At 42.3% G+C, this 576,716-nt stretch overlaps 7 protein-coding genes and 6 long non-coding RNA genes across 57 annotated transcripts in view; 6 read left to right on the top strand and 7 right to left on the bottom strand.

The window, feature by feature from the left end:
* The first annotated feature begins 50,078 nt into the window (after nucleotides 1–50,078).
* Nucleotides 50,079–82,853, top strand: EDNRB (endothelin receptor type B). 2 transcript variants are annotated; one of them, XR_014563392.1, is made up of 9 exons: nucleotides 50,079–50,219; nucleotides 51,664–52,181; nucleotides 61,889–62,001; nucleotides 63,725–63,929; nucleotides 67,276–67,425; nucleotides 72,533–72,666; nucleotides 74,732–74,840; nucleotides 76,229–77,669; nucleotides 78,041–82,853. XR_014563392.1 is itself a non-coding variant. In XM_083735320.1 (8 exons), exons 1-8 carry the CDS (start codon nucleotides 50,084–50,086, stop codon nucleotides 76,358–76,360), a joined length of 1,497 nt encoding a protein of 498 aa, XP_083591446.1. In that variant the 5' UTR covers nucleotides 50,079–50,083; the 3' UTR covers nucleotides 76,361–82,853. The 2 variants fall into 2 exon arrangements, 1 of the variants encoding a protein (XP_083591446.1); XM_083735320.1 differs by having other exon boundaries at nucleotides 76,229–82,853.
* Nucleotides 82,854–105,901: 23,048 nt separating this feature from the next.
* On the top strand, nucleotides 105,902–113,186 carry LOC310842979 (single-stranded DNA cytosine deaminase-like). The gene is made up of 4 exons (XM_083735356.1): nucleotides 105,902–106,071; nucleotides 107,609–108,187; nucleotides 110,020–110,062; nucleotides 110,528–113,186. Exons 1-4 carry the CDS (start codon nucleotides 106,012–106,014, stop codon nucleotides 110,716–110,718), a joined length of 873 nt encoding a protein of 290 aa, XP_083591482.1. The 5' UTR covers nucleotides 105,902–106,011; the 3' UTR covers nucleotides 110,719–113,186.
* Nucleotides 113,187–116,730: 3,544 nt separating this feature from the next.
* On the top strand, nucleotides 116,731–152,769 carry IPO5 (importin 5). Its single transcript, XM_083735231.1, has 26 exons — nucleotides 116,731–117,123; nucleotides 120,647–120,727; nucleotides 122,478–122,670; nucleotides 123,200–123,302; nucleotides 123,685–123,781; nucleotides 125,245–125,349; nucleotides 126,016–126,138; nucleotides 126,231–126,351; nucleotides 127,161–127,248; nucleotides 132,848–132,954; nucleotides 133,934–134,058; nucleotides 134,139–134,228; nucleotides 134,309–134,482; nucleotides 134,597–134,815; nucleotides 136,893–136,976; nucleotides 138,030–138,162; nucleotides 138,243–138,364; nucleotides 138,864–138,960; nucleotides 141,435–141,607; nucleotides 142,647–142,758; nucleotides 143,324–143,379; nucleotides 146,365–146,487; nucleotides 147,085–147,304; nucleotides 147,483–147,711; nucleotides 150,063–150,204; nucleotides 152,040–152,769. The coding sequence occupies exons 1-26, from the start codon at nucleotides 116,746–116,748 to the stop codon at nucleotides 152,124–152,126; spliced, it is 3,582 nt and encodes a 1,193-aa protein (XP_083591357.1). The 5' UTR covers nucleotides 116,731–116,745; the 3' UTR covers nucleotides 152,127–152,769.
* Nucleotides 152,770–158,377: 5,608 nt separating this feature from the next.
* LOC310843039 lies at nucleotides 158,378–161,684 on the bottom strand. The gene is made up of 2 exons (XR_014563483.1): nucleotides 161,612–161,684; nucleotides 158,378–159,839 (listed from the first exon to the last, which is right to left on the bottom strand). It is a non-coding gene; the product is annotated as an uncharacterized lncRNA (long non-coding RNA).
* FARP1 (FERM, ARH/RhoGEF and pleckstrin domain protein 1) lies at nucleotides 161,598–345,888 on the top strand. Of its 15 annotated transcripts, none has more exons than XM_083735241.1 (27): nucleotides 161,598–161,850; nucleotides 198,418–198,612; nucleotides 269,132–269,236; nucleotides 272,623–272,665; nucleotides 275,202–275,280; nucleotides 277,280–277,377; nucleotides 278,721–278,835; nucleotides 279,842–279,989; nucleotides 280,497–280,592; nucleotides 282,919–283,082; nucleotides 289,102–289,170; nucleotides 290,111–290,174; nucleotides 292,697–292,940; nucleotides 306,316–306,503; nucleotides 309,792–309,881; nucleotides 310,541–310,674; nucleotides 326,688–326,769; nucleotides 328,951–329,188; nucleotides 331,640–331,770; nucleotides 333,072–333,140; nucleotides 334,253–334,342; nucleotides 335,311–335,393; nucleotides 335,798–335,910; nucleotides 337,027–337,190; nucleotides 340,010–340,117; nucleotides 341,795–341,946; nucleotides 345,012–345,888. In XM_083735241.1, exons 2-27 carry the CDS (start codon nucleotides 198,442–198,444, stop codon nucleotides 345,091–345,093), a joined length of 3,120 nt encoding a protein of 1,039 aa, XP_083591367.1. In that variant the 5' UTR covers nucleotides 161,598–161,850; nucleotides 198,418–198,441; the 3' UTR covers nucleotides 345,094–345,888. The 15 variants fall into 15 exon arrangements, with proteins under 15 accessions (XP_083591367.1, XP_083591370.1, XP_083591374.1 ...); XM_083735244.1 differs by having other exon boundaries at nucleotides 161,618–161,850; nucleotides 290,111–290,186; nucleotides 306,313–306,503; XM_083735248.1 differs by having other exon boundaries at nucleotides 161,618–161,850; nucleotides 290,111–290,186.
* LOC310843013 lies at nucleotides 298,717–303,827 on the bottom strand. Its single transcript, XR_014563455.1, has 2 exons — nucleotides 302,432–303,827; nucleotides 298,717–302,268 (listed from the first exon to the last, which is right to left on the bottom strand). It is a non-coding gene; the product is annotated as an uncharacterized lncRNA (long non-coding RNA).
* A 1,198-nt stretch (nucleotides 345,889–347,086) lies between the features above and the next one.
* STK24 (serine/threonine kinase 24) lies at nucleotides 347,087–388,069 on the bottom strand. Its single transcript, XM_083735324.1, has 11 exons — nucleotides 387,147–388,069; nucleotides 379,830–380,060; nucleotides 365,142–365,198; nucleotides 363,428–363,536; nucleotides 363,083–363,240; nucleotides 361,856–362,041; nucleotides 360,063–360,208; nucleotides 358,417–358,540; nucleotides 356,655–356,723; nucleotides 353,679–353,815; nucleotides 347,087–352,830 (listed from the first exon to the last, which is right to left on the bottom strand). Exons 1-11 carry the CDS (start codon nucleotides 387,189–387,191, stop codon nucleotides 352,791–352,793), a joined length of 1,302 nt encoding a protein of 433 aa, XP_083591450.1. The 5' UTR covers nucleotides 387,192–388,069; the 3' UTR covers nucleotides 347,087–352,790.
* Nucleotides 388,070–388,773: 704 nt separating this feature from the next.
* On the top strand, nucleotides 388,774–392,205 carry LOC310843043. The gene is made up of 2 exons (XR_014563488.1): nucleotides 388,774–389,867; nucleotides 389,901–392,205. It is a non-coding gene; the product is annotated as an uncharacterized lncRNA (long non-coding RNA).
* SLC15A1 (solute carrier family 15 member 1) lies at nucleotides 391,868–421,953 on the bottom strand. The gene is made up of 21 exons (XM_083735295.1): nucleotides 421,844–421,953; nucleotides 421,598–421,739; nucleotides 417,687–417,806; nucleotides 416,377–416,476; nucleotides 415,105–415,195; nucleotides 413,532–413,615; nucleotides 411,115–411,197; nucleotides 409,552–409,638; nucleotides 406,980–407,069; nucleotides 406,401–406,445; nucleotides 406,156–406,188; nucleotides 405,957–406,045; nucleotides 405,093–405,174; nucleotides 402,389–402,514; nucleotides 400,954–401,100; nucleotides 399,689–399,738; nucleotides 398,593–398,700; nucleotides 396,606–396,705; nucleotides 394,775–394,921; nucleotides 393,747–393,854; nucleotides 391,868–392,658 (listed from the first exon to the last, which is right to left on the bottom strand). The coding sequence occupies exons 1-21, from the start codon at nucleotides 421,848–421,850 to the stop codon at nucleotides 392,467–392,469; spliced, it is 2,031 nt and encodes a 676-aa protein (XP_083591421.1). The 5' UTR covers nucleotides 421,851–421,953; the 3' UTR covers nucleotides 391,868–392,466.
* Nucleotides 421,954–443,675: 21,722 nt separating this feature from the next.
* Nucleotides 443,676–448,929, bottom strand: LOC310843027. The gene is made up of 3 exons (XR_014563471.1): nucleotides 447,810–448,929; nucleotides 446,267–447,572; nucleotides 443,676–445,891 (listed from the first exon to the last, which is right to left on the bottom strand). It is a non-coding gene; the product is annotated as an uncharacterized lncRNA (long non-coding RNA).
* Nucleotides 448,930–451,830: 2,901 nt separating this feature from the next.
* Nucleotides 451,831–576,716, bottom strand: part of DOCK9 (dedicator of cytokinesis 9) — a 132,542-nt gene continuing 7,656 nt past the window's right edge. For 2 of the 30 annotated variants that reach the window (XM_083735175.1, XM_083735174.1), the window contains 54 exons: nucleotides 515,503–515,619; nucleotides 511,353–511,442; nucleotides 510,399–510,481; nucleotides 509,141–509,210; nucleotides 507,957–508,052; nucleotides 507,456–507,590; nucleotides 505,151–505,325; nucleotides 504,264–504,331; nucleotides 501,562–501,636; nucleotides 501,324–501,464; nucleotides 500,570–500,773; nucleotides 500,353–500,475; nucleotides 498,778–498,860; nucleotides 497,897–498,019; nucleotides 496,867–496,946; nucleotides 496,598–496,785; nucleotides 496,390–496,455; nucleotides 495,024–495,116; nucleotides 492,617–492,740; nucleotides 492,107–492,228; nucleotides 491,448–491,534; nucleotides 490,906–490,995; nucleotides 489,831–489,946; nucleotides 489,624–489,693; nucleotides 489,395–489,520; nucleotides 488,482–488,553; nucleotides 487,773–487,919; nucleotides 486,397–486,480; nucleotides 485,283–485,394; nucleotides 484,923–484,964; nucleotides 482,610–482,788; nucleotides 481,512–481,628; nucleotides 481,281–481,401; nucleotides 480,099–480,232; nucleotides 477,626–477,740; nucleotides 476,269–476,335; nucleotides 475,007–475,054; nucleotides 472,440–472,576; nucleotides 468,905–469,020; nucleotides 467,824–467,961; nucleotides 466,680–466,862; nucleotides 465,539–465,652; nucleotides 464,914–465,129; nucleotides 464,451–464,508; nucleotides 462,975–463,081; nucleotides 462,323–462,445; nucleotides 460,915–461,028; nucleotides 460,237–460,272; nucleotides 459,394–459,540; nucleotides 458,861–459,071; nucleotides 457,029–457,219; nucleotides 455,548–455,648; nucleotides 455,312–455,450; nucleotides 451,831–452,996 (listed from right to left, as the gene is read on the bottom strand). In XM_083735175.1, coding sequence (XP_083591301.1) covers nucleotides 452,874–452,996; nucleotides 455,312–455,450; nucleotides 455,548–455,648; nucleotides 457,029–457,219; nucleotides 458,861–459,071; nucleotides 459,394–459,540; nucleotides 460,237–460,272; nucleotides 460,915–461,028; nucleotides 462,323–462,445; nucleotides 462,975–463,081; nucleotides 464,451–464,508; nucleotides 464,914–465,129; nucleotides 465,539–465,652; nucleotides 466,680–466,862; nucleotides 467,824–467,961; nucleotides 468,905–469,020; nucleotides 472,440–472,576; nucleotides 475,007–475,054; nucleotides 476,269–476,335; nucleotides 477,626–477,740; nucleotides 480,099–480,232; nucleotides 481,281–481,401; nucleotides 481,512–481,628; nucleotides 482,610–482,788; nucleotides 484,923–484,964; nucleotides 485,283–485,394; nucleotides 486,397–486,480; nucleotides 487,773–487,919; nucleotides 488,482–488,553; nucleotides 489,395–489,520; nucleotides 489,624–489,693; nucleotides 489,831–489,946; nucleotides 490,906–490,995; nucleotides 491,448–491,534; nucleotides 492,107–492,228; nucleotides 492,617–492,740; nucleotides 495,024–495,116; nucleotides 496,390–496,455; nucleotides 496,598–496,785; nucleotides 496,867–496,946; nucleotides 497,897–498,019; nucleotides 498,778–498,860; nucleotides 500,353–500,475; nucleotides 500,570–500,773; nucleotides 501,324–501,464; nucleotides 501,562–501,636; nucleotides 504,264–504,331; nucleotides 505,151–505,325; nucleotides 507,456–507,590; nucleotides 507,957–508,052; nucleotides 509,141–509,210; nucleotides 510,399–510,481; nucleotides 511,353–511,442; nucleotides 515,503–515,532 — 6,150 coding nt within the window. In that variant the 5' untranslated portion in view covers nucleotides 515,533–515,619 and the 3' untranslated portion in view covers nucleotides 451,831–452,873. Of the gene's footprint in view, nucleotides 452,997–455,311; nucleotides 455,451–455,547; nucleotides 455,649–457,028; nucleotides 457,220–458,860; nucleotides 459,072–459,393; nucleotides 459,541–460,236; nucleotides 460,273–460,914; nucleotides 461,029–462,322; nucleotides 462,446–462,974; nucleotides 463,082–464,450; nucleotides 464,509–464,913; nucleotides 465,130–465,538; nucleotides 465,653–466,679; nucleotides 466,863–467,823; nucleotides 467,962–468,904; nucleotides 469,021–469,442; nucleotides 469,998–470,819; nucleotides 472,577–473,189; nucleotides 473,228–474,999; nucleotides 475,055–476,268; nucleotides 476,336–477,625; nucleotides 477,741–480,098; nucleotides 480,233–481,280; nucleotides 481,402–481,511; nucleotides 481,629–482,609; nucleotides 482,789–484,922; nucleotides 484,965–485,282; nucleotides 485,395–486,396; nucleotides 486,481–487,772; nucleotides 487,920–488,481; nucleotides 488,554–489,394; nucleotides 489,521–489,623; nucleotides 489,694–489,830; nucleotides 489,947–490,905; nucleotides 490,996–491,447; nucleotides 491,535–492,106; nucleotides 492,229–492,616; nucleotides 492,741–495,023; nucleotides 495,117–496,389; nucleotides 496,456–496,597; nucleotides 496,786–496,866; nucleotides 496,947–497,896; nucleotides 498,020–498,777; nucleotides 498,861–500,352; nucleotides 500,476–500,569; nucleotides 500,774–501,323; nucleotides 501,465–501,561; nucleotides 501,637–504,263; nucleotides 504,332–505,150; nucleotides 505,326–507,455; nucleotides 507,591–507,956; nucleotides 508,053–509,140; nucleotides 509,211–510,398; nucleotides 510,482–511,352; nucleotides 511,443–515,502; nucleotides 515,620–525,650; nucleotides 525,948–533,070; nucleotides 533,579–546,612; nucleotides 547,120–576,716 lie in introns of those variants that run through there. The other 28 variants (XM_083735177.1, XM_083735182.1, XM_083735179.1 and 25 more) reach the window with 28 other exon arrangements.
* Nucleotides 477,747–480,088, bottom strand: LOC310843022. The gene is made up of 3 exons (XR_014563466.1): nucleotides 479,864–480,088; nucleotides 478,394–479,779; nucleotides 477,747–478,218 (listed from the first exon to the last, which is right to left on the bottom strand). It is a non-coding gene; the product is annotated as an uncharacterized lncRNA (long non-coding RNA).
* On the top strand, nucleotides 558,939–559,932 carry LOC310843010. Its single transcript, XR_014563450.1, has 2 exons — nucleotides 558,939–559,697; nucleotides 559,773–559,932. It is a non-coding gene; the product is annotated as an uncharacterized lncRNA (long non-coding RNA).

Raw genomic sequence — 576,716 nt, forward strand, 5'->3', positions numbered from 1 at the left:
ACACTTGCCACCTGAGGTGGTTGGCTGCCTCACTTTGCCTAGTGATAGGGCTGGCCCTGGAATCAGGTATACTTCCTGGTGAGAATTTGAGGTCAGCGCTGCCTTTTCCTCTTTGAAAGTGTAAAAATTAGTCACTTAAAAAAAGAATAGAAATTTAAAATGATAGCTGAACATTCAGGAAGATGGCTTGGAAGGACTGGTTAGGGCCACAACCAATTATGTCAATAAACATTTATCGACAACCTAGAGATTGATTCTGTCCCCACTCCTTTCCATAAGACTGGAAGGGGGGAAAGTAGGCAAGGGGCGGAGGGAAACAATTGCTTGATTTATCTTCACTGTTCAAATGACTAAGCTTCAAACTCTTAGAGCAGAAAACACTTCCTGGATTTTAGGAGACATGCTGTGTTGCAAAATTCAATGTCTTTCATGCTGTCATAGCAATTCGTTGCAAATTAATGGTCATCACAGGAGACTTCCCCTTCCAAAATTAAACAGTTACTCACTACAAATCATACAAATGTGTTACTTTGATCCCAAACACACAAGTCATTCTCATGCTCCCCACCCCCAGAGTTGGTCCTCTATGTTTTTCAACTTGAATATATATCTTGATTTTACCAGCAACCATGTTACCAACCGTACCAACAGAATAATTAACTCAGTTTAGAGCCATAAACATGTTCCCTGAATTTCACATAGCTATGTCATATGGCCATGACACCACACAACTGTCTTTTTGCTAGGCCCCTGGACAACCATTTTTAAGTGGGGAGCAGACAATGAAATCATAGCCGAAGCTGGCTTTCAGATCTTGCACTAACCATGGTTTCTCATTACACCCAAACCCATTGTCTTACAAAAGTACCACGCAAAAGTGATTAGAAAACAAAACCAACATAAGGCAGGCAAAACAAGCCACAGTTCCTTTACAAGGCTTACCCTGGTTTGTTTAGCAAGTTAAGGTAAAGCAAACCATAGGTAAACATTAAGAGAAAACACAGCCACAGTGAAATTTATTTGGGTCTCAGCTTTCAAGAAGCATTTTACTACTGCCGTTTTTCTTAGGAATGCAGGTTTCAGGCTATTCATACCTCTTTCTCACAGGTTGTCTGAGGATGCTATTTGATAGCCCTTTGCTAGATTCTCAACACAGGGGAGAGAAAAAGCCTGATGAAAGTTTGTTTACCTTTTCTCACCACAGGCTAAGGGGAAGGTTTTAAAGGAAGCAGCTGTACAAGCTTAGATAATAACATAGCATGGCCCATCTCTCCCTACGAAGTGCTTTAATCCTCTGTATTTACTTAGCAAGGAAAACAGTACTTTCTACAATGGAGTTTCGTTCCTCACCTTTGACAGAGGAAATGAACTACCTCAACTACAGAACGTTTCCCCTGCTATTGGCTTCATTTCAGTTGTGTCCCTTCTCTAAGTCCCTGGGAAAGTCAGCAACAGCTGACCAACCTAGTGACTTCAAGGAATTTTGTCCCACAGTCTTTTGTGTGTCTTCTGCTTAAGGGAAGCTACTAACAAGAACAACTTTTAGATGTTTCTAGAATAGCGGTTTGGGCAGGGGAGCATTAATAGATCTAGGAGTACTGCTGCAGGCTGCCTTCCTTGTCTTAATAAAGTTGCCATATATCTCCATTGTCATGGAAATTAAAGGTAATTGGCCCACAATGGTGAAGAACAGGGGCCCTCCTCCATTCTGCAGCCAAGGATGTCCTTTCTAGGTACCTGTGAAGGACAGAAGGCAGTTTTGAGTTGAAGGGAGGCTAAATACATAGGGCTTATCTACATTGGAGTTTATTGCGTATTGATAGCTGTTTGTATTAGGGCTGCCATTCGTCCGGAATTTCCCAGAAATAGCCAGGATTCATCCATTGGAAGCTGGTTAAAATGTCCAAGAAACTGGGGTGTAGGGTAGCCCATATCAAAAGTGTTGGATTTTTTGCAGTTTTCTGGAACAAATAACTTTAACGTTCATCTCACTTTCAGGCTGAGGGATCCAGCGTTTGTTTACAGACAGCTTTCCGGGTCATGTGGCCAGCATGACTGAACCGTTTCTGGTGCAACGCTACACCGTGACAAAAACCAGAGCGCAGAGAAATGCCGTTTACCTTCCCGCTGCAGCCGTACCTATTTATCTACTTGCACTGGTATGCTTTCGAACTGCTAGGTTGACAGAAGCTGGGACAGAGCAACGGGAGCTCGCCCTGTCACAGGGATTCTAACCGCCGACCTTCCCAAGAGGCTCAGTGGTTCAGACCATTTGCCAAGTGGTAAATTGCAACAATGTGTGTGCAACCACTTGGTAAGCTAGTCCTCTGTAATGTTCTGCCAACTGGTGAGAAGGTTACTAACACGCCGCTGACACACTGGTTCAGGCATGAGCTAACAGGCCCCTCTCTGCTTAGCAGGATGTCAGCTGCGGACACATCACTTTGCCATTGGTCATCTGCATTTTTACTGAAATGGTTGTTAAGATGCACATAACTGTGAGTCTGGCTCAAACCGACCTAACAAGAAGGACCACAAAATAGCAACTGAATAAACCCCACTCTTTATAGCTGAGATAAGCTGAGTACAATGAACAGACTTTGACATCGTTGACCCTACATTGGCGAAAGTGGACTAGACAACTGTGTGTAGCTTGCTGGAGTCCTAACAAAGAGGCAGCTTCATTCCCTGTGAAATTATTAGATGGTTGCTTAAGGGTAAATTCTCCCATCACATGATATACAGTGTCCCCTGTCTATTGACAAAGATTTTGTCTCTCCCGAGTCCAGTAGTATAACATTGAGCCATGAATGATAGTTTTCTGATTCTCCTCACCACTACAGGCTGTGTACACACCAGGCATTTCGATCACATTTGAGGTATATGGCTTCCCCCAGAGCATCCCGGGAACTTGCATATTTTCCAACATTTCTCCGATGAAACTAAGGATATCCTATTCTACTAGTACTACTACTACTACTATAAAAACATAGTAAAACAGTTTTTTTAATAAAAAAAACACCTTTCCTATACAGGGCTGCCTTCAGATGTCTTCTAAAGGTTGTGTAGTTACTAATCTCCTTGGCTGTTGTTGTTTAGTCGTTTAGTCGTGTCCGACCTGATGGACCAGAGCACGCCAGACACTTCTGTCCTCCACTGCCTCCCTCAGTTTGGTCAAACTCATGCTGGTAGCTTTGAGAACACTATCCAACCATCTCGTCCTCTGTCGTCCCCTTCTCCTTGTGCCCTCCATCTTTCCCAACATCAGGGTCTTTTCCAGGGAGTCTTCTCTTCTCATGAGGTGGCCAAAGTATTGGAGCATCAGCTTCAGGATCTGTCCTTCCAGTGAGCACTCAGGGCTGATTTCCTTAAGAATGGATAGGTTTGTTGTTCTTGCAGTCCATGGGACTCTCAAGAGTCTCCTCCAGCACCATAATTCAAAAGCATCAATTCTTCGGCGATCAGCCTTCTTTATGGTCCAGCTCTCACTTCCATACATCACTACTGGGAAAACCACAGCTTTTACTATACGGACCTTTATTGGCAAGGTGATGTCTCTGCTTTTTGAGATGCTGTCTAGGTTTGATCTCCTTGGCTAGGGGGTTGCTAACTCCATACCCTCCAATAGTAATTGTAATAGTAATTTATTATTTGTACCCCGCCCATCTGGCTGGGTTTCCCCAGCCACTCTGGGTGGCTTCCAACAAAGATTAAAAATACATTAAAATGTCACTCATTAAAAGCTTCCCTGAACATTCCCTCCAACATTTCTCCAATGAAAATTGGGATGTCCTATCATACCAGCCAACATTTCTCCAGTGAAAATGGGGATGTCCTAAGGAAGACCGAGACATTCCTGGTTCAAATGAGAAACCAGGATGGTTTCTGTTAATCCAGAACTGTCCCTGGGAAATAGGGACACTTGGAGGGTCTGAACTTAATACAGTAGTTTGTTAAGGGTACTGCGAATTGCAGATCCCAGTAGGCAACAGTGACCCACCTGGTGGGATGCTAGAATAGCATCTCTTCCCCACTTTGTACTACATACACTGTGGTCCTACAGTAGTTCCAGAAGACAGATGTGAGCACCAACTTTATGGAGCATCGTATCTGACCAGAGCCAAATTTAGGGTAGTGCAGGCAGTTAGTTCCCCCTCACAGGATGTCAAGCTGAGGAAACGCAAAATTGTTGTTGTGAGAATAAGAAGTATTTAGGGGGAAACAGCAAATTTTGTCCTCGCTCAGGTGCCATATTACCAAAGTCCACCCCTGTATCTGACAGTTAAAACTGGCATAAATGCATAAGAACAGCCCTGCCCTGCTGAATCAAACCAAAGATTCATCTAACCAGAGTTCCCAAACTGTTTTCCCCACAAACCATTCCATGTTGATTGGACGCGGGTGGCGCTGTGGGTTAAACCACTGACTTGCCGATCAGAAGGTCAGCGGTTCAAATCCCCGCGACGGGGTGAGCTCCCGCTGCTCGGTCCCTGCTCCTGCCAACCTAGCAGTTCGAAAGCACGTCAAAGTGCAAGTAGATAAATAGGTACCACTCTGGCCGGAAGGTAAACGGCGTTTCCGTGCGCTGCTCTGGTTCGCCAGAAGTGGCTTAGTCATGCTGGCCATGTGACCCGGAAGCTGTACGCTGGCTCCCTCGGCCAATAAAGCAAGATGAGCGCCGCAACCCCAGAGTCGGCCACGACTGGACCTGATGGTCAGGGGTCCTTTTACCTTTATTCCTAGGATGTCTTTCCTTAACAGGCACACCATTCTTCAACAACAGCCTTTATGTTTTCATTCTGACAGTCCAGTTTTTCACAGAGGTCGCCATGATGTAATCGCAAAACTTCTGTGGTTTATCCCCAAGTGAGCAAAACCGTTTTGCATTCTGTTTTATTTGACAGGATTTTCTTGGCACACCCTATTAAATATTCTCAACAGCACAGAAGGAAGGAAGGAAGGAAGGAAGGAAGGAAGGAAGGAAGGAAGGAAGGAAGGAGTTTACAATATTGTTTCTTTGCTGGCATTGGTATTTTAACAGGCAAGATAGGACAAGAGAGTAACATGTGAAGCAGACCAAATTCTAACTCTCAGTGTAGTAGAAAATGCCCAGGCTCTGATGGCAGCATGAGATCATTGTAATAACTTGAGTTATTTAGTAGGGTTGCAAGCTTTAATCTGCTTAAATTACTAGATACAACTAAAGCTGTGCAGCCATCACCTTTATTCATGAGTCTACATCTTTGCATCAATTTCTAATTCATAGAATCACCTCCATTGTCTAGCTCAGGGGTCCCCAAAATATGAGCCACCAGTGGTCCCTGATCTTTATTCAGATGGTCTGTGGTGCATCTATGCATTTGAGGTTGAAGAAGATGCATCCATTGCATTAAATGTTCATATGAAGAAGAAGAAGAAGAGTTTGGATTTGATATCCCGCCTTTCACTCCCTTTAAGGAGTCTCAAAGCAGCTAACATTCTCGTTTCCCTTCCTCCCCCACAACAAACACTCTGTGAGGTGAGTGGGGCTGAGAGACTTCAAGGAAGTGTGACTGGCCCAAGGTCACCCAGCAGCTGCATGTGGAGGAGCGGAGACGCGAACCCGGTTACCCAGGATTACGAGACTACCGCTCTTAACCACTACACCACACTACACCGATAAATTTATCGCTTCTTTAATTTATTATATTGTGTTTTATTGTGCTACATTTTGAATTCTACGCAATTCAAACTGTGATACAACAAAATACAATATGTATGGAATTCAAACTGCAATATAGGGAGAGTGTGCCAGTGTGTTCCCACTATCAAACAGTATATACCGGCAGAAAGTCTTTCCTGATGTAACCCTGTTTATTATAATTTGAACCTATTGATTAAGATCCTACGCTTTGGTGCAACAGAAAACAAACTTGCTCCATCATCTATGTAACATCTCTTCAAATATTTTGAAATGGTCATCATATCACCTCTTAAATGTCTACACATTCTCTGCAACACTGCAAAGCAACTAGCGCTAAACCTACTTAGATCACAGAATACAGCTTTTTGTAGAACAAAAGGCTGCATCCAATGTTAGTCATATTCAGAGCAGACCCACTCAAATTAACAGACATTACTAACTCAGGTCCATTAATTCCAATGGGTCAACGGTGAGTATAACTTGGCTGGATGCCACCAAAACTGTCTCAGGTCAGTCTGTGATGGGCTCAGAAATATCAGATTCCTCTTCCCAGAATATTCTTGCAGTCAAGGTCTCAGCGTCTGAGAAGGAAGCTGGGAAGATGGTCTATGATCATGTCCCCAAAATTATTACACTATAGTTTTGAGTGAGAACTGGAGTCAAGGAAACTGGAGTTGGCGAAATTTTCTCCAACATTCAAGATTGTGTTTGAATAGAGACTTCAGCAGCTGCATCCAGTCTGGGTTCTTGACAGACTTTTGACCTCATAAATCACGAAGTTGGGCCCTCCATCCTGTGGATCAATCGCTGAACTTTGTCTCACGACCCCCAATCTCCGAACAGCCAGGCCTCTTGTCCTCCTGCTGAACAAGGAGTAAAATTGGACTTTGTTCAGAGAACAGTAAGCAATTAAACATCTCAGTCATAGGATGCAATGCTGGGGGAGGATAGGATCAGAGTTGTCAAGACTTCTTTTTTATTTATTTGGAAGGCAACTCTGCACCGAAACAGAACAAAGAAGAACTTTTATAAAGGAGTGTGCATTGTCCAAAATATTGAGAGCACTTTCAGCAGCACATCAGTGTAAAGCATATAAAGCATGAGGTTTTGGTTCAAAAGCACTATTGGTAGTTAGAACAAGGAAACATCACCTCCAAGTTCATATCATTGGAGGGTGTTCTGAATGTGGTGCTAAAGTTGTGACCTGTAATGACAGGAAAGGTATTTTTCAGCATGTGTGTACTAATGTCATCCAAAACACATTCAATTCCTTTTAGGACCATCTTGGTTGTGAGTCCTGGAAGTCCTGTTCCCTCCTTTGCAGGATTCCCCTCACCTGGCCTGGGAAGAGGGACCTGGACTGACTCCAGCTACAAAAGACTGCTGAAAAGACTCTTGGGTAGTGGCGTTGTTTAGAGGGCTAATACAGAGTTTACCAACAAGCCAGTGAACAGCAAGTCTTGTAATACAACAATCTGTGGCCAACTGTGTTTATAATTCAGTGCCAGCTTACCCATTCCCCAAGAAATGGGGAAATCAGAGGCTGCCAATCCAGTCACCATCACACAATAAGCTTGTACACATAGGCAAGCACATGAAATGATTTATGGGACTCATCACATTTCTGGAAAGGTAACATGAGACTCACTCCTAAATCCCAGAGATTCAGACATTTAGGGGATTAGTCTGCTTTCCCTCTCAGCAAAATCTATTATACAATCATCTAATTACATGGGTTTAACATACTTAATTTATTGTAGCAGTTTGGCACTCTAAACTGCAGGAGTTCAGTCTGGCAGAAGATGGAATGTGGGTTTCCAACCCCCACCTTCACCCATCCCCGGGTATTCCTTCTAAATAACAAAATTAGTTTTTCGTGTTGCAGCCAAATCGGCCGTCGGTGGCTCAGATGGGGTAGATAATGCTGGTTCTTTGTGTGTTTATGCAGCAGTGTGCATAAGTTGGGTTCTGTGGCGTTGTGGCATTGTTGGAGAGACATTCATCTACGTGAAAAGTCCTGATCAATGGGTGGCAGCAGGGTTGTTGGCCATGCTGAGAGCATGCCTGTCAGTGTCACGACACTATTTCTTGTTTCTGCTGGTTGTTGGCATCCGTGTGTGTCTTGACAGCGTTCTCCCCACTTGTGATCCTTGGCAAGGGGTATTCAGAGGCAAACTGTCGTCGACACAGGCAGGGTAATGGCCATCATGACAAGCAGACACTGGTGGTCTCTTCTTCCATGAAAGGCGATGCCAAAACTTTGGTATGGGGCAATTGATCCTTCACATACCCCCCCCCCCATCATTCCTGATATGGAAATAGGGAAATTTCTCACTCTCCCACAACTGACCCTCCTCAATGCCCTCCTTTTTTTTGTCCTCCCACAGCCTGCAGAGCATTTTCTATCAGAAGAAGGGTGAGTGCCACACACCAGTAAATTTTAGAAATATTTTAGAAATATTTTAGAAATATTTTAGAAATATTTTAGAAATATTTTAGAAATATTTTAGAAATATTTTAGAAATATTTTAGAAATGGGCAAGATTAGACACACAAAGCATTTAAAAAATATATCGACTCCTGGCGCTCCGCTCCCCCTTTCTTCCTGCCCTCTGCCTGACCTTCATAAGCCAACACATTACATGTGGCTGGGCCTCCTTGTCGCCTGCCCACCCGCCCTCCAGCAGCTGCCCAAGGGAGGAGGACGGTAGGAGCGGTCATGGAGAAGCAACAGAATGCTTCCTCACCGCCATCGTTACTCAGGGCAAGCGCTAGCTCATCCTTGTCCCTGAGCTTGGTGGCGGGATCAAATCAAAAGCTGGGATGGCTATCATCATTCCAGGACTGTCCCTGGAAAATTGGTACACTTGGAGGGTATGCCTTCACGACTGATGGGTTGATGGGTTCCCTCACTACAAGACTTGAAGCTACAGGGAACCTGGCAGAGGGCCTTCTCGGTAGTGGCACCCACCCTGTGGAACACCCTCCTATCAGTTGTCCAACAGATAAACAACTATTTGACTTTTAGAAGACATCTGAAGGCAGCCCTGTTCAGGTTTTTATGGTTTGATGTTTCACTGTGTTCTTAATATTTTGTTGGGAGCCGGCCAGAGTGGCTGGGGCAACCCATTCAGATAGGAGACATATAAATATTAAAATTACAGTATGGTGATGATGACGTTAAGGATGATGATGATGGGTTCTGTTAGTGTGCCTATACAGCCCCAGCTTCACTGATACCCAGACCCAGCCAGGACCAGTGCTGCAGCAACTTGGGTGTCTAGAGGACAACCTCTATTCCATGCATGTGTGAAATAGCCAAAATTGTCCTCCACAGGCAGTTTCCACAGTGTGCTATCTTTTCAGGAAGCTCCCTTCCAGAGGCCACAGCTTCGCTATAGCAAGCGTATTTATCTTTGGTTTCCACATAAACGGCTCTGCAAAGCACGGGATTAAGCTAAAGCACACATCTGCCTTAAACTTTTCCATACCAATGAAGTAATATAAACAGAGTAATGTAAAGCAAAAAAACCAGACAATGGCCTTTGCCTTGCAGACTGAAAAGCAGCCACAGAACTACCCCTATTTGGTTATGGAATTGGTTCTCTCTTAGTGCGCGAACCCAAACTACTGCAATGCTAATCTTCTGCTTGGCAAGACTCTGCTAAAAATGGAGAATTTCAGTCTGACATTCAAAGGTACATAAAGGGTCAGCTTCTAGCAATTCGGGAGGGGAGGAAGTACCTTGTATAGTAGTTTGTCCAGTGTGATTACCATAAGCAATGGGGGGGAAATCACATTCCTGTGCATCACAGGCCATAGCGGCTGTGTCTGTACTTTGCAGGTTTGTGTATTGTCATGTAGTATGAATAGGAAGAATAAGAGGCAGACATCTGTGCCATCTTGTCTGCTTGGATTTCATGGTCTGTCAGACTCAAAGAACTTAATTGTATATCATTTGTTCCCCGTGCCTGCCAGCCCCAGGGTTTGAGATCAGAGTGTACGATTTATTTCATATACTTTCAAAATAAGTAAACGTTAATGTTGTCCCAGGTGCTGTAGAGATTTGGCTTTATTCTTTTCTGGCAAATTAGGATCAGGTCCTTTTTACCCATCACTGCAGTCCTTCAAAAGCAAACAGAGTTTGCTGCATATAACATACAACATTTCCAATATTTGTTATGGTCTTCGATTCCTGAATAGATTTCTTGTGTGTATGTTTTTCAATAGGCAAAGCAGATATTTGCTTTCTAACTGCATAGAAAGTCAAGTGTGACTGATGGAGGGTGAAATAAAGGACTTGATTGTGACTTGTCGTATCATGGCTGAACCAATTTGGGGAATACCAACCAGGGCATGTCGGACGATCATTGAACATGTCACAACCTTTCATAGAATAAACTAGATGTGCCAGAGTGAAATGAAAGTGAACTCTTGTTGAAAGCATCATGTTATGGTGGTGTAAATCACCTCTCAGTGCTTGCTGGCAGAAGCCTCAGGTTTCAAGGTTTGAGGTCTTTTCAGGAGTTACCTAGAGTAGACATTTTCTAACAGGCATTGTAAAGGCACTGCAAGCTCACAGGTCTGCCACCCTTAGTCATGAAAGTCAAAGCCTTGTGAATGTTATATGCTTATAATCTTTTGCAAAACAACTATACTGTAGAATGGAAACATTAACAGATAATCAATATATTCAGGTGAAACACTTCAGAATAAGTGGTTTGTTTGGATGATTATCCACATCAAAAATATTTGTGCTTGTACCCTCCAGTTATAACATTTATCAATGAGGGTCCTTTGCTGTGCAGTAGTCAACTCACCTTTTGGACTGCGACCTTTAATAGTTCTTGCCTTTTTGGAAAAAAATACTTAATCTGCTTCAGGATCTTCTTTTGCTCTATAACCTGGAACTGTTCTTAACCTGAGGTACCACTTTAGCCAATGGGGCCTCCCACTGCTGCTGCCATGCAATTTCTGTTCTCATCCTGAAGCAAAATTCTTAACCTGAGGTACTATTTCTGGGTTAGCAGAGTTTGTAACCTGAAGTGTCTGTAACCCGAGGTACCACTGTACTGCACTCTGCTAAATGCTACATTATTTCTAATTGCATTTAATCAGTTCTTTAAGCTCTTAGGTTGTATTTTATTGCGTTACAATTTGCATTCCATTGTATTCAAATCAAAAATGATAAAATACAAGAAACGAAAGCAATAAAATACAGTAGAAAGGCATTATGTATATAAATTATAATAATGATTTGTAATAATAATAATTTATTATTTGTTTGCATTCCATTGTATTCAAATCATAAAATCATAGAAAACAATGTAAGAAATAAAAGAAATAAAATGAAGTTTAAAATTCATTAGGTATATAATTTATTATAATAATGTTATTATTTATCTGGCTGACATGTGGAGCATCTGAATAAAGCATGTGGACTACTGGTGGTCCACAGACCACAATTTGAGAACACCTGCTTTATAGAACTGCTTTATTTAGCTCCCAACAAAGTATTAACTGTTGTTAATACTACGTTGGAAGCCGCCCAGAGTGGCTGGGGCAATCAAGTCAGATGGGTGGCATACAAATACAATATTAATGATGCTGATGTTGTTGCAGTTCTCTCTCTCTCTCTCTCTCTCTCTCTCTCTCTCCCTCTCTTTCTCTCTCTCTCTCTCTCTCTCACACACACACACACTTGAGAACTTGGATGCGTTCAGATTCTCAAATGAGCTGAGGAATGTTTCTCAGAATGTTTTTGATTAATAATTGGGAGAGGTTTCCTAAGAAGTTCAAACACATCATATATTTGTTCTGAAGAAACCCAAAAGATTTTACCCTGGCGCTCTCAACAGAAAACGTCATTGCTCCTGCACTGGGGGGAAAAGTCATAGAGCTGTGTTGCCCTGCAGTTCACCTCCACTAAAGTGTGGGTGCCACAAAATACTCTGGTACTTATCAGTTCCATTGTGAAAGGGAGATTGAAGCATTCTGGTCAATGCCAACTAGTAAATGCTACATCTGTGGTCCTCAGGACCAGGGAGGAGGCCAAGCACATGATAGCTGAGCGTTCAGAAGGAGGGCAGTTGCCACCTAGGTGACTTCTCTTCTACCCTAAGAAGTCCAAAAGTCCCTGCTGCAGCGTCTTGAATTCCAGCTGCAGGACTATCAAGAAACAACGGGCAATTGTTGGCTTCTTTTCTTAGAGTCGCCCCAGAATTCAGAGCTACCACACAGAACAAGTAACCTTTAGTTCCAGAGGGTCAGGAGGAGGTAACTAACTAATTGATGGAACCATTCATTTGACAAGTGCTGACTGCACCGTATTGGTCCTGGGGTGAAATAAAGCTTTCCTGTGTTGTCTCTCTCTATGGCCCCAATTGTGTTCAGAAGGCATTGCCCTGCTTTGGGGTTGGATGATATAGAGCTTTACTATCATATCAGTTCTGCCTGAGGGCTGCTTCGTGCCTCTTTCTTGCTCCCCATCCACATCTTCTTGGGTCATAAGGGGGAAGCTTCTGTCTTTCCTGCTACGCACCAAGGGTTTTGAGTGTATCAGAATGACAGTTTCAGCAATCAACTTACAGCATCCTTGAAGACCTCTCTGCAACCCTACTGGTAGGCCAAGCAGCAAACTTGGGGAATCACACAGATCCAGCGTCGATGAAGGAACCATTCTGATAAAATCATGTTGTTGTTCTTGTTTAGTCGTTTAGTCGTGTCCGACTCTTCGAGACTCCATGGACCAGAGCACGCCAGGCACTCCTGTCTTCCAATGCCACCCGCAGTTTAGTCAAACTCATGCTGGTAGCTTTGAGAACACTATCCAACCATCTCATCCTCTGTCGTCCCCTTCTCCTTGTGCCCTCCATCTTTCCCAACATCAGGGTCTTTTCCAGGGAGTCTTCTCTTCTCATGAGGTGGCCAAAGTATTGGAGCCTCAGCTTCAGGATCTGTCCTTCCAGTGAGCACTCAGGGCTGATTTCCTTAAGAATGGACATGTTTGATCTTCTTGCAGTCCACGGGACTCTCAAGAGTCTCCTCCAGCACCATAATTCAAAAGCATCAATTCTTCGGCGATCAGCCTTCTTGATGGTCCAGCTCTCACTTCTGTACATCACTACTGGGAAAACTATAGCTTTAACTATACAGACCTTTGTTGGCAAGGTGATGTCTCTGCTTTTTAAGATGCTTTTTTAAGATAAAAGCATAAATATGCCTAACATAAAGGAGCATCTCTTTTCCAACCTGTGCCCAGGGCTAGCCAATGTGGCGCCCTCCAGATATTATGGACTACAATTCCTATTAGCCTTGACCATTGCTGGCTCAGGATGATAGGAACTGTAGTCCTAAACATCACCATGTTGCTTAGGTCAAAATTTGTTTTATTCAGCAGCCTTAAACACACAAAGTGGTGGCCACACCACTAGACAAGAATGCCCCAAATATCTCAAACCTGACACACTCTTTACAATATGTGCTTGGTTATCCCTGTGGATACACTCTGGAAGTATCCAGATCGGTGATTTGCAGGTGTTTGTTTTCTGTCTCTCCACAGACCACCTGAAAATTGCTGGGGGTATTTGTGGACCACTTTTTTAAAAAAAAAAAGTTATACAAATCAAAGAAAATGAGGGCAAAAAGACATGTTGCTTTCAGTGAAAATAAACCTCTGACTTTGGAGATTTGCCTAGCACAAGGGATGGTTTTACATCGTCATCTGTGCCACCTGCATACAACTCCTGTTTTGGCATGTGTGCCGCAGGGGCTCACTCCGGTTAGTATGGAGAAGAGAGGCTCTAAACTGATTAGAGTTAAACTTTTGTAAACACCAGGTTTCGCTGAGATTACTTCCTCAAAGAGTTGCAGGCTCAGACTCATTCACAGATCTTGAATGCGGTTCAGAACTCCAATTTCATGCTCACATCTGCCATCCATCATTTCCTATAGCTGATTCATTGGGGCGCTGTCAAGGCCCCCCAAACCCACTCCGATCATTCATCTATAATGTGTTCCCTGCGGCAACCCAGCACAGGAGCACCAAAATAAATGCAGGTACTAGGTAAAAGGTAAAGGACCCCTGACAGTTAAGGCTAGTCACGAAAGACTCTGGGGTTGCGGCACTCATCTCGCTTTACGGGTCGAGGGCGCTGACGTTTGTCCACAGACAGTTTTTCCGGGTCGTGTGGCCAGCATGACTAAACCATTTCTAGCGAAACCAGAGCAGCACACAGAAACGCCGTTTACCTTCCCACCAGAGTGGTACCTATTTATCTACTTGCACTCTGATGTGCCTTTGAACTGCTAGGTTAGCAGGAGCAAGTACTAAGAGGGCCTTCAAATTAGCTGATCTTAGCCATAGTCACATACCCTCCAACATTTCTCCGATGCAAATAGGGGCGTGTTTAATTGTTGTTGTTGTTGTTAATATTATTGTTGTTATTATATTTATACCCCACCCATCTGACTGGGTTGTCTCAGCCTCTTGGGGGGGGGGGCTTTCAACATTTATTAAAATATAATAAAACATTAAACATTTTAAAACTTTCCTATGCAGGGCAGCCTTCGGGTTTCTTAAAAAGGTCATATAGTTACTTATCTCCTTGGCTTGGGGGTCGCATAACTCCATACTCTCCAATATTGCTCCGATGAAAATAGGGACATCCTATCATATTTTTTCAACAGTTCTCCAGTGTTTTCTCCAATAGGTGTGTCCTAAGGAAAAGTGGGACATTCCCAGATCAAATTAGAAACCAAGGTGGCTTCTGTAAATCCAGGACTGTCCCTGGAAAATAGAGACACCTGGAGGGTCTGTAGTCAAAATAATCCAGCCTGCACCATACATACAAAGTCCCTTAGACTTACACATAGCTTGAGGAGTATTTTATGTGAATAATCTTCTTGCTATTAACTCAATAAAATGCACTGGACTTCCATGTTCCCCAGTGCCGTATGTGGGGCACAGGGGCGTGCCATTCCGTTTTCACCACAGAGGCACTGCCCCACAAAATTCTGCCACCTGAGGCAGCTGCTTCAGCCTGCCTCATGGGTGGGCCGACCCTGTGGGGGATATACAGGAACCAAGTGCCTGAACTATTCCGTATCTAGAAAAGCTGCATTCTGCAACCTGGATGTGAGATACAAATTATTCACATGCACATTGTTTCTCTTATTAGATGAATGTGTTCAGTTTTTGCTACTGTTGACGCTCTGCAGGCAGTTGTGTAGAGAGAAAGACTCCTCCCTTTATTGTCAGTGTGTTTTGAGAGTACCGTATTTTTTGCTCGTAAGGCTCACTTTTTCCCTCCTAAAAAGTAAGGGGAAATGTGTGTGTGTGTGTTATGGAGCGAATGTAGGTTGTGCAGCTATCCCAGAAGCCAGAACAGTGAGAGGGATCACTGCTTTCACTGCGCAGTGATCCCTCTTGCTATTCTGGCTTCTGGGACTCAGAATATTTTTTTCTTGTTTTCCTTCTCCAAGAACTAGGTGCGTCTTATGGTCTAGTGCATCTTATAGAGCGAAAAATACGGTAACTCTTTCTTCAAGGGATGAAACTTTCTCAATAAATCAAAGCCGTTGGAAACTCATCTCCAAGATCACACTCATGAATCCATCAGTTGTCCTGGTTTGCAAAAACATATTTATGCATGAAAGACTGCCTATTTGACTCACACAGCTTTTAGCCGTAATCTCTGAATTGATGTTACACAGAGCAGTCGCCAACTGCCTTAAATTATTTGCATTAAGTTTTATCCCTAGAGCGTTAACCTCAAACATGATTGAAATAAAGGGCATAAACTCTTTTCTGCAAAGCCGACTTCCAGAGTGTGGCTGGGCACTTGCTGAGGTTGTTTGATCCTTCTTGAGCTGTAATCTTACAAGGAAAACTTGGTGGGATCCCTAAAAATCTTATTCAACACAAACGTTGAGCTTTTGGCACAATCCTAAGCTCACTCAGTAAAGAGCAAGCCTCACTGAGCTCTTGGGGGACTTACTAACGGCACAAACATGCATAGGAGTTCACTGTTGTGTATCGCTCTAACCTGTGCAATTTTTACTTGGCAGTAAGCTGCATTGGAGCTTGCTCCCCAATACAGTGGTACCTCGGGTTACAGATGTTTCAGGTTACATACGCTTCAGGTTACAGACTCCACTAACCCAGAAATATTACCTCAGGTTAAGAACTTTGCTTCAGGATGAGAACAGAAATCGTGCTCCAGCGGTGCGGCAGCAGCAGGAGGCCCAATGAGCTAAAGTGGTGCTTCAGGTTAAGAACAGTTTCAGGTTAAGAACAGACCTCCGGAAGGAATTAAGTTCGGTACCACTGTAAGTGAATTTAGGATTGAAATGTGTATTTGCAAATATGAGACCTAGAAATGTGCTTAGGGAAAAAACAAAAATGGGGATTTGCATCTGTATCCTCTGTGATTCCCCCCCCAACACACACACACACACACACACACACACACACACACACTGTGAATGTTCAGAATCTCAGTAATCCAGATATGGGGAACCTTTGAACAGTCAGGTGTTGCTGAACTAAAACGCCCATTTCTTCTTCTTTCTTCTTTGGCGAATTAGTATAATAATAATTTATTATTTATACCCCGCCCATCTGGCTGGGTTTCCCAAGCCACTCCAGCCAGCTCCCAACAGAATATTAAAAACACGATAAAACATCAAATATTAAAAACTTCCCTAAACAGGGCTGCCTTCAGATGTCTTATAAAAGATAGATAGTTATTTCTTTCCTGGGAGGGCATTCTACAGCATGGGTCCCACTACCGAGAAGGCCCTCTGCCCGGTTCCCTGCAACCTCACTTCTCACAATGAGGGAACCTGCCAGAAGGCCCTCGGCGCTGGATCTCAGTGTCTGGGCTGAACGATGGAGGTGGAGATGCTCATTCAGGTATACTGGACCGAGGCCGTTTAGGGCTTTAAAGGTCAGTTATATGGTCTTGGCGGCCACTCCCAGTCAGCAGTCTAGCTGCCACATTCTGGATTAGTTGTAGTTTCCAGGTCACCTTCAAAGGTAGCCCCACGTAGAGCGTGTTGCTGTAGTCCAAGCGGGAGATAACTAGAGCACACACCACTCTGGCGAGACAGTCTGTGGGCAGGTAGGGTCTCAGCTGGCGTACCAGATGGAGCTGGTTAAGAAAGCAAAGCGAAATTTCCTTTGCACATAGCTAACGGACAGCAATCCACAGCAATCCAAATCTTTGCTTTCTTTTTAACAAACGAATTTTAAGCAGGCTCCTGTGGGAAGAGGGCATCTCTACCAAACAGGAAGATAAAGGATATACTGATGCCTACCGGCTCACAGATTTCCCTCCCAGATAAAAGTACTCCCAACTCAAGCGGGTCGTGTAAAATGGCTAATCTCTGTTCCCCAGATACTCTGGGTGGAGTAGCCCAGAGGTTTGCATAAACAGTACAAAAGTGCCGGTGTGAACTTGCTTTGCAGCCATCAGGACATTAGTAAACCAAGCACTCTGCCCTTTGACTTTCTTTTCCTATCAGAAACGGAATATACAGGATATAAATCCTGGTGGCTGCTTTGTTCTTAATCCTGCCATGCCAACGATATCTCCTGCATCTCCCCGCACCCCGGCGTGACGAAGGAGGAAAGAAATTGCATTCAAAAATTATCAAAGGGAAATTGTGAAATTGTCGTGAGTGGGGTGGAGCGTTTTTCGTTGGGTTTATCTCAATTTGGTGAAGGATGTGTGTCCTCTCTTTCATGCTACCTTGGAAGTCAAACGGAATCTGTTCCGGAAGTCCGTTCGACTTCCAAGACATTCGAAAACCAAATTGTGGCTTCTGATTGGCTGCAGGAAGCTTCTGCAGCCAATTGGAAGCTGCGGAAGCTCCGTTGGACATTTGAGTTCCTCAGGCAGTAGGTTGCGGGGTCGGCAGCTGGGCGTTGGCAGATCAGGACCTCAAGAAGCATGCCTCTCTTCTTCTGCCTTTGTAGCCCTCCCCACTTCACATTTTTGTACAGTGCATTTTTAAATATAAAATATATTTTTCAAAGAAATTGCAGACATGCAGATCACAAACACACAAATCACATCCAATACACATATATGTTTTTGACTCCCCTCCTCTTTTTGTGGTTTCTTTTTAATTTTAATTTTTTTATGCTGCACTTTCCACATAAATCCATTTTAAAGTTATTCTTTAGTTTCTCTTGATAATACGTTTAACTGCTTATGTTAACCCTGCTAAGGAACTTATTTGCATACAAAATTTTTCAAATATTCCACAAATTTCCCCCAATCTTTCATAATTTCTTCTTCTTCTTGGTTTCTTATTACACCTGTTATCCTTGCCATTTCAGCATAATCCATTAATTTTATTGGCCACTCTTCCTTGGTTGGTACTAAATTTCTTTCTATCTCTGGGCAAAAAACCATTCTAGCTGCAGTTGTAGCATACAGAAACAATTTTTTAAAAATCTTCTGGTATCTCTGTATCTACTATCCCTAAAAGAAAAGCTTCTGGTGTTTTTTACTAAAAGTTATCTTAAATATTTTCTTCAATTCATTATAAATAATTTCCCAGTGTACTTTAAGTGCGCTACATCCACTCTTACAACCAATGGTTTTTTTCAGCTGGAACTCACCAGAACTCAGTTCTGGCACCTCTCAGGTGGGCGCCATTGCCATTATAATAAATAAAGGAAGATTCATTGTGAGTTCCAGTACCTCTTTTTATAGAAAAATAGCACTCCTTACAATGGACCTGTATGGTAGGCTACAGTTATTTTCGCCATCCTCATATTGTAGAGAATAGACTGATGTTGATAGAACATTTCCGAGCACAATTCAAAGTGTTGGTGCTGACCTTTAAAGCCCTAAACGGCCTCGGTCCAGTATATCTGAAGGAGCGTCTCCTCCCCCATCGTTCTGCCCGGACGCTGAGGTCCAGCTCCGAGGGCCTTCTGGCGGTTCCCTCACTGCGAGAGGCCAAGTTACAGGGAACCAGGCAGAGGGCCTTCTCGGTAGTGGCGCCCGCCCTGTGGAATGCCCTCCCATCAGATGTCAAAGCGATAAACATCTACCTGACATTCAGAAGACATCTGAAGGCAGCCCTGTTCAGGGAAGTTTTTAATATGTGACATTTCAGTGTATCTTTTATCTTTGTTGGAAGCCGCCCAGAGTGGCTGGGGAAGCCCAACCAGATGGGCGGGGTACAAATAATAAATTATTATTATTATTATTATAGAAGAGTGTCTTATTTATTCATTTAGTTGCGTTGATAGAAGAGTGTCTTATTTATTCATTTAGTTGCTATTTATTATTGTCATCACCATCATTATTGAAGGAGGAAGATGTGGAAGGGGGACAGCAATATGTGGATGAAGGCAAATCAGGAAAGAGGCAAGCAGCCTTTCTCAGCCTTGCATAACCCCCATCATTCAGCCCGGACACTGACTTCCAGCTTCGAGGGCCTTCTGGCACTGCAGGAAGTGAAGCTACAGAGAACCAGGCAGAGGGCCTTCTCGGCAGTGGTGCCCTCCCTGTGTAACGCCCTCCCATCAGATGTCAAGGAGATAAAGAACCACACAAATTTAGAAGACATCTGAAGGCAGCTCTGTATCAGGAAGTTTTTAATGTTAGACATTTTATTATGTTTTTATATGTGTTGGAAGCAGCCCAGAGTGGCTGCAGCAACTCAGCCAGATGGGTGGAGTATAAATAATAAAGTAGTAGTAGTAGTAGTAGTAGTAGTAGTAGTAGTAGTAGTTATATGCAGCAATGTGTAATCAAGTAATTGGTTTGATCAATGGATTAACACTCTGCATATTGATTTAAAAGTCACAGGTGATTAACTGTTTTTAATACAAGTGCTTACAAAAATTAACCTCCCCTAACCCAGCTGTTGGGATGCGGGTGGTGCTGTGGGTTAAACCACAGAGCCTAGGACTTGCCGATCGGAAGGTCGGCGGTTCGAATCCCCGCGACGGGGTGAGCTCCCGTTGCTCGATTCCTGCTCCTGCCAACCTAGCAGTTCGAAAGCACATCAAAGTGCAAGTAGATAAATAGGTACCGCTCCGGCGGGAAGGTTAACGGCGTTTCCATGCGCTGCTCTGGTTCGCCAGAAGCACCATAGTCAGGCTGGCCACATGACCCGGAAGCTGTACGCTGGCTCCCTCGGCCAATAAAGCAAGATGAGCAACACAACCCCAGAGTCGGTCACGACTGGACCTAATGGTCAGGAGTCCCTTCACCTTTACCTTTAACCCAGCTGTTAAATATAGACAAGCTCCTTGCCTCTATTAATTTGGTCTCCCTAGAGAGCAGAAAGATGGATTAGACATATAAAGTCAACATTAAAAAGGGATTTCATGTTGCAGGCTGGAGATAAAGTGAATGCCCTTCCACCTGAAAAGGCTGGAGTTTAAACCCACCTCTTCTTGCTCTCAAAGGATGCAGTCGTGCAATTGCCATTTTGAACCCTGTCTGCTGGGAATTGGCTGGGAACCCTGAGAGAGCATCCTTTAAAAGTCCACCCATGAGAAGCTACGCTTTGACGTGAAAGCCAAAATTTAATAGGCTCCTGCATGCTCATTAATGGCATCTGATAAAGATTGTTGCTATAGGCTTGATTCCCTTAATGTCTTTCCCAAAGAAACATGATACGGCAGTGCACTTCTGGTTCACAAATAATATTTAACAACTCCTGGTTCATAAACAATCCTTGAAAAAGGTTGTAATTTTCCTGTGTTCAAGCAGCATCTTCCTCTTGCAATAAAAGCATACAAGGACAAACACTCCACTCCTAAGTAACAGTTTAGATTCCGCTCCTCAAGGCAACATTTCATTTCACTTTTAATTTATACCACCTTTCTATATTAGTATACAGAAGGTGGTCTGCAGCAACAAAATATACAACAAAGAACACACACCTTATAATGATCTGATCCAATACAGAAAGTCATAATAAGACTTATATCAAATAAAGTAATGTTTAATAATCTATTAGAATATAATATTACTACAATATAATAATATAATATTACAATAAAATTAACACCAGTAAATAATTAAACAGAAATTCACTCTTAACAATTACAATATAGGGAAATTTTTAATGTTTGACGTTTTATTAAGTTTTTATATGTGCTGCGGCAACCCAGCCAGATGTGTGGGATAATAATAATAATAATAATAATAATAATAATAATAATAATACAATAAATAATTACTAAACTATGATCAATACAAATAACTGCAAGTCACAATGCATAAACTACCACGATACATACAGAACCATGTGAAAGGATCAAACTGAGAAACAAAGACGCACAACTTTTTAAAAAATCCTTCCACAAGTGAACAACATTCAGCTTTATGCTGAATTTTGTAAGTCAGTTGCATTTAGATACAGTCATACCTCGGGTTGAAGTTGCTTCAGGTTGAGAGCTTTCGGGTTGCGCTCCACGGTGACCCGGAAGTAACGGAATGCATTACTTCCAGGTTTTGCCACTCGCGCATGCACGGAAGTGGAGAATTGTGACCCGTGCATGCGCAGACGCACAAACGCAGCTTGCATTCACTTCAGAATGCGAACGGGGCTCCGGAATGGATCCCGTTTGTATCCAAAGGTACCACTGTACAGTGTAGCGCTCAAAGATTGCATAGTACAGTGGTATCTTGGTTTAAGAACAATCCTATTTAAGAATGATTTGGTTTACAAACTCCGCAAAACTGGAAATAGTGTCCTGGTTTGAGAACTTTACCTCGGTCTAAGCACGGAATCCGAATGGTAGAAGGGCACTGGCAGCAGGAGGCCTCATTAGGGAAAGCGCGCCTCAGTTTAAGAATAGTTTCGGTTTAAGAACGGACTTCCAGAACGGATTAAGTTCATAAACCGTGGTACCACTGTACAGTAACTAAGATTGTCACACTAGGGCAAGGTAGCTACTGTGGTTGCTGGACTACAACTTCCATCATCCCTAACAATTAGCCATGCTGGCTCAGGCTGTTGGGAGTTGTGGTCCAAGAACATCTGGTGGACCCCATGTTGGCCGCTAGGGAAGCTGGGATTCAAATTCCTGTTAAGCCAAGTGCGTCAAGGCTCCAGATATTTCGCTGAACTACAACTCCCATCATCCCTGGCAATTGGCCAGCTTCGTTAAAGCTGATGGGAGCTGTAGTTCAACAGCATATGGAGGCGCCAAACGTTGCTCACCACCACCTGTGTTGAGCCATGAAGACAAATGAGTAAGTCACTATCTCGGACCCTAACTTCTCTCACAAAGCTATTTTAGAAACAGGAACATAGGAAGGCACCTTATCCTTGGTCAGATCCTTGGTCCAACTATCTTGGTATTGTCCACCCTAACTGGCAGTCCCATTCCAGGGTTTCAGGAATAATATTTATTTATTTATTTATTTATTTATTTATTTATTTATACCCCGCCCATCTGGCTGGGCTTCCCCAGCCACTCTGGGCGGCTTCCAAAAAAAATATTAAAATACTGTAATGCATCAAACATTAAAAGCTTCCCTAAACAGGGCTGCCTTCAGATGTCTTCTAAAAGTCTGGTAGTTGTTGTTCTCTTTGACATCTGGTGGGAGGGTGTTCCACAGGGCGGGCACCACTGCCGAGAAGCCCTCTGCCTGGTTCCCTGTAACTTGGCTTCTCGCAGTGAGGGAACCGCCAGAAGGCCCTCGGTGCTGGACCTCAGTGTCCAGGCAGAACGATGGGGGTGGAGACACTCCTTCAGATATACTGGACCGAGGCCGTTTAGGGCTTTAAAGGCCAGCACCAACACTTTGAATTGTGCTCGGAAACGTACTGTGAGCCAATGTAGGTCTTTCAAGACCGGTGTTATATGGTCTCGGTGGCCACTCCCAGTCACCAGTCTAGCTGCCGCATTCTGGATTAGTTGTAGTTTCCGGGTCACCTTCAAAGATAGCCCCACGTAGAGCACATTGCAGTAGTCCAAGCGAGAGATAACTGGAGCATGCACCACTCTGGCAAGACAATGTGCAGGCAGGTAGGATCTTAGCCTGTGTACCAGATGGAGCTGGTAGACAGCTGCCCTGGACACAGAATTGACCTGCACCTCCATGGACAGCTGTGAGTCCAAAATGACTCCCAGGCTGCGCACCTGGTCCTTCAGGGGCACAGTTACCCCATTTGGGACCAGGGAGTCCTCCACACCAGCCTGCTCCCTGTCCCCCAAAAACAGTACTTCTGTCTTGTCAGGATTCAACCTCAATCCATTAGCCACCATCCATCCTCCAACCGCCTCCAGGCACTCACACAGGACCTTCACTGCCTTCACTGGTTCTGACATTTTTTTAAAAGGGCATGGAAAGGTTAAAACAAAAAGTTCGCAGGTGAAATTCTATTTGAAGGTTTGTTAGCTGTGCTGGCAGGACATTCAGCTATGCTGCCAGTGACAGATGGGAGTGATAACCGGAAGATAACTTCAGACCTCAGATAACAATGCAGTTTGGACGGAGGGCTCCTCAGATAGCCTCCATTCATGGGAAGGGTCACCCACATGCAAATACATCCAAAGCGCTCCTCCCATTCTCTAGGGATGAGAGAGAAATTCATTTCAGTTCACATTTAAGGCAAATCTACCTAAATCGCATTCTCTGAAACAATGTGCGAACTGAGACGCAGACATCCTTCGAAACGGGGACTTCCCTGAATTTGGCAAGGCCAACCCAACCAAGTAATGCATGCAAAAAAAAAATGCATATAAGAAGAGTTTGGATTTGATATCCTGCTTTATCACTACCCGAAGGAGTCTCAAAGTGGCTAACATTCTCCTTTTCCTTCCTCCCCCACAACAAACACTCTGTGAGGTGATTGGGGCTGAGAGACTTCAGAGAAGTATGACTGGCCCAAGGTCACCCAGCAGCTGCATGTGGAAGAGCGTGGACGTGAACCCGGTTCACCAGATTACGAGTCTACCGCTCTTAACCACTATACCACACTGGCAAAGGGTGCACAACATAAGCAAAGTGTACACAACAATGTATTTATTAGTGAAAACAATATATAAGAATGCATTAGAGAAAATACAAATATTGTGGGAAATCTGCTTTGCAAAAATGCTGGTGAATGTTCATGAGACCTTTACAAAATGTTTCGTTGGAGAACTGAAAAATGGAGGGGGGGGAGGACTTTTCGCTGCTGAGTGGAGATGCACATCACCTTCTGCTTGTGGCTGGGACTGCACAGCTCCATTCTCTGCCTCAGGGATTCAGTTGTGAACTGTCTGGGTGACTTTAAGCAAGTCATTTCTCCTCACTCCAGATAAACACAAGAAGAAGAAGAAGAAGAAGAAGAAGAAGAAGAAGAAGAAGAAGAAGAAGAAGAAGAACAACAACAACAACAACAACAACAACAACAACAACAACATTGTGTGTGTCAGACTCAGGTATGAACCGGGTTCTGTGACGTCATGATGGTGTCTCAGCCCTCATTACGCTACTTGTTGGCCTTCCATACACGGCTAAAGACTAAAATGGAGCTGTTGTCATTAACCATCATTGTGAGCAATGGTGAAGTTGCCAGACTGTTGTTGCTGCTTTGCTGGTATTTACTTTTACTGGAACTACTGACTGCTTTGCTGCTGGGAGCGCAGGTGATTGTTGTGACAGCACCAAGCCAGAACAGTGCTTACACAGGTTTTGTCTAATATAGCAGGACGATAGCATTAGCCTGTCCCTCTTACACCTCTCTGTGGTATTTTCAGAAATCTTTTTAATGCTATTTTTTTCTTTGTGAACTGTTTTTATGCGGTTTAAAGGTTTATTGCAGTATTAGCAAACTACCTCGACAACCGGGATTGGGAAAGAAATTTCAAAATAAATAAATTAGAAGCATGGAAACAAGGTCCTGACTTCTACCAGACATGTTCCAGATAGCCCTCATTCACACACTGAGCAGAAGCAGCGATGAACACACTTCATATATCTTGGGCCAAAGAGAGAACAGCAAAAAGGGAGAATGGGAGGATGAGCCTTTTCATATATATATATATATATATATATATATATATATATATATATGCTTTCGTAGATTTTCACGGGTACAGGAATGCAGGTTTTGGTGTCCTCGGGTGTCTTCCCGTGTAAAAGTTGGGGTGTCTAGGCGACGTTTCGACGAGGTCTCACTCGTCATCTTCAGGCTGGTGCTTTCGGCTTCTTGTTACTGGAACAGAGTGGGATCTCAATGTTTGAGTTCCTATAAATACTGTAGAGGGGGTGTGGTGTCTAGCCTCCAATGTTCTGGGCAGAGAGGAAGTTCCCAGGCTAGTGTGCCTTTTCTTCTTTTGTTCCTTAATTACTTGAGAGATACCTTGAGTGATTTCTTGAGTGATATCCTGAGTACCACTTAGGTGGGTCATTAGGTGTGGATTAGTTGCTAAAGTCTTTGTGTCTTGACCTCTTGAACTTTGTGAAGAGTTTTCCTGAGAAGATGGCTGTATTGCACTTAGTTGTGCTTTGGCTTGGCTTCGTGTATAGGGGCGAGCTGTGGTTTTGTGGCTTGTGTCAGCCAGATCTGTGTAGGGATTGCAGGGGGGTGCAGCATCCGGAGGTGCCACCATGGATTGGCTACTGGATGGTGTCAGTAATTCATCTGCAATACAGCCATCTTCTCAGGAAAACTCTTCACAAAGTTCAAGAGGTCAAGACACAAAGACTTTAGCAACTAATCCACACCTAATGACCCACCTAAGTGGTACTCAGGATATCACTCAAGAAATCACTCAAGGTATCTCTCAAGTAATTAAGGAACAAAAGAAGAAAAGGCACACTAGCCTGGGAACTTCCTCTCTGCCCAGAACATTGGAGGCTAGACACCACACCCCCTCTACAGTATTTATAGGAACTCAAACATTGAGATCCCACTCTGTTCCAGTAACAAGAAGCCGAAAGCACCAGCCTGAAGATGACGAGTGAGACCTCGTCGAAACGTCGCCTAGACACCCCAACTTTTACACGGGAAGACACCCGAGGACACCAAAACCTGCATATATATATATATATATATATATATATATATATATGACTGTCCAGAAGTGCCTCCAAATCCACACAGGATTCCCACTGCGTATGTCTGAATCCTGCTCCAGAACCAATATTTGAGTAACAGCTACAGAGGAACTTGCAGAGTGCATCCACACTAATATCTTTTCCTTTTCACAAATGTGAGTCCTGGAGAGGATGCGAAGGGATCCCCTACAAAGCTCTCAGCATCATCACATAGAAGCAACAAATGCCAAACCACAGTAGGTGTTTGGGCTTGGGGGAGGTTGCAGAAGAAGAGGTACAGTGTCTCAGATTCTCCTGCATCCTGCCGCTTAGTCCAAACAGATGCACCCTAAAGGACTGTGTTACAAATGAGTGCTGTTTGTTTGGCTCACGTTCAGAGAAAGCATACTGGGGGTGGGGTATGTCTCTGTTTGGCTCATTATTTAACTTCTGGAAGACAACACACGTTTTGACTGCTTGGTAGCCGCAACAGTATTTAGCACAGAAGAAGAGCCATAATCCAGTCCACCTATTGGCCAAAGAAACAAAAACAACCCAGTTTAGCTCGTTCAATGTATAAAGTGAGATATCTGGCAACACAGCTTGCCAAATACAACACACCAAGTTAGTCAGTCTTGTGAGGTCTGTGATTGTTGGCACAGGAGATGGCTCAGGGCTCGGGGCTTGGCCATGAAGGTACTAATTGACTCAAGCTCATTAAAATCAACAAGAGGTGTGAGTTCAGATGCTGTGAAGCCGAGGGGTTATTCATGCTGTGAAGATATATTCAGAAAAGCCATATTTTGGCACCTTAGAGAATAACACATTTTATTATAGCATATGCTTTCATAGACAACTGTTCGTGTCCAATGCAATGTAGACATCCAATGCAGTGTCTATTATTATTTTTATTATTAATAACTTCATTTATTAATTGCTTACTGCAAGAAATATCTTTAAGTGACATACAAAAAAGAGCCAAAAAGACTAAGCATAAATACAAAGCAATGTATTTTATTTATTTTTAAATATATATATAATTTTTATTAAATTTTTACAATTTAAAATACTCATTTTACATCCTTAAGATATCAGTGACTTTCCTTCTTCTCTTTCCATGGTCCAATTTACAGATCATAAATCCCTGCATATTTTACAGAAACTATACCATTCAGTATTCCATTATTGCATCCATCAAAACTTGTTTACACTGTTGAATTTATCTTAATGCTGCCAACATTTTCAGCTGTACATTTTCAGCTGTTTATTTCTCATATATTCAATAAACGTTTTCCAATCTTCTTTAAATGTATGTTCTTCTTGTTCTCTTATTCCTCGAGCTGTGCATATTCTGTCAACTTAAGTTGCCATTCTTCATTAGTTGGGACCTTGCTCGTTTTCAGTTTTGGGGCTAACAAAACACGGGCCACAGTAGTAATGTATTTTAATAAAAACCATTTCAATAACCGATAAAGAGACCCTGTAGAAAGGAGCAAACCATCATCATCATCATCATCATCATCCTGCAGAAATGGCTTTTAATCAAACAGACCATCAGCCAACTAGCCATTAAGGGTTGTAGCTGACTGACTCTTACTCAGAGATGATGGGGAATAGACTGGCTAAGGGCAACAGAAGAAGAAGAAGAAAGTCATGGGTTCTGGAAGAAGCCAGGGCATTCAGAGAGGCACTGCTCTAATCTGCCGTCCCTCCTTTTCCTTTTGAGAGAATGACTGGGAAGCAGGACATAATTCAGAGAAGGGATAAATGAGCACGCCTGACCCAGCAAATTAAAGCCATGCCAATGGACCTATCATGCATGTCATATGACCCACTGCAGGGCGGCTGCAGCAGGCCCCAGCTCCCCCAAAGTCTGCTGCTCTTCCCAATGCCTGCATTGTTCCAGGACCTTTGAAGGAGGATGCTGACATGGGGAAGAGCCATTGTGAGCTCCTCTCGCACAGCAGGGGTTTCTTACCCTCTCAGCATCTTCACTCACACGCAACATTTTGGACTCTCTTGTGTGTCAGGCTGGACTCCGATCCAGGCAGCTCATAACTTCAAAAGTCTGACTGTGATTTTCAGCTGATCTGCTGTGTCTGGTGACATTTGTTAATTTCATTTATTGTCAATGGACACTGCTTTTAAATACAGTGGTACCTTGGGTTACGCTACCTTCGGGTAACGTGATTTCAAGTTACAAATGCGGCAAACCCAGAAGTTTATACTTCCAGGTTCCGTCATACGCGTATGCGCAAAAGTGCTCTATCGCACCATGCGCATAACAGAAGCGGCACGTCGGGACATGGACTTTTCAGGGTAAGTACGGACCCCCAGGACAAATTAAGTTCGTATCCAGAGGACCCACTGTAACTATGATGATGATGATGATGATGATGCCCATCTGAATGGTTTCCCCAGCCACTCTGGGTGGCTCCCAACAGAACATTAAAAACATGATAAAATATCAAACATTAAAAGCTTCCCTAAACAGGGCTGCCTTCAGATGTCTTCTAAAAGTCAGATAGTTGTTTCTTTCCTTGACATCTGGTGGGAGGGTGTTCCACAGGGCGGGTGCCACTACCGAGAAGGCCCTCTGCCTGGTTCCCTGTAACCTCACTTTGTGCAAGGAGGGAACCGCCAAAAGGCCCTCAGAGCTGGATCTCAGTGGATGGGGGCTATGCAAGGCTGAGAGATGCCTCCTGCTTCTTTTACAGTGTTGAAGCCATTTCGGATTTTAAAGGTTAGACCAACTTTTGAATTGCGCTCGAAAACATAGTGGGATCGCTCCCAGACTCTCCCAGTGTCCCTATTTTCCTCAATTTACAGAAGCCGTCCCAGTTTCTGATTTGAACCCAGAATGTCCTGCTTTTCCTTAGGATGTCCCTGTTGGAGAAAACATTGGAGAACTGTCGAAAAGTATGGTAGGATGTCCCTATTTTCATTGGAGAAATGTTGGCGAGTATGGAGTTACCCAACCCCCTGAGCCGTCTGAAGGCAGCTCTGTACAGGGAAGTTTTTTAAAAAAAATCTAATGCTTTATTATGTTTTATGTATGTTGGGACGCTGGTGAAGTTAATATGCCGCTCAAGACACACCTCAAAGGAGCTACCCTGTAGCAGGATCAGCCCAAACGGATGGGGTGAGGATCTAGCAGATCTCCAGCTGATCCAGCAGGAGGTTCCCAGTGCAACTGGGATACATTGGCTGAACTCCCTCAAACTTGGCTCAGTCACATATTGCACTGGTATGTCTCCTCCATCTGGCTAAGCTGGACTCAGCAAATCTTAAACCGGCATAAGTCCTGAAAAGGGGACATTGAGTGAATAGGAGATGAGGAAGGGCCTAATTAGGCTGGATCCTAAACTCAGTTGCATGACCTGGCAACCCAATGTAATGGGTTATACAACTTAAATCATGAGTAGGTAAATTCATCCGACCTGAGGGCCGGATCTGGCCCAACTGCCTTCTAAATCCAGCCCACAGATGGCCCGGGAATCAGAGCTTGCACCACCTTGGCAAGACAATGTGTAGGAAGGTAGGGTCTCAGCCTGCGTACCAAATGGAGCTGGTAGACACATGAGTAGAATGTGTCCTTTTATTTAAAATGCATCTCTGGGTTATTTGTGGGGCATAGGAATTCATTCATCCCCCCCAAAAAAAAAAATACAGTGGTACCTCGGGTTACATACGCTTCAGGTTACATACGCTTCAGGTTATAGACTCCGCTAACCCAGAAATATTACCTTGGGTTAAGAACTTTGCTTCAGGATGAGAACAGAAATCACACGGTGGCGGTGCGGCAGCAGCAGGAGGCCCCATTAGCTAAAGTGGTGCTTCAGGTTAAGAACAGTTTCGGGTTAAGAACAGACCTCCAGAACGAATTAAGTTCTTAACCCGAGGTACCACTGTATAGTCCAGCCCCCCACAAGGTCTTTGGAACAGTGGACCAGCCCCCTGCTGAAAAAGTTTGCTGACTCCCTGACTTAAATACTATTTTGATGGCTTGTTTCCCCTCTGCCAAACGAATGGAGGTTGGATCCGGCTTCCTTTACGCCAGGCTTGCTTTACTCCACCTTCTTTTGTACAGGATTGATCCCTAATACAGTGGTACCTCAGGTTAAGTACTTAATTCGTTCTTGAGGTCTGTTCTTAACCTGAAACTGTTCTTAACCTGAAGCACCACTTTAGCTAATGGGGCCTCCTGCTGCCGCCGCGCCGCCGGAGCCCAATTTCTGGGAAGCACTGTTTCTGGGTTAGCGGAGTCTGTAACCTAAAGCGTATGTAACCTGAAGCGTATGTAACCTGAGGTACCACTGTACTTCGCATATCACATATGCCCAGTCCTCTAAAAATCTAAACCCATTAGCCCAAAGAAATTTGCACAAATGAGGGTGGGACTTTATTTTCATAGATCCCCAAGCTGGTCATTCACACCCACTGACCGATTTTAGGATGTACTTAAGGTGGGTTTTTGAATCGTAAAAGAGTAACAGAGCTTCAAACAATGCAGATGAGGGTGGGACTCCCAGCAGTTATAAATACATCATAGAGAACGTCACTGCGCTTCCCATGCTATTCCCATGTGTATCTCTGGGGAAATAAAAGGCTCTGTTCTTTACTAGCTTAATTCCTGTCATTGTACTTTGGGGCTGTATCGCTGCAGCTTGCAATCTATGAGAGAAGCCCGAGGTTATCATCTTTGGGGTCATTCACAAGCCCTGAAATTACAGGCATTTATTTTTACAGGGCGAAACCACTCATAAATCAGGGCGGACAAGCTCAGCGGCTGGCAGGAACACGGTGAGAACGCGAGCGCTTTTTCACCGGAAGATGGATTGGATATGAAGCCCTTACTGTACTTTGATAAATGCCATTGTTTCCCGACAGTTCTCGTCTCACTCGACGTGATGACAGGCCAGGATTTGCCAGGAGGCAAACTTCATTCCCGTCCCCCAGCCTGTCATGACACACCAACTCTTTGTTTTCGAAATACCGGCCTCCTGTCTTTCTTTCTTTTTAAAAATTATTTTTATTCAATTTCCAATACAAGATTTAAACATACATTTTCAATATTATCACAGATACGTAATTTTGACTTCCTTCAGCTCATCCGCGAATCTTCCGTTTTCTAATCTTCTATCTGCAATTCTAAATTTAACATTGCCTTTTATTTTAAATAAACATATTCCCTTATTCCCTTTTTTACAGTGTTTCTAATATTAGTTCTTCACAAAGCTTCCTGTAAACCCACAAACATTATTTGCGTACCACAAATGCTTTTCATATAGTCCACAAATTTGCTCCAGTCCTTGGTAAACTTGTGATCTTGTCGGTTTCAGATCCTTCCTGTTAATTTATCTAATTCTGCGTAGTCCATTAATTTCATTCTCCATTCTTCTATCGGCTGTAATTCTTCCTGCTTCCATTTTTGGGCCAGTAGTATTCTTGCTGCTGACACTGCATATAAAAATAATTTATGGTCCTTTCCATTTATTTCATTTCTAACCATTCCTAACAAAAAAGCTTCTGGTTTTTTAACAAATGTATATTTCAACATTTTTTTTAATTCATTATATATCAGTTCCCAGAAGACTCTCACCTTTTTACACTCCCACCACACCGGCCTCCTGTCTTTCTTGGGACTCAGGGAGCAGAGCCACAACAGGGTCTGTACCAGACCCTCCCTATTTTGCGGGAGGGATTCAGTCACATAGTCGAAAATCCTCCCAGTTTACTGCCCTTAGTGACACAAGACCCCCATAAAAGTGTGTGGTCCAAAACTGTGCACCAAAAATTCCTCTCCTGCAGACTCCACCCACATCAGCTTCTCACGATGGGCTTTATTAAAGCAAAAAGGCTAATTGAACAGCGTCTGAAGGACTTAGAGCAACAGAAGAATCTGACCATTATAAAGAAACTCTGTCCTTGGTATGCCTCTCCCCCCCCCCCCAGTTTGATTCCCTGGCACCATATTTGTATAAATTAACTATCCCAAAATACAGACATGCCTTCACACTTGCCACATTGGATGTGATGCCCTCTGCCGTACTTGAAGAAGAGTTTGGATTGGATATCCCACTTTATCACTACTCAAAGCGGCTAACATTCTCCTTTCCCTTCCTCCCCCACAACAAACACTCTGTGAGGTGAGTGGGGCTGAGAGACTTCAGAGAAGTGTGACTGGCCCAAGGTCACCCAGCAGCTGCATGTGGAGGAGCGGAGACGCGAACCTGGTTCCCCAGATTACGAGACTACCGCTCTTAACCACTACACCACACTTGAGGGCAGATACCAAAAGATTCCAACTGAGAAACGACTCTGCCCCTGTGGAGATGGCAATCTGGAAACAGTGGCTCACGTTCTCCTGTCCTGTCCCCTTTATAAAGACCTGAGGAATGAGATCATCACCCCATTCATACTCACCATCCCAGGCCGCCCATCTACGGCCACATTGTTCTTTCTCTTATTAGATCAAAATGATCAGACAACAGCAAAGGTTGCTAGGTTTATCGAGGGTGCAATGAGATTAAGGGCCACTATCTGAGCGATAGTCTTGATTGTCCTTTTTATCCATTGTTGTCTTTTTAATTGTATATATTGCTTGTTTTATGTTGCTATGGCCATTGGCTAATGCAAATAAAGTTTATCTATCTATCTAGTCGAAAATTAGGGTTGTGCAATGTAAAGTGCATGAAAGTGCTCTGACACAACAAACCCACTTGAAAAAAATAAATAAATTTAAAAGACTTTCTGCAATACCATACTCTCCCAAGTGCCCCAAATTTTCAGGGACAGTCCTGGAATTATGAAGGCCATCCAGTTTGTGATCCGACCCTGGAATGTCCCTATTTCCCTTACCAGTGCTGTTACCTCTGAGCTCAGGGAAGGAAGAGCCTGAGATTGTCCCAAGCAATGGTGATGGAGGCAGCGGCCGCCGTGAGGGAGCATCTCATTACCTTTCCAAGGCCACTGCTGCTGGACTCTTCCTTTGGGCAACTCATAGCTACTGCTATGAGTGGGGATGAGGAGAGGCTGCCCCTGCCGCTGAGACCCAGCCCCATGCGGCACTGGGTCTGGGGGGCAGGCAGAGGGGAGGGCTGCCATGGACAGAAAGAAAGGGAGAGCAGAGTGGAGCTCAAGGGAAACTTAATTTGTTCTGGAGGTCTGTTCTTAACCTGAAACTGTTCTTAACCTGAAGTAGAATCATAGAATCATAAGAGTTGGAAGAGACCACAAGGGCCATCGAGTCCAACCCCATCAGAGGAAACACCATCAGAGCACTCCTGACATATGGTTGTCAAGCCTCTGCTTAAAGACCTCCAAAGAAGGAGACTCCACCACACTCCTTGGCAGCAAATTCCACTGTCAAACAGCTCTTACTGTCAGGAAGTTCTTCCTAATGTTTAGGTGGAATCTTCTTTCTTGTACTTTGGATCCATTGCTCCGTGTCCGCTTCTCTGGAGCAGCAGAAAACAACCTTTCTTCCTCCTCTATGTGACATCCTTTTATATATTTGAACATGGCTATCATATCACCCCTTAACCTCCTCTTCTCCTCTTCTCTTACCCCTTAACCTCCTTACCCCTTAACCTCTCTCACCCCTTAACCTCCTCTTCTCCTCTTCTCCAGGCTAAACATGCCCAGCTCCCTTAGCCATTACTCATAAGGCATTGTTTCCAGGCCTTTGACCATTTTGGTTGCCCTCCTCTGGACACGTTCTAGTTTGTCAGTGTCCTTCTTGTACCACGTCAATACTTAATAGCCTTAGTTTGATTGGTTGACCAGGAATGTGCTGGCTGGCTGGCAGCCGTATGCACCAATCTTCCTGTCTGCCTTACTCAATATATAGGATTTACCTTTTGTTCTTGAGAAGTTCCTTCCTATGCAAACAAACATGTGGTTGATCTCATCCTGATCCTTTCTGATCCAGCTACAACCTGCCCTTTGTTTTAAAATTGCCTGTTTTTGTTTAGGCAAAGCTACGTCAATCTAATTGTCGGACTACGTGAAACAAATATTTGTGACTTTATGGATGTGAACAGGCCTTTGTCGCTTGGGAAAATCCACGTCTAAGAGCACTGCTGGGAGATGAGAGTGCCAAAGGCAAACAAGGGATGGGCAGTTCTGTTCAGACAAAATAAGGGCACAGAAAACAGCCAGTCTATATTTAGGAGTTCTCTTAGGACAGACGGACTATCTTTAGGAGTAACGTCGAGCAAAGTCGTTTCCGTTAAAATTGTCACCGAAATCAATTTTGGGGGCAATGTAAACAAGTGAGCAAACGTGTTCAAGGACAAGTACACAAGTACAAAGGGACAAGGTTATTTATTTCCCATTGCTTTCCTGAGAAAATCTTGAGGTGCTCTGTTAATAGCTGGTTTGATGGCAAATGTCCAACTCCTTGAAGGACATTAACTTCTCGTATTGTCTCACTAACCATTCTAGAAGTAGTGCCACAGAGGAGGGTCAGGAGGGAGTTACCACCACCAGGCTCCTTTTTACCTCTTCTTCTTCTATCATTTTGTGGAAGTGTGTTCCTGACAAACTTTTTAATATTCAGATCCTTTAGGTCAGGTGCCACCATGGACTTCAGCTCCTTTATCAATCATTCCCTCTCCCTAGGATAGGTCTGCCATATTTCAAAAAGTAAAAACCAGGACATCCCGAGATTTATTTTAGGAAGACCCCAGAAAGTTATTGGGATTTATTTTTTATGCAAAGAGCAAAAAACCATGATTTTTGGGTTTACTTGCCGAACATCCAGGACAAATGTCACTTCCGCCTTGGAAATCCCAGTAATGTCTAGGAAAACCCAGACGTATGGCAGCCCTACCCTAGGGAACCGTGGGAAATGTAATTCTGTGAGAGGAGTCCCAGCACCCACCCCAAACAACAATTCCCAGGATTCTTTGGGGGAAGCCATGACAGTTAAGATATTAGAAAACCAATATAGATTTGCAGTGTTGATGTAAATTTGTTGTGTAGATGTGTTTTAGCGGAGTAAAAGCTGACCAGCCTGTTCATCTTTAATTATTATTATTATTATTATTATTATTATTATTATTATTATTACTTATACCCCATCCATCGGGCTGGGTTTCCCCAGCCACTCTGGGCATCTCCCAACAGAATATTAAAAGCACGATAAAACATCGAACATTAAAAACTTCCCTAAACAGGACTGCCTTCATATCTCATACCAGAGATTTTGTTTGTAAGTGTGCTATGGTCAATTACAAAATAGAATATTTACAGTCTCTACATTAAAGCTGGGTTGAGAAGGGTAATAACAGTCAGAAATGTTGGGATCTAATACAGGCCCCTCTAGGTTCCTATATATGATGATTCGTGATCATAATGCTATCAGGGTGGTCATACACAATCCAGCTTTCAATACGATTTGTGCCTGCGAAATATTTAGGGCAAACATTCTGTTTCAACTCCAATCAGAGCATTTCCTGGTAGCTCCTGATGAAATCCTATAATGTTCGTTTTCGCCTTTGAGTGCCCAGGTCGAGCTCTGGAGGTTCCCTTTCTAATTAGGCAGAGGCTCTTGTAACTGAACCTTAAGAAATAAATTCACACCTGCAGTGGTGTAGCGTGGGTTGCCAGTGCCCGGGGCTGCACGGAGAGGTGGGATGAAGGGTAATGGATGGAGTACGCATGCGCATTCAACTGCCTACTGGTGTCTGCATCGCCCAAGAGATCGCAGCCGCAGAGAAAAGAAAAGAAGAGTTGTTCCATTGTCTGCAGAAGTCACCTCCTGGTTTGCATGGAGAAGCCATTTTCAATGGAGCCCAGAGACGGAAGTGTGCAGTTGTATTGAAATTTTGCACCCCTAACAATTTTGCATCTGGGGCTACATACTACACCACAGTGTGCCTGAAGACTTCTTCCCCCCACCTCCCAAACACCCATGCTCTGCGCATGTGTGTCTCAATAGCACTTGGCCAGTTCACACTGGAAAGATTTTGCATGACCGTCACATTTATATTAAAAACAAAAAATAAGAGTTGTCATATGTGGATGCTCCACACACAGAGAAAGCAAGTGTACAAAAGATGGCAACTGAAAACCAAAAGGGGTGAGGGGAAACCACTGGACTGGAAGCAACCACCGTTATGTTGAACCAATGTTTCTTTCTGAAATCATTTGGAGACATCAATTTCATGCCTGTATATCTCTCCCAATACCTACTAGCCACAATGGCTATGTTCCAGATCCGCTCTTAAAGGCAGCATGGCTTTGAATACCAGTTGCTGACCATTGCAGGTGGGAAGAGTGCTTTAAGTTCTCTTTGTGACCTTCCCAGAGCCATCTGGTTGGCCACTGTGAAAAGAAGATGGTGGATTGGATGAGGCTTTGGCCTGATTCAGCAGAACTGCTCTTATGTCCTTATTTTCATATATCAGATGCCTCTATATATCTCCATAGGACTCTAAAAGTGTTAGAAGCTGACTTCAGGTTGGAGTCTAACACTTTGAAAAATCTGCCATGCATGGGCTTTGTCCAGGGACAAATTTTATCCTGGAGAAAGGAGAAAACTATTAGGCTATGAACCAAACATAGGTTCCAACACCAGCCCTGGAAAGTATCCTTCATGAGCCAGATGCCTTAAGCTCCTTCAACACAGCTGTGGTGCTGTTGTTTACGTTCCCAGTTTTCTAAATCTCGCACAACTCCCCAGTTTGAGTTAAAACGTGCATACTTTGATCCTCAGACCAGCAGACATTCCAGACAGCTTGAAATGCCATGGATGTTGCCAGTTCTCAGGCAAGATGCTTGTGCTGGGATGGGATTAATCCTTTTGGCAGTTTGAAAGACAGCAGCCAATAAACCTGGATACGCTCGACGCATTTTCACTTGTTAGGAATTCTTTCATCAGATTGGTTAAAATAAAGCGAAGGGGCTTAAAAGGGAGCCGATTCTACTTAGAATCTATTCTGCATAAAATAGTAAGTAAAAAAAGTAAGTAAAGGACCCCTGGGCAGTTAAGTCCAGTCAAACTTGACTAAGGGGTGTGGCGCTCATCTCCGCTTTCAGGCCGAGTGAGCCGGCGTTTGTCCACAGATAGCTTTCTGGCCAGCATGACTAAACCGCTTGTGGCGCAACAGGACACCATGACGGAAGCCAGAGCGCACAGAAATGCTGTTTACCTTCCCGCCACTGCGGTACCTATTTATCTACTTGCGCTGGTGTGCTTTCGAACTGCTAGGTTGAGAGAAGCTGGGACAGAGCAAAAGGAGCTCACCCCCATTGCAGGGATTCGAACCGCCGACCTTCCAATCGGCAAGCCCAAGAGGCTCAGTGTTTTAGAGCACAGCGCCACTTGCATCCCTATAAAATAGTAAAGATGGTCTCAATGGCTTGAATAGTTCCACTACTACCTGTTTTGCAGCCTTCTTGCACTTGGCTTCAGCAAGTCTCTGCCGCAAGCACCAGGGTGCAAAACTTGAGTCCTAGGCTCACCTGGACTGAAGCCTATACATGCATCTATCTGTAGCACCCAGTGGCGTAGCGTGGGTTGTCAGCACCCGGGGCAAGGCAAGTAATTTGCGCCCCCTAACCCGTGGATTTGCGCCCCCTAACCCTAACCCCCAGATGTTGTGGCCGGTGCGGCCGGCCCCCCCTGCACCCCCCACGCTACACCACTGCCACAAAGTAGTGCGAGGCTTAATCACATGGCGGGGAAGAAGGCAGCAACTGGGTCCCGGGGGCGTCTCTGATGTGGCCTTACGGGCACCATTTGCAAGCGGGGAGCGGCACCCCATCCGCGCGAGCGCGCCCCCAGACGCAGGAGCCGCGCAGGCAGGGCTGGGGGCTGAGGCGCCAATGGAGGGGAGATGAAGGGCCTGCGAAGCCCTCGAGCACCAGAGAGCTGCTCCTGGTTTCGCGGGGGGGGGGGCTCGGCCGGGGGCGGCAGCCCTTTTGTCCGCAGGATGGCAGCGGCGCCACCGGCCAGCCCCATTACCGGCCCGGCCAGCCTCCCGGGGCGCCAGGGCTCCGCCGCAACTAACACCTTCCCTCCAAAACTGGGCTGGTCGGATGTAGTTCTCTCCCGCGCTCAGCTCTGCGCTGGGCGGCCGCTGCATTTTCCCTCCCCCAGATAGTCCCTCCCTCGCTCTCTCTCCGCTCCGCAACGCACGCCTGGCACCCTCCCCCTCCACAGTGGGCGGCGACCCGGCAGCTCGGATCAGATTCGCACAGCCAGCACTGTGAGAGAGAGAGTGAGCCAGGACCAGGTAGGGGCAGAGAGCTCCGAGTGCGCCCCCAAAAATGTTGCGCCCGGTGCGGCTGGCACCCCTTGCACCCCCCACGCTACGCCACTGGTAGCACCCTAAAGACTCACAGTTATTATGGCATACACTGTCAGAAGGAGGCTCCAGCAGGAAACCATTGAATTGGAACTTAATCAAGAAGTTCTATTCTACTCTATCGGGTGTGAATAGAGACTTTCTTTTCCTGTCCCGTTACAGGTATTAATTTACTCTTCGCTGCTGTCTGCATTATCATATATCACTGATGTTGTGGAGCTTCAGTGTGCTTGTTTTGCAGACAAGTTCTAATTGAAGACTGGGTTTTTTTGGTTTTTGCATTCTGTTGTCATTTAACTCCAACTTCTACATTTTTTTCCTTCACACACAGAATTCACACCCAGAGTTGAGAATTGCATCTAGTCTGAAGGGGAAAGACAGTTTGAGGACCTCTGGTAAGAGGGAGATCTCACAGGGTTAAAGGCTGTGAGAAGTGAAAGGATATGAAAGAAGGATTTATATCTAGATGTTAGGACAGAGAGGATAAAGAAAACAGGAAAACAGGAAGGTACAATGAGAGATAAAGGAGGTGCTGTGGGATTGGTGGAAGTCAATGTCTTCTTGTTGTTGTTTTAGTGTTTATAATATTAACTTGTAAGATATGGATTTGTTTGTTTCTTTGTTTTTGTTGTTTTTTTTAGTTTTCGAATGTTGATTTTTGTGTGTTGTGTATTGTTATTTTTTGATATCTTTCGTGTTGTTGTGTGGAAAATACTAATAAAATTCATTTATTAAAAAAATAAATTTCAAAAAAGAGAGAAGAGAGGGGTGAGCCCAGGTGAGAGATGGGAAGCCACATCTTCCTCTAGAGATGAGAGGGGATTTTGTAGTTTCTTTTCCTGTTTCTTCTTTCTTTAGTTTCTTTGTTTCCTATTTATTTCTTGCAGATCAGTTTGTTCTTTTAATTGTATCGAGCAAACTTCACAAGGCAGTGTGAGGGCTGGTGGGGGGCATCAAACATTGCTGACAGTCACCAAAAAAGGTCTTGGGGGGTAGCATGTAACCCTCTGGCTGCGTATTGGACCACCCTGGCAGACATGTTATTTCCCCAAAAAACAAAGTCTGTATCACTGAACCTCAGAAATATTCCAAACATTTGATCCTTCATTATTCTGGTGTCCAAGCTTATCTTCTTCAGCTCATTTCTCGTGCCTTTAGCTGCCTCTGTTTTTTGTATTTTTAAATTCCATCATGGGAAGCATGAGAGATGCTTATTTGGGGCCATGGAACCCTGACAGGGGGCACACAAAAGTGAAAGCTGCAAAGATCATAGTCTGCGTATTCCTTTCTTGGATAACTCAATTAGCTGGGACATTCCCCTCGAAATGAAACATCTGGATGGATAGGAATGAGGAAGCAAAGCATGATGCACACTCAAATCCCACATGAGCATAGAATCATAGAATCATAGAGTTGGAAGAGACCACAAGGGCCATCGAGTCCAACCCCCTGCCAAGCAGGAAACACCATCAGAGCACTCCTGCCATATGGTTGTCAAGCCTCTGCTTAAAGACCTCCAAAGAAGGAGACTCCACCACACTCCTTGGCAGCAAATTCCACTGTCGAACAGCTCTTACTGTCAGGAAGTTCTTCCTAATGTTTAGGTGGAATCTTCTTTCTTGTAGTTTGGAACCATTGCTCCGTGTCCACTTCTCTGGAGCAGCAGAAAACAACCTTTCTCCCTCCTCTATGTGACATCTCTGAGTCCATGTATTAGCAGAGGTGAGGAACATATGTCCCTCCAGATGTTGTTGGATTCCAACTCACATCAGCCCTGGCTATGATCAGGGATGATGGGAATTGAAGTGGTAACATCTGGAGCAGGGACGCAGGTGGCGCTGTGGGTTAAGCCACAGAGCCTAGGACTTGCCGATCAGAAGGTCGGTGGTTGTCCCAGGTGAATCTCCACCCCTTCCCCATGTCCCCCACTTTCTCATTCATCACTTCCTCATCCACCCAGACCATATAACACCAGCCCTGAAATACCTACCGGTACATTGGCTCCCAGTACGTTTCCGAGCACAATTCAAAGTGTTGATGCTGACCTTTAAAGCCCTAAACGGCCTCAGCCCAGTATACTTGAAGGAGCATCTCCACCCCCATCGTTCACTGAGGTCCAGCTCTGAGGGTTTTCTGGCAGTTCCCTCACTGCAAGAAGTGAGGTTCTATAGCCTCTCTCTGTAAAGATTGAAATTAAAAAGGATGGTAAGAATCTTTTCCTTGTCTTTATGCTTTCCTAGGCAACCAGCCAGGAGCCGCTAACAACAGGGTTCTGCAGTAATGGCATTTTAGCCATTAATCCCACTACAACAGGCATTTTTGCTGTCTCCTACTGATGCATTGGACCATAAAGAAGGATGATCGCCGAAGAACTGATGCTTTGAATTATGGTGCTGGAGGAGACTCTTGAGAGTCCCATGGACTGCAAGAAGATCAAACGCATCCATTCTTAAGGAAATTAGCCCTGAGTGCTCACTGGAAGGACAGATCCTGAAGCTGAGGCTCCAGTACTTTGGCCACCTCATGAGAAGAGAAGACTCCCTGGAAAAGACCCTGATGTTGGGAAAGATGGCGGGCACAAGAAGAAGGGGACAACAGAGGACGAGATGGTTGGACAGTGTTCTCGAAGCTACCAACATGAGTTTGACCAAACTGTGGGAAGCAGTGGAAGACAGGAGTGCCTGGCGTGCTCTGGTCCATGGGGTCACGAAGAGTCGGACACGACTAAACAACTAAACAACAACAACAACAACAACTGATGCATACCTAATGATGTTTCCCATGGTTTTTTTCCGTATTGACTTGTAAGCTGCCTTTGAAGTCTAACAACGTAAGCCTTATCTAGTCCAGAATCCTGTTTCTGGCTGTGGTCTTGTCCGATGGGAAATTCGTATATAGGACATGGGAGCTGTTGCCTTCTCCAAATCTTGTACCATAACCTCTGGTACCATTGATAGCAGAGTAGCCATTGATAACTTTATTGTCCATGAATCTGTTTGATGCCCTTATAAGCTATCTAAGTTGATGGTCATTTCTGCCTCTTGTGGAAGCCTAATAAAACTGTGATTGAAAGATAAGGTAGAAATACCTTTAAGCATATAAATAAACAGCATCACTTTTAAAAAAACAAAATCCAGAAAAGTCCAAAGTTCGAGAAGTTCAAATCTGAAATTTTGAAATTATGCAAAATTAGTTTTTCCAGTGAATAATTTCATAAGGAAAAAAATAACTTTATTATTTATATGTCACCCATCTTGACTGGGTTGCCCCAGCCACTCTGGGCGGCTCCCAACAAAATATTTAAAACACAGTAAAACATCATCCATTAAACACTTCCTCGAACAGGGCTGCCTTCAGATGTCTTCTAAAAGTCAGATAGTTGTTTATCTGCTTGACACCTGATGGGAGGACGTTCCACGGGGTGGGCGCCACTACCGAGAAGGCTCTTCTAGTTTCTCGATAAATTTGTTTTCTAGATTCCCCCAACCCCTCTTTTTTAAACAACAAAGTCAGCACATACATGAAAAGTACTTTGCATATGTATCTTGTGTGTGTGTGTGTGTGTGTGTGTGTGTGTTTTAAAGGAAACTATATATGATGTAAAGAGACTCTTTAAATGAGATTCTCTGCATATTTATTATATTCCACAGCAGAGAGGTTGAAGGCATGGCTATGTATGGCTGTTGGCATCAAAGGAGTTTCTAACACAATCTAGCTTCCACCGAGAAAGCAAACACGATAATGGTGTTACACCTCCTTGTCCCCTTGTATGGTAAAGGCTCAAGCTGCAAGTGTGTGCATTGCACACACACACACACACATCTATATTTAGTACAAAAGGGATAACACTTTCTGAGCCAAATTGGAACAGGAATTCTGTCTCCGGGTGATGTTTTTGCATAGAATGATCCCCGAAGGCAAGCTCTAAACCTGCAAGGGAAACGTTTTGTTTTCCATACTGCTCTTTTGCGCGAATGGATCTCTGTGCAAAAGAGATGTTTTAACGGTAAAAATGGAAACACCATAAATGTGCCTTCAGCAGCCGGCTGTGGGAAAAGGCAGACTGCAGCCTTTCCTTTGGGCTGATGGAAACAAAATGGAAGTAGGGGACATGGAGGAAGGGAGAGCACCCAGCAAAACATCACCACAGGGGCTCCTGCTGCCTGAGGCAGCCACTTCATGCCAGTTCATGGGCAGGCTGGCCTTGCTTGAGGTCATTATGGACATGCCCACTGGTATTTGTTTAACTGTAAGCACACACCCAGGGGCGGAGGAAGGGGGGTGCGGTGGGGGCGGACCGCCCCGGGTGTTGCCACTGAGGGGTGTGTGTGACAAAATGCCAGGCGGCACTCACTACGGGCCTGCAGCCATAGGCGCCGACTCCATGGGGCCTGAGGGGGCCCGAGCCCCCTCAAAAATTCGTTTGGGGGGGCTCTGCCCCCCCCCAATAATTTAAGAAAATTATTAGTTATATTATGCTTTGTAAAATCACAAAATTATGTTGGTATTTTTTATTTTCCTTGTTTGACGATAGTTATCTTTTAAAATACATTCAGTAATGAGTTAAAACAAAGCCACTCCCGATCTAGAGAGGGGGTGGGGTTGCGGGCTCTCGACCCATCAACAATCTCGCGGGGCTGGCGTCAGCCCCGCGAGAAGCGGGGATTCCCCCTAGCTCATTAATATTCACCGCCCACGGCGGCAGCCAATTGGCTGCCGCAAAGGGCGGGCCCTCACAGGTTCACTTAAGGTCGGGGCAGCCCGGGGCTCGCCCCTTTCGTTCCCCCAGCAGCAGCGGTTTGGAGGTCTTGGGCCCCCCCAATATTTTTTATAAGTCGGTATGGGCCCCCGCCCCCCCAATATTTTTTATAAGTCGACGCCCCTGCCTGCAGCGCGCCTGAGCCACAAGTCTCTCTGGGAATGACGCGGTGGCTTGGGCGCCTGCAGGCTCTGCGCTGCCCCAAATAGTCTGCCTTCCCCCTCAGCTGTAGGGCAGCTGAGTGGGAAGAGGCAGGCAGACTCCTCGGAGGCCCCATGGAGCGTCCTGCCCTGGCTGGCCCCGCCCCACGGGTGACTGGCCCCACCCCTGGGTGCAGGGTATGCACGCCACCCCAGGCGCCCGATTGACTTGCTCCGCCGCTGCTCACACCTTTATTTATTTATTTTTAAATACAAGTTTCTCAATCTACCAGATTTGCACAAAACAGCAGCCGTCTCTCTCTCTGTGTGTATATGTGTGTATTGCTCCAAGCCAGGAAACCTGAGATTCATGGGTATTTGTTCACCTGAGAGACACGATACTTAAATCATATATAGGTGATCCTATGTGGCGCTGTGGGTTAAACCACAGAGCCTAGGACTTGCTGATCAGAAGGTCAGCGGTTCGAATCCCCGCGACGGGGTGAGCTCCCGTTGCTCAGTCCCTGCTCCTGCCAACCCAGCAGTTCAAAAGCACGTCAAAGTGCAAGTAGATAAATAGGTACCGCTCCGGCGGGAAGGTAAACGGCTTTTGCATGTGCTGCTCTGGTTTGCCAGAAACGGTTTGCCAGAAGCTGTACGCTGGCTCCCTCAGCCAATAAAGCAAGATGAACGCTGCAACCCCAGAGTCGGCCACAACTGGACCTAATGGTCCTTTACCTTTATATGTTGCATTGAGCATAGAAGCATTACATTCAGCCAGACCACTAGTCCATCCAGCTTATTATTGTCTACTCTGACAGGCAGTGGCTTTCCAGGGTTTCAGACCACATCCTGGAGACGCTGGGGACTGAACTGTGGATCTTTTGCATGCAAAACACAAAAAGCACTAGCACTGAGCTAGCCTTCCCACAAATGCTTTCTTCCCAGCGCTTACAGAAGGGCAGATCTTCTGCTTTGCTGTTCACATCTGATGGTTTGCTACACAGATATCATTTCCACGGGCATCTCGCTTCACATGTAAGAGAAGCACATACATCTCTCAGCTTCCCCTTGTGTCTGTCATACATATTACTGCACAGGCAGCGTGCTTATTGTTTTCCTACATGGACGGGATAAATTCCTGCATGCAAAGCAGTGCTATCGAGAAAAATGGAAGCAGATAAGGCACCCTACGTTATCCTGCCAGACCGGCACAAATTGTGACCCACAAAGCCGTCCGTAGCCTGCCAGCCGAATGAGGTAGCCCACCAGGGGATTAAAAAGCATCCGGAAATGGCTACATCCCTGAAGCTATGAAAAGAAAAGCATTGTGATGCATTTGGCAGGCTTCATCAAAGCTGACAGGCTTCATGTAGCTTTGTTGCACAGACTGTGGTCCTATTCAGGCTCTGGGAAGGTCACAAACAGAACCTAAAGCACTCTTCCCACCTGCAATGGTCAGCAACTGGTATTCAAAGCCATAATGCCTTTGAGAGCAGAGCTGGAATGTAGCCATTGTGGCTGGTAGTTATTGGGAGAGATTTCCCCACATTTATACGCCACCCATTCAACCAAGTCCTGTGTGGATGAATCGAGAGCATAGGTACAGATGCTCTCTGAGTACAATAGCATACCATCCAAGTGTCCCTATTTTCCAGGGACAGTCCCGGAATTACAAAAGCCACCCCGGCTTCTGATTTGATCCCGGAATGCCCCTATTTCTCCAGCCAGTGCTGGCGCCGCCAAGCTCAGGGAGGAGATTGAGCCGGCGCTTGTCCTGAGTGAAGTTACAGAGAACCAGGCAGAGGGCCTTCTCGGTGGTAGCGCCCGCCCTATGGAACGCCCAGATGTCAAGGAAATCAACAACTATCTGACTTTTAGAAGACATCTGAAGGCAGCCCTGTTTAGGGACGTTTTTAATGCTTGATGTTTTATCGTGTTTTAAATATTCTGTTGGGAGCCGTCCAGAGGGGCTAGGGAGGCCCGGCCAGATGGGCGGGTATAAATAAATTATTATTATTATTATTATTATTATTATTATTATTATTATTATTATTGACTTCTACAGGTGGTGCTAGGTGCCCTCTGTCTTTGAGCTCTTTGGTCTCCTACTTTTAAGGCTCGCCGGGTTCTGGGAGATGGAGGGTCTGGGAGATGGAGGGTCTGGGATGCTTTCTAATGACAACATGTCAGCTGGCTCTCTCAGGATTTCCCAGCTTTCCCCTCATCTGCCCCTGAGCTGTGACCTCCCTCAAACCCCTGTTGTAAATCTATACTGTCTTCCTCTTCCTCCTCCCTGGAAGGGTCAGGATGGGGAGGCAGTCTCCCCCATTCCTCTTCTGCCCAGTCCCTGACCCCTGTTCATAGAACCTACCTTAGACAAAAGCATTCTGGTGCATTTAGTTCAGTACTGTCTGCACACAGAATGGCAGCAACTCTCTGGGGTTCCCTAGCCATACCTAGAAGGATTGAACCTGGAACCTCTTGCATATGCTCTACCATTGAGCTATGTATAGAGATCATAGCGGTCAAGTGTCCCTTATTTGAAGGGACAGTCCCTTATTCCAGCGCCATGTCCCGCTGCAGTCCCATATTGATGAATGTCCCTTAAATGATGTCCCTTAAATTTCAAAGGAAGCAGCTCCTCTCCCTCCCTCCCTGCTGGCCAGGGAGGAGGGAGGCTCCAACTGTGTTGCTTGGCTGTGCTGCTCACCCAATAAGAAGTCTAAGAACGACTGGGGGGTGCAGTGGCGTAGCGTGGGTTGTCAGCACCCGGGGCAAGCAAGTAATTTGTGCCCCCTAACCCGTGGATTTGCGCCCCCTAACCCTAACCCCCAGATATTGCGCCCGGTGCGGCCGGCCCCCCTGCACCCCCCACGCTATGCCACTGGGGGGTGGAGCTTGCATGCCTTGTGTGTGGCTAGTTAATGCAAGCTGAGGGGGGTTTTGAATGCTGGACGCCATTTTGTTGCACGTGCTGCTGCAAACTTTGCAGTGCAAAGCCAGGCCGGGGAGGCATCTTAAGTTGAGGCTGCATAGGCCTTGTGGTGCATGTGATTCAGATTTTATTCAGTTGAACCTCTGGTTATAAAGTTGGTTGGACAGTGTTCTCGAAGCTACCAGCATGAGTTTGACCAGATTGCAGGAGGACAGGAAGACTGGAGTGCCTGGAACAGGTGAGGCTGCAGGTCCCTTATTTTGGCTGCTGGTCCCTTATTTTCAAATCTGTAAGTTGACAGCTATGATAAAGATAGGGCAGAAATTGGATCCGTTTGCATTTAAAGATGGATCTACCAAATCTGCACTTTCTGGAGCCATATGGGAACAGATACACAGCTAGCCTTCAAAATTCACATAGGATTTTGCCGCAGCTCTTCTCACTTTCTTAATAAAATCTGGTGAAGGGGGCAATGGTAAGAATTGTTGTCGAAGCAATTTGTCAAAACAAATTGTGGTTTCACCAGAAAACTGTTCATCCTTTTCCCCTCTCCTGCTCTTCACATCCTAGGCTCTTTTTGATGCTTTAAATCAGGGTTTCCCCACAGCTGGGTCTCCATCTGTTTTTGGACTACAATTCCCATCTTCCCTGACCACTGGTCCTGCTAGCTAGGGATGATGGGAGTTATAGTCCAACAATGGTGGGAGACCCAAGTTTGGGAAACCTTGCTATAGATGGTTTCAGATTGCAAACTTAAAATGTACAACACCAAGCTCATTTGGGTTGCTTTTCTAGCCTAATCCTCTACATCTTTTTACCTGACCTTACTTCCAAGTAAGACTGCATCTTCAAGAAATCATACGTGACAATAATTACACTGAAATACCTGGGAATGTTTAGGGCTACCACCATTGATGGCCAACCCTCCCAATTAGTCAGCAGCAAATCATCAAGAAAAGCAGCCCTATCTTCCCCTTTGACACATGAAGAAGTTCAAGTATTTGTAATGGTTTTTGTAGACATCTTTGTATATGTAGTGGTGAAGTGGAATAACAAAAGGCTTCCCGCCGCCCCAGTTAAGTTTCTATGCCTGTGCCAGAACAGCTTTGAATCACATTATACATAGCACATAGCTCTCTTCTGCAGCCTTTATAAATCACATATGCTTGGCTCTCGGTCACCGCTCTGCCCAAGTTTTCAAACCAGAGCTTATAATATTTCTTTGAGACGAGAAGTGGCTAAAACAAAATAGTAGCATGCTCAATATCAAATGAAGAGTGACACTTTAAGCACAGAATGCCGCCAAAGCCCTCAAAGAACAAAGCCCACACAGACTGAGGTGGTAATTCACAGATTTCCCACAACCTCACAATACACAGGTTCAATATAACCAGGAAAAAACGAATCATTAATTCAAATTACTTTGTCCACACATCTTTCGTGTCCTACGGGAACTCTCAAAATGATATGCCCCTAATGATGTTCAGAACGGGAATTTTTCAGCTGAGTCCCTGTATGCCTAAACAGGAAATTCTTTGCTGCTCTGACTTTTGAAAAGACACCCGCAGCAGTCTGAACACTTCTGAATTTTTTTAGGAAGTCGTTTCGTGACTGGAATCAGTAAGGAAGGGCACATTCGCTATGCTGTTAGGTGCGACATTAGCACAGAATCTCACCAACCTAGTGCCCTCTGGGAGAGTGGGACTACAGTTTCCATCAGTCCCAGACAACAGAGTCATGTTCACTGGGGGCAGATGAGAACTGCAATCCAAAACAGCTGGAGCACACCAGGTTGGCTATTGCTGCTTTAGCACAACAGCCGCCTCCTCCTCTTCTGCAAAGCAAGAAGTGCTCTCTAGAGGAGGCTATTTCCAGCAAGGAAGTGAGTTAATAACCAGCTGATTTTCTCCTGAAATTCACCTCCACCCTCCCTGCAAAGTGATCTTTCTCTCTGTGGGGTTTGGAACTGCCAGAACTAGAGAAGAGAGATCAGTGGAAATTCAACCACTTAGCAGACAAGTGTTTCAGTACAGTGCTGCTACTCTCCTGAACGGCTATATTTGTAAGGACGTTGTATTATGATAATGGTCCCAATATGCCTATGGATGATAAACCATGAGATTCCTCTAATTCTGATCTTCTTAATGACAATGTGGCATATGAGCAAGCCCAAAGATTTAAGAGCATGGAAGACTTTTACGGATCTCTAGAAAGACAACACACAAACTTAAAACTGTGGACATTTCTGTGGTGGGAATGTAGAGAAGTTTAAAAATTCTGGGAAATGATATATAATGAATTGAAAAAAATGTTCAGAATGACATTTGTAAAAAAAACCAGAAGCATTTTTGTTAGTGATTTTAGGACAAGACCTGCATAAAAAACCAAAGAATTTATTTATGTATGCTGCAACAGCAGCAGCAGCAAGAGTCTTGTTAGCACAAGGATGGAAGAATGAGGAAATCCCAACAAAAGAACAGTGGCAAGAAAAATTGACGAGCTATGCGGAATTGGCTAAATTGGCATACAAACTGCGTGATAAAAACAATTGTGACTTCAAGGAAGAATGGGAACTTTTTACAAATTACCTAAAAAGACAACAAAATGATTTGGACTCCTTGGCAGGTTTTGAATAAACATCCACAAATTTATTGGTTGAACATATGATAGATATGGCAAAGATATGTACAATTTTATAACAAGCAGAGAATAATATGTGCAAAGAAATCAGAGGGGGGAGCTGACAGAAGTCTGGGGGGGGAGTGGGAGGGATGGGGGAAAGGGGGGAAATAATGTAATTGATTATTTGGATTGATAACTTGTTATATTGAAATTGTTTAATAAAAATATTTTCTTTTAAAAAAACTGTGGACATTTCTTATCATCAGTTGTACAGGTGAAACACACAGATAGGAAAACAGATCTTGAAAATATATGCAAATATATAAGTGATCATTAAATCTGATATCATGGGATATCCATTTTCCACATTCTGCTGGGAAAGTTGACTACAGCGCTACCTCAGGTTAAGTACTTACCGTATTTTTCGCTCTATAAGACACACCAGACCACAAGACACACCTAGTTTTTGGAGGAGGAAAACAAGAAAAAAAATATTCTGAAGCTCAGAAGCCAGAACAGCAAGAGGGATCGCTGCGCAGTGAAAGCAGCAATCCCTCTTGCTGTTCTGGCTTCTGGGATAGCTGCACAGCCTGCATTTGCTCCATAAGACGCACACACATTTCCCCTTACTTTTTAGGAGGGAAAAAGTGAGTCTTATAGAGCAAAAAATACGGTAATTCATTCCGGAGGTCTGTACTTAACCTGAAGCTGTTCTTAACCTGAAGCACCACTTTAGCTAATGGGGCCTCCTGCTGCCACTGCGCCGCTGGGGCACGATTTCTGTTCTCATCCTGAAGCAAAGTTCTTAACCTGAAGCACTATTTCTGGGTTAGCAGAGTCTGTAACCTGAAGCGTATGTAACCTGAAGCGTCTGTAACCCCAGGTACCACTGTACGCTAATATGATTTATAGCAGGGATCGACAACTAGAGACCTCAGGACCAAATCCCCAGTTGCCAGTTGAGAGTAAGCGGGGTGTACAGCCTAACCCACTCACCACCTATGAGAGGCAGTGTGGTGTACTGATCCAAGGAGGCCACGTAGCTACCAAACTCACTGGATGACCTTGAGCCAGGCATTGTTTCTGGGAGTTGCAGTCCAAAAGCATCAGGAGGGCAACACCTTAGCTGCCCCCATTTTAACCTCACAAGAAGTCTATGAAGTAAGAGGAAATGGATGCTTTAGCTGAGATTCCTGCATTGCAGGGAGCCCCTTGGGTTCCTTCCAACTAGATCACTCAGTGAGCTTCATGGCTAAATCGGGATTTGAAACTTCGTCTCCCTAATCCTAGTCAGAGGACCTTCTAATCACAACACCATCCTGGCTCTCAATTTTTTAATTCTTTTCATAAGGATGTTAAATCTTACAGCCAGAAGATTCTCTCTGTCTCTCACTTTCCCCTTCCCCATGTTTCAGATTTCCATGGAAGGGCATTGTGACATGTCTCAGCTAACAGGAAACTTTGGGCTGATGTTCTCCAGGCCTTTAGAGCTGACAAGCGGGAAAGGCTGCTGGTCTGGTGGAAGGAGGGGGTGGAGTTTAGCAGTGACTGATGGGAAAGACACAAGTGGGTTTTAAAAAATAAATAAACCGGGGAGACTGCCTTCAGAATGCTCCATTATCAAAACCCTGTACACTGTAGACACCAGACAAGCAGTGGGCAGACAAACTATCTCAAGCAAGAAAGGGTTTTCTACCAGCAGCTGGAACTAAATCAAGGACTCTTCTGCTTGGACAATTTACAAGGTAAAGATCTATTTCAAGTCGGTTTAGAATGAACACAAGCTTTTACTAGATAACCAGAGGATGTCTCTTTTTAATTGATTCTTATTAAAAACGTGTGTTTTTTAAGAAGTCCCTTTGATTTCAATGAAATCTTACTTGGAATTTATTTCGCCTAATGAAATAGGACTTGATTTGATTCTGCATAATGTGTTTCAAGTCAAGGTGAAGTAATTCAGGAACATCCCCGTAAACATGTTTTAGATAGTGCAGTCAAGGGTCTTGCCCCATAGTAAAAACAGTTCTGATTTATTTTTACTTGGGGTTTTCATACTTTTACTGATTATGGGATCCTTTTTGTGAGCCATCTTGAGTGTCTCATAAATTTGCCCAAGAAAGAGCAGCAGTTAGAGATACCCACATGCAATCAATATGCCTTAAGAGGTATTGGGATGTGACTATGTGATGGGAAAGGAGGAATTTAAATGCAAGTCACTCCTGAGCAGACATATGTTCACAAATAACCCATCACACACTGTTTTCCCTGAGTGGGCCACAATCCTATCTGCACATTTGCCAAGGAATGAGTCCTGTTGAGCTCAGTGGGACTTACTTCGGAATAGGCATGTTAATAGGATCACATGCTGTGAATCAACCCACTACCTATACTTAACCAAAATATTATATTCCCAATGTTTGAGTGTCTTGTGATATTTCCCTTTAACAAATATTGTTGGCAGAGATTCCCCAGAAACTGCGCCCATTGTGCATGGGTATAGCCGGCGGTCATTCAATTAAATAAATAAAAATACTAAAAGTAGAAATTGTAGAAATATTTTGATAGATGTTTCTGAGCATTGGGGGGGGGGGCAAAATAAAGTAATTTTAAACAACTCTTGTTGAGACATTTCATTCTGAATCTGCTAGCCAGAGCCAGGCAGAGGATGATGGCAGGTGGGTGTCCAACATAAATCCTGGCTATGCCCATGACGTCGTGGTTCACCCTTGAGTTTAGAATCCCCCCCCCCCCCGATATTAAAATTGGAGAGATTAGTTCAATGGGAACAGCAGATACCCTCGCTTTTACGCAGCTCGCTGTTTTCTTTTGCACCTAACCTGGCTGTGCGCCCGGGAAAAGATCAAAGCCAAGCGTAAAGATAAAGAGGCTTGGCAGGGTTTTTACCCCGCAAATCACGCTTGCTTGGCTCGGGGGCGTGTGTGTGTGTGTGTTGGTTTTTTTCCCTCTTCTCCTTTTCCCCTCCCACTTCTCCCTGGGTTTCCCGACGGCGCACAGCCCTACGCTCAGCAGATGGCCGGGCTGCTTCGCCGCCTGGTGCGCTCAGGGTGGGCGCACGTGTTTGGGGCTGCCTGGGATTGGCCGCGACGGGGATCCGGCGGGCGCTGCCACCTGGCGGGCTTGCTGATCCCGTATCCGGAGGCTTTCTCTCTCTGTCTCCCGTCCTTTTAGACCCAAGGCGGCGGCGTGCGCACCAGTCTCCTCGGGCAGCGGTCATGGGTAGGCGCAGCGCCTGGGAGCTGTGGGTCCTGGCGCTCTTCTTGCTCCGCTACAGCGCAGCGCTGGAGCCCAGCAGCGCCTCTCCGGCGCGCCTCGAGGGGGAGGCCGGGCGCAGCAGCCCCGCCGCTGGCGCTAGGAAGAGCAGCGTCGCCCCGATCGCCGCCGGAGCGCAGCTGGAGGAAGAGGACACCGGTAGCTCCAACCTCTCCAAGGCGCTGGCGCCCGGGAAGGGTGAACGAGGGTCGTACCCGCCGTGCGCCAGGAAGACGGACATCGCCGAGGCGTTCAAGTATGTCAACACGGTGGTGGCTTGCGCCGTCTTCGTGCTGGGCATCATCGGCAACTCCACGCTGCTGCGGATCATCTACAAGAACAAATGCATGAGGAACGGCCCCAACATCCTCATCGCCAGCCTGGCGCTGGGAGACCTGCTGCTCATCATCATCGACATCCCCATCAATTTGTACAAGGTAAGCGGCGGCAGACAGCAAGGCGCGCGGTTGGTGGCGTGGGAACAGCAAAGCGCAGACCTAAGCAGGGGGACTCGGGCGACGTCTTCTTGTTTCCTTTCTCTCTCTCCCCGCCCCCCCGAAATTTTTATTAAAGTTTTGAGGAGACAATAGAATTATATCTAGAACCAGTGCTTTTCCCCCCCTAAAAAAATGTTTAGGGATACTCTCATTTTGACTCAAGAAAACCACCATTTTATAGTTCAAATTGGGAAAAATAAATACAGTGGTACCTCGGGTTATATACGCTTCTGGTTACATACGCTTCAGGTTACAGACTCCGCTAACCCAGAAATAGTGCTTCAGGTTCAGAACTTTGCTTCAGGTTGAGAACAGAAATCATGCTTCGGCAGCACGGCGGCAGCAGGAGGCCCCATTAGCTAAAGTGGTGCTTCAGGTTAAGAACAGTTTCAGGTTAAGAACGGACCTCCGGAAAGAATTAAGTACTTGACCCAAGGTACCACTGTACAGTAAATGGACAAAAGTACAAAGTTTCACAAAATGTTTAGGGGTATGTGTACCCCTGCATGCCCCCCAGAAAAAAGCACTGTCTAGAACAAATGAAGTCAGAAAAAGAAAGAAATGGAAAAGAAGAAGAAAGCAAAGAAAAAAAAGAAAAAAATCGTTCCAGTAGCACCTTAGAGACCAACTATGTTTGTTATTGGTATGAGCTTTCGTGTGCATGCACACTTCTCTAAGGTGCTAGTGGAGAGAAAAGAAAAAAGAGAGGGAAAAGACCATAGATCTATCTCCCTCTCCCTCTATTCTATTTATACTCTAATCTTCAATACAAAGATGTGAGTCTGCCCAACCAGGGACGTTTTTCCTCTTAGCCTCACATCCTCAGAAAAGCACAGTCTTGCCTGTCTCCCACACAGGCGTCTTACCATCACCCCTCTCTCTGTATGTAGCTTCATTTATGCAAAAGACATTAATAAGAGCGTTACCAGAAATTAGCAATCATAAAAAAGTTGTTGATTCCTTTTGAGGATACTGGGCTTTAATTTGAAATCGCTCTGTAATCTAAGTTTGAGGGACTCGGGTGGTAACAAAGGGGTGGCCTCTGAGCATGTGCAGAGTACATCACAGGCCTTGCTCATTAATGGTGGCCGACCCACACGTTTGCCGTTGAAAGGACAGAGCTTCTCGGGCGGAGAATTGTGGAGTGTACGCACAGGATCCTTGCATCCATTAAAACAGAGGAGCGGTTTAAGTAGTATTAACAGTACAGTCCTGTACATGCTTATTCTGAAGAAAGTTCCACCGTATTCACTGAGGCTTACATCCCAGAATTGCAGCCTAAGTCTTCTAAACAGTCTCGGTCGTAAAATGTTTAAGCTCTAAAAAGAAACTACATGGCTACAAAGGGTTGCAAGTTGCTCAAAATTAAAATGAGCAAACAGCCATTTGTGGGGCTTTTCGAACAACTGATTTGTCAAAATTTATCTTCTGTGCCATGAAAATAAATAAAAACAGTATTAATTTTTAAAAAACAAAAATGAGTAGAAAAAAGTGTTTTTTCAGTGAGAGGTGCTACTCAAGAGCACTCAAAAGGTTATACACTCTGCCCTAGAAACTCTTTTGTCTTAATAACAGATATGTTGGGGTTGACAGTACTTAGTAGTGAGAGTAAGGAACTCTGCACATGGTCAGAGGCATTATCTACTTTATCATCTCTTCAGCGGTTCTAGGTCTGAACCCTAGAGTCTTGTCAGCAAGACTGAGTCTTGTCAACAACTGCTTGTCTTGGGCTGCAATCCTGTGCACACTTTCTTTGGTGTAAGTCCCATTAAACTCAGTGGGGCTTACCTCTGAGTAAATGGGCGCTGCTATGAATTGTCATGAGAAATGGGGTGCGCTTCATGAGGTGTGCAGAAACATTCACTTTTTACGCCCCCTTTGACTTTGCTATGAGAAACTCAGCCGGGAGATAGATGAGTGTATAACTCTTTGTAATCACTGGGTCTTAAAGAGTGCTTAACTCTGGTTGGATTTCATTCACATTGTACTGTATTTCACACTATGCAAAACAGAACTGAGGAACTTTCTGCTGTGATACTGAATAACATGAATATTCATATTGAGGATTTATTACAGGGCAAATTTAAGAGCCTTAAATTTAAAAAAGTAGACAAATTCATGAAAGATGGAAATATCACTGAATATTGTCTCAAAAACTCAAATTCCCCTGGAATTTAGATGGCAGTCCTAATCCCATTTACTCTAGAGTAAGCCCCATTGAATTCTGTTAAACTTACTTCTGAGTAGATATGGTTAGGATTACACAGTTAGAGATATACACAGCCTTATCTGATACCCCAGGCAATGAAGGTGATCTGTTGAGACTAGACTGCTCTTGTTAATACCAAGTATTGGAAGATATTTGAATATGAATAATTGGGCAGGGGTCGGCTTCATTTTAGGGTCCCCGGCTGGGGTCTTGGGGAGAGGCAGCAAGCCTTGAGGCATGTGGCTTAGCTCACTCGCTTGAGTCAGTTATGGCCTCCACAATTTTGACAAGGGAGAGAGCTACATTTGGGCAATCCTGGTTTGTGGAAGTTGTGTTTTATCAATCTTTTTATGATGTCCCATTGAGGTTCCGTTTGGCTGATGGTAGGATATATGACGCTGATGCACTGACCCATCATTGCCCCATAGCATTGGGAATCAACTGAGCCACCATGATACTAACCACATTCCTTGACCAACAACTCTTTGGCCATTTCCTTCTGAAGTCCATCCCATTCTCAGCTGGTGGCATTGGACAGTTTGGTTGACTCATGTCTAGCTGGGATAGAACAGATCCTCAGTATGTGTGCAAAGGAAGTGTCACTGACCACAGTGACTATCCTAGCCACAATTCAAAGCTTGCCAGTTTTGTTCCTGCTCCCAGCCCTTCCCACATTTGACAGAGGTTTAATGCACACCCAAAAAAGCCTTAATGGGGGCTTCCTGCACAACAGCATCCTATTTCCTAAACCAATCCTGAAACTATTTCAGTAGTTGCCCTTGTAGTTTCTTTTGCAGTTGTTGAATTCCCAGAAATCAAGTTCGTTTCGCTTGCTAGCTGATGCTTAGTGTTGTTTGTCAAATAAAAACAAACGCTCCCATTGTCACAGATATATGCAGATCTGTTTGACTCCGCATGTTGAATTTCCTGTACAAAAGCAGCAAGAGCTCAGAATTGCTTCGCTCACGAATTCCACCCTCCTTGGCTTCCCATCGCTGCAAAGCTCATTCAGAGCTCTCAGAAAAGCAGCGTCATCATTCGTTCATGCACTTTTCTAGGGCAGTGACTAAGGAGAGGGGACCTGCCACATTGAGAGAGCAAGAAAGAACTTCTCATAGAACAGAGTCGTGGGGTTGAAAGGGACCTCGGGGATTATCTAGTACAACCCCCTGCTGGTGCAGGCCATCTGCTGCCACAGCATCCGTCTCAAATAACCTAGCATCCTTTGACTTCTGGGGTGTCAGCAACACTTTACACCAACTAGGGTGCTCCACATTCCATTCAGTGCAACGTTTTTACAGTCGTACCCATTCTGGAAGTCTGTTACAACTTCCAGAACGTTCGGAAGCCAAAGCATGGCTTCTGGTTGGCTGTAGGAAACTCCTGCAGCCAATCAGAAGCCGTGGAAGCGCCATTGGACGTTCGGTCAGAACACTCACTTCTAGGTTTCCATCGTTCAGGAGCCGAAATGTAGGAGTACCAAAGTGTTCGACAACCAAGGTACAACTGTATTTTTTTAGTACAGTAAGTAAATGTATAGTCAGACGTTGGCGGAATTGGAGGAAAGTGCCACAAAATGCTTTTGTGTTTCTCCTGGATGATGTTTTAGAGGAGCAGAGATCAAATACAGATTACCATTTTTACCACGCTGTAACTTACCAGTAAACCCATTTCCTGCATTATTGCAAAGTGGTGATAATTTTTAACATATTTCTACACAGGAGATGGGAATTCTTTTTATTATTATTATTATTATTATTTAAGCCCAGGGGTTCCCTTATAGACAATTTCCCAAGGGCCACATATTAGTGTTGGGCAGGGAGAGACAGAGGCAGAAGTGGACAGACGGAACAAACATTACAAGAAAGGAGATTCCGGCTGAACATGTTGAAGAACTTTTTGATGGTGTAAGCTGCTAGACATTGGAATGGACTTCCTTGGAAGGAGGTGGACTCTCCTTCATTGGAGGTTTTTAAGCAGAGGTTGGATGGCCATTACTTAACTCAGGCGGCGCAGAGCCAATGAGAGACAGGGCCTTGGAGAAGGAGCAGAGACTGGGAATAATCCCAGGCTGGATAGAAGGGGGGTCCTGAGATTTACATCCCATCTTCTGCAGCATACAATAGGAATGGGGAACCAGTGACCCTTCAGGGGCTGTTAGACTACAACTACCATCATCCCTTCTATTGGCGAAAGCTAATTGAATTTCCATGAGTTTTTATGAGTCTGCTTCTTTTTGATGTTGCCCTCCAGTCTTCATTCACAGACCGATCCGCATCTGAGATTATCATGAGTGCTTTCAGCTGAAATCTCTGTATTAATTGAAACAGTTATCTTGGGGAGACTCGGAATAGATTCACACACACCCCTTTCTTTTTACAGTGGTACCTCTGGTTACAGACGCTTCAGGTTACATACGCTTCAGGTTACAGACTCCGCTAACCCAGAAATAGTACCTCGGGTTAAGAACTTTGCTTCAGGATAAGGACAGAAATTGTGCTCTTGCGGCGCGGGGGCAGTGGGAGGCCCCATTAGCTAAAGTGGTGCTTCAGGTTAAGAACAGTTTCAGGTTAAGAACGGACCTCCGGAACGAATTAAGTACTTAACTTCTGGGCATCCCTATTTCAGAATATGGTAGAGTATTGCAGTGTGTGCAGACCATTCCTGTTACCCTCTCTGACCAGTTCTGAACCGATTTGCTAAATTCCACCTTTTAATCATGATATACATCAAACCTCAGCAATATCTCTTTAAATGACCACTTCACAGCTTTGAAAGGTATACACACAAAATGGATTCAAACAGGATAGTTAGCGTGTGTGAAGCCTATGTTTTTCAAAGCACATCTATCAGGAATGGAAGTTTATTCCAGGCTGGATTCTTATGGCTCCCTGTTAGGTTGGAAATCATGTGTTTGCAGCTACATAAAGTGTGAAGCTATGCTTGTTTGCAGTGGCTTCATGGTTATTATCCAGTGCTCTTAAATCTTTCTGTATCCCTTATCTGCATATCACTCCACACAAGCTTATCCTTTATCAGCCCCTTCTGTCTCCTTCTCCCACTCCTGTCTCCATGCTTTTGCCCTTTGCCTTTTAGCAGCTTCCCACTTCTCTGTGTCCATCAAAACCCTTCCTTCGTCTTCCCAAGTTCTGTATCTTCAGCACAGTATTTCTAACACTGCCTTAGCCTCGTCCTTTCTTCTGTTTCACTGCTGCCAAGCTTCTTCTCTATCCCATCCTCTCTAAGATTTGCCAAGTTTCAGTGCCTGGCTCCTTTTCCAGCTTGAAATAATTTTCTTTTTAAAAAAAATAAAAAAATTATAAGTTTTTCCACAATAATAACATAAACCACAAAGCAGAATAACACACAAAAACAGAAAAAAGAAAAGAAAAATACATCAGTGAACAGAAAAAAAGGAACAGATAAACAATAACAACTAACTTAAATTCTTTACACATCCAACTTTTTAAACATCTTGGTTGACTTCCTCTAGTCCCTCCCTTCTAAGTTTCCTTGTAGTTGAAAGTAACAGATTTCCAATATCTTTCTTTAACTAAAACAATTTCCAATTATAGTCCATCTTATTCACATTTCTTAATATTCTAAATCCCATTTATTTAATTATAACTTCGTTTAATCCTAGGCCTCTTTGTTTCTTTCAAGTAATTTCAAATTTTTTATATTACAGTATTGATTCAAATAGTCCTTAAATTTCCTCCAGTCCTCTTGAAACTCCTTTCTGGTCGCGGATTTTTCCAGTCAGATCAGCTAGCTCCAAAAAGCCCATCACCTTCATCTGCCAATCTTCCACTGTTGGTAATTCTTGTGTTTTCCAATTTTTAGCAAGTAGTATTCGGGCAGCCGTTGTGGCATACAAAAATAATTTAACATCTTGGGCTTCAAATAATTTTCATCATGCCTCTCTAACGTTGATTTTAACATGACCAAACAGTTGCCGTGCATTTCAGATGATAGTGTAAGGCAGTTTTTCCTAGGAAGGTGCAGTTGTTCCCAGCAAATGTGACTGTGAATAATCAGATCTCTTTTTTTCTCCAGGACAAGTTCTATGAAACAATTCTAGGCTAACTGGTTTGATTCTTGCAGTAACCGAGAATCTTAGTAAAGTGGTTGCATTATGTAATTAGTTATGTAATTTCTTCTTCTTCTGTGGATTTGATTTGCATAAATCATAGTATTCAGAGTTTTGCAGCGACAGCTCCCATGCTGCAAGAGCTAGATCTAAGTACCTGTTATCAACCATCTGTCTTCATGAGATGATGGACTTGTAAGCTCCTTGGATGGCTTGGAGTCATGTGGTTACATTTCTTCCGGCGGATGAAGGGTGCCAAACAGGATGAGCCAGACCCACTGCAAGGTGTCACATTTGTAGATTAAATGAGAAGGTTTTGGCTGGCATCCAAATTACATTTGGAAATGTGTCTGGCTGCCTTTACATATACTTGGGCAACGTGGCTGCAGCCTTCTGTACGATTGTTCCCATGTCACTCCCATACATGTATAAAACATTACAGTGGTACCTTAATTCGTTCCGGAGGTCCATTCTTAACCTCAAGCACCACTTTAGCTAATGGGGCCTCCTGCTGCTGCCGCGCCGCCGGAGCACGATTTCTGTTCTCATCCTGAAGCAAAGTTCTTAACCTGAAGTACTACTTCTGGGTTAGCGGAGTCTGTAACCTGAAGCGTCTGTAACCTGAAGCGTATGTAACCCGAGGTACCATTGTATAGCCATGCGCTTGAACTCCCTTGCATCCTTGTAAAGAGTGCACAAAATAGGCTTTCCCAAGGCTATCATGTAAGCGTGCGATAAAGTTCAACCACATGTAGCTATAACATTTTTAGACATTATTGAAAGCATTACTGTTTAGTCGTTTAGTCATGTCTGACTCTTCGTGACCCCATGGACGAGAGCACGCCAGGCACTCCTGTCTTCCACTGCCTCCTGCAGTTTGGTCAGACTCATGTTTGTAGCTTTGAGGACACTGTCCAACCATCTCATCCTCTGTCATCCCCTTCTCCTTGTGCCCTCCATCTTTCCCAACATCAGGGTCTTTTCCAGGGAGTCTTCTCTTCTCATGAGGTGGCCAAAGTATTGGGGCCTCAACCTTCACAATCTGTCCTTCCAGTGAGCACTCAGGGCTAATTTCCTTAAGAATACATAGCCAGAATATTTTTTTACATTCCTGGGAGCAATATAAGAGAAACTGTAGGTCTGTTGAAAAGGGAGCCTTCTATCAAAATACTGAGTGACCTCTAGGATTATTGGCATTGACGATATCACCATATCGAGAGTAAATCCCTCTTGCAGTTTGTATACATACCCAAATCACTGCAGCCATCTCTCTTTGGGGAAAAACCAAGGCACTTGGTAGGTCTGCACATTCCATACTGCTGATATTATCTTGCCAGGAAATGCCAAGATGATAAACTGTGAAGAGCCATCCATTTTGCTCTTCCAGCCTGTACAGTGGTACCTCGGGTTAAGTACTTAATTCGTTTCAGAGGTCCGTACTTAACCTGAAACTGTTCTTAACCTGAAGCACCACTTTAGCTAATGGGGCCTCCTGCTGCTGCCACACCGCCAGATCACGATTTCTGTTCTCATCCTGAAGCAAAGTTCTTAACCTGAAGCACTATTTCTGGGTTAGCGGAGTCTGTAACCTGAAGCGTATGTAACCTGAAGCATATGTAACCCGAGGTACCACTGTAATGGTCAACTGGTTCTAGTTGCTGTTGCTGCCCACACCCTGCTCTCTCCCCAACAATTTGACTCGGGTTTGAGAAATCCAGGTTATTAGTACGCTTTGGGGAGTATCTGTGACAGTATCCACAAGCTGAGTCCTAAAAGTTGAGATTTCTGTTTTAAAGTCATGGCAACGAAATAAATATGGACAAATCTCTAACTTGTTTAACTTGCTTGGCTCACTCAAACCATGAAATTGAGTCTGGAGGATCTGCAAACCCCTCTGAGCTCCAGAGCATTCATGAATCATGTCTCTATCTTATCACCCAGGCAGATAAAGCCATAGTCCTCTTTCTGTGGACTGATTCAGTTCCTAGTTATGCTATGTGGGTGGGAGGATCATATCTTGCCTTCAAATCAGACTATACAGTATTTGTCTTACCGCTTCAGTTTTTCCTGCACCCCACTGCATGAAACAAATTCTTGCTTTTGAATACCTCCATCGCCTCTTCTCATCAGATTAAATATGCATTCATCTACATTTTTTTTCCTTTTAAATCCAGGCTGCAAGCTTTATTTGACTTAATCAGTGCATTAATCAACTAAAGTTTTAATGAAGTCATTAAGCAGTGAGGGCCAGTTTTAATAAGGGAGCTGAGCTTTAAAGCGCTTGTTGGATTTTTGAAATTTTGGTCCTGGCATGAGCTTGACATGAATTACGACGTGGAAATCAAAATATCAAAAGCAGCCTTTCCACCCAACAATGAGTGGTAGTCTTTGTTTAATAATTTTTAAGGTGTCTCACGTTTGCATCAAAATCTCAAAAAAGCATTTATATTGGCGTTTTGGTTTAATGATTATTTTTTTAATCTAATAGGTAGGTTATTAATCAATTTAATAATGCCAGTTGGTTAATCATTGTTAAGTTACATTAAAAATCAGTGGAATAGGGCAGTACAGTGGTACCTCGGGTTAAGTACTTAATTCGTTCCGGAGGTCCGTTCTTAACCTGAAACAGTTCTTAACCTGAAGCACCACTTTAGCTAATGGGGCCTCCTGCTGCCGCCGCACCGCCAGAACACGATTTCTGTTCTCATCCTGAAGCAAAGTTCTTAACCCAAGGTACTATTTCTGGCTTAGCAGAGTCTGTAACCTGAAGCGTATGTAACCTGAGGTACCACTGTACATGTTTACTCAGTCAGATAAGGACCTCGTATGTATGGTGGAAAAAATAATGCAATAGGATTGCATCGACAACTTAACTTACTACAAAAGTGAAACTTTTAGATTTGATACATGTCTTTCAAAAAGGATCAGTTCCCACTTTTTCACCACACATATATCTCTGGCCAATTGAAGTTATACAAGCCAGACTTTATTCATTACTAGCTTAAGTTCTGTTGATTTCCATGTGATTAATTTTTCCTGGATTAGGCCCGATCCATGCGTTCGATGTTTCATTTCAATTTTCCTGAGCATGTTCTAGCAGCTTTATTATTTGGTCTGGTTTCCATGTGCCAGAGTTTAGCTTAGGCTGCAGCCTTATACCTGCTACCTGACTATAGTAATAGTTCAGTATTCGCTGTAAGGACATATTTCCATTTGATTCTCTTAACATATGTTCTACTCTTAAGGTTCTAAATCGCTGGTGGGGGGTTGCAGATATAGCTGCATAGAGGCACAAATTGTGATTGATATAGAATTGTTAACCCTTAGCTGTTTGTTCACTCTTTGCAGCTCCATGCGGAAAACTGGCCTTTTGGGGCTGCCGTGTGTAAACTGGTCCCCTTCATTCAAAAGACATCGTTGGGCATCACCGTGTTAAGTTTATGTGCTCTCAGTATTGATAGGTGAGAAATCAAGATCTTCATTCTATTTTTACCCAGTGTGCACATTTGGTATAAATTTAAATAGTAAGGTAAAGGTAAAGGGACCCCTGACCATTAGGTCCAGTCGTTGCGGCGTTCATCTCGCTTTATTTGCCGAGGGAGCCAGCGTACAGCTTCTGGGTCATGTGGCCAGCATGACTAAGCCACTTCTGGCGAACCAGAGCAGCACACGGAAACGCCGTTTACCTTCCTGCCGGAGTGGTACCTATTTATCTACTTGTACTTTGACGTGCTTTCGAACTGCTAGGTTGGCAGGATCAGGGACCAAGCAACGGGAGCTCACCCCGTCACGGGGATTCAAACCACCGACCTTCTGATCGGCAAGTCCTAGGCTCTGTTGTTTAACCCACAGCGCCACCCGCGTCCCTTTTTAAATAGTAGATCCAGGAAAAAAATAATTCTGTTGCATGTTAGAGAAGAGATACTTAAAGGAACAGATGGGTATGGGCAATATATTTTTTTCTAGAGAAAAGTGTGCTGGAACGTACCTCCCCCAGAAGACCCACCACAGAGCCCAAAGAGGACCTCTTCAGGCTTGTGGGGTAGGGAGTGACTCCTCGCCAGCCAGAGGCCTATTGAGGTTGCTCTGCTGAGGTGCAGAGAAGGTACCTCGCTGCAGCTGAGCAGCTTAACAAAACTACACACCCCACCATCGCCTCTCTGGCTCCTATGAGCTGAAGTAGCGTAGGCGCTTGCTCAGCTGAGGGCATGGCTTTCCTGCATGACAGCTGTTAGCTGGGAGGCTGAAAAGCCTCAGCAAAGCCCCACTTGCCCCTCTGGCTTGCAAGGAGAACCTCTCTGGAGCCCGTAGAGCAGTGGTTCCCAACCTTTTTTGGGCCATGCACCACCTAAGCATCTCTAAAATCCGGATGCCTGTGACATATAATTCTTCTTATTCCAAAAGTGAACTCCTATTCACGTGGAGGAAGCCTAAAAGGCCATTCACTGCTAATAACTCATTGTCGAATTGCCCCCCTTAAAAATCCAATTGCCCCCCCCCCGTAGGGCATGTGCCAGGAACCACGGCTGTTATGTACTGAGTTGAATAGGATCCAAAAGACAGCAGTCTGATTGGTTCTAGAACAATAGGATTCACAATGCAGCAGTCTGATTGGTCATGGAACAGTAGGGTCCAGAATGCAGCAGTATGATTGGTCCTAGAGCAATGCAGCAGTATGATTGGTCGGCAGGAGCCACCCAGTCCAGCTCCAGGTGGAAGTGAATCCACAACCTGATTGGCCTACAGGAGAATCCCAGAATTAGCCAATCACGTGCAGCCCATTGTGTAAATAATGTATATAATGCAGATATTTTGGGGGAACTTTCATTCCTCGCTACTATGAGCCGAATAAAGAGCATGAAATCCACACTCGACTCCCGAGTATATTTCAACGGCCATGGAAGATATCCTCTTCCGACTCTGGAGAAGGTCTCCTCGTGAGCTATCTGCTGACCAGATTCAGATGGAGGCAGGAGCTGCTGTTATTGCTTATTTCCCAACATGTCATGCTTTCAGCTTCCGTGCTGCAGGCGATTCTGCAGTGCTGTACTTGGGACAGAAACAGGGCCTAAATAGTCACCACTTACGCTTAAGTTCACATCAGCAGGAGTGAGGAGGGGATGGGCTTTTAGTCCCAGCATAGTGTATGATCTGATCTAATCAGCACCTCTTTCTTCCATTTAGGTATCGGGCAGTCGCTTCGTGGAGCCGTATCAAGGGAATTGGAGTCCCAATGTGGACAGCGGTCGAAATCGTCCTGATCTGGGCCGTGTCTCTTGTTTTAGCTGTCCCCGAGGCTTTAGGCTTTGATTTGATTACCCTCCCATACCACGGCCAGAAACTTAAAGTGTGTCTACTTAATCCCCGCCAGGAAACTTCTTTCATGCAGGTACGGTGTTCTCTCGTGAACCAGCTGCTTCCGCGTTAAGAGATGTGTTTATTTAATAAAGTCGTACCCTGCCTGTCTCAGAAATACACATCTGAGGAGGGTACAAATGATGCACCTGTCTGTGTACTTGCAGACAAAGAGCAATGGTAAACATAAGACTCACAAAAAAACCTGTGTCTTGACTTAACAGGATTGCATTCAACTAACCTTCATTCAGACTAGGCCAGGGGTCTGCAACCTTTAAGACAAAAAGAGCCACTTGGACCCGTTTCCGAAGAAAAAAAACCTGGGAGCCGCAACGGGCGGGGAGGTGACGTCGGGACGGTGCGTGACTAACGCACGCACCGCCCCCATGCGACGTCACAGCCAGTACAGCGCCCACCACAGTGGGGAGTGTCGGGGCGCACAATGCGCCTCCTCCCCTCACTAGTATCCACCCCAGAGCCGCGGCAAAGGTATAAAAGAGCCACATGCGGCTCCGGAGCCGCGGGTTGCAGACCCCTGGACTAGGCCCATGGAAGTGAATGGGTCTTAGTCATGGACATTAATTTCAGCAGGCCTACTCTTGAGTAAAAGTTCATTGATTACAATCCACTGTGTGTTTTGCAAGTTATTTTCCCTCTCAGTTGTCAGGAAGAGCTATATAACACTTAGGACTCAGCTAGATTGGTAAAGAAAAAGCGTTGTATATGCATTGTATATGCGATATAACACTGTGACACCAGGTGGCGCTGTGGAGTCTCATCTTTCCCAACCGGATTTCCCTGTATGAGTTTACAATGCGTTTAACCGAAACGCTTCTTTGATGCGTCTAGATCCAGCCTTAGTCTTGATACGTGGACCCAGCTGGTATGAGTGTCAAGTGCTCGCTAACTAACCTTGACCTTTTTATTTTATTATTATATTTACATACCCCCCTTCATCAAAAGATCTCAGAGCAGTTCACAGAATAAAATACAAGATAAAACACAGTAAATAAGGCCTGGGTGAAGAGCAACATTTTTGCCTAAAAGTGAAGGCACCAGGCGAACCTCCCTGGAGAGAGTATTCCACAAGCGAGGAACCACTACAGAAAAGGCCCTATTGTTGTATTGCCACCCTCTGGATCTCACATGGAGGAGGCACACGAAGAAGGGCCTCAGAGGATGAACACAGAGTCCAGGGTGGTTTATATGGGGAGAGGCGGTCCTTGAGCTATTGCAGTCCTGAGCCGTTAAAGGCTTTATTGGTCAAAATCAGCACTTTGAATTGCAGAGTTTTGAGAAATTAAAAAACAAAGTGCGAGATTGGCTTCATTATTACCAGATAATGGAGGCATATAATTTGGACAAGAAAATTGGCTTTCAGGTGGAAAAATCAAAATTAGAAACAGAGCTGTTAGAACCTAAAACTAAGAATTTGTCAAGGATGTATAACTTGCTGTTGAAGTGGAACACTCAGGATGAAACGGTGAAATCTGCTATGATTAAATGGGCACAAGATGTTGGACATAACATTATGTTTGCTGACTGGGAACAGTTATGGACCACAGGTATGAAGTTTACGGCATGTAATGCCTTAAGAGAGAATATTATGAAAATGATTTACAGGTGGTACATGACCCCAGTCAAGCTTGCAAAAATTTATCATTTGCCCGATAATAAATGTCGGAAATGTAAAGAAAATGAAGGTACATTCTTTCACCTTTGGTGGACGTGTCCAAGGATTAAGGCTTTCTGGGAGATGATCTATAATGAAATGAAAAAGGTATTTAAATATATCTTCCTGAAGAAACCAGAGGCCTTTCTCCTGGGCATGGTCGGCCAATTGGTGCCAAAGAAGGATAGAACTTTCTTTATGTATGCTACAACAGCAGCAAGAATACTCATTGCAAAGTACTGGAAGACACAAGATCTACCCACTCTGGAAGAATGGCAGATGAAGGTGATAGACTATATGGGACTGGCAGAAATGACTGGCAGAATCCGAGACCAGGGAGAAGAGTCAGCGGAAGAAGATTGGAAGAAATTCAAAGACTATCTACAGAAATACTGCAAAATTAATGAATGTTAGAATGATGTCGGATAGAAATTAAGCGGTTTCCAGCTGTAATGTTTTAAGAGAATATGGGAAAAAAGGTTCAGAAGCAGGTTAAAACTTATTGATAAGGATTTGCTGAATTAACAATTTGAATTGGAATACAAAAAAGGGAGGTATGAGGAGGTCTGGGAAATAAGTTAATGGAAAATAAGTTATGGAAACTGTGTGTGTTTTTAATTATTTTAATTTTTGTATTTTTGTTAATTTTTCTTTTTTCTTTTTGATTTTTTTATTGTATTAATATTGAAACTTTAATAAATATCTTTTAAAAAACAAAACAAAATCAGCACTTTGAATTGGGCCCGGAAGCTGATTTGGCAGCCAGTGCAGTCTCCTTCCCCATCACATTTGTCCCTTCTGGGGAAGAAAGAGCTCCTCCCCCCCCCCCCCCGCCTCCATTGTTTATCTCTCACACAGCTAATCTCCCCTCGCAGTTGGCAAGAAAAGCAGGCGAGATTAGCCAAGGAAGGAAGGTTACTGGCTCCTCCTTCCTTGTGAGTAGAGTTCAGCTGGGGCTCCCACGTCCCTCAGAGCAGAGAGGAAGGCATGGGGCAAGTGAGTGCATTGAGTCCCTTCATTTTTCCTCACCTGTGCGGCAAGGATGGAGAACTTGCGGTCCTCCGAGTGGTGATGGAGTAGGACTCCCATGTCAGGTGGGGTGCTGCTTTTCTCCTGGGCACCAGTTCTTCCGGCCAACCTGCCTGCTGTGGGAGTCCGAGGCTGCACAACGGCATATTCTTATGAGACTCCAGTGGGCCGATTTCTTAATGAAGGTACTCTGAACATGCCAGTCTGTTAGGTTTGGCGTGTGATACTCTGTACATCGTGGACATGCATGTGTCCTTGACTGCCATTATAAAGCAAAGTTATTGTAAGTAATGGCAACTTAAATTGATGGAATATGTACAGCTTGCAGATTTAACATACAGAATAAGAAAACAAGAAGAGCAGGCGTTTAAGGAAGATTGGAAAATGTTTATTGAATATATGGGGGGGGAATTGTGTGTACTTGAAAACGATGGCAGCATTAAGATAAATTCAACAGTGTAAATAAGTTTTAATGGGGTGTAATAATGGAATACTGGATGGTTTGGTTTATGTAAAATATGCAGGGATTTATGGTATGCAAAATCAACTATGGAAAGAGAAGAAGGGAAGTCACTGATATTTTAAGGTTGTTTAAATGAATATTCTAAAATGTAAAGCAGAAAAAAATAATTAAAAAATATAAAGCAAACTTATTTTTTTCATTCCCTCCTCCTCCTAGCTTTACAAGGACGCTAAAGACTGGTGGCTCTTCAGCTTTTATTTCTGCTTGCCGTTGGCAACCACAGGCCTTTTCTACACTTTGATGACCTGCGAGATGCTCAGGAAGAAGAGTGGGATGCAGATCGCTTTAAACGACCACTTAAAACAGGTAAAGATCATACAGAATCATATAATTGTGGAGTTGGAAGGGGCACCAAGGGGCATCTAGTCCAACCCCCCCCCCCTGCGATGCAAGAATCCTGCCTACAGCCGTCGCTGGGTGGCCTCAAATCAGCAACCTTCTGGTTAACAGCCAGACACACTGGCCTATCTCCCTGACATTGTGTACATCCTATTTTGACGAAAATTTCATTCCCAGAAAATTTTTATCTCTATGCCGTCGCTGGGTGGCCTCGAACCAGCAACCTTCTGGTTAACAGCCAGACACACTGGCCTATCTCCCTGACATTGTGTACATCCCATTTTGACGAAAATTTCTTCCCCAGGAAATTTTTCTCTAGATGCCGTCGCTGGGTGGCCTCGAACCAGCAACCTTCTGGTTAACAGCCAAACACACTGGCCTATCTCCCTGACATTGTGTACATCCTATTTTGATGAAAATAACTTTCCCAGGAAAGTTTTCTCTTGATGCTTTTTATAGCACTCAAGCAGGCTAAAGTGCGGTCTTCATCTGTCTCGATGAATGATAACAAGCAGGTTGATAGGCGCAAACAGGCTTTGTTTCCAGGGTTTCGGTAAAGATGCAGATGGTGGACCGTGTGGGGAAATGGGACAGGAGAAGCTATGGCTTTGGCATCTTCACTGGAACATGTTAAAAGTATAGCATCAACCACTAGATTGCACCCACTGTATCCATAACCTTTGCTACATAGCGATAGCTTTTGCATCCTCTGCCTAGTCTTTCCAGTGGTTGCTCCTTAAAAGTGGAGGGTGGTATTCAACGACATAATTCCATGTGTGGAATGGATTTCAGTTGTGCAATGGGATTCCTGCCCCCCTGCACACATCTGGCACTATCCCCAAATCTGCTCTTGGGGGGGGCTGGAGGATCCCACCGGATAGATTTACGGGGTGTGTGGCAGGAGGAGAGGGGTGTGGGGAGTCCGGTTGCACAAGCAGTTGTTGTTCTGCTCCTGCCATTATTTAGATGAAGGCCCCCTGGAATACACAGGAAACAAGGAAAAAAGACACATAATTTCTAAGCTAACCACAGTTTGAAGATGAAATACCACACCCTCTTGGGGTCAAGGAAGGCATAGAGAGGTCTCCCCCCAAACCAGAATACCAATATAACCATAGTTAAGACCTCTCACTTGATCCTGCATAGTCCATGCTACCAATCTCCCGGTGGCACGGTTTTCTCATTGTATATTTTGTAAAGTGGGGACGCAGGTGGCGCTGTGGGTTAAACCACAGAGCCTAGGACTTGCTGATCAGAAGGTTGGCGGTTCGAATCCCCGCAATGGGGTGAGCGCCCATTGCTCGGTCCCTGCTCCTGCCAACCTAGCAGTTTGAAAGCACGTCAAAGTGCAAGTAGATAAATAGGGACCGCTCTGGCGGGAAGGTAAACGGCATTTCCGTGTGCTGCTCTGGTTTGCCAGAAGCGGCTTACTCATGCTGGCCACATGACCTGGAAGCTGTACGCCGGCTCCCTCGGCCAGTAAAGCGAGAGTCGGCCACGAGTGGACTTACCTTTTATATTGTAAAGTCATGTTCCTGGTCAGTAGAAAAATTGTTTTCTTCTGTACAGGAACACATGTTTGAGGTGTGGAGTTCACAGTTGTGGCACACCACCGAGCAAATTATACTTAATACCAAGACAAGAAGTAGTAAAAAACAGGCAGCATGTTAAAACTTGGCCTAAAAAAATATACCAATTTATTACAAACCAGAGAGATGGATTACTTATATCAGGGGGAGCCACAAGGGCAGAAAAGGGATCTGCAAGTGGGTTTCCCACCAAGGTTGATGAATACAAACATATGCGGTGTGTACAAGAAGGCTGGTTATACGTGCATAGGTCTGGTGGAGGGTTCGAAGCCTTGTCATCATTGTTATTTATTTATTAAATTTTTATACCGCCTTGTACCCACAGGTCTCAGGGCGGTTCACAGTCATGCTAATGGATGATCATGTGACTATGTGGTAGCCTCAGGCATAGAGGCTCTGACTAGGCCAGACATGTCCAAAGTCCGTTTCGGGGGCCTAATTTGGCCCGCCAGTTGGTTTAATTCGGGCCCCTGTGGCAGTTCATTTCCTGGGGTAAAATCCTTAAAAAAAAAAAACCCTTAAAAAAACCTCAACAAACCTAAAAAAACTCAAATCCTAAAAAAAGGTTAACAACTTTGGTTGGCCCTCACGGCCCTTCACTTCATCAAATCTGGCCCTCTTTGAAAAAAGTTTGGACACCACTGGACTAGGCCAAATCAATATGGGCCTTGGATGGCTGAATTAGATTAGAGGTTTGGCATTTCCGTTTCCTGGGGCTCTCGCACTACCACAGAGCTGTTTAGAGTCGTGCCTTCTGCTCGATATACTCCATAGGCAAAATGGCGATTTCTAGAGCTGGCGAGGCTGAGCTTCTGAGATAATAGCATGCAACCAAGTAATGCCAGGCATGCGTCAGGGACTGGCAGGGCGCTGAGAAATTGGCACCCGAGGAAGGGAGGCTGGAGTCTTTGACTCAGAAGAGGGGTCCAGTGATTTGTGGGAACCTGTATCAGCCAGGAGGCAAGAGTCAGAGGCAGGGAAACTACAGAGCTGAAGCGTGGAGCACAGGAGGGGTCAGAGGAAGACGCAGGTCAGGTCAAGACCAAATGCCACCACTGTCTCCTAGAACCAGGAGAGGATTGAAGAGGGAAGAGCAGAGGTGGCTTCCACACAGGTGCAGCCTCTGGCTGTGTGTTCGCAGCCCATCGGAATGTACAGTCGTACCTTGGATCCCGAACGCCTTGGTATTTGGACATTTTGGCTCCCGAACGCCACAAACCTGGAAGTGAGTGTTCTGGTTTGCGAACGTTCTTTGGAACCCAAACATCCGACGGGGCTTCCGATTGGCTGCAGGAGCTTCCTGCAGCCGATCAGAAGCCGCGCCTTGGTTTCTGAACGTTTTGGAAGTCGAATGGACTTCTGGAATGGATTCCGTTCAACTTCCAAGGTACGACTGTATATGAAGTGGAGGAAGGGAGGGCCATTGCTTCAACTACTCCATAGAGCACACACCACACTACAGTGGTGCCCCGCAAGACGAATGCCTCGCTAAACGAAAAACCCGCAAGACGAAAGGGTTTTCCGATTTTTTAGCGGCTTCGCAATACGAATTTCCCTATGGGCTTGCTTCGCAAGACGAAAGCCCATAGGGAAATCTCCGGGGACAGTGGGGAAGCGCAGCGCGCCTTCTCCTCTGTTCCCGGACCTGTCCTAAGGCTTGCGGTGGGAGGTCCAGGAACAGAGGACAAGGCGCGAAGGGCTTCTCCTCTGTTCCTGGGGCTTGCGGTGGGAGGAGGGTTTTTCCTCCCCACCGCCAACATTCAGAACAGCATTCTGAATGTTGGCGGTGGGGAGGAAAGCCCTCCTCCCACTGCAAGCCTTCAGGACAGGTCCGGGAACAGAGGGGAAGGTGCGCAGCGCTTCTCCTCTGTTCCCGGGGCTTGCGGTGGGAGGAGGGTTTTTCCTCCCCACCGCCAACATTCAGAACAGCATTCTGAATGTTGGCGGTGGGGAGGAAAGCCCTCCTCCCACTGCAAGCCTTCAGGACAGGTCCGGGAACAGAGGGGAAGGTGCGCAGAGGTCCTGCAGGGCTCCCCAAGCTGCGAATGTCTGCCCCTCACGCGGGGCAGCAGGCTGCTATCCGCAGCTTGGAGAGCCCTCTGGACCTCTTCTGAAGGCGGGTGGGGGGCAAAAGTCTTTGTCCCCCCTGCCTGCCTTCCCGGGGGATTTTAAAATGCTGGCGGGCGGCAGCGCTGCCGCCCGCCAGCATTTTAAGATCGCCCCGGACAGCGGAGAAGTCCTCCGCTGTCCCGGGGTTTTTAAAATGCTGGCGGGCGGCAGCGAAGGCTTCGCTGCCGCCCGCCAGCATTTTAAAATCGCCCCAGGACAGCGGAGAAGTCTCCGCTGTCCCGGGAAGGGGGGGGAAGCAAAGACTTTCGCCCCCCCGTCGGCCTTCAGAAGAGGTCGGGGGACAGACTGTCCCCAAACCTGGTCTGAAGGCGGTTTCCATAGGAACGCATTGATTGATTTTCAATGCATTCCTATGGGAAACCGTGCTTCGCAAGACGAAAAACTCGCAAGACGAAAAGACTTGCGGAACGAATTAATTTCGTCTTGCGAGGCACCACTGTATTTATATATTTATTTTATTTTTATTTATTGAATAGACTGGTGTGGAGCTATTTGGAGCCATAGAAACTACTTTAAGTGTCCGCTTTTGACAATTAATAATAATAATAATAATAATAATAATAATAATTTTTATTTTTACCCCGCCCTCCCCAGCCAAGGCCAGGCTCAGGGCGGCTAACAACCAATAATAAAAATGAGCTGAATGAATACAACTTAAAAACAAGATTAAAATACAACATTAAAACAATTAAAATGCAGCCTCATCACAGGAGGAGAAAGGAAAAAGAAAGAGGGGGGAGGAAATCAAATTGACTCCAAGTGTTAACACTCTGCCGTGTGCATTTTTTTGGCTGGGGAGCATCCACAACAGCATGTCTCGTTTCATTGGTGCTATTTTGGTTATGTAGGTGAGCCCTTGAACTACAGAAAGTCTGTCTAAGTCACAGCTTTCCAAACTGTGTGGCGCAACACATTAGTGTGTCGGCTGCAATGCGTAGGTGTGACCTGCGCTCCTCCTGGGGCTGGAAAGGGGCTAGTTTAACCTCCGGTTTTCTAGTAAAGCTGAATTACTGTGCCGCGCAATGATGCATGTCTAAAAATCGTGTCACCAACGTGAAAAGTTTCGGAAGTAGCAATTGCTGTTCTTTTGCTGGTTTGTTTGTTGGAAGAATTCAAAGTAGATCAAAGAGCAACGGTCAAAAAAACCCCAAAAGCAAAATGCGCAGACTTTTCTTTTGAAGTATCATGCAATATTTTGCCCAGTGCCCTTGTTTTTCTCATAGCCATAATCCAGAAGTGTGCCAGTGTGTGTAGGAGAAATATAGTGCAGAGATTGGTCAGGGATCATGTTCCTTTTGAAATGTTCAGCTTCATTAAGTATGACCCATTTTCAATGGGTGTTTCTTTGCTTTCAGAGACGCGAAGTGGCCAGAACTGTGTTCTTCTTAGTGCTCGTCTTCGCTGTGTGTTGGCTTCCTCTCCACCTTGGTAGGATACTGAAGTTTGCTCTTTACGATGCGAGTGACCCAAACAGATGCGAACTTCTAAGGTAGGGCTCCTCTGATGAAATGCTGAAATAGTGCTGCCATTTTGTTTTACTCTCCCAAAGGTGGCATTTATCCACAACCAATTTATACAGCAAGTGGCTTTCTAAGATCATTGTGAGGAGCGTATATAGCAGCCAACGGACATCCTGGGGTGCAAGCCTGTCTCTTCCAGTGCCCACTAATCACAAATGATTACGGCTGTTTGTAAAACCCCTATGTGGTTCCTATATATGTGTTAAAGGTAAAGGGACCCCTAACCATTAGGTCCAGTTGTGATCGACTCTGGGGTTGCGGCGCTCATCTCGCTTTATTGGCCAAGGGAGCTGGTGTACAGCTTCTGGGTCATGTGGCCAGCATGACTAAGCCGCTTCTGACAGACCAGAGGAGCGCACGGGAATGCCGTTTACCTTCCTGCCAGAGCGGTACCTATTTATCTACTTGCACTTTGACGTGCTTTCGAACTGCTAGGTTGGCAGGAGCAGGGACCGAGCAACGGGATCTCACGCCGTCGCGGGGATTCAAACCGCTGACCTTCTGATTGGCAAGTCCTAGGCTCTGTGGTTTAACCCACAGCACCACCCGCGGTCCTTTATATATGTATTGCATCTACACTATTCAGATTCAGCCATTATACAGGTGGCTCAAAAGTAGGTATACAGTTGAATCAATGAAATACTAATAATAACAATAATTAGTGATAAATTATTTATACCCCGCCCATCTGGCTGGGCTTCCCCAGCCACTCTGGGCGGCTTCCAACAAAAGATTAAAAATACATTAAAACATCAGTCATTAAAAACTTCCCTAAACAGGGCTGCCTTTAGATGTCTTCTAAAAGTCTGGTAGTTGTTGTTCTCTTTGACATCTGATAGGAGGGCGTTCCACAGGCAGGTGCCACTACCGAGAAGCCTCTCTACCTGGTTCCCTGTAACCTTGCTTCTCACAGGGAGGGAACCGCCAGAAGACCCTCGGCGCTGGACCTCAGTGTCAGGGTTGAACGATGGGGTGGAAATTTATCGCATTATATGGGTATGCATAACTGGCATGCAACAAAGTAGCAGTTAAACTTCAGTTGAAGAGAATAGTGCGGCAGTTGGAGGGGGGGAAATAGTGGAGTCAGATAAAAGGATTATTTTTCTTTACTGATACTGTGAACAAGGACAGTGAACCTGAGTCAAGAACAAAGAAAGTGGACTCTAAAGCAGTATACCTAATTTGGGGCCGTCCTATATGCTTGATCTTTAGCCTCTGAGAGCTTCCATGCTGCTTTTCACAATTAAATACGCAGAAAATTTCGCTGATGAAGTGAGACTGAGGTGTGCAGCACAGTCTAGGGTGGAGCCAGAGAGAAATTCCACAGGCCAAAAAGTGATGGCAAGGAAAGCAGTGTAGTCCCGACTGAAAGCATGGGAAGACAATATCCTCCTTTCCACTGTGTTTATTCACCACCAAATGAATTTATCCTTTTTTCCTGTCTTTCATCCTTCCTACCAGACTTCCTTCTTTGTGACCTACCTCCTATTTATGATCTTGATTTCCCCACCAAAACAACCCCAAGAAGTCCAGCAGTGCTACCTGAAATCTTTTCCTAATCTGACTACCTTAAAGCAGTCGTGGGTCCAACGGTCCTCCAACTATTGTCTCCTGCATGAAAGCCCTAAATTCCCCATGAGACACACCCAACCTGTAGAACTATTTGCTCTCTCTTTAAGGGAAGCTCCCATTGCACACTGGAGCAAAATAGCTAGTTTCTTCTGGAAAGACTAGAGCAGTTTCCCCCCTGCTTTCAGAAGACAGTGTGATTAGCAGCCTGCTTTCACAAATGGGAAATTCCTTATTTTGAATTCCTTCAAAACAATTACAGGAGGAAATGTTCTAGGATCACCCACCTAGCTTCATGGGTGAGTGAGGAATTGAACCTATTTCTCCCTGTTCCTAGTCCAGCACTATTTACCTCTATATCACATGGGCTCCCTAGTTGCAGTAGACTGCCTAACATGTTCTGATGCTTAACTATCTTTAAATAAAGAATTGCAACTATTTTTCATATCCTTTTCCCCCATGCAGCTTTTTGCTCATATGGAACTACATTGCTATGAACATGGCATCCCTGAATTCCTGCATTAATCCAATTGCTCTCTATTGGGTGAGCAAAAGATTCAAAAACTGCTTTAAGGTAAGAAGTCTTTGTTGAAATGTGCTTTTCTAAAAATGAAGCCAGGCAGCATCAGGTTAAGGGAGAAATCCAAACCCAAGACCCGCTGGGATGAGACCTTGAGGTGTGTCTGGGATAATGAACTGGGCAGGTTTTGTTTCTGCTTAAAGGCGCTGGCAAACGAAATTATCAAGGTGTCTAGTGCAAATTCACTATATAAAAGTGTTCCTTCTTTGCACAGTTTCCACATGAATAAGCTGCTCTCTAGGGGCATCCCTAAGGACTACAACTGTGGTTGTCCCATTGATTCCTTAGCACTGTCAACTTACAGCCTAGGAGGAGGGGACTCCTAACTCAATAGAGAGCACACATTTTCAAAACCTGGGATAAGAAAATTCAGGGAGAAAGAAGAGCCACAGAAGCAATTGGTTCTAGTTCTCCAGCAAGTCCACCTCCTACTTTGAGGACCAGTGAGGTAGACCATGGACTGGAGAGACCATGGACTGAAGTGGTGTAGTGGTTAAGGGTGTTGGATGAGAACCTGCGATATCTGAGGTCAGGTCCTCACAACTTGGCCTCAGTCCAGTATATCTGAAGGAGCGTTTCCACCCCCATCGTTCTACCCGGACACTGAGATCCAGCGCCGAGGGCCTTCTGGGGGTTCCCTCACTGCGAGAAGTCAAGTTACAGGGAACCAGGCAGAGGGCCTTCTTGGTAGTGGCACCCGCCCTGTGGAACGCCCTCCCACCAGATGTCAAAAAGAACAACTACCAGACTTTTAGAAGACATCTGAAGGCAGCCCTGTTTTGGGAAGCTTTTGATGTTTGATGCATTACAGTATTTTAATATTTTGTTGGAAGCCGCCCAGAGTGGCTGAGGAAGCCCAGCCAGATGGGCGGGGTATAAATAATTATTATTATTGGTGACCTTGGGCCCTGAGCCTAACTCTCCCTCACTGGGTGGATGCAATAAAATGGAGGAGGGGGGAACCATGCAACTTGGAGAAAAGTTAGGATAGAAATGTAAACATACCGTATTTTTTGCTCTATAAGACTCACTTTTTCCCTCCTAAAAAGTAAGGGGAAATGTGTTTGCATCTTATGGAGTGAATGCAGGCTGCGCAGCTATCCCAGAAGCCAGAACAGCAAGAGGGATTGTGCTTTCACTGCGCAGCGATCCCTCTTGCTGTTCTGGCTTCTGAGATTCAGAATATTTTTTTTCTTGTTTTCCACCTCGAAAAACTAGGTGCATCTTGTGGTCTGGTATGTCTTATAGAGCGAAAAATACGGTAAATAAATTGCAACCCCAAAAAAGAGTTCTGAGTTTTTGGTTAGAAATAGGTAGTAGGCATTCTCTATATTGAAGTGTTGCACCAAGCCTTCTAATAAGGGATTCTGCTCTCTTTCAAGTCATGTCTGTGTTGCTGGTGCCATTCGAAAGATATGCTATCCCTGGATGAGAAGCAGTCCTGCTTAAAGTTCAGAGCCAATGATCACGGGTATGACAATTTCCGCTCCAGCAACAAGTACAGCTCATCTTAAGAAAGGGAAGTGTACCCTCAGCTCCTGCGACAAAAGACTGTTAACGTTAAAAACAGCAGATTTCCGGGGAGAAACGAGTTTGGAGTTTGCTCGGGAAACCAAATTGCAAAACTTTGCTTACAGTCTGTACCAGTTGTGATTACGCACGGCGCCCGTAGCTATTTGAACACATGAAAATCACCAGGAGACGCAAAAAAAGAAAACCCCTTGTTGAAAGCACTTAAACTCTTCAGAATGAGCACTTCCAGATCATCCTCAAATCCTGTGAACGAAACAACTCTGTATTCATTGAACTAGCCCTGGGAGTCTGAGTAATAATTCTTTGTATATAGTATACCATGGCTATTGTTTGGGACAAAGCCAGCTTTGTCTATAAATTCCTGTAATCTTTCTTTCTTTCTTTCTTTCTTTCTTTCTTTCTTTCTTTCTTTCTTTCTTTCTTTGGTGGGAGAGATTAAAAGATACAGGCATGTCCAAAACATAATCCCTTATCAAATGTGCAAATTGCATCTTGATGCATTAAGCATGTCGCATTGTGTCGTGGAGTAAAAACCAAACACCACCGCAGCTTAAAAAATATATTGATATTTTACCCACATAGCCAGAAACAAAATTAAAAGAGCATAATCTGGCTCAAAACAATCTGCTGTTAAGTAAGAAAAATGCAAGCGTGTCCATATAAGGAGGATCAGCAGCAGGGAAAAGCAACGCAACTGAATTTTTTTAAACGCCAGCAGAGTCCTGAAGCCATGAGCATGTCAGCAGGAACTCAGCTGCATTCCACTGGTGGAAATGGCAAGTAAAACCAATTTCTCATCAGAGGATCCGATCAGGCCTGCACAGCCTCATGATCTACAAAGCTGCATTCACCCCACCAGGCAGGCAGCAAACCCAAGAAGGCTGATCAGGCTCCTGGTGAGTCCGTTTACATAAGCAGGGATCTGTGTTTGGCCTAGCGAGCCACAAGCTGTAGAGTGATTGAGGTAAGGACGATAGAGGAATTTGCAGGAGCAGAGTGGAATGCGTCTTTGGAGACTGGTCTTCTTTCCATGGGGAATATGTATATTCTTCAACAGCTCTGCCTGAGAACAAACAGTAGGAGTGGCTAACTTCTGGTCAGCATCTGGTACTCCATTTTCTGAAGCCTAAGCAATTCAGGGATCAGGGCGGCACTCCGTGGGCCCATATCGAAGATGCAATTTCTTCTCTTTGCCATAACAACCCCTGTCTGATGCTGGGTTAACCGGTCATCACTGGTTACGACTCTGGAGCTCTTAAAAAGACACTACCATTATTTCTCCCTCACCAAGTATAGTCGTACCTTGGATCTCAAACACCTTGCGACTCGAATGTTTTGACTCCCGAACGCCACAAACCCGGAAGCAAGTGTTCTGGTTTGCGGACGTTCTTTGGAAGCTGAACGTCCAACACGGTTTCCAATTGAGTGCAGGAAACTCCTGCAGCCAATCAGAAGTCGTGCCTTGGTTGTCAAACGTATTTGGAAGTCGAACGGACTCCCGGGATGGATTCCGTTCAACAACCAAGATACGACTGTATCAATGTTTCTCAAACTTGGGTCTCCAGCTGTTGTTGGACTACAACTCCCATCACTCCTAGCTAGCAGGAACAATGGTCATCAATGATGGGCATTGTAGTCCAACAAACAGCTGGAGACCCAAGTTTGAGAAATACCGGTATATGAACAAACTGCCCCAAGCATACGGACGTTAAGTATGTTCTGTGTTCTGTAATTGCATACAGAAAAGGTACAGAATGTGGTAGAGGCCACAGAATTCATTGTCTTCAGAATGTCAACTTTATTCTGAAGATTTGGAGGGTTGGTGTGGGGTTTCAGTGCCCTGCTTACACTTTGCTCCCTCACCCAGGACTGGCCAGCCTAAATGGTGCAAAACAGTAAACATTACTGAATAAATTAAACAAAATAAGGCTATGCAAATTAGCAAATCTGGTTCGCCAGAAACGGCTTAGTCATGTTGGCCACATGACCTGGAAGCTGTCTGTGGACAAACGCCGGCTCCCTCGGCCTATAGAGTGAGATGAGCGTGCAAACCCAGAGTCGTTCACGACTGGACCTAACAGTAAGGGGTACCTTTATCTTTACCTTTACCTTTACTCCCAGCCCTGAGTATACCATCTCAGTTTTAGGTGTTTGTCATCTCTGTTATAGAGAAGAGTATAGCTTAATTTGCAAATGATTTCCTGCATTTGAGAGGTCACTCCTACTATTTCCATGGCAAAAGAAACTACCCACATATTCACAGAGGTCTAGCACCTATCAGTGTCGAAAATGTTGGATCCCTATCTTTACCTATGTTTATCTAAAGAGCACTCAGTTAGCATTTTATAAATCTCAGACATAACCAAGCCTAGAGTAGTAAATAATAAAACGTGGGCAGGTCCCATTAATGCCTGTACGAATGGGGCGCGTGCGAGAGAAAATGTGTTTGTAATAAACATGTTGTGCATTGTCAGGAGCAGATCACTTTTTTTGTGCATTGAAAGATAATACTGCTAGTTAAAATAGGTTTAAAGCTTAGTACAAGGATGAACCTCTACTTACGACCGCCTCTACTTGGGCCCGATCCAAGTCGCGACCGCGGCAAACCCGGAAGTAAATTCGCGCATGCACAGAAGCGGCTGCCGCCGTCTGCACATGCGCGCAACGGCACTTCTATCAGTGACCCGATTCGCCTAAAGGATGGGCCACCGGAATGGATTATGGTGGTAAGTAGAGGTTCCACTGTGTTGTTGTTGTTTAGTCGTTTAGTCGTGTCCGACTCTTCGTGACCCCATGGACCAGAGCACGCCAGGCACTCCTGTCTTCCACTGCCTCCTGCAGTTTGGTCGAACTCATGCTGGTAGCTTCGAGAACACTATCCAACCATCTCATCCTCTGTCGTCCCCTTCTCCTTGTGCCCTCCATCTTTCCCAACATCAGGGTCTTTTCCGGGGAGTCTTCTCTTCTCATGAGGTGGCCAAAGTATTGGAGTCTCAGCTTCAGGATCTGTCCTTCCAGTGAGCACTCAGGGCTGATTTCCTTAAGAATGGAGAGGTTTGATCTTCTTGCAGTCCATGGGACTCTGAAGAGTCTCCTCCAGCACCAGAATTCAAAAGCATCAATTCTTCGGCGATCAGCCTTCTTTATGGTCCAGCTCTCACTTCCATACATCACTACTGGGAAAACCATAATAGAATTTAATAAAATTGTTCTGGGTTATATATAATCTGAGCTAAAAAAGCAGGCACTGCCAATATGATGCCTGTGAGTACCCTTTATGGTGTCTGCAAAGGATCTTAGTAAATATCCCCTCAAAAACCCACATCCTCAATGCTGTTCTTGCTTTCACTGACTTATGCCCTACACCAGCCCCCACAAACACATAAAGATTGAACACCCACCCATTCAAAACAGAGAAGAGGGGCAATGATCTTCTTTCTATGAACAAGAGCAGGCACTGACTGGGGGGCATGTACACCTTTTCCGCATTTCTGTCTCTTTTCTGCTTCTCTAGATGTGGCAACCATTTTATTTTATTTTTTGGTTATGCCCTTCACCCCGTGGCAGCTATTTTGTGACTGGTGCCCACCCATGGCACTTTTCCCAAATTCCAAACATGACCACAGGCCCGCAAAGGCTGGCAGCTTCAAGGCTAGTCAGATCCTTGTCCCTGTGGCGAGACCCACTGTTGTTAAAGCATCCCTAGCTGGCCCTACTAGGAGGTAGAGAGAGAGGTTCACCCCAGATAGCAGATTTGAGGCAAGGTTAAAAAGGATGGCAAATTCCTAGAATATGTAATCTTTTTTACCACAGGTGAGTTCAGAACATGGGGTGTTGTTTCTCAGGCACTAAATGTGCCCCTCTCTGCTGGGGAACATCATTTAGGCAGCAGTTCCTAAACTGTTGAAATAAAAGTAGAGAATAAGCCTCATTGATGGTGGTAGGCAGTAAATATGAATGGACAACTAAAGGACATTCCACCAGGAAGTTTCTCTGCACAAGCACCTACTAAAATGAATGAAAGCTGCAAAAAGAATTGTGCACAATGTTGCCAATGTGTTTTGTTCTCATGGTGTGTCACCATAGATGGGGTTTTTATAAAACTGCCCTCATCACTTTGAGCTCATGACAAACTATATTGGAGCGTTAAACAGAACTATAATGAAACAATTGTGGGTTGTTTTCTATCATCCTCTGAGGCTGTGTACATTTAAAGTTCATGGCTTCCGCCAAAGAGTCCCAAGAACTGGTTTACCCTTCGCAAAGCTACAACTCCCAGCACCCTTAACAAACACTACAGTTCCCATGATTCTTTGGCAATTAGGATGAAAGCAGCTGCGTAAGAAATCAAAGGTCTTGTGTCCTAGGTCTTAAGAGATTGAATAATTCAACCGTAGTGAATATGCTGTACACACTCTTTATTTCTGGTGAAAAATACCACAGAAAAAGTAAAATGCATGGGTGAATGTCCTAGATATGAAATGTATTCAAGTGCTTTAGTATTAGCCATAAACTCTGCGCGCGCGCACATACACACACACTGATTTCACTTTAATCTTGCCATGCTCTTTAGCAGTTAGTTTGAGAGAGGCAAAGTATTAATGTTGGCATGGTCAATCCAACAATGGTTCTGATCGACTGTTTACCACTGACAGTCGACTAGCACTTTTAACCTCTGAAGTCAATGGGAAACCGAATTAATTGTCTATTTGAATCTGCTCAGTATTATTGCTACTGTTTCTAGTATTTCAGCACTGTACGTATATGATATTTGTAATTCTATTTAAAATGTAGTCTTCATTGTATGATGTATGGGGGTATTTTCCCCTTGATGAGTTTATTTTAATGTGTCTTAGAGCTGTTACACTCGATTCTAAATTCCTCTGTGGAAAGCACCTTGGGCACATCCTGACATGCAACAAAATCCACGTGTGGGTTTTTAACAAATTGCCTTCCGTGCAGGAATTTGGTCACCTGTAGAACATGCGTTGGTCATATATTATGGATGCAGAGCATAAATGCTCTCTAATCTTTAAACAATTGTGTATTCTAAATATATTATCCTCACATTTCATTTTGTCCAGTATTTTTGAGAATAGTAACCTTCCAGAAATGGTGGTTTTCCGTACACTGATTGGGGTTGCTAACTTTATATATATATACATTGGTACCTCTAGTTGCAGACGTGATCTGTTCCGGGGTGCCGTTTTCACCCCGAAAAGTCCACAACTAGAGTGGCGCTTCTGCGCATGCACGAAATGCGCAGAACGCTTCTGCACACGTTCGCAAGCTGAAAAGATGCAACATGAACCTAACACAACATGAGGTCTGACTGTACTGATTCCTGATGCTGTGCCTTTAAAAGCAGATTATGCTGCAGACAGTAGCAAGTGATAATGGTTACTTCCATGCTGCCAAAAACGTCACATGTGAATTTCTGCAGATCAAACTGCTGATTTCTGCAGATCAAACTGCTAACATCTGACCAGGATGTTGTTGTTCTTCTGATCAGCTGGCAAACTTAAGGCTGATGTGGAAGAGACGAGCAAGGCAAGCCTAACAGATCTAGCTATAAGCTCTTTTTAAAAATGTAGCCATAATAAGGAACTACCTCTACTATACAAATATTTTCTGAAGCAATAAGATAATTAAACAGACAGGAAAAGGTCTGACTGTTTTTAAATTTCCGCTATTTAGACATCCCAATTGGATACAGAGTTCTTCCCCAACCACTTGGTTTCTTCCTCTCTCTTTGCATCCTTTAACTGAATTGTTTCATGCATTCCATTGCCGCTTGATCCCATGTAAAGTATAAACCTGCCAGCTTATGGAAACAACACTTCATTTATCTGACGAAGTGGACTTTAGCCCACAAAATCTTGATGCCTTAATCAATCAGTTAAGTCTTTAAGGTGACATAGAACCATTTGCTGGTTTTGTCGCAACAGATTAACACAAGTAGACCTCTGGAAACTGTGAAGATCCAGTGAATTTCTCTGTGCTGGATCACGGCCTACATGTGTAACACGAGAAACGCTGGTCATATAAATAGTGTGATGTGCATTGGGTTGTGGCTCTTAATTAAAAGTACAAGGAAACAATATTTTGGCTCTCCAATGAATGATGGACACAAAAGAGGTTTACGTATACAGTATACCATGTGGTTCTTGGTTCAGAATTGCCCTTCACTGCCATTGAAATGTTTCCCCCTTTTTCTCAGCAAAACGGGATACATTCACGGAGAGATCTGTACCGCTTTTCCATAGAGTTTTATCTTCCCTTCGCTGCTCATACCAGAGCAGGTGGATTAGGAGAGGTAAATTAGGCTGCTTGTTGCAGCTAATATTATTTGTTTTAATATAGTTTTATGAACATGTAAAATATTTGTGTATTTTGCTTTTTATGGATACTTAAAAATCAACTGTTACTACAATGTAAGCAAACTGAATTATCAATAAAGATATTTGTACATTGTTTCGTTAGATAAAGTGTTCTTTCTGCCCTCACCTTTCATTGATTTAGCTGATAGATCTGTTTACAGTCACTGTTTACAGCTGTTATTTTTTTATTAAATAACTAAAGAATGGGCTTCACAATCCCTGACAATGTATATGATTGGAAGAGAGTTTTTCCTTTAAAATGATCACTTGCCATCTCTGGCTGCACTTCAAGAGACTAGTTTAACAACCTTATATTTTTCATAAAAGCACCAATTCATACCATTTGTGGACTAATACACAGTGATAAGTTTTCAGATATGGATGCATGTGGCAACATCACATGCCCCATGTAGGAAAAGATTTACCATATATTAGTCTGCAGATCGGGTACATCAGGGTTGTGGATTCGAGTCCCATGTTGGGCGTAAGATACCTTCTTTGCAGGGGGTTGTACTAGATGATCCTTGTGGACCCTTCCAACTCTACAATTCTATTATTTGTTTTACTGTGATATAAGGGGGGGGGGGACTGCTCCTTTTCCTTTATGCGGTATTCCAGAGCCCATATAGAGTCCTTAAGTGGGTTCCCTATCAGTAGGAGAAAATAACAGAGGCCAACCAGAGTATATTGAGAAGCAAAGTGGCTAGTAAGCCTGATTCTTATTAAAGGAACAGTTGCAACAGGGTCCCCATTCACCACACGCAGGAGAGGAGAACCCTGAACAATGGTGCGCAAGCCCTTATATAGACTTTTGAAATTGCCCACCCTGTAGCCCAAGACCACCACCCCTAAAACATATATACATCACAGAAAGAGGTGGTCTACAGCAGAAATCCTGTCTGCCAAGATACCTGATAATGGTCACTGATTGCATTACCTGGGCAGCCTGGCCATTCTTTTGTGATGGTAAATATTTTAGTTCCTGAATCCAGGTCACAGGTTCACCCTATTCATACACAAATACGCCCGTAAGACAGGATTTGCAAGGGAAAAAGACAATGGGAAGGCTTTCCCCATTTGCCTCCCTTACTGCAGAGGAATATTTGAATATATCCTGTATACCTGAAGTAGTGTCTCCACCCCCATCGTTCAGCACGGACACTGAGATCCAGCGCCGAGGGCCTTCTGGCGGTTCCCTCATTGCGAGGTTACAGGGAACCAGACAAGAGGGCCTTCTCGGTAGTGGCGCCCACCCTGTGGAACACCCTTCAGATATGAAGGAAATAAGCAGCTATCTTATCTTTAAAAGACATCTGAAGGCAGCTCTGTTTAAGGAAGTTTTTAATATTTAATGCTGTACTGTTTTTAACACTTGATTGGGAGCCACCCAGAGTGGCTTGGGAGACTCAGCCAGATGGGCGGGGTATAAATATTATTATTATTATTATTATTATTATTATTATTATTATTATTGATCATTGGGAGAGTCAAAATGGCTTCAGGATTGCTCTCCTATACTATTTCAGACACGTAGTTCATATATTTAGATATGTGTGCATTTATGAACATATATTCTGTATCTAAGACCTTAAAATTCTCATAACATTATAAATAAACGAACCCACCCCGCTTCTTCTGTCATTTCATAATTACTGCAGTACACACCCCAGTGCTCTTCCTATTACCTAAGGGAAACAGCCTTTGCTTTTTGCTCTGTGCCCAAACATCCTCTCTGCCTTTAGATGAGCAGGACATTGAAAGAGCCACACCTAGCGGCTGGGTCCAAACATTTAGAAGTTATCAGGACATCCTCAGTGATGCTTTTCCTTCCGCCCAACTATCGGTACAGTTGCTACTGCCACATATACACTGGAGTTTCCTTTGATGGCAGATGGTGCCTTGGAATTACCAGGTTGATGAAAGACCAGTGTATAGTTTACTTAAAAGGGGGGTGGAGAGAATAAAGCTGTAGCGGCAACAACATTCAAGCGATACCTTTCCTTTTCGGCACTTTTGGTCTAGTTCTGAATGAACACGTTGGTCTCAGGCTTGGTCCATGTTGGCAACAGGCATTGGGGATGGAAATCAATTCAGCTCAAACCTGTCGGAGTGACAGTCTCTGAAACAAGAACTCGAAACACAGCTCTCCTTAGAAATTTGTACTTTTGCGAATTTTGCAATACAGTCCTCCAACCAAACAATGTATATACAAATGCATCTGCTAGGTGGAAGTTTGCATAAAAGTGCACACACGCACACACACACACATATATGAACATATGCAAATATATCCTAATCCAGAGAAACTAGATGCAAAAATATGTAGTGGAAACTGTCAAAAAATGTTTATTAGGAGAATTTTGCACTAAAATGCTGAAGTGTTTTCATTATGGGTTTGGGGGTTTTCCGGGGGGGGGGGGGAGGGAATCACAAATTACTGTAGAATGTAGAAAACAGAATTTTAAGACTGGAAAAATTGGAAATTGAAAGAACCAACATTTATAGATCCTAGCATTAGTTTGGCCAGTTCAAGGAAGAACATACTTTATACTTTATAGTATGATCTCCTTGTGTGGAAAAATCAAGAAATTTAAGAGGAAATGCTTAATTCCTGACAGAACAGATTTGAGGTGCAATTATTCTGAAGAGTTTGTCCCTGATGCTTTTATTTGCTGTTTTTATTCTTCTTCTAAATTGCTGCACATTTTATTGCAGTCTTTAAAAAAACAAACTTTGGTGCATCACTTACCACTAGAACCTGTTTTCAGTTGAAGGATTATGTCTTAACACAATAATCAGTGCCTCTGAGCACACACAGAATAATCACAAAGAAAGTACGATCAGCATCTGTGCATCTGGCACTAAGGACAGGCCTACATGGCCTCAGAATATGGTTTCCAGACAGCCTTGAGCTCAGACTCTTCTTCTAGAAATGTAAACATTTACACTGAATGTCATAAACCTAATCTACGTTTAAGAGCCTGTTATTGGGCACTTAAAAATATTCCAAGTCGGGAAATAATGTTTGAAGAGATGTTGAAAGGGGGCAATTAGGATTACAACATCATGTTTCTGCTTTTCTAATATTTCCAGGACAGACGTGACCATTAGAGAGGACACTGCTTATTTTATGCCCTTCAAGAATACCCTGAACACTTCTTAAGATATGTGCCATACTGCTGGTTTAATCCTTGTTCCCATTTCCTCAGGAGCTGTAGTTCTGTGGATGAGGATGAGAATTCCTTTCCCGAATTCTCAGACGCCTTGCAAGTGGTCTGAAATGCAAATATAGTAGACTATGTAGCTGAGCTGTGAATCAAAAGTCCTTGCTTTTATTCTTACCTTTGCTGTGAACTCACTTAGGCAAGGAGCTAGTCTTCATCCTCAATCTCAACCTTCTCCCCACCAGCAATCTGGGATTTACTAATACTGCTGATTTCAACTGCTTAAACAATCAACATATTCTAAAGCAGGTGTAATGCTAGTATTACTGCAGAGACAAAAATAATGACAACTTCTTCTCTTTGTTCTGAATATCGCAGAATAAACAGAGAGCATCTGATTACGTAAGCAAGGCAACTTCCATCTCCTAGATAACTGGTCCCTAAAATTATCCAACCTTATTTTTCCTGCTGAAGTTGCACAGTATTCTCCGGTATGGTGAGACATTTACTGTATTTACAGTAATTACTTCTAAATTTGCATCTATCAGTCTAAAGCAGCGTTTTCCAAACTTGGATCTCCAGCTGTTTTTGGACTACAACTCCCATTATCCCTAGGTGGCAGTACCAATGGTCAGGGATGATGGGAATTGCAGTCCAAAAACAGCAGGCGACGCAAGTTTGGGAAACACTGGTCTAAAGTAACATATGCAAAACTTACGTAAATCAGTGCTCTTTTTTTGTCCTCTAATTCCGGTGATGCTTTCCCCCTTTTTTTGAAATCTGTAAGTGGCCATCCAAATTCAATGGCATAACCACACTTTAGCTGACTTGACTATTCATATAAACAAGTGCCAAACAACTGATTCTTTGCTTTTCCTGTAATGTGGATTAGCCCAGCAGACGAAGTGGAGAATGCTAAATCCCCTTTCCAATGAAACCCCACTAATTTAATTATTCAAGGATCATAACACAGCATTATTGAGATGCGCTTGGAAAGAGACACGGGTTACCTCCAAAAGTCATCTATGAGGAATTTCTCGCGCCGCTTCCAGCAATAGAACAATCCAGTGAAATAATGTAATAAATTGATTGCGTGTCACATAAAACCCAAAACTCATTCAGGTTTAAATAATTTCATTAGCTTTGCTTTGAGGGAATAATGCAAATTTACTGCTGAAGGAAAATTAGAAGTGGGGGCTGGGGAGATACTGGAGCAATTAACACAAGAACTTGGAGCAGATCTCTTCTAGTAGTGTGTTCACATTACTGCCTCAGAGTACAGTGAATTTGTTCCCCTACCATCCAGATTTTACAGCACTTTCCCCCACCCCACCCCACCCCCACCCCAGTTGCTCACATCAACTGTCACAAAACCAGCCAGTCCAGCAAATCAGTTTGAAGTTGGAGTTACCGTATTTTTCGCTCTATAGGACGCACTGTTTCCCCTCCAAAAATTAAGGGGGAATGTGTGTGCGTCCTATGGAGCAAATGCAGGCTCCTTGGCTTCAGCGACAGCAACGCGAAGCCTCCAAAGCGCAGAGGGAGCACGCTCTGGAGGCTTTGCATTGTTTTCGCTGAAGCCTTCGGAGCGCAGCACAAGTTCTTGCTGTGCTCCGCAGGCTTCAGATTCCTTTTGCTGAAGCCAGGAGAGCAAGATTCTCCCGGCTTCAGCAGAGAGGGAGAGCTGCGCAGCGCCCCTTCAGCCAAGCGGGAGGAGAAATGGAAGGGGCTCCGTTTCTCCTGCCACTTCGCTGAAGGGGTGCTGAGCAGAGAGGGGGAGAATTTTTTTTTCTTGTTCTCCCCCTCTAAAACAAGGTGCGTCCTATGGTCGGGTGCGCCCTATAGAGCGAAAAATATGGTAACTCTTTATTAGCAAACCCACTATCTCCACAGACTTGGTGGAGTGTCAGGACTAATGAGCACAGCAGCTCATTCCCCATAGGTCTTACTCCACGAAATCAGTTGCCACACTGAAGGTTCCTGCCTCCCCACAGCAGTCTCTGTCTCCTCCTCTCCAGAGCTTTTTCTAAGCAATCGGAGACTACGCCTGTGTATCTGTCTTTGCTCCTCTCATTTCACGCTGTCAGGAGCCAGAGTCAGGTGAAGGTCCGCAACGGAAAAACCTGGTGTCAGTAAAGTTAACTCTTTATTCAAAGAAACCAAAACAGTGCAGACCTAGTGATCCCAGCAACTCTTCCCAGTAGGTCTTGACCCCAATGAGGCAGCTGTGAGGGCAGAAGTTCCTCTCCTCTTCAGGGTTCTTTCCAGGCAGGCACAGACTGCGCCTGCACACAACAAATCTCTCCTCTGCTCTTTTCATTTCACTGTGTGTTCTGGGAGACCACAGGGAAAGGAGCTGGCCGCAACAGGAGGGGGAGACTCCCTGGACTCTTCAGCAGCCAGCCTCATCTCTGTCTCCTGGCCCTCCTCATCTCCAGCCTCTGAATCAGGACTGCTCTCTGCCCCAGCATATTCCTCCTCACTAAACTCTGTTGTCTCTTCAGCTTCTGACACAGCATCTTCCCCATCTTCTCCCTCTTCTCTCTCTGACCACTCATCGTTGTCCCACCACCACTCCCTGGGGTCTGAGCCTACTTCCTTTGTGGTTGCCCAGATGGTTCCTCCCACTGTTCCATTGTGTCCAACCAGTCCATGACAACACAGCTTAATCAATGTCAAGATTTCTTTCTGTTGGTGCACACACCAGGGGCTGCTGACAGGTGGCGATGTCTTTACCCCATGTGAAAGTGTTCATACCTTGGCTAGAGGTGAATTAGGAATGGTTTAAGGGTATGAAGCTGCTTAGAGAAGCAACACATCAACCAGCAGGGCTTTGCAACATCCCATTGCTCGGTCCCTGCTCCTGCCAACCTAGCAGTTTGAAAGTATGTCAAAGTGCAAGTAGATAAACAGGTACCGCTCCAGCGGGAAGGTAAACGGCATTTCCGTGCACTGCTCTGGTTCGTCATGCTGGCCACATGACCCGGAAGCTGTACACTGGCTCCCTCAGCCAATAAAGAGAGATGAGCGCCGCAACCCCAGAGTCGGTCACAACTGGACCTAATGGTCAGGGGTCCCTTTACCTTTACCTTTTTACAGGACACATATGCATTTTGGATAATGTTTTGTGGACACTGATTAAAAACCCAGCACTGGAAATGCAGTGAGTGCACCGTAAACGTGAGGATATTATTATTATTATTATTATTATTATTATTATTACCCCATCCATCTGGTTGGGTTCCCCCAGCCACTCTGGGTGGCTCCCAAATAATAATAATAATAATACAGTGGTACCTCGGGTTACAAACACTTCGGGTTACAGTCTCCGCTAACCCGGAAGTACCGGTAGTACCTTGGGTTAAGAACCTTACCTCAGGATGAGAACAGAAATCACGCGGCGGCGGCAGGAGGCCCCATTAGCTAAAGTGGTACCTCAGGTTAAGAATGGTTTCAGGTTAAGAACGGACCTCTGGAACAAATTAAGTTTGTAACCAGAGTTACCACTGTAATAATAATAAACTGATAAAACATCAAATATTAAAAACTTCCCTAAGCAGGGCTGCCTACAGATGTCTTCAGATAGTTGTTTATTTTCTTTGACATCTGATGGGAGGGCATTCCATAGGGCGGGCGCCACTACCAAGAAGGCCCTCTGCCTGGTTCCCTGCAGCTTCACTTCTCACAGTGAGGGAACCACCAGAAGGCCCTTGGAGCTGGACTTCAGTGTCCGGGATGAACAATGGGAGTGGAGACGCTCCTTCAGGTATTCTGGGCCGAGGCTGTTTAGGTTAGGTTGCCCACAGGCCTCATACAAGGAGGTTTTTCATAGGACACAACAGAGCCCTGTTTCCCACCTTCACAGCATGTGTGCACAAGGAGATAGTAGAGATTAGCACATCTGCGCACACTTTCCACATCCCCATCTAGCCCTTCCATTGGGATCAGGTGAGAGGGAGAGCTGGATGAAGATTTATTTATTTATTCAAAATATTCATAGCCAGCCCTTCATCTGCACACGGCAAACTGCAGGGAAACATGCACAGGGTATGGGAAGCGTGCACAGACTTCCTGGTTTCTGAAAAGGCCCATCACACTGCATGTGTGTACGCCAAGCGGTGGGAGAGGGGAAATCAGGCTCCAATGAGCCCTACTGTAATCACTCCATGCTGAGGTGCTACTCGTATGCTTGCGCAGGTCACATGCCAAGTTAACGCTGGTCCCAGTAAAAAATATTCACTCAGGTTCTTCCAACTTGACCATGAATCTAACTTTCAAGAACAAAAGGGGTCCTGGCTCAACACAGGAGGAGTCTCACAGTGTCATATTTGTAATGCTACACAGATGCACATTCATCATTCAACAAGTGCTGACAAACACTATGTATTGCTATGTTTCCTGTTTGGACACAGCATGGCAAATTTTGCCGCCAAGCACAAAATATTAATTAATTTTAACACTTGGTCATCTTCTTAAAAAAATGTTTTCTTGACACATTCTGAAAAAGCACAGCAGCGGCACCGTTGAAAAGCTTCCCTCGCTCACAAAGCAAGGTACCGCGCATTGAGATTTTTGGAGAAATGCTTCGTATGCTGTCATTACAATGCTTCCTTTTGTGAGATGCCCATAAATCTCTGAAAGTCACTGGAAAGTCATGCAAGAAAAGACTTCCTCTCCGCCTCGTGGTCGCTTAGCACGGGGCTCCCTCACTAATTGAGTATGTATTAAGGAAAGAATGGCTCCTTTCAAGAAGCGTCCCTCCAAGCTCTTTGACAAAAGAACACTGGAGCCTTTTTCGTTGTTAGCTCTTCACACATTATTAAGCAAGGGTTAATAAAGGGAAAAGGTCCCCATAAGCCCTTGCCATATCTCTCCTCCTCACCCACTCCACGCACCCACACACTCAATTCATTCAGAGATTTGTCAAGATCAGATGACAGGGCAGATGAATCAAAATGCTGGAGCCAGAAAGAAGAGTTTGGAGAGAAGTTAATTCCGGGAAGGATAAATGCAAACGGTTCCTCACAATAAACCAACTCATTCTATCTTATCAAGATGGATCCTCAGGATTTTTTGCAGCGAACCTCCCTGTGACTGGCAAAGATATAACTGGAGAAAGTGTCCCCAGAATTATGTTTTGTTGGAGCAACAACAAAACTCTCTTAGGTAAAGTTTTCCTCAAGCAAGATCAAAGTGAAATGGAAGGAGACGGGAAGAAGAGTCCATGAAACCATCTCAATTAAAGGCTTCAAGAAAATGCCTGGGAAACAGAACTGGGTTGTCCAAAAGGCAAAACGAAGCACATGTTTAGGGCAAACTAGGGACACGAAAAAAGAGAGAGATTCTGACTTTGATCTTTTTTTAAAAAAAAGCATTGAAGGACTCATCATGGGGGAAATCAAAACTTAGTAAGACTTTCCTACAGTCCACAACACACTCTTCCCACATTTTTGGTTCTTTTTTATTATTTATCCCCACGTCAACCAGAGGGCATCCTACTAAAGTGGATTAAAATGAGGAAAGCAAATCATACCCTGTCATTCGACATAATAAATCTTTGCTTTGTTTTATTGTTGTATTTTAAATTTTACATTTTGCTATTGTTTTTATTTGGAACTAGGTATAGGGGGTGCGGGTGGCGCTGTGGGTTAAACTACAGAGCCTAGGACTTGCTGATCAGAAGGTTGGCGGTTCGAATCCCCGCGACGGGGTGAGCTCCGGTTGCTTGGTCCCAGCTCCTGCCAACCTAGCAGTTCGAAAGCACTTCAAAATGCAAGTAGATAAATAGGCACTGCTCCGGCGGGAAGGTAAATGGCGTTTCCGTGCGCTGCTCTGGTTCGCCAGAAGCGGCTTAGTCATGCTGGCCACATGACCCGGAAGCTGTACACCAGCTCCCTTGGCCAGTAAAGCGAGATGAGCTCCGCAACCCCAGAGTCGGTCACGACTGGACCTAATGGTCAGGGGTCCCTTTACCTTTACTTTATAGGGGGCACCGTAGTCTTTTCAGTGCTTAGGAGCTCTAAAGGTCTTATTGCATCCCTCTCAACTGCCCCAATTAAATGGGGACATCCCGAGAGATCTCAGCATGGCGCCCCAAAATGCAAGAGATTGAGGAGCCCCAAAACACACATTTGGGGGCAAAATGCACAAGACCGTGACCTTGCACGAGATCACGGAGCTCTGTGATCTTGCACAGATCACTGGACTCATGCAAGAGTGTGGCTAGGGAGCCATGCATCTCGGTTTTTGGTTTCAACACGTTGGAGGGTGTGCTGTTGGGAAACATACAAAACTGATGCCAAACCTCTCTACCACTGCATGGTGGCTGGTGAGATGTGGAGGCCTTGTTCACATTTACCACCCTCTTTTGGATTGTGAATTAATCACTTCATGCGGAATCCAGTCTTCAACCTCCTCCATCTCTGTCTCTTCCCTTGGACTGGGGGCGGGGGGGAGAGAGATGCTACTGCAGGCCAACATAAAAACTCTGCCAGAGAACTGCATAGAACCCTTTTAATAAACCAGTTAAGTCTGCTAGAGCAGAGAAGCCTGAATTCATCATCATCATCATCATCATCATCATCATCATCATTTATTTATACCCCACCCATCTGGCTGGGTTTCCCCTGCACTCTGGGCACAGCTCCCAACAGAACAAAAAGCACAATAAAACATCAAACATTAAAAACTTCCCTAAACAGGGCTGCCTTCAGATGTCTTCTAAAAGTCAGATAGTTATTTATTTCCTTGACATCTGATGGGAGGGCGTTCCACAGGGTGGGTGCCACTACCGAGAAGGCCCTCTGCTCAATGAGGATTCAACAGTCAACTCCAATTTTCCAATGCAGCAGCCATACGGGCAAGGCCAATTGCACAACTTCCTCTCTTTCCTTCCAGGTAAAAAAAAAGCAAGAAATGCGTACAGTGCCTTTTCTGATGCTGTAAATAAATACTCTGAGTGACTTTTATTGGTTGAAGGAGGACCACAGGCATAGGGAAGGAGCATGTGGCTTGCGTCCCCTGCTGTGCAAATGTGCAGCGGTAAATGATGACAAATTTAACAATTGCAAACGAAAATTCTAATTGTGCAGGGAGTTAATACCGGAAACGTGCTGAATTTGGCAAACCAAGGACAAACGTCTTGTTAGTGTTTAATTAGTGTGATCGGTGGATCCCTAGTTTCCCCCACAGGCCTCATCCACGAGTTCTGAATTTCAGAGGTGATCTGAATATCTACATTGCTGCTACCTTTACTTCTGTTTCCCCCATATAACTTAATTACAATATCTCAGGGTGAAAACTTTGACTCTGCTAGAAGTTTAAGTACCCACATGGGAATTAATTGTGTGGCTAAAACAGAAAGCTCACGGACAAGCTGCATCTGAGCAGCCGGACACTGCACGCAAAGATTCATCTTCTTACCGTATTTTTCCGTGTATAACACAACCCCGTGTATAAGACGACCCCTCTTTTTGGGAGCCCTCAACAGTTGTTGAGCTTCTTCTATAAGTTCTCTGAGCTGTTGAGCAGCTTTTCGGCAATCCCCCGCTCTGGCTGACGGAACTGTTGCCGTAATACACCGTATAATGGCACTCACCAAATACTCTTCCTAAACCGGGAAGGGCAGGTAAGCAGCCTCCTCTCCGATATTTCCCTGCTACCGCCACAGCACCAGCCCTTGCTTACTTAGCATATTAACCCGTGTATAAGATGACCCTCAATTTATCACAGAAAAAAATTCCGGAAAAAAGGTCGTCTTCTACATGGGAAAATACGGTATATGTTTTAAAGGCATTAAAATTATTTTTTCTTGTAGATACTGCAAGCATATCTTCCAGGCACTTCTTCAGTACTAACCTGGTTGAAGTGAAGGGGATCATTTGGGTCGATGAGAAAACCTGAACTACGGGGGAAGGGGTGTAGCTCAGTGATCAAGCATCAGTTTAAGATCCCAGATTAAATCCCTGGCGTTTTCATATAGGATTGGTATCAGAGAGGTATATCGGATTCCTCCTGTCGCCCTTGGGAATGCGCCTTGTACAGTCTCCCAGGCCCAACCTCTATAAATTACTCATAGACAAGGTGGAAGAACATTTAAAGGGGTAAAGAGACCCCTGACCATTAGGTCCAGTCATGACCAACTCTGGGGTTGCGGAGCTCATCTCGCTTTATTGGCTGAGGGAGCCGGCGTACAGTTTCCGGGTCATGTGGCCAGCATGACTAATCCGCTTCTGGCGAACCAGAGCAGTGCACGGAAACGCCGTTTACCTTCCCGACGGAGTGGTACCTATTTATCTACTTGCACTTTGACGTATTTTCGAACTGCTAGGTTGGCAGGAGTTAAAGGACAAAGGAAGCTGCTTGTCATGGCACTGACTGGCAAGGTATGTCCTGAGTAAGGAATCAACTCTTTGTTGTCAGATTTTTCTGTGCTGTGTTCGAAAAACAGAGGACAACACAAACTCAACTAAACGTCATCGTACTCAGAAGCTAAAACCCTGCTTAACCAGTAATATCTTAATAACTCATACAGCCAAAAAAAGTTCTTAGACCCTGCAGATCTCAATAAGTAATGAACTGCATAATATGGAGCTGAAACACGGAACGTTATTCTCAAGGACAATCTAGTCCTACAGAGGCAACACACTCTCTGACATTGAATGACTAGCAAGTCACAGATACCACTGCCACCCACATGTCAAATGCTTTATGACATTCAATTAGCATTTAATATCCCTGTGTACGTTTTGCTTGAGGCAGCAGCCCCCTTTTAAAATTTATTCAACCAAATCTGTACAGCATTCTGCTGTAAATAAAACCTCTCAGTGTGATTTACACTTTACCCTGCTTACAGTACAGAATCAATCTGCTTGCAGATTCCCCACAGGCACTAAACTGGCCAGTATGAGAACAGGATACCTAGCTAGATGACCGGCTGGGATGATCCAATCGGCTGCTATGTTCTTACATCCTTCTAGGCATTGACTCTGGGCTGACTTGTTCAATTCAGGCAAGGATGTGTTATAGCCATGCATTCCTTCACACAGCCCAGTAAAGTAAATGGACAACAAACATCACTTGCAATGGGTGACTGTACCGCTAAACATAAATCTGAAAACACTCTATTCAGGTTTTAGGGCTGTGCATTATTTTGCAATAAAACAACAAAATGTTATAACCCTTTGAAAAGCACTAAGATTTCCTTTGCAGAAATTGGAACATTTCAGGATTCGCATACGGTTCTTTAGGCATTCAGAATTGTTTTTGCCGGTTTCTCTTTGCGGTTCTTATTTTTGTGGCACGAGAGCTACATTTCAGAACGATTAGAGAAGTTCCGATTAGGGCAGAACAGCTCCATCTCCACCGGTGACTCAAAGTAAAAGCCGAAACGGCACTCAGAATACATCTTGAATAAATGTTCAAAAACCATATCCTCGGGGTAATTTCCTGTTTGACTAGCGAAGGTATTTTGTTAGCATCTGATAAAGCTGTTTGAACTCTGGAAGCATAATACTGGGAAAGCGTGTCTGATGAACTCTTTGGACATACTGTTTGAAGCACTGGGAGAAATCCACTTTACTAGCTGAGCAGTTCCTGCGCTCTGAAAAATTCCCTTTCCCGCTGTGTTCTTCCAGCCTGTTAGTGACACGTACAAGGTGCAAGGATAAGTCAGACTCAATAGCATAAGCTTATGCATGTCCACTCTGAAGGGTGTTCAGCTGAATTTATTCCCACGTAACTGTTCATAAGATTACAGCCTTAAACTGGTTTCAGTGTCAAGGGAAGTGTAGGAATTGCATTTCAGTTAAGAGGGACTACCAGGAACCCCTAATTCTTCCCAGTATCCCCATCAGACTGAAGTTCTCAGAGTTTGTGGTGGAAGCCATGTTGGCAGTTATACAAAACTAGTCGGATGGATCCAGTGCTAGCCTATGCATGCCAACTCAGAAGTAAGTCCTGTTGAGGTCAATGGGACTTATTCCCAGGTTGTTGTGTACACACAGGATTGCAGCCTCGGCCAGCAGAACTTTTTCTGTTGAACGGTTGAAAAGTTAGTCATGCCAAAGAAAATGCACCAATGAAATCAATGTGAGCTGAGTTCAGCTGACTAAATCCAAACCCATGAATTGCAGCAGCAGAGCTCGACGGAGCTGCCAAGCTGTTAAAACCCCCACTATGCATGGCAGCCACGGCAGGAGGTGGGGAGAAAAACATGAGACTCTAAATCTCAGGGTTGTGTGGTTCGAACCCCACATTGAGCAAAAGATTCCTGCAGCTATTAAGAGATCAAACAAATCAAAATTTAACAAAAGAATGGGGTTGCGTGAATGAATATACGAAAAAACACTACTCCGGTACAGAAATATTGATATGTAAAGAACAAAGTTTGTAAGGAGAAAAGGTTACAAATGCAAGTAAAATCAGAATATTTGTCAAATACAATGTAACAACACAACTGTAAAGATAAGTTGTAGAATTAAGGTCAAACGACGATGGAAGGAAGTCAGATTTTAACTCACATTTCGAGTTATGTCGAACCAATGGTGGGAGGGGTGAGGTGGGGGGATGTTTTGTGTTACTAACATGTACATATCTGTAAACCTTTTCTTCTTTCTGTTATTTTGTAGAGATAAAAACTTTAATAAAAATTAAATTAAAAAAAAGATTTCTGCAATGTAGGGGGCACAGGAGCCAACTCCTAGTGGATGTGGCGGGCTTCAGCCCCCACAATAAAACATTTGAGGGGGGTGGGGCCACTAAATTGATGGGCATTTCTATTCAAATGGTTTGTGTGCCCTGTGTCGTGTGATTGGTTATGCAGGGCAGGGTTTACCTGGGCCCCCACAATATTTTATTTAAGTTGGCACCCCTGGTAAGGAGTTGGGCAAACTCTACAGTTTATGTCAGCAGCAGGGTCCACACAGAATCTAGTAGACCCTGTGCCCGCTAATCTCTCCCCCTCCCCACAAATGGTTTCTTTTTTTTTTTAACAAATGAATATTTTATTAAGATTTTTGAATAAAAATGCAAAGATAAAGAAACAGAATAACATATATCATAACATACTTTCTTAACATCTTTGGACTCCCTCACACCTCCCGCTCCCATTTGCATCGTTGTCAATTCTTGCCCGCAATTTATCATCTTGTTTACACTCTTGTGTCAGTTCATTTAAATATAATCTGTTAGTTCTCCAATAGGTTTATAATTTTTCCTCAAACTTACTTATCATCTTAATTCCATCTAATTTAGTGGTGCACAATTATTTATGATCTACCATCCTTTCTTAACATTCAACCAAATTACAATGTTTTTTAAATAAGTCTTGAATTTCTTCCAATCTTCTTCGACCCTCTCCTCTCCCAGGTCTCGGATTCTGCCAGTCATCTCAGCTAGTTCCATATAGTCCATCAGTTGCATCTGCCATTCTTCCAGCGTGGGTAGATCTTGAGTTTTCCAATTCTTAGCGATGAGTATCCTTGCTGCCGTTGTTGCGTACATGAAAAATGTTCGGTCCTTCTTTAACACCTTCTGATCGACAATGCCCAAAAGGAAGGCCTCTGGTTTCTTAGAGAAGGTATACTTAAATACCTTTTTCAGCTCATTATATATCATTTCCCAGAAGGCCTTCACCCTAGGGCAGGTCCACCAGAGGTGAAAGAATGTTCCTTCATTTTCTTTACATTTCCAACATTTATTATCAGACAAATGGTATATCTTGGCAAGTTTAACTGGGGTCATGTACCATCTATACATCATTTTCATTACATTTTCCTTCAAAGCATTACATGCAGTGAAGTTCAACCCAGTGGTCCACAACCTTTCCCAGTCCTCGAACATGATGTTATACCCAATGTCCTGTGCCCACTTTATCATAGCTGATTTAACCATTTCATCTTGTGTGTTCCATTTTAACAGCAAGTTATACATTCTTGAGAGTACCTTAGTCTTTGGTTCTAACAATTCTGTTTCCAACTTCGATTTCTCCACCTGGAACCCTAACTTTTTGTCATTTTTAAAGACTTCTTTAATCTGAGCATAATGTAACCAGTCTCGCACTTTATCCTTCATTTTCTCCAAACTCTGCAATTTCCAATTGTCTCCATCTTTTTCTAATATTTCCCAATATTTTGGCCATTTGGCCTCCATATTGGGTCTTTTTCGGGCCTTAGCTTCCAGAGGTGAAAGCCACCTTGGAGTTTTGTTTTCCAATAAGTCTTTGTATTTTGTCCAGACATTAAACACTGCTTTCCTGACAATATGGTTCTTAAAGGCCTCCCCACAAATGGTTTCTACCTGCGGGGTAGCAATTGGGGCACTGCTCACCAATGGCGTTGGCCCAGCAGTGAGAGGCCCCCTAATGGTGGGAGATGGCAGAGCTGGGCAGAGAGATACAATGGATTTGGGGGTTGGATTGCCACTGAGCTTATACTCAGTTGATGTACAAGGCTGCAGTGAATCCCATTGCCCCAGAACTATGTTTTTCGTACCATGTTCTAAGGAGCCTTGTTTCAACTGGGCATCTTCACTGAGAAGGTCAGTAAGAGTTGGCAGCCTACCCTGAAATTCCAATTTCCTCCTGCATTGCACAGGTACTGGATGTGCTGAAGACGTGTGATCAGTTCAGAGGCGGCAGAAGTGAAGCCTGGCAGGTGTGACTGCACAGAAGATGCAGTCTCACATATCTTTTACTCTGAAATCATATTCCACGTGAACAGGGTGTGTGCGCGCTAAACACTCCTCAGAATCTTCTAGCAGAATCTTCTAGTTCCATGGCAAACATGTCGTTGTGGAAAAGCTTCTCTAAAGATTGGAAAATGGACAGCCGTGGCTCTAGAATACTCCCCCATATACTTTGCAATGTGCAAAGATTCAGTAAAGGATTCACAAAGGTTTCTCAGCAGGGCAAAAAATTGATACAGAGAGAAAGGGTTCTCTGAAGGCAGGAAATTTTGAAAATGACTGAGGCCAAGGCCAGAAAAAGACTCAATATGGAGGTCGGATGGCCAAAATATTGTGAAATAATAGAAAAAACTGGAGACAACTGGAGACTGCAGAGTTTTGAAAAACTAAAGAATAGGGTGCAAGATTGGTTTCACTATGCCCAAATTCAAGAAGTTTTTAAGTCGGACAAAAAAATAGGATTCCAGGTGGAAAAATCGAAACTAGAGACAGAACTGCTAGAACCTAAGACCAAGGTACTTTCGAGAATGTACAACTTACTGCTTAAATGGAATACTCAGGATGAGATAGTCAAATCAGCCATGATAAAATGGGCTCAGGATATTGGGTACAACATTATGTTCGAAGACTGGGAAAGGTTATGGACCACCAGAATGAAATTTACGGCATGTAATGCCTTGAAAGAGAATATTATGAAAATGATATACAGGTGGTACATGACCCCAGTCAAACTTGCAAAAATTTACCATCGGTCTGATAATAAATGTTGGAAATGTAAGGAGGCTGAAGGGACATTCTTTCACCTTTGGTGGACTTGTCCAAAAGTGAAGGCCTTCTGGGAAATGATCTATAATGAATTAAAAAAGGTGTTTAGGTACACCTTTCCCAAGAAACCAGAGGCCTTCCTCCTGGGCATTGTGGACCAAAGGGTGTTAAAGAAGGATAGAACATTTTTTATGTACGCAACTACAGCAGCAAGAATACTTATAGCAAAATATTGGAAGATACAAGATCTTCCCGCGCTGGAAGAGTGGCAGACGCAGTTGATGGACTATATGGAACTGGCTGAAATGACTGGCAGAATCCGAGACTTGGGAGAAGAGACAACGGAAGAAGACTGGAAAAAATTTAAGGACTATTTGCAAAAATATTATAAGTTGTATGAATATTAAGAATCTGCATGATTTGGAATTTAGCTCCTGCAACTGGATTGAGAAAATAGGAAGATAAGTTATAATCAAGAAAAAGTTGAAATTTAAAGTTTTTATATTTTTTACTTTAATGTACAAATACTGGACAAAAGGTACTTTAAATTTAGAAGTAAAATATTTTGAAAGATATAAATAAGACGCGAAACAAGGTAATAATTTGCTGATATGTTTTATTGTAAAGAACGCAGGGTGAGGGAGGTGTGGGGAAGTTCAGTTAACAACTTAAAAATGTATTTTGAAAGATGGATTACTATTCTCTTTTCTTTTTTCTTTTCTGTAGACTGAAAATACAATAAAAATGCTTTAAAAAAAAAGGAAATTTTGAAAATGACTGATGCAAAGATCAGAAACTGCTTGTCTCTGCAAATGTTAAATTTAGGCACCATAGGATACTTTGTTATTTCTTTGGCATGTTTGGTACAAATAGATACACTTTTCGCTTAAAAAAAAAACCCATACGGTTTCTCTCCATAGAATTTGGCTGAAGTGTTAGCTTAAACACACAAAGAGTGCCATCTAGTGTTCTAAAACTGCATCAAACTATTTTTTTCTAAAGTGTGTCTTTTTTCCCCTAGTAACGTGGAAGTTGTTGCCAGGAGGGGAGTAGTCATACTGAAACTGCTTTATGTTCATTTATACAATTCAATTGTCTCACTGTGAAGCTGCGATAAAGTGCAATCAAGATCCACAGAGACGCATCATGAATGGTTTGATATACGTTCAAAAAAAAGAAGAGGCAAAGGCAAAGCCTTCAACTGGAGCTTTTAGTTGTAATGATAAATTACTATTTTGGAGCATCACCTTGAAACCTTAAGATATTGTTGCTGTTATTTTCTCCTGCCTTGATGTGTGCTCTGACATCAGGCTTCGTCTTCAAAGAAATAGTACGGGAGAGCAATCCTGAAGCCATTTTGACTCTCCCAATGACCTCAAATATTCCTCTGCAGTAAGGGAGGCAAATGGGGAAAGCATTCCCATTGCCTTTTCCATTTACAAATCCTGTCTTACGGGCGTATTTGTGTATGAATAGGGTAAACCTGTGACCTGAATTCAGGAACTAAAGTATTTACCATCACAAAAGAATGACCAGACTGCCCAGGTAATGCAGTCAGTGAGCATTAGCAGGTATCCTGGCAGACAGGATTTCTGCTGTAGACCATCTCTTTCTGTGATGTATATATGATTATTTTGGGGGGGGGTGTTGGGCTACAGGGTGGGCAATTTCAAAAGTCTACATAAGGGCTTGCGCACCATTGTTCAGGGTTCTCCTCCCTCCTGTGTGTGGTGAGTGGGGACCCTGTTGCAATCGTTCCCTTAATAAAAATCAGGCTTACTAGCCACTTTGCTTCTCAATATACTCTGGTTGGCCTCTGTTATTTTCTCCTTCCGATAGGGAACCTACTTAAGGACTCTAACAGGGTCTGGGAAGGGAAAGGGAGCAGTTTTTCTTACAACATATTCTATGAGATGTCACAGCAGCACATCCAACATGATGCTTCATTTGGGCAGAAGACACTATCAAGTGTGAGGCCTTCATGCCAGTATGTCCAACGTATGTAGAAATGAGCATAAGCTGCCTTATTCTGAGTCTCAGACTATTGTTCCTTCTAGCTCAGTACTCTCTACAACAGGCTTCCTCAACCTCGGCCCCCCAGATGTTTTGAGACTACAATTCCCATCATCCCTGACCACTGGTCCTGCTAGCTAGGGATCATGGGAGTTGTAGGCGAAAAACATCTGGAGGGCCGAGGTTGAGGAAGCCTGGTCTACTGTGACTGGCTGCAGTTCTCCAGGGTTCCAGACCTGAACCAGAGACACCCAAGCTTTGTCCTGCAGCCGGCTGCAGTTAGTGATGCGCTCTCTGTTGCAGCCCCACAGATTTCCTTCTTGCACACCTAGACGGCACACAGATGCTGGACTCAAAGCAGGATGTCACCCCTCAATCAATCCAGCACAGCCACTTTCTCTTAAATCATGGGAACCACTCTTTGCTTCTTTGGGTTTTCAGCAGTTGATGTGTATGTTCCAGCATTTCCCAAGAGGAATTCGGGGCATCCCACAACACCATCCCACCCCCTGCCACCTCTTTCCTGCTCACCCCCCCCCCCAACATTGCCACCACTTGTCCCCGGTACCTTACTTTGGGCATCTCTCTCCCTCTCTCCACCACCCTCTGTGGCCTGTGGTCTGCAGTTGCAGGCAGAGGCTGTGGCGCGGCAGAGGAGGCAAAGGCTTCAGCGCACCGGAGGGGCATCATCGGAAAAGCCAGCAGCCTCGGCCCTGGGCTGCGCCACTGCCTGCAGGGAGGTCATAGCGCAGCAGTGACAGTGTTGGCCAAAACACAGCATCTAGGATAACTTTCAGAAGCCAGGGCGGCTTCTGTAAACCCAGGATGTCCTGGTAAAATCAGGACCGTTAGGTGGCATGGTTGTTGATGACACTTTAGGACAATTTTGCAGTCTGTAACTCTCTCTAGCATCCTCCAATCACTCTCCAACCTCTTCTGATGACTCTCCAAAACTCCTCCACGACTCTCCATCTTCTCCGCAAATCCCTCCAGTCTCCTCCAATGACTCTTCAACCTCCTCCACAACTCTCTCTGGGCTCCCCTGCATTCCTCCAAACTCTCCAAAGAACTCTGATCTCTCTGCAATCTCCTCCACGCTCTCTCCACATTCCATTGACTCTCCAACCGCACCTAAACACTCACCCAATAGCTGGTGGGATTGCAGGATGCTTTTTCTTGCTCTCCCACCCTCGACATTTATTTTATGGCAAACTGCACAAAGCTGCGACCACATAAGTGAAATCCGCATAAGATTAGAAATACATCATCCTTTAAGGAGAAAAAATTTCCCTTGAAAGAAACCAAGTTGTTGTTGTTGTTTGATTATGGCTTGTTTCTTATTAAATTTATATTATTGTATAAAATGTTTAGTATGAGGTTTATACTGTGCTTAGCTGCCTTGTGGTAAATCCTTTATGGAAAGAAAAGCCATATATAAATATTTTAAATAATATTTTTAAAATAATCTCTCCTGGCTTCTAAAAAAGAATTTTACAAATGCAATTTTCTTCATATGTAAACTATTTGAAGCTAACTACATTAAAGCAGGCTATCGTAATCTTGTCCCCCCCCCCCCAACACACACACTGTAATCAGATAGCAACAGACCTTTGCAGGCATTGTTTGGATTTGATATCCCGCCTTTCACTCCCCTTCAGGAGTCTCAAAGCGGCTAACATTCTCCTTTCCCTTCCTCCCCCACAACAAACACTCTGTGAGGTGAGTGGGGCTGAGAGACTTCACAGAAGTGTGACTGGCCCAAGGTGCATGCAGCTGCATGTGGAGGAGCGGAGACACGAACCCGGTTCCCCAGATTATGTGACTGCCGCTCTTAACCACTACACCACACTGGCTCTTGTTGTTATTGTTTAGTCATTTAGTCATGTCCGACTTTTCGTGACCCCATGGACCAGAACACGCCAGGCACTCCTGTCTTCCACTGCCTCCCACACTTTGGTCAAACTCATGCTGGTAGCTTCAAGAACACTATCCAACCATCTCGTCCTTTGTCGTCCCCTTCTCCTTGTGCCCTCCATCTTTCCCAACAGCAGGGTCTTTTCCAGGGAGTCTTCTCTTCTCATGAGGTGGCCAAAGTATTGGAGCCTCAGCTTCACGATCTGTCCTTCCAGTGAGCACTCAGGGCTGATTTCCTTCAGAATGGATAGGTTTGACCTTCTTGCAGTCCATGGGACTCTCAAGAGTCTCCTCCAGCACCATAATTCAAAAGCCAAAAGCGTGGCAAAAGCTGTACTGGGGTGCAATCTCAAAAATGATAGAATGATCTCAATACGAATCCAAGGCAGACCTTTTAACATCACAGTAATCCAAGTTTATGCACCAACTACTGGTGCTGAAGAAACTGAAATTGACCAGTTCTATGAAGACTTAAAACACCTTCTAGAAATGACACCAAAGAAGGATGTTCTTCTCATTATACGGGATTGGAATGCTAAAGCAGGGAATCAAGAGATAAAAGGAGCAACTGGCAAGTTTGGCCTTGGAGATAAAAACGAAGCAGGGCAAAGGCTAATAGAATTCTGTCAAGAGAACAAGCCGGTCATTACAAACACAACAACACAAAAGACGACTCTACACATGGACATCACCAGATGGACAGCATCGAAATCAGATTGATTATATTCTCTGCATCCAAAGATGGAGAAGCTCTATACAGTCAGCAAAAACAAGACTAGGAGCTGACTGGCTCAGATCATCAGCTTCTTATAGCAAAATTCAATCTTAAACTGAAGAAAGTAGGAGAAAGCACTGGGCCAGTAAAATACAATCTAAATCAAATCCCTTATGAATACACAGTTGAAGTGAGGAACAGGTTTAAGGATTTAGATTTGGTGGACAGAGTGCCTGAAGAACTATGGATGCAGGCATTAACACTGTACAAATTGCTCTACAATAACCATAAAATAGAACTAGTGGATCCAATTCTAGCTCTTTGTTTCATACAATAAGTATCAAAAGTGAACAAGTTGTGGCTCCTCAATCATAGTATGAAACAAAGATGATACATATACAAATGGTAATCTTACCTAGGTCTTGCCCAGAATCAACAGAGGGCATTGGCTTAGATGATTCATTAATTACGTCAGTGAGAAAGTACGAGGAAGTTTTTGCTTTCTCATGATTGGGCATTACATATAAATGTGTGCCTTATAAAGCACTGAAAAATCCTTGATACATAGGTGACACAGTGCTAGTTCCATCTATGTCAAAACCAGTTCCATCTTGTTCTGACATTGAGCACACACTGTACAGCGTCATCGTTACCAGGTATTCATCTCCACAAGTCTCCAGCCTGCTCCACCTGAGAAGACACAAGATTGTATCTGCAGTCTCTCCAACTCAGACTGAGGTAATTTTACATTATCGTTTAATTTCTGGAGTTGCAAATGATGATTTCCCCTGCCCCTCCAACCTTTTTTCAGTTGGATTCCAGGGTTGTCGGTATAGTTCTGCCAGGATCGCTCACTGTTGATATTGCCATGAAAACCTATTTGGAGAACTGAAAAATTAATCTGAATAACCCATTTGCTTATCATCAGTGAGTCCTGAATCAATTCATGACTGTGGGGGTGGGAAGGTGAAAGGGAAAGTGTCATAAATGTTCACAGCTGTCTTCTTCTTCGGCGATCACTCGTAGCCGAGTAAGATTGTCTTCCACGAACACGGTTTTAACAGTGAGTCCGTAAGTGACTGTGGAGGCCGATTCTGGATCCACATGTCCTTTCACAGTGGAGACACTGGTTTCCAGGCGGGGTTGATCATGGTGAGGGTTTGCCAAATGTGCCTTCCTCTTAGCTCGTTTCTCCCTTTCGTCCTGAGTTTGAGCATCTTCAAAGCCCATGACACTTTTGTAAAGGCTGTTCTCCAACTGGAGCGCTCACAGGCCAGTGTTTCCCAGTTGTTGGTGTTTATACTACTTTTAGATTTGTCTTCAGAGAGTCTTTAAACCTCTTTCCATTTTTAAGTTCAGAATAGAGCAGTTGCTTTGGAAGACGCTAATCAGGCATCCGCACAACATGACCGGTCCAACAAAGTTGATGTTGAAGAATCATTGCTTTGACACTGGTGATCTTTGCTTCTTCCAGTACACTGGCATTAGTTTGCATGTCTTCCCAAGTGATGTGTAAAAATTTCCAGAAATATCATTGACAGAATATTTTGAGGAGTTGGAGGTGGTTTTTATAAGTGGTATCTACAGTGCACACACTGAACTGAATACACATTAATAGCAAGCAATTACTCTACCGTGATCATTGTCTCCTCTCTCCATTTATTCTCTCTTCCCAAACACTATATATTGTGAGAATACATGTATATTCATGACATGTCCCTGACAGCTGCTTAGAAGGTATCCAGATAGGGAGAGACCAACAGCCTTCATGAGAGAAGCAGCAAGATCTTGACTTGAAATCTCTAGAAGGGGAAAGAGTTAGTTGCTTAACATTACCAGGGCACATGAAGCCCAAGGCTTAGCTAAGTCTGCCCTTATAGCAAATAAACTGCCAAGCCAGTGGAAAAAAAACTTTAACAATTTTTAAAAATGCCACCAGGTGGCATTGTGGACAAAGTTCTACTTCTTTATCTCCTGGAAAACCGAAACTGAAAAACATGGCTATTTCTCAAGAGCTGCTTCTAAAAATGTCATCAAAACCTGGCTTAAATAATAACGTAAGTGCACATATTTTCGTAAGTTTACATGTGGTGGAATATGTAATGTGTAAATAGTATGGCTGGGGATTCAAGTCTGGAATGTGATTTGACTGTCTTCTCAACTTGTTCGCTTGTTTTCTTTTCAGAAGAGCCGACAGAACTTTTATTGTATCTGCTGTCCTCACTCCCAACCAAGCTATTTATAACGTATTTGTGCATTGTTGTTCTGGAAACACAGCTGATGTATTCTAAAATCCATATGAGGGCAATTATTTTATTACGTCAACAAAAATGTCACAGAATAGATGGCAGGCTTTAGAGTTCTCTAGAACTCTTAACCAGACTAGACAGTAATAAACTTGAGTCAAAAAATGGAACGTGGGAAAGAGGAGAGGCAGCCATCATTCAAAACAGATTTCAGTAGAGGGTGCGTGCAGGTTTCAGATTGCACATAAGACTGATGGACTGAAGAAATATAATAGTAGTAGTAGTAGTAGTAGTAGTAGTAGTAGTAGTAGTAGTTCATTTATACCTTGCCCACTCTGGGCAGCTTCCAACAAAGGATCAGTCATTAAAAACTTCCCTATACAGGGCTGCCTTCAGATGTCTTCTAAACGTCAGATAGAAATAGACAATGGTCCATCCCTCCTTTTAAAAAAAGGTAAAATCCACATTTGTCTCCAACCTTAGGCAAAACAAGCAGGTTCCAAAATAGCACAAATAGCATGGAAGCATTTTGGAAGTGATTGTGTGGCTCTGGTGGGAGTGAGCGCTCAATTAACAACAACAACAACAAAACAACAGCAACATGGTCTGCACAAACTAAACTAGCCCCACAGATGACCATAAAAGAGGGTTTTCCTCTCTGCCAGCCAAGCCAATCACATTGCTGCCATTTATATCCCCCCAACTCCCACTTTCTAATGAGCAAGACACAATTTATATGAATATATTGAAGTTAACACATTTAGCATGTCACGTGGCAGCGTTTCTTCTGGTACTCTATAAATTCATTTTGGCTTAATTAAACATTAAGAATTGTGGTTCGAGCAGTACCATTTGAGTCACAAAGAGATACTTTTTAGGGTGGGGCTGCCTCTGTGCTGCTCTCACTTCCCCAAAAGTCTTCTTCTGTTTGGAAAGATAACCAACCAGGTTCAAATCCCCGTGACGGGGTAAGCTCATGTTGTTTGGTCCCTGCTCCTGCCAACCTAGCAGTTTGAAAGCACGTCAAAGTTCAAGTAGATAAATAGGTACCACTCCAGCAGGAAGGTAAACGGCGTTTCCGTGCGCTGCTCTGGTTCGCCAGAAGCGGCTTAGTCATGCTGGCCACATGACTCGGAAGCTGTACGCCGGCTCCCTCGGCCAATAAAGCGAGATGAGCGCCGCAACCCCAGAGTCGGCCACGACTGGACCTAATGGTCAGGGGTCCCTTTGCCTTTACCAATGAAGAACTAATCCCCCCCTACCCAGCCATGTGTTGAGGGTGGTGCCTGTTCTGATGGACAAAAGAAGTGATACATTTCGATTTTAAATGCCCTTTTTATCTTTACAGTCTTTGAAAGTTTCTGGCTTAGGACTGTCAGAGGAAATGCACTTCTTCCTCAAAGAACTATGTCCGAAAGAAGACTTCCAAGAGAATTTTGACAACACAAAAAGACTCAAAAAAACATTACTATTATTTAGTTTTAAAAAGGAAGAAAACCTGATTTGGGAAATATGGGGCTATGCGTACAATGATCCTGGCGGCAAGCATGCTGAAGTTTTAGTTTTAGATTACATTGAAGACCAAATCGCAGAAAACATAACCAAAGAAAATTATGAACTGAACCTTTTTGTGTCATACACCCCTTGCCATGAATGCAGTGTCAGGATAAAGTCTTTTATGGAAAAAACCAGTGGAATATGCATGGAAATAAAAGCTTCGAGGCCATATTATTTTAACAGAGAAGGAGAACAAAAAGGTCTACACCTTCTGAAGAGCTCTGGGGTTTCAATTAAAATGATGAACAAATCTGATTATGAAGAATGCTTTGATCTATTTGTAGACCCATCAGAAAACTTTACGCCATGGCCAAATCTGGATGAACAAAGCAAGGAGAATGCAGATGATCTGGACACACTTTTGAAACAGGTAAAAGGGAGGTGGAGGCATTGCAAACTTTGACCCAGATCATAAATGATAAAATGATACACAAATTTTGTTGGGTTGTAGAAGGACAGAGGGCCTTCCAAATGCTTGTTCTAAGGGAAATCCACCAAGTGGACTTTCACTCAGTTCTAAGAATGATAAAAAACCCTTCTCAACCTTTTGGTTCTGCATTGTCCCCGATACAGTACAGTCGTACCTTGGTTTTCGAACAGCTTAATTCTTGAACATTTTGGCTCCCAAATGCCACAAACCTGGAAGTGACTGTTCTAGTTTGCCAACTATTTTTGGAAGCCGAACGTCCGACAGGGCTTCCGCGGCTTCTGATTGGCTGCAGGAGCTTCCTGCAGCCAATCAGAAGCAGCGCTTTGGTTTCCAAACATTCTGGAAGTCAAACAGACTTCCGGAACAGATTCTGTTCGACTTCCAAGGTATGACTGTACAATATTTCCTGTAGGTGCAGATCTATCATTTGCTTTGCAACACAATTAGAAGCTTGCTAAATTTATTATTAGTTTGCCTTAAATTTCAACCAGGTTTATATGAAACACACACAAACAGAAAATCTATTTCACTTTGAATGTAAATTATTATGTTATCAGTGTTAAACACTGATAAAGTACCTAAAGTTTTCTAAGAACTGGAGAGTGGCATCTATTTATAAATTAAATGCAAGCAGTTCATATAAAGTACAGGAAACATTTTGAGAGTGGCACGTTTCCTTGTATACAGTGTTGCTAAAATGATGCCGAATAAGGTTCCTGGGATTAGAGCTGGAAAGGGAGAGTTCAAATCTGCTAGTTTTACTTTCTCATTTTTCTAAATCTTATCTCAGTTCACCCCATATGTGCATCAGCTTGCTTTTAAAGAATTAAAGTCCACACAATATCCATACATTTCCATGTGCGTTTGTTCTATTTTGCCTAATATAAGCATTTTTGCAAGCCATTTCCCCTAATATAATGCATTTTTGTACTTTCTTTCTACTAATATACTCATTTGTGTGTATTCCCCCCCCCCATGTATGCATTTTTTGTTGGAGAATTGCACTGCAGATTTCAATATGTGGGAATGTTGAAGGAAATCTACATTTAGGTTTGTGTATCAGTTTGCGATGAGCAAAGTGAACCAGATTAATTTCTCCCCCACAATCTGTTTTTCATATGCATGAACAAAACTGGCCAACCCTAAACTGCATGCATGTTCAGAATTGCATGGACAAATGTTAATATGAACCAGGTCCTACAACATGGATTTTGGCACAGCAAATTTAATGACAGCTGGAAACAGAGCTACCACAATTACAGTAATATTATGTTTCAGGAAGTGAGAATTTGATAGATTGGCCTTTAAATGCAAACTGAATAGAATTTCTCTCCCATCCCTAGTCAAGGATGATGGGATTTGTAGTTCAAAACATCTGGAGGGTTTCACGTCAGCTAGCCCTGTGCTACAGTCTTGGCTTATTTATGCTTTTATGTGTGTACTATATCACTCTGTTTAATGTTCAGCAACAAGTCAATTTTATACTGTAAAATTCAGTTGTATGGTAACATACAGAGGAGATTATGGACTCAAAATACAAACTAAAAATAAATGTGTTATAACACAGTGACACCAGATGAAATTGCAACTCAATGATATTTTGAATTGTGAGCTTTACAATGGTTTTTTTGCAGAGCATGTAAATAGTGTTTTTTAATAGCTGTGTAGATCTAGCCTATGCTAGCCATATATCTTCACGAATGCTTCAACTTAACCAGTGGTCTCTTTATAGTCCTCTTCCCCAACTTGTGTTATTGTTTTTTTCACCCCAGGAGGAAGAAAATGACAAAATGATTGATTCAGACAGCATTTCAGGTAATGTCAACAGTATATTAAATTTAATAGAAACTCAGTGTGCTGTATCCAGTGGTGTCCTTAGAGCCGACAACAGTTCTTAGATCCAGTGATGGCTTTCCTCAGAACAATGGGGACGGTGAGAATTTTTGCCAGTTTCCCCTCTCTCCCAGACAGCTCCCCCTGACCCTCTTGAGCTCATGTTAGGGGAACATTGGGTGTTGCCCTCCAGTTGTTTTGGGACTACAACTCCCATCATTCCTAGCTCACAGGACCAGTGGTCAGGGATGATGGGAATTGTAGTCCCAAAACATCTAGAGGGCCAAGTTTGGCCATGCCTGCTCTACTAGATCAAAGAGCTGTTGGTATGGAGGACACCACTGGACACTGGGGTCTGATGAAACTTAAAGAAGCAAGCCTACAGAACATTATATTTCCCAAAGTTCAAAATGTGATTGTAACATGTTGTTTTAAAAATAATTTTAGCTCGTACAATACAACTTGGTGCCCAAGAAAATTCCAAACCAGATCTTCCTTTGGATGGTCACTGTCAATCACCAGCAATGAAAAGAAATCAGCTATCAGAACCAGAGACTCCTCAGAAATTGAACCGTTCTCCTGGAACAAGAGAAGCGGTCTCAGGAATTAAAAGAAAACTTGATTTCCCAGAAGACTAGAGACGTGGATGTAAGATTTCCCTTTCAATATTAGAACCTTTGCGCCTTGTTCTAAGAAAAAAAAAGTTATAGGAATCTATGTTGAGCATTGCCATCATTTTCCCGAATGTACCTATAATGGATGCATGACAGACAAAGGGGTTTAAATTTTCTAGTATTACTGGGCTGAGTGCTGTTTGAATGTTGCCACTGGTAATTGCTATCAATATTTTTTGTTGTTATTTACCATAGTTTTCCGTCTATAGGATGCCCCCATGTATAAGATGCCCCCTATTTTTGGGGACTCCGATTTAAGAAAATGGCAGGAGATAGCACAGAGTAGTTGTTGAGCTTTTTTTGCGGACGATTGCCCAGAGTTATTGAGCTTTTGGGCAGTGGAATTGCCAAAAACCACTCACCCACTGCTGACAATCAAACCCGCTATTGACACAGAGGCAGCCAATCGCTAACAGCCCTTCACACTGCCACCAATCACCTGCACTGTCGCCGCAGAAAATCTCCTGCTCGCGACTGCTACCAATTGCCCAACCGCCCTCTGTACTACCCATGTCTAAGACGAGGGCAAATTTTAAAGCTCTTTTTTTAAAAAAGAAAAAAAACACTATTCTTATAGACGGGTAAATACGGTATGTTGTCCGGTTTTAAATTATTAATCTTTATGCACTTATAAGAACAGAAGAGATCGGCTGGATCAGATCAAGGGCCCATCCAAGCCCAGCATTCTGTTCTCACAGTAGCCAACAAAATGCCTATGGGAAGACCACAAGCAAGACCTAAACGCAACAGCACTTGTGATTCCCAGCAACCGGTATGGTATTTAGAGGTACATGGCATCTGTCACTGCAGACAATACATAGCCATTCTTGTGTACTGTGTGGGGAAGAACCTCCTTTTGTCTGCTGAATCTTCCAGAGTCAGCATCATTGGATATCCCCAGGTACTAGTGTTACTGCAGGGGGGACTTCTATCATCTTTCTGCACACTATGCACAATTCTATATGCCTCTAACATGCCCGTCCTCTCCAAATATTATAACCCATTCGCATAGGGGAGGTGCTTCAGCCCTTTAATAATAACTTTGGTTACCCTCTTCTGAACCTTTTCCAGCTCTACAATTCATATATCAAATTTTAAATACATGAACAGAAAGTGATGGTTATACTTTATATTTGGCTTTGATGTAGAAAAAATAGGGGTGGTTGGCTTTAGCTGCCCAACTCCCCAAGTCCCCTAAGGTGCCCAAACTTTTTTCAAAGTGGGCCAGATTTGATGAAGTGAGGGCCAACCAAAGTTGTTGAGCTTTTTTTAGGATTTTAGGTAAAGGGACCCGTGACCGACTCTGGGGTTGCAGCGCTCATCTCGCTTTATTGGACAAGCGTACAGCTTCCGGGTCATGTGGCCAGCATGGCAAAGCCGCTTCTGGCAAACCAGAGCAGCGCACAGAAACGCCATTTATCTTCCCGCCGGAGCGGTACCTATTTATCTACTTGCACTTTGATGTGCTTTCGAACTGCTAGGTGGGCGGAAGCAGGGACCGAGCAACGGAAGCTCACCCCGTCACAGGAATTCGAACCGCCGACCTTCTGATCAGCAAGCCCTAGGCTCTGTGGTTTAACCCAGCCCAGGACATATACTGCATACTACCACAGGGGCTGGATTAAATCAACTGGCGGGTCGGATTAGGCCCCCAAAACGGACTTTGGACATGCCTGCCCTAAGTCCATGATCGGTCAGAAATGAATGGATGGAGGCAGGATGCAGTGAAAGCAAGGCAGATCTTTATTTTCCTGTTGCAACAGAGTTCCCTCCCCTCCTTGCAAGGAAGCAAGAGAGACCCCGAACCAAGAAGAAACATCTCTTTTTAAGGATTTGCATTTTGGCTTGCAGAAGGACACCCCCCCACACACACACACACAAACAGCCAGAAATTACATCACACATAAGGTGGGGTTACTGTGACTCAGGCACGCCAAGGTGTGATACTCCTGAGGATTTAGCAAGTTTTACATAGTTCCAGACAGTTTACAAAAAACATTAACATTTGATAAGATAATCAGGACGCCCATCAGGCATCCCTCAATGCAGAGCATCTGGGCAGGCAATGACAATTAATACAAAGGAGGTTCATAGATATAGGAGAGGAATCCCTTCAGGAACTTCCCCCGATTGCTATCTGCCTATCTGGTTTCAGGCAAGGGGGATTAAGGAGGCAGAGGAAATACCTTATTTAGAATCTTTAGGAGAACCAAAATGGCTTTTGGATTGCTCCCCTGTACGGTATGTGGTTTATATACTTAGGTATGTGTGTTTACCTTGTGCAATTATCAACATTTGTTCTATATTTAAGACCTTAGAATTCCTATAACAGCTTTATAATACCCTCATATTTTTCTTTGTATGCCTGTATTTTGATATATATTGTAATTTTTGAAAACTTGGGTTTGGAGGAATAAAGCAATTCTGATGGATTTCTTTGTTTTGTAGCAAGACCCAGCTCCTCACCATGTTATCTGTGCTTGTGCATTCATCATAGATTTCTCTGATTATTTTTTATAAAATATTTATCATGTGCTTGATATTTGAAATTAACAAATGAGACCTGAAACTAATTGGTACTGTCTGGAGAGATGCCGCTCTGGAATAATGCCAACCAGCCATGCACTTTTCCATGGCTGCTGGGCATTATTCTCCTGCACTGTTTTTTTCCAGCAGTCCGTCAGCATTCTATATTCACTCAGTCCTCAATTTGCCTTTTTGTGGGGGGCGGGGAGTCCCTCCTTAGGACTTTCCCCCTAAATATATATTTGTACTTCTGCAAACCTTGGGGTTCTCTCAAGCTTGCTAACCCAAATAATATTGAAGGTGCCAAAACATTTCTCCACTTCTTCTTGCCAATTTTCATGGAATTACGAAGCCGGTACCATTCCATTTCAAACAAGTGTGAAGGTTTTATCTTTGACTTTCCCCCCTTTAACCTGATACCTGAGTAGCAGCTATCATGGTAGAAAAATCTTTTTTTAAAAAATACAAAGAAGCCAAAGGTAGAGTTGGAGCAGAATATCTCTAGGGCTAGTTACAAATCTCCTCCCAAGGCTTTTTTTCAATGAGAACTTGGGCAGCATTGCCATTATAAGAGAACAAGGAAGGCGTTCATGGCAAGTTCCGGCACCTCTTTTTCTAGAATAATAGCACTGGAGGTCTTACAGATATGTCACTCTCACTAGCAACAGCAACATGATCAATCTTTACTGCATTTCCAATCATAGGGGTTAACAGGACTGGAAAACCTGTCACCATTGGGACAAAGTGGTGATGCAATAATTATGATGATGCACCTCATATTTAACCCTTAATAAGACAGCCATGGAATAACCTTGATTTTTGAAAACAAAATTTGAAGGGCGTTAAGAATAGCTGGGAGGGGACAGGGAATTACATGGACAGCAACTCTAGATTCAGTGTAACTGGCTAAAGGCTGCAAGCCTACACACACACATACATCCCTGGCAGTAGGTTCCATTTAATTCTATGGCACTTACGCTGGAATAGACAAGCAAAGGGCAGTAATGAAAGGCTTGCTATCTTACACATGGGAACAAGTTGTTTTGATGGCTCAAAAGAAAGTAAAAACTACTTTTGCCATAGAAGTGCTCTAAGATTACTTGCACACAACTAGGACACAACCATACTGTCATCATATGAAATCATGTAAAGGTAAAGGTAAAGGTACCCCTGCCCGTACGGGCCAGTCTTGACAGACTCTGGGGTTGTGCGCCCATCTCACTCAAGAGGCCAGGGGCCAGCGCTGTCCGGAGACACTTCCGGGTCACGTGGCCACCGTGACATCGCTGCTCTGGCGAGCCAGAACCGCACACGGAAACGCCGTTTACCTTCCCGCTGGTAAGCGGTCCCTATTTATCTACTTGCACCCGGAAGTGCTTTCGAACTGCTAGGTTGGCAGGCGCTGGGACCGAGCAGCGGGAGCGCACCCCGCCGCAGGGATTCGAACTGCCGACCTTTCGATCGGCAAGTCCTAGGCGCTGAGGCTTTAACCCACAGCGCCACCTGCGTCCCTGCCATGAAATCATGTACTGTGATTTAATTGACCATGAAATGCTAAGACTAGATCACATAATTTCCATAAAACTCTCAGAACTCTATATTCAATAATGGTCTGGGACTCTACAAAGTTTTGTGGGATACCAATCTTTCTGCGTTCACCAATGTGCATTTCACAGATTATAAAAATAAGGATATTTGTGCAATCATACCAAGTATGTTCTCTGTGGTGTATAATTTTCCTCCCACACACACAAATACCCAATTGCAGAAGGATTTTCTTCATCCGTTATATGTAGCATTCATTTGCCTTATCTTTCATGGGTGAGAAGCTGACTGCAACGACTTCCTTGGAGCAAAAACCTTAAGCATGCTTAACCACACAACAGAACTACTTGACACACATTCGGCCACATTCACTATCTGGCAAGATGGTTATGGGCAGTAAGGAAGGCAGTTTTGACAGCTGTGTTATCATTTAGAGCGAGAGCATAGCAAGATGACATGCAGCAACCTATAATCAAAAAATCACAGTGCAGTCCTACAGATGTCTATTCAGAAGTCCCATTATGTGCAATGGGAGTTACTCTCGGGCACACAGAGGTGCCAACCAGAATAAAATACTGGAGGGCCCAGGTAAGCCCCGCCCTACATAATCAATCATGAGACACGGCACACACACATCATGTGAATGGCAATGCCCATCAACTGGGGGGGGGGCCTGGCCCTCTCACATATTTTTTTTTGGGGGGGAGGGTCAATGGGACCTTGGTGCTGGCTCCTATGCAAGCATGTATGTGAACCATAGTGTTGAAAGTCAAAATGTGGAATCTGCCGCCTTCCAGACATCCCCCATCATTCCTGCCTATTGGCTATTCCAGCTGGCGCTGACACGAGTCCCATAAAAATCACAGGGTCCACAAATCAAGATGGTGGGAAAACATACCTATTAATCTTAATAATATTAATGCCATTTATATATATGATGGCCTATACAGTGGTACCTCGGGTTAAGTACTTAATTCGTTCCGGAGGTCTGTTCTTAACCTGAGGTACCACTTTAGCTAATGGGGCCTCCTGCTGCCGCCGCACGATTTCTATTCTCATCCTGAGGTAAAGTTCTTAACCCAAGGTACTATTTCTGGGTTAGCGGAGTCTGTAACCTGAAGTGTATGTAACCTGAGGTACCACTATAAATAGGCAAAACGGGCACTTTACCAGCGCAGGGTACCCAAAATGGGGCAACATTCTTTCTCACCCCCAGTCAGGGGCTACTTACATACCCTGCAACATTTCTCTGATGAAAATAAGAATGATAATAATTTTTACTATTTATACCCCACCCATCTGACTGGGTGGCCCTAGCCATTCTTGGCGGCTTCCAACATGTATAAAACCGTAATATTAGAAAACTTCAGATGCCTTCTAAAGGTTGTACAGTTACTCGTCTCCTTGGCTAGGGGAGGTCGCATATATTTATCGGATGAAAATACGGGAAATAGGGACGTCGTACCATAACCTCCAGCATCTTTCCGATGAAAACAGGGACGTCCTAAGGAAAAGCGGGGCAAATCAGAAACCGGGGCGGTTTTTGGAAAAACAGGGGCACTTGGAGGGTCTGTGCTTATAGGACACGGTGGTTCCCACTTGGGGCGGTAAGGTCACAACAAAAAGCCGACGCGCTCGCTTCGCACAACGAAGATCAGGAGCAACACGCCGGCCTTTCCCCGCCGGCAAAGTCCCCTCACACTCTCCCGCCTTTTTCCTACTCTGTCCCCCGCCCCCCACTCCCTCCTTATTGGCCGCCCGACTGTTTTCCCGCCCAGTCAGAGAACCTCTGTCAGGGCCTCCCGCCAATGGGCGCCCAGCTCGATGAAGCAAACCGCTTCCCTCCTCCCGCCCCTCCCGCAAGGGAGGGGGAGAGAGAGGGAGACGGACTAAGGGAGGCGAGAGGGAAGTGACTTCACAATGGCGCTCTCCCGCCCAATCACAAAGGCGGCTGGGCCGCGGCCCAATGGGAGCAAGGCCGCGTTTCGCCCTGCACCCAATGGGAGCGCCGCAGCAGCAGCCCGGCGTCGGCAGGAGGCGGGCGGTAGGGGGGGCGTCTGTGTTGCCGGCAGGGGCGGGGAGAAGTTCACCAGAAGCGCGGCGGCGGCGGCGGCTCCGCCTCCCTGTGGTCGGTGCGCGGCCTGGAGACCCCGCCTCCTGCCTCCCTCCTCCCTGCCCGGCTGGCCTCTCTCTCTCTCTCAGGCAGCCATGGCGGCGGCGGAGCAGGAGCAGCAGCAGTTCTACCTTCTCCTAGGCAACCTGCTCAGCCCGGACAATGTCGTCCGGAAACAGGCCGAGGTGACTGGCGGCTTCGCGTTGTTTCGTACCCCCCCGGTTCCCCGCTCTCCCTTTCCCGCCGGCTCCAGCCTCGGCCGACCGCGCTCTCCGGACCCGGCCTTGCCCTGTCAGCCTCCCAGCGCCGTCTGTGTGTGTGTCTCGGCGTGCGCGCGCGGGGCGGCCCTGGCGGGGCCCACGTGCTCCGGCCGGAATCTCCACAGACGGCGCCGGCGGCCGTTAAAGCCGTTGGCTGGGGGGCGTTTCGGCCACCAACCGCCCTTCCCCCCCACAACCCCCCCCCCCGGGCGGCACCTCCGCCTCGCACCGGCTCTTACCTCTTTTCTCCTCTTTCAGCTTGGGAAATCCGGCCCCCGTGTTCCCTCTCTCTAAACATGGGCCTCCCCATCCCATCCACCCTGACCTTTTCCCCTTCCACGTCCCCTGATTTTTATTTTATTTTGTAATGCGCGACCCCACATTTCTAGTTCTGGCCACGATTTCTCACTATTCTCCTTTCTCTCTCTCCCCCCCCCCCAATTCTATTTTCTATTTCCTTTTCCTCGTTCTCCACCTCAAACCTGACCCTGGTCGTGGAGATAAGCGCCCGAGGCTGGAGCCGCCATAGCCTCCTCGACCAAGCCCTTAGATTAATAGGATGGAACTGTTGGGAAGGGACCACGAGGATCATCCATTCCGACCCCCTGCAATGCAGGAGTCTTTTCACCCACCGAGGGGGAGGAGGGTTCGAACCCACAACCCTGAGATGAAGAGTCTCATGCTTTCCTGGCTGAACTACGCCTCGGGACAAATGTAGAATGCAATAGAGCCCGTAGCATTGTAGGGTTGGAAAGGGATTCCCAAGGGCCATCTAGTGTCCCCCCCTTGCAGTGCACGAATCCTGCCCACACTCGTCCCTGGGTGGAAAGGGGTTGGGGGTCGCAGTTCCCTTTTCTATAGGGACAGGCTCAGGAAGTGCAACCCTCCCATTAGATTTACAGGGGATGGTCAGGTGAGGGGTAGTTGGCTGTACCTGAGTAGTTTGTGGTAAGTTGGGCAACATTATATAGCAAACTAATCGGTAGACACAGTAGCTGCAAATGCTGCTTATTCTGGCAACAAAAATGACCTCAGCTGCAATGTTCCTGTGTTGTTCTAAGTTTTGTCATTCGTTTGTTTACATAGGCATGCGCCATTCTGGGCTGTGCTGGAGCACCTGGGGGAGATGGGTCTGTTCTGATTGCCATCTCTTTCCAAGACACTGGGCAGGGATGGGGCCACCCTTGAAGAAGAATGAGTCTTATGTCCACAGTCAGCTAATTTGCTGTGTGGTAATCAAGGAGGGATTCTTAAAATAAGTGTCATGTGTGCTTTCCCTTCCCCCAAATTACTGTGGCCGGAGGGATGTAGATCTCTTGAAAACTTAGAGCTTGTGCGAACCGTGAGATAATGAACCTGTCTCTTAAGCTTTGTGTTTTCTAATCTGTGAAGTGGCTTCAGTGTTCAATAGGGTACTGAATGAAGCTTTCCCCCTTTTCTGTTGTATGTGTCTTATTATTAGAGAAAACTCTGAACTACAGGATTTCTCTGTAATTAGTAAATCAGGATAGTGCTTTATTTCCACCCACAGGAGTGCTTTACATCGTTTATTGTAAAGCCTAGTGGGGAATCTCTGTTCCATTGAAATAAATACCAGCGTCTGGCTTAGCATTTTCTCATTGGATGGCTGGTCTGGGGCTTTTATCATTTACATCACTGGAGCGGTCAGTAGAGTTCAGCACATTCTTTCATTGGGAACAATAGGGTAAAAAAATCTGTTCTTAGTACCCTAATGTAAAACAGATCAGTCTGATTATTTTTCAACATTGTACATACCAACACAAGCAATTTAAATATTGTGAAGCCGCTTGGCATACATGTATGTTTTCTGAAACATAGATGAAAGAAGAGGCAAATGGTGTATTTGAGCAAAAATAAATTCTCTTGTGCTGCTCATAATGTGTCCAGGTTGTAAGGACCATGTGAGAGGAAAACCTTTTGCCTCTGGATGTAGACAGTGGTGGTGTGTGGTCCCTGGAAGGTTACCCAGGATGAAATGCTGAAAAAAGTTAACCCCTGCTGGAAAGCCAACCAGTTGAGGAGAGCTCTTTAAGTGGAAGTCCACATGGGTTAGGGTCCTGAAAGTAGTCTGAACAGCACCAGCCAGTGTGTCAGGTAGGTGAAGCTGCTGGTAGACAGTGTATGGGAGCAGAAAAGGGAACTCCTGCTCTTCTTGGCACTGGGAGATGGGAGTAGGGTGCCACGTTCATCACCAGGCATTTGCATATTGAAGGATGTGTCACTGTCTACCAGCACAAAAAGTGTAAGGAAAGGAAATCACTCTCAGCCCTTTGTCAGAGTGCATGGCAGTTTTTCATGGCGAGTCACCATACCAGCCACTACTGAGTATGAATGAGAATGATGTCACCAAATTAGAAGAGAGGATTGAGATCACTAGTTTTTGGAGTAGGTTTGCATACGGAAATAGGCAGTCCTTAGTCTTGATTTCTTTTACTTCTCCACTGTGCTTACTTTGGAGAGTTAGCAGGATCTAGGCTGAAGAGTTCCATTTTTCTTTGAAAATGTCCACAACGCTACATTGAACCTTTTTTGTGTTTGTTTTCTGGAATCTATGCAAGAGGGATGTCTGTCAACTAGAAGCTCTTTGCATTTTGAATATGCAGTGTGAATACACACAACTTGCGTAGCGGGGTCTGCCTAAAGTCGAACATGACCATCGCTACCTTTTTGAAGCCAGTGTGAGAAGTGGGCTTTGTCTGCCTTCCTTACTGGGCTCTGGGAGGGTCTTGCATGGGCTCTGAGAAGCTCCAGCGAGATCCAGAGCCCATCTGAGACTTTCCCTGAGGCCGGTAAACAAGCCTGAGAGCTTAAAAGCTCTCTCCACACCAAAAGAACTTTTAAGCTTTCCACTTTGTGTGCATTTAATTAATGCTCTGTCGGTTGACCTGCCATCAAGTTTGTAAAACTGCAATAATGCAAATTGCAAGTCAACTGTATACTTAAATACCTGAAGCAAAGAATATTGGGAATTGTTCATTCCAGCCAATTCCACAAAATCCCATTTCTCAGTCATTCTAATGTTAAAAACGGAAAGCACTGAGTGTCTCACAGGGCAAATCAAAGTAAAAGTAAAGAGCTAGATAGAATAATAAGCAGTACTTCATAGGCTAAAGTAACTAGCGCTATTTGGCAGAACAGAGTTAAGAACACAGCAAGCACTAATCTCTTCAGAGATGTTGATAGATATGTTAGTTTTACTTTCTAAAGTAAATGATAAAGTTAATTTTCAAGGTTTTAGTTTAGAATTATACCTTTGTTCAATAGAACTGGAGGATCAAACTTATTCAAATTGAAAGTTAATCTCAACATAGGTGCTTCTGTGATACGCTTTCTAGTAAATTTAAAAATTGAACTTATTGGAGCATATTTGAGGGTCAAACTAATGCCTCATGGTTTTTGTTTTTAATGATTCTCTTTTCTTTCGTAGGAAACATATGAGAACATACCAGGCCAATCTAAAATTACATTCCTTCTACAAGCTGTCAGAAATACTACGGTTGCTGAAGAGGTATTTTCTAAGAAGTAGTCCCTACAAAACATTTATAGTAGCATAATTGAAGCATTGTTTCATGTTGTGGTAAAATAAATTAGCATTGTATTTAATGTTATCAGCTGTAATAGGCACCTGAAAAGAAATATATTGCTATCAATGTCAGTAAGTTAAAGAAGAATTGTTGGAAATTTGTCTCAGTAGCAAACACTACTGCAGTAATGCTAAACCACAGTTCGGTTTTATGGGAAGAAGCAAGAATGATCATACAGTTCCTTCCTGTCTTTGCACCATAGATTAGAAGCTTCAGTTCCTGTTTTAGTGGCAAACCATTGGTTTTTTCAATGGTTTGGTACACGCATTGGCTTGGATCCTAAATTCCCTTCTGTACACGAGTTAAGGCATTCTCCCTTTCCTTTTGACTCCTGGTGCCGTCTGAAATTCTGTTTTCTGAAAGCAGCCTATCTAATATGCACCTCTGGGCTCATAATGCCTTGGAATCTACTCCTTATTGCATTGCTCCTTAACATATTTGCTGCCCAAACCTATTATTGCTTGTGCATTAGGTTTTAATTTCACTTATTGACTTAACAACTGTTGTTGTAGAAGCATTTGCAATCAGTAAGTCATGGCAGCTGAAAATGCTATGTGTATAAGATGCACGTGTGTTGCTATACTATGCAAAATTAAGACCAAATATATCAATATTGCAATAAATCACAGTGAGTATTCTGGCATGTACGCTGGTGGAACCATCACGTCTGACATACATCAAGAAATCTGTACAATGCCTGTGTTGCCTGACACTGCCATAGATGTTCCCACACAACACAAATGGAAGTGGTTCAGTCTTCCACACATTCTATTTCTGTTGTCCTTAGCATACTTGTCTCCACTACAATGTGGCTGCTCATTTGGTAGGATTGCATGTTCGCTGTCTCCCTATTCCCTACAGAAGGTCTGTAGCTCAATAGTAGAACATCAGCTTTGCATTTAGACGTTCCCATGTTCAATCCCCAACATCTCCAGGTCGGGCTGTGAATATCCTGCCTGAAACCCTGGAGGGGACCTGCTAAGCTAGATGAAGCACTGGTCTGACTTTATATAAGGCAAATTGCTGTGGTCCTTTGTCAGTCATCACAGTATTTCAAGTAGAACATGCCACCAGTGTTGATTCAAATGCCTTGTACTAATTAACTGTCAATATCTGAGCTGAAATAACTGATAATTCATATTACTGTGATTAGTGTATACCCATTGACCCCCTTCTGAGGAACTTATTCTGGAATTTTTCTGGTTTGGAGTTTGCAGTTATAACTTGCTTGAAAGAATGAATACTTAAGTATTCAAAGTAACATTTGAATTAATATTTTTCAATAGTCTTTAATATATGCCTAATCTGTACACAATTCACTTTACTCTTTCATGTTAACACAAAGTTCACAAATGATGTTTCCGTATAAATGTTAATATATGGTAGAAAACATTAGATTTAATTTGCTGAAACTATTTACTAAATGCCTCTTAAGTTCTAACATAGAGTCAGTCACCTAGTTTAGTTCTTATACCAACTGTGACATGAAATAGTTGAGTAAAAAATAGCTATGTGACTAAAGATGCCAAAAATAGGTGTGGCAGAGTCAGCACTTTGGCTGAACTTCTAGGTGTTTTGTTTATGCTTTGTAGGAAAACAACAGCAAAGAACAGAAGTGGAATATATTGTGTTGAAATTAATTCTCCCTCATACAATGTATATCTGTCTTAATAGGCTAGACAAATGGCTGCTGTGCTTCTCCGAAGACTTTTGTCAGCTTCTTTTGAGGAAGTTTATCCAACGTTACCCCCTGAAGTTCAAACTGCTATCAAAAGTGAATTGCTGTTGATTATTCAGCTCGAAACACAATCCAGTATGAGGAGAAAAATATGTGATATTGTAGCTGAGCTGGCCAGAAATCTAATAGGTATATTATATTATTATTTATTTGTATTTCTGTGATGCTGGCTGTGTCTGAAAACATTTAAAGGCAATGTAAACTTAAATGAAAAATACAGTAAATCAAACAGGCACTAATAATAATTTTAAAGGGTGAACAGCTAGCAGAATCATCATAGGCTAGAAACATGACCATGTTTGACCAGACAGCATAATCCTTTCATAAACGTTTTCCTAAATAGAAATGTTGTCACTTTCTAGAAAAAATAAAGTGAAGGAAGTGGGTTATTCTAGAGTGTGGGTGCAATTAGCATCTTCTCTAATCTTCCATTGTGCCTGAGCTTTCCCATCTCTCCTCCAAGTGCTGTGGGGCTTTAGAAAATACTCCTGGCAACCATGCACGAATATAATGTCCTCACAGTTCACAGCCTATAAGGAAATGCTGTGCAATTTTGGCAGTTTTTCCCTTTAAGAGAATGAAACAATTTATTACTTTTTGGTTAACTATTGTGGTTTCAAAAATTCCTGTCTTTATGTTCGTATTCTATCTCTTTTAGATGAGGATGGCAATAACCAATGGCCCGAAGGGCTGAAGTTTTTGTTTGACTCTGTCAGCTCTCAAAATGTGGGACTACGTGAAGCTGCACTGCACATCTTCTGGTATACTATTATTTGCAGACAAGTGCATGGTCATGCAAGATTGTCAGGTTGTTTAACATTTCTGTTAGGAACCACATCTTCAAACATAACTTTCTGACTGGGTTGCAAGGTTCCTAGAAGCAATTGGATAATGGTGGGGAATCATCCGCAGGGAAGTTATTGAGTGTATACTGGTGCATGTTCCAATTCACTTGGGGCAACAGTGAGACTTAACTGGCCTTACCATTGCTCTGTGTGAGCTGAGTATGAACTTTAGATCTTGCATCAGAGCTCTGACCTAACTCAGAAGAACTTTGTGGCAGACAGTTTGATGCCTGGTGCTCTGCATAAAGTTTTTAAGGCCTCGGGGATGCTTAAATGCACATTTGTATTGTCCCTTTAGGAACTTTCCTGGTATTTTTGGAAATCAACAGCAACATTATTTGGATGTCATCAAACGGATGTTGGTGCAATGTATGCAAGATCAGGAGAATCCCACGGTAATTCAAAACTCATTTCCTCTTTTGTTTGAAAAACGTTGTTAGTCTTGGAATGTTTTCTACTCTAAAAAAGCAAATGCCCGAAATGAAAACATGCCGCCTTTGTTGAACTGTTGAAATCATTGCAGAGGGATAGACTACCTGGTTGGGATAAACTTGGAAGCATTGTTTTACAGTAGTTTTTGTTCTCCTTGGGATTGTGGTTCTGGCATTTTCTTGTCTTGGTTGTTGGCCTGTGGAGCCCTTTGGGGTCCCATCTTGTGTATCATGCTTACATGAAACCATTGGATGTGGACACCTGAGTTTTTGGGGAATCACAGTGTGCTGATGATGCCCAGCTCTGTCTCTCCTCTGCATCTAAATTCAAGGATTGTGTTCAAAGTCTGAATTAGTGTCCAACACTGGTAATGGGTGAGATGAGAGAGAACAAATGGAAGCTTAATTTCAGCAAAACAGACGTGTTCCTGATCAAATTAGAGAGATTTTGCCTGCTTTTGATAGAGATGCACTTATATTTAAAAGTTGGATTTGTGACTTGGATATTTTTCCCAACTCAGCCCTGAACCTGAATGCTCAGGTTTTTGCAATGGCCAAGAATTATTTTGCACAGCTAATGCTTGTGTGCCAACTTCAGCAAAGTATCAGATCTGGCCAAGGTGATACATGCTTAGGTTTCATCTTAATTATATCTTATAGTACTGCAACATTATTTTTATGTGGCTGCCTTTGGAGAGCATTAGGAAACTGGTTCAGAATGCTGTAGCCAGACTGACTTGGGACACTTATAAGGAGCATGTGACTCCTATCTTCATAACACCTTCATTGGCTACCATTGTTTCTGCACACAATTCAGAGTACTGGTTGTGACCTACAAACCCTTACACAACTAGAGACCAAGCTATCCTTAATCACCATATTTTCCTATATGAGATGTTTCTGAGAGACCCTTCTTTTTATCCTGCCAACATCTGAAGCCTGTTTGGCAAGAACTAAAGAGAGAACATTTCTAACTAGCTAATCTTAGTCTCTGAGGGACCTGTTCAGCCCCTTCGCCTTACACCACAGGCAAGTACATTTTTATTCAGGCAGGCCTTTGACCTAATAAGCTGGTGTATTATAACCACTAAATAAGTTGTATTTGTCCAACATAATTGGACTTAACTGCATCATCTCAACCTGATATAAGAAGAAGGAAGCTAGGGATGAGCATATCCTTTCTTCTGAGGATGTTTTCTAGTTTATTGCTTTAGGAGGACACAGTGTCTTGCTTTTTGAGCATAAAGTTTTAGTACTGATACTATGTATTGGATCTCTGTATGCATACTTGTGGCATGAACAAATAAATGGTGAGGAGGGAGTGGGTGTTAGTGCAAAGGTATCAGTACTTTTGATGTACAAGTATGAATTTAAAAGTTTGAGGAACGCCGTATGTTACTGATGTTGATCTTTTATATTCCTTCTAGATCAGGACACTGTCAGCTAGGGCTGCGGCTGCATTTGTTCTTGCTAATGAGCAAAATCTTCCTCTTCTAAAACATTTTGCAGACTTACTTCCAGGAATCCTGCAGGTAAAAACTCATCCATCAAGTTGACCAAAGTATGTTACCTCCTATAGGCTCTGGCTTGTATTTTAAGAGTGTTGCTGTTTCCATGTCAATAATACATGAATTCTAGTGTGAGCATCAAGTACACTAGGTGTCAGTAGCAAAAGTTTAAATACAAGGCATAGCCTAATAAATAATACACTGTAAATGCCTAAAATACAGATTACGTGCTTCCTGAATTTGAGCTTTACCGGAATGTGTGCAAGGGCAGCTACTGTATCCACTGTGAAGACTACTTCACAGCATAGAGCCATTGAAGTGGTGTACTCAATAAAACCATTATTCACAAGAGGCGGGAGGTGAGAGAGCTAAGGAGCACCCTGTAGGCTTTTAGTCTCCTAATCATAGTTAAGAGATCAGGTGGTGTTGCATCTTCACCAGGCAGGAGATTGAGAGGGAAAAGAGCAATGTGAGCAAATAAAATATGTCTTAGTAGATGAAATTATTTGAAATAACTCAGTGAGACAAGATACATTTTCCACCTTTTGAGCTCTCCAGTATGTCCTCTAGTCTTTGGTTCTGTGTTTTAGTTGCAGTGTCTTGAAGCACTGAATAGTGTCTTCCTAACATAGTGCTTAGGTTTAAATGTGAATTACAGGTGAAAAGGGTATTAACTGAATTCTCTTTTAGGCGGTAAATGACTCCTGTTACCAAAATGATGATTCGGTACTGAAGTCCCTTGTAGAGATTGCAGATACGGTTCCAAAGTATCTACGGCCACACTTAGAACCTACATTGCAACTAAGTTTGAAGGTAAGTTGACTGTCCCATCCCAATTCATGTTTTGGTTGATTAGATAGGTGGCCTGATTTTTAGTACTATACTTAAATATCTTTCTTTTTCAGTTGTGTGCAGATACTAATCTCAGCAACATGCAACGCCAACTGGCTCTTGAAGTAATAGTTACATTATCTGAGACTGCAGCTGCTATGCTTAGAAGGCATATCAATATTGTTGCACAAGCTAGTAAGTAAATTTATTGTCTTTTATTATATTTTTTCTCAGTTAGAATTAAAACAGTTAATGTGGCATAGGTTTGTAGATTAGGTAAAAGACACATACCCTGGTCTTACACAGTAGTCACAGAGCTGTTTTTTAGAAGCCAAAATCCTACTGATCTACTCTAGTCTGCTCCCCAAACAACCAGAAGGACGGTGTTTTGCCTTTTTTATAAGACTCTGTCAAGTATGCAGCCCAGACTGTTGAATCTAAAATGGGGCCAGCATGAAGCAAAAATAAAACACTCATTAACTTTATTAATATGGGCACCACATGCTTATTAAGAAGGTATTCTCAGTGCTGCCTGTGAGCTGTTTTTTGTGACCCAAGAGTGGCTTAATAGGTTGTTCTTGATTTTGTTTTTATTATGTGTTTTGTAATTTTGTATTGTGGTTTTATGTTGTGAATTTCCCTGAGATTTGCTGGTATAGGGTGGTATACAAATTTAAATATTAATACTAATCATATTAATAATAGCCCACTTCCTACCTTGCAACCATTTTTAGGTAGAAATGCCAGGGATTTGGCTTGTCGCCTTCTGCACGCAAAGCATGTGATATAATAATCCTTCCCTGTGGGGCCATTGCACAGATATAATTCGGAACTGGTGCCTCACAATCCAAAATTACTCTATTGGTACACGTTGTGGCAGAGTGAAATATGGACAAGTGCCACATTGCTTCATGAATTCTACTGGGATGTGAGGTGGCTGTTCATGAGCAGTCAGATCTCTGTTAAACCTTTTTCTGTAGATTGAGCAATGTTAATTTCCTTAGTTCCTCAGATGTTAACAATGATGGTTGACCTAGAAGAAGATGAAGACTGGGCAAATTCTGATGAGTTAGAAGATGATGACTTTGACAGGTAAACGAGTTGTTTTAAAAAAGGGGGGGAAATCATATGGTTTGCCATTCTCAAGGGCTCCCTTTCATTGCAAGCTTTTCTTTGGTACCTACTGTGATGTTAACGTTTGAGAGTGCTGGAGGTGAAATAGTTAAACAAGTTACCCAATCAGAACCGGGGGGGGGGGTGGAGTCAGAGGGACTATAAAACCAGCTCTGGGAGGGGCGAAAGAGGAGTTCGTTGGGTGGTTGGTTGGAGTGGGAGTGAATTGGGATAGTCTGGGGGTAGGTTGAGTTAGTGTAGCGAAATAAGCTGAGTCAGGAACAGTTAGGAGCTCGGAAGACAAGTAAATCTCTGAGAGGTGGTCTAGTGAGTGAGAGCAGGTAGCGGAAGTTATAGGTCTGGATAGGCACCCTATGATTGTAATTGACCAATACCGTTTATGAAACCACACGCTTGTTAAACTGCAATAAATAAACAGAAGTTTATGTTTCAGTTTAAACCTGACTGGACTCAGCATTGTACCAGGTACGGCCTGGGTGGTGGCAGCGAGAAATAAAGTGGTGGCACAGGGATCAATAGATGGTGAAACGTCTGGGGACCCTGTGTGATTGCCACACCTACTGCTGGCTTGCATGCTATTACCTGTGTATGCAACATCCCCACGTTGAGCTGCCAGGTTTTAAATGTCACCTTCATGCAAAGGTGTTCAAATGGGAGCTAACGTGATACATAATTAGCCCTTAGGTTGATGCGGGTAAGGAAATAAAGGTGCTTAACTTTTCTCACCTTAAAAACCCCAGATTGCAAAAGAGAATCCTTTCTAACAAAACACACTTTGCTGAGAACAAGTACTGAGGAAGAACTCTCCTACCTGTCTGTAGAGAAGATCTCATATCCTGTAGGGGCCGTAGTGGAGGGGGGGGGGGAACAAAGGCCCCAGTTGTACATGCTGTTCTTAAATCCAAGGCAATGTTGATTACATCTTATAACAGCAATCTGTCTGTCTTACTAGATGCTTCTATAAAAATCATTTGTTATGTGATTTCTAGAAGCAAGCATGGTCCTTCTCAATCATTCCTTTTATTGAAATCAGAGTTTTCAGAAGCATAGAATTTAGTTGTAAAGGGATAACTCTCAGAATACAATAAGGAAGATCGGTATGCATATCAGTAATTTGTTTCATGTTTCCGATTTGTACATCAGGTTTTTATTTAAGTGATTTATTCGCATTTATTGATATAGCCATTAAAGTATAGTTTACAACGTGCCAGGAGCGCTCTGCTATATTTAGAACATATCTTTTGCTTTCTTGGCAACTACTTAGTAAATTATGGGCATGCCAGAAACCAAAAATAAATGGCATATTTACTAGAGCAGTTTGTTCACATGCTGGAGTGTACTCAAGCTTACTTAAAGACTGTAACCGTAAATTTATGTTGAGATTTCAACCATTTAGAATTTGTATAGGAGCAGGAAACTAAATAAAAGATACTTCGTAGGACTGGTTACTTCATGAATACAACAGTCTTTGCAAACAGTAAGACATGGACTGTGTTTGATCTCCTATTAAAGGGCTCAACATTTGTTTAAGTATCATGTGTAACAAAGAAAAAGATTTTATGAAGGGCAGAAAAATAATGCACTAACAATATACTGTCAGTATTCAAAGGCCATTAGTATTTCCCTCTAAAATGAAACATAACTCAATATAAACCCTCCAGATGTTCAAATAGCTATCTGCATGAAATTGGCATTGATTTAAAATACGTTCAAATGTAGCAAGGGCCTTGTAAGTTCTCAGACCGTTGCACAATGGACAGTGAGCATTTATCCTTCCAGGATCAAGGTATATGTCTCTTGACAACCATAAGTGCTCACAATATCCACTTATTGTCCTGCTATTAACGTGCATACCATAGGAATATAGTTTAAAAATACAGCACCTGCAGTAAAAAACAGTAAAAAAACCACCTGCAGATTGATTTTGCAGTACAAAATTTTACATGAAATTTAGCTTTAGACTAAAAAGAATATATCACTGAGGTCTTTCAGCATTGCACCTCCAGCATCTAGCTGTATTAGACAGTGCCTTCCTCTACAAATGTTGTGGAATCTAATATACCTGAAACAACATTTTTGCTGCATCCACCTCAGTTATAAATCTAAAGAAACATTCTGTATAGATTCTGAAGCAATTTCCATTGTTTGGGTTTTGTTTATCTATTTATATCATTACATTTTATATCCCACTTTTCCTCCAAGGAGATCAAAATGGCACATATCCTCTCCCCCTCCCCATATTATCCCAGCAACGACCCTGTGGTGTAGGTTAGACTGAGACTCCAAAGTTTCTGAGCATCTACTTTCAAAGGTCCAATAAGCAACTATAAATAGTAGTCGTGGATTTAACTTTCTGAGAAGATCCAGTAATTCCTTCCAACAATTTAGGAGGTGCCAAAGCACTCAAAGCAGTTGGTTTATAAATAGACACCAACAGGTGTTGTAATTGAAGATATTGTCTCTCAACTGTATAAATTCCTCAGTCAACCTATTTCTTCCACAAAAAAGACTGCCACTATCTTAAAATTAGAATTACCCCATAATTTGTCACGTGCATATGGGTCAAATTGTAACTGACAAGACAATGTATGTTATGTCTCTTTAGTTGCTAAATTTTTAGGTGCTGTAGGTCTTTTTCTTCTTTAATCCTTAGATCCCAAAATTAGCCACATCCTGAGAATTCTTAAAATGGCCACTAGCACACAGTCCCCTAAACCAAAAGATAAGCTTTAAGTTTTTTTAGTTTAGAGGGCACCTGTTCTCTTTTTTTAGGATAACCGAAGTCCTTCACATTCCATGTGCAAAAAATATAGTCATATGATGGTTACATTACTAGTATTATATTTGTCACAAATATGTTTGGAACACTTATTACTCTTCCCCACCACAACATCTGTAAAATCTCCTAATGCTCAGGCATGTAACACTACTAAAAATCCATATAAATCACAAAGACAGTGTATTTGTTGATAAGCTAGGAGGATACTTTCTAGGCATCTATATTACAGTGTAGAAACCACAAGATCCTTATAACGTAAATATCTATAGTATGTATCCATGCTGAGCAAACAGATTAAACAGGCAATTTATGTAAACGTTGACATAGCACCATCTATAAAAACTTGCAAGGCCAGAGGGCAGGGGAAAAAGAAAAATGAATATCCAAAAACCAAGAAAGGGAGGACAAAAAACCCCACTACAACTTTCACATTCGATAACAGCATACCTCATTCGCCGCCCCCGCCTCCCATCCCATTGTCTCCTTAGATTTTTCACACACAAAAATAGAACACACTGGAATCCAATACTGCGATAAAAGTATGGGTTGACTACAGACATAATATGAAAACCACTTAGAATTTTCCTATTAGTCAGTGCTTGTTTGACCATATCGCAGGGCTGCTGATGGAAGGAGTCCTTAGGTTTTTCTTTAAATATTGGTTCAATAAAGTAATCCTCTCATTTCTGAGAAACTGACTCCTAAATTAAGGGTATCTCAGGGTGCAGCTTAACCTATGCATTTGCTGCTCATATGACAGGCCAATCAGAGTGATGGAAGCCCTGAGGAGAGATGGCTTTATTTGGTATTCATAACATTTGTTCTGTATTTTTTCTGTATCAGGTCGGTTTTTGTTGTAGCATCTAATTCATTCTGTAGTCTCTTGAGAATATACTTTGTTTTGAGATAATGGCAGTGAACCTTTTCTTTGTTTACCCAATTTTTTCTCTTATTTATTTTATAATAAAGTATCATTTTTTAAAAAGGAGTGCAAACATTAATAATATGTAACAATCTGTAAGAGCATAATAAAAAGGCCACAGTTCTAAGTTGGAGGAACGTCCTCAGTCACATCACAATTTAATGCCACGTACGCCTTCACAATGAAGATAAGCCGTAATCACTTCAAATTAGTATCTGCAGTCCAGCAGAGATAGCAGAAGAGAAGGCCTTAAAGCACTGGAACATTTCACTCTGCATCCAATGTTGGATTTATTCCAAGGATGTGTTGTTCCTCTGCTTTGTACTGGGATGAAAAATGAATGTTGCTGATCACCTATACAAAAGCAAAAAGTAGCAGGGAAACTTAATGAGTAAATAATTTCCCATGCTTCATTAAAAATCTCTGTTGATTAGAGTCTCTTTTGTGCAATCTGCAAATAGCATAATATTATGCTGTTCCATTCCTCACCAAAGTTCCCCCTTTCTGGCACATTGCAGCAGAAACTCTCTAACTTAAAATGTAAAAAAATTAATGTTTTATCTGTAACTTGTAAAGAGAGGGCTGATATCTGGTGAGCCCGATCTCTACCAAGTTGATAATATTCAGGTAATGCCAATATCTTTCATAAAACATTTTCAATGAACTTAACAGGCTGATCTTACTTTTGGCCAGATTGCCAAGAATCCATATTGCATTTTTGTGTGCAGTTTTCAAGTTGAAGCATTCTAGCCATCATCACATAAGTAGATTTTTGTAGTGCCGCCATTGATGTGTCATTTGCAGCTGCACTGTTGTCCAATTTAGACATTCTGGATTCTGCTTGATCAAGCCTAGCTGCAGTGCTCTACAGAATCCTGAAGCTAATCAACAGAATCTTTAATAGGCTTTTATAGCTTTTATTGTCCAGCCATCTTTTTGAGAGTTGACATTATTGGAATAGGTCAGTCATTAAAGCATGAGAAGCTTGAGTTGTGGGTCCATGCCCCACATTGGGCAAAAGAACTAGATGACCCTTGTGGTCCCCTCCAGCTCTACAATTCTATGATTCTAGAATCTTCAGCAATTCCCACTGTCCCTGCAGCCTGGTGAGAGGCTGGTGCCTGCAAGTTCGTGGCAGATGCACTTGAGTTTTAGATGCCATGATCTCACAGAAAATCACTCTTTGAAAAATAAGCACCTGCTTTCAGTCCACTGGTTCAGTTTGTGTAATTACCAGGCTATGTTTAAGCCCACAATTGCAGGAGTAACTGAAGAGTATATGAGTATGCCATCATTTGAAACCAGAAGTCAATTTTATATATATTGTGTGTGTGTGTGTGTGTGTGTGTGTGTGTATATATATATATATATATATATATATATATATATATATATATGTGCGCTGACTTGGGGGGGGCATAGCCCATCTCCCAGTATGAAATATAAAATTCAGTATATTAAATGTATTGATGAATTTATACTAAGAACAGAAGTGGGTTTAATAAAAAATCTATGCAAATAGATTTCAATTTTAAACTGTGTCATGAAAGCTGTGCCTCTGAATACCTTTTCACCTAATGGATAAAGTACACATTGTTTTCCTGAGAAACCAAAAATACTAGGAAGTCTATCTGAATGAATACAACTGAGTACTTAATATATTGGGTTGAAACCAGTTAAGTCATTCTTGGAGGAGATTGCATTGAAATTGGCAGATTAAAGTCAGTCAAGGCTAAACTGCAAGCCCATTGATTTCATAGGGTCTGTTTTGAGTATGACTAAATTGGATGCAATGCATTGGCTATTATCCTAAATTTTGACTTACAGGTTTTAATTTTTTTACAAACTTACTTTAGCAATGCTGTTGCTGGTGAGAGTGCGTTGGACAGAATGGCTTGTGGCCTTGGTGGAAAACTTGTTCTGCCTATGATAAAAGAACATATTATGCAAATGCTTCAGAATCGTAAGTAATTTAATTTTGGACTCAAGGCAGATGTTACAACATGCTAATCAGAGGGTAATGCTTCTGGTGCTGAGCTGTTAAAACAAGTGAAAAATGTCAGGCTTAAGTAACTTTGAAGCCAGTGGCAAGGTGCAATTTGTTCTTTCAGCAACAGTTCTGAGTGATCTGTAGTAGGCGCTTCTTGTGCAGTTATTGCTTGTAGGAGAAGAGAGCTATTAATTTTTCCTAATATTTAAAGGTTCTGGGAAAGGGATTGATTCTGTTCTGCAATCCAAGATTGTTCTTCATTGTGACTGTAAACCCTTCCTCCAATTCAAGGAGTGTCCCAAGTCTGTGAACAGGAGTATCAATGTGTCATTCTCCTTATTTGTCCAAACAAATAAATGGGTAGTAGGATTTCACTTGCCTGCCTTGCATTCTAACCTTTGCTGTAATGCAGGTGTGGAGAACTAGACCGAGTCAAATCCGTACTTTTCCCGGCCCCTGTGAGCTAACTTTCAGCATGTGAGCTAGACCACCAATCTGTTACCTGATGTCATAATTATGACATGTGATTGACAGCTTTCAAAGTCCAGTGGAAGTTGCTATAACAGCTGATCTTCATTTACAGGAATATACTTTGAAATCTGTGGAGGGGGAAATACTGCTAAAAGCAGAGCACTTAACCTATGGAAAGGGGAAAAAATCTGTTTTTAAACCACTGGAGGAAGCATGTGCTCCACTTTCCCAATTCACATTGCTTGTGGCTTTTGATATGGCAGAGCTTGGTTCCTTAATATCAGCTTACTAACCAGGATCTCAAACCACAATGTGCAGCTTGAGAGAGAAAAGGATAAAGGTTGTATTCACAGCTTAGAGTAAGAGAGAGAGCCACTGAAATTGGCTTGAAGACATTCATGTTATGTGTAAAAATATATTCCTAGTTTCTGTATGCTTTTTACTAAACAATATTGCTTCTATTCGATATATTTCAATGCAGCTGACTGGAAGTGTAGACATGCTGGCTTGATGGCTCTCTCAGCTATTGGCGAAGGCTGTCACCAACAGATGGAGGGGATTCTGAATGAAATAGTTGACTTGGTTTTGCTTTTTCTTCAGGACCCTGTAAGTTTTAAGCACTTGGCTTCTTCAAAGTTTGCATTTGATTCTTTTATGAATTTATTAATCAAAGCTAAATATTTCAGCACCCAAGAGTAAGATATGCAGCTTGCAATGCAATTGGTCAGATGGCTACAGACTTTGCACCAGGCTTCCAGAAAAAATTCCACGAGAAGGCAAGTAGCAAGCTATGTAATTCAATATCAACAAAATTCATTCTGAGACAGTTCACTCACAGTAGCCATCTGTGTTGTAGGTAATTGCAGCTCTTCTGCAGACCATGGAAGACCAAGGCAATCAGCGAGTTCAGGCTCATGCAGCCGCTGCTCTGATCAACTTTACTGAAGACTGTCCCAAATCACTGCTTATTCCTTACTTAGATAACTTAGTGAAGCATCTTCATTCCACTATGGTATTAAAATTGCAGGAGGTAAGACAATCAACTGGAGGATGATTTGAAAGCAGAATTGGTTTGACTAAAATCCTGCTTTGAGATTTCATGAAGTTTTTTTTAAAAAAAATAAATGTTTTTTTCTCCCAACAGCTGATTGAAAAAGGCACTAAGTTGGTTCTGGAACAGGTCGTTACATCCATTGCATCAGTTGCTGATACAGCAGAAGAAAAGTTTGTTCCATACTATGATTTATTTATGCCTTCTCTTAAACACATTGTTGAGAATGCTGTGCAGAAGGAACTTAGACTCTTGAGAGGGAAAACCATAGAATGCATCAGCTTAATTGGCCTTGCAGTAGGTAAAGAAAAGGTAAGTTACTAAGAATTAAATAAGCACCTATGTTTTCATGGGAGATAGCTTTGTGTGCGCAAATACCCCAGAATACCAGCAGCTGGGAATCGCAAGGGGGTAGAGTGCTGTTGCAGTCAGATACTGCTTTTGGGCTTCCCATAGGCATTTGGTTTGTTATTATGAGAGCAGGATACTGTACTCTATGGGCCATTGACCTGATGTAGCAAGCTCTTGTGTTATTAATGTATGCTGACTATTAATACTACTGCTAGTGGTTACAGGGAACCAGGCAGAGGGCATTCTCGGTAATGGTGCCCTCTCAGTTTTTCAGTTGTGTATTGTGACCTCCAGCCCCCAAAAAGTTTTATACCCCTGTCTTAGTACAACATGATCAAGCCTCAGTCAGCCCAAAGCTCACATGCTCCCCTCTTCTCCCACATAGCTAAGAGAAGGTTATTGAAGCTTTTGGTCTGTTTTTGATGTAACCACAGTTTCCTAGGTACTGTAAACCAGTGCATGCGCTTAAAACAATATTATTTAAGAAATCTAGCTTCAGAAACTATGGTTTGCAGTTGTCTTGTTTCAAACTGCCCATAGTTGGTGTTAGCTGCTGATAGTTGATGCAACAAACCACGGTTAACTGAAAAGATGCAAAAGCTCCCAAATTCGTCCTCAGTCACACAGCAGGAGTGGGGAGGGAGGGATTCCATAAGACCAAGTCATCCTCTGGCTCTTTGACTGTGTAGTGAACAGTATTGCATTCAAGCCAGGAGCAGCTGGCATGGTGAGGTGGTACTGTGAAGCCACACTCCCGAAACTGGCATCGCTGTCACGCATCAGAGTAAGGGCTGCGTGGATGCACTGACAGCTCTCTCTATGTGCCTTTTCAGCTAAAAATCTCACCCCTGTCCTAGTGAGCAGCTGCAACACTGGTGTCAGGAGGCTGCCCTGCCCAAGACATCTGAATGACCAGTTCTAATTCTTTATTAAGAAAGTTGTACACCTACAGCTAATCAGCCTGCCAGTTCTCCTACCCTTTGCAGACATGGGATGGAGTCCACAGCAAGGAGATGACTTTTCCGCACCTAAGCAAAAGTGCCCACATTCTTTATAAAGAAAACAACATGTATCATGTTGCCCAGATTCTCCCATTGCTCCCCCTGCCCAGATGAGAGCATAGGTGGCAAGTACCCAACTATTACAGATAGTTCCCCTTTCTGGGCTTAGAGCCCAGGACCCCAAGCCCACCGATATGGATAACATCAAAGCAAGCCAATTAGTTTATATCAAAGCAAGTGAATATAAGCATATATGAGCTCATTGCTACAATTACCAATTAATTGTAGAGTTATCTTGACTACCAAGATGGCATTAGCAGAGCTTCTATAACAGTTCATCTTTGGTTCAACACCCAAACTGAAAATAAATTTGGTTGTTTTATGTGTTTGGCTATTATTTTATGATTTTTGCTTAGAACCTTGTTATCTGCTGTATTTCAGGATGTAGTAGGCTCTCTCTGTAATAACTCATGAACTCACATTTTCTCCCGGGATTTCCAGGGTTTTTAAGATAGCATAAATGACTAATCTAAAGCTGGCATTCTAAATGAAGTAGGTTCTTAGAGGCCAACTAGATAGATCCTGTTTCTTCCCTGTGGTGTCAGATTTCTGTAGCTGATCTGGACTCTCCAGTTTAGTATGGATGGTGAACCCATGTTTATTTGCAACACTACTGTGGTGCTCTCATCTCCTTTCTGGTCTCTTATAAGAAACTATTGTCTTGAAGTGTAATCCATTCAGGCTGCTTTGGTGTGGCGACTGTTGCATTTGTGCAGGTGTTTGGATTGCATAACTGATTCCATCTGGCTCTACAATTCTTTTCTGAAATTTTGAATAAATATATGTTAACAGCAAGCAGCATCTGAATGCGCTTGTTTTCACTGCTTTTGATGTCACTTCAAATGTTCATAACTTCATTGCAGTGTTCTTGCATTGTTTGATTGAAACCAGGTTAAAACCATGAGTATTAAGCTTTTTACTTAGAAAATAACTATTTAGCCGCCCTGACATGATTTCTTGGTTCTTCCTATTTATAGTTCATGCAGGATGCATCAGATGTGATGCAGCTCTTGCTGAAAACACAGACTGACTTCAATGACCTGGAAGATGATGACCCTCAGGTACGTCAAAGCATTACTTTTACCTTTGAAAGCACCTTACTAGAGTATCTCATGCCTGTTGTCAGGGCGGTGGCTGTTTAGAAAGCTGATCCATACTTTGGCCAAAATTTCTGTTGCCACATGCATTTTTAATAGGATCTGTAGATTAAAAGGTTTCTGTGGCAATGTGACTTGTTTTAGTTTTAGCTTGGTTCGAGATTTCACTGTACGTAAGTGGCCCAAATCTGCCTTTTTCCAGTTGGTTGTATTTGGAGAAGGGAAAAGCTGCGGAACTAATGCTAGCTTTATACCAAACTAGCTAAAAGCTCATTGTGTGATAGACAGAGCAGAGATGAGATGGGAAAAAATCTGAGACCTTTCTCCAAGCCCATTCATCATTGTACTGGGTGATTAGTGAGTTCCAATCTTCAGTAGCTTCTGCATTCTGCATTTGTCCCGCTGCTCTCTGGAGTCACTTTTTCCTATAGTCACATTCCTTGCCTATAGGGACAGTTCATATACAGAAAATAGGATTCACTGGGGAAGCCAGATACGGAATGTGCTTTGTTTATAACACTGGTGTGGTGCAGTTCTGTGGTACTTTTCCTATATTTTTATCAATGCAGTATTCAGAAACCACTTTTGACTGGAGTCAAAAGTTTTGACTTTTTAATTTCCTGCTGAGTGTTGTGGCTCCAGTTGATTGCAGTTTTTGTTATCTAATGGGAGAGTGACTTTTGGCTACCGAGATGAAATGTTCCCTTCTCATTGTACCTCTGCCCATGAGCTTATTAGATGGCCTTGGGCAAGCTATTCTTTTTCAGCCTCACCCCTATCTGCAGTATGGGGACTTAGAACGCTCCCCCTAGAAATCTTCAAAACTACAATTTTGAAATGCTAAGGATTACTGCTCAGCTGTTGCCTATAGAAAATAATTCCTAACATCAATGTGAAGCATCTGTACCACTTAATTTTTAAGATGGGTTTGATTTTTGCTCAGCACAGGCAGTAATGCAACTTTTAAGAAAGTATGCTTGCAGAAAAGAAAAGTAAACAAAGGCTCTTAATTTTCAGATATCGTATATGATTTCTGCGTGGGCTAGAATGTGCAAGATCCTTGGAAAGGAATTCCAGCAGTACCTCCCTGTTGTGATGGGTCCTTTAATGAAAACTGCATCAATTAAGCCCGAAGTGGCTCTCCTTGACAGTAAGTTCTGAGACTTATTCCATTCTTAAATTAGCTGTAAGGAAGGGCACAGCTCTCCTAATCATTTTCTCTCTCGATAGCACAAGATATGGAGAACATGAGTGACGATGATGGCTGGGAATTTGTAAATCTGGGTGACCAGCAGAGTTTTGGTATCAAGACTGCAGGCCTTGAAGAAAAAGCAACTGCATGCCAGATGTTGGTGGGTACTATTTTGACCACACGGTTTGAACTGAAATCAGTATTCAGCAGTATGGAGGCCCTGAAGCTGGGGTAGACTGCAGCTCAGGAGCTGAATTTGGCTCATGGGGAATTAAAATTTAGGAGGGTGCAGCAAGAAGGGTGGCTCAGTAGGCTCTTTCGCACTATTAAAGATAGGGAGCATTTGCCCTTGGGAATAGAGAAGAGAAAGTAGGACCAATTTTAGTGAAGGAAGGGTATGGACAGACTAGATAACACTTGTGGAATGTTATTGTTGTTAAAAGATTTAATTGTTCTGTAAAGTCCAAGACTTGTATGAATGAATTAATCAGACAAAGTGCACCAACTTATCACAAGTGACACAAGAGCGTCCCATTTTCTTTTATCTTTGTAGGTATAGTTTTCCTGTTTGCTTAATTGTTTCTCATTATACCTGATGGTCATTTAACAATTGCGCAACAGTATTCCTTTTCTAAATTGCTTACATTTTTTTGTTTTAGGTTTGCTATGCCAAAGAGCTGAAAGAAGGATTTGTGGAGTACACAGAGCAAGTTGTAAAACTGATGGTTCCTTTGTTAAAATTCTATTTCCATGATGATATCCTTTTACAAGAATGTGTCTGTAAATGCCTTGTGAAGTTTTAATATTATAACCTGCAAAATGTTCACAAGTACTTTGATGTCATCCCGTAAGCCAGAGCTTCCCAGTTTGCTAAGTACTGGAACCCCCTGCTTTTCAAAAGCCAAGCCATGGATCCCCCATTTTCAAAAAAATTGATATCTCTGTGGTAGGTTTTGTAACATGAATGGTGCTACGGACCACCACCACCTCCAGCATCCATGGACCAACAGTTGGGAACCATTGCAGCTATTTGGAAGAGCTGCAAGATCTTGTCATTGAGGCAGGATAGAACTACAGAATCAGCATATTAAGAATCTTAAAGGGCTGTTAGAATGGTACCCCTCTTCTTTAAGGCTTTTCCATGGCAAATGTGCATAATTCTGCCTTGCTTTCCATATTTGGGGATGGGGAATCTCCAGCTTACAAGCTGAATGTGACCTATAGGATCTCCCCACCCAGCCCACAGCCTCCAAAATAACTACTTCCATTAATGCCACCAATGGGAACTTTTGTAAGCCTGATTGCCACATGGGGATGATTTTAAGATGGAGCGTCACAGCTGAGAAAGGCAGAGTTAAATCTCCTTTCTCCATGCACTGTAACATACATCACACACACACACACACAAAATGCCTCTCCACATATACTAGTTGGGCTCAAAAACAGCTTGTGCTGGTGGAAACTGATTTTTAAGCCTAATTATTTAGGTCAGGAAGAGGGGGTTGTTTGTAAGAATGAGGGAGTGTGTGAGTGAGTGAGTGGTTCTGAGTCTCGCCCAGTGTTGACATGCAGCCCAAACAAATTTCGCCAAAAGGGTTGTGGTCCTCAAGGGTTGTGGTCCTCCAAACCCTGGTGTAAAGGTAAAGGGACCCCTGACCATTAGGTTCAGTCATGGCCGACTCTGAGGTTGCGGCACTCATCTTGCTTTACTGGCCGAGGGAGCCGGCATTTGTCCACAGACAGCTTCCGGGTCATGTGGCCAGCATGACTTCTGGCAAATCAGAGCAGCACACGGAAACACTGTTTACCTTCCCGCCAGAGCGGTACCTATTTATCTACTTGCACTTTGTGCTTTCGAACTGCTAGGTTGGCAGGAGCAGGGACCGAGCCATGGGAGCTCACCCCGTGGCAGGGATTCGAACCGCCGACCTTCTGATTGGCAAGTCCTAGGCTCAGTGGTTTAACCCACAGCACCACCCGCATCCTTAAAACCCTGGTGTATAGGATTCTAATTTAGCTGTAGTGATGCAAAGGCCTATATTCAGTTAAGGCAACACTGAAGGATCACACCACCAGTTTTGAACATTATGTGGAAGTGTTTTACTAATTTACCTTCATTTTGAAAGGATAGGCAATATTTTTATTTTTTTAAGCGTTTATTAATTTTCCAATAAAAACATCCAATTAACATATCAAATCCAATAAAAATAAAAAGCTAAAATAAAAAAGTCCAATTGTCTTCCAAATTGTAATAATTTTTGTTTTGGCTTCCCACGGTCTGAATTCCGAAGCGCATTCAACATCATAGTCCTGCCTCATCATCCTCAATGTTTTTCATAATTCCATATCCAATTTTTTTCCTCCACGTTTTGACTCTGGTTCTGCGATCCTCATTCATGGCAGAAAACAGATACTTTTTTTTCTATGGAGTGCAGATTTATCCGTATATTGTACTCTTTCAACTGTTTTTGTTTTTTCATCGCACCGCTTCATTTAATTGCATCCAATTTCAAAGTTCTGTCCAGCTCTTTGAGAATTGTTATTTTGGCAGCTCCCAAATCGTTGATCTTTCCCGTCCAGGTGTTATCAAAGAAACGGAGAGAAACCTCCTTCTGAAACCTCCTTGTTGATTTATTCTTAAACAGACTGTTTGCAATGTAGCCATATATCAGACAGTTAGCAATCGGCCTTTGGAATCCAACCAATCCCCCCTCCGGGCCCTAGAGGGGGGCTGCCAGACATCCATTTAGCCCTCTCTCTTGCTCATAATAAAAAAAACATCTTTTTGCAATCAGTTGTATATATAATATTGTTTCCAGTCCTTTATGACCACTTTTTGAAGAGCAATTTAGGTTCTTAATGAGGCTTGGCATGCATTACGGATTGTTGATGTCAGATAGGCAATATTTAAACACCTTTTCAAATGTAAAATTGCTAAGCACTATACTATTTATCCTTCCATGTTGTCCAAAATGTAATCCAGGAATCAATATTGTTTACCCAGATTTTTTAAAATGTGCTCTACTTTGTTTTTTACTTCGTTGAGTGGAATCAAATTGTAGCAGATATATAATGCTCTTTGCTTATTTGTAATTTAAAATCGAGTCCTAGGATTCTGAACTGAGAAAAGTGAGATTCAATCATAGCCTCAAGACGGAAACTATATGGTTGGTGGTTGTCTGACAGTGGTTTAAAAGTGTTTGGCATTCATTTACCTTAATGAATTCAACGTGTTCGTGTGGCAGCTGCAGAATCTATGCCTTTGCTCCTGGAATGTGCAAGAGTTCGTGGCCCAGAATACCTCACGCAGATGTGGCATTTTATGTGTGATGCCCTTATCAAGGCCATAGGGACAGAACCTGACTCAGATGTGCTGTCAGAAATAATGCATTCTTTTGCCAAGGTAATATTTTACTTTGCATGAGCTACCTTTCCTGTCTCTCTGAATAGAAAATGTTATATTTTCAGTAAGGATAAATAAAAGAGAATTTAAATTAATATTTTTAATGTCCTAGTGCTCATGTTTTATCTGAATTTGAGCAAGCAGGTGCAAATAGCTATAAGCCTTAGGCTCACACTCCCCCTCCTTACAAGAAGCAATTAGAAATATTCACCTGTTGTAGCAAAACACTAAGCCCTAACTAAAAGTAAAACGTTCTATTTGGCTCTAACGGAGACGAAGGGAAGAGGGAAAGATGAACCTGGAGATCTTTATATATTCCCAATCTTGTCTAAGAATTTTTGTGCAAAGGCAAAGCAGTGAAACCGAGTATATTTAGCAATCAACTTTAGGTGCCTTGTGATTGAGATTATATTGTTTGTGAATTTCTTTTGAAAGACATAAAATTGTCAAACAAACTTGCTAGTTTTCTTACAAAACTGATGCAACAGCGAAAGGTTGTTAAAGTTTAAATGGTTAGTGTTTTCTTACTGTACAAGAATATACCGGTAAACCTATCTAGCCTTGCATTGAAAACTGGTAATCCGAATTAGGTAGATTTAGATATTTATTTAGTTTGCAATTTAAGTGATTAGATTAGTGCATGGAAAGTCCCTGTTGGGGATTGATTGATTTAAACTTTATTTTTATGCAAGTACTTAAAAAAGACCATAATCATAGTGGGTAATCTTTGAGATGACAATTCTTTCACAAGAAGGAATGACTTTTCTAAGATTGTGTTTGTTCATAATCTAAAAGCAATAAAAGGGAAATTTAATTTAATTAAAGCTCATACTATTAATATTTTACACAAACTTTGTAATATAGCCTATAAAATGAAGTAGAGAGAAGCAAGTACACCAGCTTGAGTTCTTTGGAGGAAAGGTGGGATGTAAACAATATGATTAGTTATTTATATTATTATATATAGAGTGTTTTGGAAAGTGTTACTTGAAATGGTTTGAACATCATTTTTCAAGTTGATGAACTTTTATTTCATTAGTGTATTGAAGTAATGGGAGATGGCTGCCTTAACAATGAACACTTTGAAGAACTTGGGGGAATATTGAAAGGAAAACTAGAAGAGCACTTTAAAAATCAAGAATTAAGGCAAGGTAAGCTTAATTAAGGGTGCTTAATGTCATCCAAATATTTCTCAAGGCACAGCTCCTAAATTTTACTAACAATGGTTCACAAAAAAGAGGTAAATAAGTAATATGTATGGTGGACCACAGCCTATACTATTGATAAACACTGTGGTCAAGTGCCAGCCCACGAAAGCACTAAATTCCTTAAACAATATAATTCTATATCTATCTCAGTAGCTACAGCAATATTTTTTAGTAAAGCTTGATACAGCTTTTTTTTATATACTTAATATATAAACATATATTTAATATGCAGCTGAATATTCAGAATTTCCAAGCTGAATAAGAAAAATTAAAATTCATTCTAGAAACATGAAACTACCTTAACTTGTTTCGGGATAGGTTGCTATTTATTCCTGCACGTCATCATCCAAGGGTCCTTCTATCCTTTTTAGAGCAAATCTCCCATCCCTTGGGTTGATCTACCAAATAATTGCCCTCTGCTCCTTTTCTACAGCTTTCTTCTTGCAGCAAACCTGAACATTTCTGAAAGCAGCCATGCTAATACATTAACAATTTGCTTTTTAATTAGTGAAAAGGCAAGATGAAGATTACGATGAGCAAGTTGAAGAGTCACTGCAAGATGAAGTAAGTCTTCTGTTGGTTGTCTTCACAAATAGAATATTCTTAAAAGCCATTTCATATTACGAAATGGTGCTATCGCTTTTCCTCATGCCCGATTTGCAGATAATTTTCATGTTCTTTGGGAAGCTTCTATCAAGTAAAAACCTAATAGTCTTGGGTAGGCAGTGCAAAGGAGACAAACTTTCTAGATTCTCTGAGGTGCCACTCCACAACATGCCGGAAGAAAGTAGATTGTGGAGTAACTATTGATGGGAGACTGATTTGGGGAACATCACATCCTTCTGGCATGCTTCCAAACATCTTCTATGGCAGTAGATCACAGGCTGTTTCTTTCAATAGGACTCTAGGCCTAGCAACGACCTTGAATCTACAGAAACATCCAGATCATCTTGGAAACAATGTAGGACTGGCCCTGACTTGATGGAGCCAGTGCCTACTGATCTTATGACAGGAAATTGACCATACACAATAACACACATGAATATGGCCATCTCTTCCTGATACTGTTCCTTGGGGCCCAGTTCTGGAGAACTGGTGCCCAGGGTTCCACAATTCTACTTGTCATGGCAAGCATTGAACTATCATCTGGCAAGGGTGATAGGCACCAGACTTCCTCCCAGTTTCAAGAGCTGGAGATTAGGGATGGGGATCATCCCCACTGTTGGCGCAGCACCCTGGAAGCACTCAAAGCACCTCCAAAGTGCTGCACAATTCCAGAGACACAGAAGCAAATTAATAAACCCTCAGAGAGACAGAATAAAGTCCAGCCTTCCTGGGGAGTTGCTGTGTTTCTGATGCACTTTGGAACGCCTCTGCACCAAAATATGGCCCAAGACTCCTCTCTAGCTTTGAACAGATGAATGTCCCTATTTTGGGTTAGGCTAGCAGGGTGCATTGCCTCTCCATCTTGAAATGTAACACTGAGGGAGAGGGGTATTATCCCTCGCCTTGGGATGCATGCCACGGATGAGACTCTGGATCTGGCAACCACAAATTTGCTTGATATCTGCCAGCGGTCACAGCATCCCCATCTTTGTGGCAACTATCTGGTACCCATTAAAATATTACATTTAGATTTTCTTATACATTGCTGTAAGCAGTCTTAGAAACCAAGTTTGTATGACATAGCCTCATCGAGCAAATACTGCCCCTGCCGACCTGCCAACAGCAACTATTTTAGGGGACTTTGTAGTAGGATGTAGGGTTTACTTCTGAGTAAGCATGCATAAGGTTGTGCTGGAAGTCCATGACAAGTTGTTTCAGATCAGATATTGAATTACTTTCCGGTTGTGGATTAATATGACAGAAACGTTGATACCTTTATTATGGTGGATTAAGGCATGCATTGCAGATGCCTAGGACCATGATATTTATTTCCAAGTTTAAGTCTGTGCACAATATCTGCAGGGCTCTCCTTCATAATGCTTGCCTTGGTTTTGTCAAGGTACATTTATTCCCTTCCAAAAAGCACTTGTTGGGTCTTTGTTTTCCGTGGCCCAGGGAGTTGTCGTGAAAGGGTACAGTAATGGCACTGCTTTTGGGTGAGGGGGCAGCTTGTGCTGTTCTGCCTCAATCGGTGGTTCTACAGATTTCTTAGCTGAACTGGGATTGGGTTTATGTAATGGGGGGCAGAGTTAACCCAGTGTTTTCCAGGTGAGTTCTTCCAAAGCAGGTGTTAGATGCAGTCTTGATCAGTTTTTTAGTATTTCAAAATGTTAGCACACTAGTGTGTACACTGGTACCTCGGGTTACATACACTTCAGATTACACACACTCCGCTAACCCAGAAATAGTGCTTCAGGTTAAGAACTTTGCTTCAGGATGAGAACAGAAATCATGCTCCGGCGGCGCGGCAGCAGCAGGAGGCCCCATTAGCTAAAGTGGTGCTTCACGTTAAGAACAGTTTCAGGTTAAGTACGGACCTCCGGGACGAATTAAGTTCTTAACCCGAGGTACCACTAAATGCAAAATAATAAAGAACTTTGATAGGAGTATAACCCATCTTGCAGTGTGGTCTCTGAAAGAAATTCCCAAGCGAATATCCATTTGGCTGTTTCTTTTTCTTCATTTCATTGGTTTCCAATGTAAAGCTACTGGTAGGAGCTGTCCTGGCCTTTTCTTTCTAAGGGCTGTTCCCCTTTCCTCCCTTTTCTTCTGGCTAGTTCATGAGTATGCATATTGTTGGTTACAATAGATGTGTCCTTCACCTCCCAGCCGTGCACTGGGATTGAAAAGAATTGGTGAGATGACCGAGGAAATGGCAGTTATTTTAATGTGAGAGGAGGAAGGGTAAATACAGATGACACTTTTTCACAATTGCACCTGATGTGTAACAAGATCTTCCTTCCCATTTGGCAAGATTATACCAATAACCATTCTTCTTTGGAGTGCAGCTTACTGTATTGCAGTTTAAGCATTTGTAGAAGCTCAGCGACCCCTTGTGGAAGCAAGGAAATCAAACATCTTGGGCTTGGGCTTCAGTGTAGGAAAATGTAGATGGCTGGCTATAGGAAGTAGCTGTGTGAGTGGGGAAAAGGGCTATAGCAAATAGTGCTAACTGAGAAACAGGGTCTGTTGAGGGTGGGAGAGAAGGGGGAAAAACTAACACTGACTTAGATAAAATGAGTGATATAATACCTTTTAGCCTAGAGTATTCTCTTCTCCCTGCCATTTCCATAAGATGTCATTGCTAGGAAAATACCAAGTTAGTTCTAGTCTGATGGTGAGAGCCAACATAGCATGAGCTATGTGGCCATGCAACAGGGCTCCTTCCTCACCTCCCCCTATAGCCCCCTAATCTGCTCCATCAAGTAGATATTTCGGGGAAGGGGGACCTTTTGGAGCTGCAGGGATCTGCAGAAGTCTCATTGTATAAGTGGGCAGACAGCACTGCACACCACCCTGAAACTGTAAAAATGTTAAGATCCATCATTCAACATCATCCAAATGGTAGATACTGATTCCCTTGCTTTTCCCCCCCTTTATCAGCACGACAGTGATGTCTACATTCTGACTAAAGTGTCAGATATTTTGCACTCAATATTCAGCAGCTACAAGTCAAAGGTGTTACCATGGTTTGAACAGCTACTACCACAAATTGTCAACTTAATTGTAAGTATCTTGGAGCTCCTCAAGGCTTATTTGGGATGGCACAGAGGACCCTCAAATTAATATTGTCCACTGTGGGAGGATGGGTCAGGGAAGTCTCCTTGTACAATGATGCTTAGGTACAACATTTATAAGAAATTATTTCAATAGCTTATTGGCTATAATTCTTTGCAGCTTTCCCCTTGACACTAAATGTAATGCTGGTATATGCATTTGCACAGAGACATAAACACTGCAACAAGAGGAATATTGGAGGAATAGCAAAATATTAAGGGTAAAGAGTAACTTGGAGCAGTGAAGATAGGCTTTTGTTTTGTAAATAGTGCTGGCATGTTTACAGTGAGATGGTACTTTAGTTTTTCTCAAGAAACAATTAATTATCTAACTGATGTAGGGTGATGGACCCCGTAATATGTATGTGTAATATGTATATGAAACCTTTTCAAGGCTTTAGGGCTGGGCATATCTTATTGGTAGATTAGGAATCTAGGGCAATCTGGGTTTCTAAAGAAGTTCTAGATGTATTGAGGTGGGAAGATAAGGGACAACCTTCAAATAGGTGGTAGGAATGCTGATTATGTGGTTTTTTTCCCTTTACAGTGCCCACATAGGCCATGGCCAGACAGGCAGTGGGGTTTATGCATTTTTGATGATGTCATAGAACACTGCAGCCCATCCTCATTCAAATATGCAGAATACTTCTTGAGACCAATGCTACAGTCAATATGTGACAACAGCCCAGAGGTTAGACAAGCAGCTGCATATGGTATTGGCGTCATGGCACAATTTGGCGGGGACAATTATCGGCCTTTCTGCACAGGTATCTTACATGCTATTTATCTGGCACATATTTTAACTTTTGCATATGTAAGCTTCTGTTCAGGCCTGTAGGCTGCCAGTTTGACAGCTCTACTTGAAAGTATAATTTTGCAAAAAAAAATCAAGTATTATAATGCAGTGTGTTTTTTCCCCCCTCCAAAAAATATTGGCATTACCAGAGGCCCTTCCATTGCTGGTGAGAGTTATTCAATCAGCAGATGCCAAAACCAAAGAAAATATCAACGCAACAGAAAACTGCATTTCAGCAGTTGGGAAGATCATGAAGTTTAAGCCTGACTGTATAAATGTTGAAGAAGTGCTGCCTCATTGGTTATCATGGCTGCCACTGCATGAAGACAAAGAAGAAGCTGTTCATACTTTCAATTATTTGTGTGACCTAATAGAGAGGTAAGAAGAAAATGCTGCTTGAGCCATAAAGGTTAAGACTGATTTCTACATGTATGTGCGTGAAGTGTAACATTTGGCCATGATTTTTATTTTTAGGCATTACATTTTTAGATTTTATTTCAGTTTCCATATCCAGCAGTACCTTTGTTCTCAAACATAATCCGTTCCAGGAGTCCATTCAACTCCCAAAACGGTTTGAAAACCAAGGCGCAGCTTCCAGTTGGCTGCAGGAGCTTCCTGCACTCAAGCGGAAGCCATGCCAGGCATTCAGCTTCTGGAACTCTTACTTCCAGGTTTGTGGCATTTGGGAGCCGATTTGTTCGGCACCTAAGCCGTTTGAGAACCAAGGTACGACTGTACTCCTCAAATGTGAAAATGAAACAACCCTTGACATAATGTCTGCAGTTTTAACCCTCATGTATTATCTCAAACTTTTTTTAAAAAGAAGTGAACACTCATACTTTTAATCAAACAAGTTGAGGCAACAGAGATTAATAATTATTATTTTTTTAAAATTTTATTTATTTTAACATATAAATTATAAAATGTACCACAAAACGTATCACTTATACAATCTTTTTAGACTTCCATCAGCACCTCTGATGATCCACCGTTTTAACCACTTTTTATGAATTTCTAAACTTTATATTTGCCTTTACATCTCTTCACAAATCATCCTTCCCCTTCTCCATTTTTGCAATACTTCCAATAATACTCCTCACAAAACTTCTTGCAAACCTACAAACGTAGTCTGATCTTCACAAATACTTTTCAAATAGTCCGTAAATTTACTCCACAGAGATTAATAATTATACTGCCCACATCTCTTTCTATTTGGCAAATAGTTGCCATGGTGTACCCATAAGGAAAAGGATTAACATCCTCAGTGCCACAGTTGCAAAATAAAAGGATGAGAGTTCCACTCGTGTCTTTGTTTGGCCCATGATAACACAATAATTGTATGTTAACGTTGACACCTTTTTAAAGTTTAAAAATGCACAGCAGAAAAGAGTTTCCTAGGGGGGCTTCACATAAAGTTACTGTTAAAAAAATAAGAAACAAATAGTTGCCAAGTAACATATTTGACCCTGTTACCAGGTTAATAATTCCACACACAACATATTACATATATCTTACCTTGAGTTTATGTTGTGTGTGTATGTAGTGTAATCAGTATTAGTACAACATGGTAGATCCTTATGGAACATCTATAGAGAGATAGTTTAATGTATTGCTGGATATCAAAGGGAACAAACCTGCCTCAAATGTTTATTGCACATTTATTACACTGTTTTGGTAGTCCTTATAAGGTAGATGAAATTTAGAGTAGTTAACCCAGTTTAGATTAGTTACCGTATTTTTCGCCCTATAGGACGCACTTTTTCCCCTCCAAAAATGAAGGGGAAATCTGTGTGCGTCCTATGGTGCGAATGCAGGCTTTCGCTGAAGCCTGGAGAGCGAGAGGGGCCGGTGCGAACCAACCCCTCTCGCTCTCCAGGCTTCAGGAAGCTATCCGCAAGCCTTGGGAGCTCCGCGGGAGTTCCCGTCGGGCTCCCAAGGCTTGCGGATAGCAGCCTCCAAACCTGACCTGGTTTGGAGGCTGGCGGTGGGGAGAAGCGCTGCTTTCCCCACAGCCAGACCCACAAGCTCAGGGAAAAAGGGGAGGCGGAGCGCGCCTTCCTGCTGTTCCCCGACCTGGTTTGGAGGCTGACGTGGGAGCTGCCTGCATCCCAAAGCCTGGGGCGCGCGGAGCCATGCGCCCCGGGCTTCAGGAAGATATCCGCAAGCCTGGGGAGACCGGTGCGACTTCCCGCCAGGCTCCCTAGGCTTGCGGATAGCAGCCTGTTCTGGGGTTGGGGGAAGCTCGGGCTTCCCCCGCCCCAGCCCTGTGCCGGGGGGGGGGGGGGAGGAATAATTTTTTTTCTTTATCCCCCCCCCCCCCAAAAAAACTAGGTGCACACTAATGGGGCGAAAAATACGGTAATTTCCTTCATCCAGAGATCAAAATCCTGAATATGTTTAGAAAATAACATCCACCTGCACTTACTGCGTTGCAGCATCTACAGAAAATAACTCCTAGGGAGTACCTGATCTCAGATGAGCCCACCACACAAAAGTTGCTTTCTGGTTGCTAGGAAAAAAGGAAGGGCAAATTAGGGAGATTCCAGGGTGTGCTAGAAAATAAGACAGAAGGAGAAAGAGGAGGAGGGAAGAACAGAAAATATTCAGGACACCAATGATGGCAACGTGGAATTTTAATATGATACTCTCCATTAAAGCTGTTGTGTTACCTAGAAACCTGTATAGCGTTAATGCTAGCTAATTTTAATTTTCTTTTGCCTTCCCAACAGTAATCATCCCATTGTTTTGGGCCCCAACAATTCTAATCTGCCCAAAATATTCAGTATAATTGCGGATGGTGAAATGAACGAAGCTATGAAGCGTGGAGATCCATGCACCAAACGACTGGCTAACGTAGTTCGGCAAGTGCAGGTAAATGCAAATTAATATTTTCATGTCTGCATTTTCGCATCTCGCCAATCCAAACCCTGGCTTAGCACAAATGTGTGAGCTCTCAAGGAGACCACAGGTGCTTTGCTCCTCTCCAGTACAGCAAGTGTGCCAGGGTTTCTCCTGTGGTTATAGGTCATGCCTTAAGAGGAGAGATCTTAACAAAGAGCTCTTACGTTTCTGAGCACAATTCAGAGTGTTGGTGCTGACCTTTAAAGCCCTAAACAGCCTTGGCCCAGTATACCTAAAGGAGTGTCTCCACCCCCATCGTCCAGCCCAGACACCGAGGTCCAGCTCCAAGGGCCTTCTTAGTAGTGGCACCCTCCCTGTGGAACACCCATCAGATGTCAAAGAAATAAACAACTATCTGACTTTTAGAAGACATCTGAAGGCAGCCCTGTTTAGGGAAATTTTTAATGTTTGATGTTTTATCGTGTTTTACTATCCTGTTGGGAGCTGCCCAGAGTGGCTGGGGAAACCCAGTCAGATAAGCAGGGTATATTATTATTATTATTATTATTATTATTATTAACACACTTCTTTACCTTGGCATTTGACACTTGAGGGGTGAAATTTTAAAACTCACCTTATTTTTGTGACTAAGTTGTTTTAAACTCTTTTGACTATTGTGTTTTAATGTTGTGACCTTGTCATGGGACCATACGAGTGAAAGGTGGATAATTAATAATAATAATAATAATAATAATAACCACAATTGTAAACTGGGATGATATGCTAAGCCAAACCTTGACTTAGCTGCTGTTTTGCACTAACCAAAAAAGTTGAGAGAGGAGCAAAGCAGATGGCAAGCTGTCATGGTAAGCCATATGCCGGCTTACCATGACATGCAAACCAGGCTGATGTGTAACGTTATTTTGTCACTTGTCAGAATTGTAACATTTCCCTCAAAAGTGGCAGTATCTCTGACTGGAATACATTTAATTTTGAATGATAGCCACCGTCCAGTGGCCCAGAGCTTGCTGAGATTTGTGTGGCATATAAACACAATTTACAGGCAGCAAATAGTAGAAGGAATGCACACGTCTTAGTAGAGTTATAAAGCATAATCTACTCTGCTGGGAGAAGATAAACAAGACGAATAAGATTTCAGATCTTGCGATTCAGCAAAAACCAAAGGAAGGGGAGGTTCTGTAAAGTAGCTTGCCACATTTTTGCTGTGGTTTTGTCCTTCTTACCCTGGTTAATTTATTCCTTGTCTTCCCAGTCTTGTGTCTAAGAATCACCATATACTTTGTCTAGAACAGAGATGGGGAATCTGTGGCCCTCCAGATGTTGTTGAATTCCAACTCACATGCTCCTTAATTACTGGGCATGCTGGCTGGGATTAATGGAATCTGAAATCCAGTAACATCTTCTAGAGCAGTGTTTCCCAACCTTGTGCCTCCAGATGTTTTTGGCCTACAACTCCCATCATCCCTAGCTAGCAAGACCAGTGGTCAGGGATGATGGGAGTTGTAGGCCAAAAACATCTGGAGGCACAAGGTTGGGAAACACTGTTCTAGAGAGCCTCTGATTCTGTTCCTGTTCCAGAAGAACGTGAATCTCCAAAAGAATGTTAGCAATGCTTATTATTTTAGCTGTATTGAGTACTTTTTACCTGTTGTGTTCCAGTCCACTCATTTTAAACTTTTTAATGTTGTCTTACCTCCACACACCTGAGCACACTTAGCAAAATGAAGTTGAAGGTTTTTAAGAGTGGGAAAGATTTTGTGTGCAGGGGTGTCTTCTAAAGCTCCTACTGGGTACCTATTAATATGCATGTTTAACTTACCCACTATTTTTCCTTCATTCTGTAGACTTCTGGAGGTTTGTGGACAGAATGCATATCTCAGCTCAATGCAGAACAGCAGGCAGCCATACAGGAGCTCCTGAACTCTGCGTAAAGGGCCTTAATTATCATCCACAAGAAAACTCCAAATAAACATTTACCCTTCGGTTTAGGTTTCTTTGTTTTGTTTTTAAGAGAGAAAACTGTAGTGCATGTAGGCCATTCTGCAACCTACAAGCAGTGGCAGCAGGAAGAAACGGTTTCAAATGGTGTTGCAATGAATTTCTACCCATCAGCACTGAAGGAGCTCCCTGTAAAACCTGCAGTAGCACTGAAGAGTATTTTTCTAATGGTATGAACCAACCACATGATGGTGAAAGGGAAACAAGTTGAATTTCCATTAAGCATAAACTTAATTAAGACAGCTTTTAAGACCAGGTATTCAGTAGACACCCATTATAACAGATTACAGGCATTTTTACCCTCTAGTGTTAACATGTATTGGAGTGTGAGTATTTTTGTAGGGTAGAAAACACCCTTCTGCCCACCAAACCAAGTAGATTAAGAGACTATAAACTGACCGCAACATCGAGCATGAAGACTTCATCGATATCGCATTCAGTTCTCTGAAACAGGCTTGTGTAGCGACTCAATGAAGAAAGCCATTGAGCTCTCAGCCCTTGAATGTGAAGTGTCTTTGGCATGTCTGACAGTATCTCATCCACTCCTTCAATAAATGACATTGAAATACAATCAAAGCTTGTGTAAAAGTCCAGTGCTGTGTGGTCTCTTGTTTGCCTTCAGTGGAAATAATTGTTTACTTTTCCAAGTACAACATGTCGCGCTCAGAATGCTTGGTCTGTAATCATGTTTTTTCAGTCTTCGTATTTCCGTGTGTAGAGATTTAAGAATCCACTTCTTAGGGTACTTTCATGTTCTCCATATGTCTTTCTGTTTGCTTGTTTTGACCTGATTCCATATTTTCTAAGATGTGCATTTTAGCAACAGAATGATAGCTGAATAGAATTGCCCAGTCTTTGTAAATCGGCACACATAGAAAGCTTCATTTCAGAATGGAATTGGTAACATCTTTTGATAGGGAGGATGTGACTTAAGCACTGTTCTGCATTGTGCTTCATTATGGACTTTTTTAATATGAGATCTTCAGTGTTTAACTATTTGATTTTGTTCTATGGTGTCCCAAGGAACAGGAAAGAGCTATGCTTGACTTAAAACCACTAGGACTTACTTCTAAGTAAGCAAACATGATTGCACTGTAAATGAACTCAATCTGACTTTGACAACTGAAACTGAAAAGTTGAAACACTACATAAAGGGACTACAGTAACATTGAATCTAGAAGGTGTGTCTAACCTACAAAAACTCATGCCACAATATATTTTAAGTTAAAAAAAATTCACAGTACTTGTTTTTGTCAAGGCCTGACGAATGGACTTTTCTAGTTCATGGTTAATCATCTGGTACCATGATGAAAGAGAAAGGTTTCTATTTAATCCCTGTGCTTTTGAGGAAGGAAAAGGCTTATTTCTAACAAAAGAAACAAGTTCCACTTCCATCTTCTGTTTTGGACTATATTTTAAAATAATTGTTTGTTTTGAGCATCTCTCCTGCATAGTCACTTGAGGCTGCTGCCACTTGGTTATAGCTACTATTTGCCTTCATGCCAGCTCCTTCATGGAGCCATGCAGATTGCATTGTAATGTCACTAAAATTTCCAGAATTGAGCTACTTCCCATCTGTGTAAACACATGAAATACTGAGGTGGTTCAACCCACCTCTCATTCATTCCTCTCTGGAAAAGGAAGTACTGCTAGGCTCTTCTAATAATGGCTACAACAGTGGATTTTCTGTTTTAACAGTCTGTATTTTACACCATACAGAAATCTTTATATCCATACTTCTGCTCAAATGCTCCTGCAGATTAAGTTATGGGGATGAAAATGGATTGATTCTTTATGGCACAAAGTACCACCATGATCAGCACTGTCTGTCATCTTAAATGTTGGGACTACACAGGAAGCAATAATATAGCTATGGCCTTCTTCAGCATTATGATTTTCTTTCACTAAAAATGAATACTCAAACTTGTATGGGAAAAGGTTGCAGAAATTGCCATATTGTTTACCATATTATATTCGAACCCTGTTCTTTAATATTGCACTTAAATCTCACTGCAAAAATATTGGTGCACAACAAAGCATTTTAATATTCCATGCTGGAATATTGGAGCATAATCTGGAGTCTTGAAAATCTGTCTGCTATAGGTTCAGAAGGAAGCGTCGTGGTGCTGTCCTGCTCCTTTTTGTGTGTTTTATAACTTATAGTTTCTTCAAAAATTCTCAAAATGATGCTTAAGTTCATGTACTTTCATGCAACTCCCATGTTCTGGTACATGCATTCTCTCCCTGGCTCACAATACAAATTCACGATGAAGCACCTTTTCCCAATTTTGACTTGTATGGAACGCTGAGTGAAACACCTTGAATTGCTCAAAACACGACACAAATAAGCCTGACCCAATATATGCAAGGACTGAATAATGTGAGGAGACGCTTTCAATGGAGCATTCTCTGATCCAAATATCCATTTTCATAATGCTGTATGTTCCATATAATGGTAATCATTTCTGATTTTGAAGCTCTTTTTTTCTTCCAAAGGCTATTATGATAATAAAAAAATAGGCCATCCTAGCACATGTTTTCAAAACAGTCTGTGTGATAAATGGATGGTTAATGAGCAATACCTGAAAAATATCCAGCTGTGAAATTGCTTGTGAAATTGTACTAGTCTTAAAAACTGTTGAAATTAAAGACGTTTCCGTTGTATCTTTTCTTGCCACTAGAGGGAGGCAATTTTAGAAAGGTACACCTTAAATAGGAGCATGCATAGGCAATACTGTGATCAGATATGGAAAACAGGAATTTTGTAAAGGAATAGTTATCTTGTTTGAGCATATTTCTTCCACAGATGATTTCCACCAACATGTCTTCACCCTGTAGCAATAGGGGAGCGAAAATGGGGCACGGCTATATCAATATTTGCAGTCAACAGAAATGGGAACTGGCCTAGTTGATTCCAGTTTTGTCAGCAAGTATACCTTGTTTCTTTAGCTTTGCCTATAAGCACAAATAACAGACACTGCTTTTGGGGGTAAAGTACAGGAGCTGGGCCCTGTCTTGTGGGAAAAACATATGTCCATCATTCCTGAGAATAGAAAGCCCATTCGCTACACTCTGCTGGGAGGAGGAGGAGGAGGAAGAAAGCAATACAGTGGTACCTCAGGTTACATACACTTCAGGTTACAGACTCCGCTAACCCAGAAATAGTACCTCAGATTAAGAACTTTGCTTCAGGATGAGAACAGAAATCGTGCTCCGGCAGCAGCGGGAGGCCCCATTAGCTAAAGTGGTGCTTCAGGTTAAGAACAGACCTCCGGAACAAATTAAGTGCTTAACCTGAGGTACCACTGTATCACCTTACCAGAGCTATTTTTCTAGAAAAAGGGGTGCCAGAACTCACCCTGAAGGCCTCCTTTGTTCTCTTATAATGGCAGTGGTGCCCACCTGAGAGGGGCCGGAACTGAGTTACCATGAGTTCTGGCCGGGGAAAAAGTTCTGCACCTTACCATTTCGAAAGCATCTTTCTCTGGCTCTGAATGGGAAACATTTTCAGGTGGAAGGTGGAAGCTAAAGTTTTATTTTACTTATTTACTATATTTATATACCGCCATTCATCAGAAGATCTCAGGGTGGTTCACAGCATAAAATAGAGGATGAAAAAATCCAAATAAGTAAAGCAAAACAGCAAAACAATATCCCCAACTTCCCACAGACCCATATAAAAGGAAGTAGGATATTAATCAGCCAAAGGCTTGAATTAGTGAAGTGTCTGGTGGTGTCTTGATAAGCTGCTCTCCCAATGTGAATTGCAGTCTGAAAATACTCGGGTTTTGTTTTTTGAAAAACAGCTTCCTCTTATCCTTTGAGGACATTATGGGCATCTGCTTTGGAGAAGTGAGGTTTGCTACTGAGGTGGGCTGACTGAGGGAGAAAGCAGATGCTTTGGTCTTGAGTTCAGATCCTTTAAAAAAAAAAAGTACTGGCTTGCACTGTGTGTGCCCTTCACCTTATAAAATAATTTCACAGGCATTTTAAGGTTGCAAAACTGTACAGGAAACTTTTAAAACGTGTGTTGCTGACCGGTAGGCAATGGCTCTCCATAGCATGGTTCAGCCAGCATTCAGACTCCAGAATTCCAAAACTCTGCAAAACAGGCATTTCTAGACCTTACTTTGAGAGGGGGGGGGGTGTATCTGTTTGGCTTCAGAGAAATGCTGCCTCTGTCATTCCTTTAGCATTAATATGTCTTCAGCCTAATCCATATATATATATATATGTATATGTATATATGTATATATATATGTATATATATATACATACACACGCACACAATTAAACCCCAAACCTGAACATAATTGCTATTCTGAGCTCTTGCGTTGATTAATTCCATGTACTGTGTGGAATGCAATCCCGAAACACTATTATGAAGGAGTAAGCCCCATTGAAGGGGGACTTACTCATGAGTAAACATGCTTATTCCATTGTGTGAGTGGGTAGGTTAACTCTCTCCTTAAGCAGGAAACTTAAAAGATTAATCTTTCTACTGTTATGTCTTTCTTTGGAGGAGTATACTGGGCTCTACTTCATGGGATACAAGCCCCAGTTGAAGGCTGGAGCTTTTAAAATTAGAGAGAAGGAAAAAGGATTAAATGGTACGGGTTTATCCATTTCTTCTCTTTACTCTTAACCCTGCATCAGAGGGACACATACCATTCATATGTTTCAGTGAAGTTGAAGAAACAGCAAAGATTGCACACCTTATAACAATCTGATCCAACACAAAAATGTCACCATAAAAACGTAACTATAATAAGCAACCTATATCAAATAAATATTCAATAATCCATTCAAATATAATGGTGCACAATAAAATTTAATGTCAGCAAATAATAATTGCACAGAAATTCACTCTTAACAATTACAATAAATGGTTTCTAAACTATAAAACAAAAAAACAAGTCACAGTGCATAAAATAATACAAATAATGGGAGGCAGGAGACAGCATACCAATGGCGTTTACCTAATTGGACTTTTACAGGCATACTGTTCTCTGCTAGGCAAGCAACTGATCTCTGAGGCACAACTGCTCTTCCACAGCCACTTTTACGAAACTTGGGTCTCCTGAATTCCTTAAATCAGGGCGAAATTAGACTTTATTTCACTTGGGTCAAAGACCCATAGAATCATAGAATTGGAAGAAACCACAAGGGCCATCGAGTCCAACCCCCTGCCAAGCAGGAAACACCATCAGAGCACTCCTGACATATGGTTGTCAAGCCTCTGCTTAAAGACCTCCAAAGAAGGAGACTCCACCACACTCCTTGGCAGCAAATTCCACTGTCAAACAGCTCTTACTGTCAGGAAGTTCTTCCTAATGTTTAGGTGGAATCTTCTTTCTTGTAGTTTGGATCCATTGCTCCGTGTCCGCTTCACTGGAGCAGCAGAAAACAACCTTTCTTCCTCCTCTATGTGACATCCTTTTATATATTTGAACATGGCTATCATATCACCCCTTAACCTCCTCTTCTCCAGGCTAAACATGCCCAGCTACCTTAGCCGTTCTTCATAAGGCATCGTTTCCAGGCCTTTGGCCATTTTGGTTGCCCTCCTCTGGACACGTTCCAGTTTGTCAGTGTCCTTCTTGAACTGTGGTGCCCAGAACTGGACACAGTACTCCAGGTGAGGTCTGACCAGAGCAGAATACAGTGGCACTATTACTTCCCTTGATCTAGATGCTATACTCCTATTGATGCAGCCCAGAATTGCATTGGCTTTTTTAGCTGCCGTGTCACACTGTTGGCTCATGTCAAGTTTGTGGTCAACCAAGACTCCTAGATCCTTTTCACATGTACTGCTCTCAAGCCAGGTGTCACCCATCTTGTATTTGTGCCTCTCATTTTTTTTTTTTTTTTTTTTTTTCCCCAAGTGCAATACTTTACATTTCTCCCTGTTAAAATTCATTGTGTTTGTTTTGGCCCAGTTCTCTAATCTGTCAAGGTCGTTTGACAGCCCCCTCCAAATGCATTTGCGTACAGGCACATAGGCTGGGAGTCTCAATGGGGCCCCTCTGGAAGGTTCACCAAGGGCCAAAAAACCCTGGCTAGTCCCACCGTAGCTACGGGTCTGCCTAACAGGTACCCACTTTAAGAATTGCCTAGTACTTTTCTTTTGTATCAGTCCTCATTGTTTACAGACTGAAATCCAATGCATTTTCTTCCAATAGCACTCATGACTATGGGCCATGGTTCCTTTCAATTACTTGGTGTGTATAACACGTACATTTTAACTTGCAAGAGGTGCATTCTTTAAATCGATGTCGTTGCAAGGATGCTCTGGCCGTGCAGCATTTGGATTCCCTTCCTAACCATCCTTGTAATGTGCATTACAGCTATTTTGATACACTTCCCCACTCTGTGGGTTGTAGCAGGGAGAACATAATGAGGGGCAGAAATAGGTTACCAGCCAACAGCAGAAATAATGAGACCATTAACCTCCCCATCCATCCTTTTCTGCTCCTCTGGAACCTCTGTAATTCAGACAGATGCTTAAGGGATGATTGAGTGGACGTACACCCCTCCTGGCAAATCTAGTCCTTATCTGCTCATGCTCAAAGCAGTGCATGACCGTGTCCTGCTGCTCAGCAATCAAGCTTATGAAGAAAAGCATAGACTACTAGAGGAGCAAAATATATTGTGAGGACAGGAAGGGGGTTGCAGCCTTGCTACCTATCTCTAGATAAGGTGGTTTTGCTAAAGCATTTGGTGGTTGGGGGGGGTGTGACACACTAGCACTGATTGGATGAGCTGCTCTGATGTCACAGAAGAGCCTTTCGCTTTCATACTCTGGACTGCGGTGGTATAATTAGAGGGACTGAGTAGAAAGATGGACAAATGCAGGAAACATAGAAGTTGAAAGAACTTAGGAAAGAGGCATGTGTTTTAGAGGTCCGCAGGGTAGAATGAGAAAACTCAAGAGCAGAACCAAAAAGAATGGGCAGAGGAGACGCTCACAATTTCTAACCATTTTTTAAAAACGTAAAATGTGCATTTTTAATGTCATGCAATTTTTTAAATGTGTCTTAATACAGAATGCAGATAATAAATTAAGATCACAGTAGTCGGTATTATTTTATTCACATTTGTTGAGATTGTTCTCCTGTATCATCATCCATCTTTGCTGACATGAAACGGCAGTTTCTCTGTCTGCAGACACAGGTCTGGATTGAGTTGAATTCATTTCCCATTTAAGTCAATGGGACTAGTAAATGATAACTTAAATGTATTTCAGTGCAGATTAAGTTCGACTAACAGGCTGAGCAGCCCTGTGCTTATATACCAGGTCTGGAGATTTGCTGATGAATCCGATACATGCTTAACCAAGAGGAGAGAAGAATGCAAAGGAAGAAAACACAAAAACAGGGTGGGTTTGGGAAGAGGCACACAACCACAGTGAACACTGCCACAGCTCACCAGCTTGGATTACATGGCAAAGGTTAATTTATTGCAGACTCCAGAAAACAAATTTGTTGGCAGTTTTCTACTAAGTGACAGACTTACATGGAGGAATAGTTCATTTTCTGGATTTTGTACAGGGGAAATCCATATTTTAGTCAGTAGACATCCATGAATTTGCAGAAACTACTCAGCGATGATGCCAACACAAAAGTCTGGAGGGTATGAGACGATACCTGCAGGCAAATTTGGTGGTGGCATCATAATTGTGCAAATATCATAACAACAACAACCATCATCAGGTTAGTCATTTATGGACTATATTTTGTAATGCAACATCTTTCCACTGAAAATTTGCTGGTATCTACATCGAAATATTGTTATAGGTTCTGAATTTCAAGGTGTAGCAGACTAGACATCAAAACACTTTTATTTAATTTTTAAAGCATCCCACTTGTCTCCTGATTAGAAATGGAGTCAGGAGCATCAGCCTCTAGCTTAGAAGAATGATGGTGTAATGGCTAATTAAATAACTACAGTAGCTCTATTCAGCAGTTTTGAAGCTTTTAATTAAAATAGAAAAAGGTGCGGGGCTAGCAGCAAAAACAAAACAAAAACCACCATGAAGCATTTTTCTTTTTCTACCTACAGTGTAATCCAGTTTTTTTCCCTTTTATTTTTATTGTCTGTGTTTCATGCAACCTTCTGATCCATTTGTTTCCCCTTAGATAACAGCAGCCACTGGTTGCTGTTTTTTGTTTGGCTTTTGTAACCCGGGGGCTATCTTATGCTCCCTGGAAGGGTACCTCAGAGGCCCTCAGATTTTGTTGATCTTCCTCTCTGAGGCATTTCTGCAGCTACACAAATGCCCACAACTCTACTTCCCACCAGTTCTCTGATGGAGATTGCCTCTGGGCAAATTAAGATGGCAGGTGACTGTGGTCTCCTTGGTACAGTGCTCTGGGAGGAGGTTTGTGATTCCTCAGCTGGAGTAGGCTTGGAACAGGTGAGGGTCACCTGCCTCATCAAGCCCAGATGCTGCAATCAGCAGGCAAAGGGGAAGCAGAGCTGAGATGCTGTTTTTGCTCAACTGCCCTTGTTGATGGACCTTGGCTTGGCTAGGTAGGTCTGGGGTTCAGGACACTGTGTAAGCAAAGTGTGAGGGAGGGTAAAAGAAAAATGGGGAGGTGATTGAGGTTTCCAGACCTCCTGGGACCACACCCTGCCTGTTCTTAACTTACCAATGATATTATTTGTCCTTGGCTCTTGAGACACACATTTGACCATAGAGAAAATATAAATCCAAAGTGAAAGAAACAGGCCCAGCTTCCTTCCATCCAACAGGAATAAAAACATGGGTACAGTGGTACCTCGGGTTAAGTACTTAATTCGTTCCGGAGGTCTGTACTTAATCTGAAACTGTTCTTAACTTGAAGCACCACTTTATCTAATGGGGCCTCCTGCTGCCGCTGCTGCATGATTTCTGTTCTCATCCTGAAGCAAAGTTCTTAACCCGAGGTAGTATTTCTGGGTGAGTGGAGTCTGTGACCTAAAGCGTATGTAACCTGAGGTACCACTGTAACTGAGAACTGTGAGAAAGGGACAATAGTTCAGGTCTCCGGATGGTGGTGAATCTGATTTCCCTGGAGTAGGTGTGCCAACTTGGCCCTGTGATTGTGGGTGCCATAGTGTGCATGGCCCTGGCACCAACATTTGTGGGAACCTGGCCCCTTCATGGGGAATTTTGTGGGTGCTGTGGCCCCCAGGGAGTTGGCACCTATGCCCTGGAGACAAGAATGGTTTGAAAGGAACCTGGATTTTTTTATTTTTATGTTTTGCAAGGCAGGTACTATAGGAGCCAACTCCTAGGGGCTGACGTCCTTTCTGGCTCCCCCCCCCCAAATAAAATATTTATCGGACCCCCCCCAAAAAAAAGTTGCTGGGCGTTTCCATTCGAATAGTGTTGGTATGCCACGTCATATGATCGATTGTGTGGGGCGGGGCTTACCTGGCCGCCCCCCACCCAATATTTTATTGCAGTTGGCGGTACCCCGCACAGGTACTGAGCCTGAACTGTTGCCTCGTGGCTCGGCTTGAACCCCGCGCCGCCGCCGCCGCCGCCGCCTCGAGACCTTCGGGCGCTTGTAGCCTCCGCCGCGCCTCGTCCGAAACGAGAGACTTGCATGAGTTGACCCTTGGCGAGAAGGCGGGAAAAAGGCTCCTCCCGCCCCGCGTTCTGTGCGGAGGGTGAGTCTTGGGTGGGTTGCGGGCCGCTTTCCGCGCGCGGGCTGCGCTTATTCCGCGTGAGGAGACGAAGAAAGGCGGCCGGGGCGGAGGCCGCCTGTGCAGCAGCCGGGGCAGGACTGGCGCGCGGACGCTGGAGGGGGCTCTTCGCCGCCGCGCCTTTCCCCGAGGCGGGGGCCGGAGTGGGAGTGGGAGGGGAAACAGAAGGCGGCGGCGGCGGTAGGAGCAGCAAGCAGCAGCGCTCGCTTCCCGCTCCTGGGTCGGCGGGGCCGCGGTCCCCTGACCCTTTGGCCTCCCTTTCCCCGCGCGCAAAAAGGCGAGCGAAGCTGGAGAGCCATGGCGCCCTCGTTCCCGTCGCCCGCTCGCCGCCGCTGCTCACCTTGCCTTCCCTCTCCTCCTCGCCGCCACACCGCCTCCCGGAGCCTTTAATGGCTCGGACCCTTCGGCGGCCCCAAGCCGACTCGTCCTGCGCCACCACAGCGAGCGAGAGAGCGAGCCCCAGGAGGAGCGCCGCCGCGCACGGTGAGCAGGGGCGGCGCGCGGACCTCGGAGCAAACAATGGGGGAGAGGGGTTGGAGGGGGCGGGCGCGTGGGCGCTTGCGGGGCTGAGGGGGCGGCGGCTCCCGAGTCCGGGCGCGGGGGGCCGCTCCGGCGAGGCAGCCAGGAGGAGAAGCAGCCCTTTTTATGTTCGGCCGCCGCCGGAGACGCTTCTTGCGAGGGTGAGGCGCCAGCCCTGGAAATCCGCTTGGACCAGGCTGAGAGGTGTGTGTATGTTTGTGTGCTGTGTTGTGCTGTGCGGTCTCCCTCTCTCCCCCCCCCCCCGCCGCCTTTATGGCACACGCCCCCAGCTCCGGTTTTGCACGCCGCTACTTCCAGAAGTTGCCTTTTGTCTCCTCGATCCGATTTGGAAGTTGCTGGGGCGAAGGGCTCCTCTTCTGACTTCTCTCGCTCTCCCCGCCCCCTTCTCGCTTTGCAGTATCTCTGGTGGGCCCGCGCCCCCACCCCCAGTCCCTCCCCAGGCTTCAAATACGGTCTTTGGTCTTGGGGGGGGGGCGTTTGAAATGTTTGTGTGATTCAAATCGCCTCCCCTACCCCTTTGTATATAAGAATTAAGAATCATCCGGCTGGCCTTTCTCTATTGACGGCCGGGCGGTGCTGAGCAGGCAGAGCTGGCTGCGCACAAAGGAAGCCGAGGGAGCGCCTGGGATGGACGGACCGGACGGACAGACGTGGGGAGCAGCCAGCCTTGCTTCTCATCTGGAACCGTTTAACTCCGCGAAAGGTCGGGTCTCGACCCAGCGGCGGGGGGGCGGGTAGGGGATCGCGGAGCATTTATTAGGGTTCCTCAATATGGGCAGGGGAGGGGTGCGCGGCTAAGGTAGGGGGTGCCATTCAAAGGAGGCCTTGGTGACCAAGGTGTGGTATTTGCCTCAGATTGGAAGATACCTGGTGTTTTTAAGCAGGGTGGGAAGTGGGGAATCAAATCAGAGCTATTGGGCACAATACAGTGTGTCCCATTGAAGTGAGAGGATGGGTTCGCAAGAGCCTGGTGGTTCATTTCGGAGGAGGGGTGGTTGTTCCCCCCCCCCTAGATTGTGCCTCATGTTAATTAGTTGGAAGGGGTGCCATTTGGCTTTCCAGCCTCTTGACAGGTACCCAGGTGTTTTAGGTTTTGAATTGACTGAAACACACCCTTTTCTGGCTCCCATGATCAGACCTTGCAGCTGAACAATGCACAGTGTCTTTACAGATCCAGAGTTCAATTGCTGCCTTCCTACCATGGAAGCTCATAAAGGTATACTTGTTATCTACCGTATTTGCTGAAATGCAGCACGCACTTTTTTTTTTTTGGCAAATTAATGTCATGAAAATCAGGGAGCGCATTATTAGATTTGATGGTGCCAGCAAACCAAACCCTTTTGGTTTCAGGGTTTGAGGTGCGCATTAGATTCGTGTAAATATGGTAGTACAAGCTAAGTGAATTGTTTTTGAAAACTGAGGAGACAAGGGGAAAGTTGTGGAAGGGAGCTAAAGAATCCAGCTACCAAGAAGGTCCTCTGGACATAAGCTCACTGTGTGTGTGTGTACACACACACACCAGGCTGAAAACCTGGATCTAAGTTGCAGCTGATACCCCAGATCTCAACTGAGTCAACAAAGGAGAAAATGTTAAAGAATATGTGACATGCCACCGCACTCTCAATGACCCAATCATTCTAAATTAATAAGAAGTGAAGCCCCAAGATCAGGAGTTACATGACCTATTTGGTCCCATGGAAGTGGCCCTCTTTTTAATTTTGCCTTGATCACATAGTTTCAGGTGCAACCAAAATAAGACAAGGTATGGTCAATTTGGGCTGCTTCACAGATATGTTTACATCAGCTGCTTTCGTATCACTTGATTGCTCAACACCTGATGACTCACAGCTGAATGTGCGAATTGACTCAGCATTGAAAAGAACCGTGCTTGAGGCGATGGGAGACAGTACAAAATTTGTTTAGGGACTTTTTCACACTGTGGCCAAAGGTTGAGATGCTGGTCGTTGGTCAAATATTCCATGAAGTCAAGAAAGCCCTTGTGGGTTCCTAAATCATGATGTGTTCTGGCAGCAGTGGCAAGGGATAAAAGGCACTTGCTTCCTAGGCCTGAAGGTCAGGAGACACCCTGCTTCACCTCATCTTGGAGCAGGCAACCCCTGCCCTATAGATCATTTGGAAGAGTTTCCCCCTCCTAGCTAAACTACATAGTCTTAACTCTACTGGGCTTTTGATAAACTACATGCATCTCACTGCAGAGGAATTTGAAGTATAGGATAGAGAATGAAACAGACAACAGAATTTTGGAGGGTATTGGCTGTAGTTTTACATGCATGAATGGTGAATGCAAATACATGTGCAGCCAGCTTCTTAGTAAACAGAGCATGCAGTGGCTGGTAGTAATTTGCAGCTACATTCCATAAGGAGCATGCAATGGCTGATAGTCATTTGCAGCTACATTCCATAAGGAGCATGCAATGGCTGATAGTAATTTGCAGCTACATTTCATAAGGCTACATGGTATGTGGGAGATCATGCATATCGATAGCTAGCACAGAGCAGAGCTGCAGATTTTCTCTTACTTCAGTTGAATGGGTCGCCTGCCATGTCTAGATCACTTCTAATGCAATGAACCATCTGTTGGGCCACAACCACCCTGAGGGTGAGATGCAGGATCAATATTAGATAGGTGCAGAAGTAATCTCTTCCCAAATAAAACATGCCCAGGAGCACTGTGCCATCAGCCTTTGGGGGGGGCATTGTTCTCCATTGCAAAGGAACTGTGCACATGCTGAAAGGGACCCTACACAAGCCACAGGAGCACATTGAGTCTACTTCATTAGTTGGGGGGGGGGGCTTCTGTGCCATTTGGAATAGTACTGTATAAAGCTCTTGGGAGCTTTTAGTTGTGAACCTTCTAGAGAAGTGGTAGAAGCAGAGCTATCATTTAAATTAACTGATCAATGCATTTATATCTCATCTTACTTCCAGAGCCCTTATGAGGCTCTAGCTCAGATCCCTATAGGTTGCCTTCCAGCAAATGTGCGTTATGCAGTTCTGGAAATCTGATAGTCCTCAACCCACTTGCTTGCTTCCAGATGACCCAGTGACCAAGGAATCCTCTTCTTTTCAATCTTCCCACTCCTGTTTGCACACGGGCTGACTGGGTTCTGCTTTTGCAGCCTCATAGCTGACTTCATGCCAGCATGTGATCTACTTTAGAATGAACCACATGGGAGGTGCTAAGGAAACATCACTGCCCTTGGGTACTCTTGGTACCCTCTCCCTATGTAACTTTCTGTAAATTAAGATCTTCATTGTGAAATGACTCCTTCAGGTGTCTCTGCCACCTAAGCTGAGTCCGGGGCTGATGAGAGAAAGGGCCTTCTTTGTGTTGGCACCCCAGTTGTGGAACACTTCCCAGAGAGACCCACCTGGTGCCTAATTGCACTTTCAGCACCAGGCAGAGACATTTTTATTAAAATCCTCCATGCTTGTAAGACAATTTCAACCCCACTGTCTTTAACACTGCTTTTACCATTTGTTGCTTACAGTTTAATTCTTTTCTTCTTTTTGTAAACTGCCCTGGGAAATTAATTGAGGAGCAGTATAAAAATACTTGTAATATATTATTTCTGGATGAGACTGGAAGAGGGAATGTGTGCTTTGTTACTAAGCAACCACATTTGTGGTTCCTTCAGTCAGTCTTCCCCATTCCAGATAATCTTATTGCTGTCATAAAGGAATTATATACAGATACACAGTTTAATTTATTTCCATCTGAACTGGCCTCTGCTTGTTTTGGTTCTTGTTGACTGTCCACATAGGGGACAGGGAGAAGACTTGAGATAATGATGGTTGACAAGACCGGCATCTCCGGGATGCTAAGAATTCACAGCATTGACAAGGGTTTTGCCTTTGTGGTTTGATGGTGTTTAGCAGTAGTATCCGAGGAGCACTTTGTGCAGCTGCCTTGCTTATACCTTGTGTGTTGTCAGAGTGACATCATCTCTCACTCTTGCCTTTGCAACCATAATGCTATTCCACAGTGATGCATTCTCGTGATGCTTAAACGGAGCTTCCCTTATGCTTTGACAGTTACCCCTGGGCACAGTGAAATTCATTTCACAGCACTGAAGTCCAAAAGGGTTGTGAAGGACCGTTTCACACATTACATGTTTTGATGTACAGTGGTACCTCGCAAGACGAAATTAATTCGTTCTGCGAGTTTTTTTGTCTTGCGATTTTTTTCGTCTTGCGAAGCACGGATTTTGGAAAAGCTTCAAAAATCACCAAAGTCTTCAAAAACCTCAAAAAAGGCTACCATGAGTTGCTCCTCGAAGTCAAGTCGCAACTGCACCCCCTGAATGCACGGTTTTAAGAAAAAGGAAACAAACTTGCAAGACAAAGGAAACAAACTTGTAAGACGTTTCCATCTTGCGAAGCAAGCCCATAGGGAAATCTGTCTTGCGAAGCAACTCAAAAAACGAAAAACTCTTTCGTCTTGCGAGTTTTTCGTCTTACGAGGCATTCGTCTTGCGAGGTACCACTGTATACCTAAAAATAGAAGGCATTTAATGACATAGATAGGTCCTCAGAAATGCATGTGCACCAATATGTATGTCATACAGGTACACGTCTCAAGGTGGACTGTAACTGCTGGTATATTCAGTGGGAGACCCGGATTTGCCTCTGCATCTTGTGTGACATGATCTTTGCATGACCTTGGAGGCTACCTCTTCCCTTATGTCTCATTATGCTCCCTTGTATCAGCTGTGAACATCCCAGTTCAGGCAACAAGGAGATGCAAGAACAATGGTTTCCCCATGTTTATGCCCTTCTGTTTTTCTGGAATCCTGATGACATGCAGAATCTCTTTTAAAATCACTTTAGGTTCTTTTAATTTGGGATTGCATTTGATGGTCACAGAGAAACTTAATCATGGAAAGAGCTTTTGGCATATGTTTCGTGTGGACTCTTAGTTCTGGGTTTGTTTGTTTTAAATTCCTTTTTTAAAATTGAAAGCTGTACTGTAAAATATTTACAACAAAATTGAACAAACACAAAATACTTTGCATGAAGTTTGGTTTATTCTGGAATGTTAAAAAGTTCTAAATTCCTCTCCTCATCAGACCAATCCACAGTAAGAAAGATTGATATAAAAATAGAGAGAGTGATTATTGGCTAACCCAAAAATGAGGTGAGGATCTGAAGGCACCTGAAAAAGGTTTTTATGGAGACTAGAAGCAAACCAATACAGTCGTACCTTGGATTTTTGAATGGCTTAGTTCTCAAACATTTTGGCTCCTGAACGCTGCAAACTCGGAAGTGACAGTTCCAATTTGCGAACTATTTTTGGAAGCCAAACGTCAGATGGGGCTTCCGCGGCTTCTGATTGGCTGCAGGAGCTTTCTGCAGGCAATCAGAAGCAGCGCTTTGGTTTCTGAATGTTTTGGACGTCGAACAGACTTCCAGAACGGATTCCGTTCAACTTCCAAGGTATGACTGTATTGTCCACACTGATTGCTAGTGACTCTTTGGCCTATCAGTCAAAGGTCTTTTACAGACCTACTAGGTACCTGAGTTACTTGAAACGGAAGATGCTGAGGACTTCCTGTGTGCAAAACAGGCATTCTACGACTGAACTACAGCTTAAAGCAGAGGGATCTGTGGCAGAGGACAGTGTGTACATGGGGATTTCCCCCCCTGACCTATTTCTGTTCCTTGTCGTCTGCCCTAGTTTGCACTGCCAGCCAGTGTACTTGACCATTTGTATACAGTTGTCCATGTCCCTTACCAGGCAGAAACATGAATCTGATGTTCTTCTTTTTAAGGGTGCACATTTTCTCCAAGGGTATTTCACATTGGGATTGGAAGTACCCATAGTGGGTTATGTGTAATTAGGACTGCAAGCTTTAATCGATTTTAATCAGTGTGATTATTCAATTTGAGTTTCAGTGGCTGATTAAAATTTGCCCCTCAACTAACCCGTGATGTTGAGAACAAAAGTCAGATGGGGGGGCACTTGAAGGGCATGTCAATGGCTGGGCTATATAGATGTGCCATTTTCCTTTTCAATGAGCCAAAACTGATAGAACTCCTTGAAGGATAACTTTTCCCATAAGATTTATCGATAGTTAGCAAAGTTTTCATGTAACACTTTCTCTCCTCCTAAAAATAAGAACCAAAATAGGCATGAGGGTGAACTCTGTGCCAATATACAGTGGTACCTCGGGTTACAGACGCTTCAGGTTACATATACTTCAGGTTACAGACTCCGCTAACCCGGAAATAGTACCTTGGGTTAAGAAGTTTTCTTCAGGATGAGAACAGAAATCGTGCTCCGGCAGCGCGGCAGCAGCAGGAGGCCCCATTAGCTAAAGTGGTGCTTCAGGTTAAGAACAGTTTCAGGTTAAGAACGGACCTCCGGAACGAATTAAGTACTTATTCCGAGGTACCACTGTATCTTGATCTTTGATTGGAATAGGTGAATCTTGAAGATGTTCATTTCAGAAGCTGTTTGGCATCCTAATACATCTGGGGAATATTATGGATGTTGTCATTTTAATGTGGAATAGTATCTTTTATTTAATTTATGCTGCCTTGTCCTTAAGGAAAATGTACTCTTCCAAGAACTTCAGAGTGCTTTCTGTACATTACAAAATGTCAGTGATTGACTTAGATTTAATTGGCTGAAAAGCTTGACAGCAAATCGATTTCAGAGTCTTTAATCAGTTGGCATTCCTTGCTAGTAATAAATAGAAGTTTTAAAAATCTGGAGTTCATCAGTCGATAAATTGAAAGCAAGACAGAGCAAGTTTTCAAATTTTCTTTTCCTTTTGTTAAGAAATGTTGTTCACTGCAAATTGTAGCATGATATGTTGAAAGTAACATTCTATTAAACCATGATATCTTCTTAGGCCTTCTTTTAAGTAGATTGCTCTCCTGAGGATGAGGAAATAACTGTTTAAACACGGGGGCTAGTTGGTTGTTTTAGTGTGTGTGTTTTTCTTCTAAGTGCATAGACATTTTTGCCTTGTAACATATCCAATATAAATCTTTGGATAACCTGTTGATATTGGAGTAAATCCATTTTAAGTAATGTTATGCTGTGTTATAACTGTTCCACCATCAAATACGTGGCCAGTCGTAGTGTGTTTGTATCCAAAATATAAGTTTGCCACCAGACAACAGAGAACATACTTGGTTTACAGATACCGTGGACACTCGGGTTGCGAACGTGATCCGTGGAGGATGCACGTTCGCAACCCGCAGCGGCGCGTCTGTAACCCGAAAAAACGCCTGTAACCCGAGGTATGACTGTAGTCATATTAACTCCATTCAGATGTCATGCCCAATGATGGCTATCAAGGAAGTTTCGCTGTAGTGTTAGATGCAAAGCTTTCTTGGAGCTATGCCTGTATAGATAAAATAGAATTGGAAACCATGATTTGAAATGGATTTTCAAGCTATGTTTTGTAATATCTGTGCTTTGCAGTAATTTATTAAATCTGTACACCGTAGTTACATCTCAGGAGGTTGCTGCATCAGAGAGATGGGAGTGCCAAGTAAATGTAAACAAACACTAAACAATAGTTTGCCTGATTTTTAAAACTGAAACCTTGGTTTGAGCTTCCTAACTATTTTAGCACAAACCGTTGTGTAATGTTATGTCTTGAGTTGAGTTGAGACAACTGAAATGGCCAAGAGCAGCTTGGCGCATGGAGACTGCTGTTGGCAATCTACCGGCATATGAAGCTGTACTTTATTGCAGTTGCTGTTTCAAAAATGAGGAATTGCATGCTGAGAACTGTAGTTCTTGAGCTAAATATTTTCTTTCAAATGAGTTTTCTGCGGCCACTCAGTTGACAGTGCAAAATTCCAGTGGTAGTACTTGACACTTGGGATTCCCCCCTGACTTTGCATCTACAGTGGTACCTCGGGTTAAGTACTTAATTCGTTCCAGAGGTCCGTTCTTAACCTGAAACTGTTCTTAACCTGAAGACCACTTTAGCTAATGGGGCCTCCTGCTGCTGCCGCGCCGCTGGAGCACGATTTCTGTTCTCATCCTGAAGCAAAGTTCTTAACCCGAGGTAATATTTCTGGGTCAGTGGAGTCTGTAACCTGAAGTGTATGTAACCCAAGGTACCACTGTATTAGAATGGAATTTGAATGTTCATTTGTAAAGTAACTTTCTGTGGAACTGGATAGAATCAGAGCCATTCAGATACCTTAAGAACCAGTTATGTCTGTTAAATGCAAGTCTCTTAGTTTAAGCTTTAAACATGCAAACATCTGAATATACATTTTATTTATGGATTGCAAACTTATTCCTGAGTACTTCGGATTTCAGCCTACTGCTGTTGGCAATTGTATATATATATTATCTTATTAATAACTGATTTCAGTACAAAGTCCGATTACACCTCAGGTGAGGAAGTATTGCATTTATACAAGTTAGATACCAGGATGGCTTATGTTGCAATATTCACTATGCCTCTTTTTTTTGGTATTGATACACTTTGTAGTGAGTGCATTGAGCTTGTTGTAAGAGAAAAAATAATAATCCTGATTTATGACAGAAAAGAAGCCAAATGATTGTGTTGAGATTACTTCTCTCCCTCTCCCTCTCCTATTGTCCTGCCAACACAGGCATAGTAAGCCTTTTTCAGTCTGAGAGTCACATTTCATTCTGGGCCAAATATCAGTGGTGGGTGGGGCCAATGTCAGAATGGGTGGAGCTAGCTTCTGCACATACACTAACTCTTCACTGTCCATCATCCATGCAAAAAAAAGCATTACAGGAGTTCAAAATTCTAGCCAGGCAAAAGCACTCAAGGAGGGGGTGCAGAGCAGAGACTGGAAGGGTTGTGGTCTGGAGAAGATTATAGCCTGGAGAGAGACCAAAGGACCAGATAGAGAGACCAAAGGCCACATTCTGTTCCTGGCTTTGAGTTTCCCCAAACCTGTTAAGTTATCCTAACTCATGGGTATGCAAACTAAGGCCCAGGGGCCAGATCCGGCCCAGTCACCTTCTAAATGTGGCCCACAGATGGTCCGGGAATCAGTGTGTTTTTACATGAGTTCAATGTGTCCTTTTATTTAAAATGCATCTCTGGGTTATTTGTGGGGAATAGGAATTTGTTCCTATATAGTCCGGCCCGCCACAAGGTCTGAGGGACAGTGGACCGGCCCCCTGCTGAAAAAGTTTGCTAACCCCTGTCCTGAATTTTGTGGTGCAGAGGTCCACCCGGTTGTTGCTTTTCCACTGGGTTTAATTTTCTGCACATTTTAAACATGCCTAGTAGGTGTAACGGATGAAATCAGTATTTGGGGTTGGAAAGAAAAAAAACTAAAGTGTATAAGAAAAGAATCTGCATAGGGCAATTACATTATTATTATTATTATTATTATTATTAAAAATCAACAACAAAACAAAACTATTGACCCATCATTTCCATCAAAGGATAGGGCAGCACCTTTTGGTTCAGAGAGATACTGTTTTGGCATGGCAATTTGTAATATTTCTTGCCCGTTCCATTAAAAAACGTTGATAATTCTCCAGACAGTTTAGAAGGACGTACACAGAGAGATTGAAAATTAAATTTGCAAAATGTGCTAGGCAGTTCTGCTGTGCTTTATACTTTTATCTTAATTCTCAGAAATAATGGATTTGGTTGGTAATAATTAATCTTGCAAAAATGGTTACAGTTTATAAGTTGCGTATGCTTTATGGATCGAGAGATTGTTCTCATATTCAGTGTTCACTTGACATTTAAAATACGTATGTGACTTAGGTGTGTCCAACTCGTGTATAATATTGATGAACTTATCCGGGAAGTTGGCCGCAATTGAGTACAGTTCCATATTAAGTGTCTACTTGGCAGGGTTTGCTGCCATGCAGTGTGTGAAATGTTCCTGAACAATGGAAGGACAGGAAAGCGAAGGAGAAACATTGACTAGGATCCAAAGAACTGCTTGGGCCTACCCCAACGGCTTGTTCTCACCCAGCAGATTTTCTTCTTCTTGCTTTCCTTTGAGCAGTAGATCACCATGTGATACCACAACTCCTTTAACAGTTCCTTTCTTAAAAGCCTTTTGTGTCATGGTGGGGTTACTACTGTACAAGAAATCTGTCCAGAGCACCTTCAGATACACCAAACTGGTTGAACGAGTTATTTGGATTCAGGCCATGGTGTGCATTGTATTAATTTAACTCTTTTTTCAGTTGAATGTGTGTGAGCATAGGTTTCTATAGGTTATTCTCTAGCAGTAGATTTTTAATCATCAGAGGGAAAGAACATGCTATAATTAACATGGCAAAGGTAGTTTGACAAGGCAGTGGTAAAAAACCACACCACCATTTCTTACTGCTTGCATATGTGTCACCTGTTTCTGAACTGAAGCTAATGAACCTTTTAAAAAGAGTGAGTAGAGGGGACTCGGGTGGCACTGTGGTCTAAACCACTGAGCCTCTTGGGCTTGCTGATCGGAAGGTTGGCGGTTCGAATCCCTGCGACGGGGTGAACTCCCGTTGCTCTGTCCCAGCTCCTGCCAACCTAACAGTTCAAAAGCATGCCAGAGCAAGTAGATAAATAGGTACCGCTGTGGCGGGAAGGTAAACGGTGTTTCTGTGCGCTCTGAATTCCGTCATGTTATTATATAGAGTACAGTGGTACCTTGGTTTAAGAACGGCTTAGTTTATGAACAACTTGGCTTAAGAATGCTGCAAACCAGGAAGTAGGTGTTTTAGTTTGTGAACTTTGCCTTGGAAGCAGAACATGTTCCACTTCCTGTTGAGTGTGTTCCATTTGTAAATTAAGTCCCCCACTGCTATGGGAAAGCATGCCTTGGTTCAAGAACGCTTTGGTTTAAGAACGTACTTCCGGTACGGATTAATTTCGTAAACCAAGGTACCACTGTAAAGAGCATCAATGTAATACATCATTATTCAAAAGTTATTCCTGGCAACTAAATCAATTGAATAATCCAGGCTTGTAAATCTTAGCATTCTTTCATTTTTGTAACGTAGGTGACAAATGTATTTCAAAAAACAAGCAAGAGTACGTCATCATAACATGTTATTGTTTAAGATTCCACAAGACTCCTGGCTGTTTTGGCTACAACAACACTAATGTGGCTACCCTTCTGAATGAAGTATTTCAGAGGAGTCTTAAGGTACTTACTGGTGCTAAGAACAGAATGACTGAAAAAGTATAAGTAAAGCAATGCACAGAATATACATTAGACTTTGAAGGATTATTTTATGTAGGGTTGGGAGGGCTCTAGATTAAAGGCCAGGGGTGGGGAACCTGAGGCCTGGGGGGCAAATCCAGCCCTCCAGGCCTTTCTATCTGGCCCTTGGGATTCTCCCCAGGCCACGCCCCTTAATAGCCCTGTTTTTTCTTTTCTTTTGCCAACCTGGAATGGGTCCTTGCTTCTTGCTTGGGTGAAGAATGGAAACTAGCCTACAGCGCAAAGGCAAAATTATCATTTTTTGCGCCACTCACTTTTGCTCTGGCTCCACCCAGCATTTACCATGTGGCCCCCGGAAGGCTGCCCTGAAGTAAATGTCGCCCTCATGCTGAAAAAGGATCCCCGTCCCTTTAAGAGGGAAATGGCAAGTTTTCTAGGTAGAGGTAGAAGAGTGGGACCCTACACAACCTGTCAGCTGTGATATATTATGAGTATATCTTCCATAGAAATCTGTAAAACTTTATGAAATCAACTTTGGGCACTTCCTTAGACGATTAAAGGAAGCCCTCTGCTTTACAGCTCTTCCAGCGACTTTGCAAACCTTGAGCCCTTGAAACGGGCTGGCAAATCACCACAATTAGATAACCAACCCCTTTTTAAGGCACTGTAGCATCGCTCATGTCCTCATTTATTTATATCCCTCTTTATATTGGTGCCTTTCTGACCACCCAGATCCTGGGAGCTAAAGAACCACCAGGGGTGAGGGGGCTTACAATAAGCTTAAGGGATACCTACAAGGACTACTAAATGCTTTGCTTGTGACCGGTCTGTACTTGTGAGAGGGCTCGTTCAAGACAAAGGAGAAAAGAGTAAAGAATCCACCCCAATTATAAAACCTCGAAAAGCATAAACTGTCAGGTGTGCTGCATATCAACGCTTCCTATTATTAGGAGGTACCTATACCTGATTCATTACTGCCCTTGTCTGTTTCTGTATTCTGGACATACCTTGTGCCTCCACTTGCTGCATTTTCCACAGAATAGGTATTCCAGACAGGTTTCCCAGCCTCCCAAGGTGTCCTAGGCTGAGGAGGTATTCGCTTCAAAAGCCACTTTGTTTTCCTAGGATCAACACAGCTGCTGTTGTTGTTCTTATATTAAATCCAGCTGTGGGTCCCTATAGTATACAAATAAAATTGTTTTTGTTTTCTCATCTTAGAGTAGTTATTATTTGTACTAGGCAGCCAGATTAAAGAATCCACTGCATTTGGGAGAAGCTTTTATAGCCTCCCCACTAAACCCCGACTTCGCTTTTTAGTCTATGAAGTCTGCAGCGCTGCCATCCCCGAGGCAAGGCAATCAGGCAAAAGTTTGATGGATGCAAATAGATAGATATTTTTCCCCTTTTATTTATTTTTAAATTTCTTTAACATAATACAAAATATAAGCAAAATATTGCAAATGCATGCATACATATATATTTCAAATAAGCACATATATATGAAAAAAGGAACAAAAGAGAAGAAAAGTGGGAAGAATTTCTTCCAAATTTATTCTACAAATATCTCAATATGAAAATAATGATAAAATTCCATTGATTGACTTCCATCGCTTACACTACACTTCCTATATACATTTTAAGCAAGATTGTATCTGTTATCCCGTATTTTTCCCATACAATCTCACACAAATATTCTAATCAATAAGTTTTCTAAATCTTTTGTAAATCTATTCTAAACACAACCAATACCTTACATTTAATCCTTGTCTACATAAACAATCATTTAAACATTTCCATTGTTTCTGGATTATATTTTTTGGTTTTTCTCTTATCAAATCAGTCAACTTTGCTAATTCCAAGTATTCGCATAATTTATTCAACCATTCTTCTTTGGTTGGAACATAATTTCCTTTCCAATTATTGGCTATCAACATTCTCGCTGCTGTTGTCGCGTACAATAAAATACTATGATGGATTATGATGGCAAATAGATATAGATAGATATACTACTGTGGTAGTAGACTACAGTAGTAGTGAGCAGAGGAAGGAATGAAAACCACTTGAGACCAGTTCTCAAAGTGCACCCTGCCTTTGAACCCTTGCATCTTTTTCTCATCACCGCACTCAGTATGTGTGAATAATCGGTGTCTCTCTGTGCCTTCCATAATGTATCGGTCAATGTGGCTAAGGTATGCTTGAAAAAAAGGAATGTCTCCGCTTCTAGGTTGCATTATTAGTGGAATGAAGATTGCAAATGCGTGTTTATGTTAGCGGAAATGAAATTATGTAGGGATAGCTGTTACAGAATGCATGGCTGTTCCTTTTCACAAGTCCCTAGCTTGGCAAAAATAAATAAAAAATGAAAGAACTACCAATTAACTGGCTAGGGTATTTGAGTGGCTAATATTGATGTGCTTGGAAAATATGTTTGTACATTGATCCTGGCAGTGTTGGAAACTCGGATCTATAAGCTAGGGGCCAAATGGCTCCTTAAACCAAAGATGCAGGGCGCCAAAATGGAATATCTAGTTGTCCTTTTTGAATAACATGGCTCTGTGAAGTCTTATTTTTCAAATGATGGACTGGACTGTGATTGATTCTCAGTTAAATGTCTGGCTAGTTCAGATGACAACCTTGAGCCTAGGATTAAGAACCTTGATAACTTGAAAAGTCATTTTATCCAGGGACAGTCCACATATATATTGTCCTATTCCGATCTCTTAATGGTGACTACTCCTGCTCAGGCTGCTCAGAAAATGCATTTTGGTTCCTGAAATTCATTTCAATTGTGCAGGTAAAATATAACTCATAGAATTCAGCAGGATGTGGCATTAGTGTGTGAAAACAGCCAAGATCCAATGATCCCCAGGTATGTGGAGTTGTCAGACGCCATCTGTACGTCCAGATATCTTCATTTGGTCACAAGTGGTTGATAGCAAAATGCGCCTGGCTAATTTTGAACACTGCATCTTTGCTATTAGCCCCTAGGACAGGGGTCCATAAAAATCTGGAACCATCTCTGGTTTGAAACTTGAGGGATGGATGGCTATTTAAATATCAAGTGTTTCAATGGCAGCTAAACAGTCAGGCTAGGCACAGGGTTGCAGCCAAGACTCCAGTCAGTTGGAAATAATTGTAGCAAAATCATCAGCCTAGTTTTGTGTTAACATACGGTGTTTGCTTTTCTTCTGTCAAAGCAGCTTATTCATATCTCTCCTGCTCTTTGGGTATGCTGTTCTATATTGTTCTTCATGTACATATGGCATAAATACTGTGTATAGTTTGCATCATGTATGCACGGTCTGTAACTCAGCACTAAACACTAAAGGAAGGTTATACATTGTGTTTATGTGCATTGGTGCTGATGTTTTAATTTTGTACTCAGTGATTTTGTAAATTTTATGTAACTCGCCCTAGATCATCTGATGAAAGTTGGGGCTTTATACATCTAATAATAATAATAATAAATAGTAATAGTGTTTGTGTGTGATGTATGATTATTTCACACATATTCCATGTGAACAGAGTTGGTCTTTTCGAGACATGGATTAGAACGGGGAAGCGTAGCATGTGAACTGGGTATTTGTCAGAAGTTTCTGTGATTGCTCTTGTAGTTTGAAAAACATTGAGCCACTGTGATCTTGAAAATTGATGCTGACCACCGAAATGTTCACTTGGCTGACACATTTCATGGTATGCACATTAATGTGCAAACATGAACATTGGATTTGTAGAGAAGTGTGCTCTTTGCATCAGCTCCCTGTGACACTCTTAGAAGTATTTTATTTGTCTAGTGTATGCTGAATTCATTATGTTTTGAATGCTTTAGTTTTTAGCATAGAGAAAAATTGTGAGATATATATATATATATATATATATCCCACCTTTCCTCCTAGGACTTTGAGGTGGCATACACAGTTCTCCCCACACTTCCTTTTTTTAATACCACAACAGCTTTGTGAGGTAGGTTAGGCTGAGAGAATGTGACCGGCCCACATACACCCATTGAGGTTCATGGAGGATGAGAGAGGATTTTATCCATAGTCTCCCTGGTCTTAGGGATGCGTGTGGTGCTGTGGGTTAAACCACAGAGCCTAGGACTTGCCAATCAGAAGGTCGGCGGTTCGAATCCCCACGATGGGGTGAGCTCCCATTGCTCTGTTCCTGCTCCTGCCAACCTAGCAGTTCAAAAGCATGTCAGAGTGCAAGTAGAAAAATAGGTACCACTCCGCCAGGAAGGTAAACAGCATTTCTGTGCGCTGCTCTGGTTTGCCAGAAGCGGCTTAGTCATGCTGGCCACACGACCTAGAAGTTGTAGGCCGGCTCCCTCGGCCAATAAAGCGAGATGAGCACTGCAACCCCAGAGTCAGCCACGACAGGACCTAATGGTTAGGGGTCCCTTTACCTTTACCTCCCTGGTCCTAGTTCAGCACTCTAACCAAAACCCCACCCTTTGTAATATACTAATCCCTTTACTAATGCATGAGTAAATAAGTTCTGCTTAAAGTGGCATCACAGAGTACTCACTGCTTACTCTGTAGTTTGAAAGGATACTTAGCTGAACAGGTGGGACCTGCAACAGAATGTTCCAGTGTAGCATGTTCCTATTCTAAATGCCAACCCATCATCCATTCCCTTTTCTAGCATATTTTGTCCCTTTGCCCCCCTCACTCCCCACTGGCCATAAGTATTCTGCGGCTACTAGGCATGGTCAGCGGCTACTAGGCATGGTCAGCGGGGGGTTCTGGTGTGTGTTTTACTCCCTTAAGGTTGTGTGCGTGTTTCCCCCTGCCCCCACTTCTGCAAACCTTGCAGTTTCCCTGATCCTGTTGACACCTCTCTTGTACATACAGTAGATTGTGTTTTGGCTACATAAAGATGGGCCGTCAGAAAACATTGTTTATTGGCATAGAATTATTCTAGTGGATTTTTTTTGTTTTGTTCAGAACATCACTTGTTTTAATAAATAGGCCACAGTTGTTGTCAGCGAGTTGTCTTTTTAAAACTTGGATTGTCTTTTAAGCTCTGCCTTTCACTTTAAGATGTATTGAATATATTGCATAACTCATTCTGGAAAACTGGATTAATAATTCTTGATGCAGTCTTGGCGTGTCAATGTGCGCACTCACAAATCAAGGTATGAAAACATTTGTGCTTTGCGGGAGCTCCATTACTTTCTTCAGAGAATGACAATTCACAGTCATGACTGAAAAGCAGAAATAAAAGTCTCGACCTCTGAATATTTGAAATTGTTTAGGGATTATCTGCTTCTAAATTAGCTCACATTTATGGGAACAGGAATGGCAGTGATGTGATGCTTAAACAAATATTTTTGCATTGATGGGTGTGTGTGTGTAACATATGAATGAATTTGTGGATATGACAAAATTATGCTTACTGATGACACTTAAATATGCTCTCCAATATTGTGGTTTCAATAGTTAAATTTTACTGTATGGATTAATCAACAGTGCCTTTTTAAGAAGTGTGTTGTTTTTTTCATTCTTGAATATTATGAACTCTGAGTAGTGTACTCTGCGTTAACCCAAATTCAGTGACTTGTGTAAAATTATACTGACTTAGGCAAATCTGTATGTAGTTATTTTGCATGATTTATTTTGTTTCTGCTGATAATGAGGAACAGCAGAGAGTTAATCAGGGCATTGAAGCCATGTATTTGACCAACAGGAATCCTACTGAGTCTTGTTTACAAATGCCCATTACAAATGGCCAGAAACGTGCTTCTGGACTCTGTACCAGAGATTGTCTGGTGTATGATCAGCTAATTCAGCTGTGAAAATATTAGCCCACAAACATGAAAGAAAAGCTGGTTTCAGGAAGTAAATCCCCGGCTACTTCTAGCAACTCTATAGTGGGGATTTATAACTATTTTACAAGGCATCGTACGTAAAATGCTGTTTGTTGCTCCAACACAAAAAATTGTGAATCAAAATGTTTGGTGGGCATGAAACATGAGACTGGAGGCAATTGTTGAAATCATTATAAATACAGTGGTACCTCGGCTTAAGTACTTAATTCGTTTCGGAGGTCCGTTCTTAACCTGAAACTGTTCTTAACCTGAAGTACCACTTTAGCTAATGGGGCCTCCTGCTGCTGCCGCGCCGCCAGAGCACGATTTCTGTTCGCATCCTGAAGCATAGTTTTTAACCCGAGGTACTATTTCTGGGTTAGTGGAGTCTGTAACCTGAAGCGTATGTAACCCGAGGTACCACTGTAGCCTTACAGTGCAACCCAAACCCAAGATCCACTGGATGAGTGAGTTCAGAACCAGTGTTGGAAACTCAGATACAGTGGTACCTCGGGTTACATACGCTTCAGGTTACAGACTCCGCTAACCCAGAAATAGTATCTCGGTTTAAGAACTTTGCTTCAGGATGAGAACAGAAATCGTGCAGCCGCAGTGGGATTTAATACTTCAGGTTACTTCAGGTTAAGAACAGTTTCAGGTTAAGAACAGACCTCCAGAATGAATTAAGTTCTTAACCCGAGGTACCACTGTATGATGACTGTAACCTTGCTTTAAGAAGCCAGAATGGAATGATGAATTCTATTAAAGTTTGAAAATACATATGCACCAGCAGTTTGGAATACAGACAATTGAATTCTAGCTGCCATTCCAGTGGATATTGGTTGATAAGTCACCTAAATGTATCGTTTGAGTTTTTGACCATTCATTGAGTTACCAACATTCGTATATAAATGGCAACATTTACACTTTATAAACTCTTCCCCCACCCCCGGCATTTAATCTTCTAAAAAGAAAAAAGGCATTTTGTTTTGAGGAACCTCTTCTGTATGCAAGTTCTCCCTGTCATGAAACCACTCCTCTTTTCAGCCATGCCACTTCCTTGTTTAATCTTTTATCCTGAGAGCTTACATCCTCCAAATACTTGTGGTGTCTGTTAACATGTATCACTTCCCACTCCCTCATAAATGCTTGCAGGAAACCTTCTGTTCTTGACATCATTCTAAGTGCTCTGTCATGCAATATGTAGTATTTGAGTTAGTTTATCCACAGATGGGTTCAGTTTATGCGGCTCTTGAAAGCAACTTCTACGGCCATCCATTTTTAATTGAATGATTTCTCTCTTTCAGTTTGTGAGCTACACTTTATCTCTTCCCTTAAATCTTTTAGGAAGTCTCTCTACCTCCCCCCCCCATCACTTTATTGGTTTGCTTTGTTCTTTTGTCCTCAATCTTCTCCTTTTGATAGGAATTTGAAGAGTGAGGCTATTTTCCCTCTGGAATCTATAAATTTTATAGCAATGATTTACCTTTATAAATGAGTTCCTTTATTATTATTATTATTATTATTATTATTATTTTTCCAGCGGAGATTAAAAGTGCAGGTCAATTAAACTGTGGAATACTGAGGAGAGAAAGTACATGCTGGAGCACTTTTTACTCTCATAAAATGTCAGATGCCATTAAGGTTTGCACTTTTGTGTTTTATGAGCGGCTTGCAAACAGATCTGTCGCTTTTATGATGTGGTTGTATTTGTTGCCGAAGAGATCATTTGACGCCCTTTCGGATAAGCCTAGCTGTTCAAAAAGGGATGTCAAAAACTTTATCTTGGTATTTCCTCACCTGGAAAGGGCATGCTGGCTTGGAGCCCAACTCTCCTGTGAATGGAGCTGGGCTTTCCAACCTCCTTCTCGCCTCTGCGGCCTCCTGGCCTTCCCAAAATCAAATCCTGGGGATTGTTGTCTTGTTGGGGGTAGGGGGTGGTCAGGAGGACAGCAAATGGAAGGGGAGTTTGAAGAAATAATACCTATTCTTGGGGGGTGGCCCAAGACATTTTGGCACCTGAGGCAAACCACAAAATGGTGCCTCCCTCCCCACCGGGGAGGAAGGGGTGGGCCTTTACATAAGGTGTATATACAACATACACAAGCAGGGTTAGAAACTCAGATATATAAGCTAGACATCAAGATCCAATGATCCCCAAGCATGCACCTCCAGATGTTGGAGATGTCAGGCACTCTCCTGGAGCCCAGGCATCTTCACTGGACAATAGCCAAATGCAGAATGTGCCTGGCACTTGGCTAATTTCGAACATTGGGAACAAGGGGAAGGGATAAAGATCTAAATTGGGACCTGCTGCCCCTTTGGATTCTGCTGCCTGAGGCGGTTGGCTCACCTTGCCTCGCGCATGGGCCGGCCCTGACTATCTTTTGCATGAATGGAGGAGAAACTTAGGGTCCAAGCCTCTTGTTTTTCCAAATCTAAATGAACGGACTGACTTAACTGCTTTGGCTTCTTGCAATTTTATGCTATTTCCAAGCTGTTTTAACAAGGCTCCTTAGTGAACAGGCCTTTGACAAATACTCCTGAATTGAAATACTGTTTTGGCAGACTATGAAACTGCAACAAGTTATAGGCAGCTTTGTGTGCTACCATTTCTTTCCCACGGCATTACTGTGGTATCTGAGAACTGAATAGGAATATTATGTGTGCTTCTTTTTTCTTAAAGTAGCATTTTTTGCGCCATCAGAGCATGAAGTTTGGATTTCCTCCACTTGTCAGTTTTTTACTGGAATATGTTAATGGTGACTTCATTGTTCCTGCCTCCTCTGCAGACTGGATTCTAAAAAACATATACCACCATGGCATTGGCTATTGAATGAGGAAAGATTGTTTATAAAGGGGGATGAGGCTTAGCTTTTAAAAAACGTGTTTTCCAAAGTGGGTACCACCTAGGGTTGAAAGGAAGAATTGTAGAAGTCAGAGGTACATAGAAATAAAGGATTGGATACAGCCTAACTGTTGAATGTAGGACCCATTGTAGTTAGTGGACCAAGTTAGTCAAAACTTCACTGAAATCCCATTGATTTTGATGGACAGTTAGTTCAACTAACTTAGTCTGGATTCACTCCAAGTTTTTCAGTTCTTCAGTTCACTCCAAGTTTTTCAGTTTTTCAGTTCTTCCTCCTTCAGCACCCTCTCTTTAGTTTCTTACTTAATTGACTCCACGACTATTCTTTTTTTTACTTCACTTTTTTTCTTGTTCTTGACAGGGTGAATATACCGTATTTTTTGCCCCATAAGACGCACCCGACCATAAGACGCACCTAGTTTTAGAGGAGGAGAACAAGGAAAAAAATATTCTCTTGCTCTCTGTGCAGCACCTCTCCAGCAAAGCAGGAGGAGAAATTGAAGGGGCTCCCGTTTCTCCTCCCGCTTTGCTGAAGGGGCGCTGCACAGCTTTCCCTCTCTTCGCAGCAGTGCCCATAATCTAGGTTTAAGATGCCACTTAGCTCCTGTCTTTCCTACGTGTTTCTAACACTGACCCAGATCCTGCCTCCTGTCTTTTAATGACTTCAGTCATAGCTACTGTACCCTGAAACTATCTATAAAAGTAAGAACCATGTTGAGCATCCATATCTATATATATCTATATTTCTCCATATCTCTATCTCTGTCTATATCTCACTTGCACAATAAATGCACTGTTAATGTGCAGCAGTCAGAAGCTTCTGCCATCATGTACAAACTCCCATCCTAAACTTGAAAATGCTTTTCTTAAACTGATTCTATAGGATAGTCTTGCCCCTATGAAGCAGCTGTGGAGAATGAAGGTCCCCGCCTTAAGTATCCTCCTCTCCTGCATCTTTCCCAAGCAATCTGAGACTACGTCTTCATGTCTGCCTTTGCTCCTCTTGCTTTATTCCTCTTCTGGGTCTGGAGACCAAGGGGGAGGGGAACTTGTTGCAGCAGGAGGGGGAGACATGCATGCCTCTTCACCAGCCTGACTCATCTCTGCCTCTCGGTCCTTCTCATCTCCTCCTTCTGATTCTGGACCTTCCTCTGCCACGAACTCTCCCTGCTCACCAAGCCCTGTTACCTCTTCAGCTTCCGACACCTCCTCCAAGTCTTCTCCCCCCTCTTTCTCTGACCACTTTCCTTGGGAGTTCCCCAGCTGGTTCCTCCCACCATTCCTCTTCGTCCAACCAGTCCATGACACCTAGTAAATATGCTTTGTAGGTTTTATATTTTGGAAACTTGGTTGAACAGGGATCTATAGCAAGCTCTTTATCAAACAGCATTCACTTTTCTGAAAACTATTATCTGTATACAGCCTTACATTCTTGGCCTGTGAGTTTATAAATTTTGATTTTTCTTTTGGCTTTGTCTCTTACGTTCAGAGAACTGCGCTGTCTAATTTTGTTCTTTTGTGCATGGGTGGGAGGTGGGTATAGATCAGAAGGTGGAGAACTGCTTTGATACTAGAGTACTGAGAAAAATAATTGTCTATTTAGTCTGTAGTGTGACAGCTGTGTTTATCCAAAGGATGCTGGCATATTTTGAGGTCAAATATTGCTGGTAAAATGTGTTCTATTTCGAGGAATCCAAAGGGAAGGCTAAATGCCTCTGCCAGATTAGACATTTGAAAACAAATTGTTTTACACAGTACAGTGGTGCCCCGCAAGACGAACGCCTCGCAAGACGGAAAACCCGCTAGACGAAAGGGTTTTCCGTTTTGGAGGCGCTTCGCAAAACAAATTTCCCTATGGGCTTGCTTCGCAAGACGAAATGTCTTGCGAGTTCCTGCGGGTTTTTCCCCCTTCCCCCCCTTTTCCTAAGCTGCTAAGCCGCTTATCAGCTGATCCGCTGAAAGCCGCTAAACCGCTAATAGCGCTAATCCGCTAAGCTGTCAATGGGCTTGCTTCGCAAGACGAAAAAACCACTATACGAAGAGCCTCACGGAACGGATTAATTTCGCCTTGCGAGGCACCACTGTATGTGGGATGGAATATCAGACTACATGGAACATTTAAATTAAGGACCAGGGGCGTATCTCATTGTTGGAAGTGCTTCCTTCTCCTCAACCTATCTAGCAAAGGGGAAGAGTTTGGAAGCTTTCATATTTGCTTTTAGTTAACCCTGGTTAAAACAAGCCAACCATGGTTTCTGAAGCTGGCTTATTTAAACTAACCACAAGTAATGTTAACAATAGTTCCATAGGTTCAATGATATCTGAAGCTACAGTTATCTAAAAGCAGAAATGAAAGCTTCTAAGCTTCTCCTCTTGGCTGTATGAGAAAGGAAGAGCATAAGTCTAAGAGAAGGCTAGGTTTGTTTGTGTCTTGCTATACCACAGTTTAGCATGAGGTCCAAATGGAACGAATGAGATGCAGTAGGGATCTCCATGTTACTTTTGAATGCTATTTCTAAACCCTTTTAGGGGATGAGACTCAATATCCATAGTTAATGAGGTCATTGTGTGCCGTAGGATCCTGTGAAAGACCCTAGTCTATGCTGGAGTACCCAATTTTTGCTTCCTTAGAATTATGCTTTCTAAACTTGAAATTGTTTTCAGAAATGTGAAGTGCCCTGCCAAAGCCAGTGTGAGTGCTTAGCAGTGGGAGAAGCAGCTCTTCTTGCTTGTTTGTAAAGTTGAACTAAAACCAGTTCACTCCTGGATCGTCTACCCTTGTATATGTTGCAGCATTTATGTGTACAAAGTAGCACAGTAATAGAGCATGTAAAAAAACCACCCACCCTTGTGTGTGTTTTTTTACAGTGCTTCATATGTAAACAAAACAACAACCCCTCTAGCATCTTAGGAGCTATTTCTCATTGAAGCTGTATGTGTAGGTTTTCTACAAATTCAACGTAAAGGATAGCACATTTCCATTTTGGATTAGCTTTATTCCTCTTAAATGCTGTATTAAAATGGTCCATTAGTAGTATCTCTTACTCGCCACTTCAAGAATTCTTTCACCCCATTAGCAATGAAAATGGACTGCTGTTTGAGTTACACGTCCTGTGGCTGACCTGAACATCTAATATATCAAATTAACCCGTTGAAATGTGCTGCGATTTGGCACCACTGTTCCAACAGCAGTGATTCGCATTCCCGGCTTTACAGCCTTGTTGAACCAGCACTACAAAACTCACCAAAAAATATCCCACTTAGCATGCATACTACTATTGCAGTATTGTAATGTAGTCAGAATAACTGAAAGCTGTTTATTTTCCATCTCAATGAGCTAGCAGCTAATTTTGGTACTTAAGATCCTGGTTTCCATTTCTGTTCCCTGAAACAACTGTAAACTTAGATCTGCGGCAATGCCAAGTTAAAACAAAGCACCTTGGGCGTATGCCGTTGTGAATTTGGTGCAACCTGTGCCATCTGGCAAGAAATGAAAGTATCTTCCCTGAATATTGAATTCATTTCTGCTCTTGTATAGTACTAGAATACACAGTTGTTGTTTGTTTGTTTTGTCTTTTGGCCATATGTTAAAATAGTAGGGTTGGTTGTTTTTTTTTTGAGGGGGAACCCATGTATTGAGCATTTTTATCTATACATCTGATGACTTTCCATATTGTATCTGATGAAATGGGCTCTATTCCATGCAACGATAAAAGCCTGATGAACCACGCCAACAGCCCATGAAGTTCAGTATCCTGATCTCAAAGAGCCCTATGTGAATGGCATTTTCTTCTTTTTCTCTCTCTCTCATTGCACTGGTGTCTACATTCTCCTTGGGGACTGGGCACACATGTCTGGATTCTTCCACAGTGATGCCTGGAAAGAAAGCTGATTACTCGTTATGCACATCTTGCTTGGCTTTCACATGAAAGAGTGTGTGTGTGAGAGTACAAAATCTTCCAGCTGGTACAGCAGTTTTATGTATATATATAAGAAAGTGCCAGCGTTAAAAGACATTCTTGTAAATCAGTGTTGGCCAAACTTGGGTCTCCAGCTGTTTTTGGACTACAACTCCCATCATCCCTGACCCCTGGTCCTACAAGCAAGAGATGATGGGAGTTGTAGTCCAAAAACAGCTGGAGACCCAACTTTGGTCAACACTGGTAAATGCTGACTTGGGGCGGGGGGGAAGCTTGCCTAAAATTTTACAGAAGGTACACCTTGGTTTTCACAAACCAATGGTGAATCAGTAAAATCTTCGCAATGATAGCACATGGGTAATATTGGTTGCTCAGCTGATTGAAAGTGGAACTGTAAGATTCAGATGAAATCCTAAATACATTTTCTTGTAGGTCCGTTGAACTTGTAGAGATTCAGTGTTGTTGTAAATTGGATTTTACACTGTAAAGCAGAATGGTATGTAGAATTTTTAAGCTGTATCTGATGTGATGGAGCTGAAACTTATCTGTGCCTTTACTCTTAAGTCATTTGCTGCTTTTGCATGTTACTGGAAGAACACGCCCACCCGCCCCCAGTCTTTACATTTACGTTGTGGTGAACACAATGCATATTTCTGTTCCTTGTTACTTTTTAAATGTCCCTACTTTGTAACTGAATACAAAGGAAAGCGGAAGATTGATAACTTAGTAAAACGCTCCTTAAATGTGCTTTTCAGACCGACACTAAATACAAGCATAGACGTACTTTGAGTAAGTGCCAGAAATCATTGGGATTTGAAGCAGGCAGTGAGCGCAGTGTTTCTGGAGAGATGGGAAACTAAAAATACTTCCTCTTTTGAGCTGCTAAATATTGATCCTAGGTGCCAATACGTTTTAAAATAGCTTTTATTTTTATTTTTGTGGATTCATTTCAGCATTAACCAGAGTCAAGCTTTGGATGAATGCCCTTTTTCTAATTAGATGATGAAAAATGTTCTATGCTGAGCACAGTAGGAAAGTAGGGCTGTGTTCTTGAAACATCCAAACAAGCAAATGTGGAAGTTAAAATCATACTGCCAATCAAAACTCAGCGGGGATTCTTTATGCAGCCTCTTCTAAAGCATCTATTTTTCCTTTTCATAAAGGCAAATCTGTCAAGCCTTTCATATTTGCTCCTACATGATGAGTGATGACACTGGCTCAGCTGATAAATTTTGGTTCTTTATCTCTCCTCTCGCTGTCTTTTGCGCAGATAATCAATCCCTTCTCTTAACATTGCTTGGCTCTTTGCCACTCATAAGGTTTTGCATTCTTTGCCTTCAGCACTGTAGAGTACTGAAATGCCTGCACCACCCTGTGTTAGAAATTCACGTATATAAGCTAATGGCACCCCAACCCCGGGTTATGGTTGTTGCAACAGAATGTCAAGGCACCATTCCCCCCCCCCCCCATCATGTTTATTGTTGTTCATTTCATTTCTATACTTCTTTATATTTTAAAGAAAAGATTGCAAAAGCGCCTTGCATTAAACAAAAAAATCCAGAATAAAACAAATTCAAGCTTCAAGGAGAATATTTCAGATCCTTGAGAGCCGGTGTGGTGTAGTGGTTAAGAGCGGAAGTCTCGTAATCTGGGGAACCAGGTTCGCGTCTCCGCTCCTCCACATGCAGCTGCTGGGTGACCTTGGGCTAGTCACACTTCTTTGAGGTCTCTCAGCCCCACTCACCTCACAGAGTGTTTGTTGTGGGGGAGGAAGGGAAAGGAGAATGTTAGCCGCTTTGAGACTCCTGAAGGGGAGTGAAAGGTGGGATATCAAATCCAAACTCCTCCTCTTCTTCTTCCTTCTCTAAGTTACACTTTGCTTTCCCCATATTTTTTTTTTTTTTTGTCTACTTATATAGCTGCCCCAATTAGAAGTATTCTAGGAAACCAATGTGGTGTAATGTTAAAGAGTGTCAGACCTGGGAGATCAGAGTGCAATTCCCCACTCAGTCTTGAAACTCACCAGGTGATCTTGGGCCAGCCATGGCCTCTTAACCTAGCTCTCAGGGTTGTTGTAGGAAGGGGGTGAACCATGTATTTTTTGGAGAAAAAGGTCGGATACAAGTGCGGTAGATAAGCTCTTCTCCTTAGCTGCCTAAGAAAACTGGAGGGGCCAGCCAGATGGAGGTGTTCGTCGCCTACCCGGCCTCCAGAGATCTCCATGTGGTCACAATTGCATCCATGCCACTCACAAAACTGGCACCTGGCTAATTTCTATCACAGAATTCCTGACATGAAGGGGAGGGAGGGCAAATGTTTTTGCTTCCCTCTGTGAGGGAGCCTTCCCAGACCCGCTGAAAGAGGCGGTCGTTAAACCGCTTCTTAAAAAAACATCTTTAGACCCGGCCAATTTGGCCAACTATCGCCCAGTCTCAATTCTGCCATTCTTGGGCAAGGTGATTAAGCGGGTGGTTGCTGAACAACTCCAAGCACGCCTGGAGGAAACGGACCATTTGGATCCCTTCCAATCGGGATTCAGGCCTCACCATGGGACTGAAACTGCCTTGGTCGCGCTGGTTGATGATCTCCGGCGGGCTAGGGACAAAGGTGAGAGCTGTTTCCTAGTTCTGCTGGATCTCTCAGCGGCCTTTGACACCATCGACCATAACATCCTTCTGGACCGTCTAGAGGGGCTGGGAGCTGGGGGCACTGTCATACAGTGGTTCCGCTCCTTCCTCCTGGGCCGTGTCCAGAAAGTGGTGGTGGGGGGTGAGTGTTCAGACCCCTGGGCTCTCACTTGTGGGGTGCCTCAGGGTTCTGTCCTCTCCCCCATGCTTTTTAATATCTATATGAAGCCGCTGGGAGAGATCATCAGGGGGTTTGGACTGGGTGTTCATCAGTATGCAGATGACACCCAGCTCTACCTCTCCTTTAAATCAGAACCAGTGAAGGCGGTGAAGGTCCTGTGTGAGTGCCTGGAGGCGGTTGGAGGTTGGATGGCGGCTAACAGATTGAGGTTGAATCCTGACAAGACAGAAGTACTGTTTTTGGGGGACAGGAGGCGGGCAGGTGTGGAGGATTCCCTGGTCCTGAATGGGGTAACTGTGCCCCTGAAGGACCAGGTGCGCAGCCTGGGAGTCATTTTGGACTCACAGCTGTCCATGGAGGCGCAGATTAACTCTGTGTCCAGGGCAGCTGTCTACCAGCTCCACCTGGTACGCAGGCTAAGACCCTACCTCCCCGCGGACTGTCTCACCAGAGTGGTGCATGCTCTAGTTATCTCACGCTTGGACTACTGCAACGCGCTCTACGTGGGGCTACCTTTGAAGGTGACCCGGAAACTGCAATTAATCCAGAATGCGGCAGCGAGACTGGTGACTGGGAGTGGCCGCCGGGACCACATAACACCGGTTCTGAGAGATCTGCATTGGCTCCCAGTACGTTTCCGAGCACGATTCAAAGTGTTGGTGCTGACCTTTAAAGCCCTAAACGGCCTCGGTCCTGTATACCTGAAGGAGCGTCTCCACCCCCATCGTTCAGCCCGGACTCTGAGATCCAGCGCCGAGGGCCTTCTGGCGGTTCCCTCATTGCGAGAAGTGAGGCTACAGGGAACCAGACAGAGGGCCTTCTCGGTAGCGGCGCCCGCCCTGTGGAACGCCCTCCCATCAGATGTCAAAGAGATAAAGAATTACCTGACGTTCAGAAGACATCTTAAGGCAGCCCTGTTCAGGGAAGTTTTTAATATGTAATGCTGTACGGTTTTTAACACTGATTGGGAGCCGCCCAGAGTGGCTGGGGAAAACTCAGCCAGATGGGCGGGGTATAAATAATAAATTATTATTATTATAATTATTATTATTATTTTAGGAGAGAAACTTCCTCCCCCCCCCCCATTAAGTTCCCAGTTAGCAGAGGATAGGGTGACTAAGGCCTGAGGTTTAGGGAAGGAGCCAGAGTTGTGTTTTGCTTTTGTATTTCATTCCAAAGGACTTGCAGGTTGCCTTGGCAGCACCACTCTACTATGTGACCCTTGCCCCAATCTTCTAAAAATTCCATGAAGCTCAGAATATATTGGCAGCTACATGTTTCTTCATCCATGTTGTACGGTGAACCAGTAGCCGCATTTCCAGTTTGGGTCAATATAGAATGCATAGCTGTGTGGCAGTGTTAGAAATTAGCCGGGCACCAGGCACGTTTTGCTACTGGCATTTCAGTTGCAACTACGTGGAGATTTCCAGGCACCAGGTTGGCGACCACCTTTTCAAAACCTCTGCCTTAGTCCATAGTACCATTTCCACTGTGTGCGTTTCTCCTTTTTGCATACTGGGACAAGTGAATTATTGCAAGAGCAAGCTACAGTCAAGCAATGCCGTTGCGATCATAGAATTGTAATGTTGGAAGGGACACCAAGGTTCACCTAGTCCCTACCCCCTGGCGAACAGGCATTCCGTTGTGGCGACTGTAACTTAGATTTAAGATGCCATTTGGCACTTAACTTATATATCTCAGTTTCTAACACTGGTGTGCCGGTAGCAAAAAAAAGCAGATTGTTCACTTTCGCTGCAGAAGACTTTCACAGCCAACACTGACTGAGGTCAATTGAATTGACAGAATTGGCCACTCCTACATTCATATGTGCTCCTTTCTCATCATAATGGAGATGTAATATGCCGTGTACTTGGGTAGTTTGAGTATTACATATATACTAGAAAGGTGGGACATACAGTGGTACCTCGGGTTACATACGCTTCAGGTTACATACACTTCAGGTTACAGACTCCGCTAACCCAGAAATAGTGCTTCAGGTTAAGAACTTTGCTTCAGGATGAGAACAGAAATCGTGCAGTGGCGGCGCAGCAGCAGCAGGAGGCCCCTTTAGCTAAAGTGGTGCTTCAGGTTAAGAACAGTTTCAGCTTAAGTACGGACCTCCGGAACGAATTAAGTACTTAACCCGAGGTACCACTGTACATATTTGCAATAAATAAGCAAGCAAAATCTTTCTGGGTATTGAAGCTAATTATATCACTTTTTGGAAGTGACTAGCAAGGGCTCCTTATCTTTCCTGTTCCTTTTGATATTTGTGTCTCCTTATTCTCATTTGTAACCTTGAGGCTCAAGTACTGTAATGCATTCGTCGAAGGGCTTCTTGTTATTGCCTGGAAGCTTCAGCTGCTGGGAACATGTTGACCTGCCTCTTGGCAAGGTGAGCTCCACTGCGAGTATTTTCTAGCAGAGCTGTGGTTCTCTGGTGAATTGCGTGTTTCAGGCACAATACAAGGAGCTGTTTTTTTCTTTTTGTTTTAACTTGTAAAGCCTCTTGCCCTTTTGCCTCATCCCGATCTCTAAAGAATGAAACAGCAAAGGTTTAATCATGACAGACTCACACTTGGGCTTCTGAGGTGAAAATGGAGAGAACGCTGTATGTATCTCAACTGTAAAGTCTGTTCACAAGCTGTGCCCATGGTAAAGTTTGGTGGGCACCTATAGATATGGGTTCAGGACGCGGGTGGCGCTGTGGGTTAAACCACAAAGCCTAGGACTTGCCGATCAGAAGGTCGGCGGTTCGAATCCCCGCGACGGGGTGAGCTCCCGTTGCTCAGTCCCTGCTCCTGCCAACCTAGCAGTTCGAAAGCACCTCAAAGCGCAAGTAGATAAATAGGTACCGCTCTGGCGGGAAGGTAAACGGCGTTTCCGTGCGCTGCTATGGTTCGGCAGAAGCGGCTTAGTGATGCTGGCCACATGACCCGGAAGCTGTACGCCGGCTCCCTCAGCCAATAAAGCGAGATGAGCGCCGCAACCCTAGAGTCTGTCACGACTGGACTGAATGGTCAGGGGTCCCTTATCTATAGGTATGGGTTAACCATGATTTAATCATTTATGGTTTGTTTGGACAGAAACAAACCACAAGCCCAAGGTTCAAATGTTGCAAGAAGCTGGACCCTGGCTTGTTTCCTAGCAGCGTAACAACAACAGATGTGTAGCGAGAACTTTTCAGCAGTGTGTATCGGCACACTATGTGTCCACATTACATCATCTTACGCATATGCTCAGTGTGATGTGCAAATCTGACCAGTGACTGGTCTAGTGGTTGGAAAAAAAATCTAATCCTGCCTTCTCTCCCTGCTTTTAAGCTAGATTTAAATGTATTAATTAAATTTAATTTTAAATAATTTAACAGGCAACTATGGTTCTGAACTGCAACACTTCAAATCTCATTACATTTTAATACAATCTTCGGATTACTTTAAAAATTCTTAAGTAGCACAGTCATTGTCTTTGCTTACTTAAATTTTATTCCACTTGCTCATAGCACGACTGCTTCTTTTGTTTTCCCTGTTTCTAATGACCTTTAAACCTTGGATAATAATTAATTAAGGCCTCAGGTGTCTTATATTTCTCCTGTATGCAGGGTTTGAAATTAGCAGGGCGCCAGGGGTATTTTGCACTTAAAGATTCTCGATTTGCAAGCACATCAAAAAGTCTGGGTGCCGTTTTTTTGCACCTGCCTGACACTCAATGATTACTGAAATGTACAGTATGTTCTTTGAAGCCTCAAAATTTATTTTAGGGACAGACTGTATGTTAAGGAGTTGAGCAATAACGAGTAGAGTGTTTTGCAAACTGAAGTATGGTACCAATATTTTTATTGTAAACACCAAGTTAAACATGTATTAACAATTTATGTTAAAAAATGTAATATTAACAAAGTGTCACTTATGTGAATTGCGTATTAGTTCATGGTTATAAAATTAATAAAAAGTGATGTGTGTGTGTGTGTGTGCGCGCGCGCACACACCCACCCACCCACCAATGGCAACTAGATATTCTGTTTTGGTGCCCACAACCCAGGTCGCAGGAGCCATTTGGCTCCTAGCTTTTCTATCCCAGTTTCTAACACTGACTGCTTGTCTTTCTTCCTCAAATTTCTTTTCGGCTTGAATCCAGGACCCCACAAATATGGTTGCCACAGTTGCCATGGTGACCAGGAATGTAATTCTGGCAGCCAGAGCTGGGATGGAGTACTGAGAAAAGAGAAGTCAGTATTTTGCCCTTCTGTATTTTGTAACTGCTAGCAATTTTCCCCATTAAGCTCCGCTAAACTGTGCTGCAAGACTGCCGTGTCTCTAATTCTGCCACTCGCTTGCTGTACTCCCAATTGATTGACTGAGGAGGAGTCGCTAGCATCAAATTTAAACTCCTTTTCTACTTCCCATTTCTCTGCAAGTGTTTGTTTGCTACTCTCTGCTGCAATCTCCTAACTTCTCCACTTCAGGAAAGTCGTTTTGCCTTGTCCAGCCACCCCCACCCCCTCCGTTTCCTTGGGACTTGTCTGTTGCAGAGACTGCTTCCAGCTGGCTTCCATCACTGGATGAAATCTCTCCCCACCCCTTACTTTCAGAAAACACCAAACTTGCTCCAGTTGCTTGAGATCCAGTTACAAAAAAAACAACCCAAAGCAAAAACCAGTTCATGTAGAACAAAGTTTTTGTGCAGACTTTTTTTTTCCTTCTTTGCTTTGTTCTTGAGGGGGGTGCGTTTGTTTTTTGTGAAAAGCATCTGGATAGGAGTTGGAGGGTATAAACCAGGACTGAAATCTTTGGGCAGAAAGGCTGTGTTTTGTAGTTGTTTGCAGTATATTTTCAAGGGAATTGGGGGTGGGGGAGTGTATAATTTCTAAAAAGAGGAGGACAGGGACTTAGGCCTATGGAAAACCAATCCATTGGCTATTAAGCAGTTCTCTGTAATTCTGTGGGTGCTGAACTGATCTTGCTCAGTGGAAAGGGAAGGGAATTCTGCATGTGCTCAGAAACACTTTTAGTATATTTCCTCTGGGCAATATAAAAAAATTCTAGCTGCTAAGCTACAGACCTTTGTTGCTCTTTCTATCCCTGTGTTTCTCCTATGTGTTTAACATCATACTGAGCTGGATAACTATTCCAGTACATCAAGTCCTGAAGAATCCTTTCTTTGTCTAGTTGGACAAAATGAACGCCTCTGGGGAGAGCAGCCCTTGCATAATGGATCTTTATAATGTAAACTTGCTCTGATGGAAACCTATTAGTATCCAACCATTGTTTGCCTTGAGGTTGAAACCTCAAATGAGGAGAGAGAAATTAGGAGACTTCTGAAGGCTGTGTAACTACACCATACACCCCTTAAGCATCGTGAGCTGCAGGGAAAACCTCAACCAGAGCACCCCCTTCGCTTGATTTGATCCGTAGCATTGGATGAATTGCTCTGGCACTAACGCAGATGACAGAGCTAGCTTGGCAGAAACGAAGTTTGTGCAGAAACTGGGCAGAGAAACTGGTCCTCATTTTGTATGCCGTAGCAGCTTCTCAACTTGACTACCCTAAAGCACTCTCTGTGTGGCTGCACTTGAAGATGAGAAGGAAACCTCAGCTAGTCCAGAATGTTTTGTTCTGTTGTTGTCTGGGCCCTAGGCATGGAGCGTATTACACCAGTTTTGTGAGAGCTGTGTTGGATTCTTGTTCATTTCAATGCCAGATTCAAGGTGCTGATCTTGACCCTTCAAAGCCATAAATGGCCTGCATCAGGAATATTTGAGGCAACTACTGTATGAACTACCCAAAGAATTCAGATACCAATACTGCAGGTGAGATAGTAATCTGCTAGAAAGAGCATTTGCTATAGTTTCCTTCCGCTTGAAGGAAATCTTCTGTCTTTACCCAGCCTTGGACTCCTATAGAAGACCAGCTGAACCCCTTTTATTTTACATGGGGTATTACATAATTGTCTACTTGACAGCTTTGCTTATTTTTACTTTGGAGGCAAAGAAGCTCGGAATGGCAATTGCAGGAAGTAAGGTAAAGGGACCCTGGACCATTAGGTCCAGTCGTGGCCAACTCTGGGGTTGCGGCGCTCATCTCGCCTTATTGGCCGAGGAAGCCAGCATACAGCTTCCGGGTCATGTGGCCAGCATGACTAAGCCGCTTCTGGCGAACCAGAAGCAGCTCACGGAAACACTGTTTACCTTCCTGCCGGAGCGGTACCTATTTATCTACTTGCACTTTGACATGCTTTCGAACTGCTAGGTTGGCAGGAGCAGGGACCAAGCAACGGGAGCTCACCCCGTCGTGGGGATTCGAACCGCCGACCTTCTGATCGGCAAGTCCTAGGCTCTGTGATTTAACGCAAAGTGCCACCCACATTCCATTTTACATGGGGTATTACGTAATTGTCTTCTTGACTGCTTTGCTTATTTTTAATTTGGAGGCAGAGAAACTCAGCAATTGCAGGAAGTAGTTGCAGGCAAAATTGCCCCCCTTCTTCAGTGAGGCCACTGTCTCTCTTGTTTAGTTCCTGCTTTTCCACACACACATCCCCCAAGCTGATTGGTACTGTACAATGCTGCTCTTTAATCTCATGTTGCCGCACCGCCACCATCAGCAGACCCAAGACCTGGGGCCTTGCTTCCCTTCAGGTCCACTCCCAACAGTAGCCCCTTGGGGGGCATGTATTTTCTCTCCCAACCCTCTCAATTATAGGAAGAGGAAGATCAACAGAAGTCTCTGATTCCATGGTTCTTTGTACATGATGGTTAATCTTGCCTGGCCAGGCCTTAAAAGAGGGTTAAATCTGCTAGGATCAAGGAATATAAATAAAATTGTTCACTTTTCTCTGCATGAGTTTGAAGCCTTCGTCTGATACTTCCCTAGGGACAATATGGGAAGAAAAAACTTATCCCATTAAGTGCCTGTTTTTGGAGCTTTCGGAAGCAGGGAGGTTTTGGGGATTATATAGTGCAGCTTTTTTTCATCCTTTCCCTCTCCAGACATTTTGAGGCCCAACTTTCAGCACCCCTGCTCATTAGCCATGCCAGCTGGGGCTGATGAGGTTTGTAGTCTGAAACAGCTGGAGGGCACCAAATTGGCCCTTGATAAGCATGCATGCCATTGTTTCAGTGATACCCGTATTCGCTGCCCCAGTGAAACAAGCAAATATTTATTCCTTTGCTTTGTGTGTCATCAGCTTTAATAGCAAGGCAGAAGTTCATTCTAGCTTGCTACCAAATTGACCAGGAGTCTCTTCTGTTTGTGTTAATTAAGCAGAAGAGAAGAAAATAACCCCTAGAAAGCAGTGCTTAGTTTTCCAAATTAATAATTGATTTGTTTACAACAATGCAAAACTTGAAAGTATTTCTAAAGTGATTTTGTAATATATATTTTTTTATCGTCCTACATATCTTGGTATACTAAGGCAGAATTATTGACTTTGAATGGATGGTGCATACTACAGAACTAATCTGTGTGTGCTGAATTACACCAAATAAGCAGCTGTTGCGCCATTTAATTTCTAGGACTATACAAAGGATGGACAGTAGCAAGGTCCACAAAATTTGGCTGTACCTGGTAGCCAGCTGGAACCTTTGACTTTCTACCAGCTCACAGGTCCTGCTCTGAACAGGAGAGTTAAGGTTCACTGGAAAACAGTTTGTAAAAACAAAAAACAAAACCACTGGTCTGCTGGTGCCCAGGGATTCACATATCAGCATGGGTGGTATTAGTGCTTTAGTGGTAGAATTTGTATCTTAGGTCAGTGTTACATTATTTAGGCTGTTAAATTCACATGCTAATATGAAATAATGAATAACATTGAATTAAAAAACAGCAACAACAGTCATTTCCTTTTCTGCCGTTCTGCCCTGCTTCTGATCCCTGGCACTATGACTGTGTTTAAAACGACTGGAATGGCTGGGTCTATTATTACTGCATGTTTGTTCAGCCAGAAAGTTAAATTCCTGTTCCTCCTGTTTTGTTACATGCTTGTTAATGATCATCGATCAGGGCATACAAGTCCAGGAGAGATGGAAAGGCAATTACCCAGCTAGACAAATACTGTGGATGGTAGCATCAGGTTCAGTCTCAGACTCAGGCTGTTTTGAAGAACAAAAGAAAAGAGTGGGATAAAAATTTATATGAGGTTTTATATATATATATATATATATATATATATATATATATATATGGTTTGACAGATCAGACTAAGGGCCCTTGCATTATGTATCAAACGATAAAGCAACAGAAGTAATAAAAAAGGCAAGATCAGTTGCATCAACAATTGGCCTTTCCATAGAAGATAGTAAAACGTGAGATTGCAGAAGAATTAGAAGTTCGTTTAAAGTTATGTCTTTGAAATAGTTTGCTATCCTTGAGTTTGCTTTCAAGTGTGCAATAATAAAAGGTGGGGCGTTTTCTTCCAAAGTGATGTAGCGATCTTCCCTGTTTGGTTATGTTCTATAATTATTTATTTATTTATTTATTTATTTATTCCCCGCCCTCCCCAGCCAAGGCCGGGCTCAGAGCGGCTTACAAGCAATAATAAAAACAAGATGAATGATTACAAACTTAAAAACAAAAATAAATTATGTGAGGGGAGGGAGGGCATGAAAAAGACAAGTTCGATTATTTCCATTACAGCTTAAGTTTTTTTGAGCTACCATAATTCTAAGTCTGGTGCAGTTTGATTCTAGTTGTATATCCCAACTACCTTTCCGTTGGACCTGCTTAGCATATATATCATTTAATTGTTTCAGGTTCTGATTGGTGAAGACATGGAACTTTTCATAGTTAAATGCCATTTTGAACAGGTAGTAGGTTTTGTTCATTTAGTTTTTTTGCACATGTTGCATTTGGAATTATGAGTGAGCTTGGCCACACAGAATTGCAAACATTGCAACTGGTGAAAGTGAAGATATTTCCTCCCTCCAATTACTGCTTAGCTTGTCTTTATAATGCTTGTGGCATTGCAGATCTTCGCACTTATCTCTTGGTATCTTGAGGGTTGATACGATATATTTCTTGATTCTTCCTCCTTCTGGAGTGCAAGGAGATCAGCGAAACAATTTGAGGTGTATGGTACCTGCTCCTCTTCATTTCACAATCCGAAATGATGTAAGAAGATGTAGTGCCTGGCTGATAAACCAAGACTGCAACTATTACACATTTCCTAAGTCCCATTGAAATCAGTGGGACTTACTTCTGAGTAAACCTACAACAGATTGTACAACACCAGCAAGATACTAGGGGGTTCAAACACCATTTTAAAAAAACGTTACGAGGACAGATACCCTGTGCATCTTTTGCTCAAAAGGAAAACAATTCACAGCTACAAAATGGTGTGATGTAGTACATTCCTGTGTGCATTATTGTCTTTGAACAGTTTTTAAGTAATGTGGCTTCATATTTTCTTTCTTTCTCTGTCTCTCCCATTAACAGATATAGAAACTAGCTCCTCCAAACATGGGTGAAGTGGAGCAGAGAACAACAGCAGGATCCCGGTTAGGAGTTCAGGAAAATGCCGGGATCAGTACTTTGGAACATGGACAAAAAATGCCCACAACCCCTACAGGAAAACTTATTTCTATCAAAGTCCAGATGCTGGATGATGCACAGGAAGCTTTTGAAGTTCCGGTAAGATGATTTTCATTGCCTGTGGTTTATTGCTGGCTGGTTACAATTTTATTGTGCACAATATTACTTTTGTATTTTGTGTTTAATGTACACATGGGTTGAAATTGCAATGAGGATCTAGTTACCTATTGTATTTCTCATAGAAAAGTGTACGTTTTAAAGGTTGGTATTATGTTGCATTGTCCTCCATTTTAGGAACCAACGCTTTAATCATAGACAGTCACACCAAAATACTAGGATGCAAATGAATTAAATTATCTTAAATGAAAAGGTTCTTTTTTAAAAAAACAATTAGCTCCTTTGACAATCTTCTAGTGGAATCCCTGTTCTTTTTAATACATTGTGTTCATAAATGGCTCACTAATGAGTTTGTTTCCATTGCCTCGACAAAGGTGGTTACATAACTTCGGTTATCTGAGGACCACTTCTTACAATACTCTTAGTCATTTGGGCACTGATACAAAGTGCACACACATTACGAATTAGTTGTGAATGAAACATGCGCTGAGCTGGAAAGGACTGACCTGCTTCCTTGCCATTCATGAAAACAAGTGGTGATTGCAAGTCATGTGTGGTCCTTATATATAAAGGGGCTAAATATGCTTCTATTACATTATTTATACAGAGAATTCTACAGAATCGTTCTAAGCACAGTTCTGATTTAACCGGTGGGGAACCCTGCAAAATTCATTGGATGCAGTGCGAATTTATGATGGAGCAGAGGATTTTGTTGTCGTTGTTTGTCTCTTTCTCTGTCTCTCCCCAATCGTGTCATAGTGAAAAAGTGAAGAAAAAGGAGAAATGTACCCCCGCCTCCATTCCTTTGCACTGCAACTCTTGGCAGGGTTGGGGAGGAGCTGCAGTTTCTTGTGCTGTCTCAGCTGAGCTCAATCAACTCAAATCAACTCGCTAGTCCCTCATATTGCCCTTTGTGTGGAAATGCTCTTGACTTGAACTGGTTCAGGAGAGTTTGGGTTAATCCCAACATGTTCTGCAAAGATAGTTTGATACACACACCCTCCATATTTTCCAGCACTTCACACCTAGACTCCTTGTATTAACTAGATAGGGTAAATGATATAAAAGCATGGCTGCAAGTTTGGTCTCCTTAATAATGTCTAAATGGTGAATGCATCCTAGTAACAGATTGATAAATGCCTTCCTTAAATGTTTCGGTTCGAAGAACCAATGGAGTGCATGGTTTTCAGATTGGTTAGCATGGTTCTGAATGTCTGGAATGCTAAGAAGAGAACTCTTTCACTCTCTCTTTAGCTGGCTTACAATGTGACCTTAGGGCAGTTGATTAGCCTTACAGGATTGACTTTCCATCTGTTTCAAAGAGGGATTTGCCCTGTATCAGTGCTGTCGTTTTAAGGCATTCCTCCTCATTTTTGACATGAGCAGCCATGAGGTCCCGTTACACAGTTGGCTGATAACACCCAGTCTCAACCAGCAACGGAACCAACAGCACAAGAACTGTAGAAATGCTTCACCTGGCCTATGAGGTTGCTCAGACTGAAAAGCAAGTCCAATCTGTTGTTCAGTAACAGATAGAGCTGCTCTCTCACTGTACATGTCAGCTTGCTTGCTTGCAGTGTTAGGAACTGGGATAGAAAAGCTAGGAGCCAAATGGCTTCTGGGACCTGGGTTGTGGGCGCCAAAACAGACTGTCGAGTCGCCATTTGCGGGGGGTCGGCAACAATTTTTATTTATTCTTTTGATAAGCATGAAGTAATACACAATTCACATAAGAGACACATGGTCAATACCACACTTTTATGAGAAATTGTTGATACATGTTTAATTTGGTGTTTACAATAAGAATATTGGTACCATACTTCAGTTTTCAAAACACTTTACTCTTTATTGTTAAACTCCTTAACATATTGTCTATCTTTAACATATACTTCGAGGCTTCGAGTCACATACATTTCAGTAATCCTTGAGTGTCAGCCAGGTGCAAAAAAATGACACCCAGACTTTTTGAGGTGCTTGTAAATGGAGAATCTTTAGGCGCAAAATGCACCTGGCGCCTGCTAATTTTGAACCCTGCTTGCTTGCCTCCAGGCTGCTAGTTCTGACTATTGCGCAGGGATTTGGTGCTTGAAGCCGGTGTTTTCACTCAGGGCTTCCTCACAGACTGTATTACACACCATGGACTTGCTGACACCATGGACTTGCTGACACTGATTTGATTGGAACTAGGATGGCAATTCATTACCCGAGGTCAACGCTTTCTCCTTTCATTAAGGCTTTGGGAGATGTTAAATTGTATTAAAAGAAATAGCAGAAGTGGTAGTTTCCTAGTTTCATTTATTCTGCTTATGGGTAAAATAAAGGGATTCACGGAGCTCATATATTATTAAATACATTGGCTGGTTGATCTTCGTTACTCTCCACATTCCTGCTCTTTTTAAAAATAAGTTTAAGATTCAGGAAAGTCACAGCATTCTCTATTTTCCCCTGTATAATTTTTATTAAGTTTCCTATTTTACAATTTAAAATATTCATTAAACAACCTTAAAATATTAATGACTTCCCTTCTTCTCTTTCCGTGGTTCAATTTGCATACCGTAAATCCATGCATATTTTACATAAACTAAACCATTCAGTATTCCATTAATATATCCATCAAAACTTGTTTACACTGTTGAATTTATCTTAATGTTGCCACCATTTTCAAGTGTATAGTTTACCCCCATATATTCAACAAACATTTTACAATCTTCTTTGAACGTATGTTCTTTTTCTCTTATGTTAGGTCTGCAAGCTGTGCATATTCCATCAATTTAAGTTGCCATTCTTCTTTAGTTTGGACCTTGCTTGTTTTCCATTTTTTGGGCTAAACAAACACGAGCTACAGTAGTAACATACATAAATAGCCTTTTTTTTGACCCCTGGGAATTTCCATTGAATTATCCCCAACAAAAAGGACTCTGGGTTTTTTTGGAAAAGTACTTTTATACATTCCCCCCCCCAATTAAATAGAAATTATTTCCCAATAAAAAGTCACAGCTTTCTCCACCCTCTTGCACAGCTTCTCCCTTCTTTGCAGAGGTCATGCTGGAGACATTTGTACTCTTCATCCTCCAATATAGGCAGTGGACAGTCCAATTTGGACTGTCCAATGCCTATATTTGGACTGGAGGCAGTATACAGTTTCTCCCAATTTCATCTGGGGTTTGTGTTGGCTGAAACACACTTAATGAGGATATTGTACCATGCAAACCGCCTGGGATCTCTTGAGGAAGGGCAGTATACAAATTAAATAAATACAACAATAATAAACAAACGTGTTCCTAGCATCTCCTCCTGCCTGCTCCTTCGGTCTTCTAAGGCTTTAGCAAAGTTTATTTTCTGTGTGCCTCTATTCACATCCTGTGCCAGAGCTTGGCATTATCCAGATGTTGCAGCTGTGAGTTCATCCATCAGCTGAGGTAAAGAACAGGCGAGGGTGGGGCAGCGAAGGTGGATGCATGCAGAATAGTTACGGTAGGCAATAAAACAAAGGGGTTTCTGCTCCCCCTGCTCGCAGCTGAGATGCTGTGGTGCTAAATGGAATAGAGGAAAGGATTGGTGTGGCTGATAGTTATGGCTCTATCGTCATTTAAAAAGACATTGGGGTAGGGGTGGGGACCTGCACCAGGACTGAAAACACACTGTAGTTCTATGAAGCACCCATAGCCCCTGTGTTTCAAAAAATAAAATCCCCAATTCACTCATCTGAACACAAATACCGTATTTTTCCCTCTATAACACGCAGATTTTTTCTCCTAAAAAGTAAGGGGAAATGTCTGTGCGTGTTATAGAGCGAATGTGTGGTCCCTGGAGCCGTTTGTCCCAAGTGCATGGCAAAAATCAGGCAAAAATCATATTGCGCCGTCACGGAGGAGAGGAGGCTGCTGCTTTCCTGCATTCTGCCTCAGGGTCTTACTGCCCACCCTGTTCTGTTTCGGTTGCTGTTTGCTCAAACGGAACAAAGAGCAGTGAAATCCCCTCCCCTCCAGGCAACCCCTTCCCCTCCAGGAAAGCAGAGAGGAAAGCAGAGGTCCTTCCTTCTAATTCCTCTCCGTGCTCCCTCTCCGTGCTCCGCTGCTGCTGCTGCTGCTGCGTCTGGGGACTCGGCAGGCAGCGGAAAACATGCAGATGAGAGAGAGGGGGGGAGGGAGGGCTGGCTTGGGTGGGTGGGTGGACTTTTGCCTTCCTTCCCCCCCCTTTAAACCCCTCTCCTGCATTCTTAGCCAGCTGCTTCTCCGCACACCCCTCTCGTGCTCCTTGTCCCTTCTATATTTTTCCTTCCCTCCCCACTTAAAACGTGGTTACAAAGCATGGATCCACATGGATCCTCAGGATCTTTGCATTGGGTCAGCCCAAATTCACCATCAGAGCACATAGCATGTCCATGGCTACAGCCTGCCCCCCCCCCCAAATCACGCACCCACTGTTGCCTGGGGCTGCAATGGTGCAAAAACGTGGTTACAAAGCATGGATCCACAGGGATTCTCAGGATTTTTGCATTGGGTCACCCCAAATTCACCATCAGATCACATGTCTGTGGCCACAGCATGAAGCACAAAAATGATACATCCACTGTTTCATTCAGAATGTTTTTTCCCTTGTTTTCCTCCTCTAAAAACGATGTGCGTGTTATGGTCAGGTGCGTGTTATAGAGCGAAAAATACGGTAATTCCCCACCCAACCTTTTAAACGTGTTTTTATAGCTTGGGTTTTCGCAGTTCTTGCCGCTGCTGCAGCTTCTTCGACACTCTGCTTTTGTGTTTCTTTGATTTTACAGTGTCTGGGGTTTTTTTAATGGTGCATCACACTGATGAGTACTCTAAACTCTATTCCCGGGCAGCTTGTAAATGGGCAAAGTAACACTGCAAAGAGCTTATTTTGTTGTATCATACAGTTCTGTTCTTCACCCTCTTGCAAGATTTGTAGCTCTAGGTTTTTTTTGGGGGGGGGTTAAGCGTCAGTCGAGGGAGTTGTGCAGAAACCACAAAGCAATCTTTCAGGCAAGTTGCCCTTCCTTCCAACTTCAGAAATGAACAGCAAGTCAAGTGTCATCTATTCATCATTCTGAGGCTTTATTCTCCGTGCCTGAAATTCTCCATGCCTGAAATTATGTGGCCGTCACTGTCAAAACTATCCCCAATGGAAAGTAGGGCATTTAAATATTCACCGAGTAGTTAGTCCCAACAGCCAAGCCGAGTCTTGTGAATTAAGAAGAGGGAAGTGACATTTCTCTTCAGCAACTTGGAGCTGCAGTAGTTTTAATTCCTGGCAGAACACATTTGGCACAGACTCCTAAAAGGACGGAAGACTTTTAGCCAAAGTGTAATTACATTGTGTGTGTTGAAATGCAAGGGGTCATGTGCCTCATCTTTTAAAATATTCATGTTTTCTTCAGAATGATAAAACATGGATTTAGTGTTTTTTTGAATAAATTTTATCTGTGCTTATAGAGGAAAAATACAAAACTTAATATTAAATATGTTTTCCTCTCTTTTTTTGGTCCAAACTAAAACTGTGATATAAATGCAATAAAAACATAAAGGGGGGGGGGGAATGGAATAAAGAAAGAGAGGGAGAAAGAAAAAAAGAAAGAAAGAGGTTAAGAGAGAGAGAAATAAAATTGAGAGGGTAAGGGACTTATGAGTCTTTGTCCGCTATATATAAACCATATTCACTTCATCTACTCCCGATATAACACCCAACAAAGCCACTCCCATTTCATATTAACAACAACTCTATAAATTGGGTTAGGCTAAGAGATGGGGAAGGAGGTTAAACTGGCCTCAACCAGGGCCAAGGCCTTTTTGGCTTTGGCCCCGGCTTGGTGGAACACTCGTGTCACAAGAGACCAGGGCCCTGCGGGACTTGACATCTTTCTGCCTGGCCTTCGGTCCAGACCCAGTTTGACCCTCCTCTATGGAACCCTGTAAAGTTACCTCTTAGGCTCTTTTATTGGCTCATGTGGGACCAACATGAATAGCCGGCCCTGATGAACACTTGAGGTTCCCGACCTCTATGGTTGTAATTTCATGGGCAGTCATTTGATTTTATCCTGATTCTAATTTTTAAGCTGTATTTTAATCAATTGTTTGATTGTGTTTTAATGTATTTGATATTAGCCGCCCGGAGCCTGTTCTTGGCCAGGGAGGCTGGGGTATAAATAAAAAATTACTGGTACCTACTTACTTACTACTATCCAGTGAACTTCATGGCCGAGTGGGGATTCAAACCCTGCCCTCCTAGGTCCTAGTCCAACAGTCTAACCATTATGCCACACTGGGTCATGTTGGTTCTCAATATCAAAACACTCTTGTTGGCTGCAACTCTTGTCATCTGGAAGCCGAATGTGCAAAGCTACCCCACCTTTGCTGCCCCACCAACCATACTGGATCCATGACACACACAGAATTTTTTTTAGACCTTTTCTCCAGTATTGCCTCCCCTCCCTCTAGAAGATGACACTCGCTGCAATGTTGGGGGCAATGGCACAATATTTGATGTAAAAACAAGGTGATGCAAGCTCTGACTAAAAAAAACGAGAAAGCAGCCTTTTGTGTTACAAGCAAACTGGTGTAGGAGGGAGTGTAAACGAGTTTCCGGGCTTCCGTGTTGCACATGTGGGGAAGTGGCACATAGAGTGAGATATATGAGTTCCAGGTAAATATAGAACTGTGATGGTCCACAATTGCAATCAGGTAATGCCAGGAGCGTTTCGCAACAGCAGTAATTTCTGAAATTTAGATCCCACCTTTCTATATCAGGCATACAAGCTTCAAATCTGATTTAATGCAATCAACATACTCCAAGCAATGTAAACCAGCACTGAAACAACTCTGCATGGTTAAAAGCAGCATTATGACGGAATGTTCAAAGCATATTCATTTATTAGCAGTTTCTTCAACCTAAAAAAAAAAAGGTTTATTTCTCTCTCTCCACCCCCCACCCCCACCACTGATTTTCTATTTCATGTTGTCTTTGGCCATCCCTTTTGGCAAGTAGTTGTTGCTACTGATATGGGCATTATACAAGGAGGAGCCTTCAAAATTCATGCAGCTACCTTGCAAAATCAAGTCCTGTAGAACAGAAGACTTGTTTTTAAGGGTGGGATAGAGAGAGGCTGCTCTAATATCTGGAAACGTGTGTGTATATGGGAGAATGTGGAGAGATAAGGTGATCAAATAAGTAATGCTTAACAGAAACTGAAGCACTGATTTGTCACAATTTGCAAAAACAATGTCGCTGTTCTAAAACAAATAGCAAATGTTCAGTTGGTAGTTTTGTGCCAGTTTTGCTTTTCAGTAGCCTAGTGCCAAGTAATTATTAATTTTTTGCATATTTCGATATGAGAAAGCAGTAGCTACAATTTTCCATTTTCTTTCCATTGTAACCTTTCCTCTCAAGTGACCGGTATGTCAGCCAGACATTTCCGTGTCTTTTCACCAGTGGATTTTCCTGCTTGGTTTTGTGTTTCCTGATCCATGTGGTTCTCATTAAATGCATTTTTTATGAACTTAGAAAGGGAATTGCCTATGTGAATGCTAGACACCAGACATCAATTGACTTACTGCATTTCAATTTAATTTATGTAACTCTCCCACCCACCCTGCTAACACAACTATACTTGAGTTGCTTGGAATTTGAGTCCAGTCATTAATCTGTCTTGTCCCTTCAGTCTCCTTAAATCTTAATGGCTTGATCACTTTAATAAATTTGTGCGTGTTTTGCATACATTCTCTTAACTTTAAATCTTGCACACCTTTTTCTTAATTTGTGACGATTCTTTATCTCTCTGCTACTTCTCAGCTCATGGCTGTATTTTAAAATATCTATGACAGCGTTGGGGGAAATAGTTCAAATTCCTAGATGCCGGCATCATATTTTTAGACACCAAGCCTGTGCAGGGCTAAATAAATATTTCACATTCCTAGATGTTAGCAAACACGTGTATGTGCCTGTCTTCCTGGACCCTCAACTCTACTAAGCAATTCAGTAAACCAAAAAAGTTGCACCAGAAATTTATGAGGCTACAGTTCTTTACTCATTTCTCTGGGAGTAAGACACAGTGGGGCTTGATTTCTAGGTAAACATGCATAAGATTGTGCTGCAAAGCCATGCTAGACCAAGAGGCTTCTGCTTAGAGGTACAGTGGTACCTTGAGTTACACATGCTTCAGGTTACATACTCTGCTAACCCAGAAATAGTGCTTCAGTTGAAGAACTTTGCTTCAGGTTAAGAACAGAAATCGGGATCCGGCGGCGCGGTGGCAGCAGGAGGCCCCATTAGCTAAAGTGGTGCTTCAGGTTAAGAACAGTTTCAGGTTAAGAACGGACCTCCGGAACGAATTAAGTACTTAACCCAAGGTACCACTGTATATAGAACTGAGCTGTTGAGCAAAGTGAACAGAAATAATTTAGCCTCTTTCATCGGCTCTTTAAAGCATGCATCTATTTTTGTTAACTAGCATACTTTAATTTGATCTCTGCTGAGATAAGAAAGTCAGCTTTGCATGATGGTCCAAGTGAGAGGTGCCTGCAATTTTAACGTTGTATTCTGACCTTGCTGTGTGGCACTCCGTTGAGAACTCTTAGGATCTGGCCGAAGGGTCTTAATGCTGGTACAATGCCCGTGCACAAATGATGCTTTCTTCCGTTGAGATCAAAGGAAATCCCGTGCAATCCTGTGCGTGGCTTTCCCAGCAGTAAATGCTTGGGTGGTTTCCCTGGCAGGGATCAAAGACACTTGGCTCCATCCCAGTTGCAATAATAGTATTTAAATTTAGCTGCTGCCAGTCTATCCATTGTTTGGGCTGCCATAGATAAGGCAGGTTGTAATGGCCTGTCACGTAACATTAGAATTTAATGAAAGAAGTCAAGAGATGGTTTGCATTAGTCTGGACCAAGCCATACATCCGAAATATATGCCTATCAAATTGAGTCACAATTTCTCGCGTTTCCACTATTCAGCTTAAGTTGCAACTAATTATATATAACATATCATTTGGTGTGCTTGGTGGTTTTATTTCACACAGACAAACTCAAGGACCGAATTAGGTGCTGGAAAGTTGGCAAAGGGTAAGCTGTTCCCACTAAAACAACAACCCAATTTAGGAGTATGTAGCACAAGGAAGGATGTGAAAAGCAATTGTCAGATTGGATGACAAGGCCTTTTTTTGAAGTGTTCCCCCCCTCTCATTCTCTGCTTGTGTCTTTGTCAGATTTAGTTCAAATTAAAGAATGTCTAGGTTAGAATGACCTATTGTTTCCTATTTCAAAACTGGTGATTTAGAAGTACAAAAGCTTCAGGTTGCACTTAATTGGTGTGGCCTGGCCTTAATACATGCAATTCCTCCTATGCTCAGCGTTGTCTTAACTTTGCATTGGGCAGAGCATAAAGGCATTTGATATTATGACCAGAACCCTATTATAAGTAGCTTGTATGAAGTGCTTCATTATATCTGGGGGGAGAGGGGACTGACTGGCATGGTTACCATTGTTCTCACCCACAAACGTGCCTCTTCCTACAAGCAGGTAGCCACGTGGAGAGGAGCCCATGCAGTTTGTGTTCATAGCAGCAGCAACCACAGTGCCTGCACAGTGTAAATTAATATCTTCCTTGTTGTACCATGGTATGTTGCTGCTGCTGCTTTGTCAATTTCAAGAATAATGAGGAAAGATTTGGGTTTCACGACCCAGCCTCTGTAATACGATATACATGGATCAATGCCAGATGCCAAGCAACTTAGCATTTATAGCTTTTGTAACCAAAGCAGACTTAATGGTGGCCTTTAAGCGGTGGGGGTGGGGAAGGTTCAAGAGTAATCAAATGATTTGATTTTGTTGTTGTTCTTGTTCTGTCACCACATCAAAAATTGCATTTTATTTTTTATTTTTATATAGAAAATGAGTGAGAAGAGAATTGCATGCGAGTAAGAATGTATGGTAGCATACTTGCTTTAGATCAGTGGTGTCCAAACTCTTTTCAAAGAGGGCCAGATATGATGAAGTGAAGGGGCTGTGGGGGCTGACCAAAGAACCAACCATAGTTTTACCCTAGGCCCCTGAAATGGACTTTGCTTTAGGCTAATGTCTAGGGCAGTGTTTCCCAACCTTGGGTCTCCAGCTGTATTTGAACTACAATTACCATCATCCCTAACCACTGCCCTTTCTAGCTAGGGATGATGGGAGTTGTAGTCCAAAATCAGCTGGAGACCCAAGGTTGGGAAAGACTGGTCTAGGGTATGGTGTAGTTGTTTGTGTGTCAGGCTAGGAGCTAGGATAAGGGAGGCACAGGCTCCAATTGCCACTCATTTATGAGGCTCACTGGGGAACCCCGGGTCAACCGCCATCTCTCAGCCTAAATTGCATCACGTGAGGATACAGTGGAATAGGGAGACTTGTGGATACCGTGTTGAGCATATAAATGAAATGAAATATTTGGTTGTTTCTCCATTTATTGCAGTACCGACCCTCCCTAGCTCATCTCACATAGGAGGGGAGAGGTGGTTATCACTTGCAGATGAAAATAAAAGGGTATCTGATCATTTTCTCATTGGTGGAACTCCTGGAGCCACCAGTAGGATTTTTCGGGAGCAAGTTGAGAACCCTCCTCTAAAACAGGGTTTCCCAAAACTTGGGTCCCCCCAGCTGTTTTTGGTCTACAATTCCCACCATCCCTGACCCCACTGGTCCTGCTAGCTTAGGTATGATGGTAGTTGTAGTCCAAAAATGTCTGGAGACCCAAATTCTAAAATTCCAGTGCTCCTGCTCCCCTCAAGGGTTTCACCAGAGTATGTTCAGTCTCTGTGCTCAGTGTTCCTGAACATACAGTGGTACCTTGGTTTACAACCATAATCCATTCCGGAGGTCCGTTTGTAAACCAAAACAGGTGTAACCCAAGGCACGCTTTCACCAATGGGGCTTCCCCAAAAATTTGTTCGTAAACCAAAAAGAAAAAAGGTTGTAATCCCAAAAAAGGTTGCAAACCAGGACATGCACTTCCAGGTTTGACATGTTTGTAATCCAAAACGTACGCAAACCAAGGTACCACTGTAATCCATTAGCAAGAAATTCATTGCAGGGTCTTACTCATTGGTTTTGCTTCCTCCTGTTGCTGAGGAATGTTTAGGGATATATTATATAACACTTTCCTGGAAGTGGACCCAACCTTTTCGCTGGCACAAGCGTTATTGTTTCTCCCTTTAGAAAGGGCTCTCTCTAGTTCTGCTGCCATGCCATGTTTGGGGTCCCGCTAAAGAGAATTGAATTTGAAGGAGAAAACATGTCCTGCCAAAACGCTGTCCCTGGTCCAAGCGCTGCAGCTGAACACTTTTTGAAAGTGCATTAAGCCCAAGTGTCTGAGAGGATAGAAGGCAGCCAGCTGGCTGATAACTGCAGGGTATACTTCCTTTTCTCTCTTGACTAGGAAGGAGGGACTGGGAACAAGCCAGCTGAGCGTTCACTTGAGAAAAGGAGAGAACAAAACTACCACATTCTTTTTAGTCTGACATATGAAGTGAGCTCAGGAACTCTGTGCAAAAATCTTGCCCGAACTCTTGTTTTCAAAAGGATGTATGCATATACTGTATGGGGAAACCGTGTGCCCATCGGCTTGATTTGCATAGTTAATGTGAATGTTCAAAGTGGGATTTTAGTTACTTGTGGGTTTTCTTTTGCGGACTTTTGAATTTTCTATCCAGAAATGACAAAATGATGGAAAGGAGATGCACACATACACAGTAGATGCATCAAGAAGAGAAGCTGGAGAATGCTGGAGTGGTTGGCAGCAGGCAAGACACAAACGCGCCTGATTTTGAACACCAGTCTGCAATAAATTTCTCCTTGGAGCTTCTTGCCATATTACAGTTCCTATTCGGGCAGCAGCCCTACAATTCAATTATTGTATAAAAATTACAGCATGGAAAGGATGCAGTTAGTATCTTGTAGCAGAGATAAGTGTGTCTAAAATTCTGGAGAGTGATTTCACCTATCTTTAGTCTCACTGCATAAGCAAAATGGGTAGGTTGATTTCCATGCAAAATATTTTGAATGAATGCTATATTAAGTTTTTCTCTATAGAGAATATGCAGGATGTTATATTCCAGATCAGCCTTGGTATGAGAAATTAGAGAACTATTCCTGCTGCTCCTTGTGTTTTCTACAGATCTCTCTGATCCCTATATTACTACACTATCCCCATCTTAACAGGAATTGAGCACAATAATTGCCCGCAGGATTTAAACCTTATATTCACAGGCGTGAACATATTCTGAAGATGCTGGATTCTGCAGTCAGTATCAAGTTCTGCATGAACACAGGAAAATTATGGAACAGCAGAACCCATGAACCGTGACCATAGCAGCAGCGTGTGTGTGTGTATTTTGAACCAACCTTTTAGGAGCCTGAAGCCCAGCTCTGTGTTATGAAAGTGATGGGAGTTTTATAAGTGCTGTAATTCCAAAACGTCTGCCACTCTGGGTTCTCTTTTACCGCAAAGATACTAATTTGTACATGTGGGATATAACAGGATGTGTTAATCTCTTTTAATAGTTTGCGTCAAGTCATAGATCAAGATGTTGCTAAATATTTCATTACTCAGTGGGAACAGGGAGGGGAAAACCCTTCCACAAAATAACACACGTTTCCCAAGAAAGCTCTCTCGAAAGCAGCTGTGCTTTCATTTTTTTGTGCAATAAAGTAGCCTATAAAAAGGTAAAGTGACTCCTGACCATTAGGTCCAGTCATGACCGACTCAGGTTGCAGTGCTCATCTCGCTTTATTGGCCGAGGGAGCCAGCGTACAGCTTCCGGGTCATGTGGCCAGCATGACTAAGCTGCTTCTGGCAAACCAGAGCAGCACACGGAAACACCGTTTACCTTCCTGCTGGAGCGGTACCTATTTATCTACTTGCACTTTGACGTGCTTTCGAACTGCTAGGTTGGCAGGAGCAGGGACCGAGCAACAGGAGCTCACCCTATCACAGGGATTCGAACCGCCAACCTTCTGATCAGCAAGTCCTAGGCCTAGGTTTAACCCACAACGCCACCCGCATCCCAAAGTAGACTATAAATTCTGCAAAAATAAAAGACAAATTTGAGATGGGAAAGGGGATTATAATACACTTTCCATGGGTACTAGTTTGGGTGGGATCCAAGTTGCTTTCAAAGCTTTGGAGAAAGAGAGAATCAAGCACTGCCCCTCACACTATTCCGTTACTTTACTTCTAAAGCAGAGAAAAGCCAAAATATATATGCAAATCTATCTTATTAAAATCAGCTTTTCAATTTTTTCCTCTTCTCACTTCTTCAAATATAGAACAAGAGTCAGGTGTCTGAGGTGCTATAATGTTTATGCTCCTCTCTTGAAGCCAAAGATCAGCCAAAATTAAACAGAAGCTTAAAAACCACTTATTTTACTCTTGAGAATTCTTAGGGATTATTTGAGTTTACCTAACAGTATAGTTCCTCTCTATCTCAAGTTGCTTTTTTCTTGCAGAAAATATATATATCCCCAAGAGAACCATAACCTTTGGTATTCTGCTTTAATTCCCCTTTTCATTTGGGAGTCTAAAAATATTCATAGCAAGAGCAGGGGGGAAGCAAAATGCCCCACTGTTCTCATAATTTGAATCTGCTTTGTTATGAAAGGGGGAAATATCTCCCTTAAAAAAAAAGTCCTTTCATTGCCATGGATTCCAAAAGCAAGCAATATTCCAGGAAGTAAAATGATAATGAAACCCAGTTGTTATTATTTTGATACATCTTCTGCTCCTGTAATGTAAACCCTTTCCCCCCACTCGTGTACCCATCTATATGTTCCATCAACAGGTAGACAGGAGCCAGTCTGCACCCTTTGAAACAATCCCCAACCCCACATGTTAAGACAGACTGCGAAAACAGACTGAGCATAAACGTAGGTTCTGTAAACTTCAGTAACCTGGTAGATTAAGGGTTCCCCAATTGTGCATGTACATGTATACAGTCATTTTTTTTCCATCCCACTCACACTATGAGGAGGTCCTCTGTCTGTTATAGCTTGTAGTTTTTTCCTTTAACCCTGGAAAGATATGTAAATATATACAAAGTATGCAGTTAGCCGAATAGTTTACAAGGGTCTATCAAAGATTGAAGGATTGTGGTCTCTTCTGCAGCCATATGCACTTGTGTTTTTAATTACGCTTCTTGGTTCAAAGAGTCTGTAGTCAAAATCCAGGTCAGCAATATATAGCATGCCATTTCCTGTTGCTTTTGTGTTGCATGAGCTATATTCATTTCCAAGGGACCTCTTTGCATGCTATATTGCGGATGCATGGAAGCAAAATAAAGTCACAACCTCACTGGCTGGGCAGATCAACTAAATTTTCACAGTTGCCAGTGTGTTGACTTAGAACCGCACTCTCTGAAGCAGCTGAATAGTTTTAACATGTAAACACTTGACAGCTACATTAGAGCAAAACAATTTCGAACACAACAGAACATGACAGTGAAATGCCAAACATGTCGGACATTGTTCCTGTCCAGTTTGGGAAAAGTTCACTTCATTGATTAGCCCTAGAAAAACAGTCAATGGTTGTTTCGGGGTGTGTGTGTGTGTGTGTGTGCTTTTTTATATTCTGAATAGCAACACACTGGGAATTGAGAAATCAAGCTTGCACTTCAGTCTTTGAGAATGATCACCTTTTACCCAATTTTATTGAAGTGTCTGCCTCCCATTGGTTTGATAAGTAAGGATTTATATAGACCGCATGTGAGTAAACCTTTAAAAGCATGCTCCAAAAGCATGGCGCTGTTCCAAACATCTAATGAATTTTTATGGAGCACACGATCTGGTAAAAATGAAGCACTGCTTACATTTGATCTCAATTTGAAAGATTTCAACTCCCAGCAAGTTAGACATATCACTTAAAGTGCTTTGCTTGGACTGCATCATGGCCTTAAGAGTTATGAGTTTGGGGTGGAGGGAAGCAGGCTGTATGCAGAGACCCACTGATCCCTGCATCCAGCAAGTGTTAAAAGCTAATCAAGCCTTCTGGTTCCGGGAAATAGCCAAATTAGCTTTCCTGGTGAGGTGATGGGAATAAAGGGGTTTGGTGCGAGGCGGCAAATGGGTGGGGGCCCCCTCCCTCAACAGAACAAACCAGAATTGGGAGCAGAGGTGATGGTGATATGAGCTAGAATAATAATAATAATAATAATAATAATAATAATAATAATAATAATTTATTTATACCCCACCCATCTGGCTGGGTTTCCCCAGCCACTCTGGGCGGCTTCCAGCAAAGTATTAAAATACAGTAGTCTGTTAGACATTAGAAGCTTCCTTAAACAGGGCTGCCTTCAGATGTCTTCTAAAAGTCTGGTGGTAGTTCTTCTCTTTGACATCTGGTGGGAGGGTGTTCCACAGGGCAGGTGCCACTACCAAGAAGGCCCTTCACCTGGTTCCCTGTAACTTGGCTTCTTGCAGTGAGGGAACCGCCAGAAGGCCCTCGGCACTGGACCTCAGTGTCTGGGCAGCAAGAAAGAAAGCAGCAAGCTGGAGACAGAATCAGAGCAGTGTTTGGTTTCTGTTTGCATCCATGGCTGCGCCTGTGGAGGAGGCAGGACCCTCTCGGGCTGTTAATGCTGCAAGCTCCTCCATCACAGGCTCAGGTTGTATATATGTCTAAATAAACGATATATCATAAATACACCGTAGTATCCACTGTGCCACATTCCCCAAAGGAAACACAAACCCTGGGTAAGGGCCTGGAGCCCCCGGAATCTCACGCCGCGGGGAGATTGGGGTGGCGTGCAATAATAGTTTTGCATTGTTTTGTTGTGGCTGCTGCAAGGATGCCAACAAACGTGGTCCCTCATGGTTCGGCTGCATAGCTAATACGCAGCAGAACCCATGTATTCAGTATTGTTAGCCCATCTAGTCTACAAAAAGACAGCTGATTTGTTTTTAGTTTTTTTTTGTCCCTGGAGTACAAATACAGATCATTTGTGTGATGGGGATTGTTTTTAAACCTGTCAGATACCTGGGGGCTCAGATTCCAAGAACTCGCTAATAAACAGTATGCCTTTAAGCCTGTGCCCAGAGTTAATAATGAAATCTGGATAAGCTTCAAGTTGTTATTTTAAGGCAAAATAGTTGCAGTTTTTAAGGTACTTTAAGGCAAAATAGTTGCAGTTTTTGTTTTTGTTTCAGGTGTTGTTTCGGAAAAAAGTTATTGGAAAATGGCAAACTTCCATTAATTTCTTTATTTTTAGAATAAAAAGGGTCAGATTTACTGCAAAAAGGGCACTCTGTGGGTGGTGCTGAGGAATTTCCACGTGAAAAGAATTACAAAGCTTTCGTTGCACCAATTAATTTATCTGATGCTGGGCAATAAAGACAAGCCCTGTGAGGATTCAGTCTATGGGCACAACCCTTCCTTCCAACAAATTTCCATACAATTGCAAAAGGTATTCATGACGCACATTTATTTAACAGAAATCATGACAATCTAAATTAATCCTAGCTACCTCTGTCCACGGGACGCAGGTGGTGCTGTGGGTTAAAGCCTCAGCGCCTAGGACTTGCCAATCAAAAGGTCGGCGGTTCGAATCCCTGCGGCGGGGTGCGCTCCCGCTGCTCGGTCCCAGCGCCTGCCAACCTAGCAGTTCGAAAGCACCTCCGGGTGCAAGTAGATAAATAGGGACCGCTTACCAGCGGGAAGGTAAACGGCGTTTCCGTGTGCGGCTCTGGCTCGCCAGATGCAGCTTTGTCACGCTGGCCACGTGACCCGGAAGTGTCTCCGGACAGCGCTGGCCCCTGGCCTCTTAAGTGAGATGGGCGCACAACCCCAGAGTCTGTCAAGACTGGCCCGTACGGGCAGGGGTACCTTTACCTTTACCTTTTACCTCTGTCCACTCCCGCCTCCACCACAAATACCACCCTCCCTTCTACAGTGTAGACACACACACACACACACACAGTTTTGGGACTAAGGAGAGGGTTTGTACTAGTTTCGGGACTTCTGTGTCAACGTCTGTGATTTCCATTCTTGGGAAAAACAAATGAGAGCTCAGTTAGACAAGTTGAACGTCTTAATATCCATTAGATGAATTGTTTTATTTCCAACAGGCAGGTTCAGGAGAAAACTACCAGAGGTCTTGTGCCTTTTGAAGCCTTAGTTTTAGGTGTTGCAGATGAGTTGAGCGGCCTAGTTTCAAAGATCTGGTCTACATAATCGGAAGATAACACAGAAAAGAGGGTTGTCCTTAGGGCAATTTGGGAGACAGAAAGAAAGAGGGGGAAAGAGGGGGTAGCACCTAGAAGGTGAACCTACTGCAATCTGTTTCTGTGTATATTGGAGAGAAGCCACCGTTGATGATGTGCCCCAGTAAGATGTTGGGCACAGTGCCCCTTGCCCGTTCTACCAATGGGGCACTTATATTCATCTTCAGGTAGTAAAATGCTGGAATGAAGTATTCAAGGAGATTCACACATCAGCTAGATAAATCGTTAAAACACCAAAATTAATGCATTGTTCACTGTTTGATTCAGGGTGTGAGTGTGTGGTGTTTATTGACTTGATTAGGCTCATGTTAATTGCTACCAAACTTGTGATAACACAACTGGCAGAGCAATACAAAAGTTTAGGGTTGTTGTTGTTGTGTTTTTGTTTTTTTGTTTTTGTTTTTTTGGAAATTCACCAAAAAATCAACACCATACACCCGGATTTCCCCGGACATTTTAACCAGTTTCCTAAAATTCCACCAGGACGCCATTTTTGACAGACGAATCCCAGCTATGTCCAGGACTTTCCAGGCATATGGCAGCCCTGGATTGTTACTATAAACCTCTCAAACAGTTAAGCTTAGGGAAATTGTGATTGTGAAGAAATGTATCCCTCAGTCACATGTCATCAAGAAACAAGCAAAACAGGATACTCCCCCCACCCCCCGAAGCCTTAAACTTGAGGAAGATTTGAACTCCTGGCGTATAATCTTATTTACTATGCTGCTTCAGTTCACACTCATTGATTTCACACTCAACACCTGCTTTTTTCTCAGTTCTCTTAATTCATTGTTTTGCAAGAAGAAAATGTTATAAGCCTACTGTTCTGGGACTCAAGGTAGGTAAAAATAAGTCTTCTCCCCATTAGTTTGTTGTTTATATTCAAAAAGGATTTTCTATTTAGGAAGGATAACCATTTCTCCTCTGCCTCTCTCTGGAAAATAAGCAAGTATGTTTGAGTTCCAGAATGAACAGACAAGAACAGCAGCAAGCAGGAAATCTTCCACTATATGGCCTTGTTAGGTTTCTTAACAGCTGCCAAACCAGCAATTTCCTTTGTATGGAGCTGTCCCTTGAATACCCATCAGTTAGAGTGCATCTACTCCCACTGTTGGCTGTAACACATCCATATGTTTTCATTTACAGAATCATGGGAATTCTCCAGACAGCCAGTCTGTTGGAAAGAAATTAATCCCAGCAGTGAAGCAAGATTCTGAATTCTCAGCAGTTTAGGAATTCATGTTTTCATGTTGAGTCTATTTATATCAGGACTGAATCTCACCAGCTGCTTGTGGTTACATGCTTTTTTACATGTGTTGGTGAAACTTCGTTTTTTTAAAGGCTTTTTTCAAGCTGAAAATGTATAGTGGTTACATTCCAAAAGCTTGATGCGCAGCATTTTATAAATACTGCGCATGATTTGCAAGTAATTATACCTGAAAATAGTGAAGTGTTTTATGCATTAGTAAGATACAGTATATATAAATACACACAGAGACATATATATGAAGCTAACTTATACTAAGTCGTGTTATTGTTCTAACTAGTATTTGCTCTGCTTTGATCTGGCAGTGTGCTGCAGAGGGTTTCGGCAGACTGATAGCAGATATCCTTTTAACTGGAGATTTAGGGACTGTACTTGAGATCATCTTCATACAAATTGCCACTAAGCTAGGATATCAGTTGACTATATTTTTGGTGAGGAAAATGTGTGTTGCTTTCAGATCACCATAAGCACTGCAAACATGTCAACCCCACCTGATTTACTGTATCCAAACTACTGGGGCTGATCGAAGGTCTGTCAGGTTACAAATACTTTTGCCATAAGTGTTTCATATTTATGGATAGCCTAGCTGAGTAAGAAGCTTGTTAGAAGCCTTAGGTTTTAAACTACGTTTCAGTTGTAAAATAGAATGCACGGAAACAATTTGATTAAGAGCTAGAAGTACAATATTTAAATGTCTGAAACATACCATTCTGCATTCTACTTGTTCTGTGTAAGTGCAGAGTCAAAAGGGGATTTTTTGTATGTGTGTTTAAAGGGAAGTGATGACAATATGAACCAAATTATCTGAGTGGCACAGGGCTGCTGTGGCTCATGGTCTTCACTGTTGACCTCTTCCCATGAGCATTGGGAAGCTGCCAGCTGACTTCAGTGCTGGCAAGTACTTGGAGAGCTAAACTGAAACCAGTTTCATGGAAAACGTTGTGCTGCCCATTTGCCCCCATCCAGGGGCTTCTTGTGTATGTGCAAAACCTTATGCTCTTACATGGCTCTACCTTTGCACATGCTACTGTGCTGCCCCATACCTTGGAGTGAACTTGATAAATCTGCTCCTATGAGATTTCTGTGCACACATATCCACGAGCTTTCAAAACTCTGGAGTAGAGGCTAAGCCAGCCTCCTCAATAGGCCAAAAAAATCTCAAAATCATTTTTATTTTTTTTGCCAGTCTCTCTGATCACTTGTTGGCAATTTGTTGTCTTAAAAACCCACCTCGTTGTAAATCAGGATTAGCCAATTAGGTACCCCCCAGAATATGTTGAGCTAAAGCTGCCATTGTCCCTGACTGTTGGCCGTACTGGTTGGGGCTGACGATAGAGTCCTAGTCCACAACACCATGTTGTTTACTCCTGTTGTGAGGCATCCTTGCCTTGCCATATGGCATTGATTCTTGAATATACAGAGTCATACTGTTGACAGCACCTCAGCACAGTCTCAGGGGTTGTCATTCTCAGCCCTGCTTCCTGAGAACATTTTAAGTTGGGATACCAATGGCAGAACCTGAAGCCATCTGCCACTGATGGAAGCAATCGATCACTGAGCTTCAAGCTTTTCCCAGTGCCAACCAGGGAAGTTCCTGTTCACAAGATTTCATCTCAGTAAATCCACTGCTACAATATTAATGTTCCTAATTTGAATTTAAAGGTCTGCAAATAAAACGGTTTATTCTTTTATGAATGAAATTTACACTTTGGATGGATATTATCAAATTGAAAGTTAACTATCACTCCCCCAACCTGTCCTATGCCTTCCTTGTGACCTACTTACTGTGGCCGATGAAAATACTGGAAGAGAAAGATCTTATGCTCATGAAAATGATTAATGACTCTTGAGCAGTTCTGGGATACAACATGCTAATTGCAAATCAATTCAGTGGTAAACTACTAACTTTGTATTAATTAAGGATTTGTCTGCTAATTAGCAATTAAGTAGCTGAGTAAAATATTTATAAATGAAAAGAGAAACATCTTAGTATATAGTTTCTTGGGAGAAAGTAATGAATGAACACATTCTGGCTCTGGTTTTTGGCTTGCAGCGCCATGAACTTCCTCGTTGTGTGCTGGTTTTGGGGCGGAGATCTTAGCTTGCATTAAACTGTGGTTTCCCACTGCCTCCAAACTGGAGTAATCTGACTTAATTTTGGTTGACATACCAGGATCAGGTTGTCTTATTACCCTGGTTTTTTAACCGACATTAAGCCAGAGTTTTGCAAAATGTGGCTTTCTGAATACTGAAAGGAACAGCTGTCAGGGATCATGCAGCACCAATCCTGAAATATTACTTGTCCACTTCTGGGCCACATTCTAAGTTGTGGGTAGGCAAACTAAGGCCTGGGGGCAGGATCCAGCCCAATCGCTTTCTAAATCTGGCCTGCGGACGGTCCGGGAATCAGCATATCCTTTTATTTAAAATGCATCTCTGGGTTATTTGTGGGGCCTGCCTGGTGTTTTTGCATGAGTAGAATGTATGCTTTTATTTAAAATGCATCTCTGGGTTATTTGTGGGGCATAGGAATTTATTCATTTTTATTTATTTTTTTCAAAATATAGTGCGGCCCTCCACAAAGTTTGAGGGACCGTGGACCGGCCCCCTGCTGAAAAAGTTTGCTGACCTCTGTTCTAAGTGTTGATATTGACCTTCAAAGCACTAAACAACTTGGGGACCAGGTATCTGAGATAGTGCTGCTTCATGTAATTTTATTGTGGGTGTTTTAATATTGTCGATTCCTGCTATGGGGTTTATATGAAGGGCAGAACGGAAATGGAAATGAACGAATACTATTTTTTGAAATGTTTAAACCAATTCTATTCTTCTTCACACCCAATGTGACACCTCAAGCTAATTTATATGGAGTTGTCATATCCCATAATTTAAAATAAAACAAACCAGAATAAAACCACAGATAACAACATAGCAGAATGGCAGGTTTATGTGATCATGGGCTTATTTTGTGTTTTGGGACAACACTCTGAATGTTCCATCCTAATAACTAAGTTGGCTCAGGATTGGGCCATTACAATAATTGCTTAAATCAGATGGTTCTTTCAAATTATGTGACACTAAAACCCCAGCTACTCTGTTACTCTAGCGTGTTGAAAGCATGGCTTACCTTCACTATTGTGAATTTCTTTGAAAAGAATGCATATGAACCTATCAAGTGCAATTTTAAAGAAGTGGTGCATTTTACAGTATGATTATTTTATGTCATGCATTAAAATGTTTCATTTCTTCTGTAAAACCTACTCCCTCACATACGCAAGCTATTTATTTTCATCAAAGTTTATATTGAACTGAAATGAAACACTTGCATAGAGCTGTAGGCCACCACCATTCAGTACATATAGAAAAACAAAATACGTATGAAAATACAGATCAGCTTAACACATTATATCAAATATATTTCAAGTAACACACATAAGAAAAGGAACAGCAACAAAAGACTTGTGGAACAAAAGGAATCCTGGTCTCTCTATGAATTAGTGCATAGGTATTGCAGATATGAAAGGGACGCAGGTGGCGCTGTGGGTTAAAGCCTCAGCGCCTAGGACTTGCCGATCGAAAGGTCAGCGGTTCGAATCCCTGCGGCGGGGTGTGCTCCCGCTGCTCGGTCCCAGCGCCTGCCAACCTAGCAGTTCGAAAGCACCTCCGGGTGCAAGTAGATAAATAGGGACCGCTTACCAGCGGGAAGGTAAACGGCGTTTCCGTGTGCGGCTCTGGCTCGCCAGATGCAGCTTTGTCACGCTGGCCACGTGACCTGGAAGTGTCTCCGGACAGCGCTGGCCCCTGGCCTCTTGAGTGAGATGGGCGCACAACCCCAGAGTCTGTCAAGACTGGCCCGTACGGGCAGGGGTACCTTTACCTTTACCTTTATTGCAGATATGAAGGAGCAAAACCACATCTCTCTCACCCTACTATGGCATTATTTTGTTATCTCTTGCTCTTCATTTTCTAGCAGCCAGAGCAAATTTTGCAGCCTGGATAGTAATATGTCATTGCCTGCTAGCAGTTTACAAACCTGTTCAGAGGGAATGGAGAGTCTTGTTTGGCAAGGAGCGGAGGATACAGATGAGAAATTTATACCTTGGGGGACTCGTACGAGGGACAGCTTAATAAAAGTAGTGTGATATATTCTCAACTCCTCCAGACTCACAGATACAAAGCCTTTGGTGAGCAGGAATGTTGTTAAACCTTCCGTCCAAATAGGCAGAGAGCATGCACTGAAGCCCTAAAACTGTGAATTGTTTTCTTAACAGAGTTGCAGTAAGGAAAAGTATTGCTCCAATCCAGATGTCATTTTATAGAAATGGTACCAAATAGAATTTGTTCTCTGTTGCATTTTCCTAAAATGAGACTACAAGCACAAATGCATATAACGCATACGTGGATTTTAAGTTGAAACACTAAGGCAGAACCGCTGCACTAAACGGTGACATAAGCCGAATTTGATGGTTAATAATAATAATGGTATAACCAATGAATACAATCTTCCAGTTAAATTTTACTTCCACACTCCCACCCCCAATTCTCTTGAAACCAGTGTTAACATAATTAATAGCCTGCAGGAATAATGAGGATCAGCAAATTCTCCACTGGGTTGTGGCACTCTATAGAAAATATCAATGAATACTCAATACCTCTCATTCACACTCTAATAAGCAGCAGGGAGCTGATTTCTCTTTAGCATTGTGGACAAGGAGAGGACAGAAACAGCAAATACTTTCTAGTATTATTTACAGCAGGCATAGGCAAACCCGGCCCCCCAGATGTTTTGGGACTACAGCTCCCATCATCCCTGACCACTGGTCCTCTTAGCTAGGGATGATGGGAGTTGTAGTCCCAAAACATCTGGAGGGCCGAGTTTGCCTATGCCTGATTTACAGCCCTGATCAGCAACTTTTTTGTAGAGGCAGAAAAAGCCCCTTTACCAGGGTCTCTGCTCAAGAAAAAGCAACAGAATTCATGCTCGTGGGTGTCATAGTTTGGATCAGGGCTTCCAGTTGCCAACCGCTCCTTTACACGATTCTGCACAAAGCAATTCTCCAGCCTCTCAGCAAACACCATTTTGCTAATGTCAGCTACACTGAATATCTCTCTTGGCGGAACATACCGTATTTTTCGCTCCATAAGACACACTTTTTCCCTCCTAAAAAGTAAGGGGAAATGTGTGTGCGTCTTACGGCACGAATGCGGGGGGGGGGAGGCAGGAAAAGACCCCAAGAGCCGCACACAAGCTCCCCGCGGCTCTTGCGGGCTTTTCCCCAGGAGGGAGAAGGGACTGACGCTGCCAGTCAGTACCTTCTCCCTCCTCGCAGAAAAGCCCGCAGGAGCCGTGCGCTCCTTAAAGGGTGCTCGGCTCCTGTGGGCTTTTGCGGGAGGTGGGGGAATTGCCATAGCTGCGTGCAGCCTCTCCCGGCCGGAGAAGCCAGTAAAGAAGCCAAGACAGCGAGCAGGATCCATCCATAATATTTTTTTCTTGATTCCCCCCTCTAAAAAATAGGTGCGCCTTATGGTCAGGTACACCTTATGGTGCGAAAAATACGGTACTTGGCCACAGCTGATGCCTTGAAAACATTGCTTAGCCAGGAGAGAAAATCCCAACAGCAGACATGTATGGTCCGTTACAGGAACCCCTAAAGCGGTGGTGATTATTTCAAATAAACTGAGACTGCTGAAAACTGTGGACTGCAACTCCAAACACAGTGTTTAGCTTGCTGTTTGCATTCACCAGCACCAGTTATCTCCTCTCATAACTGCAGTACCCTTGCCTTAATTAGTGGTTTCCTGCTGGCAATATAGGCCTGTCTCTGCTCATAGGTTCTGCACTCCAATGCCCCCCTGTTTCCTTTCCCAGGGGAGGACTAGCAAAGCCAGCTTGATTCTGAAAACAAATCTTTTTCAGTCTATAGTACTTGCTCAAGGCATGTTTGAAAGGAGAAATGAGGAAATGACCATCTTTATAATGTTTTGACACCAAAAGAAGCACTGTGGTCCATGAAATGAAAGTGCTTTTATAAACAACGACAGTCTTTAACCACTGGAGAAAATGAGAGGTCTAGACTGAGGGTGCAATTTTACCTGGGGGGTAAGTCCCACCTGGTCAGCTCCAGTAAGTTGTCTATCATTCTCCTTTAAATCGAACTGCTTGTTAACCCAAGATTGCATTATTTTCTCCCCATCTCCTATTTTCCACTTACAGCTAAAGGTCTGCAACAAACTGTATGCTTACATCAAAGTTCACAGTGTGCAGATATTAAAAGCAAGATGGTCGGCTGTTCGAATCCTCGTGACGGGGTGAGCTCTCATTGCTCGGTCCCTGCTCCTGCCAACCTAGCAGTTCGAAAGTACGTCCAAGTGCAAGTAGATAAATAGGTACTGCTCTGGCGGGAAGGTAAACAGCGTTTCCGTGTGCTGCTCTGGTTCGCCAGAAGCGGCTTAGACATGCTGGCCACGTGACCCGGAAGCTGTACGCCGGCTCCCTCGGCCAATAAAGCGAGATGAGCGCCTCAACCCCAGAGTCGGTCACGACTGGACCTAATGGTCAGGGGTCCCTTTACCTTTTTAACTAGCACTAGGAATAAATTTTGGAGTCAGGCAGGAATTCTGGATTTTAGCAGGGTGTTTAAAATGGAGGAAGAGTTATTCCCCTTCCTCACTGAAGTTTTGCATATTTACATGTGCTTATATGTTATCTGTTTTAAACACATTGGTATAAATCCAGACCATTTAGCAAGCACTACTAAGAAGAGTAGTAGCCAAATTATGCAGCTCATGTGCGCACTTTTGTTTGGATCTTTTATTCCAGAAATTCAGTGAGCAAATAAAATTTGTTCTGCATTTTGGAGCTCAGATATTTTTGGAAACTCGATAAGCCTTCAGTCCTCAGAATACCTTAGAATTTATAACTTGTGTAGGCTTATTTTGTCTCTTCCTCCTGATTCTAGTTAGAAGAATGTAGCTGAGATTGTGTCGAGGCTTACCTGCTATGGAGAAATCTAAATATTTTACTTGAATGCTGCTTTTTGCTGCATTCCCAAGGGGGAACCCAAGAAAGTGTTTCTTTAATAAAAGACATTATTATTATTATTATTATTATTATTATTAATTAACAACCCACTTTTCATCCTTTAAAAACTGTTTAAAACAACCTAGAATGTAAAATTTAATAAATATTATTATAAAAAACAACCTAGAATCACAAAAATAATATCTCTCCTAAAAATATACAGCTTAAGTGTCATGAACCAGGATGGATAATACAGTGGTACCTCGAGTTAAGTACTTAATTCGTTCCGGAGGTCTGTTCTTAACCTGAAGCTGTTCTTAACCTGAAGCACCACTTTAGCTAATGGGGCCTCCTGCTGCTGCCGCACCGCCACCGTGTGATTTCTGTTCTCATCCTGAAGCAAAGTTCTTAACCTGAGGTACTATTTCTGGGTTAGCGGAGTCTGTAACCTGAAACATATGTAACCTGAAGCGTATGTAACCCGAGGTACCACTGTAGCTGCATCTTGAGCATTTTCTGGAAGCTGTAGAATGAAGCTGCTCCTCTGTGGGGAGGGAGTTCCACAGCTCAGGGGCCACCACCCTCCAAGCCGCTGAGGGTGGAGGAGCAAGAGGTCAATCTCTGGTGACCTCAGCACCCAAGAAGGTCTGTAGGGAAGGAGGCGGTTTTTCACAGGTTTGGGACTTGAGTTGTTTAGGGCTTCAAACATCACCATGAGTGTTTAAACGAACTGGCAACCAGTGCCCCTTCTGTCTTATAACAGGGGTTATATGAGGTCTAAATAGAACGCCAGCCTGAAGCCAAACTGGCATGGATCCATCTGTTGGCAGCGTTGATTTGTGATTGATCTTCCTTTTCCTTTTTAAAGCAATGAAACACATTTTCAGAATCGACTCCTAAACCTAAACTACTTTCCTCTGAAGCAGGATTGTTTTATTATTATTATTATGAAAATAAACTAATAATTAATACAGCAAGCTGTTGCTGTCTGCTAATTGCCTTTCAAATGTTTCTGTGTGGCATATGGCTCTGCGAAGACAAAATCTTGAACTAAGGGGAAATCCCATTAAAATGTTATTTCCCCATTGGACCCACTGAGCTGGGTTATCCTGCTAGATTTGTATGAAAATTATTTTCAGTTGTATGAATTGTGAGGTGGGGGCTTTTATTATACTTAATTAAAAATGGAGGTGGGGCAACATTGCCCTGCCAGCCTCTCCAAAGGTAGAATTCTGGCCATAATTACTTGGAAGCTGGCACAGCAACTGAAGATTTGCTATACATTTGTACTGGCATAGAAAAAACCAATATATTTCCCATTTCCAACCTACTGGAATCTCCTTATAAATTACACATACAGAAATAATTCCCCACATAAATATCCCAAAGCTAATTTAAAAGTCTTACATGACTGATTTGTAATTAAGCAATCTATTTATGTTTCGTTTTTAACCTACTTGTTTTTAAAAGCCTAACCAGCCTTTACTCACTTTACACCTTGGGGCTTCCATGTTAAGTATATTTAATGTTGCTTATTAAATTCAACTGAGTTTGACTGTTGCCCTTCAATCACATGTGCCAGCAAGGGGGGTGGGAAATGCTTTGATATCCCACCTCTCTGTTGCTCAGGGGAAACAGCTTAACAGCAGGGAAGACGGGCTGTGATTGAGTCAACACCGCAAAGCTGTGTTTCTGTGTTGCACTCTGAGAAAGGTTCACATTTGAATTTAGAAGGAATTAAAGGAAGCTTAGGAGAAGGCTGGGGTCCTCCCCGACACCCTTTATTGCAAGGATGCGGGTGGCGCTGTGGTCTAAACCACTGAGCCTCTTGGGCTTGCTGATTGGAAGGTCAGCGGTTCAATTCTGCCCAACGGGTTGAGGTCCCATTGCTCTGTCCCAGCTTCTGCCAGCCTAGCAGTTCGAAAGCATGCCAGTGCGAGTAGATAAATAGGTACCTCTGTGGCAGGAAGGTAAATGGCTGTGTGCTTTGGTTTCCGTCACGGTGTTCTGTTGAGCCAGAAGCAGTTTAGTCATGCTGGCCACAAGACCCGGAAAGCTGTCTGTGGACAAACGCCAGCTTCCTCAGCCTGAAGTGAGATGAGCACCACAACCCCAGAGTCGCCTTGACTGGACTTAGCTGTCCAGGGGTCCTTCACCTATTTTTACCTATTGCAGCAGGCAATGTTATCTTAACAGAATTAAGGTTCTCAGAAGCTTGACTGCTTGAACACAGATTTATTTTATTAACTGATGAACTTTTATTATAACAAACAAAACTCTGCTTTTACAAAACTGGGAAGAAAAGGGAAGAAAACCAAGAGTGGGAAATCCTAGTTTCTTTCACTTTTCATACTGTTCAGTAGGAATTTAGGTAACAGGATCTCCCCATAGAGTTCTCCCTGTGTACTTCCCAAACCATTCCCCTTAAAAAAGCAACCCACAGTTTCTGGACCCCTTCCTTTTTGTGCATCTTCTCTTTACTTAGTGATAGAGGTTCTTAAAAGTAAAAAGGCTACTGCAGTGGTGAACTGCAATATAAGAAAGCCAATACATCAAAACAATTTCAAAATTATTTTATAAAACTAAAATGAAGTTTTAAGGAGCAATCCAAACCCAAGATCCACTGGGAGGAGCGGAATTTGGAATAGGTGGGTCTATCTCTGAGCTGGCTGAAGCCCCTCATCCTGGCACAGATGTGCCCATCCAAACCCTCCATCATGTCTCAGCTGGGACTCAGCTGACCCATGGCTAGCATAAGCCTCCCCCCAAAGGCGTGTTCCTGGGATGGATAAGTCAGGGGGAGAATTTTCCTTATTCCGGACTCCTTTCAGCTTGGTCACATGACCTAGGAACCCCATCAGAAGTTGTACTGGCAAGAACAGTGCTAAAAGTCCAACCCAGTTTCAAAGGATTGCTGCCTCAGTAGCGACTATATTGAATGGAGTTTGGAATAGGGGTAAGTTACACCGGCATAAATCACCCTGGTAGAAATTACAGATTTCCTATACATTGTTCTCTTGAGATTTGTTTTTTTTCCCTATCAGTAATCATCTTGAGCAGCAAGAATTAAAGAGAGACAAGGAGACTTGTGTCTAAATGAAAAACATTCTCATCTGATGCTGAAAACCCAGCAAAGGTGTGGCTTAGTTGTAGTGGCAAGGGGTGGTTTAGTTGTGTTATAAAAACCTGAGGGAAGATTTTGATTATATGAGCGGCCTAATGAACCACTATGTGCTGATAAAGAATTGCTTACTTAGCTTTCCCCCCTTTTTTTGGAACAGCTAAGTGTTGTGCTAGCAGAGTAGAGATGGTGTAAATATCTATGTTTAACAGAACAATGAGTAATGAGAAAATGGGCTGGGAATTATAGGAGAGAAAGCTTAACTGTCTAGACAACTTTTCCACTCTCTAATAATTTTGTTCTGAGCGTATCAAAATTGCATAGTGAACTAAAAAAAATCTGCTTTGCATTTTGAGTAACACTTGCAGGGCACTGAATTTCAGCTTTTTCTAAACTACTCTCTCAAGGTTGTAGCTATTTCCAATTAAATATGGCAAAAAGAAAGGAAAATTCATAGCTTCTCATCCTCTTAATTTCTCCTGCCATCCTGTTCGCTTCTGATTGTGCTCTCTGCATGTATGTTATAGGTCCACTTAAGATATTAGGTGATATGTGCGAGTCGGTGTGAAGCTATCAATAGCTGCTGCTTAGATCTAATGCCATTATTCAAATCTGTCGCTACTCAAGACGTGAACACAAATAACCAAGTTGAAAAGGCATCACCTACAAAGCTGGAAAGCTCAGGAGAATAACTCAGAGCTGTGCTTTTGTGCTTGCTTGCTATTTCTGCAGAGCGCCCAGGAATCTAATGTTAATGCCAGCTGCACAGTTATAGTTTGGGTTAGTAAATACAGCACAATGTGTAGATCCTTTAAGAAAATCAAAACAAAACTTTGCGTGTCAATCCTTATGTTACCGTACTTTAGAAAATGTAGCTTGGGGCAGGGCAAGAGGAGAGGAGAGGAGGAGGAAATTGTGTCTTCATGTCAGAGGCAAAATTTGAACCAGGGAATTTATGATTCATTGTCTTATGCAGGTTAAGTACTTAATTCGTTCCGGAGGTCCGTTCTTAACCTGAAACTGTTTTTAACCTGAAGCACCACTTTAGCTAATGGGGCCTCCCGCTGCGCCGCCAGAGCACAATTTCTGTTCTCATCCTGAAGCAAAGTTCTTAACCTGAAGCACTACTTCTGGGTTAGCGGAGTCTGTAACCTGAAGCGTATATAACCTGAAGTGTTTGTAACCCGAGGTACCACTGTACTTATAGACTTAAGGATTGATGTCTAATCAAGCGACGTCAATTTTCTGGGCCATCACAAAGTTTGAGGGGCTCTGGGCACTAGGGCCCCCAGTACCACACCCTGGTATCTAACCCCCACAGCTGGCCCAAGTTACCAAAGAATCCAGCATTGCCTGAGCTCTGCAAGAGCAGCTTTCTTCTGTTTGAAGTACAGAGTGTTTGAGGACTGGGACATTCACAGGGAAACCAAAATGCTTGCTTACAAAGCTATTGTACTGCCAACATTACTGTATGCTTGTGAAACATGGACCACTTACAAAAACTATCTCCCAGTTCCTTGAAAGATTCCATCAACGGTGTCTCTGAAAAAGTTTACACATCACTTGGGAAGACAGCCAAAACAAATGCCAGTGTACTGGAAGAAGCAAAGATCACCAGTGTCGAAGCAATGATTCTTCAACTTGGTTGGACTGGTCATGATGTGCAGATGCCTGTTTATTGTCTTCCAAAGCAACGACACTATTCCGAACTTAAAAATGGAAAGCGTAATGCTGGTGGTCAACAAAACAGCTTTAAAGACTCTCTCAAGGCAAATCTTTAAAAATGTAGTATAAACACTAACAGCTAGGAAACACTGGCCTGCAAGAGCTCCAGTTGGAGAACAGCCTTTACTGAAGGTGTCATGGGCTTTGAAGACGCTCAAACTCAGGATGAAAGGGAGAAACGTGCTAAGAGGAAGGCACGCTTGGCAAACCCTCACCATGATCAACTCCCTATGCCCCACTGTGGAAGGACGTGTGGATCCAGAATTGGCCTCCACATGATAAAAGCCTGCAATTTTATCAGGACATGTTACTTGTTGTTTACTGCTGTAACAACTGTTTCCTCTACATTGATCTTCTGTACCATGAAAATAAGGGGTGCAGGTGGCGCTGTGGGTTAAACCACAGAGCCTAGGACTTGCCGATCAGAAGGTCGGCGGTTCGAATCCCCGCAACGGGGTGAGTTCCCGTTGCTTGGTCCCTGTTCCTGCCAACCTAGCAGTTCGAAAGCACCTCAAAGTGCAAGTAGATAAATAGGTACTGCTCTGGTGGGAAGGTAAACGGCGTTTCCGTGCGCTGCTCTGGTTCTCCAGAAGCGGCTTAGTCATGCTGGCCACATGACCCGGAAGCTGTACGTTGGCTCCCTCGGCCAATAAAGCGAGATGAGCGCTGCAACCCCAGAGTCGGCCACGACTGGACCTAATGGTCAGGGGTCCCTTTACCCTTTACCTTTACCATGAAAAGAAATAAAAACAGTTTTGTTTTGTTTTTGTTTTTTAAAAAAGGCAGACCAAGGTTTTGATAAACCGAGCAACTCCTCAATCTGGGCAAATGGAAATCCTTGTCTAAAGAATTGGTTGAAGATCAGCAGCAAAGGGAAAGCAGAAAACAAACAGTTATGGGAACTGCTGGTCTTCCTGCCAGCAGCATCCTGCTCCTTCCTCTGAAATAGTGCTGCTGTGAAGTTGAAAACCAAGCTAACTAGGCTGCTGCTGCTGCTGGATCTAGTTGCCATGACAGCAAAAAAAATGTGACAAGAGAAGGGCTGGGAGTGAATCCCGATGCCACCCTACCTCACTATCTGGCCTCTTCAGCTGAGGGAATATTGCCTATTTATATGCCGTTCGTGTTAATGTGCTAATGCAGAGTATGCCAGCTGCACAGAAGCTCGGTGTTCTGTGTTGGACTATACACAAAAGATGCCTTATCAGCTCACTAAATTAATAAATAATCTGATTTAATGGGAGGTTGTCAGCAGAGCTTAGAAGGCGGCGGGGGGGAGAAAGCTCCTCATCACAGCTCCAAATTTCTTCTCAAGACTTCAGGCCATGTTTGATGCTGTTTGGGAGCGTGCAAGAACTATATTCCTCAGCGGTGACAAAGTCCATGTCCTCTAGCACTGATTGGGGAAAAGAGGCAAAGAATGTATGTATTCTGATTGGAAGGATGATGTTGTGATAAGCATTAGAGAGCTTTTTATTCAAGATGACATACTCCCCACCCCCATTCTGAACCTCTGTCTTATACAGTGGTACCTCGGAAGTCAAACGGAATCCGTTCCGGAAGTTTGTTCAACTTCCAAAACGTTTGGAAACCCAAGACAAGACTTCTGATTGGCTGCAGGAAGCTCCTGCAGCCAATCGGAAGTCCCACTGGACATTCAGGTTCCAAATGAAATACTCACTTCTGGGTTTGCATCGTTCGGGAGCCAAAACATTCAACTTGCAAGGTGTTCGGGAGCCAGGGTATGACCATAGTTCCTTATTATCTTGTTACTTTCTTATGTTACTTTTTCCAGAATTTCCCTTGGGGTTTCCCCCCCTTGTGGGTATTATTCTCATAATTCCTTTGTTCTACTTGTGTCTCTCCTGCGAGTCACTTCTATGATAATTCTTTTAATTGCATAGATCCGGTAACCCGTTGTGACTCCTCATACCTATACATTTGTGCATTGAACATTTCAGTACTTACCTGCTGTTCAGAACAAGTACTTTTTCCTTTATGGTACTTTAAACACTACTTCTCTTCTCGTGAACAAAACACTCTTTATTCAAGTATAAAACAAGTGTTTTAAAATAGTATTTTCTTTGAAAAGAGCTTCATACAAAAATGACAATGCATGGAATTGTTTAACTTGTCACTGTACAAATTCTAGCCAGGAACTGGAAATCTAGAACGTCCGTAAATCCCAGTTGTATTGACAAAATGACTTTTGCCCAAAATGGAATTGTTTCATTACCCACAAGAGTCAGAATCAGAGAAAGTGTAACCTATTTGCAATACAGTGGTACCTCTGGATACGAACTGTATCCGTTCCGGAGCCCCATTCACATCCTGAAATGAACACAACCCGCGTCTGTGCGTTCAAGGGTTGTAATTCGCCGCTTCTGCGCATGCGCGTGACATCATTTTGACTGTCTGTGCATGCGCGAGTGACAAAACCCGGAAGTAACGTGTTCCGTTACTTCCGGGTTGCCGTGGAGTGCAGCCTGAAAACACTCAACCTGAAGCAACTTCAACCCAAGCTATGACTGTACATGAAACGTTGCGGACAGACTTATTTATGTACGTCATAAAAACTTACATAACTATTTGATTGGAAAGGAAAACCTCAAAGCTGTGTATAAAAATAATAAAACAATAACATTATCAATAAAACAGCTGCAGTATTTAAAACATTCAGATAATTAAAATGATCAATAAGCTTAATGACTGAGCAGGTAAACACTGTATATATCTTGTTTAGTTAATCATAGTTAAGACTTGTTCTTGTATATCCAGTAAGGGAGCAATCCTATATACACAAGAAGCTGGAATGACACAAGCCAGTGTAAATTAAGCCAGCATAAAGTTACACCAGATCCAAACTTGGTTCATCCATGGGACTACTGCTGGCTGAGTCAGCCTAACTAAGCCTGGCAGAGGGAAAATGAGCCTTTAAAATAGTGTTTGGGGAACTACACCATTTTTGCTGGGTCCTGGCTAAGTTGGGATGGGGAAGATACGCCAGTGTATATTCTGCTGAGCTGAGAACCGCTCAGGAAGAGATCCCCAGGATTCTAACCCACTCCACCTGTTGCAGGGCAAATGAAATGTAACTACCGTATTTTTCGCTCTATAAGACGCACCAGACCACAAGACACACCTAGTTTTTGGAGGAGGAAAACAATAAAAAAAATACTCTGAATCTCAGAAGCCAGAGCACTGAAAGCAGTGATCCCTCTTCCTGTTCTGGCTTCTGGGATAGGTGCACAGCCTGCATTCGCTCCGTAAGACGCACACACTACTTCCCCATACCTTTTAGGAGGAAAAACGTGAGTCTTATAGAGCAAAAAGTACGGTAAATGAATTCTGGCTTACAACAACTTGTATGCTTCTTTGAATGAGGTAATGAGAATGCATATGATTGGAAGAAATTGTAATGCTTTGTGTAAGAAACCTATAAGTAACCTCCCCCCCCAGCACTGGGGTGGGGTTCCAGCCTTTGTGGAGTGACCCCACTGAAACACTTTACTGCAGTAAATAAACTTTCTGGACTCTTCCTTCAACCCGACTCACGAGTAGTTAATGGTACAAGTGAGACAGCAGATTTGCCCTGCAAACACTCCCAGCGGATTTTGCTATACACTTGCCCTGCTAGTGAGTTTCAAGAAGTAAAACTATGTAAAAGGAGGAAAATATTCTGGACAAATTGCTTGAGTAAGGGACATGATGTAAGCTTTTGCATAAAAGCTGTGCCATAGGTTCAAATTTGCTTGTTTATGATATGTCTTTGGGGGGGGGAATTCAGTGATTTTTAAAAACTCGTCAGACATAAACTTTTCTGATATGAATATTTAAACTCTGCCACTTGGGAGTAAGATTGCTGAAATAAGAAATTATAAGCAGTTCATTTGTAGATTTAGGGTGATGTGTGTAAATGAATGAACAACCTTTTCAGAGTAAGAATTTAAGCTATCAAAGTGACCATATTTTTCTTCTTGGAGCAACCTTTTGCTATTTTCTAGTTATAGCAAGCCTTATTGGTTTCCAATGCAAAATAAGAACTAAAGCACTGAGGGTGGATTATAGTTCCCTCCCAGTGATTATTTATTGCCTCTCAGTTTACTGCAATTGATTTTTTTCCAAAGAGCTCTCAGGTGAAATTTGGGTTGAAAACCTAGGTGGAATTACTGTTCATGGTTGAGGCTAGTAAATTATAATTTGCCTTATCAACTTACTAAATGCCAAAGAATGGAAGGAAAAGGGCCAAATCATACGTAATGTGAGAGACTTGTGATCAGGGCATTCGGGTGTGTATGTGTGTGCTGGATTTCGACTTTTTGCATCAAGGGAGTTTTGAATTTTATCAGGATTGCATTGCTTGGAGAGCCATTTCCCTGATCTAAAATCCCCACCCAACCTGCTATTAGCATTGTGAGGGGAAAATTATAGTGCGTTTCACATATATCCCCCTGTCGGTCCCATGAGGTCAATAGCCACTGGGAGGTTAGATTGAAGAAATGGAATGTGGAGAAGACATTAAACAGCTTCTCTGCCATTGCTGCTGCTCTGATCAAATTAAATGTCCTCTGTGCCTTTTTAAAGGTAAACAAACAAAACAAGTACTCCTGTACCCTTACTAGTTTGGCCCCTAGACGAAGCAAAATCCGGCAGTTTGTTTGGGCTGCAAATATATCGATGTCCTAGGACTTTTTGACTGGGACAAAAATAACATGATTCCAAGCTTGTCACAACCGCAACAAACTACCCTATTATTCTGAATAAAAATTTGCTCACAAACTACTCGGGGTTTTTGAAAGAGAACCTCCCAGTCTGGAATTTCCTGTTGGTTAATGACTGGCTAGGGGAGATTTTGATTTTTAAAAAAAAAATGTTGCAGAAGACTCAGCTGTTCATTAACCACTGTGACAGAAAACCTGACCTTAGGATCTGTTTCACTTTGATGAATGGCAAAAGTCTGGGAAACGTATAACTGTATTTTGAACTGCTGAGTTTTCACATGGAATGAATGTGGGTGTGAGAGAGAAATACTTATGAGGACAATTTTTATCACTGTACCTAATCCTATTCCAGAGAAAAAGCAGAGCAGTTGTCCAGCATTTATAATCCCCATTGAACAATACATTCTAATACTTTACATTTTAATATGATAAAACATGTCTCATCACAAATACTTCTTAAACTGTAATCTGGGGTAATTTTTCATTGCAAGACCATCCCCAAGAAAGACTGCAATTTTGTGCAAAAAGCCGTCATGGAATTTGGTGGGAAGTCTGTAATTTACAAGACTGCAACATTAATTTCTGCGTCGTTCTAAAAAGTTTGCACATTTCTCTTTTAAAACTCAAGGGTTCCCGCACGCAAATTATTGGTTACATGCATGCATACATCATTTAATTTGTATGCCGCCTTGCATAATTCAAGCCATGTTTTAGGTGCCTTACAGCATGGGGGGAAACCATAATTACAAAGGAGACAAATGTAGCCATGAACAATAAATAAAACATCAAAAAGTACACAACCAAATTAAACAATTTCCACATAAATCACAATAAGGTCTAAAATAAAGGATACCAAAGTTAATAATGATATTGGCAACAACACCCCTTCCCAACAACCGCGCGTAAATAACACCCCAACCCAAGAGTCTGTTCAGCAGCCTCGGCTTTGTAGCTGGTTGATAAGATCAACGTCAGAGGATTGTTTTCCATAACTATACAATAAGATGTTTTTTCCCCGTCTATAGGATGTCCCCTTGTATTTTTGGGGACTCAATTTTAGGAAAATGAGGGGAGATGGCCCAAAGTTGTTGAGCCTTTTCCCCCCTTCCATGCAGTTGCGGGAAGGAAACACTCACCGGGTCATTTCCTGCACACAGCGGCATTGGGGAAAGTTGCGCTCCCGGGAGCACAACCTCTCTCGATGCCACTGCGCGCGGGAAACGACCCAGGGAATGCCCGCCGCACACAGCGGCATCGGGGGAAGACGTGCTCCTGCGAACGAGCTGGCTGGCGGTGCACTGCTTCTCTCCCTCCGGCAGCCACTATCCGTGTATTGAACAACGCCAGTTTTTTGACGTGATTTTTGAGTTAGAAAAACCTCGTCCAACACATGGAAAAATACAGTAATTTCTTGTATCATATCTGCACTTGTGCTTTTGAAGCACCAATTGCTTTTACAAGCACCTATTTATTTATTTTTGTAATTTCTTGCCAACAGATTGTGACTTTAGTGTGGGCAGCATGATAACAGAAAAAGCACACACACAAAATTGACATTTTTGGCTTGTTAATGAGGCACAGGGTGGCGTAGGTCAGCTCGCTACCCCGTCTTTATGCATAAATATGTTACAAAGGGGAAAGAAAATGTGGTGTTACATTTGCACCATAAATTGGGGCGTGTGTGCCTAGAATCTGGATTTAATTTTATAAGGAGAATGCAATAAAATACCTGCCACAGCACTGCGGAAGTGACAAGTTAATAATTGTTGGTGTGGCCGTCTGCCTTCCAGTTTGAGAAAGCGTGTTCTCCTTCATGGAGAGCATGTGTTGCGGTGGGGGCCGCCAGGACACTCCAAAGTTGTGGGGCGGGCTAATTGACCGTTGGCCACTGATGTGATTGGGCTTCCCTTGTCATTGGGATGAAGTTAATGTTGCCATTTGTTGATTGACAGCCAGAAATGCTAAAACTCCTTGCACGAGGTTAGGGCTTCCTCTTTTCGCCCGTGCATCGGATTGCTCGTCCCCCCCCCTAGAATTAGGGTTGTTCGCTTTGACCTTGCTATGCCTGTCATGGGGTTGTCTGCCCTTGGGGCAGGGGCCCGGTAGAAATTTTGTCCATCTGGCTGATTGGCTGGGGTCATTTGGTTTTTGCCTACTGCATAGCAAATCGTCGCAACTTGTAAGGTTGCGGTTAGGCATTGGTTTATGGTTTGGTTGGTTGAGGGGCATGGATTGGCTGTGCCTGCCCCTCTAATGCTGCTGCTGCTGCTGCAAGGGATTCCGTTAAAGGAATCGGAGGCTAACTATTGCTTGTCCACACTGTCAAGGGGTCTCGGGCCACTGCAAGAGCTCCTGGCTGCATTTGGGGTGGGCTGAGGGCAGGTTCCCTGCTCCGTCGCTAGCCCCAAGTGTATTCCCCTTTTCTGACTTTCGCAGGCGTGCGGAATGTCAGACTGTCCCCCACGGTGGGGGCAGCTAGTCGCAACCAATGCCTAAGCAACCACTCACATGTTTGTATTTTAATAAAGTTGTGGCCAAACCTATGCCAAAAACCTTAAACAAAAATATTGGTGTGATGTGTGAGTTATTGGGGTGGCCCTGGGGACCTCGGCACGCAAGAACCACCCCTGGTGGTTATTTATGAGACTGATAAGATAACTTACCTTGTTAGAAGCTCTAGGCCTCAATTGTGTTTTATATTAAACTGAACAGTTAAGTTTCACTGGTAAATAGCAGTGTCTGTTCTGACTAGAAGCCTGAGGACATCTCTGGCTCTCTACTGCAGTAGTGAACATGTGGATTGTAAACACATCTTAATTATGTAGGCTTACCTGCACCACATCCTTAGCTTTTCAAATTATTCTCTTGTCTCTGGGATTTTGGACCTCCTGCCACCTGTAAAGAATTACACTGCAGTCTGTTGTGTGTCTTTAAGCATTAGAAATCTTCCTTGGTTTAGTCTGCAGGCCTAGCACCCCTGAATTCAGTAGGACTTGCTTCTGAGTAAACATGGTCAGGACTGTACTGTTAACGCCTGCACTGCATGATATCACTGAATAGTGATCTCCCTGGCTGCCAGGGTGATAACTTTCTTGGAATCCAGATTTGTGAAGGTTTCAGTCTGTTTTTATGGTTCCTGTGTGGTTAGCCACTTAGAAGCTTTTGGAGGTTTTGGAAATGCAATTTATAAATAGAAAACAAATGGGAGACTGGTCAGCTTCTGTTGCAAACCTGTCAATTTATTATGCAAAGTGTCATGTTTTTCCTGTAATTATTTTCTTGGTGAGGTATGTAGAGGAAATGCCCATGTATTGTTTGTGTATAGAAAGATGTCCATTTATGCATGACAGGAAATAATTGGATAGAAAGCCTTTAGTCTGGCAGTAAGTTCTGTTTCAGCTCAGTTCTTTGTAGGTGTAGTTGCAAGACATTTGTTCCTAAAAGTTAGGATGATCCTGGAAAACTCTTCTCTCACTTTTCCCCATACATGACTTTTTCTCAAGACTGGAGAAGGCATTTTAAATGAAGGTTAAGAAACTAGAAAATAATGGTTCAGCCCTTGGGGAGTCTTAATTAGTATAAGTAGGATTGCCATGTTTCAAATAGTCTGGTCACAAAAGTTGTTGAGCTTCTGTTTAAAAAAATACTTTTTGCCATAGGTCTGGATTTTCCCGGACATTTAAGCTCTTTCCACATAAACACAGTTTCTGGATGTATGGCAGGAGAACACACTTAAGGGGGATGTGAAACAGTGCCAGTGGGAAGAAGTGTGACTTTGGAAAGTCCCAAGGCTAAGATACAGAGCTTTATTAAATCAATGCTATATAGAATGGTTACGGAACAGTGATTTCTGATGCAACTGGACAAGTTTGCAAAGCGTCAACAGCAGCGACCTGAGCAAATGGATTGGATTCATTCACCATTGCTGTGAAAAAAGGGAGAAGTCAAGAGTGTCCTTTATGGTCCCTGTTCTCAGCTCTATTGAACTGCCTGAAATTTAATTAAGAAATAATAGAAAAATTGCTGGTGTCCCTATCAGTAGTCAAGAGCACAAAATACATCAGTTTGCAGTTAGACATGAACATTATCACTAATTCTCCTGAAATGTGACTTCAATAAATTTAAAGAGAAAGAAGTTAGTACAGTAAAGCTTCATGCTCTGAAATTAATTATGGAAGAATAAGAAATCTTGGCTACATATTTGGATGTCCAAAGAGGAAACCATATTAGCAAGATTATCTCAATTTGCATGCATAACTAGGTCATGGGAATGGTTAAGCAGCAACATCACACAAAAACTATAAAGACCGAGTTAAAAATAACAATTTCTCAGTTATGAAGCAATATGAAATAACATTTTTCCAGGATTTGAGAAGATCACCGCCATTGAAATGACATTGCTTCCAAAGCTTAATTTCCTATTTCAGAACATTCCAATCTATATTCCAGACAATGTCTTATTAGAGATGGCAAAAAGCAATTAACGATTTGATACGGAAGCACAAAAGGCCCAGATATAATTTAAACAAATAAAGAGAAAGGTGGTTCAGGAAATGCATACATCGCAAAATGAGAAGCTTGTTTTTAAATCAGTTTCTTCTTCTTCTTTTGTGATTTAAATTTTCTCTTTTTAAAAACCAGTTCATCCTCCCAAAAGGCACAGGTTGACTTTTAGATCTGCTCTTCCTTGCAGCAGTTAATGGCTAGAGAAGTGACAATCATAGCTTTATTATGCAGGAATAATACTTAAGCAGCTTCTGGGCATGGAATCCTGCTGTTGGTGTTCTGCATTGGGGATTGCCCACTTGGGTGAAGGAAGAATTCCACTTCCAGCCAAGCATACATTTGTTATTTCCCCAATCTCAAATGTTGGAAGAGGGTGACCTTGGGCCAGTAAATATATCCACCTAACATACCACACAGAGTTCCTATGAGAGTAAAATGAGGAAGAGAGGAACCATGTACACCATTGAGCTCCTTGGAGGAAAAGCAGGATATAAATGTGATAATAATCATAGTGGAGAGACAGACTATAGAAAAGGAAATGGCTAAGACACAGCCTAGAAAATGACTGAACAACCTATACCAGGGGTTCCCAAACAGTGGTCCATGGATTACCAGTGACCTGCAAGCTTCATTCAGGGAGTGTGCAGTAAAGGTAAAGGGACCGCTGACCGTTAAGTCCAGTCATGGATGACTCTGGGGTTGCGGCGCTCATCTCGCTTTATTGGCCAAGGGAGCCGGCGTTTGTCCACAGACAGCTTCTGTGTTATGTGGCCGGCATGACTAAACCGCTTCTGGTGAACCAGAGCAGCACACGGAAACGCCGTTTACGTTCCTGCTGGAGCTGTACCTATTTATCTACTTGCACTTTGATGTGCTTTTGAACTGCTATGTTGGCAGGAGCAGGGACCAAGCAACGGGAGCTCACCCCGTTGCGGGGATTCGAACCGCCAACCTTCTGATCGGCAAGCCCTAGGCTCAGTGGATTTGCAGTTGAAGATATATGAGACTCATATTTATTTTTAATCGAATTTTATGGCTTTATTATTTCTTATTGCATTGCACTTTGAATTCTTTGTGATTCAAATGTTAATACCATACAATAATTGTATTGTTAATACAATAAATGATAAGAGAAGCAGTAAAAACAAGTAAGAATCCTTCAGCATCTAGCATATCCAGGAGCAATGTGTCGCGTTTTGCCACCATGCTGCCACCCCACCACTCTCGAAGCCTTCCTTACCTGGTCTGCAGTGTGGCAGCCATGAAGCAGCAGCAAATTCCTGCAAGAGCTCACAGAGTGCACAAGATCTCACTGGAAACTGCTCCCATTGCTGCTTCTCCACTGGTGGCAGAAAATTGCTATAATAGGCAGAAAAACCATTAAGTCATCTGCAAACCTGCAGCAATTTTTCAAGCGTCCTAGGGAGTTTGGGAAGCACTGGTTGTGCGTCCATAACCGTACAGGAATAACAGTGGGATCATCTGTATCTGAAGAAATTGAGCAGCTTTTCCATCAAGTTTTTTTCATAATTATTATTAAATAAACCTGAGCTTTGAAGATGCACACACCAGAAGTTGAATGTGGGGGAAAACAAAAGGAGACTGTTTGTTCCCAGTGTTGTGTGGTTGCCCCGTAAAAACAATGTGTAACTATTCCACAGAAGTACCTAGTGCGAAAGCAATCTGATTATTTTTGTAGTACTCTTGTGTAATCAAAGTACTTCAGTTATAGTAACCTTTGTTTGAAAGGTAATTCTTACGACAGCTTGACGAGGTTGGCATTACCATCTCCATGCTAGAGACTGGGACTGAAGCTGAGAGGAAGAAGGTGATCTCTCTTTGTCTAGTTAGTTCAGGGCAGAGCTGAGAGCTAAACCAAGGACTTGCTGATTTTCAACTCATTTTTTAAGCATTAGGCTACAGCAGCTGTCATAGATGTGAATATCTTCAAAGGTGGAATGGGGGCCCTGTACTGCCATTTTCTTATAAATACGCATTTTTGTTACAAAGCCATAAGAGTCGTCTCCTTTAAATCCTTCTTGAATATAATGTTTAGCTGGATTACATGAACAGTGGATCAACTAAGGGTGCTTTGGGAGCTGTTAGATAAGGTATCAATGAGTTTAATTAATTTTAATTAACCATTGAGGAACAAGGGGGCCTGTTTTGTATCCACTTACATGTCTGTGGCGTAGGAAATTAATTCTGAATTGCTTATTCATTCAGAGACAAAGGATTTAAAAAAAAAAACCCTAGGAAAAAATTAATTACGTTGCAAAAATTGTGCAGTGGTGGTATACAGGTCAAATGGTGAACTCTTCATTATATATTTATTTTTTCCTAGGGCAACTTCACCAATTATGGGGAATAAAGGAGCATTTTTGAATATGTATGCTTAGAGTAGGGTGCCTCAACAAGTTATTGGCTGCCAGGCATATGTTCTTGTGTCTTGTCCAACACGTGTCTCCCTTGAACTTTATGGTTTTATCCTACGCATTCTAAAACAGCGCCAGGCAAAAGTTCCCCTTGATTCACCCAAGTAATGTGTATTCATCTCCATCTTAAGTTGCATGAGAAACAAGATGAGTCCAAGTTGTCTGCTGCTGTACGTTGGTCTCAGATAACCAAGGACTTTTTACCGTGCATCGCAATCCTTTTGCTTCGACCATTTTTTGATGAAAGATGAAATGCAGCAATGAGGGTTTGAGAAAAAGTGTGGGGAATTTGGGTGGTTTGGTGAACTCTCGCCCCCCAAGCTTGGAGTAGAGTTGGGGAGCAGGAGCTGAACATCTACCTATGCCTGAATTTTTTTGATCTCGCTACAATTTGGGTGTCTATCTTTTTCTATATGATTAGCATACTTACGGCAGTCTGTGGTCTGTAGGCGAGATGGATTTACTATACTGAAGGCTAAGTAGTAAGTAGTTTAACTTAATCCTCAATAGGCAAACAGATGCTCTCACCAAGGGCCTGGCATCTGTGGCTGTCAACAGTTATTAAAAAGAAGTTCAGATGAGATAAAATTATCACTAGCCCTCAAAGCAAGACCAGCGAGTAGAGAAGAGCGTGCTTGTGAGCACACAGGAGTTTTAAGAAAGCCGCTGCTATTTCAGTGTGTGTTTAACTCGTTTGTATTCAGAGCAGAGTGCTGTTGTTGCTTAGCTACTATTGACACAAAATAATGTGTAGAATCTAAATAATGCAACCTTATCTCATTTGGAAGTTTACTGTTCATAGCTACAGTGATTTACATAAAGTAGTACAGTGGTACCTCGGGTAACATAACGCTTCAGGTTAGATACGCTTCAGGTTACAGACTCCGCTAACCCAGAAATAGTGCTTAAGGTTAAGAACTTGGCTTCAGGATGAGAACAGAAATTGTGCTCCGGTGGCGCAGCAGCAGCGGGAGGCCCCATTAGCTAAAGCGGTGCTTCAGGTTAAGAACAGTTTCAGGTTAAGTACGGACCTCCGGAACGAATTAAGTACTTAACCTGAGGTATCACTGTACTTACATCAATTTCCTGCAGGTTTGTATACAAGTTTAGTGGTGTAAGCTAGGATGATAGGCAAAACCATTTTTTTAGCCTATATTTGGACTACCCCAAACTTAAGTGTGCTCAGAAGTTCTTCCGAGTCCAAAGAGGCGTACTTCCTGGCAAATGTGCTTACAGTTGCAGTCTTATAGGGACTAAGAATGCATTCTAAATGTAGTTCACAATTTACAACCCCCACCCAAATCTTGGAGCAAAAACCGGGATGCCAAACTTTTAATCGTACAGAACTAATCACAGATTTTATTTATTTGCTGTTTTAAGTATGTCTTTATAATCTGCACTTTTATTTATTTTGTAAATCAAGGCAGTATGCAACATAAAATCACCAAAAGTATCTATCTATATATAAAAATAATAATAAAACAAGTTAAAGGCAAAGTAATTAAAAACAAACATCAATAGAACATTGTGGGGGATGTACTCTTAATTTCCTGCATAGGCCTGGAGGAATTGGGGGGGGGGGAATCAACAGGCGTTTAAAAGTGTGCCTGTTGCGTATGCTGTACTTTATGACCTTACTGATGCTGCAACCCTATACATTGGGGGGGGGGGAATGCTTTGCAAAAGGGCCCTTTAATTGAATCTCTCTGTTTCCACCTATTTCCTTTTATTGGGTTCATGCGCACACACACACATTCCTGGCCCAGTGGAATGATATCAACCCTAGTGATATCACTAAGGTTCATAGTTAACATAGTTTATAAGACTGATGAATCCAACTTGGATGTATTGCAAATCAAGTGCCATTCCTCTTAGAAATGCTTTCTTCTCCAGCTCCAAGGGCAAAATGTGTGTGGTCCAACTTCAGTAGACGAGGCACCCAAAGCCTGCTGCTGCTTGTAAATAATTTTATAATTGCAAAAGACTTTTAATTCTAACTCTCATTGATACCCATCCACCTAACCAAGCAGTATTTTATTTGTCAAGTTTATTTGACTCGGTTAATCTCAATTTGTTTCTTGCAAGCAGTTGATTATGGCTTTCTCTATCCAGATGCAAACCCAGTTTACTTGTTTTGTTAGGAGTGGTGGTGATAGGGGAAACCTCAGAGGCAATACAGTAGTACCTCGGGATGCGAACGGGATCCGTTTCGGAGCCCCGTTCGCATCATGAATGGAACGTACGGCGCATCTGCGCAGGTTGCATTTTGCTGTTTCTGCGCATGGTGTCATTTTGAGCGTTTGCACATGCGCGAGCGGCGAAACCTGGAAGTAACACGCTCTCTTACTTCCGGGTTGCCGCAGAACATATTTAACCCGAGGTATGACTGTACAGTAAGGGCATGCTCGCATTCATAAACTGTTATTCAGAAAGAACTCCCAAGGGGGAGAGGGAAACAAATGACCTTTTCATTTAGCTGAGAGAGCTGATAAATACAGAGCCAATTCCAAATGAAGCTGAGGGGTATTGGCGTTCACCAGTGTACATGCAGGTATTTTCACTACACTGTGCAAAAGTGGCTGTTTTTGTATGATTGTTTCCATCAAGAACAAAAAGCATTGTTATTATACTAAAGGGTTAGTGTGATCTGCTCTTTACTTGGCAGGCGAGAGAGAGAGAGAGAGAGAGAGAGAACAAACAGCATAAATATAAAGTGAAACAACAACAACAATAGATAGAGGATAAGGTACAAAATGTAAAGAAATAGAATATGTCCTCTTAAACTGATATTAAACTAATGTATATTACCATGTGCCCTATTGGTAAAATTTAAAATGTAATGATATAAAACATCAATAAGAATATTTCAAAACAGAGTCCTCAGAAGGAGAGAAACAATCCCCTCTCAAAACATATTTTGATGGTCTTTCAAACTAACAAAAAGCCTGATAGTGAGACACAAAATTTAACCAGACCAAAAATACAACCAGTAACTCGAGAGGGGGCCGAACCTCTGCCCAAAAATTGGGCAACATCATGCTGAAGTGACATTTTAGTCCGCCATCTTGATTCAAAATGGCAGCCAGCATCCTAGTGTCAACAAAACCTCTGCCTGCACTTAGGGAACCCTTGCGCCAAGTTTTAAATTGGTGCAGTTTGAACTTACCACATCAAAAATTGAGCAAAGTCACATCCAAGTCACGTTTGGGTTGACCATCTTGATTAGCCAGTATGAAAAAAACTGCCACCCCCACCTCATAAGCCCTCATGCCAAATTTGGCATCAATATCACAAGAGGCGGCTAAGCCTTTTGAGAACAAACAGACCATTTCCCAAAATATATAGCAGATAAAACTCTTTTTAGATATAATTTTCATATCCAAGGTATTCTGTGGTACAAAATGAAAGTTTTGGTATTGTAGCCAACTACGTTTAGCTCATAGTAGACCTATTGAAATTAATGTACCTGTGTCATATCCATTAATTCATTTCATTCTGACTAAAATGTAATTGGATACAACACTTTATATCCTTTTGAACCAACTGTCTGCTCAGCCAGATGCTACCACTAAGCAGAATTCTAAAGAGAAAACTTCCACCAGAAGCAATGCTTAAAACTAATCAAATGGAATGGAGGGGGGGGGAATTAACATCTTTCTGGCATTAAGATTCCTGAACCTATATAAACAGGGGTGAAACCTGAAAACAAGTGGGGAAACCCAAAACAGGAACAATGAAACAAAGATCTCTTCTATTTGTATTCAAAGCTAAGGGAGGAAATACAGTGGTACCTTGGGTTAAGTACTTAATTCGTTCCGGAGGTCCGTACTTAATCCGAAACTGTTCTTAACCTGAGCACCTTAGCTAATGGGACCTCCCACTGCTGCCGTGCCGCCGGAGCACAATTTCTGTTCTCATCCTGAAGCAAAGTTCTTAACCTGAAGCACTATTTCTGGGTTAGCGGAGTCTGTAACCTGAAGCGTATGTAACCTGAAGTGTATGTAACCCAAGGTACCACTGTACTGCACTGGGTTTTTTTCTGCACACAGTCTAAGACATGAGACAAAATTCACTACCTCTAAGGCTTTGATACAGACTCTTTTCATTTGATAGAAATGGAAGAAAAAGTCCACCAGCTTTCAGCCTTGAAAAGCAACTCCTTATTTTTGGGCTGAAGCACAAAGCAAATTCAGCAATGCAGACTAATTGCCGTGACTTAAGTCCCTGGGGGGTTGAAACATATCTCCTTTCTGTCCTTACTAATATTGCTGACTTTCTGTAGGGTAGTGCTATTACCGCAGCAGTAACGGTCTCATAGTACTCAGTGTGCGGAAACCTTTGCAAAATTGTTTTGTGGGTGCACTTGTGTACCCACCAACTAGATCATAAAATAGTTCATTTCACGAAGTAGTTTCTCTTATTGAGAGAGAACTGTTTGAGAGAAAAATTACATTCAGGGTGGATATAGGCTGTTAACTCAGAAAGCCTGCAGTGATGCCTTCATAAAATAAACTATTTGCATACTAAATTGCTCCGCTTCTTTTCTTATTGCCCTTACCACAGCCTCATGCTGTGGGATTTCGCTGTAGCAGCAGCACACCATAAAGCTGAAATGTGCAGGCCTGAGATGACTGTCCTTTAATCCGGCAGAGTCATCTGTGGCCTTGTTTCCTCATTTACTCTCCCTGCTCTTGTCAATTAAGGGCACCACATGTGGGGCTTCGCAAGCTGTGGGGCTGGCATGAGATTCCAACACAAGTATAGTATTTTTAAATTTTTTTCTTGATGAGGATCATCAACCGGCATTAGATTGCACGGGAAGTTGTGTTTCATGCATGGCTCATCTCCTAAACTTGCTTCCTGACCCTGCAAACTGGCCATAATTTAAACCTGAAATTGACAACCAGTGGCTTCATAATTCGTTACGTTGAATTTGCATTTTGTTCGTTTAATACTTTTCCAAGTTAAGTGTTAACAACGTGTGTTTGTGCTTAGTGACTGCTAATCATTAAAAGCTACCTGCACTGAAAAGAGTTGGGAGCCTAATGATTTATACTTTTTTAAAAAGGAGTTCAACCATGTGACTGGTTATTAATTTTTTCACGTGGATGTTAATGCTGGGCTTTCCATATTATTACCAATCAGACATTTTTAGCATACTGTTTTGTTTTCATCTCGCCTTCTCTTTCTTTCCGTCTTATCGCTGCAAGCGTTCACATATGTCTCCATTGCTTTATGGTTAGCTCTTCAAAAACTGAACATGATGAAAAGGAGTCTGTCTGATACATGCACTGAAGACAGTAATGTTTAAAAATCAAACATCAGGTGAAATAATGAGGTCCAGAATTGAGTGGCGGAACTTACTGGGGCTTTACGTAGGGACTCGGTGGTACAGCTAGGTCCATTGTCTTAGACTTAGTGGTCCTACAGGGGCCACATTTTAGACAGCTATGTGCATTGCTTCAGCTGTGAAGCACATGGTTGACATTTATCTTCTCACCCACATCACCGCCCCATGTCTGACAGCTGATTCTGCATCCCTGATATATCAGAGAGAAAAACCCCACCAACAAAAAAGTGTGCCACTCTGACAAAAAGTAAATACTATTCTTGTTTTTTAAAACTCTCTTATCATGACTTCTCACACCACCATGATTACAGTGATAAAATGGAGCTTGCTTCTGCTGTCGTGGTGCTAAACACATTTATTTGGACATATGCACCATTGCTTTTGTAGAAAAGGATAATTGGCCTAGAGCAGAGAAGACTGATGGCATTCTTCACATATCAGATGGGCTATTACATTGAAGAGGGTGAATGCATACACGGTCTGGTGCCTCAGAGGGGCAAGGCTAAGTCTTGATAAGCTTAAATTGCAGTTTAGTAGACTTTGAGAGGAAGTTTGGAGGAACTTTCTGGCACTAAAAGAATTTTGACAATGGAAACAATTGGCATTCAGTGGTAGTCTTCAAGCAAAAGGCTGAACAGCAATTTTTCAGGAATATGTTGGGTGTATATGCTGCAGAAGCTCAGTCAAGTGGTTAAGTTCACCATAGAAGCCAGCCATTTAGCAGAGTTGTCTTTTCTAGGCAAACACCAACATACACACACTGTTTACAGATATTATAATTAGTTTTCTCTCCCTCTCTCTGAACCCAGAGAGGGTTCTTTGCTTCACCATCCACAGCCAAGACCTAAGTTCAGTTGCTCAAAGTCCTGCAACTGATAGAGTTTTCTGACTTCCAAAGTCTGACCATTTTTCCAACTACTTCTTAAGATGATCTCATCAAAAAGTCTTCACTTGAATTCACAGTTCCAACAGATTGCCTTCAACAACTCTGGGTTCTCCTACCAGAACACACACAGCACACTGTAACCTGAGCCCTTTTATACACAGTTCCTTTTATACATACAGTGATACCTCGGGTTACATACGCTTCAGGTTACATACGCTTCAGGTTACACACTCCGCTAACCCAGAAATAGTGCTTCAGGTTAAGAACTTTACTTCAGGATGAGAGCAGAAATCGCGGTGCGGCGGTGCGGCAGCAGTGGGAGGCCCCATTAGCTAAAGTGGTGCTTCAGGTTAAGAACAGTTTCAGGTTAAGAATGGACCTCTGGAACAAATTAAGGACGTAACCAGAGGTACCACTGTAGTTACTTGCCAAATCTGCCCAGTAACACAGATAAAGAGTCACAAGATGCCTCCAAGTGCATTGTGGGGAATGAGTCATCTCTTCTGACTCATGGAGAATCAACCCATTAACTGCATTCCTTAACAGGATCCTCTAGTTTTGAATTTCCTGCACTGAGCTGGGGGTTGGACTGCATGACTTACAGGACCCCCACATCCAACTTTGTGATTCTATGACATTTCACACAGTTCAGTTTTCCAAAACCACATTCTTTCTGTGACTATTAGAAGAGAATTTTGAAATTTTATTATATAAGCTAGGAAAGGGGAGGGGGAAGGGTAGATGTTACATGTGTTGTTTATGTATAGGTAACCTTAAACAAGAGAGACAGGGTTGCGCTATTCATGTTTAAAATGTTCCTAGCAGCTTGGAAGTGATAGGTGAGCTGAAACTACAAGGCCACCTTTTCATACCCTGGAAATGTACTATTCAGTACCAGTGAAGAGAGTTATTCAGCTGGCTGCATGAGTGAATTGAGCTAGCAGGATGTATTTTTTGTGGCAGTTTGTATTTCAAGCTGAGGCAACCTGCAAAGGGTACTGAAGGCATATTCTGGGTGGTAGTTGTAAAATGGAAAATGAGGAAGAGCACAGTTATAGAAGCCCTGGCGACGTGACTAGGATAATGTGCAGAATATAAGCTCCTTTTATACTTGCCTTAATGATTGAACAAAAGAGGATGAAAGAATTGCCAAAAGATTATTATATACATAGGGCATGCTGGGAATCTGAATGTCCTGAACCCTGGCATACCTGGACGTATGTCCAATGGTCAAATACAGGTTCCTCTCCTCTGGTCCTATCCCACGTTCCTGGCTCTCGTACATTTTTTAGCCGTGTTTGCAACCTGGCCAACGGCTCACTACGATCTCTTTTTCCTCTCCATTGGTTTTCCAATCTCGCTTCAATTTTGAGGCAAGCTTGGATGAAATTCACCAAGGACTGGATAGTGGGAACGTGTACCAGTTCATCCAGAACATTATGGTTCAAACTATGCTGGTATAAATCCTGTAGTTCTCTTTCGTTCCACCCCACATCCCTGGACAGCAATCTGAAAGTAGATGTGAAATCAGATTCAGACCAATGCCCTTGCCTTTAAGTTCAGCAGGCTTTTGAGGTCATTATCTCTTTCTCAGGGATCTCGAAAAGCACTGATAAGCTCATTCTTGAAAGTTGCATAAGTTTCCCCAAGCTACAGGATCTAGTAACCATTTGCTTCCAGTGGGCTCAGTACCAATGCCACACTCACTGAGTCAGCCAAAAACTCTGTGCCCCCAAGCCTTTATGTACAGTTCACACTGACCCAAGGAGGCTTAAAATTTATCACAGGATCAATCAAATTTCTCAGGCTTAGCAATGGACAACCATGGATTCTCTTGGGGTTGTATGCTTTGTAGCACCTTCATCAGCACCTGCTCAGTTTCTAGGAGGGGCAAAGGTGAAGATCAATCACTATTTGACCCAAGACACCTCGTCACCAAAATGATATAAGAAGGCACCAAATCGCAGTCATCGATACCTAAGGGGACCAGAGGTGCAGTCAAAAACATCGTGTTTAGTTACGGGGCAGCTGTGTGGACCATTAGGTCCAGTCATGACCGACTCTGGGGTTGCGGCGCTCATCTCGCTTTAGTGGCCGAGGGAGCCGGCGTACAGCTTCCGGGTCATGTGGCCAGCATGACTAAGCCGCTTCTGGCGAACCAGAGCAGTGCACGGAAACACCGTTTACCTTCCCACCGGAGTAGTACCTATTTATCTACTTGTACTTTGACGCGCTTTCGAACTGCTAGGTTGGCAGGAGCAGGGACCGAGCAATGGGAGCTCACCCCATCATGGGGATTCGAACCACCAACCTTCTGATTGGCAAGTCCTAGGCTCTGTGGTTTAACCCACAGCGCCACCCGCGTCCCTAGAGCATGATAATCTGTTAACACTTCATAGTTTCAGTGAAAGGTACACATCAAAGTCTTGAGTGTCTCCCTTGCCCTTTCCACAGATACTCATTTAATAGTGGAAACATCACTGTTTTCAGGTAAACATTCTGGCAGAAAGGAAGGTTGTAAAACTCAGGAGACCATGGGATCCTGAAACTTCCCATTGTCTCTCTCCATATGCATCATACAGCTTTTGGTTTCTTTTCATCTTTTGGGAACTGCTTTGCAAGTTCTGAAATTCAGCTCACAGCTTAGAAGCGACATAGCTGCAGATCTATATTTAGTTGGGGAATTGTTATTCAGCTGCAATCTCAAAAGTGGGGGATTTAGTTGAGCAGGGTGTGTGCAGTGTTCTCTCAGTGTTTTGCCTGCCAGTATTGTTCCTAGATACATTTTATCAGTTTCAGAAGATTTATAATTCTTGTTAGGAAAACAATAGAAGAACCATTTAGATGACATTTAGAATTCAGCGATGTGTGCTAAGTGGAAGCACTTCCATTTCCTTTCCAACCTTCGAATATAAAATTATCTCTATATTACTGCTTAATCTGGCTCAGGCTATGAGCTCTCCTGCTGCAGACCTGCGTTGAACTTTTAAGTGAATAGTAGACTCCCTTCTGTCCATTCTTGCCATATGAAAATATAAAACAAAATTTCTGCAAAAGAGAATAAATGCATTTGCATTAGAGCCGGACTCCTGGGAAATCCCAACAGTTGAGCAGGGGAGGGCATGGGAAGAAATGAGCTTTTTTAATAAATAAAAAAAGCTTAAGGATTCAGTGACATTTCCTCTTTACAATGCATTGAACTCTCTCTCCCCCCAGCTACCCATTTAGGATTATGGGTGGGTTTCCATTTTGCTTGCCTTAGATTATAGACGCATTGGTCCCAGAGCTTTAAGAACAGTACATTGCATGGCCGTATAATTCTTGGCCAAGACCTGGGCTCTTCTGGAAGGAAACATCCACACCTGCCTCCTTCTCCTGAGTATTAATAATTATTATATCATGAGGAAAGGACTTGTTTAGTTTTCCCAACGAAAAAGAGAGTAAAGAATGCCTGGAATCCTGGTTACCACAGGATGTGGTTTGGCAGGAGGACAAATGTCATGACTAGGGCAAGCAACAGTCAGAAAAATCTATGGCTGCCTTCTCCCACTTAACTGGAGATTTAAAGGAGTATGTCTACCACCATACAAAAATAGACGAAGAAATGGGTCCCTAAATCATGTTTGGGTTAAAAGTGGGTTCTGGGTCTGAAAAGGTTGAAAATACCTTCTCTAAAGTAACTGCAGACCAGGGCCAGAAGAAATGTCTTAATTGGGGCGGAGGCGGGGATATTTTGTTTTTTATTGCAGTTGGATGGTTGCAATTCCAGGCTAGGGTTCCTATTATAAAACAGACAAACTGCTGTATAATGACAAAAGATGGCTGTAACTCTAATCCCTAAGAAAGCAGTGCTTTGAAGCTTGGAACGGAAGCCTGTATTTGACAGGATTACAACATGTTTGCCCTGTGAATGCAGGTTCTCATTGTATGTTAGAATTTGGCAGTACATGAGATATTGGGACAGCAAGCCAGCTACAAACCAGAACACTGGAGATCTGGCAGTGCCTCTAAAATACAGACATGTCCTGTTTCGTTTAACTCCATTGGCCTTGCAGTGACTTCTTGCTGGTGTTCTATGTATTTTGCATGTGTTCTGATAGTAGCAAAACAATGTGACTTAATTATTTGGTGAATATTTATACATACATACATACATGCATACATACATACATATATGTAGGGACCTAGCCAGAAGGACGGTGAAGCAGAGTGTGTTTTGGGGAAACCAAATGGTTTTCCAACTTCCAAACCCCTAGAAAACTGCTCAGGGTCTCAGTGGACCATTTAATGATTTTTCTGCATGTTAAAGCAATTGTAATGCACTGTGCTAGATGTTTTTTATTTTATTTCTGGTATTTTTACAGACAATCCACAGACCACCTGAATGAAGCTCAAAGACCACTTGTCGCCCATTGACCATAGTTGGGAAACACCTGTGCCAGCTTGTTTTATGTGATCTATGTGAATTTTTTTTTACCCTACTCATAATCGGGTATTTGTCTGAACACACAATGTTTGAAAGCAGGTGCTGGGTTGCCTTCACAAGCCTTGCCCCCATACAAGCATGTGTATCATTTTTAAAAACGACAAACAGTTCATGATGATGTTGAAGTTGTACTAAGTCATGTGTAATAATTTAGGCATAATCTTGTTGGATGCAAGCCCATTGCACTCATTGGGGCTTGCCTTTGAGTCGACATGTGTAGGATTGTGATGCTAATTATCTCATTTATTTAAAGATTCAGTTTTCATAAAACAACAGACAATCTGTTCTCCTGATGCCTCTTGCACTTATCTTGGAATAATGGTTGAAGCCAAGGGTAAAAAAGGGATGTCTTGCTGCAGGCTTATCCATCCTTCTGGGACTTTTCCCTCCCGTGCTTGCTGTGTATGCAGCAAGTTGTGCAAAATTTACTGGTTAAACTGAAAGACTTCTCCAGCTTAATCTGCTGAAGTGTCACTAAGAGCTGTTACACATGATAGACTCTAGACAGAGCAGAGGTGGCATAATATTTTGTTCAGGTGCTCAAGAGAGAGATCCCAGGTAACTGCCCCCCCCAAAAAATGTGTACCTGTGTCATTCTATTGATAGACTGAAGTGAACTATTAAGTTTGCACGATCAAGTGGGGTGGGTGTGTGGGTGTGTTACACAAGATTACCTTGCTTATGGGTTTCTTAGTCCAGATTTGGTTCACTTGGGTTGTTCCGATATAACAAACACTTACATTATACAAATAAGAGATCTGTCCGTTGACTGATTTGGGGGTAATTTAGAGGTTACCAAGTTTCTCTGTGGAACTGTGAACTTGTCTCACCAATGGTGACTTTGCTATCGCTTCCACAATCAGTATTATCATAGGGTGAAAAAGAGGTTAATTCATAATCCTAATCTTGCCAGCGTTTATTGATTCACTTTCTGCTGTGTTCAACTTCTAATTTTCTCCTTGAACTCAAATCAAATCTAAGGCTGGAATGAATTCAAGTGTTGGAACCCTAAAGGAAACTGATTTTGTAAATAGAGCACAGGCTGGCTAAGATGTGCTGCCTAACTTACTTAGTATACAATTGTAGAATGGACTTTAGGAAGGAACTACTTGCTTCTCTGCAGACTGAATGCAACGACTTCCAGATCTACAACAACTTCTAAATCAACAGATTTGGATTACAAAGAATTTCAGATTACTAAGATTTGGATAACAGGCTCCTCGCTAAGCTGCATGATCTCAGGATAGCTTGCTTACAGGATCAAAACTAAAGGTGTGATTTAATAGTACAATTGCACACACCTTTAGGGCTCTGAGGAACAAAAGCATCCACTGGATTACATTATAGCTCCGTATTTTCTTCAAGAATTAGCCAGGCAAACATCAAAGGTAAACTGCAATCCATTTACATCAACTAAATCCAAGCAGTGTTCTAAGATTCTGCCAATTTTGTGGCATTTCATTAGTTGACTGAAAGCTTAACTGGGCTCTGTTTGTATAGCTCACAAGTTCAGTTTCCCTGAAGAGAGGCTTAATGTGAAATGCCTTCCAAAGAAAAGGTCTGAGGTAAGGAAGGAATGTTGTTTGGTTCTGGGAAGAAGAGAACCAACAAACTGCCACTCTTCTGTGGTAGTTTTGTGGCACAATGTTCTTAAAGACAAGTTTGTGAACCTGGCAAGACTTCAGCTGGCAGTCGAGATAAGCAAAGAAAAATATACTTCAGGATTCTAGATGTAAGGCATAATTTATACCATTCTAACACATCCTACCTGTCAGTTTTATTAGCCTCTTATCTCCAACACCTCCCTTCAGCAGGAAAGAAAAGCAATATGTGTATTATAGAGATGTTGAAAAGTGCTGGTTATGAAAATATGACCACTGTAGGCCACCAAGTAAGCTGGCTATGGATATAGTGGTTCTATTGTTCTGCCTTGGGAGACTGTAATAAGAGCTTTGTATAAATATTTTGTATGTAGGTGTGTGTTTTCTAAGCAAGTTGTTTTTCCCCTTCCTGGTTTTATTTTTTAAAGAAAACATCCTGGCAGCAGCACTCACTCTAAATAGGCAACTCTTTGCTTTTTGAAATACTACTGACGTGTTTTGAGCCATCCTTCATTTGTATTTAATGTGTGGCCAGCGTCTTAGTTACCCTGTTTCTTCCTCTTAAGAACGAACCTCCCCTCCTCTCTGACATAGTACTGTATTCTGTTATCAACTCCATCCGCTGTAAAGAGAATTGCCAAATGGTGATGTCGTAAGAAAGGACTCCGTAGAACTTTGAAATAGTTAGAAGCCACTAGACATAGTCCAAGGAAGTCTCACCATTCCATGTGTTACTATTTCGTTGATGCTTTATTGTGGTTTTGGCTGTATTGATTTTTGTGTGATTTATGTGAACACAATCCCTGCTGTATCAAATGAAAAGCCCATCTAGTCCAGAACCCTCTTCTCACAGTGGCCAACCACGTGCCTCTTGGGAAGGCCATCAGCAGGGCCTGAGCTCAAAGCACTCTGCCCACTTGTGATGCTCAGCACCTGGCAAAACTGGAGGATAGTACATAGCCATCACGGCTAATAACCCTTGCTAATCCTCTTTTAAAGCCATCCAAATAGGCAGATCAATGGGATATACGACTCTACTTCTTATACCTTTCTAATTATTCCTGCTGTACATTTCCTGTTATGTAATCAGTTGCCGATCCGTAAGAGGACCCATAATGTTTCCCAAACTTGTGTCTCCGCCAGTTTTTGGACTACAGCTTCCATCATCCCTAGCTTCCAGGGCCAGTGGTCAGGGATGCTGGAAATTATAGTCCAAAAACAGCTGGAGACCCAAGTTTGGGAAACAATATCACTTGATTGCCAAGTTTTCTCAGGAGGAGTCTTTGCCAAAAGATTTAAGGAAGTCCAGATACAATGTTGACTGGCACACCCAACCACATGCTTGTTGATACAGCTCAGAATAATATGGTAAGGCTAGTTAGACAGGACTTGTCTTTGCAGCTGCCATATTGGTTCTTTCTCAGCAAGACTTGCTCTTCTGTTTGGGGGATGCTAGCTGAGGTTGATGGGAATTGGAATCCAGCAACATCTGCAGGGCCAAAGTTTCTACATCCTAGTTCTGTATCACAAGCTTTCCAGTAACAGATGTTAAACTAACTGATCTATAATTTACTGGATCCACCAGATTCCTTTTTTAAAATTGATATTATACTGGACCCATTTCAGTCCTGAGGCTTGGAAGCCAACTTTAGGGACAAGTTATTTTTATTGGACGATCAGCACTTTAAAAAACATTCAGGTGGATACCATCTGGGCTTGGTGTTTTGTTCAATTTTATTTTTGGCAATGCCAGGAATAACCATCCCCATTCTGGTGCCCTCCAGATGTTTTTCCATCAGCCCCAGCTGGGATGCAGCTTCATTTCTTGTCACCATTATTTGCCATGGTTCTTCAGATGCAGTCCCTGAAAATGTCGGTCAAAGACACAGTTAATCTGCCCTACATATTCTGCTGTGAAGACAACTCTTCTGCAATCTGCTGATCTCGCTTTAGTACACTTTTGACATACTTGTTGTCCAATGGTCCCTTCACTCTTAACCCATTTCCTGCTTTTAAAGTATTTATTTCATTGGTGATGGTGTGTTTAGCAAACACTTGTTAGTGTTGTTAACAATACACTCTTCAAAGTCTTTCCCCACCCCTCCCATTATTGTTTGCTTGCAGTGTTCCTTTTTGTTCCCCTCATTTTGGCAATACTTCCATTTTCTGAAAGAAGACTTCTTGCCTCTGATAGCTTTATTGACTCTGCTCATTAACTGCCCCTGACGTCCTCTTGGACCTAGCGGTTCATATCCTCTTCTGCGGTATGCATTTTATTTGAGCATCTTTTGTGGTGTTAAAGAATCCCCGAGCGTTTTGGACAGATTTCAGGCCACTTTACCATACAGACATTATGGGGATTCTGCTTTCTATGGACAGCATTTTATAAGCATTGCTGACTGCCTAATCACTCAGCCAGTTGTATCTTTAGCATTCTACTCAGATTGGAAGTGAACCCATTTAGGGTGAATAAGAAGGGAATGATCGTTTTTTAAAAAAAACCAATCAACTGTAATTTCCTAGTATTTCCAGAGGATTTTTTTTAATTGTCACTTTAAACAGAAGTGGCATTATGGAGAAAGATAGAGGCATGCCTAGTTTAGTGTTGGTTTCTGACCTGCGGGAGACTACCAGCTACTGAGGAGACGTGGTAGCAGAGAAGTTGCTTTGCGGCTCTTCCCACCATTTCTCCTTTAAGAGGTATCATCTTCAGCGAGCGATGTAACTTTTCAGCTTACCTTCATGATAGCTGAGAAATAGTAATTATGGATAGGAGGGATCAAGGAGGGATCAAGGAGAGCAACAGAGGATGGCTTCCATAGTATCCTAGCAACCACATAAGCATCTCTTCTTATTTTCTCCTCTCTCTCCTATCTGGTGTTGACTATTTCTCAGTGCTGAAAAGTTGAATCCGTCCTCGGGCTGTGCACCTGATTTTGTGTGTGGGCTGCTATTTGCTAGTTCCTCACAGGAGTATTTGTGTGGTGTGTGTGCCCTATGCCATTTCTTCATGTGGATACATGGCATTCGCTTTGCCAGAGATGTGCATATATTTTATTACTTCCCTATAAATTATGCTGCAGATTTCCTTGGGGGTTTGTTTCCTCAATATTTTTGCAATCTACGATTTAAGTCTAAATAGACCATTGGTACCTTAGAAAGCACTTCATTCTTTGCTTTCGCTTCTTAACCCAACCTCTGTGCAAAGTTCATACAGTAAGGGCTTGTGAATGATGCTTGTTGTGATCACCCCTGAACTATGGCACTCTTTTTCCTGCCAAAGCCTGAGCGTCTTTTTGAAGTGTTGGAAGAAATGTCTGGGCTGTCTTCCCAGTGATCATGGGTAATCCGTTAACTGGAAATAAGTTTTTAGTGATTTTGGTTGTTCTTTAACCAAGTATTCTATCCAGTGGTTTTATATTACAAGCTGCATTGAGCCACAGAGATTGGGCTGCATTAACTAACTAAATATTTTTGAATGCATGAAATGCAATGTATGGGAATTTTCAAATGTAGTAGGAAAGAGCAAAACACAACCACCAATTTAACTATGTTGCCTTTAATTTTGGTAGGACTTGAAAGTTTGATCCCCTTGCACTGAGGCTGCTGTGGTGGGGAGTAACTTTTGATATAAAGGAGGCTATTGAGATTGTTCATTCCATAGAATACCCTGTAATGCCTTGAAACCGTGTAAACTAGAGGTAAGATGAAACAATTGGTAAAAGCCAGGAAAACAAAAAACTTCACCGATGTTCTTCAACATATATTGGGTAGTCTGTATTGGCCCTATATTGTGGAGCAATCTTGAACTTTACAGAAAATATAGAGACCTGACAAGTTTCTGCTTGATAACACGCAGCATTGCCAGTTACCGTACTTTTGTTTTCTGTTTATGTGGGTTTGTTGTTGTTTTTACAAAATAAACCCGTTTCAATTTCCAGAGAGGCAGCAATGTTAGTCTGTTGCATCAAAACTAGCAAAGAGTCTTGTGGGGCACCTTAAATGTACACTGGCATAAATGTTTGTGGACTAAAGTCTGATAAATGGGGACTCTGGTCCATGAACACTTTTGGAATTATAAATTTGTTAGCCTTTAAGGTGCCACAAAACACACTGCTGTTTTTGTCTGGTTATGAAGTCTGTCTTGCATAGCTTCAGTTTTATATAAGTAGGTGGATAACAGAGGCTCCTCGGGTATTGACTTGACTATTTATATCTTGTGTGAAATGAGATGTTAGCAATCAGTTGCAAAACTATCTTGATATAACTGACAGAAGATTGTAGGCAAGATAGGAGTAAAGACACGGTCCTTTATCATGTAATCAGATCCTTTCTTGATGAAGAAGAATGGGGAAACATACACTGCTATTTAGTGACAGCTGGGTAGATGTGATGCCAAATCTACAGGTAATTTACTTGTTCTGAACTTCGGTTTCCACTGTTGTCAATGCACTTTCATGTGAATAATTCAAAGGAATCCTAGGAATATTCTGTATAGATAATTGCGAGTGCCCTCTGCTAAAATGCATAACTCCTAGCAGAGTATTTTTGCTATTTTGATATTATTACCCATGGGTGTTCTTTCTACTTCCAAGCGCTCTTCATTTCAAATCATTGAAAAGTCCACAGTAGCAAAACAAAAGGAAATGGATGAAATATTTTAATCAATGGAATACTTGGGCAGCCTCACGTTTTCTTCCTTTCCATTGTTCAGACTGTGAATGCAATTGCTATTTAGCCAAAACAAACACTAGGGAGGTTTCAGCAGACTCTGGGGAAAGTTTGGAGTAAAGGAGGATCCAAAAAACAAACAAACCCCAGTCTAGTATGGACTGAGCAGGCTCAGTGGCCACAGACTGCTGACTGAATTGAGGGAAATGGAGGGGTGGGGGAATCCTGACAGCAGCATTCCACAATGCAACATCTGGATGCAGTCACCACTTCTCCTCTCTAGTAAGAATGCCAAAGGCAACTCCCTCTCCACAACGCACTGTGATTTGTATCACAAGCTAGATCCTACTTCATCCAACACAACAAAGAGCAATTGCCAGGTCTGTGCAAGGGGCATGTTCCTGAAATAGTTTATAAGCTTTCAGGCTGCCCACATTTCTGTGTTAGGCCAGTGGACAGGTAGCTATTTTGAGGATTCTGTAGAGCTGGTGAAGAGGTTGAGATTGAGTACCTAGGCTCAGGGACCAGGATCTAAGCTAGCATCCACAGGGGGGGGGGGGACATTTTAACTTCCCTTTCGCAACAGCAACCACTGCCCCACTCTCCCATGTTCCGTAACAGCTGGAAAACCCTGCAGGAACGTACTCCATGAGACTGTTAACAATCATTCATTATTATTTCATAGGCCCTAGGGTAGAGATGGAGAACAAATGTCCCCACAGATGTTGTTAGACGCAGGGGTCAGCAAACTTTTTCAGCAGGGGGCCGGTCCACTGTCCCGCAGACCTTGTGGGGGGCCGGACTAGGTAAAGAATATACAAACGAATTCCTATGCCCCACAAATAACCCAGAGATGCATTTTAAATAAAAGGGCACATTCAACTCATGTAAAAACACGCTGATTCCTAGACCATCCGCGGGTCAGATTTAGAAGGTGATTGGGATGGATCCAGCCTCTGGGCCTTAGTTTGCTTACCCATGGACTACAGATTCCATCAGCCCTGACCACAAGATTCTTTCACTCACAGAAAAGACTAAAATTCAGTGTAAGCTCCCACTGAAGAAAGGAGGAAGTAGGCAACTTTTGCTGACTCTCTCTCTTCCCTTTGTAACCCCCCCCCCCCGCTACTTTCCACAATGTTCCAGCGTCCCCCAGCCTCAAGAACAGAATTTCAGTAGATACAGGAGCTTGCAAGGTGAAGTGAAAGTAGTCTGTCCCGCAGAGGGTCTCATGAGTGGGACCCCCCCCCCCCCAGTATTTTATTATCAGACCTCAGTACCCAGTGTTGGGTTTATTCCCAAAATATGTGAAAAATCCACAACAGTGACCACAGGAGATATGGCCGCTGGGAGGGGTGTCTCTTCCATTGTGTCTCGAGACAAGCAATGTGTCTCGAGATGCCAACAAGATGTGAAGCACTGGGCGGGTGGCAATCCTCCCTTCTGATTACTTAGTTTTTATATGGCAGTGTGTTGTGAAAACTATTTCGGCAACTCATACTTTCGGTATGAAGTATCTTGCATGCCTCAGTGTTTTAGTATGCATGGAAGGAACCTGCTAGGCCTTATAGGGGAAAGAGATTTCTCTGCTTTGAATTGTAGGAGCATTAGCAGCAATGGTAGTTGTTAAGCCTGGCGAGCAAGCAGCATCATGCCTCTTGTCTCTGTTTAGAGCCAAGGGCCAAACTAGGCAGCAATCATTTGCAAAGTTGCAGGGAAAAGGAAAGAAGCAAAATTTGCACTGGAGATTTTTCCTCTGCCCAGTTTTTTCCTCTTAAACTCCTCACCCCAACTGCTTTGCTCTGAGGAAAGCCTCATCCACAATTCCAGCTGGGGGAAGGGTAAAAGCATCAGGTGGAGAATGTTAAAGGTTCCCCCTTCTTTCCTGGCACTCCTTCATTCCAAACTGTGTCCCCCTCACACTGCTTTGTTGCTGTCAGATGGCAGGCTGGGTTTCTAGACTTGGGACTGCCATTAAAACACACAGTTTAACTGTACACTGGTACCTTGGGTTAAGAACTTAATTCGTTCTGGTGGTCCGTTCTTAACCTGAAACTGTTCTTAACCTGAAGCACCACTTTAGCTAATGGGGCCTCCTGCTGCTGCCGTGCCGCTGCCGCACGATTTCTGTTCTCATCCTGAAGCAAAGTTCTTAACCTGAGGTAATATTTCTGGGTTAGTGGAGTCTGTAACCTGAAGCGTATGTAACCAGAAGCGTATGTAACCCGAGGTACCACTGTAGTAGCCTGCAAAGAAATCAATCAACTGCTTAATTCTCTGAAATTATTTGGATTATTACATCCTTAGTACCGCCCAGTTTGTTTTTAATTGCCAGTTGTGAGCTTCCATGAGGAAAACTTTTTTTTTTAGCCAACCCTTCATTTTTTTCTTTTTAAATCCAGATTCTAAGTTTGAGTTCTTGTTCAGCAGCCTGCAGTCTGTAAAAGGTCATTTCTCAAAGTTTAATTCCCGGCATATGAAACTCATGTGTGTGGGGAAAGGTCAGAAATAATTTGATTAATTCGCAGTGTGTGTTCTGCTGTCAGATCCTTTTACCCCTTAATTTCAACCGAACGAAGAAAAGAGTTTGTAAAACAGGTAATATAATTTAACAATCATTTTAAAAATAATACCGTGAAACAAAAGCAGTTATTTTAATCATAAAGGAATGCATTTTTTAGTGCGCAGAGACATGTTTTTCTAAGGGAACACTGCTCTGTTTTATTAATATAAACAACTGCATAGACCTTGCTGTGTTAAAAGTTCATCAAGAGATGCCTGAAAGTTAGTAGTGAAGATGCCTGGTGAATTTCTGCTGGAAGAGTACTCTGTAGTTTGGGATCAGCAACACTAAGCAGCTCACTTCTCCTTGAAACCAAGTTGGCTTCTGTAGCACGGGCTCCAACGAACGGTACTTCTCCTGATTGCAGTGGTTGAGTTGGGATATAATAGTGCAGCCAGTCTTTAAGGCAGGGGTCTTCAACCTTTTTCAGTAGAGGGCTGGTTCACTGTCCCTTAGACCTTGTGGGGGACCAGACTATATTTTGGGGGGAAAATATGAACAAGGGACGATGAGTGGCATGCAAAAGGGCTCTGGAAAGGGGCTGCTTTAAATGGCGACCGCTCGAGAGGGGCGCTCAGCCAACCGCGGCTCCTGTGTCTTGCAAGTGGCAGGGGCTGGCGGCGGGACGATGAGTGGTGCGCGAAAGGGCTCTGGAGAGGGGCTGGCACCAAAAAGCCCAGCCCCCTTCCTCCTCTAGGCAGGCCAGGGAGAAACCAGGAGGATGGAGGGAGGAGGCGGCGACACCAGTGCCGTGTGAGGGAGAGGGAAAGAACATGTGTGCTGGCAATCCACACAGTGATTCCCGGACCGTCCACGGGCCAGATTTAGAAGGCAATTGGGCCTGATCTGGCCCGCGGACCTTAGTTTGCCAACCCATGCTTTAAGGTATCCTGGACCCAAATTGTTCAGGGCCTTTTATATGAATATAAAAACCTTGAGCCTGACCCAGTAGTATATGAGCAGCGAGTGCAGAGATGTCATATACCACCAAGTGTTTGAGCCCATCAGTAGTCTAGCTGCTGCATTCTGCACCAACTGGAGCTTCCAGGCTGGGCCTAAGGGCAGCCCCATGTAAAGCACATTGCAGTAGTCCAGCGTCGAGATTACCAATGCATACGCTTGCTGATTCAAATAAGGAGTAACAGGTGAAGCTGATTAAAAGCACACAAACTCATATAAGCTTTCTAAATATCTGGGTAGGCAAAGGCAAAGGGACCCCTGACCATTAGGTCCAGTCGTGACCGACTTTGGGGTTGCGGCGCTCATCTTGCTTTATTGGCCGAGGGAGCCGGCGTACAGCTTCCAGGTCATGTGGCAGCATGACTAAGCCGCTTCTGGCGAACCAGAGCAGCGCACGGAAACACCGTTTACCTTCCCGCCAGAGCGGTACCTATTTATCTACTTGCACTTTGACGTGCTTTCAAACTGCTAGGTTGGCAGGAGCAGGGACTGAGCAATGGGGGCTCATCCCGTCATGGGGATTTGAACCGCCGACCTTCTGATCAGCAAGTCCTAGGCTCTGTGGTTTAACCCACAGCACCACTTGTGTCCCAATATCTGGGTAAAAAGGTAAAGGTACCCCTGCCCGTATGGGCCAGTCGTGACCGACTGGGGTTGCGCGCCCATCTCGCTTAAGAGGCCGGGGGCCAGCGCTGTCCGGAGACACTTCCGGGTCACGTGGCCAGCGTGACAAAGCTGCTCTGGCGAGCCTGCACCAGCGCAGCACATGGAAACGCCATTTACCTTCCCGCTATAAAGTGGTACCTATTTATCTACTTGCACTTAAGAGTGCTTTCGAACTGCTAGGTGGGCAGGAGCTGGGACCGAACGACAGGAGCTCACCATACGATCGGCAAGTCCTAGGCGCTGAGGTTTTACCCACAGCACGACCCGTGTCCCTAAATATCTGGGTAGGCTTGGCTAAATAAGAATGTCTTCAGCAGGCACCTGCCTGATATCAACAGACAGGGACATCGCTTCATGGTACTTATTTACTTATTGGTTGTTAACACTGGAGGGGAGAGAGAGGAGCAGGAGTCACATGGCGGCAGCTGCTTTCAGTGGCTGTCAGGTTATCTGCACAGTGTCTGTCTGTAGCTATAGAACTATATGACTGTAAAAGCCCTACTACTTCCATTGATAATTTGATTAGTGTTATGTATTGATGAATTCGGTAAAGGGTAGTTTGATAATAAAATTGAATAAAGGAAAAACCCAGGCAGTAGAGGGGGAAAAGGTTAACACCAAAACCTGCAGAGATTATTTGTGAGCATGCTGTCAAGTCACAAACTGTCTATAAAATGAATGCATGGTGGTAAAACTGGACCTATTCTCCCTTCCAACTTTGGAGGCACATCTTGGGGGCAGGAGTGGGGAGGGGTGGAGTTTGCCAATACCTCATTAAGCAGTGTTTGCTGCATAGCTAAACTAATCTGAATGGTACTATTATGCTGCTCTGCAGAAATTGTGGACTATGAAATTCAATCTGAAGTACTTTTAATGAGCATTCTGAACCTCGTTTCAACCCCTGCGAAGAAACAAGGGACACAGTGTGCTTTTGAATAGCTTGGAGGCTTGGGGGGGGGGGGGGAGAGATGCACTTCATTCAGTACTTGCAAAAGGGGGTGGGGAAGAAATAATGCCAGTTCTTTGTTTAACTTTATACACCCGTTATGAAATTAGCCATTTGAAAAATATATACCGGTATATATCATTTAAAAATTAGACTGGGTGAAATTATGCAGGTGGCCTCCTAGAGCTTAACAAATTTCACCGCTGTTGGGATACACAAGTACCACTTTATGTGTTGCTGCATAACCTCATTGTACTTGTTTTAGTACCATCTATCAGGTTAGGCATCCTGCCTCAGGTGCCAATTTTGGAGGTACCATTAAAGACAAAAAATTGTCAGTAGTTTAGTGTTATGTACTGAGTTGAATAGGATCCAAACTGCAGCAGTCTGATTGGTCCTAGAACAATAGGATCCAAATTGCAGCAGTCTGATTGGTCCTAGAACAATAGGATTCAGAATGCAGCAGTCTGATTGGTGCTAGAACAATGCAGCAGTATGATTGGTTGGCAGGAACCACCCAATCATGCTCCAGATATAAGTGAATCCACAAACTGATTGGCTTACAGTAGAATTCCAGAATTAGCCAATCATGTGCAGCCCATTGTGTAAATAATGTATATAAAGCAGATACTTTGAGGGGACATTCATTCACTCCTCCTCACCACTATGAGCTGAATAAAGAGCATGAAATCACTTTGCAACTCTGAGTATATTTCATTTAGCTTATGATGATACCTTTACTTCTGTAAAGTACATCAAAATGACCTCTGCCAAGCTTTGTTCCTTACTTCCTTGTAATGTATAAGCCATTAGTGATAACAAACTCCCCTTCTACACACACACACACACACACACACACACACACACGAGACAGAGAGAGAGACAGAGAGAGATTGCTTTGTAAGTAGCTCAGGTGTTTCTGAGTATACACACAGTGCTTAAAAAATAAATGAATGAGGTGCCAGTACTCATACATTGATAGAAGTTCTGTGGGTACCAACACAAAATGGCTGCCATGGATAGCAAAAGAAACGGTGATGGTACTCCACATCAGTGAGTTCCTACTCTCCAACATTTCACCAATGAAAATAAGGATGCCCTGTTCCAAAATAATAATAATATTATACCCCGCCCAACTAACTGGGTTGCCCCAGCCACTCTGGGCATCTTTCAACATTAATAAAAACATAATAAAGCATTAAACATTAAAAAAAACTTCCCTAGGCAGGGCTGCCTTCAGATGTCTTCTAAAGGTTGTATCTCCTTTGCTCGTGAGTTGCATGTGCTCCAACATTTCTCTGACGAAAATAGGGACGTCCAAAGGAAAAGCAAGACATTCCAGGATCAAATCAGAAACCGGGAAGGCTTCTGTAAATCCAGGAGAGTCCCTGGAAAATAGGGACACTTCAGGGGTCTGTGAGTTCTATTACATAGAAAAAGTCCTCACACAAACTCACACACTGACTTGGCATGCTGGATCACTTCCAGTTGGTTGCATTCAGAGAGTTGTTTGTTCATTTGAATTGCATGTTACTTCAAAATAATGGCAAGATGTTTTCAAGATTTACTCTTTGACCATGAGATCCATTCCCACAAAGCATGTTCTCCTTCATGGAGAGCACGTGTTGCGGTGGGGGCCTCCAGGACACTCCAAAGTTGGGGGTGGGCTAATTGATCGTTGGCCACTGATGCGATTGGGGCTTCCCTTGTTGTTGGGAAGAAGTTAATGTTAGCATTTGTTGATTGACAGCCAGAAATGCTAAAACTCCTTGCACGAGGCTAGGGCTTCCTCTTTTCGACCGTGCAATCGGATTGCCCGTCCCCCACTCCTTAGAATTAGGGTTGTTCGCTTTGACCTTGCTATGCCTGTCATGGGGTCGTCTGCTCTTGGGGCAGGGGCCCGGTAGGAATTTTGTCCATCTGGCTGATTGGCTGGGGCCATTTGGTTTTTGCCTGCTGCGTAGCAAATCGTCACAACTTGTAAGGTTGCGGTTAGGCATTGGTTTATGGTTTGGTTGGTTGAGGGGCAGTGGTTGAGTGCCTGCCCTTGGTAGGTTGAGTGCCTGCCCCACTAATGCTGCTGCTGCAAGGGATTCCGTTAAAGAAATTGGGGGCTAACTATTGCTCAAAGGGGCTCGGGCCATAGCAATGAGCTCCTGGTTGCATTTGGGGTGAGGGCAGGTTCCCTGCTCCGTCGCTACCCCCAAGTGTATTCCCCTATTCTGACTTTCACATCGTGCGGAATGTCAGTCTGTCCCCCATGGTGGGGGCAGATAGTTACAACCAATGCCTAAGCAACCACTCACAAATTTGTATGTTAATAAAGTTGTGGCCAAGATTATGCCAAAAATCTTAAACAAAAAATTCTGTGTGATGTGTGAGTTATTGGGGTGGCCCTGGGGACCTTGACACGCAATATGTTATAAAGGCCACTAACTTAGCTGGCTTTAAAAAACATATGTACAGTGGTACCTCGGGTTACATAAGCTTCACGTTACATACGCTTCAGGTTACAGACTCTGCTAACCCAGAAATAGTACCTTGGGTTAAGAACTTTGCTTCAGGATGAGAACAGAAATCGTGCTCTGGCAGCGTGGTGGCAGCAGCAGCAGGCCCCATTAACTAAAGTGGTGCTTCAGGTTAAGAACAGTTTCAGGTTAAGAACGGACGTCCAGAACGAATTAAGTACATAACCAGAGATACCACTGTAATAGCTTTTATTAATGATAGCTAAAAGGGACCTTCATTTCCAGAGTCAATATTACTTCCCTGGACCAGTTTCATGAGAAAAATACAGTTATTGAATTTATGTTTGTGGACTTCTAAATGCTGGCTACTGGATTGATTTATCATCAACCTGAAAATTAATTCTTAAGGTTCAGGAGAAGAGAGGAAAAACTCCCTTCTCATTACATACAACTTTCATTTTTAAGCAATATTGTTAAAAACTCCTTGGGACTTTTTTTTTAAAAATGTAACGCACTCATGGGCAGATAAGCAAACAGAACTTGTTTCTTTTCAAATGATTTTCATTCTCAAGTTACTAATAACAAGAGACATTTGGTGTTTTATATTTAAAAATGATTCTACAGACAAGGTAATTCCTGAAAAAGGTCATTGAACGATAGTTATAATAATCAAAACTGCCTCAGAACTAGATTCTGTACAAAGTTAAATAGAAGCCAGCAAGCAAAGAGAAGCAAATGTAGGACGTGCAATAAAATGATCAATGTGATCAAAATGAGATTCAGAAAAACCCAACCGAGTAGTAGAATTAAGAATGGAGTTTGGTTTTGATTCTCCCAGTCCTCTCTTCACTTGGATTAATAGAAAACCCGTTGCTGAACTGTGTGTCGGGAGCGCCATTAATGAACCTTTCACATTGGTAGCATCTGAACAGTAATGAAGCAGAGAAAAAACCAAACTAGGGCAGGGGAGAATTGCAATAATCAAACGTTGAGGAAAGAAAGAACTTGTAATGTTTAAAAAGTAGGTATGGAAAGTCTGAAGAAAAGAAGAAAAAGAAAGAGGTGTTGAAGACGACTCTTAAGGTTCTGTGCTTGGGGTAAAGAAAGAAAAGAAACATTACTCCACAGTGAGAGAAAAGGAAGACACAGTGAAAAAACAGGCACAGTGATTAATGATAAAAGTAGCAGATAATGTGGAAAGAACAAGTAATGAAATATTTGGAGCCAATCAGTGTTAATGCCTGCATCCCATTTTGTTATTAAATAAAATTAGATTTTATCTCCATATAGAAAAATGGCTGACTGGGATACTTTAAAACCCTACGAAACCTCTATTTTGTTATTAGAGCTTTATTGGAGTGCAAGGGATTCAGTAGCCTATGAGAAACTTTGCTTACAAAATCATAATCCAAAATCACTTGAGGTGGATTAAAAACTGTGTTGATAGCAGTGTCTAACTGGGCTGATGAAGAATCTCTTTAAATTAGAAGGATCAGTTTGCTCAAAGAAGCAGTGGATTAAAAAGAAAAAGCTTCCAGGACATGGGTTCTGTAAACATTGCTGAACATTTTTCTCCTTCAACCACTTCCTTATTGAAAGGTCATCTCAAAGAATGAGGTACACACAGTTCTTGACCATAGAAGAAGATAATCTGTTTATTGATTGAGAACTTCTTTAGGGTCAGGCAAATGTTAAAGCTATTGGAGACCCTGAGCTTTTTCTAATGAAAGAAGAATAAATACCCTTGTTCAAGGCTTGGGGGGAGAGAGACTGAGACTGAGCAGAGTGGAAGTGACTAGCAGACATGAAGAATGCTGAACACATAATTTAGGTGGTAACGCTAAACACACGTAGGAAAAAACTAAGCCCAACTGAGCACAGTGGGACTTTCTTCTGAGTGAACATGCATAGGATTTTACTGTGAACTCCCCTCATTTGAATGGAATATATATATCTGAAGCTAGAAAGGTCAACAGTTTCTCGAGCCTGAAACGGCTGATGACCCTGGAGAAGGGCTCTGTGGGTTGGGGATGGGGTGCGTCACAGAGAGATATGGGTGAGTCAGATCCCAGGCACTCTGCTCTGCTCACCCACTTCACCCCAGCTCCTGTTTCTCTCTTCACCTCTTCTCCCATCTCAGCACCGCTCCTCAGCATTGCCAGGGCACACCCCTCTCAGGAGAAGTCAGGTGCTCAGTCCAGTTCGTAGGTGCTGCTGTCACCTTTGTTGCCTAGGTCACAGAGACACCAGCACAGGGACAAACAGACAACTCAGGTCCAGCCCGAGTTACCATTTGCTTGCCTGTTTCTGCACAGAAATTGGGTCCTCCCTTAAAGAGGGCACGTATTGCAGCGAGACCTGGAAAACCAACACCCTGTGATGCGGGTGGGTATGATTGGAAAGCCACAACACCCGATTGGTAGGTACCTCGAAGCTGGGTACAATCTGGCCAATGGGACGCAGTTCAAATGGTTCGAGAGACCTATTTATGCCCATGCATGTGACCCAAAGCTTCCTCTTTTGGCACGTGCATTCGGAACACCTGCCCACCTCTCCCTACTTTTAGGGCATTTTGCGATTGACCTTGCTACGCCGTCATCTGTCGTTGGGACAGGGGCATGGCAGGAATTTTCCCCACTTGGCTGATTGGCTGTTGCCATTTGGGTTTCACCTGCCATGTAGCAAATTGTCACAACTTGTAAGGTTGCAGATAGGCTCTGGTTCAGGTGATAGGGATGGGAGAATGCTCTCGCCATCCCTATGTGAAGGGTATTCTGTTAAAGGAATCCAGGGACTCGATGGTTTGGTCAACCCCTGAGAGGGGGTTGTGCCCATGCCTGAGTCCAGGGGGACATTTGGGTGGCAGAGTTAGCCCGTTCCTGGCTTTTCGCTTATCCAGGTGTTCACCCTTGGCTGACCTATGCTGGAACCCTTGGTCAGCGCTACCTGCATGGCAGGGAGCTAGTCGAACCAGAGCCTATGCAACCAATCACTTTCTGTAATCAATAAAGTTGTGGCCTAAATTCTGCCATAAACCAAACCAAAATTTGAGTCAAGCATGAATTATGGGGGAGATTTCTGGGTCTGAACACACAAGTTGTGCTTCGCCAGGAGCTGGGTGTGGTGGTGGGCCTTATTTTTCATTCTTTTTAAGGCTGCATGCATAATCAGATCAAAAATGATTCCTAAATTCATTGGAAGTTAACACTTTTGATTTTGCATCCTGGTTTGTTTAAGCATATTTGCATTTCTTCTTTCCCACAGTGTAGTAGTTACTCTGCTGTTTTTACTGTTTTGCATAATTTATTCTGATGCTGCTACTTGAGGGAAGGCAGAACAGGAAGCTGAAGCTTCCGTTTCGGTCCAGTGTGTGTATCTTATTCAGCTCGACTGGTGTGGCTTCTGAAACTATTAAGATACGAATTTGTAAAGAAAAATGGCGGTGCGGTTTTGTGGAAATGGTTACAAGCTGAACTTTGAGAATGGCCATACAAATCTATTAACTGCAATCATATACCTTGCTTAATCAGAAGAAGTGCAGAAATGAATATTGAGCACAGAGTGGCTTGTTACAAAGAAGTTGCACACATAACGAGCGTTCTGGGCCAGTTCTTGCCCATCTCAGTTCCAACAATCCTTGCAACAATACAAATAAGAAAAAGATCCACAACTGAGTCAGTACTCACAACACTTTGGCATCCAAATAAAAATAGCTACTGCTTTTCCTTCAATTGAACACCTAACTATAAATTAATTGCATTTTGTGCTCACCAAGGAAACTGGATTTATAACTTATTTTTCTTTTCATGTGGATGTACAGCGTGTAACCCTTTGTTGTTTTTAATTACAGCAAAGAGCACCAGGGAAGGTTTTGCTGGATGCAGTCTGCACTCACCTGAACCTTGTTGAAGGTGACTATTTTGGCCTTGAGTATCTGGATCATAAAAAGATCATGGTATGTGAAGAAGCATTTTATATGCATATTTTGTCAGCGTAAAAACAACAACATGGGAGTGGGCTTGCAAGCAGTTGCATTTAAAATGCTTCCCAGTTTTCTTATTCTGGTACTGGAGGAAGAAAAACAAAATTGGGCATATGCAGCTGGGTGTAGTTTTTTAATTTTATTTATTTAAAGTATTTCTAAACTGTCTTCCGAAGGCACTAGGGTAGTGTACAATAGACATAAAATTATTCAGAGAACAAAAACAATCAAATAACAGTAAATTGCATACTGAGATGCAACAGAACAATATAGAAAGTAAAAGCAGACACACTGCACAACCTTTTAATGGTTAGAAAAATCACCTGGTGCTTAAACATATTGTGAAATTGGCACTAACTTTACCTCTTTAGGGAGGGTATTCCAGAGTTGGGATACCCCTGCAGAAAAGCCCCTCTCCTTAGTCCTAACTTCTACATGTTTCAGAACTACATGTGAACATGTACCATATTTTTCGCCTATAGGGCGCACCGGCCCATAGGGCGCACCTAGGGGGGATAAAGAAAAAAATTATTTTCCCCCCCCCCAGGCTTGCGGATATCTGCCTGAAGCCCAGGGCGTGCTGCTCAGCACCCCCCAGGCTTCAGGATGCAGGCTGCTATCCGCAAGCCTGGGGAGCTCGTCGGGAAGTCGCGCCGGGCTCCCCAGGCTTGCGGATATCTGCCCGAAGCCCGGGGTGCGCTCCGCTGCGTTCCCCGGGTTTCGGGCTGCAGGCTGCTGTCCGCAAGCCTTGGGAGCCCGGCGGGAACTCCCACAGGCTCCCAAGGCTTGCGGAAGCTTCCTGAAGCCTGGAGAGTGAGAGGGGTCCGTGTGCACCGACCCCTCTCGCTCTGCAGGCTTCAGCGAAAGCCTGCATTTCCCCCATAGGACACACACACATTTCCCCTTCATTTTTGGAGGGGGAGTTGTGCGTCCTATAGGGCGAAAAATACGGTAATTTGTGTACAGAGCTGTTATTAGCATAACAGAATCATAAGCTCTATCAGAAGGTTTTTTTAAAAAAAAGTTGGTTAAAACAAGAAAGCTGCTGTCTTTATATATAGATGATGAATGTTGAATAGTCTCCATATAATCTGCAATATCTTTGTCCAAACCGCATTCCAGTAAATGCCATTTGTTTTGTCCATTCATTGTTTATCTCTGCTAGCAGAGTACTGCTAGAAAAATTGGACCACCTATCGTCGCTTGGCACTGGCTTCCTATACTACCCTTTTGACTGGGATAAATTCATATATTGCTGGCAAGGAGATTCTGACCTGAGTTGCTTCTTACCCATTTCCAGTTGTAATCTCTGTGCGAAAAATAACAAGGCACAGTTACCTCCTCTTGTGCAGGATGCCCAGTCATTTGTAGCTTAGTTACTCATTTTCTTTAGGAAATTGGCAGTGCACAACATTCTCCACTGTGCCAAATGTGAAGCTAAAAAAACAAGATGTAGAGTTAATGGAATGCCGTCAAACATTAAGGTGTTGCTAACAAATAAATGACCAGTGCTTTAAAGGTTTTTATTGGCTAGCAAAAATACGGTTTTAAAAAAAAGCTTGCTTTTCAAATTGCATCTCAAAGGAATTATTTATACATTTTCATGTGCTTAAGAAAAGAACCTTGAAATGAAAAATCCCTTTGTTAAATTGCTATTTTAGCTCTTTAATAATATAAAAAGGAGGGGGGGCTGAATAATTTAAATATTTCTCAGGTTTTTGGGGTTTTCTTAAAATGTGGCTCCTGGGGCTATGCGCCTGTAACAAGGACACTGGAAATGAGTTTTGCCTTTGCATAATTTACAGCTGCTCAAGGTCACACTTAACAAATATGCGTACAGGTAACTCGCAGCTTATGTGCATTTAACTTCTGTGCATTCAGCTTTACCACATACTTTGCAAAGTTTTAAAAAAATAAAAGGGAGAGGGGGCGGAACCCCATGTGTTTTTATTGTATGTGATTTTTGGCTTTACGTACTAGCCCCAAAGAGTCACCTGTATTCCTTTCTAAAGCCTATTTTTTAAATAGTTCATTTCCAGGAGAAAGGTGAGTTTTCTTTTTGTAAGAAACATATGTTATAGATTTATTCATTTTTAAATGAATGCATGCTCATTTAATGCGGCAGCCCTATACCTATTTATCTGGGAGTAATCTACTGTGACTTACTTCTGAGTAGACATGTATTGGTTTGTGATATAGAAGTTGCATGTATATTCGATTAATATTAATGTGACATGTTACTGATATCACAGTCCTGTGCATGTCTGCTCAGAAGATAGTCCCATTGAATTCAGTGGGGTTTACTCCCTGGTAACTGTGTGTAGTATTAAAGAATGAACCTGTTATCTCTTGTTTTGTAAAGATGGTCAGCTTCACCTGTATCTTCAGCTTCACACCTTTCCAGGTGTGTTCAGCTTTCATTCATGCACCAGGAATTTGTGGAAGCATCATCAAATGTTGCTCAGACCAAATAGCCTTTATATTATGAAAGCTGCATGTTTACTACTCTCCCTATGGAATTATTGGATGCTACTTTGATAGCAGAGGAATTCACATAAGAGCCCTGCTGCAACAAGCCAAAGGTCCCATGCTGTTTTCCGCAGTGACCAACCAGATGCAGTAGCTCTCTCTGATAGTCGGCCCCCAGGACTGGTGTTCAAAGGCATACTTCCACTTAGTCATATAGCTATCATGACTAATAGTCATATTTCCCCATGAGTATTTTAATGGCACAGCTCTCTACTTGCCTCCTGCAACAGGGAAGGCTAGAACCAGCTTGTGTAAGCGATGCATCTAATTGACTGGCCAACCAGCAAGCCAACCAGCCCAGGGACTGATCAGAGTGGCAGAAGCCACAATGGAGGGATAAGATCATTTAGCTTTTCTCTTTGGTCACTACTCTGGGTGTCTAACACTGCCATGATCCTCACCCTTTGTGTGTGCTTTCTATATTCCCAAATTACCTAAGAAGCATGGAATAGAGCTACAGGAGAGTAGCAGCTGTACCACCCTCACAGCATTAAGTAGTTTAACAGCCTTGTCCCATTTTTCAATGGGAGGTTTTTGTGACTGTTCATTCCACTACTAGTTGAGGTTTTGTCATGGTCTTTAAATTTTTGAATGCTTCTTGTTACATACACTTCAGGGCCCTTTGGTTGAGGTTTAATGGCAGTTTAGGCTTTTAGTTTCCCTTGGCAGAGAAAGAGGAATCTGAAAGCAGAAAAATGTGTGCTGGGTGACTGGCTGGCTGTTAAAATGTGGTGAAGACTGCTGCATGCTGTATCAAATAATTTAGTTGTCTACACCGCGTTGCTATATTTTCAGAGATGATCGTGTGCATTTCTCCCATCTTCCCCTAGGTATGGTTGGATCTTTTGAAACCTATCGTGAAACAGATCAGAAGTACGTAAGAATGGGAACCATTTATATTATATTTGCAGAAACAAAGAAAGTCAATAGACTTGATGGCAGGATTTAAATAAACATTCACATTATTAGTATTAGAAAATGTTTAGAAAATAGTGAAATATTACAGTGTATCTACTTTTATTTTTAGGTTTTTAGGCTTGATGTTATGTGTTATTAATAACTTTTTCTGTTAGGAGATAGCAAAGTGGGTGAAAAGAGAAACAAACCAGAAGCGGAAGTTGGGGGAAGCCCTGGAGGGGAGGGAGGGAGGACTATATAATATTTGTTAAGAAATTGAGATGTAGGTAATGAATGAAAAAGAAAAATGAATACAATTTTAAAAAGAAGTATGTACCGACAGTTTGCTTCATATAGATAAGACAAGCGTGAATCCATAAACAACTCAGCTCTTTCCAATATTTGGTGCAGGGCAAGAGAATGACATCTCTTTTTACCCACCTTCCATGGACGCTCAGGTGGTAGCATTCTGATAGGGCATATGTATGTAAAATTCAACATGTGTAGGCCCTGATTGCATGGTCAGTGCCAAGATTGTATCTGGGCTGCTGAGCTTGCAAAGCGGGTATACAGTAATTAGACTTTATATGTGCAGGCCCTGTTCAGATATTGCACCCCTATGTGGAAGGACAGGAATGTTGGAGGCAGGACAAGCTAAGCAAGGTGCACTCTCACCTCTCGCTACACATACAGGATAGATCCAGTCCATGGTGTGTTTGTGTGTGTGTGTGTGTGTACACACACAGATCACACACACACTGTCCTCGGCAGTATCCTGAGAAGTCTCTCTCAGCAGCCATTCTCCTCACACACAGAGAAGAAAACAGTCAAACGACAGCTACAGGAATAACAGTCACAACAGAATAGAATGCCTCTCTCATGTGACTCACTGTCAGCCAGTCGCATGAGAGCTACCGTCAAAGGAAAAACCCCAAGCTAAAAATACATGGCAATTCAACATAAGTAAACATTCCCATTTCAGGAAATCAAACCATTTCCCTTAACAGTACAGACCATAGTTTACTTGAACTGGATCAGGGGACTACTAGTTCCTTTTGAATGCCGTGCATTGTATTGTTTTGACTTTGTGATGGTGAAGTGTTTTATATGCTACCTTTCTAGCAGAACTTTACGAAATTGTTCAGCAGACTGCTTATCCAAATCAGGTTCTGACAATAGCCACTGGCAGCTTTATTTGCCAGTTGCAAAACAGGCTAGATGTGTGGACGTGAATGCTGACTTACACCTTGCATTAATTTATGTTGGCATTAGTTTCTCCTGGTTCAAAGCCTGTCAATGTGGCTTTGAAAAAGAATGTGCTATAATGATGGAAACCATTTGCTTACTCCCGTGCATCTGTGCTTGGTCACTTCTCTCTTTCTTCAGAACATTGCAGCAAGTCACAGGGGGTGGTTTCAGAAAGAAGGTTAGAAGCTAGGCAAGTTTGGCAATTTATGTCTGCAGTCCTTAAGAACTTAGCTTTGCAGATGAGGTGGCTGAATACACTTCAGTTGTCGGTTGTTGCATTTTGTTAATGTTCCCACACATACACCCAGCATTCCCCACATGTAGTGAATTATTCCTTTAAGGAAGAGTATTTTTAAAAAATCACATCTTCATTGAGGCCTTCCTTTTTTTCCAGCATAACAATATAATTGCATACAAATAATCAGCATCAGCAATACAACATAAAGTACAAAAGACAGTATGATGGGATAAACTTGGTCCTGCAATTTTCAAAACACAAACCAGTATTGTGTTCTTAACATACATAAAGCATAACAGTTGTACAACAGTGCAGTATAGCTTTCTGCAGTGTCTACTACAGAGTTGACACATTCCCATTTGGAACCCAGGTTTGAACAACCCTAGACATAGTTCTAAAGAAATTATTTTGGGATACTCACACCATCATGGGTCGGTCAGCTTCCGCATTTAATCAGACGATGGCAACCATAACTGAAGAAGTGTGGGGAAGGGGGACACTATTAGCCATTGTTTTATTATGTGGTTGGAAGCGGACGTAGAGATCATCTGAGCACAAATGCCCACACTGCCTTTAGTTTTATTAAAAATAAAAGGGCTTTCAGGCTTGGAGTTCTGGTCTGAGATTGTTGCATTGTCATGCTGTGAAGAAAGGAGAATCGTTGTTCTGGCTGGGACTAATGGGAGTGTAATCAAAAGCGTTCTGGAAGGGCACCAGGTTTGGGAGCTAGGTGGGCCAACAGACTGGGAGTATAAGGCAACTTTCTATGTTCTTAACACAGCAGCACACACTTGCCAGTGGCCATTCTGATCTGCAAGGATCAGAAAAACATTGAAAGCTATCTTTGTGCTATTATTTTGGCAAAATAAGTCTTGACTCAAAGTGAATGGGTGTCCAATGGTAATTGTGGTTGATGGGTACTAGTCACACCTGAGTTCAGACAAAGGTGTTTGTTTGAGCAGGAGGAAACTACTTAATTCAGAATTTTAGGTTTTTTCTCACCCATCCTCCTTTTCTTCCCCCTAGGGCCTAAGCATGTGATTCTAAAATTTGTGGTGAAATTCTTCCCGCCTGATCATGCTCAACTGCAAGAGGAGTTAACAAGGTCAGTACTGCCATCCGTTTTCATTTGTCGTTCATTAAAGGAGGGGATTGACAGCTACTTGAAGCATGCATGTAGATATACTGCTGAATGAAGAAAGAAAATAAACCAGATTATGACAGGGGGTTAGGAGTTCATTTTGAATTGGATTCCAGTGCCTGATTCTGACATTAATCTGGATGGGGCCACTGGCTGGTATAGTAAGGAAAGGGCCTAGAGACCTCAACAGATTGGCCCTCTTCTCTCCTGGATTGCCAGGAGGATGCCATTTGTGGCTTCAGCTTTCAGTGACATTTTGGATGCCTCTGTAAATGTGTGGACTGTCCATTGTAACTGCAGTTTCCATGACACCCACATGCTGTAGACATTTAATTCATGTGCAAGGCTGTTCAAGGGCTATAGGGCACCTGTGGTCTTCACACTATATTTTGGTGCCTATTTGTCCTCTCCAGTTCTGAGAGACCATGGAATCAGTATCTGGCCCAAGTTGTAGGTATAAACATCTCCATCCTCCTACAAGTTTAGTTGCGCTTCTCTGTATTCCAGTTCTGTAATGAGTTTTCTATTTTAAAATTGGGGGGGGGGGGGAGAGAGTTTTTTTGTGTACAGGATTAACTGTATAATCTTCAGGGTGTACACCTCTAGTGAATATGTAAATTACATACTTTAGCGGGAGGGTTTTACTGTTTCAAATTCTCCTAGCATTATAGCAAGCTGCTACTATTGCCAAATGCTGAGTTTCAGTACTATAGACCTTTGAACCATCATTGCATATTAGTAATTTTAATTGCTCTTACTTATCTGCACCTCTCTGAAGTTTTGGCATCACTTTTTCTGTTTGATCTGATTCCCCCCCCCCCCCCCATGATTTTCCGCTTCTTAAACTAACACGTACTAAGAAGGGGTGGTGGTGGTAGGATTATGGGTGGAGAATACTGTTTATATTCCTGAAAGACAATAAAGGCAGGTAACAACAGTCCTGGAAGCTTATCTTATGTAGCAGGCAAGGCCCTGGAGCAAATATTAAAAGGAAGAACAGTGAATGGAAAATACTCGTTGTTATTCATTTATTCATTTGCTTTTTTAATATGCTGGTTTTCAGGTATAGGCAACCCCTGAAAGTTATGGAAGAAACTAGCAGATGGAACATAGGGCAGCACAGGTTCTTTAAAAAATCAAAGACCAGACTAATCTGATACCCTCTTCTGAGAAGATGGCTCTCACTTGCTTTCTGAATAAGAAAAATGTGGTGGATCTTAAAATGGAAATTTCAGAGAGGGTGGCCACGTTTTTATGCAATGCTAAACTTTTTTTTTTATAGATTAGTTTAATAAGGCAGCCAAACTGCAATCTAACAGTGCCTTAAGCACTTGGTAGAGTTTTTGTTTCTTTTTTCTTTCCTTTTTTAAAAAAGCCCTATATCCAACATAAATAGGATATAATGTTTTCTGGTGCAATTGTTAGCCTACATAGCTTATGAGTTTGTTTTAAAGGGGGGGGATATCATTTGGTGGTTAAAAATGTGAAATTCCTGCAACAACTAGATTTATTTATTACCCGTCTTGCCTCTCCCCACTCCTCCCAGGAGCTTGTAGTGGGATACATGGTTCTGCTCTGTCTTCACAACAGCCCTGTGAGGTAGTTTAGGCTAAGGGGTGGCGAATGGCCTGAAGTTGCCCTGTGAATGTCAAAACTAAACAGAGATTTGACTCCAGGCCCTAGTCCAACCACTGCACTCTGCTGACAATTGTTGTTTTGCTAGTTGCAAGTTCAGGAAATCCAGATAGTGTTTATATTTCAGACACCCATAATTTGAAAGGTGAGAATTAATTCCATGACAACTGTACAACCGCTACATTATTTTGCAGTTATCTCTTGTTTGCGAAGTGGAAGGGATCGTTGCTAAATCTCCCCTTGTTAACATTTCGATTTCACAGATGTCCTTGCCACTCCATGGAAGCCTTCTTCATTCCTCCACCGCTTTTTCTTTTTGTGTTTTCAGGTACTTATTTGCACTGCAGGTAAAGCAGGATTTAGCACAAGGAAGACTAACCTGTAACGACACCAGTGCTGCTCTCTTAATCTCACACATCGTACAGTGTAAGTAAAACTTGCTCATCTCCAAACCCTTCCTGCATTTTGAAGAATAAGGTGCTTGTTGCCCAGGGAGAATACTGACTTATGAATACATTTTCAATAGATTAAGGTCAGTTGCCATATCCATAAATGTATGTTCACAAAGATACATTGGGCTAGTATCTGAGTGGCATCTATTTTCTTTAGGTCGTTTCAAAATACTATGGCAAAAATGGAAGCAGGAAGGAATTGCTATTTGCTTCTTTCAATATTCTTTGCCACTGGAATGTGTATAATGGAAATGGGATTAATAAATAACACACACACACACATACACACACACGTAGATATCTCTCTCACACACACACACACCTGGTGGGATTTAGAGTATTCACTTTCAGTTAGCGCAGGTAGAATTTGCCCTTCATAATTTGTCTGCCAGATTAGCAGCTATTTCATGGTGGTATCTGTTGTGAGGCATTTTCTGTTGTGGTTACCTTCATATGGTTTTGATGGGCCTGCGTGTGGTTTTCTGTGCTCTCCTATGTGTGACGAGAACCTTATACACGTCTTTCCTCATTAGTGTAAATGTGACATGTGCCAGCAAAAATGCCTGAAAGAGAACTACAGTGAGAGCCACATGCCACTATTTTTCTTCATCAAAGTTTCTGCATTTCTCAGTGCATATTCTCTCCAGAGTATCTCTAACTAGTTATCATCTACTGTGCCAAATCTTCCCTGTCCTGTCTCTCATGTGTCATCCGAGTAAGATGAAACTCGTAGGGATAGAAATGCAGACCAGCGGACAGGGTGAGGCTGCAGAAGTTGGGCTGTTGTCAATTATCAATTCTTTCATTTATTATCATAGTTTAACCGCTGTTTGGGGTGTCACCCTCTGGATTTTCTGCTTTGGGCATCACATTGCCATCTACTATTCCCACAGAAGTCCTGTAGCAGAAGAAAAAACAGGCTTTTTGAGAAAAGCAGCTGTAAAGAACAGCATGCTTCGTGATACGCTGGAAAACGCTGCATGTTTTCAAGAGGAGCTTGTGTAATTTGCTGAACCCTCAGAAATCTCACTGCTGTGGTTTGATCCCAGTGGATCCTTGCTAATTGACAGCAGACCCTACAGCTCAGTATCCTTCCTCCCTGTTTTCAGTCCTTTGCATGAAATGTTCAGGACCACAAGTACAGTGCTCTGTTATTCACTGCTCACTGCATCTTTTAGGATTTTCTGTTCGAATCCAAACAACTTAAGAGTGCATCCTATTGAACTCAGTAGAGCTTACTGATAAATAAACATGCATTGGAATAGACTGCCTCATACATTTCACCTATTTGAGTGCACTTTCCCCCCCTCTCCCTAGCTGAGATTGGGGATTTTGATGAAACCATTGATCGTGAACACTTAGCAAAGAACAAGTATATACCTCAGCAAGAAGCATTAGAAGACAAAATCATGGAATTTCATCGTAATCACATGTAAGTATTACTATTCAATGCTTAAGTAATGGCATTCTTAGTGCTGTTGTCTTATTAAGCAGGACTTTTGTCCTTAGGATTTATAATCTAAGAAAACCAGCAGAAAGGTTTGAGGAGAAGACAGGGCTTCATAACAGAGTAGAGAAAGAGGGCAGAGGTGATAACAAACAGCAGAAAGAATGGAAGTTTTGCACTCCAATAAGGCATTGCAGAAGTGGTTTTGGGGATGGATGAAAAATTAAAGGGAGAAAGACAATGTTTGATGTATAAGTACCTGTGTAGTAGAAAGCACAAAAACTAGACTCTGGAGTAGGACACAAAGGAAAGAAGGCGAGTCTCAGTTTTTCCTCAGCTTACTCGTTTCTTCTTTTGTTTTATTTTTTACATTTATTTATCCAGTTTGTGAATAGAGCCACACAAAACCTTTTGTGTTGTTTTAACTACTTGTGTGTGTGAAAACTTAACAAACCATGGCTCAACCTTTCTCTGGGAGTTCACAGGGGTGTTTGGGTATAGTATAAACTTGTCACCTTTGCGGGGAGAAGAATTTATTTATAACATCAACAACAAAATCGTATTCAATTGCCAATGGGAAATCTTGTTTATCACCATTGGGAAATGGTTCATTTCCTAAATGGGAGATTCCAGGTTTGAGAAGATACACAAAGTTGTGTTGTAGAGGAACAGGAAGTGTGAGAAGGTTGCATGTCTTCATTTTGCTTCACTGGTACACCTGAAACTACTCTTTGACTGGTTAAAATATGAGCGGTCACAATCTAGTGTACCAGTTGTTGCTCCAGCAGATAGTCACAAAGCATGCAAGGACGTGCAATAGATATGAAATTTATTTGTACTAGGTCTTTCAAACTATCAAATTGGTGCTAGGGTCTGTTTCACAGCGACTTTGTATGCAAGTCTGAGCAGGAAACAACATCTGCCGTGAAAAGCTGTAATGGTTCTCTTAAACCTTCTTTGTCCTGTGTAAAATCAATTATCATTCCTTCAGTGGACAGACACCAGCAGAATCAGATTTCCAGCTGCTTGAGATTTCCCGTCGTTTGGAAATGTACGGAATCCGATTGCATCCAGCCAAGGACAGGGAAGGAACTAAGATAAACCTGGCAGTTGCCCATACAGGCATTCTGGTGTTTCAGGTGAGAAGCTCTAATCATAGTTCAGTCTAGACTGCAAATGAGTAGGAGTCAGCTCAGAGCTGCTATCTTGTGAGATCCAGTCTGCTAGTACCCTATAGTAACTGTTTGCCAGTGTAGACATGGCTTCTTCCGTGGGGAAGCCCTAGGGCAGTTGCTCCATTGCAGATAGTTCTCTTGCAGATAGTTATTGGATGTTAAAGCCTTAAGGTAGCTTTAAGGCTTTAAGTTACCTAACTCTATGGTAGTTAGGCTGGCACTGATAATTGCCTAGTTGAGCAGAAAGTGGAAATAGGTCATTATATTCAGTTTCCTTTATTGTGCCACTGAAAGCGGAATTGCCTTATTTGTTTTAGGCAGCTAAGCAGGCAGACTAAATTAAAATAGTTTGAGTGTAGTGAACTGCACCTTTTGTTAGTTTTGAAAATTAATTTTGCAGATGAATGAATGCCTGTTTTGGGGGAAGAAACGTATTCATACCTTTTCTTTTCTTTTCTTCTTCATATTTAGGGTCACACCAAAATCAATGCGTTCAACTGGGCTAAAGTTCGAAAACTGAGCTTTAAGAGGAAGCGTTTTCTTATTAAGTTGAGGCCAGATGCAAACGTAAGTCTCTGGAATGCGCAAGGCAATTTGAAGTGGCAGGAGCCTGACGAAAGCATAAAATGTATTATTTCCATTCAGCTTATTCATACTGGATTCTTTAAACCACCTTTATCTCTGCATAAAGTTGTGAGCTTATACCTTGCCCAGTTCAGTGGGCTCTGAACTGTGACATAGGAAATGAACATTTGTTTTTCCCACCCTGACCGCTGCTGACTTCATTTGGGACACCCCTTTTCTGTGCTAGTCCAATCATAGCTGCTGAGCTTGCCTCCAACTCAAACTGATCTTCGGTGTTACTCTTCCCTCAAATTGCCCCATTAAACCAGTTTGCCAGTAGTACCTCTTACAAAATGTACCCTGGTTTAGAAATAGGACGCCAATAGTAAATTCAGAAGAGGATTGATGGGAGAGGTCATAAAATATGAAAGGAATGGGCCGGTGAAGATGGTAAAATGGATTGGGGGAAGGGTGAGCAGAGGTAGGGAGTGAGATGAGAGAATATTGCCGCTCCAGCGTAGAAGGAGCATCATTAAGACAAAAGGACACATTAATAAATTATTATTGTTATTTTTGACGCGGGTGGCGCTGTGGGTAAAAGCCTCAGTGCCTAGGACTTGCCGATCGAAAGGTCGGCGGTTCGAATCCCCGCGGCGGGGTGCGCTCCCGTCGCTCGGTCCCAGCGCCTGCCACCCTAGCAGTTTGAAAGCACCCCCGGGTGCAAGTAGATAAATAGGGACCGCTTACTAGCGGGAAGGTAAACGGCGTTCCATGTGCTGCGCTGGCTCGCCAGATGCAGCTTGTCACGCTGGCCACGTGACCCGGAAGTGTCTGCGGACAGCGCTGGCTCCCGGCCTCTAGAGTGAGATGAGCGCACAACCCTAGAGTCTGTCAGGACTGGCCCGTACGGGCAGGGGTGCCTTTACCTTTACCTTTTTATTGTTATTTCTATATTGTAGGGCTTCTATTTGATCTCCATGACATCCAGGTTTAAATCTCAACTTGGCTATGAAAGTCAAGCCCTGGAAAGTCACTATATATCAGCCTCCGATTCTGCCTATCAGATTCCAGTGTATGTTATCCTTTCCCCTTTTGGTGATCTGCCTAGGGAATAACGTAACAATTGACTACCTCCAAATACGCTGTTCTATTCACTAGGCTTAGTCCTAGTTCTCACTGAACTGGTAAACCTTCATTTTGGGCTGTGCCACTTCAGACTACAGGTGAGGACTTAAATAAGCCTTAATTAGAAATGCATCTCCATGGAAAAACTGGATGTCAGGAGGATTCTTGGCTAGAACCCTGAAAACTAGTTTTCTGTGTGGGAGGAATTGTTTAGTCATGGGAGTCCCCACCCCCAAACCTGTGGTCCAAAATGGTACAGACCTACCACTTGAGTGGAATCTAGTGTCTTATCTCTTAGATTTGAATATCAGGAACTGACAGTTCAGCAGATTCTTGTTTCCAGTCAGCTGTGATTACTTAGGAAGCTCTCACCATTCTAAAATATTTTCTGTCATATCCTGTAGCATTCACAAAATGAATGTTTTGAGGCTGGCATTAAATGCTTTGAGGCAGATGAAGTGGGTCAGCAAGAGAAATGATTACTTTAGGGCAGTGTTTCCCAACCTTGTGCCTCCAGATGTTTTTGGCCTACAACTCCCATCATCCCTGACCACTGGTCTTGCTAGCTAGGGATGATGGGAGTTGTAGGCCAAAAACATCTGGAGGCACAAGGTTGGGAAACACTGCTTTAGGGAAACAGATAGTCATGTTGATATAGGTGGAGGGCTTCATAATGTTCCATTATAACGACTTTTCAGGAAAGTTACGTTCCATTATCATACAATCATAGGGTTGGAAGAAACCTTGAGCATCGTCTAGTTTAACCCTCCGCAATGCAGGAATATGCAGCTGGTCCTTACAGGGATCAAACCTGCGACCTTGGCATTATTTGCACCACGCTCTAACCAATTGATCTAACCACCTGCCTTGTTTTACATTCCACATAACAAAATGAATAATTCAGCCTCTCAGTAGGGTCCTTTTCTGTCTAGGTACTGTATGGTATAGAAAAGCATAGTAGATGCTGAGTAGATTCAAAAGCCATATCATTCTTAAAATAAATAATCCTAAAAATAAAGGGATCGGTGTTATTGCTTGCTTTAATTTTATGCAATATAACTGTCCTTTTTTACATTCTAATGGAAATGTGTTGCATTTTATTCAAGAAGTTGGTGCAGATGACAGTGGAGGGAAATGTCCACATTTGCACTTGGACGATGTTCACTCTCCTTCCAGTGTTAAATCTCCCACCATTATCTTTCAGAGTTCCTTCCAGGACACCCTAGAATTCCTGATGGCCAGTCGGGATTTTTGCAAAGCCTTTTGGAAGATCTGTGTAGAGCACCATGCCTTCTTCAGATTATTTGAGGAGCCTAAACCAAAGCCTAAACCTGTTCTCTTTACCAGAGGTTCATCCTTTAGGTTCAGGTAAAATATACTTTACTTTGCTACAGTAATCCAGAGAAAAGTGTGCTCACCCACTCTGAGGTACTGGCTCAGATCGGACATAATGTTCTCCAGCAAACCATAGTTTGGTGCAATGGAAACAAGGAATAAACTTGAGCACACCTTCTTCCCTCCTTCTCTGACATCCAACCCCAGAAACTCTAGTTTAAAGGCTCCATACAAAACTCCCTCCAAGTTTGTAGACAGGAAATAAACCAGGAAATATTTGCTGAAGCCATAAAGGAAAGAGAGAGTGCTTGAGTTTGTTGTGAGTTCCCATTGCCACAATCCATGGTTTGTTGGAACAGGAGCATTATGTATTGACAGAATTACTGAAAGAGAGGCGAATGTACAGTGGTACCTCTGGTTACGAACTTAATTCGTTCCGGAGGTCTGTTCTTAACGTGAAACCATTTTTTACCTGAGGTACCACTTTAGCTAATGGGGCCTCCCGCTGCCGCCCCGCCCCACGATTTTTGTTCTCAACCTGAGGTACAGTTCTTAACCGGAGGTACTACTTCCAGGTTAGTGGAGTCTGTAATGCAAAGTGTTTGTAACCCAAGGTACCACTGTGTTTATTTTCCATGGTTGAGCTTGCACTTAACATTTCTATACTGAACAGTTTCAGACTGAGGACTGTAGACTTCATTAAGGCATCATGTATTCTGTCTTCCTGAGTACCAATGTGCATGAACACAAAGAGAGCCACATCAAAAATGGCAGCACCTATAATTTAATGTTCAGTTTAACAGTGCACATCAGGCCCAGTTTTTGTCATTCCTGGCTTGATGAAAGGTTTACTGAATGCTAGGGGAGGGGAAATGTTGAGAAATTTGCGGGTGGGGTTAAAAGCTGGAAGTGATATTGAGATGCACGTGGTGATTTCTCTGTCTCTTCTTTGTGGAATCAAGTAGACGTTGTTTATGATAGTGAGGCATCACAGCCCTTCAGTTGTCTGAGTGTGGATTAAGGCTGAAAATACCTGCAAAGGGTTGCCCATACTGATGAATTATTTATTAAATTTAAAAAGCCCATTGTGGAATATTAAGGTGGCATACATAATGTTCCTAGGTGGTGTTCCCTACAGCCAGCTTCAGCTAAGCGGGTAGCCCCATACCCTGGAACCAGCATAGTAATTAACAAAATATCTGAGGCCTGTTAGGAAATCATGTTCATTTCATGGAGTCCCAGTCATAAGGAGGCACTGACCCGGGGGAACACCCAAGCTAGCACCTCAAATATATGATACCAGAGATACTTTTGGAGAGGAATTGGGACACAGTTTTGGCAGCAGAGGATAGGAAAATTCTGATGCTGAGCAAAGTGAAAGGCACAGGAGATAATGCTATGATGTGATTAAAAAGGTAGGCCACCACCTACACATGGACATTAGTGGCTGTAAAAGGCAACCAGGTGACTGCTGCTCACTTGACAAAATTAGAAAGTATAATACCTCCTAATAGCTGTCAGTATTATAATTGCCCAGTTGTAGGAAAAGGAGAAATTCCACCGGAGCGAATTTGGCAAAAAAATTTTGGTCTTCAATAAAGTGCCTGAAACATAACCCATCTGTTTTGAACCAGAGAAGGCAGAATGATGAACATATGAAAATAATAGAAAAGTGATTTTGAGTTGGCAGAAAGATACAATCATTTTTTTAAAATAGCCGGGTTAAGAAACTCAATAAATAAATAAATGATAAAATTAATCAAATGTGACAATGAAAGATGTGTAATGCTTTGTGAAGAGTTCTACGATGTCTGAGTGAAATCTTACTGTCTTGTAGTCTTCAACAGTGTGTGTCATAAAACAGCCTTCACAGGCCTGTTTTTGGATGTTTTTGACTACAGTTCCCATCAGCCCCAGCCAGCACGACCAGTTGTCATGGGTGGTGGGAGTTGTAGTCTAAAACATCTACAGGGTGCCCAGTTGGCAGAATATTGTTAAGCACATTATCAAAGATTATAGGACAATATGATTTCATCCATGTTTGGTTGTTATTGTATAATATTGAATTGCTTTGCGGAGGAGGGGGGAGAGTATTAAGGGTGCTGCAATATTTTACTGGTTTTACTCCAACAGATTAACATAAGCATCTCTGTGGAAGTTTTATTTATCAACTACATTACATAAAAAGCCATTTCCTTCTCATATATATGTTTAGGCTTCCTTTTTAGGGTTGAGCTTCAATCGGGTGATGGAATTTGGGGATTTAAATTTATTATATTTATCAAGGAGAGTTTATATTCCATATGTCATGGGCAGGCAAACTAAGGCCCGGGGGCTGGATCTGGCCCAATCACCTTCTAAATCTGGTCCACAGACGGTCAGTGTGTTTTTACATGAGTAGAATGTGTCCTTTTATTTAAAATGCATCTCCGGGTTATTTGTGGGGCATAAGAATTCATTCATTTTTCTCTCTCTTCAAAATATAGTCCGGCCCCCCACAAGGTCTGAGGGACAGTGGACCGGCCCCCTGCTGAAAAAGTTTGCTGACCCCTGCCATATGTGGCTATTTCAAGATTCACTTTTTATACTCCAGTTGCTTTTTTAATTACATTATGACCTAGATAAATTAAGTTAAATTGAGAGAAATGCACCAGAATTGGGATTTGCTCTGTTTCTTTTGCTGTCTCAGCTCTGTGGCTCATCACATATGTTGCCTTCCCATTTATCTCGACTGCTTGAGTTCTGTGTGATGTTTCCTCTGCATACCAAGCTTTTCATGCTTATTTTCAGGATAGCTGAGGGATGCAGTTTCCCAAGCATGTAATTTGCGGTGGCCGTTTGTGCTGATCTACACACTACTCGCTGAATGTCCTAGAAATTATTCAGACTCGTAGTAAAAGTCTGCCTGAAGCATCTTTAATAATTAGGGGCTATTTCATTTCATGCTAGATATCTCTCCCCACTCCACCCCCCCCCCCCAACTTCCAAAGTCTTCAGATAAACATTTCTGAGAGTAAAAATATGTGTTGCTTTTCCTGGGTGCATTGCACTCAGAAGGCCAATGCCACCCCACCCCAAGATGTTCCAGGAGGCCCTGGAGAGTTAGATGCTGGTCAGGTGTCACCAGTGTGATGCTCTCCAGATGTTGTGGAGTACAACTTCCAGTCATCTCTGCCATGATAGCTGGAGCAGATAGGACTTGTGTTCCACAACATCTGGAGAGGACCACATTGGCTAACTCTGGGCTAAAAGGGCCAACCAATAGTCTTGACTTTTTGGGGTTCGTATTTGATCATATGTTTGTCTTTCCTCTTGTCTTAAGTAGCAACTTTAGTCTAATTGTTTTGGTCTATATGTTTGAATTGTATTTAAGAAAGGGATGGGAAACTTGTCGTCCTCCAAGTCCCATCAGCCCAAATGGAAGGGCCAGTAGTCAGGGATTATGGAAGTTGTAGTTTCAGCAACATCTGGAGGGCCACACATTCCCCAGCCCTGCTTGAGAGTCTTAATTAAAGCAAAACCATGGTATCCTCAAGTATTCTGAAGAGCTTAGTAAGAGACTGACAGTATCAATGCCCCAGGTACTTTTTTATTTTAATGCAAATAGAAAATTGACATCTTTCTGTCCAAAGGCATGCACTATTTGTTAATTTTTTTATTCATTTGAATCTTTAGTACACTTTCATTTAGTATCTATAGGGACAGCTTCCTAGCAGAAAATTAAAATGGCATGTTAAATCATAGCTTATCAGCTGATTGCCTAGTTCGCAAGGAAAATAGATTGTTTGGATAATAATGCACACTCTTGATAGCACACAGTGTGTTTCGCTTTATTTATCCACAGAACTAACTTTTATGAGACGTTTCACGCATGGCAGATTTCTTGCACAAATACTGCCTCTGTGCAAGCAGTTGTATGCATGGCATCATGTATGATTGACACATACATGTCTCTTGTGACATGTGCACACGGGGCAGGAGTCCGATTACTAGCTGGCTACTACAAGTTTGTAGATGTGGTGAAGCAGACGATAGTGTGACTAGCATTATGTATTTCTAATGTTAAAATAGCATTAAATTAAATTATTCATGTTTTCGTCCATTTTGAATAGCTGAGCATAGTTTTAAGCCAGATATGAGTTTCCTCAGATGCTTAATAGAACAGAGTTTCATAGCTCCAGCTTCAGTGCCTCTGTATGCAGCCTAATGCATAATTCAGTGTTCCCTCTCTGGGGAAAAAGGTGTGGGAATCAAATAAATATTATATTAAATAGCAGCAACCAGCAGCTTTTCCCACCAAATTTTCTGAACTGGAGCCACCTGGGCAATTAAAATTTGGAATTTCAACAACAGTATTCTTAAAAATTCATAACTCATTGTGGTGGTGGTTCCTTAGAAGTGGTATAAGAGTGTAGAACTGCCTGAGGCAGGTACATAAGTTACTGAGGTCCTTGATGTTGGCTATTTGCAGTTTAGTAGCGCTGCAGAGAGCTTGCTGGGGAGACCATGCATAACAAGGAACTCAAAAAAACTTTAACAAGCTTTTAATAACAAAAGCAAAAACTCCTTTTACACTAAAGATAACAACAACAAACATGACCCAACCACCAACCGATCCCCCAGGGTAGTGGGAGAACTAGGTGCTGCTCCTTATATACTATACCCAATTGCTGACACAGCTTGATTAACACAACTCAGCAGCACCTGCTATGTTTCACAGCTGTAAGACTGGGTCTCGTTATATGCCCTGGCCCTTAAAGACATACACAACTTGTGAAACAATAATGAACCTTCACATTTTAAAGTGACCATTCAACACTTGAAACAGTTCCCACAAGAGAATTCATCAGTCTTTGCGATAGGTTAGAAATGTACCCAACAAGGGAGTAGAATGGCATGGAACACGAGTTTTCTCAATGTCTGACAAATCTTTCTGCTCTTAAGAATGGCTGGGCAGTGCTGCAAGTTGCTAAGCTTCACACTCACTGTTTCAGAGTAGGCAGATAATATCTCTGTAAAGGTTTGGATAGAGTTGACTGCACCCCATCTTGGCTTGTAGTAACAAACCATTTGATCTCTTGGAGAACCTTACAGCTTATGGAACTCATAGGGGTGTGGGTGTGCAGGCGTCCCCCCCACTTAACATGCGATTCACTTGCGTGCAACTATATATATGCACAGTGCCAGGAAAGAATAAAATGAATTCAATTCAAACCCAGAAATGGCAGAAGAGAACTTGAGAGTCCTTGTGGCTGATGAGGGGACCCTCCTTGGAGCCCCCAAAGGACATCAGTGAGGGTGGAGGAAGTCCTGAAGAGACAGCAGGGCTTTCTTTAAGCTGCTCAGCCTCCCCGCCTATCAGCTGATGTGTGGTGTAGCGCAGCATTTTTGCATTCTCAGGCAGCAAAAGCCAGAGGATTACTGGGGGACGCATGGCCCACCATACACAACCAGAGGACTGCATTCAGTTTAATGGGTACCCGTTGTGAATGCCTGCAATCATGTCGTGAGCAGCTGAACATAAAATCACTCATATATGTAAAGGAACATTTTTATGCTAAAGAAGTAGAAAGTAACACAATGGTTCTGTTAACCTTTGGACGTCCGGTTCCTCCTACCCGAGGCATGTAGGTGAAAATTCAGTTTTGCTTTTTTGCAAGAAATGAATGGTTTTAGCAGTAGCCTGAGAGCAGGGGCTTTTGTGGTGCCAGAACATGCTGAGCGATAAATCAGTGCCACCACATTGTGAGGCTCCTTGCCTCTCCGCGACACTTCCAAGAATCTGCAGCCGGTGGGGACAGAGTCTTTGACAGAGTGATGGTGCTGATTCAGAGTGATGAATACTCCCAGGCATTGTGGATGTGTTGACATCAGAGGCATTCTCATAGCAGCAGATTCTCCAGCTTTTATTTACTGTTCCTGGTAACTAATAACCATGCCTGGCATCAGAAACAGCCCAGAGTTAAGGATGCACTAAAACTAGAAGAATGTACTTCCACAGCCTTTTATTTTCCTGGTTTTAACTCTTGATTTTGTTTTGTTTCCTTCCCAGTGGCCGAACTCAGAAGCAGGTTCTGGACTATGTCAAAGAAGGAGGACACAAAAAAGTACAGTTTGAAAGGTGAGAAAGAGTCTTTGCAACAACAATAAAAATAATTTGCTCTGTTTTGAGGGTTTTCTTGGGCCTCATGCATGCTCATTCAGCCCAGTTAGCCAAATGACACAGCTGCAGGAAAATAGGGAGAGTGTTCTTGGCTTGAATAGTCTTCCCAGAAGAAAATGGCAATATACACAAGAAAAAAACAGTGAGACATAGATTTTTCTTTATCTCCACCCCACTTTCTGGCTTCTCCTTCCTGCTTCCCCAGTTTTGTGCTTAGGTGTTTTGGAGTTTTGGAACTTTCTGTTTATTTGTTTTTGCCTTCTAATTAGCTATCTATTGCTTTTTGTCCCATGTGTTTGGGTTATAACGAATGGTCTGTAAAATAGTTCCTGCTTGTTAACAGTGAGGTATTACAGGGCTTGACCCCAGGTCCATGAAACCTGCTCAAATTACTGGTGTTGTGATCATAGGAATTCAGGCCATCTGTAGATAGGTAGACCGTTACTTCTTAATTAAATAAACAAAGCAGAATGAGGAGAGCAAATTGGCGCAACTGGCTACAGGCAGTGAAATGTTGAGACCATAGAAGGTTGGATTGTTGCATGCTATTGCCAAATGTGTTTCTAAGCCAGTCTGCCACATGATGAGTTCAGTGTTTTTGCCAAACTGTATAATGATCCTAGCGACAGGTTTGTGTTCTGAGTCATCTTTTGGAGTTGGAGGATTTATTTTTTAGTGACTTGTCCTTTCCTTTTATGCCATTCATGTAACACATAGCTTCACTGAAATAACGCATACATATACAACGACAGAGAGGAAATCTGTTTTTGGACTAGAAGTCTGTTTGAAGCTGGGCTTAGAGACATGATTGTCTGCCATTGATTTATTCACAGGGGTGGGAAATAACATGCATTTTAACTTGTTGCAAAATATGTTTGTTTTTTTTACCTCTTTCCAGGAAACACAGCAAGATTCACTCTATTAGGAGCTTGACAGCAAAGCCTTCAGAACAGCATTCAGAGGTGCCAAAACAAGTCAGTTATATTTCATGCTTTTGTAAGCAAAAATGTCCAATAGTTCTGTTTGTCTTGCCTAGGCCATGTTTAGCATTGCGCACTGTACCATAATTCACAGCCAGGAGAGGCCAAATGAATGGCAACACTGCAGCTTTAAGCAACTTTGTCCTTTTCTCTGGTTTGGAATGTTTCCAAGCCAAGTAGAAAGCAGTAGCAGTATTTTTATTTGTGTTTATTAATTGTAGTTCTTAGGCAAGCCTTACACACATTAAAATATCTAAACTGCGTGCCTGGCAAGTTCATATGTTGATTAAATAAATAAATTATGCAGATATGCATTGCTGTACAGTGGTACCTCAGGTTAAGTACTTAATTCATTCCGGAGGTCCGTTCTTAACCTGAAGCACCACTTTAGCTAATGGGGCCTCCTGCTGCCACTGCGCCTCCAGAGCACGATTTCTGTTCTCATCCTGAAGCAAAGTTCTTAACTTGAAGCAATATTTCTGGGTTAGCGGAGTCTGTAACCTGATGCGTATGTAACCTGAAGCGTATGTAACCTGAGGTACCACTGTATATAATCTGCATGTGCACTTACGGATAATTTGTACACAGGGTAGGCTTCTTCTTTCCAAGGTTTAGAGGAAGAGGACATGACAGGTTTGGAGAACTTGCCATCCTAATTAGGTCCTCCAGGGTTTGCCATTTCAGCCGAGGCATGCCCACTTCCCCTACCCCTGCCAACATAGATGAAGTTCTTCCTGACATTGTGACATGTGGTGATTGGCAGGTGGGTGACACTGCCCACTTGCCAGACATGGCCCATGAGGCTTGGAGTAAATAACAGGCTGGCCCTTAGGGAGACTCCTGGATTGAATGTGTTATTTTATTATCCATGTAAACAGTTCCATTCTACTTTCTGAGAATGTTGAAGAAATTGACCCCAGATTTAACCCGGTTTCACTCAGTGAGCGCAGGGAATAAAACAATACTTAACCCCCCCCCCCGCCCCCAACACAATCCTGATTTTCAGAATTCTGAAGGGTAAAAATGAAGCCAAGCCAATGCAACCTGTTACTAATTTGTGGTCAAGGCTGCCTTGTGAAAGAAGCTTGATCTGTTGCCTAGAAGCAGCTCAAAAGAAGAGAATGTCTGTTGGTGAAATTCCAGTTAAAGCTAGGTGAAAAAAATTAATAATCTTGCTGAGAAAAGAAACAGTAATGGTCTTTATAAGCATTTTGGCTAAAAGTTCTCAATTCATAAAGAATTTTTCCCTTGAGCTGGGTTGGCTGATATGACTTCCTGTGGCATGTAATGATTTTTTAAAAATTGTTTGTTTGAATCTCTCTGATATAGCTCAACTAAAGTATTGCCTTGTCATAGTATTTGCCAATAGTTTTGATACACACACACACACAGAGAGAGAGAGAGAGAGAGATTATTGTAATATTTATGCCCTGCCTTTTTCCCCTGGTGGGTCTCAAGGCGGTTTACAGATAAAACAAGAATTGCTAAAAAACATAGGAAAAAATAATTTTTAAAAATAAACATGAATAGAATTAAAACTACATACACATATAAAATCTGTTTAAAAACATACAAATAATTACAATAAAAACAGCCCAGCGCCGGCCTTTTCATTAAAAGCAGTCAGTTCCCCAAAGCCTGTTGGAACAAAAAAAGTCTTCGCCTGCTAGCAGAAGGACAGCAAGGAGGGAGCCAGTCGTAACTTCTCCAGGGAGGGACTTCCACAGGCTCAGAGCAGCCACCACCGAAAAGGCCCTCTCCCGTGTCCCAACAAGCATGTCCTCCTGTATTATCTTCATTCTAGTGCATGACTTAGAGATCCATATTAAGCTAGAGATGGGGAATCGGTGGCTCTCCAGAGATGTTGCTAGACTACAGCTCCCATCATCCCTCACAATTGGCCATGCTTGTTGCAGCATGGGAGTTAGAGTCCAACCACATTTGAAGGGCCGCAGGTTCTCCCACCACATAATAGGAACAACAAGATGGCACATTTCACAACCTTTTAATCTCATGATCTCCTTTGATAATGTACCATAAGCTAGAGACAATCCACAAAACTGTTGTGGGACATTAGATTTTGTTCTCATAGGCAGCCTGCCATCTACCAGGTCGGACTGTTTTGTCTATTTAGCCCAATATTGTCTGTGGTGAATGGCAGTGCCTCTCTAGGCTAGGGTTTCAGGTGGAGGTCTTCCACATCACCTGTTTACCTCTCCTAAGGTGGCAGGGACTGAACCTGGTACTTTTCACGCATGCAATTGCAAAGCATGTGCTTCTGCCACAGAGGTGAGGCTTTTTCTATCAGGGTCCTATGTGCTGCAGAAGTTGACCAAAGGAGACCAAAGGAATGAGCTCTCCTCTCTTCTATTCTCTAGGCTTGAAGGCATATTTAAATTTGTAGCACTGTGTTGTATGGTACATTTGTAAAGCACTTGATGTTGAGATTGGTGCTGATTTGTCATCTTCCTGTCCCCTCTCACCTCTTTCCTTTCTCTTTCCAGAGCTGTAGTTTTACATATGGAGACGGTGCTGATTCCCCAGCAGTCCAAAGCTGCCGGCAGGGGAAGGAACTAAAAGTTTCAGTGGAAGATGGTGGACACCACACGAGCCCTTCCCTGAAAAAGAGCCCCGAAAAAGAAGGCAGGAGGCTGGACGGTGCTGTGATGGAAGCCATGGAGGAAGAAGAGGAGGTCGCAAAGGACAGATCACAGCACAGTAGATCTCAGACGCAGCAACCGAGCACAGGTCCTGCATCCCGGGCTGCTCGTGGCAGTAGCACATCAATTCCTTTCATTGACTGCAGTGATGTAGATAGTGAATATGACCTCCTCAGAGGGCAGATAACCCGCTCACAGTCCCAAACAAATGACAATTATGAGGGTGATTCAACCAGTGGTGCCTACGTTGATTATAGAGGTGAAAATCGTAATAGAATTAGATACAGGGATTCTTCCATCTCCTCTATAAAGGCATCTTACCATCTCACTGAAGACTGCAATGATGGCAGCCCTTCTAGTATGTCCTTCTATGTTGGTGGGAGTCCCAGAGTCCCACGGCACAGCACTCTAGTTGATGAAATGTTTAGAGGTCCAGATACCCGCAGTCCATTGGCTACTCCCTTGCCTTCCAGTAGCAAAGGATCAAGTCCTCACATGAGTTTCAGTAGAGCAGGCTCCCAGAGTTACATCTCTGAAAACGGGCATGACTGTAGGGTTAGGAGTAAAGATGATGATACTCGTTCCTATAGCTGCCATGGTTACAGCAAGCGCTCCCCAGTCTCGCAAAGGCCACACATGGAAGTGGTTTCACATGCGCGCAACAGATCTGAAACAGACCCATTTATCTTGAGCCAGGTATCTTCCACTCCAAACCAAGACTATAGAGCAGATAGGTATCATAAAGGAGGGACGGTTAGAATGGTCCCTTCACAAGGCAAAAACATGGCAAATGGTGTGCCAGCTGCTAGTCAGTTGAAGCAAAGCCCAGTTATACAGTCCTTGTATGCTAGGGGCATGATGGACCATATGTCTACCATCCAGATATTGGAAGGTTCTACCAGCAGTGGAACGGAGTCTAGTGACTCAGATTCAGAAATGGTCAATCCTTTCACCCACCCTCTTGTGTTTGGAAATCCTATAGTGCTCAATTCATCCCCTATGCCAAGGAACAAGTATTCATTTGGCAGCCTCCAACTAGAGGAAGAGGTAGAGGATGTGTCTTTGGCCCTCAGTGATGAAGATGGTGTTCATGTCTTCAGTTGCTGAGAAAACCAAGCAGCACTTCCAGGAATAGACCAACCTAACAGGAAAGTGATTTGTTGGAAGGTTGTTCATCGAGTACATAAAACAGCATGTCAGCCTCTTAACCTTCTCCTTTTGAGAAGTTAGAAGGAGCTACTGCTATACAGAGAGGTGGTGAAATCTACTAGTGATGTGGGTTTTTAGGGGGGCGGGAAGGAGACCTGATTTCTCATCTAACAACCCTGTTAGTAGATTTGTTCATTAAGAAGAAATCTGTACTCTAGTTGTGTGTCATATTTAATGAAGTATAGGCCAGATAGAGATGACTTGTAGCCCCAACCTATTAATTTTTACTTAGAAGCATCTCCCGCTGTTTTCAGTGGAACTTAATCACAAGTAAATGTACATAGGATTGCAGTGTTCGTTATTCGAGAAGCAACGTGATTTGAGTTCATGGTACACACATGTGCTTTTCTCTCCTTCTAAAGGAGAGCTTGCTATCCAGTGCCTCAGTTTAGAGTTTAAAGTTTTACATTGCAATCAAAATGCAAAAAAAAAAAAAGGATATTATCAAATCCAGGCATTTTTAAAAATAATAATAAAAGAGCTTAATGACACGTTTTTTGAAGGAAGCAATACTATATTTTGCTCAACAAAACCACAAATCATTCTTATGCTGAAAGTATGAAAAGTTGCATTTGTGAGCTGAACAAGTTTTTTCCTATTTGAACATGTTGAAGAATATGGAACATGCAAACTTTAAATAGGGTGGGGGGGGTGTAAGCAGTCTTTTTGAAAGAAGCTCAGTGGTATGTTCCTGCAGTTATTAATGGGCTCGTTTAAACATCAGAAATCATAATTTCTATACATTGGTTGTAAGATTGCTTTCAGCATAGTAGATCTTACTTGCAAATGTTCTTCTCGGGTATTTTGTCATCATTAGTCACGGGGCCAATTCGAAACAGGAACCCCAATGTATCAGATCAGATCAGATGCTGTGTTAAAGCAGGCTTTGCACATGCATCCCTAGCTGGTTGAGAAACCAAGTGTACATACATTTTCAGACATGGTTCATATCCTGATCAAGCCGTTTCTGAAAACTAAGCAATCAGCTAATTGGGAGGGCAGTAGGATACTAGAGTTAGTCTCCCACACACCCCACCCAACTGCTGGTCAGCATTCTTGTAATTATCTGAAATGGTTTTGCACAAGCAGACCCTGCCAGCTGCTGTGTTCTTGGACACGGGGGTCAGGTAGACTCTGAATATTGCATATCTAGCAAGGCATGGAATGCTCCAGTCTTTCTTTTTCATTTAACAATGTAATAAGATAAAGAACATTGGAATCAGGAAATCTGTAAGGACTAAGACAAATAATTTACCCTGTGTTTCAGGAAACTTTCTTGAGTAAAGAAAAGCAGCAAATTATACCCATTGACCTTACCACCATTGCTAAGTGTGTTTAACTGGGTCAGAGGGGAAGTATGGGGGAAAGTATTCTCAAATGAATGTGTCAGAATTAAATAATAGAGGGGAGCTTTAGCTGAGTACAGTTGATTCCAACTATTCATTCATTCTCATGAAAACAAATGAGCCAGTTACAGGACATCTTTTAAGCCTGAGCAGTTCTATATTTTGATGTTTTTAGATTTTTATAAAACAAAATCGATACGTTTTATAACCTTTTTCTGATGCCTTGAACCAAGACACGTTAAGTGGTACATCTGAGTGTAAGAATATTTTAACAGAACTCAATCTATAGTTCCCTAGTCCTCTTCAGTATTTTACATATTCCTAGAACAGGGTAAATGGCAAGGATGGGCAACATGTTTGCACTATAGACTGCATTGGAAATACTTGCCATTGCATGGGCAAACTTATTTCTGTGATTGTGAGGGCTGTTTTTTATTTAATGGGAACTGGGATTTACAGGATTATAACAATCCAAAGGGTTAGGGTTTTGTTTTTTAAAGGCCTTTGGGATGCTGACATATGCATAGGAATATTTAACCTCCTCTTTCGTGCGTTTTTGTTACACTGATGTGAAGTTCAGTGCAGATGTAAATGCAGTTCAGATGTTTTGTTTAATTAGTAGACAAGAGAACAAGTAATCAAATCTGTGACTTTGTGGTTAGGCGGCAGCATGGGCTAATAAGGGAAGGTTTTATTTAATGTTGTGCTGAGAAGGTGATCTGTGTTTTGGGTTTAGAATAGTTTGTCAAATCATTGCCTTTAACTACTGAATGTTTAATTTAAAGCATAACTAAACAAAAACCCACTTTGGAAAGTGTAGATAGAATGTACACAGTGTGTCCTTTATTGGCATGTTTGCTGACTTCTGGCGATTATGGCATAGAAATAACGTACTGTGGAGTAAAGCACTGGCTTGTTAGGTGCTTCACAAAAACACTAGTTGTTTCAATGATTCCTCCCTCCCCCCCCGGCATTCTCGAGCAGATTGCACGATAGTTCATTTCCTCCATAAGCTAAAGCATCTTAATGTTATGATTAGAAGTGGCCATTGGTCTACAAAATGTCTATGTTGTGGTGATGATGTGGATTCAGTGGAGAATGTACATTACCACCTACTATTGTGTGCGCATTCACTAAGCATTGTAGAGAATGTGCAGAAATGAAACAGCATAAATAGGATTCTGTTTTACCCAATCGAAGCGCATAGCCTCTGCCTGATGTGGTTGGGGTCTGGGGGGTGTGGGGGGAGAGAAATGGGGTATTCCATACATTGCCAGTGAATATGCATAGGAAACCCACAAGCAGAATATGAATGCAATATATCGCTCTCTAGGTTGTGATCCTTAGTAAGTGCTATCCAGCACTTACTGGGCATCATTCTCATGCAGTGCTAAGCCTAACCAAGAGTGAGCAAGCATACAGGTACCCAGAGGGGAAATCGCAGCCATTTTGCTCCCCTCCCAGTTGTGCTGCTGCCGCGCGCCATGCTACCCATAAAACATGGTTTGGATTGCCATTATGTGTAAACCTGGGCTAGTGCTTTGTCTTCCCCAAAACAAACTACAAGCAGGAAACGGAAAGTAACCCTGGTGGTTGTTTGTGGTTTGCTGGAAGTGAGACAAACAATTGAGTTCATGTGTGATGCTAGACCAAATGAATGGCTTTGTGCCAGGTCGTACATCATCAGTAGGAGCAGGAGAGAAGCAAAGCAGTTTCTCTCTGGGTACAAGCACACTTGCTCATTCTCACTAAGGCATGATACCGCTTAGAGTTGCATGCAAACTGGACCATTGTTTCTGATGCTGTAGGCAATATATAAGGGCTTCCACCCATTGATAGCCTTGTCATCCACGGATTTGTCCAGCCCCCTTTTTAAAGCCATATTAAAGTCTCTGCATCTTGTGACAGGAAATTCTAAGGTTTAAATATGCCATTGTTTGAAAAAGTATTTCCTTCTGTCTAAAATCTCGCATCATTCAACTGCATTGGACGACCCTGCGTTCAAATATTACTAGAGACCACCATCATGCTTCTCCTTGTACTTGCCTTTTTAAAAAGACCTAAATGTTGTAGCCTTTTCTCATAGGGAAGTTGCTTTAGCTAGCTGATCATTAAGATTGCCCTTTTTGGCACCCATTCTAGCACTGCAATGCTCTATTTGAGGAGCGGGAACCAAAACTGTACGCTGTATTTTGAGTACAGTTGCACCATCGATTTGTAGAGAGATGTTACTAATCACTATCATGAAATTTGCCCCTCTCACACTAGGTTTGCATTAAAGGCATTGTGTTATAGGCAGCTCTATTTTTTATTATGATTTCTTTTCTAATGATTCCTGATTATTCTCCTTGTTTCAGTAACAGAGATGTTACCTTGATCAATACTTAATTATATAATGTTGTTTTCCATCACTGAAATATCCTCAAAGGAAATGGCACAATTTAGCTTTACCACTAACCATAGGGCTCGTATTGCCGTTTCAGCCACATAAAATCATGCTCTTGTTTGTTTTTAAATTTACAGTCCTATTAAACAGTGCAGCTGAGATAAAAAATATGAATTGTGTAGTTTAAGCACATCAGATTCCTAATTGTAACTTGTAAATATGAAAACGACAAGCCTGTTGCCAATTAGAATTCTCATTGTTGGTATCCACTACTTTCTTTATGTCTGCTCTCTGTGTTGTGTATAGAGTTAAGAGTAAATTGGAAATTTGCTACTAAAGCAAAGTAAAATGGGCATTTTTGATGGTGGGGCGAATCCCAAACTGAGGCCCACTTTAACCATTCCATGAAAGTAGTAGAAGAGGAACCCTTTCTTCCTTTCTTCCTGTCTACTTTTCTGGCTCTTATGGGGCGACAGTTGATGCACATTTACCCTAGAGAGAGTGGTGCACATTCTGTCTTCTTCATTTGGAGACTGAATAGCTTGCCTGTTCACATGAGTCATAAGTGTTGGGAGAGGACGCACAGCCAACAGTTCTTTTCTTGTCACTTCTATGGTCATACAAAGTGAACCCAAGTCAAAAATAATTTCCCAAGTATGACACGGTTTCCCCTTTAAGTCTCTCACATGCTCTGTGGTACTTGGACATGCCCTGCAGATTTGTTTTCTTAACAGTCCTAAGAATCTGCAGAATCTTTGTAGCTATCCATACACTGATCTTCACTTTAGATTATTATTTTTTAAATAAAAAAGTTGCACTTCCTTTTAAGGCTCCTCTTAAAAAACAAATGTAGTATTAGTAGTGTGTGGTGATTTTTTGTGTCTCCGTTTTTTGGAGGGTTCGCTTTCTAAATACAGCAGTATTTTATTAATGAACCCACCCACCCCCACTCTCAATCATCTGTTCTATAGAAGTGGGTCCCCCCCCCCATAAGATTATTGCAGAGGTTAGGAATAGCTCTGTTTCTCTGGTTCTTGAAAAGCAGTCTAGTATACCCACCCTTTCGATGGGTTTTCATCTCACTGATGAGGAGGAGCTTTTTGATTACTTGTCTGTTGTGCTTTATAGAAAGATCGGTTTTATCTAAATATCTGTTAAAGCAGCTCTTGCATTTTACTTTTTTCAACAAAGGGAATAAAGCTCACATCAGGAATCCGTGCAAAAGAGCATTTGTGAATGGAAAGCATGCCATGCTACTCAGCATAGGGTCGCCTTGTTTCAAACAGTGCACATCCAGACAGAAAAGTTGTTGGGCTTTTTTGCCAGAGCTGTTGGGCTTTTTTTTTTTTTTTTTGGCTGCAGTATTCTGGATATGTCCGGGAAATTCTGGACGTATGGCAATCGTAACACGGCAGCTGCAGCAAAACGCTCATGACGTCATTCAAACATTACTTTTTATGCAGAATTTCCAACATAATTATCAATCTTGGGCTTGGAAAGAGTTACCTATTTCAGAGCTCGCTTTTCAGGAAGGGCACAAAATATTCCACTCCCAATTTCTTATCTCCACCCCACCCCTTATTGCTGTTCTGATAGTGACTTGATCTAATATACAAACTTTGGCTATGTTTCCTATCATTGGCAGTTCCCTGATATATTTCACACACTGAATTATAGGTTTGGAAATTCAAAACTTAGAAAATACCAATTCAAAATAATTGCTGGGGTCTTCATTCTCATTCTTGTCATTTGTTTAACAATGGTTTGTTTGCTTTTAAAAATATATATATATACCACTGTATGTTTTTTCAGCATGTACCTCTATGGGAGGAAAAAGCCTTTTTCCATTGTTCTGTCTTTATACTCAAAGCATGGTGTATCTTCTGTTCCTTGCATTGTTTGCCACGCTGCCCCAATGACCTTTTGCTAGAGGGGGAAATAGTCCACTTGGAAATGGAAATATCCTCCTAGCACAGTGATCCTGCATTCATCTATAAAATTCATTATTTCGTGGTCACCCACTGCAAGGATCCTACTTTGCAATAAACAAATAAAAAAATGGAGAAACTGATGAGTAAACGAATGTGACCTTCTGCACAAATATTTGGACCGTGGTGATGATATGGAGCCACCATGCCCTTCGCTTTCGAGCGAAGGCAGCACTTAAAATGATTGGATCCATTACAAAATTGCTTTTTAGCAGGATCACTGCTTTCTTAGGGAGATGTGAAGCCAAAATGGACAGTAGCTGCAGCACATGCTTGCTTGCACATGTGGATTGGACCAATGTCCTAGACTGTGCAGGCAAACATATTCTGCAATGTTTAATATGCATCTTATTTAGAATAAGCAACTATTTCTACATGCATGTGTGCTTTAAGGAACTGTATTCAGACCACTATTCCCCTCCCCCCCGTCCCTTTTCATTTTGCTTAGTTCAGCGATGGAAAGAACAAAAATAGACAAGGGACATGCTTCACGCCTCTAAAAGTCCCCCCACCCATATTGCTATTAAGACTTATCATGATGTACATTATTTTCCATCAAAGGGTAATCCGTTATCGGCTAACTGCTGCAGTTACTGTCCAGTTTTGTACCTGTCACTGTCTAATACTATTATATATCACTTTAGCATGGATTTTTGTACCCAAGAGGAAGGGGTTCCTGGCTACTAAACCTAATGCTGAATTTGGTGACTGTAAGCATGTCAGGCCGAAGTTATCCTATGTATGCATGACATTAATTTCGTTTTGCTTTTTTATTACCTGTACTGAAGGCTTTACCATTTCTAACTGGTGTCTTGCTGTAAAACTTTTCCTTGCTTAATTGTTGCTCACATTGTTGACCCAAGTGCAGGGGGACATGTTCATTGGTACGATGCTCCATACTCTCAAATCATGCCCTATCACCACTGTCACGGGTATCCATTTCAAGCCTTAAGAACCCCAGAAAAACCTGTTTGTCCTTCCTCTTTCGTTTATCTCAGCAAGGCAGCCTCTGTCCCATATCTTTGCTGAAATTGCATTATTTTTATTTTATGTTGTTTTTGAAACCTCTTGCTGCATCTCCCCTTTGAAAACCTCTTGTCCAATAAATTAGCTGAAGAGGAAGCTGTGGCATTGCACGTTCCATAGAAATTGTAAGAGGGGATGCATGACTTTCCTGGGCCCCTCTGCACTATACATTTAAAGCAATATCTTTCCTCTCTGAACCATCAAAGAATCCTAGGAACTGTAGCAGGAACTCTGGAAATTGTAGCTCTGTGCAGGACACAGGGGAGATCTTCCTGATACAGAAATGGAATACTCATCTGCCCCCAAAGATATGGGCCTCTCTCTCCCCTTCCCCCCCACCTTTGCCCAAGGCTCAGAAAGGGATGGATGGGGCCACACAAATCAGCCATTTCTCTGTTCCTCCTTATAATCTTTGCAGGCTCCTCTTCTTTAAATTGGGAAAGGGGGATCTGTGAAACAAAAGAACACTCAGAATTAATTCTGTTTTAACTGTCTTGACACTGGTGAGGAGTGTATGAACTCAAGTATCTTAGCTATAGCTGTCAATAGTACCTTTCTTCGTTATTATTGAGTGCTGGTTATAAATCTACATTTCTTTAACACGTTCTTACTGAATGTGTCTGCTTTCTATCAGTCCTTTGAGTACGTTGTCTGTTTTCATTTTCTTTTTTAAAGAAAAGGTGGTTAGATTTTTGGTGGTGGTTCTTTAATTAAAAAAATAGTTATACATAAGCCAATATAAGCAACCTGTCCCTACCCCGTTCCAGCACTTCCACCTCAAATTTTGCTCGAGGGAATCCTTATTTTGTTGTTGACGATCTGAGGAACACCGCTTGATTTTCAGGTTCTAAAGTCAATCTGGATGCTTTGACATGAAGCTAAAATTACTATTCACCCTCCATTTTATAGTATGAGGAATGTGGAATGCATCAGTTTGATTTAGAGGCATTTGCATTTCTGACTCTCGTGTGTACCAAGGAAAAATAAATAACCAGCATTTAAATATTTTTGAGGTCCAAAATAGCAATCTTACCAGTATTCCAGTTCAGTGATGCAAATTTTTTAGTTATAGAAGTCTAAAGGAAATTTTAATCTTATTTGAAAGCCTTTTTTATAGACTTGCTATGAATCCTTCTAGGGATTAGTTCACATTACACATCATCTGCATTATTCAGCTGGGCATCAAACAGATTGGGGTGGGGAGTTATGCAGACATAGATCTAAGACAGTACAATCCTATGTGTAATTACATATGGATTAGCAATCCAAATGCTTGCTTGGGGTTAAATATTTATATAAAGACACCCTTCAAGGCATCAGCTGAGTCCTTGCTTATGTGGAGAAATGAGTTTTGAGAGAGAAGAGTTCCAGGGAATCTTACTTTTTTGGCCAATGAAGAAGCTTTCTACCAGGAAAATACTGCATTCATTATTTCAAGGCTAGAGTTACATCTTTAGCTATCTTACAGCCAGTGGCGTAGCGTGGGGGGTGCAGGAGGGGCTGGCCGCACCGGGCGCAACATCTGGGGGGGTGGCATGGAAGAGACTCGAGTGCTAAAATCCATGGGTTAGGGGGCGCAAATTACTTGCCTTGCCCCGGGTGCTGACAACCCACGCTACGCCACTGCTTACAGCCCCCTGAAATATCACTTGTTTTCTACAGGGCAATTATATATGTGTTCATAGGAAGCATTTCTCAAAGGTGCCCCATTTTACAGAAAGGCAGCATGTGGACCGTTCTCCCAAAGCTAATATGACTGAAGTGAACTTCAAATCGTACAATATGTTTGTAACGTGTTGTGATTTTCTGCAACTCCTTGTAGGGAACAGCAGACTTTGAAGACTGACAGATGGTTATTAAGGAGAGAAGCCTTCCACCTTTGTTCTCGCATGAGCTCTTGGAAGTTACATAGCATTTCTAGGATGTGGCTTATCACATGTCTTGCTATGCATTGTGATAAGTTCAAAGCAGTGCATCTTGACAAGCAAGGAGCAAAAGAGTTCTGCTTAAAAGGCGAGGCTGATTTTAATCTAGATCATGACGTACAGCATGGAGGAAATGCTGTGAAGCCTTCTGTCCATTTTAGTTCCTAGCCTTTGGCCTTCAGTAGATAGAAAGCTAGGTAATTTGTCGATATTGGTACAGATATGACATCCAATAACTCTCACAACTGAGGCAGAATTTGCAATGTAGCATAAGATAAAGCAGGCGTAGGTTATGCTGTTATCAATCAAGCGGCCATGAATGCTTAGGAATTGCGTCTGACCACAATGGGGTCTTTGTGAAATTAGAAGGAGCAATTTATCATCTTCTTTGTCCTTATAAGCAACGAAGGGGTACCAGGTAACAGAGAAATATTTCTGCATTTTGACTCCTATAGCCTGTCCATTGCTAATCCCCAGATTCCAGTCCACCAACTCTGTAGCATAAAATGTCTGTGGTATCTTCCACACGTGCAGCTGCAAGTAAGAAAATGATTAGATCTCAATTCTATACAGCATTTGTTTAGTCTCCTCTTCCCAGATATTTTGACAGGGGAAAAACACTGTATTAATTAGGCCTTTGGAAACGCAACTGTCTTACATTTGGTGGTCACTGGGTGATACTAAATTAAGAACGCTCAAAGGAATCTTGACTTTATTTGCTGTGAACTGTCCCCAACCAAACCTTGGTGGAGTTTAGATTCAGAGAACTGTGAAACACCAGTTCTGAATTGCAGTAGGCTGCATAGAGAGACCCTTTGCTGAGGTGCTGATTAATGCCTTTGGAACTTCCATGCTATCTAGCTGAGCCACGAGTCAGACAGGAACCCTCAACACTACAGCAAGTGTTTTGATGGGACAGCCCAAGCATTTGCATCAGGCTGCCATACAGATGCCCTCCTGTATAATGGCAAATACACCACTTCAGTTGTTGAAGATCTAGAGAAATAAAAACAAGGTTGTTGGTCATGTATAGCTGCTACTTCCAATGATTAGCTGTGGCCAGTCCGTAAACTTAGATTTCAGATGCTTAATGTCTGAGAATGCTTAATTTCAGATGCTTAATGTCTGAGAAGCAGAAAACTTCACATATGGATGCTAATGTTTCTTTTCTTCTGTCATGTGGGCAGGCACAGTGCCAGAATCTCTGTGTTTTTACTACATATTTGAGGTGATACTATGATTCTTGTAGGTCTTTTGTACATGTCGTTTGAAAACATACCAGTTGTAAACTTAGAAAATACGATTTCCTGACCTTAGGGCCCCTCCCTTCTTCTTTTTCTTATAACTGCATTAATTTTATTATGAAATTATTGTATACAGTTGTGTACTAGTGTCAATAAAATTGACATTTGTGTAACAAGCTCTGGCTTTCTCTCAGATTTTCCTGAGCATCTGCATAGCCTGGAATTGTGGGTAAATTTATTTCATTGAGGCATATATATATATATATATCTACAGGCAAGTATCCCATTTGCTCTGCATAATTGCTTTGGTGCTGATAAAGATGATGAGATAAATATGAAACTTGCTAGTGCAGCTCAAAAATCTATACACCATTTAGGTCCTGCTGAAAAACGAATTGATCATAATCTCTCTGAATTTTTGACGCTGTGCTATATTTTACTGGGGCTTCCAAGATAAATTTCAGATGAAACTTCTTGATATGTTTGTAATAAAGAGCCTATTATTTGTGCGTGAACATGGGTATTGTTCGCTGTACTAGCAGACAGCTTGTTTGTTTCCCTAAATTAAGATGCTTTTGTAAAGCATGAAGGAAGATTAATGGGTTGCAGAAATATGTGGTTGGAAATATATAGCGAATGCGAGCTTGATGACTACTTTATGTCAAAAAGAAATGGTAGGTTTCATCCAAGAAAGGAGGACAGCATTTAAAGCCCTTTCGGGCCACCATCTTTCACGTAGCCACCAAAGTGTGCAACTGTCCATTTTCACGCTTTTTTGTACACTTTTCTTAGGCTTAACAACAGCGAACATTTTGAAGTGGTCCTTCCACATGCTTTTTAAAAAATAACATCTATTGTATCAATGTAATGCTAGCATTTCAACCCCAAAACAGTCAGAGGAGCGTGGAATAACTTGACAAGGTACACTGTACATATTTATGTTGTACGTAGCAAGAGGGCTTGAGTAGTTTGTTCCCTTTGTTCTAGATGTGACATTGACATAGAAAATCACTTTCCTCCTCTAGATTCTGCTCTTTCTAATGCTTATTCTGTTAGCACCCTGTGAAATAATTTTAATCAGTTGCATTTCCGGAGTTTAAGTTTGTAGGAGGGTGAATAAAACGCCGGTTAACTATAGGGTAACTCTCTCTGTTTCTACATTTATTATGTACTAAAACTAATAGTAGAGCACAGAGAAAATTTACAGCTTTGACAATGTCCTCTTTGGACAATATTACTCTCTCCCACACAACTTGACTGCTTCTTAAACATCTCATATTTTTTTTCTGATTACAGGATTTCCCCAACTGAATCCCACCCCTATCCCCATTTGTTTCTATTTAGATTAAGTGATGAGGAAGACAATGAATTTTCAAATAAAAATGTGGGGAGAGGATAGAGCAGGACACTTTGCTTGTATCTCTATGCAGAACAAGTGATGGGGGTTGGAGTTCAGTGAGAAAAATGTCTCTGTTTCTTTGGGTGCTGCTAATTGGGTATTAGTACTAATGGATGATAAAAACCATACATTTTGAATTTGTAGTGAAAGCTACAAGCTTTACTTTTTTTGAGCTGGCTGCAGATCGGACAGTTTTATTGCCTACTGGAGCTAAGACCAAGGTCCTTTGACCGTATGGCCCAATTCAAAATTATGGAGATGAGCAGGTCTTAGCCTCCGATTCATGTGCTCCCCCATTTGTGTGCAAGAGGAGGAGGTTTAAAACTTCCCGTCACGGCTTTGAACAAAATGCAGTTTCCTCTTGTGCCTGGATCCAGGAAACGGTGACTGGCTTTAACCACGGTTAATTGGTTAATCTGGGATCTGAAACCACAATTTGATCCCGGTTTGCTTCAACTAACTTGAAAAAGCCAGTTCCTATAGTCAGATATAGTGGGAAGCTGGTTTGCTTAAATCTAAAAGCTGAAGCTTGAAAACTTCTTCCTTTTGTTCATGAAGGGGGAGATGGAGCAACAGTAGTTTATTGTGGCATCTGAAATGTGTGAGTGGAATAAGATCTAACAATAGAAGCTCATACAACCCACAAAGCTGCCTCTCTAAAGCTGTTCTAACTTGATTCATCACATGCTAGGAAAGAAGCAGATGCTAAAGCTACATTCTTCTTTCTTCACTGCTGTAATACAATGTGATATCTTACTCAAGTCCGTTCTCCATACGCATTAAATAGGCAGATTAGCTCTTCAGATAACTAGTAGCTCGATTTAACTAGCTGGAACCATCTCATTTACATAGGTTGAGGTTCTTGGCTATAATTCTCATGTATCCTAAAAAGTAATATTTCTAAATTATTCTGAATTTTACTCTGTTGTTCCTTCAGCAGGCTCTCTCACTGGCAGCCCCCACCTTTCAGAACTGTCCATCAATTCCCAAGGCGGACCAGCTATGACAAATGCAACGTTGTCTCCTAATTTGAGTCCTGATAACAGGCAAGCTTCTCCATTAGTCAGTCCTCTGATGAATGACCAAACTGGTGTCCGCACTGATGATGAAGAGGAAGTCAGGAGGAAGGTACTTGATGCTCTTACCATTTTGGTTACGATATCTGGCATGTCTAAAACACATAGGATTTATAACTGCATCAGTCCAACCAACCTCCATTTTTTTTACAAGGAACTAGCATATGCTTAACAGAGCGTAAGTGCCTGCTACTGATTTTTTTAAACACTTAACAGATCTAAAGCGCTCATGCAGTGATCTTTCAAAGTCACTGGGCTGCTGGGAAGCGAGCCTTTGATTTGTGGCATGGAGAGACGGCATTTCCTTTCCACAAATGACTTTTTTTCTTTTTTAACTTAAAAAACAACAACCTGAAAAATAAATTCCTGTTACCACAAAGTGGGTGATGCAATGAATTTGTGTGGTCAAATTGATACAGTGATTCACAAGTATAGGAGGCCACATCTGCCACAAATACTGTCCACCTACCTCTGATGTTGAACTACACCGCCAGCAGATTCATGTGGTTGAGCTCTTGATGCACTGTATTAGTCAGACCAAGGGTGTCTGCTTGTATTTGAATGCTTCCTCATAGATGCACAGAAAAGCTTTCTATACACATTAGGGAACAGGGTTCCTATCTTTTCCCAAACACCCCAAATCCCTTGGATTCAATGCCTTTTTCTTCCTATTAATGAAGGAAAGTGTTTCTGTGCAGTCAGTTTGAAACTGGATCTAAAACCCCCCTTTTCTTCTTTCTCCTTTGGAGCATTTCTAAAATGTATTAACTTGAGCTGTTGAGCAAATGCATAACAAGAACACAGCTGTATAAACAAAGCTCTCTCCTTTATCAGTCACCCCAAAGGATAACCTTGGCTGTTCCAGTGGAGTAAGGATGGCACGTCTAGGTCTGATCTTACATTCTGAACACACTCTGACGCACAGTCCGGGAACAGCGCCAGAGTGTGTTCTTGGAGTTGGTGACCTCTTGCTCCAAGATAAGAGTATAGGAACAGGAATACCCTTTTATGGTCAGAAGTACAGGAATGAAAACCCTTTTATGGTTAAGAGTACCGGAGCAGGAACATCTGTGATGTCAACCTGCGTGTACAAGCTGACGTGACTGGATTCCTGGGGAAGGGGGGAGAGGGTGCCTGGAGGATATATATACTGCATGAAATTTCTCATTTCTTTGGACTTGCTGTGGACTGACCATGCAAGTACCTTTCTTCTGCTCCGGAGAGCAGAAATAAAGAACTCTTTCTCTGAACCAACCCTCGGTGTCACTTGACTTCCTTCCTCCCATCCGGGAGCAACGCAGAGCCCACCAATTGGTAAAGTCTAATAAGACTACATTACCACCTCACTAGGTCCCCTTTGCCTGATGCTGCTGCTTACACCCACACCGATAACATCCAACTTCCTGCTCTCCTGTATTTCTTTCTGCTCTTGCTCTCGGTCGCAAGGCATGATTAGGCAGCTCTTAGCCTTGATTGTTCTAATGGAGCACACAGCAGGGTTCAGCTGCCTTCCTCGACAAGGCAGGCAAAGTGCATGAAGAATGAAGTCAAAAGCCTGGAAGCTGATTTTCCATTCCACGTGTTGGGTGGTTGGCTGACTGTACAGCTGATTTGAGCTTTTTCCTTGCACTTTGTAGACAGCCAAACACAACACATCCACGTTTGACAAGGCCCCTTTGACAACCATCACAATGAAGAAAACCTGGGCTGCAATCCTGCTTTGTGCTTACTAGAGAGCAAGTGCCAGTGAACTCTTGATTACTTCTGTGTAAGCTTGCTTAGAAATGCTCCAATGTTGGCTACAGGGTGCTTAGCACATCACTGATCGTTGGATGGAGGCAGGGCAATAAAAGTTGTTGCGTTGACTGGAAGAGTTTATGTCTTTAGGGTAAGGTAGCAGGACACCACACCATTAGTTGAATGCAATTTCTTTACATGTAAACCTTGGAGCTTTCCTTTGCCATTTGTGAATCACGAAATTCATTAGGTTTCTCAGAGGTATGACGTGTACCTTGTTTGGAATATGGATATGAAGTCATTCTTGGTCAATTACTGCATGGAGTGCTAACTGTCCTGCATGCAAACAGTTCTTTCCCATATTTACATATTTGGAGGAAGCAGTAAATGCCCCTTATTGTATCCTAATACTGAAAATACTAGGTACATATAAGCCAAAAACAAATCTTGATCCAGAAATAGATTGCTTCTCTCCTCCCCTCCCCTGTGTCACTCCTTCATACAGAAAGGGAAAGCACATAGAGATATATTTTTTGCTTTTCCACAGGGTTCAGACAAATGTCACATCCAGGAGAATAAAAATGGAACTTCTGACATTTGCATGACTATACATGGTACTCCCCCCCCCCAAAAAAAAATCCCCAAAATTCCATCAGAAAACTCTATCAAAACAAAGCTTGCAGTGGCAGCTTAGTGCTAAAAACCACAGCTCCAGTGCTTTTCAGCACCACAAAAATGACTCAGGGCACAGATCCTCATGGATCTTTGGATCTTCTTGATTTTTTTTTTTTTTACATAGGATGACAACAGATCCAGGAAATTACAGGAGGCATCCATGGGCATGGGAGTTTCTTACTATTTCGTGGGGGTTTTGAGAGGGTCCTTTGAAAAATCATGTTCTCACAAATCCTGCGTTGGAAGCCCCATGACCATAAAAAGTTAACCTCAAATCTTTAGTTAAAATTTCATATTTCTCCAACATTTCTCCAGTGAAAATAGGGACATCCTAGGGGAAAGTGGGGCATTCAGAGATCAAATAAGAAACTGGGACGGCTTCTCTAAATCAGGGATGTCCTTGGAAAATAGGGACACTTGGGTGTTCTGCAGCCGCTGTGTCCAGTTGTTTAAACTTGTTAACGTTTTTGTGGTTTACTATGATTTACTGTATATTTTGTTGTACAGCACCTTGATTTTTTGTATGAGAGAGCAGTCTGAAACCATTTTTAATAAATACATAGCGGCTAAAAAAAATTATATTTCTGAAAATATACAGTGGTACCTCAGGTTAAGAACTTAATTCGTTCTGGAGGTCTGTTCTTAACCTGAAACGTACTTTAGCACCACTTTAGCTAATGGATCCTTCTGCCGCTGCACCACTGCTGCACGATTTCTGTTCTCATCCTGAAGCAAAGTTCTTAACCAGAGGTACTATTTCTGGGTTAGCGGAGTCTGTAACCTGAAGCGTATGTAACCCGAGATACCACTGTATCACGTTGGGCAAGGTTTTTCCAAAATTCTCTGAATTATAATAGGCCCACTCTTTCTTCCTTATTACCTTCTTGGGTAAAGACCAAAACCTATGTTTCTTTCTTTCTGTTTTCAGAGGTTTCCAACTGACAAAGCATACTTCATTGCTAAAGAAGTTTCCACCACAGAACGAACTTACCTGAAAGACCTTGAAGTTATCACGTCGGTATGTTTGTTTTTACATTACGCACACAGCCATGAGCTTTTCTGGACAAAACTTAACTTAAGGGATTCTAGGGTGTTGTGCCTTCTCTCCCTCGCAACCCTCTTCTTGTGGTGGGGGGGAGGGGAATACCAAAAATTAATTGATATATTTTGCTCAATACCTTCTCCCTACCGGATAGGGAATATGTAAGGCAATGGCCGGCTCCTGATCTCCCCCACTTTGAGTGTCCTCTCCTCATCAAGTCACTTTTTTCATCCAATGAGTGACCAAGAATTTCTATGCAGCAAGCCAATCAGAAGTGAAATTTTACAATCCTTTAACACAGTAAAAAGAACCCAGCTTTTCTTGGCCACCAACATATACATGCTATTTTAAACTTAACCCGTTCATACGATGCTGCCACCCCCAACACAGTAAACTCATAAACATTTTATACATTCTCAATAAACACATTCTAGAAGCTAATTTACTTTGTTTATAAGATGTTATATATAGCACCCTTTGGCTGAGCCAAGATGCAAATTTGTGATGTGATATTGCTGAGGAGAGTCATTCACCAAGCAGAACCTATTCTCTCTTAGCCCCATGGAAAGGCTATGCTACTCAACAGACTTTGTCCCAAAGGTGACCTGCCTTAATGCTTTTCTTGGTCTTTCTAGTGGTTCCAGAGCACAGTTAGCAAGGAAGACTGCATGCCAGAAGCACTGAAGAATCTCATCTTTTCCAACTTTGAACCTTTGCACAAATTTCACACCGACTTTTTAAAGGAAATAGAGCAGCGGCTTGCCCTGTGGTAAGCAGTTTTGTTTGTTTTTTTATTAACGTTCCTTTTCCGTGCTAAATAGGTTCATGTTCTGTTATGCCTCTCTTCACGTCAGAATGGGTTAGCTGTCAGTTCCAGCAAGAAGAGCGTTACAAATCTTCGGGTGCACCCAGACGTGATGCAGGAGATCCTTGATTGCGTAAAAAGATTAATAAAGGGGGAGGGGCACTGACTGGATTTACAGTGGTGCCTCGCAAGACGAAAAGAATCCGTTCCGCGAGTCTCTTCGTCTAGCAGTTTTTTCTTCTTGCGAAGCAAGCCCATTGACGGCTTAGCGGATTAGCGCTATTAGTGGTTTAGCAGCTTTTAGCGGCTTATCGGCTTAGCAGATAAGCGGCTTAGCGGCTTAGAAAAAGGGGGGGAGGGGAAAAACCCGCAGGAACTCGTAAGACATTTTCGTCTTGCGAAGCAAGCCCATAGGAAATTCGTTTTGCGAAGCACCTCCAAAACGGAAAACTCTTTCGTCTAGCGAGTTTTCCGTCTTGCGAGGCATTCGTCTTGCGGGGCACCACTGTATACCAAAGCAGTGGGATCTAACCCTTTTGTCCTTTTCTGTTTTCTAGTTCCAAATTCCATCACACTGTAAATGTACAAATAAATGAATAAAATTGGAAGGTTTTCCAAAAAGCAAACCAGATCATAGGGTGGAGAATCAATCTTAGAGTGAGAATACAGCATGTGGAAGAAAGGATTAAGCCCTGCACTGTCAGGATCATTGTCCCAATCTGATCTCCTCCAACCCAAAGCTGCTATTAATTTTCTTATTCCCTGTAGGAGATCTTTATCAGATATCCTGCACTGCTTCTGTTTGTGCCTTTAGATGTTGCATTCTAACCTGTTCAGTTAAAAGAGCTTTGGTATTAGGCAGCCAAATCCACTTGTTTGCCTAAATATACCCTTCTCTCATTCATCTTTTGTAAGTTTTCTTTGCCTGTGGAGTGGAATAGGGGCATAAAAGGTTATGATCTGCTTCTGCTGAGTCCGGTCTCCTTCCCCAAACTATTTTCTATCAGAGGAGGACAGTGCCATGCTCAGCTTCTCAAATATCTTGCTGTAACTGACACCCCATTATAGTTTCAGTTCACCAGATGCTTCCACCTCTGTCCATCTCTTACTCCCCCCCCCCAGGCTTGATCTACCAGTTCATCAGAATGAAATGTAGACTGTTGGGAGGCCATATTTTTAGTGTTCCCCTCTTCTTAAAATATTCTGCAAAAACGGAATATTGGGGTTCCAAGCCCTTTGAAAATCCGGATTGGGGGAAGAATATCAGGGATATGTGAGTTAATGTCATGTGAATGGTTTGGTGTAGGACAGCTATAGAAAAGCCTCCATCTTTTAACACACACACACACACCCCAGTTGTGATACAGGTATATTACAAAGCTGGATCGCCTTGATTTGTTCAAGATTTGTCTCTTTATCTAGTACAAATGTATGGTAGCAAAACTTAATGTTATGTTTTATTTTCTCTCTTTGGTGTGATGTTTACCAGGAGTAAAATAATGAGATCCAAGCATTAGAAGATTGTAGTGCTAAAGCTTTTGTCTCACTGAAATTAGTGGAACCACCTAGAACAAGCTGCAAAGCTTTATAAAATAATAAAATAGAACATCAATCGTGGCTGAAAACATTCATTTGTTTGATAAATCAGTAAAATTACTTCATCTAGATCATAAAATGTGGGCTGCTGAGTTCAAAGCCCCTTAAATGATTTCCAAAACTGATTTTGTTGAACCTGTACATCTTTTAATTCAGACAAATTTATTTTACAAATATATAATAGTGGCATGCATGCCCAAACTGTTACCTACATTGCATAGTAGCCTTTAAAAGGTACTGTTATTTTAATTACTTGTTTATTGTATTGGATGAAAGCAAGACAGTTAATCAGCCAGCGGAGCAGAGGGACACACCTGTTAGCTTTAGGAGAAATAAAATAACACTTAGTCAGAGAGACATGCCACTTGAAAGAAATGTTTATCAAAGGAGACATTTCTTTGCTGGCAGAAATCTAATCAATGATCTGAGCATGTTCAGAATTCTATCATTCTTCGTAACCTTTATTCTTTTGCCTCTGGTATCGCTGTGCAATAGGAGAAGCTGGTTGACCTCATTTCGGAAGTGAATTGTAATAGGAGGGAACCGTAATCATGCAATCAGACCTGACGAGCGCTAAACAATTTAATTTTGCTTTAATCAGTCACTCAAAACAAAAGCAAAACAAAGGATTGGAGAAGTCTAGTATTTATGGAAGCAAAACATTAGGATGCCGAACACAAGTGTTTAAGTCTGTAGATGTTCTCCTTGGGGAATATTTCTCCTAAACATTCCTCCTCCAGAACAATGCTGTAAATGATACTTCCCCTTGTTTCTGAATTAATGCTTTTGCAGCACCACTGAAAGCTAAGCACCAAACAGAGGATTTGCTCTCTCCTCTATCATGAATGCTGTTGAGAATGTGTTTAGATTATGTCTCAACTCCCATCCCCATTGTACCCAAGGAAAGATCAGAAGTGACCATGCTTTCCTTAGTCCCCTCACAGCAAGTAGGTGAGCAACCAAATCAGTTGTTTGCTTATTGGATGCCGTGACAGAAAGGGAATTGTATTCAGAACAAGGTCTGCAGCTAAGGAATTGTATGTGTGGTACTCACAGGATCTCCCAGGATCATTTATTTCAACTTGCAGCATTGCAGTAGGATTCAAGCTTTCCAGATTTAAAATGCATCCCCTCTTTGCTGATCTCCTAAATTTGCCTGCATTCTTGTCTGTACCCCGTCAGATGGGTGGGGTAATAGTAATAATAATCATCATCATCATCTCCAAAGTGACATAAGTAAAGCTCTTTTTTTTTTTTTGTATGTCATAGTCTACTTTGTCAGTAGACAAAAAAATGCTGTCAACTTTACTCAGACAAGCCCCTTTGCAAGTTAGATAGCTTTTTGTAAATATGCAGCGACATAAAGTGGCAGGTAAGACGATGAATTTTACTTCAACAACCTCCGCAAAATGTTTATTCAATATGTTACTGAAAGAAAGTTATTTCACAGAGAAGATACCCACTTCTGATGCCTCACACGCCATTTCTATAGCAAAGGTGTCCATATTCTGCAAAAAATAAATAGATTTCATAGCAGGAGTAGGCTAAACTTAATAAAATTTATGAATGTGTGCCTGATTGTGTTGGTTGTACTAATATGTAATTTCATTTAGAGGTGGCATTGTTTATCAACGAGTTAGCTCTCATAATCCACAAAGGATTTCGCAAGTATTAGGAAAGAAGGGCTGCTGATGGATGAGGGTTTGTGATTTAGATTAACCGTAGCCATATGCTACAGCGATATAAAGGAGGACCCTGCAGTTATCATACTTCTGAGGTTGATTCTGCTGAGACCTGGTTGGATTCCGTTGCAAGAATGTGGAGTACAGTCTGGTCTTTTCGGCAGTCCCAGACAGCAAGCCACGATAGATCCCACCAACTTCTGCAGTCTTTAGTACGGTGTAATAAATACCTATCCAGAAATGATATTTTGCTGTTACATAGTCCCAAGTGGAAATTCAAAACTAGGGCAATGGCGGATAGATAAAAACTGTCTCCGAAGCAAGGTTTTTGGACGTGTTTGTTTGACAGATGTGATCCATTTGCCAGGCATTGGTTTGTAAGCCTTCAAAAAAGCATAACATACAACATGGTGCCACAGCCTTGCTGAAAGGCCCACAAAGTAACAAAAGCCTCCTGCCATAGCTGTCAAGTACCCCCAAGCATAGTTTGAAATTGTGTTCCATTAAAATGTTGTGTTCCTTGAAGATTGTCGGTGTCTGATGATGAAAAGGAAGGCAAGCTGCTTAGCAGACCACTTTCCCATAATTTCCCATTTCCCCTCTTTAATATGTAGCCAGGTGACTTCTTACCTGTCAGTACCTCCTTGTATGAACAGCCTAGAACGGTGTCATTTACAGTATGCAGGGATGGGATTATGTAGCATGTGCCCCCACTGGGTTAGGCACATGAGCTTGTGTGGAAAGAGTATTCTGGAGGTAGAATTTCAGGAAACCATGGCCTAACTATCCACTGCTTTATGACCCGACCCTGAACCCAATGAAGCACAGAAAGCACTTGCATTAATTCCCCCCCTTCTAAAACCATTGCTCTGTCTTCTATCCCAGTATTGGCAGCAGCTACCTAAGGTCTCAGACAAAGATGATGATTTATTTATACCTCGCCCATCTGGCTGGGTTTCCCCAGCCACTCTGGGCAGCCTCCAACAGAATATTAAAATACAACCATCTATTAAACATTAAAAGCTTCCCTAAACAGGGCTGCCTTCAGATGTCTTCTAAAGTCTGGTAGTTGTTTTCCTCTTTGACATCTGATGGGAGGGCGTTCCACAGGGCGGGTGCCACTACCGAGAAGGCCCTCTGCCTGGTTCCCTATAACTTGGCTTCTCGCAGGGAGGGAACCACCAGAAGGCCTTCGGCACTGGACTTCAGTGTCCGGGCAGAACAATAGGGGTGGAGACGTTCCTTCAAGTATACTGGGCCGAGGCCGTTTAGGGCTTTAAGGGTCAGCACCAACACTTTGAATTGTGCTCGGAAACGTACTATTACCCATGAGATCCTTTCAACATGGCGGGTTGTAGCCAACATTGCACGAGCAGACGGTAGCTCGTGCAGCCAGTATTTCAACGCTTCTGCAGCTCTCAATACCCTCTCCTGGAAAACTTATTTGGATGACCAAGGCAGCAGCGAATGGGTGGAGCCTACTGAACATTCTGAACTATCTTTTTTGGGGGAGAAATCACCTGAAATAAAGAATCATGTGACAGTAGTACAAGATTCCTCTGCCTGATTTTAGGCACACACACACCCCCAAATTTCCACACCATATGCCACATCCCAGAATGTTCAGTAGCCCCTTCCCAGATGGTCCGATGTTCAGAGGGCTGGAGGATATCAGTAGTATGGGAAAGGAAAGAGAGGCTGAACAAATTGTTTCCTGCATGTGCAACATTGGCTGGAACCCAGAGATTGGATTTGGGGATTGGAGTTGGATGCGACGGATAAACATTATTCCTGAGTTACGCACACTCTTTCTGTTGTGGCACCTACAGGTTTGCAGCTTACAGGTTCCTCCTCTTCTACTATTGGTATTAAGCTTCACCAATCTGATAGCCAAATCACCTCATCAACTTCTTAAATCCCTCTAGATCTTTAATGTAGACAATATATTTAAACCTCTGAGCGGGAGATCGATTACGAGAAGGGATTCAGCTCTAAGGTCAAAGAAGCCCTTTTTAAAAAGAGAGGTGGAATGGTGCCAGAAGGAGCTAATGGTTTTTATAAGATTATTCCCCTCTGTGTGATTCTAGCTAATCCTGATTTATTAAAAACAGAGGCAATAAGAGGCAGATCTGGTGACTTACCAGAATCGGCTAACTGTTTAAGGAACCTTTTTCCTACCTATTGTGAATAATTTGGAAATGTTTTTGTTTTGCTGTTCCATCCCTGTTAAACCCTCCCCTCCCACACTGTGCCCTTGAGCAGATAGACAGATTAATAAATATCTCAGATGGTAGCCTTACTCTTTCAATTGATCACTGATCTTTAATGAATTATTCCCTCTATTGGCACCTGTAATTTTCTTCATCAATAGTCAAAGAAGAAAAAAACTGAAACGAATTAAATTCTAATGTACTCTAATGTTCTCCTTAATCATTGGCATAGTACATATCTAGAAAACCTGGAGTTTAGTAGTGTTACTCAGGAGAGTAAATTCTATTTGGTGGCGATCAAAGAGAAACGAAATCAGTTTTCCTTTACAATGCCTTTACACATTGCTTGCTGGGCATAAGCCAAATGTGATAATTTGTATTGAGCTGAATAGCAGAAATAATAAGAGGCAGGACAAAGTTTGCACCCCTTTTTATATTTTGGAAAAGGGGATAAAAATGAAACGCTTTCTACTAAGCTTTTTTGAAACAAAAACAAAAAAATTAGCTGAGACTAAAAGGCTTGTTTCTTTATTTAATGCCACTTTTTTCTGCCACAAAATAGATAAGTTGCAAAGATTTGAACTGCTATGTTTTCTTTGCCCAATACTTCAGTTTACAAATAGACTTGCAGAAATATGTGTTTTATACTGAGCATATTCAGCTGTACGGCATATTAACCTAAGATTTCACCAATCATCTGCCTGATAACTCGAGTGACTATGCTTTGGAAATAATGTAGTTGGCAGAGCTGGAGCTTGTAGCAGGACTTGTTTAGCTTATTTTATAAATTCTTTTATATAATATAATATTTCTTGCTTCCTCTGACTTATTCCTAAATATTACTGGAGACGGAAGCCTGTTTTACCAGTGATAAGATTTGCTTATGCTTAAGGATGTGCTTTTATGGATGGTGGCATCTCCCAACCTGATGCCCAGCAGAAGGTGTTGGACTGTAACTCCAGCTTGAGGGTACAAGGTGATGAGAGCAAGAGACTCTTAATCTCAGGATTGCGGGTTCGATCCCTGCATTGGGCAAAAGATTTCAGTAGGTTGGACTAGATGACCCTCGTAGCCCCTTCCAACTCTACAAGTCTATCTGTAAACACCTGAAGGTTGGGATCCTGCTACATTCAATTAAAGGACACAATTGTCCATCATGAATGCTGAACCACAGCACTTTAAAGTCCAGCCAGATTTTAAGGGAGGAATTCAACATTGCACTCTTATTCTGTCAGCAGAAACTATTCTGCATGCGGGATGGGACAACCCCCATTCTCCTTCCCCCCTGCGTGCTGTTCTGGGAGTTTCCTGACCCTCTATCACAGATTTTAGGGAGCAGACCAGTGGAAGCGCGGATACTGCTCCCTAGCACACTGGGTTAGTTGAATCCGGGCCTTAGTCACTCTCATTTTCACAATGATAACCCATTCATTTGCTTCCACTTTTAGAGGTTTATTCTCTACCTGTAATGGCAACAGTGGTTGTCCGTGTTGAACAGGTATTCCATATAGTGTTTTGTCTGTGCTGGGGAAAATTAACCTCTTGCACCAGACGTATTTTTTCCTCCAGCCCTATATTTGTGCAAAGTGAGTTAAGCCCTTCCTTAGAATGACTTGATTTGTAGGGTTGCCTGTGCCCAAAAGGGATAGGGGTAGTCACCCTATGAATATATTTTCCAAATCGGTGGAGCCAAATCGATACTAAGGCTTTCTTCTGTTAGGAGTATTTTTTCTTTCTTTCAGATTTAATTAGCCAGAAGCACAAGTCTCTGCAGCAGGGCACCCTGCCCATTCTATAGTAGTGGGGATGCAGAAAACATAATTTGCTAAGACTTCCTCTCTTGGCATTTTTAAGGAATGTTCAAAGGAGGCCTCAGACAGGCATTTTTGCTCATGGACATAGAATTGTTTGAGATGGTGAATGATTTCAATATGGGCTTAAAGCTGTTTTTAAGAAAGAACAATATGATCTAGTCCTGGAAGCCATAGTCTTGTTTCATATTCACCCTTTTTCTGTTTTTTATCTAATGTCACACTTTTTTTGCTGTGCATTCAAATAGCCTTTACTTTCGTTGTGCATTCATAGGTAATAGAAACTCTTTAGTCGTTCTATAATACCAAGTACGGTAAGTAGGCCACTGGGAAACCTCTCTGGAGACAGCGCTTGCAAACTGTTGTTTATTGTGTTCTGGCAAGCTGTACTAGTCCAGGGGAATGTGTTAACCCCAAACTCATAACAATTTATAGGTCTGTCTTGGGAGGTTTTGACTGAAAGCAAGGTCAGTAACAAACTGCAGTTTTGTTTCTCTGGCCTGTGATTTAAATTTTATGTTTCGCATGAGGAAATCCTCTGCGTTAAGATTTATCCTAGATTATTTTTTATTTTTTTTGCACAGTGAGTTCTTTATTCTAATGTAATAGTTTTCCCAGGCAGGCTAAAACACCGCAGGGGGGTTTACTAGTTTTTATCCATTGCGCTGAACAATAAGCTGACTGAAAATAATGAGGCAAGTAAAATATGTAGACTGATTTTTATCTCCTTGCAGTTTCTGCAAATAAGCCTTGCTGGTTGCTTTCAGCATATACAGTATAACCTGTATGTCAGATTAGTCTCACCAGCTGTAGAAAGCCAGATTGTTCCTTGCATTTTTACTGTGCATGTCTACTTCGGGTTTCTTTCCAAGCAAGTGTGTGTATATTGGGATAGGACATACTTCTGAGTAGTCATACATAGAACAGAACTAGTAAAATTGAATTTGCACGTAAGAAATCCCACTTTTGGTACGAATGAATTTTTTTAAAAGAAGGTCATGAATACATTTCGTCCTAGCATTCTCTCCCTCTTTTTGCGATTGATTTCTAAGGCCATGGCTCATTACTTAACCTAGGCTGGATGTGGTCTGTTTCGTCTTCATTAGAGTCTGAAATAAGAAGACAAAGCTTGACCTCAAGGGGCTTCTTGTCTTAACACTTTAATATACAAAGACTCAGCTGTGCTCCCCTTAATTCAAAAGCTGCATTAAGGAAGTTCACAGTGGGGGCGGGGAATTCCCCTGTCCCATTGTCCTCTCAGCAGTCACCAGTGCCCCTTTCCACGTTGTTCTGGGATCATAGAATTGTAGAGTTGGAAGGGACCCTGAGGGTCATCTAGTCCAACTCCCTGCAATGCAGGAATATCAACTAAAGCATCCATGGCAGATGGCCATCCAACCTCTGCTTAAAAATGTCCAATGGAGAGCCTGTTCCACTCGCTTCCTGATGCTTAGTTGGAACCTCCTGTCTTGTAACTTGAATCCATTGGGTCACATCCTAGCCCTCCGAAGTAGGAGACAAGCAGCTTGCTCCATCTTCTGTGAGACATCCCTTTAGATATTTGAAAATATCTATCTTATCTCCTCTCAGCTTCCTCTTGTCCAGGTTAAACTCCCTCATAAGGCTTGGTTTCCAGACTCTTGGTCATCTTGATCACCCTTCTCTGCACACATTCCAGCTTGTCAATAACCTTTTTAATTTGTGGTGCCCAGAACTGGACGCTGGATTCCAGGTGTGGTCTGACCAAGGCAGAATAGAGCAGTACTATTACTTCCCTTGATTGGGGCACTATACTTCTGTTGATACAGCCTAGAAGAACATTAACTCTTCTTTGCTGCTGCATCACACTGATGACTCATGTTAAGCCTGTGGTCTACTAAGACCCCTAGGTCCTTTTCACATGTACTACTTGCAAGCCAGGTGTCCCCCTTCTTATATCTGTGCAGCTGATTCTTCCTGCCACAGTGTTACATGCCAATGTGTTGTTGTTCATCTGAGGTTGTATTCACCTAATTTTAAAGACCTGCTAAGGAACAGATTGTTGTTGTTATGTCCTCATACGTTAAACCATAGAAATCAAAGAAAATGTACTTCCTTTCCCCCCATGACTGTATATAGTAAGCAAATAAATAATAAACTCAGTTGGACTTGTGTATGAGTAGACATGTGCAAGACTGTGATGCAAGTTAACTTCTTTTGGAGTCAACTATACTCACCAAAAGCATCAGTAACCTGGAATAAGCATTTCTCACTTTAACTATTAGGTACACTTTGTGCTCTCGCTTCAGAGCATGTTAAAGTCATAATACGGGGGTACTTAGAGCGCTTTTACCTGGGTGCTGGATACCACGTTATCTCAGTAATCCTTAGTAAAGGTAAAGGGACCCCTGACCATTAGTTCCAGTCGTGGCCGACTCTGCGGTTGTGGCGCTCATCTCGCTTTATTGGCCGAGGGAGCCGGTGTACAGCTTCCGGGTCATGTGGCCAGCATGACTAAGCCGCTTCAGGTGAACCAGAGCAGCGCACGGAAACACCGTTTACCTTCCCGCTGGAGCGGTACATATTTATCTACTTGCACTTTGACGTGCTTTTGAACTGCTAGGTTGGCAGGAGCAGGGACAGAGCAACGGGAGCTCACCACGTGGCGGAGATTCGAACCACTGACCTTCCGATCGCCAAGTCCTAGGCTCTGTGGGTTAGCCCACAGTGCCACCCGTGTCCCCTCCCCCCCCAAAAAAAATCCTATAAAATAAACTCGGAAGAGTGGTCTTGAAGGAATCAAAGCTAAAATGTCTGGCTCTTGGTGCCAATTGAATGAGAGGCCAGCTGGACACCATGTGTGCAAGTAACTTTGAGCGCCTTGGAGGAACAGCTGGGTGTCAGCACAAGAAATAGTAACGATAAGCTAGTATTCTTTCTGCAGATGCCCAGCCGCTATATTTCATCTTGCTTATTTTATCTCAGAGGCCCATTTGATGAAGATTGGTTTCTGAAATCTGAGTTGATTAAAGAAGGTAGTTAAAAGAATTCCTAGGTTGTAAAAACAATTATTGGGTTTTTATCATCTTTGATCCCCTCTGCTTCATCTGTCTTCTTCCTGTGTTTGGAGATCAGTTTTCTTGTAAAGATGCTGCAGATTCCTTGTGGCTTCCTATCGACTAAAGCAACAAGTGGTGATCAGATGTTTTGCCTTGGGCTTTATCCTTTTCTGTTCTGGTCTCCATTTTCATGTCAGGACAAGAGCGATATTCCCTTACCAGGAAAAATGCCATAATTCAGTCATTCTGCATGTTATTTCAGGACTGCCTTCTGTTTTGAAGGGGCTGTGTGTAAATTACATTTTGTTTTTCCTTATTGTAGTTTGGAATGCATGACCCTTTTGAGCCATTGTTTGAACTAATGCAACCTTTGGGTACAGTCCTGCACTCAAGGAGACTAAGGGGCAGAATTACTTCAGCATGTCAGCATCCAACAATTTCTCCTTCCCCTCAGCAGGCAGCCTACTTGCACTCAGAGTAAAACTAGGAAATCAATTCAGTCACAGCAAAGGTGTGTAGTGTTAAAATGACCTTTGCTGCTACTGAATGGTCACATCATCATTATTATATTTACATCTGCTCAGAGCTTTCCCCAAAATCTGAATTCTCCTTATATTCAAAGCTTAATTTCTGGCTAAGATTTATGTTGATTTCTACAGAACCAGATTAAGATTTTTTTTTTCCTTAGCAAAAAGGGGGAAAAAGAAAAGTAAATACAGGTACAATACAGGTATTTATTCTTTACTGCTCTCCCAGTGTAATAAAATTAGCATTGAATATTGAGATGCCAATAAGTGGAGAGTGGAATTAATGCTGTAAAGCATAGCTTCTAGTGCTCACAATATGTTGCTATATTTCTTATAGCATCATAATTTTTTGTTGGTTTTGGGTCCTGCTTTGGGGCCTTTTATACCACTTTTTAATAAAAATTAAATTTTACCTTCTTTTTGGGGGAGGTGTAGCACCATTTTATGCTTCTATTTGAGTAGAATATCCTTTGGCACAGTCAGGGATAATGTCAGTGGCAATAATGTTGGTAGAGAAAATAAGAGTGTATTCAACTAAGTATTGCTCATAGTAGACCCACCGGAATTGACAGGCATCACTTATTAATTTCAATGGGTCTACTCTGCATAAAACTTAGTTGAATGCCACACATCATTTTAAACATATTTTCTCACCAAGTATGCATTTCTAAATATATTTTCTGTCAGAACTGCATTTCATCTAAGAAATACATGCATTTTAATGAATCGTAACACTTTCTTGAGCTGAAAACCTACCTCACAGAATTTGGGGAGGTGCTAATTCTGAAGGATAACCATTTTGTTCAGATCTGCACATTAGTCTGGAAGGTGTGAATTGGATCATTCTGAACATTCCACTTATGCTGAAACAGAGTATGACAGACCTATGAATGAACATATTCCAAAGTGACATGGATTAGAAAGAGACAGATCCACCCACCCCGAGGTCAGGCTAGCCTCTCCTGGCAATTGCGCACACTTCTGTAGTGGCAATTGCGCACTCCACCTCATATGTTTCTATGCCAAGCTTGTGACATTCATTACATTTTAAAAAAGAAAATCATGCAATATTCATGTCTTTCTTGTAGCACAAACTGGTCTTTCAGGGAGAATTTTTTTTTTTTTTAAGCTGTGCTCTGCATATTGAGGTCTGAGAGTATTTGATGATAAAGCTAGAAGATGCAGCAGTCTGGCTTCACTGGTCCACTAATATGAAATAGTTTAGCTTCTTCTTTTGGAAACTCTTTTTTAAAATTCTTGTTGGGCAGAGATAATTCAGTGGTTGATTCTCGCTGCAATATTTGTTTTTCCTCTGACGCTTCTCGAGCTAGAAAATAATATACAAGAGGCCTGTGTAATAAGGATGCTGAATGCAAATTCATGCTCACCCAGAAGAATTGTCTCAATAGCATTATTCTTTTTATCTTAAAACGTTGTGGATTCAGGAAGCTTTGTCTGCTCCACAATCATAAGAACGTTTATTTGGAAAGTGGCCCTGTTGAAATGAGCAGGAACAGACGCGGGTGGCACTGTGGGTTAAACCACAGAGTCTAGGACTTGCCGATCAGAAGGTCGGCGGTTCGAATCCCCGCGACGGGGTGAGCTCCCATGGCTCAGTCCCTGCTCCTGCCAACCTAGCAGTTCAAAAGCACCTCAACGTGCAAGTAGATAAATAGGTACCACTCTGGTGGGAAGGTACACGGCGTTTCCGTGTGCTGCTCTGGCTCGTCAGAAGCGGCTTAGCCATGCTGGCCACATGACCCAGAAGCTGTACGCTGGCTCCCTCGGCCAATAAAGCGAGATGAGTGCCGCAACCCCCGAGTCGGTCACGACTGGAGCTAATGGTCAGGGGTCCCTTTACCTTTACCTTTACCAGAGAAGTACACAGTTCTTTGCGCCCAAGGCAGCTTAGGGCCCACTGTTTATTGAACAGCAGCCTCTCCCCGCCTCGCCCCCCAATGCCACACAACAAACAACTTTTGTAAGAGAAGGAAAATGACTGCAGTAATTTGAGGTTGGGCATGGAGATGTTCTGCTGAAGGAACACCCCCAGAAATCTCACTCGGCTGGCACAAAGGCCTTCAGCATTCTGCTGCTGTGGCTGTAGAGACAGATATGGGGGAGACATGTTTTGTTTCAGCTGGGGCAGATGAAGGCGTCCAGTTGTGCTGATGCGTTTCTCATCTCTGTGCTTCTCCTAGCGGTAATTCCTCCTCTGGTCACTACTGTGGATGCACACCTGATTTAATTGTCTAATGTGTTGCAGTCACAAGGGATTCCCACACAGCGGGGTTAATGGTTCCACCCTTCATTTCACGTTTGCTGGTAACTTTGTAACACAAGAGTTGGTCTGGGGCCTGAAGCCTTGTAAGAGCATGTCCTTGGGGACTTGACCATCATGCCAAACAGGAGGGCTGGCTCCCACAGAGGGAGTTCACAGCCTCTTGGCTCCTCCCTGGTCCTTTTAACTCGGTGCAGCAGCTAAACCAATGTTTGGCTTAGCATGTTGCCGAACCAGGATTGTGGTTAGCTGCCTCTGCTTTACCCATGATCTATAGAAAAGAACAGTTTAACCATGATCCTGGGTTCAAACCTTGGTGCTAGATTGACCTAAAACAGCTAAGAGGAAGCAATGCTGCATGATCTCCTCCCCAAGAGCCAGCACATCTGCATTAAATCATAGTTTGGCTTAGTGTTATGGGCGAACATGGTCAGTGTTTTATTAGGTGTGAATTCTTTTTTCTTTCTTTCTTTCTTTCTCCCAGTTAAGCCTAAGCGAAACATACCCCCTCATTTTTTTTTAATTGAAAGCAAGATTACTTGTTTGCTTTTAATCCCCAAATTCCAATCCCCAAACTTGGAACTGAAGTACAGTGGTACCTCGGTTTAAGAACAGTCCCGTTTACGAACGATTCGGTTTGCGAACTCCGCAAAATTGGAAGTAGTGTCCCAGTTTGTGAACTTTACCTCTGTCTAAGAACGCAATCCGAATGGTGGAAGGGCACCGGTGGCGGGAGGCCTCATCAGGGAAAGCGCGCCTCGGTTTAAGAATGGTTTGGGTTTAAGAACGGACTTCCGAAACAGATTAAGTTCGTAAACCAAGGTACCACTGTACTTGCATTTCAGCATATTTGGCCGCATTGCTATAACCGAGAACCTTTGTGAATTGGGTTTTAATTCAGCTGAAACCTATAGGTGCTGAGTTAACTTGTGGCTGAATTATGCACTCTTGCAGCAGAGGTTAGTTGCCTCTAATTCAGTTATTTAAGGAAAGAAGAGGAAAAGTCTAACTAGATCTAGCTTTCGTTTTTACTACAAAAATAAGTAAACATCTTGAATAACTCCTAATGCCTTGAATAACTACCATAGAAAAATGGGTTTTCAACCAAATATCTCATTGCTTCTAGCTACTTTTGGGGGGGTGCATTTAGATTTCTTACAGAAAAAAATGTTTGCAATAAGGGAATGCTCACCTTGTGCGAAATCACAATCTTTTACAGTATGTTAGAAAACAAATGAAGAAGGATCCTTCTGCATTTGGAAGATTTGTGTTTGTTCCCATTAAGTGATTGGTTGCTCAGAATAGATCATTATCTCAAAATCAGTTAATGGCTTGCTTTGGCTTTTCCAAATGCTGAGTGAATGGGGAGTCTAAATATCTCCAGTGGAGAAGGACCAAATTTATTTATTTATTTAAGTGCCTGAAAGTAAAGGCTTGCACAATATACTGTGATACACAAACTAGAGTCTGCACTCTGATCTGGAGTTGTCTGGGTGCAGTCCCATCAGTTTCATCTATAGAAGTTCAGACTAACTTCCAAGGTTTGTAGCACTGCACCTCAAAGTAGAGTCAGGCTTTTAGGAATCCCTGGTGAGGTGGAATCTATAACTTTTTCTGGCTTAGATCCAGGCAGGTGATAGGTGCTTTCCTGCCTTACCACTTGCTGCCAATCACCAAGCCCCTTGCTTTACTTATTGGCATGTGAGAACAGCAATTCCCCCTCTTTTCCTCTCCCTCCATTGTCCTAACATGATCTGTAGCACACTAGAGGTGATAGAACAGCAACCTTTGGAAAGAGACCCAAGGGTCAGTGCTGTTTCGCTGCAAAGGAACATATCAGGGCAGTGGAGAAGGGTATTCTAGACCCTCCAAGGGTCTATCCTAGACCCTCTGAGTCTCCGTATTTTCCAGGGACAGTCCCCACTTTACAGAAGCCATCCCGGTTTCCGATTTGATCCCAGAATGTCCCACTTCTCCTTAGGACATCCCTATTTTTATCAGAGAAATCTTGGAGGGTATGCAGTTATGTGGCCCCCAAACCAAGAAAACAAGTAACTACATAACATTTAGAAGACATCTGAAGGCATCCTTGTATAGGGAAGTTTTTAAATGTTTTATTATGTTTTTAAGTATGTTGTAAGCCACACAGAATTGCTGGGGAACCCGATGGCTGGGGTATAAATAAGAAAAATTATTATTATGGAAGAGAACATCCTTATTTTCATAGGAGAAATGTTGGAGGGTATGCTATCCCATTCACGCAAGAAGTAAAATGAATGGTTGCACTTGTCACTTGGATTGCCTTGGGGGGATTTATTAATTTGTTTTCCAGTTTGGCAGGGGGATCAAATTGATTCATTTCCAGCTCAGTCCAAGGAGACAAGGGTTTCAATTTGCATCCTTTAAGTCTATCCCAGGATACTGTGGGCTGGAACTTTTGAATCAAACATTACAAGTATTCGGCAAATGCGTGTGTTTTCCCACTGTGTGGTAAATTTCCTTTCTGTTACTATCCCAGCATTTCTTTTTCCACCCCCCCCCCTCCAGTTGTCGGTCCTTGTAGCTTTCAAAACGATGCATTTGCCCTTTTGTCTTCAAAACTTTGTAGGTTTGCAAAGTTCATGGCCTCGGCACTGTCAGAAACGCAAGCTGTTGCAAAGGAAGAATGTACCTCGTGTGGGAATTAACAGCACATTAATAAAACTCCCAAATAGCAGCACAGAGCAATGTTGGGGTTTTTATTTTGTTTTTAATGTAGAAAATCCTTTTTCTCTTTGAGTGATGATACGGTTATAATGCTTGACTGACATGGGATAATTCTGTTGTTGGCAGGGAAGGCCGCTCTAATGCCCACTTGAAAGGAGATTACCAAAGAATTGGGGACGTTATGCTGAAGAACATCCAGAATATGAAGGTATGAATTATGCACAGCCTTCAAACCCTAGTGTGGATCATATGGGACCAGTTTATGCATGCATACACACACAGGCGTATGCAGCCTTCCTTGCTTGCTCTCTTTTTGAACAACAACATCACACAGTCCCTGCTGTATTTCTTGGAAAAACTTAATAGGTTCCCTTCTACAGTTATGTCTAGTTGGCTCAACTAGACACGGCTAGTGTCGGTGTGAACAACCAGCCGTGGAAGAGCTGGAACATACAGTGGATGCAGTGCGGTCAATATAATTGTCTTAGACATAAGTGTATAGCAAAGTGATTGGAAGGCGAAAAGGGTTGAGTAGGAGAGGACATTTTGGTCTTCTTGGTGACAAATCAGACCCATAGGACCATATGAGACTTAGCTAGCTTCCTAGTTCTGGGCCAAATCCCCTATGATGGATCGTCAGCATGATTTAGAATAATGAAGGTGGATGAAAAAGGTGAGATAGTAGAGGACTGTGAAGCCCCTGCATTGTAAAAGGATATGATCATTTTTTGTAGTAAGTGTTTATAGTTTTTCTCATCATGATAATTGCAAACGATATTGGATCTTTCAGTGGATTGTGCCTTTCATCGTATTTTTTTAAATTATACTGTTGTATGATTGGCTAAGCAATAAAAATTTGTGATTTGTGCTGCAATTGCTCACTGAAACAAAAACAAGTCAATGAATTTCTGAGCAATTAGAGTGGAGCTTCTGCAGCTGAAAACTATGGGTTGTCTAAAGCCCAAGTCATTATAGAAACAATAGTTATTAAAACTTGTAGGTCACCTTTTTGCCATAAGGTTTTCAAACACACGGGGGTAGGTTTTCCTGTAAGTAGAGGCATAGGATCACCAGTTCAAACCTGGTTTGGAAATGGTATCATAAGGGTCAGTTTTTTGAGATGCAGAACCCAAGATCTTTATATGAAAGCACCATTTGTTTGTGCTTCTGGTCTATACATGCATGTAGGTAAATAGGTTTGGAGGCTACATGAGCAGCATCCAACTCCAATCACAAGGAAGTTAACTGGGTGGGAAAAGCTACTGAGGCAATATTCAAGTCTGGGCTTGCTCCCATCAGTTTGTGGAGTGCTCTTTTGCATGGAGTGCTTTCTTATCCATGACTCTCCAAGCTCTCCTTAGCCTTTGCTGATGGATAGCACACAGGGCGTACAAAACTGTTGTTTTTCCAAGGCTGACCATAACATTTAATTTGAACATTACAACTCCATGTGTTTGCTGTTGTAATAACCTCCACATGGGAAGTGTAATATTCCAAAGCTTTACATCTCAGAGGTTGAGGGAAATTCCACAAAGCATCTCCAAACCGGTGTCCAAGATGGTCAGAGATGTTTGGGCCCAAGTTCCTCACAGCCTTTCCGAAAGTGAGTGTTGTTAGGACGCTTGAGCATTCCATAGGGAGGATGTCACAACAGAGAAGTGACCAGGCAGATCTTTGAAGGCACTCAGAGCAGAAACTCATTGGACTCGTACCAGCAGAGGAAGACTGGTGTAGGGCTAGGAGTTCCCTAAGAGATCCTTGGTGTCATTCAGAGGTAATGAACCTGTGGTCCCTCGTCTGCTGCTGGACCACAGCTCCCATTAACCCTGCCCATTGCCTGCATGGTCTGGGGCTGATGGGTGTTGCAAATCCAATACCACTTGAAAAGCTACAAGTTCCCTATCCCTGGTCTAAACCCTTTACATTGCCGGCATGAAAACAAGAAAGAAGTAGTAGTGGTATTCAGTATGGCAACAACATGGCGCTACTCCTTTCCAATCTCACATGCAGTTTATTGCCAGTCTACCTAGTTCCTGAGATCACTGTCAGAGACGTTCTTCCAGGTACTTTCACCTTTTGAGCTAAAGCACATGGCAACCAGGGACAGAGTTTTTGTGGCACCCCACCTCAAACAAATCTAACCTTGTTTCAAGCAAAGATCTTTCTATTCTCCTAGCCTTGTAAACCCTTTTAAGCCACTACGGAAGCAGTGTTGTTATATGTGTTTGTATCTACTGCACATTATTTTCTTGTGACGTTGCATTGTGTTGCATTTGATTTTATAGTTATGCCATCGTAGTAGCTTTTTACTATACACCTTTGCGCTGAAGATGCAGAGTTAAAGATGTACTGAATAATGACTGCGTCTCTCCCCCACTCCTTTCTCTAGCAACTGACGGTTCATTTGCGGAAGCACACCGAGGTCCTGGTTGAGCTGGAGAATGGGATCAAGAATTCTCGAAAGCTGGAAACCTTATGCAGAGACTTTGAGTTGCAGAAAGTCTGTTATCTGCCCCTCAACACCTTCCTTCTCAGGCCTCTGCACAGACTTATGCACTACAAGCAGATAATGGAAAGGCTTTGTAAACATTATCCACCGAATCATGTGGACTTCAGGGACTCCAGAGGTGAGTTGAGTATTGGAGGAAATCTCCCTTGATTAGCAGAGCCATACCTCTTAGCTCCTAAGGACATATTGCATGCAGATGTGTGTGACTGAACCCCGACAGCCCTTTATTTTATTTTTTATTCTGTGGCTTTAGGAGGAGGTGAACTAGAGTAGAAAGAGGGGGGGGGGGTGATTAAGCAGTAACCTGCTGTGCTGTGTCACTAATCTAAAGAGGAGACTCGGAGGAGATGTGATAGCAACCTTCAAATATCTCAAGGGCTGTCATATGGAAGAGGGAACAAGCTTGTTTTCTCCTGCTCTGGAGGGTAGGACTCGAACCAATGGCTTCCAGGTTCCGACTAAACATCAGAAAAAACTTTCTGACAGTAAGAGCAGTTGGACGGTGGAACGGTCTCCCTTGGGAGGTTGTGGACTCTTCTTCCTTGGAGGTTTTTAAGCAGAGATTGGATGGCCATCTGTCATGGATGCTTTCTCTGAGATTCCTGCATTGCAGGGGGTTGGACCAGTACTCTATGAAATTGGTTTCTGCAGAAGCAGCTTCTTGAGAAAAGGAGAGGTGGAGTTTAGTTATATGCATTTTTGTGCAATGCATAGTTGGGTCCTTAACAGAGTGATCCAGGCATATCTCTCAGAAACCCCGTAAGTTCAGTGGGGCTTGGATCTTAGAAACATAGAATCATAGAGTTGGAAGAGACCACAAGGGCCATCGAGTCCAACCCCCTGCCAAGCAGGAAACACCATCAGCGCACTCCTGACATATGGTTGTCAAGCCTCAAGGTATAGGATTTCAGCCCAACTCTCCCATACAAGTCCATTTCACAAACAACTGAACAATTGTGCAGAATGCTGAAACGAGGGTGGAAATGCTAAATAATTTATATTTCACTACAACAGGGTTATCCCTTGGGCTTCATTGAAAGTAATGATGCACTGGAAGTCATGGCACTCCAATAGGTTCCTTAGGTAGAGCCTCTAGAGAGAGATTTAAAAATACAGACAATCACAACACAATCATTGTTTATGGGCATTAGCATTTCAATCTTTCAAGCTTCTTATGACATTTCTGGGCAGCCATCCAGAATAATGTGATGACCAGTGGGTGTAAAAGGTAGCTGAAATGTGTGGTTTTAAATACAGAATAGAGAAGCAAAAATGCCTGATATTGAAACATGCCCAAAATACTGCATGAAAGGTGCTTTAAAACAAGGAAATGTGTGCACTAAAGTTATGTGAACTGCAGACCCACAAGCTAAAAAAATCAATGACTAAGATAATTTAATTATCTTGAAACCCAGAGGAACCATTTTTTTTAATCAGAAATATCATTCCTTGAAAGAATCCCAGTGTAATAAAAGGAGACAAGAGAATCTTATAACAAAACGTTGCACTTGTTATTAGTCTATATAATACTTAAATGTGTTTATACAGACCCATGGGGCAAGTACAGTTAAAAGTTATTTACATTATTTACATTAGCAGTTGTGGGTTGCTAAGTTTTCACCCCAAGATGGAGACTGCTGGAACTCATGCCATGCTCCCTACACCAGTAGCAGGACTGGCGGTTGGCGCTGTGGGTTAAACCACAGAGCCTAGGGCTTGCCGATCAGAAGGTCGGCGGTTCAAATCCCTGCGACGGGGTGAGCTCCCGTTGCTCTGTCCCAGCTCCTGCTAACCTAGCAGTTCGAAAGCATGCCAGTGCAAGTAGACAAATAGGTACCACTGTGGTAGGAAGGTAAACGGCATTTCTGTGCACTCTGGTTTCCGTCACAGTGTCGTGTTGCGCCAGAAGCGGTTTAGTCATGCTGGCCCCATGACCCAGAAAGCTGTCTGTGGACAAACACCGGCTCCCTCGGCCTGGAAAGTGAGATGAGTGCCGCAACCCCATAGTCACCTTTGACTTGAACCATCCAGGGGTCCTTTACCTTTGCCACCTCCTGGCTCACCTACTAAGTGCGGGGGGGGGGGGGGGAGGAATCCAGTCACCAAGAGAAATGGGTGGGAAAAGGCAATGGTGGGTAAGAATTAGGAGGCCTCACCATTGCCTACTGTTTCCTTGCTTTGGTGCTTTTGAAAACAAAAGTGCACCATCCCTGAGTGAAGACCTGGCAAGACTAAATCTGCCCCCGGAGCCGTAACATCAGATCTTGCGTGCAGTCATGGTCGGTGGAGTGACGGCCCTTGTATGACCTCCCTTCCCTGCTGCGGCTTCCCAGGAAGGAAAGGGGCAAGGCATTGGCGAGGTTGCAAATGCACCTGCAAGAACAACAGTTTGGCTCCCCGGGAGCATTATTGCATTGCACGAACCTTGCTTCTCTCCTTCCCGGTACAAGTCACAGTGCCTATTATGTGTGGTTCTTGAGGCATTTGGCAGAGGGGGACCCATGGAATGCAGATCCGGCCCAGGTAGTTCATCTGCTACCTTCTTCTGCATATGTGTTTCATTTCGCAGCTGCTTTGGCAGAGATTTCAGAAGCGGTCGCTCAGCTTCACAGCAGTATGCTGAAGATGGAAAATTTCCAGAAGTTGCATGAGTTGAAGAAAGATTTGATAGGTATTGACAATCTGGTGATCCCAGGAAGGGTAAGTGACAGAACAACATTTGGGAGCATATCCCTGTTTTTTTTTGGGGGGGGGATGTTTTAAAAATACTGTAATTGGGCTGAAGGAGAAGTATCTTGAAAGTTGTTACACTCCTTATATGAGCTTGGAATGTCTTGTTTGAATATGGCTCTGCCCAAACAGGAGGATGTTAAACCAAAGGGGTGAGAAGCAAGGGGGGCAGGTCTCCTTACCCTTACCCTTTTCCTCTGAAAAAGCAGGCAAAGGCTTATCTCTTTATCTTAACACATTGGTACCACAGCATTAAGGAATAAGATAAATCCTGTCTGCTCTTGGACAGTAAAATGCATTACTCTTACCTTAGCATTACAGGACTCCTTTGTACACATCGTCCCCTTCATTTGATTAATGCATAAAAGGATCCTGTTTCTCAACCACTTGCTTCAAAACACTACTTCCCAGAAACAAACTAAATACAAAGATTGCATATGTTGGAGGCAGGTGACTTGACAGTCAGAATTGGAGCACCAGTTACCTGCACTGGTAAGGGAGGGTGGGTTCTGCATCAATTGGACTAGGAAAATAAATGCACCATAGGTGGATTCTGTACCAAGAGCTGTGATTCTCAATAGACCATCACTGTATGCCATCCCCCTAGGAGATCTAAGCCCTCGCATTGTAAAATATATTTTTCATGTGATGAATCCTGTTCCACATCCTGTCTTTGTGCCGTTGCTGCTGAGAGCGACATGCGGAAGCAGCCTGCTATAAATGGACACTTTGAGGATGAGCCAGTTGTACTTCTTTCCACATTGAGCTGGCATATGCTCAACGAGGCTCTCTGTGTAGCCTTCCTGGCTAATGTATTGCCAGCCTCTCATGGAGGTGCAGAAGGAATTAAGGGATGTTTGGTTCCCCTCTGACTTAGTTAGTTAAATGACGTTATGTGGTAATAACTCTGTTCCTGGCTTCTATTTATTGCTCATTACCATGGCTCTTATTTTTTAATTGCATCCTGTTCTTTTGCTCAGTGCCCACCATGATAGACAATCCCACTTACCACCTCATTTCTCTGCAACCAGTTCCGACTATTTCCTAAGTGTCACCCAACTTCCATTTCATAACTTCTGACACAATGACAGAGCGAGGCCTTATGGGCAGAAGTGGCCTAGAGGATATTGCATGTGTGTAGCTGAATTACAACGGGGTGGGCAGGCATAAAACAATAAATCGAGTGATGCAACATTAATTAGGCCCAGACTTTCAGCCAGATGTTTGAATACTGCTCTGACATGGCATGTTTTGTTTCCATTCCTGCACAGGAGTTTATTAGACTGGGTAGCCTTAGTAAGTTGTCTGGAAAAGGCTTACAGCAGCGGATGTTCTTCCTGGTAAGTGGCAGGAATGTTTGTGTGTAACAATCAAACACAACTGTGCAATAAATGCCAAGTGGTGGAAAAGGTGGGGGGGGGGGGAGAAGCTCACAGAAGGAGTTTGCTGCAAATGGTAAAATAATCTAAGAAAACAACACTAGGAAAACAAATCACAGCCCCTGGCATAGAGTTGCATCCAAATTAGGATGGTGGTTTCACTCCCAACAAACCATGATCACTAAGCCAAGAACAAACCTTGACTGCAGATATTGTTTTGTTGGGTGAAACAAGCCATGATCCCTGGTTCAGACATGATGGTAAACCAAGGATCATCCTTTGTTTCCTCAGTTTGGGTAGCTCTTCTTTGGCGATCACTCATAGCCAAGTAAGATCGTCTTTCAAGAGCGTGGTCTTAACAGCATGGGTAGCCCACAAATGGGCAAGAAAGAATCATGGCAAACCATTATGTCTGAACTGGGCTGCTATCTTTTCCTTTCATCTTTCTGTTTTATTTGCATAAATGTGTACTAGTGACCTAGTACATATTACAATAAATCAACTGATACTTTCAACCTTTGGTGCTTCATCTTTGAGTCCCAAAGGCCACAGATGCATGGCTTGAAGGGTCTGCACCCAGTTCAAGAATGGAACAAAGCCAGCTCCTAAAATACCAGAATCTGCTACCTTGCCAATATGCAGCTTAAAAAGCAAAGCAAACCATCTTTGGGATGGCAAAGCAAACTTCCCTTTGCGTCCTGTGTCTCTCAAGATATATTTACTTGTTTTTGTGATCTTAAGACATCATGAAACTCTGAGATATATTTGGGCCATTGAATGCCAGGGATGGGGACAACAGCCCAATATTGGAAGGATCTCGTAAGTGTTTCCCACACTGTTGGATCATGTGATTAGACCCCTGAAATAGTGTGTGCTCTGGAATGTGGGCCCACTGGGCATAAATAGTGGGACGGTTACAGATACATACTGATGATCCAATATACATTACACACAAAGTGATGGGCACATTTGTAGGCTGTGTGTGCTTCCTCCAGATGGCTAGACCTATGAACCAAACCTTTAAATCTCCTGTTTTCAACCAAGTTACGTTGCTTCTTGTGTTTGCCTTTTAGTTCAACGATGTCTTGCTGTACACAAGCAGAGGCCTAACAGCATCGAATCAATTCAAAGTCCACGGGCAGCTTCCGCTATATGGTATGATGGTAAGTATGAGCTGTGGATCGATCAGTTAGCTGCTGGACGTCTCAAATCACATTACGTTGCAATTGATACTTTTTTGTCTTTATATGAAAGCCATTTCTGGAATTTTTGAGACAAATTAGAAATGAGAGTGCATGCGTGCTATTCTAGGGGACTGGAATAAATGGTCCAGCGTTAAATCATAGCCTTTTTTTATTTGTAGACTCTGTGTTGGAACACAGTGGCTCTGTTGGCTGAGAACCATGTGAAATCAGTTGATAACCAAAGCCTAAACAAGAGGATTCCCTAGGAACATGGAAAATAGTAGTTTTCAAAATAGAAACTTTGCATTTGACACCCACCACTGAAACATAACCGCTGCTGCCAGGGGTGTGCTAATACTATTTTGATGCACACACACATCCATCAAGTTACCTTTTTTGAATTGTTTTTAGTTGTGATTCTGAATCCATGCAGACTTGCTCAAAATCCAAAATGCAATATTTCCTGTGGTCATGATGAGGTAGGCCAGGCATAGGCAAACTCTGCCCTCCAGATGTTTTGGGACTACAACTCCCATCACCCCTAGCTAACAAGACCAGTGGTCAGGGATGATGGGAGTTGTAGTCCCAAAACATCTGGAGGGCCAAGTTTGCCTATGCCAGAGGTAGGCCATGCCCAAGTCGTTGTGCATTTCCTCCCATTTGCTGACATTGAAACGAGCGTGTACTGCTGGAATTGTGAAGCTAACAGGAATGGCTAATAAGGGCCTAGATCCAGACAGTGCTTACTCCAATCCTCCTGTATTTTTTGCCAGATTATCCTGAGCATTGCAATGGGAATTCAACCTTAGGTTTTTTTCCTGAAACAAAACTGTCCATGTATTTATTCACATAGTGCAGAACCGTGCTGCATTCTGCAGCTTAACATTTCTGCGGATAGTTGTCTCCTTTCCTGTCTTGTGAGGGTCTCTGTATGTCCATATCCTCAGATTGAAGAGAGCGAAGATGAATGGGGGGTTCCTCACTGCTTCACACTGAGAGGTCAACACCAGTCCATTGTTGTGGCTGCAAGGTAAGTAATTTCCACTTTGCGCTCTCTTTTTTTGCAACTTGTCAAAAGAAGATGATTATTACTACAACAACAGTTCACTGTAAATACATTTGTAATCATTTGTTTTCACCATAAGAGAACACACTAAAACTAGGGTGTTCTTAGAGTGTAGCTGAGGCATAGGCCAACTCGGCCCTCCAGCTGTCTGGGGACTACAACTCCCATCATCCCTAGCTAACAAGACCAGTGGTCAGGGATGATGGGAGTTGTAGTCCCAAAACAGCTGGAGGGCCGAGTTAGCCTACGCCTGGTGTAGCTTAAGGAAACAGGCTGAAAACTTGCATTCAGCTAAAAAAAATTGACCAGCTTGTGAAGCTCATAGTCGCTTGCAGTAAAATGAACAAGATCTCCCTTCGTGTTCCTAGCAGCCGCACGGAAATGGACAAGTGGACTGAGGACATACAGATGGCTATTGACTTGGCAGAGAATTGTAATGGCCCAACTCCTGAATTCCTAGGGGGCAGCCCACCAGACACTAGTAAGTACAGACTTAAGGCTGCAGTTTGCAGAAAACACAGCCACGTAGTATGAAGTCTGCTGCATGACAATGCAGCTATAAATAATTCTTTTGACTGCACATTTAAAGATCAGCATTACCTTTATTCCCTGGTTGACTTTAGTTCAGATAGAATGCATGGAAAATGTGTGTGTGTGTGTGTATTACAGTGCCTTGAATTGCTATTTTTATTCAGCTACAGCAACCCTAGCAAGGGTGCATTTTAAGAAAGTTAAGGAAGTACAGTTAGGTTGCAATCCCATACCTACTTAATATTGCTAGCCAGCTCCACTGAACTCAACAGGACTTATTTCTAAGTGAGATGTACAGGATTGCATTAAAGTACCGTTAAGTGCTCCAAAACAATGCCACTGGGAATGTGTAACTTTCCATGCAGAATTGGGTGAGCTTATCCCCAAAACCAGATTTATTGGTTTTTCCACTTGCAAATAGATCCCACTGTGTTCAGTGGGGCATACTCCCCACTTGTGCATAGCAATGCACCTTTGAACACATTCAACTAAGTTGCTGGCCAGTGGAATGCGACCTGCTGCACAATGTGACCTTTTCCCCCTCTCCTCCTCCAAGGCTGGGCTCAAGAGGGTCAGGAGAACAAAATGCACGCAAAGCTGTTTGACTTACAGAGGTCACAGTGCAACAGTGAATTAAAAGTGTGCTCGAGCCTAGAGAAGCAATAGACGAAGCGTACAAATGCCATGTTGGATTGTGGCATAATTTATTTTTTTAAAACCTACTTCTTTCCCCAATACAGTGGTACTTCTGGTTACAAACTTAATTTTTCCAGAGGACTGTTCTTCAGCTGAAACGGTTCTTATCCTGAGGCGCGTTTTTGCCAATGGAGTCTTGCGCTGCGCGCACCCCTCTAGCACACAATTTCCGTTCACATCCTGGGGCAAAGTTCGCAACCAGGAGCAGCTACTTCCGGGTTAGCGGAGTTCGTAACCAGAGGTACCACTGTACTTCACAGGTTTGGAAAGTTTTAAGCTTTACCAGAAGTAGCCTTTTGCTTAATGTTTTCATAGTTTGTATCTTCTGCAAGGGGGGAAAAAAGATATGGTTTCTCCCTGCGTTTCATAGAATCCCCCGAGGAATCCACTGTAGACCAGGAATCGGAAGACGATCTCAATGCGTCCCGCACCTCCCTCGAACGTCAGGCCCCTCACCGTGGCAACACGACGGTGCACGTCTGCTGGCACAGAAATACCAGCGTTTCCATGGTCGACTTTAGTATTGCTGTGGAGGTATCTGCCTCAAAACAACCTGGTCTGCAGCCCCTGTTCTTCAGAGACAATTTCCTTTCCGTCTCCTCAGAGGAAGCAACAACCAATCATCGCCTAACTTTGTTTCTGGGGAGTTGGCATTCAATTATATATTAAACCTCATTTTAACAAATTCCTTTTTCCACAAATTATGAATCGTTTTGGTAAACTCTCTGAATTTTTTCACAGTTCTAATTTAATTTCCAAATATTGAGATAGTATTTCCTCTGAGCATTTTGTTGCTGTTTTGTTTTTAATCTCGGAAAGGATGTTGTTCCTGACTCTGGCTGCTGCATTTTAATGCTACTTTATTTTAGGCTGTTTTTCTCCCCCTCTTTGGATTCTTGAAGTGTTCTCTTCTCAGTCTCATCTGCCTCCCTCCACTTGTGTCCTCTCTATCACAGGAAGTCTCTGTGTGTTTTTTGATGATGTATTTGAGTACAGCTAAACCAATTTTACACAGATCAGTTGGCTATTGAATGAAAATGCTTCAGCTCATTGAAATGCAGAATACACGCAACAGTATTGCATTTTAATGACAGCTAATTTCAGCTTTCTTGTAGAACTTCCACAATTAATTCCAGCTCTTTAGAAGAGACTATTTGAAGAGATCATGAGCCTTTTGAAAGTCAGTTCCTTGAAGATAATACTGCCTCAGTGTTCCTGGAAAATAACAGAATGAGCAAACAGTTCTTGTAAAGCGAATAAATCTTCAGTAAAATTGGTTCCAGACGAAAGGATAACACGGAACTTGAAGTAAACTATAAATTGGTTTAGCTTCTTCAAGGTACCTGCAGACACCCATTCTCAGAAAGAATGCCTCTAGGTTGCTTTTAAGTTGTATTGTGTAATGGGGCGGCTAACAACCATTTGGAGATTTACCGATTAGCTGTAGTGCACCTGCACTGATTCACCAGAGCTATCAACTAAATCATGCAGGTACAAAATTCGCCTCCTGGGCTGCAATTCTATACAAACCTAGTTAGCAGTGCATCTCCTTGGAACTCAGTTAAATGAGTACTTCAGTGGAGATGTTAAGAGGACTGCATTGCTAAGCCTCCGCCCAATGCATTAACATCATTTATTTTGAGTTTAAATGATCGGCATGAACTATTGAGCAACCTAGAAGCAGATTCCACTCTTTATACATCTGTCTTCTGTTCCGCAACAGCCCCTTGGCAGGCAGAGTCGCAGTCATACTGTCTCTTAAGTCTGTGGGTAATGTCACATCAGTATCGTAGTTTATGCTTTCTTTCTGTGTCTCTCCCTCCTTTCTTTCTTTCTTTCTGTCTATCTCTCTCTCTTGTGGTGGAAGATCCTCTCAGTGTCAGTGACTGTCCTTCCCTACCTGCTGGACTGATCAGTGATCAGCGGCCTGTTACCATTTCATATGTCTGCTGGTACCGAATGCAAAGCCTGTCCGTTTATGATACCCTCCAAAGTGCTGAGGTAACCGAAACAGAAATTAGGAACAGTAAAAGGAGAACAGGCACTTTTGTACTCCAGCATACTCAACACCCTGTCAGGTTTTCAGAATTCAGCTGGTTTCCAAAATGAAATATAAACAACCTTACCAGTTCTCTGCTATAATTGCTGGTGATATGAGGAACATTCTGTTTGTCTGTCCCTTTGGCAAATTCTAGTGGAGACAGCTTATTATGTTATTAAACCAGAAGCAGAATAAAATATATCAGCAATGGTTAATATATTCCACTTCGGTAGCAGAGGCAGTGAATATTTTCAAGTTAAATCGTGTGTTTATCACTCCTTTGTCAGGCCGGGATCCAGCGGGTGATCTCTGTGTGACTTAGAGCAGATTGGCAAAGCTCTCTGGACTCCCAAATCCCTAACCATCGCAACAAGTAAAAGCCCCCTCCCAGATTAGGCTATGAAACAAAGAAGGCTTTGGGGCAAGGATGGAGGAAACTAGACCCAAGTTTTTGTCCAGGACCACAGTGGCACCCTGTCCTTAATTCATTGCGCAAGTCCACACAGCCCTGAACATTTTACACACAGCACTGCTTGGTGAACCTTAGGATTCTGAATAAAAACTTCAGTATATCCTACTCACCAAAACAAATTGGATTTTTGCGTCCAACAGAACGCCATCCCTCAAATTAGCTGTCATTTTTTTCCTTCCTTCCCAGAGAGGAAGTTTACAGGTGTTTCTGTTTGAAGACTGCCAACTTAACTTGCTCATTTATTACATTCATACCTCAGCCAACACCCTTATAATTGATGACACCGCAGTCCAGGCTCCAGGTTTTTCCTCAGGAGTACAACTGTTCCAGACCTGCAAGGTGTGGGGGGGGGGGGAGAGCCTATTTCCTAGGGTTATTTCTGTTCATGCATTATATCTGGTGCTTTCAGTTAATTAAAGGATGTGCTTTCATTTTTCCTAGTAATTTTAAACATCTGCGCTTGTGTGCAGGACTTAAATCATTTGTGTAGAGATGCCTGTTCCCGTAACAAGGTTGCTAAATTGGTATAATATTAAAGCTAACACCCTCCCACCCCAGTATAGATATATAGATATAGAACTTCTTCCTGGAATGAGGTAACAGCAGATGATTTCTTTCCTTAGAAAATCAATTTACAAGCAAGCCTCATTTAAAGAATGGTAGGGAATTCTGAATCTGGAACTCTTAATCATGGTAAATGACCAATGGAGAAAAAAGTCAGCCAATTTCAATTAGAAAAGTATGATTTTACATGAGGCTTGCCTGTTTTTCCAACAGCCTGTTTTTCCATCTGCATATGACTTAACTCAAGTTTGCTGCACTATCTCTCTTCATTTTCAGAACCAACTCTCTGGAAACCTTTTGAGAAAGTTCAAAAACAGCAATGGTTGGCAGAAACTCTGGGTGGTATTCACCAATTTCTGCATGTTTTTCTACAAATCCCACCAGGTAGGTAACTGATGGTTGGAAGTCAGAGATGAATATAACTGGTAACTGTTCACACATTACATTGCTATGCATTGTTGATTGCCCCAAAGAATGCATTTGCAGAGATAATAAGCTTTTGTGAACTTCACGGATACAAAGTTCTTTCGTGCACGGAGAGAAAAGTTGAAAATGCTTAACTAGGATCAGGCTCAACCCTAATATTAATGAGGCAACTGCTTTAGGCAGAAGATGTTCAGGGGCAGTCTCTGGCCCCCAAATCTGGCCTGCTGCCTCAGGTGTGGTGGTAAATATCATCTTATCACCAATGTCAAAAGAAAGTTTCACTGCCAGTCCAGTCTGGAATGGGGAAGTGTCATCTTGTGAGCCTCCAGTGCAAAATGTATTGGGCTAGATCCTGACTGTGATCAGCTTGGAAGCCGCTACCATATCAGTAGAGGCTTTGACTCAATACACTTTCCCTAGAAATGTGAGGTCAGGGGCACATGGGGGCAAAATAAGACAGAACTATTCTGTAACAGATGGCCCAGCCACTGTCCTCTGCAAAAAGGTCAATTCAACATTTGTTCACTAGGATGGGGCGGAGGGGAATAAAAAAGATCACCATGTTAATTCGAGGCCACTTTCCCATTACTTTGAGCACTTGGGAAAGAAAACATTAGTGTTCAACGTTACTGCTTAGTGCAAAGGCACTTGAAAGGTGCTGCAGTTATTTAAAAACCACTTCAGTGTTTAACTTGGGAATGTGTGCTTATTATTCCATGGTGTAGTTACTGCTTTAAGAGGTCAAACATTGCTTATTTGCATGAAGCAACCACACAAAAACCTTGGGGGGGTATATTTTTGCTGAGAAGAAAACGACTGTTGAAATTGGTGCAGACAGGTGTATATAGAAAATCAAGGGAATTAGCACACTCATAGTGGACTGGCCACTGTGGGTGGAGATTGGCAAGGCTTTTGTGTCCATTTGCCACATTCAGCAGGAGCACTGACAGATTCCCACCTGCGTATGTGCTTTATTTTTTATTTTTAACACTGACTTTTAAATTGCTGTCATGCACACACACACACACACACACACACACACACACACACACAGACAGTGCCTTGGGTGAAGGGTGAGGCAAGAAATTGATTGATAATGGGATGACAAGCTACTTGGGGTAGAGGGAGAGAGGGAAGCAGCCTTCTTGTGAATAGTCCCCACCCCAGACCATAGTTTCCACGCAGACTCACTTCACAGCATCCATCTAGTGCAGTGATGGCCAAACTTAGCCCTCCAGCTATTTTGGGACTACAACTCCCACCATCCCTAGTTAACAGGACCAGTGGTCAGGGATGATGGGAATTGTAGTCCCAAAACAGCTGGAGGGCCAAGTTTGGCCATTACTGATCTAGGGGATCGGAGGAGCCAGAAGAATGGGACAGTCACACACACACACACACACACACCAAAAAACCCACCCGCTGGCCAGAGCTTTGAAGGTCCTATGAGTGACTCATTTCAACTATCTATAGCTTTTGGATTTGCACCCAGATGCCTCGTGTCCCTCCCAGCTGTGAGCCTACCATATGAGAGGCATTTTCTGTGAAAATTGTGGGGACACAGTATTCTGGATAAAGAGAAGTGACTTCTGGGGGGATGGTCCGTTTGGTGAATGATTTCTCTTTTGTTTTTAGGACAATCATCCTTTAGCTAGCCTCCCTCTGCTGGGTTACTCTCTTACCATTCCTTCCGAATCTGAGAACATTCATAAAGACTATGTCTTTAAGCTACACTTCAAATCCCATGTGTACTATTTCAGGGCGGAGAGCGAATACACGTTTGAAAGGTATGTAAGTTTTCCGTGAGCTGAAATGTCATTGCTTTTTAAATTCTTTACTGCAATGCAGAATTATTCATTCAGCTGCCTTGTTTTACACCTTATGGGTGTCCCATGAGCTATAACATAAACACACAACTACTATTATAAAGTACAGTGGTGCCCCGCAAGACGAATGCCTCGCTAAACGAAAAACCCGCAAAACGAAAGGGTTTTCCGATTTTTTAGCGGCTTCGCAAGACGAATTTCCCTATGGGCTTGCTTCGCAAGACGAAAGCCCATAGGGAAATCTCCAGGGACAGCGGGGAAGCGCAGCGCGCCTTCTCCTCTGTTCCCGGACCTGTCCTAAGGCTTGCGGTGGGAGGTCCAGGAACAGAGGACAAGGCGCGAAGGGCTTCTCCTCTGTTCCTGGGGCTTGCGGTGGGAGGAGGGTTTTTCCTCCCCACCGCCAACATTCAGAACAGCATTCTGAATGTTGGCGGTGGGGAGGAAAGCCCTCCTCCCACTGCAAGCCTTCAGGACAGGTCCGGGAACAGAGGGGAAGGTGCGCAGCGCTTCTCCTCTGTTCCCGGACCTGTCTTGAAGACTTGCGGTGGGAGGAAGGTTTTCCTCCCCACCGGCAACATTCAGAAGGCTGTTCTGAAGGCTGGCGGTGGGAAGAAAAGCCCTTCTCCCCCGCCAGCCTTCAGAAGAGTTCCCGCCTAGGCTGCGGATAGCAGCCTGCTGCCCCGCGCGACGGGCGCTCTTAAGCAGAGCGCCCCTCACACGGGGCAGACATTCGCCGCTTGGGGAGCCCTGCAGGGGAAGACCTGCAGGGCTCCCCAAGCTGCGAATGTCTGCCCCGCGCAGCGCCCCTCGCGCGGGGCAGCAGGCTGCTATCCACAGCTTGGAGAGCCCTCTGGACCTCTTCTGAAGGCGGGCGGGAGGCAAAAGTCTTTGCTCCCCCCTGCCTGCCTTCAAAAGCCGTCCGGGAGCATTTTAAAATCGCCCCGGTCCAGGACCTCTTCTGAAGGCGGGAGGGGGGCAAAGATCTTTGCTCCCCCGTGCCTGCCTTCCCGGGAGAGCGGAAAGTCTTTGCTCCCCCCCCCCCTTCAAAAGCCGTCCGGGACAGAGGAGAAACGCGCTGCGTTTCTCCGCTCTCCCGGGAAGGCAGGCAGGGGGAAGCAAGGACTTTTGCCCCCCGCCAGCCTTCAGAAGAGGTCCTGGACCTCTTCTGAATGCGGGTGGGGGGGCGAAAGTCTTTGCTCCCCTCTGCCTGCCTTCAAAAGCTGTCCGGGACAGCGGAGAAACACGCTGTGTTTCTCCGCTCTCCCGGGAAGGCAGGCTCCCCCCGCCTGCCTTCAAAAGCCATCCAGGATAGCGGGAAGCCCGGACTGCTTTTAAAATGCTGGTGGTGGGGAGCAAAGCCTTTAGGCCCCCGCCGGCCTTCCTGGACCTATTCTGAAGGCCGGAGGGGGGGGGAAGGCTTTGCTCCCCACCGCCAGCATTTAAAAGAGGTCCCTGGAGATTTCCCTATGGGCTTTCTTCTTGCGAAGCAAGCCCATAGGGAAATTCGTCTTGCGAAGTGCCTCAAAAAACGGAAAACCCTTTCGTCTTGCGGGTTTTTCGTCTTGCGAGGCATTCGTCTTGCGGGGCACCACTGTATGTATGTAAGTCCCCACTCCATGCTATTAATAGAGGATCTAGGAATGAGCACACAAATACAGTGGACGCTCGGGTTGCGAACGTGATCTGTGCGGGATACACGTTTGCAACCCGCAGCGTTCACAACCTGCGTCTGCGCACGTTGTGATTCGGTGCTTCTGCACATGTGCGACCACCAAAACCCAGAAGTAACCCATTCTGGTACAGTGGTGCCCCGCAAGACGAACGCCTCGCAAGACGGAAAACCCGCTAGATGAAAGGGTTTTCTGTTTTGGAGGCGCTTCGCAAAACGAATTTCCCTATGGGCTTCCTTCGCAAGACGAAAGCCCATACGGAAATCTCCGGGACAGCGGGGAAGCACAGCGCGTCTTCCCCACTGTCCTCGGACCTCCTCCGAAGGCTGGCGGTGGGGCGGAGAGCCCTTCTCCCCGCGCCAGCCTTGGGATGGCTGTCCTGAAGACTTGCAGTGGGAGAAGGGTTTTCCTCCCCACCGCCAACATTCAGAATGCTGTTCTGAATGTTGGCAGTGGGGAGGAAAAACCCTCCTCCCACCGCAAGCCCCGGGAACAGAGGAGAAGCGCTGCGCACCTTCCCCTCTGTTCCCGGACCTGTCCTGAAGGCTTGCGGTGGGAGGAGGGCTTTCCTCCCCACCGCCAACATTCAGAATGCTGTTCTGAATGTTGGCGGTGGGGAGGAAAAACCCTCCTCCCACCGCAAGCCCCGGGAACAGAGGAGAAGCGCTGCACGCCTTCCCCTCTGTTCCCGTACCTGTCCGAAGGCTGCCGGTGGGGTGGAGAGATGCTGTTCTGAATGTTGGCGGTGGGGAGGAAAAACCCTCCTCCCACCGCAAGCCCCGGGAACAGAGAAGCGCTGCGCGCCTTCCCCTCTGTTCCCGTACCTGTCCTGAAGGCTTGCGGTGGGGAGAAAAGCCCTTCTCCGCACCGCCAGCCTGGCAAGCGGTCTCCATAGGAACGCATTAATTGATTTTCAATGCATTCCTTGCATTTCGCAAGACGAAAAACTCGCAAAAAGAAAAAACTTGCGGAACGAATTAATTTCGTCTTGCGAGGCACCACTGTACTTCCAGGTTTCGGCAGTCCATAACCTGAAAAAACCCAACCTGAAGCATCTGTAACCCGAGGTATGACTGTATCCCACTGGATTAAAATACTTGAGGTGTGTGTGTGTTGTACAATACAGTGGTACCTCGGGATACATACGCTTCAGGTGACAGACTCTGCTAACCCAGAAATAGTAGCTCGGGTTAAGAACTTTGCTTCAGGATGAGAACAGAAATCTTGCTCCAGCGGGAGGCCCGTTAAGTACTTAACGCGAGGTACCACTGTATTTCATGTGTTAAAAGGCACACAACCAATCTTAAGGGGAAATGCACTGTATTAAGTATTCGTTTTTGTTTTTGTATCGCTTAGATGGATGGAGGTGATCCGAAGTGCCACTAGTCCAGCCTCGCGCATCCATGTTTTAAGTCACGAAGAATCCCATGCTTATTGATGACTGAACTCCAAATTGTTCATTCCAACAATTGCTGCTTTTCTAGAGGACATTTGAATTCTTTCTCCTTTTAAAGTTCAGTAAAAACATAAATTCGTTTTTTAAAAAACTTGTTTTGGAGCAGCTTTTTGTAATATTGCCTCAAGCAGGGTTGTTTACTATTATCGGCCAAGTGACTGTCTCGTATTTGTCCTTTGGTGTGGTTTTTTTTTTTAGCTTGTGCCAGTATTAAAATATTGTCCTTGGAGTGCCAAAAGACAATTTCCTTGCCTCAAAGATTTGCACCAGAAATAATAGAATTTTTGGAAAGCAAAATGCCTTTTCTTTCAGACAAACCCCTCAAAGTGATTAATTAGTAAACTGCCATTTTTTAAAAGAAATGTATTTCCTATGTATGCATTAACAGCCTTCAAATGTTCATAAGGGGCAGTCTCAAAGCAAGGAGGGGTAATTTTAATTACATTATTCAGTGTTTCTACACATTTTACTTCTAAAAATTAAAGTTACCAACCAAGGCTGTAGACTGCTCATTTCATCTTACCAGAAGCGGAGAGCATTTGCTTCAAATATGGTCGGAAGGTTCTCTCTACTCTTCCATGGCACAAACTATGTTCCAGTACATAAAATTCTGCAAGGTGAACAGTTTACATGATTAACCTGTGCAATATTTAGAACACTGATGTCCTGTGAAGGTTGAGAAGGGGAATTTGAAAGCTGGTCTAACATGTCAACAGCTGTCTGGTACAAGAATTGTGGCACTAATTTGTGGTTCAGTAAAGACAGTAACAGATGTAACATTGTGAGTTTTGGAAGAATCTTTCTCTCTCAATCATGTGCTATGTTTCCACACCTTTATTTAGAAATGCTACTAGAAACCAATCCACATTTTGTGTATATACATTTGAAAGCAATTAGACACAACATCCTTAAATGTTTTTGCATTTACTATGTTTGAATCAAACGTAGCCCAGCTGGAAAGCGCAACATTTGCCCTTTTCACAATGTGCCAAAACTGTTCAGAATGTAGCTTACTGGAAAAGGGAATGAAGTACCGTATTTTTTGCTCTATAAGACTCACGTTTTCCCTCCTAAAAAGTAAGGGGAAATGTGTGTGCGTCTTATGGAGTGAATGCAGGCTGCGCAGCTATCCCAGAAGCCAGAATAGGAAGAGGGGTCACTGCTTTCGCTGCGCAGCGATCCCTCTTGCTGTTCTGGCTTCTGAGATTCAGAATATTTTTTTTCTTGTTTTCCTCCTCCAAAAACTAGGTGCGTCTTATGGTCTGGTGCATCTTACAGAGCAAAAAATACGGTATATCAACATCTTAAAGCACCCAATAATTTTAAGGTAATAATCTGTCAAATTTCTCTACCCCTAACTTTAAAAAAGTATGATGCTGAAATCTTGAAAACAGAAAATATCATTTTTAAGAAATGCAAAATACATGACTTGCCAGTGATATTCCTTTAGGGAATAACAAAACCAACCAAGTTTGATCTTGCTATTTACTACTTTCAATCTATACATGCTAATTTAGCATAACTAATAGAGTGACTGTCTTGTAAACATGCCTGCAAGCTATTCAGTCCAGGTTAACTAGGCACCATCTTTCAGTATAACAAAAAACAACCAACATACACCCCAGGAGTGCAAAACAAGGGACATCTAGTTGCAATTTGTAATTGTGCTATGTGTGAACCTCTCACCTCTTGTGCTGGGTTTACCACTCCCACCTAATTTAGACAAGTATCGTTTCTTACCTTCTCATATGACAGCAACCTACAGGAACAAACAACCACAAATTAATGTATATTTACCTGTATATAAGTAAAATTCCTGCGCATCACAGCTATAAAGTTTCAAAATTCTCAGATGCATATAAATGAGCTGCTTTGAATCCCCACTACGCTGTCCCTTCTCTCCCCGTGTTCCTTAAAATACTGGAAACTGTTTTCCTAGATAATGTTGCCCATAAACACACTCACACACCCAAAATTGTTGCGTTTCTTTATTTCTGTGTCATGTAACATACAAGGAGTCGAAGAACAGCTTGGATGTGTGACCATAAGCAATTTTTATACAGGCTTATAAATAGAGAACAGCATTACAGAAGAAAATAGAATTTGATAAAAGGATAAGGGGGCTATTCATTGGGTATTTCCTCACAATAGCTAAAAATGAGACCTCCATGTACAGAGACAATAGATACCCAATTACCAGACACTCGGGGGAGGGAGGAGAACGGCTAGTTATCAACAGATTGCTGTGCTTGTGTATTACCTAAAGGCAGATGGCTTTGGACTAGGTTTTGATCTGATCCAGCCAGGAAATTCTTTTAATTACCTGTAAAAAGAATCCAACACATGCTGAGGCAAATTCCTTAGCCAAGTGCTTCCTCCTTATTATATGCAACATATCCTTAGCATGTATGTACTTGGTTAATAGACACCCTGGCCTGATATGTTAAGGTCTGCCTTCCTCACCAAAACTGGTTTTATACGGAAAGATGTCCCATGTCTGTTTACTGTACCTTTTGCTTATGAACTAAAGATAAACTCCACTTTACTGTAACGGATTCAAACGGGGTAGCTGCCTTAAGCCTTCTGCAGCAAACACAGTACTGTCACATCTCAATTGATCTATTGTGGCGTAAGCTCTCCTGGACCACGTAAGGTACAGCACACGTTTCTGCGTGCCCAAAGGTCACGGGTTCAATCCCTGGCATTTACAGGTAGGGCAGGGGGGGAAACAACCTCTGGAACAATGCAATCTGGGGGAAGGAAACGTGGGCCCTCCTGAAGTTGTTGGAAGTACATAAGCTCCAGCCGGCGGAGCTATTGGTCAGGGATGATATGAGTTGTTCCAAAAACAACTGGAGGACTGCAGGCTCCTCATCCCTGATATAGACAATACTGAGCTAGACAGAGTTAATGATCCGAGTCAGTATAAGGCAACGTCCTATGTTCTTAGTGATGAATGTTTACTGGAAGACTTTCAATTATGTTTTCCGGGGGGGGGATTCCAGAGAACTTTCTGATGCCCTAAATTGATGGAGATCTGCTTTAGCATGTTTAATTTACATTTTGAGTAAAAGGAGATGATTTTTATGTGCTGTATAAATATCGCAGTTTTTTCTCCAACAGCCCAAAGTATTAAGTGAAATATTGGGGGGGGGAGTCAATAAAGCAAATGTGTTTAAATGTCATAGTCGGAACAAATTCAAAGGTTTACATAAAATATTCCAATAAAAATTATTTGTGACTTAATAGCATATATCACCTCACATGGTTTAAGTTTTAGGGGAAGGCACTGAAACCTGTCAACGCTACTTTTCTGCACACCCAAAAACTATGTGTTTATATTATATATGCATGCATTCTCCCAAGGGATCATACCTAAAATAATAATAATTAATAATAATTTCAACTCTTGATACTGCATAAGTTAACTAGTTCTGTATCTGTTTATTATGTTACTAATTTTACGGAACAACTTGTTTTTAGAAGTGGAAAATTCTCCGATTCAAAATATTTCTGGATTTCTTATTTACAAAAATTTAAATCCTACGCTGCTTCTTTAAATTGATTATGGCAGTGTTTATTTTATCAGATGCATAAAGGGTCATCTAGAGGCACACAAGTACCAAAGAAAAGTTGTAATCAGTGGCGCCAAAAGGTCACGAAACATGACAGGCAGATGAAAGTCCGCTGAATCCCAACAGATACAAGACCCACCACCAGGGCTTTTGTAGACCTGATATCTCTTACATTTGGGCACACTGGTTACATGTATGTGCATCTGCTAACTGATAATTCTATGTGCATCTGATCAAGAGGACTCTAGCCAATGAAAACACGACAACAAATCTTTCAGGTGTCATGGGGCAATCCTTTTTCCAATCTTTTTTCCCACTGTGCATTTGCAACTTCAATTCAGTAGCAAATGTCTATAAAGAAAATATGGGGCCAATTCAGATGCTTCTGCAATGGCTACAGCAAGGTGAGGTGTAGGAATAAGTCTCAGGATCTACAGTCCTGCAGCTGCCGTGATCCTTCCTCTTCAAAACGGGTGACAGAAGTGGTAATCATGTTAATCATCATTATCTAGAAAAGCCAAGACACACATTACCCGCCCCAATCAATAAGCAGAGGTGGGTGTGCTGTGTGGAGGGGACAGCTAGAAGAATAAACCTCCGAACTTCCCCTAAAGATGTTAACAAAAACGCCCGTGCTGCAAGGTACCAAAAATACAAAACGCTACATGACAAGAACAAAACAAGACCAGATGCAACTCCCAACACGACCAACTATTGGGGGAACCAAAGAGCCCATGGCACCTAATCAGAAAACAGGAGACTTTCACTATTTCACCAGAAGTTCTGTGCACCAACACAACAGCCACCTAACCTCCTACACCCAACTACAAGAGTGCAACGGCAAGAGAAGCAGATTTCTAACAAAACATGTGAAAAGTGACCCGACCCACACAAACAGGAAGCCTTTCTTGTTCGAAAGACTTGGGTTTGTTTTTACAGCTCGCTTAGTGCCCTAATTATACTAAATCTTGGAAAAGTGGGAAATTTCTAGAGTAAATGTGGAAGTGTTTGGTGCTCACTAGCAAGAATATTTTCAGACCGAAACCTCCCCTGGCCAAGGGACGAAAAGCTGTATTAGCTACTCCAGCCTTTCCCATAATGGTGCTCTCTACAGGTTTTGAAGTGCAACTCCCATCAGCATCAGGAAGCATAAGCCAATAGCCCTGCTGACACCATGCACATCGAAAATGCAGAAAGCATACATTGCAATGTTGCATTTCCCTAGAAGAGCACAATTCTAATACATTGTTTAAAAAGTGACACCCATTAACTTAAAAGGCCAAAGTAAAAAACATATAGCAAAGTTTGAGAGGTGATTTGGAACTACAATCCGAATTTGATCATAACCAGAAGAGGATTGCAATTTTACTTTATCTTCTAACAGAAGAATGATAGTGAATGTCATGACATCAAACGCAACAGGAGTTTCCCTCCTGCAGCCTCCCACCTGCAAGCAAATTTTGGAGGTGCACAGGAGGGGAAGGAGGGACCCCGCCGAAGTACAGTCCCTTGCATACGCAGGACACCACAACTGGACATCCTCACCCCCACAAATTATTGTTCTGTAATCCTATGCATGTTTACTTGGGAGTAAATCCAACTGAATTCAGTGTGGGATTTGGGTAAACAGGCATACGATTGGGGTGCAAATCCCTAATCTTTCAGCAAGTCTTCAACTAAACACCTCTGTTAAAAGCCATCTTTGTATAAGATCTGCCCAATTATGCAAATATAGTACTGCAAAAAAACCTACCAATTAAAAAAAAAAGGCCACAGTCAAGGTGTCTCTTGAAGTCCAATGCCCAAATCTTCAAAAGAGTGTTCTGCCTCAGTCTCAAACTGTGAATACTCTTAACAAAGTGAATTCCAATTATTTTTCTTACAGTAACAGATCATTCACAAATAATTTCTAGAAGCTCCATTTGGAAAATGCTGTTAGGTCTTAGGCTCCATGTAGACTGGAAACTGGATCACGTGTGTGAGGAGTTTTCCCACAGGGTACCCTCTTCAGACTAAAAGTTGCCTCTTTTTCACCAGTACTCTGCTCATATGATTCAGGCAGGCTGGTCTCACTTCCAGAAGTTACCTCCTCTCTGTTTTACAAGATTCCCCCCTTCCCTTTGTGCCTCGTGTCACAGCCCACCGCAATCATTAGAGCGCTCCAACCCTCAGGGAAGTCTTTTCAGGGAGCCTTAGGGGCAACCCTATAGAGGAGGAGGAGGTGGCAAAATCAGTTTACATCAGACCAACCATTTTAGCAGGCAGAATATGGTATAAGTGTTGGAAGTGAATTTTCACACCTGGGTCATCTTTAGTCCATATGGCATAGGAAGTTCTCACTCGAGGTGTGATCAGGCACGGTTGGACTCAAAAGGGTACGTTCCAAGTTCAAGTTGGACTTTAACGTGTTTAATATTGTCAAGCCTACCCTCCTTTACTTAGGAGCAAGTCCCACTGAAATCAATAGGACTTACTCCTGACTAGACATGGTTGGATTGTGATGTAAGTCATTGTCAGCAACCTATTTTCTTTTGTTAGCCCCTTTTAATAATTCTTGAGAACTACATCTTCACACAGATGTATTCCATTCACCTCAAGGAATTTCTTGAAAAGAAATAGAGTCAATGGAATATCTTATCAGATATTTATACAGCATTTACAAAAAAATATTCCCAATAGGCAAAATGTTGACATTCTACTGATTTCTGCCCATTGTAAAAGAGGCCGAGTTCAGAAGATGAACCACAAAAGATGTAACAAGCAAATATACAGATATTTAACTGAAGTACAGCAGTGAGAATATCTATTTTAAGTTTTGATGAAATTTCAAGTATTCTCCCCCTTAACAATGGATCTTGGATACCAAGTTAAATCAAATGTATCTCTCAACGATCATGATTAAAAGTTTTCATATACATAAGCTTCATATATTTTATACTGTTTTTAAGATCACCATCTTACAAACTGCCATTATCCAGCCAGAATCTCTTAAGTGGTGTTTCAAGAGAGAAAAATTTTTTTAGTTGTATGAGATGTTCTGATTTTACAAGGAAGTTTTAAAAAAAGAAAAACCCTAATAAAACTGAATTCAGACTTTGGATTGGCACAATTTAGACTGATAAAAAAAACAAACCACTAAAGCAAACAAGTATTAGAGAACCTCAAACCAAGTGATTCAGGAAACTGAAATAATCAATGTCGTACCATGATTAGAAACCCAACTCTAGATTAATAAAAAGAATAACACCGTGTAACAAAACTAGAGCAAACTTTGCATCTGAGGTACAAACCAGATTTTTTTATAGCACAGCTTTTTGACCTACAAATACAAGGCCAAATCAAACCTCTTGTCATACGGTTCGAAAATGTCATATAACAAAAGGCAAGCCAATAATCAGTTGTGACCTGCCAAAATATTTACCTCACTAGCATCATCTACAGAGAACTTGGCCATTTGTACAGAGGGATTCTATATGCACATTGAGCATGTTTTGAGTAAAAAAAGTGACTATATACAAATCTGTACACAGAGCCAATGGTATGTTTTCCAATTCACAGATTCATCGACTTAAAGCAGTTGTCTTCAACTTGTTCAGGTCCGAGATCCATCTTATATCCCAACCTAAAATATGATACCCACTTAGTCCCCACCACACCCCTTTATTTCATCTCCCAATCTTATGCATTTTGTTAAAATAAGACCCTGAAAGAAAACAGTGGCCGTACCATTGGGGCACCCACTTTTAGACTGAGACATAAATCGCTTCTGAATCTGGATCGTTGAGTTGAAGACCAATGACTTAAAGCAAGATACCTGAGATTTCACAATAGCTTTAGTTTCCTAACTGCAATCCTAAATATACATCTCAGAAATTTAAAAAGATACCTCCTTTGAATATGTGCATTATTGTTTTTTTCTTTAAAAAAAAAACTATACAGAGCTGAAAAACAATGCCCTTGCTATGTTGTCCATTTGTGTTGCTGCACCTTCAGGAATGTCCACATACTGGAGAGCTCACCACTGAAAGCAACAGCGGCAGACCAGCATTTGAGGAGGTGCCTATAGGAGCCACATCAAACAAGCAAATGCCACGAAACAATACTTTAGTGGGACGATGTGCTTCCTCCTCCAGTTACTGAATACCTGGGGGGGGGGGGAGAAATGGTGTCATGAAAGCAAAACCGGTGATCAAGCTATTTTGTGATGGCAGTTAAGATGATGCTTTTCAAGCCTATGGCTCTAGAGATGGAGGCAATCTCAGAAGGTTCCAAAATCCATCCAAAACAAACCCAAGTTTGGGAAACGCTCTCTAAAAAGTGCCCAGTTGGTCCTCCCCTGCCCCTCATATGCTCTGGTAATTTTACTCTCTTTGCAATTTGCTATGCTCTCATAAGACATTTGCTCAAATCCAGAGTTTGTGGGTGTCTTAAAACCTGCCACTACAGTGGAATCTCGGTTGTCGAACGTAATTTGTTCCGGAAGACCGTTCGACTTCCGAAACGTTTTGACAACCAAGGCACAATTGCAGGTGGGCAAATTCCATTGGAGGAGGGGAATGGAGCAACCCGCCTCGGAAGCCGTTCAACTTCCAAGGCACGTTCAAAAATGGATGCATTCACTTCCAGGTTGTCGGCGTTCAAAAGCCGAAATGTTCTACTTCCGAAGCGTTCGGCAACCGAGGTTCCACTGTATACCCAATCTGATAGCAAACAGTAAATTAGTGAATAACTCAAGACTATTCCTTAAAGAGTCAATGGTTCTGCTAATAACTTATGCCCTGTGACATCCTTGATTGTAGGAATGTTCCCCACTTACTAAGTCATACAATATTACCTAATAAGCATGAGATCAAACAAGCAGGGATTTCTGCTAGGAGAATTCAGGTTTCATACTCCTTGGCCATGTGGGTTAGGATACCATTGATACATTTACCTTGAAGGAACCACACTGAATTGGATAATACTGTTTCCTGCTAGGTGACTTTACTATACCTCTGAAGCCTCTCCACGAGCTCTGTCACCATGGTATCTGAAATGCCTGGACATGCTTCTTCAGCCAAATAGATAGCCTCTCTCAGTTCTTCTATGGATCCCATGTTCCCCCCGCAAGCTTGACTCCTCTCTTTCAGCTGAATCAAAATAAAAAAGGGTGTTAGCCACGTAACCATTTGAAATGCGTATACAATCTAAATGAGCAAAAGAGTTTTTAAAAAAATCAAGTACACTTTAGGTCCACAGACTGCATGGAGATCTACGACGTAAATTGAAACTATTGTATGTTATCAAGCAAATCTCAAGGAATCTCTAAAAGCATGAGCAGGGACAACTGCTTATAAATGCATGGTTTAAGAGCCATAATGCAGGGCAACATTCTTCACAGACACATGTATAGCAGGGTCATGTCCCTTATTTCCAGCACAATAGCCTTTCCCATCCTCATCTCCCTCCCTGAACGATATGTTCCCTTTAAAAGCACCAGGAACTCACAGAAGTAACCAGGAGGCTGCTGTGCCAAAAAAGGAAAGTAATTTTACTGCACAAATAAATTGCCTCTAATGGCAACGAACACATTTAGTGAGTCACTCGGCTACCTTTTCGTTGGGAAAGAGTCCTATTTCATCCCCTAATAGGAATTTGCCACTCCATGCCCAGGACTCAGAGTGGTTAACAATTTTAACCCAGCAAAATAAAAACTGCAGAATCGAACACACAGCTAATATATAAAAAGCAGCCGTGTGGTGTATGTGTGTGTGTGTTATGGGGAATGGTTGGCACCTCTCACACCACAAGGTGCTTCTCTGGCGCTGTGGGGTACGTGGGTGGCTCTGTGGGTTAAACCACAGAGCCTAGGACTTGTCGATCAGAAGGTCAGTGGTTCGAATCCCCGCGACAGGGTGAGCTCCCATTGCTCAATTCCTGCTCCTGCCAACCTAGCAGTTCGAAAGCACGTTAAAGTGCAAGTAGATAAATAGGTACCGCTCCCGCGGGAAGGTAAACGGTGTTTCTGTGCACTGCTCTGGTTCACCAGAAGTGGCTTAGTCATGCTGGCCACATGACCCAGAAGCTGTACGCCGGCTCCCTCAGCCAATAAAGCGAGATGAGTGCTGCAACCCCAGAGTCGGCCACGACTGGACCTAATGGTCAGGGGTCCCTTTACCTTTACCTTAAGAAATGTGGGTACACTACAGCAGCTGCCCCCCGCCCTCTTCAAAATAGAGGTGGGAGAAGGACTTCTACTGCTTCTCCTTCTGGCTGACTAACATAACTGCTAATATCCCCACCTCCCACCATGAGGTCTTTAAAACCAGGAAGGGAACGAGGAGGAGAGGGGTAGGAACAAATGCCGCTTCATCACAGCACCGCATGTCTCTAACCAGGGTTTCCCAAACGTGGGTCTCCAGCTGTTGTTGGACTACAACTCCCATCATCCCTAGCTAGCAGGACCGGTGGTCAGGGATGATGGGAACTGTAGTCCAAATTCAAATTGGGAGCCCAAGTTTGGAAAAATCTGCTCTAACTCTTGAAGACCAGAAGATGGACAGATACCCGCTTTATGAAGTACTCTGCAGGCAGTAATGTGTACTCCCAACTCTGGTGCATATTAAATTTAAGTTTTGACAGTCTATCCCCTGCTGCTACCATGGTGTAACCTTCCCCCAACATGGAGCTCGCCAGATATTGCTGGACTACAGCCCCAATCATCGCTAGGCAAGGTGGAAAGGATGCCCTAGTGCCTTTCAGCATCAAGTCCTGGTTCAAACTTACATCTCTCCCAAAATCCCCCTAGGCCTTAAGCTAGGAAGCTGCTCTATCTCAGCTCCAGCCTCCCATCTGCTGTGCAGCAAGAATGCTGTTGACCTTCTTTGCAGAGTTATTGCAAAGACAGGATGGTCTTAGAGCTTCTGAACAGGGCTATATAGATATCTAATTGTTACTACTACTATTTCCAATATGAAGGGATCAAAATATCACTGCAACTCAGGGTTTCCCAAACTGGGGTCTCCAGCTGTTTTTATACTACAATTCCCATCATCCCTGACCACTGGTCCTGCTAGCTAGGGATGATGGGAGTTGTAGTCCAAAAGCTGCTGGAGACCCATGTTTGGGAAACCCTGCTCTAATTCTCTTTTTGAAAAAACCGAAATCTTGCATTTATCCTATATGTACTTAAAGAAGCAAAACTAATTACATTTGTTTTCCTGTATTTTCTCCCATCATTTCTAAAGCAAAGGTGGGGAACACCAGGCTCAGGGACCAAATAAAAGGTAAAGGTAAAGGGACCCCTGACCATTATGTCCAGAGTCATGGCCAACTCTGGGGTTGCGGTGCTCATCTCGCTTTACTGGCCGAGGGAGCAGGCGTACAGCTTCCGGGTCATGTGGCCAGCATGACTAAGCCGCTTCTGGCGAACCAGAGCAGCGCACGGAAACGCTGTTTACCTTCCCGCCAGAGTAGTACCTATTTATCTACCTGCACTTTGACGTGCTTTCGAACTGCTAGGTTGGCAGGAGCAGGGTCCGAGCAACGGGAGCTCACCCCATCGCGGGGATTCGAACCGCTGACCTTCTGATCGGCAAGTCCTAGGCTCAATGGTTTAACCCACAATACACAGACTCTATTTGTTGCTTGGGACGCTTCCTCAGGCCCTGCCTCTCCTACCCAGACCACAACCCTCACCATGCCAGGCTTCACAGTCTCTCTGAGAACATTTGCCTGGCTGGAAGGGTTCCTTAAATGGTGAAAGCATCTCTAGCTTGCCAAGAGGGAGGAATGTACGTATATAGAGAGACTTTTGAATGTCAGGAATGTAGCCTACTATACAAAAGGGAGGATCATATATTTTGCTCCGCCCATTTTGTACCTGGCCCCACCCACCACAGGCATGAGTTCCCCCAACCAGGAAGGCCGACCACAAGGCAATGTGGTCCTCACGTAGACTGGAAAACGGTGAACCTGATGGAAATTTACCTCTGTGAATAATGGCGATATGATTGTTGATAAGCACCGAGATAAAGGACGCCTTTGAATGGTATTTTCCTTTGGGAGAAAAAATAAAGAATTCCATGATACATCAAGCGAGATACATATACTGAACATTTTCTCATTCTTTTCCTATATTCTACATTTTATACAACACACACTTCCGAGTACAAATACATCCAGAATTCATTAATGCATTATTGCAAGCTGAAATTCAATTTTGAACAAGTGGAACTCCTTCTGTATATCACATAGCAAAAGTTCTATTACAAATAACAGGGAAATGTAGTTAAACAGACGATTAACTACTTTATGTAGCAAAGTGTACTTTAGGATTATGAAATATTTCAGATGTGCAATACCAAATAAGTTAAATTTGAGGTGGGTGGGAAGTATGTATCTGATGAAACTTCAGGAAGGAGTTGGTTTACTATTTGCAAGAATATAAAACAAAGCAAGGGAAGACCTTACAGGAAGACATGTGCACATGCTTAATGCGTAAACAGGGGCACTGGCACACTGAGGATGGCAAACAACTGCTGCATCACTGCCACATGCCAACCCAGGAATATCCTTCAGTGGCACTAATACAGTGGCTGCTGCTAGCATCATCAGATGCAGCATTGCACAAAGCAATCGCAGGTTTGGGTAGACAGACTGTGTGACAGGGATAGCATTAAAAATATCCCATCTGCCAGCTACTTGTCCCAGAGATCTGGCAACGCCCTTTTTTCACTGTTGTTCCCAAATGCCCAACACCCGGTTGGTTGTCAGGCACTGGGGAACCACAGCGAAAGGGGCTTTATCTGCGTCCAGGAAGCTGCTGCTTTGAAAGCCCTTTTTTCTGTACTTCCAAAGGGCTGGCAAAGCTGATTTCTGCAAGAATCGGCTGTGCGATCAGGTTCCAGCTGTGTCTATCTGCCCCACATCTGACACCACATATAAGGTCAGGTCTTGGGTAGGTGAGCATGGTTTGGGGGAAATTGCCTCTCAGGCCAAACTGGGCCCCTGGCCGGGTCAAAACTGGCCCAGGGGCCAGAGGTTCCCCAACCCCATTTCGCTTCACAGGAATTCGATGGAACCTATACATAGGAATCTGCACACTGGGTTCTGAATGTGCAGAGAGTTACAAAGGGTTGCACCCAATGCTGCTGTCCTGCTTGCAAAACCAACACTTGCTTGTGCAACGGAACGTCCCCCTCTTCTCCTCCTGCAGCCCTCTGCACACCTTCTCGACTGCTCCACAAAGTTTAGGGCAGGGGTCGGCAAGGTTTACCTCGGCTGGGCCGGTTCACTCCAGTGGAGATCCCTCCGTGGACCGGATTGCGTGTGTGTGTGAGCACATGACCGTGATTTCTGGTGTTTGCGTAGACACAATTTTCGGTGTCTGCGCAGACGCAATTTTCAGCACTGCAGAAGCGAGTTCCCATGCTGCGCTGTGCCGGTTTAGAGCAGCACATGGAGACTCACCGAGCGGGCAACTCGGGGGCCGGTTTAACAACCCCCGTGGGCCGTTTGTGGCCCATGGACCTTAGGTTGCCTACCCCTGGTTTAGGGCAATTTTGGAGCTAATTTTGTGGCTGCACAGAGAGGAAGAGCAAGTCCTGTTAAGCAAGAAAAGCACTGCATGCAGGATACAACCTGAAACCTCACATGTAAGAGCCGTAAGCTGTGATAATGAAAGTTGAAAAGCATGCGTTGCTTCTTAAAATACTTTCAGTTTCTTGTTTCCTCCAGTGTCTGTAAATACCTTGTTCCTTTCCCACTCGTGTAGCTGAGTAGCTCCATTCTCGAGGTTCTTGGGATCTTTCTCTCGGATTGTAAATATCCAGTCGCCTGAATCACTGCCACCCGAGGCTTGGCCATCTGTTTCCCTTTAGCACAAATATTTTTTCATGGGTTATTGAAAATAATCACATTATTCATATGATCGTCATCAGCTGTTAATTAAACTGGCAAACTCGAACATGATTACTTTAAACTAACACCATCACCAAAATTCTAAGATTTTTATAGAAAGAAAAAGTGGTCTGAAATAGGTTTTTAATAATTAGGCGCCAGAATTATTACATCTAGCATAAATTACAAATCTGCTCCATGATCCGTTTCTGGATTTATACAATCTTAAAAAGTAAAGGTAAAGGACCCCTGACAGTTAGGTCCAGTCGCAGACGACTCTGGGGTTGCGGCGTTCATCTCGCTTTACAGGCGAGCCAACGCCATTTACCTTCCTGCTGGAGTTGTACATATTTATCTATTTGCACTTTTGGCGTGCTTTTGAACTGCTAGGCTGGCAGGAGCTGGGACCAAGCAACGGGAGCTCACCTCGTCGTAGGGATTCAAACTGCCGACCTTCTGATTGGCAAGTCCAAGCGCCACCCACGTCCCATGACATTATACATCTTAGCAGCATGCAACAAGCCCGACTAAAGCAGCACTTTTAAAATCATCTCCTACAGCTCTCTTATACACAAGGGTGCCATGCTTGGGGCATGCTTGCTTCAGAGTATTCCTCCTACACTTCATTGGGGGGGGGGGGAGATTAATTTTTAAGTTTTAAAAAAAACAAAAACAAAAAAGCAACAACAACCAGATCAACAAATTTAACAAATCTTAAGATTAACAGTTTAAAAAATAAAAATTAATTTCCAACTGAATAAATCCTTAGAGGTTGACTTCCCACTCTTATCTTCATGTTGTTTTTATTGACCAACCTTTCCAGCTGCATTATACAAAAAAAAAATCTTATCTATTACAAAACTTTGATAAAATTATTTTCATAATTCTTTCTCAAATCCTACTCATGGTTTCATTTATCTATGATTCTACCCCAAACGGTCCAAAAAAAAAAAGAAATGCACTCTTAAAACAAATTCCTTGTCTTGATCTCTTACTTGCTGTCCTCATATTCTTTTACTTCTAAAATCCAACTTTAATTAAAACTTTCTCTCCCACACTTCAGATCACAGGTGACTGCTCCTCCAGAGTTATTTCTGGTTACCCAAAGCATTGAAAAAGGAAGGATTATGTACATACAGGGGTACCTCGGAAGTTGAACGAAATCCGTTCCAGAAGTCCATTAGACTTCCAAAATGGTCAGAAACCAAGGCGTGGCTTCCGATTGGTTGTAGGAGGCTACTGCAGCCAATTGGAAGCCACGTCAGACATTCGGGTTCCAAAGAACGTTCACAAACTGGAACACTCACTTCCGGGTTTGCAGCGTTCGGTAGCCAAAATGTTAGACTCACAAGGCGTTTGGAATCCAAGGTACGACTATACTCTTAAAGTTACGTTACTTTTTAGCAGTTTAATTTTGAGTATGTCCAAGATATATTGTTGTTGGGTTTTTTTTAAGCTTGCCCCACCGCAGCAGTATGCTCCCGCTTTCACGCTTACCCATCTGAATCTTCAGAGCTGGAGTTATCATGGTTCTGTTCAGACTTCCATCTTTTATGCCTGTCGATGAGATCTGTCAAATAAGAGGTTTTCTTTGCATTCCGTATTATAAACTTGTGCTTCAGGAGTTCTTTTGCCGTTGGTCTCTTAAAAATAAAAGCAAGTTGCTTTGCTTAATACACTTCAGTTGATTTACAAGGAGATAACTGAGAAAAAGAAACTGCTAAATGCTAAACAAACAGTTACTGAAGACAGACACCAGGCATTGGTATATTCCAAGTAATGTGTATTTGTGGCTAATGAATGCTTAATTCTCCTATATTACTTTTATTCCTTTCTCAGCATATAACAGGGGTAGGCAAACTAAGGCCCGGGGGCTGGATCCAGCCCAATCAACTTCTAAATCTGGCCCACGGACGTTCCAGGAATCAGCGTGTTTTTACATGAGTAGAATGTGTATTTTTATTTTAAATGCACCTCTGGGTTATTTGTGGGGCATAGGAATTTGTTTGTGGGTTGTTGTTTTTTTCAAAATATAGTCCAGGCCACCACAAGGTCTGAGGGACGGTGGACCAGCCCACGGCTGAAAAAGGTTGCTGACCCCTGGCATATAGATTTCACTAATAATATACATAGGTGGAAAGATGAGCCATAGTAGACTTTAGGCATGGATTCACTGATACTTTTAGACGGATTCGTCAATGCAATACATGCACAGCTACCTAAATCCCTAGCTGCCAATCAAGCGTTTCCCTATTCCACATTCCAGAAACAACCATTGCACACAACAGGAAGGTGGTCAGTGCATTGGCTGAAACACTTTGCCCCGTCCAAGTGCTTCCACGACAAGGTAAAGGTAAAGGTACCCCTGCCCGTACGGGCCAGTCTTGACAGACTGGGGTTGTGCGCCCATCTCACTTAAGAGGCCAGGGGCCAGCGCTGTCCGGAGACACTTCCGGGTCACGTGGCCAGCGTGACAAAGCTGCATCTGGCGAGCCAGAGCCGCACACGGAAACGCCGTTTACCTTCCCGCTGGTAAGCCGTCCCTATTTATCTACTTGCACCCGGAGGTGCTTTCGAACTGCTAGGTTGGCAGGCGCTGGGACCGAGCAGCGGGAGCGCACCCCGCCGCAGGGATTCGAACCGCCGACCTTTCGATCGGCAAGTCCTAGGCGCTGAGGCTTTAACCCACAGCGCCACCTGCTTCCACGACAAAAGTGGTTGCTAATCAGTAGTATGATGGATCATAAAAAGTTAGAAACAGCTTAAAATGTAGCTTGTAAACCTCCATCAAAATATTTTGATCCTAGAGAATATAAGAAAGCTAAACGATTTTGTGGAAGTGACACCTGTTTGTCATCAGCCTGAACAAAATGTGGACTGAATACACAAAGTGAAACCCACATGAACATGGTTTTGGCGAAGATTTTTGAATTTGAAAGAAACCCTCTCAATTCTCCTTTATCTTAACTGAAAGAGGCTGTTTTGAATGAAATGCTGCGGCAACCCAGTTGGATAGGTGAGGTACAAATAACATTATTATTATTATTAAATTAATGTGTGATCAATTTTTTTTAAAGTAACATAGGAAGGAGAAAGGCAGACATTTTCAGGATAAAGCTCCACAAAAAACAGGGGCATGTCAGAATAAAATTATTTTGTTGTTAAAAAAAGTATATACAATACACAGAACATTCAAACGTTATCGACAGTTCAGTCTTCCATTTTCCCACATGTGCGTTAAGCAACGTGACCAAAGGTATATGGGGTGTGGAAAAACCAAAACAACTTACAAAACTTGGGTCCTTGTTCAAGCAGGCTTCAACAAACTCCTTCAGAGGTTTGCTGTAGTTTCCTTCTAATGTTGGTGGGTTGTTCTTTGGGATCAGGAAGAGAACTTTCATGGGATGCAGCTCTGAATGTGGAGGCTCACCTTTCGCAAGCTCTATGGCTGTTATGCCCAGTGACCAGATATCTGCCTGTAACACAGAAGCCATCTTACTTACAGCAGGAGGGAGACAAAAACCATTGAAACCAACTGCAACATTTCATTCATTTCACTGACTGATCATTCATTAAACAACCACACCCTTCCCTCTGCATCTTAATTTTAGGTATTCAAAATAAGCACTCAAAATAAACATGAGCGGTCTGTTTTTCAAACCCGTTTACGTAACAATTCTGGAAATATTATAATCCTAAACACTTGCGTGAGCAGTAAGGGCTATACAAAAGGGGTCCAGGTAAATCCTCCTAAGAAAATTTCAGCGTGATGTACAGTCTGAAGGTCCTTGTGTGAGAGACAGGGAAGCAGAAATCTCTCAGGATGAGAAGCTGGGAGAAGAGAGGAATACCCCCAGGTGAGAGCTGGGAGGACACACCCTTTTCGGTATGGGAGAAAGGTTAAGATACATCGGGGAGAGAGGATCCTGTACTTTTTATCTCTTCCATCTTTTCTTTCTTCTTTTATTCATTCTCTCTCTCTCTCTCTCTCTCTCTCTCTGTGTGTGTGTGTGTGTGTGTGTGCTTGTAACTAGCTTGTCTTTTATTGTACTGTGATAAGTGTTAATAAAACATACAGTATATATACAAACCTATATATAGAAAATATACAGTATACAGTGGCACTTGGTTCTCGAATTTAATCCATTCCAGTAGTCCGTTTGACTCCAGAAACCGTTCAAAAACCAAGGTGCAGCTTCCGATTGGCTGCAGGAGTTTCCTGCACCAATCGGAAGCTGCAGAAGCCACGTTGGACATTAGGCTTCCGAAAAACTGGAATACTGACTTCCGGGTTTATGGAGTTCGGGAGCTGATTTGTCCGGGAGCCAAGCCGTTCGAGTACCAAGGTACCACTCTGTGTGTGTGTGTGTGTGTGTGTGTGTGTGTGTGTGTGTGTGTGTGTCTGTCTCTCTCAATATCAGCATGGCAGAATAATATTATTTCACCCAACAAAGACAACAGAAGAAAAGATTTTCAGGCCCAACTCTGAACCCTAAGCAGTCCTCCTTTAATCTTACCTTTGAATCATACGCTGACTGCTTTATTACTTCTGGTGCCATCCAAAATGGTGTACCCACAAAGGTATTTCTCTTTATTTGTGTATCAGTTAGTTGTCCAGCGACACCAAAATCTGCTAGTTTGACTTCTCCTTGTTCAGACAGCAGCACATTAGCAGCTAGAAAATATTTTTTTTGAAAAAGAATGTTGAGTTTGAACGTTTAAGCTAAACAGGTTGGTTTAGTCAAGGACCCACAGTAATAAGGACTAGCTTATGTGATTTGATTTCAGTGGGTCTACTCTAACCATGACTAAGTCTAGATCCAACCCAAAGCATTTGAAACACAAACCCTACAAAGTTTTACCTTTAATATCTCTGTGGATTTTCTTTTCTGAATGCAAATAATCCAGGCCTTTCAGAATCTCTCTCAATATCGTAGCAATCTGGATTTCATCAAGAGACCCTGGTTCTAACTAGGAGAAAACACAACAGCTTATTTTTCCAAGATAAATGTTGCACAAATACAGCTGATAAACCTTTGCGGGTGGGGAAATTGAAGTCAAGAATTTTAGACACTTCATACACAATAGAGGAGAAAACGTGAGCAATCAGCAACGACACAAAACTACAGAAGTATTTATTTTGACCATTTTTGCACATTCATGTTCTCAGACAGCGGCATTACAAAAAGCCAACTCGGGGTGTAAGCTTTTCCCCTTGGGAACTGGGATAGGCTGGGAGGAAGGCTGCGAGAAATCGGAGGGAGGGTGCCGAAGAATCAGGCATTCAGCTGGAAGGGAATCTGCTCCCCTCAATTCAACAATCAGTTCAATACTGAATCACTTGTGGAGTTTTCCATGTTTGACTGGGCTGCTCTAGGAGGACAGAGCCATTTGAGGCAAACAGCCTCTGCTCACTCATCATTATTCCAATTTTATTACAGCGGATCATGGCTCACAGTTTTCCTACTCAATATCCAAGGAAGATGATTAAGAATGGGGCATTTATTCCAATAAAAATCAAATGACACAATCAAAGTACTTTTCCCTGTACTTTTCCCAAGAACTAATGGTTCAGGTACATAAATTTACCCTTTTACTAAAGTTAGTTAGCACAAATTTATGAGGCTTACATGAAGCTGGCTTGGAATCATCAAAGTGAGGGTGGGAAATAAATGCAAAAAATAAATAAATTCCTATTGGGGAGATCCAGTGAAGCAACAACTTTTCTTCTTCCCAACCGCAGAATGCCGCGGTGAGACTCCTTATGGGGTCCTCGCTGCGAGATCACATTCACCCGGTGCTATACCAGCTGCACTGGCTTCCGGTGGAGTACAGGATCAGGTTTAAGGTGCTGGTGTTAACCTTTAAAGCCCTATACGGCCTAGGACCCTCGTACCTACGGGACCGCCTCTCCCGGTATGTCCCACAGAGGAAATTACGGTCTTCAAACAAAAACATCCTGAAGGTCCCAGGCCACAGAGAGGTTAGGCTGGCCTCAACCAGAGCCAGGGCTTTTTCAGCTGTGGCTCCAATCTGGTGGAACGCTCTGTCCCAAGAGACTAGGGCCCTGCGGGAGTTGACATCTTTCCACAGGGCCTACAGGACAGAGCTGTTCCACCAGGCACAGCCTGACTCCCTCCTTTGGCAATCTTCACAGAACTTTAGCCTAATGGTTGCCATCAATTTGAGCTGAATTAATTTTATAATGAAATGATTTTAGAATGTTGTACTATTTTATTGTTGTTAGCTGCCCTGAGCCCGGCTTCGGCTGTGGAGGGCAGGATATAAATAAATAAATTATTATTATTATTATTATTATTATTATTATTATTATTATTATTATTTTCCCCCTTGCACCTCCTATGCCCTCTCAAGATATGACCTGGAGGGTTGGGGCACACCAGAGCAGTTTTTGGGGTGCAGGAGTGCTGGGGAGGAAAGAAAAGAAGTTGAATGTCTTTCTGTTTAAGCAGTCGGACATCACTGGACATCACTCTGAATTTATAATGCACATAGAAACAACTGCAAATTCAGATAAATACCCTTTAGTTCCATTACTATAAGCTGATTACTTACAAGGTCAAGAGCAGAACCTCCGCCAAGATATTCCATTATTATCCATAATTTTGTATCCTGTAAAGGTAGAAAAATAATTATCTAAATATCAGCCAAAAAAAAAATAATTAAGATTTTTTTAAAAAAATAGTTTTCATTAATGCTTTATATATAAGTAAAAAATAGTACCCAGTCCCTTTCCCTTTTGTGCCCTGCCTTTTAAAATGTAAGCCTAGGGAGCAAGCATTGTCTTGCCACAAATATTCATAAGCTACTCTAGGAATTGGTTTTGACTGAAGGGAAATATATAAACACACACACAGATCTCTCCTGCAATTTTGCTTCTGCAAAACTAAGGAACATATACTTTTGAGGCCCTTATCCTGGAAATAAGTTCTACTACTAAACAGAGTGAGTCTTCAGAGTAAACACCCATTTCGTAAACATATCAAACAGTATCACTTTGTATGTCAAAAATGATGTGTTTCAAGTTAAAGCAGTGAAATAAGTTTAGGTTTCATAAAAAAGCAATTAATGGATATATTTCAATTTCTCCAAAAGTTTCAGTTTTCTTCCAAAAGGGGGCAAATTGTCTTGAAAATCCCAGAAATTTTACACCCATAATTATATATACACTTGAGTAGAGTAGATACATCCGTAACTACATATATACTTGAGTAGAGTAGCTTACAAGCTATGTTCCAAGGATCCCTAGGGTTGCCCAAAAACTCTTCAGGGGTCCCTCAAACCAAAGATCAATAATGGTTGTGAGGTGTTTCTCAAAGGACAGCTTGCCCATTATTCCAATCTTTGTCTAGTCGCCTAGGACCACAATACCTCAAGGATCGCCTCTTTCCATGTGAACCTACCCAGACCCTGAGATCATCTTCTGAGGCCCTTCTTCATGTGTCCTCTCCTCGAGAGGTCCGGAGGGTGGCAACACGAGAAAGGGCCTTCTCTGCAGTGGCTCCCTGTTTTTGGATGCTCTTCCCAGGGAAGTTCGCCTGGCTCCTTCATTATATATTTTTAAGCACCAGGAGAAAACGTTCCTCAACTTAAGAAGCTTATTAAGAAGACACCATTTCCTCTTTCAGCAAGTCTGCTAAGCGGTGATTTTTATCCTAATCAGTATCTGTGTTAGATCTGAAATTTTTATACATGCTGTTGTCTTATACATGCTTTTATTGTATTGTGAAATTGCTTCAATTCATAAATGAAGCAAACAACACCATTAACATTATTTTGCATTTCTACCATACGTGGATCGGAGGCTTAGGATATTTTTCCAGCGCAGTCATGGGTGCACAACCTCAGCAACCCTACACTTAAATACCATCCAAGCACAATTCACTGCCAGCAATCAGTTTGTTTAATATTAGCAGTTCCATGGGCTCGTGACTCATTCCCTCCAAATACAGAAGCAAACAGTTTCTTAAAGAGTCAATGGATGCAATCCAAAAAAGTCTGCAGCTCACTCAACTTGCGAATAAGAGATTTTAACTTTTCTTTTTAAGGCAACTACAGTGTCTCCTCCTCAGCCATCGAAGCTGCTTCTTAAATTCCCAGAAGCTGCAAAAGCAGTTTGCAAGGCTGTAAATTTTAAAAATAAATAGAAAGCTCTGATTGCTACATGCACTCTTTTGTGTATTCAAATGCGCTTTCAAGGCCAAAAAGCCAAACATGCCTTGCTTGCAAAACTGCTGGCTCAATTAAGTGAAACTATTTACTGAGGAAAATATCCCTTTATACTCTGCTTCTCTGACAGTTGAATGAACAAACATTTTGGCCAACATACAATATCATATTTATCATGCTCTTGAAACATATACAGTGGTACCTCGGGTTAAGTACTTAATTCGTTCCGGAGGTCCGTTCTTAACCTGAAACTGTTCTTAACCTGAAGCACCACTTTAGCTAATGGGGCCTCCCGCTGCCGCCGTGCCGTCGGAGCACGATTTCTGTTCTCATCCTGAAGCAAAGTTCTTAACTTGAAGCACTATTTCTGGGTTAGCGGAGTCTGTAACCTGAAGTGTATGTAACCTGAAGCATATGTAACCCAAGGTACCACTGTATAATGAAAGGGATACTATCACAAGGTAACCCTGGGGACAGGGTCTTCTTATTCTGCAAACACAATATTAGTCGATATAGCAAATGTTATTTGCAACTGCTTTTCACCAACTCTCCCCCTCAATTTACCAATAACCCCCTCTTAACCTCACAGAATCATAGAACTGCAGAGTTGGAAGGGACCCCCAACATCATATAGCTCAACCCATTGCAATGCTGGAATCCTGTCCACTACTGTCCCTTGGTGGGATCGAACCACCAACCTTCTGGTTCAAAGCCAGATGGATTGACCCATTGCACCACCTAAGATCTCAATCTAAATGTATTGCCCATGAATGTATTACCATCATTTCAATGAATGTAAAGGGGAGGGGGTTCACTACATTCTTGAGTATTTGACCTACTTTCAGAGCAACGGTGCCTCTTTGCCCCTAGTCTAGAAATAGTTTTCTCTATAGTTTGTTCCCAAAACTGGAAGATGACATTTATGGAGGAAGAGCTCAGGGAAATGCCCTGTATCCCGCAAATGGCACAAGGAGGTATTACAACATTAAAATATGTGGGCATGAACATAAGTTTTAGAGCCAAAGAAACAGTTTGGGGGGAAGCCAATATCACATGTGCTGCATTAAAAAGGTTATTATAAGTAAGAAAGGACAGGTGATTCATGCTAAGTCTCCTAATATATTCCAACGGATTACCGGTATGTCTGTGTCATATTCAACTCTGGTCACATCCATTTGGGACAAAAACCTGGAAGTATCCATAGAAACGAAATAAAGATTATTAGAGGCCTAAAACTGATGGCCCATAAAAAGCAGGAGGAAAAACCAGTATGTTTGTTCAGTTTGGAGGAGAGAAATGGGAAATAAGACTTCTTGAAAATAAGGCTGAGTTTTTCTCCAATATGAGATGACAACATCCTGCACCCACAAAGGGTTAAGACTCAGATTAGGAAGAATTTTTGAACTTCAGAAGCATGGGAATCAATTGCCTGAACTTACATGAAATCTCTAGCCCAATAGAATATGTCAAAAATACTGATTAAATGACTTGAAGCAGACTTGATCCCCAAGGCAGAAGGAGTTAGTGAGTTAGCTTAAGATCAAAGTCCTGCAAAGAAGGGAATCTGTCAATGAAGTTGAAAGTGGACCGTTCTTTGCAACAGAGATGCTTTAGACCAGATCCTTGACCTATGGATGGGGAACTAAACAATGGCAGGCAAAATCCTTCATTTCCATTTCTGTATTAGTTCTAATAAAAGGTGTAACCTACAATGTTCTAAAGGCCTCTACAAGTAAAATGATGGAAGTTGTCCACCAAGAAAATGAGACTTAAGTACTTTAAGTCGCCCAAATGTTTTACTCCTACATTCACAGACTACCTCTGCAACCCTTTTATCTATGTTTCCTTTGATCACTATCTTCCAGTTGTTAAATCTCACTTCTCCAGGTAACATTATAAGCATTAAAAAACAAAAAACACCTTTACAAATCAAGTATGTAGCACCTTCAGCATAAACTAGGGTTGGAAGATGCTTCTTTTAAAAATTGCAGCATTAGTCTCTTGCAGCAAGAAATGCAGACAACTGGTTTACTGAAGCCTAGGTTTAAGACCTAGACAGTGTCTTAAAAAGTAGAGACATCACCTTGCCAACAAAGGTCCGTATAGTAAAAGCTATGGTTTTCCCAGTAGTGATGTATGGAAGTGAGAGCTGGACCATAAAGAAGGCTGATCGCCGAAGAATTGATGCTTTTGAATTATGGTGCTGGAGGAGACTCTTGAGAGTCCCATGGACTGCAAGAAGAACAAACCAATCCATTCTTAAGGAAATCAGCCCTGAGTGCTCACTGGAAGGACAGATCGTGAAGCTGAGGCTCCAATACTTTGGCCACCTCATGAGAAGAGAAGACTCCCTGGAAAAGACCCTAATGTTGGGAAAGATGGAGGGCACAAGGAGAAGGGGATGGCAGAGGACGAGATGGTTGGATAGTGTTCTTGAAGCTACCAACATGAGTTTGACCAAACTGCGGGAGGCAGTGGAAGACAGGAGTGCCTGGCGTGCTCTGGTCCATGGGGTCACGAAGAGTTGGACACGACTAAACAACAACAGCAAGGTTTTTATGGGCAGGAGCAGATTTCACTAGATGAGTGAGTAAGCTGTATTTCTTCCATTCTTGCTGAGTTCCACTTAAGCAACTTGTCCAATGTTGTGGAAAAGAACTGGTAAAGGTAAGAGGGAGCATAAAACAGAAATACTCATTTGTGGTAGGTCAAATCAACGTGGTATCCACTTAAGAGATGAGCCCAGACACCGAAGCTCTAGTTTTGCTTCAGATCCAAGGAACAATAATGCATTTTAATGATTTAACATATGATTTAACATCTTTCCTTGTGTTGACTACACTGAGCTTGCCAATTGTAGTGTACCACCTTTAACACGAAAAGGCCTGGAATCAGAAGGTGCAATCTCAGGGATTATAGGGTTTCTATAATCCCACAAAGAAACCTCTGAGAGATGAAAATGTTGGTCTGAAGATCATTCTCAAAACAAGTTGCAGAACTGATTAGAAGCCATTGGCTGGTGAGCATTTCTAAGATGCTTCGCTCTTTTGAAGTCCCTCGTATCATGATGGATGCTATCGGCCCTTGGACTACATCCCTTTGATGGGAGAAATACTGAGCTCCAAAGGTTATCCCCCTCCATCCAAAATAGTAAACCACAAAGGGGGTCGGGGAGGAGTGAGAGAATACAAAGCAGAATGCAAAGAAAGCAGAAATAATTTCACACCTGAGGACTGATGCAACTCAAACATGGGCTAACAAAGCAGCTGAAACGCAAATAGCTTTTCCCTGACATGAAACCCGATGTGAAGGTTTTGATTTATTTATATAATTTTATCGCTTAAGATTAGATAGACAGATGATAGATACCGTATTTTTCGCACTATAGGGCGCACCAGCCCATAAGGCACACCTCGTTTTTTTGGGGGGGTGAATAAAAAATATTATTTCCCCCCCCAGCCTGAGCTTCCCCCGACCCCAGCCCCCAGAACAGGTTGCTGCCCGCACGCACCCTGCCCGCGAGCCCGCGGATAGCTTCCTGAAGCCTGGAGAGCAAGAGGGTTCAGTGCACACCGACCCCTCTCGCTCTCCAGGCTTCAAGCGAAAGCCTGCATTCGCCCCATAGGACGCACATACATTTCCCCTTCATTTTTGGAGGGGGAAAAGTGCGTCCTATAGGGCGAAAAATACGGTAGATAGATGAGAGTGGTACCTTGCTTCCCGAACAAATCGGCTCCCGAATGCCGCAAACCCGGAAGTAAGTGTTCCGGTTTGCGAATGTTTTTCGGAAGTCAAACATCTGATGCGGCTTCTGATTGAGTGCAGGAAGCTCCTACAGCCACTCGGAAGCCATGCCTTGGTTTTTGAACGGTTTTGGGAGTCGAACAGACTCCCGGAACAGATTAAGTTCAAGAACTAAGGTCCCACTATAGATAGAGATGAGATAGATATAGATAGATTGATAGACAAATGGGTAGATATATTTTAAGCGGTATACAAAATACTAAAGCAACAACAGACAGCTTAAGCATCAAATACTACAAAAACACAGAGTTGACATATAAATATATTTTGCATCAATACAACATTACTAATAAATAAAAGACAGTATCAGTTCTTTTGCCTCTGGACACACCCTGCCTATCAGCTTCCTGGCTCTCACCCAGGGCTCCACCCTGGAACTCACCCAGAGTCCAAACAAACTCTCAGCCCACCCACAAAAGTCTCACAAAGAGCAAGGTTGCTGCGGACATAACCCTAGTCTCTCAGTCTAGACTTGCTTTTTTGTGGGCAAGGTGTGCAGAGCTTTCTCAGGCTGTCCAGCACAGCCATGTCCATTGAGCAGTTGGCTGAACTCTCTGTACCCAGTTGCAGGTGCAGCAGGTTTGGCGAGTTTCCCAGAGGAAACTCCAAGAATGGGAAAAGGACAACACTCTCCTCTCCACTCACAGGTCTTTCTTCAGCTTCTGCCTCCCTTCTCTTCCTGCTGCTTTCTAGTATGAACTGCCGCTTGGATGATAGTTGCATGGTTACTGACACATTACAGTTGGTTATGAAACAGAGTATTTGCCTAAGTATATGAACACTTGCCCAAGATCTCATCCTCCCTCTGGCTCATTTTCAGTTGTCAAAACTGTGTTTCTGTTCCACCTTGTCGCAGGCCCATTATGTAAGCCTCTTGGACAGGTGTCGCATATAATAAATAATAAGAAGAAGAAGAAAAGGTAAAGGTACCCCTGCCCGTACGGGCCAGTCGTGTCCGACTCTAGGGTTGCGCGCTAATCTCGCTTAAGAGGCCAGGAGCCAGCGCTGTCCGGAGACACTTCCGGGTCACGTGGCTAGCGTGACAAGCTGCATCTGGAGAGCCAGCACCAGCACAGCGCACAGAAACGCTGTTTACCTTCCCGCTATAAAACGGTACCTATTTATCTACTTGCACTTAGGGGTGCTTTCAAACTGCTAGGTGGGCAGGAGCTGGGACCAAACGATGGGAGCTCACCCCGCCGCGGGGATTTGAACCGCCGACCTTGCAATCAGAAGTCCTAGGCTCTGAGGTTTTACCCACAGCGCCACCCGCATCCCAATAATAATAATAATAATACTTTATTATTTATATGCTGCCCATCTGACTGGGTTGCCCCAGCCACTCTGGGTGGCTTTCAACAAATTAAAACACAGTAAGACATCAAACATTAAAAACTTCCCTAAACAGGGCTGCCTTCAGATGTCTTCTAAAAGTCAGATAGTTGTTTATCTCCTTGACATCTGATGGGAGGGGGTTCTGCCCAGCAAGAAGGCCCTCTTCCTGGTTCCCTGTAGCTTCACTTCTCGCAGTGAGGGAACTGCCAGAAGGTCCTCGGAGCTGGATCTCAGTGTCCAAGCTGAATGTTGGGAGTGAAGAGACACTCCTTCAGGTATTCAGGGCCAAAGCCGTTTATGGCTTTAAAGGTCAACACCAACACTTTGAATTGTGCTTGGAAATGTACCCTCACACCTGCATGCCCCCTGTCCCCCAGAAACAGTACTTCTGTCTTGTCGGGATTCAATCTCAATCCATTAACCACCATTTGGCTCCAAGTAGTTCGGGTTTTAGATCCTTTGATCTGGCAATATTTGTAAGTAGTCTTTTTATCACATCCATATATTTAAAGTATTTTACTTACTCTAAACCCTAAAGGTTGGCAGAATGAGCAGTATATTTCCCCCTCTCCTCCATCTGAATTTAAATAGACTTTTAAAGAAAACTGGCTAGCCAATAAGTTTGAGGGGGGGGGACCACAAACCTTCCTTGCACAAAATAGACTAATAATTCAGGGCCATCTAGTGGTGAAATAGTATTCCTATTCTGATACAACAGAAGCAGGTTTATTAAGTACAATCGTACCTTGGTTTTCAAACAGCTTAGTTCTTGAACGTTTTGGCTCCCGAACACCGCAAACCTGGAAGTGAGTGTTCCACTTTGCGAACTATTTTTGGAAGCTGAATGTCCAATGGGACTTCTGATTGGCTACAGGAGCTTCCTAGAGCCAATCAGAAGCCACACTTTGGTTTTGGAAGTTGAACAGACTTCCGGAACAGATTCTGTTCAACTTCCAGGTACGACTGTATACAGTTATAGAGTATTTTGTAGTACTGATAAATAAAGACATTTACAGATATCGACAGGTTTTTTTAAATGCAGGCACTAAAACATGTTACAATGTGTTAACGACATGTTTACCCATGGAGATGCAAAGGTATGAAAAGTCAAACTAGTGAGCTGTTACTAAATTAGGTCAACACAGGAACAATGAAAGAGCATTGATCCTGCGAACATCCCTCAATACCATACAACATTCCAAATGGAATGTACTTAGCAGTGTTCGAAATTAGCCAGGCACCTTTTTCACCTGTTGTTTTGACCACTTGTGACCAAGTGAAGTGGCCTTGTCGCCAGGATGGTCCTGACATCTCCACCATCTGGGGATCATTGGATGTGGACAGCTTCCACACACTAACACCCCAGCCTGTAGAATTCTACCAGTTGTATTTTACCTGCCCAATCTGAATGAATTTCTGGAACCAAAATGTTTTTTCTGTGCAGCCTGAGCAGGAGCAATCACCAAGAAAAATAAAAAGTTGGAATAGGCCAATAAACATGTGGACTATCCATGGATCAAGTGACTTTTCTCCTTTAGGTTCTTCAAAGCTCTTAACCTACCGGTAGCTCTAAGTTGTCATCTGAACTAGCCAGATGACAGTCCCGTCATTTGAAATTTAGCACCTAGCTTATATATCTGAGTTTTTAACTAAGTGGGATAGTACATGGGATTGGTGTGACTACACTGTATGACCCATGGAGGTCCACAGCTACCTACTGGGACATGATACAGACTCAAATACACAGATGGATGTTATAGAAGGAAGAGAGGATACATTCCCCGAACAGCAAAGGGAACCTGTACCTCAGCTCACCTATGTGGCAAAGGTGGCTCTTCTTTCTCATCAGGCAAGTGGAAGGCCTCCTGACTCAACTTCCCCCAATGATGCAACAAGTTCCTAACTGAGAAGCAACTACTACTTGCACCAAGGCTGAAAGATGGACACAGATATGCTATATTTATTTATTTTTTAAAGAAAGTCACTGTTCTGATTCCAGACCTATACCTATAGTATGATGTAAATATTGGTCATCTAGGTGGTTCTAGAGATTAGCAAGTAGAGAGCAGGTACTGCAGTCTTTTTCATTAGACCAACTTGTCTCTCTCGTCTACTAGATGAAAAACCCTTCTGCAGCACAAAAAGCCTGAATGCTGAGCAGGCAAACAGCCTAAAGCAATGATCTGAAGGCAGGCAGAGCTTTTCTACCTTTTTGAGTCCACGGCTCCCTTTCTGCAGCACCCCATAGCAGCTCAGGGGCCCAGTTATGTCACAACTTGCCTGCAGAGCTGGCAGCCTCTCACCCTTTTTTGAACACCCTCCCTTGTGGAGTGTTCCCTCAGCCTCCTCTCCCCTCTCCTTGGGAGTCCTCTGGGCAGCCGCTGCTGCCCCTGCTCTCTGCCCCCAAAGAGAGGTGCTTCTTCACACTGCCCCACAGGGGCCTGGGACTTGTTTGTCCATTCCCAAGGCCTGGTGGGTGGGCAGGGTCAGCTCCCTCACCCACTTGCTTGATTACTGCAAGGCCAACTCAGCTCCTGGCACCCAGCACCCCCAGCACCAGAGGCACCATTCGCCTGGGGAGCTTGTAGGCAGGGCTGCTGCAACAAACAGCTGTGTAAGCCTTTGGGAGGCAGAGATACAAGAGGGCAACAGAGAAGAGAGGGAAGGAAGGAGGGACACAGGCCAGTGTTGCCCACGGCACCCCTGACTATCATTCAGTGTCTCCCAGGGTGCTACAGCACAACGGTTGAAAACCACTGCAATAAGGGACTGTGATTCTGCTTTTCTTCAAGAGGTTCTGCATACCAAGGCTAGACGCTTCTAAATAATGAAGCTCACCGAGTTTTCAAAATAGCATAACGCCCAAGAATGCTGCAGAACTGGCCTCAAAAGGCCTTTCATGAAGGCGTAGGAAAGAGCCAGGGAGGTGATCACAAAAAACAGGTTTCATTGCCAGAACAGCTCTGGCTTCTACTCTACTGCTCAAAAGGTATGCAATGAGAGTAGAATTCTGACAGATTAAGGTTGCTTGTGCAACACCCAACTTCTCCTGTTCTACCCAAGCCACTTCTGTGCCAATCCCTGGCTTGAATCGGAGAAAAGACCGTGGAGCATCCAGCATAATGCAAACTGAAAATCAAGCAATAAATGCAATGCACATGGCATTCACATGGTGCTATGAGACAGAGCTGGTGACATTCAAGCGCTATTACCTATTATTAAAGCTGAGAACATGTTAATAATAATAATAGTAATTTTATTATTTGTACCCCTCCCATCTGACTGGGTTACCCCAGCCACTCTGGGCAGCTTCCAGCATATACAAAAACATTAAAAAAAATTAAAAACTTCCCGACACAGGGCTGCCTTCATAGTTCTTCACATCTGATGGGAGGGCGTTCCACAGGGTGGGCGCTACCACTGAGAAAACCCTCTGCCTGGTTCCCTGTAGCTTCACTTCTTGCAGCGAGGGAACCGCCAGAAGGACCTCAGAGCTTCCTAAACAAAGGAATCCTTGCGGCAGCTGCATTTAACACTGGTAAGCCCTGACTACCCATGTGAAATGGAAAGGGGCACTACAAGGCAGAAGTGCATATGCTAATCTGGTATATTCTGGGTCAATGTCTGCTTTGCAGTCAACCAGCGCTTTCAGAGTCAAGCTGGGAAAAGAATGAAGAAACCATGCCTGTGTATATACAGCAAGCAGAACTATCAGCAAAAACAAATCTCTCTCTGCATTTCCCTGAAAGGACTCCATCAAACCTATCAGCTGGCCTTGTGGGAACTGCCCAACTTTTGTAACCCTGGCCTTGAGCAGCAACTAGGTCACCAAATCAAGAGAAAATACCAGACAGCTCTGAGGGGACTTGTGACTCCACATCCTAATAGCTGTCAACTTTTCCCTTTTTTTAAGGGAAATTCCCTTATTCTGAATAGGATTCCTCGCAAGAAAAGGGAAAAGTTGACAGCTATGTGTACGGTAATGCTGCAGAAGAGTCTGCCGCACAGCCCAGCAGATACTGCCAGAACCACCACCAACCCAAACACTCCCCACCCAAAGCTTCGCAACCCAAGACACCAATGACTCCATAGGGAAAATAAACAAATAGTACAGAGGTTTGTAAGCCAACACTGTGTGGGTGGAGTTCTACTCAAGCAATGGGGCTGCCCCTTTCTCAAATCCTCCCTGCAGGCTCCCTGTGCCTCCAATATCTGTTCTGGAGGGAGCCCCCAACAGCTTGGAGCAGATTTCAACAATGCATGGGGAAAAGGAGAACGGTTTGTTCCATCGCACAAGCAACGTTCCATTGGATACAGTTCATAGCATAACAACCCCGCTTAAGACATTCAGTCCACAGAGAGGGAGTGGCACCTGTGACAGGTAACAGGGCCCACAGGGAAGATGTTGAGTGTGGTTATGGAACCTGTTCGAGCCTATTGTCCACTGGCTGCAAATCATTTTGGAAACTGCAGAACTGGTCCTATATGCCTCATCTCATGTTGATCACCTCCATGACATTCCAATGGACTTATGTATTGGGGACTCCTAATCACTTATGGGAGGATGGCCCAACGAGCAACCCCTGAAGCCTTTTGGGGAGCCCCTCGGCAATGTTCAATGCCTCCAGCCCTTGCTCTGCCTTCCCCAAGGTGGGTGAGTGAAGTGCTGGGCTTTAAGAAGGGGGCCCCCAGAGTTTTGCCTTCCCAAAGTCAAATTAGTGCTTTCCCAGCTTTGGGAAGGAGATGAGAGTGCTAGCCCTGAACATATGAGAAAATAATATCTGGGATATGGCAATGTCTGAGCATCACCAGACACAGGAGGGCAGACAATTTCGAGGTATAACAAACAGACAACTTTCAAGAAATGTGGACCCCTTTCTTGAACTATGTTAATGACCAAAAATCAAGACCTTTCCTATATCAACTGCTCAATATTCTCCATGGAGGGGTTACGTTAAGTACTATGTTTGAATGTTGAAAGTGTATGTAAAACAAACACCATTATATGTACTGCTGGAGAAGTGTTTAATGGTTATTGTATTTGTATTTTTAAAAAACCAATAAAAAATGTGTTTGGTTTGGTTTTTAAGGAGATAGGAGGGCTCTAGGACCCTACCAGAGCCGGACACCTTGCTTTGGGAAGGCACAATGAGGGCTGGGGGGGACTGTCAAATTTTGACCTTGCCAAGGCACTGTGTGGCCCCAGGGTTCTGGGTCAAAGTACTCTTGCAGCCCACTTGATCTGAAAAACTGAGCCACCCTGATTTATGAAGGAATCTCAATTTAACACCTCCCTGCAGGTTCAGATCTGCTAAATCTGGATTAGCCGAGATTTATTAAGACCATAAACTACTAGAAGTTTGTGCTCTCACTCCTCCCACGAAGATCTATATCACAATTACTATTTGCACTGAGGCCTCTTTCTGGAATGTTTTCAAAGAAGGGTTGTGTTTCTTTCTTTCATTTCCTTTCTAAAAATATAAAATTACACATATTTGTGTAAGCTTCCAGAAGCCATGGAATTAATGTGAAATGTAAACCTAAATGTTTAAATAAAATGCCCTTGGGATTGGGGGGGGGGGGGGGCGAGACAAAACGCAACCATGATATTGTAGTTTTTTTCTCTTGTTTTGGCCATCAAGAATATCACTGACATTTACTCACTTGAGATATAGAAAACCGATCAAGATAATCATTTCTGATCTATAGCATATTATGCATTCTCACCAATACAGAACATACAGTGGCATGACAAATGATCATTCAGCAGATTAAAATGGAAAAAGAGATATAAGCACAATCTATTATACTGAGCTGGGAAGTGTTGTAGAAACCACTCAAACACTGCAGAGGAAGGAAAGACGATGCTAACTCTACAGAAGTCTGTGGTTTTGTTAAATGTTTTGTTTCATCCCTCCCCCCCCCCCCAATATTGGATTTTCCATTGAGATTTTAAGCTCCGTGTATTATTTGTAAGCCTTCTTGGTTTCGGTTTAATGAAAGATAGAATAAGAATGCAGTAAATACGGGACAAGGAAACAATTTTATTGCATTCTTTCCAATACAAGAGCTGCCTTCTCCCTTTTTCAGAAAGATTTCATTTTCCTGTTTTTGAACTTGCTCGGCTTTTTAGAAGAAACACATATTTGAGTAAAGTCTATTGGTTTTAATCACTCTATGGAAAGCTAAGAAGAAGGGATTGATAAAAACGGCCAGTTTTCTGTTGAATACAGCTCTAATATTCCATCATCATGGCACCCAACACATCAAACCAACTCACTATTAGATGTTCCACTATCTAAGAGCCAGCAGTAGGTTAGACAAAGTACAAGAGCATGCCATCCAACCATATTGCCACTCTATTTTCACATCATTATGCTTTGAAAGACTTCACAGGCATATTCTAGTTTCACATGTGTGAAGGCCTGAGTAAATATGTCTCCAAGCTGTATCATTGTGAGGTACTCATCATCACTAACACAAAAAGAAAACCTTGCCAAAAACAGTTCCTCATTCTGGTTTGCTAGCATCAAAGAGAACCAATTTCTGTACATTCAAATACAAGCACCTGTATGTAACCTGTATGAAATAAATATTAAATTGGTCCCAAATGGGGTGGCCAGATTCCTAGCTCAGGTTTCATTCAGAACTCATATATGCAGCTCATGGAACAGCTGCATTAGCTGCCAGTTTATTTCTGGGTCCAATGTGAGTAAGATGCTCACACTAGTGTTCAAAACCCTAAATAACTTAGGGCCCAAATATATGAGAGATCATGGCCTTCTCTACAGACTCAGGTGTTAAGATCAGCAGCGGTAGGGGGATGTCTTGGCAGTTCCGCTGCCACTACCCAGGTGAGGGCAGTTTGGGTAAGGGAATTCTCTGTGGTAGCCCCTAAATTGTGGAATTCCCTCTCCACACAGGAAATGCTGAAGATGCACTTATTTTATCTGGGCCTTTGACACCTGAAATGTATATTTTTAGGATCCACCTTACTTACTTAAAGTAAGAGATTCTAAGTTACTTTAAACTGTTTTTACGGTTGTGTTTTGAATCGCTGTAACCTGACCTGGGACCCTAGAATGAAGGGTGGGCAACAGATTTTAAATTATATTATTAATGGTGACAACTAGTATCTGCAATCTAGTTAAGACTTCCATGTTTACATATTTTCTAACTGAAATACATGAGTGGAAATCAGACAAGACTCCAGAGCCTAAAAGCTGCTTCCATGTGATTTTCTCCAATTCTCTTGTCATTACATCCCAGGCCTTCCTGGGAGTTCAAAGACCTGAAGCTTGGGGTGCCAAGGGGATACGAGGAGCTCCATTGGAGAAGCAGCTAGGCATTCTCCATTGCGCAAATGGAATTTCGCTGGCCCGGCTTCCAGTGCCATGCAGGCAACCCTGGGTAACGTATATTTTTTAAAAATTATAACCCACTTTTCACCCTCCAAGTCTCAAAGTGGCTTACAACAGCAACAACATACAAAATACCTAATTTAAATATAAATTTAAAACTCAGAAATTCAAAACCTCAGAAATTTAAACAAAACACTAGAGTAGAGGCATCAAGGATATCAAGCAATCAGTGCCCTCTCTTTGGCGGGAGTTTAGCTTTGGGGTAAAAAGAGTGTTTATGTATAATATCATACGTAACACACATACACACAGCCTCCAGGATTGTTCCATTTTACAAAAAAAAAGTTTACCTTTATCTATATTCAGCACATAAATTAATAACACTTCAATATCTAAATAAAGAGACACTATGTAACTCTTTCCAAAAAAAACTTATGGAAAAGATAAACAATCCATTTATTCTAGTACTCAACACAAGCTTCTTCCACTAATTGCTATTCTGTAATTTCACAAATATATTGATTTGTAAAATGTGCATATTTTAAATAAGACATTTCAACATAAAGCCTCTCACCTTTAAATAAGATCCATAGTATTTGGTAACATATGGACTGTCGCACTGACTCAGCACTGTAATCTCTTGTTGAATGTCTTCTATTTCATCTTCAGCTTCTTCTAGATCAATAATTTTTATAGCAACAACTTTCTGACTTTGATTGTCAATTCCTTTAAAAACTTCACCAAATGAACCTTTGCCGATCTTCTCCAGCTTTGTAAAGAGCTCTTCTGGATCTGCTTTCAGATTCTACAGAAATACAGAAAAGAAAAAAAAACCTTTGATTTTATGATTCTGAGTTCTTAAAGGCATGTCCACTCAGAAGTGAGACTTGCTCCCCAGTAGCTTACACAGGATTATGGCGTCAAATAATTTAATTTACACTGTAGATCTCAGATCAGTACAAATATTCTAGGTTGACAGTTTTAATAACAATCGTTTCAAACAAACATGGGAAGGCCTATTCTATGTTCAAACTATTTGCAAACAAGTTTTCGTACTTCAATTTTGGAATATTCTCCTTCCTAGATACTGAGTCCCATGTGATCTACCAGCAAAAGCAGGGTCATCCCTAAATGAAGTGCCAGAACCCCAATGTCTAAATGAACCCAAAATTTCCATTGTGAAAACCAAAGTTCTATGCCAACCACAAGATAAAGGACGATCTGCGCCTAAGAATTTGGAATTTATAGAGCTGTTGCAGTTGAGGGGTTGAAAAATTAAGGTGATTTGGGCAAGTAAAATGTATGCTGGTAAAAAGTAATAGGGCAGAAAGGAGGGTGATCTTAGGAAGACAAGGGTGTTAGAAAGGGTGTTCCATTTTACTCATAATTCCATCCCCCAAGTTACTAGGGACCGAGTCTAGCTTACACTGCCAATGTATGCTGTCATACTACATAATATACACTATACTTCCTCAATATAGTGTCCTCCAGATAATTTGGACCGCAACTCCCATCAACCCCAGCTAATGTAACTTCCACCACCCCTGAATGTTAGCTATCAAGTTGAGGAAAGCTGAAATAGCCTCACATATAGGATTGTTGCTGCAGTTGTAATACAATGCATGTGTGCATCCTAAGAACTTTGTTCCATGAATGCATGCTGTGCAGCTTTATACAATTCCACCTTTTAATAACAGAAAAGCATAGAAATGGCTGACAACGTTTACAAGGCACATTTAAGAAGCCCACATGTGCTTGGCCATAACGCATGCAGAGAAACAAAGCCCCAAGCACAATCTGGATCCTTCCCCTTCAAATGACTGGCTTCCATGGTGCCCAAACTAACCTCAAGGCATCGCAGCATGCGAGATGAGGGTTGATGCATTGAGATCAAGCAAAGGTATGTATAGCTTGTGTTTAGAGTTGACTAGTAGCAGACACCACAACTACCCTGGGCAATTAACTAATTAATTTATTTGAACTCTGCCACATTATCGAAACTACGGTCTCTGAGAAGAACTCAATTCTTCCTAGAAGGTCAATGGAACATTGTTCTAAATTTCATGCAAACTACTACTCAGCAGTAACAGAAAATGTTGGTGAAGCATCTAGGATTAGCTTTAAAACACAAATTACATGGCCAGAGAATTTTTTTCCCAAAAGTGTCAAATCTGAATATGACTAAAGGCATTATGATTATGAGCCACCCATCTGACCGGGTTACCCCACCCACTCTGGGCAGCTCCCAACAAAATATTAAAAACACCAAAAAAAAATCAACCATTAAAAACTTCCCTGAACAAAAGTTATCTGTTTGATATGGAGGGTGTTCCACAGGGAAGGAGCCACTACCAAGAAGGCCCTCTACCTGGTTCCCTGTAATGTCGCTTCTCACAGTGAGGGAACCGCCAGAAGGCCCTCAGACATTTTAAAGGTAAAGGTAAAGGTACCCCTGCCCGTACGGGCCAGTCTTGCCAGACTCTGGGGTTGTGCGCCCATCTCACTTAAGAGGCCAGGGGCCAGCGCTGTCCGGAGACACTTCCGGGTCACGTGGCCAGCGTGACATCGCTGCTCTGGCGAGCCAGAACCGCACACGGAAACGCCGTTTACCTTCCCGCTGGTAAGCGGTCCCTATTTATCTACTTGCACCCGGAGGTGCTTTCGAACTGCTAGGTTGGCAGGCGCTGGGACCGAGCAGCGGGAGCGCACCCCGCCGCAGGGATTCGAACCGCCGACCTTTCGATCGGCAAGTCCTAGGCGCTGAGGCTTTAACCCACAGCGCCACCTGCGTCCCCTCAGACATTTTAGGACATTTATATTCCACATCATGGGACTCAAGTGTGTGTACTAGGCACTAACGAAGCCTGCCTACTTTCGGAAAGGCCTTCTTAGACCATACCCTGGGACCAATCTTTTATCCTGTTCAAAAAATAACAAGGGTCCATCAAGTCCACAATATAAGCATTAACCACACAAAGAGGAGTCCCAAGGCCTGTTCCCTCTCCCCCAGCAATGTAAATGTACCACAAGACTGGGACTGTGAAGTTTCTATATACACCCCCCTCCTATTCCCACTCATTTTTACAAGTGGCTCCCATAAGAGTATGTATATAAATGCCAAACTGAACATTTCTGTTTAACTATAGAATAACTAGCTAAGAGCAACAGAGCTGCACACAAACATGCTAATAAGAAGGGGGCATATGTGCTTTCTCTGGGGAGGCAAGTTTTCTATTACGAACAGCAATAAAGTTTTACATTTTCAGCTTTACAGCAGAGCTCTACAGAACCAGATTCGCAGAACTAACCGAAAGAGCTATTAAAATTGATGAGAATGTAATCCTTTACTGTGTGTGCTTTATTCAAGCTTATAATTAGCCAGCAGAGCATATGAATTACTCCCAGGCAACTAGGCCCAAAAACTTTCTAAAAGTTGGGGTTCTTTTTGGGTTTCTTCCCAACTACAAAAAAGAGCAGTCAAACCAAGATGGTGTGTGTGTGTGTGTGTGTGTGTGTGTGTGTGTGTAAAACTAGTTTTTGCTAACTTATTTCCAAGACTCATAGTTTCAATAACGTTACCAACCCTAGAGGGATATGGCTAATTGACAATATAAATTAGCGTTAAGACAAACAGGTAACCAACAAAAACTAGCAGTGAATTCAATACCTAAAGTACCTAAAGTACATATAGAAAAGCAAAACACAAACAAGATTATTATTATTATTGTTATCCGATTATAGCAGCAAGTGTAGAAAGAGGCATTTCTGAGGATTGGTTGGAAAAGAGATACATAATACTCGGTGAAATTTACAGTATTTGTGAGGGCAGTGAAAATGCTAAGATTAAGACTCGTTACAGTAAAAACTGTAATTGTATTGGAACAGATATAATCAAAATGTTCCTATGGAAATATTGTTATCTTAATTTCCTTTTGCCATTCAAAACAGGATGATTAATTTAAGGGGAAATGTGCTTAGATTATATATTGTCTACAGTTATCACTATTTTCGGTTCCCTTTCCATGACAATGTGCCAGCACATGAACTATGAAATGTATGCTTTGCAGATCTAAATAGGGTTTCAAAAAACACAAATCTAGAAAACAGAGCCTCTGAGTTTAACCAGGAAATTCTAGTGTTGCATCTTGGCCACTCTCTTGCACCTGGCCCCTGCAACTCTTGTCTAACCTGTTTTAGTCAAGAACTTCACCAGATTTCAAAAGGAGGAACCATATCCTGCCTAATCCCCCATGTCCTTTAACCCAGCTGATCACATGATGTCAGCAACCCTACAGGGCTTCAAATGACTTCTCTCCAGTGGTTCCCAGTAGCTGGTCATGAATAATCCCTTGTTACTCAACAACCTCCAAGACCTTTTCTGAAACAGATGTTGCCCTCCTTGCAACACACCATTTATGAAGCAGCTCGGCAAAACATCATTTCTATAGGCCCAGTCCAACTTGTAAAAAATGTCTCCTCCCTTCCAAAATCTATTGTCCGTTTTGAAAACACTTGAGAATTAACTGCTGTTCCTCAGCTTCTTTTAGTCCCCTGTATTCAAACCCCTTGCATTTTTGACCACCTGACTTGCAATAATAATAATAATAATAATAATAATAATAATAATAAATTACGAATACGCGCCCATCTGGCTGGGCCTCCCCAGCCACTCTGGGCAGCCCCCAACAGAAAATTAAAAACAAGGTAATACATCAAACATTAAAGACTTCCCTAAACAGGGATGCCTTCAGATGACTTCTGAAAGTCAGATAGTTGTTGATTTCCTTGACATCTGATGAGAGGGCATTCCACAGGGCGGGCGACACTACCGAGAAGGCCCTCTGCCTGGTTCCCTGCAACCTCACTTCTCACAATGAGGGAACCGCCAGAAGGCCTTTGGCACTGGATCTCAGTGAACGATGGGGGTGGAGACGCTCCTTCAGGTATCCTGGGCCAAACCGTTTAGGGCTTTAAAGGTCAGCACCAACACTTTGAATTGTGCTTGGCCAGAGGTGCAAGGCATGCACGTATATAAACACAAATGCACTGGCAAATGCCATTTAGAGCTGATTCTATTTCTAGAATCTACAGTGGTACTTCTGGTTACGAACTTAATTCATTCTGGAGGTCCATTCTTAACCTGAAACCATTCTTTATCTGAGCTACCACTTTAGCTAATGGGGCCTCCCGCAGCTGCTGTGCCACCGCAGCGCGATTTCTGTTCTCATCCTGAGGTAAAGTTCTTAAACCGAGGTACTACTTCCGGGTTAGCAGAGTCTGTAACCCAAAGGGTTTGTAACCCGAGGTACAATCTCCATTCGTATACAGATGCTAGGGGACCAGCGGCCTAACACATACCTCAAGGAATGCCTCTCTCCTCATGAACCAACCCAGAACCTGCACCTGAGGCCCTTCTTTGGGCTTACTCTCCACAGGAAGTGTGCAGGGTGGCAACATGAAAACAGTCCTTTTCCACAATGGCTCCACTTGTAGAATGGCTCTCCCTAACAAAGCATGCCAGGAGTCATTGCTGTGCTTCTAGGTGCCAGGCAAAACCCTGGCACCTAGAAGACCCAGGTTTATGTTTTGTAATTGCCAAGGCAGTCACCGTGGCCTTTGTGGGACTTATCCTTTAAGTGGTGTGGGTAGGACTTGTTCCTTTTAAATTCAGTGCTGGAATGAGTGTTTAAGGTTTTGTTTATTGCTGTTTTTACATTATTTCAATCCCTTCCGTTTTTATTTTTGCTGTGCAAGTTGCTTTGAGGGGCCTGAGTGCAAGCAGTAACAATCACAGCTACAACTCACATCTGTGCTGGAATCTATTTACTAAATGAGCACTATTGGTCTCACCTGTCCCTGGAATCTGACTGTCCACAATAGTTCTAGAGCTTTGTTTTTCTCTTGCTATCAGTCACTTACTACACCCCTGTTAACTCCTAAGTGCCTGTGCCCAGGAAATGCCAAGCAGGAATTAAAAGAACTCTGGGCCGTGTCATTTTTGAGCATGTCGCTTAAAAAGGCTCATATCTGCCCCTCACGAGTACCAGTACTAGAGTTTCCTGTAAAAGCAGCCTCCCTCCATTCTAGAGGGCAGTAGCTCACTGTTCCTAACCCTGCTTGCTGTTTTCGGCTTCTGATTGGCTCCAGAGCCTCACAAGATCCAGAAACTCCAGTGTACTGGGAAATAAGTTTGCATAAAAACCCTCAAGCATGATATGTAATGCAGCCTCAACACTTTACCTCATAATGATGGGCTTGTAGTCTCAGCTGTGCCCCAATAAAATATACCTGCTTGTCTCCAAGTAGAGAACAAGGAAGCACACTTCTCCCCAGCTTCTCCTTCCCATTTTTGGCATAGTTACAGAAGAAAAGGCAGCTCAACTCTCAGGCCCCCTTTCTAGCCAAGGCACAGCCAACCCATTCAGATCTACTACGGCCTGCAAAGAACAGAAAGCTGCAGTCTGGGTTAGTTCTGCTACTCAGTTTGGCTGAGAAGAAAGTTCTCTCATCTTGTGTCACTTATCCCTTGGTCTGGTGAAACATGGGCCTTCTTCCCTCGCACCACTTCTCCTTGGTAAGCCATAGCAACACCAGGCCAGAATAGGAAGGCCTACATGTCTGCCACCACTTCCTGGGATCCACAGGCCATCAAAATGCAGCGTTCTTGATTTTGGAAAACCAGACTCGCGTCCCAACATACAAAATAGGAATGCACATCTGAATTCACACCAGAGTTATTTTTCCCTGTTTGCCACGCACACTCAAAGAGATGTTATTTTATGCTACTTAATGCAAATACTACGATACTACAGATGCAAAACAAGTTTCAAAGAAGTTTTCCAGAGAGATGGAAAACTCACGGGTAATAATAAATGAGGCCAAAGATGTACTCCTTCCTTAAAGCATGAAAAGAATTCCTGAAACGGCTAGTATTTTAAATACTCTACAATTAAGTCCCCCCGCCCCCCGCACAACAAATATTACTTCAAGGAGACCATATATGGATTTTGCTAACAAACAAAAAAATAAGGGAGAAAAACTTAAGGTAAAACTTGCTAAATCACACTCATTCACTCACTCTCTGTCTCACACACACATACCAGCCAAAAAGTTACCTCTTTGTACCTTTTTATAAACCTCATATGCTACCTGACCCTTACCCAGATGTGATGGCCATGGTCATCTATTGTGCCTTAACTGTAGTGGATCAGAACATGGGTTTTTTGTGAGGGGTGGTGGTGTTGTTTCTAAAGGGAGCCCTTTAAAAGATCTTGGCCACAGGATACACACCTGCATTACTGCTAGCCGCTCCCAGGTGACAGCAGAACCCAAAACAAATTAAGGGTTGCCCCTTTATTTAAAACAGCAAACTATCCGGATTGTACCTTGAGCAAGGCTCCAACCCCCTCCCTTTGCAAGGGGCGGCCTGAATAGTTAGCAGAGCAGGAGATTCTTAAATTTCAGGGTCGTGGGTTCGAGCCCCACGTTGGACCAAGAGATTCCTGCCCAGCAGGGGGTCGGCCTAGCTGACCCTCGAGGTCCCTTTCGAGACTGCATTTCTAGCAGTCTGTCCCCTCAACCCCCCCCCCCACTGCTCATTTAGACGCTCCCTCCAGCTCCTTTACAAGTTAGCCAGGTTCACCCAGCCTCACTCTCACCCAACCCAATGTTAGCACCCCCCGGATGAAACAAACCCCTGCATACCACTAAATTAGCCCGGGGGGAGGAGGAAGTGTGTGTGTGTGTAAATGACCGCCCCCCCTCAAAAAAACCCACCTCCCCCTCTGCGTTCCCATTTTGGGGGGGGCCTCTTGGATTGCAGTTTGAAGCCCATGCAGGGAGGTGGGTTAGGACGGGGGGGAGAGCCCGGAGGCGGCGGCTGGTTTCTCACCTGCATGCCCGGCAGGCCAGGCTGCTGCACCGGGGAGTGAGCCATGATGACGGAAGCGGCAGAGGCAGCGCTGCTACCGCCCCTCCTGCGCGCGGGCCCCTCTCCTTTCCTCCTCTCTTGCCTTCCTTCCCTCCTCCTCTCTCTCGAAGCAGCTCCAGGAACGCAAGGATTCACCTCAGCCCCATCCCCAGCCAGCACCCGCTTGCTCCTTTCCCCTCGTGCGCCCCCGATCCACCAGGGCTAGGCGAGCCACCAGCCGACTACGGAAGGGACGGGCGGGCGGGCGGGCGGGCGGGCGGAGGACTCCCGGGTCTCTGTGCGTCTGTGCGCGCGCGCAAGGCAGCGAAGAGGGCGGGCAGGCGCACAACACAGCCGGGTTCGGGAAAGGGGTGAACCTGGAGGAGGAGCGAATCCTGACCCTCCTCCTCCGCGCACGGGTCCGTAAAGGGAAAGGACGAGGCCACGAGGAGGAGCCACGCTCCTCGCGCAGCCCAGCCGGGCCTATTGGCGCGCGGCGACGGGGCGGGCGAGGCGGGCGCCCCTCCCTTCCTCCCCAAAAGAGTTATGTGGAAACTCGGAAAGCGAACTCGCTTGTCGATGTTTAGGTGCACTATTTATATGCATATATAGGTATGTCTCGCCCGCATCAGCCTCTGCAACCACAGCGCTCGGCTTCGCCCCCGATGGCGCACTCTTCCAATCATAGGGCTTAGGTCCCTTCGGCCCCCCAAATAAAATATATGCCCTTAAAGTTGATGGGCATTGCCATTCAAATTTTGTGTGTGTCGTCTTGGGATCGATTTTGCGGGGTGGGGCTTACCCGCCCCCTCCCCATATTTTATTCAGATCGGCCCCCTTGTTTCTCAGATGGACGGATGCCAATATATAGGTCCCAATCGAATCGAACTCTTGATGACAAATGTCTCCATTTGTATCGTGTGTTTTCCCAACTCCACTTTCGCTCCTCCCTTTCGTGTGACCCTGGGCCATTCGGAAGTGGGCGGAGCCAGGCGCAGCTGACGGGGTGATTGCCAGGATCCGGAGGAGGGCGGTAGGGGGAAGAGGGCGCAGCTGCGCGCAGGACGCGCGTCCTCCTCCTCTTCTCCCCCTCGCCTTCCCAGGCCATTTTCCCGAATTGGGGAGCGAAATCGGTGCAGGAATTCGCACGCGCTGACCTTGAGATTCGATTCAGGAGGCATCTGCGGCGAGCAGGTGCATGGCTTCTACAGCTCTGCTGTGTGGAAATGGACTGCCGCAGTTATGGCTGTTTTAGGTCCACTACAGTATTCATCCAGCAAGCGGTTTAGAAGTCGTGCAGGTTTTCTAGTATAAGAGTGTGTTTTCCTTCTCTCTCAGCCCAAGCCAGCTAAGCGAGAGGCTACTTGCAAGTCTGCCTTACAAAAAGCACACTTCAGTTAACTGTCCTGTGTCTTTCATGCTCAAAGGCTCTGGTGCAAGGGCAAAAGAGGAAAAAAGAAAGGCACAGATTGAAAAGAAGAAACGGTAGTCATGCTAATCTCAGACGCTCCCAGTGTCCCTGTTTTCCAGGAACAGTCCCAGATTTTCAGAAGCCATCCAGGTTTCTGATTTGATCCCAGAATGTCCCACTTTTCCTTAAGGTAAAGGTAAAGGGATCCCTGACCATTAGGTCCAGTCGTGACCGACTCTGGGGTTGCTGCGCTCATCTCGCTTTACTGGCCGAGGGAGCTTCCGAGTCATGTGGCCAGCATAACTAAGCCGCTTCTGGCGAACCAGAGCAGCACACGGAAACGCCGTTTACCTTCCCGCCGGTGCGGTACCTATTTATCTACCTGCACTTTGACGTGCTTTTGAACTACTAGGTTGGCAGGAGCAGGAACCAAGCAACGGGAGCTCACTCTGTCGCGGGGATTTGAACTGCCGACCTTCTGATCAGCAAATCCTAGGCTCTGTGGTTTAACCCACAGCGCCACCCGCGTCCCTTGCTTTTCCTTAGGACGTCCCTATTTTCATTGGAGAAATGTTGGAAGATATGGAGTTAAGTGACCCCCGAGCCAAGATGATAAGTAACCTTTAGAAGACATCTGAATGCAGCCCTGTATAGGGAAGTGTTTAATGTTTAATATGTTGTTATATATATGTTGGAAGCTGCCCAGAGCAGCTGGGGCAACCCAGTCAGGTGGGCGGGGTATAAATAATACAATTATTATTATGGAATAGGACATCCCTGTTTTCGTCGGAGAAATGTTGGAAGGTATGTGATCTCAGGTAGCAGGTTATCCATTCTGTTCTTCTGTGTGGGGCTAATTAACAAAGACGGCCAATCAATTTCCTAACAACTCTTCATGTGGTTATAATTGCATACATTCCTTTCTTGGGATGATCAATTAACCATTATCAGAAGTTTCTGTTTTAATGCAATAAAAGCGTCACACCTACAACCTCTACACTTACACAATCAAAGAGGTTGCAGATGCTTAATGACACCAAGAGGGCTGGATGAGGTTTCAGCAACACACTCAACCTCACTGGTTTCACAAGGGAGGCTGTCAAGATAATTCGGCTCAAGAATGTGTAGTGTTTATGCCTCACATAGAGTGGCCAGTTGGCAAAGAGGGCAGGGCTCTTGCAACTTTCATAGTTATGTAAAAGCCCCACCTGCTGAAATTCCCTCTTCTGGCATACATCCATGTATTTCCAATTTAAACCCATTTGACAACCGATCTCTTGCGACAAAAAAAGGTGGAGGGAAATGATTTTGAAGGTTCCTGAAAGGTTAGCATTGGTTAAAACTATTGTTCCTCCTAAGCTAACTTTTCTTATTCAGAGCTTACCAATTTCAATTTCTTTTAAACCGCTTTGGAGCTGGCAGCAGCATCTGAATTATTTTATTTTTGCTTGCAAATGATCTAGAAAAGGTGGGAAGCTGCTGCGCTTACCTTTAAAATGGGGGAGGGAGAAATGGGGGGTTCCTGATTTAACTAGGTATTGCCAAGCAAAGCAAATTAGACATTTTGTTTCCCACACATTAGATGATACCAATAGGTGGGTACAATTAGAAACCCAACCTATTAAAGGGATCACAACTATATCATGTTTTTGGGTTTTTATTATGTATTTTGTGTTTTCATATTTTGATTTTATGTTGTAACCACCCTGAGACCTGTGAATATAGGGCAGTATACAAATAATAATAATACAGCATAAAGGTAAAGGCAAAGGGACCCCTGACCATTAGGTCCAGTTGTGGACGACTCTGGGGTTGCAGCACTCATTTCGCTTTATCGGCCGAGGGAACCGGCAAACAGCTTCCGGGTCATGTGGCCAGCATGACTAAGCCGCTTCTGGCGAACCAGAGCAGCGCATGGAAACGCCGTTTACCTTCCCGCCGGAGTGGTACCTATTTATCTACTTGCACTTTGACATCCTTTCGAACTGCTAGGTTGGCAGGAGCAGGGACCGAGCAATGGGAGCTCACCCCGTCACGGGGATTCAAACCGCCAACCTTCTGATCAGCAAGTCCTAGGCTCTGTGGTTTAACCCACAGGGCCACCCGCGTCCCTAATAATACAGCATAACCCTTAAAGCATAAATTCAGAACCCATGGCTCATAGATTCATATAAGCCAAGCTAATGTGCTGGAAGGGGACTGCGGGTGTGTAGTTCCCTGCCATGTCGCTGGTGATCCCTCGCCCTTCCACTCTTTGTATCTAAATGTACTGTATATCATATTTATTATGCAACTAAGTGGAGGGCGAAGGGGTTTTATAGGCTTTTAGGTTTATATGTTGATGGCCAGTGGATGATTTAATTATTTATTTTACTTGATCTGATCCTTCCACCCACATATACATGGATCTCCCAAAATCCTTCTACCAATGCTTCCGACTTTTAAGAAACTCCTACGGTCCCGGTAGCAGCAGTGTATAATTACTCCAGCCTAACCTCCATGCGTCCTGGAATTTGCAGTAATATGGCTGAAGAGAGCCCTGGTCTGTTACCCCTAAAAGGAGGCCTCGCCATAGCCCATCAATTGCCAATCCCTCTCTGTTATACCTTAATAAATCTCTTTAGATTGTTGCTTGTTTTGATAAATTATTTTTGGTTTATAAGATAGTCTGAAGATGGGGGATGGTATGTAAGTCATACAGACAGGCCTTTTTTTAAGCTGGGACTTGCCAGAACTCAGTTGGCACTATTGCCATTCTAAGAGAACGAGGGAGGCGTTTATGGCAAGTTCCAGCACCTCTTTTTTTCTAGAAAAATAGCACTGTATACAGACCAGGAGTAAATAAACCTTTGCAGTGCAAAAAGGTGACATTCCCTTCTGGACAATCTTCCAAAGGCCACATGAGAGTGGAGGGCAAGGACAAAGGCAAAAGTGGGCAAAGCAACAAATGTAATTTACCTTTGTGCAGCAGGCCAGGTTGTATATGCATTCCTCTCTATCTTCCACCCAGACAAGGAGCATTGTCAGAGTTCACGGACATGTTTTAGGCAGGCAGAATCACTCAAGGCAGGGCCAATGAAGGCTGTGAGCTTTCCCTGGTGCCTCTATAGAGTCTCCTCCACCCTCTTAAAGTAGCATTTTATTGTAATGAATATGGTGTGTTCCTGGTTGCGGTGATGTCGTGGGGCCATGGATTTACAAAAGGCTGCCAATTCCTGCACTATCCTGATCCTCAACAATAATGAAACAGAAAGCCCAGCTCTCTTCTTCCTTTGAGAAAATAAAACCAAACCATTTTTGGAGTCGCAGTTTTATTTCGTTTGCCTTTGCTTCTTTATAATGCAATTCCTCTTTGTTCATCTCTACCACAGTAGGCACCTGAAGCTAGATTTGGCAGTCCTCTGGTAGAAAACAAAGGAAGAGTTGTGTAGTGCAATACCAGGGTCATGAACATTCAACTGGCTCAGATACGTGCTCTCAGGAGTTAAAATCCCCCACATATGTATAATAGCAATCATTATCTGTAGGACAGCATATCAAAGAGCCTCTAAAGCCTGTATGTTTTGTGAGACAGGAGCACTTGCCTTCTGCTACAACATAAAATTAAAACAGTTCTGTATAAAAAAATAATACTTTTCATTGTGGCCAGGTGTAATTAGGTTCAGATCCCTTTTTAAGTGCAAAATCTGCTGAGAAAGAACTGAGGGGGGGTCCTCATTTTCTTCACAGGAGAACAGATTTCTTAATCTTCGCCCTCGGGAGGGAGGGTGTGTTTTGATGGTGTTCACGAATCATCCCTGCCCAGTGATAAGGCAGCACCTATGTGTCTTGGACTAGAGATAGAGTTGTCCCGATGACAGTTTATATTCTCATTCAGCCTTTAGTATATGCTCACATCTGAGTCTGTAAAACGGGTGCATTTCCATTTTCATAAGATGGCGGTTCCTTTTCCCTCTTCTTTTCATCCTCTACCATTTGAGCTTCAACCTCAACTGGATCCACATAAGTGTAAAAATAGGCCATGATGGCAAAAACAAGGGTAACTGCAACAAGTAAAGCTGCAAACAGAACGTATTCTACCCACTGTAAAATAAAAGTAAAAAAAAGTTTTAGATTTATATATATTTATATATACAACGTGCTATTGCTAATGAATAAGCATTTATGCATTAATTCAAAGAACAGCATTTTAGCAGAAGTCATTACATTATTTTAAGGCTTGCTTCAAACATTAGCACAGTCACATGAAGTGCCCTTGGGAATCCAAACTGCCTAGCTTGCCTCTTTTAGGAAGTAGCACATGGTTCAGGAAAATTGAGATTGCAATCCTAACTGTGTCTACTCAGAAATAAGTCCTGTTGAATTGAATGTGGCTTACTCTCAGATAAGCGGGGTTGCAGCCTGATGGGGAACAAATTTCCTTGCACTCCACAAAGGCAGTGGATAAGGAGCAGGGGTAATTTTTGTAGGATTGTGTATGGCACTTAACACGGAAATTCTGGTATCTAGAGAACCTCACTGAGATTTCCATTTCTATAGGTTTAACAGAACCTTTCTTTGGCTATGCTATTATTATTACTACTGCTAGTACATGGGCTACAAAATTGTGCTCTGCAAAAACTTAAAACTTCTGAGTCATTAAATGAAGTCTTCCATCTTTAGATTTGCAAGTCATTCCACAGTTGCTACCATCCAGAATCACCAGATTTTGTGAAGTTCTCCGACCTAACCATATGCTTTTGTACAAAAATTAAAGTTCCAGATGTTGAGTGTGAAGGTTCTCCAGTGACTTATCCCTGCTCCCAACCCATACAGGATACAAGATATGCAGCCCATATGAACACACAAGCCTTATTGAATACAGCAAGACCTGTTTCTGAATGCATAGGATTGTGTTGTTAATGTACTGGACCCCTGCTGACTTCATGGAACCTATACCAAAGATTCCAACACGTAAAACTAACATTAGAGATCAAGTATTCAAAGCCATCTGTATTTCTCGCTGTGAATCATATTGACATATTTGCATGCTCAGTATTCTACTGAAACTACAACTCTGCCATAGTAACAGAGCTGTGTTTTAGTGACTGTTCTGCCCATACAATAGTGTTCACCAGTATATCTAGATATAAAAACTTATAGCCCTGATGTTAAGACAAAGTTTACTTTACCTGTTCTTCAATTTTTGAAGCTCCGGCTATAATAAGAACAATGATATTCCCCACAGCCACTGTCAACAGCCATCCAGCTTGCAAAACAGACTTCATGTTTGCAGGAGCCTACCGAAACAAGTTATTTAATTGCACATTTAATTGCACATTGTTTTGAGGTACACTATCAAATATTTATGATTCAAAATTGACTTTTCAAGGGCCAATTGCATATTTAGCAATTAAAAAAAACTCAGGAGGCAGAGGATGCAACACTTTCCTTCCCCACTGTGGTTCCAACTAAAATCACCTCTACACTTGTTTTTTGCTCTTATTAGGGCGAATGCCATCCACACGTGGCGGGGGGGGGGGGTAATTACTGGGGTTGCAATGGGATCCCAGTTCCCATGGAGGAAAAAATGTCCACCCACTCTGTTGAGCTTTCTATTAATTGTTTTTAACAATCCTGTTGTGATTGCTATACACCATCTAGTTTTGCCCTCCTGGTGGTTGGATGTAGCTTGTAATCGTTTGCAAGCTAAGAAATTACTTCTGGAACAGAGTAGAATTCTTTGTTCTTTTTTGATCACACCTAGTCACAAAAAAACCGCATAGCTTGGCTTTACTGAATCACATTCTCTATCAGTGGTTCTCAACCTGCGGGTCTCCAGATGATGTTGGACTACAACTCCCATCATCCCTGAGCTCTGGCCTTGCTAGCTAGGAGTGATGGGAGTTGTAGTTCAACAACATCTGGGGACCCACAGGTTGTGAAAGGCTGAACTGTATCAGTCTCTACATGGGAAATACTGTGCAGACTAGAAAAATATTCATAATGAGAACACCATTGAAAAATACAAATCTGAGTTCACAGAACTATGCTATGTGTGTCAGATGGCTTAGGATCCATCTGACACACACAGATTCTACAAGCTCACTTGCAAACCCTACTGCCGGTCTTTCCTTGGGAACAGTCTGCATGAGTTCTATGTTATAACATCTCAAAGCTACCATTGCAACTGAGACATCTCTCAAGCAAAGTCATCTACCTGGTCATATGAAAACGATAGTCCAGTGACTGAGAAGACCACTTCGGCGCAGGTGATAATGAAATACTGAGGAATTTGCCAGGCCATACTGATTGTGTTGGGTTGAATGTCTTCAACATAGTTGAGGAGTACTTCACTGCTGTTGCACTGAAAGGAAAACCAAATTATATTAATCCACACAAAAGCCCTGCATTTTAAATAGGCAGCACAAATTAAAAATAACTTTAATCACAGCGTAAACTGACACTGAAGATGTAAAATATGAATAACTGCAAAAGACTACCCCTTTATAAAAGGAAACATTCTTCTTTAAGTTGTTCACATTAAAAAAGATTATTATAAGCAAATCAACAATGAGAAACACAATGATCTCAGGTGCACTCGTCCAGAGATTCTGATGGCTACAAAATCTCCACTGTGCACACTGACAGAGCTTCCATGTCACCAAAGACTCCCCATTCATTTCAATTGAAGAAACAAGGGAATGCTTGAAGGGAGATATAGTCTCCACTAAAGTGAATGGAAAAGCATGTTCATATAAAGAGATCAATGTGCAGAGAAGAGCACATGACTATGGATTAAGTATGGGAGTTGTTTATTATGAATATACAAATAATAATAATAATAATAATAATAATAATCCCAATTGACTGAGTTGCCCCAGCCACTCTGGGCAGCTTCCAACAAATCAAAACACAATAAGATATCAAACATTAAAAACTTCCCTATACAGGGCTGCGTTCAGAGGTCTTCTAAAAGTCAGATAGTCTGTAGTCAGATAAATAGCAACTAAATCTTCAATAGATAGCAGATCATCCAGGTATATTTTAATTTGAAACCAAAAGCCTCTGAATTATAAAGTGCCTTGTGTATTTTAAGTTTAAACAGATCCTATTTACATTTACTGTGACTTCCATCATTAGCTATACCAACAGTTCAGTGCTAATCTTTTACATGTGTTTACAACAGCAGTATACTTGTAGTCATATACCGCATTTTTCGTTCTATAGGACTCACATTTTCCCCTCCAAAAATTAAGGGGAAATGTGTGTGTGTCCTATAGAGCGAATGCAGGCTGCGCCGCTAAGCCCAAAGCCAGAACAGGAAGACGGAGCACTGCGGAGCGCTCCGTCTCGCTGCTCTAGCTTGGGGATGGCTGCGTGCACAGGCTCTCCAGGGCAGCGGGGTGCCTTCACCCTTCACCCCGCTGTCCTGCAGAAGCTGGCAAGGCTGTTCCCAAGCCAGAACAGCGAGATGGAGGGCTCCGTCTTGCTGCTCTCGCTTGGGGACGGCTGCGCGCACAGCCTCTCCAGGGCAGCGGGGCGCTGCGCTCCAAAGGCTTCAGGGATCTTTGAGGCTGGCGGTGGGGGAAAGCAGCGCTTCCCCCCACCGCCAGCCCCACAAGCTCTGGTGAATGTACCTTGAACGCACCTTGTTTTAGAGGGGGAGAACAAGAAGAAAAAAAATTTCCCTGTTCTCCCCCTCCTATAATCCGGTGCGCCCTATGGTCCGGTGCATCCAATGGAGCGAAAAATACGGTATATTTTGCTTTGGTAACTTTGGTATGGTTATGGTGTGATATTTGTTATATATCGGTACTGGTGAGCCTATGGCTCTCTGGATACTGTTGGACTCCAACTACCATCAGTCTTAGCCAGCATTGAGAATGGTCAAGGATAATGGCAGCTGCAGGGTCACAGACTCCCTAATCTTGATATTTATGGTCAGATAAAAACACCATTATAATTCATGCACCATTGTTAACCCAGAGACTTTCATTCAACTGCCAGTGGTGTTTCAATATTCCTTAAAGAGAAGCAAAACAACTTACCCCATCTACTACAATAGTGTAAGCGCTGCCATACCCAAATGTCAAAGACTTGCCACTGCAGTTACGAAGATCGCTGAGAATGGTAACAGTGATTTCTTTTCTGGGAAGAAAGATGGGAGGGGGGAAATGAAGTCTGATCACAACCTACCCAATTTAATTCACTTATATGAAGCTATAGTAGTAGTAGTAGTAGTAGTAGTAGTAGTAGTAGTAGTAGTAGAAGAAGAAGAAGAAGAAGAAGAAGAATTGCTAGTATTAAGAGCAACAGCCTGAGCATTATTTGTTCAGCTTACGATCATTAACCACGTGCATTTCAGGTTAACTGCTTACTCCCAGTTCTAAAGCTTGCTGTGGCAGGATATTGTCTAAGGAAGTTTTTCTGACCACTCTCCCAGTGCACCATCGTTACTAGTGATCAGAATGAATTATATTATTCCATAGCACAGGCATAGACAAACTCGGCCATCCAGCAGTTTTGGGACTACGACTCCCATCATCCCTGACCACTGGTCCTGTTAGCTAGGGATGATGGGAGTTGTAGTCCCAAAACAGCTGGAGGGCCTAGTTTGCCTACGCCTGCCATAGCATTTAAAAAGTTAAAGCTACCCCAATGAATGCCTGTTTCCTTAATGATTTCTCACCAGGAACTAGGAGTCTCTAGAACAAGAGGGAACAACCTTTTCGGCTTGGCAGGCTAAATCTGCATCTTTGACAGATGGGTAGGAGTACCTACCTGCCAATAATCCGACACCATGACGATGATTGGCAGGCCCTGTCAAAGCTGGCCTGCAAGGGTAAAGGGGAGTCACTGACCAAGTTTAATCCTGCTTTCTGCAAGCAGTCGATCTAGTCACATCTGTAACTTGACATTACATATGACTTCAGGTATGGATCAGGTGGATGTGGTTTAGGGAATATGGCCTTGGCAGGTGAAAGGGAGAGGCCTTGTGGGCCAAAATCCACCTACAAGCCAGAGGGTCCCATCCAGCTGGTCTAGAAAAAGAGCATTTGCTTTACACAGCTTTCTCTCCTGCTAACCCCAATGCAATCTTCCAAAACTCACCCACGCTTATTGGTCAAGCATGCACCTGTTTTCTCACATTTGGATCTTCTTCTCTCTTTTCGAGCTGACTCCCACCACCACCACCACCACTTGTCTTCTGGCAGCCAACATTTTATTTACTCATAATTACCTTGGACTCTGCATTTGTTCCAGGGCATGGTAGGGAAAAGCCCCTGACAGCAGCAGTATTTTTTGTGGTGGCTGCCGTCGAATTAATACAAAAAGTGTGCACATTTTCTCCCTCACAAGACTAACAGCAGTTTGAAGGGGCTATTTAGAACAGGCAAACAGTACCACGCAAGAGGGACTAAAAATATCTCCACCATCACCAGTGTATCAATCAAATTCCAGGCCTCATAGCTCTATTGCAGTGAAAAATAAACAGATTCAGAGATCCAGTCACAGATTTTCTGCCTAATATACCCTGGTCTATTGAAGCACACATCCTGTGAGTATTCCAAGTTCCTTAAAGATACTCAGATTTGTTGTAGCATAAGCTAACATGGACTAGAACCCACTTCATCAAACGAATGTTGGCACTGAGACAAATAATTGCAATAAGACAATTATTTGTTTTATAACTAAAGTTTTTACTTGTACCGTATTTTTCTGTGTATAAGACAATGGTTTTTTCTTAATTTTTTGAGTAAGAATGGAGGGTCATCATAAACACGGTTTTCAGTGGGGCGATCAATAACTTTGAGGGCAATCACCTCAAAGTAGCTCAACAACTTTGAGATCCCCCCAAAAGTTCAAAAATACTGATTTCTTAATTAGGGGTTCAAAAAAATAGGGGTTGTCTTATACACAGGGGCATCCTATACATGGAAAATTATGGCATACATTATATGGTAGTAACTCACCCCATGACCTTCTGGTGAAGGACAGGTTTAAAAAATCTGGCAAACAAACAGTAATACTTACTCTCCTCTTTGGAAAGCCGTGTAGTTTGTGGCAGAAAAATAATCCACAAATCCAAAGGTAACTCCATCCATAGTGATATTAATAGTTGAATCCATATTGTTTATGAACCTTTAAGACATGATTTAAATGAAGTGTTTTTAAACAGCACAATTTATCAGTTATTGTTGACGTGGGGAACTTTTGGCCCATAAGTTGATGCTAAACTACAACTCACATCATCCTTGGCCAACTTCTATAAGCCCTAGCAAGCATTCCCAGACGTTTGTATCAAACTATTAATACAAACTCTGGAGTCCAGAGACTCCATGAAAGGTAATATGAATTTGTGACAGCCAAGATTGAAGGTTTGTGTAACTTAAATGAAAGGACATATTTCTTATTTCATTTATATACAGTGGTACCTCAGGTTAAGTACTTAATTCATTCTGGAGGTCTGTTCTTAACCTGAAACTGTTCTTAACCTGAAGCACCACTTTAGCTAATGGGGCCTCCTGCTGCTGCTGCACCACCTGAGCACAATTTCTGTTCTCATCCTGAAGCAAAGTTCTTAACCCGAGGTACTATTTCTGGGTTAGCGGAGTCTGCAACCTGAAGCGTATGTAACCTGAAGCGTATGTAACCCAAGGTACCACTGTAATGGATAACTCAAGAATGGTGAACCTTTGGCCCTCCAGATGTTGCTGAACAACTTTGTTAAGAAAGATTTAAAAATGTTTATGTAGCCGAAAAGCTCAGTTTCTCAGTTGCTCCAATTTTTGTTAAAGGAAGTTGTTATATCTTATGAAATCCCATTGTTGTTGAAGCATCATTCAGAATGAAACATAATAATCCATGCATGCATACTGCCAAAAAGTTCAGCCCCACTACACTAGGCCTAGAGATAGTCAACACATCATTACACCGAGTTGTACCCACAAGTAGGCAGCAATAGGGGGACTGGCCGTGTGGGGCAGAGCGGAGGAACTTGCAGCAGAAAGCCCTATGTTTTGAAAATTACTAGTGATTAAGGTGGGAAAAATGACACAGGACTCATTTCCCTTTGAACAGAAGTCAATTTCTAAAATAAAACTAAAAAACATAAAAACGAATATATTACCTGATCTCATTGTTTCCTTGCTCTGGTTTTTCTGTGAGGCCATCCACAAGCTGAGAGAACAGAGATTTTGAGTTAGAGGAGTCTAATGGCTATTTTATAATGCCATTCATTTATAAGCAATGCTTTGTACAAATGATAATTCAGCATTCATAAACAGTTCTTGTTCAACTTGAACCAATACTCCCATATTAAATGCTTATGCAACTGAAAAGAAGGGTGGATTGTGTCCCCTTTTGAAATATGGGTGAAGATGGAGACCTATGGATCCTGGGATATCCCTCCATAGACCATAACATCATAGGCAGTTTTAGACCTTGGATTTAATGGTCTCACAAGGTCTCCTTCGGGCAGCCATATGTGATATTTTACTTGTGAACCACATCATTAACATTTCCCTTCTCCCTGGCCCCACCACTGCTATTCCATGTTTTAGAAATGCTTCTTCGTTCCTGATATGTTAAAGCAGGAGAAAGCTTGCCAAGCCCATTTAAATAATAATAATAATACTTTGATCATGTGTGGTTTTACATTTCAAAAACATTTCAATCATCGTAGCATCGTGATTATGCTGAACACATTTACCTGGGAATAAGCACCACTATGTTTTAGAAAAGGGTGATATATTCTAAATTCAAATCAATAGCGTGAGTACCTGTAACCAGGTACATGCCTAGCTGGCTGCCTCCTGACCAAGTGCAGATGTTGGGCCTGTTTGTCCCTGCCCCCAACAAATGCAACTCTCAGGGTGGTCCTGGGGGAGGGCCTTGCAAACCCTGGCTGCACCTCTGTATAGAATTACAAGCTAAGTGTTAATTAGCATCAGTGTTAATCACCGTTGAGGACGACAGACTGCCCTCTTAAAAAGGATTTGAAGTCAGCTATCAACATTGGTGAATACAGAACTCTAGTTATCCTTAACCAAGGTTAATGTCAGTAGAATCTAGACACAAATAAAAAACGTTGCGGAAATGTTTTTTTAAAAAAAACGTTTTGAAAAATATATTGAATTTTCCATAGCTCACCATCACCATCTAGTGTCACATTTGTATAATGCACTTACAACACACTGAAAATGTTTTCTTTGCAGCTGTACAGCTGTATCAGCCCTTTTTGTGTTTCAGTTTCTCTCAGGCTTCCAACGAAGACAGTTTTCCCCCAGAAAGCTGCTGGAAGTATCCACCTGGCATTGGACTTCCTGAGTATTATTTTGATATGCAACAGAAACTAGAAGGCTGGTTTCTTAACTAGCTTTTAAACTGACTTACCAGCTCAGCTTGGACCCCAGCTCTATTTGATATTTGAAGGGTGTGACGTTCTTTTCCCATGTAAACAAACGTTTGATTAAAAAATTCCTTCCCGTAGTTTATATCAATATTTTTTAATTCTGTTGTGTCAAAAGTGAAGTAGTCAGTCTATAAAAAAAGACAAAATACAATGAAACAGTTAACATTCCTTTCACCAAAGAACTTTGATAAAGCTCAGCTTGCCTCTTATATTACAGATCACAACAATTACAGCTTCACACAGTGCACGTGAAGTTCATAGGGTGTTTGTTTGTTTCTGTCCCTCCCTCTCAAAAGAGTTAGTAAATCAACACTGATGTAACCTTTTCCTTCTTCTCATAACATGTAAAACTGGAGTATAACAACCTTCATGGTAATCCAACCAGTGGTGGAGGAAGGGGGTGGTCCACCCCAGGTGTCACCACTGAGGGGGTGACAAAATGCCTGGCGGCACTCACTGCAGGGCCTGCAGTGCACCCAAGCCATGAATCTCTCCTGGGAAAGATGCAGTAGCTTGAGTGCATCCAGGCTCTGCGCTGCTCCAAATGGTCCACTGGCCGCCTCCCCATCAGCTGTAGGGCGGCTGAGTGGGAGGAGGCAGACAGACGCCTTGGAGGCCCCGCGGAGCGTCCTGCCCTGGGCTCAGGGAACACATGCCGCCCCAGGCGCCCAATCGACTTGCTCCGCCGCTGAATACAACTGAGATAGACCTGGAGCTACGGTGGATGCTGTTAATAAAACAAGAAACCAAAAACAATATTTGGGGATATAACAGAAGTACCAGTTCCAGGATATAAGAAATTACACTTCATTTAGGATATCCTGTACAAACTATCGCATTTTAAGAAGGATAAGCAATATGCAACAACTCTACAGAATAAGTTTTACCCAAAGCTGACCCATTGAAATTAATGGACTTTAGTCCTGTTCATTCATTTTAATGGGCTTATTCTAAGTAAAACTTAGATTGGTAAAACCACCAGTAGATTAGAAAAAATAAGAATGAAGGGAAATAGTTCTGTTGCAACAGAAAATATGGAAAATAATTGCCCAGCTACTGATGCCAGTGCTTTTTTCTGGGGGTACTCAAAGGTACTCCAAGGTACACAGTACCAACACCTTTTTTCTAGATGTTGTGGCACTTATGGAAACAACTTCATGGTAAGCACCTTTTTTTTTCTTAAAGAAAGCACTGGCTGAAACTGTCCCGAGAAGCCTATTGGACATTAAATTGGGATCTAAATGGAATTTCAGTGTACCATTTCCACTTTTGGACTATTTAAATCACAAACCATCCACCAGTGAAAACACCAAAACATGAATAAATGGAATAGTTATTACCAAAAAAAAGCACATGCCACAGATTCAAATAATACAAAAGTTAAAATTAAATACAAAATTGATTCTCAAAACTTACTGAATTTGCAGGACCCACTTCAGCAGTCTGATTGGTACCAGTAAAGTTAACTGTTGCACTGGTGTTCCCTATATTTATTATTTTGATTTGGGACTGGCCTGCAGCAGGAAAAACTGGAATAGTTTTCTGTAGAGGAAGAAAAATGTGTAAAAAGAAAAGGGTCACCTTTTTTAAAAAGCACCTCTTTCTTTCCCAGGGCGGAACCATACATTAAAAGAAACATCTAAAGTTTCCAAATCTTTTGTTTTTCATAAAATACTAATATGGAAGCAAAGTCATTTGCTTAAACCTTCCCACTGCTACTGATTTTCTCCAGCAAATCCCCAGGCCTTTAAAATAGGTGTTTTCCCTCCCCCCTCTCTCAGCTGGGCTCCAAAGGCAAATTAGTCCATTTCAGGGTAAGTTGCATAACTGAGGAGGAAACTTGCATGGAAGTATAATGGGTGGGAGAAAGGAAACACTAACTCACCCTACATTTCTCAAATTCTGCCCTGCAAGTGTGACTCTACCCATATGGCCAATATTTAGGTAAAGGTAAAGGGACCCCTGACCATTAGGTCCAGTCGTGACCGACTATGGGGTTGCGGCGCTCATCTCGCTTTACTGGCCAAGGGAGCCGGCGTACAGCTTCCAGGTCATGTGGCCAGGATGACTAAACCGCTTCTGGCTGTTAAGTTGTGGGTAAACATATCAGACGACACAGCGATTCTTCCAAAGCAGCTCTTTATTTGTAAGCTGGAACAGAACTGAACTGAAGGGCTCAGTCAGCCTGCTTATATAGAGCTCCACTACCTGGTTACTGTAACAACTTTCTAAAACTATCCAGTCACTTTCTATCCTTCATTTGCATAACTATCTACAGTATCCCCCTGCTGGCCCAGGGTGATAACTTCGGTACATAACACCGGCGAACCAGAGCAGCGCACGGAAACGCCGTTTACCTTCCCGCCGGAGCGGTACCTATTTATCTACTTGCACTTTGATGTGCTTTCGAACTGCTAGGTTGGCAGGGGCAGGGACCGAGCAGTGGGAGCTCACCCCGTCACAGGGATTCGAACCACCGACATTCTGATCGGCAAGTCCTAGGCTCTGTGGTTTAACCCACAGCGCCACCCGCGTCCATGGCCAGTATTTAATCCCTTATAAAAGTAAGAAGGGAGGTTGCATGCCACCCTAATCTCCAAGCAGTGCAAAATTCTAGGGATTCTAGGCCAGGGTTTGTGTTTACTTTGGAAACGAAGCAGAGATTGTGGTGTCCTTGTGATATATACTTTATTTACACATATATACAACCTGAGTCTACAATGCAGAGGTTCACAGCATCAACACCCCAAGAGGGCCTGTTTCCCCAACAGCCGCAGCCTTGGATTCAAACAGGAATCAAGCATTGCTCTGTCTCTTTCCAGCTTACTGCTTTGTCTCTAGCAAACTAGGCTCTGCCTCTCTCTTAATAACTATTCCTGAGCTGAAAGAGGAGCCCTCAACCATTTCCCGTTTTCCACAGAGCCCCATTTTTTTTGTTCTCCTGACTGGAAAAGAAAGAGAATCTGAAAGAACCAAAATTGACAGATCCTTTCACCCCTTTTCTCTGTTGTATTTTATATCATCGTATGAAAACCTGAAGCTGCCTTAAGACAGGTCATCTGTCAGTATGCCTAGTACATTATATCCATTTAACTAGATATACTGGTGCTGTAATGGACGCGGGTGGCGCTGTGGGTTAAACCACAGAGCCTAGGACTTGTCAATCAGAAGGTCGGTGGTTTGAATCCCCACGACGGGGTGAGCTCCCGTTGCTCGGTCCCTGCTCCTGACAACTTAGCAGTTCGAAAGCATGCCAAAGTGCAAGATAAATAGGTACCACTCCGGCGGGAAAGTAAACAGCGTTTCCATGCGCTGCTCTGGTTCGCCAAAAGCGGCTTAGTCATGCTGGCCACATGATCTGGAAGCTGTACACCGGCTCCCTCGGCCAATAAGGCGAGATGAGCGCCGCAACCCCAGAGTCAGCCACGACTGGACCTAATGGTCAGGGGTCCCTTTACCCTTTAGCTTACTGGTGCTGTAACTGGAGACCATCTGAATGCAAAGTATGTCCTCTGCTACTGAATTGTGGCCTTCCCTTCTCAGATGAATTTTGACCCTATTCAACTCCATGTTCTCCAAAGTGGTCTCTTGTTTTCCCCATAAATATAATTCACCCTATCTTTTCAGCATTCCCTCATATATGAATTCGCTAAGAAGGATGTTGAAGAAGAAGAAGAGTTTGGATTTGATATCCCGCCTTTCACTCCTTTTTTAAGGAGTCTCAAAGCGGCTAACATTCTCCTTTCCCTTCCTCCCCCACAACAAACACTCTGTGAGGTGAGTGGGGCTGAGAGACTTCAAAGAAGTGTGACGGGCCCAAGGTCACCCAGCAGCTGCATGTGGAGGAGCGGAGACGCGAACCTGGTTCCCCAGATTACAAGACTACCGCTCCTAACCACTACACCACACTGGCTCTCTATGTTGGGGGGGGGAGCATGTTAAATATTTTCAAATTTTCATTGTATGCTTTCTTTGCAGGATTTGGTATTTCTGTTTGTCTGATTTGTATAAACAATTTTTAATACTTCAAAATCAAACCTCTGTTCTTTGCCGTAGTGGTAAAAATGAAGACAAAAAGCTAAATGGTTAGGCCTTGCTAGATTATTATTTTTTTACTTACGTCTATCTGTACCTGCACCACAGCAGCAACGACAAATGCCAAAGCCGCCAACAACATGCCGACTGTCATCTTCCTCAGAGGCCTGGCGAAGGAAGATGGAGCAAGCAGATTTTCAGAAGCATACTTGGTTTGGAACAATGACAGGGAACTCTCTGGAACTCTCCAGATATTTGTTGGACTAGAACTCCCATCGTCCCTGCTCACTGGCCGTGCTGGATGATGCTGATGGGAACTGCTGCCCAGTAACATCTGAACAGCCACAGGTTCCCTGCCACAATTTGAAATTTAAACCCACTGCTGCTTACAAGTCTTTGAAAATGATTAAAATTGCCCCTTTGCACATTTTAAACTATCCCTGTGAGCGTCTTAGAAATATTCTCCAGTAGTCCATGGAAAAATTACTTGCAAAGATGGAACTTATTAAATATCCCCATGGCTTTTAGGGTCTCTATAACACTAATTACTAGCCTAAATTCTCCAGAAAGCCACATTGTTTATAGCTTTTTCACTACATTATTTATAGCACTTAAGGAAGATGGCAGGCTCAAAGCTCATTCCGGCCACTTTCAGACATCACAAAATCTTCCCTTGGCATATGAAGCAATAGCCCATAGAATAAGTGCTCTAGTTTTAGTTATTGATGCTCAGCAATAAAGCCACATTTTTTTCCATTTGCCTGAGGGTAAGACCAAAATTCATCTGAAGATAATTTTCAGGAATTCTTTCGTTGTGCGGTTCTGCGGTTCTGCCTAAGCTTTGGAGAGCAATTGTCATATTAAAAATGTTTTTAAATACCAACCCCACCTAGTCTGTATGTTTTCCCCACTGCCGCCCAACTTGCTGAATTTCACCACATTCACTTACGTGAAATTAATGTGACATTTCTTAATTAGAGGATAAACAACAGCATCTACAACTGGGACCATTATCACAATGAGGATTGGGTTTACAGTCTGTTGAGAGGAAAGGAGAAAAAAAACACGAGAAAGTTAATAACTTTCAAACAGCTTATATAAAGGTCGCTTGAAATAGCTGAAAACATAAATATAAAAGCTTACAGTACCTGCATCTGGTCTGGCTGGATCTGAACAGGGCCCTGGAGAAAAAGAGAGAGATGTATATCTTAGTTTTAAGGTACTTGTAAGTTGAAACTTTAAATATCCTTGCCCAATCTAGCCAAGAGTATCCATGCATGTACAGCTGGATCAGACCAAATTCTGTCTATTATTATTATTATCATCATCCAAGCATACAATCTAAGATCTGCCCAGAGCTCAAGCAGGTGTGAAAGTTTAAGAAACAACTTACAAAATCTCCATCCATTGTTGTGGCCTGCAATGTCCATCGTGATCCCTTTGAAAGAAAACATTAGAAATTTCTTTTAAAAAGCAATTGTCACTAAATATCCTCAGGGTACAGTAAGTGTCTGCAGAATATGAAAAGTATTTGCTGTACTAGGACACCTTGCGTCCATGTTGTAAAGAACCAAGGGTAAGAAACCGAATAAATAATTTTATCAACAATGCCAAAAGGCAAGAACAACTAATTTTTAGAAGCTTTTGCCAGCCTATAGGCATACCGAAAATAAAAATAACACTCAGCAAATAACTTCTAAGTGGACAATCATAGGTGAAAAATCTGCGGTGCCTTCTCTCACACATAATCACGTATGTTACATCAGTGGACACATAATTAATTAATTTTTTTACAAGCAAGATTGTTCTGCCGGCTAAAACACCTACCAATAATAATGAAAAGTATTATAACAAAAATATTGAAAAAAATAAACAGTGCATATCCAATGATACATCATGACTTAGATGGGGTGGGGATAGGAGCTTTTTAAACACCTGAATAAATTGTTAACAACTTTCTTTTCAAAGTTACCTGCTGATCAAAAAGTGCCCAAAACATGGGAAGAGGAATATACAGGAACAGCACTCTTAAGACCATCTTTGTCTGGGCAATAAGTCGTTTCTATAACAAAGGAGTGAAACAAATCATAATAATAATTAAATACTGTCAGGGGTTCAGAAGGAGAGACACAGGAGGGGGAGCAAATGGAGAGTGAGGAGGAGGAGTACGAGGGGGGCGCAGGCAGTGACAGTGGCCAGAGTTATTCCACAAGCCTCTCTAGCGAATCGGAGGACTCACAGAAGGGAGCGCCGGTGGCCAGAGCGAGGGGGGCTCCAGGGGGGAAGCCCCAGGAGGAAGGGGCTAGCGGGGAGTCCCTGAGCAGCAGTTGGAAATCAGGACCAGCTTCTCCACCAGAGCGCAGTGGGGAGGGGGAGTCCCAGGAGTCGGGACCAGTGTCCTCACCACCAGAGGGAGGAGAGGAGTCAGGTTTGGCAACACCCACATCAGGAAGCGGGGAAACGGTCAGAAGGAAAGTCACCGGCTGGGCGCGCGCGCCAAGTTCAAATGTACAGGAGCGCGGCACAGCGGGGAGCCCGGGAAGGGAGCCAGGTCCTAAAGCCCGCCGGAGGGAGGGGCAAGACTCAGGAGGTTCAGCGTCAGAGGAGTCCAGGAAGGAGGAAACCCCAGAGGGCAGAAGGACCCAGCGAAGGAAAGAACAGCGTAGGAGGTGGAGCCGGGCTAGAATTTTAAACTGGTGTGGGTGGAGCAGTGAGTCAGAGGGGACTTAGCCGGTCTAGCGTCGAGACGTGGGTCTGCGCGCCCAGAGCTTGGAAATGGAAACTAAACTTTAATAAAGACTTTTGTATATAACATCCACTGGGCGTTGGTCCTCTGTGAGCTGGGACCTAGCGGCAGTCCTGACAAATACGAACTTTTTAAGAATGAGGTTTACAATGAGATTAGAGAAGGTAACAGTACCTTTCAGAAATACCAGCGACCAACTCAAAGACTAGGAAAGGAAGTTGTGGAAGCTGGATTTATTAATAGTCCATCTGGAGAATGACCCATCCCCTTATCACAAAGCGACCATCCTGTAACTCTTGATGATCAAAATTGCGTGTCGAGGTCCCCAAGCCACCCCCCCCCCCAAATAACTCACAACGCAGACTTAATTTTTGTTTAAGGTTTTTGGCATAATTTTGGCCACAACTTTATTTAAATACAAAACCGTGAGTGGTTGTTTAGGCATTGGTTAAGACTATCTGTCCCCCCGCCTGGGGACAGAACTGACTTCCGGGCACCACCGAAAGACAGTGCGGGGGAAAGCAAGTCGGGGAGAAATGGAGCTGAGACACAGACCCTCAACTCTCACCCGCCTGCTCCCCGAAGGCTTGCCTCTGGGGATTGGACGAAAAGATGGCAAGCCCCAGGATCCCTTTAACGGAATTCCCTTTCCACAGCAACCATGGAGGGGCAGGCCCAGCCTATCCTGACCCCTCCTCCACCAATTTATAACCAATGCCTAACCGCAACCTTACAAGTTGTGACAATTTGCTACGCAGTAGGCAAAAACCAAATGGCCCAGCCAATCAGCCAGATGGACAAAATTCCTATCAGGCCCCTGCCCCAAGAGCAGACGACCCCATGACAGGCATGTCAAGGTCAATGCAACAACCCCTTACTCAAGGGCGGGTGGGCGGGTGATCCGTTGCACGCAGCAAAGAGAAAGCTCCAGGCTGCGTGCAGAGTATTTAAACATTTTACCCCTCCCACCAAAATTGCAATGTAACTTTTACCCCAGCAACCCAGTGAAGCAATCACTGCCCCAGGCCATCTTTAGAGACCCTGCCTGGTAACAGAAGGGTGGCTCAGCAGACCCCACCGCAACACGTCCTCTCCATGAAGGAGAACACGCTTTATTGGAATACATAGAAAGATAATCCCAGGCTTAAAATTATGTCAGAGGGTAGAGTATCAGCCTAGGCAGAGCCCAAATGTGCCAGAACAATAAGGCTGATGAGATAACACAACTGAGATACAGAATATAGGAAGCACATTTCCAATTGTGGCCAATTTGGACCACACATAATCTAGGCTGCACAAGGAGGAGACAACTGGTTCTGTTTCAGAAACAATGCAGTATCTTTATCTGCCGAAGACTGGATCGGTAAATTATACACCTGATCTCCATTGCAGATTAGGCACAACTGGGTCAATTGCATTTATTGATTCTGATCTTCTGCTTCCCTTAGATCAGCTTAGTGACTTACTGGACATAGAGAGCTGCCTTACACTGTTTAAGGTCTTAGGTGATGCTTACGCACAGAGCCCTCTTTCTTTTAATTTGACACTAGTTCAAGCACTTATTTAAAGCTCTGAACTCTGTGTATTCAGATCTTATTTGATAGCTGTTGCCTTTCCAATCGGCTGTAAATCCCTGTGTGATCTACTGGACTTGGAAGCGACAGGCAGAGAGATTTTACAAAGGGTTCAAGACGCCAGAAGTCATGGAATCTCCTTAAACTTTGCATTGTTGAGGCAACTATGTCATATAAGGGGCCAGGTTTTCAAGCTCTCTGAACAGACAACTAGCACAACTTACATCATACTTCTCGCTAGCCCAGTCCAACCAGTGCTCCCTCTTGGGGTATTGCTTGCTGCGATGTCTAAATCTGTTTCCAATAGAAAACTGCAAAGAGACAATTTACAATTGGTTAAACAATGTTGCTGTTTACCCCCAAAATTATTTTCACAATAGGAAACTGCTTCCCAGCAGACCAAAATGCAAAATGAAGCAAAGACGGAAACACTGCCAACAGGATATGGCAACTGTCATCACTGCCCACCTCCCCCTCCTTCCAAAGGGTTTACTGTAAACTCTTTGAGCTATTTTAGTAGCTTTATTAATGAAGTTGTTGCATTTTAAATGCAAATGTATTATTTTGTACTTCACAGAGTTATATCAGCAGAGACCTCAAAACCTCTGTTATCTGTACTATATATTTGTCTAGACGTAGGTGCTATTGGCAGCTGTTTGCTTTTTAAAGATCGCTTTTCCACCATGTTTCAGACAATCTAGATCAGGGTTTCCGAATCTTGGCCCTCCAGCTGTTTTGGAACTACAACTCCCATCATCCCTAGTTAACAGGACCAGTGATCAGGGATGATGGGAATTGCAGTCCAAAAACAGCTGGTGGGTTTCCCAAGTTTGGGAAACCCTGATCTAGATGTTCCTGACAATTCCAGAGCTGCATTTAGGAAGAACCTAGAAAAGTAATTCAAACTAAAACTAGGTTCCTATGTTAAAGGCATTAATCTCTGTGAATCCATCTAATCTAATCTAATCTAATCTATGTATATCTATCTATCTATCTATCTATCTATCTATCTATCTATCTATCTATCTATTAATGTAGGGACTTATAATGTAATCCTAATGTTTGACTGTGTGCACAACATATCTTTAAAGGAAATTATTTTCCTCACCTAATTCTGGCCCCTGTATTTCACCCTTCACAGTTACAGTTCTCAGCAAACAAACTACAGTGCCTAGAATACTTCGAGGGGAGAAATGTGTCTCAAAGGTGCTTTAAAAGTATAGTGAGTACACAGCATTTGAGTGGCATGACCACTCAACAAGCGCATTAACTTCAGTTTTAAACTGAAGTTAGTGTAACAAACTATTCTCTCTCTAGGATCAAACTCGGGGGGGGGGGGAGGGATGAAATAAAAAATCTATTACTGTGGTGCCCCACAAGACGAACGCCTCGCAAGACGGAAAACCCGCTAGACGAAAGGGTTTTCCGTTTTGGAGGCGCTTCGCAAAACGAATTTCCCTATGGGCTTGCTTCGCAAGACGAAAATGTCTTGCGAGTTCCTGCGGGTTTTTTCCCCTCCCCCTTTTCCTAAGCCGCTAAGCCGCTTATCAGCTGATCCGCTGATAAGCCGCTTAACAGCTGATCGCTAAAAGCCGCTAAACCGCTAATAGCGCTAATCCACTAAGCTGCCAATGGGCTTGCTTCGCAAGACAAAAAAACCGCTATACGAAGAGCTTCACAGAACGGATTAATTTCGTCTAGCGAGGCACCACTTTATTAGAGACTTAATTTTGTGACACTTAACAGTTGTCCTTGAAAATGCTAGCCATGAATTGTATATTGCTTACCGTAATACATTTAGCAACTCGGACCATTACATTGCCTTGAGGTTGAACTTTTTTGTACATTGTGCTTCCAACTATGAACACAACTGCAGAGAAAAATAAAGAATACCAAGATTTGCTGAGGTTGTAGCAATCTGCGACAGGGCAAGACCATGCCATGCAAGGAGATCCGAGGTGCATGTACATTACATTAAGTTTATTTGGTCCACAGGCCATAAACATCAAATACATTGTAGGGTTATCAAGAGAAACCACAGCAAGAAACAGAGAGAGGGAGAAAGTGAGGGCTGGCACTGCACACAAAAATACATGCACACAGGCTGAACATGAGAGTATTACAAAACCCATAAACAATCAAAAATAGTTAAATGCAAACAATTTGAACTCATCTTCCTTTTAATAATTGTGACCTAATGTTGATGGTTACAGGGAGGGGGAGGAGCCCTTTATTTTCTGTGATCTTAAGGAAAGTTTCCCAGGTGAAAATATGAGTTTCCCAGGTGAAAACAATGTATTGAGGAAATAAAACAATAACTTATATTCCTGTGCAAATTACAATACAGTCATACCTCAGGTTGAATATGCTTCATGTTGAGTGTGTTCGAGTTACGCTCCGCGGCAACCCAAAAGTAACGGACCACGTTACTTCTGGGTTTCACCACTCACACATGCGCAGACGCTCAAAATGATGTCATGCGCATGCGCAGAAGCAGCAAAAAACAATGCGCCTGTGCGCAGACATGACATCGCTAGTTATGATTGCTTCTGGATGCGAACGGGGTTCCGGAATGTAACAACGTTTTGACTGTAACACTTCAACAGGGACAAATTCTTAAGTGCCGAAAGGCAGTCTGGTAAATCAAATTTTCATAACGGCTAACGAAGTCGCTTTAAGATCTAGTACAGAAATCACAGCGTTCAGATTTCACAACTTAGCTCAGATAGGAGCTGTGGCAAAGCCGTTCCTCCTCATTGACATTTAACTCATTTCTCTACCAAAAGCTGCCCGTAAGCATCAGCAAGAGATACCATTGCAAAATACAGAGGTTTAGGTCTCCACTGGCAGCACGAAGCATCAGGCCTTGTGACTAGTATCTGGATTCAGTGGAGGTTGGTTCATTAGAGTGAGTGGAACCACTAACCTCAAGCTGCCTTCTTACAACTAGTCTAAGGGGTGGCACTGCTTCCAGCTCCTTGTGGCCCTTGCAGAATTAAGCAGAGAGGAGAATGTAGACAAAACTGTAATTAGTTGCCTCTGCTTCTTGTTGGCTGTAGCGCCACCTGCTGTTGGTCTCCCCACCTTGTACCCAACCAATACCAATAGGCACCAACCACCACTACCTGGGTTGCTGAAGTGAAGAGAGAATGTGTGCCCCTGAGGATGTAGGATTGGCCACACACCCTTCTAACACCCTTTCCCCCCTCCAAATAAAGTCCTATCCTTGTCATCCTTCCACTTTCTTTACAGCTGTTTTTGTTTGCTAACTCTTTCCCCATCTCCTCTCAGTTCAACATAGCATGATATTCCTTCCCAACGACACACGTTTCATTTTTAGCCACCCCAGTTCTTATCTCCTCTCTCCCACCCACTCCTTCGTCAACACCACATTCCTCCTACTAAGTCTGACAGCTTCCCAAACATTAATTTAAGAACAGCAAATTCCTGGCGTGCTGCTCCAGAACCTAGTGTAATGTTAGGGTTTGCTCTCTAAAAGTCACAAAATGTTTACAGGCTACTGAGCACTGCCTCACTGGAGGAACAGACCTCATATTACAGACTAAGGATGCAATCTGATGAGGAAGACCTACGCAGATGGGAAGATGAGGGAGTTGCTAATCCTTTCTGTCCAGAAACTGGTCCAGTTGCTTTTACTTTAGCTGTGGAAAATATGTGGGAGCCTGCCAGTTTCAGAGCTGGGTCTAAAATAAGGCTTGCATGGACGTAGGCAACTTGCATTTCCATAGGTTATACACAGCTGATCCAGGTAAGATGAAACAAGGAAGTGGGTATCAGAAAACCTATAGGTTCTATCCAACTAAGTTCTACTCAGAATAAACCCACTGGAATGGACATAAGCCATGTCCATCAAATTCAGTGGGTCTACTCTGAGTAAATCTGATCTGATGATCAACAGAGAGATTGCATCCCATTTCTGATATTTCTGTTTTAATAGTGCTACTACATTTTTTATTTTTCTTTCTTTCTTAAAAAAAACCCTCATTTTCAAAATTGCAGTGCAATTATATTCCTGTCATTGTCCATCCTACCCTTGCGGCCCCTGCAGGTAAAAAAACGTTAAAAATCAATGAAGAAAGAGCACAATTGCTCTCTCTGGAACCCAGACTGCAACAAAATTCAGCAAATGAGAGTTAAGGCAAATACGACAGGTAAGTGGAAAATGAAAAAGCATTTGACTTACACAGTGCAACAGCCATTAGTATAGCAGGAACGCCGAATGCGAGAGGGTAACATTTTTGTCTGACGTGAATTCCACATTCCACCCCTAAATCGAATAAATAAGCAGTATATATTATCATGACTCTTTCCTTGAGCAGAAGCCTGTGTACGCTACATTTTACCCATCTACCTCTGTCTATCTATCTATCTATCTATCTATCTATCTATCTATCTATCTATTTTCTCACACATATTCAGAGTAACCACTATAGATATTTCTCAGGAGGAGTCTCATTCCAGATTTGTATGGGAGAGAGTAGAGATTCTCAGTGTGGTATGGAAGCATGCTCCTCCATATATTCAGGATTACATTGAGGGAGAAAGCCCTGTATTTTATGAACATTTGGTACAATGACTTTATGTTTACAAAACCATAATGTTGATACTACTAACACAGGCAAGTTATCCTCTTTTTCCCCAGCCAAAAGATTTGTACCTCTGCCATGCATAGGCCCTTTTAAACAGTGGCGTAGCGTGGGTTGTCAGCACCCGGGGCAAGGCAAGTAATTTGCGCCCCCTAACCCGTGGATTTGCGCCCCCCAAACCTGTGGATTTGCGCCCCCCAACCCTAACCCCCAGATGTTGCGCCCGGTGCGGCCGGCCCCCCCTGACCCCCCCACGCTACGCCACTGCTTTTAAATGTTGCTAATGACGGTCTCCTTACTACACAGAGCTGGTGGCTTGCATCCAACAGGACCCTGCAGAAGTGGAACGAGATCCTCGCCCGACAAAAGAGGTGTGTCTGCATTTTATGCCTCACAATTCTCCATGCTGCACCACACACATGCTAGGCAGTCCCTTCACCCTCCTAAAATGTCTTTTTGGGTGGTGGGGTGGAGATAAGGAATTGAAGCAGCAGTGGAATTCTGTTCATGCAGCTCAGTGAATGGGGCAGAGGCAGAGATGCTTCTAAGGATTAATTCTACCAATAACACAATGGCCTAACTCCTGCTGTGTCATCACTAAATGGCACCACTGAAACTTCTGTGTACACTTTTGCTCAGCCTCCTTGCCATCATTTCTTAAGGCTGCTCACAAACAACCTGTTCGCTGTGCAAAGTTTCTAGGGAGGTTAGACGACATGGACTATTTATTGGGAATTCACCTTGATTTGTTTTTTGGGGAGGTTAGATGACATTGTGTCAAGCAAGTTATCTCACGTTTTCCAGTGCTGTCACTTTCCTTATCGCTAAAAGTAAAAATTTGTAGGGAACTTGCACAACCTGAATTTGGTGGTATGTGATTGAATCCCATCTGAAAATACCATATTTATGCGAATCTAATCTAGCCATTGAAACTAATACGCACCTCAGTTTTCAAAACCTTGAAAACAAAAAAGTATTATCTGATGAATGTAAAGGTGCCGTCAAATCCGATGCGCACCATAATTTTCGTGAGATAATTTGGCCAAAAAAAGGTGTATGTTCAAGTAATTACGGCAGTAGCAGCCTGGACACACCCTTAGAACCCTGACCATTATGTTGGTTGGTTAATATTCTCACACACACACACATTAATTAGAAATCAATTTTTACCTCTAAGAATTGGTGTGATTATAGTAGAAAGAAGGCTTCCAGCATTAATGGACAGGTAGAATATAGAGAAGAACCTATTTCTTTGTTTTTCCTAAAATACAAAGGAGAACATTAGTGTAAAATATCTTTTTGGAAGGCTATTTTTTGAAAAGCACAAAGCGCAAAGTAATAGCTAATTCAGCTAATGGTCAGAGAATAATGGCCAAGTGCTTGACTGTGTGGCCTTTAGCTTTTACCGTATATGCTCATATATGTTGGTATCTGTCTGTCTCAGGAGACAAATGTCCATCTGTACATGTGTGTGTTTGTGTCTCTGTGTATTTGTGTGTATGTATACACACATACATACATACATGCATACATACATGCAGGGCTGCTATAAATAAAACATGCTTTTGCAAAACCACCATGATAGATTTTAAGAAGCAAATTCTACATTTCAATACAGTGTTGTGACTTGGGTGGATTATTATTTGGACAGGACAGGGTTAATGGAGCCGTAATGACTACAAAGTGATACTCCATAATAGCCGTTGGTAGAACTGCCCACTCTTATGTTAGGGAAATTACAGGGAACTAGGTTAGGAAATGGTTGGAGAAAATTTCTCATCTTCATTCCTTCTCCTCCTGCACAGCAATACTCCAGCGAGATGGAGAGGAAAAGGTAGGTGTAAGTGGAAAAAACCAGTGGAAACATTTTCAGATATGAGTTTTAAATGAAACAATGAGAAGGCAAGCTCTGGAAAGTGCCTTTGTGAAGCTGCCTGTCTCTGGAGATCTGATGTGGCTCAACCAGTATGTTTGTAAATAAATTAGTAAAGGTAAAGGGACCCCTGACCATTAGGTCCAGTCGTGGCCGACTCTGGGATTGCGGTGCTCATCTCGCTTTATTGGCCGAGGGAGCCAGTGTTTGTCTGCAGACAGCTTCCGGGTCATGTGGCCAGCATGACTAAGCCGCTTCTGGCAAACCAGAACAGCACACGGAAACACTGTTTACCTTCCCGCCAGAGCGGTACCTATTGATCTACTTGCCCTTTGACGTGCTTTCGAACTGCTAGGTTGGCAGGAGCAGCGACCGAGCAACAGGAGCTCACCCCGTTGCGGGGATTTGAACTGCCGACCTTCTGATCAGCAAGTCCTAGGCTCTGTGGTTTAACCCACAGCGCCACCCGCGTCCCGTAAATATGTTACAAAATGCCAATAAGCTTTTAGTGACCTTATTCCAAATAAAAATAATGCCCAGTTAAGTGTATCGCCTCTGGAACTTCTTACCTGGTGATCCTCAAACTGGTCTCCACCAAAGGCTGCTACACAAGGCTTGATTCCTCCAGTTCCAAAAGCAATAAGGATCAAACCAACCATAGAGAAAGCACTGCAATAGCAGAAATAGATTAATAGTTGTTGTTTCAGTTTATTACCCACCCTTCACCATAAGGACCTTGGGTATGCTAAAGGTAAAGGTAAAGGTACCCCTGCCCGTACGGGCCAGTCTTGCCAGACTCTGGGGTTGTGCGCCCATCTCACTCAAGAGGCCAGGGGCCAGCGCTGTCCGGAGACACTTCCGGGTCACGTGGCCAGTGTGACATCGCTGCTCTGGTGAGCCAGAGCTGCACACGGAAACGCCGTTTACCTTCCCGCTAGAAAGCGGTCCCTATTTATCTACTTGCACCCGAGGGTGCTTTCGAACTGCTAGGTTGGCAGGCGCTGGGACCGAGCAACGGGAGCGCACCCCGCTGCGGGGATTCGAACCGCCGACCTTTCGATCGGCAAGCCCTAGGCGCTGAGGCTTTTACCCACAGCGCCACCCGCGTCCCTTGGGTATGCTACAACTATTTTAAATATACAAATATGCTCACAGCAAAGAATGCTCTTTTAAGAAACTGGGTTGTATGCTGGTAGGCAATCCAAATGCAAAGCAATCACATGTAACAGAAGTAAATGTGAACATGCTGAGCTTCTCCGTAAGTATACAGATATATAGGGTGGAGAGGCAATAGATCTGGGGCCTATCACAAAAGATTCCATGCCTGAGCTCCTTGAGTCACGACCTAATAATGCCGCTGACCTATACTGTTCTATGGTTTGCTGTTGCTGATTCGCTGAATGCACAAGTTTTTTCTCCTTTTGTATGTCTCTATTCTGACAAGAGAACTGCTGACCTATGGTGCCTCAAGGGGCAAAAGTTAAAGTTAGTTTTCAACTGAATCTCCATGTTGTGTATTTGGCAATAAGTTTTCAGGCATATGCAATTATTTTTCAAGCAGGTGACAGGATTATCTGACATGATTGCGGAGATTACAAAAGTTCTACACCAAAAACAACATGTCTCACGCAGTTTTCAAGGCACGAACAAAATATGATAATTGAAACACTTCCTCCAAAGGATAGCTGCAGTTTTATTGAGATAGCAAAATAAAGCTCCTTGGACTTTGCCATGTGATAGGAGTCATATGGTTATGCAAAGAAAGGAACAAAGGCTGCAGCAGTTCAAACCACAGTAAACAGAGGATTTGTGGGTACATTGAACCACTCGATTCCAATTTGCACTTATAAGGAGAGCTGAAGTAACTGCTGCAACTTACATGGGAATTGCAACGTTATCTACATGACCATCCCCGTCTTGATCCAGCAAATCATGTATAGAGCCTACTGACAAGACTGCTTGCCCAATTGTGTACACAATTGACAAGGAAATAATGGTCCTGTTATGAAGAAAGCAGACAAAAGATGTATTTTTAATGACACAATCCATTTATCTTTCTTGAATATGCTGCATTTTGCTTAGACAACTAAAGCATCACAACAAAGAGGTGAGCATGTCGTTGTTGAACATGAGCACTCCATGACCTTTCAACATTTGTTTGCTGCACTACTTCCATGCTCAGTATCCTATTTTGCTCTGTATGTAATGACAATATACCAAATATGTAAAGCACGGTGAACGATTAACTGCTCAGTCCTATCAACATCTGCTCAAAAGTAAGACCAGTTGATTTCAATGGGGTTTAGCTCCAACTAAGGGTAATTCCACAGTTTAACACAGGGGGTGGCCCTCCAGATGTGCTTGGACCAGTGGCGTAGCGTGGGTTGTCAGCACCCGGGGCAAGGCAAGTAATTTGCACCCCCTAACCCTTGGATTTTAGCACTCAAGTGCGAGCGAGCGCCCCCCCAGATGTTGCGCCCGATGCGGCCGGCCCCCCCTGCACCCCCCATGCTACGCCACTGGCTTGGACTCCAAGTCCTATCAGACCCAGTCAGCTTGCCCAATGTTCAAGGATGACGGAAGTTGTAGTGCAACCATATCTGGAGGGCACTAGGGTCCTGCTTCTGCTTTATGGGTTCACTAAGGAAAGCAGCAACATACGTGCAGCACCTGTGTTTGCTATACAAATTGTGATAATCGTGCCTACGTATATCCCTGGGACTCGAAATTTCTATGCACCCAGAGCAGTAGGCCTCTGTGCAAAGCCCGTTTTCTGCTTTCAGACTGCATTTGCTGCATTGCAATTTTCTTCAATTAAAAGAAAAACATCTAGGGAGACTCTTGAGAGTCCCATGGACTGCAAGAAGATCAAACTTCTCCATACTGAAGGAAATCAGCCCTGAGTGCTCACTGGAAGGACAGATCCTGAAGCTGAGGCTCCAGTACTTTGGCCACCTCATGAGAAGAGAAGACTCCCTGGAGAAGACCCTGATGTTGGGAAAGATGGATGGCACAAGGAGAAGGGGACGGCAGAGGACGAGATGGTTGGATAGTGTTTTCAAGGTTACCAGCATGAGTTTGACCAAACTGCGGGAGGCAGTGGAGGACAGAGGTGCCTGGCGTTCTCTGGTCCATGGGGTCACGGAGAGTCGGACACGGCTAAACGACTAAACAACAACAACAACATCTAGGGATTTACTTAGCAGAAGGTAGGAAAAGTACTATCATATAGCTAGCTCAAAAAGAAAATGCAAAACGCTGCATTGACTAAATTCAGGAAGAGAAACGTCTTTCCTCAGGAATACATTTCAGGAAGATTGGAATGTGCCTTATGGTCCATCTAGCTTCGTGTTGACTTGACAACACCGACTGACATCACCTCTCCAGGTTTTCCTAGTCCTACCTGGAGAAGCAAGGAACTGAACCTGGGACCTTCTGCATGCAATGTGTTCTACCACTGAGCTACAGCCCTTTTCCTGACCAAGGTGAGTCATCATGTTGGAAAAAGGGATAGAAAAATGTGCTGATTATTATTTGTAGGTTATTCAATGCTACAGTAATGACAGCATGACCTACAACGTATTGCATCTTACGTAATTGGCGCTGTCCAATTTGTACATGCAACAGGTATCACCCATGGCATCTACTCTCTCCCACAAAACTGGAACGCCCAGTCTACCTGAGTAGAGAGGAACTTCAAGGTACGCTCCTACTCACACAGGGTAAAACCGAGCAGGGACAGGCAACATGAGACCTGAACATTTCTTAATTGTTGTGGCCAACCTGCCTGATACTCATTATAATAGTTAACAAGCTCTTGTACACGTCCTCTCTCCGATACAATTGTTTGGCAATCTGCACTTCAGTTTCTATTTGTATAAGATACATAGATATAGATAGATAGATGATAGATAGCACTTTTTTAAAAAAAAAAATAAGCTAATACATTTTATAAGTGAAACAAAAGGATGACACATCCCAAATGCACAAAACCCAGAATGATACATGTCTGAGTTGCAAGCTGAAATGTGAAACTTATAAAAAGGTTTTACAAATACTATTAACTACTAAGTAACTAGTCTCATAAGAATTCAAAGCTTACTAATTTCATTTCCATGTAGGAAAGAAAACAAAACAAAGTTACAGCTTACTTTTTTTAAAAAAATACTCCTTGGCCTAGTTTGCATGTCATGCTAATCCAAACTATGGCATGCAGCATTCAGGACACAAGGTTTCAGCCACCTTACTGCTTCTCGGTCATTCTGCCATTGTACCAAACTAAGCTATGGTTTGGCGTGTTGTCTGAAACTAAGCTTGTGGTTTAGGTGGCCCTGGATAAACCACAAGCCATCAACCATAAGACCAACCCTCGTTAAAAGAACTTATAGCTAGTCTGGTTTCAGACAACACACTAAGGCTACATATACACATTCATTATCGAATCAATGGAAATGGAGCACTTGGGGTTTTTTTCTATGCAGTACAAATGCAATCTAAACTCCATTGAATATTTTTGCCCATGAAAAGTGCTTCTTGAGAAACTGGTTTCACTCTGAAAATACAAACTCATAGCAGGTTGCACCTACACTGCCCCAGTGTGTCCTTTTGAAAACAGATATATGCAGCGTCGGCATATACTAAAATCACAATCCCCATGTCCTGTTTCATTCACTTGGGGAACAGAGGAAAAGACATGGATGACCTAATCAAGGGGAGGGTTTTCAAACTGTGTATTGAGTAATCACACCAACCCTTGTGAATGGCAGGTTCTAGAATCGACCTACATTAAAAGCAACACGTTGAGGGCAAACATGAATGATTTAAAGTTTGAGGAAAGCTACATTTTTGTGCTGGAAATTGATTACTGTGTATGCAGCCTGTCAAGCCATGGCTTCGCTCAGTGCAGCAGCAAAACATCCAGGAAAAAGTAAAAGCAGCTGCCATCTCCTCTATGGAAGCCTGCATATCTGCACAGCTGCATGGCAGCTTAAAATGTTGTGCCCAGGCCAATGCCTACATTTTTATAGAAGCAAAACAGACAGAAATTCAATCTCATTGTCTCCATCCCAAGGAGAGGTAGATTTGGTGGATTTCTGCCTGCCTTGCTGTTGTCATTAGCACACAGCATCTGCCTGGAGGTTAATAGGGAGAAGTAGAAGCTCTACTGCATCTTAATATTAGACCAAAGCTTGACAAAAGCTCCTTTCCCAATGTCTTTCAGACGTGTGTGTATATGTAAAAAGGTAAAGAGGTAAAGGACCCCTGGACGGTTAAGTCCAGTCAAAGCCGACTATAGGGTGCGGAGCTCATGTCACTTTTCAGGCCGAGGGAGCTGTCGTTTGTCTACAGTTAGCTTTCCGGGTCATGTGGCCAGCATGACTAAACTGCTTCTCGCACAATGGGACACCATGACAGAAGCCAGAGAGCACAGAAACGCCAGTTACCTTCCCACCACAGTGGTACCTATTTATCTACTTGCCCCAGCATGCTTTCGAACTGCTAGGTAGGCAGAAGCTGGGACAGAACAATAGGAGCTCACCCTGTCACACAGATTTGAACTGCTGACACCGGAAAGCTGGTGGGACCCCAGCTTCTCACCCCATTAATTTGCCTACAGGCATCTATACATATAAATTAATATGTGTACATTTTATATAAAGCAATGTCACAGGCCTCTGTGCCCAGAGTTCTTTTAAGTAGTGCCCCTTCAAATGAAACAGCTTGACTCTCTTCACACAACTCAGATGCGTCTTCCGCAGAATTATTCTGGTATTCTAAAATTGCACTCACTTGAACTTTCCCAGCCAAGAATCAGCTACAAGCGCTCCAAGGATAGGTGTGAGGTAGCAGAGGGCAACAAATGTGTGGTAAATGGCTGTAGCAAGATTGTCGCTCCAGTTGAGAAAATACTTGAAGTAGAGCACAAGCACAGCTATGGAAAGAAAACAAGGAGAGTAGTTAGGGAAAGGAGGGAGGGGAGAAAGCGCTCTGTCACGATATCCACAAGCATCCAGCAGAAGTAAAGGCAAAAATCACCTCGCATTCCATAGTAGGAGAATCTTTCGCAGAATTCATTGATGACTATGAAGAAGATGCTGAGCGGGTAGCCAAAGCAACCGGGCTGATGGAACAGAAAATCGAAAGGAGATTAGCTTGAATAATTAGCACATTCCATGGGAGAGGTGGCGACTGAAATACATAATATCACAGCAGAACAACATAACAGAAACAGATTTGGCTGGAGAGCAAACAACAACAACAACACAACCCACACCTGTTTCTGCAACAAACAGAAAATATGGATTCTTTCACTCACACACTTCTTAGGCCTTGTTCTCTTTGGAGAGCAGAGTCCAAGTTTGAGTGGACCCACCTAAGTGGACCTCCTCCAGGTGACCTTGTGTCAGCATCAGGTCGCTGAGCCCAAGAGCAGCCATGTTAATTTCCCACATTGTAGCCCATTGTGGGAAATAAAGATGGCAGCCCCTAGACCCAGATAATTTTCTAAAGGGGAACACAGGGGGTGGGGAGAGCGGCAGGCATCAGCCCATTGGCTGCTGCCCAGATATGTAGGGCTGATGTCAGGCATTCTGGATAAACTAATGACTGAGGCTACAATCAAACCCATTGGTTAAGTATACTAAAGCCTTTTAAAAATTATTTCAATAGGCCTGAACGTGTCCAACTCAGAGCTGGATTGTGCTAAGAGAATGTACTTTTTGCTGGAGTCTGTGAGCAAGTATTTTGCTTGTTGGAAAAATAATGCAATTCCTCCCTTGACAGACTCGGTAATTGTTTTGTGTTGTGTGTTTTTTTAAAAAAAGATAAGCTACAGAATACTAACTGATGGAAAAATATAAGACAATTTTTTTACCTATAAAATACTGTGACTGCTTTTTAAAAATTAAATATTTAAATGCCACATTGTGTAAACAACTGGAGGATCCCCTGTTTTGCCACACCCATAATTTTCATGATACTTTCTAAGGCCACGTGCCAATGTACGTGTTAGGCTTTGCATGGGTAAGCCTGGGCCAGACATGAAACATCAAAGCAGTTACAAGCTTGCATCAATACAATCATGTTTCCAGAAATTCTGGTACATCAGACAATGATTGCATTGCTTAAACATTAACTGATAAGCTGAACAGGTATTGGCTGTCAGGAATTGTCAGAGCGTCCTTCCTCATCCATTAATATGAAAAACGTGTGGGTAGGGCCCAGAAAATGATGTGAAAGTGTGAGGTGCAGTTTCACCCCTGGAGCAAGGCTGGCCTAGAGGCCTAGGGAGTAGCTGGATGGGTAACAAACTACCTACACATGCTGCTCTGAACTTTGTAGGAAAAGATTGTGACATGCTCATCTAACAAATACAATTTAGATTTGTGGTTGCTGCTCTGTTTGTTTGGTTTTAAGTTAGAGTTACCAGATGTCCTCGGTTCCTGGGGACAGTCCCTGGATTTGCAAATCTGTCCCCGGACAAATTCCATCCCTGGAATGTCCCTGGATTTCATTAAATGTCCCCGGGAAATGTGGCAGCGGCAGTCTCAGCAGCCTAGAGTCAGGCTTCGTTGAAAAAAATCTGGTAACCATAGGCTAACTGGATGCAGGAGAGGAGTTTAAGTGGGGGAGGGGGAGGACAAATGCTTGGTTTTTTGTTTTGTTTTTAAATTAACCAAAGCTCAGTTTTAAAGCAAACTTTGATCTGTGGTATTGACTTTTTTTCAAAATATATATATATTTTTAATTATTTTTTTTAAGTGTCCCCGGATTTATTGAAAAAAATCTGGTAACTATTCTAAGTAGCCTTTTCCATTCATTTCCAGATAAGTAACAGTTAAATGTAAAACAAAACTAAATTGTGCTCATCCTTGAGTCACAGAATTGTAGTGTTGGGAGGGTTCCCCAAGGGTCATCTAGTCCAACCTCCTGCAATACAGGAATCTCAGCTAAAGCATCCCTAACAGATGGCCACCCAACTTCTGCTGAGAGACATCCAATGAAGGAGAGTCCACAACCTCCCGAGGGAGACTGTTCCACTGTCAAACAGCTCTCACTGTCAGAAATTTCCTCCTGATGTTTAATCAGAATCTCCTTTCTTGTAACTTGAAGCCATTGGTTCGAGTCCTGTCCTCCGGAGCAGGAGAAAACAAGCTTGCTCCATCTTCCATGTGACAGCCCTTGAGACGTTGGAAGATGGCTATCATATCTCCTCTCAGTCTCCTTTTTTCCAGGTTAAACATACCCAGCTCATTCCTTATTCCATTAAGTTTTTTTAAGATGTGTTCTGTTGCTTCTAGGAAAGCATTGTGCTTAAATGTCAGCAAATGTTTAATTGAAGAGAACTGCAGATATGTGGAGCAATCACCAAGAACAGCATCTTATCTGTGCTTGCCACTCACTCCTGCAGTACCGGAGGGACGAGCAAGGAGCTTTATAAATCATATACCGTATTTTTCGCACCATAGGACGCACTTTTCCCCCTCCAAAAATGAAGGGGAAATGTGTGTGTGTCCTATGGTGCGAATGCAGGCTTTCGCTGAAGCCTGGAGAGTGAGAGGGGTCGGTGCGCACCGAACCCTCACGCTCTCCAGGCTTCGCACACCTCTCCGCAAGCAGCGGGAGCCCAGCGCTGGGCTCCCGCTGCTTGCGGAGAGTTGCCTGCATGCCAAAGCCTGCGCGTGCTGAGCTCAGTGCGCCCAGGCTTCGCGGACCTCTGCGCAAGCAGCGGGAGCGCTCCCCCTGCTTGCGGAGACTTGCCTGCTCGAGCTTCCCCCGCCCCAACCCCGCGCCTAGGGGGGAAATAATTTTTTCCCCTTTATTTCCCCCCAAAAAAACTGGGTGCGCCCTATGGTGTGAAAAATACGGTAAATAGTAATGGGAAATAGTGATGGAAGCAGTTGCTTTTAAAAAAAAGAATCTAAGTTACTTAAGACTTTCTAGACGTGTTCTAGGCAAAACTCAAACATACTCGCAACACATGCACATACACAACCTGCCAAACTGTGCAGCACAAACACTTACCGAACGGCTTCGAGGTCCGGTATTTTTCTCTGCAATGAGACAGGGGTGAGGGGAATGGTGGAGAAAAAGCAATAAGTAGCCTGAATAAATTTAATAGTAGAATGACCACATACATTATTTTAATTTGCAGTTGAGGAAATTGGATTTTAGCCACATTTTTGTATAGAGACATAAGGACCGAATATGAAATTAAGGGCCTATGAAATGCATAAATGCCATCTAGCCACAGGTTCCATATCATAGGATAAAAAGGTGTAAAAGATTAAATGATGCAGAGGTCTGTTATAAGTAGATTCGCTCATAATTCGCACATTAATCTTGTAAAATATGTGGAGTGCACAGCAGATTCATGTGTAGTATTCCTACACAGCAGAAATAGCACACACACTTTTGAATGTGATCCACCACTGATCAACTCTAAGTAATCCTCTCTATCTCTCCCTTCAGCCAACTCACTGTGGCTTCCACATTTACTCACTATTATAAATAAGTAGCCGTGTTGGTCTGCCATAGTCAAAACAAAAAAAATTCCTTCCAGTAGCACCTTAAAGACCAACTAAGTCAGTTCTTGGTATGAGCTTTCGTGTGCATGCACACTTCTTCAGATACACTGAAACAGAAGTTTCCAGACCCTTCTATATAGTGAGAAGGTGGGGAGGGGTATTACTCAGAAGGCTGGTGGGAATGGGTGATTGGCAAATAGCTGTGATGAGCCTGTTGACGACTCTTAACGACTGCAATAGGCTGTCTGTAGGCAATCTGGGAGGAAGACCTTTCATTGCCTACAGACAGCCACCCAGTCTTAAACAACTCCTAACCCACAATAATACTACAACCAGACCTAACACGGACACTGGCACGAGAGCCTGCAATAAACCCAGATGCCAACTTTGCTGCCACATACACCCGGACAACACCATTACTGGCCCCAACAACATCACACATACCATCTCGGGACTATTTAATTGCTCATCGTCTAACATTGTGTATGCCATCAAATGCCAACAGTGTCCTTCAGCTCTCTATATTGGACAAACAGGCCAGACCTTACGCCAAAGAATAAACGGACATAAATTGGACATCAGGAATCACAAGACAGAGAAACCAGTAGGAGAACACTTCAATCTCCCAGGACATTCTATACAAGATCTCAAAGTAGCTGTTTTACTACAAAGGAATTTCAGAAATAGACTGGAAAGAGAAGCTGCTGAATTACAACTTATCACCAAACTTAAAACCATGGAGAAACCTGGCCTGAACAAAGACCTTGGATTCTTATCTCATTATACATGACAAAGCCATTTTTCACCTTTTCACCCCTTGCTTCTCCCTGTAAGACCTATTGCAGTCGTTAAGAGTCGTCAACAGGCTCATCACAGCTATCTGCCAATCACCCATTCCCACCAGCCTTCTGAGTAATACCCCTCCCCACCTTCTCACTATATAGAAGGGTCTGGAAACTTCTGTTTCAGTGTATCTGAAGAAGTGTGCATGCACACGAAAGCTCATACCAAGAACTGACTTAGTTGGTCTTTAAGGTGCTACTGGAAGGAATTTTTTTTGTTTTCACTATTATAAAGATATATCAGGCATGATCAAGAGCTCAAAATCTCTTTGCCTTAAAAAATGTGCAAGTATTTATGCCAAGCTCATAATCCAATATTTATTAAGAGGTATAAGCACACACATACAAAATTCTTAACCAAGACTGAATTCCCACCGTTTAATTTCGTACGTAACCAAATATCAGCCTTGTGAATTTACCAGTTTGCTGGAGGCTAACCCCCCTGCAACTCCACTCCAATATCTGAAATGGTGCCCAGTAGAATCTACTGGGGTTGTCAATCAAAGAAAATCCCATTTTTAAACAGGAGTTACAGAAGCTGGAGAACAGATCTGATTGGTCTTCCTAACCTCCTAATGCAATGTAAGTAGTCATCATATGTGCAATGCTCTCTGTTTTCATTCCAACTGCAGTGGTCCCACCCTTCCCTATTTTCATTAAACCTTTAAATTGTTTGTTTAAATAAGGGATTTCAATTTTAAATAAGTGACAGTTGATCAGCATTGTTGATGTTGTTGTTTCTGATTTTGGGCTATCTTCCCAGGTTGATGATCCCCATCTGCCCCTCACTTCCCTTCTTGACTCTTGGACCCACTATTGGTCTCATCTCCTTAGTCCACCAGGGGATGGGAAATAAAGGTGTTTTGACATAATAAAATTGTAAATTAAATTAAAAGAAGACGGTTGTGTGGACACACAGCACACAGATTATGATGCACTTTTCACATTTAGAAGAAGAAGAAGAGTTTGGATTTGATATCCCGCTTTATCACTACCCAAAGGAGTCTCAAAGCCGCTAACATTCTCCTTTCCATTCCTCCCCCACAACAAACACTCTGTGAGGTGAGTGGGGCTGAGAGACTTCAGAGAAGTGTGACTAGCCCAAGGTCACCCAGCAGCTGCATGTGAAAGAGTGGAGACCCGAACCCGGTTCCCCAGATTACGAGTCCACCGCTCTTAACCACTACACCACACTGGCTACTTGGAATGCAATAGTCAAATTTGGTTACCCTAAGCACTTTTTCACTTCTGGAATTCTAAAGCTACATTTTTATTCCATTTTTATTTTTATTCCAAGTGGTCTGCTCCAAGGAATGGTCTCCCCTTTTTATCCTTACACACTTGCTGCTTCAGAGATATGTACAATTAATTATATAGCCTTGTATGGGACACTGTGCAGTTTCTTATCATTGCTATCTCTTGCCATGCATTGGCCCTAATCCAACTATTGGTAGCAGTTATACTTAAATACCGCTGGAATCACACAATGGGTTTTCATTAGTTAGCGGTGATGAATTTCCCCCTAGAATTCCAATGTCTTAAGTACAGGTAATATGTACCTGTGACAGAATGACTTCTTTGCTTCCTGAAAGTGAGACCCCTAAAGCAGGGTAGCCAACCTGTGGCACTCCAGATGGCATTAGGCTCCAATACTCATTGGGGGTGATGGGAGTTAGAGTCCAACATCTGCAAAAGCTGTGGGTTAGCTACCCGCTTCTAAAGTTTCTCAACTTCCAGCTAAGTCTGCCCATTGTAAATATCACGGGAATAAAGAAATTAAAGTATATGTCACCTCAGGCTTTTAAAAGTTTGCATGACTAATGTCAGCACTTATTGTGCTACTATGTACCCAGCTTCATTATCTTGAAGATAAGACTCTAGAACAAGAAGGATTTGTACTTTAGCATCCTGATTTGTGAAATAAGCATATTTCTATCACAGCTATATTCTTGGCCATAAGAGAAAGCTATTGCAGCTTATTAACATGTGGTCCAGAGTTCATAAACAACTGGCAGTACTGTTAACTAATCTTCAGACATAACAGAAGGAAACAAAAGGGTGGGACTTGGTGGGACTAAGGTCCTACTCAGACTTCCACTTCAGTGCATTGAGCCCATTGGAAAAACTGTGCTATTCTGTTTCCATCTCATTTGGTCCATGATAAGGTAGTTCTGTACATCCCTTCATAGATCCAAGAACCAGCTTTTGCATGAAGTTGCATAAACTGATAAAAACAAACAGCTGGAACACACTTGAGTGATAATGCAGAACTGATGGTGCTTAATCACTCCTGAGCATCCTATAAGGCAAATTCTGATTTTCAGATAATGGGACCTAAATGTACAATAAATGTTTCAAGCACACAATCACCTCTTCCACTTAAAACAACAAAACAAAAGTTGGTTCCTGTGTACAAAGGAAAGATACATCACTGATTGCCAGTTTCCATCTCTACCACAGATGAACAGTTTGCCTCTGGGGTGAATAGCCTTTTCTGCACTTGCAAATGGAAGTGTCAATATTTGAACATGCACAATATGAATCAGTGCAACACTGCTGCACAGATACGGGAAATTCAGGATGGATTTAAGTATTCCTGTGCAAATGGATAGAATTAGCTACAAAGGGAATAGCAATGGCACAGAGTTCACTGTTACCAAGATCAGAAAAAACTAATTTCTAACTTTGTTAATATTAAGACTGCCTAGTTTCTCTTTATTCCTGTTACAATTAGCAAGGAAGTTGCAGTTTCACCTAAGGATGGAGACAGACATGGGTAAAAGCAGGCGTCCTCCACCCTCATGAGATGCTGATCAGGTTTGTCATGCCTCTTCTCAGTAAGCCTTGGTGTTTGGTACCTAAAAGAGCCTGATTTAAATGTTTACTACGTTCTCCTACATTCTCTTTTAAGACTCTGATTAGATGCAGATTCATGATGTTATTGCAAAAGTTTCAACCCCCACCATGCTTTGTTTACCATCTAGTCTGATTAAGACTTATGTAGAACTCAAAAGCTTGGATATCATGGTGTTTGGGTTGGCCTAATAAAGGTCTTTCCTTGACATGGACTTACCATACTTGTAATAAGTCCCTCTAAGTTCAGTGGAGCTTCCTGCCTTAAAAGTATTATTTAGATTGTAGCCTTAACTCAATAGTAATATGGTCCAAATACTTCTCTCTCTGGGCACATGTGGACACACACACACACACACACACACACACACACACACACACCATAAAGGTATACATTCTGGTTTTTAAAATACACACTGCATCTGTTTAAAAAAATATTATTAAAAATATTTTAAACACTAATGATATGAGTTAATAAAAAGTATGTATCACAAGAACACACCTTCAGACATTTAGTTGCACTTCTAAAACCACATGCATTGTCAGAATAGGCTTCACTGGACACAAGTGAGATGTCTTTTTGGAGTCAAATGAAGCTAAACTCACCCCTAGGGTTGTCAACTTGTGGGTGGGGTGGGGGAAGGAAAGAAAGACAACGTAGGTTGCTTTGGCCTCTTTCTCAGAGTCTTGTTATGCAGAAACCATCAGGTTTACCTTTTTGCTTCATGGCTAAACATCACCACCTATTTATTACAGGAGGCCTAGCTGCTCTTAAAGGAGCAGCAACAAGAGAGTTGACAAAGCTACTTGCTCCAAAGATGAGGAATTAAACTGATTCTCCACCCCTTCCCTGTGGAAACACAGTGACTGAAACAAGTGTCACTCATTTAATCTGAGTCTGTTTTGCAGCTGTTAAGGGCATAGGAGCCCTGCCAGGAAAAGGTGGTAGCAGTTGCATGCACTAATAGCTAATTATCTTAAGACCAGCACAATAGCCGGACAACAAACTCATCAGCCCCAGTTTCTTCAGTTGGCTATTTACTTAACCCTTCTGTTTTCATGCCAAATCAGTATTTGTGTTGATCTTTTTAGAAAAACAACTCACTTAACTGAAAGTATAAAGGAACAAGAAATAGCTCTCTCTTTAGTATCCATATGAACTTCTGAATACATGAATACCAATAACCTAAATATGTTGATGTGACACACCCCTTTTCTGCATTTCATTATAGGCTTTTGCCTCTAAGTGCAAGAGTGAGTTTAAACTTGATGCGCCCAAGCTCTGGTGAAAACCGGGACTGCAAACCTGTATTTGAGAGTAGCTGCCAGAGAGCCATGTAAATACAAGGAAAAGGAATGTTGTGACACCTTGAAGACTGACAATAGATTATGATGACATGAGTTTAGGAATAGGAAGCTGCCTTATATCAGGGCCAGATCATTGGCCCATCTTTTTCAGTACTGCCTGCAGTGACTGATGAAAGACAAGCAGTGTTGGGGGCTAAACCTTTGCATAAGAAGCCGTGGTTCTGCCTTTGAGCTTTGTAGACCAGAGTCCATTGAATTAGGCTCTAATCTGGGAGTTGTAAACCTGTTAATCTTTTAAAGGTGCCACTTATGTGAGAGGAAGTTGCAAGACCAGGGGTTCCCAAGCTGTGGTCCACAGGCTTTATTCAACATGTCCTCATTCAATATTCACATTGATATATTTTTAAACTGCATTGTTGCTGCTTCTTTTATTTCTCAAACTGTATTTTATTGCATTACAATTCAAAGTCTTTGGAATGCTAATGCAACAAAACAAAAAAACGCTATAAGAAATGAAAGCAGCAGCAAAAATGCAATTATAATTCATAGAGTGTCCGGCACGGCACACTGCAATTGCTACAACAGGCGGATAAGCGATTAAGCGGTCCTCCAAAAAAACTCAGCAATATTCAAGCAGTTTGGGAGCTACTGTCCTAGATTTCAGAAGCACAAGCAACCTCTCCCACCACATCTCCAGGCCTCTAAGAAGCATGCCTGGCTTTAGACTAAATGTGCTCTCCAAATATTGCTGGATTTCCAACTCCCTTTGGCCACAGCCAGCATGCTTGATGGCCAAACATGGTGGGAATTGTAGTTCAGCAACATCTGGAGGGCACCATGTTAGACTCATGGAATTGCAGAATTGGAAGGGACACCGATGGTCATCTAGTCCAACCCCCTAAAATGCAGGAATCTTTTGCCCAACGTGGGGCTTGAAACCACAACCCTAAGATTAAGAGTCTGATGTTTTGCCGATTGAGCTGTTCTTGAGGGGGCTCCAATGCACTGTTCAGCCGCCTAGAAAGCAAAGCAGACCCTCATCGGAAGAGAACCGAGCGTCAACCGAGGCCAGAAAACTCCTCTAGTTGCCCTTGGAAGCCTGCACTTGCCTGCAGACAACCTGAGCGCTGGCTCTCTCAGAAATGAACTATTTTGTGGGGTGTCTCTCTTTCTCTCCCCACCCCAATATCCCCAGGGCACTTCTGCGCTGCTCCCAGGCATTTCAGAGTCCCTTCTCACGGTTTCATGTGGGACGTGGGTGGCGCTGTGGGTTAAACCACAGAGCCTAGGACTTGCCGATCAGAAGGTCGGCGGTTCGAATCCCCGCGACGGGCTGAGCTCCCGTTGCTCGGCCCTTGCTCCTGCAAACCTAGCAGTTTGAAAGCACGTCAACGTGCAAGTAGATAAATAGGTACCGCTCTGGCGGGAAAGTAAACGGCGTTTCCATGCACTGCTCTAGTTCTCCAGAAGCGGCTTAGTCATGCTGGCCACATGATCCGGAAGCTGTACGCCGGCTTCCTCAGCCAATAAAGCGAGATGAGCGCCACAACCCCAGAGTCGGTCACAACTCGACCTAATGGTCAGGGGTCCCTTTACCTTTACCTTCTCATGGTTTCCGCCCACGCGCCCACACACTATTTCAAACACATTTCCCGCCTTCATCCCAAATAATATTGGGAACTGTAGTTTGGCCCCTCATAGGGCTGCAGTTCCCAGAAAGCTTGGCAAACTACAGTTCCCAGGGTTCTTGTTTGGGGTGGGGTGGGAGCGTGGATCAGTCAGGGATACAGTTGTGGGGGGGAGGCATCTCCTCCCTTTTCTTGGGGAGGGGAGAAGAGACCTGTTTCAGCTGTTCTCAACCTGTGGGTCCCCAGATGGACTACAACTCCCATCATCCCTGAGCTATGGCCTTGCTAGCTAGGACTGATGGGAGTTGTAGTTCAACACCATCTGGAAACCCACAGGTTAAGAAAGGCTGAATTGTGGTATGTGAGGTGGGGCTTAACTCCCCCCCCCCAAATATTTTATTCAAGTTGGAAGAGGGAGAGGGAGAGCTCAACCTGTGGGTCCCCAGATGTTGTTGGACTACACCGATCATCCCTCAACTTCCATCTTCCCTGAACTCTGGCCTTGCTACCTAGGGGCTATGGGAGTTGTAGTTCAACAACGTCTGGGGACGCACAATTTGAGAAAGGCTGTCTGAAATGGGCCTGAGTCAGAACCCGGCGCTCGTAGCTTTCCTGAGGGAAGTCTTCCCCTCAGTGCTCAAGCCCCGCCATGGCTCGCGCCCCCGTCCAAGAAAAAGACAACTTATTCATTCAGGGCGCGCAGGAGCGCTTGGTGACACGGGCACCCGCATTGAGAGGCGGCAGTTCCGACGGTTGTGTGGAAAAGGCTATTTCAGCAGGTGCAGCTTGCAGGAGCGCACGGCTCTTTCCCGCCTCTTGCCTGGCAAGGAGAGCGCCCGTCCAGTGGCGTAGCGTGGGGGTGCAGGGGGGGCCGGCCGCACCGGGCGCAACATCTGGGGGTTAGGGTTAGGGGGCGCAAATCCACGGGTTAGGGGGCGCAAATTACTTGCCTTGCCCCGGGTGCTGACAACCCACGCTACGCCACTGCGCCCGTCTCTTTTCTAGGCTCTCCTTGGCTGTGGTGTTTGAGCAGAGGCTGAGCAGGCAGAGGGCGAGGATGCTGCGCTGCAGGTCGTCGCCCTCGACGGCTGCAGCCCTGACGAGAGGCTACCCTACAATGAGGGAAGTGGGTATATAGACGCGCGCAGACGCAGACGCGCGCACGAACAGCGGGGTCACCTCAGGCACCTGTGGGAAACGCGCGCTGCCCACACAGGTGCCTCGGCTGCAGCGCCTGGCGCCAGCCCTTCCCACATACGTACCCATCGGGGCGCCCGCGGATGGTACTGCTGGTCCTGCTGAGGCGAGCGAGCGCGCGCTGCGGAGGGAAGGAGGACGCGGACGGGGTTTTGTTCTTTAAAGCCTCTGGCCCTGGGCCCGGCGCCAAGTCCTACCCCCCACTTACCTGGCTGGGCCAAGGAAGCTGAAGAGGTGGTAGGCGGGGAGGAAGCCGGATCATGGGCCGCCCTCGCTCCCGAGAGAGAGAGAGAGGGAGGAACCACTTTTCCCCATCACCACAGAGACATCGTTGACCTCGCCGACCCACTAAGTTACACAAAGGGGGAGGGAGGCTGTCAGAGAGGAAGAAAGAGGTTTGGTCCCTCAAGCAGGAGTAGAGAGGCCGCCGCCTTTTCCCTTGGCCTTGACTGGCATTCTGGTATAGAAGCCCAACAGGTGCCATGGCTCCCTCTCACTGCACTGCCAGGACACGACCTGTTGAATTTCTACCTGCCATGCAGAGACTCCGATGGGAGGGGGGCGAGAGAGAGAAGTGCTTAGCTGTAGGAGCTGAAGGGTTTTAGGAGGTGTATACAGTAAGGTGAAACAGTATTTTAAAAACCACAAAAAACTAGAAGATGGAGAAAAGGAATATTTTAGGAGGAGGTGGAGACACTGGGGAAATGTGCTTAAGAGACTTAAGAAGGGGGGAGGGAAACTAAACTGAAGGATTATGTACGAATAATTTTTTTTGGGGGGGATAATAGAAAGCCCTTCACCCTCCCAGCTTTATTTTTTTAAAACAGCTCCGCTTTTCATCCTCTCTGAAAGTAACATGAGCTAGAAAATGCATTGAGCAAACACAGAAGAAAAGGTAGCTGATAAGAAATGCAGATACCCAAGGAACAATGGGTGGACATTTATATAATCTACTTAAGCACTTGAATTATATCTTTATATGAACAGATTGATATAGTTTGATACAACAGCATTTCTTTGCATTATTTGTATTTGTGTATGGCACTAGTTGAGTTTTCTGCTTTAACTCTAATAATAATAATAATAATAATAATAATAATAATAATAATATCAATTACTTTACCATAAGGTCTCAGGGTGGATCTCAACAATAAAAAAACTGTTTTCAATAACAACAAATTACTACCACAAGAGTAGGGTAAGCTCTCATACACATACACACACACGTATGTCAATAGTAACTTACCTTGATTATTAATACATTTCTGGATTACATTTTCAGGCATTAATCCTAATATAACTGGATATACATTGAAGATGGATCCAAACATTTTCTTCTTATGGCTGAAAGAAACATTGTCTGGCTAAGATGTTAAACTTTCTTGTTATTGGAAATTTGTTATAAAATTGCAATTCCAATGCCTATAGAATACATTAAAAGGAATATTGCAGAACAGGAAAATTACAGCAGAATTCTACCCATGTTTTCTCAAATGTAAGCCCCACTATTTTCCATGGGGCTTACTCCGAAGCAAATGTGCATAGGATTGAAGATTATAGTTAAAATTATAAATACAATGGTACCTCGAGTTAAGTACTTAATTCGTTCCAGAGGTCCGTTCTTAACCTGAAACTGTTCTTAACTTGAAGCACCACTTTAGCTAATGGAGCCTCCTCCTGCTGCTGCACCGCCAGAGCACAATTTCTGTTCTCATCCTGAAGCAGAGTTCTTAACCCAAGGTACTATTTCTGGGTTAGTGGAGTCTGTAACCTGAAGCGTATGTAACCTGAAGCGTATGTAACCAAGGTACCACTGTACCGGGGAACTTAAGCCGCACAGAGACTTAACTTTTGAGATAAATGTGCCTAGTACTGTTAATTCACATTAGAAATGACCACATCTGGTCTTGGATTAAAGAAAAAATGGCTGAACTGTAATAAGTAGTAAAAGTAATATTGTAAAGGTTTCCAGAGGGGGTAGCCATGGTTGTCTGCTGCAAGAAAAACAATAAAGAGCCCTGTGGCACCTTGACTTAAACAAATAATGGCATGAGCTTTCATGGAATAGAGTCCACTTCAATGTTGTAAACTGTATTTCTTTTAATATACTACAAAGTAAAGTTCTGCTGATTGGAGGAAAGTGGTGGCAGCCCATCTTATGTCTGCATTCTGAAGCAGTTTGCTTCTGGATACACATGTGCAGATTAAGCTGCAGGTTATCTAGAAAGTGTTTTGGTTCCCTTAAAAAATGTTTTGCTCACATTGAGATAGTCTTGGTAAGTTGTTGCAGCCAGTACATAATCTTAACAAGCACTGCTTAATTTTTATTTTTTTTAAAGAAAGCTTCTGACTTGGTTGTGGAATACAGGAAACATAGTGTGATTCATAGAATCATAGAAATGTAGAATTGTAAGGGACCATGAAAGCAATCTAGTCCAACTCATGCAATGCAGGAATCTTTTGCCCAACGTGGGTTTTGAACCCATGACCTTGAGATTAAGAGCCTCATGTGTTTGAAAACATGAAGGTAGCATTCACAAAAGGCACTGATATCACACATGGAACTTTTGAACTTTGCTCAATTACAGTGCAATTCTAACTATGTCTACTCTGAAGTAAGTCCTACTGAATAAATAGGTCTTACTCCCAGGTAAGTATGATTAGAACTTCAGTCGTACATGCCTTTCTCTGATGAGGTTTAACAACTCATCCTCAACAATATACTACTTTTATTTTCTAACCCTTATTCTTTATACACCTTTAACTATTTCTTTATGCATTAAATTTAATGTAAAACAAACCTTGTACAAAACCCAAATAGCAAGAAACCCAACTGAAGCTTCAGGTGCTATGCTGGCATATTCCCCTGAAGGGAGCATTGTTTTCAGGCTTGCGGTGGGTTGGTTGGGAAGTGTCCTATGTATATACTCACACCACACAAAGCTATACAAACCTTTGGTCAACTGCTTGTTCTCGAATGTATTGCTTGTGTAATAATTAATCTGGAAAACATTGCTGTAACAGAAGAATATGGGTATAGATTGCTATATGTCATAATTACTGGCGACATCCCCCCTCCTCCCTCCTGGATTTCATCCCCTCCTCGCCTCCTCCCTCCTGGATTTCATCAGTGGTACTCTTAACCATGGGACGTGGGTGACGCTGTAGGACTTGCCGATCAGAAGGTCGGCGGTTCGAATTCCTGTGACGGGGTGAGCTTCCGTTGCTCGGTCCCTGCTTCCGCCCACCTAGGAGTTCGAAAGCACGTTCAAAGTGCAAGTAGATAAATAGGTACCACTCCGGCGGGAAGGTAAACAGCGTTTCCGTGCGCTGCTCTGGTTTGCCAGAAGCGGCTTAATCATGCTGGCCACATGACCCAGAAGCTGTACGCCAGCTCCCTCGGCCAGTAAAGCGAGTGCCACAACCTCAGAGTCGGTCACGACTGGACCGAATGGTCAGGGGTCCCTTTACCTTTACCTTACTCTTAACCATAGTCCTAAACTTTATGTATCAATGCAACCTAAACACTTTTTTAAAGCTTGTTTGCCATTCCCTATCCTAGCTCACTCCTAGCTATGTGAAGCTGCCTAAAATTTCAAGATTCCTGAACAGCAATAGAGCATTAACTAGAACCTTGAAAGAGCAAACTGTCCAGGAAGAAGCAATGTGCCCTTTTTTGGACAACATGAGATTTCATATCCGCTTCGTTATTCTTGTTATCTATGAATAGTAAAAGGTACACTATGTGGCTACATGAAAGACTGTGTAGGTTTCTGGTTAAATTTTTCAATTCCTGCTTGATGCTGTCCTAAGGCAAACTCACTAAACAAACAAATAAACAAATTCATATATTTGCCAAAGACAGTTCACTACAGAGAAAAGTGGTGGTTGGTCCTGTTTTGAAACCAGGTATTATTAAGCATTGTTTGGAAGTACTGCCAAAATAGACATGCACAGGAAAGAGGAGAAGTGTTGCAATAATAGCTGGATCAGACCAAAGTTTCTTCTAGCTCGCCATCATTCAAAATAGTGCTTATGGTATTTGAAGTGCTAAGTGCTCATTAACACTGATTCAAAGTAAAGCTGTGTTCCACTGATTTTTACCTGGCACAAGTGACATCAAAGTGGAAACTGAAAAGAAACATATTTTTAAATTGTTTGAAGGAAGATAATTCTTGTACTTACCGTAGTAGCCAAACAATCTGTAAGGTAAAGGTAAAGGGATCCCTGACCATTAGGTCCAGTTGTGACCGACTGGGGTTGCGGCGCTCATCTCGCTCTATAGGCCGAGGGAGCTGGCGTTTGTCCGCAGACAGCTTCCAGGTCATGTGGCCAGCATGACTAAGCCGCTTCTGGCGAACCAGAGCAGCGCACGGAAACGCCGTTTACGTTCCCGCCGGAGTGGTACCTATTTAATTACTTGCACGTTGATGTGCTTTCGAACTGCTAGGTTGGCAGGAGCAGGGACCGAGCAACAGGAGCTCACCCTGTTGCGGGGATTCGAACCACCGACCTTCTGATCGGCAAGTCCTAGGCTCTGTGGTTTTTGCCACCCTGGCTCTCTGCAAATAGTATATTTAAAATCAGCCACTGAGCTCAGCTTGGCCCACCTATAGCATGCCCTGGCTATAGGTATTAAGATGAGGCCTGCTGTCTCTGATCCATCATGACTAGTAGCTACTTGTTGAGAAAAAGAAACCAAGGTCCTACATGGAAGCAAAGGGTCCTCTCCATTCTAATGAGAAGCTGGGTCAAAGAGATAGCATTGGTTTAAAGGAACATGGCTAGTTATCTAATCAGGCCAGAAACAATATATAATCTTTGCATAATGTTTACAAATCCCTGGGCATGGTACTTAAAGCAGGAAACTTGGTATTTAAAGTATACAGTGGTACCTCGGGTTACATATGCTTCAGGTTACATATGCTTCAGGTTACATACGCTTCAGGTTACAGACTCCGCTAACCAAGAAATATTACCTTGGGTTAAGAACTTTGCTTCAGGATGAGAACAGAAATCATGGTCCGGCGGCGCAGCGGCAGCAGGAGGCCCCATTAGCTAAAGTGGTGCTTCAGGTTAAGAACAGACCTCCAGAATGAAGTTCTTAACCCGAGGTACCACTATCCAAAAGCCTCTCACTGTGAGAATACCAACTCTGAAGATACCCTTTTGTATCAACTCAACTGAATCCTTTCAACTGCAGAAAAAAAGGGGAAGCCTGTAATTGCTTTCCAAAAAAAATGTATGGGAAGTGGAGCTATCTGGTGGCCTGACTAAAATGCAATTTTGCACATAGGCATCTGGTTATGTATATAACATAAACTGAATTACAATTGGTAAAAGACCTCAACACAAGTTTCCTACTATCTGTTAGGTTAATAATTTATTTAGGTTAAAAACTAAAGTACAACATGCAAAATGTCCACACTTCTAGTGTCCAACTGGATTGTCAAACCTGGGTGTCCCACATAGAATATATGAACAGCCATATAGAAGCTTACAGAAGCTAACACATCTGTAAGTTGACTTATTCATTTTGATAAGGTTAATTTCAGTTGATGGATGTTTGTACATAAATGGGTGTTGGCTTGTTGATAATATGTCCTAAATTACTGTATTGAACTTGGAACTTCATGCTAAAGACAAAACATGGTGCCAGGAGTGAAATACCGGTACACTGTGTGGAGGTACTGTGGAATGTTTAGTGTTCTGCATGCCTTATCTCTGACACATGAGGCAGCAGGAATCAGGAAAGACACAGGAAGAGGTGTGAGATTAGTGGGAAAAGAGGAACCCTGAAAAGGGAAAAGTGGCTGTTTTAAACCATAATAGAAGTTTAAGTAGAGTGAGCAGGGGGTAACATTGAGTGGGGGAAAATGGCATTTAAAAACAACTTTTGAGTACACCAAGAAGGGAGTTGGCAAAGTCTCTGTTGTGTTAGCTTTTTGGTGCTGCCTTCTGTGTTGTACCCATCTCAGCTTGGTGTCTCTCCATTCCAGCTTTATTCAAACTTCTTTTGTTTAAAACTACCACTTATTTTCCTCTCAGTGTTCCTCCACACTTGTAAATTTGCAATCTGGTTTGATTTTATTAATGATTACAGAGTATGGTCACCCAGCCATACCCACTTGAGCAAATGTCTGGATATAATAGGAGGCTATCTCAAGATAAATGGATGGCAGACCCCAGGTCGAAAGCAAACAAAATGGGTAAGTTAATGCTTAAAATTACACCACATTCTTCCAGACTTGATTTCTTAAAGAGTTGCAATACTGGAAATCCTTTGGGTTTCTGTACTTAATTCAACCATGTGATATACTGTTATGTTGACGATGTAACTTCCTTCTGTACTGCTGCAGTTGCTATTTTGTTTGGTTTGTGTGTGTGTGCCTCCTCGGCGCTTTTTATTAGTTTAGGTTTTTTAAAGCAAAAATATTTTTTTAAAAACCGATTATATTTGTAGAAAAGGAAAACGAATAAGTTATACATAAATCGAAATATTCTGACAAGAAATACAAGCTGAACCTGCAACATTTGCCTTCTTTTACCATGAAAAGCTGTTGAACAGCAATATCTTATGCATCTGTGCCCAAAATAAGAAATCACAAGTCTAAACATGATACACATACGTCCAGTGTAATGGTGTTGTGAGCTGACCTGCCTTGCTAGGAATATCATCCTCCCTTATTATCAACTACTGACAAAGACAGTAGGCAATCACAAAAGAAAAGACCTTGTTCCAAGCATTAAGAAATATTCAGAATAGGGGCTGAAAATGAAATCATTTTTTCTAGGTGTGGCAAAGAGCATGTTGGTTGGTTGGTTATGTGTGTGTATGAGGGGAAGGTTGTTATTTTGGTTAGGAGAAAGACGTTTTTGAGATTCTAGGATCTTTCTTGCTTTGGAATCTAGTTGCCCACATATGTAATTGTTATTGTACCTCTCTTTTTTCTGAGCCTGTACATTTAAAATTAAAAATATGGTGTCTTTACATAAATATCCTGTGCTCTCTCTTCATATTGTGGAGGCTGCCTCGAACATCCCTGGACTCTTTAGGGAAGGGGTGTTTGCAAAGTGTGGGCATGATTCTCCTCTGTTAAAATGCATTTTCATAGTTTTGGGATTAGGGAATTGAAGAACAATTTTTGTATAAACAGTAAATGACAGTTACACAGATGCAGAAAATACTACTGAAGATTAAGGATTCCCACTGATTGAATCAAATGTTGAACTGTCAGAAGATGGAAATCTTGGATTTCATGAAGCAATGCTAATATTCTCTTTCCTGAAAGTATTGCACACACCACTCAATAAATTAAATTATGTTGAAACTAGTGATAAAGGATGAGTAATTCAGAAGTCTTAAGAGGAAGCAGTTTGATTATGTGGAAATGCTTTCTAGCAAAAAACAAGTACAGGGGATTTCAGTAGTTTTGCAGCCAAATGACCTGAAAATTTCAGCATTGATGAAAAGGCCCCTATGAATCAAATTATGATCAATAGAGAAATGAGTCTTGTGGAGCTGTGAATGAAATGCACGTACGTATCTGGTGGGAATGACATGAATCAAAACCACTGCATCACGATTAAAGATATTATATAGGAACAATAAACTTACAAATTCCATACAAGGCTTACTATTTATGATATAAAGCAAAAAGGGCTAGTGGCTAGTTCAGTGGTAGAGTGGAAATGTAAACCACTACCATTAGCAGAATTATTGTTATTATGATTTTTATGTGTGTATTGGCTGCTTGCTAAACACAAACAGAACGGAACAGAACAGAACTTTGCATGGAAAGGTCTCACATGAAACCCTGATATCTCCAGGTATAGCTTGAAAAGACTTCTGCTAGAAACCATGGAGACAGCTGCCTGTCATGCATGGACCAATAGTCTCAGTTGGCATAAAACAACTTCCTATGTTCACCTCAATTAAGTGATGTAAGGTAGTAAACTCCAGTAGTGATGTATGGAAGTGAGAGCTGGACCATAAAGAAGGCTGATCGCCGAAGAATTGATGCTTTTGAATTATGGTGCTGGAGGAGACTCTTGAGAGTCCCATGGACTGCAAGAAGATCAAACCTCTCCATACTGAAGGAAATCAACCCTGAGTGCTCACTGGAAGGACAGATTGTGAAGCTGAGGCTCCAGTACTTTGGCCACCTCATGAGAAGAGAAGACTCCCTGGAGAAGACCCTGATGTTGGGAAAGATGGAGGGCAGAAGGAGAAGGGGACGGCAGAGGACGAGATGGTTGGATAGTGTTTTCGAGGTTACCAGCATGAGTTTGACCAAACTGCGGGAGGCAGTGGAGGACAGAGGTGCCTGGCGTTCTCTGGTCCATGGGGTCACGAAGAGTAGGACACGACTAAACGACTAAACAACAACAACAAGGTAGTAAACTAAGAAAAGGAAAAAAAACAAACTACAGACAGACTTTACACTATATATTTAGTACATTTTTATTTCCCTAGGAATCCAGAGAAGCTGAGGTGAGAAGTCTAGAAGGGATGAATAAGTAAGTAATTTGGATGTTAAATTGTTAAATTATTGAAAGCTGAAAATAAAATATGAAAAATAAAGGAATGCAGAGAAGCGCAGGATTCTCTCTCAACTCCCAATTCCTTCTCCTCAGCTGAGAAGCCAAACAAAAATAAATACAGCTGTTTAGTGTGGGAAATGCTTTTGGCAGATGATTGTTGCCATGTAAATTGTCTTTATTATATAAGAATTCCCCACCCGATGTTCTTTAGAACATATTAGGGTTTGAGGAAGCTCATGGCACATTTGAATATGGTGTTGAAACGGATGTTTTCAAGGTCAGGAAACCAGTGCTATATGACTGTCAAACAGGTTGTGATTAGTTGCCTAATGCCTGGTTCTTGTGACTTCTTTCCACCTTCCGTGCATAAATGTAGATGCCAATATTGAAACACACAACATTAAAGGCCCATTCCATTTTGCTGCCTGAGGTGAAATGGGAAGGTGTTACTGTCCCTCTGCTGAAGCCTCACCTGGGGTCACACGACTTCGGTGACAGGGACAGACAGGGCAGCCATAGGGAAAGTGCCCCATAGGATCCTGCTACAGGACAGCGCATTCACTCTGTCTCATGGGCAGACAGACCCTGATTAAAGGTGTAAGTAGTAACCACAAAGCCTAGGACTTGCCGATCAGAAGGCCGGCGGTTCAAATCCCCGCGACGGGGTGAGCTCCCGTTGTTCAATCCCTGCTCCTGCCAACCTAGCAGTTCAAAAGCACGTCAAAGTGCAAGTAGATAAATAGGTACTGCTCCGGCGTGAAGGTAAACGGCGTTTCCGTGTGCTGCTCTGGTTCGCCAGAAGCGGCTTAGTCATGCTGGCCACATGACCCGGAAGCTGTACGCCGGCTCCCTCGGCCAATAAAGCGAGATGAGCGCCGCAACCCCAGAGTCGGTCACGACTGGAACTAATGGTCAGGGGTCCCTTTACCTTTACTAGTAAAAAAATTGCACCCACAGTTAAAAGTTAAAACACACAGGAGGTCCAACTGGTAAACAAAAAAGGTCACTTCATATTCATGAGTGGTTTGGGATTCTACAATATATGAGTGGAGCTAATTTAATGGCATCCGAGAGAGAGAGAGTGCAGAAGGAAGAGGCAGAGCTTAGGTGTTTAGTGGGAAACCACAAAGTGTATTCTCATTGACTTATCTGCTAGTCTCAACTCTGCCCTTTACTGATGGGAGGGATGCAAGGTTGCATATACCCAACAGAAATATAGGGGCATTTTTCTACCGGGTAACTGATTCTTATCTAAAGATGCATAAGGTTTACCTTTAACTTTAGCGGACCCCACATGTTCCCCAACCATGCCTTAGGAAAAGTCCAAGACTGAAATCGCAACCCGGCTCCCTTCTCCTGCCTTGACTCTTTTTCTTCTGTGTTTAACAATTTGAGATAGCCTTCTGCTCACAGAAATGAGTTTGCTGTCTAGTAAAAGGAAATGTATCCACATGTTTATGAGGTAGCCACCCCACCTACTTACTCTGTTGGTGCCAAATATCAGAATTTCTGTGGAAGGTTTTTTCCCCTCTGAAAGAAGGGATGGTTTAGCACAGCAATCCCAACATAAACACAAAAGTGTACAAATGAAAATATGGTGGCATGGAATCATAGTGAAGTGAACATAGATGCAGTAATGTGAAAACATTAAGGAAGTATCTCAGAACAACTGATGAAACGGGATGCAGTATACATCCACGTCAAATGTAATCTTAATGCATCAGTGATGTTGCTGCAAACTCCTGCAGTAAAACAACAGATTGGACGGACCCACAATTATTTATTGGTCTAATCTTCATCATCATGGGTGTTATCCTGTTTCTATTGGAAGAATTAGATAGAAACTGAAAGAGAGATAAGAAGCATCATGATTCCAAAGTACATTTCAAATCTTATCTTCAATAAACTTTTATTTCCAGGCCAGATTGAAAACATTTTTTTTTTAAATCTATGAACTAATAGCCTTGATTTTCCACAAATAATTAGATAAATTGTGCCCCTTAGGAGTTGGATGGTCTCAAGTTTTGTTTTGTATTTACACCAATATTTCAAAGTAGGACAAGGCAAGTTTTTTTTTAGTTGTTCTTATAGGGGTTTACAACAAAATGATTTTTTTAAATTGATTCTTTGACATAATTTCCAAGCTAGTGGATAGAAAGAATGCAGCTTTAACTCCCTGATTATTGCTGCTGGAGTAGGTTAGAAAATAGTATACTCTATACATGCTCACCTACTGCCTTCTACCAATCATTAGAAAGCATGGCACCTGGAACATTACTATTGGTGGTGCATCCACAAATGGTAGCAAGTATAGGGCGCTAAAATGGTGAGTAATGGGACTGTGTGAAACAGAGCTGAGCTTTGGTCCACTGGATACTAAGAAGCTCCAAGCCTCTCATCTGTACCAGCCTGAAACCAGCACTGGGACAAGGGGCAGGATCAGGGGAAAAAATGCCCCACCCTTATCCAGATCAACACTAATGCTACTGGCGATGGCAAATGCTGAGCTTAGCTGGAATTCTTGCTTCACTGCCATTGCCCTGGTAGGGATAACTGGGGATGCTGGAAGGAAGGCTCCTTCTCCTTATAGGAGCAACTGAAGAAGACAAATCCCTTCCTCCTCTTCCTGCTTCCTAAAGGTTTAGAAATGCCCTCTGGAGTCCAGGGAGAAAGGCGATTACTTACTTACTAATTATTTATGCATTTATATTATTTGTAACCTGCTCTTCATCATTCACACAATCTCAGAGTGGGGAACAACACTAAAACATAATAAAACAATATTTCAGTTAAATACAACATCAAGTGAAAACAGAAAACATTTATTAACAACGCAGCTAGATTTATGTATATTTATGTCCCTGCCCATGCTCCAAGGAGCTCAGAATGGCCCACGGTGCTATTTTCCCATTTTATTTTAAAACAGTTCGAATTAGGATAAGAATGTTAGTGAGCTGCCTACAACAACATCACAGAGATTTATAGCTGGACAGGGATTCGGGCCTTTTCTCCCTGCTCCAAGTGCAACAGGCTCCCTCCCTGTTGTGTTTGTTTTGACATACTGGAATTCACTGTGAAACTTTAAACACCTCTAAACAGAAGCTGCCCACAGTTATGTTGTAATCTAAATTATACCGTCCTAGTTGGAGGAAAAAGGCTTGACCTCAAGTCTGATTTGAGGAGGAGGAGGAGGAGGAAGGCATACAAAAATATACCAAACATAGGTAAGTGCTACTGACTCACCTGGCGGTGTCATTTCTGTCTTGGATTTCTTTCTAGTCTTCTGGCGGTTCCTGCATGCAACTGTGACTGGTAGATTCTGACAACTTAAATTTGCTGCTTAAGGGTAAAAGGAATTAAATTTGCTGCACAACATTAGAAATAGAAGCTCAGGAGCACATTCGGCTTCCGAGGCAAAATTCGAAAACCGGAACACTTACTTCCAGGTTTGCAGAGTTCGGGTTCTGAGTTGTTCGGGAACTAAGCTGTTCAAAAACTGAGGTACCACTGTACTGTGGTTTCCAGTGCTGGGTTTTAAATCTGTGCTCACATGGCTTTTCTCACATTGGATTTGGGACAGCATTTAGGTGCTTGCCACGTTCTGAATATGAACAGAACTTATGCACAAGATAATGTCTCACATTGTATCTCCTTCTAGACAAACATCACTGACACCAAATTGGGCTGGAAGTGGGTGTGGACGAGGTTCCTTGCTTCAGTAAAACATCAAACGAATGTTGAGAGAAGCAGAGGAATGTCAAAAAGACTAAGGGAAACCCAGTGGGTTTCCACTTAATGCCAGATTTTGCCTACCTTGAAATATGAGGCAAATTCAGAGATTTCTATTTGGGTACAATATCTGCAAAATTCTAAGGGGTGGTGCAAGGATTTTAATCAGTTTCACACATCCCTAACTATTGAAGATGGAAGCACAAACAATGTGAGTCACCTCTGTTAAATTCAGGCAAAGGTTATAAAGGTATTGGCCAAACCCGAGTGATTGTGTTACCTACATTCCAAACATAGACCTTATGAAGGTATAATTTCTTCCCTTTAGCTGTTATGTAGCTTTAAATTCTAATGTATTTTCAGATAATCTAGGTTGAAAAAGGTTCCATACACTCCCTCTGACCCTACAGTCAGCAGATTGGGAACTCTTTTGTATAGTGCATGTGTGAGCTAAGGCTGCACAGCATGCACACAGTAAAGGTAAAGGTAAAGGTACCCCTGCCCGTACGGGCCAGTCTTGACAGACTCTGGGGTTGTGCGCCCATCTCACTCAAGAGGCCAGGGGCCAGCGCTGTCCAGAGACACTTCTGGGTCACGTGGCCAGCGTGACATCGCTGCTCTGGCGAGCCAGAGCCGCACACGGAAACGCCGTTTACCTTCCCGCTGGTAAGCGGTCCCTATTTATCTACTTGCACCCGGAGGTGCTTTCGAACTGCTAGGTTGGCAGGCGCTGGGACCAAGCAGCGGGAGCGCACCCCGCCGCAGGGATTCGAACTGCCGACCTTTCGATCGGCAAGTCCTAGGCGCTGAGGCTTTAACCCACAGTGCCACCTGCGTCCCATGCACACAGACTGTACATTTAAAACACCTGACTTCCCCCAGTCCTGGGAATTGTAGTCCTGGGGGATAAATCCCAGTTCCCAGGATTTGGGGGGACGGGACAATGTGCTTTAAATGCGTGGTGTGAGCACAGCCTTTGGCTCTAGGTTGAAGCCAGAGATCTGTTAGCATAGTTCTCCTTACAGAGAGCACTACTACTACTACTACTACTACTACTACTAGTTTATTTTTTATAGCCCGCCCATCTGGCTTGATTTCCCCAGCCACTCTGGGCGGCTCCCAACAGAATATTAAACAAAATAAAACTTCAAACATTAAAAACTATCACCATCCAGATGTTGGTGGATTGCAGCTTCCACAATTTCTGACCACTGACCATGCTAACAGCGTCCAACAACATCTGGAGGCTCACAGGTTCCCCATTCCTAATGGGGATGGGGATCAGCAAGATTACCACTCTCTCCTGTGAACTGACCTGAGATCTATGGGTATAAAGAGGTACAAAAATTTTAATCATCATCATCTCTAAAATATATGAAGAGGATTAGTCAAGAATAGCAAATGATAAGAGTAACTGAATTAGAAATTTCTTTCTCCGTTACGCTTGTGTGACCTAAATAGATTAAAATATTGTTTCAAAGACTGCTGCTTCCGAACGCAGTGTCATCTCAGTTGACAGGACAAACCTTCTGCCACTAGGTGGATATTTTCCAGTGCGCGAAACAACTAAGCTAGAGAAACTAAATATTAGGTGTTAACTCTCACAAAACCAGTTCTGCCAGCCTAATGTGAAACACTTGGGAGGGTGTGTCCATTCTTAAAATGTGTCAGTGAAACTGCAAATAGTAGGCAAGATGATCAACAGTAAAATGAGGAGATTGTCACTGTCATTGTGATGGGTTTTAATTGTAAGCTAAGAAGTGTGCATGCACACGAAAGCTCATACCAATAACAAACTTAGTTGGTCTCTAAGGTGCTACTGGAAGGAATTTTTTTATTTCGTTTCGACTATGGCAGACCAACACGGCTACCTACCTGTAACTAGCTGAAATAGTGAGATATAAATTAGAGGCAACAAAACTACAAAAATCCTGGTGTAGCAAGAATTTCAAATTATATTTAGAACCAATATAATTGAAGTCAAATGATACATTCATAGTAAAAATATCTTCAAAAAGCACCCTAAACATCGCACAAAGACACACTCCCATACATAGGGGTCTCTCTCTCCCTCCTGTGAACTGACCTGAGATCTATGGGTATAAAGAGGTATACAAATTTTAATCATCATCATCATCTATAAAATACAGTGGTACCTCGGGTTACATATGCTTCAGGTTACAGACTCTGCTAACCCAGAAATGGTACCTGAGGTTAAGAACTTTGCTTCAGGATGAGAACAGAAATTGTGCTCCGGCGGCGCAGTAGCAGCAGCAGGAGGCCCCATTAGCTAAAGTGGTGCTTCAGGTTAAGAACAGTTTCAGGTTAAGTACGGACCTCCGGAATGAATTAAGTACTTAACCTGAGGTACCACTGTATATGAAGAGGATTAGACAAGAATAGCAAATGGTAAGAGTAACTGAACCGCAAAATTAGGAAGGAGGAGATTCCACTTCAGTATGTGCATGTGGATTGATAAGTCTTGGGTTGTATTTTATACTTTTGGAATAGGGTTATCTGCCCTTTATGCATAAAGAGCAGGATGCTGTGTTTGGGCACTGTGTGTTTGGTGCACCATTCATAAAGGGTGCACAACATCATTGCGGCTTCAGGGTCAATGGCAGGGTGTGCACAGACTGCTTCCAGTGACAAAAGAAACCATCATGACTCTAGCAAGTGTTGTGCAAACACCTCTGCCGAAGGCCTTAAGAGACCTGCTTCCTGTCAGAACAGGCAATCAGATGGACAAACAGGTCCTATGTATTAGCGCCACTGGTGGGTGGATGTGCTGGTTTCTAGGAACAGTGGGTATCGGCCTACCCATGAACCTCCCTGAGGCGCCCATGTTGTGAGCACAGTCTATGCATGGCTAAGATTCAAAATGCATGCAATGGTGCAAGGCTGCATGTTCAAACCCGAATCAGCAGCAACCTGAAAGGCAAGGGTTCTATTTAAATATTTGACACTTTGCCAAAGGATAACGAGCTCTTTTCCACACTTCTCTCAGGCTTGGCCTATATGCAGCAAGATAAGAGTGTAAGTTTTAATTTACAATTAAAAAACCATGTAAAAAGGTTCCTCTAAGTAAAAAAACCACAAGTACAAGAGAGAGAAAGGTTCTAGACCCAGCCTTTTCCCTGCTGTGCTCGTTTTCTAGAGCTTGCACAAAGTCCCGTCCCCCCATTATTTCTGGGCAAGATTCAATGACTCTCCCCCAATTCCAAAACCCAGAAGTCAGCAGTATCAACCAAGCTATCTTTTTTAAATCTCTCCACTCAGATGTCTTGGCCACAAGGCCAGCTGCTGGAAATCACTGAGGAGTGGGTACCTTTTCCTCTTCTTCTGTTGCTGGGGCCCCATATTTAAATGTGTTATTGCCTCTCTTGCAATTTGAAGTGCACACAGTCCATTCCATTTCTTCTGGACTCGGCACCACTTTCTATGGAAACGATAGAACATGCCTCAGCAGGCTGACTTTGGGGTGTAAATGAGGCTAGGGGGGAAGGGTACAACTCATCCCTGATGTATCTTTGTTGCTGTTTAATAGACTAGGCATACCTTTTACATAGCTATTTAAGCCTTACAGGTATTTCAATGGTAGTCACAGTGTAGGACACAGTTGTGCAGTTATTGAGAATAAAGTTTAAATTGGGATCTGCCTCAAGGGAGGGAGATGGTACTTTACTCCCCCCCCCGCCCCCAGCTATGTAGTCCTCCTAGTCTCCCTTGATTGATCATGCCCTGTGGGGACATACACTTTTTCTGCGTCTGATCCTGATTTCCTCTTGCAGGATCCAGGTGCCTTTTGGGGGGCGGGGATGAGGCTTTGCACACGGCGAGATGAACTGTAACACTGGTGGGCACTGCAGAAGAGGTTTCAGTCATTGATGAGGGATGACTGGGAGATACAACACACCCAAACAGTCTATAGGAAAGGGGTGGGTCTAAATTCCTTCTCCTTTCAGTTTTGTTGCAAATGAGTTGAGGCTCTCAATATACTCAGTCAAGTATTAATTTCATGCTCTTTCTTTCAGCTCATAGGAACAGTGATTGAATCCCCCCACCCCAAACCTCAGGCTTTATATACATTATTTACACAATGAGTACTGATTGGTTGATTATGTTTCCTGCTGCAGGCCAATCAGTTGTGGCATCCTAGTATCCTACTGGCCTAACAGGCTGACTAAATTCCGCCTGGGGTCTGATTGGGCTGCTCCTGCTGGCCAATCAGGTTGTTGCATTCTAGGATCCTGTCTGCCTATAGTTCTAGGATCCAATAGAAATAAATATCCAATAAAGAGCTTTTTCCTGTTTGCTGAGGATAAAATGTTGACGGGGACTTGGGCTTTCTTTTTCTTTTGCAAATTAAGAGCTGCCTTTGTCCTGTGAATCAAGGGCAGCCCAGATAGCAGAATTTCATCTGTCCCCTTAGCAAAGGAGGGAAGTATGGAAGCATTTTGCTCAAACCCAGCTATTTCAGAGCAGGGCAGCAGGAGAGGTGTGGTGCTCTGTCAGTCAATACAAATTTTCATACTTATTTTTTCCCCACTGCACAGTGTATCTTTAAGCCAGGAGAACTTGGCAAAGCAATGCAGAGTAATCTCTCAAGATGAGCTGGGGTGGGGTGGGGGCTTCTTGAGGAGAGGAATTCAAATCTAGAGGCTCTGCACAGTAGCCACATATGATTCACATCCTGAAACAGACAGTGAGATTGCAGTTCCTCAGTAACCTCACTTTCACTTCACTCTCCTCCCTCAGAGGCAATGGATGCAATCAAAGTCTCCTTCAACAGAGCAATTAAGTGGGGAGTCAACTGCAAACCTGATTATTATTATTATTATTATTATTATTACGAGGATGGGATTGGAGTTGGAAGGCCGCTGCTGTTCTTTTTTTGGCCATAAATTGGAGAAACTGCCTCAGGAAGCCCCTTAAGCCGTCCTCATCCGAAGATGAAGGAGAGCAAAAAAGCTGGGAGGGATCCTGTGAATTTAAACCATCCTTCTCCTGAGCTGGGAGAAATGAAGAAGCATGTGGGGAAGAGGAAGTCCACATGTGGGCAAGGGAGGAAGATCTTCACCTCTCCCATAACAGTTGCCTCTTTCTCGATTCAAACTCCATTTGTCTGGCCTGTCTCCCGCTGGCATGCTGCCACTGCCTCCAAGGTTTCATCCTCCTCCTCCTCCTTTGCCCCGAGAGGCTTCCCAGGGCAGTGAGGGTCATGGCTAACTAGGCCTGTTGGACCTCTTGTCATGGAAAAGAGCTTAAGGCTAGGGAGCCCGGGAAGACAAAAGCTTACCAAGCTCAGTACAGTGGTACCTCAGGTTAAGTACTTAATTCGTTCCGGAGGCCCGTTCTTAACCTGAAGCACCACTTTAGCTAATGGGGCCTCCTGCTGCTGCCGCGTCACCGGAGCACGATTTCTGTTCTCATCCTGAAGCAAAGTTCTTAACCCGAGGTACTATTTCTGGGTTAGCGGATTCTGTAACCTGAAGCATATGTAACCTGAAGCATATGTAACCCAAGGCACCACTGTAAATCAGGAGGAAGGAACAGAGCTCAGAATACCATGAGGAGACAGAGCTCAGCAGGTCATGAGGAGACTCACTGGATCGACAAACCCTAAGGCCACAAACTGGGAGAAATGGCGCTCCAGAGCGACTGGGGCTGAGGCCTCAGTCCAAGCAAAGGAGCTTCCCTTTTGCTTTTGCTTCAAAGGTTGTCTCACCCAATATGCCTTCCTCTCTTTCTGACCCAAAAAAGCAGGCAGAAAAACCACATCCACCAGCAAACAAAGCAAGGGTGTGTGTGCGCACGTGCATGCGCATTGGAACAAAAAAAGGCAGGAAAACAGAACACAGAGGGAATCTGAGGTAAATAATTTTTGTCTTCCTTCCTTGTGTAGAAACAGTTTCTACACAAATGCAATTCTGGTTCTAAACGCAGCATAAGGGGTCTCTATAGTATAGTGTATTTTAAAATGGGGTTTCAGAGTTTTTAGGGGGTTTTGAATGTTTCATGTAGTTTTTCAATTTCATTGTTCTGCATGGGACAATGACAATAAAGATATCGTATATGGTATATATCCTTTTTTCCCCCCTAGTAAAGGAAAGGGCAACTGATATCAGCGGAGCCAAGAAGAGATTTGGAGAAGGCAAATAAAGAAAAAATAGCAAAGAAAAGTGAGTAAACCTGACAGAAAAAACAGAAGTGATCTGCTTATTGTAGGCAGGAGTGGAAAAATGATGGGGAGCCAATCACATCCCTGAAGAATTTTGCTCCTGCCTTGTCATCCTAAGACCAACCTGATAGCCCAGCGACACCCTCCATAAATTGATTTAATACACAGTGTTCCTTTACAGCAGCAAAATAAAATGATCCAACCACACTCTACATAAATTAATTCCTTTTTAATATAGATGAAGTACATAATGTTTAATTACAGCAGGCCAGTGATTCCAGTTAAATAAAATTAAAACCCTTTATCTTTCTCAAATATAAAATTACTAATTCATGTCTTAAAACAATATAGCAAAAGCTTTAAATTACATCACCATTTAGCCACAGTAGTTTATCACCACTTATATACTCCATCACTTTGGCAAAAATTATGTATTCTTTTTAAAAACAGTGCATAACGTTATAGAAACTGTATACAACCTCATATTGCACTTACTGTATTTATATACAATAACTGTAAAAGAAAATAGAGCATTTACTTGGAATGAACATGAATTTATCACAATTGTAGAAGGATGAAAGCTGGTATGAATATTAAAAATGTTTAGAAATGCATTTCATTTATGTACAGGGTTTATGGGTTGTATTAACAAATATGTACATGTCTTGCTTAATATATAGTTAGTTAGTAACATATGGTAACCTTTGGTTGGATGCAACTGCTTGATCAATTTTAAGCTCATATGCTCTCCAAAATGCCAACAAGGTATAAAATGGTGCACAACTGTTATAGTCAACAGTACAAAAAACTACTTCTACCTACATTAACCCCTCAAATTAGTGCCTATTAAGTCTAATAGTGTTTGTACTTTATATCAGTTTGTATGTGCATATATCAAAGAACACTTTTATGGTTTATGTCTGCAAACTTACATTCCATAACACTTGCCTATAATGTGCCATTTATTTTAGAATATCATTATCAGAGCAGAAGAACCAGTTAAGTTCCCCAGAACAATTTTGTGTTGGGTGTTGTAATATTGCCAGCAGAATATAAAAAATATGTGCACCATCAGTATATGTTTTAGAAATCTACCTCTTACTATTTCCTTATCCCTGACTGACCCAGAGATTTAAGCATGCTCAATTGTTAGTATCTTCACAGTCCTCTTTCAGATTTGGATTTCATCCTGAGTTTGCAAATGTTCAAAGATCCACTTGTGTTCCAAGGTAAGCAGCGCTTTCCGTTACAAAATGCTTAGGCCACTGAAGAAGAGCTGGGCATCCCATGAACTGTTGTGCTTGTTGGTGTCCCACTAATGGCATTGAAAATGTGTAGCGAGTTGGGCATTACACTGGCTTTTTCTTCCATAGCGGTAATCTTAAAGAGAGAAAAACACATGCCTTAGACATGGTTGAGGGAGGAGAAGGTTTTTCAAAAGAGTGGGGTAACCATGGGCTTGTCCTTTGGCTTCTAGCTAAAATGTGAACGGGGACCTAACTTCAGATACAGCAAGTAGGGGGGACACATTTTAGTATGCACCTCTGCCTAGCACATATATCCTTGCAAAGCATATTTTCTCTAATATAATGCAGTTTTGTATATTATTTTCACCAAATAAGCATTTTTCTACATACTGCTTGGCAGGAGAACTGCATTACAAAATTGGGAAGCCTGCGAATTTCCAAGGATGGCTGTTTTCTGGTTTGCATACTGTTTCAAAAAGTGGGAATTAGGTAGATTCAGTTTTAAATGCAATCAGGATTAAATTTCTCCCCCATCTCTACTTGGAAGCAAAGTCCAACTTGATTTAAATGGAATGTATTTCTAGATCATTGGAATTATGATAGGGAGCAAGTCTATAGTGACACAAAAGTTAGATATAGGTCAGATGACCTTCTTAATTAATATATGTTTAATTTTGTGACTGGTTCTGAAAATAGCAAAGAAAGATGTTTAGCTAAAATTCACCCCTCTCTGACTTCTGTCAAGAAACTAGATCATCTTCTTCTTTTAAAAAAATCTGATTGCCCTGTTAGTTTTGTAAGAAGCAGTGTAGCAAAGCATTATTATCTGACTGATAAACATTCTGTTAAGCAATAGTGATATGCATAATGATTGACTATTCAACATTAAAATGAAATAAAGCCTAAGTCTCCCCTCAGTTCTGCACTACAAATTCCACATTATATATTGTGTAAAGGAAGTTAAACAAAACTCAGAACTCGAAAGAGAAACTAAAAATGTATTACCATCCCAGCTGATCACATTTTCAAAGCAGCATAGGGGGAAAGGGAAGGAAGAAAGAGAGATGCCCATTAAGATTTCTATAAAATGTATTAAACAGGAAAAAAATATCTCTGAAACATTTATTTAAGAAAGCAAAATGGACATTCCAATGTTTGCAGAATAGGTAGTACAACCAAATTTACATGCAAGCCATGCACTTATATTTCCATAAAATGACTGTTTCCTTGGTATTTAAGAGCTGCTTCCATTATGATTACATTTTCCAATGGGAAAATACATGACCTTCAAATCGAAATTAAATCCGTAAAACAGGAAAGGGGAACCTTTTTAGCTCAAGGGCCTTCTGGGCAGGGGAAAGTAGCCTGTGGTGGGCAGTCAGAGGCAAAAGTGGGTGGAGCAATTAATGTTAATTTTATCTTGGTGTGGTAGGCTAATTTCTACTCGCATTTGCCCACCCCTCTTCTCTACACTGTGTCCAGACAAACAAGAGGCGCTGTCCGAGTTCAAGGGCACATTCTAGCTGGGCAAAAATATTTAGGGCATATTTAGGCTCAGAGAAGTAAGTAGCCTGGGGAGAGTTCAAACTGTCAAATACAGAGGCATGCAGCCCCTGAGCCTGAGGTTCCCCATTCCTTGCTGTAGAGGAATGGTTAGAAATCTATTACTTCTTGAACATGCAATGTTGGAACACAGTCACAGCAGAAGTCATTCTTTTAGCAAAGCAAATTATGGTGTACTTGTGGACTGACCATATTCTAGTGTTATATCGCCATGTATAGTATAATAATCAATTAAGCTGTTTTATTAGGGGACAAGAAGGGAAAAAAGGGAGAGAAAAGTGCCCATTTTTCATATTAGAACTAGCAGGCTTAAGGCAAGTTAGGCTACTGCATTTAAGTCTGATTCATGTACCAACTAAACTGATTTTCTTTGTAATTCTGTTATTTTAAAATCCCCCATACAACTGAATTCATGAAATTGTCTGCATTGTACCAACCAGAATGGAAGAAATGAAACGATTTATTGTTAGATAACTCTGTTACAGCAGTTAATAAATCATAGCATATGCTTCAAGGGCATTATCCATTAACATCTACTATAAATATTAACTTTAGATAAAACATTCCAGGGTGGAAGTCTTAACCCATTTCCTTCAGCATCATTATATTATTTAATGTCATAAAAATACATATTATAATTGTTTCACATTTATTTATACCTTGTCTTTCCCCTAAGGTGGCTTACAGAAAGAAACTTGAGTGTAAAAAACAACCACCACCCTCAAAGCAGTAAATTGTTATTGGCAATTTACAATCAGGAATATACTAAAGAATTGGATCCTCTGAGTTAAATACTTAAATAATAAAGAATTCCAAGAAAAAGATTTGGTTCTTCTCAACCAAAACAGGATGACCTGAATCAAATACTTAATGTTCAGTACATACTTGTTCATGCATGATTTCAGAGAGTTCTTTTGCCATTTCTCTGTAATTAGCCTTCATTCCTTCTTGATATTCTATCTGATCTTCTTTTATAAGCCGCTCATTTACTTCTAAGGCCTGCCCACAAGCTTCAACAAATTGTCTGAAATAAATTTAATTTAATAAAATGAAATATATTGAGAATGGTTCTAATCTCAAAGTTCTAAAAACAAACTTAATAAACTTTCATATTTTTTTACCTGAAAACTTCCTTGAGTAACTTTAGTTTATTGTCTGGATACCGTTTGGTGCTTGTATCATCCAGAAAAGCTCTGGCATATGCCAATGGCCCAGCATTAACCTAAAAATATATAAACAGTTAAAATTATGTGTCCCCCCCCGCAATAATATTAAAAGCAGTTTTGCTCATCCCTCTGAATAGGGCTATAAACAAGTCAAATACATTTCTGAAAAATAGCCTGTATTTATTAAAACATTTATAAGGGATGCGGGTGGCGCTGTGGGTTAAACCATAGAACCTAGGACTTGCCGATCAGAAGGTTGGCGGTTCGAATCCCTGTGACAGGACAGGGTGAGCTCCCGCCAACCTAGCACGTCAAAGTGCAAGTAGATCAATAGGTACCACTCCAGCAGGAAGGTAAATGGCATTTCCATGCACTGCTCTGGTTTGCCAGATGCTGGCCACATGACCCGGAAGCTGTACGCTGGCTCCCTCGGCCAGTAAAGCGAGATGAGCGCCGCAACCCCAGAGTCGGTCACGACTGGACCTAATGGTCAGGGGTCCCTTTACCTTTACCTATCCTGCCCTTCTGGTGCAAAAACACTACTGAGTTCATACCCATGAAAGGAACAAGTTGCACACAAGTGACTAACTAGACAGAAGCTCTGCACAGGCATTACTCTTCATCTGATTAACTTCTCCATGAGGGAAGAGTGGGGTTGTGCTTGCTGGCACCAACCCTGCATGGGAGGGCATATCCATGCAGGAGATTGTCTGAGCCTTATCCATGAGATGTGTCACCACAGCACTGAAACCTAATTTGATCTGATGCTACACACTTGTATGCAGGTCTAGATTTTACTATCGAAGCCTTGCAGTACATACAGACAGACATGCGTGTTTCACCCATTAGGTTCCTGGTCAGTTGGGAGGCACAGGGCATTCCTGGCATGACTGTAGGTATTGCAGGCCCCCCCAGTAGCCTTATCCTCCAAGGCCTGGGGCAAGTGTACCCGGCTGCTCTCCGCTGTGTATGGGCTTGCCAGAGGGCACACCTGTAGTAAGCAGCTTGCTCTACAAGCAAAGCGCTGCTTCAGGTGATTTATAAGCTTATGCATTAATCTCATGAGGGATAACACCCAAACAGAACTACAAATGAAAGGGCTTCCTGTGAAATAAGGTTGAGAATTAACAAATTGCTCAAGTGATTGCAGTGTTGAACCTGTGGTGGTATTCAACTACATTTTACTCAGAATAGACCTACAGAAATAAATGGATATGAATAGGTTAGGCCTATTAATTTCAATAGGTCTATTCTGAGTAAAACTTAGTCTCAAATTCAAAGTCTACCACTCTTATTCAATGGACATTGTTGGCACTGCATATTATTTTATCGGTGTGACACAAACACATAAACAGAATTCTAAAGCGGGAAGAAGCTTATTAGCCGATTTTAAGGTAAAGGAAAACTCCACACCTTAATCAATTTAATCAACATACCTGAACGCTAACACTACCCTGCAGCTTCAACTGAAGTTTGATCATATCTACTTCAGCTGATGAACAAAGTTGCCGGAGCTCAGCAACCTTCTTACTCATTTCATCAATAGCGACTTCAATTGGGTTTAAATCTGTATGGTGTTGATACATTATGGGAATCCGCTTCTTTACATATGGAAAACAATGTATAGCTAGGGAAAGAAAACAGTGAAATTATGTTTACACGACTATACTCATGCTATCTTGAAATATTAAGAAACTTGCAAGTCAATGCTTTTTATTTTGGGAGCAAGTAGACTTGTAAACAAACAAACCTATATTTTAATAGCATGATTCTATAGAGCAAGGCTAATCAATGTGATGTGTCCAGATGTTTGGAACGACATTTCCCATCAGCACCAGTTCTCATTGCCTGTGGTCTGGGATAACAAGAGTTTAGTGCAAAACATCTGGAAGGCACTACATTGGCTACCCCTGCTCTTCAGACTGTGCTTCTTTTGTTTTGTTTGCCCCTGGAACAATTCTGATCTGCAGAAGAAGACTAGCCTGTATCTTCTCATTATGTGGGACATACATAATACTGTCTGCTAGCCCATGAAAGTTACATGCTGTTCTATCTAGAAAGGACTAATGATTAAGTATCAACTGGGTAAACCAACAGGTGGGAAAAACTTAGAAAAATATTAAGCATGGGTCTTTCTATGCTTTTCTATTTGTTTAGTTTATGTAATTCACATTTTGTTATCTAAAGAAGGATGACAACACTACTGTTTCCACTTGGTTCTTTGCCAGGAGATTAGCTATTAGCAATAACAGTTGTTCACATGCAGTGTCAGTCTTTAAGCTACCAGTAATCCTGGTGCAAAGAGTAGCCATGAGTCAGCATACAAAATAACTGGACCCTGGCCTTGACATATTGGCACATGAACATAAGGCAATTGAGAGGCAATAAATGTTTGAGTCAACTTAAATATCTACCTACCTATCTATTAGCTATTCACGGGACTGCAACAGTACATACTAGGCCAGTTTAGGGATGAAGCAAAATGGGGTAGCATACTCCAGTGAGCCTAAGGGTAGTAGACTAGTTGTATGGCAAGCCTGTGGCACACATAGCTCTGATCTTCAATAGAAGGGAATGGCTCAGGAGGAATGAATGGGGAGGCTCCTGTTTCTGAGCACCTGCTGCCAGAGGTGAATACCTCTCTCTAATTTTACAGCCGACTGCCCTGAACATAAAATATCTCTCTTTCTACACAGCTTTTAAAATACACCCGAGACCTTTCTCTTTGAGTTGGATCACAGTTACAAGTGTTTCTAAAACGTGACCTTGCTGTTAAACAGCTTCCTGACAGGCCAGAGAAACTGCATCAGTAACATCCAAGGTACTGATAGAGCATCAATCTGTGTGTCTTTGTTTCACACATTATATTGTGGTAGCCCATATTTGTCAGAGTGTACCCTTATGTCAATTCCAGCTCCCCAGAAAGTATAGCAGTATAGTTCACGTGGCTGCAAAACATTAATTTTATTAACACTTTACGTGTACAAAATGTGAGTGTACTGCATGAAATAGCTTTAACTTGGTTAGTTGTTAGTTATAGGTTAGTTTCCTGCTGAACAGTTAGGCTCCGATAGGTTATTAGGACCCTAAACATGCAGGATTTAGCAAAGACTCAGATTTCTCTGTGGCTTTTTTGGGTTAAATGGAAGCATGTTACAGGTGCTATAGACAAAAAACATCAATGAAAGGTGTCAAGTGTTCTCTTTTGGTTTTTGGTTTTTAGAAATCAAAGTACTGTCCCAAAGAACTGCAAATTTTGACCTAGTACCTGTAAGAATGGTGCGTCGTTTACATTGTTCCTCCACTCCCCCTCTTCTTTTGCCCATCTGAGTAAAAGGCATCTCAAACATAAAGCGACGGATGTTGTGATTTCTTTCAAATTCTGTTTTTCTCTCTTGTAGTTCCTTTTCCTCAAAGTATGGAACTACATGAGTAACTTGAATATAGGCATATTTTGAATCCAAATCCTTAGGATTTACCTTAAAAGAATTTGAGAGAATTAAAATCTCAACTATGAAAATATGTGATTATTTAAAAGTTACATTATTAAAAGGTTACAAGCTAATACGCTGATCATCATTAATAAAATTTTAAAACTCTTATGGTGCCTTCAATATAAAAATTATCAATGTATGCCACCAAGGCCCTTCTTGCTTCATTTATTTGGTATTTTTTGTACTGCACAAGTAGATGATCATCCTTAGAGGAACCACATTTTACTATGCTTAAGAAAGAAAATTTTGATTTGAGCTCATGTTAATTTAAATATAAATCAGTTGTATATTATTAGTTAAGTCCTACTTTTCCAGAGTCCTGGATCATCCTGACATTTTCAGATCCAAACTTATCTGAGTAGAGTTTTTGTAGCCTCTGGGAAATCTCAGAAAGGCATGTGAGTTTAGGCTCTTTGTATATATATTCTTTTCCATCTTCATCTTCAAAAAATCCCTTTAGAAAAGAAAAACCAATAACAACAGTTAAGTTCTAAACAAACAAAGGTCCAAAAAAGAATGACTCCTAATAATTAAAGCAAGGTCAATGTATAACACAAAGGTTGCAAGCAAAAAGAAAAAGAAAAAAGTGATATTGAAAAATCAAGGTAAGGAGAGCAAAACAGCTATTATAGTATGGATGCATTGAAAATTATTACAATATTATTGAGGGAATGCTGTAAATTACATGATATGTCAACTTTAATGTTTTGAGGGTACAGCACTCTATTTCCATACTCATTGTTCATATGCCTGTTTCACATGCCAATATGGTAGTCCTCTGAGAAAGCCGTGTTATTTTGAACAAAATATGGCCAAGTGTTCTATACAAATAAACCAATCTTATTTAGATAAATTTTAATATAATCCTATTTTATAATTAACTTTGAAGCCCAAAACACAACCAAAATAGGTCCCATGGAAGGTGAAACAGGTGTCTGCTTTCATACAGAATGTCAGATCTGAGTTAATGTTTTAAGTTGCAAAAATAAATATTCCTATCTGAAGATGAAATGGACAATGTAGTGCAAGGATCACAACATAGCATGTATAAACGCAAACTAGACTTGACAAAAATACCCACAACAAACTAAGCTTATATGCAGTAGTTTTTACTGCATTGCTTGTTTTGGACAGCAGTTTCTGTAATTACCTCCACATCTGTTTCACTGTCTGTAAACTGGTATTGCTACAGTCATAAGAGACAATAGAATAAATGGAATGTTATATCACTCAAATTGTACAATTCAGTGCCCTGACTGAATATTTTTTTTTGATCAACTATTTCAATCTAAAGCTGTGTTTCCTCCATTGAATACACATGCTCATGTCACACACACACACGCACATCCTGCAGTCACTGTATTTTGCCACTATGGAATAACATATAAAAGTGAAAAAGTTTGATTCTTTGTATAAGCATGCAGAACAAAGATTGAACATGTGCAGTTTTCTTCTGCAAGTGGAACTAAATATATTAATATTTTAAAGCAAGATAATATAGATCAGAAAGTGAACCAACATAATATATAAAAACACCAGAGGCAGTGTTTAAGTAATAGCTATGAATGGCTATTATTGAAAAACTTACCGCTGCCTTAAGAAAGTAATAGAAAAAGGAAAAAAGGAAAAGAAGAAAGTTTACTGAAGAAATTTCTCATTCAGAAAACAGTTATTAGTTCAACAGTTCATTAGTTTCAAATACATGCAAGTAGAAATATACAATGCAGTTAACGCATGCTGTAAAAAAAAATACACTGCATTGCAAAAAAAAATTGCAATTTTTCATATGCTAAGTTAAAGTTCAGGAAAGGCACTGGACAATGCTCACCTGTCCAAAAAATGCAACTCTGAAATAGGTTCCCAACAATCTTTTTCCTGTATGCATAACTTCTGTAACTTTGCTGTACGCCCGATGCAATGTGTCATACAAATGAGCTAGCCTCTAAAAAAAAAATGGGAAAACACGTTTTGGAAAATATTTATATATTTAGTATATTCTGAACAACACAAAACAGAATAAAAAACATATAATCTTTTATATATCGTTAGCAAACTGTATCACAATAATACAGTACTTAACGGCTCGGAAAGCCCAATTGTCTCAATTTAGCTGAAATTGGGGATAACTAAGTACCACTGAAAGCAATGGAACAGGTTATGATTACTTTTTCAGGTGTCACCTTATATTTGAAGTTGACTTAAGTAGTAAATATATATTAAAAACATGCAAGAATGATAACTAAAAGTGAACATTCCAAGTACCGTATTTTTCGCCCCATAGGACACACTGGCCCATAGGACGCACCTAGCTTTTTTGGGGGGGGGGGAATAAAGAAAAAAAATTATTTCCCCCCTAGGTGCGGGGCTGGGTCGGGGGAAGCCAGAGCTTCCCCCGACCCCAGCCCCAAGAACAGGCTGCTATCCACTAGCCGTGGGAGAGCCGCGCAACTTCGCGCAGCTCTCCCACGGCTAGCGGAGCACTGCCCGAAGCTTGGGGCGTGCTGAGCCGGGAAGCTCTCCGCTAGCCGTGGGAGAGCTGCATCTCCCACGGCTAGCGGATAGCTTCCTGAAGCCTGGAGAGCGAGAGGGGTCGGTGCGCACCGACCCCCCTCGCTCTCCAGGCTTCAGCGAAAGCCTGCATTCGACCCATAGGACGCACACATATTTCCCCTTCATTTTTGGAGGGGAAAAAGTGCATCCTATAGGGCAAAAAAATACGGTATACACGTATCCTACCATAACATTATTATCACCGTAAACCAGTAAACAGCTAACTATCCATTGAATGAGCAGGATGCAGATATCAAAATTTCCAATGCCTTGGAATCTAAAGAAGTCTTAGCCTGGTTCCAAAAAGATGGTGGACTAAGGGCTTGCTGTATATCCTTGTGAACAGCATTCCAGAAATGGTAACCACTTCAGAAAAGGCTCTTTCTTATGTAGCCACTCTCCGCACCTGCCTTAGAAGAGGTACTTGGAGAAGGGACTCCAAAGCTGATCTGAAGAGCTGGCCAGATTCATAGGGGAAAAGAGGCTCCATAAGGTAATGGGGTCCCAAGCCTTATAAAGTTCTATAGGTAAAAAAACCCCAAGCACTTTGAAGTTAGTTGCAATCAAATGAATCCTCACAACGTTCAATGAGACTTTGCTGTAACTTTAGCTGAACATTACCTATTTCAACATCCCACAGGTATCAAATGAAATCATTATAGCATAAATAGATTTGTATCAAATACCTCAAAATCTCTCCGCTTTTCATAAATAGGAATTATAAGTTTATAGATGTCAGCAATCAGTTCATAACGTTCAGCCTTCCACAGCCCATCTGCACACTGTTCTAACAACTCCATCAGTACATCCTAGTTACAGAAGGAAAAGCACACACATGTGGATAGAGACTAATCTAGAGAAATCTAATTTTATTTTTCTCATGATGCATAAAAAAGGATTAATTTCCAGTACAGTATGTTTCTGACCCAGTAAAGGCTCCTGACAGTGGAAGGGGAGAGGCAATTTTCACCAATTCTCCCTTCTTCCTACAGTCTGCAGTGTCACACTATTCTAAAGGGTTCTGTGGAAATCCCATCTGGTTAACATTTAATTGCCGGGTCCAAGGTTCCTCAGTGCTCTCTCCCCAGGCTCTCCCCTGAACCTATGCCTTGCTTTTATAGCATCTCCAGCATAACTTGGCCTCTTTGTCTTAACATGCTATAAAGTGAGTAATGGTATATGCTATTTATTATTTAGTTGTGTTTCCACGGGTTAAAAATATTTTCAATGTGTTATGAACTCTTCGGGTTAGACAGCAAGCAAGACATTTTAGAATTCAATAAAAAATAAATTAGTATTATGATGATACAGAAATAAATATGAATTAAGTTTACATACTTCATTAAAGTGAACATCTTGCATCCCAACATCTTCCATCATAGAAGCCTCTTCATCTATATTTGGAGTGATTACTCTGAAGCTTATACAGCCTTGTTTAAACATTCCTATTTATATTGGATGGGGAAAATGCAAACAACACTCTTGAAGTAGATCAACGGAAGAGAGGAACAGCAAAACCGACAAATGCATGAAAGAAATTAACAATCTTAAAGTTGCAGTGAATAGATCTAATTTCAAGTTATGCTTGGTTTGGGGGGAGGTATTGGATTGAGTAGAGACATCTCTTCACTAACTTCTGCAGTCTCAGCTGGTTTCCTCTTGCCAACTGAGTAGTGCTTATGCCACTATGCTGGAGCAGCCCCCACCTCTTTCTGCCTGCTGAATGTGTGGGCGGAAGGCAAACTGGCAGTATCCTTGCCAGCATACAGTCCCCAAATGGGGCATTCCAGGGCAGGCCTGAGCCAGCCTGGAATCTGTTGGATCCCAAGCTGTACTTACAGCCAGTCCCAAAGTCCTGATCCACCCTCTGCCCCACTGCAAATCTTCTGCTGCCACTGCCACTGGCTAGGCTGCAGCACTGCCATGTGGCAGTAGCACCACTATGCAGGGGGTCAGCAGCAGCAGGTTTGGATTTTATTCTTAAACGGTATAGTGTTTTAGTAAAGACTTGAATAATCAGAAACCATGCTCTTGGGTTTCTGAACCATAGGACAAAATTCTACTGATTGCAAGTTAATAGTAAGCATGTCTATTTTCACAACCTTGGTTGCTTCAAAGCCTAAGATGGAAACGTGGGTAACAGGAGGGCCTCTTACACATGGTTACTAATGACTATTCAGGGCTGGCATTAGATATAATTATCTTCAGTAACCCAGTGTGGCAAAATAGAAGTGAGGTACCTTCATAGCAAACAGAAAAACTGTATGGGGGTCTTTAGACAATATAGATAAGTAAAGAAGCTGTTTTTCTGATGGTCCATCCTGTGATGCTGATATGTTTAAAAGGCTCACCAGTGCAATAGAGCGGTCCACTGATCAACTATTACCATGCAATCACTGCACGGACAAGATTGTTGTGAGAATAAAAGGAGGAGGGAGGAGAAGAGAACCCTAAGTTTTTTGGAGGAAGGCAATGATAAAACTATAGGAAACAAACATTCTGAGTGACAGTTTAACAGATGGCGTGTGTTGAGATTACATTGGATTTTCTTTTCTGTAACAGTCTTTTCTGAAGATATTTCTTTAAATGTTTTATTGCTATTTTTTTAAATAGAAAGAATATTAATTTAATTGTTATTTATTAAACTATTTTTGGACCTTTATCCACATGGATGCGAGGGCAATACACAATATGCATAACTACAACTGGCTAGACATACATAAATGCACAAACTATAAAGCAGACTGGTATATAACCACTTACGCAGCAGTTTAAAATATCCCAACAACAATGGAGTAGGTGCATGATACATACCTTTTCGGAGAAGGTACTCTGCCACCAGAGCTGTTACGTGGACATAACACATTGCCGCCTAAAATACAAACAATAGCAACCATTACTACACAATTTTTGTTGTGACTAAGTTCTGTATACAGCAAGCCTGCAACATTCAGCTTTACATGCTTGGCAATTAAAAAAAAACCACAACTTTGGCAATCCCATCTACCATTGTACCCATTATATTTTGACTATATGCAATTTTGGCTTTAGGCACAATCCCTGGAATGTAACCCCTGCATAAGTTGTGGGCTTACTGTATATCTTGAATAAAACTAAAAACGTTGGAGCAGCACAGCAATTCTTTCTAATTTCTGTTGGCACATTTTTCTCTAACCTCTTCAATATGTGTGTGATAGATTTATAGAATTATTTTGAACTTTAAGAACAGTATTGCCAGATCATCAAAAACCAGTGGAGTACTTTCTGTCTTGCTTACCTCTGAAAGATCTCCATTTTTAACATGAATTCTTGCCATGCTATCCAACCATGTCTTCCTGAGTTCAGGTGTACTGGCATAAGACTTTGCCAAACTGTACTGAAGATCCACAAGCATTTCTGGATCATTCTCATGCTCCTTCATTTGTGCTGTAGCCATTAGGACTGTACGGATGCGTTTTGTCAAATCCTTGACATCGGAAGGAAATGTCGTGTGCTGTAATGTGAAAACAGCGGCAAGATATGCAAAATGAGCTCAACAAGGGGAAGCTAAACTGTACCTATCCACTTAGTGACCTATTGCTTGAAATTCCTTTAGGAATAATCAAGTAGTATGAAAGAAGAGTAAGGTTGTGTGGACTGTTCCTCAGAATCCTAACCGCATGAACATGGTCTTGGCTATTAGTTGCATCTACTCCTGTTAATGTTACATTGTTTCTTTCAAAGTAAAACAACTCTTAAATGGAACTATTTTAAAAGCTAATTTTGTATGTACTTATATTATACAATGAATATTTAAACTAGTGTCTCAAACATGGACTATTGTGATCTGAAAAGATTTTACAGAGATTTTCCAGACCCTTCTTTATAATTTCAAAATGAAATGGAAAAAGCCTACTACAAACCTTAGTAAGTCTGTCACTGTTAGCACAGTTATTGATGATGGAAAGAGACTGCTGAAATCTGGTTCCACCAATTCCGACAACATCTGCAATCAGCTGACTCACAGAAATGATAACCTTGTAAAGAGGCAGAAACATAAATATTGAAGATTTCAGGTTGGGGTTTATATTGTATGTATTATAAATTCTGTATACAGTTTTGGAACTTTCCTAAATATTAAGCAGCCTGTAACTTTGTATAAGTAAACAAATACATTTTTTTTTAGATTTGTAGACTCTTCTGGGGGTAATGCAAACCTGTATGTGAATACAGTGGTGCCCCGCAAGACGAATGCCTCGCAAGACAGAAAACCCACTAGACGAAAGGGTTTTCCATTTTGGAGGTGCTTCGCAAAACGAATTTCCTATGGGCTTGCTTCGCAAGACGAAAATGTCCTGCGAGTTCCTGCGGGGTTTTTTCCCTTCCTCCCCTTTTCCCCAAGCCGCTAAGCCGCTTATCAGCTGATCCGCTAAGCCGCTTATCAGCTGATCCGCTAAGCCGCTTAACAGCTGATCCGCTAAGCAGCTTATCAGCTGATCCCCATAGCCACTAAGCCGCTTATCAGCTGATCCGCTAAGCCGCTTATCAGCTGATCCCCTAAGCCACCACGCCGCTTATCAGCTGATACCCTAAGCCGCTAAGCCGCTTATCAGCTGATCCGCTAAGCCGCTAATGGCGCTAATCCGCTAATGGGCTTGCTTCGCAAGACGAAAAAACCGCAAGACATGGAGACTCGCGGAACCGATTCTTATCGTCTTGCGTGGCACCACTGTAATTTGCATTAAAACTGCAGTGATACAATAGGGCATGAGTTTGAATATCTAGAAACATCAGCTACTTGTTCCAAAATTTGTGTATAGGAAGTACACATAGAGAGTGCAGCAGCAAGGGTGACCTTTTCACATAGCTGCTGGGCATGCAGCATTTATTATCACACATAACTTACAGTGTGTCTGGGCTGCTCGACACACTATCTAGCTGCAGTCTGCTGTAAGATTATGTTGTTAAGTACACACAATCCAGTCTTTAAGACATGGTACCAGAAAAGGTCAGCATTTCATCTCCTTAAAACCCCTTAAATACATAAAAACAAACTGTACTGACTTGTAGGTGTGTCCTCACAAACGATCTCTTTCCTGTGTAATCAAAATTATTCCTCATCAAGAAATAAAGGAGCTGTGATGCTTCTGTTCGTATTGAGCTCAGTTTGGAATTGCAGCACTTCAAAATTTCATAGCACAGTGAAGAACACATGTCAGCCCTTCCTTCATAAAATGTAGAAGGAAACTGTAGAACACACAGAAACATTTACTCTTTAAAAGGTGGGATAAAATGAAACCATCAGGTAACAAGTTTCAAATAGCAAAGTGTTCAAAAAAAGTCACATGGGAGTTGGCTGTTTAATTTGTAACACACTAGAAAGGGTCACTGAAAACAAACACCCTTGATATAGATATGTGCATCCGTTTGTTTACGGGTCCCAAAATCAGCTTTGCAAATAAGTGTACAAAGAGATTGCTAGCTTGCCTACCTCACAAATCCAGTAATTCGTGGTCTGTGCAGAAATTTGCAACTTTGTAAAGCTTCACCCTTAAAGTGACTAGAAAATATATATTGACAGCCTGACAGAAGGTAGTTGTTGTCTCAAAATAAGACCAAAGCTTCGGCAGGATTTCAGTGTTTCGGGGCTGTCAGATTTCAGATCTGCAGCTCCATTTCCCAAAAAGAAAGCAATTGTGACTTTGTCACCTGTTTTAAAGGGTGGACCATATGGCCCACATTCTAATCTCTCCCATGACCCCCGGAAAACTGAATGGCCGAACACTATGTTTACATACCGGACTAGCACTTGTTGGTAATCCAGTTCTGGGTTCTGAACATACAGTGGCCTGTTCAGTTAATGGGTCCACCTGTTCTATCAAGGGATTCGGGACCCTGCTTCTTTACACTGGCTGGACTGGAATGTCAGTCTACTCAACAAGACAATGACTTGTCCAAATTCAAAAAAGCAATTAACCTGGCATCTAGTTCCCAAGCTAAAGCTCCATGAACACAACAGAGTCCTCCTTCACTCAGTTTCAGAAATATATACTCTGACTGAACAAAGAGATATGCTGTCTGGAGAAAAGCAATACCCTGCCCTGGGCTCTCTACATTTAAAGGCAGCATATAAGTAACAAAATAGAACCACCACCCTCAATCAATATAACATACAGAGAGAAGAAGTTATAAATTGAAGACTACTTACCTTAAAAATTAGTGATCTTAAGGCATTGAAGACATTTTTTAATGCAGTTTCTGACTGATTTTTTTGCAGAAAGCAAAGGTACACATCGAATACTTTTTTCATTAGAGGATTATGCCCATGATCCATCAGGAGCTGATTCTTAAAATTAAGAGAATTATATTTTGATACCTACACAGATGAATTACTTTAAGGCCTCAAACGCCATTATAAACCTTATAGACTTGTTAATGGAATGCTTCCCTTTTGGCTATCTGCACACAAACATCTGGGAAAGAATTATTGGTCTTACTTGAATTGCAGACTGGTAACATGGACAATGAAGACACTTGATTGGGTAATCAAGTGATGGAGGCAGGAGCACAGACTTGTGGGAGGCAGGCTTAATCTCATCAGATTTTCAGGCTCACCAAGCAGCAGTAATCAATGTATGTACATAGAAAAGAAATCTGAATGTACCTGCCTACCTCCCCCCAGCTGATGACATGCCGCCAAAATAAATAACATAACCCCTTAAACATAGGAACAAAGGGAACCCTTAAGTAAAGCCTTGACAGCAGTCTGAAATTAGCACAACTGCAGACCACAGCAGGGAGGGCTCTGGTGTTTTCATCTGTTTGTCACCTTACAAATCTACTCTTCAGGTAAGACCAATCGTTCTATTTACTGCAGTGGATGGTGAAGCCCACTGGATTGGGACATACCACAGTGATTCCCAACTGGGTGGGACCCAACCGCAGTGGTGATGCTTAAAGTGCTTGATGAATGAGCACGAGCGTGACTATACACATTGTATCAAACTCAGAGGTGACCCGGAAACATCACAAACAGGGGTTGTTTGAAGAGTTTTTCAATGGGTGTTCTGATTATACATGATTTCAAACAAGTGTGTGGTGCATTGGGATGTAACCTTCGCACAAATTGGTTGCTGCCTGTACTCCAGATGTTGTCATCCCTGATCATCAGTATTGCTGGCTGGGGCTGATGGGAGTTGGAGTCCAACAGCATCTGGAGAGCACTATGTTGGCTACCTCTGGATAAAAACTATGGCTAGGCCTAACTATACAGGTATCTAAGCACATACCTTGAATGCCATTGTGAATAAAGATAAAGTGTCCAGAATTGTAAGGCAAACTTCAGTGGCAATGTTGGCTTCAAGTAAAGATTGGTGAAGGACATCTGCTTCTGAATGGCCATAACCTGTGGAAATTTGAGGCAGTTGTTACTTTGAACTCTGGACCAGACTTTGACAAAACTCCAACCTTTTAATACCAACACTACTAATCGAATAGTAGCAAAGCTGGAATTCTTATGTGTCTTACAGGAATGCTGCAGTTGCAGGTATATAACATGTGCACATATTTGCAAGCTTGGGTCGTGTAAATGATTGCTTTATGTTTCAGATAGCTTGAAGCAAAAAGTAAGGGCTGAGAGTACATAAATAACAAATGAGTTACAGTAATATTCCAATTGTATCCCAGACCTGTGGCCTACACATAGGCGGAATTAGCCTAGGTAAGTGACAACTGAAAAATAATTTTCAAAAATTCTGAGACCCATTCAGTTTGGTCTAGGACATTTCTTTTCCAGACTTCTGATAGCTGAAGCACATTTTTTCATGATTTAAAATTGAAAGCATATCAAAAAGTTTTACTCTCATACTAAGAATGTAAGATTAAGAATTACCCACCTTCAAAAAACACAATCCATGTGTTTCTTAATGAGTCCTCATTCTAGGATATGCCTGCTTGTTGGAAGGTGACAAGTCCTGAGCAGACTCATGCAGACAGACAACTGTTAGCCTCCTCTAAAGGCAGATAATTCTGCTGCATCAGAAGTCTTTAAATGCTCTAATCATTTGCAACACAGACAGAAGGAAAGAAGTCCCCAGCATGCATCTCTGAGAGATGCAGTGGGCAATCTCCTTCATGGTTGCATACAATGGGCTCACAAGTGCATTTACTTTCCTTCTTATCTGAATATATAAACGGAACCATTGTAATACTATGCCACGGATGCTCATCTCACTAAGTCAATCCAGGAGAATAACATGGCCAATGGTATCAAAGGCTGTTGAGAGATCAAGCAGAAGTAAAAGAATTGCACTCTCCTGTCCCCTTTTGTGATGAAGGGCATCCATCAGGACAACCAAGGCTGATTCAGTTCTGAAACCAGGTCTGAACCGGATTGGATCTAGATGATCAGGCTCATCCAGGAACACCTGCAGTTGCTCCACAACCACCTTCTCTACCACCTTTGCCAAGAAAGGAGTGCTGATGACTGGTCTACAGTTATTGCACTCCATTGGGCTTTTTGAGGAGTGGATACACCACCACCTCTTTAAAGGGAGTGGGCACCACCCTATCACACAAAGATGCATTTACTGCACCTCTGACCCATTCAGTCAGCTCACCCCAGCTAGTTTTAATAAGCCAGGATGGCTAAGGATCTAATGAATAGGTAGTTAGGCACATCATTGCAAGTATCCTGTCCATATCATCAGACTACATTAACTGAAACTGATCCAGCAACACTGGGCTTGATGTTGCATTAGACACCTCACAAAGCAGCATCTAATATCACTGCAAACTCAAGCAACTTAGTGCAGCTAACCCTTTTTTAAGTTAACTACCTTTCATTCCTGTATCTCCACTTTGTTAGAACAATTAATTTCTGGATTTTTTTCTCATATACAGTTAACTGAATTTGCACTAAAACTGTATTGCAAAACCAATAAAAAGCTAGACTAGGTATGTTAGAAATGTACATATCTCTTGTATTTCCCTAACTGAACACCATTATTTCCTACCTTCATAAAAGCACTATCGAAACGAGTTATTTGTTTAAATATTTAATGACATATTACTCCAGGGGAGCATAATATCAGTAAATAAGATGCTAAGAAATAGGTATGGTCATTTTAAAGGGGAGAAAATACCAATTAGCAAAATTTAAAATCAAATTTTATTCCCAGAAATATGAAGCATTGATCAACCTACGCTTAGGAATAAGGTGACCCTTTAATACCTTTGCCGCTCCAGATGTTGCTGAACTACAGATCCCATTTGGGAATGTTTGCTAGGGCTGACGGGTAGTTCATAAACATCTGGAATGCCAAAGGTTCCACAGCCCTGCTGTACATTAAAGGAAGCAGCAGAGAAGAACCGTCATTGAAACATCAGGTGAATGGCAAAGGAATTTTGGCAAACTGAAAAATATGGCTACAAGAAGAAGAAATCTAAGGATCTCCTAAGGCTCAAGCAGAGACATAGCGGGATTTGCATGCACCCATTTTCCCCCTAAATACCTTCCTTCTCAAAAATTGTCCCAACCAAATTCCTGAAGTGCTCTTTAAATGTCTGTGTTCAAAATGGGATTTGACATGGGGGTTTTAAAATAGAACAAAAATGATGATTTTGGTCCTAAGTTCCACTTGCGGAATAGGGGTTTTCTGCCTTCCGTTTGCTGCTCCTGGAGCCCTCCAAAGCAGGTGGTGTGGGAATTCCAGATGGAGGGGGAAATCCCCCCACTTTGCTTGAGTGGAAATTACTTCCGATTTCACAAAGATAGTGTTCAGTCAAATCAATCTGCATGCAGCAGTGCCATGTCCATATTTAAAAAGTGTATTGGAAAATCTCTTCACCCCCACCTAAAAAAAAAAAATTGAACTCAGGGATAGAAGTCTTCTGGAGAATAATTCTGGGGATTCTGTGAGGTATTTTTGAGAAAGATCTGTCAATCTTTTCTGTGTCTGGTCTGGGTGAGCTTTCCGTTTTGGAAAATTTGAAAAATGGGGAATACACTGCTAGATTATAGCCTTAAAAACAGGCTAGAATGAAGAAAGAGTATCCAAGACTTAAACCAGCTCACTAATTTCCAGAAAAATAGATGCATTTGTTAAAAGTATTGAGGCAGTACACAGTTAATGTGGGCTTTATTATTTCAGCAAGCTGCCCATTCTTGAATACTGTGAAGCTTCACAAAAGTCAAGTGATATTCTTAATGATGCAGCTGAAATATTTCCAAAGATTACTTAAATCTAGATTTCATTTCAAGAATTCCAACAGAAGCTGACTTCAACCTGATTGTCTTACCATTGTCTACAGAAATTCCAAGCAAACTTGATATTTTTCTCACACTGAAAACACAGAAAAAGTCACTTCATTACTGGGTGCTTCTTCACATCCAAACTAAATCATGGACTTTCACAGTACTTTTATGCTACTTCCCCTTAAAAACTTTATGCCAAAACATGGTCACATGATCAACCAAGCACATTTCACCGTTTTCAAAATGTTCTTGAGAAATAGTATAACAAAAGTTCTCAATGGCAGTTGAAAACGTTGTTCAAGATGAACACCACAGAGTGCATAAATTTGAAGTAGCATACATCAAATACCAGCGTATACAAAATTTTGAGTATAGCATGTTAAAATGCTGTAGTTAACCATGTTCCACATTGTGTCATCGTTTGGTACTTCCACTCAGCTGTGAACAGAATTCATGTAGGTGCTTGACCTTGAAAAATAAAGTCCATGACATGCTCTGGTGTGGGTTTCGACCTGCCTCTGGTGTTGTGGTACTGGATGAGATTTCAGGTGTTATGTCATGGAACTTACTGTGGCTAAATGTGAGAGAGTTATCCAGGCTGCTCAGCTGCTGTAATCTGGCATGCATCATCCCTGTTCTGTTACGGGAAACAGGCAATGTCTGAGATTTTCGATCATGAACTATGGGTCCCAACCCCTCCTGGTTCCTGCAAGATGGGTGAAATGGGACAGAAGCAAAAGTTAAACATGTTGCACTGCAGCAAGAGAGGGTGAGAGTTAGTTAAGCAGGCCAAGCAAAAACTCTACTAGAAGATGAAAATACAATGCAGCCTATTATCTATTTTAGTCAAAGTTTTGGCAAATTTATCCAGTCAGTCAAGGCAGTACATAAAGGATGTGGACTATAGTATTTACTTCTTGACCACAATGGACTATTTACAGTTGGACAGACTGGAGGTAGGTCAGCTATAGTGAGAGTCTTAGGAAGACAGACTCAGTCAGGAAGACTAACTTTACCTGACCACTGTACTTTGGTCATTTTACATTAGCTTAAAATAGGCAAAATTCCGAAAGCATCACAGCAAGTACCTTCTCAGTCCAAAAGCTTCAAAAATGTTTGAAGGCAGCAGCACACAACTTGCTTTAGAAACATTTAGTTCAGAATAGTAAATGTGCTACCATGTATACAAATAATTTTTAAGAGAGCTTTGTGTGATGTGAATTTGTTATAGAAAGTTTAAGGAGGATCTGAGAGAGTATTTAGTAAGCACACATGCAGTAAGAGCAAAATTACGTGATATACTAACGCCTGTATCTTACCGAGGCAGGAAGGGAGTAGAGCCATATACTTTGTTAAACTTGCCAGCAATCAAGCGAAGGAAATAGAAAAGTGATCTGTGTTAGCAATCAGTACAGACTAACCTCCTAGTGTGTACCACCACCAGAGCTGACAAGAAATGAAAACCAATACCAGAATTACACACATCCCTGTTTCCTCAACCATAGGGTGTGTAAAGATTGCATGCACTGTTTTTTTGCTAGCGCATTCATTTGGTGCATCTCAGTGTGAAATATTTGTGAATCACTTCAATAATCACAATTTACATCAGAAACGTGCATAGTTTTCAGTTCAATGTTTTCACATGCAACACAACCAAGTGGTATGTTATTGGTGAAATAGTCTCTTGACAAATTCATCAAGAGCTATTTAATGCATTTTCATGCATTATGAATATTCCTACTTATACAACTATATCAAGTGGGCAAAAGTTCAAACTGTAATTTCAGGAGCAACAATATGTATTATTCTTAAATAAAATGGTTAAACATCATGTAGTACATTAAGAAAAATGCAACAATAAAGAAATAAAGGATATTTTACTCCAGCCCAAAGAAATAACACAAGTACCAGTGCCACATTAGAAATGTGTGGCTTAATTCTGGATGGCAAAACCATGTATGTGCTGTATCACTTCAGCCTGCATGTGAGGTCTTACTCAAGAGTAACCAGCACAATGCCCTCCGGATGCTGAACTTTAATTCTCATTAGCCCAGTCAACATAGCCAATAATCAGGATAATGGACACTATAGTTCAACAGTGTCTTGAAGATAAGAAGGCTAGGCTAGCATCCTTCTCCCTGACATCTAATTTATTGTGTGGAGGGATCTTTTGGTCAGAAGAGCCCATACCTGCTATCTGAAGTGATTTACAGATCATACACTGCTTTACCACCTCAGCTGCTTTATGAGAACTAGGCGCAAACATTAGGAAGCAGGCAGAACAAATCTAAAGCTGGGGGGAAATCCAAGGTTCAAAGAACCCCAAATGGCATTTTCCCCTGGGAGCAGGCTGGGGTGATGGGGGATAAATAGCCATATAAGTGTTGCAACACTTTTAGGTGAGTTCAAATACATATTCAGTTTGATTCACAGAACAGCATGCTTTATTTTGATTTTGCATGCCCCCGTTCAAGACATTGTCAAAGATTAAAAGCAAAATCAACTAATGGCAATAGGATAATATTTTGGGGGGAGAGAAAGAATGGCAATGAATGTTGTATTTTTCGCTTTCATATATCCAAGTCATAATTTCCTGTATTTGTGTCTGGTGTAAGTCACAATAACATCAGCTGGCAAGTAACAGGCTTGTGCCAAAAGTCCATGTGGAGGCTGTCTCTAACATCAAAATATTGCAACAAACGAGGTAAATTTCCATACAAGCAGCTAATGGAACTAAGACTAGTGTGGCCAGCATTGGATAGGAAGAAAAGATACATGTGGTGTTACAAAGCCTTGTTTAGTCTGAGTGGAGAGTGCACAGGAGGTAGGAATAATTCACAGGCTATCATTCAGGTACTATGCACAGTTTTTAGAATGTCACAAGGCAGTTTGGGCAAACCTCCCCAGTTTTAATAGCCAACACAAAAATCCCTAACTATGTGGTGCAGCAATTTGGGATGCGTTTTCAGTGCTAGTAAGGCAACACAGGTAACATGTGTCAAGCACTACAAAGGCCATTTACTTACCTTCTAATACAAAGACATCTCTTTCCAGTATTAACTGAACATTATTCAATTGACAAGAATTTAAGGCATTCTGTCACAACAAAGTTACACCATTAGGTTATACACAGTACCTGGCGATGTATCGTTTTCCCATGTATTGAAACTGATGCAAGCACACTCTGCAAAGAACACAGTGAGGGTTAGTTTTAAAACTAAGACATAATTTTAGTAAAAACTTAACTGGAGCCAGCTCATGATATGATAAAATAATGAATGTCCACGATTTTAATGATCACTTGGCTTAATTCCCATCCCCAAACCAGAGTCTCTACCTCAATCCCAGGTTACAGCTGTCACCTTTCTGCCAAACTAGTTATGTTCAACACTTTCTGCTCTCATGCAGAGTGAAGCCAAGATGCAGTAGTTGCTATGCCTGTCTTGTTTATTAAAACAGTATAGCAATTATCACTGACAATTTTTTCCACTTTCTTTAGTACTGTAGTGCAATCCAAACCATGTCTAATGAAAAGTAAGTTGTTAGGATTGTACCTGTGTCTTCAATGATCTCTAGTACATTTAAATTCCTGAACCACCAACAGTGAAGAAACAGTTCACAGCCAATCTGCTTTCTTCACAAAAATATTTATGCCAATGCTATGGCAGCAGCATCAGTCAAGTAGTAATGAATGAAAAGCCTACAGGCATGTGGTCTTCTTTAGGGTCAAAATGCATTCTTATCAGGATCTGTTTTGGGCTCTACTTATGCTAGAGGGGTCATGATAGTAACCTCTAATTATAGAAGGCAGTCTACAGAACATCTCCCCCACACAGATACTGTGTGATGGGGGCATCATAGAACATGTTGTTGCCCTGTGGAGCAACCTTTCCATAAAAGTTCACTACCTTGAGCATCTTCTGAAGGCAGCCCTGTTTAGGGAAGTTTTTAATATTTAAAGCTGTATTGTTTTTAGCACTTCACTGGAAGCTGCCCAGAGTGGCTGGGGAAACTCAGCCAGATGGGCGGGGTATAAATAATAAATTATTATTATTTTATTATGATCATCTTCTTCTTCTTCTTCTTCTCCTCCTCCTCCTCAAAAAGCTGTAACAGTGTAACAGAATACACACACAAGTTTGCTTACATCTTGTTGGAAAAAACTGCAAGCTGATTTACTTCTAATTGCCAACATGGTATTAATGTTGGATGTGTGGAGATAAATGTGTGCATGTGGGAGCTTGTGAGATGTATTGCAGATTTCTCCATTACCAGGACATTTTGAAAAGTTGCAATGCTATATAGTATATACAATATTTACCACGGACTTTAAGTTCATGTTTGAAATGCAATAACCGTACTGTACAAAGAATTATAGTAATAGCCAAGCCAACTCACTCTGCAATTGTGAAAAAATCCATAAGTTCTGATGTTGAGGCCTTGTTCCAGTATGTGAAAAGGGCATCTAAAAAGTATTGGATAAAGCAATTAATAAAATGTGAGTATCACTGATGTGAATAGTTTTAAGGACAGGAAGCAGGAATGCTAGTATGTTACACAAAGCAAAACCTGGTTTGAGACTACACATCTAACAGCAGACAGCCTTCTAAATATGCATTTGAGGTACAAGTGCACAGCTTATTACTCCACATCTCTTCTGCATAGGCTCTCTATTCTATACTATTCAAGATTACATAGGTTGAACTAGAAATGGGCCAATCTATCAATTTCTCTCAGTTTCTAATTTTTCTACTCTTAAGCTCAGTTCACCACATTTCCACATTAGCTTGTGATTTAAAAAAACTACTCAGGAATATTGCTCTGCATTTCAGTGCACATTTCTCGTGATATGCAAGAAATAACCCCTAATATGAAGCATTTCTGTATTGTATTTTTACCTTTTGCTCATTTTTTTGATTGAAGAACTGGATTACAACATTTGTAGAAATGTGAAATTCAAAGGATATTTTGGGAGATACCCATTCGGGAAGGATTAGGTAGGTTTGCACGGGAACTAGGATGAGATATCACCTAAGTGTGTAAGCTGAATGATGTGGAAGGAAGCATTCCCCCAGGTCTCCAGCCATGTAAATGTATGGCAGAGCTTTGAATTGTGCTTGGCAATTGCCAGGAGTTTCCCTTACACAATGCATAGCAATAGTCTAATATGGAGGTTTAGCAGAGCATGGATAACCGAGCCAGATTCTCCATTTCAGACCGGAAGGAGCATCAGCTGGTGGAAGATGCTCTGTGCCACTAACACACGTCAGGTATCCAGGGACAAAGCTGTAGCACTCCTAAACCACAAACCTGATCCTTTTGTGGGGAGAGGAATCCCATCCAGAGCAGGCTGAACTCCACTTCTGTAGAGGGATAAACTACCCACCAATGGTACCTTTGTCTTGTCTGGATTAAGTAATCATCTTGTGGGCATTTTCTGCTCATTTATATAAGTTTACATCCCCTAGCAAGTATTTGGTTGGTAGAATGCCAAATTCAGAGATGGGTTCTGGGGCAGGGAAGCAGGAAGCACTGAAGTAATCAAGTCTTCAGCCCCTGATAAATAACAGCAGAACCAGAAAACTTTTTGCAGAATTAAGCACGAGGAATACAAATCAGAAGAGAAACAAACAGAGGCTATTACATTCCAAGTTACACATGACATGTTACAGCTGTTACTGAACAGGGGTTTAAAACACCAAGTTATTGTGTTAACTCACTGTCAGAATTTAAGAAGTGAAAAGCTTTTGCTTACCATCTGACATGCTTTTTAAAATATGAAGGAAACACATCAGTAGACTCCTGATTTCAGCTTGATCAAGCTTGTCACATCGAACTACAGAACTTCCCAAAGGGCAGATCTGTTGGTTCTGAAAAATACAGGAATACAGTCGGACAAGAGGCTCATCTTAATGCATTAAGGCACAAACACAGCATCTCAAAACCGATTGAGAGAGAGAGTTGGTTATCCAAGGACAAAGGTGGAACACTCCTAAATCACAAACCAGATCCTTTTGTGAGGAGAGGAACACTCACAAGTTGATAGACACACCAGCATATAGACCAATCTAAGTTTGTACATTGTGCCCAGATCCAATTCCTTTTTTGTACACATTCCATGGCTACCTTTCTCAAGCCTTCAATTTGTAAACAAGAAAAACTACTTAAGGATGAGAGTTAAAGTAAATGCATATCTTCTTTAGGGCAACTGGTCAGTATCTAAACGTGTATGATACAGTCATGCTTCAATATGTGATTTGTATGTGGAAATGCCAAACCATAAAGCAATTACTTCTGAGCCTCAAACTACAATAGCAAAAGTACTACACTGCAAACACGCACAAACAGCTTAAGCTAATGTGGAATTAGAGAAGACTATGAGCAAGGAATGAAGTGTCATGGTATAACTTTGAACAATAAAAAGAGCCAACACAAATAATGCATCATCATAACTGCCAAAAATGGAATAGAAACCATATGGAAGTTTCAGAATATTTGGTAGGCATGCATGATCATCTGACACACAGGAAACAGGAATATCACACAAAAGCCAAAGACAATTTGACAGTAAATGCTTAAACTTGCATTAATCAATTAAATAAGCCTTACAGATGTTTCAGGCCTATGTTTGCCTGCATGCCTTCCCCCAGGCATACTAATTTTGAGAAAAAAATATACAATTACATATGCAGAGTGGTCCTTCAATCCTATTAAGATCAACTCAGGTCTTCTGACTTCCATTCCTGAGTTGTAAATACTTTCTGCAATATTTGTTGCTGCAGGAAAGCTCTACACCCAACACTGTAGCCTCAAAAGGCAACTTGCTTTGAAATCAATCAGCCCAAATAAAATATTATCAGCCAGGAGAAAAGCTTAGAAGTAAGTCAGCTAGGATAAGTACCATCATGAAATGTATAATAAAATAGCAGCTATGTCAGGCAAGAAATGAGTATAACCTGAACATATGATATTCAAAAAGGCTCACCAAGTTTTAAAATTTCAGTTCTACTGTCAATTGCTTCACACTGCAAATCAAGCCATTACCATGAAGAAAAAAAACAATTAATGACAATTTTGCCATTTAGCAGAAGCAGCCTTACAGTGTGCAGATCATTAACAAATCTGATGGTGTGGTTTTTTACATTTCAGTATGCCATGATACTTTCAAACAATTAAGATACTGTTTCCTCTCCAGTAGAAGCTTCTTCAATGCTCAGGGCAAAATTGGCAACAAGCTGCACTCAGAAACTTAACCAAATAAACCACACAAAAATGGATACTTCTTGTAATGGAGGAGACACAACAGCATGGAAATCTCTCTCTGGTAAAGACGGAACTGTCAATAGTGAAAAATCCACTGTAACACGCTTTTTCTTGGATGAATGGTAGTGTTCTCGTTCCTCTCCACTAGTAAATAATGTATGAGCAGAATGCCTTCTGAGAAGTTTCTCCCTCTGCCACAAGGCGGCATGTCAGGGTCAAGAAGAAAACATTAAACCATGGTGTGACTGCCGCAAGATCCAACCTCAAAACGTTAGCAATATGACAGGTGAAAGGCAAATGCAACTGAACGTGAGAGGCTAAATACGCTTAATTATTAAAACTCTTTCACTGAAAGCAACCATGTGGATTTATACCAGTGAACTAAGACAAGTAGGGCTGTATCCAATAGTAGTCACACTAAGCAGATCCATTGAAATAAATTAACCTAAGTTATCCCTCTTAATTTTAATGGCTTTACACTGAGTATGGCTACTACTGGAGACAGGCCTTGGTGAATTCAGAGTGTCCTTCAAAGAATGGTACTATATTTTCTAAAAATATTAATTTATTGTAAATTTTCCTGCATTCATGCAGTCTAAAAAACAGTCAAAATAAGTTGGTATCATATACACGTATATAATACCAACTTATTTTGGCTATTTTTTAGACTGCATGAATGCAGGAAAAATTATGGGGTCCCTTTACCTTTATATATACACATAGGTAATACACATATACCATATTTATTGAGACAGTGGCATGGTTTTCTCTAGAAATTAATGTTCACTCAATAGGGACCTCCCCTTACAGCTAGACACATTTTATTTAATGTAGAATAAGAGAAGAACTAGAAATGGCTACTCATTTTCCCTCAGCGGAGCAAGTTATACAGTAGTAGCAAAAAAGCAAGATTAGAGTGTGTAGAAGCTTCTCTTACAGGCACAAATATATAAAAGTACCCTTACCTTGTCAAGGGAATTGCTCTTTTCACTATGTCTTTCTGGAAGACTGTTTCCTGAATCTGTACTTATAAGAGAACCTCTTGAGTCTGCATTTCTTACACAATTAACATTTGGAGTTGATGAGGTATATGGGGATGCTGAATAATAAGATGGTAGAAAAGGGATACATTAGAGGCTCTGCTAGTGTGAGATTCAATCTGCATTCAACTGCCCCTCTTTTATTCAAATGACCCTTCCAGTATCTATATGCTAGGTAGATGCCAGAAACCTGGCTTGTAAAGGGGTTGCCAGCTAGGTGCATATTTCTGCTGACAAAATTCAACATCTGGATTTATCAGTAGGAGATATCTGAATGCGAAGAAATACAGACTTACTGTATTTTCCTGTGTATAAGACTAGGGTTTTTTCCCTTTAAAATGTCGAAAATTAGGGGGCGTCTTATACACAGATACATATTCTCCCCATTTTCTTAAATCTGAGTCCCCCAAAACAGGGAGTATCTTATACATGGGGGTGTCTTATAGATGGAAAAATACGGTATTTAGTTATAGGATATGCATATACATATATATGACTTCATTATTTTATATCCCATTCAAGAAACTAATGAGTACCCAATTTTTTCCTTATAACCAACTGATAAAGTAGATTTGGCTGAGAGAGTTTCATGGGAACAAGCTCTGTAACTGTGTGGAAATTCGTTATTTTTAAGTAAGATAAGGGCTTAAAGGGATGTGAAGTTAGAAATAGAACACAGAAATGGAAAGAAGGAGAAACCGTAAGGTAAAGGATGAAGAAGTATATGGGAAAGTTATCAAAATTAGATAGAAAATTAATTTAAAAACCTAACTGAAAAGAGAGATCAGCGAGAGCAGGAAAATGAACTGCTCTGTCAGGCAGGAGAGAAAAAACTGAGGAGTGACCACACCTGCCTCCCAGAGTTCTTTGCTCTCCTGCCTCCATCACATGACAAGATAATACCCCACCCATTCACAGCATCAACAACAGACTCAAATTTTGAACCCATGTCTCAGTGACCTAAGTTCAAACACCATCCACTATGCCACATCAACATTACATCCCTCAAAAGATCATTTTCACCAATAGAAGATCTACATGTAAAGTATCAAATTTCATTTCTTAGAAGAATTAAAATAAGTGTAAAAAATATTTTTAAATGGTTACCAATGCCTGATATAGCACCAAACACGTCCTTGTGGAGGTTGCTATCAAGAGTATTCACAGATTTTTGAGGAGTCATCAGTGGATTTGCAGCTGGCAAGCTAAGGGATTCATCTTTTGTACTCTGTTAAAAAAGAAATAATTTCACTTCCTTTAATATGCCTAAAAGTGGTCTATTTTTACACTAGAATTTTTTCAAGCTTTAAAGTTTCAGAAATAAAAATATCCACTCACACTGCTGGAAGCATTAATAGGGAAAGGTGAAATATCCTTGACATCAATTCGATGGGCATTTTCTATCAGCACCCCAAAGGTTGGCAAATACAATGTAGCTATTCTCGCTTGATGGCTCTGTACCAAAACATTTTAGTTCTCATTATTCAATGGGAATATACACACACTCACATTTCAGATATTCGCTGTTGTGGAGCTAGAGTTATAACTTGATTTTTGGTTCTTGCACATTTAAAAGGAACAGATGTTGGATGTTCCTTTTAAATGTGCAAGCCCTCAAACATATCCTTTTTGCAGTCAGGTGGGAGTCACAAGATTACTGAATCTAAATTTGCTAATCACAATGTTAGCAATTAAGAAAAAGCTCAACAAGTATGGCAAGGTGAGAATAAATAATACATTTCATAGTGCAAGAAGCATATTTTGCCAGGTGAGCAAGTCTATCTTTGCCCAATGATTCACTCTTGCTTGAGCTGGTAATAGAGGCAAAAGGTTCTTTGATCATCTCCCCCAGTGTTCTCGAACCTCATCTCAGAGGATCTCTCTTACAAAGAAAAAAGAGTTCTGGTGCACAGACAGGCTCCCCCTATTCAGAGAAGTGCAGTAAGTTTAGAATCCTCTATTGGTTATGATCTCTGCATCTACTATTAAAGCATGAGTAGAGAAGCCCTGGGATTAGACTGACTTTATTTGTGAAACTTCAGTAAATAAGCACTGCAGGTATTTTGTAACATACACAGGCTAGCTTGGTGAAGTTCATAGAGGGAAATATTTCCATCCCCTCCTCCCTCCTGCAGCTACCTACAACCTCCACAAAGCTTCTCCAGAGAGGTGGTGCCCCCTCCTGAACAATGTGGGGACAGAGCATGGAGGCCTGTTGGGAGAAGAGTCCCATATACCCACATCCAACTTTGTTCAGGAGAGCCCCTCAACCTCCCACGCAGAGGATTCTCATGGGGCACAGGCGGGTTACAATAAGGAAGAAGGGATATAAAACATTTCTTCAGTTCGTTTCCTTAAATCAACTTTTCTTAGGACCCAAGTCACAAAAACCTCCGCACTTAATGTAACTAAAAAAGCTTCTGAAAATACACTTACCCTGGAAGCATATCTGTCATCCAAAGAATGCTTTATCATCAAATTCTTCAAAACACTGATTGCAATTTGACGGATGTCTCTGAACTCTTGCAGGGCATTTCCCACCTCCCTCAGCAGCAGTCCTACCAAGAAGTGATGCTTGCAGAACTCATCTGATAAGGAATAGTCAAGCTGAAGGTCTGAAAGCAAACACCACAGTTAAGAAAGGGTATATTCCAATACAGAAAGATGCAATCCATTGCCATCTGGAAGCACCATAATGTTCACTACATTCCATGTCCTCTTATTTATTAGAAAAACAAAATAGTGTATCTATAGATTGTTCTTTTGCTTTTTATAAGCAGAGCCAAGACGAAAAAATGAAAATATTTAAGCAGTAATGAATTACAGGCAATTCCCAGTTTACGTACATTCTATTTGCACACTACTATGCACACAAAGTGCCAGATACCCAGAAGTGGTACCAGAAAATGGGGATCACCTGGTCAACTGAGTTGGAGGGATGGCAGAACTTCCACAGCTGACACGAGTGGGGAAGAAGCTTCTCCACACACGTCAGCTAGGTTGGTCAACCAAGCCCTGCCATCCCTCCAGCTCTCACAAGCCAGAGGGGGCAGGAAGGCTTGGTTGAGCAGCCTCAACAAGCCTCTGGGGTCATGAGGAGACCCTTCCCAGAGCCCAAAGAGGATGAGATGGGAAGGCTGAGGATCTCAACAAAGCCCTGCAGCCCCTCCAGTTCACGAGGAGACCCTTCCTCTTTGGGCTCTGGAGTAGATCTCCACCTGCTGAGCCAGGAGGACTTGCAGGGTGCTCTCTATTTTACATGATTTCACATATGAGCATGGGGCCCCAAAATGGAAGCCCCATGTAAATGGAGAGTCACCAGTACTGAGAGTAATTCAGTAATTTACTCTCTTGAGTACATAGTGGCTTACTGACTAAATATGAACTCTTGGAAAAGAACTCAATTGGGGGTCTGCTGTGGTCCAAGTCAATCTCTTTCATGCTTTATGTGGCTACAGAGCAACATTTGTGCATTTTAAATAATTTTCAGACAACCACACTTTCACGCAAATATGTTCTACTAAAACCAAGCAAGTGTGGGTGACTACAAGCAAAAGGTCAGCTATCTGTGACAAAACTGAACATGCATTTTTTTAAAAGAAAACAACCAATGGCGTATCTAGTAATTCAGTGGCACTTGTACTATCAAACTTCTTGTTTTTAATATTACTTTTTTATTTAGCCCAAGAACTGGACACACAGCTAGCTAGCCTTCCTTTTCTTGGTTGGAAAAAAGGCAAGCACCTAGAATGTGATGCATTGGACACAGATATTTCCAGGAAATACATCTAAAGAAATGTAAACAGAACTTGGAAAATGGTGGAAAAGGCCTTATTTTGCTTACGCACTGTGAAACAGAAGAAAACATGCCCCATGACTCCAGCTGTAGTGAGCGTCTACCATCTGTGTCAGCATGTTGTAGACAACAAGAGGCTGATGAGGCAGCTTTTGGAGACCCCATAATTAATATATCCTTAAAAGGCTGGGCCTTTATATTTGTGTGCCTGGCTTCATGCATAATAATTCCATTCTGTTGGTCCAATGACACCATCAGGGTGCATATGCGTATAGAATATGTCCAGCAGGTGGAAAGACGGAATGAGTCCTTTTGAATTTTGAGAACTTGAAATTTCACTTTAAAGGATAATTTAATATTTATGACTGCTGGAGAAAGTTAGGTATGTGATTCATTGCAAAGTACCCCATAGTCTTCATTGAATCTGAGTCACTCAAAAATGATTCACAACTAATCCCACCCCTGCTGCTCCACAATTAGCATCAGCAAAGCTTGCTGACACAAAACAGGTTCCAAAAAGAGCATGGGCATACCCAGAGGGAATTTATTCCCTTTGAGTAGCAGGCCCCATCACAAAATACTTTTGAAAACCCTTTCTGTATCAAGGATTCTGCAATGAAGTGCAGGGGAGCTGCTATTCAATACACACAAGCTTGAAGCATCCATGCAAGCACAGGACAACTGAAAGAAAATAAGTGTTTCTTGATACTCTGGCTTGTACTAGCAAGATGAAAGCTCTGGAATGTTTTCAATCAATTTATAGTGACATGTTCATGCATTCAATTTGTTTCCAAATAAGCACGTCAAATTTATTTTAAAAGCTTTATTTTATCTATAGCAGTGTAGCATGACTCACAAATGGAATTACTGCACATTCTTCCTTTTTACACAAGTCACCATGGTTTTTAAATTAGAAAGTCAGTGTAGGATCAAACAGCACACTCCACACCTACCTATAGGAGTGTCATAGGATTCCACTGTTGGTGAAAGAAAAGCTAATTCAAAGGAAAAAAAGAAGCAAAGTAGGACAAAACCAATAAGTAACAAATAGCTTTTCTGGTTTGAGACAACACAAAGAAACAATGCTAATGAGACAGTGTGTGTGTGTGTGTTACACCAGAACTAAATTACTTACCTATCTGCTTTCACTCTATCACTTTATTATACAAACTGGTGAAAATTAGAGGAGACAGAAATAAAATCTCCATCTCACAATTAAAGAACCCCAATATACATGTATCAAGTCACAATAGATTTCAAGATTTTTCTTACAAGACAACAATGTCAAATTATCTTTTCAAATGTAAATTTACCTTGATATCGCTGAATCCTGCCTTTTCCAAAAGGCATAGGCAGATTCAAAGGAATGTAGTGTTCATGATTACATACTACCCGGAGAAATTCAAATTTGAATTCAAAGAGGGTCTGCAAAAATATGTTGAAGTCATAAAATTGGTTGTTTAACAAAATTAGCATATTTAAGTTCAATAAGCAAGCAAAAGATTTTTAATGTTTGGTTTCAGTTCTTTGAAAGGATGGCTAAGAAGACCCAATAAACAAACAGCACACTGTCTGATTTCCATACAATGTTTTCATACAAGGACACACATATTCTGATAACATGAGGGCTCATTATATTTTTTCTAATTTTATTAGAAATATGAAATATGGCAGATCCTTTTGTTTAACCAATTTCCAGCTTACACATGGTGAAATCTTGCCTGCTTTGTGAGATAAGATGAAGATATTCTTGGAAACTAAAAAGCAAGCAAGCTCTGCTTTGGAAATGTATTTTAATATTGCAACTAAGAAAAAACCACTGCCCATAAAATGTATGTATCAGAATGCTACATGCATGAAGGCTGCAGTTACAGGACACAAAGTTACGAACACAGACCTTTCATGGGTGTAACAAGGACACAACTTTTACTGGTTACAGCAAACTGGGTTTGGTCCAGCATGAGGACAAGGAACTATCCATCGTGTAGCCCCATCTGCAGAACTCAACCAGAAATGAGGAGCTGGCCTGAGTACAGGGCAATCTGGGTGTGGGCACGTCCAGTGGGCCTCTCAGGCAAACTAGGATTCATGCCACCTGTGAGCTCTGTTTTAGGTAGAAAGCAACAGTCCAAGATCCCTTAAGGAGAGCTGCTCAGTGGCAAGTAAGGTTAAACTGCCAGGCTCTGGTCCTCAATCAACCAAATGGAAGCTCACATTAGTTCCCTGCGGAAGAACCGTCTGTGCTATGAGTCAGTCAACACTGCAGAGGGGATCGCATCCAGGACAAGCCTTTTCCACCCACTCTGCCCACAAAGGGAGCCAAATGGGGTTCTCTAGGTAAGCTGGGGACCTGGGACAACCCCCCCCCCAAAAAAAAACCAAAATGGCAATGGCAACACAATTTCTTACAACAAAGCTATACAGTACCTTTGGATCTCCTGGAGCAAAGAAGCTGATATAGTTATTAATTTGCTTGAACACAAATCCTCTGTCCATAAAGGTGAAACATCTCTGCAAAAGCAGAAAAAGTCACAAGAGCATTCTAAAGGCATGATAGCTATTAAGTTATATTTTTATAGCTATTTCCAAGAAAAAAACTATAAAAACTAAACTAGCCTAAAGCAGCATTCAGATGCCAAGCATCAGATGCTTAATACATGACTCATAAATTATATATTTCTAAATTAAATCAAAGATTTAATAATCTCATCTGAACTTCTTATTGCACACCACATTTCAAACAAATTTTTATTGTACATAACCACTTATGATGAGAGACTATGAATTCATAGTCTTCACTATCAATCCAGGATCAATGATAACTGGCAAAATACCCCAGAAGTGCAGGATTTTTATTTCAAAAGTGCTACACCTTCTATCATCTCAGTACTATCTATAATTAATAGCAGAACATTCAAAATCAGCTTTAATCAAAGATTTACATTATCTATTTTCCTGACACATACTTCTCTTTCACATGCCAATTTATTGGGGTGGGGAGAGAGTTTGCCAGCTATTGCCTTCTAAACCTGCTGCATCATGTTGACCATGAGAGGAAAGAAAAGCTTAAGAACAGTTTGAGTTCTGTATGAGCAATTGCTAAGACAGTGGTGGGGCACACCCAACTACCTGTCAAAATCCCTTGCTTAGGGTTCCCAAACCTGGTGGCTGTTGGGTGCTTGGGAAAACTGCACATAGGAGTTTGCTAGCCCTGTGTTCAACAATTCCCAAAGTGTCAAACACAGGACAAGCAAAGTGGTTCTTTCTCCCCTCCCCATGGGGAGGTGGGGGCACAGAAGCTGGCATTTTGCAGGCATCAACATGTGCAAGAGAGGTCCCTCCCAAAGCCAACTTGCCAAAAGCTGGTTTCTTCCCCCTGCATTTTGCAGATCAGCTGAGAAGAAGCACTCCTCTCACAAACACAATGCAAGAGCTTGTAAAGTTTTGTTTCTGAGATGGCTGCTGCTGTTTAGCAAGAGTCCAATACAACCCTCCTCCTGAATGAGGAAGTAGTTTCCATTGAATCCTGTCAAACTGAACAGGATTTAACCCTTAGTCATTAACTCATGACAGCAGGGGAGTTAAAAAACCCCAGCCGTGCCTTGGCCGCATGCAGCCTGTTCCCTACTGAATTTAACAATGTGCTCCCATCCACCCAGGGGCATGGTTTGGGGCAAATTGGACCTCCTGCCAGGCCAAGTTTGGCTTGTAGGCCAAAGAGAAATTTTCGTAACACTTCAGATATTGCTATGTTGACTAAGTGAAGTCTTCTTCAAGAAAGGCCAACAAAGAACCATACTCACTTTTATGAAGACAGCAAGGCTATGGTTTGCATTTTTTGAAGCTTCTGGGTTATCTTTATACTTCTGGGTAATGTGTGGCATCAACATGTTTACTACAGTTTCTACAGCGTGATGATAAGATGCTGGAAATCTCTGATTTCGTAACAACTAGGAAAAAAATTAACCAACAGAAATTGACAAAATTATCCTTTTACCCTTACCCGGTGTTTGAGAATTGGTAGTTTAAAAACTAAAACCAAGAGGAAACGACAAAAAAAGTTTCTGAATATCACTGGCATCTGCTTATTAGCTACACTTATATCCTGCCCTTTCTCCAGCACACGTGGTTCTCTTTCCCCCCTCTCATTTTATCCTTTCAACAATCCTGTGAAGTATGTTAAACTAAGAGATAGTGACCAACCCAAGGTCATCCAGCACAACTATTCCACTATTCCACGTTGGCTCTAATAAAATGTATGCTGTTGGATTATTTAGAGCAGGAACATCTTTGATATAATTCTGTTTGATACTCCTTCATATGTTACAAAAATATAAAAATAAACTGGCCAGGCTGGGGCTGATGGGCACCAGGTTGGGATGTTGTGGAAGGCTGTACTAAAGAAATAATTGGACTTATGCACTGTTCCATTTTCATACAACAAAAAACTGGAAGTGCCTAGAATTAAGGTGACTAGCTGTTTATGAAGCCTCTTCAGAATATTATACGTACCTTTACTTTAGCATTTTCTAGCAGGTGCTGGGCCATTGATTTGATTAGAATTTCAAAGAAAAACCAGGAGTACTATTAAAACAAAATAAAATCAACACATTATACAAGCAGTCCATTTATACCTGTAATACATAAAATGTTTATTGTTAATGGGATTTTGTTAAATGGTTTCCACTGGAATTACTACTCTTTGTTTACTCATTTTTTAAAATAAAAAATGTAGATAACTTTGTCAAATTGTTGCAATCCAGTTTTTTCTGTCTGGTCTCCTCATGCTTTTTTAAATATCTGATTTGCCACCATTTTTATCTTTTGCAATAGCATGCAGTTGCAGTACAACCAAAGTGCTATTGAGACTTTTTAGGTCTCCTAAGTTTTTAATTAAAAGTTTATTCTTTGCAGACCCTGCTCAGTTGATTGCTTCCTGTCAATTGTGGCTGACGGAATAGCAGTGAATAGTAACTTAACTGCCATTCAAAAAGTTTTGCTTAAACTGAAAGGATATAAGAAAAGAAATGTAAAGAAATGGATAATTAAAGTTCTTCCTCGCAAGAAAAGAAACCAAAACTGGGGCAACCAACAGACAGTAATTCCCTAGTCATAATCATCAGAAAAGAAAAAAAGATGTAGGTCCTGCAAACAAGACACTTATAAACACTGGAAAGGGGCTTTGCTGAACAGAACTTACTTGTGAGCGAACATTATAGAAGGTTCATATCCATGAAGAATGGCAGATCCCGGATAATATATCTGTATATTAAGTGCAGTATGGAATCGCCACTTAAATTCCACTTTATGGAAAAGCAATGCCTCAGCAGCACTAAAGACTCCAATCTGGTTATAGAACAACCCCGCACAGTTAAATAGGTAATACCAAGAAACGCAGCAATCAAAGTTTTTTTTTCAGTAATACCTTTAACAGCTTGTTGCTTGTGAGAAAGTCAGCAGATGGCTTCAAGATTGTTGTCATGGATTTGGCAAGTTCTTCATGTACGGTCTTATATTCAGTAGCAATGTAAGGCTCTGCTTTGTAAGCATACTTGGCAAGACAAAAAGCGAAATTAGATTTGCATAATGCAGAAGTAATTATTACAGATGTTAATGGTACAATTTTTGATAAAGCAACTTTGTATGAATCCTACCTTGACATAGGACCTCAAGTAGCTATCCAGCCCTTCTTCGTGACACTGGGCAACTACATGGATAATAACCCTAAATAAAATGAAGTGACCATAAAATATCATTGCAAAGTACTTTGACAAAAATTAGAACAACCTTGGCAAACTAATACCCCAAAATTGCTTTTTAGGTGATGAAATGTACCAGGACTGTTGCATCAAAATGCTTACCTTGTCACGTTCACTGCAACTTCTTCTTGGGTTGCTCTAGTAAGGACTCTAAACAATTGGTTTAAAATAGTAGGCAGGAAAGCTATCATTACATGGCCCTCCATAGCATGAAGACTCTAAATTAAGAAAATAATAAAATGAAATCAGAATTGTATGAGAATCAAAACGTACTTAAAAATAAATAAATCAGAAGTGTAAAGCTAACAATCTTCAGAAACTTTACTTGGAAGCAAGTTCTATTGAAAAAACAGGACTTATACGTAACTTATTCTAGGAGGAAACGTGGAAATCTAAGAATATAAGTAAATGGTTTCCTATGCAACATCCTATGCTATTCCATAGCCTGTCAGATTTCAAGCAGATGGGGTAAATGAGAGAGTGCACTGGGAGTTGAAGGTATACATATACAGGATACATTATTAAATAGCAATTCAGCAGAGAATACTGAAATCAGCACAAAAGCATCATGCTGTGGGATAAGATGACATGTGTTCAATATGATAGTGGCTAATGCTGCCTTGTTAAAATACTTGTCAAGACATTTGTGGAATAAAAGTTGATTAAATGTTGAAAATATTTTGCAGCCGCTACATTGCAATGTGCATATTTTGCATGGCAAAATATAACAGTATGGCTAAAATATAAAGGAAGTCTAAAATATGTGCTAGTTACACATAAGCACTTCCTCCCCGCACGTTGCGTTGTGGCATACCACAGGAAGACTCAAATTCAGGCTACATTTCAAGCCACAATTAAGGAAGATTAACTATAATTTAGTATGACAGTCTACACTAGCAAGCCATATAGCAGGTATATATCAGGGGTCAGCAAACTTTTTCAGCAGGGGGCCAGTCCACTGTCCCTCAGACCTTGTAGGGGGCTGGACTTTTTTTTGGGGGGGGGGAGAACAAATTCCTATGCCCCACAAATAACCCAGAGATGCATTTTAAATAAAAGGACACATTCTACTCATGTAAAAACCTGCTGATTCCCAGATTTCCCGGATTTAGAAGGCAATTGGGCCGGATCCGGCCCCTGGGCCTTAGTTTGCCTACCCATGGTATAAATTATATACCTTAAGATACTTCACAAGATCAACTCCTAAGGCTTGAGCTCCAGACTCAGTTTTTTGACAATAATGGAAGAAATTGTTTAAGTGCTGGTCCTAGGAAAAGAAAGAGAAAAACAGGTTAAGTCAATTAATACATAATTCAAATTGATTTGATCAAATGTGTCACTACCTCTAGATAAAAGAAATCCACTCTAAATACAACCAAAATGTTCCTCCTTTCAAGCATCCATCAAAGTTAAGCTTGAGAAGAATAAAGCAATGTGACAGAATTCTTAGTAATTTAAACTTTGCATAACTCCTGATTCTTGGAGCTACACTAATCTCACAGCCAAAGCTTATGAAGTTTGCTTTTACTTGCTTGGTGTGCTATAACAGCAAAGATTTTATAATATGCACCAGAAGACCAAAAATTATTTTTCGCTTCTCTCTCCCCTACCTACTCCAACTCAGCCCTACCAGCACTGAACACGGACTTTAGTCATCCTGCCCTCCAGTTATCAATCAACTAAAAAATTGTGGTAAAAAGCTCTAGTGGAATAGCCTACCTGTGTATATACAGTGGAAACCAGATGGGTTGAAATCTTTAACAGTGGTTTGCCTCCATCTACCCATTTAATTTCAGAACCAGAATGCTGTATATAGAGAAGAAAGTTAAAATACTGTTGATATTACATAAGTATTGTTATTACACCAAAATGGACATGTTGGGCTGGTCTGCACACGCAGAAAAGCCATGCTTTTTTAAAGCAAACCATGAATTAACCATATGTTGTCCAATAATGGTTTGTTTCTTTAGCACAAATGAAAGATTTCCCATCTACTCTTGAGTTAACAAATGCCAAATATGGATATAAATGGCCTGGTTTAAATATAACACTAAACCATGGCTTGTTTGGCAAACCAAGGATTCGAAATATATGGTGTACTTTCTGTAGCAAGAACCATAATAAATTGATGCTTTCATTTATTTGCAAGGAAAAAATATTTCACAGCCAGTCAGTGACACATGACAGTGAACAGGCATACAGCGAGCAGGCTTGACACTTTAAAATTTGAAAATGACAAAAATTTAGTAATGCACTTTGAACATCTTGCATATTTAGATACAAAAACTAATGTTTGCTTTTGTGTGTGTGTTTTAACAACTCTGCCCTATCAAGTTCTATGAAAAATAATCAATCATTGTGTTGTTGGTTTTTTTTACTTTGATCATGCCAGGTTCTTGATTGTTGAGATATCCACATGGAAGGTATGCAGCTACTGGGATATGTTGTTCATTTGTCACTACTCTTCCATCTTTCAACAGCTGAAGCCAAGAATACCCAACTACAAAAAATGCAAAGAAAAAACATTTTTAATATTCACACCTTAAGTATATAATATAACACAACACACCCTCATCTAGCAAGACTTGGTGAGTCTTTTACTTCCTCCGCTAAAATCCTGTTAAACATGTTAGAAGAGCTCTACCCAATGGAACAAAGCACCCATTTTTATCTACAGCAGTTAGAGTGCAATTTCAATCTTAAAAAGCAATTGACAGTCAACTTATTTCTCTAAAAATGCTATTGAAGTCAGTAAATATATTTAGTATTGGACTCTTTTTATTGTAACCCATGAACAAGAAAATGATTGATTTAATGATAAATCTTCAGAAGCTATGAAATGAGTGTCAGACTTTGAATTCCACACAGAAAATCCAAGTCAATCATACCTTGTGCTTCAATTATGTCCTTCTTTTTGGTAGTCCCTTTGCTTGAACTATCACAGCTGACATGGTAGAAGGTAAACAACAAATGATGTTTTTCGTGTAACTGTGTGGGCAACTCTATTTTAATCTAAGAAGAAAAAACATAAGTTTGGCTTCAGAGAATATTCCCAATATTGTCGTGGTATGCCTCATAAAAAGTACATATAGGAAATAATTTTCAATGCAATTAAAGCAAGATTTAGAACAAGAGATCATACATTGGGAGCAATTGGTTTAAAGTGGATTATATGCACTTAAATAAAGACAGATATATGTGAAACTCTAGAATCATTTCAATGGAGGTGGCAGCTGTGATCATGCAAAGAAATACACACAGTGAACTTTCCCTCCAATATAGTGGAGTGCACTGCATGATCAAATGAATTAGGTGGGGGCTATCTAAAATGGAATGGGTAGCATATACAGATTTTGACTAGCTTGCATGTTTTCAGCTTAGTATAATCTTGTGTACTGTATTAAAATACAGTAGTAAAGTGCTACCCTAAAAAATTCCAATTAAATTACAAAAGTGAATATATGAGTTTGAATATGCAACATGGCTGGACTAGAACAATTATACCCAACAGAATTCTAGCTTCATATGTGTAGAAGAATTTTAACATGAGATGTATCAATGACAATGTTTTTCAATATGTATATCTGAGGCAGTTTTGAGACCTATTTACCTTGGGACTCAGCTACACAGCTGCAAATAAAATGTTTAAGGGTGCAATATACAATGTGACACTAGATGGCGATGGTGAGCCTTATGGAAAATTCAATGTATTTTTAAAAACACTTTTTAAAAAAAGCACTTTCAGAACGGTTTTTATATGTGTGTAGATTTCACCTTGATTTTTGGCTCTAAAAAGGGCTCAAAAAGACGCTCACAATAAAGACACAAAAACCCAATAAAATTCATTTTTTTAAAAAAATGGACATCATTCAACAGTTACACTAATGGAGTGGCTTTTATTGCACACCCTAAATTTGCTCTGGGTAGTTAGGGGAACCCCTGGGGTAGATTTAGGAAACATGCAGGGAAAGGAGAGGGACATGCAACCTTAAATCTCTAGGAGATTTCTCCCAGTGGCTGCAGGTGCAACACCAACCTCAAAAATGGCAGATTAAAGACTTGTTTAAATTGGGTCCAGTCGTGACCGACTCTGGGGTTGCGGCGCTCATCTCGCTTTATTGTCCGAGGAAGCCAGCGTACAGCTTCCGGGTCATGTGGCCAGCATGACTAAGCCGCTTCTGGCGAACCAGAGCAGCGCATGGAAATGCCATTTACCTTCCCGCCGGAGCGGTACCTATTTATCTCCTTGCACATTGACGTGCTTTCAAACTGCTATGTTGGCAGGAGCAGGGACCGAGCAACGGGAGCTCACCCCGTCGCGGGGATTTGAACTGCCGACTTTCTGATCACCAAGCCCTAGGCTTTGTGGTTTAACCCACAGCGTCCCTAAAGACTTGTTTAGGATTGTCAAAAGTGCAGGATACAACTCATTTTCAGCAGCGGTCTCTCTATAGCATTTTTCAGAATTGATGGTACTATACAATCTTCAAGATAGGCATTAACTTTGCTACCCAACTGAACAGACCTCCTCTGGCAGCTTTCAGCAACTACAATCGGCTTTAAACCTCAAGCACGGGCACTATCAGTGACCTTCTTTAAATAAGAAGTCAAAATCAAAATGGATTCTAGCTGTTTTATCAGTAAAGTTTTCCACAAACTATTCATAACAGACCACAAAGGGTTCCTCTTCTTCTCCTAAACGATTTAGATGTACTAACCCCCTTAGTATGCAGTTAAGCGTCACAAGCCAACATGGAATTTATGTAATGGTGATAAGCAAGTAGGATCTCTTTTTCACTCATACATCCATAGAATAATCCCTAAAATGAGCTGTATCCTGTCCCCCCCCCAATTATTCAGAAAACTATAGAACTCTGGGTTTTGTAGATAAGAGAGGTAATCTGAGAGAAATTATACCATCTCATCCTACTATCTTCCAAAATGTTTCTCTGTACATTTTTCTGTTCCAGAGATCATCCAGGGCTTCTGACAGGACTGTCATTTAAGGCAGCAAGCAATTTCTCCAAAGTCGTCAAGAAACCATTCAGATCCACCACTTATTTATTACTAGTTACAATTTTACAATACTTTCCTAAACACTCAAAGCGGTTAATATGCATTATTCCAGGTATGCTTACAACAGGACTGTAAGATGGAAACTGAGGCAGACAGATATACTAGCTTGCCTACGGCTACCTGATAAATTGATTAAGACAGTTGCACTCTAATTCAAGGAACGAGTTCCACTCTCATCTCACTATGTTTTTGGAAACTGGCAAGTGTACAATGGGTTACCTCATCATAAAACTCTGGGTTTTGGTGATGATGCAGAACTGTAGCAAATGCTTGTCTGGTAAATACTGATCCACCGGGTCTGCCATAGATGCACTAAAAATCAAATAACAAAAGAAAGACTTACTCTATGTTCTTAGGTCAAGAACATGAATGAAACATTTTTTGATGTGCTGTTAAAAAATCCAAAGAGAACTTCCAATAACATTACATAAACACAACACTTGCAGCAACATGCCAAAATACAGCCTAGTGAAAGGATCTCAGGTAGCAGGGCTGGAAAATTTATCCGTCTGATACCTTATATAGCAGGAGAAACTTTCTCAGCCAAGAGTCACATTCCCTCTCGGGAAAGCCTCCAGGGGCTGCCTATGGGATTAACTGATCTGACTCTTATATTTTAAGGAGGGCCACATTCCAGCCATACAAAAGTCTCTCTCTCTCTCTCTCTCTCTCTCACACACACACACACACACACACACAACCAGTCTCCAGTAGGTAAACAAGATGTGTTATCATGTTTCAAGGTCACATTCTAACCAGGCAAAAGCACATGAGGAGCAAGCAGAGAAGGCCTGAGGATAGGTAGGGAAGAGTCCTGAGTGGCATACTGAAGTGCATTGCCCCCTGGACCCAAAGTTTCCCACCCCTGCCTTAGAGAACTGATTTTAGTCAAAGTATATAGTCCTGGGCCTAGATAAACCAATGCTCCCACTCAATGTATGACAACTACACAACAACTATAGTCGTTTTATGCAACTAGACTGATGTCTATGATTTTAGACCATAAGCTCCTGGGGGCAGGAATCTGTCTTTTTGCCTAAGTTATTCTATAAATTCACATATATATGTGATGGCACTGCATCATCTAGACACTACATTCAAATGTAAGAGATACATAAACCAAAATTAGGTAGCAGCTGTGATTAAAGCATACTCTGCATATTACTTTACTGAGAAAAGAATGTCTGAATAATCAGTACTTTATTTTTTCACTGAAATCATCAGAAGGATCACATAATACCAGGCTTCCTCAACCTCGGCCCTCCAGATGTTTTTGGCCTACAACTCCCATGATCCCTAGCTAGCAGGACCAGTGGTCAGGAATGATGGGAATTGTAGTCTCAAAACATCTCGAGGGCCAAGGTTGAGGAAGCCTGTTCAATACTTGTCTACCAAGTACAAAAAGCCCTACTAAAGGAAATGTTACTCAATCTAATTGAAACGGCCATAAACTTATTTTGAAGCAAACTGATTCTTGGCTTCAACTACTAGGGGGAGGTGGAGTTCCTACTTGAGGACACCTTACCTGCACAGAATAATAAGCAGTGAGTTTTTGAATAAATATCTGTAAGTCAGATCAACAAACCTTTAGAGGTATGGAATCTTCATCATCTGAATCCTTGAATTCAATGCAAACTGCAATATTTCTTGCCTAAAAAGAAGACATACAGAGATTTTTGTTTTTCCTAAGAAGTGCCAGACAAGCAACCAAAACTTCCAAGAAAGAACACCAAATTTGATTCAGATTCAATTTGGTCTTGAATCTGAATGTTATTAGTGGCCCATTAACTCACCTTTGCAAATGACTTTTGACTGTCATATTTCAAGTGCTTTGGATAAACATAAAGGTGATTGTTGTAGATGGTGAAAGGCTGAGTGTGTTTTGGTATACAGGGAACAAACTCCTCTACTTCAAACGTTACTACTGTCTTGGTACTGTTTTCAAACTGTTTCATGGGAATGTATGATGAGCTAACAAAATCTGAAAATATATTAAAAACCAATAAAAAAATTGAAGAAAAAAATGCTTTTCAGCTATTTAAAAGTACTTTTCTATACTTACTTGGGATGTCTGGAGAAATATTATCAATTGTTATGTCTAGATTTCCTAAAATAACTGGTAGCTTGGCCATCTTTTCAGGTCTATGGAAGAAGGAAAAAACAAAGTGACTCAACAGAAAAATCACTAGGGATGGATAATACAGCAGAACTCAAATAGGAAAGGAAACACCCCAAAAGGCTTGGAAAGCATGACAAAGTCTTTTTTTCCAGAGAGATAGGTAAACACTACATTCCTTGGCAATACTTGTATCTCCTAAATTTGTGCAGCTTTTCACTGAAACCACATCGAGTCGAATTTAGCAACTTCCCTTGACGACTTGACCCTCACAGACTTGACGTTTTTTAGCCTTATGACAAGAACAGCTGTACTGACCACTGTCTCCAGTCCAGACTTTTCACTTATAATCTGTTTGTAAAAAAGAAATTCATTCTTCCACAGCACCCATTTAACTGAAACCTTAAAACAGGAGAAGCCAACCCAGAGCCTATGGTATGATGGCATTCAATAAGGCCTTCTTTGGTGCCTCCGCCCTCCATAATAAACAGCAAGCACTTGATAAATGTACAGTATGTGAAAACAGATTTGGCTCTGAAGTTGTACTTGCATGAGTAGAAAGTACTTTCACTCATACTCAGATTGTTTTCTTTATGGAAAGAAGCTTGCTGCAGACTCAGTTCAAGAGATATTACTTTATTTGTTTGAATTAGTCTTAGCCACATTATTATTATTATTATTATTATTATTATTATTATTATTAATAATAATAATAATTTAATTTCTATACCGCCCTGTATAGAAATTTAATAATTTACAATATAAAACCACAAAAATACACAACATAGTAGCAAACAAAAACAATACCCCACAGTTTAAAAAGCCATAGATTGTTTAATTAGCCAAAGGCTTGGGAGAAGAAGAATGTTTCTACCTGGCACCTAAAGATATATAACAAAGGTGCTGCTTTAAGAGCCCTTAAGGACAATAATGCAGGATGTAAATATTCTAAATAATAAATATGTACAGTACTCACTTTTTGAAATCAGCTAACAATTTAAGCATGTCTTCGTTTGAGAGCTTGTTACTGTCTTGTTTGTAGAGAGCTGAAAATCGTGCATTTTTGTCTAGTGTCCCAGATGCATCCTTAAACAGTGTCCTGAAACATGAACTCTTATATAAGAATCTCATTACAAAATGAAACAGAGAAAAATGTAGAAGTGAACACTTGACATCCTGAAATTAGATTGGCAAACTCTGATCCACTGAAATATGCATAAATGCTCCCAAGAAAGGAAGCCAAAATTTATTGTGTAACAATACATATTACTACCTACACCAGTGGTTTCCAAACCACTTTCCCCGTGGAGCATTTGAAAATTGCTGAGGGTCTTGGCAGACTACTTAATGATTTTTCTGCATGTTGCAGCAACTGTAATGCAATGAGCAAGAAGCAGCATGATGTTTTAAAATTGTACTTTTAGTGCTTCTTTTATTTCTTATATAATGCATTTTATTGATTATAATTTGAATGTCGTAGAATGCAGATTGTAATGAAATAAAATACAACAAGAAGCAATAAAAACACAATTAAAAATCAGCATGATTATTTAATACAGTGAATTTGTGTTCTCAGCCACAAATTCACAAACACCACAGACCACCAGAATAAAGCTCACAGACCACTGGTGATTTACAGAGGACAGTTTGGGAACTCCTAACCTACACAATGTATTTTTCTAAAATAGTATCTGGTTTTTTCCAAGTCTTGTGGTTTAAATACTATAGGTTGAGAGTGACTTTAGCCTTGCCCACTAAATGCACGGAATTCTGTCCCAAATACTAAACTGAGTTTTGACTAAAATAAAAAGGCACATAAATTAATACACTTTGAAGAAAAGAAGCCCCAGTCTTTACCTAGCTGCCCATGCGAATGGCATTCTGTACTGTCCTAGCCGCTGACATGCCTGCTTTGCATTTTTCAGAACTTTTTGAGCAACCTGTAAATGATAATAGAAATACGTAAGTTTTTCATCAAATAACATTTGGTTTATTTATTTATTTAACCTCACTTCCACTGATAATGACTTATCTCAAATACTCATCCTTCATGATACAGTGGTACCTCGGGTTACAGACTCTGCTAACCCAGAAGTAGTACCTTGGGTTAAGAACTCTTCCCCAGGATGAGAACGGAAATCGCGTGGTGGCGGCAGTGGGAGGCCCCATTAGCAAAAGCGTGCCTCAGGTTAAGAACAGTTTCTGGTTAAGAACGGACCTCCAGAACAAATTAAGTTCATAACCAGAGGTACCACTGTATTCTTTTTGACAGGACCACAAGAAGGGTCTCTTTCCCAGACTGGGAATTTTGGATTGGAAGGTACTGGCGAAGATTTTAGGTTTTTAACACTATTACTCACAATAGTAGCCAAGACGCGGTATGGAGCAAGACACATACACATCTATATGTGTTATAATTATTCTCACCAAGAACCTGGGTTCTGTTCTTCCTTTTCCCATTTCTGTTACTTTACTTGATTATTAAAATGCATATATACATGTTATTATTTGTATGCTGCCTTTCCACAGTTCCCACCATGCTCAAAGCAGCTTACAACACAAAAAATACGTAAGTACAACATAACAAATTATAGGCAGAAAAAATCAAAGGGGAAGAGGATTCCTACACACAAATGGTGAGGAGCCAGTGGTATGTTCTTAAGTTTCCAAATATGATTTGGAGGACCAGGTTTATAATGTCTGAATTGAGCTAGGAACATCAGAGTGAAATTTTGTATGTGTGTTCAAGGCAACCATGAACCTCAGCTCAAGTTCTGCGGGGCCCTGACTGATTTCAGCTACGAAAGCTGGGGCTGCTGAACAGATTATTGAGTTGGGGTGTTGTTTGGTGGTGTTGGTGTTGGTGGTGTTGGGGGTTGCCGCTTAGTTTTTTGTATCTTTATTTTACATCTTGTGATTTATTTGGAAATTGTTAGGCTTGGTTGTGTATTTTTTAATGATTTATTTCTTGTTTATGACTACTTTTGTTACGTTGGTGCCTTTGACTATGGCAGGTTTGAAGTGGGTCAGCAAATGATGGCTTGAAAGCAAGGCACTAACCACAGTTGCCCAGCTCTGATATCATAGCAAATTACAGTTAGAAAAAGCCAGGAAGTGAAAGACTGAACTTTCAAGAAAGTAGGGAGAAAAGAGGGAGAAGGAACAGAACCTGAAAGCCCCTAGTGTATCTCCAAACCACAGCTGAGAAGACCTGGCTTGTGATGTCTGCACTGAGCCATAACATTCAAGAGAGATATTGCACCACATTTTGAACTTTCATGTTTAACAAAGGATTCAGAATCTGATCTGATCTTTGGCCCTGAAAAGTTCATTTGCCTTGAATAGATGTACTACATTTTATTACTCCAGTGTTTATGGCATTGCAAACAAACTGAGACTTACAAATGGGATGTCAAACAGTCAAGAGTATACCTTAGAAGAATCAGAACTTTTCATATATGGTTCAGCACAGTGGGTAATGCTCCCTTGCAGGACTTTCTCTATTCTGGCCACTAGAAATATATCAGGGTGTGGACACGTCACTGAGAATATTCCCTGAAAATAAATGCTTGGTTTATTGACACTGAAATGAAAATAGAGGTCTTTATTTTGCAAAGAAGTGGAAATGGTGACTTCCTTTATTCCTTACCTGTTTGGGATATTGTAACATTATCTCTGGAATAATATCCTGAATCCGATGTAAGCAATCACTGCTGTCATTTAATACCTGTTGAGATGTACTACCTAGCATATTCCTCACTGTGCTATGATTCAAATCCACATGGAAATCTGATGAAATCTTCCGGTTCTCTTTTATATCAAAAAGTGACAGTGTTATGAAAAATGGCTCTACCTGGGCATTAAAAAAAACAAAACAGTAAACATGGCCATCAGGCAAAGAAATAATGGATACTTGATAATTGGCACATAGAGCTGTTGTTATATTATACAGTGACTTTTACTTTATAAATTCAATGTGTTGGAATTGTATTTTAGAACCTCTATAATTTAGAGAGCCAAATACCTTATACCACTGAATATGTAAAGATTTTATGCTCTCTTTTAGGAAAATGTATTTTATTCAACAACAAAAATCCACACACTATAATATGACACTACAATGTTTGCTATGTAATCAACAACTAACAATTACTCATGAAGTTCCGCACAACTTATGCCTTTCCTGTTTTCTCTCTTTCTGCTGCAACAGCCACTCATTCTGCTTCTGGGCTGGTTCATAAAAATCTTGACTAACATCTACAGGTGCAGTTATGTCCCTCATTGTTTTGTTTTCTCTAAACATCCATTAAGATATCAAGGGGGTAAATGAAGGGGAGATTTAGACATGATATTGATTCACCATTCCAACATCAAGGGACTTGAGAACTCTCAGAAGTATTTACATTTGTTGTTGGTCCTTCCTCATTTTCAGCCACACAGCTTTGCAGATTGAAAGATAAATCATTGCACTTCACCAGAATCTTCTTCCCAAACTTCTCTTCAAATGGTTTTACTTCTGGCTCAATACCAGAGAAGTCAAGTTTCTTTAAGATAAATAGAAGAGAGAAAGCAATGTCTCACTTGCCAAAAAAGAATAATTATTTCTTTAAAATTTTCAATTTTCCTACCAAATTATCTAACCTGTGCATCCGGATCCAATGCAAAGAGTTTAACTCTGCTTTCACTTTTGAATTTGATTTCAGAATCTCTGGAACTCTGCAAAATAAGAAGTTAATATTTTAAAACAGGATTTTTACTACAAACACAAAAGGTTGTTTCTTTAACCGTAAACATATGTTACGATTTTCTTTGCAGTAGTTTACTTATGAAATATTTCTAGAGAAAAGTGAATAATTGGTACCATTTCACAGAGTTCTCACAAATATAACAGATTAAAACAACATAAAATCACAGAAGCAAAGTGGATCCTAAAAATGTACATCTCAAGCGTCAAAAACCAGAGTAAAGAGGTGCATCTTCAGCATTCACTGGAAGCTGTATAATGAAGGCGCCATAGGCATCTCTGTGGGGAGGCAGTTCCAAACCTTAGGGTATGCCACAGAGAATGCACTCTCTGGGGAACCAGGCAGAGGGCCTTCTCGGTAGTGGCACCTGCCCTGTGGAACGCCCTCCCATCAGATGTCAAAGAAATAAAGAACTATCTGACTTTTAGAAGACATCTGAAGGCAGCCCTGTTTAGGGAAGTATTTAATGCTTGATGTTTGTAGTTTTAGTATTTTGTTGGAAGCCACCCAAAGTGGCCAGGGTATAAATAAATTATTATTATTATTATTACCCAGACACCATTCAAGTGGGTGCTTCCAAAAGTACATCCTCAGAGATTTTGTAACCCTGAAGCATACATATTTGCTTACATTGCAAAGTATGGAAAGGTATATCAGGTATATCAAGAGTGTGAGCAGTTGAAAAACAAAAAGTTGAAAAGGAATCACTGTAACAAGTGCCAAGGTTAAGGAAGTAGTGCAGAAAGACTGCCTGTTCTTATGAGAAGAAAAACTAATAAAATGAAGAGGAAGTATTAAGTCATTGAGACAAAGTTTACAGTGTAGCAATGGGGCAAACTTTCACATTTGGCAACATATTCAGTTCTGCACAGTTCTCCAGGAATAAAGTTTATTTTTGCAAGAACTACTTTTCAGTTATTTTTGTACTAAAACACAACCTTCCTGACCAACATACATCCTGTCTAGAATTATTTTGGTTCAAAACTAAAGAAGACGACGACTGTGACAGGAGATTTTGGCACTACACTAAGAATTAGGATGGCACAGTGAACTCTGCAAAACAAAACAAAACCTCTGCAATGATGCTTTGTGAAAATTAAGAGAAGAACGTATGATAAGTAGCATATTACAATTGGAAATTCTGCCACAAAGTTTATTAAAAACAAAACAAGAAAGCATCCAAAATATATCGGGCACACATTCTGTCACTTTTGAGAAGGCTTAAGACATGGATGGGACACCTGTACATGCTCTCCAAATGCTGCTGGACTCCATTCAATCCTCTGTATAGCCAATAGAAGAGGATAGGAGTTTGAGCTCAACAACATCTGGACGGTTACAGGTTCTCCATGCCTATATAAAATGCAAATTTGTTTCTGTATAGAAAAAGATAGCTAACAGATTGATGGTGAGCATTAGAGCCTAGTTCACAGCACTCAGGAATTTTCTGGAGAGGTTCCAAAACAAAGCAAAATAAGCTGATTGTAAAGAGCAACAAAAAGTACACAGCCCCTGGAAGGCAGGGGCACATAGCATACAAGAAAAACATAAGATGCCAAAATAGATTCTAGCATTCACGGAAACAGGAAGCTGCATTTGTGGCACCAAGATTAGATATAATAAGCAGGTGTTCAGACTTTCAAGGAGGAGCCAAATCTCAATTATTGCCTATAAACCAAAACATTTCCTATTTCACAGTATATGTGCTTTAAAAAGTACAAATTTTAGAATTCTTCACACTTGAAGTTTTATATCCAGTTTAACTTCAATAAATTAACAAAATGTAGTCCAATCTATCACAGATAGATGATTAGTTTATGCTTGTTAAATTCATCCAGCATCACTGAGTACTGGGTGAAGGGAGCAACTTTCTGTAGTTGGAGGAACTCCAAGGAAGTGCACTTCTATGAAGAATGCTACTAATGTGGCTCTCCCTCTCTTTCTCACTGATCTTGCTACCCAGTGTCTGGAATCACCAAGCACTGTTAGATAAGTAACTTTTATTTGTCTTATTTTAGGAAGTTCAAGGCCAGCATATTGTTATCTAGGCAAGGTGGCACAGAGAAGCTTATCTTAAAAGCTCAGTCTTCCCATTGCCCAGACAGAACAAGAAGTCTGTTTTTGAGCAGGGAATGCTACCTTTTAAAAATAAGTGAATAATTTGAAGCAGCAAAAAAAGAAGATGGCAGAGCACAGACGCTTTAGTTGATGAATCACAGATCTGATACTGGAAACTATCATCCGTCTTACAGTTGAGCCTCCATAGATTGCTTTAGTTAAACTAGACAGACTAGTCCACCTGTTACATTCTTCAATATAAGTGGTATAAACATGCAAAAAAGCAACTTCATGTTGGAGTGGTTTTGGTTATCAACGGAGGGGAAAACTACATTAACTTCTTTGTAATATTTAGAGACTATTAAATAACTATTTCAAAAATACTCGTCTGATATACATTCAGCAAAAGAACATTTATGGTGTGAAGGTATCATAAATCAAATTGCAACACAGTCAGCAGTGCTCCCATAATTAGGATTAGATTTTGTAATTCCTTTATTGACGTACCATACTTTAAAATGTTAAAAAGCACAACATTACCTTGGCACTTTCAGGAAAATAGCTATCTATACTGGATGAGGAGTTGTCCATCTTGCTTTGCTCATCATCTGGAAATTTTAAAAAGTGAAATTATAAAAATTCACTGATGACTTAGGAAAGTGCTATAACCAAAATGTAAGGATTAACTTGAAATATGGAGAAGGCAAATTCTAACTTGAGATGTTTTTGCTGTAATCAGCAATTCCCTCAATACTTTTTTCTATCCTTGGTACCATCTAATGGACCAGCTGCTTTTTACCGTGATAACTCTAAGCACTCCCTATATAAAATGGTTCACAGTTTAGTCATCACCAAATCATTCAGATAATTCTTTAAGGCTACTTCAGATGATGGCAAGCATAAATCTTAAAAGGACTAGACACAGTCATGGTAGATAGATGTATTAACAGGTATTAGTAATCACAGGTAGATAAAATCTCCATGTTCACATTATAACTCTGAGTATCAGATACTGGGGAGAAGCAACAAGGGAGGGCTGCTGCTTTCAGCCCTCTGAAAGGCATCTGCCTGGCCTTTGTTGGAAACTGAATGCTGAACAAGATGCAGATTTAACCTGACCCCTTCCCCTTCCCTTCATAAGGTTGACAATATGATCCCAAATCTAAAGGGGAAATAGTCCAACCTAAGAAACCTGCCACCCCTGCAAATGCAAGAAGACAACTGGGGCTTTAGTGGAAGGGGTTATCCCTTCAAGAATGTTGATGTTAGCTAGCAGCTGCACAAAGAAACAAAGTATTTCATGCAGTGGCTGAATAAAGTGAAGTGTGTAGTTACTATATTGTATTTAGTAGCCACAAATCCTTACAAATCTTTATTTTAGTGCATCACATTTTCTAAATTACTGAGCAAACGTAACTCGCATTTACCCTCATGGGAGTCTCCATTTCTTTTTTCTTGCATAGCAGCTTCAAAGTTTAATTGGAGAATTTTATTTAGAGTTGCAATCCATTCTTCCATTTCTACTTCACTGTCTGCTGCAAGGAGATAGCTACTCTTGTCTTGCATTTTAAGCTCAAAGGCAAAACGCCGGACTTTGTTGTTCTGCAACATAATAAAGGATATTAACATGTTACCTGCAACGGATTTATTTATTTATTTATGTCATCTGAGGTCATCACACATATATAAGCATTGGGCAAATGTAACTGTTTGAAGTGGAGAAAAGTATCATGCATAAACATGTTCAACCTAAATCCCTGGAGCTTGCAGAACTTGTTAACTTTTTGAAGCCCTTTTTTATTGCTTTTTCTTCTAGCTTCACATTCACAGAATTAAATCTAAGCATATGTTTTAGGCACGGTGTAATTTTTGGTGTGTAGCTCTAAACATATAACAATCAAAACAAATACAAAATGTGTAGATATAGGATGATGTAGAGCCAATATAAGAATTGCTTTTAGGTTAAATTATTGTATGAATTGTTTTATAATAGTAAGATAAATAACTAATTTATTTAATATATATAATATCTGTGTGCATGCCTCTGAACATTTTGGAAGGGAATGGGGAAGAAAAGAAGAAGGGAAGCAGCTATTTTCTTCAAGCAAGTGATAGGCTTCATTTGAAAATCTTAACTTTTCTAGTCCTTACAGCTCAATAAAAATTAGTGCACTGTGGACACCATGATTAAGAGTAAATTTAATGAATTGTGGGCCATTGGCAACATTTCCCAAATGTGCTGCTATAGCCCATATTGTACTGCGGAGAAGGGACTTGAAATACAGGAAGTAGGAGAATTATGGACTATGAATCAACTATGTAAGCAGTGAAGGGACCTAGCAACTGTCTGGAGTGGAGAAAATTATTGTGGATCCCAAAGAGGCAAATCCCCAGACACTGAAATTTATGATATGGAGTAGCCATTATGGTACCCTTCAGGTGCACCAACCCCTGCCAGCAGGACCAGCCATTAGGAATATTGGGAGATGTAGTCAAACAACACCTAGAGAACCACAACTACTTTTTGGGATTCAAAGGTGTAAATGTCAGCTCTTTTTAAAGTTTTGTGATTGAGCTATGTTTCAAACTTTCACACACATAAAGAATTGCAACTACTAACCAACTTTATCATATGGGGAGGAATACTTACGACTACTTTCTTTTAACCCTAAGATAAAATTTAACACATGGGACCATTTATAAATGAATGAATGCATGCATGCATGCATGCATAAATAAATAAATAAAGAAATAAATAAATAAATAAATATCGATTTCACACATTCTGATGCACGTCTACAAAATCTGTAAACTAGAATACTACAAAATATAAGCAAAAGATGTTTATTGCTGCAAAGCGATTTGTAAGAATGTATGATTGCCATTAAGACTGAAATGCAATAATCATTAGGAGAGATCCAAGAACCCAATTGTTTCCAAGTTTGTTCCATCAGAACAAGTCCATAGTGTTCTTTGAGCAGAACACAGATGCAAACAACCCATTTTTGGCATTTGTTACTGGCAAGATTTAGACTTGGAGTTTACATTATGTTTTGCTTCAAAGGGTTGGGGTTTTTTATAAAAAGAAGTTAATATCGGAAAGGTCAAGTGAAAACATTTGGGAGTACAGCTATGAATGTGATGAAGCTCCTACAACTGAAATCCCACACAAGAAGTTATGCAAAACATTTTACAGTCATATTGCAGCACTGTTTGTGCTTCTATTAGATCTTCATGCAATCTTAAATTCCATTCTGTGATTTATTTATTTTTCCATTCTTAACTCCAGAGACATAAAACTTAAGTCAGCAGATAATCACAAATAATCGGTTGACAGCAGCAACCAACATAACACTTAGTGGCAATATTTCTTGATTGTTTTATATAAAAACAGAGCACTCTTTGAAAATCTTGATATGAACTGTGCTACCATTACTGATTTTTTAAAATAAAAAATGCACACATTATTTTAGACTATTTGCTCACTAAAAGCACAGAAACACTATGTTTACCTAAATCATCCCTATTATTCAATATGCACTGAGGGAGCAATCGTGTATATTCAAAAGTAAGACAGTGTGTTTAATGAGGTAAACATCCTACTATATTTATGACTGCCACCTAAACCTATTTATCCACTCCAAAAGTACTGAAGAGAGACAAAAGTAACATATAGATTTAAGTTTGTACAATACTTAAACAACATATTAAACAGTATAATTCTCTACTTACCTGGACCACTCCCATGCAGGAATCCAAAAATATTGACCCTTTTGGTTCTTTCGATATTTTCTCATCTTTGTAGAAATTTAGGTTATATGATCCATCACCAAGTTGGAGTAGATGAAAAAATCTTCTTTTGAATGACTAGTTATGAAAAAGTAGTCACATTAAAAATATGAAACTAACAACACACACACAAAAGCACTCAATTTCCATACACCATAATCCAAAGACCCTATTAGGAACATGCAAGGGCTTCCAAACCCCCAAACAGGAACGATCATATTGCCTGGCCCAAAAGCAGCTTCAGAAACATCTTGTAGCATTGTGAAGAGTGGTTGTTAGAGGAGAAAGTGAAAATGCACTTTCACAGATCTTTAGTAGGGAGTTCTTCGGATTTCAACCTCAATGCTACAATGCACTACACACGCTGAAGTGCTGTTGAAATCTATAATATTGACAATGTGCAACTGTGTGCACTGAAAGTCTAGCAGAAGAGATAAGACCTACCCGCATAGTAACACTGATAGCACTGTTCATGTTGCCTTTGTACAGCCATCCTTGTTTTGTAATTCCTCCCTTCTGAGATCCTAGAGAGGCTGCATCCTGGGGTTTGTTAGTTTTTTAAAAAGAAAAGGCTACAATAAGACAGTGATACATATTTGGGTCATTTATCATGAGCTCCTGGTTCTATATATACAATGGTACCTCGGAAGTCAAATGGAATCTGTTCTGGAAGTCTGTTTGACTTCCAAAACATTCGGAAACCAAGGCATGGCTTCCAATTGGCTGCAGGAAGCTCCTGCTGCCAATCGGAAGACGTTTGGGTTCCAAAGAACATTCGCAAACCGGAACACTCACTTCCGGGTTTGCAGTGTTCAGGAGCCAAAATGTTTGACTCACAAGGCGTTCGGGATACAAGACACAACTGTACTAGAGATCGATAAATAAGTCCATTTCAGTTTCTTTCCGTTTCTCATTTTTCCAACCTTAAATTCAATTCACATTTCTACATCTTTGAGGGCCCTATTAACTTGTCTGCCAATTGTAGCCAACAGTTTGATGTTACTGTCGTAGATCAAGATTGCATCAGCTTTAACATATGTTTCCTTGAGGGAATAAGGCAGGATATGAGAATAAAGAGTTAATTTACAAACTCTGAATGCACCTCATATCACGCCATCTGTTAAATCAAGAAGACAATGCCCTAACTAATTACACAATAATTTTATAACAGAAAGTGACTTTCTGGTTCCTGTCATGGTCAGGTCATTTCCCCATCAAAGTTGCACACAGGTCATGTTTTCAAATGTCTTTTGAATCAAACAAAAACCACTTAATGATGATAGGTTGTGCCAATGGCCATATTATATTATTATTTAAAATTTTGTTTGTTTCACATTTAACTACTGAGATTTAATGACACTTTCTCTAGTTTTGAGTTAGAGAGACATGGCCTGAGAGAATTTCCACCAGAGTTAAAGTGAAGTCAGCAGGAGCTGACAATAGCACTAGGATTATTAAGCTGCCAACTCTGGGACCAGATATGCACCACAAACTAAAAACTGTGTTTAGATGGAGATTTTACACATCTCTGATAAACATCTGACACTCTACCATGCTAGAATATGTGAATAATTATTACATTACAAGAATTTGAACTGACAAGTTGAAAGCAGAAGTCATATGCTTACCTCATCCTTATCTGCTTCTTCATCAACTTCATAAACATGAACTGGAAGTTTATCTAATTTGGTCCCTTTGCTAAGAAAAAAAGAATAGCACATCCCACAATAATCAGTTCAGGATCACTAGGGTAATGAATGATCAATGCATATATGCACAGTAAAATACAGATGTATATTTGAAAGAACGTATATTATTAGTTTTCCTAAATGGAAGTAAAAGTAGTAGAGCTTTTTGTGGGGGCAGTGGCAGGTGAGACACTGTGCATGGCATTAGCCTTTCAGGTTCAGCACAATTGTATCTTACTAGAAAATGGTATTCTATTTCTCTTCAAAAATATAAAAAACAAAGTTCCTATTTGCCAAGAAACCATTAAAAGGAACTTTTCTTCAAGCTGCAATGATCCTAATTATGGCAGAAAAGACAAGGTGTTTGGGGCATACTCGCCATATATTCCACCAGTACTAACACAGAGATCACATTCACCCCTTCCCATGTTTACTGGGGTTTTGCATTATTTAGCACATTCTATGCTCTTTAATAAAATGGAGTTAGCAACAGGTATGTCCTCTCAAAGGAGAATTTGTTGTCTTCTAAAAAATGTTTGCCTCTCCAATCATTCCCATTTTGTAGTACCTCTCAAGTAACAAGTTGCTATTTTCAGAGGTGCACTGTAAAGGTAAAAATGAAACTAAGACATTTAAAATTAACATTCCTTATAGCGTTCCCACCCATAACAACTTCAGATACAACATACGGTGGTACAACGAAGTAGCATAAGAGCCCAATGACTCCTGTGTCCTGCAATGTTTCCTATGAAATATGGAAGTTGTACCTACATCTGGAACTCAGGGATCTCAAGCCCCTTTCAGTAGTTCCAAAGAAGACATACCAAACATGTTTAGGGCATGCAGGATTTTTCTTTCAACAAGCCTATAAATCTCACTCAGATGGAAAATCTTGAAGAAACAGTCACAGGCAGATGTGCCTAACAAAGTATGTTTGGGACATTGTGAGCATATAAGGAAGCACATGGATACAGCCTACTGCTACAGTGCTGCCCTCTGTGTTCATTGAAGGACCTCTTGAATATCCAAAGGGGGCAAGGAAGGGAGGCAAAACTATTTCAAACATTACATAAGCAGCACAAAGATAAGGAATTGTCACTCACCAAATCACCCACACAGCCTCAGATTAGTTATCCAAAATTTACAAACATCTTTTTGCAAGTACAGAGGTAGTATAATCCTAGAAAATCCTACTCACTTTGGAAGCTGTCGAAACTCTCCTGAGTAATCTTCATATTTATAATTGACAACATGCCAGTCTGAGTTATACGTTTTAATGCACTGCAAATAAGGAGGAAACATATAATAACTTTGAGTGAGATTCTTTATAGAACAGTGTGATTTTCTTAGCAGTGCGAGAGCTTCTTTTTGTTTAAATTGTTGCCTTTAAAACTGCCAGTTAAAAAATTTGATGAGATTTGTTATTAGTGAAAAAGCATTTCTCCCCATTAAATAAGGATACTGTAGTAAGAAAAAGTATAAAAATTCACCATATACTGTATAAAATTTATCACAATTAATATTACTGAATATCCATCTGAATATAACAACTAGCTTGTTCTGCTGCTAATCTGGCTAAAATTGCAGCAAAGCCTTTTCAACCCTCAATCAGAGGAAGTACATTTTTACTCCACCCATGTTCTGCTAACATAACAATTCTCATTTATTTTAGCTTCAACACTAGCTTATCTTGCATGTTGGTCAAACTCATTATAAGAACTAAGGCTATGCTAGCAACTAATTTTTCATAAAAGTTAATTTAGTAGCTGCCCTTGAAAGTCCTATAGTGAAATGATACAGCTAGATAAACCATACAATTCTTAACTTGTAAAAAGTACTGATATTCACAACTGTAAAAATAACACATGTATGAACAGACTAGAATGGGTGATTTAAAGCAGAATGTCTTTACCACTTCACAGAACACACTAAAAAGTGAGAACTTTTTAAAACTCTTCTTAAAACTCCAAGAGGCATCAACAGAACTACGGTACATGTCTTCTACTCCAGCTAGCTGGAGCCCTGAACAGGACCATTCCTTTTAGGGTTGATAACTATGTAACAACATTTTGCTGCATGTCCTACTTGCTACAGCATAAAATTAAAAATACAAAGCATGGAAATCAAGTAGCAAATACACTAGAAGCATTACCTCTTTAACAAATAAACTCTGAGCTTCTTTCTCTGCATTATCAGGAATTGTAGAGCATACATATCGATGCTGTCGTTTCAGTACTGCTGTCTTTAGTGAGAGATCAAAGTATAATTAATTGCAAATAGTTTCACTTGTATTTATAAGTGCTAATTACATCCTCCAATGCAATTCTATCAAGGTCTAAGACCAAGGCTGAGTTCCATGCGGCTTACTCCCAAATAAATATGGCAAGGACTGCAACTGAAATGAATATAAAATTCAACTAAAATGATTTCTAAAATCAAATAGCTCACAAGGAAAGATTTGTTCTTCTTCAATTTGTTAATTCATATTTTTTTGGAACTATATGTAAAATACCAAAATACACACTATGGAAATAAATTGTCCTTACAGTATTATTATAAATTACATTTCTATCCCACCTTTTTCTCCAAGGAGGTCATGGTGGTGTACACTCCCCTCCTCATTTAATACCCACATAAATGCAGTAAGGTAGGTTAGGCTGAGAGGCACAACTGATCCAAGGTCACCTAGTGAGCTTCAACGCCAAGGGGAGATTTGAACCATGGTCTCCCAAGTCCTTGTCCAACCACTACACCACACTTCATAACTAACACATTTCTATTGTAGCCTGGATTTTGTTAGTCTAGTCATCATACATATCATTCTGAGAGAGGGCTCTTTCCCTTAGTGCTCACAATCCTGTTTTTGAAATACGAAAAAAAGCCAAGAGAAATTGGCCCAGTTTCTTTCCACCTCTCTTTATCTCAGATTCAACTTTTTAAGCATCTTTTTTCTACAGTTGTTAAGGCTGTGTATGAGTTAACAAAGCTGAAGACTAATTTTCACAAGAGTGTAGGCTGGCTGGAAGTTAAACTGACCAGAGAGACAAGGAACCTCAGGGGCAGCTCATCCTGATTCGCTGCCTGAGACAAAATGGGCAAGTGTTTTGCTTCACCCAGCCACTACCGCTACTCCCACTGCTTGTGCCTGCTGAAGCCCTCTCCCATCAGAGAAGCGATGGCAGCAGCAAGAGCTCACTAGAACCCACCGCTGATGCTGTTTCTCCTCACTTCTCTTGTAGCAGCTTCTCCTCTTCAATTCCACAAACCTATGTTTTGTCTGTTGGGGTCAACAGAGGGGTGGCCTTCATTTTCCTTCACTGAGCACAGATGAAAAATGCCCTCCCCCTAATTCATCACCCCATTTGGGGGCAGCAAATTTGGGGAAATATTTTGGAACTATTCCTGGGAGTGAAGGTTAATTTGTATTTAAATTTCAGGGAGCTTTCTTCATTTGCTTTAAAAAGAAAAAGAAAAAACCACAAAACCAATCTTACTTTGCCCTCAACAAGATGTGGTGGACTGTTACAGAACTATGTTATGACATAGCAATGGAAGAGGGAATAGCAGCTGACAGAAAAGCAATTTAAAGAAAGAGAAAGCTCTAGCTGCTACTGAGAGGCCCCCTCCCTCCCAAAATTATGGGGAGTTACCCCAAAAATATTCTGTAAGAGAAAATCAGCCCCCACTTTTGCCTATCCCAAATTCAAACTGAAAGAACTTTTTGTCTCAGCTCTACTTTTAGTCAAAATAATTATTTCCTCCTCTAAATCAAACCTCCCCTGGCATGTCCTATTTCCCCCTCCTCTCATCAGTGTATGCCTGAACTATGAGACTCATGCCTCTCCTATCCTTCTACACCACAATAATCCCTCATCTACAAATCTTCATATACATAACTTCAGTCAAACAAAGGATCCCCAAGTGATTTGCCTCTTTTGATGTAATAGTCCTCTGACTCTCTCCATAGCTATTAGCAGTGGAGTATTACATTACATATTATATGGAGTACAGTAACATACTCTGGTTACTACTGTATTACAAATCAAATTGTGCATCAGAAAGTCAGTTCTGTGGCAGAACTGGTAGTTTAATTTGTTTTGTAAAGTACCGTACATTATGCGTATTAACTTTGATGTCTTCCCAATAATTCTTATCAAGATTATGGCCTACACTCTAGGATGGTTTTAAACTTATTTGGAGTCTTACTGGATTGCTAACAAATCCCAAGATGTTTAACTTTCTTTGAGCCACATATACATTTGCTATTGTTTGCAGTCAACACCTGCTTCCTGCATTCAATACTGGTCTTTCCATGGATGCTCAACATACTTCTTCCTTTGTTCTGCTAAAAATAGTATTATCCAAACATACAGATAAACATAGTTCAAACCCTTTAAAGAAGGAGGGCATCCTTCTTTAAAACAAAGGCCATTTGCCAAAAAGAAAAAGAAAAAAAAGTAACATGCTCATATCCAGAAAAAATATCAGCATTCCATGAATTAAATCCAATATTTATATCAAACATTTCAGGCAAATATCAACAAAAAAATCACTCATTTTACTTTGCATCAGGATACATGGGGCTTAAACAAGAAATAGAGAAATCTCACAGCCAGAACTGTGATCATTTTCTTAAAGGAGTTTAATGAATAGTAAAATCCCAGAAGATCCTGCATGTCTCAAGAAGATACAGCAAACACATGAAGCAGGTCTGCCATGCTATGTTACATGTTCATTTTTTGCACCATCTCTGTCAAAATGGTTACATACCAGTTTAAGTTACTTCCATGATAGCTGGAGAGCCTTCAGAATAGTTTTTGCTGTGTGTTTTTTAAAACAATGTCACCATGCCACAGCCGGTTATAGTGATCAATCCCAGAGCAGTTAAAATACTTTCACATGGCTGCAGTAAGAAATCCAAGTCTTCTTGTGAGACAAACTAACACCGCTGGTTTTTGCTAGCTGTACAACCAGGTCTCTATATCAGGGGTGGGAACCTTTGGCCCAAGCGACAAAAGTAGTTGTCCAAGCCTCTCTATCTGGCCCTTGGGATTCTTCCCAAACTACACTCTCTAACCACCTCACTCTGCCCTCTAGTCCTGCATTGCAACCTCCTTGAGTGTTTTTGACTGGCTGGAATATGTCGTTGAACTCTGATGATGCATTTTGCTTGCCTTGACATAAGTTTGTGTAGAGAACAGCCTACTATACAAAGGGGGGAAATTCATTTTTTGCTCCACATACTTTTGCCTCTGTGTGCACCACTGGTGTATGTGGCCCCTAGAAAATTGCTGAGAAGGACATGTGGCCCTCAGACTAAAAAAAGGTTCCCCGCCTCTGCTCCACATACAATCTTTTGTGGTGAGGTGAAGGAAGAAGAAGTCACTGAAGAAATGCACACAATTAACCTTATTCTGGAAGCAGAATATTTGTTTATATTTTTAAATAAAGAACTCTGTCTTGGGGGAAAATAGCTCCTATAGCTACACTGAGGTGATTAAACATATTAAATTTCATAGTATACTTTCCCTTTTTATTTAAAAATTGTATTCTATTTTTCTTTCAAAAAAGAACTCCAAAATTGATAAGTTAATCAAATTAATAACCAATACAAAATACAATAAAATCAATAAGAGTTTTATAACAAAAAAATGAATATGATCAAAGCCACAGAAGCAAACAAAAATGAAAGACAAAAAAAAAAAAAAGACAGTGGGGAAATCAGCTACACAGCCATTTGCCAAAAGCCAAGTTGTGCAATCCCAAAGATCCTGCCTTAACAGCCAAGGTGTCACTATATGGCAAAACCACATAGTGATGGGAGTTACATCAGCACCCCTAAGGGCAGCTAGATTCCATGACTGAGAATCTGTACCTGTCTGCACATCAGACACACAGAGCAAGACACAGAACCTCAGATGTTGATCTGAGCATGCAGACACAAATGTACAAGGAGTCACTCAAATAAAAACATTTTTTTAAAAAAAGATTAGGACCAAGATATTGAACAGAGTCTGGAGACAAGCAAGTAAGCAGCACAGAAGAAACAATAGCCTTGTTTCTTCATAATGGTAAATCATGAGTTTACCATATTTCTAATTTAAAAGTACTAATACACACACACACACACACACACACACACACATACCTAGAGGGAGGGGAAGCAATAGTAACCAGTAAAATCAGTTAGGTTATAGGCTGAATCTAAGTTTATAGGAAATAGCATTTGATGCTTTATAGCTAACAAGGTAATACACAATAACTTTTTAAAAAATTGTTAGTGTTGGAATTAAAGACGCTACCTGGAAGTCATCGTAAGGGAAAAGCAGCATCTCACGCAAGGCATCATTGAGGATTTGAGTTTTCTTTTGAACAATGACATTTTCATAGTCTATTGGTTCAATGAGCTTTGGTTTTGCCTAAAAAAAAAAGAAATATTTAAGTTATTAGATAACACAAATTTATTTATAAATATACTTATGTGGATTTATATATACCCATGGGCTACTGCAGCACAATTCTACACATTAAGCTCCATTTAAGTGTGTATAGGATTGCAGACTTAATAAAGTTAGAATACCATAGAAACAGAGTTTGAACTGAACTACAGATAACAAAGTGTTTGTATAAAAAACAATATAGCCAACATGTGTGGAGAAATGGCTGTACATAATGGAGGCACAACTCAAGTTTTACTTAAGTTCAAAATGCTTAAGAAATTATGCAGGTTTATGTATATAAAGTAATCCATTCCTTTTAATCAGCACAGTATTATGTCATTAAGCTGATGCTTCATTTTTTATCTAATAGCTGCTTTATTCTCAAGTATTCTCCTAGTTTACAAATGAAATATTTTACTCTTATCACTGAATATTGTGCAGTCCTTCTTAACACAAGGCAAACACCTCTAATATCTTTTGCTGCAATTAAGCAATCTGATTCTAATGGCTTGGAAATAACTGTAATACCACTATCTAATCTATCTATCTATCCATTATACATACATACATACATACATACATACATACATACAATTTAAGCAAAAATACTCTACATAACATAAAAAAACTATGCCAATTATTGCCCAACTCCAAGTGAGCAACTGATTATCTTTTATAGAATCCCTGAACAACAACAAAAAATACTTTTGGATCATGGATCCAGGTAAACCTCTAGCTGAAACTGTGAATACTAATTATGCTGCAATAGGACACTTTACATGTCTTGATAAGGTTTTTATTGCTATCTAGAAAAGCTCTAGTTGTGTAAATACCATGGAAGGAAGCTTGCAGAAAATAGTACGAGAATGGTTTAAGTTCACTTTTCTGCTTGAATTCCCATAAAGCACAGTATTTTTCTCCTGAATGCTCCTTTTACTGGAAAATATGTAAAATTTCTCTGCATCAGCAACAATATGTGGGAATTTAAGTTCCAATATTTAACAATTATATGAAGTAAATCAAGGCAAATCAGAAGACTTTCTATCAAAGATCATTTTTTCCTATCTCAGGATTCAGAGAAAGATACAGCATATGTTAAGATTTTCTTTGAAAAAGACTTCTTTGGAGACACACTGATCTGCACACAGGTTAGTCAAATTTAATTCAGATTTTCTAATATCTACCACATGGGAACATTCCTGTTAAATAAAACGTCATATTGGATGGAGTTCAAAAGAACAAAATGTTATATTTGGAAAGAAACACTTATCAAAGGAGAGGCTAGAGAACTGGGAGTGTGCAACTAAGTTTTAGTTTTTTTTTTTTACAGAGAACACAATACATTATCACAGAAAAGAAAAGTATGCTTTAATTGTTTGTATAGCGGAGCATACTTAGTTCAAAGAATAATAAGAACACCCACATGCAAAATAATAGGCAAACTTAACTTCAAAAGTAAACGTGGAAACTGTCGACGACATAATAAAATAGACCAAACCCTAAAGAAATATGACAAGGCACACACACACAGCATTTTTCTGGCTGAAATACAACTTGACCATAATATCCCACTTGTTAATATCCCACTTGTTACTCAACAGAGAGATAACTAAATCATTACATCTCTAGTTATACATATTTTCGCCGAAACCACCTGCAAAATCTAATGATTTCTGCAAATAAACAAATCAGCATGAGACTTATTAAAAGCAGTGGACCACTGCCAATGAATGTGAAAGATAAATTCCTTTAATCAAGGAACACTGATTAAAAAGAACATAAAGGTAGCTGACCCTACTCTGAGAAAGGAGTACTGCAGAAAAGTATCAAAACTTTAACAGACACGATATAGCTATCCATCTAGGTTCTATTAGAAACAGATTGCCGTGACATAGGTATTTCACACAACTGTATGTGAAAGCAATAACCACATTTCATAGCAAACCAGAAATGTTTTTATTATGCTATATAGGAATAAATAACTTTTACGTGTATTATTTATTTATTTATTTAAATACAGTGGTACCTCGCAAGACGAATGTCTCGCAAGACGAAAAACTCGCAAGACGAAAGAGTTTTTCGTTTTTTGAGTTGCTTCGCAAGACGAATTTCCCTATGGGCTTGCTTCGCAAGACGGAAACGTCTTGTGAGTTTGTTTCCTTTTCTTAAAACTGTTAATACCAGGGTGCATCCTTGCTTCGCAAGACGAAAAATTCGCAAGACAAAGAAACTCGCAGAACGAATTAATTTCGTCTTGCGAGGTACCACTGTATTTCTATACCACTGTATCATAAAAAACATGAAAGCAGTTTTCAATAAAATCTATATATAATACAACACATACACATTTAAAATCAGTGACCATCAATTTTCTTAATTGCCTGCATAAGCCAGGTGGCAGATTTTAAATGCTGGAATGTGTACAGTTAAGAGTTGCAGCAAATTTTCTGCCTTGCTTCTAAGACAGAACCATGAAGGACTCCAGAGACATTTTCCCAAAAAGAGTATTGTAGACACAAGTTTACTTAGTATCTTCATTTTTCTCTCAGTGTTTGAAACAGCAACAGCACAGCACAAAGGAGTAAAACACAATAGAAGCCATTTGAACATTCTAGTATTAGGACACAGATCAACTTTGACTTGAGTTTTTGAGCCAATATAAGCCAATAAATCTGTGGATGAGCTATTTTTGTTTACTCCTAATCAAAATTTAATTCAGAATCTTTTTCAAAGGAAATTGTTTCTCAATTCAACAGTATTGCTGCTCAATTTGTTTCTGGTGTTAAATGATTAGCCTGCCTTATAAACAGAGGGTGGAAAGGGCAGAAGCAGAGCAAGCCGATCAGGCGCCTGGGGGTGGTTTGTGTGCCCTGCACCCGTGAGTGGGGCCAACTGCCCATGGGGCAGGGTCAGCCGGGGCAGGACACTCTGCGGGGCCTCCGGGGTCTACCTGCCTCCTCCCACTCAGCTGCCCTACAGCTGAGGGGGAGGCGGCGGGTGCCTGTTTACGTTCAAGCCACCGCGTCTCTCCCAGGAGCGCGGTGGCTCGGGCGCACTGCAGGCCCCCCGAGTGCCACCTGGCATTATGTCACCCCCCTCAGTGGTGACACCCAGGGCAACCGCCCCCACCTTCCTCCGCCCCTTGGAAAGGACACTACATAGAGATCAATGATAGCATCTCTCTTCTAGCTGAGATCCAATCACACCCCTTCATGTCAATTAGTTCCATTTGGTGCTATTAACAAATACTAGTTCTTCGTTAATCTCAAAATGGAAACAAGCTACCTAAAGAATCTGTTACCCCTGTGCATGAACTGCTAACCATAACTGTTATTTCCTCCACCAAAGAAAATATACACGAACAAATGGAAGAGCTAGATCCTGTAATTTGTACTTTTCACACCACTGTTTAGATTAATGATACTATGGGGTATACTATGGGATACTATGGGAATAATGACTATTAATCCATGATCAAATACCCAGTTCTTACCACTGGGAATCAGAATGATACTGAAGCTCTTTCACAGCTAGTGAAAGAGCTTCCAGTTGCATACATCCAGAGAATGCAATTCACGTATGCAGACATCTTCCAGATCAGCCATGCTACAGGTGCAGAAGCCAACTGTGGGGAGGGCTATGGGTGAACCAGTTAGTGCTGTGTCTCAGACACAGCTGCTTGTATGTGCACACTTGAACAAGTGCCATCTTTGTGCTCTCCTCACCAGTCTAATAGGTAAACATGCGAGAGTCTTCACTCTAAAGCTTCATAATCCCAATCTGCAATAGGAGAAACACAACTAGAGGCGCACCCTTCCCCTGTTTATACTCCTTCAACTGTGGATCAGCACTGTGTTAAGATCCTGCTTCAATTCCAGTTGGCACTGTAAGAGAACAAGCCCATCTATGCAATGTTCTCTTGCTTTTGTGGTTCTCTGGACAAGGGCCCAGGTCTATTAGCAACACTAAGAAAGAACACTGGTTTTATGGTATCAGGTGGAAATATCTCCTACAAACACAGCTCAGACTATTGTTTTTAAATATGCTTCCTGAAATTCTATTTCCTGAAAGCTTCAAAATAAAGCATATCATGGAAAGTTTCCTATGAAAAAGGCATCTGGTGAGATTACAAGATACTGATAATAGCACGAAAAGTTCAAGCAAAGTATACGCACACAATGTAAATGAGAGGTTCAAGACCCAATAAATACACATTTCCAATAGAAAAATAACTAATTAAAGCAGCTAGAAATATTACCATTAAAGCCAAGCCTGGAAAAAGTTACAACCTCCTTCTTTCTTCCTCAGTGTGGACAGTTATATTCCAGATCTCTACCCACAACCAGTTTTAAACTCCTTTCTTCATTTACTTTACTATAAAATTTGTTGTTTGAATACAAGTAAAAGTTATTCTTCCCTATCATGACAATGTTTTAAGATTTAAGGCACCGTACATATTTACTTCTATGTTCTAGCAAAGTAGTTAATCTGTTGAAGAAAAAGCTAAGGTTTACGAATAACTGGGAGATTATTTGTTGTTTGTACTGACATGTGTTGATCCAAAAAATAGGATATTTCCCCCTTTCATCTTGCAACCACATGTAGGTACACAATAAAATAAAGAATGTATTTCAAAGCCTATTGTCCCAGAATATTAATAAAGCAATAAACTGAAGCCAAATCCTGGTAAAATGGAGGCTCTGTGGGTGAATGGCTCTGCTGTTCTGGATATAGATCAATTACCTTTTCAGCATGGGGTTATACTACCTCTGAAGGAATATTTATACAGTCTAGGAGTACTTCTTGATCTGTAATTGTCAGTGGAGGCTCAAGTGGCCTCAGTGGCCGGGAGTAGTTACTATAAGTTTTGGCTGGTGCGCCAACTACAGATATTCCTAGACATTGGTGACACTGGTAAAATCACAACTGAATTACAGTGGTACCTCGAGTTACAGCCGCTTCAGGTTACAGGCTCCGCTAACCCAGAAATAGTACCTCGGATTAAGAACTTTGCTTCAGGATGAGAACAGAAATTGCACGGCAGCGTGGTGGCAGCAGCAGCAGCAGCAGGATGCCTCATTATCTAAAGTGGTACCTCAGGTTAAGAACAGTTTCAGGTTAAGAACAGACCTCCAGAACGAATTAAGTTCTTAACCCGAGGTACCACTGAATTGCAATGAGTTACATGTGGTACATATTACCTGTGATGAGAAACTGTCAATAAGCTTCTGGGCCAAACATAATATTTTACTGTTTATATATAAAGCCCTGCTTGTTCACTGTGCTCATCTATGGGGACCCTGCTTGTGGTGTCCCATGTACCAGAGGTTTGTTTCACAGTGACTCAAAGTCCTTCCACACAGAGTACCTGCCTTGTGGAATACATCACCCATTGAAGTTAACCCAGCTATGAGATTGTACATATTTTGTCAGGTGCCAGAAACTCTCCTATTTCTACAGGCTTTACAGGAAGGATGAGCTGACTCATGGGCAGTAACTGATTTTTCTTGGGATAACTGCTTTATTTGTTGTACTTTATTTGTTGTTGTAAGCTGCTTTGAAACCTGCATGGTGGAAAGCAGGGTATGACCTTTAAACAAACAAATAGAAATTGTTGTAAAAACCACTGTGGTGTTTTGTAAGGTTTAGCAGTTTATAAATATAAATAAAACAATCATATAATGCCTACTAGCTATGATGGCTATATTGTATTTCCACTGTCTTAAGTGGGAAGTGTTCATACACTCAGGTGCTGCTTGTGGTCTGGCTGGTCCTTTAAGAGCAAGATGCTAGACCAGATGGTCTTTTGGCCTGATCCAGTGAACCTGCTCTTATCTTCTTTTGAATAGCATGGATTACATTTGGCTCTAATGGACAAGATCCTATCCTTTCTACCCTTCTGAAACATATGGAAATCTACTAACCTTAGCCGCAGGGCCCTCGTTAAGACTGCATGCTATTCTTGAAACTAATGCCTTACACACCTATGCATAACCCTAACAATAATCATCTCATTTAAGAGAATATTCTGATATGTTTTCTAGAGTTCACATCCTCAGTAAGAGGAAGGATATTTCATCATGCTCAACAAAAGAATAGAGGACAACATATTGACTTTGGCACTACTTACAGTGACACACTTTCCAGGAAAGCAGATTCTCCCCTGTGCTCCCTCTTACAGATATTTTCCATTCTTTAAACCATTGTCTAACAGGGAAAAAGTTATAGGCTGCATACAATACTACCCCTAAAGCGATTATTTTTGGGCCTCAAGATGCTAGGAAATAACTTCACCCCTGTAAAACACATACATTTGGAAACACAAGTTTCACTGTAGTTACTCTTTAGATGTATTCAGAACTACATCTTGTGACCTTTTGGGGTAAGTAGTGAACAGAGGTATTTGTAGCACAAGAAAAGGGCCTGCTGAAAAGTAATGAACCACGCAGCAGGTGTGGGGCAACTCCCAACCCCCTGCCTGGAGAGCTACATTCCCTCTGGGTCTGCAAGGCTGCAGTTCAGCACTTGTACTATCATAAGAACATAAGACAAACCAGTGACCTATCTAGTTTAGCATCCTGTTCTTGCAGTAGCCAACCAGATGCTTATGGGAATCCTGCAAGCATGACCTGAACTCAAGACATACTCTGCCCTTCTACAGTTTCTATTAGCTGGTATTCAGACGCATACTACATCTGACATACTACATTCAGACTACATCTGAATCAGCACAATTGGTATTTTTTCCACACTGCACGTGCTAATTGGCTTATCAGTGCCATAATTTCTGTATTATCAACTACTTTTGTGAATGGCCATTCTTAACAAGGTAATGATCACCATTTGTGATCACCACCATTTGTATTTTTCTATATTTCATTTCCTTCTGTCCTCATCTTTACAATCCTACTCTGTATGCATGTGTCTGAATTTGGAATCTGAGACCCATTCAAGTCTGAAAGGTCTCAGTAGAGTCTGCATTTCTGCTCCTTCCTCACTACTTTGTTTTGTACAAACCATACAAGAGAAGTTATGTAATTAAGGACTCAAAAGGGTATTGGTTAAAATAATTGTGTCCAATGTGGTAAAAGCATTTAAGCATTACTACTCTAACATGGGATGTGGGTGGGTAGGGACGCGGGTGGCGCTGTGCTGTAAACCACTGAGCCTTGGGCTTGCCGATCAGAAGGTCGGTGGTTCGAATCCCCACAACGGGGTGAGCTTCCATTGCTCGGTCCCAGCTCCTGCCAACCTAGAAGTTTGAAAGCACATCAAAGTGCAAGTAGATAAATAGGTACCACTCCAGCGGGAAGGTAAATGGCGTTTCCAAGCGCTGTTCTGGTTTTGCCAGAAGTGGCTTAGTAATGCTGGCCACATGACCCGGAAAAACTGTCCGCGGACAAACGTCGGCTTTCTCGGCCAGTAAAGTGAGCCGAGTGCCGCAACCCCAGAGTCATTCGCGACTGGACTTAACTGTCAGGGGTCCTTTTACTCTAACATGCATTACAGCAAGAAGGTGATCCAGTAAAGGAGCTGCAGAACTTGAAGAAAGAAGAGAGGGAAGCAAGATGTAGGAAAGCAGCATATACATTCCCCTTGGTTACACAATTAAAGACCAGTCTGTTCTGCCTCACCACCACGACTTCCCCACCCTACTGCAAAAACATGGTAAGCTATGAGCAAAGTATCTGGAGCATTCCTCTCTCCCTTCATGAAAAGCATGAATGGCGAAGAGGTAGGAGATAACGCAGTATTTCCGTACGTGACTTATCCTTATCAAGCTTACTTTCATTTGGTAGGATTTAAGTATAAGTAGTTGTGTGGGCTTTTGCTAGCAGGTCCAATGAGTTGAATCCTGCCCTATAATTTTTCTAAGAAAATACACAAAGAAATAACACTACTCAACTTTCCACATTAAACTCACTTTTTTTATGTTAACCATAATGGACTGACTTTTCATGTTACTGTTTATAGTTTAGCACTACATGCACAATGAACCTATGTTCTGAAGTTAGTTTGTTTAGAAATTGTGTGAGTGTGTTTTAAACAACCATTTTTTGTTCATACATAATGCTGCAGAAGTCCTTCACCCAGTCGCACGGGGACAGGATAGTCCCAAGGCTTTGCTTGGGTTGGTTCTAACTTATGTACATAGAGTGAAGCAATGGCTTACTATTATGTTGAACAAGGATATTATTTCTATAGTTAATAGAAATCCACCTTGCGATATGGTTTCATTTGTGATCTACCTTTAACCATTACAATACATTCTGAAATTACATGTGAAAGGCAACAGCCATGATTGTTTCCCCAGGTGGGAAACAGAAAGCACTTCTTTTTACAACCGTAATTGGCATCTTCCCCATGAGCTAGATGCACAAGCATAATACGTAACTTGCAGATCTCTCTACATAGTTCCCACTTCAGTGTTACACAACAAAAATGAAGTTATGAATGTTTCATCTCCCCCTTTAACTCATTTGAAATGTACAAAATAATTTCAATAACGAGCATGCAGAATAACTTCACTTTTAACATTTAATATGTTTATAACATAAGGGTGAAAATGCAATGTGTCTAAATAAAGAAGCATTGCAAAAGAAGGGCTGAGAGAAAGAAAACTTGCTTAGAATATCTCTGATGAAAACCTGGATGTTATTTAGAATATACACCCACTGATTATTAGTTTCTCAAAACAAGGGATGTGGCTCACTTCTCCATTCAATTTTGTTAGCAGTATGCACTTCCTTTGGGGTCCACTCATGAGCTATTAAGACATAACATGTCTCCTTTTCCATCCCCCACTGCCCTTCCCAAATACTTGGGAAAGTACAATGCATCCAAATATAAAATCCACAAGGATTTTACAGGAAGGATATTCAAAACAGAAGCAAGCAGGAATCTAGTACACTGCTCATTACTTTCTCCTTAAAATGCATCTCTTTCTGGCAAAACATTTGCCTTATTTTATTTCTCCATGGAGAACATGCATGTTTGAAAATTGTCTAGTAGATATTAGCCATTTATATATTAACAAACAATACACCTAGGTCTAATGAAGAGTGCCTGCCAATTGGAACAATTGCTCACTTGCAGCTGTTTTGTTTTAACACAATGTTCTAGTTAATGTCTTGCCAAGCAGCTGAAAGAACTAATTATCTGAGTGCAGTGTGTTGGTGGACCTCGCACACAATAAGGTCCAACCATACTTCCTTTGGTATCACAACTCATGAGCTATTAAGTCATAACATTCTCATCCCCCCCCCCAAACGAAAACAATACATATCAAAATTAATGCAGATTTTACAAAAAGAGTACGCAACCAGAAACTTATTGTACAACTTCTACAACTATACAGGTCGCCCGTGGAACATAGAAGCTCATCAGTCACAAAGAGCATAATATTTTCAATGATTCCTCAGAAGTGCATTGCATGCCTTGTTCCTGCACCCCTGAATATAATCAAGCTCAACAAGAGGACTAGAATTCTCAGTCTGCACATACAAAAAATGTTTCCCTTAAGAAGTGTACCGCAAGATAGCAAAGGCAACAATATCTGTACTGTACATTTCAAACACTCAAGTATTTTAAATGCACCCTACACTAAAAATTACACTGGGAACAGCAGAGCATTTGCTTCATAATATTATTTAAAATATCAAAGGATTAAGAGTTTCCACTTTAGATTGCTTATATTAATTTAATATTAGGTAGCCGTTTAGAAAAGAAATTAGAAAGTGTTTTTACCAACTATAAAGAGAGACTAAATGTTTCATATAGAAATTAGTCACTGAAAGTCACACTACCGGATTGCAGCAGAACAGTGAACAGTAGAAGATGCAATTGTTTATCACAAAGAAAATTAATAAACTTTACAAGCCTTCAAGGATTTCTAAATAGAAATGTTTCTGCATAGCCTCTCTCCCTTTTACACACACACACACACACACACACACACACAGAGAGAGAGAGAGAGAGAGAGAGAGAGAGAGAGAGAGAGATCACCTTACCAAAACTTCAACTGGACTGTCCACTTCTGCCTCAGAACTTGCTGCGTTTGGGCACTTTTGTGGAGATTCTATAACCAGTTCCTTTTTCATATTTTTACTATTTGTTCTTGCCAGCATTCTTAACCAAAAGGTTTAACACAATTGTAAAATTCAGCAATTTTCTCTTCCAACAGCAGCATACCAGTGATCTCAAGGAAATGAAAGCTTCTTCCACCCTCAAGCTAGAAAGAAAACCAAGTATTTGTGCTACTCTGCAGCAGTCTGAGACAAGTTAGGGTGGGAATGCATGACATATGAAGGCCAACCCTTTGGGAGGGGGAGAAAAAGAGTGTGGGAGAAGAGAAGGCGGATCCCTTTCAGTGTTAGGAACAGAAAGCAATTTTCCCCATGAAATAAAGCTAGCAAATCTTACAGTTCAGTATTGTCATTTCAGTAGATTTTCAAAATTATTAACTTAAACCATGAAATGAATTACTAACTCAAGTCAAAGTTAACACTGCTGTTGATATGAAATAGCCAACTTTTCTCAGGAGCATGCAAAGAAAATTGTCTGAACCTTTAATGTGGCACCTCTGCACTGATATTACTGAACTGAGCCAGCTAAATATGTCTCTTTCTACAATATTTTGCAGAGTAAAGTATTGTGGCTACTGTGGAGAGAAGAAACAGTGTGGTCAAGTTTTAAAGAGGATGTGGGCAATATAAGAATATCACAAAAGGTTCAGGGCAGCCACAAGATTACAGTAAGATGCAGTAGTGGCTTGTGGTGGAGTGTCGCACTCATCAGGATGGGGAGGGACAAGGTGGTCAGGTCAGGAGAGTTCTGCAAGCAGGTGCCCACTGGCAGAGCCGCAATTACCAATAGCTTCTACTGTGCCCCAACCCAGTAAACAACAAATAACTTGTCCTGATAAAATTACAGACCTTTGTCATGCTATGTAATAAAGTTTCATTTGACTGCTCTAAAAGATCATACCACATTCTCCCATGAATATTGGGCGGATTTCTGCCACAGTCTGAACAAATTATGTATTCAATAAACATTTGACATGTTACTAGGAATAGGGATTGTGTTGACATGTTAGTTTCCGATATCGAAAATTATGAGTTTACTTCATATCCTCCTTACCTTGCTTCAGAAGCAGAATTCATTCAACAGGAAGAAGAAGGATGTCACAGATAACCCTACCACTACCTGCTTGCTCTCTCCTCCCTCTCATACCCATTCATTTTCTTCTTATTCAGGATCATATACCTTAGACAACTTCATCTCTCCTTCACCCCAGATTAGTCAATGGTCCTCTATTGAAGCTGATATAGGAATGGTTTCATACTGGTTCAGCAGCACTATTAGCCTAGGCCTTCTCAGCAGCTCTTCTAACTCTCAGCCTTGGTTCACCCCAGAAGTTAATGACCCAGTGCTAGTTTTCTGGACAGAACCTGAGAACAAAGCTTCAAGGACTCAACCCTGTTGCAGCCTAGCATCAGTTTTTGAAATGTAGATAGCCCTGCTTAGCTTGGTGCTGCAGTAAGTCAGGTGGACCAGGTATTTGAGACCAGAACCTCATTTTCTGCACCTAACTGTTCCAGCATTCAGCACTTGGAGGAAGCTCAAAGTTAAAAATAATATATTCTCTTTCAAGAGTGAAGTTAAATAGGCAATAAATAGATGTTAATTTATTTATTGCCCATTTAAATAAATATATTTAGCGATGCTACCAATATAGTACTGTCTCCCAAACAGTACTTCCACTGCTATTCTGTTTACCTTGTGGAATGTGGCACATGTGTATGCATGTGTGTGAGACAGAAAGAAGGGGATACTTGCTGCATATCTTAGTGATGATGGTAGTGATGAACAACACAATCTACCACATTCTCCTGATCTTGCTTTCTAGCTTGTTTTAAAAGGTGTTTTCATGGAGTACCGCTGATCTGGAAAACCTTAAAACAAAAACTATTTGATAATTCCTCTACCCATGTGGGTTCCCTTTCACCTTTCACCTGTATAGCTGCCAAAACTATCTGACAGAAACAAGCTGATCTGTAATTGGGGATAGCGAGGCCTGGCTTCCCTTTTGCAGTCATGAAATTTACAGGTACTTTGCTAGTAAAGATAGCCATTTTTCAGTTATAAATCGAAGACCTATGTACCACACTGAGGAGATTCTGATATTACTGATGGGTTTAACATTTGGCTGTCAGCCACTTCTTTGTATAAACATGTATCTGCACAAACTGTCAGAATTTCCATTTGTTTAAAAAAGCCCAGTCATTAGGGATTAAGATCTGGACAACAGCCTGATGCTTCCTCTGCAGAGCTCTGCATAAACCTACACATGAAGTGGATCTCATCATGATAAAACACAGATGTAACATTAAACATTATCTAAAATGTATGCTAGTGAATTTATGTTTGACGTTTAAAAGACAAACAAAGGTATTTAGTCACAGAAATGGGTTAAATTTATCACTGATTATTTTAACAACAATAAGCCACAGTAAAGTGCAGAAAAGAGTTCAAGATAAAATGTGATGTCATATTTCTATATAAGGATTATTGGAATGAATAGCATCATTTTGTAGATAAAGGAGATCTGACTGCCTAACACTACTGTCAATGTTGATTTATAAAAAAAGCAAACATAGTGACTTAGAAACAATGTTTAGCCTTAAATAGAAAGCTGAAGGATTATACAATTAAAGAACTTATATTCCAACTCTCCAGTTAAAGCTTTGAACCAATGAAGGCAGCTAAAATAAATTAAACACAGAAATATAAAGCATGATTAATAATCAGTTGATAAAAACTGCAAAACAAAAGACAGAAGAGTTAGCAGAATTAAAGAAGTGACAACCTACTGAAACAAAGAAATGTTCAGGAGATAATGGGATGCTAATAAGTAACTTATTTAGTGGATTTATACCCCAAATATTAGAAAAAAAGCAACACAAGGTAGCTCATGCCTCTTAGGCTGAACGACAAGAGCTCCAAAAGGTTCTATGGGCAGTGGTATCGAAAACGGTTGAGAAGTTCAAGAAAATCAACTGGCTTGCATTTCCTGTATCCATTTCCCCAGTGTGAGTCATTCACCAAGGTAACCAAGACTGCATCTATCCTAAAACCAGGCCAGAAACACGATTCTGCATCCTCCAACACTATTTGGAGTTGAACAGCCAGCATATGTTCCAATATTTTGTCCAAGATAGAACAATTATCCCAAACCAGTAGGTCCAATGCTGTGTTCACATTACCACACTGTTTAAATTCAAAATTTGCATGTTGTTTTACAGATCCTCTGCTTTGATGTGTTTCCGCATCTCCTGCTGTCTGTCCACACCAGAGGGTGAAGAGGGAGTGAGGATGTCTTTGCCTGATATGAATTGCCTGGTTGGTTTCCCTGCCCTTTCACCCATTCTCATCTCCTTTTCATGAAGCTTCCATCATTCCAACCCTAACCAACTAGAAATCATTTTTGTGCAACTGTCATCTTACTTCCAAACAAGTGTGAAAGCATAATATTGCAGCCTGAGAGTGCAACTCTATACCAGTGTTTTTCAACCTTTTTTGCGCAAAGGCACACTTGTTTCATGAAAAAAAATCACGAGGCACACCACCATTAGAAAATGTTAAAAAAATTAACTCTGTGCCTATATTGACTATATATAAAGTAATTCTCTTGAATAGGAATCAAATAAACACAAAGAAAGTATTTTATAATTACTTTATTATGAAATAGTAAGTAAACAGAAATATGAAAAATTATAAAATACTTTATTTTAAAATCTTTCGAATTTTTCAATTTTTCCCACGGCACACCAGGCAACATCTCGCGGCACACTAGTGTGCCACGGAACAGTGGTTGAAAAACACTGCTCTATACAATTCAACTCAGAAGTAAATCATGCTGAATTCAGTTCTCCTGGGAAGACACAACCAGCAATGCATCTGGTAGGACCCCGCCTCTTCATGGGAAACCCAGTGCATGCCTCTTCTTCCTGCCTGATGCCCTACCCCATAACAGCCCCAGATCCTTTGGGCCACCCAACCCAACTTAAGCAGTCTGTGGCTGTCTCAACTCACTTTGACTGAGGCCCAAATCCTTCTGATCTGATTTGGCCTGAGACTGAGGCAGAAGCCAAATCTGGTGCACGGCCCTACTAAAAACAGATGCTACACTTGATGAGAAGAGCTACAGAAAAAGAACATGGACCATTATTACAATGGATATTCAGCTGTTAAGACTGTGTATGAATAAGTGTTATGAATGGGTGGCATTTGCAGTGTGTGTTACTACTGCGTAAATAGAGAATGGATACAGAAGGTACAGAATATACAAAAGAAATTTTCACTAGTCTCCACTTGTAAACACTGAGGCATTGTACTGGGTGACATGTAATTAGCATTAACATAACTAAAATATAGAAACGTGTATTATTGTACTTAACAGAAACTTTGTTCTTATCTGCTTATTAAAATCTCTATAAAGAAACTATTATTTGTAACCAAACTAGTTTAGCCATAAACTGGTTTTTAAATCACAATGACAGTGGCCTTTTCAATTGTAAATTTTTATAAAGCTTGTAGTTCCATTTGGGCAATCTTAAAGAGTTTTGTGGAACAATGATAATTAAAATATTAAATGCAGAAAGTTATTAATATTGATGAATTTAATTAATCTACCTTTCCCTGTAGATATAATGAAATTAGTGACAAGACATCATTTCTACCTGTATTCCCAAAAGATGAATATAGGACAAGCCAAGTAAACAGGATAACCAAGCACATGTTTTTCAACCAACCACAGGTATTATTTCTACTAATTTATTTTATGCATAATCACATATCTTGGCCTGGTTTGCAAATCACAATAAGCCAAACTATAGTTTATCAGGACAACACAAACAAGCTCTTGATTACAGGATGTGCTTAGGGATGAGAGAGCTTGATGACAATTGAAGAGGAAAGCAGCTGTGAGTGCCTCTCTCGCAGCAGCCTGCATGTTTGCAAAGTCCCAGGAACCTGTAGCCAGGCCACTGTCAGAAATTATGTCAAAACTCACTTGTTTAAAGGCTTCCCCAACCGTTTGCCGTCCAGAGATTGCTGGGCTACAATTCTCACCATTCACGAGCATTGGCCATGCTGGCCGGGCTTGTTGGGAGTCACATCCAACAACATTTGGAGAGAACCAGGCTGCAGGAGGCTGTTTTAAACCAATTATTATTTCCATCAGCAAGTGGGTGGTTCTTTCCCAGTAACTGGGGAAATGATTGGAGGCCTTGCAACAAAATCTCTTCTAGGTAATGCTATCCTCAAAGATGCATCATATGCTGAAACACAATGATCCAGAATAATTCACATTTTTCAAAAATAAAATAGCCCAGAATGCTGAAGTGCATGCACTTGAATATTAAATACACTCCGGCACTAAATGCTGTTCCAATCACCACCAACTCCACACACGGCACATATAAATCTGCATAATCCAAATTGCCAGGCATTCTATTCCTTCACAACACAAAATATTAGGGGAGTCTGCTGAAATAAAAACATTTTGACCTGTCACCTAGTCACACAAGTAAAGTTGAATACCACAGCCCCTAACAAGTATATAGTCTATGTGCTTTTATTGAGAAAGCCAAACGGCACACACCTATCTTCTGCATCATACAAGGAAGTGCATACTATAGTGCCTTGAACGAAGTATATTCCCAAAACAGGTAAGTTAGGAATGAGCAGGCTCACTAGTCACAGAGTGTCTGCTTAAAAGAGAGAGACATAGAAAACGAGGAGAGGGCAAAATAAAATGGAATGGAGTAGTCTGGAAGAAGGCACAAGACTACTGAGTGTAAATTTATATTAGAAACTAGCTTTAATATTCATCCTGGTAATGTATTCCCAAGAGCATAGATGAAGAGTAAGGAGTTTCTTTTAGGACAAAGTCATGATTCAGTCTTCTGATCTGCTCCTAGGCAAATTTTATATTTGCTTACATTTAAGAGATAATTTGGAATTTTTCAGTGTCCTCAGAACAGCACCAAATAACCTTCATGTCTAAATATGCAACTTTTTCTAACCAATATTTCCTTTCAAACTTTTCAAGGAGAAATTACATCCACTGATGTGGTAAAGATTAAAGAAATTCAGTAGTGTAACCTAGTTCTCCTTATACAGCCTTTTCAAACCAAAGTGTCTTCCTAGTTAAGGAAATGAGATTTTTTTTTTTTTTTGCTTAAGCATATTCAAATGAACACACCTTCCATAAAATATCAATATGTCAGACTTAGGATTGACACTTACCTCCACAAGTCTGCAGGCATCTAGCTACTTTAATATATTAATATTAGCACAATGCTATTTTAAAAAGGTGAATTAAGATTATTCTATATCTAGATTTTCTTTTGACACTGGATGGTTATATGAATCAGGCTCATTAGCTACCTAATTTCCAGAACTTCTTTCTTCAATAAAATTGCTTGCACTGTATCAGTAACCCACGCAGGGGGTCCATGGCACAATTCACACAAAAAAACTACCATAGAGACACCTAAATTTTCAAAAGTAGGGGGGTCCATGGCTTGGCTTTTAAAAACAGGGGATCCGCAGTGCATAGCTAACTGGGAACCACTGCACTATATTATTTTCTCTTCAACATTTCTGATTTTATTAGAAAATGTTAGACACAGATCAATTCCATAAAAACTAATGAAATAACTGTCTCCTGCTATCTACAACAAAACATAAAAGTACAATCCATATTGTGTTCAATGGGACTTGTACAGGATTGCATATTCCCAAAACAGCCTTGCTAAACACAAAGGAGCAAGAATCAGCCTTAGGTAATTCCAAAAACTATTCAAATGAGCTTTTACAGTGTATAGTTAGGCGAGTGGTACCTACCAGCCACCACCACCAAGTACTAGTTCATGCCCTGTTATGCCAAGAAGCATCAGTAAATGAGTGATGCCTATTTCCTAAGCAGCCCTCTTTAGGTTATCAACACTTACCTACAAAACACCTGGCTATAAGAAATAAAAACCTACCTTAGAGGCTATCTTCTGTGCATTCAGTTCATCCTTTCAATCAACCACATTAAACTACATATATTGTACAGGAAAGAGAAATAACTTTCCCATCTACCCCAAACATGGTTTATCCAAATGTATGATTTGGACATTTGTACAACAACAGAGAGCTTCCTATAATTATGAATAAGCATATCTATGCAAGATATGTTGCTTTCCACAAAATAAGAGCAGTATTAAAATCCCATTCCAAATAGCATTTATAGTGCCAATAAAGACTCAACAGCATTGTGTTCAGTAGTTGTTGGACCATTTCTGAAACACCAGATATAAAAAAACATAATCATATTAAGTCAGTTTAAAAAAAATCTTAATGAAACAAGTGAACATTTACCAGTAATGAATGGCTCAATAGTCCAGAATCTTCTTTTGTCAAACTATTTGCTGCATATTCCAGAGCATTGTTTTCTCCTTGATGTTTGCAAATATATGAACAGTTTCTCTCAATAACTGTACGAATGCCTTTAAATAAAATCACGCTAGTAGTGCAACCCATTCCAGAAACAATTCGGCTTGCATTTCTTGCTAAATGATCTCTTCAGAGACTAAATCCTTTGCTTCACAAGCACAGTCTTCTTTACCAAGTCCAGCTAGTAGCTATTCAGATTAAATACCATCAGTGACCGTATTGTAAGCTTGCTTAGCTGAGTGCTAAAAATCCTGTGGTTTCAGCAAGAGCCACACCTCACAATATAACCCTCTCTCAAAGAGAATACTCTCTAAAATGCTATTAATACAATAGACTGAAACATAATATTGTTAAAGAAATTGCCTCAATTCCATTTGTCAAATATCCTCAAATCTTATTAAAGCAAAGATGCTGCTGCAGCTTCTACTGTCAGGCACAAAGAATTCTCATCTGCTGCAAGAAAAGGCTAGCCCAGAATGCTTAGCTTCAAATTCAACGTTTCTTTGCTTGACCTAAATATTGCAGGGTGGGGGAGTACTGCATTGGGTGGGGGAACTGACAGGGAACCATATCCCTTTCATAAAAATCAAAATTCAGGAGAATTGTCCCACCTACTGCTGCTATGGAAACACTTTAACACATATTAATGTGCAAGCCTATTTCAAATCACTTTATTACATGCTTGTACTGTGAGTAGAAAACCACCAGGGAGCATAAGATTTTGTTCTGTCGTTTTTGGTTTTTCCCCTTATCCAAACAAAGAGGACACACCTTGTTATTTTAACTGGGGGCACACACAAACAAAAAATATATACTAAACTCTATTTTCTGGTCATAAGCCCTACTGAATTCCATGTGACTTAAGGTAGACAAGTATAGGAATGTGCTGTAAACTTGCAATCCTATGTCCACTCAGAATGGGACAAACATATTTAACACTTCTAAATAAAACTGTATTTGAAAGTAACTCACAGTGAATACAGAAAACAAGACTATGAGGTGTGTTCAACTAAGACCCATTTATACAAATGAGCATGTCCACATTAGTGCCATTAAGTTCAATGGATCTACTCTAATTAAAACTTAATTGAATACCACCCTATGGGAGGAATTCATCATCATGCTGAAACAAACATTCTGTTAGCGCACATTGCTACTTGCGTAATGGAGCAATCTTCACTCTACTCTTCTCATGCACTGTTTTCAGGCTTCTACCAACACCCCCAAGCCAACAGGGCGTAGCAGGGAGAGGGATGGGGAAGAAACACTGCACTAGCGTATATTATTATGAGGGCTTCTGCTAGCAAGCCCAGTTAGCCGAATCCAATCCCATATGTTTAATATCAGAATTGAAGTCTGAATTTAAATTTAAAATATTATTGCAGAAGTCGCGCGCCAGCAGCGGGAGACCCCATTAGCGAAAGCGCACCTCAGATTAAGAACGGTTTCGGGTTAAGAATGGACCTCCAGAATGAATTAAGTTCGTAACCGGAGTTACCACTGTATAATAAGGGTTGATGAGGGCTATGGCCTTGGGAAGAGAGAACTGTCCTGGGGAGAGTTCTGAGGACCAGAGAGAGGTTTGGAGGGCCACATTCAGCCTCTGGGCCTGAGGTTCCCCTCCCTGATATCAAAACAGATATTTTTTTCTGTTTCCAGGGTTGGAGACAGGGTTATGTTGGTTCCCCCAAATGAGAGGCAGGAAGGAAAAGGAGGGATCCCAGGTGAGAGCTAGGATGGGCTGCTACCTTCTGTAGCTTCTGGGGCTGAGAATTGCCTTTAGGAGAGAACTCGGTATTCCACTTGTTCTGCTTGTATTATGAAAATCTTTAATAAAAAAAAACATATTTTTTTTAAAAAGATATTTCTTGTTTCTTATATTCATGTATGTTGCATCTGTGCTTATTTTTGGGTACCTGGCCCATGCAGTATCATTTTCTAGCTTCCTGTCCCCAATTTCTTTGTGTTTGAGAGAGCCTTTTAAAATTTGTTAGCATATGCATTAAAATTGGTGAAACAGCTATTGACTTCTACCCATTAATGATGTCCTGGGAGGCCACTGCACCCAGCCCAGCTGCAAGAATGCTGCTTGGAAGCATCCTCACTCGGTGTCACCCAGCCGAGAGGGGCAGCAGTTTGGAGTAGAGTTGCCAGGTGCAGATCAACTGCTCGTCGGGAATGAGGGCTGGGTTAGGGTAAATAGAGGGTTAAGACAGTGGGCAGGCGTGAGGCACAGAGGGTGGTCTTCACTCTCTGCACTCACCCAGCTGCACACCGAGGATCTCTGCAGGGTTCAGGCATCCCTCTCCGTTGTGCACCTGGGGCAATGTCCCCCCCCCCATGCCAGTGGACAGACTACCACCAGCACATAACTCTGGTGCCTAAAAGTTTGCACTGGCTGCGCCTGTGTTACTTGGCAAAGTAAGGGGAGCGGGTGGCGCTGAGCCTCTTGAACTTGCCAATCAGAGGTCCCAGCCTCTGTCAACCTAGCAGTTCAGAAGCATACCAGTGCAAGTAGATAAATAGGTATTGCTACAGCAGGAAGGCAAGTGGTGTTTCTGTGCGCTTTGGCACTCGTCACAGTGTCCCGTTGCCCTAGAAGCAGCCTAGTCATGCTGGCCACATGACCTGGAAAACTGTCTATGGACAAACATTGGCTCCCTCAGCCTGAAGTGAGATGAGTGCCGCACCCCCTAGTTGCTTTTGACTGGACTTAACTGTCCATCCTTAGACTTTATCTTTTTACCTACTTCGCAAACTTCAAGTTTCTTGTTTTAATTTACAATACCCTTAACAACTTGGGCCCAAATACCTTAAGGACTGCCGAATTCCTCACATTCCTGCTTAATAATTGAGCTTTTGTGATGGGGGAGTCTCTGTTAGAGCTTACCAATGCATAGAGAGATAAATCACTGTGGTCAAGCTATCCCTCTCCAAGAACAGCTATACAGTGGTACCTTGGGATGCGAACGGGATCCGTTTGGGAGCCCCGTTCACATCCTGAACAGAACGTAAGACGCGACAGCGCGTCGCGTTTCGCCGCTTCTGCACATGGGTGTGGCGTCATTTTGACCGTCTGCGCATGCGCGAGCGGCAAAACCTGGAAATAACACACTCCGTTACTTCCGGGTCGCCGCAGAGCGCAACCCAAAGCGGTCAACCTGAAGCGTATTTATCCTGAGGTATGACTGTAGTTGGCATACCAGCCATAGCTGATCAAAGGCACTCCTAGCCTCTGAGGCTACTTGAGCCTCAAGTGAGAGAGATGGAGCCTGCAGCACTCCCAAACAACAAACCTGTTCGTTCAGAGCAAGTGCAACCCTATCCAGAACATCAGTTTGTATTCCCTTCTCTGTCTATTAATTATTACAGCCACTCCAAGCAGGCGTTTCTTCTTACAATGCTTGATAAGAGCCTAGAAATTGGAAATATTTTTTCCAGCCTTTAGAATAAGCACTAGAGACAACTGCTTATACTCAGTTGATCTTAATTTGTTTGTACATAAGATCAAGGAGTACATAAGATCAAGGATAAGCATTTTTCTTCTATAGTGTATAAGCTATGCTGTTAGAAAGTTTATTTTAAAGCAAAGGTAAGTGTGGTTGCTGACCTTGAGCCAGACATCCTGGAGAGTGAAGTCAAATGGGCCTTAGAAAGAACTGCTAATAACAAAGCCAGTGGAAGTGATGATATTCCAGCTGAACTATTTAAAATTTTAAAAGATGATGCTGTTAAGGTGCTACACTCAATATGCCAACAAGTTTGGAAAACTCAGCAGTGGACAGGATTGGAGAAGATCAGTCTTCATCCCAATCCCAAAGAAGGGCAGTGCCAAAGAATGCTCCAACTACCTCACAATTGCACTCATTTCACACGCTAGCAAGGTTATGCTTAAAATTCTACAAGGCAGGCTTAAGCAGTATATGGACCGAGAACTCCCAGAAATGCAAGCTGGATTTCAAAGGGGCAGAGGAACCAGAGACCAAATTGCAAACATGGACTGGATTATGGAGAAAGCTAGAGAGTTCCAGAAAAACATCTACTTCTGCTTCATTGACTACACAAAAGCATTTGATTGTGTTGACCACAGCAAACTATGGCAACTTCTTAACGAAATGGGAGTGCCTGATCACCTCATCTGTCTCCTGAGAAATCTCTGTGTGGGCAAGAAGCTACAGTTAGAACTGGATATGGAAGAACTGATTGGTTCAAAATTGGGAAAGGAGTATGACAAGGCTGTATATTTTCTCCCTGCTTATTTAACTTATATGCAGAATTCATCATGCGAAAGGCTGGACTGGATGAATCCCAAACCGGAATTAAGATTGCCCAAAGAAATATCAACAACCTCAGATATGCAGATGAAACAACCTTGATGGCAGAAAGTGAGGATGATTTAAAGAACCTTTTAATGAGGGTGAAAGAAGAGAGCGCAAAATATGGTCTGAAGCTCAACATCAAAAAACCTAAGATCATGGCCACTGGTCCCATCACCTCCTGGCAAATAGGAAGGGGAAGAAATGGAGGCAGTGAGAGATTTTACTTTCTTGGATTCCAAGAAAAAGTGATGACAAACCTAGACAGCATCTTAAAAAGCAGAGACACCACCTTACCGACAAAGGTCCGTATAGTTAAAGCTATGGTTTTCCCAGTAGTCATGTATGGAAGTGAGAGCTGGACCATAAAGGCTGATCGCAGAAGAATTGATGCTTTTGAATTATGGTGCTGGGTGAGACTCTTGAGAGTCCCATGGACTGCAAGAAGATCAAACCTATCCATTCTTAAGGAAATCAGCCCTGGGTGCTCACTGGAAGGACAGATCCTGAAGCCAAGGCTCCAATACTTTGGCCACCTCACGAGAAGAGAAGACTCCCTGGAAAAGACCCTGATGTTGGGAAAGATTGAGGACACAAGGAGAAGGGGACGACAGAGGACGAGATGGTTGGACAATGTTCTCGAAGCTACCAGCATGAGTTTGACCAAACTGCGGGAGGCAGTGTAAGACAGGAGTGCCTGGTGTGCTCTGGCCATGGAGTCACGAAGAGTCGGACATGACTAAACGACTAAACAACAACAAGCAGCTTCTTGATTTGAATACTACCTTCTACTAGAAATATTTTGGTTTATTATCCACAAGCTTTAAAATGTTACAGATATGACTTGAAAAATATGTTTCTCACTGGTGATAAACAAATATTTCATATAAAACCCAAAAGAATACAATTTGTCTTCAAATATAGTTTTTTGAAGTATGATGCATCTTATTTAAAATGCTTTCATATTACTCCATCTAGTGGTTGGAGTACATACATTTAAAGTCATGTGCAGTACTATTCTATGCATATTACTTCAAAACATTACAGTGAATTCACCGTTGCTCAGTCCAATGGGGCATTTTCTCAGCACTATATTAAAAATACAGTATTTTAAAAATCAACAAGCTGTACTGGTCAGGAAGATGGAAGTGAATTCACACAATACAAAATAAATCTTCAGTGGTTCAGCTACTAAAATGTTCAAGTGCAAATTAATTATAAATCTTTCATTTAAGGATATTGTTCCTTTTCTCTCATTATAAAGTACATTGTTGCCCCAAATTTCAATGGTTGGGGAAATCTTAGGTGAATTAAAATGAGCTAATTGTAAAGAGGTTGTTGTTGTTTAGTCGTGTCCGACTCTTCGTGACCCCATGGACCAGAGCACGCCAGGCACTCCTGTCTTCCACTGCCTCCCGCAGTTTGGTCAAACTCATGCTGGTAGCTTTGAGAACACTGTCCAACCATCTCATCCTCTGTCATCTGCTTCTCCTTGTGCCCTCAAGTGTTTCCCAACATCAGGGTCTTTTCCAGGGAGTCTTCTCATGAGAAGAGGTACATTATTCATATAAAGCATATTTTCAATTTAGATAAAAGTTACCGGTATTGTAGGGACTTGGTAAATTGCAATGTGTAGATGAAAGCAGCCATATATTTTTGTCTATTGCAACCAATCTATGTTCTAGGGTTAGATGGCAACATAGATGTATCAAGGATAGATACCAATGAATACATTTAACTCTAAATTTACTACTCTGTGAAGCCTGGACATACAAGCCTGGACACTGCTCTCAAGTTGACAGGAATTCCTATTAACTACTGGGCAGGCACTAGCCCTCAATCAACAAGGACTGGAAGCTTAAAGCAAATAAGCTGCCCATCACTAGTTTCCTTTCAATCCTGGACTGGGAGAAGGGGGCTGGAGTGCCCAATGGGGCTCTTGAGGACGCAGTGCCTTCTCCTCTAAGGATCATTTGGTGAGTGAGAGGAGTACCTTTTTACCACCAAAAGATTTGAGGGAAGAAGAGAAACATGCTTCTTAAAGCTCAAATTCCTACTCAGTATTCTGTGAATTTTCATGAGCTCTAATTAATCCTCAACTAATGACAAGACAAACGATGTGTAACTGGTTTAAGTCAGTAGGGTGGAATTCAAATCTGCAGGCATGCTCTCTCAATTTTTTCTGCTGCTGATCTTGCCGAAAGGCATTAAACTGTAGGTAAAACCAAACAACTTCTGAAAAAAAATGTTCAACAAGTTTCTACTGGAATAAGGAATGCAGAATTCCTCATCAAATTTTACCAATGAAGTGGGCACCAAGGTATACTGAAAAAATGTTTAGTGAATATACAGGTAAAGGACTTGAAGCAGAATACCCCTGCAGTGGCTGAAAAACAGACATAGCTCTAGTGGAATTATCGAATAAAATCTGATGGGGGACTTAATCATCAAAAATTTCAAGCCTAACTTCAAGTCTCATTTAGCCATGCTATCAGTTCATATATTCCAGCGATGGGTGCTCTCTATAAGGATTAGGTTAAATTGTGTGTGTATATACAGTATATAAATAATCCAACAAGTTTGCTGACTAATTCTTAATCCATTTCCCAAACATTTTACGAGTTAACACTACAGAAAAGTTAGAGTTTATCTACTCAATCCACATACATGGAGCTGATTCCAATTGTGGTTTATAGGGCAAGCACAAACAAGCAATAAGTCTGTTTACTTTGCCATTCAGTTGTATTCCTGGAATAATTTACAAAAAGTGCCCCCCAAAAGCATAAAATATAAGACCAGCATAAAACAGCAGGATTAAAACCATATCAGTCTCTGATTGGTGCCAAAAGGACAATCAGGTTGGCACATGGCAAACCTCTCTAGGCATAGGAAACTGTGGTCTGATCAAACCACAAAGCAATTTACTGAAGCAAGGGAAAGCACATGTGAGCACAAGGTTAATTCCCATAGCACCAAATCATCTTTTGTATTGTCTGGCCTGAGCCATAGAACTGAATCAGGAGTCTGATTAAGAGAAGGTTCTTAGATATGTCCATAAACTAAAACAATTTTTGAATGAAATATATGTTCAAATACTGTAGTTCCATTTTATTAAATTCTCATCACTGCACATGGGCTGCAAAAATCCAAAGAGTATTCACAGGAGATTCATTGAGGTAAAGTAGCTAGTGATAAATCTCATGAACCAAACTGACAGCCCCAGGATTATAATGGCATTTTATCCTGCCACTCCTAGATTACAGAATAATCCTCTGGAATTCAAAAGGAAAAAAATATGTATGAACACAAATAGATTATGGTCTATCATAGCTCTGGCTCTCAAAGCATATTTTAAGTGTGTATTTAAAAAACAATAGTTTTAAATATATGTCTTATAATTTGAACTTTTGAAGCTACATACTTCCCCTAGAATGAGTGCCTTTCATTTAAGAGACAAGTTGTTCTAATAAGCAATAAACATGTTCTCTGATCCTACATATTGTATCCTCATATCTTAGGCTTTACAGTTCCAATCTTCCTATTTCCAGGTGAGGGAAATAATGAATCTCCCCTGCTTCCCCTACATTATTTCATTTGAGTTAGAGAAAGGCATTAGTAAAAAGTCATACTAAGGACTCAGCTACACAGAAGAAGAGGAGTTTGGATTTGATATCCCACTTTATCACCACCCAAAGGAGTCTCAAAGCGGCTAGCATTCTCCTTTCCCTTCCTCCCCCACAACTAACACTCTGTGCGGTGAGTAGGACTGAGAGACTTCAAAGAAGTGTGACTAGCCCAAGGTCACCCAGCAGCTGCATGTGGAGGAGCAGGGGCACGAACCCGGTTCCCCAGATTATGACTCTATCACTCTTAACCACTACACCACACTGGCTCTCTATACAGCTGCAAACAAAACATTTTAAGTGTGCTGTAAAGTGCATTATACAAATGGGACACTAGATAGCAATGATGAGTTATGGCAAATTCAATATGATTTTCAAAACATTAAAAAATAGCATTTTGCACAACGTTTTTTATAAGTGCCTAGATTCCACCTATATACAAAGGAGAGAGAATAAAGATGATAGACCAAAGATGAAGAAAAGGACACAAAACTGGAGGCAAACAGGCAGTGGGGCAAATCACTATTTAGTGATACACAAAAGAAATAAGAGGTGGTAAACCCAATATTTATGAATTAAACTGCACAGGACTAGGCTCTGCTACAGGATGGTTCTATTTTAATATTATTAAATATTTAGATTTTTTTAAGCAGAGCATATCTACAAGGAGAATGCTTTAATTATTATTAGGTACTCTGCTGGCTTAACTTTTGGTTAAAGATTGTGCTCAACTTAAAATAAACTTTGCCAGAGGTTGATTGTCAGAATTAATGGTTTAGCATTTCAAAGCATATGTTAAAATTTGACATACCACAAATTTCAGCAAGCGATGCCCCAAAAACTCCAAACAAGAGCATAAAAGGATTGGGCTCACAGACCAAGGGTAAGTGTGAGCAAAAGTTCTAAGTGATCATTATGACAGACTGAAGTACATGTTTACTTTTTATAGCCAAAGTGGCAAGCCAACAGTCTGTGGGGTTGATCAGATCCATCAAGTGGCTTGCCAAGCCTCTAGCCATCGGTAAAAAGTCAGTTTTGCATACAGAAAGTCCCAGGTTCAATCCCTGGCATCTTCAGGTAGGGGCAGAAGATAACCCTGTCTGAAATCCTGGAAACCACTGCCTGTCAGTGTAGACAATACTTACTTAGACAAACCAATGGTCTGACTCAGTGCTACGTACCTTCCTATGCAAGTTTTGCCTAAGCATCTGGTGAGCTTTTCAAAAACAAATGGGGAAGGATAGGGAAATTGGGGAAGTCCTTCATTCCCCCCCTCTTTTTTCAGGCATTCACATCTCTAGATACCACTATCCCCAACTTCTGCTTGATTTGATGGCAGCTAGGATGCAGCTCTACCCTGGCAACTCCATCTGCCAAATCAGGCATGTGCTGCATTTGCCAGGACTTCCTTCACTTCTTTGCACCCACAGAATTCCTGACATGCATTGTTTCCCATTTAAAATGGGGTCTTAGAAACTTGATAGTTTTAGAAATACACAATGCATTTCCACTGAAGGGCAGACTCCCACAATATCTTTGATTATCTTATATAATCTAAAAGACAAAAATGAAAATTTGAATGTGTATTTGATGACCAGAAAACACTTAACATTTGAAGCACCTGTAGCTTTAAAAAGCAAACTTTCTAAAACTGCTTAACTCAACAATTTTTATAGAATTTTTCTGCAATTTGCCCAAATTACACTTCTAATGAAAGTAAATTCCCATGTCAAATGTCATATTGATAGGATAAACCATCTTATCTTCACAACAAAGTTTTTGGAGTTTATAATGACTGAATGTTTAAAAAGCAAGTCCCCTTAAAACTATGGAATCACTATACAGTGGTACCTCGGGTTACATACGCTTCAGGTTACACACTCTGCTAACCCAGAAATAGTGCTTCAGGTTAAGAACTTTGCTTCAGGATAAGAACAGAAATCGGGCTCCGGCGGTGCGGCGGCAGCAGGAGACCCCATTAGCTAAAGTGGTGCTTCAGGTTAAGAACAGTTTCAGGTTAAGAACGGACCTCCGGAACGAATTAAGTACTTAACCCAAGGTACCACTGTACTTCCATAATGAATGCCTCTACCAGTTCACAAAGTTTTTTCAATGCAGTTATTATTGGTTAATATAAGCATATGGACTTTGAAAAAAGGCTGTCAGGCATGCAGGGGCGTATGGGGGGGTGCGGAGGGTGTGGTCCGCCCCAGGTGTCATCCTGACGGGGGGAGGGGTGACAAAATGGTGGGTAGCACCTGTCACCGTGAGGCCTGCGGGATGCACGAGCCACACATCTTGGAGCCCGCAGGCTCTCTGCTGTCTGCCCACTTCCTCCCCCTTTACCTTTACCTTTAAGAAGAAACAAACCACTGTTGGTTCCTAATGATGGCAGAAACTATAAATCTCCTCCCCTCCATTATACAGGGGAATATAGTTGTGCAAGCCAGAGGTTCGTGCCAGCTCTCATGTGTCTGTTAATAGTTTGTTATTTCTGAACCTATGCACTGTTAAGATTCTTCTTAAGGGCCTTGATGAGGAAGAGATTCCTTTTTCAAGGACCTTGAGGAAAAAAGACAAGAAGATACTACCAGTATTGCAACCAAAATCAGGGGAACCAGTTATTCTTCAGTAGGCAATACTTTGCCAACTGACCAAGCAGAACAAATATGTACAAACATGAGAGACAAAAGATGATAACAAGGATCCAGATGATAGCACTATATCCAAGGAAGATAAAAAACAGATTTGAAATACATGATTTGAATGTTTCCAAAAAAGCAGACTGAAGACTTTAGTAGAACCAGATTGAGTAAAAGTGGTTTAATTTTTTCACCAGGCTTCAACTAGATTAGGTGGGCACCAGCATAAAAAGAGTATTTTCTAACACAGAGGATATTTCCCAGATCCAAGTTGACTAGTACCTCTGCTGGGAAACAATTTCACTATGGTAGCCAGTAATATACAATAAACAGAAGAACTCAAGCCCAGAACAGCAAGATTTTAGAACATATTAACTACATGTGGTATTATTTGCCAACACGTCCATAGTATTTCCAACATATTAAGCAACATTAACTCTAAGAAATATATAGAATAGCACAGAGGGAGGAATACCTCACATAGTAAAGAAAATGCACTATACAGAGTTTTGACAGTACAACTGAAAAATATACAATGAAATTTACATAGAGGGGAGAGAAGGTAGAAAGACAGCTAAGAGATATGTGAAGCAGTGGTCTGTCATATTGCATTGCATAATAAAGCAATTCCTTTAAAAGCTGACCAGTACACTACTTACGGTTCAGCCTTTAACAGCTAAGAGTTATGTGGTGATGGAACAGCTTGTAACCAGACAGAATCTAGCTTCAGCAGTTTTTAAAGGCTGTACATTTTCATACCTCTGTTTCTTTGTTTAATCACATTTTATTTCTGATAAACTGGAGAGCAAGTTAGTATGTCAGAAGAACCTTCAAGTCACTGAGAATGAAGTAGTCAACAACACTGAGAGCAAGAATTTAAAAACATTTCTTGACATATGTCCAGCTCATGGTGGCCATGTTTTCCACAGCACATTGCAGATGTATAGTAAACAGGTTTTTAGAATCTGAATCTTTGCCAGCTACAACAATCATCTCAATATGGTAATACAATGGCATTTATGCTTGTGACAATAAAAGTAACATGATTATGACAATCAAGCAATTAATGTATACAAAAAGTTCCCCCTATCAGCAGGATAGTCATGTGATACATACCAGTCCTCATCACAAATTCAAGTACCTTAGCAAAGTGAATACACATCACTGAATGAAATGCTAAAGCTCCCTCTTTTTACCTATTTGCAGGCAAGACTGGTCTAACTTCTGTTTTACTGTGCAGCACTTTGTTCTTATAAATTAATAAACACATCCATGGCCAAGAACTATCTGAAAAATTCTAGGATACCACAAATATGTTTAAGTGCCAGTCCTGTCAAAAGGTAGAAACAGGATTAGATAGCAGCATCAAATTCTTAAGACAATTAATTGTGAATGACTATACCAAGTTATTGTTAATAGCAAATGTCTTAGAATAGTAATATCATCACACTAAAACCTTGCAACAAATTCAAGGTGAATAATAATGCAGTAGGAATTAAAATAAAGGCTGCCAAAATATAAATTCTATTCTGTGTATATTATGAAAGATTCTATAACACATATTTTGCTTGAAATAAATTATATCCTTGTTGTGAATCTTCAGTTTAGCTTACTATATAGCTACAGTACTATACCCAGTGTAAAAGGAGTCAGGGAAGCAACAATTAAGCTACCAAACTAAACACAAATAGAAACACAAAGAATGTGCTCCATTTGCCATTCCAAACAATACACCAAGAGACTGCAGATCATAAAAAAAATCATAGAACTTTCAAACATAACTGGGGATGGGTTTAAACATTAAATCAAACATTCACCCTGATATAAGTGTACAGCCACAACTTTGAGTGTTGGGTTTTGTGATCTGATGTGGGGTGGGACTGAACAAATCTGCGAATTACCCAGAAATGTTTCCCAGCCTTTATTCGTGTACGGGCAGGCAATATGAAATCCCCCTCCAAAGTTTTTCAGCCACTCATTCATTCATAGAGATCGCGGGGAAGGAAGCAAGGGCGGGACTCAATGTGAATGGACGGAAGTTTTCACAGGGATAGAAAGAAAGGAGGGGGGAGAGAGAGAGAAGCGCACGTCTGGAGACAGACGCCGCAGCTAGAAAGGACCACCCTCTCCTTCCCGTTCCTGTGCGCTCAGCATCCCGATGCAAGGAACGGGAAACAGAAGGGTTTGAGCGACGGGAAATGGGGTCTAAGTATTATATACGCAGGTTGGAATGGAAAACGAAAGGAGGAAAGGCCGGCCGGAAGCAGGCTGCGTCCCCCTTCTCTCCACCCACCCAAGCGCTCCTTTCCCCCCAGCTGATTAGGTTAAGCTGAGCCATGCAAATTCCGACATGCGGATTAGGAGAGAAAAGAGAGGCAAGAGGGGAGAGAGAAAGAGGGGGGGGGGGAGAGAGAGAAATCTCCCCAAGGCGTCCTCTCCTCTTTTTGCTTCTTCTGCCTTGGGCTGCGCCTTCACGCACGCTTTCCTGGGAGGGAAGCAGTTTCCCCCCTCTTTTTTAGGGAAAGGGTTTCCTTCCCGAGGAAACGAGGCCAGGATCTACGCCCTGACTTGGAAGAGGAGGAAACCCCCACTGGGGGGGGGGGTGCGGAGCGAGTGAGGCTTCCGAAAAGAGACATGCCCGGCGGAGGATGGCGGGGGGGGGGGGTGTTGTCAGGCCAGGTGGGGGGATGGCGAGGAGGATGAAGTGCCCCAGGAGGCGTGTCCATCTCGGCCAGGTCCATCCGAGGGGGGGGGGAGAGAAGGGAGGAAGGAACAGGGCGCCAGGTTCAACGTCGCCACCCCCCCCCCCACGGGGCAAGAAGTGGGCTCGAAGTGGATATCCCTGTCAGGTGTGCGCATTTCCCACCCGCGTCGCCGTCAACTCACCACAAGGACGGAGCCTCGCACCACCTCAGAGACGCTCTGCCGCAACTCGGCGGCCGTGCCGGGCTTGCTGAGCGCCCGCGTGAACTTGCGAGTCTCCGGGGGCCCCAGCGCCGGCTGGAAGGGCATCGTTGCCATGGCCCTCGCTCCTCCCGGCGGCCCTGGCGGAATCCCCGGCCCTCTCAGGGCGCTGCCTGGAGGTTCCTCAGGCGGCGTCCCGTCGCCGTCGCCGTCGCCGCCCCCACCATCCCCTGAACAACGCCGAGAGAGCGAGCTGCCGGCCGGCCAGTCAGTGTCGCAGCTGGTCTTGGCTCGCGGCGGCGCCGCTCCTGTCAGGCGGCCCCTCCCTCCGGGCGACGCGCGCACACACACCAACGGCGCCCGCTCGCGCCAGCCCCCAAACACTGGCACGCGGGAGAGGGTGGGCGGTCGGGGGTGAAGAGAGCGAAGCGGAGGCGGGTTCGCTTGAGCTGATTGGCGCGGGCGCCGCCGGAGGGGCGTGGCCCGGCTGCTCCCTCCTCGCCCCGCCAGGAGCGAAGTTCCCAGCCGCCTCCCCAACCTGCGAGGTTCCTGATTGGGCCTCGCGTTACCTGCCCGGCTTGCTCTCCTGCACCACCCCTGGCCCCGGCCCCCTTATTGGCTCTGCCTGGGAGGAGGGGGCGTGGCTGAGAGGGGGCGGAAATCCCATCCCAGAGCGGCGTTTATTCTCTCCTGGCTTTCTCTAGCGCGGCACTGAGGGCCACAGGTCATTCCAGTGGATGGCGGCGGGCGCTGTGGAAGGGATGCCCTTGGCAGAGCGCTGTGCCTGCTGGTCTTTTTCCTGAAGTGCAATACATATAACTCCCAACCAATGGGCGGCGGTGCGGATGTGTGTGTATAAATACGATTTGCACGTTCTATAAATAAGATTTATTACTTTTAAAGCATTAGCGGTTTTTTTGTATTCCGATCACCTTTGCGTTGTGAGTACTTTCCCCCGATGCAGCTTCAAAGGACGGCTTCGCAAGGAAGCTCTTTACCGTAAGTGATGCATGTTGCTAGAGAGCTCTAGCATCTGTGCTGGCTCCTTAAAACACTCCAGGAACGAGGCCAGTTGCCGGCTTCAATCCATAATGGCTCAGGCTCTGCTTATTTAAAAGGCCGCCACCTCATTCTGTTCCAAGTCCATAAGCACTCTTCCAGATTTCACACACAATTTTTTAAATATTCCAACTACATACTGCCAAATTCCTGTCTCCATATTATGGAAGTAGATTTGGTAGCGTTTCTACAGGGGTCGGGGGTACAGCAGTACTTTCATTTAGAATTAGAATTTATCAATCAAGGCCGCACAGCCTTTTATTTGTCAAGTATGACACAATGCTGCAAAGAATAATCAAAGGCAAGGGGAACGGTAGCCTTTTTAACGTTTTTCATTTTTTAAGTTACGTCACTGTTTTTACACTTGAATGCTACAGCAGGAGCATGTGGGTGTAGCCAGGATTTGGGGGGGGGGGCAGAACCAATGTAATTGGTTAGTTAAGTATTTTTATTGTTTTATGCCCATGAGCAGGAGATTGCCTTGAAAAAGCAACATCTGGCAACCTGCCAGTTCCTCATATTCTAGCCTGGCATGACAGACCCAGCTCAGGGCTATGCAGGTGGTTCTCAGCTGAGTTGTATAGGAGAACATGAAACGGCTGGGAACCTGGAAAAGCAGAGGGGGACAACCTGCTTCTCCAGTCCAGAAACTATTTCCACCAGACACATCAGATAGGTTTCACATTCTCTGAAACTCTGTCCAAGAGAATGGCTGTCAGTAGGGCTAGCCCTAATTGATATTTGAGCTACTGGAATCTACTGTGTTATTGATTCAAATATACATTTTATGTTAGATTCTTAAAAATTCCCCAAAAAATTATATTCACAAGAATAAGGAAATTCCAAAGGGAAAAGTACTGCGTAAGGGGCTAGAACAATCCTAGACACCTCTTTACACGTCAGTCCTAATTTCATGAGTAACAGCGGAACTCTGAGGGTTTATAATGAGTAATATGGTGGAGCGAAGTAACTTAGGGCACATATTTTAATACAGTGGTACATTGGTTCTCAAACTTAATCCGTTTCAGAAGTCCTTTCCAAAACCAAGGCACGCTTTCCCATAGAAAGTAATGCAAAAGGGATTAATTTGTTCCAGATTAATTTGTTCCAAACAACCCCTAAAGCAGCAATTTAACATGAATTTTACTAACGAGACCATTGATCCATAAAATGAAAGCAATTATTAATGTACTGTACTATAAAATACATAAGACAGTATTGTAGCTGTTAAATTTTTTTTCTTTTCTTACCAGCACTAATGATAGTCATTGTTTGGATGGAGGGCTTTTATCCATTTCCACAGTCACAGATTCAATCAATCAGTAACTGAACTGGGCTCCACACAGTCACAATAACAAATTAACCGAAAAAAGCCTCAAAAATGCAAAATAAATAGCAAAAACAAAAGTGCCAAACTTAATCCATTCTGGAAGTCCGTTTTGACTTCCAAAATGTTCAAAAACCAAGGCACAGCTTCTGATTGGTGCAGGCGCCCCAGAAACAATAGCCAACAACCACATCGGACGTTTAATTCCCAAAAAAAGTTCCAAACCAGAACACTTATTTCCGGGTTTTCGGCATTTGAGAACCAAGGTACCACTGAATTGGGTAGAGTGTGTAGGATGAACTGGGTGACTTCATAAACCATGGCTAGAGATATGGAATAAAATTCACTAAGTCATGTTTGCAAGTTGTATGTTGAGGAAGAAGTGGGGTTTTTTTGTTACCATCTTTAGACTCATCTGTCATACTCTGGAGCTGACTGAAGTGGAACACCGAATGAGGCAAGACTAGTTAGGGAAGGTTTCATGATGTGCTCTACCCCGCACAGAACACATAGCTCCCATGTTGCTTCATCAAGGAACGAACTGAGGCTCAGCCCTATATAGGGTCAACACAGTTGCCTCCTAATTGTGAGCCCTTCCAGTACTGGAAGCTGCTGCTTTGCTTTAGTATCTGACTGCAGTAGAGAAAGGGAGTTTCTGGCTACTCTGACTCTTCCATGGTGTCATCGGGTGGCAGTGCTTCTGGGGTGTGTTCAGCAGACCCTTCCCCTTTTGTTTTGGAGTTTCTCCACTTCATCACCTGAACAGGATTCCTGTTGTTTGATATCATCAACTGGAAATGACAAAGACAGGGGTGGCTCCCCCTCTCAGTGTGTCAGGTTTATTCACAAAACACTCATCACACACTGAAAACAGAAGCGAGATAGTCACAGTGGCAGCAGTATGTAGATCCCTAAAAAGGGCTTTTGAACAGCTAGGGCAATAATATCTGCTTCATCAAGCCCCGATCCATGGAGTCAGGGGACTGGAAGCAGTGGAGGAAAAGCCAGGGGAGAAACAGAGTCAAACCTGGGCTACGTGCTGGCAGCAAGAGTGATTTTGCAATTTGGCTGTGGAGCCCAGAGTGAATATACCTTCCTAAATAAAAACTTCAGAGCACTTCCAAAACTGATTGGCTATAGGAAGGCCCGAATTCCTGGGCATCCTTTTGTTCTCTGCAGCATAGTAAAACTCTGTTTGTGGCAAGATGGGGCAAGTCCCTACACTGCCAGGATATTCTTTCTTTATTTTGTGGAGAACAGTAGTGTTATTCACTCCTTTGTTAACATTATTAAATTTGTACTGCTGAAAAATTGACCCATCTCCAGAGGGAAATCTTCATGTAAGGTGGGTAGATTGGATTGGATTGCTCAAGCTATGTCCTGCTCACAAGATATATAACATCACCTCCACTGAGGTGACCAATTTGATCCCTTCAGCAACTTTTCCCATCAGGCAGGCCTCCAGAAGCCTCCATGCTTTTTCTGTGCAGGAAAGCATACTGAAGCCACTTTTAAAATAATAAATGCAAATCCAGGGGTAGACTTATCTCCTAGGCTCTTGTATTTAGCAGCCTGCCAACATGCTCTGACCACTACTGCCATGTGGCCCTCAGAAAGCTGTCCAGAAAGAAATGTGGCCCTTGGGCTGCAAAACAGTTCCCCATCCCTGCTGTACATTGTAGAAGGTTCAAATATTACATATAAGTAAAAGGTGGACTATGTGAACTCCTATCTCTTTGCCAGGAGAACAAAGCCTCCTGTTGGCTCTCCTGCTAGTGATGTTATTTTAGAGTAGCCCAAAGGCTGCTTTGTGTACAGTTTGGAATCACAGTAGTTTTTGGCCTCTAAAGGCTTAGAGTGTATTTAAGAATTTGCAAACCACCCAGTACACATACTAGTCCAACCAGTAAAATCACGTTTTGCTAGGTGCACCTAGACATATTGTGTGGGAGCTATTCTCCATAAGCAGCTTCCGTGAGACTGGGAGAACATTTAAATGAGCCATTCATGTGAACGTGGATCAGCTGGATCATTTTGCTACAGCACCAAGCAGTTGACCCACACAACTCTAGTTGAGTCATCCTGACTGTTGCTTTAGGGATAAGCTGCATTTTGCTCAGTGGAATTTACCTCTTGGTAAACATGTACAGCATAGGATATTACGGAGCTGCCCACCCACGCAGCTGAGAGGATATTTAAAGAGTATGTCTATATGGGACTAACTAGTAATCAGTACTAAAAATACAGTAAATCCTACGTTCTGACAGGTTCTACCCATGTGACCTATCTGTGTCTATCGCTCTGCAAACTTTAGCCTCTGGTCCCATCCATCACTGGTGTGTCCCTGGAAGGTTGACCACAAAAAGAACATGGACCTTGGTCTGAAAGAGGTTACACACCCCTGCAATTGCCTAGGTGTGCTGTCTAGTATCCCTTGCATAGTGCTATAGTATTGGAGGATTTGTTTGGGTGGTGTCCATGGATCCCAACCAAACCTGTGATTTCATAACTGTAAGGTTGTAGTTTGTAGTAGAACCGATCAGACCAGGTTTGTTTTTTGTTTTTCCGCTGTTAATTGCCCTAACCTGGCTTGTCACCCTCCATTTGCATGTCTGACAAAGTGGTGAAGAACACATGTGTTGACAACTGGGTACTGATGCTTTTTCTAGAGGAGGTAGACTTTCCTCCCTACTGGCTAAAGGCCACATCATCTTATAGGTAGGAGAACAGTAGGCCAGGAGCTAGTCTTTTGGTTTAGTATAGGGCCATGTGTGAAAGCTGGAAGGTCACAGAGGCTTGAGTTGCCATCTGTGCTGAATCCAAAGCTCTGGGTTTGGGAACACAACTAGATACCTTATAGCAGGCATGTACAAAGTCTGTTTCAGGGGCCCGCTGGTCGATTTAATCTGGCCCCTGCATCATTATAGTAAAAGTAAAGGGACCCCTGACCATTAGGTCCAGTCGTGACTGACTCTGGGGTTGCGGTGCTCACCTCGCTTTATTGGCCGAGGGAGCCGGCGTACAGCTTCCGGGTCATGTGGCTAGCATGACTAAGCCGCTTCTGGCGAACCAGAGCAGCACACGGAAACGCCGTTTACCTTCCTGCTGGAGCGGTACCTATTTATCTACTTGCACCCTGACATGCTTTCGAACTGCTAGGTTCGCAGGAGCAGGGACCAAGCAACGGGAGCTCATCCCATTGCGGGGATTCGAACCAACAAACTTCTGATTGGCAAGTCTTAGGCTCTGTTGTTTAACCCACAGCACCACCCGCATCCCCTCCCATGTCAGTATATGTCCTGGGTAAAATCCTTAAAAAAGCCCAACAACTTCGGGGGGAAATCCTAAGAAAAAGGTTCAACAACTTCAATCCTAAAAGCTCAACAACTATGGTTGGTCTTTTTGTCGGCCTTCACACATGTTCACTTAATGAAATCTGGCCCTCTTTGAAAAAAGTTTGGGCACCCCTGCCTTATAGGAAAACAAGATCTGTTAGAGTGTTAATGCTGCGAGCATTTCCAGCTTATGCCCAGGTTATATATGTCAATCAATCAAATCTTTATTATGGTCATAGACCAGCATAAGTAGGGTAGGGTATGGTTCTATATGTTATAAAAACCATATATCCTAAAGACGTCAGAGCCTCCATGGACCTTCATTCCAAGAAAACAGCACCCTGGATATGTGCTGGAACCCCTAAAGTCTCTCACTGCTCAGAGATTGGGGTGTGCACAACAGTACTTATCAAGGTCAAATGTTTCCAGACCACACAAACCAGCTTAGATAAGCAGAGTCTTTAATGCCAGGGAAGTTAAACTGAGCAGATGATTTTGATTCTGCTAGTTCTCAGTGCTAACATCTTCCTTTCCATTATGCCTGCCCATATTCAGTTGTGCTTCTCTCTGTGCGTCAGCACCTTTGACTTCAGAGAAAAGCAAGATGGAGCAAGTTAGGGTGGTATTCAGCTGTAAAAATCTTGCAGTTTGCATAGCATAAATATATCTCCATAAAAGTGCTTCATGGCAGAACAGCTGAGTAAGCTTAAATCCCTGCCAGCAAGCAGATTTTTCTTTCACCTTCTCCATCCAAACCCTGTTTCTTTTTTAAGGAAGTGGCTCATGCATTGGCTGTCGTATTATCCTGACACCTAGTAGTATATAGGCACAGTTGACTCATAACCTGTTGCAGGAATAATGGGAGCTGTTAATTAAAAGGTATTAATATCAGTTTGCAGATACGTGTTTGCTTATAAAACAAAACTCACCAGACAGACTCAGCTGGCTGTCGATATTACTGGGTAGCTGACCTAAAAAAACCCCCAACCCCTGCCCTGTTTATGGCAGAAAAGAACTGCTAAAACTGGATTTCAAACTATAATCATGAATGGATATTCGGTTTCTTAATTTGCTGTCATGAGATAGATACTTCAGTTGGTTGTTTTAAATGTTTCAACAGACATCTAACTTGAGGCAAGCACTGGAAATATTCTTTTGGAAGCTTGTTGTTTACCTTCTGGTGGAAATGTAAGCCCCACCCCCCAATAAATCTCTTTGCAGAAACAATAGGATTTACTCAGATAATTTGCAGGATTAAGAGCTTGACAGTTCCTTTAAGGCAAGAGTGTGCATATGAATGTGTCTCTGTGTGTGAGAAAGTGTTTTAAGGTTTGCAGTGACCTAACCTTGAGTGGACGTGGGTGGCGAAGGGACGCGGGTGGCGCTGTGGGTAAAACCTCAGCGCCTAGGATTTGCCGATCGCATGGTCGGCGGTTCGAATCCCCACGGCGGAGTGCGCTCCCGTCGTTCGGTCCCAGCGCCTGCCAACCTAGCAGTTCGAAAGCACCCTTAAGTGCAAGTAGATAAATAGGGACTGCTTACCAACGGGAAGGTAAACGGCGTTCCGTGTGCTGCGCTGGCTCGCCAGATGCAGCTTGTCACGCTGGCCACGTGACCCGGAAGTGTCTGCAGACAGCGCTGGCTCCCGGCCTATAGAGTGAGATGAGCGCACAACCCTAGAGTCTGTCAAGACTGGCCCGTACGGGCAGGGGTACCTTTACCTTTACCTTTAACCTTGAGTGATAGCAACCTATAGACCCAACATACCCCACTTAACAAAACCCTGCCTATTTAACTAAACCATGCTAGTTATGACTGACACATGACTGGAATGATGGCAGAGGTCCAGTGCTTTTCATTAAATTTTGCCACAACAGCCTCCACCCAATCCTTGCTACCAAACTCTCTGTTGAGCTTAAAAAGCATTTTGGCAACATCCTGTGCTTAAGTGACTTGGCAGAGATGCAGACAAAATCTTAGTCTGACTGGCACAATGGTGTAATGGCAGAAGGTTGTAAAATACATTCCTCTTTAAAAAATAAAAATCAATGTGTCAATTATGCATGTCGCAGAGATGCAGGAGGGAAGCGGCTGTCTTTTGACCAGATGGTGCCAGCTTGTTCTGTACAATTTTGCTAAATCTGTGGAGGATCTGCTTCTTTTTCAGTAAGAGTTGTTTCTTTATTCATCCCTTGAAACAAAGGGATGACACTTCTTAGTTTGGGGGGGGGGGTTAGTAGATATGAGAGAGGTTTATACAATTATGCACGGTAAATGTAAAGTGGTTTTCTCATAAGTTCACAACACTAGAACACACAGCAGGTTCAGGAAAACCAAAGCGAGGTACTTCTTCATACAGAACGTAATTCAAATATGGACTTTGCTCCCATAAAAAATGTTGATGGCCAACAATTTGGATCGCTTTAAAAGGGGATTAGACAAGTTCATGGAGGATTAAGCCATAAATTGCTTCTAGTTTCTCTTCAACCAGGCCTTTGGCTGATTAACATTCTATGGGTTTTTTAAAATGTGTTCGTGGGAGGGTGATTATGGGTTTGTTTGTTTTTATTGTTATGTATTTTGTGTTTTTATTTTGTGTTTTTATGCTGTGTACCACCCTGAGATCTTCAGATGAAGGGTGGTATACAAATTTAAATAATGAATAAGAATAAAAACTAAAAAATAGTTATCTCCAGAGTTAGAGGCACTATGCCTCTGAATATCAGTCATTGTGGGACAACAGAAGGAGACAGTATTGTGTTCATGTCCTGCTGTGTGGGCTTCCCACTTTTTATTTATTTTTCTTTGTTAAATTTATTTATTTATTCAATTTGTATTCCTTCCTCCCTTCCCTTCCTCCCAAAGGAGCCCTGTTTATTCAAAGACCTATATACTGCTTTTCACACAAGTATCAAAACACAGCACAACAATAACATCAACCACAGTATGCAAATAAGGAATTCATATACACTTGGATAAATAAAAAATGATGTTAAATATTAGGGAAAACGAATAACTGGAAATGCTCACCGGATTGTGGGCAGGGGCTGCCGTTCCTTAATGTAGACATCATCTACGATAATTTCCTCTTTCCAGTTCCTACCAGAAGGACTGAAGCAGGCCGTGACAATACCAAGATGGACCAGAAGCACAACTTGTGTCAACCACAACTTAGGCCTTCAATTGCAGAGGGCCCAACTTTGTAAAACTCCTTCCTATTAAAAATCAGGTAGGCACCATGCCTGCTAAGTTTCAGATACCACGTGAAAACATTCCCCAACCCTGGAGGCCTTTGCACATTGAATGCTGTTCTAATGTTTCTATTTCTGATGTTTTAATACGCATTTTAAATTTTGTATGTGGTTTGTTTTTACTGTAAGTCACTTTGAGACTTATGCAGGAAAGTGGGGTATACGTTCCTTAAATGAATAGATCCCATTGCACCAGAGCTTATGGGAGTCGTAGCATGGGGGATTTTGTCTCCCCAAAATCTCAGGACTTGGGACAGCAGGGGTGGTGGAGAACTTTTAATCAAAGCAAGCAGTTTGTTCCCGTCAGCAGGGAGACTGAAACACTGTTTTAATCTCTGGGAGGAAAAGTGGGGATGTTACCACATAGTTTAGGACATGTTTTCACAGACATCTGAGAAGGGAGAGGTAGAGGGAACGATGCAATACCATGCCAATGGATGTTCCACAATTTGGGGGAAAGGGAATGTGTTCCTTGAGATGAAAACATTTTCTCCCTCTTGCAATAAAGGATATGAGTGGGAAACCAAGGCCCTTGGTTGAAGTGGCCACCTTACTGTTATGTACTGAAGTTACTGTACTGGGCCAGCAGGGGGATACTGTAGATAGTTTTCACTCAGGTCTGCATATGCAAATAAGGAATTGAAAGTGACGTTCAGTGATTGGATAGTTACAGAAAGCTGTTACTGTTGCTTTGTAGTTGAGCTATATATAAGCAGGTTGGCTGAACCCTTCAGTTCAGTTCAATTCTGTTCTGGCCTGTGAATAAACAAGAGCTGTCTGAAGAATCGCTGCGCCGTCTGATATGTTCACCCACAACTTAACACTAACATTTCCAGATAGAGACTTTTGGCTCTCAAAATGAAAATGAGCTGGTGCTCTCTCACAACAAAGAAGTCATGAACTCTACTGTACCCATCAAGGGTTATTTACAATCCCAGAATTCTTATTAGGCTGTAGGCTAACCCAAATGATCATTATCTTAATATCCTCTAATAGCACATAGTTTATTATGGCCTAAGCCTAGCCGCTTCATTTGATTTAATCTATCCACCTGCTTTAATTTTTATCCTTCTGAGGATCTAACATCTGATGAGCATGTATTCTCTGTTATTTCCAGAACAGTGTTCTTTCATTGTCTTGTGGATATATTTTTAATTTAATTGTAACAGACAATTTGAGTGTAACAGACAATTTGAGTGTAACAGATAATTTGAGTGTAACAGACACTCAAACAAGAATTATTGAATGCAGAAAAGATAAGGGTCCAATCCATTTTAAATAAGTATATCCTCAATATAATTAATCATAGATGAGCTATCTGAGAAAAGAACTGGGTGGCTAGAGCAGCCCTGGCCTTCTAGCCAGGACATTGTCATCTGCTCTGGTCAAGGATCGGCTTGGGGTGAGGAAGAGTACTTCTGCGAAGGGGTCGCTCTTTGCCAGTGCCAAGTCAGCCAGAAATTTCACTAGCGTTGGCCATCAAACCCCTGCTGTGAGTAGTAGTGACAGGGAAGAAAATTTGGTTAATTTAACAGTTTGATGCATCCTTACCTAATTGCAGTTTCCAAAACACTATGTGCGCTGAAACATGGCTATCCTTTGAAATTCTCACTTCTCAGAATTTTGCAATGCATTTTTGTAAGTAAATGTGCGCAAAAAACATACAGTTTTGTATTCAAAGATGCATATATTCATGAAAATAACCTACAAAATTGCTAGCAAAAATGTGCATATTAGGCAAAACTGCATACAAAAGTACTGATGGATTTTCATGACGACATTTTCTATGTAAACAATAATCACCAACTGATGCAGTAATGTGACCGGAAAAATTAGAAAGTGAGAGAAACAGAAACTGACAGCTTCATTTGTGCCTACGTGTGAACTTATGAGAATTCTAGCTGCCATCAAGTCAGCTGTCTGGGAACAGAACTGTGTTGCAGGAACAGCCGTGGCCTCCTATCCTAGACATTGTCCCCTGATCAGGGTGGGTATTTTTCTGCTCTCCTAGACAGCCAGGATCTGCACAGGTCTATATAAATGTGTTATAAGAACTGGTGCCTGAGATTGTTTCCCCCCTTCTTTGTCTTCTTTTCCTCGTGTATCATGTCACTGTAAAATTAAAGACAAGGACTATTGTACTTGTTTTTGTAAGTTTCTCGGGCGGTCTTTTTACCTGAATGTTGGGGTATAAATTATTTAAATAAATAAGGTGGCTTTGTACTATTGGTAAGACAACTACCTTATTACAGCATCAAGAAGTTCAAATAAAATTTGACACACACACACACACACACACCCCGGTATAATACAGTGGTACCTCGGGTTAAGTACTTAATTCGTTCCGGAGGTCCGTTCTTAACCTGAAACTGTTCTTAACCTGAAGCACCACTTTAACTAATGGGGCCTCCTGCCACCGCCACACCGCCAGAGCATGATTTCTGTTCTCATCCTGAAGCAAAGTTCTTAACCTGAAGCACTATTTCTGGGTTAGCGGAGTCTGTAACCTGAAGTGTATGTAATCTGAAGCGTATGTAACCTGAGGTACCACTGTACTACATTCAGCTGAAATTCCAATACTCTGCCTTAAGCAGTTTGTGATATGCATTGGCTATCTGAATGATTCTGAAGACCCATTCTAGAAAAATGGGTCCTGTAAGTGCCACTCTTTTTAACAACAACAACAAAATAGGTGTCGGTACTGCGTACCCTTGAGTACCCCCTTTTTATATTAAAAAACCCCCCACTGCTGAAGACAATTATAATTACTTATAGTTCAAGCTACACAAGGAAATTCTTGTGTACAACCAGCACCAGGAAAAAATCTTACAATAGTCATTTCTTTGTTTCTTGGCAACATAAATATACAGAAACAAATCCAACTTCCCTAGAGCCAATAACTGTAAGTCAAACATCTGAATTTGCAGCCAGGCAAACCTGAAGTCTGACGGCTTTAATCCCTTTGTGCTTAGTCTTAAAAGGACAGAGTTGCGGTGAACCAAAGCAAACGTATACAGGGGTTATTTCTGAAGCTTGTGGAAAAAAGCAAATGAATTAATCCGTAAAAAATGATCGGAACTGCCATGTACAAGAGGTTTATAGACAGAGAACTGGCTGGTTGGTTCAAATGGGCCTCACATCCTCAAAATTTGTTCTATCAGCCCTGGATAAAGTTTTTCGTTTCCAAGTACACTTCCTCATGCAATTATAATTTCATGTATCTCTCTCTTCATTCAGGTTACTGATGTTCACTCAATTGTTTTACTATTAATTAATTAATTTTTATTATAGTTATTAATGTATTACTACTACAGTGGTACCTCAGGTTACATACGCTTCAGGTTACAGACTCCACTAACCCAGAAATAGTGCTTCAGGTTAAGAACTTTGCTTCAGGGTGAGAACAGAAATCGGGCTCCTGTGGCGAGGCGGCCGCAGGAGACCCCATTAGCTAAAGTGGTGCTTCAGGTTAAGAACAGTTTCAGGTTAAGAATGGACCTCCAGAACGAATTAAGTACTTAACCTGAGGTACCACTCTACTACTACTACTACTACATTTCTCTACCACTTTTCCTCTGAAGTGGTGTGTGGCGTTTGCCCTTCTAGGTGTGTGACATCATACTGGGTCATAAGGAAAGGGTCAACTAAGTGTAAAATGATTAACCAATAGGAACCCAAGGGGAGGAGTTAGAGTTGTTAAGAAGTGAGTCTGGAGTTAGAAAGGGAGAGGGAGGATAAGTCTGTGGGTTGGGCTAGTTTGATGTGAGAGAGTGAGAGAATCTGTTAAGAGGAGTCGGTTAAACAGTTGGGGTAATCAGTTAGAAGGTATTAGGAAGGTATAGGCCGGTAAAGAAACTAAGATTAAGAAACTGACAAGGAAAATTATCTGAAACCATAAACTTGTTCATGCTTATAAAATGAACTTGTTTATTTGGTTTCATGTTAACAACTGTCTGGACTCAGTGTGTATCCGAAAGAAATGGGTTGGTGGCAGTGAGGAAGCGAGCACAGCGGTGGCGGCACAGGGATCAATAGACCATCAAATGTCCGGGGACCCTGTGTGAACGCCGCATGGTGCTCTAGATAGTGTACATGGTTCTCGCCCTCCCTTTTTATCCTCACAAAAACCCTATCAGGTAGGTTAGGTTGAGAGGTGGTGACTGGCCCAAGGCCACCCAGTGGAGATTTAAACCCTGTTCCACAGGTCCTAGTCCAATACTCTAACCACTATACCACACTGCTGTTTGTGTGTCTGTGTGTCTTAAACAACATCTCAGCACACGACAGAGATTCAAAGTCTGTACGATGAGTGTAACCGAGCATCTGAAAACGAAACCTAATCCTCTCTTATTGCTTCTCTCACTAAGGTGTTATTACAATTGCCTTTATTCACCATCTTTAAACCGTTGACGTATTGCAGCATGTGATAAGCTGGATAAGAATCCTACTTTACAGGGAACAACCCTCCTTTTGAAGGTGTCCTCTATTTGATTTAACTCTAGTTTAAAGATAAAGAACTATAAGAAGGCTTTGAAGTTGCCCATCCAACAGTTAGCACTAGGCACCTTCTCACAGTCTTACCCAGTCTAAGGTTAGCTATATTGCATTTCTATTATAGTAATTTTTTCTTCTTGTAAAGTTGCATTTATACAGATATGCACACTTCTCTTTTTTTCTTTTTTCTTTTTAGACACAATGTGTTTATTTATTAACGGCTTGGTTTTAACAAATGAAGAAGCACTCAAAGCAATTTACAAACAGAATAACACTGAAAATATCAGTAAAATAAATAAATCTTGGTTATAAACAGCAATTTAAAACCTTTAACAATAATTAAAGTCAACATAGAGCAAACAAGAAAACAGATTAAAACACATGTAAACTTTCTAGATATCTAGGCAGGCTTGTTTAAACAAAAATGTTTTTATTTTTATTTTTTATAATATATTTACTAGCAATTTTTTATGCACATTTCATGCAAGTATGTCTTTTGATGATGTGTTTCTTTTTTGTGTGACATGCAAGTCCCATCTTACTTTGAGAGCTTTGATAGGAGAGGGTTTATAGGGGCAGTGGGGGGGTGACACAGATTGCTTAAAGTTCCTTAACAGTCAACAGTAGGGATGGGCAGATCTGACAGCTTTGGCCTCTCTCAATTTCTCATTTTTCCTATCTTAAGTTCAGTTCCCCACATTTCCACACCAGTATGTGATTAATAAAAAGCCCTTGTGAAAATTCATCAGAATTCTGGTGAGAATGTTGCCCAATATACACATTTGCAAAGCAGTTTCTCAAATATATTGCATTTTCATATGTTGTTTTCACTAATGTATGCATTCATATACAGTTTCCCCCTGGGGCATACATTTTTCTACACATTATTTGTATGAGGTGTTAGGGGAGGGGTAGTAACTCAGGTGGGGGACACATTGTGCTCCATCTGGGGTAGTTTGTCCACCTTTGGTGCAGTGGCGAAGCTTCATGCTCCAGCACCGGGGACAGAGAGCAGGTGGGGGCATGGCTGGCGCGTGTCCCGGGGGCATGGTTCACATCCCAGGGGCGTGGCATGGGTCCTGGGGGCGTGGTGTGCATATTGGGAGCATGGTACGCCGCCCGCAGGGGCATGGCACGCGTCCTGGGGGCGTGGCACCCAGCACATGGGGCAGCCGCGGTAGCACCCCACCAGGATCGTGGTGCTGGGGGCTGTGCGCTCCCCCGCCCCCCTCTTCCTCCGCCAGTGCTTTGGTGCCCATCCTGCACTCAGCTCTCACCTGTGGCTCCCAGAAACTGTAAGCATGCAACAGTGGCCACACCCCAAGAAACAGTTTCGACTGGCCAGCTAAACCAAGTGAGGGCAGCCGATAGGTCGCAAACCCTCTGTGTTAGGAACTTCCCCCTATGCAAAGACAGGCTCTGGCAGATTGAGCGGACGAGACCAATTGTGGGTCCAACAGTCGTGAAGGTGCATGTGCTGTAGAGGAAAGTGAGGAGCAGGTGGGGCTCATCAACCTGGAAAAGTAGCCCATCTAGGAGAAGGAAAACTCTGATCCTAAACCTCCACTGCCTTAGGGGATGTATTTGGGAGAAGTGAAGACTAAGGAGCAAACCCTACATAAATTCAGAGTGGAGTCCCTAAGTCGGTTGGATGGTGCCTTGTACTCCTCCTTCTAGCAACTCCTGCAGCCAAGAAGGTGCCAGACCTTTTGCTCTGCTTTCCTTTGGACCACATCGGCAAGGCCTTGTCATATGGGCAGCCCAGGACCTCCATACACACTGCACAGGCTTGCTCCCCATACACACTGCAGGGTCTTGACTTCACCCCTGGAGGGGCACTCCATTGTCTCTCAGGACAGATGGATGCCAATATCTTGACTGGAGAACAGCATTGCAAAATTCAGAAAAGTTTGGCTTTTGAAAGACAGCTGCATTTTGCTTTGCATCTTGTTTCAGATTAGCTAAGCTCCCTTTAAAATGTGAACTGAATTTAATTTCTCTTCCATCCGTAGTCAGCAGATAAGCTGGCAGCCACAGGATTCTTAGGGGAATTACAGGTAAATGAACCAGAGTGGCTAGGAAATAGCTGGAGATAGCTCTGGAAGGTCAGAGCCATTTTGGTGAAGATGATTTATTCTCTTCTCTTCTCCCTAGATAAGGGAAGCGATGAGTAAGAGTTCACTGTGAAAAAGAACTACAAAAGGTGTAGTCTTTAGAGAGACAGGAATAGAGTTAGCTCTGAATTCTGCAAAGGCAGTAGAGTTATGCTGTCTGGCTCCAGCTTTGGTCAATGTATATAAATGTAAATAAATAAATATGTAAATGTAAATAAATTTAATTATAAAGGTTATAAGCCTGGCGTGCTCTGGTCCATGGGGTCACGAAGAGTCGGACACGACTAAACGACTAAACAACAACAACAAGCCTTTGGGGACCAACCCTTCTAAAGATAACCGAAGGCAAGTATGCTTTGCCCCTTAAATTTCTCACTGCTCAGGGAAATGGGAAGAGGGTAACTGAATAAAAGTACCGTATTTTTCGCCCTATAGGACGCACCGGCCCATAGGACGCACCTAGTTTTTTGGGGGGGAAATCAAGGGAAAAAAAATTTTTCCCGCCCAGGTTTGCGCAGCCATCCCCAAGCTAGAAGAGGGAGACGGAGCACTCCGTCTCCCTCTTCTGCCTTCAGGGACAGCTTCTCTAGCCTCCGTGGGGCAGCGGCTTGCCCTGCTGTTCCCCAAGCTGGTGGGGCTGGTGATGGGGAGAAGCTTGCTTCTCCCCCCCCCCTTCCCGCCAGCCTCCAGACCAGGTCCGGGAATAGCGGGGTGGCAGCGCTCTACCTCCCTGCTATCCCCCGAGCTTGTGGGGCTGGCGGGGGGGGGGAGAAGCAAGCTTGCTTCTCCCCATCGCCAGCCTCCAGATCAGGTCGGGGAATAGCGGGGTGGCGGCGCTCTGCCTCCCCGCTATCCCCCAAGCTTGTGGGGCTGGCGGGGGGGGGGGGGAGAGAAGCAAGCTTGCTTCTCCCCCCAGCCAGCCTCCAGATGAGGTCGGGGAATAGCGGGGTGGCGGCGCTCCGCCTCCCCGCTATCCCCCGAGCTTGTGGGGCTGGCGATGGGGAGAAGTAAGCTTGCTTCTCCCCCCCCCTGCCAGCCTCCAGATCAGGTCGGGGAATAGCGGGGTGGCGGCGCTCTGCCTCCCCGCTATCCCCCAAGCTTGTGGGGCTGGCGGGGGGGGAGAAGCAAGCTTGCTTCTCCCCCCAGCCAGCCTCCAGATCAGGTCGGGGAATAGCGGGGTGGCGGCGCTCCGCCTCCCCGCTATCCCCCGAGCTTGTGGGGCTGGCGATGGGGAGAAGTAAGCTTGCTTCTCCCCCCCCCCGCCAGCCCCCAGATCAGGTCGGGGAATAGCGGGGTGGCGGCGCTGCGCCTCCCCGCTGTCCCCCGAGCTTGTGGGCTGCAGGCTGCTGCCCGCAAGCCTTGCGAGCCCGCGGGACCTCCCGCCAGGCTTGCAAGGCTTGTGGATAGCTTTCTGAAGCCTGGAGAGCGAGAGGGGTCGGTGCGCACCGACCCCTCTCGCTCTCCAGGCTTCAGCGAAAGCCTGCATTCGCCCCATAGGACGCACACGCATTTCCCCTTCATTTTTGGAGGGGGAAAAGTGCGTCCTATAGGGCGAAAAATACGGTAAGTTACATCCCCACTGAAATAAATGGAAATTATAAACAGAAACTGTTATGATCAGGGGGGGGAAAGTCCAGCATTATTAAAGCCATCGTGCAGCCTCTGTTAACAGGCCCTGTCCTTGGTATATTTGCTCTTTTATATGTTTGTGTGCTCAGTTTCCCAACAAATTGCAAGAGTTTTGCACTTGTTGGAATAATTAAGTGAGAACCGGCAGGGACTGTGTAGATTGCCGTTCCATAATATTTTAGCTCCAGGAGACTATGTACACACATTACAAGTCATCTGTAATGCTTGGGTGGTATTCAGCTAAGTTTTACTCAGATCCATTAAAATTAGATTAGTCAAGTTATTTCATTTCAATAGTAAAATACTCTGAGTAAAATTTAGTTGACTTTCACCCCTTTTATCTGATGAAGCTGTGGTGCATTCCATTGCAACAGAAGAGTACAAGATCTGTGTAAGTGCATATTTGTGAGTGGGTGAGATTTTAATTGTGTCCGTCTCTAGGCTTTGTGTGCTGACAGGTTTTTTTTGTTTGTTTTATTAACTTATGAGAAGCTAAAATGCATATAAACATTTCACAACACCTCAGTAGCTGAGACAATAGTAAGCAGGGTTCCCATCAATCAGCCAAAGACAGCTCTCGCAATCCACGGCCATAAATATTTCAAAGACTAAGCCTCTGTTTACCTCAGCTTTCAGTTCCTCTGATTTGGGGTGTGTGTGTTAAATTGAGAAAGCCACTTCCAGAAACTCTGCCATTTATGCTTTAATGTTTGCCTCTAAATATTGCCTAAAATATTATCCCAAACTGGCTTTAACTTTTTCAGGTTGAGTAGCATTTTTATGTACAGTACTGGATTACTCCAGGAGAACTGGGCTGTCCTTGTTTGATTCCCGTTCCTTCCAAAATTATCTGTCTGCCGTTTACTGCTTTTTAAAATAGGCTGCCATATGTCCAGCTTTTCTGCCGTACATGACTGGGATTTCAAAGGCGGAATTGACGTCCAGGAGGAATTTCTGAAAGGTGGCACTTTGTTCTGGATCTTATTGAAAAATTGCAGGGGGGTTTTGGCGCGTTATTGTAAAAAAGAAAGAAAGCTCAACAACTGTCCTCATTTGTACTTTTAAAATTCAAATTAAGTGAGTAATTTAATTTATTACAACCACTTTATCATTTTAGCTGTAAAAAAAAGTCCACAAACTTAGAAACAAACCTCAATAACACAATCTAAATACACTGGTACCTCGGGTTACAGACGCTTCAGGTTACAGATGCTTCAGGTTACAGACTCCGCTAACCCAGAAATAGTACCTAGGGTTAAGAACTTTGCTTCAGGATGAGAACAGAAATTGCATGGCGGCAGCGGGATGCCCCATTAGCTAAAGTGGTACCTCAGGTTACGAACAGTTTCAGGTTAAGAACGGACCTCCAGAACAAATTAAGTTCTTAACCCGAGGTACCACTGTAAGCCAAATTATAAAAACTGCATTATAAAGAACTGCAACATAATCTGTATAAGGGCCAGAAAAAGAACCAGTTAACAAGTGAAAGGAAAACGTTTTTGCTAAGTCATAAAATTTGCAGGAAGGAGTGGTGTTGATCCTTAGGAGAGAGTTCCAGAACTTAGGGGCTTCTAAGGCCTTGCTTCCAGTGAAAGCTTGGTCTCGTTATCAGTTGGGGAGGGGGTTGCCACGGTGACAAGGACCTGCCCTCCTTTGTGACATCTCTTGCTTCTCCCTTAAAAGCCACTGACTTGCAGGCGGTCATTGTGGGTTAGCAGTGAGGCAAGTGGAGGAGAGAAGTTGGTGGTGGTTGGAGAAGAGAAGGAGAGGTGCTCATTTGATTTATTACTTTTATTTGATTTATTTGATTTTATTAATTTTTGTTTTATTTATTATTTTACTTTTTATTTTAACACTATTTTTTTGTTCTTTATTTTCATATTTTTTATTTTACATTTTTACTTTGTGCACATTTATGCACATATTTATATATATTAATTTTGTTCATAGAGGAGTAGTTAGGGGTAAGTGTAGGGTTAGGGCAGGGGTTAGGGTTAGGGCTGGGTTTGGGACCAGAGTTAGGCTTGGGTGGGCATTTTAGATAGTTAGCTAGTTTAGAGAGGAGGGTGGGAATTTTTTGTGAACAAAATGTGCAGACTGTAAGTAGCATTCCTTTGCTTTCTCTTGGTCTCCTGGGGGCGGGGTGTGAGTCCTGAGGTCTCCTCTGCACAGCCTTAGCTCTCTGGAAATCGACATGGCGAGTCTTCTCCAGAGAGCTCAGCTCCTCCACACTGTCCCCTCTCACCATTTACTGTATTTTTCGCTCCATAAGACGCACCTGACCATAAGACGCACCTAATTTTTAGAGGGGGAATGCATGAAAAAAATATTCTTTAAAGGGAGTGCTGAGCAGAGCCTGTATGCATCCCAGGCTCTGCTCAGCGCTCCCTTTAAAGAGCCATGTGGAGCGTATGTGTGGCTCTTGGGGGCTTTTCCCTGAGGCCGCGTCAGTCCCTTCTCCCTCCTTGGGGAAAAGCCCCCAAGAGCCGCACACACGCTAGGCGCAGCTCTTTAAAGAGCGCAGGGCTTTTGCGGGCTTTTCTACGAGGTGGGGAAATTCCCCCACCTCCCACAAAAGCCAGCAAGAGCTGTGCACTCTTTAAAGGGAGCACGGCTCTTGTGCGCTTTTCTACGAGGTGGGAGAAGGACAGCCCGTCAGTGATGGGCTGCCCTTCTCCCTCGTCGGAGAAAAGCCCCCAAGAGCCATGCTCCCTTTAAAGAGCGCACGGAGCGTGTGTGCGGCTCTCGGGGGCTTTCCCCGCCTGCCTCCCACCTGCACTCGCTCCATAAGACACACACACACTTCCCCTTACTTTTTAGGAGGAAAAAAGTGTGTCTTATGGAACGAAAAATACAGTACATTTACTAGGACATTCCTAGCCCATTTCCCTCCCAGGAGCTCAAGGTGGCCTCCATGGTTCTCCCTGCCACCAATTGCTATCTTCACAGCAGCCCTGCAAAGTAGACTAGGCTGGCCCAAGGTCCAACAGGAAGCTTCATGGCTGAGTGGGGATTTGAACCCTGCTCTCCCAGGTCCTCCCGGAAGGAGCTGACTTTCCTCCTCTGCTCTCTTCCAGGACACCCGTGGCCACTTGGAGTGCTTCAGGGATCGCCTCCTGAGCCTGGCCTTGGCCTTTGAGGCCCTCCTGTGAGGATGGTCTTTGGGGTGGGCAGGGGGTGGGTGAGGAGCAGAACTCCAGTGGGAGCTCCGGGTGGGCAAGAGCAGGCAGGAGGGAAAAGGGGGTAAAGGAGACTTGGAGGAGGCAGCATCTAACCCCTTCCCCTTCTCTCTCCAGTTTCATGAGACCCCATTTCAGCTACACTATGGTCAGTGCTATCCTGCATAGGACAATGGAGGCTGTTCTTGGGGGCGCAGAAAAGGAGGAGGACAAAGAGGTATGTCCTCTGCTTTGACTTCCCTTTGCACAGCTCATTCTTCTTCTCATACCCTTGCAAGATTTAACCCAGCACTCAACCTCTCTTCTCTCTTTTCTCCCAGGAACTGAAGCGGCCATTCCAGAGCCTGCTGGGGGGGGGGGTCTCCTCATTTTGTGGCATTTTGTCACCCCCCTCAGTGATGACACCCGGGGCGATTCTCACCCACCGCACCCCACTTCCTACGCCTCTGCTCCCTATAAAATGAAATTCAGAGCAGGCCCTCATCAGACAAACTTAAGTGCTGGGGGGGGGGTCATACAATATAAATTATATAAATATAAATCATTATACAAAAGGCATTACCTGAGAAACTCTGCATCAAAGACTTTTAGGGTTTTACATATCAGAATCAGCCTTTTAAATTTGGGCCCACAAATGAACTGGCAGTCAATACAGATGCTTAAAATCATGTGATACTACTAAGCCTTTAAGTGCCACTCATCTCCAGCCCAAATAATATTTAAATTCTTATTGAGGATTTTAAAGAATACTAAAGCACAATGACAAGGAGGATTAGTATCTCTGGGAAACACAGGAATTGTTGCCAGTGCAATTGTGCTGGGGGACTATGGATTTCAAAGTAATAATAATAATATAAAGTAGGGTTGCAATATTTCAAAAAAGTGAAAATATGGGGGGGAGGTTTTTTTGTTTTTTTAAAGCTTTGTTGAGCTTTTTTCACTAAAAGATTGATGTTTTCTCCCTTTTTTGGGGGGGGTTTGCAAAAAATAATAATCAAAACTTTCAATATGGGAGAATATGGTAGCCCTTTTTCAAAGGCAGTATCTCATTTCTTAATTTGCTTTAGATTTAATTCTAAGGTGCATAAATGCATAAATATATTAGCTTCTAATTCTTCTCTCTTCCTTGCATTTTAAAATTAGCATTATAATTCATAAACTTTTACACTTCCATTTTTCTTTCCCTCAACAATTACTATACTAACAATCTGAAGGCCTGAACATTCATTGCCTTACCTCCTGAGAATAGAATACTGATTAAAGTTATTTATTTGGGGAAGTCATTAGGAATGCAGTCATACAAAAATAGAAATCTATTGGGATGCTGGGTAAATAGTATAAGCAGTCAATTTTTGGAGTAAAAATTCATTCAATTTAAACTTGCTGCCAAGGCCAATAGGGCATGAGAAATGGAAATATACTGCATGTGGTAACAGTTTAAAAGCAATGACGGATAAAATTATATTACAGAGGAGATGAGCCTGCTTTTCATGCATGGCCAATAACACCACTTGCTAAATAGAAAAAAAGCAGTAGAAGGACCTGGTAGCAAAAACTGTGGCATTTTCTTTCACAACAGAAGCAGCCCTGTATATAGAAAACATAACTTGATAAGTAATATTCAGGCCAACTCCATATTCACAGTATAACATATCATGCTCATATTTATGATATAGGATCAGAGGTTACATTCATAAATTATAACACAGAAAGGAGGTAAATGGCAAGTTGGAAAGGCAACTTAGCTAAAACAGAAATGTGTAGATAGACCTACATACATTTAAACTTGGGGTAGCTTAAGGGATGGCATGGTAGCAGCAACCTGAATTAGGTTTCAGTGTGAAAGCTGGCTTTTCCTGACATGAATGCTAAAAATCACCTCCAAAGCAATTCTGAGTAACAGATATGGGAGCCACTACTACATCTTCTCGACCAGGTGCAACTAACTTTTATTGGCCCAAGGGCCACATTCACTCTTGGCCAACCCTCCGGGGCAACATTCCTATGCAGGGTGTGGGCACCCCACCTCACTTGCACAAGCACACACAGAGAGGAATTGTGCACAAATGATCCATCTGATGAGTAGGAAGGAATAATAATAATAATAATTTTTTATTTATACCCCACCCATCTGGCTGGGTTTCCCCAGCCACTCTGGGTGGCTTCCAACAAAACACTAAAATACAATAACCTATTAAACATTAAAAGCTTCTCCAAACAGGGCTGCCTTTAGATGTCTTCTAAAAGTTTGGTAGTTATTTTTCTCTTTGACACCTGGTGGAGGGTGTTCCACAGGGCAGGCGCCACCACTGAGAAGGCCCTCTGGCTTCTCACAGCGAGGGAAACGCCAGAAGGCCAACGGCGATGGACCTCAGTGTCCAGGGAGAAACAATCTGCATCCTCATCAGGACTGCCAGACAAGTTTAAAACACTCTGTCCACCCCAGTGCTGCGTCTACTTGAATATTTCCCCCATGTTTCTCCCCTGCTGCCAAAATGGATGGTGTGGGCGTGGAGGCAGAAAAATTCACTTGGGGAGCTACGTCAGACCCAGAGGCTGCTCAAGCTTTCTGCTCAAGACTTTTAACACTGTGTTAACGACAAAAAACTGATTGCTTTTGTAAAAAGGTAAAGGGACCCCTGACCATTAGGTCCAATTGTGACCGACTCTGGGGTTGTGGCGCTCATCTCGCTTTATTGGCCGAGGGAGCGGGCGTACAGCTTCCGGGTCATGTGGCCAGCATGACTAAGTCGCTTCTGGAGAACCAGAGCAGCACGTCCTAGGCTCCGTGGTTTAACCCATAGCGCCACCCGCATCCCTGATTGTTATTGTGGTACTAGCCAAATTTTTCTTTGTTGGAAAGGAGCATCCCACAGCTGGTCCTACTCACTCCCCAATTGTGGTTCTACAGCCCATGAATAATCTTTTATTTGTTTTTCTCCCCATCCTCGCCTTAAAACCTTTGTTGTGTAGCATTCCTCCAGCATGTGAGAGCTTGTCCTCAGTTACATGTAGTCCATGTGGTTAAACAGATTCCACATCTTTGCAGTTATTCTGATGTTATGTATTCAAGTCTATTTACTACCTAGCATATATTGCATCATGTGTGTTGTGCAGCCTAAATGTATCATCTTCAAGGGAAAAAACTTTTTTATTCTTTGGGAGCGTGTCATTTTAAACTAAATCTTCTTCCATCTTTCAGGGGCAAATGTTATGTGAACTAGATCATATGACAAATAATGTGCCATGATGAGATTCCCAGGAATGTTAGTAACTTTTGCAGCAATTCAGTCCCATCTGACTCTTAGGAATGATGTATCTTTCTCATAATTCACCAGCAGCTGAATTACTGAGATAGCTTAATGCATCTGGGAATTTTAGCATATAATACTGTAATAATAAATCCTTATTTTAGTGGGTTTGGGTTGGATGAAAATAATATGGCCTTTTTGCTTGTAATTCAAAATGTTTAGATCATATATATTTTAATAGTCCCTCCATATAAATATGTAAACAGTGCTTAAGGAACTGGATTATGCTGCTCCTTTTAGGCCCTGTTATATAAACTGATAGAGGGACGCGGGTGGTGCTGTGGGTTAAACCACAGAGCCTAGGACTTGCTGATCAGAAGGTCGGCGGTTCAATACCCACAACGGGGTGAGCTCCCATTGCTCGGTCCCTGCTCCTGCCAACCTAGTAGTTTGAAAACACATCAAAGTGCAAGTAGATAAATAGGTACCGCATCGGCGGGAAGGTAAATGGTGTTTCCGTGCACTGCTCTGGTTTGCCAAAAGCGGCTTAGTCATGCTGGCCACATGACCCGGAAGCTGTACGCCGGCTCCCTCAGCCAGTAAAGCGAGATGAGTGCCGCAACCCCAGAGTCGGTCACGACTGGACCTAATGGTCAGGGGTCCCTTTACCTTTTTATATAAACTGGTAACAGGTTCACATGGCTCAGACTTTGAATCCTGCCTGGCCACCACCAGAGTCTGACACAAAGGACTCCTGATTTTCTCATAAAAAGTTGTTAAGTTTCTATAGTTAACTATATGTAAATATATTTCTATTTTGGGCTACACTGGGTAGAGAAGTTATAAGCATCATTTACTGCATGACTGATGTACATGCATTTAATAAACCAACCATCACATTAAAAGAAATAAAATACTGCAGTCCTCTTGGCACACAAATAGAAAATGAAGCTCAGGTGTTCTTATTTATATTTATGGATGGAGACAGGGTGACTAATTGGCAAGGCCTTTCTTGTGTCACAGGATTTCCTGATTCCTCAGCTCCGTGCACATTCTTCCATATCAAGCATCCTCCCAATTGCTCAATTATACATAGTCACACCTTTGATAATTACAGTATTCAAATCAGCAATATTACAACTGCAATATTGCGCTCAGAAAAACGAACATAGGAAATCAATTGGAGATTTGCAACGCATGACTGGACTAGGGCCAGAATTTCTGCAGGGCATTGCTCATACAAAGGAAGTTGCCCAATGCCAAGGCTCCTTGGCACTTAAGCTTGAACTGCTTATGATCTCTTTGTCCTATTGCTCTATTCCAATCATCCATTGCTTCCCAATAGGTAGCAGGAGACATCTATTTACTCAAGTTCCTGCCACAGCAAGCTATACCTTACATGTAATCATGCATGGGGCTCCCAGCAGTCTCCTCTCCCAATTTCTGAACATATCCATGCCAGCTTTGCTTCAGCAATGTTGTGGCATCAGGTGCCAAAGATCCCAGCTTCAATTCTCGACTTCTTGAGGTAGGGCTGGCAAAGACCCCTGCCTGAGCTAAATGGACCAGTACTGTACTCTGAATTGGTATAAGGCAGCTTCCTATGTACGTCAGAACGTTTACTTCTTGCCTGAGAATTATGAAGTGAATGTAGCTGAAAATATATTTGATAACAACTCATATTAAAACCATGTCTCTCTTACAGATAACTCATATTAAAATCACGTTTCTCCTACAATTAACATGGAGATGACAGTTTTCAGAAAGTTTGTGACCTTTTCTGTATACTATGCTTCTTAACATATGGGAATATAGGATGCAATCTTGTACTTAGTCAGACCATTGGTCCACCAAGCTCAGTGTTGTGATTCGAAGACCCGTCCCCCGCTTGGGAATAATAATGACACGTGGACACAGGATATAAGGTTAATGGGCTAGAAAAGGCCACAACTTTATCGATTACAGCATGTGAGAAGGTATTGGCTTAGGCCTTGGACAACAGCAAATCTGACTCCACCCACTCGGAGATGGGTGAGTCTGTCGAAGGGTTATCCACCAGTAGGGGAGCCTGTTGATGCAAATACAACTCTAAGCTCTCCCCTGATGTCACCGGGGGTCGTGCCATGACCCCCCGCCACACAGGGCATCGGACAGGATCCATGACCGCCGGATTCCTTTAACGGAATAGCCATAAGTGAAGGGGTAGGCGATGGCCACACCTTGCCCTTCCATACACCAACAACACATTCCAGTGCCTAACCACCAAATACCAAAGAAAGTTGTGACGATTCCTACGAGGCAAGCGAAAAAAACCAAGAGGCCAGTGCCAATTTGCCAATTAGAATAAACTCCTACCAGGCCCCCTGGGCAACCAGGGTGACCAACCATGGGTCCATAGCAAGGTCCGGCGACAAGCTACGCTCTAAAGGGAGTGGTGGGTGGTAGACTCGTGGAAATCGGCTGTGCAATGGCGGGGAGAGCTGGTGCAGTCACATTTGAGCGGCTAGACCACGCCCCCCACGGTGTCACCCGATTGGGTGCCCAACCGGGAGGCGTGGCGCGCCAGCGATGATGGAAGGGCAGGCGGCTGAGCCCCCTGCATGAAGTGGGAATCGGCTCCCGCTCACAACCCCTTCCCTCCGGAAGGAGGAGAGGCTTTGTCTACAGTGGCTGGCAGCGGCTTTCCGAGAAACAGTCCTAGCTCTACCTGGATATGCCGAAGATTGAATCTAGGACTTTCTGCATGCAAAGCAGATGCTCTACCACTGAACTATGGCTCTTTCCTTAACCCAGGGGATGAAGGGAATTGTAGTTCAGCAACACCTGGAGGGTTAGAGGTTCCCCACGCCTTCTGTTACCCATAAACCGATGTGATCACACCCATTTACTCAGAAGTAGGATCCAATGAATTCAATTAAATTGGCCTAGGAATGCAGCCAAAGAGTTCTGTAGTCCTTCAAAAATTCTTCTCGTGCAGCCTGTTTTGTCCTGTCACTTTAATAATATACTAGCTATGTTTTACCACCAAGTCCACAGGGGAGCTTTCCATCCATGCATTCCTGACAGGTTGCTCCCAGAAAGGCTCCCATTCATTGCACTAAACTAAAACAGAAGAATCGAGTGATATTAATAGAAGCGTGCTTGCTCCAGTGGACAAGTACAATGGAGAAATAATTTGAAATATGGCCATAATTATTAACATGGATAAACTTGTACACATTATTCATTCTCTGAGCCAAGAATAATAAATATAGTTCAACGCAACGGCAACAAACTCACACCTATTATAAAAAAGGATCCATTTATATAAAGGGGGTAAGTATTTATAGGTTTGGACTTGGAAGCAGGCCCAGATTTCTGAGCTTATTTAAATTAGTACAGCTCTAATTAAGAAGTGATGCCACTTTAAATGAACTGAGCACCCTGAAACATGTTATCATTAAGCAGTTTTGAAGTTTCGGAGTGAGTTTAATGTCATTTCTATTGTAACTAAATTTGGTTTGCCATTCTGATTATTTTATTTTCTCTTTCCTTTTCTGTCAATAGGTTGAACACAATCTATGGGAAAACACTTGGGATTTGATATGTCATCCTGGCCTTGAGCTGTTCATTAAGAAGCATTGATTAGATTAGATTAGATTAGATTAGATTAGATTAGATTAGCTCTGTAGGTACAAGCATATACACCCAGACTATGTAGTAAAATGTGAAAGCAAAAACAAAAAGTTACAGAGATCTATTTACTTAAGATTACTGTTCCTAACTGCTTTATAAGCAACTGAGATTTCCTAAGCCTGCTACAGATCCTGATGTTGGAGACCTAAGCATAACAAGCTATGATTCAGCTATCCAAGCAGGCTTGCTAAAATGTACAGTATAAGACTGGATCAGATAAATGCTGGAGATGCAATGAGGTCGAGGGTATGTTCTTTCATATGTGGTGGACCTGTAAAAGGGTAAAAGAGTATTGGGAAATAATTTATAATGAATTGGGGGGGAAATGTTTAAAAGTACTTTTCCAAATAAACCCAAGGTCCTTTTCTTTGGAGATAATTCAGATGGGAATTCCCAGGTGTCGAAAAAGGTTATTTATGTATGCCACTACGGCGGCCCATGTTTTGTTGGCCCAAAAATGGAAAATGAGTGAGGTTCCAACCAAAGAAACTCAAACTGACAGAATATGCGCAGCTAGTGGATCTAACTTATAGAATAAGAAAACAAGAACATTCATTTAAAGAAGACTGGAAAAGGTTTATTTAATATATGGTGGGAAATTGTGTACACTTGAAAACATTGGCAGCATTAAGATAAATTCAACAGTGTAAATAAGTTTTGATGGAAGTAATAATGGTTTAGTTTATATAAAATATGCAGGGATTTATGCTATGCAAAATGAACCATGGAAAGAGAAGAAAGGAAGTCACTGATATTTTAAGGTTGTTTAAATGAATAGGCCCCACACAGTGTGGTTATGACTTCCAGGCACACTTGCAGTTTGACATAATTGGCTGCTAGCTGGTAAGCTACTTCTGGAGATCCACCAGCCTGCAAAAATTGGGTGGAGCAAGCTATCTGGTTCTGTTTGCAGCAGGAACCCATAGGGCAAGATGGCAACACTTCAGGAAAGCAAGGCAGCTGGAGCTTTGGCACCATTCATAGCTCCAATAAAGGTAGAAATTGCCTGAGGCTTCATAATTCCCTCAATCCCTCAGGCCAGATTAGTCCTCCTAGGCTCCACCTTTAGAGCATAGTTTCTTAAAAGGGCAACTCCCTGCCTTGCAGAAGAGCACTTCGTAGTCTCGCTAGCTTCTTGCCTAGTATGCTCCTTGTGTTTCTGGACAGGTGTTGTGGAGCAGAAGGTGCTTGGCTCTTTGGGTGAATCACATCTGGGGAGTGTCTGTCGCAGAATCCACAGGGCTCATGGCCATCAGCCTAAGGCTTGGTATCAATAACCCAGCTGTATTTTTCAGATGATTGTACGTACAGTGACCACAAACTCCTCTTTCTCCACCTCAGCCTTAGCTCTTTTTCAAGGGCAGGGCTGCCACACTCAGCAAACAGAAAGTCTACTGCTTTGAGTACTTTATTCTAAACGTCATGCCTATCTTGAACAGCAGGTTTCCCCAACTTTGTACATTGCCTTCTGATTTCATACATATGAAGGCCAGTCACCCTACTGGAATCAAAGGAATTCCTTCCGTGTTATAAATTGCATCAGTGTTTAGCTTAAATGTGAGGAAATAATCTCTCTCTCCAGTAAGATATAAATATTCATTCTGTGTGCATAGTATAATTGGCACTAGCTTATCACAGTGATCATCACCCACACATTTTTTTTGTAAACCAGCCTAGCTTTCTTCTGTTTTCTTCTGTCTCATTTAAGGCACGGCAATTTGCGTAACTTCAGACTTGGCAATATCGCTCCCCTCATCTCCTCCTACACTCCCCCTCACACCTTGCCAACTCCCTACATTCCATCACCCTAAGTTTCTCATGATTACGCCCTTTGTCTCTTTTCCCATTCTTTGCCTCATGCATCATTTCATTTAACTGCTTTATATTCAGCACAAGCACAACAGCTTTCATAATCGCTAAATATCATTTCCCCCTTCATTGAAAAAAAATCATGCTAAATAAGCATCTGGTCCATGAATCATATGCCAGTTATAATAAGCCATCTCTCAACTGAGTTTGACAAGCAGTATAGTAATTTTGTATGCAGATAAATATCCAATACAAAAACAGTGAGGGCATCTTGAATCTCTTCATTTGATGCCCTTTGCTTTTTTAGCACTTCCCCCTTGTGCAGAGCTTGAGCCTGCAGGATAGTTTCAAAGGGAGTCTCACAAAACATGGTGGCCAGGCTCAATGTGGACTTACCCTTTAGATGGAAAAATGATACATCTTTACATACACCTGAAGCAATTGATGGTTGCTGCTTCATGTATGGCAGAGGGGAGAGCATTCCACAGTATAAGCGCAATAGCTGGAAAGGCCTGTTTTCAGGGACATCGCCCAATGACATTCTGGAGAGTGCAGAATCACGAGGAGACTATTCCACAGATAATCTAAGTGAATTTACAGGTCTACAGAGGGAAGGTACTCCTCCAGGTAACGTGGTCCCAAGCTGCTCATGGCTTTATGTGTTTACACAACAGGACCTTGCACATAGCCCAATAGCTGATCGGAAGCCAGTACAGTTCCCTCAGCACAGGTGCAACATGTGCATTTCCAGGTGTTCTGCTCAGTAGCCTGGCTATAGCACTCTGCTCCAGCTATGGCCAGGATGGCTTTCCTGTTATACCTTCTGGGCTCAATGAGGCATCTGACCTGACCTTCACCTGAGCCTACTCCAGCTGAGGCAGCCATTTCACGCCACTTCATGGGTTGGGTGGCATTGCCTGAGGTTATTATGGGCATGCACACTGGTATCTGCTTACCTGTAAG

This window comes from Podarcis gaigeae, assembly GCF_964106915.1.
Source record: "Podarcis gaigeae genome assembly, chromosome: 4".
Taxonomy (NCBI): domain Eukaryota; kingdom Metazoa; phylum Chordata; class Lepidosauria; order Squamata; family Lacertidae; genus Podarcis; species Podarcis gaigeae.

Excerpts from the sequence above, each read along its gene's own strand:
- EDNRB (XM_083735320.1), top strand. The coding sequence starts at position 50,084 with ATGCTCCATTATCAAAACCCTGTACACTGTAGACACCAGACAAGCAGT. Across the intron at positions 52,182-61,888 it reads TCCCCATCAATTTGTACAAG|CTCCATGCGGAAAACTGGCC; the intron begins GTAAGCGGCGGC and ends CACTCTTTGCAG. Across the intron at positions 74,841-76,228 it reads GATTCAAAAACTGCTTTAAG|TCATGTCTGTGTTGCTGGTG; the intron begins GTAAGAAGTCTT and ends CTCTCTTTCAAG.
- LOC310842979 (XM_083735356.1), top strand. The coding sequence starts at position 106,012 with ATGGCTATTTCTCAAGAGCTGCTTCTAAAAATGTCATCAAAACCTGGC. Across the intron at positions 108,188-110,019 it reads TGGACACACTTTTGAAACAG|GAGGAAGAAAATGACAAAAT; the intron begins GTAAAAGGGAGG and ends TTTTCACCCCAG. Across the intron at positions 110,063-110,527 it reads TGATTCAGACAGCATTTCAG|CTCGTACAATACAACTTGGT; the intron begins GTAATGTCAACA and ends AAATAATTTTAG.
- SLC15A1 (XM_083735295.1), bottom strand. Across the intron at positions 415,196-416,376 it reads ACCAGTTTGAGGATCACCAG|GAAAAACAAAGAAATAGGTT; the intron begins GTAAGAAGTTCC and ends TTTGTATTTTAG. Across the intron at positions 407,070-409,551 it reads GGGCTAGCGAGAAGTATGAT|AAACGACTTATTGCCCAGAC; the intron begins GTAAGTTGTGCT and ends CCTTTGTTATAG.
- FARP1 (XM_083735244.1), top strand. The coding sequence starts at position 198,442 with ATGGGTGAAGTGGAGCAGAGAACAACAGCAGGATCCCGGTTAGGAGTT. Across the intron at positions 283,083-289,101 it reads GGTTCATCCTTTAGGTTCAG|TGGCCGAACTCAGAAGCAGG; the intron begins GTAAAATATACT and ends TTTCCTTCCCAG. Across the intron at positions 292,941-306,312 it reads GACGCAGCAACCGAGCACAG|CAGGCTCTCTCACTGGCAGC; the intron begins GTCCTGCATCCC and ends TTGTTCCTTCAG.
- IPO5 (XM_083735231.1), top strand. The coding sequence starts at position 116,746 with ATGGCGCTCTCCCGCCCAATCACAAAGGCGGCTGGGCCGCGGCCCAAT. Across the intron at positions 134,229-134,308 it reads AGAAAAAATTCCACGAGAAG|GTAATTGCAGCTCTTCTGCA; the intron begins GCAAGTAGCAAG and ends TCTGTGTTGTAG. Across the intron at positions 147,305-147,482 it reads TTATCGGCCTTTCTGCACAG|AGGCCCTTCCATTGCTGGTG; the intron begins GTATCTTACATG and ends TGGCATTACCAG.
- STK24 (XM_083735324.1), bottom strand. The coding sequence starts at position 387,191 with ATGGCTCACTCCCCGGTGCAGCAGCCTGGCCTGCCGGGCATGCAG. Across the intron at positions 365,199-379,829 it reads ACTATGGATCTTATTTAAAG|GATACAAAATTATGGATAAT; the intron begins GTGAGAGGCTTT and ends CTACCTTTACAG. Across the intron at positions 360,209-361,855 it reads TGAACAAGGACCCAAGTTTT|AGACCAACGGCAAAAGAACT; the intron begins GTAAGTTGTTTT and ends TTTATTTTTAAG.